The 538,335-nt window shown below is 45.1% G+C and overlaps 13 protein-coding genes and 1 long non-coding RNA gene across 40 annotated transcripts; 7 read left to right on the top strand and 7 right to left on the bottom strand.

Annotated features, from left to right (window-relative positions):
- Positions 1-2,086: 2,086 nt before the first annotated feature.
- NAAA (N-acylethanolamine acid amidase) lies at positions 2,087-15,180 on the bottom strand. Of its 2 annotated transcripts, XM_052812530.1 has the most exons (11): positions 14,825-15,180; positions 13,946-14,110; positions 11,932-12,058; positions 11,082-11,172; positions 8,004-8,080; positions 6,480-6,652; positions 5,539-5,601; positions 4,892-4,958; positions 4,310-4,338; positions 3,289-3,370; positions 2,087-2,452 (listed from the first exon to the last, which is right to left on the bottom strand). In XM_052812530.1, the coding sequence occupies exons 1-10, from the start codon at positions 15,163-15,165 to the stop codon at positions 3,295-3,297; spliced, it is 1,209 nt and encodes a 402-aa protein (XP_052668490.1). In that variant the 5' UTR covers positions 15,166-15,180; the 3' UTR covers positions 2,087-2,452; positions 3,289-3,294. The 2 variants fall into 2 exon arrangements, 1 of the variants encoding a protein (XP_052668490.1); XR_008238924.1 differs by lacking the exon at positions 4,310-4,338.
- A 1,015-nt stretch (positions 15,181-16,195) lies between these two features.
- SDAD1 (SDA1 domain containing 1) lies at positions 16,196-34,157 on the bottom strand. 2 transcript variants are annotated; one of them, XM_052812431.1, is made up of 22 exons: positions 33,945-34,157; positions 33,707-33,811; positions 33,348-33,446; positions 33,087-33,197; positions 32,250-32,321; positions 32,057-32,157; positions 30,587-30,644; positions 29,607-29,681; positions 28,696-28,797; positions 28,148-28,217; positions 27,287-27,390; positions 26,495-26,552; positions 25,839-25,897; positions 25,382-25,458; positions 24,195-24,292; positions 23,692-23,768; positions 23,164-23,296; positions 21,503-21,603; positions 20,831-21,024; positions 20,224-20,308; positions 19,653-19,814; positions 16,196-17,309 (listed from the first exon to the last, which is right to left on the bottom strand). In XM_052812431.1, exons 1-22 carry the CDS (start codon positions 34,032-34,034, stop codon positions 17,259-17,261), a joined length of 2,082 nt encoding a protein of 693 aa, XP_052668391.1. In that variant the 5' UTR covers positions 34,035-34,157; the 3' UTR covers positions 16,196-17,258. The 2 variants fall into 2 exon arrangements, with proteins under 2 accessions (XP_052668391.1, XP_052668401.1); XM_052812441.1 differs by having other exon boundaries at positions 21,503-21,600.
- Positions 34,158-49,328: 15,171 nt separating this feature from the next.
- On the top strand, positions 49,329-57,998 carry FAM47E (family with sequence similarity 47 member E). 2 transcript variants are annotated; one of them, XM_052812410.1, is made up of 8 exons: positions 49,329-49,488; positions 49,978-50,350; positions 51,518-51,675; positions 52,377-52,527; positions 53,122-53,331; positions 55,063-55,212; positions 56,427-56,504; positions 57,115-57,998. In XM_052812410.1, the coding sequence occupies exons 2-8, from the start codon at positions 49,988-49,990 to the stop codon at positions 57,262-57,264; spliced, it is 1,260 nt and encodes a 419-aa protein (XP_052668370.1). In that variant the 5' UTR covers positions 49,329-49,488; positions 49,978-49,987; the 3' UTR covers positions 57,265-57,998. The 2 variants fall into 2 exon arrangements, with proteins under 2 accessions (XP_052668370.1, XP_052668376.1); XM_052812416.1 differs by lacking the exon at positions 49,329-49,488 and having other exon boundaries at positions 49,890-50,350.
- A 1,861-nt stretch (positions 57,999-59,859) lies between these two features.
- Positions 59,860-67,121, bottom strand: JCHAIN (joining chain of multimeric IgA and IgM). The gene is made up of 4 exons (XM_052812398.1): positions 66,895-67,121; positions 62,764-62,899; positions 61,791-61,871; positions 59,860-61,300 (listed from the first exon to the last, which is right to left on the bottom strand). Exons 1-4 carry the CDS (start codon positions 66,956-66,958, stop codon positions 61,099-61,101), a joined length of 483 nt encoding a protein of 160 aa, XP_052668358.1. The 5' UTR covers positions 66,959-67,121; the 3' UTR covers positions 59,860-61,098.
- A 4,638-nt stretch (positions 67,122-71,759) lies between these two features.
- Positions 71,760-73,445, top strand: UTP3 (UTP3 small subunit processome component). The gene has a single exon (XM_052812372.1). The coding sequence runs from the start codon at positions 71,820-71,822 to the stop codon at positions 73,374-73,376; it is 1,557 nt and encodes a 518-aa protein (XP_052668332.1). The 5' UTR covers positions 71,760-71,819; the 3' UTR covers positions 73,377-73,445.
- A 4,659-nt stretch (positions 73,446-78,104) lies between these two features.
- RUFY3 (RUN and FYVE domain containing 3) lies at positions 78,105-136,628 on the top strand. Of its 11 annotated transcripts, none has more exons than XM_052812307.1 (20): positions 78,363-78,478; positions 86,888-87,075; positions 100,535-100,588; positions 110,033-110,206; positions 111,566-111,683; positions 113,448-113,549; positions 114,550-114,673; positions 115,348-115,409; positions 116,533-116,598; positions 116,700-116,769; positions 118,837-118,929; positions 119,692-119,772; positions 120,390-120,557; positions 121,297-121,394; positions 124,873-124,992; positions 128,016-128,118; positions 129,935-130,014; positions 131,355-131,382; positions 132,339-132,413; positions 134,066-136,628. In XM_052812307.1, exons 2-20 carry the CDS (start codon positions 86,898-86,900, stop codon positions 134,207-134,209), a joined length of 1,938 nt encoding a protein of 645 aa, XP_052668267.1. In that variant the 5' UTR covers positions 78,363-78,478; positions 86,888-86,897; the 3' UTR covers positions 134,210-136,628. The 11 variants fall into 11 exon arrangements, with proteins under 11 accessions (XP_052668219.1, XP_052668229.1, XP_052668300.1 ...); XM_052812298.1 differs by lacking the exon at positions 78,363-78,478 and adding an exon at positions 86,175-86,522; XM_052812279.1 differs by lacking the exon at positions 78,363-78,478 and adding an exon at positions 86,175-86,522 and having other exon boundaries at positions 86,625-87,075.
- A 319-nt stretch (positions 136,629-136,947) lies between these two features.
- GRSF1 (G-rich RNA sequence binding factor 1) lies at positions 136,948-146,723 on the bottom strand. Its single transcript, XM_052812384.1, has 10 exons — positions 146,502-146,723; positions 145,937-146,081; positions 144,875-145,030; positions 144,371-144,511; positions 142,769-142,898; positions 140,014-140,171; positions 139,733-139,857; positions 138,894-139,029; positions 138,598-138,681; positions 136,948-137,089 (listed from the first exon to the last, which is right to left on the bottom strand). Exons 1-9 carry the CDS (start codon positions 146,694-146,696, stop codon positions 138,623-138,625), a joined length of 1,245 nt encoding a protein of 414 aa, XP_052668344.1. The 5' UTR covers positions 146,697-146,723; the 3' UTR covers positions 136,948-137,089; positions 138,598-138,622.
- A 5,709-nt stretch (positions 146,724-152,432) lies between these two features.
- MOB1B (MOB kinase activator 1B) lies at positions 152,433-193,848 on the top strand. The gene is made up of 6 exons (XM_052812247.1): positions 152,433-152,574; positions 177,047-177,213; positions 181,916-182,009; positions 188,735-188,868; positions 191,196-191,359; positions 191,943-193,848. The coding sequence occupies exons 1-6, from the start codon at positions 152,561-152,563 to the stop codon at positions 192,018-192,020; spliced, it is 651 nt and encodes a 216-aa protein (XP_052668207.1). The 5' UTR covers positions 152,433-152,560; the 3' UTR covers positions 192,021-193,848.
- Positions 193,849-199,338: 5,490 nt separating this feature from the next.
- On the top strand, positions 199,339-212,145 carry DCK (deoxycytidine kinase). Its single transcript, XM_052812233.1, has 7 exons — positions 199,339-199,647; positions 200,926-201,044; positions 204,194-204,387; positions 205,183-205,330; positions 206,859-206,974; positions 207,473-207,572; positions 210,792-212,145. Exons 1-7 carry the CDS (start codon positions 199,575-199,577, stop codon positions 210,816-210,818), a joined length of 777 nt encoding a protein of 258 aa, XP_052668193.1. The 5' UTR covers positions 199,339-199,574; the 3' UTR covers positions 210,819-212,145.
- A 933-nt stretch (positions 212,146-213,078) lies between these two features.
- SLC4A4 (solute carrier family 4 member 4) lies at positions 213,079-447,501 on the top strand. Of its 14 annotated transcripts, none has more exons than XM_052812182.1 (26): positions 213,079-213,097; positions 286,572-286,645; positions 304,867-305,046; positions 356,013-356,148; positions 361,923-362,083; positions 364,783-364,962; positions 371,159-371,254; positions 376,625-376,701; positions 394,080-394,237; positions 402,908-402,995; positions 404,341-404,495; positions 404,964-405,077; positions 406,468-406,642; positions 411,931-412,064; positions 416,606-416,877; positions 420,199-420,269; positions 421,777-421,965; positions 424,097-424,210; positions 424,563-424,724; positions 429,567-429,745; positions 431,124-431,196; positions 435,218-435,286; positions 436,963-437,136; positions 439,665-439,826; positions 446,016-446,095; positions 447,323-447,501. In XM_052812182.1, exons 2-26 carry the CDS (start codon positions 286,573-286,575, stop codon positions 447,426-447,428), a joined length of 3,378 nt encoding a protein of 1,125 aa, XP_052668142.1. In that variant the 5' UTR covers positions 213,079-213,097; position 286,572; the 3' UTR covers positions 447,429-447,501. The 14 variants fall into 14 exon arrangements, with proteins under 14 accessions (XP_052668142.1, XP_052668102.1, XP_052668122.1 ...); XM_052812142.1 differs by lacking the exon at positions 213,079-213,097 and adding an exon at positions 226,968-226,986; XM_052812162.1 differs by lacking the exon at positions 213,079-213,097 and adding an exon at positions 260,618-260,751.
- Positions 447,502-457,659: 10,158 nt separating this feature from the next.
- GC (GC vitamin D binding protein) lies at positions 457,660-463,210 on the bottom strand. The gene is made up of 13 exons (XM_052812104.1): positions 463,087-463,210; positions 461,369-461,438; positions 460,778-460,910; positions 460,451-460,662; positions 460,125-460,257; positions 459,905-459,999; positions 459,463-459,592; positions 459,120-459,322; positions 458,767-458,899; positions 458,558-458,655; positions 458,163-458,295; positions 458,011-458,074; positions 457,660-457,847 (listed from the first exon to the last, which is right to left on the bottom strand). The coding sequence occupies exons 1-12, from the start codon at positions 463,193-463,195 to the stop codon at positions 458,021-458,023; spliced, it is 1,503 nt and encodes a 500-aa protein (XP_052668064.1). The 5' UTR covers positions 463,196-463,210; the 3' UTR covers positions 457,660-457,847; positions 458,011-458,020.
- An 11,522-nt stretch (positions 463,211-474,732) lies between these two features.
- Positions 474,733-477,193, bottom strand: LOC128152862 (uncharacterized). The gene is made up of 4 exons (XM_052811539.1): positions 476,909-477,193; positions 475,564-476,280; positions 475,266-475,455; positions 474,733-475,022 (listed from the first exon to the last, which is right to left on the bottom strand). Exons 1-4 carry the CDS (start codon positions 477,191-477,193, stop codon positions 474,733-474,735), a joined length of 1,482 nt encoding a protein of 493 aa, XP_052667499.1.
- Positions 477,194-478,774: 1,581 nt separating this feature from the next.
- Positions 478,775-493,429, bottom strand: LOC128139097 (uncharacterized). Its single transcript, XR_008234218.1, has 4 exons — positions 493,333-493,429; positions 491,625-491,824; positions 485,533-485,588; positions 478,775-479,600 (listed from the first exon to the last, which is right to left on the bottom strand). It is a non-coding gene; the product is annotated as an uncharacterized LOC128139097 (long non-coding RNA).
- A 4,635-nt stretch (positions 493,430-498,064) lies between these two features.
- NPFFR2 (neuropeptide FF receptor 2) lies at positions 498,065-501,878 on the top strand. Its single transcript, XM_052781031.1, has 3 exons — positions 498,065-498,634; positions 499,206-499,305; positions 499,871-501,878. The coding sequence occupies exons 1-3, from the start codon at positions 498,268-498,270 to the stop codon at positions 500,709-500,711; spliced, it is 1,308 nt and encodes a 435-aa protein (XP_052636991.1). The 5' UTR covers positions 498,065-498,267; the 3' UTR covers positions 500,712-501,878.
- Positions 501,879-538,335: the final 36,457 nt, after the last annotated feature.

Here is a 538,335-nt window from a genome sequence, read left to right as displayed (position 1 = left end):
GAAAGGCTACAGATCTGAAACGGATTAGGATTACTGAAGAGGATTATGAATGAGAAATACAGTACCTTGGCCTCTCTCATGCCAAGAGTCGGCGCTTACACACTTTCAAGTTGCCTTTTGCTAAATGCAAACTTCTGGAGGAAAAAGAATTGAAGGTTTCGCACATTCCCTATGTTGGGCAGAAAAATCTTTTGGGCTTTGTAGCTAGGGAATCTGTACTGCAGAAACAAAAGGATGGAAGAAGCAACGATAGTGTATTTAACTTAGTTCTATTTAATTACTTAACAATTCTAAATCATGAATCTGACTGGGCTTGAGAAAGCAGAAAAGCTATTTTATTTCCCAGTCTCTAAAAAGTGGACACACAAAGCAGATGAAATCTCAAACAGAAGGACGATCAGCAAGCAATACAAATAACTACAAATTACCCTCCTTTTTTAAAAAACAAACAAGATCCCACAAAACACCCAAACCCTCCTAAAACAATCACTGCAACATTTTAATGTTTCCAGCATTGTTAAGATGGTTTTATTTAAAGTATTAATAATCCTGTCTCTCTGCATTTTTATCAACTTTAAATTCCTACACAAAAGCAGCTCTACACGTTTCACAGGTTCAGTCATCTAGTTTGTAAGACATGTCATTTACCACTTTCTTAGTGTTTGTATTTTAGCTTGTCATTAAACTAAGACCATAAAGTTATGTATCCTTTAGGTTAGCAAAAAAAGTATTCAAGCTGGCATAAAGGCTTTATTTTGTTGGCAATCAGGCTGTCTGAACGTTTATAAACGGATGAAATGCAAGGTTTTCTTTAATAAAATAATTTAAAAGAAAAAAAGCAAAACAAAATAAAATCAGACTTCTTCAAATCTAGTTCCCTTTCTTGTTTAAATCTCAGAAAACCCCACATTTCCATAATCTGCTCTGTGGTTGGGCCTGAGCAAGTTCTGAACAGCTGATGAGACACAAAAACAACAGGAGCAGACAATTGTTTCCCAAATATTTACGGATACCAAGTATTTATACACTCCAGATCCATTTGTACACGTTGAAACAAATACATTTGATTGAATTTATATACCACTGAGAGCCTGGGCTCACCACTGCCAGAAGATAATCAGCCTAATGCTGCCAAGGTCAAGGTGACTATGCGAAGTTACACCTGTAAGGATCCTTTTGTCTTTACTTGTGGGTGGCTGTTACATAAAGAAAACCTGGTGGGATCAGGAGTCAGTGCCTGCTCTGTGAATTAAAGCAATGTCATTCTGAAATCTCAAGGATATCGTGATTGCTGTTATTTACATCCTCCTCCCGGAACGCTCCGTTTTTCAATTTTATCATTCTGACATACGACTGCTAACATCATTGTACAAACTGGGTCAAGGCAAAGCTTGCAGCACATTTATCCAGGCAGTAGTAGAGGATGCAGGTAAGTAGGTTATTAACACTTAGCCAGACTCAGCGCAAGGAGATAAAGGGCCCACATCTCCAGAAAGCTCTCTCAGGAACAGTTTGCATAACTGGTGCGCAAATACTGGAGGTGACATTGCACGTATGTGGAAGTGGTGCTGTGACCTAACACTCTGATCACACCTTCTTCTCTCAGGTAAAATTCTCACTGGCATTAGCAGGAATTTTGTCCAGTGGAGGATGGGACCTCTAAGCTTTACGTGAAGGTATCCACTGGTCTCTACTCATTAAACCCTTCAGTATTTCTGGGGTGCTCCCGAGAAGTGCCTGAATTCAACATGCGGTCACAGCACAACCCGACAAACAAAAAACCCCACTCCTCAGCGCTATAGAAATTAGTTGTAAACTTTCTATTGAAGGCAACTTTCAAACCTAGAAAAAGAAAACCATCCCCTTTCTAATCTCACTGCTATCCATCACAAGCTTCTCTCATCTGTTGGGAAAAAAGTCTGTATAATCACACCTCCTTATTTATGATGAATAAAATCACCGTAGTGTACGGCTATGCATGCAGATAACTGCTGCATCTGACCCTGCTAGGCTCATGATCACAAGACCCTCACAGATCAGGGAAAAGTATGATGACATTAGGAATAACACCACAGGTCTTCAAAAATCAAGCGATCAGCTGCATATTTTTATTTACTTATAGTCAGATCTACAGGCCATGCAAAATATATGAAATTTTTATTTATTAGTCAGCACATAAGTACCTTCGAATTGCACAACTCTTTCCAAAAACAGTAAAAGCAATTTTTAGCCATCAACATCTGCTAGAACATCAACATAATTACAATAAAAATCAAACTTCCATTACGGTTCATTAACAGTAGCATCTGCAACACTTCAAAGAATTAACAAGTTATTATTATTTCCTGAGTGGTTCACATAATTAATAAGCCAAAACAACTCTACTGCTTGTGAGACTGATTTTAAAAGCATGTGCCGGTCTTGGAAAGCTTCAGCTTTTCACTCATTTTGCCTGTTGAAATAAAAAGACAGATAAATAGATAAATAAGAAAGCACAGGTTCGTGTGGAGCTAAGAAACAAACAACTCTTCAGAATCTCTAAAAGAAAGGAATTACTCGTGCTAAAATCAAATGTCCACTGTAACTGCTACAAATACAACACTAGTAAGAGTTTAAAAACCTATTCAAACTGGAATGCAGCTTCTTGTGCTCCTGCCGAGACCATGCAACCAGAGTTTCTTGGAATAGAAATAAACATAACTTAGTATCTTTCTCTGAACACACTAAAGCTACCACCTGAGGCATCTTGTAAGTTCAAGCACTTTGACTTTTTCTGCAAGTTCACAGGACAAAACCCTCAACAGATGCTAATGTTCAGTTGCCTGTGAGCGGCCGTCACAAATTCAGCTTGATCTTTCTTGGTGCCGAGTGCACCAACCCCCAGTCCTGCTGGGATGCAGTTCGCTCTGGTGGAGCTTCCTGTCATAGTCAACCACCTGGAGACATGTGAAACATATCGCAGAAGTGGGACTGGTAAAAATAATAGCTAAAATGTTCACAGAGGGAACCTCTACCTTTAGGTCTCAACACCACCCACCCCTTCCTCTCTGATAAAGCACTTTTCCTAAGATAATCTCCAAGAGTTTTGCAAAGAAAGTCAATACTTAACTCTATCTCTGAAACAACAAGGGAAGGTATTTACCCAAAGTCAATAAGCAAACCAAGGGGAGAATCAGGAATTCAGACTAGGTCACCTGAGTGCCACTGCAGTGCTTTGTCCCTCAATGACTCTTCAGCTGAAATTTTTATTTGAGTACAAGTAGCTAGGAGTACCAGCATGCTACTTACACCTCTTCACTCCACAGTTCTGATCCATGTCTGGTACTTATCTGGAAGTGCAGCGCTCATTACTGTGGTATACACTGTGTTACTGGTAGGGAAAGAGGAAAAGTGAGTGAGTGATATTCCAAAGGCAAGACGATTAATTTATAAAACTAGCAAAGCAGCAAAACAAGTTTTAGTGGAAACAAATGTTCTGCTTAGGTACAGAAGGGTGAGAAAAAGCGGGAGAGACTGATAAAAATGAAGGCTGATGGCAGCATTTTTTTCTCCCTCCACTTAGTACAGCAAGGGAACTGTACTTCAACATCCATTTGATCACTGTATTAAAAAATTAGTATCGCTAATCTTAGCAGTCACACAGATATAATCATCTCTTTCCAAATTTCCTCACATTGGTAAGACACAGGAGAGGAAGTCCTGGTACTAATTTTGAAGAAGCCACTGCCAAGCTCTAATGTGAATGACTGATCTAGAGAATAGACTGAGCTCCACATAAAAGTTAAACAAAACAGGATAGCCTGCAAAAGTGCAATCTGTGGAACAATAATGGTATACTGAAATTAATCTCTCTCAAAAATCCAGTAAATGGCACCTAAAAGCTATGTCCCCATTTACTATTTTTCTCCTTTTTACATGTCAAGCAGAGCTACATCAGAAACTCCAGAGAAAGCCAGTTTCAGTGTTAACACAAATCCAAAGGTTCCAAAAGTGAAAGGCACAAATGACTTGGCAGAAAGTCCAGCTGCTCCTCTAAGCAGTCATTTGTTTCACTACTACAAAGGAACTTCCCATTACCAGACTGAGCCTGATGAAGTATAGTTTCTTGGCTAGAGTGCCAGACCAAAGAGGAAGAGTGCTGTGGAAGTGAAAACAGAGTGCCACGTGCACAAGCAGAAATCTAAGCTGGGAAACCGCAAGATATTCAGACAGACACATAGGAAGATCCTAGGGAAGTTTGCAATTGACTTTTAAGTGGTCTGAGGCGTGGCGGGAGGCACTGATTAACATCTCTAAATCTAATACTTACTTGTTTAAGACTGGCTTCACTGACAACACCTGTACAGAAAGTTTGAAGAGTTGTCATTTTGGTAAATGAAGAGGGAATTAAAAGGCTATTTAGAAACAGCAGTAGGATGAAGTTATGAAAAGGAATAATGCAAAGTCAAGGATTTCTCTTGCCTTTTTTTTTTTTTTTAAGCATCAGACCTTTTTACAAAAATATTTTTAAAAAGGCCTCTGAAATACGCAACATGTAATTTCTCAAAACTAACTGGTAAATATCACTCGTGTCTAACACTTTTATCTGCCTGCTGTAATATTTATAATTGTGCTTGAAATAAGGAACTGCACAAAGACGATGATGATGGGATTCACCTCTAGCACTTTCCACTTGGATTGGCAGACTATTACGAAATACCTATGCAAGGGAGTTCAGAAACATTTTAACAAACTTGTAAGTCTTAAGCTCTCCAGAGATGGTTGTGCAGCACACCTTTTTCAGCATGCCCTCCTTGCACAGCTTTTAAATCACTGGCAAAAATGCAACTGCACTTCTGCTTTGAAAAAGAACTTTAAATCAAAGTCACAATGCAGAATTTAAAAGAAATACCTTAAAGAGCGTATCAAAATTGATGTTCTGCTGTCCAGTAGCATTGAGAGCTTTGATGGCTGCAGTTCTGCAGGAAAACAATGCAGTATCATTAAACGCACTTTACTGTTCCAAAGGCTACAAAGCACCAATGTGAAAAATTTCTCACTAAATTGCCTTTACATTGAAATGCTTGCTTTGGCCTAAAATAATCCAGAGTTCCGCGTGACTGAATCTAGTCTCACATTCCTGAAGCTGCTCTATTAATACACCATTGAGTACAGACCAACGGGGAATCTGCTTTTTGCAAACTACACAGCCTAAAGATTGTATGATGTCTGCGAGCACCTTCCGAGTGCCATCAAATACTTTTTCACTGTGAATCTAAATCCTTTAACTTTTACTAAACTTTTCTTTATAAAGAAATTGTTTGTTCCTGCCTTATCCTTGCAATTTCTCATCTTTTATGCCACTCAATGCCACACAGACTTTCCTCTGGCATATGTGAGTATTGCTCCTTACCTGATCTGTTCCCTTTTGAGTGGCATTACAGAAACTGAACAAGCTGCCTGCTCAACGAGCTAACGCTTGCTCAGAGAACACCCAAGTCTCTCAGCTTTTTCAAAATGAAAGTGTTAGCTCACCACAGAGCTCCAAACTAAATTTACCTTCGATCATCAAAAGGAGGAGGGGTAGTCCAATGGTCATAGTTTGTCTCCACACGAAACCACCTATAACACAACACACAAACATAAAAGCAAACAAAAGGTGAATCATTAGGTAATTAATAAAGGCCAAGAATCAGCATCTTTGTATTGCCAAAAGGAAAAAAAACTCCCTCAGAAGCCTCTTTCCTATGACTCTTGCAAGCCCAAGGGACCCTATGTTGATAAACAGCAGCCTTGACCATGAACCACTGAACACAAATGAAAAAGGAGCGACCTCTGAACTCCTGCTGGCATCAGTGACAGAACTACTACTGACAACAATAAAAGCAAGATCAGACCTTTAAAGAGATGATCAGAGAAAAGATTATGGGTATGGTACGATGCAGCCTGCAGCATTCAGTTTGGAGTACACAGAGCCAAGAGGCCATCTGGCCGTTGCCAAGCCAGTACTTACTGCCTGACTGTATGCATTAAGTGACGTTTTTCAGTGCAGGGCAATGATTTAGGATCTCCTTCATATATTAAGCTGCTGATTTCACAGAATTGATAGGAACAGTTATTTTTGAGCCTTCAACCCTTCTATCACATTGGGTCAAAACTAATTTGGAATTGCTGAATTTACCGGTGCAATACTTGGCAGCCAGACAGGAAAAGTCCTGAAGTCTGGTCTCCTTTGGAATCTGGCTAAAAAAATAAACACATACAGATGCTTTTTCCACCCTTGACTCTCTGGACTGCCCCAACCTGAACAAGGTGGTGTGATTTCTTCTCAAAGAGAAGGAACTGGGGTTCCTTTCAGAGGCTTTCAAGCTTTCCCTGGTCCGGTTGTAAGCATTAGTAAGAGATGCCCTGGATCTCTCAAGAAAGTTGTGTCGCTAACCCTGCCCATCGCTCAGGAGGGAATATGAAAAAACAAAACAACACATTTTTCTTCTACTTACGCTCCACTTAAAGGATCGAGAGGCCAGAGATCTGCTGGCCCTCTTCTATTCCTCGTTATGACCATGCCTTCTTTGGGTGATACGCCTCCTACAATATAGTAAACTTCAGCAATGATGGGGATGCCAGCTAGTCTGAGAACAGCTGACTGAAAGTCCTCTGCTCTGCTCAGGGTCTAACGCAAAAAGGAGATTGCAGTGAAACAAAGATCACAGAGCACAGTCAAGCACAAAAACATCTTAAAAAGAAGAAAAGGTCTGGCTTTTTCGAAAATGGCAACTGACTGTAAAGTGCTGCTTGAAAATACTTCTCTGAAAATAGTCTTCCAAACTGACTAGCATATGAACATGAAATGCATATGACTAGTAAATGAACTCATTAATCCCAGCTTTGCAAATATTCAGAGAAAACAGTAAATATACATACACATATAGACACACATGTATGTACACATATGTATATGGTATAAAGTGAAAAAAGCTGAAAAAATCTGCCATTCAAAAGAGAGAGGCATGTCCATACCCTGCAAATTCAATCCTCAGCAAAGTCCTTCAATGTGAACAGTGGGAGAGATGAAAGTGAATGAAAGGGGAAAAAAAAAACCACTCCATGTCTTTGTCTTGCCAGTAGTTTAAGAGGAGTTAGGTAGCAATGGTGAATAAGGCAGAGGCATTTCTTACAGCAAGCCTGACTTCTCCTGCCATAACCAGGTGACTAACTTAGCATAATCTGACAGTCACCACAGCCAATGAAGCTACTATTTTCAGGCATAGGGCCACAATCTACTGAAGTACATGTTCAAAAATGAATGCTGTGCAGGAACTAAAAACAAATGTGGAGAACAAGCATCAGACAAAATTGTTCAGAAAGACAGGAAAGCCCTGGAGAACAATTAATTATTTCTGACAGCAACACTGCAGCTAGTAGTTACATCTCAAACTCAAAAAATATGAACAACAAAGTCTCCAGTAGACATTCCAGTTCTGCATTGAGTTTACCTGCAAACCATACCATTCATGTTTACTGTAATTCGAGAATCTGAGAAGCAGCAGACCTGTTTTATCTTAGTAGTACCCTAACACAGTATTCATAAAATGTGCCATACAAAATACCATTCTAACTCCTTCCGCTCACCAGTGAGCTCTGCATTTTTAATATGGTAACCTACCAAACATAGTGTAAAATAACCACTGGGTCAGATACTAACCATCTAAGAGTGCAGCTACCTGAATTTGTTAAATTACAAATCATAGCTTGCTGAAATAGTGCCTAGGAAGGAAGTCTTTGCACAGCTTCCCAAAGACTTTTGGCATTGATTAGAGATTGCCCCCCCGAAAGACTGGAATTGCCTCTCATACACATCACACAATTTGGGGACAATACCTATCTCCTCTTATGAAATGCATTTACTTATCAATTTATTGAATTTTCTGTGAAACTACAAGTTGGAACATCAAATTTACTAAGAGTTTGTAAGTAAAAATGACATCATTGTGAAATACGAGAAAATAACTCGGTGCACTTACGTCTCTGACAAGCCAGCTGACAGGGTAATTCCGATTCAAAAAAGCAGCTATTGCATTTTCCCACCATCTACCACCCGCTGGAAGAAAAAAAAAAAAAAGAAACTACTATACATGCATGTTACGTACGCTCCGTGAAATCTATCCTCCTGCCTTCCTTTCTTCTCCACGTCCCATTTCTAGCTCTGCAATCTTTCCCTCTAGTGTATTACAAAAGAGCGGTGCAATAAATTCTTTAATTTTCTAACTATACCACTATCATCAAAACATCAAACTTAGGCAGCTTATATCAAACTGACAAAGCACACGCCACCTGAAAGCAGTCAGAGCCTCTGTACCGTGTTGAGCTTATCAACACTGTTTAGAACACTGAATGCTGACAGTGCTCCTTTTCTACTGTATTACTTTACTGATATCTATACATAAAATATGCAGGATGTGCTGCATAACCAGGCTAACGTACCCTGGCAAGCCCTCGTTTTACAACATTTGTTTTTCAAATGCTCAGCTTTCTGCATCATTAGATTTCAATATTGAAGTACCACAGAAAGCTAAATTCTCAGGGCAGGGCAGCTACCTATCAGCATAAAATGTCACCATTTCAGGAGAAGGGCTAACAAAGAGCACAACGACCAGGTGAAACTCCAGGCGAAGTACAAATACACAACATAATCCCAACCGAAGTTCGACCACGGCAGCTGGATTAACACCCCTGCTTTCCAGAAAGCATCTCAGACCTGTAATGACAGGAGCGATCATTATCTTAGCTTTTAGGGGTCTTCTGAAAGGTACAATGTTCCTGTGACCAGTGCCAGAAGACGGTGCCATAAAATGGTAGGGCGTCTGAGGTACAGTGGACAATAAAGACGACAGTGTTCAGCACTGTACAGGGAACACACAGTATCTCTCACAACTTGCCAGCGCTAGCAATTTCAATCAAAAACTATCACATTTCTCTCAGTAAGTGAGTATCTAGATAACTTGCTAGCTGCTCAGTTTTTAAACCGTTTCTATTCATAGCTGAATGATAAGCAATGAAGAGTCAAAGGTAACTGTAACAGGGACTAGCACTTTGTAACACATATTTCCAAAAGGAATGGAGAGCTATTCATATGATATAATATTCTACAGCTGTCAGCTCAAATATTTGCATTAATCACCTCATTATTCACCTTACTGAAATATTACAACAACAGGAAGAATTACACAGAGATCATGAAACAGCTAAAAAAGAGGTAGTGATGGTGTTTCTGTGTCACTGGAGAAAATTAGGAGAACCAAGAAAAACAGAAGGTCAAGTTTAAAATTATTCATATGCCAAAACCAAAAAAGCCAGCAGAAACCATATGCTTGTCACTTGATAGACCTTCACTCTCATTTAAAGTCATCCCCTTTTCCAGCCATAGTTCACATGCTGATTTCCCCAAATTTTTAGTTCAGTTGTATGGTGACAGATAAAGCAGCAAGCAGTCAGCAACAACCGATTTACAGGAGCGCAGCACGAGTTGAGTGAACCACTATTCTCTCTAGTTAAAAAGTGACTGAAGTCGAGGCACACAGGTGGATGACGGCACATCAGCTCCTGATGGACAAGAGGGGCCCGTCACACACAGAAGTCTGCAGTACTTGGATCCTCTATCAGAATCGGGAGAACAGAGTGGGTTTGTGCACGGACTAAACCACCGCACCGTTGTCTCAGATGATCCTTATACTGAGGTTGAAGCACACTGCTGAGAAACAGCAGGGAGAACAGGACGGCACTGGTTATGTCCCCAAATTGTGCCTGGTTCACAGACATAGGACTTTGGTCAGCAAGATTTTCTAAATCAAGCCTTTTGCAGACTCGATACACCTAAGACTTTATTTCCAAGCTGATGTTAGTATGAACTAAAAGCAGTTTGCATCTCTCGGTATCAGCCCAGGACACTCCAGTTTTGAAAGGATTAAATAACTACAATAGCATCAGAAGCAAGCTCTTAAAAATACATGAGTATAAACTATGGAAAGAATCTAGCAAATGCAACAAGGCAGTATTAACAAAGGAAAGAGGAATCAAAAGGTGCAGGTGCTCCACAGCAGAATCCCTACTCACAGAGATAATGAATATGTATATAATTTATACAGTGAATAGTATTTGCATAACATCTAAAAAAAATTTTGAAAGCAGAAGATTGTCTAATTAAAAGATTAAAAAGAAAACTTGCTTACCACAATCACAAGTGAAAAATAAACATTTATTTTAGATGTTGGTTCTAACTCGGACTACACTGTTTCCAGTTCTAACAAACAGCTAATAAACACAAGCAAAAAGTGTCTGCTGCTTAAAAAAATAAAAATAAAAGAAAAAAGAGTGGGGGAAGGGATGGAAGAGGCAAACCCAAGCTCTGAGTTGGACACACCTATCAATATTTATGAAACTCAAGCCCTGATGGAAAAGGCAGTGACCCTTCCTCTGCCTTCCTGACTGTCACAAGCCCTTCTATTGTCCAGTTTTAGTTCTCATAGTGACATCTCTCAACTTTCCTCTACTACCAGATCTTCGCTCAGCTGCCTTTCCAGTATCTCCATGCATTCTTTCAAGTCCTACTGCCTTTCCCCTAGATCTCTCATTTTTTGCTTCTCTTCCCATCCTCTCTGTAAAGCTGCCTTACGGGGACAGAGAAATACGGAACACAGAGGAAGGGACAGAGAACTAGGAAAGCAGCCGTTTTTTTGCTATACATGACTGCATCTTTTTCTCTCAACTCGTACTCTGCCGTCTCCAATTGTGTCTCTTGAACAGACCACATAAATTTGTCTCTTACAGCTTTCGCCAAGGTTCTCTGCCTCCTTTGACACTTCTCAAGCTCAGATGACACTGTGCTGACAAACAAATGCGTCTCTCCTATGCGGCAGCCAAAAACTGGCAGTATGTGTGCTTTCACTCCCTGAGGGCCAGAGAAGTCATTCAATTTCAGCTCCTTCCTGGCAACCTGGAGTGTATTTTTCCCTCTCGGAGCATGTGAGAGAAGGGCCAGAGCAGGCAACAATCAACTGAAATAGTGTACATAATGTCAAGTGTGGAAGACAGATTTATTTTACCTCGTTCATCACCGGAGATCGTGAACTTGTGTGGACTTTGTCCAGTCCATAAGCCTACATAACCAAGAAACGTGGTGCCTTGATATGCTATCTGAAACCAGGAAACATGCAGTATTTTAGCATTCTGGAACAGAACACTACTAAAAATATAGGCAACATTCTGAAGCAGCACCCTGTACTTTTTTCTGTGACTTTCATACATAAGTTGCTATAAAACACTTTGCCTTAAATTAAACTTGCAAAGTAAATTAAAAAGACTCTGAGGACCAAAATTCACTGCATTTAATTTGTTAACAATCACTAACTGCTACAAAAGTTTTGCTCAAGTTAGCGAGTAGCCAAACAAGAAACAAACAAAAAGTTCTCCATTTGCAAAACAGACTCGTGAATATTTAGAAAACCACACTAACAAGGGCTGCACTAGCAACTAGTTCATTTCTGGGAATTTTCATCTAAAATACACCATCAGCCATGAAAATTAACAAGGCCTTTGAAAAAAAGCCTTAGAATTGGCCCCTGCCAAAATGGATCTCTTCTCTCTAGTACTTCTTTTCTTTTTCAGTATCGCAACATTTCCTTCTTTCAACATCTCCTTCCAAATAACAATCTTGATATACTAGATTATGCAGTTCTATTTGTTCCAATTTATCACCACAAACTGGATGTCCAGAAAACAAAGAAAACCAGCATTCATCCCACATTACTAAAGTGACTGTGGTGCTCTAATAATCCAGTAAACTTGGGATGGGACCACATTCCTACATTAAATCCCACTGCCTACGCAGCTGTACGACCATACCCCCCGTTCCTTCACGGAATACCACCCAGCCATGTCAGCCACAGATCATACCTGCCCACTTTTTATAAACCGCACATCAATTGTAATCTTGCTTAATATATCGACAAAATCGTAATCCAAGTTCCGACCGTGGTAGATGTTTCCCTTGTCATCCTGAGCGACAATACTAGTACAGAACCTTCAAAAACAACAAGGAGAAAGAATGATTTAAGAAAAAGCTATGACAACACTTTCAGTATTATAGCTGAACTAGCTCAACGTTTCAGGAATAAGTGATTTTATCTTCTGCAAAGTATTTTGCTAATGTAAGCATACAAATGGGATTTTGCATTGTATCGTTAACAGTTATGCTTCCTAACCTGAGACAGTAAGTCTCATCCTGTGCTTTTTGATAAAATTTCTTACAGATTTAATTTCAAATTGGGTAAAAAAACAAAAAAGGGGGGGGGGAACACGACAGGATGGTTTGACTGAAGCTGTGCATAACTACACACCACTACAATGTTCTGTATGACTTATGCACAATATCCATAAGGGAAAAGTCCTTTCCCAGAGAGTCTAACATACAAAACTGTACAATACTTATCAGGTCCCACCTGGCTCAGAAAGGCAAAAGCTGCACTACTGTCCATATCAGGACAGATATTACAGACCAGGTAGGAAGCAGCGCTTCCACTTGGGCAAAATTTCATTATTTCATTTTACTTCTAAATCGAGATGAAAAGCTGACATCTAAAAATGTCCTCAAAGTATCAGTCTGAAACTTTCTGGATTTCATTTTGACTATTACAGATTATTTCATTTCAATTTGGACCCCGTTTATATTTTTAATCACAACTAGATAAAAAGTTCAAACAAAGTCCTTTCAAACTGAAAGCATCAGTTGTTGTTAAAGCGTCAGCCATTTCAATAATAGTCTAACCTCTTCTCTAGAACAGGAAGTGTGCTGAAATTACTTTTTTAATAACAATTTCAGTTTTGTTGAAACAGGCTTTTTTATGAAGTGTATTGAATTAGCAGGGAATTAAAACTTTATTCTCTCTGGAGCTATGAGTTTGTCACTCCAGTGATGCATAGCACTGTCTTTCAAAACTGTAAAGGTAAAAAATTTTTACAGACAAGTAGTTTGTTCCCAGTTGATGTTTTTTCTTTAGTATCTTTTAGAGCTGAAAAACTTAAAAATTCATGGGCCTTACCAGGGCTGAGAATGGTGTCTTCTGTGAACTACTAAGCAAGCTAGCGTTTAAATTACTATCTTATCCAATATTACTCCTTTAAAAAAAAAAAAAAATCACTTAAACCAAAAACCACACGTTAAGAAAAATAATAATCAAAATACGTACAAGCGGCTGTATACACCTGTTTTTTATTAAAACCTATACAAAGAAATATTTTTAGGATCCTCACAAGCAACACCAAGCGTTTATTATTCTCCTGCACATGCTTCTAGAGCAAAAAAAAAAAGACAATGAAATAGAGTATTGTTTCCCACTGAGGTTTTGTTTGCTGTCATGAAGATACTACATCCATTTTCCACTGCACAAATTAAAAAATTACATTATACAGTCACTGTGAACATTCACCCAGAAAATGGTTTGGAAGCAATTTTATCTCAGATGAACGGTTAAAATAATTAGATTGCACCTAATTCTTCTAGTCTCCTTTTTGGTGACGTACGACAATTTAAACGACAAAAGAATATGTTTCGTGATCTTCGAAAATAAATGAACCCAAATACTTTGAACGGATGGCCCTTCCTTTTTATCAGAAATTATTTTCATACTTTTATACATTTACACAGATATACATACACAAAAACATTACAGCTACACGTTATCTTTATTAACAAATAAAAATACTGTTCTGTATTTCTCGTTCAATTCAGGATACAAACTGCCTAATGAGAATGAAACCTTCCAGCTGAACGCATGAAACAGTACGAGAATGAACAGTGCAAATCACCTGCCACGTGTCTTCACCTGCCTTTTTGTGCGTTCTCCCACGCTGAACTAAAATGAATCTCTACATCCGTTTCTACCAAATTCTGTAAGTACCGGACACTTACGCAGTAGATTCATAGGCGAAGTTAAGTAGGACTCCATCCCCAAGACTTATTCCCAGTGCTTTGCACATTCCCAGAATTTCCCCCGCAAAGGGCTGCGGCATAAAGAACTCCAATTCTGCTGCTATCAGCCGAATAACTTCATGGACCCATTTTGGTACGCTTTCACTGCAAAATATACTCAAGGCATTAGCTGAGAAAGAGACATAGAGGTTTGCAACTTAAGCCTGGCAGTCAGATACTCAAGAGATCTGCTACTTCTCCGGTCTGCCTGTCCCAGTTGATGCTGATCCTCCATTAGCAGCCTCTGCCACACTGTTATCAGACATCCCTGCATCCCACTGCTCACCAAATCTCATCGGCTTCTGCACGTTCCCCAAGAAGCCTGCACGCAACCCGAGCTAAACATTTGGTGCAGGCTTCCTACTTGTGAGGTTTTTTTACTGCTACCAGGGATCCTCCCCAGTCCATCTGCCAGGTTCCTAAGTCTACGCACAATGCAGTAGTAGTGAGTTAAGACTCGAAAAAACCCTGAATTTTTAAGTTCAGAGAAGTTCAGCAGCCGTGCAGCATCACTTCGCCCCATCTGTCCAGGTCCCGCAGCAGCGGGTCTGGCGGGGAGGGATGGTGGGGGGGGACGACGACAAGGGCTCCACGGCGCTGGGGCGAAGGGAAAAGCGGGCCCCGGCCCGCTCCCGGCACAGCCACGGGAGAAGCGGCGGGGACCGGGGCTGACTCTCACGCCGTTCTACCGGGGAGGAAGGTCCGGCGGGCACGGCGCGGCTCCCTCCACCCCGACCGCGGCCATTTCACACACACGCACCCCCCGCCCCGGGCTTCCCCGTCCCCGAGGAGGGGGGCCCACCGGCGCCCCACACTCACTCGATGACCCGTGCGACGGCGGCTCGCAGGAAAGCGGGATCGAAGTGCCGCAGCACCGGCAGCCACCGCTCCTCGGCGGGGCTGTCCAGGCTCACGTTACACAACAGCGGGGCCGCCGCGGGACGAGCCGGGGCCGCCGCCACCACCGCCGCCTCCCACAGCGGCAACACCAGCAGCAGCCCCCACAGCCGGCGCCCCCACAGCCGGCGCCCCCGCGCCGCTGCCCGCCCCATGGCGCTGGACGCGGCCACCGCCGGGCAGCCCGGCCGCAGCCCTCCCCTCAGCGGCAGGGACCACCCCCGCCGGCCAGGGGCGGCCCAAGGGGAAGGGGGCCGGGACATGGCGGCGGCCCAGGGCGCTGAGGGCGGGGACCGCCCTCCTCGCGCGACGGCCCCCGCCAGGCGTAACGGTCGCCCTCGGCAAATGGCGGCGCGGCGCCTCACAGAAAGCGAACTGCGGGCGGCAGCGGCGCCGCCGCCGGACTCCCGGTCTGCCACCGCACCGCTTCTTCGCCCCGCCACGGCGAACGGCTGGCGTCCCACCGCAGCCCCCCCACTTCCGCAGCTCCCGCCCACAGCACCGCCCACAGCGGCCACCGCCTGCAGGCGGCAGCTCAGGGGGGAGCAGAGGTAGGACGTGAGGGCCGAGCGCGATGAAAACACAACCAAAAAAAGAGGTATAAACCCGCGGTTAACGCCTATGCTTCGTTTCCCCTGTGCTTCTGTTTGTCAAATCGTCTAGAAGAGGCAGTCCAACACTCTCATTTTTACAAGTAGGGGAGAGGAGACAGCCACCCACTTGGCAGCAACAGGGTATAGCTCACTACTTGCTGGACCCCACTGCAAGCCTGGAAACCAGAGGGAAAAGAGAAGAGAGGAGACAATACACTCGTTCTAAATTCAGAGGATAAAAAAAATAACCGCCTCTCCCTTTCAGCCTCAGACGTCCTTAGTTTTTGGATACATGCACATAAAAAGGAAACTGGGCACAGTTGTTCAGGGAAAAAAAGGAAATAGGGAAGGAGGGGTTTATATAAGCGTGTATTGTAATCCCCATCTCCTCCTTACTGTGGTCACTTCAACCCGTGCTCCACACTCCATCCCTGCACTCTGCATCCATTCACCTGTCCAGCTCTCAGCTACACATCTTCCACGAGGCCAGTTCATTGCTATCGTTCCCAAGTAGCAATCCCTGCCCTTCCCTCCACAGGAGCACTGAATTTGAATTTAACAAAGTTATACAAAGCTTCTACTTTGTTCTCATCTCCTATGTGCCTGAAGCCTCTATAAGCTTTTTTTGCTTTAGGAAGCAAGGTATGACAACAAAACAAACACAAACGAAAAACCCCACATACAAGACAAATAATCATAATTAAAGTGAATACAATTGTGTATTCAACATAACAAACATACCTAAGCTGAGTGAATTCCCATGTAGGATATAAACATTAAGCTGGTTTCCTAAGAAGAAAGGAAAAAACACCCCACCAACGGCTTTTCCATTGTACTGTGCATGTGGCACCTGTTTCGGCCCCACAAGAAAATCCCTTTCAAACAAAATTTGACAAAGGGTGGTATGAATAGCTCCCTCATGTTTCCATTAAAACAGACGGCTGGGTAAGGAACAAAGAACCCATTAACGGGCCCAGCAGAGGTCAAGGCTGAAGCACAAGTTCAACCTTTGAAGTAAGGAAGCCACAGATGCATGTTATTCTCATATATACTTCACAAACCAGACACCAGCAAGTCCCACCACAAGACGCATTGATATAGAAAATAAGATTCCTTATTTCTCCTGCATGCGATACTACCTATTTAAATTGCAACATGAAAACCATCTCCCATATATTAATTTTATTCTTGTTTTCTTCATAAACTATAATGAAACTGTTCTTCCCCCTAACTGTTCACTTGAACTTACCTGTATTACAAGGATTTGGTTTTATTATTATTATACAGGTGGAAAACAGCCACTTAGGAAATGGCTTACTCGGTCTGTAAAAACACATCCATAAGACAGGCACAGACGTTATATACACATACTTTATAGACTGAGCCGGAATATTCTTTTTCTTTCCAATTACCTATTCTGGAATTGCTTCAAGTAAAATATTTTTACAATAAGGTTTTATGTTTTAAAACTTACACATACAAAACCAGCTGTAAGTTATATTCAATAAAAGATAATTGCCTGCTACCCTAGAATGTTTAAAAAAAAAAAATCAAAATCCTACAAGGATTAAGGCCTCTTCTGTCTGTCCTACAGATACACTATCCAACAGCTTGGAAGTGTTCAATGTGTAATTCTGAACAGAATAGAGATAAATCCATAAGGCATTTCAGTCCCTGTTTTCCTTCAGGGTGGTGGTGGGTGGAAATAAGCATTTCTAGGGCTATTTCTTCAAGGGCAATCATTTCTCTCCATTACTGTTTCGTTATTTCAGCAGCCGTCTTCTCTTTTTCAGAAGTGCATCTCGAAGAGCCAGCTAAGTATGAAACAAGAGTGCAATATTCAGGTAAGAAGAATATTAATTAAAGAGACAACAACATTATCACATTAACAACCCCCTTCAATTTCTTCAACCTCAGAGAAAACCACTAACAGCAGCTCTTCAGCTAACACTGGGAACAGTAACTGGCCAATGCTAATGACTACAGTGGCAGAAATGCTGTAGTTATTTAGCTAAACTCGATAGTACAATTAAAGAAAGAGCTGGGCTTCAAAAAGATTGAAATGTTTCAGTATATCATTAGCAAATCCTATATAATGAAAAAGATGAGAGTAACATAAACTGTTCTTCCACTGACTCCTATTGAATTAGAAGAGATCAAGAAAAAACTTCAGTCCAGCTTTGAGGTACGTAGGATTAAATGGCATTTTTTGAAAGAGTATTACAAAGCTTCTTTTCAAGGGGGGAAGGAGGGATGATGGAATTTTTACAAGTGCCATATCACTCTAAAGATATCTTGTTGTGTATTTCAGACATGTTTTAGTTGGTAAGGGGATCTAGTTCTGGACTATAGACAACTCCATTTTATTCTACCACCAAAGAGGGCAGCAGAACAGAGTATCCTCCAACTACACTACTCGAACCCACTTTTAGCAGTTATTTCCAAATGACGGTCAACAGAACTGATGCTGTGGCCTAACTTTAGTGAAAAATGTATGAAAAAAATTCTTCTTTCACTTTTTAACTGGTACATTTAAACTTGAAACATTAATTGGGAGTGAAGACTGAAACCGTTCAAGACAGCTTTTTCTAAAAAGTGAGCCAAGTATAGGTATCATTGTAAACAGCAGTTTCCTAGAAGTGCCTGGATCGTTTGTTTGCAACATTTTTTGTGTGTTTTGAGAGCTGGGTTGATGTGGTCAGCCTTATTTGGTGTGAGGCAGAATGATAGCACGTAAGAAGACTACAGAGGATGTTAAGTCCAAGTCTTCCTATTTAACAGAAACACTTAAGACACGTTCTCTCTATTGAGTCTATGAACAGTTTCAGTCTTGCTGCTTTTAAGGCAACAAATCACAGACAAATATACATTATACTAATGATATGATCCTGGAAGCAACTCACAAAGGAGGGTTTGTAAAAGAAGCATGCGAGTGCACTCTAGCACGAGACAGAACCTAGCAAGAAAACACAAAAATTTACACCACACAAAAACAAGACCCCTGCATAATTGGATTATTCTTAAAGTTTTTCTTGGAACATGTTCAAAGGGGTTCAATTTTATAACAACCTGTAAAACCCTAGACTGGCCATCTGCCAGGTTAGATAAAAGGGTTTTAAGGCAGATTTTTGTTGTTAGCACAGACCTACCCTGCCAAGGTGAAATACAGCAGGGCAAGGCAATATGCCTACACCAATGCTCTGGCAACAGCTGCCACACACAGCTCAGTCATTATCCCCAGCTGAGGTGCATCACAGGAGCAGGGGGGCTCCCTGTCCACACTCCATTCTTGCCAGCTCATCTAACCCCAGTCACCTGGGGGAGCCACATTGGCTCCCTGCCCAATGCCTTCAGAACAAAGTCATGCCCTGAATCTTCTGCCTTGCCTTTTAGATATCCCTTCAGCTACCCTTGGCACAGCTGCCTGCAGGAACACACAGTAACTGAACTGCCAAAAATACATGTTTGTAGCTTGTAGACCCTTTCATGAGGGCTGTGGCCAAGCTTATAGCTGAGGAAGCGCAGAAGGCAGGGGCTTCACCGCTGAGAGCAGCATATTGTGAAACTACTGTCACAGGCTAAACTGAAGCAATTTTTTTTTTTCCTAAACAGTTTCAAATAGCTAATAAATAGCATTTATTCTGTGCTTTAAGTACATTTGTGACAAGCTATTAGATGACCTCAAGGCCAGGACAGACAAGTCCATAATATGACGGTAACAGGAGAAAGGTCAAAGAAAGAATACGGAGAGTGAAGAAACACACTAAGAGCTTGTCATGAAAAACAGCTCCTCCATATCAGGGAAACACTTCTTCTATCACAGGGTTATAGGCAGAATCCTAATATGACCTTTAATTTATATAAAGGAAAACAAACCACATAATCATTGCCTTCCTAACCTACACATGACTTTGCAACAGGGCTTGGTCCTTGATGCATATTAAAAAGACCAACAAAAGCATTCTTCACCACCACGATCTCTGATATACCTCCTCTGGGGTAGGATTCAAGGGAAGCCACGTAGCCCACAGTCCTTTCCAGCTACTAAATCATCAAAGTGAACAGCAATGAGTTAGGGCACAGGATAGACAGCACTTCACCTGCATTATATCTCTACTGCTCAGACTGCCCCATCTATTTTCAACATTAAATATTACCTGTTTTTCCCTGAAAGAACGCTTATTTTTTGTCCGGACGCTATGGCTATATCTCATCATCATGAAGTTCTTGTGCTTTTTCTTTTCTTTGTTGGAAGAGCTGGCAAATGGGTTAATTCTTGTTTTCTTTTTCACAAATTCTTTTCTGTCTGTTTTTCCAGCCTAGAAGAGACAATGTAATATAACAATAGGGCATCATTTTCCTTTCCCTACAGTTAACATCAGCTGCTGAAGGTGACAGGTTCTGTGGCAGTAACAATAAATCCAGGTTCAGGATGACTTTCTATGTATGCTACATGCGTTCTTCCATGCTGGCTGTATTTCTTAAGTCACAGTGAAAACTGGCTGTGTCTATTTTCATCGTCACCTGTGACCAGCAAGAGGCTGATTATTTGTTACAGCCAAGATGCAACAGCAAAAAACTATACAAAACATTTCTCAAAACACAGATGGTAGCTGGGCACCCATCTTACAGATGCAACCCCACCACCTCCTCCTTGTGCAGGAGACAAAAACAACCCCAAACCCAAATCTAGAAAAACAGAGGATATGAAATAGCCCCATTCCTCACCATTGCAGTTGCCAGCCTGGTCTCCTTGTCTGATTTAGGCTTCTTATGCAGATGTTCAATATCTCTGAGTGAAAGCAACTCTCCCCTACACACACAAAAATCCAACAAAAGGCCATCATACACAAAACTTCATCTGGCAAGAAAAACAATATGCCCTCTTGACCCGTTGTCTCTCACCCATCTCTTACGCCATTGTCTTCCTATAAACTTTCACACAAGCGCTTCTTGTTCTTCTCTCTCAGGCTAATCCTCATGCTTGGGACAACCCTTACAAAAGTCTCTCAATACTGTTTTTCAAGTCCTGCTTTATCCACAAAGTTTAAGGAACTCTGGAGATACAACCATGCAACTACTGCTACAAAAAAAACCCACATGCCTATTGGTCTGAACAAGCAAAACAGTCTCAGCTTCCATCATCCCCTCTTGTCTTTTCTCCCAGGTATAAAGAAATCCCCTGGGCCAGGATCCATTCTAGGCTGTGTGGCTGTTTGCCACCTGTCACCAGAGGACACTGAACAACAACAGAGCTCTGTGCCCTGCTGCCATTAAAAGCTGTATCAACAAATTATAGGGAAGAGAAAGCACGCATTAATAGTCCGTATCCTACCTGCCCTCCTCCTCCTCCTCATCTATTTCAATATTTTTCCTCTTTGCAGCTTTGCCAGGTGCAGAATTAAGTTCTTTGGAAAGCTGGGCAAGACGTATTTTGTGGAAGTCTTCTTGAGTTAGCAGCCTGCTTGTACTGACTGCTGCAGCTTTGGCTTTTCGTTCCTCTATGGGCATGCTTTTCACCTTCTCTGCCTTTTGAAGAAAGTACAAAAGAAGAATCATCTAGAGCTTTGCAAACCACGTCTATGCTGCAATCCATGACCCTTGCCTCCCAAATACCAATGTAGGGGCGATATTGTTGGGAAATGCTACAACCAGCTGTTAGGATTTTCATAGTCTTACATCTAACATGTAGTATGAGAATAAAGAAGCACATCTACTCCAGATTTCAGAGTGAATAAAAGCACTCCTGTAAACACCATTTATTTTGAAGGAATTCCTTTGAAGGAATTTAGCACTGGGACAGAAATCCCGCACCTCTGCTCCTCACCCTAACAACACACATATTTCAGCACAAGTAGTACTTCAGGCTCATTGATTCTGGTCAATTTACTGCTCAGCCGTGTTTAGTTAATTTATGAGCAGATGCACAAAGGTACAGAGCCAGAGAATCTGGTCTGCTATTAACAAAACTGATTTGTATTTGGGGTAGAAGACACTTGGAACTCACTACTTCTTGCTGCTCCTCATCTGAGGAGTGATGCACATCAATCCATTCTCCATCTTCATTATCTTCTTCCTCGCTCAGACTAGCGCTTTCCCATCCATCTGCTCAGGGGAAGAAATGCACAGAGCTGTTAATACAGATTCAGCTTAAGTGCTTCAGTTTTAGATAATTTAAGATTGGATTACAAGCTCTCACTGCCTCTCATTACCTATCTAACTGCATTTATGCCGGGGACACGCTTACCAAACAGGCAAGCTGTAGGGTCTCGGCATCCCAGCCTTAGAACTACATAGACATTACAAAGACATAAGATACTTCATACGTCTGATCACTATTTGTAATGATTTTTAGAAGACATCCACAGTTGAACAGACCAGCAGCTCCCATGCTTTCCCACTGGCAAGTTCAACTACCAAATTCCGTCTGGCTTGCAACTGATTCGGAGCTGTGCAAAAAAACTCAGCTTGGATTTTTTAGCAAGCCCACGTCACATGCGCATTCAGTTACAGACACCAATTTTTGTAGTGATAACTGCATATGGCAGTGCGAGGTCTTGGAAAACACACGCACACCCCCCTCCAACAGACCGCTGAAAACAGCTGGTGTATTTTGTCATTACGGTGAGCTGCAGCCACCTTAATACATTTATTTATTATGAGCTTTCAACAAACCTGGAACAACAGTGACGTGAGCCTTTACAGGAAATGCATTTATGTACACCTCATTCACTCCAAACCAACCCAAGCACAGAAAATACCCAAAGCAGTTTGCAACAAGTCAGTGTCTCAGCCAGCTGTACCATACTGCTACGCTTTGCAAAGCTTAACTCTCATCTGAAGTTAAAGATCCTCAAAACAAAGTGCATTTGGGACAGTCTCTGAATACAGGTGGTAATCCTTATTACACTGTTCAGTAATGGTGTTCCCTGCTCCCTGCCATCTAAGCCAAGGAGGGAAGCAATGCAATGCAATGCAATTTATAGCTAAGTTACTCTCTACTGTATATGCATTGCTGCTCTTCACCGTTGTTCAAACTGACTCATGTGCTAAAGTTATCAGCTTCAGAAGCCAAAGCAGATTGTTATACTAATCGCTGCATTCATGTGCATAAGAAACATGTTGCATCAGGCTGTACTGGAGGAATAAACACCTCCACTGCTATACCTCCAATGCCCTCAGGCTTGATTTGCCAAACTCTTCTGGCTTGATTTTCAAGTCCCTCCCCATCTTTTTTTTCCTGATTCAGGCAGGAGTTCCAGGTTGTGTGGAGCATTTACACAGGAAGTGAATTACAGAAGCCAAATACTATTTCAAAGTACTATTCCAGTGTTTTATAATACGCAACAAAATCTTATCTTTAGTAATAACTGAACACATCAAGTTTCATAGCCGTACAATGTCTGTCCTTCTGCTTTTTCATCCCTCAGTGTCTATCATACAAAGCAACACACAGTAACAAACTTCACTAGATAAATTGCACTTACTCAGAGATAGTATCAGTGCTTCTTAATGGACAAATACAGACATGTGCAAGCCATGCAGCATGTGACAGCAGCAAACGAAATGTGCAAACAGCAAGTTTAATGTCCAAATAAAATCTTAGTGACAATGATGCTCAAAATAGAAGTGGTAAAATAAAAAAAAAAAAAAAAAAAAAAGGCCAACCTTCCTCTTGGGTTCCTCCCTTTTCCTTTTGACTCTCGACATCCAATACTTCTGCTCCTGGAATATAATCTTTGGCATCCAGTTCTCCATATTCATGAATCCTGGCTTCCGACGAGGCCTCAGTAGGCTTACCCTGTAAGTTAACAAAATACACGTTAAGCAGGCTGCTATTTTAATGCCCACAAATCCATGAAAAAATTTTGTGGAGAGGAGAGTGCGGGTGGGAAAGATAAATTCTGCCTGATAAAATAAGAAGAAATATTGAATTACTAAAAAGTTGAACAAGCTCTAGGAATATAGTCAAGCTTCTGTAGCACGATCCTGCTGTCAATGAGTTTGATAAATTTGAACTAAGGAAATCTTGAAATCAGAGCGCACCACATCAAAAGGCAGCAAGGGAGCAGGCAGGGGAAGAAGGCAGGCGTGATTCCACCTCATTCTCAAGAGGCTACAAGACCAGTTCTCATCATTTTTGAGCACATGAGCCTATGTTTTTGGTGAATGCAATGCACATGAAATAACACTTGCCCTGAATTTCTTCTGCAGCATCTCTGGATTCAGAGAACGGAAAAGGTGTATCAAAGTTCTCGCAGCCATCATCACATCTACCCAGAAAAATAAAAAGGAGAGTCAGGAATAAGTACAGAAAAGCATAATTCTGAGCAAAATGAAAGCCCACTCAGATAGTCAGTATTTACAGCCTGCTCATGCCTTTTTCTGAAGTTATAGCTCCCTCAGGTTTCTCCAATGCAGGATTCAGCTCTTCCTTAGGGCTCAATCTCTATTAGCAAGCAGTTTCCCTTTTTCAGTTTTGTCAATTAGTTCCCCTGCCCTAACTACCCTTGACTGTTTTGTCTCCTATGTATATACACTCCAAATACAGAGATATGCAACACACATATTGAAAATGATACCTCTCAGCTCACATAAAAAACAATTAAGACATTGCTATTATGAAGGCTGTAACAATGGAGGACCAGATGATAGAGGAGAATACAGATTTAAAAGTCATATCCATGTAATACACTTACTTTTATTTTTATGAGTCTTGTACTGAACGAGGTCTTGGAGCAGATCTTCAGTCATGGCTAATGGACATCTCGCAGTGATTTCTTTTATTGCATTGATTCTAAAAAAATTGGAAGTGAATTATATTCTGAACACCACAGTTGAGAGGCACTCCCACTGGCCCAGTAATAGACTTAATTATCTGGAATTTGAAGAACCTTATACAACATTTAATTTAACAGAGGAGAACATCACAAGGAGCTCTCCGTGCCATGGTTCTCCAAAACCCTCCAAAATCTTTGGCCCATATTCTACTCTCCAGCCATTATTTTGTCTGATCCTAGGCCTCAGGAGCCTGCAACTGAAGTCTGGGTCCAGGCAGACAGGAAAAGAAGTCAATCACCAGGCCAAGAAAAAAAATTAAAAAAAAATATCAAGAAACAGTTCTGGAGGCAACAATGAGCAGGCTAGGGACAGGATAACAGAAGTCCACGGGCTCACACAAGTTCCCTTTTAAACCACCTTCATGCACACACTTAGTATGCTAAATACTTGGATTAAAACCATGCCAAGAGGAAAAGGAATAGCTCACAAAATATTCACAGCGTGTCTACTACACACAATAGTCTGCCCCTGTTGAGTGCTTCAAGGACAGTTCAGCTCTCTCCTACATTTACTGATCATTCTCTACTGCACTTACACCAGAGCTTTCACACGTACCTCTCCTGACTAGTCAAAGAAAGTACATTACAGTCAGAAAAAGCAACATTTAAATTTGTTGTCAGTAGTGAAACTTCATCCACAAAACATTTAAGTTAAGAGTCCTGAAGTATGCTGCTAGCCACTCACTGAGTATATACAAATATATTAATTCATAGCCAAGAGGTCTGCCCTCAAAGTAGAAATAACAATACCCAGGAAGGCTGAAAATACAAGGCCAAACTAGAAGGCAAAAAAGCCCACACCATCACGAAATCCAGAAAAGTTAAGTCACAGCACTGAGCACAGAAACCCATCATTCCAGGGAATTTAAAACACTGCCAAAAATAAGGAAAGTTTATGCTGAGATACTGTCCTAACTTGTTTTTATTCAAGCAGGTTCTTGAAAGCGTAGTATGAATGACAGGACTAAGCTGCAGGTGGTTTAAAAAAGAAAAATATTTGTCCACATTGAGAGAGTTTTGCAGTTTTTGTAAGATTCTTTACCCACCCCACGGTCATGACCTCCCCAGAATTCTTGTCAGTGACAAAGTTGTTGGCAATGGTCATTAACACTGACTGGATAATCTGAAAGTAAGAAAAAAGGTTATATAAACTTAATGCATACTTAATAAAATGGTAAAAATGATTACACATTATTAACAGACAACAGAGCCCTTTTCACAGAAAGATAGAGCTCAGGACTTGTCACTATAGCCTGCAAATATTTTCTAGACACAAATTCTCTTGCAGAAATGAAGGCATCAGACATAGTTGGGTTTTTTTCATACCCTTTATACAAAACAATCCCTTGGAAGTTGCAGAAGTAGCCAAAATTACCATAAGCTTATGAAGACAAAGGGTTTGACCAGATTCCCTTTTCCCCCTCCCCATGAAAGCACTCGGTTATATTTCCACGCTGGCCTGCTGTCCGTTTTTAACATCACCGGATATAGGTGGGTACTGACCTCAGGTGGTACCAGCTGATGTGAAGCCTGTGCAGCAAACAGAAGAATCTTTGTCACTTCTGGAAGAAAAGAAAAGTGGGAAGAATATGCCAAAGTGTATTGCTGCAGCTTACTCTAGCCAATAAACGCACCCACCAAAACAGCTAACTCAACAAGCTGCTCAGTCTAAGTCTCAAAACCATTTCAGTCTGAGGTTATTTGGGACAACTATTTCTCCTCTCCCACCAAGCATTAGGAACTCATCTGGTCTCCACCCCACCAGCAGTGCAGGCCCTTAATAGCCAGCTAAGACAAAAAGAAATGCTCTAGAACTAACGTGAAACACCAGTAAAACAAAGCAGCAAAAGGCAGTCATGCTTTGCTCAACTAGTCAGGATTTGCAAAGAACTAGGGGCTCAGGAGATTTGTTTATTCCATTGCTAGAGCTTCTCAAACGCTTAACTAAGGAGCGCTGAGCGCACACAGCTTCCATAAAAGTCCAAAGCGCTTTGCACTTCTGGAAGTCAGGGCCTTTTACTTCCTTCATCCACACTGTCTGGACTACTACTTCCTACTACCTGCTAAGCTACTGCTACTCACTCACAGCACCACTTCTAAGAACTGACTGTACATGTGACACGACGGACCAGCAGTGTTACCTACTAGTAGCTACCTACCTCTCTGATGGGGCTGTAGGAATCTCTGAACGAAGGGGTAGAAATTAAAAAGAAAAAGCTGCAAGAAGGAAGTTGTAACAGATTAGCTTCTTGTCTTTTAACTTGAGATCACCTTCATAGGCAGATACGCTGTAAAACAATCAACGATTCTATACAGCGTGCTCTCCAAATGCCTTGGATTTTACTGCATGACGCATTCTCCTGCCTTGAGTTTGATATACATGGAGATGAGGAAATGATTTGTACAAAGGATATACAGGCTCAATCCCAAACTCTGTGAAATCCAGAGTGGTTCTTCTCAGACTGCACAGAATTCAAATTCGGGCACTCTGCTGCATCATCCTACAACATGCTGCTTCGCTTTGCCTTGGGGACACAATCTTCTCTCCCAAAACAGAAATAGACTCCAGTAATTTTGATCACACTTTGGCTGCACCTCAGAAACTGCTGTTGATGAGCAATTGCTGGACTCCTTTGAAAAGCCTTTCTCCTTTGAAGAACCTCCCAGGAGCATGCAGGTCTTGAAAAAGACATGTTCTCCTCTATTTGTTAGAGACAGCTCAGCTATTCCAGACCAACAGTTTTCTCTAGCAGAACTCCCTTAGTACCGCACAAGTCTATGCCATTGTGCCATGCCATGAGGCCCACTGGCAACTATGTGACCATACATCTGCACTTTTCAACGTAGAGGAAAATTAAACCTCATCTTCCAGAGGCACAAGGCCCGAGCATGCCACCACCCAAACCAGGCTTGCTACCATCAGACCATTAGAAAATTATCAGAGTATGTACCTCATGTATTCCCACTAGCCTAGATATTAGGTCCATGAGCATCATCTTCACTTCAAATCGCTCCTTGCAGTTCTCCAGCTGCTTCAGCAGTTTCTCTGCAAAGTCTAGAAGACACAATAACAGATTTGTGGTAGACTTAAAGAGCACAATGCAGAACTCAGCTGGGATTAGTTTAAAAAAGGCAGTTTGATTTGGTTGGGTTTTTTTAAGCCCCAGTGCCCTTGCACAGAAGAAATTCAAGGTGGCCAGAGCACTTCTCTCAATGGGTTATTCTTCTTCCTACAAGCCTAGAAGGTCTAAAGCTGTGCACAGGTTCAGCAGAGAGGAAAATGCACAGAAGTTCCACAACATCATAAGCACAGGGTCAGTATTTAAAGCTAGATTTTAGATACATTTTGGGTTCATCTGAAGAACAAAATCCCCAGAGGTTCACTAGATCAGACTAAGACCAAGTCGCATGTTATTAGACGAACATCAGACTAGTAACAGAAATACATTTTTGAAGGGGGTAAGCAGAAGAAGCGATAGTAGAGAAACTAATCCCCATTCACCAAATTACGGCCTGCGCACATACAAGAAAGAGGTAGAGAGCCACATCCCATCTGTAGCAACCTGAACCAGATGATATAATATTGTTCCTTGTCTGACCATCTACATATGTTCCACTACAGCAAGCACAACAGGATTGATGTCACTTTTTTGAAGTGCTATCAAACTCTAGGATAAAGCACACTGCAAGTGTCACATTGTCACATTTGTATCTACTTGTCACTTTCATTCTCCTTGCAGAGTTGCATCTAAGCTTCAGTGGCCAGGATTAACACATAACTTGAAAAAAGACAAAATACAATGCATGCTTACCTTGGGGATCGTGAATCAAGTGAATAGCAGAAAAGTTGAACACCTCTGGTTTGCTCTTCTTCTTCTGTTTCTGCATGGCAAAGAGAGTAAGAAAGACTTTTTCTTTCCATTGAAAAGCTGCAAGTGCTTCAGTTTCAGGCTGCTGTTAAAAGCTGCTATTTGCCATTCTTTTCAAAAAGAGGCACTTCGAATTTAACAAGTAAACTATCACTCTTTTCAACTGCGTAGGGTTTTCTGCCACCTGACTTAAGAGGCAACAGGAGCTGCATTAAAAAGTTACTTATCAAGACACCACATACTTTAAAGCAGGGGACCACACAAAGGGTACCCAGAGCAGAACTAATCCACAACTTAGATTAAGTCTGTTTCAGAACAGCTCTCTTCCAAGCAAACATGGCATATGCCTGGCCAATAGACACTAGAACACTTGAGGACCTTTACGTAGAAGGGATGACAAAACGTAGCTAAGTCAACAGGGGCAACAACAGGATTTCTGCACTTGAAGGATTAAGCTAAAACAGTGGCAAGTCAGGCGCCACCCTCCTCACCTTGAGGACCTTCATTGCTTTTTCCAGTTTCTTCTTGCGCTTGGTGGTTTTCTTGTTAGTTGCATACCGCATCATCAGATCTCTGGCTGTGGGAACATCGTCCTTGAGAAAGAATGCAAGGAAAACAAGACTCAGGTGACATCAGGCTTCAAATGGGAATCAGAGAAACAAAAAGTATCAATGTTTTTCAGGATCACGCACTATATTTGAAAACTCTCTCTCTTCATAAATTTCATCATACAAAAATACTAGCATTTAAAATACCAATTCCATAAAAGTAGCCACACACCTACATGCAACAGAGATCACAAACACTTAACAGCATATCAACGCAGTAGTTTTTACAGCTGGTTAATTAGAGAGTATTGTTCAGTCACAGACAAATATTGATATCCTGTATTAGGAGGTTCTAGACTGAAATCCTGCTAGGTTATCAGCCTTCTCAAAGTAACTGAATTACGTTCATTTGTACACAAAGGGGAAGTGGAGCACAAAAGGGAAAACTGAAGACAAAACGGACAGCTAAAAAATTAAACCAGCTTCCAATACACCAGGTGAAAGCCTCTTCCCACAACTCTACAATACACATCTAGCAATTCACATCTTCATGAAACAGACTGACCAGCCCCTGCTTAGGTCTTCAAAGTTAATTGCTTCCTTCACAACAAGAGGAAAGCAAAGGAGCTCTTAGCATTAGTCTTCAGACAGACAGCAAAGGCATCCTGCTATCAGTTGGGGCCAGCTGTCAAAAACACTAAACTTTTTTGCAAAGCGCAGAAACATCTAGAGGAAAAAAGATGGAAAACTAAGTAACACAGAAGCAGACAGATGGCAGAGCCAGGGTCACTAGGATGACAGACCTATTAAGAGTTTGAAGAACGGAGAGAAAAAGATTTAATCACAACACCCACCTCAGATTCTGAGTCGCTGTCTTGTTTCTCATCTTCATCTCTCCCAAGAAAGAACTTCAAACCAGCAACTAATACCTGAAAAGCCAAGTTTATGTAGGAGAGGACAAACTGACAAGAGTATTTACAACAGCCATACATCCACATCTTAGGTCATGCGAAGACTCTCCCAATTTTTTAACAGGCATGGATATGAACAGAAAGCAAAACAAATCACAGACTAAAAGCCACAGGTGTTTTACAGACACAGTCAATATTTGCTGCCCATTCTCAACAGTCAGAGGCACACAAAGAATCAAAAAGCAGCTGGGCTTCCACAATGCCTGGAGCAAGTTTAAAGATGCAAATTCTCTTTCCGTCATTCTGCAAAGCAATTTCAATTTAATTGCTCCATGCCAACATTATCAGGAACTCCAGCACAACCGATACCCGAGACAGTGCTCAGAACTCCAAACTTCTATTAGTTTATACAGGTTTGTTGATGGGGGTTTTTTGTTAGTTTTGGTTAGTTGGGTTTTTATTGAATGGAACACCTTTTGGACCTTCATAATGTAAGAACTTACCTGAAACCATAATACAAGTCCTTAAAACCTCCAGCACTGCAGAACTGACACAGATGACAGAAGGCCTAAGATTTACGCAAGCCCCAGGCAGGATAGCAGCTCTCTCCACATTTAACAAATGAGCGCCTTAAGGTGCTGGTTACGAGGAGGTGATAACTGTGACAGTCTCTTCTGAGCAGCAGTGGGAAGTATACGTACCCTCCCCACACCAGCCTGCACTTGTTAAAAGACAAGCTTCCAATTCTGCTGCTCTGTACATAAGAACCAAATGCCGCCTCCTCCCACAACACAAGTGGCATTTTGAAAATACAACAAGCAGAAGACAAATCGTCAGTGAAGCCTGCTAGCAACTACAGTACCGAAATAAAAAGTTGCATCCAGAAGAAAAATCCAGTTTCATCAAGGGATTTCTGTTCTCACCTTTGTCACTTTGGAAAAGCAGGCAGTTGTGATGACATTTACTGTTTTGGCATCATTCCTGGAACAAAGCAAAACATTAAGTTTGGCAATTTCAAGTCATCCTCAGAAAATTAAGTCTCTTGAAATGTGACTCCTAACAGTTGGGAAGATTCATTAGAGTCAAGTCTCTCAACACTTCGAGTAGATTTGCAAACAAAGAAGTTAAGCTTCTGTCATTTTCTTTTATTCTTCTAACATAGCAGTAGCTTCATCTAAATAGACAGACACACTTGCATTCCATCTAGTTCATGCTGTGACTGAAGGGACAGAAAAAAAGAATCTCCAGTAAAATAACTGAAGACAGATTACCACTTTTTCCACTGATAAAAAGAAAATAAAACCCCTGCCAGGATTAAAAAAAAAAAAATTAAAAAAAAATCAGTGCAGAATTCTAACTTATTCAGAAATCAACTGGATAGTTGAGATAAACTATGCTCTAAAAATACAGACTTATAAGAAATAAAGCTGCAGGAAATAATTTTATTTTATACCAAGTCTCACGTACTTAAAAACCTACTTAGTAAAACTGCAGAAGTCTTTACCTTTCAGCAACACTATTTTTCAGCACTCTATGTTTTCTCTCCCTCGTAATAATCTAATCTATTCTGGAGATACATAAGCAGCAAACACTCTGCTCACCAGCAGTATCATGTTTTGCATTTGTATCTCTCTACACAGTTCATTTCTGTGCAAGAAGCAAGTAAAGCAAAGGAGTTACAAACTGAACCGCTTAAAAGTCTTTAACATGTTTTTACAGTCAAGCAGCAAGCGGTAGTGAAGAGACTACCATCTTCTCATGCAATCTAGTGCTGGGTAACATCTGCTCTGGCATTTTGTAACACAACAGAAGAATTCAGCAACATGTTAGGTACAAGACAGCAACTGAGAGTACTCGGTGCGCTTCTAGTCCTTTCAAGACTTATCTAGGCAACAATTTTTCAGGCTATCTACTAAAAATAGGAGCTATATTATAGCTTCACAAAAAGAGCCAAAACTCAAAGCACCCATTAGATCAGTCTTCTAGAATTAACTTACAGAGTTTAAAAAACAAGAAAAAAAACCAAAACCAAAATTCCTCTTTCCACTGTACAGGACAAGCTGTATGCCAATATTAGCAGCTTTTATATGCAAAAGCTCAAAAAAGCCAGCTGCACACCACTTCTGTTTTGAATGCAATACATATGATTTACATACCGGTTTCAACTAAAATGTCAAAGATTCAACCTAAATAACTCCTAAAATTCATGCAAGACAGTATTTCCTGCCAGCTAAATTACATGCCACAACATACAGCCCCACTGGAACACAAAGAAGATAAATATATTTAAGTCACAGCCCCGCAGCATTACATTTTGCACCACGTGCCATGAGTGATGTCAGGACGGCTGCCCCACGATAAAGGGGGAATAAGTACGAGCCTGCCAGACCTACCAAATATTCCTTCTGTAAAGTTCAATCATCACGTCCAGAGATATCTTGGCAGCAGTGGGGTTGCTGTCTCTCAACATAGTGTACATGAAGTTCTGCAGTGTCTAAGAATGAAGTTTGGAAACATTTTTTATTAGAAGTCTTTTGCAATATCAAGAGAGTAAATTGAAGTATATCTAAAAGCTAAAATACTTACTGTGTTTACTTTATTGTTTTTGTGTTTAGCATTGACATTCTTGATGTCGGACACGATGTGAGTATACAAAGTCTGTAAACAGAGAGATAATAGGGAGTAACCTAAGCAAGTCATGCGGAGAACAATGCAGATACATTACTATTACCCCAAAGTCTCTAAGTACTAAAATGAGACCAAACTGATCACCACTGAGAACACTATTTTCTCCTTTAAGTTACACTTGGAAAAACAACAAGAAGTTATCCTGTAAAGTCTCATGTATGCTTTATTCTTATGTGTTTTTATGAAAAGCATACTTAATTTACAGAACGGTAAGCCAGGAAAATGAACAGCACGAAGTATTGCTTAAAAAAAAACAAACTCCTGCTTCTTTCAGGCATGTTCTGATGGCCAGTTCAGTAATCCTGGTGGCAGAAAGCAAGTACTTTCACTTTTATGGCAGAAAACCCCAGACACGGCTTTAACTAGCAGCTGGTTTGGTTTTAGGTATTTTAGTGAGAAGTTCTCACAAAGAATTCAGTAAAGCCTGCTCTGACAGCAACGTGTTTGTGGTTTTTACCTGCAGACACATCCAAGCTGCTCAATTCCAAATGCGGGACAGGCCCACAGCCTGCAACAGCATGGTAAAGCTGATTACAGCAGCAAGCTTCATTACTAACCAAACACACAGATCCAGTCTTGCCTCTGGCACTGTCAATCGCTGAAAAAGCAGAGCTATTTTAAACTCTCTTAGTTACCCAAGAAAGGAGAACAGCTGCCTGCCAGCGCTGCATTACTTCTAGCAACTTGGTCAAAACCCACTGGAAATCAAGACCCGTTTTTGTAAGCACGGCTTACTTTTCGTAGAAGCTTATCATGACACCGCAGCAGTTGAAAGAAGAGCTCCAGCAAACTCGTTGGATTTATTAGATTCTTGTTTCTTAACAAGATCAAAGCCTTACAGAACGTCTGTAAGAGAAAAACAGGGAATTGGAACCAAAATTTCATCATACTCTCCAGTCTCCATCTTTGTTAGAAAACTGAAAAGCAAACCGTAAGCTCTGGTCTCGCACGTAGAAGACACCGTCTGCCCCAAACGTGCTTCGGTGCAGGCCTTACCATGCGCAGGTCGGCATCCAGGACGGTATGGTGGTAGGAGAGCAGCTCCTTCAGCTGCTGGGGAAAGCTGGCCATGTGTTCTGGGTAGCAGTGCGCGACCTAGGTAGAGACAGACCCAGCTGAACTCGCTAGCGGAAACCCGGGGTCACCTCACGACCCTGGGAAAAAAAATCCCTTTTTAAAAAGTTGTACCAAATGCCCAACAGAAACACCTCGCACGCCTGGAAATGGACAAAACCGCTGCATGAACCTTGGTCAATGCGCCAAACCCGCCACGGCCATCGCGCTCCGGGCAAAGCCTCTGCGGCTGCCGAAGCAAGCCAGCCCCGAAATTATTTTTCAAAAGGACAGCGACTTACCTGCGCCAGGAACATCACCAGTTCGGCCAGCTCCTTACTGGGCTTGTCCGGCTGGAAGGTGAAAATCTCCACATGGGACTGGTAGTGGTGGTACTGCTGGAGAAACTGAGCACAACACCACACACGGGGGTGAGCGGGGCGTGGGGGGCTGCCGAGCAACACCTGGCCCCCCCCCCCCCCCCCCCGGACCCGCACGGCCCATCACCGCTTCCCGGAGGGCCCACCCCCGGCTCCGTACCTCTTCGGTGTAGGAATTGGGGTCCCGCTTGATAAGGTTCTGGAGCTGGGGCAGGTTGCTGGGCAGCTTGTTTCCCTGGCGGCCCGACATGGCGACCCCGATTCGGAGCCGGACGCGGCGAACCACTGCCTCTCCTGCCCGGAACACGTGAGCAACCAGCTGGGCGCCGCCATGTTGACCCGACGGGCGCCGCCAAGGGACAAACTTCTGCGAGAGGCACGTCCTCCCCGCGGCGCTCCCTGGGGTCTGCCGGCAGCGGCTCGCCCGCCGGCTCTCCTCCCGCCATCCCAAGGGGAAAGCGGCCAGAGAAGCAGCTCCTTGCTGGCATCTCCTCCTCCTTCCCGGCAAAGGCTCCGGGCAACCCCGTCAAAGTTAAACACAACAGGAGTCAGATTTGGTGAACGTAGCCTCCTCCTCTGCAGTTTTCCAATCGATTTCTCCCCCTCGTTTGCATCATGTCACTCCAGCGCAGTGACCCTGCACTCGCCCTAGCTGGATCACGTATCCTAATTCAGCACGAAAAAGTCATCTTTTAAACACTAAGCGCTGCCAGCGGTGCAGCAACACTGCTGAGGAACTGGATCTGGTCCTTAACAGTTATGTTGCTCGTGACAGATGCCACAAATACACATTACAGACAAGCTGCCAAGACCTAAGCATGCAAAGCAAAGAACACCATCAGCACTGGTTCCCCACTCCAGCACTTTAAAACAACTCAGTGTTTTGACTCACACAGCCATGAGCAGCATGCATGAGGACCATGAAGCCTGGTCTATTCACTGCACCCCATGCTATGCCCAGGGCAATGGATATGTCTGCAGCCTGGGTAGGTTTCCCCTCATACTACAATTTCCAGCTGGAGTGCCCAGGGTTCCTGCAGCAGATCTTTGGGACATGAAGATGAAGTGAAATCTTCAAGTGAGCCCAAAACTAGTAAGAAAAGAACTTACAAAAAAAAAAAAAAAAAAAAGGCATTACCTGTTTATGAAGAAAGCCTTCAGCGGGGCTTTTACCTGCCTAGAATTGGTGTTCAAAAGCATCTTCTCTATGCTGTTCGCTTCACTGTTGCACTAAAATGATCAAACCAAAGAAAATAAGTCCTATGCTAGGTATTGGCAGGTCATATTCAGCATGTCAACGATTGGATATGGAGCCTTGGGGCTCCAACTCTGTAACAAGTTCCCTGACTAGAAAAACTATTTAATGACAAAACATGAAGTCCTGTTAATGCTTTATGAGTTCTAACCCAGCTAAATCGCAGTAGCTTTCAAAGCCCAGCCTTTAAGTTGTTTTTTGTTTGTTTTTTTCCTAAACCAAATACCATGTTCAACACTTCTTATGTAATATATGCAGTTGCAAAGGTAATGTCTATACTCGCATCATCTCAATATGTTCACAGGCAGCACTGTTGAGAAACAGACCAATTTTTTATAAAAACTTTTTATAAAAGCTAGACAAAAGTTGGAACCTTTCTAGATGCAGAGACACTCTGCTCCCTGGGAATACAACTTCCCTAGAAAAAAGAAACCCCAGAGACCTTATCTTGTTCCAAAAAACCACGGGTAGTTCCAACATAGACCTTGCTCCATATTCGTGACTGGTGAGGCACATGCCCTGCCTTTTCACCAGGCTCCTAGATGCATGCAGGAAATAACATGACAAATACAGTGCTTCTTTTAAACCTAAGTTAGACTTTAAACTTATAGGTCCTTTGTCAGACAAACTAGTTTTTAAAAAAATACCTCACCCTACCATCATCTCTGCATTCCTGGGTCTTCCTACAAAACCAATTACTTCTATTTACAGTCACAGGCTGGACAAGCAATCAAGTTATATATGGGGTAAGAGGTGGGGTGAAGAACTAATAGCCAACAAATGGGGGTGAAGAGGTAAGCATCTCGTTAACCTGATTTCTTGCCCTAGGAATAGTTACATGAAACCACAGCTTTAGACCTAACAGTGAAGTGTTAATTCTTCATTTATGTGTCTTCAACCAAACTTTACAGTTCTATGAAGCATCATAAGTAAATACAAATCAGCCTTGATCAGTGCTACAAATACATTAAATTCTCTTACCTTGAATTACAGTGAAAATCACAAGCATGGAGCAGAAAACAAGAACAAATATTTTATTTATGATGGTCAGAATAAAAACTTTTCGGTAGTATTCTTGAATACTTCCCAGAGTCAGGGAAAAAAACTATGCAGATCTTTCCCAGCATGTATTTATAGTCCAAGCTTTTTTCCCTACTCCATACTTACTCGTCTGGGGTAATATACTACCAAACAAAGTAGGGACTACACAGTCTGAGGAGAGATCCTAGTAGACACCTGACCTCATGGATTCCCTTTTCAATGAAGCCACTCACTTGTCAAAACAAACAATCAAAAAAACCCCTCCATACCAGTTTCACTTTCCATACTGCTTAGGAAGGGACCACTTTACATTGCCAGAGAAAGAGGAGCAAAAAGAAACAAAACTGTTCAGTCAGCTCTTCTCCTGTAGGTTTGAGTACTTGCTTTCATTTGGTGTTGAAATATACTGAAGATTAAGAATCAAAGTATGTTTGAGGACTAAGCATGTAAAAGCATTGTCCATGCTTGCTGCTAACAATTCACCTCTGGTTCAAAACCCCAAGACAGGGTCACACTCATCCGTAGGAAGAGTAGCGCCTTTGCAGATCAGAGTGCTTTGTGTATGGTGAGATGAGCCATACTTGGGCAGCAGGCTGCAGGGGGAAGAGATTCACCCAGCCATTCGGAAGAGTCACTATCTCTTCGCTTGAACAAATGGCCTAATAAAACTGATATGAGGTTGCTGTGAAAGCAGAAAGTGTTGCTAGTTCTCTAACAAAGCTGGATTTTAAAGGCTTTTCTAGGGATACACTTAATCCACTTAACTGACAGTGGGCTAAATAAAACTGAAAATGGGTCACATGCGTGCCAGGCATACGAATAAAACGACGCCTGACACTAGTATTACTATTCCTACTCCTCAGCAGTGCTAAGTTACTCTCGATCCTGGTAAAACTTAACAGACTTATAATGGAAATTATGTTATTGATATAAAATACTTTGCATTGAGCTCCAATAAACTACTTCGGCACACAGCTGTTCCAAGGCAATGAACAGTTGTACTGATCATATCTCTGCCACAGGGCAACAGAGGTGCTAACCTTTTGACAGGAGAAGGCAACACTTCTCTTACATGAACCCCCTTAACAGGAAAAACCTGGACAGCGGCTGCTAACAGATCAGTGCTGCAAAGACTCCACAACACAGGGATTTAGCTTGTTTCATAAAAGCACCATGAAACTTGCATGCTGATCTTCCTTCCCATCAGGAGGGGTTAGATCTCATTTACCTCCATGTGGTAAATGTTGAGGGCATTGACAAACCTGATTGTACAGACAGCCTAAAACAATAGGCAAGGTATATCAGATCTTTTCCTTGAGGATGTAACATCCTCGCTTTCCCAATCTTAAGGCTAGACATGCACAGCAGGAGCTGACAGTAGACATTTCTGGTAGTTACAGGGGAAGGGTTTGGCAGAAGTATGCAGCAATGCACAAGAGATCAGGATGCTTCTCTACATGCAGCATATACCCTGGGAAAAGAAGGGAGGATTTGGGCAAGGGGCTAACACCTGGGGCGAGCTCTGATGGACCAGATGCAAGTCAAGTCAGTCCCAGTTTGAATAGAGCAAGGAAAAGTATTCTTCTGTATGAACAGTGCTCAACCACCATTAGGGCTCAGGACAACTGATGAGAGGTACACACCCTGATTAATTTAATCAAGCACAAAGCAATAGGAGAAAGAGCTAAAAATTCATCTGTGGTACCACATACTGCTTATCCCCCCTGACCTTGCCTTTTCCTCTTCATCTGCCAGACCCATAACACATGGGCAATGACACTCACCACCCTTGCTCTAACGGAGAGAGCAGCTGAATACCAATAGCTCACACTTGCACTCTCACTCCCTCCCCAGTAGTTCACCATCTAATTGACAGGTTATTTTCCTCAGGCCCTTATAATGCAGGGTAAGGGAGGACAGATTCTGGCTTGAGTAGTGCAGAAGGACAGTGTGTACAACTCCTTCGCAGTGATACTCCCTCCCTCTCCTGTTTTCAGCAAGATGATTTCATAATACGTATCAAATGATGAGTGTATGGAAATGGTTAGCATTAAATGTGAAACCTCAACAAGGATAAAAAAATTTCACGTTCAGCATCTTTTCTTAGTTTACCTTTAAAACAAGTCAATAGAAAGCTTAGCTCTTCAATTGTATAGCTTATTATATTTCCTTTAGGTAACTGCTTATTTACATCAGAAAACAAAGATTTTAATAATTACTTTATATAGTATGCTTATAAAGCATTACTAAGTAACTTCTATCCAATAATTAGTCTTATATACAGCCAGATATTGAATATCAAAATAAAATTAAGGATTAAAAATGGCATTATTAAGGGTCCAAAATTACAAATATTACTTCTCATTTCAAGTGAGTCAAGACTTTCCTCACTAAAAAGCTTTTCATCATGATGGTAAGAGTATCACAGCCAGCTGTAACCACCTAAGTACATATTTTCTAACAGGTTGCCAGTGGCCACCTGAAGCTACTGCTGCAGGTTAGTTCTGGCTTTTCCAAAACCCTTAAAACAGCTGGGTTTCTGTGTAGGAAGCACATCCATGCACCACGTCTGCCAAGATATGCTCCAGCTGTTAGGCACCACTGATGTTGCAGGTACCAGGAAAGTCCTAGCACTGAAAATAAAGCACAGCCTCAGCATTTGGTCAGAAAGCTGTGCAGACCTGATGGGGAAATACATGCTCACTTGCTGCTGGCAGGGACTCTGCAGACCTGCAATGGTAGTTTAACATCTCTTCTGGTCACCCACTCACAAAGTCCTAGTGCAAAAAATATACATAACAGACATTTAATCCTCTCTTTTCAGCACCCGTTCACAGGGGAATTAACAAATTTTCACTTACATCAAGTACAGACGCTCCCTAGAGCATAGCCTAAGCCTAAAGGGCTGCATGCTACTACTGGTAGCAGTTAAGAGGTCTTCAACTATCAAGCTGCCAGAAAGCTCTCCATGAATATCTTCCTTTTCATGAATGCCTACTGCTACCACATGCAGAGGTCCCTGTCTGGCAAAAAATCAGGATCTGAGGATTAAGAAGCTTAATCCTCTAGAGGATAAGGGAAAAATAGTTTGTTTTCTACCACCTGCTCTTCTTCCCAAACACTTCGATGGAGCCAATTTTAAAAGGGACAGTCTAAACCAGGACAGTAGGCTATATTGTATCTCAATTATGCCAATTAGAGCATGAAGAGTACATGATCCCTTAAATGCTTACACAGCTATCAAGAAAGTGGTCTTTACCTCAGTTTGAGCCTGAGATGACTGCAAAGATAAAAGCAGAACCAGTATATAGGCTGTTAACTCACTAGGACAAAAGCAAGCTTTCTACTATTCAAAAGAATACTTGAATATTTCATATAATTATATTACCATTTATTCATTAGGTTTTTCATTAGCATCTTGCCACAACACTTAGCTTCTGCTTTTAAGCATCTCTGCTGTGCTAAAGACTTCAGCATAGTCCTGAAGTCAGACAAAATAAATTGCTTGTACCTGCACTTGCATTGGGAAACCCTCATCTCAGCACCCTTAACTCATATCTCATCATAGAACAAGGTTTTGTAAAAAAATAGAACTACACAGCTGTTCTTTAACAGTCAAAAAACAGGTAAATTTAAGACTAAACTGCTCTAACACTGGAATAGGTCACTGACTTGAAATATAACACTTAAGATAAAACTGAAGAGTAATTGTGTTGTTAAAAGCAACCATGCAAAAAACCATCTTTACTCCCATTATCTTAAAACATTAACAGGATAAACAATGAATTTTTTCCTGATATTTCTGTAGAAACAATGTTAAAGCTTTTGTTTCTACAAAGGTGATAGTTCTTGCATAGCACTAGAGAAACTAAAGTGAAAAACCTGTAATTTTTTGAGTTGAAAAGCAATAAGTAGACTTACCACATCTGAAGGCAACTTGCCTGAAAAGTTCTTATTTATACTTCAACTGTTTTTCATATTAAGAAACACTAAAACAATTAACATACATTAGAAAGTTTTAAAGTATTTTCCTTTATAGTATGTTCAATTAAAAAACCTCAATATTGCTTTTTAATAACTTTTATTAAGTACAAAAGTTAAATTGCTATAACATTTAATATTTCATTGCTTTTTAGTTTTTTCCTGATAACATAAAACATTAAAAACCCTTTCCATATACTTAACTTTCAGTCAGCATAAAATAAAACCTAAATTTAAAAAATCTATTTATATTCAAAGAAAACTAAGAAGTCTTCTATTATTTTCTTGATTTCTTCAAACAAAAAGAAAGCACTTACTCATCAAAGTGCCCCGTGTGAGCATTTATATCCTAAGCCTGTTCCCTCCTGCACACTCATTGGTCTAATTACCATGAGCTAATCAAGCCAGGAATGCTTAAATTCACATGGGAAAAACCTACCTGCTCTTGCTTGTGGGTGGGGTTATTTTCTTAGTGAGACTTATTTTTTCTAATAAGGAAAAAAGTGCAAGTTTTATTTTGGGGGTTTTTTTGGAAGGAAGTTACGGAGGGTATCACACATTTGCTATGACTAAGATTAATTAATGTATTAGGGAATTCTGCAGAAATAATCCTTTGGTAGTGTTATAGAATGAAAACAATTTTTTTATTTTGAGTTAGTTTTTGAACTGGATAAGCTTTAATTTTTTTTCCCCGAGGACTATGAGCTCAAGTGTTTTGTGGTTTATATTTAATACAAGGTAAAGAACTGTTTTTTAAAAAATATTTCTCCTTTTTTATATAAAGTTCCAAAACATGAGGGTAGCTGTTGTTGGGATCACAGAAAATAAACTTGGGCTTCCTTTCCTTTTTTTTTTCTAAACTGTTTTTAAGTATGGAAAAAATATTTTAAAAGCTTCTTGTAAAAATTTTTTCTATGGTAACTTTTTAAAGTTTTCCCTTTTGTGCCTAGTTGATGCATGGGTTAACTATGTCCTAGAAAAAAAAATCCTAAAATGCTTCAATTTCAAGCAGTGTTTTTTCTTCTTATGGTAAATTAGAAAATTAGATTCTATTAAAAACTAAAGAAAAGACGGAAAGATGTTATCTAGGTCACTATTAAGGCATTAAGATGTTTCTCTTCAAATTATTTTTTTCTAACTTCTTTATTGAATTAAGTAGTATTTGTGGTTGCAGTGTTCATGGATGGAGTAAAATTTCATGTGATTATAGGTTGGGAATTTGGAGATGAGCAGCTATGGGTTCCTGTCTTGCCCAGACCTAGATTTCTCTCTGTCTTACCAGGTTACCTAGGTCAGTGGTTATTTATGTAATGAATGCTTGTTCTCGTGCTTTTGTGTTAAATGAGCTTTTAAGCTGAATGGTTCCTCTTGCAAGCAGCAGAGCCTGCAAGCCCTTAGATGGATTTGGCAAAAGCACTTCTGTACTGGACTGCAATAATGGAAAAGAAGAAAAATACAGCTTACCTTGCTGTAGTCAGCCCTTGCCTGTTTCTATCCCATCAAGAGCTATAGAGTATTCAGAATGTCTGGGAGGTTTTACTTAAATTCCTATAGTGTATTTGATGGCTAACATCTCACTTAAATTCTATGTGATTTCTTGGCCTTCAGTTGTTGCACAGAATTTGTCTTCCTGGACTTAATTCTTGCATTTCTGTAATTGAGAAGAGGGTCAGTGCTCTTCTTTTAGAAAAAAAAGTAAGTCTCAAAGCCCAACACAAATATTTATTTCTGGATTATGTTACAGACTCACAAATAATTTGCAGACTGAGACATAGTAACTGTGTCTTCTTATTCAACAAAATAGGGTGATGTTAGAATAATAGTCTTGAAAAATGCTCAGTCATTTGCAGTTCTAGTGGGAGAATAACAATCCCAGTTGATTCTGCTGGTGTAAAGCAATCTGTGTGGCACTAGAGGATTTTCAGTCTTAGCTTTGCATGTGGTGGCATTCCTTTGCTCGCAGCACAAATATATCACTGCGTTGAACCATCTGAAGGCAGTAAGTTTTTTGCAAATCCATTTTTAAAGGTCAAAAACAGTATATCCTGAGTAGTAGTAGTACCCAACTAGCAAAGACTTGTTTGAAATGACAAACTTCTTTTCTAAAGATTGCTTAAATACCCCAAAAGTATTGTTTTTAAATGAATACCCTTTAATGTCTTATAAGGATTACAGAGTAGAAGCGGAAAACAACTCCAACTTCACCTTCTCAGACTATACTTCATAGCTGAGTTTTAAGTCTTTGATTTACAAAAACATTGACCAAAACTAGCTGATGGCAGTATAGTGCTGAAGGGAGAGTTTTCTAAGTTGTAGTGAAGCAATTGCAAATCCTTTCTGTTTTAAGTGGTTTTCCACACCTCTCAAGCCCTTCTTGTGTTGTATAAACATGATGGCTGTAAAAAAAAAAAGTACCTTCAGCATTGAAGCAAGGGTTGGAAAAGCTTGCTAATCCTCCATCCTGAGTGCTATGTCTGCTAATGTCTTGAGCAGTTTTGTTCAGTCTTTGATCCATGATGTTAATATAGTTTCATTAACTGCTGAAAGAGTAACAAAGATAGCCTCTTAGGTTTTTGTTCCATTGCAGCCCCAGGGTATCAAAGCTTGCCCCAAAATGTGGGAAAACATTTCTCCATACATCCTTTCTGAAGATGAGAAATGCTCACCAGCCATTTTACACAGGACCAGTGCTAAGTAACAGCCTTCTCGGCAACTAGGCCATTGACTATGGACTTGCTCTGTTGAGAAGGCTGAGAACTCAACTCAAGAAACGTTAGTGGGGTGGTGTAAGCACAGGGGAGCTGTGGTAAACATCCCCCTCACCCCTCCCAATTAAGTTAGAGCTGTCCTTTTTAAAGTGTTTGCTTGGTGTGAGAAGCATTGTATATGGTAAAAGCCACAGACTCTTAACTGTGAGTGGCAAGCTAGCCATGCAGACAAACACTTGAGATGTATCTGTGATTTAATTTTTTCCTTGTTTTAAAAAAAGCTGTTAGTGACCAGGAGTGACAGCTGTCTTAAACCTGTGCTGTACGTTATTCCTAAGCTCTGCCATCAGCTTGATGAATAAGAGAATCCCCAGGTGTCTTATGCCTAATGGAAACCTCTTCAGTGTGTCTTTTTGGATTGCACTCTCTATTTACTGAGTCTATATACTTAGTTACAAGTCTACCTTCTGGTCTGGCTGCTGCTAACAAGAGTGGTAATACTTCAGTAAGAAAAGAATCCAATGTCTGATTCTATCTAACCTAAAAATACAATGCAAGTTAGCATCACTTGTTAGAATGAGGGGCAGTAAGCACACATGTTGTAATTCAGATTCAGGATGAGAAACCTGCTCATATTTACTATTTGACTTAGTTTTCAAGTTTTGAGATGGGTTTGAGAGTCAACAGTTTAAAGATTTTAACCCAGTGTGTTCAGGCCCTACATGTGCTTAATTAAAACAAGATGTTATCATCTAGAACTGTCTTGTTTCTAGATTCCAGTTGTCGGTCAGGGTTTGGAGGTCTACGGTATTCCAAGGTTTTGATATATTTATGGGTGTCTTAACAATTACAAGGATCTGGAGGATTTGAGGAGCAAAACAATGCTTTTTTAACCCTGAGTTTGCAATCCTTTGAGGTTCTATTGCACACTTGCCTTTTCTGGCTGTAAAAGCATGAAAGGAATTCTTGTTACCTACCTCTGTAATACTCAACCCTTCTTTAGATTTGTTGGTCAGGCATCTTTTCCAGAATTATTCAGTCGTCATGCTGTCATAAGAAAAAGGAAATAAACATCTTGGTTCTGTTAGGAGCAAGACACTACCTATCAGTGCTGTGTTCTTTAAATTGCTTTGACTATTTACTTATATCAGTTCAATTTGACTGAATTCCATTCCTGGTCCACATATTTCAAGCTTCCCAGTAAGCGTGGGATTGATAATTAACATGCCAGATGCTATGCAAGGGCAGCATCCTTTGGAAAAGGGTGGCATCATTCTTGCAGTTGGGGCAAATCTGTACCAGTGTTGCCACCTGGTGTGCAAGGTGGGGTGTGTTCTTTCACCAAAGAAAGGGGAAAGGCTTATTAGTCTTGTTTGTTAAGACACAACAGGGTTTCCAGGGCATTTCCTTGTATTTCTGCACTGTGCAGAAATGAAGGACTTGACAGGAAGAGAAAGGGCAAAAAGGAAAATGACTTTGTGTTCCTTTGAGGGGAAGCACACATTACATGAATGTGTACTTTAAAGCATTGTTATGTCTGGGTGGTTTGCTTTGGTACAGACTTCCTTCTTACGAGTTTCAGCATGACAGAGATATTGCAGGAATGTGCTCTTCAGAGTTGTTAGTCATCTGCTTTGTTGCAACAGCCCCTGGAAATATATGGATCTGTCTTCAGTGCAAGCAGTGCAGATCTGAGCTGTAGATGAGAGAAGTAAGAGTCAAGACAACCACCTGGCTGTATTTAAAAAATAATTGAAAAAAAAATCCACCTTCAGACCCTTGTGTTTTCCATTAGGTACTTCGATAGACCTCACTGCACTTGACTAATAAAAGAAAGCTTTACACTACACCATGGGGTTTTCTAGGCAGATCCCCACTGTCTGTCTGTGAGGATGTCCTGCTCCCTTGCACATCTGGAACAGCTTCCCTGGGAGTGGCGGCATCAACTGGGAGGTTCCACCAGTCCTCGCAAGGCTGCTACATCTGCCTGGCAAGGCCACCCAGACTGGTAATCTTGTTTCCGCAAACCAGGCTGCACACTTGTGGTCCTTATTTTGGGTCATGATCCAGAATGACTATTCCTGACTGAAGTCAGGAAAAGCACAAGCAAGAAAGCAAGAGTATTTCCTGATCCTACAGTGAATCCTTCTTGATAAGTTTCCTTTGTGAACATAAGCCAAAATTGGTACAATCTTAACTTAAAGATTGATCCCTCCTTCTAAGGAAGACTAGTCTGAGAGTGTCCCTATGACAGGCTCGCTGAAATCTGCTGTTGGCTTGTGCCCATCACAGGAAACACATCACACAGTCAAAAAACTTAGTGAGTGGTTGTGCTGGATAGCCTGAGAGGGACAACAGAGCTGCAGTCAGCAATAAATGTCATTATTCTACCCCAGAAGTAACCTGGCTTAGAGTAACCGTTTTCTGGATGAATATGTCAAGACCTCTTGTAGGATTTATGCTCCTCAGTCAATTGTTGATATGCTCTCACCTGGTTTTTTTGGGACAGATTGTAAACCATCTCAGAGAGTAGGCTTTGGTGCTACAAGCCCCAATACTGGGGTTTTTATCAAAAAAAAAAAAAAAAAAAGTACTTGGAAGACTTATATTTGTCATTGTTCTCATATCTCTGTAAACTTTCCATAAAGCAAAAAATTTCCTGTCCTAAATCAAGAAAGGTGTGGTAGGACAGGAGCTGAAAGTTGAGGCTTAATTCAGTTAGACAAGCTTAGATATCTGTGGGTGTCCTACCTGGCTTACAGCAGCCAGGGCAGGGTGGTACAGATTTCTCCTGGTCCCTGTTACGTGTCTGCTGGCACTGTGAACCATCTTTGTGAGCGTTAGATTGCCACGTTCAGGCAAATGAAGTGAGACCCCAGTCTCTGAGCCATGGGGTTCTGGTATATTTTAAGGTAATTCTCCACCTGTCTCTTCCGGGACAACTGTCCTGCTCTGTGTAAAATAATACAGTATTAACTGAATAGGCAAGAGAAATATTTAAGTAAATCTAACTACGTATATATAGCTATATATAATTTCATTAAATACTTGTTTACCTAGGACCTGACATGCTGGGATTTCACTACTGAGAATTGAGACTCATTGTTTCTCTCACCTACTCGGTGAATACATCTATTAACTCTATCTATGTGTGCATATACACACAATGTGCCAAACAACCTCAGCTTTGTTTATCTAGTCTCTTTCTTCATGTGTGTTTTCTTGAGGCCAAACAAACTGACCACTTGATTATCTAAGCGTTAACCATTCACCCTTTCTCACAGACTTGCTTTTTAGACTTAGAAGTTTCTATTCCCTCCACCCTTGCAACTTTGAGGAAAAGTCATTCTGGTCACACTTGGGCTCTGCCTTCCCTGGGTTACAGCCCAAGACAAAGGTACCCTGCTGCCTGACGTGCTGCTGGAGACTAGCAAAATATTCTACCTCAGTGTGCTAGTGCTTTGGTATGAGGTGTAGATCAGAGCTCACCTTAAAGCACACTGCCTCAAAATCACTCCCTTTCCTCCAGTGGGTGGTCACTCTTTCTCAGTATGACTGAAGAAGTAACACGCAAAGGCTGCGCTGAGCTGCCTTGAAGTGCTGCTCAGTTTGATTTTAACTGTTTTCTTATTGTCCAGGACGGCATGGAAGAAAGCAATACTGTGGCGGGGATTGCATGTTGTGGTGCACAAACACATTTTGATGCCAGAAAGAATATCAACACAGTACAGGTACTGGGACACCACCTATGTAAATGCTTTCATTTGAGCTTCCAGTGTGCACAGAAAATACCCAGTATGCTTAGGCAGGGCAATGAGAATGGGATGAGGAATTAGCAGAATGTATTCCACAGGCTGCTAAGGAGAGCTACTTCAGTGTACTCTAGTCGTCCCAAGTCATTCCTTTTGAATTCATCTACCAGTCTGTGTCATCATTCAAACCCACAAGAAGTTAAGAGATACCACCAGAGCTGACCCATGTTTGCTTCTTCTTTTTCTTGGAGAGCAATGTTAAAGAACACTTAGTAAAGGCATGTTGAACAGTGTATTGCACCATCTTTCAGCAGCAGAAAGACTTTGGTAGTTTAGTCATAAATAAGTGCTGGTGTTGAAAAGATAAGCATATATGTTGTGACAAAATAAAATTCTGCCTTAATTCCAATATTTTTCTCCACAGTCCCCAGGAGTTCTCTGCATGTTTCTGTGTGTGAAGAAAGCCTTTGCTTTAGGCAGATAATGAGTTGTGAATCCGGTTTCCACAACAACCAACTGCAAACATGCCTAGTGTATTATGCCAGTAGGGACTTAAAACTAGTGCCTTGCTTGTCTGAGGCAACGCTGCTGAAGTGTTAGCTGCTACAGATTTTCTTGCAGATTTTTCACATTTTCTGATTATCTGGAAATTTTCTTGCAGAGTGCTGTGGAGGTAACTTTCTCTACATCAGTTAACGCAGAGTAAGATGTTATTTTTCCCTATGGTATCTTCACTGTCAGAGCGGTAAAACATCAGGTAGGTACTTACTTAGCTGTTTACAGTTCTTAATAATACCTTCTTAGAACATATTTTGCCTCTGGATTAAGCAATTCCTGAGTAACTCTGTATAAAATGTGTGATATTGCAAGTACTGATATTGCAATATTTGACATTGCAAGTACATTGATCTCCTCTTACACAAACTTTTTAGGCTATTCACTTTTGTTATGCTTTAGCAAGCAAGGACTATATTGCTAAGGCACTGAAAGTAGCTATTTAAGATACCTGTCAGTTGCCACTTGATCATTTAAGCCAATTGAGGTAAAAAAGAAACTACCTACACAAGCATGGTGAGCACTCTGACCTGGTAGTACCATGTACAACTTAAAGCATGAAATCTAGGGGGAAGAAGTGAATTCTGTGGATGTGACAGCAAGTCAAGAGTGAGTAACAGCACATCAGAATGTGGGCAGGCTGGCCTGAAGCAACAGAAGACTTCTTGAGCTTCGGTTTGGTCTCTGTCTCAAGTCAGGCAGCTGCTCCAAGCTCTGGAGGGGTTATTAACAAGTGGAAGTCTGCTAAGTAAACGGTATTTGTGACTGTCCTGGTTTCAGCTGGGATAGAGTTAACTGTCTTCCTAGTAGCTGGTACAGTGCTGTGTTTTGAGTTCAGTATGTGAAGAATGTTGATAACACTGATGTTTTCAGTTGTTGCTCAGTAGTGTTTAGACTAATGTCAAGGATTTTTCAGCTTCTCATGCCCAGCCAGTGAGAAAGCTGGAGGGGCACAAGAAGTTGGCACAGGACACAGCCAGGGCACCTGACCCAAACTGGCCAACGGTGTATTCCATACCATGTGACGTCCCATTTAGTATAGGAACGGGGAAGTGGGGGCAGGGATTCGCCGCTCGGGGACTGGCGGGGTGTCGGTCGGCGGGTGGTGAGCAATTGCACTGCGCATCATTTGTACATTCCAATCCTTTCATTATTTCTGTTGTCATTTTATTAGTGTTATCATTATCATTATTAGTTTCTTCTTTTTCTGTTCTATTAAACCGTTCTTATCTCAACCCACGGGTTTTGCTTCTTTTCCTGATTTTCTCCCCCATCCCACTGGGTGGGGGGGGAGTGAGTGAGCGGCTGCGTGGTGTTTAGTTGCTGGCTGGGGTTAAACCACGACAGTGACTGTGAAATCAGGTAAAAGACGGGGTCAGTTAAAAGTGGGGATTTAACAGTCTTGCAGACAAGGAGCCATAGAGTTCACCTGGGCACCCAAGAACTTGTGCTGTGTATCCAGAACCTTCTTATACTTCAGGAGACAGACCAAAGATGGAGGTATTGTCAGGGCTGTAGCAGTCATTAGGACTAAGTATTAGCTCATGTTTGTAGTTAAAAAGATAAAGCCTTGACCAGATGTCTCCACAGTGTCCAGGGCCGTGTTGCTTTGACATAAATGCACACAAAGACAAAGAGTGTGCAATAGGCATGTGTGCACTGACCTTCCTAGGCCTGGCTGCTCCTGCAGAGGTGGCTGTGGTGGTATTTTTTGCAGCAGGATTTGGACGCTCTGCTTAGCACCTGAAACCGGAGCATCTGGAAAGAAATATCCACCTGTGCTGTGTAGCTGAAAATCTCTGGATCTGCCTATATGTTACTAGAGAGGAATCTAAACTAGCTTGTGCATGGCTTTGTAGCAGCATCTCAGCACTTACCGTAAATAGACAGACTTCCCAGCTGCTGCCAATGATTTGGCAGAAAAAAGAAATGCCTTGCTAGCATCCAAAGAATAAGTGAAACAGAGGAAAATAGGGTGCAAAATGCAGAATGGCTGGGGGTTAGTGATGCCTGTCTTGTTTTTTGCCATTAGATTTGTAGCAGAGTCTCTACCTTCCCATAGCATAGACAATGTTGTTCTGGGGAAGATACAGTAAATATAAAGTCACTACTTTCTTGTCCTACATTTAATCCCTACAGATCAAAGAGGATTTAAATGAGTTTCATAACTGTAAATCACTCTGTTACCATGCTCGTGGGGTTCCTCAGGTAGTGTTTGGAGGTAAAAATTGCTGCCACCTTGGAGTTAATGCAGCCTCTGACCTTCTCAGCAAACAGTCAGAGGGTCTCTTATTCCGGTTTGCCTGCTCCAGGCTGCCATGGCCAGCCTCCTACCAGTGTCCCCTTCAACAACCTGAACCACCTTGGAAACAGCAGGTTGGACGCTGTATCTGCAAGCTCCGGAAAATGAAGGTTGGTTCAACTACCAACTCTTAAGTCCTTCTTGCAACTTTAAAGTAATTTGGTAGGCCACAAATGAAATGTGGACTGGCTGAAAGCTGGAAAAGTTGTGGTCAACTGAAATGAAGCATTTGTAAGGAACGGTGGTGATCTTGAACATACAGCTTTAAAATATTTTTATGTCATTGAAGCAATATACATATGTATAAAATAAATGTCTCGAAACAGAACCTCTATAACATTGTCAATTTTTGATTTAAAAACAAATTTTTGAAATGCCAGGATTTCTGAGAGCTGGAAATGCTGGGGTTTGGTGGGTGTCCTTCATACAGATTAAGTCAGTGTTTTATAAGCTTTTCTCAAAAGCTGAGTAGCAGCAAACTGCTGGCCAGTGTGGGTAAACATGCTTGGAGTTGAATATCTACTTGTACTCTAAATGTACTCGAGTCTTTTTGATTAGAATACAGCCTTTAAGCTCTGCTTAATGTAATTTGCTTACAGAAGGGAGAAAATGTCTTATAAGGACTTTCGAGAAAGCAGACTGAGGTTCTCGGACTCCCTTAATGGTCAGCGCTGGATATTCCTGAAAAAAGGTCTAGATGACTTCAGAGATGGCTTTCCTCCTTCATCTGATAACATGATTGTGTACGGTAGAAAGCGGCCTGTCTCAATTACCCTTCAAAACCGCACACTGAAATCTTTGTCCACAGTCCCATGGAAGAAAAGAAAGAAGTGTGCTAAAACGCAGGTCTGTCTTTCCAAGCTCAGCCCACTGCAGCAAGCCAGGAGGGATTATGTTGCACAGATAGAGCGCTGTCTGAACCAGCAACCCTTGATTCTCTACCCACGCTTGGAAAAAAGTATCTCCACAAAGGTAATGATTTTGTAATCCTGTTTAAACATTGTTTCTTGGGAGAGTTGGAACGGGAGACTAACCTAGCATGCAGCTACTGTGGTCAATTAAAAAAAAAACCCACAGCAACTTGTGTTTCTTTCCAAAGAAAAAAGAAGGCAACTAATATTAAAGGTAACTTAGATTTAGTCGGTAGGTCCAAATTGTCAGTGAGTTAATTGTGGAACAATATTACAAATGGGCTAACTGAGGAATCTAGTGCCTGCCATCAACAGATTACGGAAAATGCGTTACCTGCTAAGCTATCACCAGGCATTGATACAAAAAGACATTATAGAGCAGGAAGCAAATCTAATCAGAACTGATAAGTTAGGAATATGCCCAAGATAGCAGAGTATATCTCATTACCTTTATTTTTCAGCCTGTTTACAGAATCATCCTCTTTTCCCAGTTTCCAGTTCTTCAACTTTCTTTGCTTCATGCAAGCAAAAGCTAGCAGGTCCTTGTCTCTTGTGTGGATGGGAACTTCTGGAACATGCTTGTTTGGTTGTTGCAGATGGAGGACAGTGACCAGATACAGTGGCAAAATTAAGCTTTTTGCTTGTAGTATCTCTCAAAAGGAACGGGAGAGCTCAGAGACTTTTGGAAGGGACAGGCTTCATGCTACAGAAGATGGGGTGAAGCCCCTTAGTATTGTTTAGCCTTGTCTAACTAAGGCTCGGATGCAGTAAGATGATGGATGGGTTCATTGGGAGAAGCCTTAAAATTCAGAAAAGGGAGCTGGGTCTCTGTTCTGTGAGACCAGGCAACAGCAGAGCTCTCCCCGATCCCAGGTTGCTTTTGCTGGGGCAATGGAATGATGAAACAAGGGATTGTACCGAAAGAAAGGTAACTTAAAAGCAGCTGAAGGAAAACTTTGTGTATGGTACAGCAGATTGCCATAGAAGATTGCAGAGGCTAGAATTTCAGCATGATTCACAGATCTAGCAAGCAGCCTGAGTTGCAATTAATGCTTTAGAGATTTTTGAAGAAGGTCTATAAATTGAGGCCTGTGGACTATGAACTGCCTTAACTGCTAGTAGACCCAAGGAGACATGCATGTTGGGCAGTCCTTCCCACAGCCCCCAAGCAGACTTCTTCCAATGAGGTTATTTTTGAACACAGGCTGTCTTTTTGCTTGGCTTGCAGCTCTTGAGAGAGGTTGCTGGTGTCCCGGATCCTGAAATGCTTTTGAAGAGCAAGTCTGGCTACAATGACTATGAACAGGAGAACCAACCCCTTCAGGAGGTGCCGGATCATACGGAGGACACGCAAAGCAAAGTAACAGCTGCTGAGACACGAGTACAGTGAGTATTGGACAACATGAACACAGCAACAAAAATGTCTCCGAATGCCCCCTTCTCTGTCATGAGTGGAAAATGGAATTTAAGCGCTTAATTAAAACTTACATCAATCTGTCATGGGAGTAGTTTTCATTAAAAGATAAGTTCCCTTGCCTTCCTCAATGATACTCATCAATTGATTGATATCCCATCACCTGTTCAGAGACCAGTCAGAATTAGTTCTGACTGATACAGAAACATAAGGAGGCAGCCTCACTGGTGGTTAGTTTTACAGGCTGAAATAGCTAAGGCAAAATAAGCAGTGTCACTTTATTCTTCCCTAAGCACTTTTAATAATGGCAGAAAGGCAGAGTGATGGGCACGTACAGCTCTGAGCTTCAATTTTTTAGGATTTTCTATTTTGAAGGTGGCAGGTTATTTCAAGCCTTGCGTCCAAACCTTGGGACTGCGCTGTTTGATATAGCAGGTACAGCCCTTTCTTCTGTTTGTGAAGGTGGTCTTAGCAACTGGTTCAAATTGCTCAAGCTATTCCTTGCAAAAATCATGCTATGTCCTGTGGTGAACTGCACCACCGGTGATCCAAAGGCATATGTGCAAACACAGGATCCAGCTTTCAGCTGTTGTCTAATACTGACTGTGTGGTGACGGCTATTGCTGCAGCTAATCAAAGGGTGTCTCAGATTGTACTGCATTAATATCTGCAGCGGCACAGAGTCTCGAGGCAAAAACCGGTGTACACGGCTTTCCAAGAAGGTAGCAGCAAGAGAAAAGGAGGCCATGCCAACTGACTTCATTCCCCCTGATGAACACGTAAAGCGAGTAACCAAGCATTTTTGTGACTGGGTTATGTCTTTGGTAAGTAAACCAAAACTGCCACCGCCTGCTCTCTTTGATTCTAGAAACCTATTTACTTCATTTAGGCTAAATGTCTTTGGACTTAAGAAGTAGAAATGTGGCTCTGGATGTGTGAATCTGAGAGCCAAAGTCAAAACCAAGATTTCTTGTTTGACGCTCAGCTCTGATGTCCTGTTGTGACTAATAGGGCTCAGCCCACTAAAATGTAAAGCAAGGTATAAGTATCATTATACAAAAATATTGCTAAGTAAGTTTGCTTCAGAAAGTTTTGTTGTTTGTTTTTTTGTTTTTTTCCAGGGAAGTCATCCATGTCCAAATTACTGTTTAACTGCCTCACCTTGGAGCAGTCCCCTTTTATCTGAAATTAATACACCAATTTATGTGTTGGTTCCAAGCTGACTTTGTGCTTTTCTCATCACTGTAATGATGCTAATGCAAGCATACTTGTAGATCAGCTGAAACTGTGGTGCTGAGTTTAACAGTACTATAGACTGGAGTGAGGGGAGCGGGGAGAGAAATGCATGCAAGAAAATACTAGTAATGAGATGTTGCTTTCTTCCCCATTCTGACACTGTACTTGGGTTATTGTTCCAGGGAGGAGGGAACTGCAGTATTGATGAAGATACCCTGGTGAGCTTGCTCAACACCAGCTGTGAAAGGGAGGCCACTGTCCCTTCACCTTTCCATGCTGTGAAATTCAACACTGCGGAAGCAGAGCAGTCAAAGAGCCAGGAGATTTCACCTCCCCAGTTAGCTGTCAGGAGTTCTTCTCATCACCTAAGGAGCCTTTCCTGCCAGGTTAAGGTAAAAGAGCCCACATTTACATTTGCAAAATTTTAATTGTTTTGGATGGTTTGTGGGGGAGGGTGCCTGCTGGAGATGATCAAGGAGCCTGTTTTTTCCAGGGAGCACTTGATATTTCTCTATAATTGTATCTTAAGGATCCAGCGTGCAGTTGAAAAAGGAAATGTTCCATAATGGTTACTTTTTTACATGCAGCAGTGCAGTGAAATAGGAGAATGACCCACAAGAGTATTATTTAGGGCTCAACCATACAGTCTTTGCTGGTCAAACTAAAGGATTCTTGGTGGTTTTGCCTATATCCAAAGCCAATGAAATCAACAGAAAAACATGGTTGAATACTGTGTGAGCTTTGGATTAGGTGAAGGACATCATGTCTGACCCATCTCAAGACGTGATTTGTTAGATGTTGCAGTTGGAGCTTCAGGAAGTCTTCAGTGCCGAGTGTATCTGTGGCTCTTATGTAGGAGAGCAGAGGGACTGGTGTAGGTGTCAACAACTAGAAGCTGAAGCATAGGGCAATGACCATTCAGTCCCTACCTTTCCCATTACCTGCTTTTCCTGCTGTATTTTCTTTTAATCATCGAATGCATACTCAAAGGCCATATATGGTTGAGGTAAAAACTGGAGGAGGCTGTTAAAGAAGGGTCTTCGCATTTCGAACGCTACATTTCCCATAGCAGAGTCTCAGGCATCAAATCTTATGAAAAAATAATTTATTCAAAGGGTACAGCCAGGAAAAAAAACCAGCTAAAGCTGGGTGCCTCTGGAGAGGGACCCTGAACAAAGAAATCCCTGGGCAATTATAACTTTACAATGTACGCACCCACCCCACATGCGTTCTTCACGTTTCGTTTGGTCCAATGGTGATTCTGGGCTGCGATCTAACACCTTATTGGATTCCTTTACCATCTTCAAGCAGGCCATTATCCTCTTGAGTTGCAGCTTCTGCTGACAGTTGTTGCCTCCTTATCTTCTGGTTTGTGCTGGCTCTGGAGGAGGTCTTCTGCTTAAGTAGGTAAAAGTTCAGCAAATCTAGGTGAAAGTTAACAGCTTGTGGCCTAAGGCTTCAGCAAATGTAGCTACTCATGCTAAGTATTGCTAAACGAATAATATACCAAGTCACGCAATATTATGCTATGACCCCCGAGTCCTAATGCTAAGTAAGTGATTAACTGTGAGTGATTAATTCTATTTAAAATTTACTTAAGCTAAACAACTAGTATTTCTTAACAAGGGTTTTAGGGAAAATGTTTGCTACAGGATTTTAGGTAAGAGGTGGAAGTTGGGCCAGTTCTGGCTTAACTGAAAGTTTGCATTTCTTCAACCCTGTAGCTAGGTTTTTTTCCATGTTCAGAAATTTGATTTTGAAATAAAAAAACATTCGTTGAGCCTCTGACTCACGAAGTATGAACCTCACAGATTTCCTTCCCAGGTTCTCACAAAAAACAGTTTAAAAAAAAAAAAAACAATGGTCAGATGACTTGAGGGTAGTGATTTCCAGAAGTAGCTTTTAATACTGTTTGCCTTTGTGGGGGGCAAAGGGAAAAAATTTCTAGTCACGTGTTCTCATCACCCACCACCTTTGTACTGTATAGTTGCAGGGTACAAGATCATCCCTGGTAGACTCTTCAGAGGTGTTATTCAGGTTCTGTGACAGTGTCTGTACTGCCTGTGGTATGAGGGACAATTGTGAACATGATGAAAGAACACTGCAACAGTGGTTTTTTGCAGGTCCTTTCCCAAACAAAATGGGAGAAGATCAGATACGGAGTGTGGTATCTTGATCCCAAAACATGGAGAAAACAGAAAGCGAATGAACCATTAAAAGCTCCAGAGGCAACAATCAACAGCCTCGGGAATGCAAAGAACCGGTCTGAAAAGGTATGGTGAATGTAAAAAAAAAAAAAAAGTGATAATGTTCTTTTGTGACATAGCTATGAGAGACTATTTTCTAATGGGAATGTCTCTGGGTACTGCATTGTGCCTGACAGCCACAAACAGATGTGGAACAGACCATGTTATGCAAGCTGAGAAACCCTGGTTCAAACAAGCTCATTCACTTGGATTAGATTGCGGCTTCATGGCACCTATATGTGGACAATAGCTCTACAAGGCAAATAAGCAAGATTTAGTTGAAGTAGCTGTTGTAAATCTAGTTTCTTAAATGCTCATAGTATCATATGTGGCAGAAATACATTCATATGCAATTGATACCTCAGAATGTTTTAGGGTGTTTCTATCTTGGTTTTATTTGAGTGTAATACCTATCTTGACAAAGGTGCTGGATTGAGCTGTGGTACGAAGTGTTATTAGGAGGAGTTTGAAGACCAGGCATGTTCTTCAATTGCTGGGTTTACTTAGACGTAGGTTTAGTTTCCTCTTTATAAAAAAAGATCTACTCCATCTTCACACTTACTACACAGTAAAAAGGGAAGACATCGTTCATGCTCTAGAGGGCAGTCCTTCCAAAAGTAGAACTGAGGAGTTGCGTGTGACTAAAATCACGCCACATGCGAAGGGCTGGTGAGCTGGATGACAAGTGTCACTCCTGTTTTATGAAGAAACACTGTCTGTAAAACAAAGGAGGAAGTTTTGCAGAGAAGATGCCTGGGAACAGCTGAGCTCAGAAGAACACAAAGGCAAAGGTTATGGTTTTGTTAATGCTGCCTAAAAATAAAGGCAAAGCTTACCGTTGAATGATAATCCACCTAATTTTATCCAGCCCCTCCAGGGAATAGAGTGCAGACTATCGAGGGTAGGTGTGCTTACTTGGATAATGAAGAATAACCCTTCCTGCCTTCCTTACCAAAGACGCTGGTGGAAATGACTTTGTGTAGCACAGGACATCACATTACAGGTTCATAGGTTATAATTTGCTAAAATCAACTTCACATTCACGAAGCAACCTCATTTCTTTGAAACGAAAAAATGAAATCTGAACTAGTTAGAGCTGTTAGTTAAAATACTTATTGGTTGATAAGTTTTCGTGAGAGCTGGACAGATATATGCTGCGTGGTTTCTTTAGGCACGTGGAACCTGTACATAAAAATGAAATCTGAATGTTTTATTTTCATCTATGGTGGAAATAAATTCAGGAGATGGAAGTCACACAGCTCCACAGCACACAGGCCTTTAAGGATTTCCTGGAAAGAAAGGGCTACAGAAAGCCTTGGGTGAGTCATGGGAATCTGCTGAGGGTGTTGTCTGTGTCCCTGTGTTGATGTGCTCGTGGTTATTGCTGTGTTGTCCCAAGGTCCTGATTGTAAAACCGCCTAGATCAGGGACCTCCGGTTCTTCTCTCTTCTCTGTGTTGGAGCTTTTGGAGGGAAGGAACTGGTGTAATTGCAAATGGGACTTCAGAAGGCAGCTGGGGCTCGGTTGAGCAGGGTGTCTTGAAAGTGGTGCTGGGATCCCCCTGTTCAGGCTTCATGTGAAGGACTGGTACAAAGTGGCATCCTGGGAGCAAGTGAACAGGTACTTTGATGTACACTTGGGACTCGCATAGCTTTGCAGCTTGCGTGGCTGACATTCTTACGTGCTATCAGCATGTGCAGAAGCCAGTGCTAATGTTAACTGTGGGTGCAAAACAAATTTTAACCTCTGAATGCCTAAGAAGGGACTTCACTGAGTTTGATCTCATATCATAAGCAACAGCTGCAACTGAGCAATATGTGTGCTGGATTTTTGACCCTTTCCCTTTACATATTTTCATCTTTTTTTCAATTGCTCTCTAAGAGTCATTTGAGGCTGTTAATCATGCTTATGTTAAATCTTTTGTTTCAGTTCCTTCTGAAAATGCTGGCTGTGGGAAATGATAGTAGAGCTCCGGAGGAGACATCCAAAGCTTGCAAGGAAGTGACTGAAGAGATACGACAAAATAAGAGAAGTTATTTTCGTGACCGTGAATTAATACAGATTTCTAAATTATCTTAAGATTAATAGAAGCTAGTAGCTGAGCTGCTCCTAAAGGAATATTCTTCCATTAGAATAAACTTAAAGGTAGTTTTGAGTTACTTCTGAAATGGTCAGGTAGTTCGACAATGGAATGTAGACTACCACATTCCAGGCACAAACCACTTGGCTAGCCTAGCAGTGCTTGGGCTTGCCTAGAAGGCACTGATGATGTCTTGTGCTGTAACGTGCTGGCTTAGTCAAAGACCCTGGTCCACAAAATCTTATTGTTTTTTAAGCATCCACATTGTGCTTGCTGCTTTACAGAATATGAAAAAGTGATCTCTGAATTCCTTAAGGCGTAACTGGCTGCAATCTACATACCTACTGAAAAAATGAAACCTTCCACCTGAGAGTGTACAAAGTGACACTCTTCTGCAGAAAGATCCCACCATGGACAAACCTTGTGCTAACAAAAGTAGACTTAATATAGTGAGGCCACGAAAAATCATAGCCTGTTATCTATTGCTGCACCAAAAATACCTAATAAAGACAGCTGAAGCCTTTACAGCGCAGGAACTGGGCTGTCCCATAGCCCTTTGGCCTATTTGTGAGTTTAACTGCAGCTTTGCCTGGTTGATTACGGTCATAAGCTGCTTCCTTTGCTGAATTCCCTACTGTAAAACAATGTCTTTGAGCTCAAGGATTTGTTTAGCTCAGCTTTGAGATGTTCTGAGGTTTCTGCTGCTAAATAAAACTTTTGGTCAAACTGGAAACAGGATTATGAGGATAAATTTCCATGCTTTAAAAAGGACTTCTAAAAAAACTAGTGAGAAATCCCTCTTTAAGTCAACATTGCATAAGCAACAGAACAGTATTTAGGCAAGGAGGACAGACGTGGGAAGAATTAAGTCTAGAAGTAGTTTATGAGGAGATAAAATACAAATGTATTCCTACAAGTTTGAGACAAAATACATTTAGCTTAAATGCACTAAGAGGAACTATTCAAGAAACATTAAATGCAGCTAAAGAACCAACCTGACCTGTGAAGAAAAAGATGGAGCTTGTAGGAAAGTATTGCCAGCCCGAGTGGGAAGCGTTGTCCCACCACAGTAAATTAGAGAACAAAACAGAGGAGTTCACACCAAGGGAGGCATTCTTACCCCCAACATTAGGACTCATGAAAAAAATCCCACTTTGAAGTAGTGGCCACACAGTCTGAAAAACTTGATTGTTCAAAGCGGGACATGGTTTTGTTGGCGCATGTAAGACAACCTCCAGCAAAGGGAGTTTCCCTCGTCCATTAGCGTCTTCCTCCATCCTCTTCCCTGGGCTAGAAGGTCCCAGACCCTGCCCAGTATATGCTCTCAAGGATAAGCAGGCCTCACTTGCTCCTATTTTACTGTCCGGGTCTTCAGGTAAGGATTCAGAGCCTGATTTAACTTGCTGTGTTGCTTTGAGTTATCATTTAAAACCCAGCTAACACAATCCAGTACCAAGGGGTAGGCAAGGCTGTCAGCGTAGGCTTCTCTCTCTGACAAAAGACGGGGGGAACGAATCCTGCTTTATTATAAAGCTGAACAGCATGTGGCGAGTTTGCCGAACACTTTTTTTCTTGTTTCCCAGTGGCTGTTTGCTCTGCCCAAGATTATCTAAGCAAGTACTTGCTCACAGCTGCTTGGATAATAGTCTGTGCTTTGATTTCCTTTTTCCTGAATGCTTCTCAGGAATAGTCTGTTGTGCTGGCATTGCTGGACTCCCAAGATGTGCTGCAGGGTGATTTCCAGTCCCGTTGTGAGTAAATGTGAACCTTCCGTTGTCTCTAAAACAGGATGTACAAACAAATGTAGAAACTTCACGTTTAGGCACGCAGTTCAGGAGTAGAGGCAGAGCTCCAAGGACTGGCAAGTTCCTGTGGCTGTAAACTGAAGAGCTGTGTTGGGAGATGAAATGCAGCCTTACCGTGACTCACTATCTTCTAACATCACAGAGCTCCTAGGTTGGTGAGCACCAGGACTTTCAAGATGAAAATGTCTTTGAGACAAACTTCAGTGAGCTTAGTACCTAACCACTGAAATACTAATAGCTGTGTCAGTACATGGCAGAAGTCTCTTTGCCTCCCCTTGCATTTTGCATTTTTTTGAATTGGCTATCTTTTTGCATGAAGGAGGGAAAAAAATTGATTTTTTTCTGAGTTCATTTTCCATAACTCTGATGTAACATGAGAATAATTTATGTCTCAGTCCTCTTTACTCTTTTAGTCTTCAAAATTTGGCCTCTACAAGATTGTTTTTTCTTTAGGACAGAAACCTTGCATATGAATGACTAGCCCCTGACAAACCTATGTTGAAGGCACTTGTTGCAGTGGCGAGTGATCCTGCACTGACTCACAGGGCCTTGAAGCAGCTCAGTGATGCGGAGCTGATCCTAAAATCATAAACCAGTTCAGCCTCAATCTGTCATAGTTTGTGCAAGTGCATCATAATGTTTCTGTCCCAGTATTTCAGGAGGCTTTGCCTGTAAGTAGAAGCAGTTATTTAGGGAGAGCTCCTTACTTCACTGTGAAGGAGGAAAGAATATGCTTATAGACTTGGCTTTTTCTTATGAGTTCTTATTGAACTGGAATGTAACACAGACTGCTGCAGAGAAAAGTTTATTTGATGTTTCACTAACAAAGCTACAATTATGGAAGTAACGTTTTTGCTGTTTTATTATTCCAATTATGCGTGAAGCCAGATAAGGATTTTTCAGAACAGCCTAAGGCTTTACAATCAACTTGTGACAACAGTGAGAAACATACCAGCCATCCCAAATGTAATGCTGGACAGCTTATGCACTCATACATGATGTTTCCTATGAGCAATACCGAGTGTAATGCATTTATATGCAAGGTGGAATACAGAATCAGCTCCCGTATTTGGTGAGGTTTTCTTGTATGAAGAAAAAGACTACTGGTGTGAAAGAAGGAATGAATCCCTAACTAGGGTCCTGCTCTAGCAATTGAGTCACCTTCGTAGAATTTCTTGAAGCTTTAAATGCAAAATGAGGAATAAGAAAAGAAATTCGAGCCAACTTGATTTTTTTTCATCAATTGAACTGGGATAAGGGGTGGAAGAAGGCAGCAATATCAGTAAATAAGCATGGAAAGTGAAATAACTAACATGTCCTAGAAAAGTTTACTATTCCTGGCACAGCTGAGGGCCTGGCAACTTTGCAGAACCATTCAGTGTAGCGCTGTGTTTTGATCTTCTCTAAATGTAAGTGAGATCTAGAAGCTTGCAGTTGTCAAAGTGCTAGAAGGGTCTAGAATGCCCAATTGTAAAGTAACGTTGAAATCTGAATTCTTGGTCTCATCCCCCATCTTTTCTCTCAAATATGATTGTACAACAGCCTTCTAATAATGGCACAAATTCTGCTACTATAGTCAAAGGGTCTTGTATAAAGGTTGTGCAGGGGTTTGCTTTACATTGCTCATGGAGGGAAGTACACGGACATTCCTGCTGAGGCCTGTGGCAGCCTTGTTTAGATGAAGACTGGTGGAAAACTGTCAAAAAGACAGGTTCCTTGACTTCAAGGGAATTACTGATTTATACCTGCTGAGGATCTGGTCTGTATCGTGTGATAACATCTGAGATGTATAATAATGGCATTGCAGATATGTTCCAGGAATATGAGGACAGAGTCAGTCTATGACAACCAGTAGCTGCTCTTGGGAGATGGCACTAGTCTGATGTTGAAAATGATATGAAGAGGCGAGCTGGCATTACTCTGGGAGCTGATATTTTGGACACTGTCATCCAGGTACTATGGTGCTATACATGTATTTTTGACAGGAACACTGAGTGCAATGAGGCATTAGAATAGCAGTGGCTTTTGCTAATCGGCGTAGCAGGATGCTGGCGTCAGAACTGCTTTAACATCTCTCGTCTCCCCGTGGTAAACGAATGGGAAGGTTGTGGTGTAGCACTTGTCCCTGTTGTAAGTGTAGCAGGTTTCAGGTTCGTTGCAGGAGGTGCTCTGCTGGGCCTGGTATATCTCACCACCCAGCTCAATTTCTACAGGATTGCATTTTTTGCAGCTGGAAGACATGGAGAATAGAACAAGTGTTAAGAGTTGTGAGGAAAAGATGCCCCTCTGAAACCCAAATCTCCCTTGCTGATCTACAGATGTAGCTAGGAGAGTACTGTGGCCTTTCTAGGTTTTACACAGGAACTCCCAGCCAGATGCTTTTAGTGTTGTCAAACTGCTATTGGCAAGACTGGTCTCTAAAAGGGAGGGTTAAACAGGCAATGTGTAATTTGCTGATATTTAAGACATTCGAGATGAACAGGGGTCAGAATGAAACATTCTCTGTAACTGTGAGACCTTTTTATGTGAATTAATCACAGAGATAACAATTTCTTGGCTTGCAACAGAATATGAAAGCTAGGCTCTGTGGGGAAAACTCTCCTCTGTGACCCTGAGTCACCTTCTCTACTGGCCTTCAAGCACATTTCTGAGCTGCTGCGGGCAATGCTGCAGGGGAGGTTAAATCTTAGGAAGTGAACTTAATAAATAAAATTACTTACAGTTCAGTCATGCGGTAGACGAAAGTGGTTCTGAGTGGGGACATGGGGTCAGAGATGTTCTCTCGAGCCTTCAGGGGGACTCTGCAATGGAGGGAAGAGAATCACTCTCATGAAAACTGCGTATTAAACAGGGGACTAGGCTGCTGTGAACAATTCTCAACCCTCATCTTGTTCTTCGGGTTTTTTCTATTCTGACCCTTCTCTACAGCAAAGCCCATGAACGGCAGATATTGGCCCTTCTGTGTCCTCAAAGGCAACAACCTTCCCCAAGAGGACTGCAGCGATTTCTGAAAGTGCCACTTTCAGGGTGACAGTGCTGATAATCCTTTTTTTGGTTTGTGTTTTGGTTTTTAAACTCTGAGCTGGTAGATGCCCAAGAGGCTTGCAGGACATAGACAGAGATGTTTAATTAGTGTTTCTCCTGTTACAAGCTCTACCAGAACTGCAGCTCTGAGCCTGAACTTGGTCCATGTTTCCAAGAGACACGCATACTTCTGTAAGGTTTCTGTGAATAAAGAGGACAAAATCCTACTCTTGAACTGAGGTCTGCCTCATAGGATTAATCTTTTTCTGATAGTTTAGGCATTAACTAGTTTTCCCAGCCTATAAAATAGCAGGCTTGCTATCTGATCGGTAAGTAAGGCCTGTGTCATGGGCCCAGTTTGGTTTCAGATTAGATCAACAGTAGAAAGGTTATTCTACCTCCCCAGCCTATTTTGTAAAGTTACTACTGGACCGCTTAAAACATGGAGATGCTTTTGTATCTGAAGGGACCAACACCAGATAGGTTCATGTGAGCTAGAAAAACATGAAGAAAAAGAAAATATTCCAGGATACCATAGAAAGCAGCCCATGGGAAAAACAGTTCACTTCATCAATGCCAGGACATGGGAAACAATGCAGAGAAAATGGATCTCACATAACGCTTCATCTCCTGCTCACCATCTCCATGTAATATGTGTCTGCCACTTACAGGATGCGTATGTTTCTCTCCAGGATTTCTTCATCAGGATTTTCTTTGGAGGGGACGAACTTTGAGGTCACTGTTACACATTGACACTTGTTATTGACCAGCACATATTCCTTGTTCTCAGAGTCCTGTGAATAACCTGCAAGCACAGGATATGCAGTCCCTGGGTCAAGAAGAAAAACCTTGAAACCTGCTCTAGCAGAAAGCCAAGTGATGAGAATGCCAGAAATGCACCATTATGGTGTCTGCATGGATTGAAGTCCAGGTTGCAACAGGTAAAAATGACCCTCTTCGCAAAGATGAGTTCAGCTGTCTTCCCTGCTCAGTCTACTGTATGCTCTGTATGTAGAGGCGATGGGACTGGGAAGGAGAAAACCATGAGTACGCACACTGTGTGGCTGGTGAGAGGCAAACATGCAGGAGTTTCTCATGAAATGGGAAGAAAGTCCCCTTGCAAGCCTCGAGCTATACCTGGCAGTTCTTCAACTGCTGCTTTTACCCTGACAGGGGAGGTTACCCAATTCCTCTATCATGCACCACAACTATTCTAGGAGTCTAAACCCTAGTTTGGGTCTGGCCTTTAAATAAATGTCTCTGACCTTGCCAATGTGGCAGATGTGTCAGTTTTCCTTGAGTGGTATATTGTCCTTCAGGTGCCTGAGGGAACAGATGGTAAAAAGCACTACAGGACCCAGCAAGAAGGCAGCCTGCTAACCTGGCAGTGAAAGGCAAGGGGCCCTTATGATGCTTGTGGTTTGCAGGGAAAACTACCGTCCTGATTTTCTTACTCAAATAGAGAAGAACCAGCTTGGGTATGTCTCCCGCACTTTTAGCATACTATTCAATATGAAACTCAGTCAAAATAGGGTGAAACATCCCATCTGTCACCCAGGAGCTTTTTGAATGTTCCTGGTAGTGTGCAATGCCTTCTTAGTGTGCAAGTAGATGGATTTGAAACAGCTTGTTCTTTGCTAGTTGGTTTTCCCCAACCCAGAGCCTCTTGTTGCTTCACCCATAACAAGCCAGCCTTGCTTTTATATGCACACAAAGTCATACCCTTCTTAAGTGGTTGTTTTTACACTCTGTATTTCTAAATACTGCTAAAATCAAATTCACAGCCATTGCTTTGCAGCATCACTTTTCCTACAGCACCTACAGCCTGCTTAGAAGTACCAAAACTAGCGGGGGTTTTTTTGTGTTTTTTTTTTTTTTTTTAAGACTGGGACAGTTTATGTTGGGCTCAGATGGACCTTCAGTTCTGGAGACTTGCCTACTCTGCCTGTCCCTTGGTTTAACCATGCAGAGAAAGAAGAAACAGGCTGAAAACATCTGTGTTCATCATGTCTGTGGAGGATTTTAGAGTCACTTTGACTTAAAAGCTTTGGTCCTAATAGCTGGATTTCTTTAAGTTATCAAAGCATGGATCAGTAAGGAAGCAGACACACATATTGCATAAGCTCATGTCTGTGTTTTTTCTTAATCTCCATGTCCCAAGCTGCTGGGTTTTATGAGCAACAGACCCTGTTACTATAGGGTAAAAGGGGTAGTGCTCAAAGCCTGTGGGAGCAACACGAAAGCTGGGATCCAGGAGCAGCACGTGGATTCCCGAGTTGGACTGTAAGTTTTCTGATTGTTAGCCACTATTGGTGGCAGCTTACTGTCACATGAAGCTGTCTGCAAGACCAAACAAGGTCAGGTCCTCTGCAGTATTGACTGGCAGAGCCCCCAGGTATCTAGTCCATACAATGTAATGCAAATGGTATTCCAGGTTTTCTATCTGAGGCTTCCTGGAGCTTCCTTCCTGCCCCTACAAAATGCTGGTCTCGTCAGCTTCCATTCCACTGGGTTATTTTCTGAGAACCTTGCAGGCCCCATAACTGTGAAAAAGGCACCAAAACCGTGTAAAATGATGCCTCAGACCGACCCTACAATTCACCTGCTAGTTACAAATGCTGTTTCTGTGACAATTGGTGGCAGAACACCTTCTGAAGAAGATTGACTGTGGAGTTTCTCAGTTAGGAGGGAAATTACTTTGATCCCTTGCTTTGGGCAGTGGAGCAAGCCACTACAGGCATGTGGAAGATGTTGCCCTTTCTCTTGCTCTCAGGTTTTCTTTATCCTGCCATAGTGTGCCCACTGAGCCCTTTAGAGCAAGGGCTGGCTTTTAGCATTTCTTTGTATAGCATCTGGCACAATTGGCCAGCTGAACAAATGCCACTGCAAAATGTGCACGTAGAGTGCAAGTCCAGTCATACTTCCAACTGCACTGTGCCCCACCAAGGCAGAAATACATAATCCTGTCTGACACATGGAGATGGTCGTTATTTGGAGTTTAACGGTGCTTGTCTCTTTGTACCCCCGATTCCAATCTCTGTTGCTCTGCATGCTTCCTCTCTGCCAACTCATCATGCAACACGAACATTTCCCGCTGAAGCAGAAGCTTACTACACAAGCTTCTTTAGTGTCTGCCTCCATGAGTCTTGGCCTTTCTTTTGTCTTACAGAAAGTCTCTAGCTTCCTCTCCTTCACATAGACCTTGCTCTGGTGTCTGTCACTGTATTTTATCTAATGCTGTATGCAATTCTTTCGAAGCTCTTAATCCAAAGCCAATATTCAAGTCGGATCCTATTGGCTTTGGGAGTTGTCCCCAAACCTTTGGGGAGCAGGCTTTAATTCATCTCCTAAAATTATATTAACATACTCTTTTATGAATATGCAGGGGTTTTTTGACTGTACTATAAAAATATTGTCCTGATTTAAATCCTCGTGTAATACTCTTGGCTTCAGTAACTGTAAAAGATACAGGTACTCCATATATTTTTTTAAAGTAAAACTACAAAGCTCCAAAAAAGAGAGTTTTATCAGCAATTCTTCCATGTATCACCCAGTAAAGTCCCTTTGGGGAAAAGGTAGTTAAATACAAAATTTCCTAATGCCCTTCTAAATGTCTCTAGGTTGGATTTTCTGGTGCATGATTTACTGCAATATGGTGTTCCCTCCCTCCTCAACACTCACGTGGATATTTTTTTCACAAAATTTCTCATCTTCCAATATTGGGTTGTCCTGTAATACACTGTGAAGCCCAACAGAATCCAGCTGCAGCATAGCAAAGAAGCAAATGCATTCCAAAAGTATCTGTTCAAACTCTGCTGCAGGTCCAAGTGGCTACTTTATTAAAGAAGGAAGAGGCTCAATTAGCCCCAAAATACGTTCATTTCAACAGAAGTAGTACAAACAGAACTCCTGTGGCTGCATGTAACTAATCTGACTTCCTCTCTAAGCTGCTTACGTGTGTCTATATCTCTTAAGCCGTGTGTATGAACGGGGAAAACCAGACTGGGTTCTGCGTTGAACCGACACAGTATTTCTCACCATTTTCTGCCTTTTCAGCTAATCGATTATACAGCTAGTGACTTTTCATAGGAAGCAGTACTTGCCAAGGACCTGCCTGGGTAGGCGATAAGATGCCCTTTCCCCAAAGTTGGAGGCAATGCAGGCATACTGTTGTCCATGCTGTTGGGATGATTATTCCTAAGCACTGATTTAATGCTGCGGACCAGATCCACCGTGTGAATGAGGATGACTTTAGACTGTCGTATAGAGATCCGGCACTAGTATACTCAGTATCTGCTACCTGCAAACCACGCTTTGGAGTGTGCTGGAATGACAGTCTGATCTCAGTCTAAATCAAGAGTCTCCAAGAAATTCAGTGGAGTTATATGATAAACTACATTTTAATCAGAAATAAGTTGGCTGTAGCTATATGGCAGGATTACCGGGAAGATCTTAGAAGTTTCTAAATCTAGCAGGTAAGAGTCTTGCAAGCTTCCTAGCACTGCAGAAAAGCAAGCATGTATGTTTGCGGCTCGTTGCTTCAGAAACCCGATCAAAAATGCGTAATTATCAAGTCTTAAATTTGCAGCTAGTCATCGCTTCTTTACTCTCAAGGCAGCGATTACAACCACACAGCTCCGTGGTGCAGACACTGAGGTATCCAAGTACCACTGAAGCATGACTGCTTGAGCAGGCTTTGAGGTCTGATTTTTGGGTATTAGAATAATTAATGGCTGATCGCACAAACCCCGTCACTGATATCTTAAGCGCAGTTTTCCACGCTCTTCATTTATCACCTACCTGCCACAAGGATGAACCCCAAGGAGACGGCCAAGGCCACGCACAGCAACAAAGAGCTCTTCATCTTGCCTTCCCTTCTTTTGAAGAACGCGAGTGGAGAGCCGGTGTCTGCCTATAAGGGCGTGTGCAAATGATATGGCTATTTGTTTCCTAAAATAAACAGCCCAGCCAGCTAGCACTGACACTGTGGAAAATGTGGCTGGGGACTGAAACCAGGCATGTTCAACGTGCAAAGACCTCTGGCTTTCAAAGGTGAAGGGGGGCAGGGAGTTGCACCATTACTGTGCATTTTTATTCTGTTAATCACCAACAAGCCATGAGCTGCTAAGAGCAAGGGAGGGCAAAACCGCCCTGGTCCTTAGGGGACAGCTTGCCATCAGGGCCAGTGGCACTTTCCCACCTGGGGGTGAGGAGCATAAGGTAAGAACGTGTCCAGACAGCCAAGGGGCAACAGCTCTGGCTCCTAGTTTTGAGAAATCAGACTTAAAGATCACTTGACTCGTAGTATAAAAACACTTCAAGATCAGAATCCTGTTTGCACCAGATTCTGTGCAAGCCTCTATTAAGGGTTCGACCTGCCCCCAAAGAACTTGCAGTCAAAACAAGATGAGAGAGGGGAGGGGGAAAAGAGACAAAGCAACAGCAGGTCTGTGGCAAAGCTGAACTGTTCCTCCAGCTCTGCCCACGGCATCGAGAAGCTTTTTTCCTTATGAATGGAAAAGGGACTTTATGGGATTTGTGGTTTATGAAAGGCTCTGAGGCAGGTCCCAGGCAAACTCTCCGAAGTACTGGGCAAGCAGACTTTTCCTGAAGGTGGGAGTATGGGGGAGGACCTGGGATTTTTTTGTCACAGATTTGGGATCACTTGTGTAACTCTGAAAAACAAACATTGCAATGTAACCTGCGATGACCAGAGCTCTCTCTGTAGCATATGTATGTGACTTGCACAGAAAAGGCCACTTTTTAAGGGAAGCCCAGTCTTAGCAAGGGCCTCCAAACACCCGCATCAGGGGACAAAAGGGGAGGCAGAGCGAAGTACAATGCTGGCAGGCCCATTCTTACCCAGTGTTATCGCATCAGTGTTTCCTCAATTTCTGCTACCTCCAATATGTGTTTGTCTCAATTAACATTAGCAGCACGTGGTAAATCTCCCTGTGTTCTGCAGCTTTTCCTTATGCAGCAGAGCAGCAGCCCGCTGACCAGATACAGGCTTTTCACACAGCCTGTGCCACCCTTGGCTCACCTGGGGTTGGTTGCTAGTGCCAAGCTCTCAAGAAGCTAACGTCATTAAGCAATGTTGCCAAGCATCCCAGCTCCTGAAAGGGCAGCCTGTCACCTTACAGGCTGTCTTCCCTTTCTTCAGACCTTGCTGGCTGGGTCCCTAACCCTAGAGCTGCTCAAATAGCCTGGAATCTGTGTCCTGATCTTTTTCTCATAGCGCAAACATCTCATCTGGCAGTTGCATGATGCAATGAGCTTTTGTGTTGCATCAGCAGCGCTCACACACAAGGTTTCCCCCCGGCAGGTGCAGGGGGTTGATGGGTGCAAGCTTAGCTCATAGCAGGGCTTATGACCTAATTCTTCTTTACAAACCTTGTTTTCTTACTAGGGCTCCATCTTTAGGGGGGCAAAAATTTTGTTTCCTTTTCCCCTCCCCAGGACGTATTGCCAACAGAGTTTTTGGTGGAGCTCTCCTCTGAAGCAGCAGCAAGATGTTCCCTGTCCCCCATCTTTTGCACAAGGTTAAAAATAGACCTGGCTAACCATGGGGTGGTAGGGGTGTCTATCTAAAGCACTGTTTGTTTCAGTCACCTTTTTTGTAACACAATAGGAGATTTTTTAGAAATACACCAGAAGGGGGGATGCAGGCAGCAGAATAAAGCACATGCAAAAGAGGCCGGTTCTGGTCTGTTTTGCCAAACTGCACTGACAAAAATATGGCACTGGTAAAATTCAAGCAGAGGCATCCATGAGTATGTTTGAAACTTGAAGGGAGAGACTGAGCAGAATTATGTTCTGTGTGATTCTGTTAATTTCAGTGGTTTTTCCTGACTACCGGTGATCAGCATATCTGAATTTCGGTTGCTAAATCTACATGTCTGCATACAGTCCCTTTGGTCTGTATGTGGTGGCACGAGAGCTATTTTTAGGCCCGTTCAGCCACCTGCGTGTCTCTGAGGATTTCTCTCTCGATTGCAAGGTCTTTAGAGGGAGGTTTGTTTTATGGACTGTTACTTCTATGGACTATCCCCTTTTTACTGTGTGACATTTTGAATGAACAGAAAATTATCTGGGGAAGCAGGCGTTAAAGAACTGTGGCAGTTTGGCAAGGGGCTGGCAAACCATCACCCCAGGCTTAAATTCTGAGCTGAGTGGGGAGCTAGACTTCCAACCTCACTGTGAGACAGAGGCTAGCGGAGGGGTAATTGAGAATTTGAAAAAAAATGGGAACCAGCCTTGTAGTCTCAGTGTCCTTCCGCTCATCCTGTGCCTCCACTTGGCCCTGGACATGCTGAATTAGGATTTTCCAGGTGAGAAGCTGGGCAGGTGCCTGGTTGAAGTGAGGCAAAATAGTTGTGTCTTTGTCTGTCCTTGCTACGCTGGGTAAGGAGTGGAGAGGAGGACAGCTCTACCAGGGCACAGGGTATCTCCAGATAACACACCGTCCGCTAGCAGTCTGTTCTACGGCTTGCTTTCCTCCTCGTTTGTCATTCAGAGGCAAAGAAAATGGTGGATTAAAACAGACCTGCAGCAGTCACTGATTATTGTATTGGTAGCGGTGATTCTACTGATGCTTACAGCAAACTGGTGTGGTTTGGCTTGAGCAGTTTCTGCTAGCTGGATGAACTAACTCACGTTGGAGGTCATCTCCAGCTTCACCAAAAGTGGATCATGTTTTCAGCAAGTCCTGGAGGAATTTCAAATGTCTATAGACGCTATTTCTTTCCTGCTCTTAGAAATTAACCTCGGACTGAGAGACAACATGTTAATTCCATTTAAATCCGTGAAAGTCCAAGTGGAAGTTGGTCTCTCGTTAAGGCCCTGAATTTTGAAAGAGCAGACCTTAAAAAAATGAGGGCACTACATTGTGAGGGCAGTTAGATGGAAACTGTTGGGGTCAGGGACACATTCAAGGCCTGGGTTTTTGTAAGTCACACTTGCAAAAGTTACCTGGAATTTTAACTGCACAGAAATTGCCTGCAGACTTCTCTGGATAGACTTCACACAAAACCCAGTAGGATTAAGCAGCAGGATTACAAAGCCTGATGGGCAGAGATGTCTGTATTTTAGTGGCCAACTAGTATAAAGTGAGAATTTCCACCGAGGTGTGACTAACAAATTAAATGAATGCTATGTCTCACTTAACAAAACTAAGTTATTCTTGTTGCTCTTTCTTATATAGGTCTGTCTCCAGGGGAGGTGATATCTGAAAATTGGCATGGACAGATTTGGAAAAGGTGTCTTAGTCCGAGGCAAAACCTATCTTTGGTGCAAGAGCATATAGGGAAAATTTTGACGCAGCAGTGACTATGTAGAACAGCTAAGCATGTCAGAAAAAAGGCTCATAAGTGAGACTTGTCTGCCATCAGATCTACCAGAATCCAAATGAATCACCAAAAAGTGAGTAAAGATGTGCACCCCACCTCTGTTTCAGTTAACCTTACTATTTGTTTGACACGTCTTTTTCCACAAGAAGGTGGACGGCAGCATTTAAAAATAAAATTGCACCTGTTCTGTGGTGAGAAAAAAGCACCTGCACTACTTCTGTGTAGAACTCCTCTTGCTGGGACATGTGGATGCTTAATTTATCAGGCTCTGGGTTTCTGAGCTCAGACTAAACTAATTACTGTGCTGCCCTCTGCTCTTGTGGCACGGCTGTCTGCATTGCTTAAAAACAGACCGTTTCCATGTGCCTCAGTATTAATGCGATTTTCCCTTTGGAATGGTGGGAGCCTGGGCTGTGCGCTCTGTGACGGACGACAGACACAAACGAGCAAAAATACAGGATGAGAACGCAAACATGAATGAATACAGATTCCCTTAAAAACCCCGCTGATGAGGGGTCCCCAGCTGCTGAAAATCAGAATTGCTCCTTTACTAATGCCTTGGACACATCTGTTTATTGGCGTAAAGGGACTGATCCAAGGAGCAGAGAGGACGGCGAAGCAGCAGCAGCCCGGCTTTGCAGCCTGCCTTCGCCGTACAGCCTGAAGGCTGACCTGCAGCCTCTAGAACGGGCCCGGATCCTGCCAGGAGATGCCCGTATCCCTGTGGAGATGCCCGTATCCCTGTAAAGATGCCGTTCGGTGGAGGGAAGGAGGTGCAAGAGTTAATGTACGTGCCTCAGATGTGTCCAGGGAGGTTTTCAAATACTTGTTTTTCTCTCTGAAAGTTTGATTTCCTTGTAGGGAACTGAGTAACAAGAAGTTTCAGTTCATGAGGGGACAGATGCCAGGTGCGCTTTCTATCTTGCCCTTTTTTTTTTTTTAATTTCCTCATTGTTATAAGATTACAGACAGCAGTTGTATGCGTCCGTGCTTTTAGGCGAAGAGAATCCCCCGAGGAGAAAAAAAAGCACTCTTTTCTTTCCGCGGGGCACTCTGCAATGCTGATACCCACCACGACTGAGAAAAATCCTTGCTTAAGTGGCTGCACAGGTCACGCAGCTCCTTGCGGGTCCCTGTTACTCTCTCCAAAATCCGGGCCCAGCCCGCCCCGCCCTCTCCCCGGCGGGGCAGGCTCCGGCCCCGGGGCGGGCGGCAGCGGGGACGTACCCCCGGTACGGCTGCCCGCCCCCGGCACCGAGGGTTACGGCGGGCCCTTCCCCGGGGCCGGAACGGCTGGAGGGGGAACCGGGGGCGGGAGGAAGCGGAAGGGACTCGAATGCGGAAGCGGAAGGGCGGTGGAAGAGCCAGAGCGGAGCCATGAGGACCCGCCGCGGTACCGTCCTACGGCCGCCGCCCGAGCCCGCCGAGGAGGAGGAGGATGGCGGCCAGGCTGGCCCCGAGGGCCTGGCGGACGAGGTGGAGGATTTCCACGAGGCGCAGTTCCAGGCGGTGATGGCGGCCCTGGAGAGCGGGGAGGAGGCCGGGGACAGCGAGGAGGAGGAGGAGGAGGAGGTGCTGGGGCTGCAGTTGCCGGAGGACAGCGAGGAGGATGGAAGCGGTGAGGAAGAAGAGGAGGAGAAGGAGAAGGAGGTATTAGGGGTGGATCTTTACGTGGACCATAGCGCAGAAGAGGATGGAGAAGGTGAGGAGGAGGAGGATGGAGAAGGCGAGGAGGAGGGAAGTGAGGTTGAAGATGAAGATGGAGAGCTGTCCATGGGGAGTGACTTGGAGGAGCGCCATCGGGACACCAAGCTCCCTCACGAGCTCTCCTGGGGCCAACGCAAGCAGCTTTACTACGACACGGACTATGGGAGCGATGCACGGGCCAAGGGCAAGCGTAGCCAGCAAGAAGTCGACGCTGAGGAGGAGGAAGAGGAGCAGGAGGCTCAAGTCATCCAGAGGCGGTTGCTGCAGGACTTAGGGGAGGATGACTATGGGCTGGATGTGATCCAGGGCTATCTGGCTGAGCAGCAGAAAACCCATGACGACAAGGGGCAGAAGATTGACAAGGATTTGCAGGCCCTTTCCAAGAAGGAGCAGCTGAAGCTACTGAAGCAGGAGTCCCCTGAGCTCCTGCAGCTGATTGAGGACTTTGAAGTCAAGCTAATGGAGCTCAAGGACGAACTGCACCCACTGCTGCAAATGGTCAAAAACGGCACTATCCCGCAAGGGAAAGGCAGTCGCTATTTGCAGACCAAGTATCATCTCTACTTGAATTACTGTGCCAATATCAGTTTCTATTTGGTTTTGAAGTCAAAGAGGATGCCGGTTCACAGTCATCCCGTTATCGAACGGCTGGTTGCTTATAGGAATATAATCAATGACCTAGCTGTTATAGATCAAAAGTTATCCTCACAAGTTCATATGCTTTTGAAAAACTACTATGATAAGAAGGAAGACAAATTACAGAAGGAGAAGAAGTTTGCGCTGTTCCTCCCACTGGACGTTAAGAAAAACAAATCGAAACGTGCTCCTGCGCTTGCTAATGGCCGGGTTACTGCTGCTGAACCGTCAGATGAGTCAGACCTGGATGAAGAGTCTGCCCTAAAATACTATAAGATGATGGAGGAGAAGTTGAAACTGAAGAGGAAGAGAACTGAAGACCAAGACATGCTTGAAGAAGAAGCGGTGTTGGAAGGAGAGGATCCAAATAAAAAGAGAGGTGTGACCTATCAGATGATCAAGAACAAAGGCCTGACACCCAGAAGGAAGAAGATCGATCGCAACCCCAGGGTCAAGCATCGGGAGAAGTTTCGGCGAGCCAAGATTCGCCGCAAGGGCCAGGTCCGTGAAGTTCGGAGGGAATTGCACAGATATGCCGGGGAACTGTCCGGCATTCGCGCAGGAGTTAAGAAAAGCAGGAAGCTTAAATGATACTTACTTTTCTCTGTTTCAGAGAGCTGCGAGTAGCACTACTGAATCCAATAAAAATTTTATAAATGATATTGTGGTTTTTGATCCTTGAGAAGACTGGGGGTGGGGTGCTCTTTGTTTTTTTGCAGAGGATGCTTTTCAGAAGGTGCCACCTCTAAAAGTACCACAGGGCCCTTTCCTTACCCAGCCTGCACGTGAGGCGTTTTCCTCTGTTGCGATGCTGTCATCTTTCCATACTGTAAATACTGGCTTTGAGAAGCTGCAAGGGATTTGTCAAGTGAAGAGAATGAAATGGGCTGTGCGGGACTGATGGGGGGGATGGGATGGGATGGGATGGGATGGGATGGGATGGGATGGGATGGGATGGGATGGGATGGGATGGGATGGAGGGACCTCCTGAGGGCAGGTTGAGAATGGGGTTTGTGCAGCTGTCACTGCTGCCTTCTCCTTTTTACTGTCTTGACCTGGTCCATCCTTTTTCTGTGGTGAGCTGCAGAATGAGATCCATATGGTTGTGATATTTTCTCCAATTCTTGTTCTGATTAACTCCTCCTTGTGCTCATACCTTTTAAGAACTAACTACTTTTAGGCTCTTTTAAATAATTTTGTAACTAAGCAGAAAGCTATTACTTAAATCCCACGAGGCCTGAGATACTGTTTCCCCTCCTTCTGAATTCAGTGAGAAGCAAAGCAAGGACTTTCCTGGATTGCATTGCTATTTATCTGTGATAAATACATCAACTTCAGCTATGATAAATACGTTAACTGTTGTCTGCTCTTATAGGTCTAACGTAGCATTGATAGAGGACAAAGGGGTAAGACGTAACATTGTCTTCAGTTTGAGAGTAAACTTTCAGAATGTTTCGATTACTTCCATGCCTTCTGATGGGAAAACGCATTTAACCCCACACTGAAGTTCTTGCTGGGAGCTGATTGTGAGCGGCCAGTTCCAGTTCAGGCTGTAAAGGAAAAATGACTGATCAATTTTCCTTAAAAGTTTTCACAAACACTGTCTCAGGTAAGACCTGCACTTGTGTTTGGGACAGGTTTCAGGGAGGTCATGACTTGATTTGTGTACCAGTAGCATCTGAAAAGTACTACTGTCTCTTTCCCATGTGAAATCACTGAAGGGGAATAATTGTCAAGAGATGTTATTTCATGTTATGGAAGCACTAGTGTATCTAGGTGACTTGTTTTGGGTTTGTTTTGTTTTGTTCCGGATTTTTTTTGCGTTTGTGGTAGTCTTGGGGGAAGCCAAAATATGAGGATGCGTTCTTGAGCCTGTGACAGGCTGGGTGCTACAGTTCAAACATGCAGGTGCTCATTTTCTGCAAGTGAAAAGTGCTTCCATAGCTTTTGATGTAAACCTTTATACCCTAGGCCTGTTTCTGTCAGGAACATGCTGTTAATTGCTGACTGGAGGATGTTTTGTTAATTTTCAAAGCCGATTGTTAAAGGGAGAGGTAGAAAAACGATAAACTTAAGCTGGACAGCTGGGAACAGAAGTAAGGAGACTTTTTGTAGTCCTTGTATGTCCCCGATCCATGGGATGTGGAGCTATGCATGCTGATTTTGGAGGGGATTCTAGTATGGTAGATAAATGTATAGGACAAAATAGCGAAATGACGAGTTCTGCTGACTTTAATGGCCCTGCATTTGTTTGCCCCCTGCTGCTTACAGGCCAAACAGCAGTTAAACGCTGCATAATAAAAAAAAAAAACCAACAACTTTGCTCCACAGAAACAGGCTACAAAGCATTGGGAATTGAACCCCTCCATGAAACTGCCTGGGTCAGCGAGGCAAAACTGAGGCTTGCTTGAAGACATCACTGAACATGTCTTCTCATTTGAGCAATGCTGTCTGTAAGCTGATGGCCTCAGGTGAGATGTGTAACCTATTAGCTGTGGGGATAAAGATGTCCTTCACCTGTGCTTACTTATTCTCCCTTACTGTTAGCGGCGATCAGCAGTGTTAGCTGCTTGCTCTTTCCAGTGAGGAATGTGTGGCTTTTAGTGGCTCCTAGCCTTACCAAGGAGGGAACTAGAGCTTTTCCTAAAACTACACCTTTTATTAACTCCGCGCTGGGATCGCGATGGAGGATGCCACTGATAACACTGAGCTACACTCCTGAGGCTTTGCGGAGAAGTCGGTAGAAGGTAACGTACTGGGAAAAGAAGCAGCTTAGGTGCTTTTTCTGGGGAGGAATGGTGTTGCGTAACGGGCATCACGAGGGATGCGGAAAATATCCAGCAGAGATGCTAACTGATCTCATTACTACAGCACCTGCTCGTGCACATTTTGTGCTTTGTGCAAAAATGAAGGGCTGAGGATCTTTTGCAGATCTGCAGGCAAGCTGTAAGTATCCAAGGCGGCTTTGTGTTCCCTTGAAAAGCTTTAGGCAGCTTGTAAGCAAAACTCCAGCAACTTCCATCTGAGCAATAAATAAGGGTAATAATGAATTAGTTTGCTGTTATGGATGCACTCCCCAGGAACGCTGGGCTTAAGGCAGGAGGGAATGCAGTGTATCAGCACGCCCAGCGCAGGCAGCCAGCAGATGGCACAGCGTGTCTCCCCAGACTGCTGTGCCAGCCCGTTTTAATAAAGATTAAACACGGCATTATGTTCAGTTGGTTAGTTCAGAGATTGGACAAAGCCATAAGTAGCTCATTCCTGTATGGTTTTAAGTATGCACGGTCATGGGAAGGCTGTGATTATCAATGCCATGGGTGGGGGGATGCAATGTAAGGTTGCTCTAAGAAATACTTCTTAGAGGGATGTTTTGTGCTGAAGGGAAATCCATGGTGGTAAATAGGTTTTGAAGATCCCTGTGAAGATGGACACATGCGAAATAGGGGAAGGACCACAGATGATGGTCAGGAAAATAAGTGAGAAGTGGAGCAAGGTCATGGTTAACGCTGGGTTTTTTCCTTCTGCCAGTAGTGTTTCAGGAGAAGGTGCTGACACTGCCAAGTGATGTGCTTCAGCTGTGGGGTGGCACTCGTCCTCGCCAGGCTCCTGCTTAGCAAGTACCAGCTGCCCTGCTCAGAAAGGACTGGTGGTGAGGTCTGCCTCAGCAGCACCTAATGCAGGTTAGGACTCAAGTGCTCAGGCAACAGCTTTGCCTCACCTGAATCGCTCTGCACTGCCATGGAGATACCTTCCCCTGCGTCCTTTCCATCCGCTCGCTGGGAGCACGGTGATTCAAGAGATAGTCAGTCCCATGTGCACTTGCACGTAAATGATTCGTATTTAAAAAGCACACAGGCATGTCTTTGGAAGCTTGGGCAGAAAAATTACAGTGGCAGGGAGGTGGACAATGCTTTCTGCATCGTGACCTGACGTTTCTATTTATACAGGGTAAGGAAAATACATTGAATAACTCACATGGAAACACATCTGCTGCTGCCTTAAATTTTGTCAGGGCTTTCCCAGTTGTCTTCCATAATATTCTGCCAGCAACAGTCTGGACGTTGTTTTACTCTCACTAGCACTGGCAAATAGCAATTCAGACGTTCAGCTCTGAGGTTTGTGAAACGGATTAAAGCATCTGTTAAATTAGCTGCAACATGTTGCATGACTTGCGGCAGCACTGGAAAAAGCAGTCTCCAGGAAGCAGTTGCCTTTACAGCTTTGGTTTTGTAAGTTTTATGTGAGATTTTAAAAGAAAGAAGCAACATGTTTCAGCTTAACCCAAGTGCACCGAATGCAGGATATTCTTTAAAAACTGGCAGATTTACGTTCTTTCTCCCTGCCCATTGGCAACGCTACAGTCCATGAGAATTGCCCTGCTTTATGAGAAGTGTTTACTACTGTCTTCGGAAAGACAATCTCCCAAGTGAAATGCCCATTGGTATGGTCTGTTCCTTAGTTTTAACAGTAAGGAAAGTGTATGGACCTTGTATTGCCACCTCTTATCCAAGGATCCGAAACGCTGCTGTCCATGAGATCTCGCCCTCGGCAAGAGGAGGGGCAGGCAGGAGATGGTGTAGTGGCTTCGCTTCACGGTCAAGTTACAGCATGTGGGAGTCCGACTCCCTGGTTGCTGTATGAACGTGCTTTCCTAAGATTAAAATGTGTGTTTGCCTGTGCAGGCTCTGGTCCTGTGAAGGTAACGCCACACGCACAGGGCTGCTGCCTCTTTCCTTCTGGCTCGGTGTAGAGAAAGACCATGAAATCACACGTGGTGGGATGGTGTCTTGCTTAGAACTGCTTCTCCACAGCCAGTGGTCCAGCTGGTGTGTGTAGCAGGGCTGGGAAGCCCGTGCTAGAAGACTAGGTGGGCTTGTCTTTGTTTTCTCTTAAAGTGTGAAACAGACGAGTTGGCAGTGCTGAAAAAGAAAGCGTTAAGGGTATGAGGCAGGAAAAAAACAACCCCTCTCCGAGGAGGGGTGGAAACAAGGTCCTCTCCATGCTGCCCGGAGCCCGGCACCTATCACAGTCCGGTTACCCGTTTTTTTTTTTTCTGTCAGCCTGTCGTGGTCCATCCTTCAGGCAACCTGCGCGGAGAGCGCTGGCCTGCCGCCCCAGCCCGGGCCGGGGGCCGGAGGAGAGCGACCTGCTCCCCGGGGAGCAAGGGCCGGCCGAGGGCCGCTGCCCTCACAGCCCCGCTGCTGGAACGGCAGCGCCGGGCTCCGCGTCCCAGCGCCGCCGGGGGAGAAGGAGGCACCAGCCTGCCCGCCTCCCCTCCCGCAGCGGGGGCGGAGGAGCGGGAGGAGGCCGGCCGCGGCCCTGCTTCCCGGCCGGGGCGGGGCCCGGCCCGGCGATGGCGGAGGCGGAGCGGGCGTCGTTTCTGCCGCCGCTGGCGGAAACTTCCCGGGACGGGGCCGGCGCGGAGCCGCTCCCCGCCATGGAGCGGCGGGCCGAGCTCGGGGAGGAGGAGGAGGAGGAGGCGGCGGCGGCAGCAGCAGCAGCAGCAGCAGCAGAGGAGGGGGAGGAGGACGCGCCCCCTGCCTCGCCGCCGTTCTTCCTCCTCTACCCCGGCCATGGAGGCGCCGCCGCGCCGCCCGGCGTGTGGAGACCCCCGGCGCCCCGCGGCGGGTCCCCCCTGCCCGTGCTGGTGCTGAGCTACCCGGGCTCGGACGGAGCCGGCGGTCCCGGCACCCGTGAGTAGCCGCGGGGCTCCTCCCCGGGCGGCGGAGGCGGCGGAGGCGGCGGCGGCGGCGGGCGGGAGTCTCCCTCCGGGCGGGGTAGGGTGTGGGGAACCGGCCGGGAGGCGTCGTGGCAGGGCCGAGGGCCGCCGTTGCTTGGCGAGGCGAGGAAGGGGCGGCGGTGGGGAAGCTCTGCGCCTCCCTCCTGGGTTGCGGGCGCCCGCCTGAGGGTGCGTCGAGCCGTGCCTTGAAGGCAGGCTGGGGGGGAGCGGCTCTGGGCAGGGATGAGTCCGCCACGGTACGCCCCGGGCTCCTGCAAACGGGGGTGTCCTCGCCGAAACTCCCCCTCACCCGGCGGGGCGTCAGTGGAAGGGGGGCTCGTAGGGGCGTCGTGGTGGCCTGGCTGCTCGCCTGGCAGCATGTGTGTGAGCTGGCCAGAGAAGGGGCAGGGAGCGTTCTGGAAGGAGGTGGTTCGTTAATGCGTTGGTGCGCAGCGCTGACCCACCGGCTCAGCAAAACCCGCGCTACGGAGACTTCTTTCTGGACCCCTTCCTCTGGGAAGAGCTTGTGCCGCCCTTGGAAACCTCCCAAGCTGGCCTTGGGGTGTAGTTTGGGGGTGGGAAACACCCGCTCGGGCTTCCTGCTGGTGCTGGGCGTAGAGAACAAAGTTAAGGCGAGGGCATTGCGGGCTGGACGCTTGACAAGGTTGAAGTGCGTTGGTGATGTGTGCGCTCCCGTGTGGGGCGGCAAATAGTTTTCGGCTTCCTAAGATTCTTTGTAACGTTCTTGTGGTGTTTTTGTGTAAGCTGGAGTACTGTGAAGTAGTTGTTGTGTGTGTTTTAAAAACAAAAACTGTGTGTATGGGTGCATATACAAGAGATCTTGCCTGTTCCATCCATCCATCTTGAAAATAGTCAGTAGCTTTATCTTCTGGGCTTGGGCCAGGGTGTGGGTGACCGAGCTTTTTGCCTTTGCTTTGTCTCCTTCTGTTTACATCCCAGGTGAGCATTCACTCACATGTTAGCTGATTATTTTGGGATGGGTATCTTTTTTTTTTTTTTTCTTCTTCTTTTGAAGCTAATGCACTTTATTTAAGCCGTTACTCACCAGAGTTTTAAGCAGTGAGGTAAGAAGCCAATTTCTGTAATGCCAAGAGCAGGTGGAATGACCTAACTTTGTTTTGAGCTACATGAAGGGCTGTGTCTGATTGCAAACTTTTGTCCTCAGTCCAAAACTCCCTCCCCGAGGAGTTGTCGTTTAAACTGATAGCTTCCTGTCAAAACTTTCATTTTTACTTTTTTTTAGCCTAAATAGGAAATCTTTACCCACTGTAGTCCTGTGATGTGCGTGCAAGGGATTGAGCTATTTCTGATAGAAAAGAAACCTTTGAAGAAAAATACTGTATCTTAGCCGTCATACTTTCACTGTTCAAACTTGGTTGTAAGAAGGCTTCTGTGTAGATGTGGTGAAACTGAGGCATTGAGATGAGCGCGTTTGTTCACAAGGAGTTAGTGTAAAAACTCATTGGCTGAGCAATGCTTTATCCCCCATGTTAGCCTTACTCTGCAGTGGCTATTTGTGTGCGCTTTGTGAAAAAGCCTTATAAAATGTGTATAAAAATGTTTTTCTCAGTGTCAGAGGTAATAGCTGCCTGTGCAATATCGTCTGTCAAAGCCCGCTCAGTAACTGAGTGACTGATGCAGTGATAGCAGTGTCTGAAGGGAACAGGAATCATTATGTATTTGCATGGTGTCTTGGACTCTGTTTCTCCTGGGGCAAACTCTGTCTGTAAATCTATTTTTTTCATCATCCCTTGGGGTTTTTTTGTTGCATTTTCAAGTGGTTTTTTTTGTTTTTTTCCCCGCAGTTCTCATGCCTGCAAAAGCAGCTTTCATTTGTTCATCATTGAGCAGCAGGAGCAGTGGATTCTGCTGCACAGTCTTCCTTCTTCACTGGTTGCTTTGGGGTTGTCCTCAAAGCAGCGGGTAGAACTTCAGTCTGGAGCAGAAAGGATGTTGTGTGCTTAAATTCCAGACTTAATCCTGGCTACCTGTAGGGTATGTGGCCTTGCAGGTGTCATTGCCTCTGAACAACCGTTACTCTGTGCAGCATTGAGGTGCAGCGGCATTAATCGTGGTCTGGGTTATAAAGATTGTCATGTCTGTCTTGGTATCACTGGGGAGACCCATCGGTGGCCTGTGGAGCCCTGTTTCATGGGCTTTTCTCATGTGTCATGATTTCAGGTTGCCATAACCTATAACAGCTCAGCATCGACAATTCTTGATCTGCTTCTCCTTATTCTGCAATAGTATTTGAAGTGATTGTTCATGTCTGCTCCCCTTGATTCTTCAGTGCTGGAGTTGCTTTTAGAGTTAAGATAAACTGAGGAGTGTGAAAAAGGCTATTTTTGCATCTTGTGCATGTATTAAAAAAACCTGATATGCTCTGTGAATACTAATCCCTCTTTATGTAGCTGTAAACTGAAAGAAGCGATTTAAGTGAAGGGTGTTTCCTGCTGGATCACAAATTCCTCCCTTCAGTGCCTGAAGGCTGTCGTTTCTATGAGTAGGAATGAAAATAATTACTCTGTATTGGCATTTACATGTTATAGTGGAGGTAGGGACCAATATACTGAAAAGCCAGTATTTCAGAATGTTTTGGAGATTTATTTAAAGTTTTGGGTTTTTTTCCTGTTAGGACGCAATCATTAAACTGTTCTCGAGAGAGAGGTCTTGCCACAGGATTGAAGGGTACTGTACAGCTGTTTAATTTTATATTTGAAAATTTGGAAAAGTATGTTTGCTGTTTGTGAACCAATGACAGCCTTCATAGCTCTGTGTTAGGGTTTTCCTGGAGAGGGGTCACTTGATGGGGTTCTGCATGCAACTCTTGCTTCCAGCTGTAGAAGTCAACCCAAGGGTTAGTCGCACCCAGGCGGAGGCATGATGCTTGTGTTCCAGGGCAGTGGTGCAAGCCCTGTAGTGCTGGTGACCTGAAGCCCAGCAACAAATGTAAATGAAGAATATATGGTAAGAAAGAACAAAATCCTAAGAATGTGTTCCTATTACAACTTTATTTTCTATAGAAGATTTTTGTCTCAGACATATTTTTTTTTTCTCCCTTGCAACTAATCTTTCTCCACCTTATCTGTTTTTTCTGATTTACGAGGTAAGGGAGATGAGGTGATTCCAAACATCAGGTGAAGGTGAGAGCTGCTAAGGGAAGGAGACTGTAAAAGCTTTTCATGCCAGCAGCACCTGCTTTTTTGATACAGATGGTTCCAGACAGGCAGAAGGAACAAGAAGATTTACTTAAACATGCTAAGCTGCAGCAAAACCTTAGGATACTTTTGAAATACAGTAGAAGCAACTTGATTATGCTGTCTCAAAAAAAACCCCCAATCCAAACAAAAAAACCCAAACCAAAACAAAGAAACCCTCCAAAACCCCCCAAAAAACCAACCAAACAAAAAAAAAAAACCCCAAACCATTCTTTGCTCCCACTGAAAACCTACCAGGTATCATGACACTTCAAGTAGACTTTTGCTTCCCCTTTTTTAATTGTGCCCTCAATTATGCGAGTTACTTGAATCCTTAAATAATACCAGTGTATTTCACAATAGGTAGACAAAAACCAGTTTATCACTTAATCCAGGAATTAAGAAATTGTGTCACTGGTTTTTGGGTTGTTAAACTTTCTTTTGTCCACTCGTGTTTTTAGCAAAGTGCCACTGTTATTTGAGGTAGTGTACGTATCTGTGCTGGCAGAAAAATCAGAAACAGACTTTTCAACATAGATGCTTTGTTACTGATTTTATCTTTTTAGATTACATTCCACATAACAGATTGCCTGGAGAGAGGCTATTGGAAGAGTGTGAGCCTGTGCTTTGTGGAATAGCAGCTCCGTTGGCTCTTGTACCAGGCGTAGCCCTGATGCTGTTTTTCTAGTTGTCACAACTGGTACAGCTGTTGAGAGGACCAATAGGTAGTTGGACAGCATATGGATGCGGAGTTGAAGCTGAAGTGAAAGAAAGAGGGCGTGACAGCAAAAATCATGTTCACAGGTTTGCTAGTAAGAGGTTGTCACGTGTCGGGCAAGAGCATAGGCAGAAAACAGGAAGATCGGAATTGTTTCACTTAGAAACGTGGGAGCTGCCTTACTGGACCAGACTGTCAAGCTGCCTAATCTGATACAGCAGCCGCAAACAGGTTACAGGCTTTAGAAAAACTTGCAAGAACCTGCTCATGATTCATGCTTGTGTTAGACTGTGATATAAAGGCTTGTGTTTCTTCATAATTTTTATCCTGTTTGCATGGAGTTACCTCTAGCATTGTAGTCTCTTTGACATGCTGAGCAGCTGTTTTAGAGCTCGGCGGTGCATCTGAGCTGTTACCATCGGACGGTTTCCTTCAGCAGTGGTTCCCATTTGTATAGTATTGGTGGCTTTTTTTTATGGTTCTGTGGTCTCCTGCGATTTTAAATAACCAGAAGCAGCACAGTCATCTGAAGCAATAATCTCATCTGCCAACTTTGCCATTTTGCTGTACAGCTGCTTTGCAATCTCTACGCAGTGATCAGGAAAGTTTCCCCCCCTAATGATTGAAACTCAGCTTGCTCACAGGCCCGGCCTGCTGGCACTGGAAGTAAAAGTACACCCAAAGGTGCCCCCTGGAGTCCAAAAGGTTGTTTGGGAATTTGTTTGGGTTTTATTGCTTAGATTAATTCTAATTTATTCAGCTTTTGAAACTAAAAATACTTCCAGTACAGCTGAGCTTTCAAATACTAGTGGCTGATGAAGTGCTTTGCTTTCACGTGGTGAGTCTTAAAATTCCAACACAGTCAATTTCTGATTCTTTTTATATTGAAAACTTTTTTGCAAAAAACTGCCTTGTTCTGTAATCTAGCCAAAGCCTCTATCCGCTTTTGCCGAAGTGTGGCTAATATGAGGGTTTTGTAAGACCAGTCAAGGCTGCGTGATTTGTTTGAGTTTGAGAAAGCGGCTCTTGGTTAATAATGTCCTCTTCATTTATACCTACACTTGGTTTTCTTTTGTCCATTGACCATTCATTGAACCCTGATGGAGCTTTATCAGTTGGCCTTGAGTTGCATGGTAGTTTTATCAAAGGCTTTATGAAGATACAAGTATTTGATACTTTTCTTTTCTTTCTTTATAAGATGCTTCGTTGCTTTATAATTTTGAGGCATGGGATGGGGGTAGAGGAAGATTTGTCTTGTGTTTTCCAGGTGGTGATAAAAGTCTTGCAGGTCAGTAAGTCATAGGATAATTCCTGTTCGGGTTTTTTTTTGGGGGGGGGGGGGGTGGGGGGTGGGGGGTGGTTTTTTGTTTTCCTTTTCTGAGTAGAGTTTTTATTTTCCCATAATACTGTAACAGACATATGGACATTACCCGCTCTTGTTACGGTGTTTCTACTTGGCTTAGCTTACCCTGAAAGCTCTATTGGAAAGGCAAGTTTTCTATTTTTACACTGTAGGTATAAATTCAGCTGTGTGCTGGAACCTAGAGATTACAGCCTCTTCTGGACAGTTAAAGAGTTCTTAAGTCTTCAAATACCCGTATGAAACCTCTGCAAGAAAAAACAAATTGGGTTGAAAACTAAGTTCTGAACTTGTCATTATTGTTTTTAAAAAAAATCAAATAGAACTCGTCAGAGTTTCTAAGCATATGCATACTTGATATCATTTCCGTTTCTTAGAGGAGTAAAAGGTGCGCTTTTACAGAAGTGAGGTAGCTCACCTTCTTTTAAGATGTCGATTGTTCAGAATCTGTTGGTGGAATATTGTGCCCAAAGCATTGTTTTGGGCAAAACGTACTAATAAACTGAAATTAATCAAAGCTGAAAAAAAATTTTCAAGTACTTTAAATATCCCTATGGAGTATTTGCAGCAGGAATTGCATAAAGGAGCCTAAAAATATAACTGAGCCGGAAGGGGCAGACTGGCCTCTTTTGTTTCTTCATGTTAAGCAGCAGCAAATGGCATAAAAGAAAACCAATTGAAGTTGAACAGTTACTTAATTTTTGAACAGACCACCACTGTGATCCAGGTATGTGGCTCGCTTGCTGGTGCTGAATTCAGTTGAAGACGGGTGTTGTGAAATGGGAGCTGCAGGGTTACACCTAATGCTGCTTGTATTTCTAATTGTTTCAAAACAAAAAAATTAAACTGTCTGATAATTAGGTATGTTGGATAATAGCTTGCACAACAGCTTGTGGTACTTTGTTGATTCTGAAGGGTTTATTTTGATTATTTGCTGTTTGTTTAGTCTCTTTCAAAAAGTTAGCAAGAGTGAACAGCTGTTCTCCTGGAGCTGTTTGTATATGGTGACTTTCACTGGTTTTAAGAGTGTGGTGCAATCTGAATGTTAAAACTAGAGGCTGTCATTGGTGAAACGATATATAAATATCATATGAGCTAAAATGCTGTCAGCAGGCTTTATAAACCCCATTCTCTCTTAGGGAGAAGGAACAATAGTAACTGTTGTCGTTTGTGAAATAATTCTCCTTTGCATCACTGTAATAATACGCTGCATGGCTCTTTGTTTGTTTTAGTCTAATGGGGGGAAAGAGTTGCTGAGTCAAAATATTATGCACCAAGCAGGAAGTTTGCACTGAAAGCAACTGCTTCCTCTTGCCTGTTAGAAATAACAGCTCTTGCCCCTTTTTTTCCAGCTTTATGAGTTTTTTTTACATAATGGGTGCTTTTTTTCCAAAAGCTGTATGCGTTTGCATGCTGAATTCTGTATCAAGTGATCCGTTTTTGTATTTCACATCCTTAAGAAATAGACACACATCCTTTTGAGTATTTCTTTAGGGAAGAAGAAGGGTGGAGAATAATTAAGGTCCCGTGCATTAATCTTTCCTATGTTTCTGTCAATATACTGTTCTGGTGAACAGTCAGCCTTCTCCAAATTTACGTGGAGGGGGACTGGGCATCCATTTCAGATGGATGCTACGCATCTGCTCTCCACAAATATACTGGAGCCATGCAGGAATAAAGTAAGATAAGCTAATTTATTGTTGCCTGATAGCGTAGTTGAAGTGGGTGGTGATATCGCGTCCTGTCCCCTGGTTAAATAGTGACCTCGGGAATAAGAAGGGTGTCTGTTGACCTGGGACCTCTTGTCCCCTAGAGGTGGGGCTGTGTGGGTTGGGGACGCGGAGGAGATTCAGCCGGCCGGGAAGGGACAGGGCAACGCAGTGCTGTCATCTTATTCTTGAGAGATGGAAAGCCTGTTTCTCTGCCTGCGGAGCGGTAGTACTTCTTCACCAGCCTCACCTGAGCAGTACCAGTTCAGACGAGGTTTTAAAAATGTGAGATTCAGTCACGGAGCTGTACATGTTTGTGGTGTTCTCCCTCATTATTCTTCCATGCGCACGTGCCCTCCTAAAAGAGCTTAATCCTCGATCACTGGCGTGCTTAGAGCCAGATCTGTTTTTCCTCGTCGTTTCCCTGAGAGGATAAAGCCATCCTAACATTTTTTGGTACGTGGGAAATTTTAGCTCAAAAGTATCCTTTGAGAAGGTTGCACAGCAAATAAAACATAAACTGCGACTTGCGTGCCTACTGTGAAAACAAAGGTACTTATGTAATTCATGTAGTGACATCCAGGCATGTGAAAGGAATACAAATGTGTCTTTGTATTCCTCGCGCTGCTAGTCTGCGCTCCTTTGTAGTATTTCGGGGGAGACGGATGAGAAATCTGCGTGGTGCGTTATGCTTGCTCACAAATTGACTAGCATAGCCTGATGAGAAGGTGCTGTGGATGATGAGAGCCTAATTGCCGTCCCTGCATCAGCAGCATCTAGGAAGCATCCTGGGAATTGCTTGCCCTACGCTCAGAGCAGCTGATCACATGAGCCTGAATTTTCAGTTCAGTTCATTAGTCAGCCATTTTGGTCAACACCCTGCTTACTGCGCACAACCAATCCTATCAGCACTCGCTGTCCTGGCTTATCTGGGAAGAAAGGGACCAGACCAGCAGTTTGATTTCAGCAGACCTGGATACCTGGCTCTACGTTCTTCCTTTGTTTTTGCTTGGGTAATCATCAGAGGAAGCCATTCTTTTTCCTTCTTCTGCTTTTTATTTTTTAATTTTTTTTTTTACCTTTTTTTTTTTTTTCCCCTCCTGTCTTTGATGCAGAAGCCAGGTTTTCTGTGGTTGGTTAGGATCGATAGCCTCTAGCATAGCTGAAGACAACGACAGTTGGTGGAAAGGAGGAGGGAGGAAGAGACGAGCGTGAAGGAGCCGCGTTTTTACCTTGCTTTATATATGAAAAGGCCAGAGCAGTCTGTGCGATCCTGAGCGTATCTGTCCTTTAGTAGCAAGGTATTTCTTATTTTCTTCTTCAGAAAGCTTTTCTTTTTAGTTCTTATTTTTTTTTCCCCCCATTGTTGTTGTACCAGCTGAGTCATCATGTCTGCTCTGACGCCTCAAAGCGACATGCCAACCCCCACCACAGACAAGATCACTCAGGCTGCCATGGAGACCATCTATCTTTGCAAATTCCGAGTGTCGATGGATGGAGAATGGCTCTGCCTGCGTGAGCTGGACGACATCTCGCTGACACCCGACCCAGAGCCGACCCACGAAGGTACGGTCCGGTTCCCTGCCTCGGGATCCCTGCAGCCATCGCAGTGTTAGAAACGCTGCACGAGTTGGGAGGGGGTGTCTCCGGGACGAGATGGCTCTTGTCCTGCCTGGGGAGCCTGGACACCGTTTGGCATATTAAAAAGCCAAATTGGTGCTTCAGATTGCCCTTAGAATTTGTTGCGTCTTTGGTAATCCACCCCTTTAAGAGCGCCAGATTTGTGCTTAATTGTTAGTATTTTTTTAAGAGTTATCTGGAAAGATCAGGTTTGTATCTCTCAGGAAGGAAGATAACCACAACGTGTGCTCAGTGACACATTTAATCATGATTTTACTCCTAAAACAGGGTTTACGGCTCTATTAGTCAGCTGTCAGCTTTTACAAGTGGAGCATAGTGGCAAAACACAGATGTGTGTCTGCGTACGGTCAGTGGGTAGTTTTTGGAAAGCCCCAAGTGATTACGCAGTTATGCCTATTGTCAGGTGATAATACCATCACAAGTCTTGCAGCTCGCTTCTGTTAAGCGTGCCGTTGTTTATAATGGCTTGGAAGCCTGAAAAGTGGAGGTGTAACGCATCTTGCTTTTTTCTCGAAAAAGGATTTGTGATGTGGGTTGATGGTGAAAACAGTTTTAATACCAGGTCATGTAAAATGAGGATTGAAAGCTTTGTGAGTACTAAAAACACAAGAGGACATCCACACATTGGTCTACCAATAAAAAAGTGGGGAAGAAGGAGATACGATGAATGTCTGTAGGAATTTTGCACGCTAGCCAGTGCTCCCGTGGTCCCCAACATTGCCAGGTTCTGAGTGCCCCTTGCTGCATGCCGAGCATCTTTCGGTCTTACAGCGAGGGGGCTCCATCTTTTCGTGTCTGACCCTTTTCCAGTAACTACTGAAGTGCGACTCCACCAAGTAGTCTCGCTTGACCCGTTTGCTGCTGGCTTGTCAAGTCAGTAATGTCTTACTATATTGTTGTCCTGCTGGATGAGGGAACTTAAATTGTGGTGAGGATTTGAGCTTTAAAATTAATTCCCAGGTGATAATTTAATTTCCATTTGACAGCTGCATTCAGTGGTAGCAGCCCTTGGGTTTGGATTTGCTTGCCAAATACTTACTTACACAGTGGGAAATTAAACAGAGGTTTCAAAAGCAGAGACTGACACTCCCTCTGAAGCATGTCCCAGGGTTTCACAGAGGTGCTGTGGGCTCAGGAAAGCAGAACCAGAGTAGCGAGTACAGGGTGAGCCAAGGGTGCAGGAGTTCAGTTGACTTCCAATTCCCATGTTTCTTGTATGTGGCACAGGCTTATTCAGACCTTGCTTGGTCTTACTTGTATGTTTCGGGGCTTCAGTGTTTTGGGTTTTTTAATAGTACGTTCTAGTGTAGGTGGATTGATTTTTATATATTCTCTCTCTCTCTTTCTCTCATAAATACTAACTACTCTTTTGACTTGTCATGTTGTAGTTAGTAAATGACCTTGCAAGCAATCTAGGGCTCTTCTCATAGTATAGCCTGGAAAACCTTTCAGTCACACTGTGAGTCAGTTCTTTAGATCCTTATTTTTGTATGTGTCTCTCTTCCCTCTGCTCGCTGCCTTGCTCTGAGCAAACTCGTGGGGAAGGTAGGCTTGGATGAATCCAGTGTCTGTAACAGGGTTGCTTTTCTAGGTTGCCTTTCTCAAATATGCTGAATATGTGTCCTTACGTGTACAGATTGCATTCTTGCCTGCTTATGTAAACCATTCAAATACTAATACTAGACTAACCCTTCCCCAAAAGTAGAAAAAGAATTGTTTTTAAAGCTGTAATTACAGTCGCTCCCTTGCAAGTACCAGAAAGGGTTAGAAAATAGTATTTGCTCATTTTATTGGCATATTATTTGATTCATATGTCAAAAATGAATAAAAAAAAAAGAGAACTGTATCATAACGACCTTTATGGAGATATATATACATTCGTAAATTAAGGTTGCTTGTTGGGAGGCAGAAAGACTGATTGTTTTGTGGGGGGAGGGTTTGGACTGAAGTCATATTTTTAACAGAGATATCAGGTCAGGAAAAAGTGTTCATAATAGAAAAGCTGACACAGCTTTATCCCTAGTGTTCGGACTGGTGTTACTGCATCAGCACTGCTGCTGTCTCCTCGGTGTACGCACGGGTTGAGGGGAAAGGATGACGGGGCTTGCGGACACCAAGTACTTGTCTGAGAGGAAAAGCAGGAGACCTAGGAGCTGAAGCTGGTGTGTCTTGTAATGCCTCTATAAAACTGATGTAGAAACGTAGGGTGGGGATTATGAAGAAGGGGGGGAGTTGTGCCAAAGGCATAACAAAAGATTACATTTTTTTTTTTCCTTACAAATCAAGACATGTAAAAGATAATCTATTGCAGTAGCAAATCCGACAGCTTGTCGAAGTAAGGATTTGAAGCCTCCAGTTGCTGTCCCTCAGTTCTTGCTGCTTCCCGAGAGTTTTTTTGCGTCTGGTCTCTCCGCTCTGTAATCTGCTACGCCCCCAGCCCACAAGCAGCCATCGTGCGTTCCTCCTCCTGCTCACCGTGCACCCGTCATGCTGAGGATGAACAGAAACTGTGCTCGAGCCTTGCATAGTAGGTATCTGCACCCATCCTTGCATCCCAGAACTGCCAAGCCAGCCTACGGTGCCATAGCGAGAAGAGGAAGGGAACAGTTCTGGGCAGCGAGGAAGTAAAAAGAGAAGACAGAGGGTCAAGAACAGAACAGCACGTGGGCTGGGGAAGGTTTAAAATGCGATGGGAAAATAAGATTTTAGTCTTGAGAATTTTGACTGCTGTGCGCTTTTGCTGGGCTGCTCTCGTGTAACGCCCTGTGATGACTTAGCTGTTAAATTATGTGGGAGACTGGTGGTCCCTAGCTTCAACTCTTCTGGGTTCCCTGCTTTTTCAGCTGGGTTGTCTTACAGGCCCTACGCCTTCAAGCTTTTCTTCATAAGATTGGCTATGGTGTGAGTTTCCACTTTGCTGTTTTTAAAGGTGCTTTTTTTTTTTTACTTGTAGGTATACCAAAGCTAGGGCAAAAAAAGTAAAATACCTGAGAAAACTGAATTGCACTAAACAAGAAGCTGCAGCACATTTTTTTTCCTTCCAATATAAGTAGTTTGTTAATAGCAGTTAGTTTTATTATTTCTCTTTTTTGTTGATTTTTTTTTTAAAGCAGATTACTTAGGAATGACAGTTTAAACATACAGGAGGAGGCTAAAGTAAGTGATTCTTATCTGCTCTGGTTTGATATCCCTCACTGGAACACTGTGTTTTTATTCCAGTGAGACAGAGGCATCAGAAGAAGTGTTTTAATGGTGCCAGATCTTAGAATTGGGATGTTAGAGAGAGCTAGAGGCAGATTGTTGTGCTTTCTGATGGTGCTGCAAGGGCTCCCCAAGCAGAGAGGCAAAAGCTGCAGCTGGTGCTTATTATTTCTGAGGCCAGACCTGCTGTCAGCCTTTCCCTCAGGAGTCTGTTTGCCTTCACCGGAATAACCCACTTGAGGCCAATTTTGTGATGGGAGCTGGAGGGACAGGGAGGGAGCTAGGAACGGAAGGGCACAGTGGTGATCACAGTCTTAGTCACTGACATTTTAAAAACAGTAGGCATCCTCCTGTGGTGGTAATGTTTTCTAGTAAAACCAAGCCCAATTCTGCTACTTCTTAAGCCAAAGGCAATATACTTTGGGAAACAGATTCTGATCTGAGATGAAACAGTGTAAATTTGGAGTAATTCCATTCCTGCCACAGAGTTGGAGTATCTGAGCGTAACTCTGAGCAAAACTTAAATTTTATTCCATTTAAAAGTAGCATGTAGCAGAAGGGTAAACGCATTAGTATAGTTACTGAGTTTTTCACCTACATGTATTCAATATAGCATGTAACATGGATGCTGAATTTAACAATAAAAGCAATTAATTTTCTTTTTCAACTGTTTGGAACACCTCTGTGTCTATGAAAATAAGCTGATTTTGCTATATACTGTAAATCTGCTTGGCTTAGAAAAAATTATTTTAAACAGTGGTTCTTAATTAGGTAATCAGAACTTTACTGTGCTATGCAGGCATCACAAAATGTGACGCTAGTGGCTATTAAGCTCCTGTTTGTTTGCAATATGTATAATGATCATTGAGGCATCTTTAGGGACTGAGGTGTGAAAAACACCTTGATTGTATTTTGTTGCACGTTCAAGAGTGCATGTGTATGTGGGATTGTACGCTGATCTCAACTTTGGGGAGAAGTTCTGAAATGCAAAATGGCCTTGCACGGTTTTACTGGATGTTAAATTTCTGCTTGGAATAATCATGAGGAGCTTCATGTTAGAGCAATGGAAATTTTAATCCTTGTGGGACCAGCTCGTAATTGAGAACAGAAGGAATACACGTGATAACTGTATGATCTGGATTTACTTGCAACTGTCAAGAATACAGTATCCCCCCCCCCCTTTTTTTTTTTCTAAATCCTGTTCTATTTGTACTAAAATGGGGAATTGGAGTAGTATGTTTATAACATGCAAAGATGAAATTATCTTTTCCATAGTATCATTTTTGGTAGCTAAGGTCAGATTTTTTTTTTTCTGTTTTATTTAAAAGTTTTAGTTTCAGACACATGCTTGTGTAAAATGTCCTTAGTAGAAGTTGTATAGCTCTTCAGAAAAAGCAAATGCTCTTCTCAATGCTCAAATACCTCTTGCCCATTAATCTATTGCAGTCTTTATTGAGTCATCCTTCAGATTCTACCTGTTCTCTTCATTTTCTGTTCAAGTATTTTCCCATGTTTCTTTGCACACTTCAGTTTAAGGAAGCAGCATGACCTTATTAGTTATATTTTTTGATTTGCCAATTGGCAAACTTCTTGGCACTTAGGTTTGCGTGGAGGGGGAGAGAATCTCCTTGTTTTTGTTGGGTGAGCTACAGAGCTGTTCAGTTATGAGGGAACCGTGTGATACGAGGGCTCATCTGCCGTACTGGGCTGTGCTACTGGAGGAACTGTGGTCCTGGTATAGAGCTGCATTGGTCTGAGGAGAACAAAGCACACCTAGGAAGAAACCCTGGTAACTGTTACTTTGGTTTAGGTTTTCTCTAGCAATGTGGAACAGGAAAAGCAAACTGTTGGGGAGGTGGAATTGCTCCATGGTTCGTGCCTTTCCTGTTACAAAACAAATCTGCTGTAAACACTGTACTGAGAGTAGCAGGGACCTTTCAGGTGTTGTCAGAAACTGTTGAGATTAGTCTCTTGTCAGAAAAGTACCTCTGAAAATACGTATGGTGGCAGAAACCCCTAAACGGGTCAAAAGTTTGAAGGAGTTGGAGACCAGATTTAATAGAACAAATGTCAAGTCAATGATATGCAAGATAAATGAATTACAGTGTGTTAATGGTCATAAATCTTTTGAATAGCAGTTAGGTCATGTAATCCAGACAGCATGTACTGAAAAGTGACATGATAAAGATGGTCATCTCCCCAGGGACAGAGGAGACATCCTGTTTACTGTATTTATACTGAATCCTGTCATGAGCTGTGAATAAAGGGAAATGACCGAGAGAAGATGGACACTTGACCCTGAACCAAAGGGGAGGGAAGACTAAGTTTTAAAAAGCTCCTCAGGCTAATTAGTACAATGTCCCAGCCCTCCAGTTGATTTGAAGCAATTCAGAGAAAAAGAGAGTGTGCGAGTGCCCTGTAAGGCTAGGGTGAGACCTATGCCAGGGCTACTCTAATCTTGGTTTATGTTTTAAATTTTGAACTTTTATAAATATTTTCAATGCTGTAATTAAGAAATTAAAATTGAGAGTTGTTTTCTTTGCTCTTTTAAGCTTGTTCAGTCTAAATGAAGTCAGATCTGGGAAATGGGGGGCAGGCTTATCTCCCTCAGGGGTAATGATTCAAAAATGTTGCAGAGAAACCTCTTAGATGTCAACTAAGATGGCAAGTGAAAAATGAGGAGCGAAAAAAATGTAGGGTTGGGGTGTTTTTCGGTTGTTTGTTTTTTTTTTTCTCTGTGCAAACTATTAAGTGCCAAACTAAATGAGAAATTTCCCATAGCAGTTACTCATGTATTTCCCTCTGGAAACAGACTGGTTGTGGAGAAACATTCAATGTGACTGCACACAGTTGCAACATACAGAAATGCCTGATGGTAATCATGCGGAGACAGGAATAAAACTTAGGGTGGGATTACACCATTAATGTACATGATGTACGTTTGGTATTTACTTGTCCTATACGTGTAATGGAGCGTGCGCTTGGGATTCTTGAGTCCTCAGTACTTCTTTTTTTTTCCTTTTTATCTCCTCCCAGTTTGTTGCAGATCTGTGACTGCTATTTCTTTTGGCGCAGTGCAAGCCTTAACTTATGTCAAAATGTCTGTGGCGTAGGAAAAATGGTCATGTCAGTCTGTGACCCTGATGCTGCCGCATGAGGAGTAGGACGTGTTAAAACAAGAGTGATGACAGTGGCCTTTTAAAAAAAAAAAAAAAAAAAAAAAATCTCATAACAGTTTTACCCTAAAAATATTGCAGTCAATTGTCACAGTTTATAATGAAGGCACAAACTGTTGGTGCTGTGATTTGAGGCAAAGCAGTTCTGGGCAGTTGGATGCTGGATAAAGATGCATTAACTGAGAGAACAAAGGAGGTAGGTGTGGGATAGCAGCGTGGGGATTGAGTCGATGTGCGTGGTGTGGTCAGAGGAAATAGATAAAACTAACTGTTCGCTGCAGGAAGCAAGGTCAGTGGTGTCAGCGAAGTACAGCTGTAGGTGAGAGAGGAGAGCGGAGGCTCCCCAAGGCGGCAGCAGCAGCAGCACCGAAGCACTCGGTGTTCTCCTTTTTGTTCTCCTGCTCTGAAAGTATAGCTGGGACTGGCGGGTGGGCATGCGTTGGTTCAGCAGGACTTGAATGGGAGAATGGGTGTGCTGAGCGTTCTTAGTATCCATTACGCCAGCCTTCCTGTTTTGAAAACAGCTTTCCCAGACAGAAGTTGCAGGGTGAAATGAATGGACTGATTTTTAATTCTTTATGGAAGGCTCTCTCTCTGTACATATACATTTAGAGATGGGATTTTTATGTAGTGGGGTTTTAAAAATGTTTTTTCTTAAGCTACTTTGAAAGTTCTGCACAGATTGTTCCTGGTGTTGTAGGCTGCAGGCTGTCTGGTCGCTTCCTCGATTTTTGGATTGCAAGGTGTTTGAGCATGATGCTGAAACTCTCTTTGCTGGTCCCTTTTCTTTGTCAACGCTTCATGATCCACCTGATTTGCAAATGATATTAACAGCATCTACTTAATTTTCTTTCTTGACCACTTCAATTATTTCTTATTAAGTGTATTATTTATCATTCCTAAGACAACAACTGTGAGATAATGCAATTTAAATAAATATAATAATGTGACTATAGGTTTCCATTTAATGATAAAAGTAATATTTGTCCATACAATGAAGGAGAGTGTGCTAGCTTTAATGGAAGAAAAAAAATTATGTGAATGCAATTCATCATGCATATTCAGTATTTCTCAGTAAGCTCTTTTCACTTTCACTGCTGTTGTAGGATGCTTTGGCCCAAAAAAGACCAGCAAGTGGTTGGAGCAGCAGACTAAAAGTTCAAATCAGACAAATAATCCTATAATTAGCCTTCTAAAGAGCACGTGTCAGCATTTCTTCCATTAGCATCCCTCTCTAGAACACAGGCAATACTTTTTCTCTCTAGGGCATAATGACGCATAACTGACAGGGGAGCTGTCAGTTACGGTTATACTGATGGTCGCTGTAGAATTTCACTTATGGTTAAATTTCAAAGTGCCTTTGAGTGCACGTGAGAAGTGCTGCCATAACTCCTGGTACTCTGAGGCGTGGTAACGAGGCACGGTGGAGTGGTCTTTTCTTCCCGTTCTGGAGGAAAAAGGAAGTTCCTGGAGTGCTTTGAATATCAGGGCTTAGATAAAAGAAAGATGTTGGGTAAAAAAGGCAGGCTGGGAGAAAGCCACCCTTTTTGCTTGGCATTTTTGGTTGTGGTTTGGTTTGGTTTGCTTCGATTCACTTGATCATCATCCTGATTCCAGCATTTATTGTTCAGTCCGAACTAACTTGTCAGCACTTTTGTAGGTCTTATTTTAAATGTATGGGTAGTTGTTTTTTTCTTCTTTCCTCAGAACTTTTTTCCAATCTTGGCAAATTACCAGGCAGGAGCAGAGGGGATTTAACACAAGTGCGTTGACTGAATGCAGTTTAGTTGTCTTGCCTGGTATTGGGGTTCAGCTGCTGATGTGTTTAGTATTTATCTTGACTGCTGTTGTGGGCAAGCTTAAAAAGTAACCCTTTTCATTATCAGTAAACAGAACGTGGGGACCCTGGTCTTGTTGCGGTTTTGTTTGTTTATAACTCTTCAACAGAGTTAATGTTTTCTGTAAGCATCTGTACAAAACCGAACAGATTTGTGCCAAGCCTTTCACAGCAGCCGAAGCAAAATAACTGACATTTCACCGTGGCCGCGTACTTTCTGTGTCAGTCTCAGTTTTCACTTCCCAAAATTGGTTCTGGTTTTTTTTTTTTTTGTTTCGTTATTTTAATGACATCTCAGCTTCTCCTTATGCATTTGTTAAGAACTTCTGGACTTTAAAAAAAATAAAGTTCCTGACCTATTTAGTCTGTCTTTGGAGGAACTTGATTCTCATACCGTGCTTGTAAACTATAAAAAGGATGTGTGGACTCATTGCTTTGTTCTGAGCATCTGTCTTTACACATGACAAAATGCTATAGCTATATAAGAAGTTTGGAGCATTCCGTCCTCCTAGTTGCACTCACAAGGTATTTTACTAATAAAAGTAAAGAGGATGCGGACAGAAAACTGATGGCCTAGGAAGCTGTGTGTGTTGGGGAACTTGCAGTTCTGCTGCTAGGCTTTCTGCAAATCGTGGGAGTCTACTTGTAGGTGGTAGCCCAGAATAGGCTAAGATGCTGTGTTTGAAGTGATAATGTTCATTGCAGATTATTTCTCTATGAATGCATTCTGTATCGGCATTTGAAGGGGAATACGTAGGGTTTCGTGCAGCTCCGGACTATGGGAACTTCTCGTAAAGGGCACACATTTGGTGCTTGTTCAGGTTTATTTAAAATATCCCAGGGATACTTCTGCTGTATATTTGGGAACCTTTGGTGGTTTCTGTTCATGAGACACCTATTCAAAAACCCCGTAATGTGAATTGGATGCTGTTTTTATCCCCGTCCTGCCCACAGCGTGAGAAGCTACAATCTTCATATACTCAGCTTTTTCGTGTAGAATGTTTTCTCAGCACTGTATAGCAGTGTGGCAGCTCACTGCTTAGCAGTGTTGCCTTTGGACTTTAGCCTTTTCACAACTGTGTTGGGGGCTGCCAGGAGGTGTAGGAGCATTGTTATTGCAGCACACAGCTGCAGGGGAGTTGGAGAAGTGTGGTGGTAGTTTGGAATATTCATAAAGGTTTCTACTCCCAACCTTATTTTAGGCTAATAAATTCAATCTTAAAAAAAAAAAATAAGTAATGAAGCACTCTTTCTGTTTAATAGCAGCATGAAATAATTTTTATGCTGTTATGTTCTCCCAGGGTTTATTTTTAAAAGCTTTAATTTGCATGGGAAAGTGTATCCACTGGCAATATCCCTTACTCCTGCAGAAGTTGTTACAAATTTCAATGTAACTGTTAGGTATTGCCTCTGTCTGTGAGAAATACTAAGCCAAAAATTAAGATACGAGCAAATTCAGGAAGATAAAGTTAGGAGGGAAAGTTTTTGTTTGTTTTCTTACTGTATGTAATCATTCACTGTTCATTAATTGCCACGTCTTTTTAAGCATTTTTACTAGGAGCAAAATTGTAACAGAGAAGCTGCTTCTTCATATATATAGATTAGTATTCCTACTCATTAAGATGGTTTTGTATTTTAATTTTCTTTTTTAAATTGTTAGCAAAGGGTAAAATCCGTTGGTAAACCTTATTTGCCATTGGATTTGATAGACTTTGTGGCTGGTAGTAAGAGTGCCTAAACGTGCACTGCTCCCCAGCAGCTAAGTCCCTTTGCTGAAGCTGTCAGAGGTTTCTTGCCCCAGTGCTAAACTGGGTAAATCAGCCCAAACTGAATCCCATGCTGCTGCCGGACTGTTTCTTGTAGGCAAACCGGTTGAGAACACTGTTGCTGTGTCAGTGAAGCGGAGAAGAGAGTAACTTTCAAAAACTTTATTGTTAAAATAACGGATGGGATTTTCATGACTAATATGTTAGTGATAATAAGTATTCCAGTTCATTTGTAAAGAACCTGCTTTTGTATTTATTCCAGTGGGATAATCAATTCCATAATACTAATCTTCCTGGGAATCCAGTTGGAACGAGGTAATCGTTTTATGAAGACTTAAAAGTCTTGGTCATCGTGTTTCCTACACTTGGTATGCATGTGTTACAGGCTTTAATATTTTTCCATAATATTTTTCCATTTTTGAGTTTGTCTTAGGTGTACGATGATAAGGTGCATGGAAACTATCAAATTGCAGGTTTTTGTGATTTATTTTTTTTGTTTGATGTGTGTGTCTTAAGGTTTTTTCCCCCACTGTTGTTTGGTGGAAATTCCAGACATGTGGGGAAAACTCTAAAATGAAAAACAAGAAATGAAATGTATGCAAACCGCAGTTAGATGCATGAAAAAGCAAACGGAAATATGAAAGAAAGTGCTAATTAAATGTGTGCTTTTGCCTCTAAACTTGTACAAATCCCGTGGTACCTTTGTGCCAATATAAATTCATGCAATTCCTGCAGGCATTTCTTGCTAGGAAGAGGATAGGATTATTGCCTGTAGGGATATAATAGAGGAAAATACTTGTGACTCCACGGGGCATTTGTTTGTAAGCTTTACGTGAATCGTTTGCTAAGGGTTAAAAAAAAAAAAAACGGCTTAATGCTTTACGGTCAAGCGGGTAGCAATTGTCCAGATAGAGCCTGCACAGTTGTGTGAGGTTTCTCGCACCTTTCTGTGAAACATAGCCCAGATGCTATGTGAGGTGGGGTACCGGACTGCTTGCACTGTGCTGACCTAATACAGTGAAGTGTGAAGTGATTTCCTAAGTTGATTTAAAAAAAAAATAAAAAGTCAAAGTGGTAAGAAAGCAAAACCTGTTCTGTGTATAAGTCTCACTACCTGCTGTTAACAGCTGTCATAGTAGGCTGGAGGTCTTGGTTGTTTTTTGGATCTGGAGCTGAGCAAAGAAAGAGGCTTAGAGGGGTAGAGAGCTCCTAAATCATTGGAGTCTATGTGGTACGTGTAGGGAGGAGTTTGAAGTGACAACATCAGTGAGAGATGTCACGTGAAAGATCAAGGGAAGCCTGGCAATTTTCTCTGTCCCTGTTGCCAATCAAATTGTAAGTCTTTTTTTGGTTATGAGATGTTGTTCACTGTTTATATTAAGGAAAAAACCCAAACCCTTGGCATTAGATAACAGACTATTCAGTGATAATGTCTGGCTTCAATCTCAGTGTGCAGATAAGGATGCTGGGTTGATCAGAATCTGGTTCTGATCTTTGCAGGTGATGAAAACTGCTGTTAAATCATTGCGTGTGCAGCTAGGTTCTCATTCGTTCTCAGAAATGCTAGAAATACAGCTAGAAAATACTAGCTGTCTTAGCTTGTTTATGTAGCGTTGTTACATAAAGCATTTTCTACAAATACTGAATATCTTAATCATACTAACGTCTGCATTTTAAGTCCTAAAAAAAAAAAAAAAAAGGAAAGGGGTGAAGGTGACCCATGAGTCAGAGTCCAATTCGTAGCACTCCAGGGTAAGAGTGCAATAGGGTCCAGGAAAGCATCAGAGACATGTCGGTCCGTCACTGCACTGCGAGCTACAAAAAGTCTCCTGAACCTACAGAAAGCTGTGACACCTCTAGTAAAAGACCAGAAGCCTGAAGCGTTGCATGTGGGGGACGCTGGTGGCGGGGGGAGCATCACCAAGGCTTTGTTCTTGCAGTAGCAGGGAATTTCTCAAGCAAAACTCCCCGTTGCTCCTAGCAAGCAGAGGTAGGTGAACCTGATTGTGCTTGTTGTCCCTCCCTCCCTCTTCACCCCTGACAAGGAGAGGAGAAATCCGTGCTGAATGGGAAGCAGTTGATCACTTCAACCTGGGTACGCGGGCAGGACCCAAGGAATGGTGGTTTTTCTGCTGTTCTCAATATTGCAGTAATGCTTAGCCATAGGGGAAGAAGGGAGCTTCTGGTTTATGAAGAAAACTGATCACTAAAAATCAGCCATGTGAATAAAACGGTTTCAAAGGATGAGAAGACAGTTGGTCAGCGGTATTGCAGCATAGGAAGCTTTTGGGGATCAGTTGAATTGTTAGTTGTACTGGTACTTAATGCTTTTTTTTTTGTGTGCGTGTGTCTTCAAACGCAGTGACTGGATATGCTGTTTGCTAGCCAGCGCTGGCTCCTACAGCAGGAGGAGGCTGGCCATAGCTTTTCCGTGGGAGGGAGGAGGTCCCGGTAGCGTGTGTGTACTTTGCTCAGGACTTTGGTGCGGTTGGCCCGTGAAGCGTTGCAGAGCAGAGCCTTTCTTGTGTGTCGGACGTTCCACCGATTGCAAGTTAGTCCTGGGGAGAGCAGGCATGTAAGTAGGGAGCTGAAAATCCCACAGGGTTCAGACCCTCCAGGGCTTCGTCTGGCTTTCTTTTCTGGGTTTGGAACCAGGGAATTAGTGGGTGTGCTGAAACAAGTTTTCCTTGTCCTGCCTGCTCCTCTCCCAGAATGCAGACCTCCTCCCCGTGCCTGTCAGCCATCTGTGGGCTCCTGGCAAGGAGATAGAGGTGTTTTCCTCATCGAGGCCTTAGTGAATCATCATCAGAATGACAACATAAAACCTGTGACCTGTGTCCAAGCTCAGCTGGATCACCTCTGCAAGACTCTTTTCGTTTGGAGTATGGTCGTAACAGAGTTAAAGCTCTGTTTAACCTTATTTAAAATGTCTTCAGTATGTCCTTGTCCTGAAACGTGCTTGCTTTTCATGTGTGGCTGTATTTCCCTGTTGGGGGGGTTCTTTTTGGGGCTGGGTAGGAGGAAATTGAAGCAAATGCTGACGTTGCATAAATACCAGAAGTTTAGTGCTTTGATCTTACAAACAAAACAATGCTTTTCTTTTTAGGATGTGCTTTACAAACGTGTTGCTTGTCTTAATGCAGAAGGAAACAAAGCTTCTAAAGCTTTACTGAAGCCTACCTTAATTTGACTCTCCAGGAAAAAAAACGCTTTGCTGTATTGCTTTGTGCAGACTAATAAACCCTTTTGACTTGCAAATCTCTTGCCGCTATGAATTAAGTCTTGTATTATGCAAATCTCCCTTTCAGTTATCCTTTCCTTATACCTTGATTTTAAATCTTTCCTTTAGATCATGGCTTGCATGACATTTTCTTTCTTTTCCTTTCTTTTTGCTGTTTGCAAAGACTCTTGGGAGGATTTGACAGATGTGGTGGAGCAATTGCGTGATGATACTGAAGGTGCGTGCCACACCAACATCTTTCAGCTATTATTTCCACTAATGATTGGCTTTTGCCTTATTATTTTGAGCCTGAGTGCAAAATACAGTTTTCCTTTCCAGTGCCAAGAGCTGTGGCTTTCTGAACGTGCTTGTCTAGTTGAACCAGGTTCGCAGCCAGAACACGCTGTACTAGTTGCACTCTGTGCGCATGTTTGCTTTCTGCTGTTAGTGTGTTAAAGAAAATGCCTTTGATCACTCCAGTGTATGTATTGCTCTTGCAACTGTATCAATTTACATTTAAAATGGGTATTGTGAAGGCTTTTCTTCTAAATTTTATCAGCCCCTTCATAGGTTCCATGTGATCAGTTCGAGTTTCTAAATTGTTACTGATCTCTCTTTTGAAAATATGTGCATACAATGTTGTTCAAAAAAGTGTTTCAACAATTTTGGGGTAGTTTGACTTCAGGTGGAGATAGAAAAAGCGAATCGACAAGGGGCTAGTTTACTTAAGTTAAATGCTTTCTGTGGCAATTACTCTCCTGATATAAACACAACTTAAAAGGTTGCAGCTATATATGGAAGCTAAATGAAAAAAAAACCAAACCAAAAAAACCCAGAAATCACCCTGAAGCTTCAGATTTTCTGAAGTATTTCTATGTATCAGTTTGAGACTTTGCAAAAGTGACTTTAAAACTTGTATTGCAAGTTTTGATTAAAACTTGTGAAGTAATGGATAAGAAACTTTTTTTTGTAGTGCTTCTTACTTGATTCTTAAAAATGGTGCAAGCATGAAATAGTTGAATCCGCAATTCAGCAGGCACTCAAGTAAATTTTTAATTTGATGACTACAACTGTTCATGCTTGGGATGAAAGTGTTTGCAACACAAAAGGCTACTATACTTTTTGGAAGCAAGGGAAAAAGGGAATTTACCTTTTGTGGCTGAGAAGTTTTAAGTGCTCATCATTAGGAAGAATTTAGATGTCAGTGGGGAAGGATGGTTAGGGGTATTTATCCATACAGGGCAAATTCTTTTAAAATGGCAATGTCAAATTAGAAGCTAAAGCTGGGGTTCTTCATATCTAGAAGATTTAGGAACCCAAGTCCTGTTATTCTCGTACTGATAATCCCAAAGGAGTAAGGTCAGCAGGTGCATTAAATCTCTTTTTGCCAATTTGTGCATCGAATGTTTTTGAAGGTATTGCAGATTGCAGATCCCATGGTGGCTGTATTCTTACCAGTGTTTTATTCACTTTTGGTCTAATTCTCACCGATAGCATGTTAACCAAAAGCTGCATTTGTTTCTTTGTAGCACAGATAAGCAATTTAAACGTGAAACTTGGTGAAGTGAAGCGGGTTTATGTTATGGACTCAGGGTTATAAATAGAGGGTAAAGCATGAGCAACACCGTGAAGGATACATCTGTCTTAAAATATGTAGTTGCAATTATTAATAGAATAATAACTAATAGTTAAGGATGGCAAAGTAATGCAGCTAGGTTTGGGACTCACTTAGGAAAAACCTTCCAGTGCAAATAGTTTTAAGAAGGTTTCTGGGAGAAGAAAAAAGCAAAATCAACCATGACATAGCGAAATGTTTTTTTATTTATATTTGGAAACTCAGATGCTATATATCTTTTTAAAGAGGGTGTGTCGTGCACAAAAATCAGTTTTGATGCATTAACTACACTGATTTCTTACTGGTCATCCTCGGTGGATGGTGCCTTTCTTAACTGTTGTGCTTGGTTACGTGCCTGGGCTTCTGCCTGGTGGCCTCGTAAACACAGCAGCCTTCTCGTCAGCCGCGGGAGATGTGCTCTCTCCTGGCACAACAGCTAATTCTGCTTCCCTAGCAGCTCTGGCCGAGGGCATATCCAAGGTGGTCTTTAAGGAAAAAAAGGGTTTGGGACTTGCTTTTTTCCCCCCTAAAACATTGAACAGATTTTTTGCATTTATTTTGTTGGGGTGGGATACATTTGAAATGTGTGTCTTGTCTGTTTGCACTTGTATCATTGTTTCCCGTGACCACCACCCCGTTCTGTTTTTTTTTTTTTAAACTCTTACATGCCTGGTGTGTGCAGGAAACTGCTCTCAGCGATGGATCAGAGACGGATGGATGTTTGACATGGAGTGTGCTTTCCCCCTGAAAAGTCAACATTAAAGACATAATACCAAGAACAAATGAAGCAACCTTTTAAGCTCTCTGTGAAAATGTTTCTACTCTTAGGAAATCCAATTTCATTTTTGTAAGGTGGCTTTAGTCCAGCTGCTTTCCAGTTTATCCCCAGTCCCTCAGAGTAGACAGGTTGAATTTTGAATATAGAAGCAAAAAACTAGTGGAATAAGACAGATTTTTGTAGAAACAGACGTGCTTCTGCTTTTCACTTGTGAATAGCCATGTCACTTATTTTCATCACTTCTTACCTTTAAGAGAGCGTTTGCATGATATGCAAAATGTGCATCACCTCATCTTTGAGGTGGTAGTCAGGGGCTTGCCTTGCTGGAAGGCAGATGAGGCATTTCAATGTAAGGGAATGTCAGGAAATAGAAGCAGCTTAAAAAATACATGATGATGTTGAACTCCAGTTTAAATTATGAAAGTCCTTAATATAACTAGGGATTTGCTTTCCACATTTATTTGAAATTATATATGTGTTCATGATTTCATAGTCTGAGCAGCTGGAACTAATGTCCTTCCTAATGTGAATTTGCTTAACTGAAACTCAGTGCACTGTGGACAGCTGGCTGGTTTGTTTTGAAGGCAAGCGTTTCACAATTAACGTATCTCAGTTAATCTGAATACATTATGAACTGTTTGCAAGATGCCATTTCTGTTCCATACACAGAAGCAGCCTTTCTAAATTTCAGATTGCCTTAAGTTTGTATTCTTGATATAAGATGGATTCAGTACATGGGGAGCCTTGCTGAAGTACTAATTAATTGGCATTGCTTTGAGCAGATTTGTTGATGTCTACAGTGTTTCATGACTCCCTGCATTTGATCAAAGTTCTAGCTTTATTGTAGTTTCTTCTTAATTCTTTAAGCAAAATTCGGTATGAGGAATGATAAAATTTATTGTCACCACGTGATAAGTACTTAGGTCACAGTTGCAGCTTAACCCTTTGAGATCCAGTATTGCGTTGACTTTTTCCTTGACTTTTAGGTTCCTAGGTACATATTTTACCTTTTAAACAAATTACAGGATTCTTGAGATTCTTGGATGCTTTTGAAAATGCCTTCATGGAAGCTTTTCGGGAACCTTTTGCTTTTCATGCTGTTAGCGTGTCAATGATTATGGCACAGTTTTACCTCTTTAGAAACCTGGGAGTGTTTTAAGGAGACAGTCGGATGAGCTGATTATTTAACCCCGTCATTCTAGTGCGATGCAAGTCCAGTTCAGTCATGACCACTTAAATCCCATGTGCGATGTTGCTGGTTAGAAAACGCATCTATTTTGTAGAAGCTACAATATTAAATAGCAAAGTGTCTTGAGAATTTAAGATTACTTCCATTGAAATCCAAACCACATGGAAAGGCAAAGCTTAAGGGCCAAGATTTAACCTTTTAAGGTTTATGACATGGCATATATAGTAAAACACAGGTAGAGTTTTTGCAGTTAGAGGCAGAAAGAGAAAGTTGGAGAAGGTACTGACTCAAACTGAGAATCACAATTGCACATCAGGGTCAGACTTGTCAAAGCAGAAAGTGTCTGGGTTGTCTTAAAGCCAGCTGGATAGTCTTACTGTGTAAAAGTTGTCTTTGCTTGCTTACCCTGCTCTTTTAGACTCAGTTTTAAAGGTCTATATGTTGCAGAGCATATAACAATGGTATAAATTACTTAGGATTTAATTTTTGGAATACATCTTCGGGATTTTATCCAGTTTCATACTATATAATAGTTAATTGGTTTGCAAGATGAGAATCTTAGATGAGCTGCGTATGCAGAGCACCATCGTTCACAACAGACTAACGAAGCAGAAACCTTTAATTAGTTAATGTCATGAAAACATTTTTCAGTTCTTTAGACTGTGACTGCACATTTTAGTCTTAAATGAAAGCATAGGCCTGCTTTTTCTTTTTTCCTTAGTGCTTTCATGAGCTCAGATGTTCATTGGCTCTTAAGCGTTGAAAGAATCTACTTGTCTTGAACATGTTTCATGTGCCCCTCTGTTATTCTTGTTTGCTTGTGTTTGTTTTTTTTAATTAGGGTAGTATTAACCCTAGTTGACACACAGAAGTCACAGACCTCTCCGACTCGTGGAAAACCGTGCGCCTTGCCTCAGAAAGCGTACCCTTGACCTCAGTATAGGTCTGCGTGAGGCAGCAGCTCTCGATGCTCTTAAGAAATGTGTATGGTTTCCTGTGAGTGCGTAATGGAGTAGGACCCTAATTCGGAGCAGTGTCCCTGGACTCTACCACAATTCAAACTAGCTAATAACCGTAGCCAAAGTAACATTTTCCATGCAGTTGTCTCGTACAGTTTCTTTAATTTTGCATTAGCAATTGATCTGCCACCTAAGCAGAGTCACTTTGGATGCCTGCCTTGCTACCGATCGGATCACTGAGCCGCTCGGGGCGCGGGCGCAGGATGCTCTGTCCTGCGGCAGTGCTTTGTTGCTTGGGGCACGCCGCTGCGGGACCTTGGCTGGCGAGGAAACATCTTGATTAGAGAGGAGAGGAGGTCTCTCTATCTTCCTGTATATCGCTATTGCCCTGATAGGGAAGGAGAAAAAGAAGCTGTGCTTATTAACAAGGTTTCAGTCAGGTCTTATAACTTTTAGATGTATTCAGGAGGCAAACACTCAGCTTTTCTAAAGGGTGCGTATGCATAGGAGTTTCTCTTCCAAACCTGGCCAGGCAAACAATCGTGTTCAACCTAAACTTCAGAATGTATTTAAATTAAAAAAAAAAAAAAAAAGTCTATTTGTTTCTTTTACCACAGCACCATACTCTTTTGAGGGTACATATAAAAATTGCCTCAGATAATTCAAACCTACTAGTGATTTCTGCTGGTTTATTTGTCTCGGTCAGAAGCATAGATATACTGTAGATGGAGTTGTGCTACCGGGAGGATTGAGGGAGCAGGTTGATGGTTTTTAACCAGATAACCTTGTTCTGAGTGGATCTTGAATCATGGTGCCGAAGGAAAGCACAATTTTGTGACAGTAGTTGCCTGCGGTAGAAGCAAATGCTATAGCGATGTTTGTATACTCTTAAATGGCAACTGTGATGGATGCTGTGAGAGGTGTTGTTCATTAGTTTTATGCAGAAGTAGGCAGAAGAAAATATACAGAAGGTTTTGTAATTGCATGTACAAAAATTAGTTTTTGCAATCGTGTGTAGTATTTTGTCTGACTTATTTTTCCCTGAGTCTGCATTCCTAGTAATGGTGACTGACTGTTAGCTACATTGCAAATCATAAAATGGATTGCAGATCCCCAAACAGGTAATCTGCTCAATGTACACGCCAAATCTATCAGCTTAAAATAGTGGTAGTTCTGCAAAGGCAATAAAAATCACCCACTAAATTAAATCTTTCTCCAGTCCCATGCTGCTATGAGAATTGCATTCCTAAGTGAGTACTTTGAAGTTTTCTGAAGTATGAAAATAAATTGTGAATGCCTAATCTCAGCATTTTTGTAAGATGTGAGCCAAGACAATCGGTGCTTGAAGAGTGTACATTTAGTAAAACAAAACTCTCGGAGGGGGGTTTGCTCACTTTGTCCTTCAACAGCAGAAGATTGGGTGGAGGCACAGGAACAACTGGACTTGTTTGCCACTTCGCTGAACAAGAAGGCATTTGTCTGGCAGCTGAGGCGGCCTGGAGCGCAGCTAAACCCGTGGCCGTCCATTGATGGCAATTCCAGCTGGCAATGTTTAGTGCTGTCTGTATGCTCCCCTTCTCCATCAGGCACCTTCCCGGATCCGTTGAGGTTCAGGAGCAGGGTCCCATCTGGGCTGCCAAAACTGTTACTGTAAGTCAGTATTTCAGAAGCTCTCTAAGACTCAACTTTGGAGTTTTAGAAAGCAGGCGTTCTTTATTGCAGCGCTGGGTGCACAGGGGATCGCTCCACCTATTGTGCATACCAATTCTTTCAACAGTTGTGATTATATACAAAATGGATATACGTATTCATGATTTTTTCCTGAAAGTAATTAACATATTCATCCGAATTCCGGGAACTCATTGATATATGAAAATGTCCTTGGCGCAGATGCACTCAAGGTCTTTGGTGGTCTTCAAGGTTCTCTGGTGGTCTTCAATAGTCTTCCTCACTTGTCCGCTAGTTCAGCCTCTTCTAGTGATTCTGTGCAGTGGGACACTTCACATGTTTTGAAACAACTTATCATAAAGAATGTTCATTAGTAACTCTAATATCTATCTTTTCTTGATTTTCATTCGTTTAACACAAGCCATATTGACGCTTTTAAGCTAAATTATCTAAAAGCGCCTAAGGTTCTCATCTTCCCAGGGAATTGCAAGGTCGACCAAAAGCAATTTCCTCTGTTATCTTATACATTTTGCAACATACAGGTTTTCTTATCCACCACTAGTCAGCGTAACAAGGCCACTCTGTTCTTCTCACAACGCAAGATGTAAAGCATCTTGTATCACCCTCCTTGAGCCGCTCAGTGCGGTAGCTGCCAGGATGCTGCCAGTGAAATTTAGAGGAGGAGACTTCTGGTACTGCTTTGTCCTGGGGAAGAAAGGGGATAAGAGAGGCCTTGTCCTGAGCTGCTTTTGGAGAGACTAAACACATGCAGCCACGGTACCAGGTTGGAATGGTGGCACTTGCCCTGACCCATCACTCTCCCTGTACTGTGGATTTTTTCGCAGCCCTCAGCGTTAATGATGTGTGCTCGAGGGTCGTTAGCACCGTTGCCACAGTGCTAGATCTGAGTATTTCTTTGAGTCGTCAGCAGCATCCCCGATAAAAACAGCCTGTCCTCTGGCAGACAGGCCACCCAAAACTACGCAGCAATAACGAGACCTCAGCAGCCTGGGTGCTGGCTAGCCTTGGAGGCGTGGGAACCTGCTCGTGGTGTGCTTCAGAGGCAGATTCAGCAAATCCGCCTGTGTTCCCAGGTTCCACAAATGCTCTCTTTTGATTCCCTTTCATAATTTCTCAGGTTCTTTGATGGAAGATGTTTGTGTCTCCACCTCAGCAGTTGCTTTTCGTCTCCCAACCCTGAGGTGCCTTTCAGTGTCTCCTTCTGTCTGCTATAAGGAGTCTCAATCGCACAGTAGCAGTTGCTCTTCTTGCCCATTTTGGATTCAGCTATAGGTTACTGAAATCAAATATTACTCCTGTTAGTTACAGGCTGCTGGGCCTACAGTGCTTTTCAACCTGCAGGAGATATTGAAGATTGGAAGTGGGAACGATGTGATTTTTCGTGATTCTATGGTTCTATGAAGTTTTGCTCCTTGCTGTCTTTTTGGCTGGTGGGTGCTGACAAGATGCCTCATGGCAGCGGTAGTACATTTGCGATGACAAGGAGTTTGTATTCAAGCAACTGCATTTGTCAGTGTCGTCATCGTGATGAAGCGGGATGATGACTTGCATCTTTGGGACGAGTCCTATAGGAGACTGCAGTAGTCTCAAAAGAATATACCCCTTGGCTTCTTTTGGCTAAGCAGTTGCATTTCAAATTGCAAGAAATCGTTCTTCACAGTTGTATTGACAAGAGGACGAGAACCCTTAACAATCCAGAGTCCACCTGCCTAGTAGAAATTTGATGTTTACTCGGTGGCAAGCCTGCTGAATACAACCCCAAACTTCTGCAAGACTTCACTTAGGGACTGGATCCACTGGGGGTGAGGGTTGCCTCTTTCCCTCCTCCTTCACCACGAGAGATGTTTTAAGGAGAGATGTAGGAACCTATCTCAGCTGTCTGTATGTTGAAGAGACGGAGCCTCTGAACAGTCAAAAAGAGCTTGAGAAGACCCCGATGGCAGTGAGCATCGCTGGGTGGGTCTGGGTGGTGGTACTCCACAGAGCCAGCAGGAACAGCCATTCTTCCACCGCTTAGATTTCTAGATGTTTTTATGGCTTCTTTCATCAAACTTAGCTACATGCTCCCCTGCATTTTAAATAGAAATATATCTCCTTTAGTTCTAACTGAAGGTTTTCAGTCTCCGATATTTATTTGCTTTACTTCTTTGCTAAATGCAAGCATGCTTTGCCAGTACAGCAGATAAAATGTGTACCCTGCGCTTAGATATGTAGTCTTAGATGTCCTCTGTGCGTGTTTCTGGTGTAATAAATTCACTCGTGAGGGTGGCAAATCGGTTCAAGGGTCCGTGGCTGTTTACAGCAGCCCTAGAATAAATGTGCCTTAGAGGGATGATACTGCTTGCGCCGAAGAACTTGAGCTCAAAAATTGGGTGTGAGATTGCAGGTGGAACAGATACAAACAGAAAACTTGCAAGTGATGCAACCTCATTTTAGTAGCCAGAATTTCTATGACTTTGTATCTCCAGCCTTAAAGCTTAAGCGCGCTCTATTAGTTATGGACATAGGACAATTTCATGCTAGTTACGGGACAGTACTGTTGTAAATGAGGTTGTTTCTTGAGGTGTTGGAAATGCATTGATGGTGTTTGGGAAGGGAGGCACGCTGTGAAAGGATGGGTGTTGGCATGGGCACGTTGTACCGGTCAGGGAGCAGGAGGCCTGCAGGCAGGGTGTAGGTTGGAAAATGGATGTCTGTATCTGTTTCTTGCAACGAGAAGCAACTAGCAAGTAATAAAGGTCTGAATGTTTATAATATGGTAGAGGAAGAATATAGTCTTGGAAGATCTGTGCATGTTGGGACTTAGAGCGAGCTGTCGGAGGAGCCATGGAGATCACCTCCTTACCCTCAGTGGTAAAAAACAGTAGTGTTGGTAAAATGGAGAGAGATAGGTGGGAATTGGCTCCATGTTACATCCAAGTTTTTAAAAAAAAAAAAAAACCTGAGAAGGAGAGATGCAAGGCTGGATAGAGACACGTTGGTGGATCAAGTGTGAGCGCATTCATGGTTATCTTTAGCTGGAAGAACAAATCACAAACAGAGAATTTTTACCATTTTGTAGTTGCTGGATGTAACTGGGGATTTGAGTTGGAACAAGTGACAGCTGTAACATTCAGTAAGGAGTTGTCAAGATGTAAAGCACAACATTAATAGCTGTCTTCAAACTTCTCTTTCTTGAAAATTTAAAGCTTTTGTAGTTATTTGAAGCATCGAGACACCCTTTATGTGATATATCGCCTGTTCCCATGTCAGTGTGGCTTCGGCCATAAAATGCTAGTTAACTTCGATTTTTCTCAACAAAAGGCCTGAAGAGAGGGCTTCGTGTGAAACTGTCACTGCCCCTAAAAATGTCTTCAAAGCTGAGGAACAAAAAGACAGAGATAGGATATCTCATTGTATGAAAAATAGCTTTTGTTACTCAACAGTATTTTTCTTCCTTTTTTTTTTTATAGATCCTAATTATCTCATGGCTAATGAACGCATGAACCTGATGAACATGGCGAAACTGAGTATCAAGGGGTTGATTGAATCGGCGCTTAATCTGGGCAGGACACTGGACTCGGACTATGCACCTCTTCAGCAGTTCTTCGTTGTGATGGAACATTGCCTTAAACATGGCTTGAAAGGTAACCTTGCTTGAGAGGAGTCCTCCTGGGCTGTTTGTCATAGCGTAGCAGCCAGAAGGAGCAATCTTGTTTTAAAAATCTAGTTTTGTAATGTACACTAGACTGAAGAGAGGCAGAGCAGGGTCGCTGCTGTGATCGCACTGGACTTGACAGACCACAGGAAGGGCAAAAAAAAAATCTGCTGAGGGTATAACACTGCAAGTGAAAAGTTCACAGTTGTTGCAGGTGTTTGCCATTTTTAAAACATCTTTTCAGATGACTCAAGTATAGCTAAGTGATCACTGATAAAATTAGTTCCTTGGCAAACTCAAGACTTTTTTTTTTTTCTGCACTTCCTCATGCTTTAGGGATGCAATGGTCCTCTTGCTGGAAGAGGAACTGCAACACGGAGGTCCCTTCTCAATAGTTCTATCAGAACTCAGGATTTTTGCTTTGTGCAGCTAGTATCTTGTAAGCTGCTTTTTAAAATAGCAAGCAGAGCATATACTTAACTATATAACACGGAGTCACAACTAAAATTGCCAAGTACCAGACTATCCTTCTTGATGTGCTGCCCTTGCGTGATAGTAGCTTGAGATGAAAAGCAGAGGATATTAAATGCCTTGTCAGCACCCATACGTACATCCTGGCATGCTTCTTTAGTAGTTGTGCTTTCAGCATTTTGTGTGACAGAAGCAATTCCTGTGCTGGTTAGGGTAACATTGTGCAAGGGAGAAGTGTTCATATTCTTCAGCTTCTTTGTTTATCCATTTGCCAGTGTCCCTGCTGCTGGCCATAAGTTTGAAGTTAACAGACTTCTCGTTTTTCTCACTGCTGCTGTGAAGTAGCAGTAAGAACTACGGAAGAAGAAAATTAATTTCTAGTTTTAGTATGTAGGAGTCACTAGAAAGCTTTTCTGAAGGAGGAGAGGATGCACAGAGAAGCCCCTAGCAGCTCTGGAGAAGGAGCGGGTTCAAAGTGGTGTGGTCCTTTTCTTGTAATGTGATGGTCAGCAAGAGAAAATTACTGTGCACACTTCAAGTGTAACTTAGGGACAGTGGCAGCATCCTAGTAGAAATTTTGACCTCTAGCAGTGAATCTAAGTTGCTGGTTATCGCTGAATGTTGTTGTTTTGGCATATTGGGGATGTATGGAATATTTTCTGGCATCTGCCTCGAGCTCCTGTTGCCTTATTTGAACGATACCAGTAATTGCCACGCCCGGGCATAAAAAGTCATCTTTTGTACTTGCCCAGCAGCAGTCTCAGAAGAATCTTTCTGGCAGTTTTTGTCTACTGTTCATTTACTTCTGACCATGTTTGAGAATGCATTTAGTCAGCACAGGCCTCACAGGCTCATTTTATATCTTTTTCTTTTCTAGCCAAAAAGACTTTTCTTGGGCAAAATAAGTCATTTTGGGGACCTCTAGAACTAGTAGAAAAACTTGTTCCTGAGGCTGCAGAGATTACAGCAAGTGTTAAGGATCTCCCAGGGCTGAAGTAAGTACGGTCTTTTACTGCACAAGTACGTCATACGTTTATTATTTAAGAAGGATCCTGAAGAAGGGAAGGAAGGGCAAACACAACCTTCAGGAATACTTGTGCCACCTTCTGCTGTTAAAAATGGATCACTACTCTCTTACTGTTGATCAAGGATCTGCAGAAGGGGAGGATAGGATATATTCTTTCTGCGTTAAGTGCATGGGGTCTTATGGGCGATAGCACGTTTATTGCTAGCACTAAACGAGTGACGATGTGTCTCAGGAATGGGAAAAGCCTTTACTGACTCTTATTTCTGAAGTCAGACTGAAGAGGAAGGGAATTGGAAGGAAGGTGATTACAGATTAAATAGTTTTGGGGCTGACAGAGGTAATTTTTCTTTTAAATGATTTCAGGTAAACTGGTAGAGTTTGTGTAAAAGGGAAGCTCAGTCACCAAGTTGGAGAAGATACTAGTTGATGTTAAAGAGGAGAGGAAAAAAACCACTTTAAGCATATATCGCTTTTAAAAATTTCATGGTCGTTTCAGACATCACACCCAGGTTTGCTTATTCCATGCTAAAAAGGAACTGTAAGAGGCTTTCGGCCTGGGGAATAGAAAAATGTGTAAGGAAGCTTTTGTATTAGCAGCGAGACTAAGGCTTAAATCTTCTTTGCTGAAAGAAGAGATGAATAGATTCAGTAACAGTTTCTTTCAGGTTAGTATTTAGTGATGTGCGTATGGACAAGTGCTTTTACTGGAGATGTGTGCAGGACTCCTCCTGGAACAGCTTACGGGACCAGCGTGGAGTGCCAACAGTGTTGTGCTAGAGCTCCTGTTACCTTTTCCTGTTGTAAAAGAATATTGAAACATTAAATAAATTGCAGTTAAGAACAGTTTTGGAATAAGTTTCTAAATCTTGCATTCATACTAACCCTTGGGAAATGCCATGTCATGTATTAGTGAGGTCAAGTATGGGGAGTAATGAAGATGACTTTCATGGGCAGTTGCTGCTTATACCAGCTAAGGTTAGAAAATGAAGTGCCCCACGTGCTGTTTGGTACAAGACAGTTGACTGACTGCTGGAGATAGAAAAGAAATTTCCTTCTAATCAGAATACTGCTCAATGCGGGGGATTTACACCTTCCTTTGGAGCATCTGGTACTGGCTCCTGGCCAGCATGCCAGGGTAGATGAGCCAGAGCTGTGATGCAGCATATCAGTTATCGTATTTTTAAAGCTGCGTGCTTCAGATTGCCAGGAGAAACAGAGGGGGAAGGACTGTGACTATAACCCATTGCATCCTATGAGTGTGTTAATGAGCAAAATAGTTGACGAGAACGGTACTGAATTTGTGTTTTCAGTTGTCTTTGTGGATTCTCACCCAACTTAACACCTACCTGAAGGAGTGGTGCTTGGGCATCTGTGCTGAACTGAAGTGTACACATGCTATTCTGACTTGCTTTATGCAAAACTGATTTTGAATTAGAAGGTGATGTGTTGAAGCAGCTGATATCTGTCTGTGTAGTGGCATCCAGCAGGGGTAAAGTCAGGGAAATATTTTTAGTATAACAACAAATACATAATTAGTTACGAGGGAAGCAGTGATTGCTTAAATAAACTTGTCTGTAACTATTTGCACTTAAATACCTTGTATTTCCCTATTTTCATCAGCGCCAGCTCTATCTTTGAGATGCAGAAACTTTAGGTAGAATGGGATTATTAGAGCTGTGTGTGAAAGTCCATTGCAGTATGTCTGTAACTGTTTTGTTTCTGGCCCTTGTAGGACACCTGTGGGTAGAGGAAGAGCCTGGCTTCGCCTGGCCCTAATGCAGAAGAAACTTTCAGAATACATGAAAGCCCTGATTAATAGAAAGGATCTTCTCAGGTGAGTGTTGAGCTCGCTTTTGGATTAGGTTAGGTTCACTTCTGCTCTCTTGTAAGATCTTTACGATCTTTTACACCCAAATGGTAAAGTATGCGTGTACTTTTTTTGAGAAATAGTAATATCTATGAAATGCAGAGCTTCCTCTGAGGGCTTAAAAGTGCTTAGTATTCTTTCTTAATTCAAAAGCTGTTATTTCTCCGCTTTGTCTCAAATATCCATTAGAATAAACACAAATTTAGGTTCTGAAGAGATGATTTGGGTGAAATACTTGTACAGAGGGGATACAACATTCTCTGTTTGCAAGATCTTGGCCCTGAAATTATTTCTGACCTTGTCACTTCATTACAATATGATTTGGAACAAGTAATTTAATTTCTCTGTATCTCTGCTTCCCAGGCATAAAACAGCAATAATTTTGTAGCTTAACTGAAAGTCCATGGATCTGAACTACTATGTCTGTGTAAAGCAGTAGGATTTAATAAATATGTTGGAGTTTCCTTACTCAAACAAGTAGGTTTCTGTTGGCTGTCTGGGTAAATCCGTAGCTGACTTGGGGTTAGAAAGGAGAACTTTGTATCGTCCACTGGAAAATGTGACGGTGGCTTGTGTTAGTAACTGTATGTAACAGAGTAGTAGAAGTATGCTACTTAAACTCTGATATTAAGCCCCCGTCTTATATCTTCAGCATGCTGTACCGTTACTCAAGAACTGTGCTTACTTTCCATCACCTTTCAACAGTGAGGGACCAGGTCTCCTATTTATTGGGTCTTCGCCTCACCTAAAGACTTACCGTGCTAAGAGAGATGTGTTCAGTCAGAGCAGGAGTACATTGATAGTACGTAGGAGTACATTTCGGTGTGGACTACGTGCCGTTGCCTGGGTTTTTGTTAAGGCTGAGCTTGCGTTATATTGGCGTATGAAATAGCAGGGATGCCATGCTAGTTGATATCGTTTTAGTTGATCTTTAAAGGTGCGACACTTGTCGTCTTTTGCCGTGCAGTGAATTTTATGAGCCTAATGCACTGATGATGGAAGAAGAAGGTGCAATCATTGCTGGCCTCCTAGTAGGTTTGAATGTCATCGATGCAAACTTCTGCATGAAAGGAGAAGACCTGGACTCGCAGGTACTGGGTATTCAGTTAATGTTTTTTTTCTGCTCATTTAAATTGGAAGAATTTTCCATTGTAGAGGACTTTCATCAACTGAGATACAAGTTTGTTACTATATGTAATAGAAGACTAATATAAGCTTGTTAATAATGATCGTGGTCTTCGGTTAGCTGGCGACACTGAGATCAGACTCAGGATTTTGGGTTTCTCTTTGCTGTTATGCTTTGCTATGGTCTGCACACAGGTCACTGCGGAGTGAAACGTGGTATATGAAAAAGGAGGTGAAAAGGGGGAAGGACTTAGCCAAAACAAGGGGAGAAATGGACAGAACTGTTAATTCACTCATGCTGTGTGATGAGATCATTGTGGCTGTTAAACAACAGAAAATGAGCCCGTATGCACTTGTGTTCCAGCTTGCATAAGCAGTGTATATGCAGATATGGTGATGGTAATGTTTTGTCCTTATGTCCTAAGACTAGCTTGCCAACTTGCTGCTTCTCCTAGTATATTTTTGCTTGAAATACACCATATTTTCATTAATTTTGGGTAGATTACTGGTATCATGAATCCTTGCTATAATATAACATTTACTGATGTTCTAACTGAATGACTCTAAACTTTCACAGCTACGGACAGTGTTTAGTCTTAGAAAAAGTATGTAATGTAAAATGCAAATTTTTCTTTTCTAGGTTGGAGTTATTGATTTCTCAATGTATTTGAAAGATGGGAACAGCACGAAAGGCAGTGAAGGGTAGGTACACGCACAATTGTCCTGCTTCTTACCTCTTGGTAACTTGTATTCAAGTATTCCGGGTTGCCCTGCAAGCTGTTACGTTTTTAATTAAAAGCTACTTAGACTGAATTGCTCTTCTATGATAAACCATAATCTATAAATAAGGTACTGGAAATATTCAGAGGGGGCAGGGGAAGGGGAAAGTCTCCCAGAAATTCTGTGTGTTCTTCCTTAACTGGCAATTGAAGATAAAAATATTTTAAAAGGGACCCTCTGCTGAGTTAGGTCTGCCATTCTTTAAAGCCTTTTCGGTAAGCAGCTTAGTAGCCTTCACCAGTTGTATGGCTAGCAGGATAGTCATTGATTTTTGGCACCATAACATCCTTAGGAAAAAAAAAAATCTCCAGTTGGAAGAGATCATAACTGTAATAATAGCCTAAAGTACTTGTGCCAGCATACACAAACGGAGCTGTGCAACGGTCAGAGCAAGCGGTTGAAAAATACAGCGTGGACGCACTGACACACGGATCGGGTGTTGCGGTTTTCTGATGTTCTTCAAGAGTACGTCTTCCTTCTAAGGAATTCCTGCTAGTTTGAATTCAGATAAATAGTTAATAATTATCCTTCACGATCAGGTGTTTTGATCGCATGTATTTTATCTATAGTTTCATTTTTGGAACAGGAACATTCTTTTCTTCAGTTAACACTTCCTGCTGCCAGTGCATGCAAAACATGCATTTATTGACGGTTTTCCTTGAACGGATTTTGGCGAGATGACTCTTGTCCAATATAAACGTAGTGCAAAACCATTTTTTTTTCTTTGAAATACTGCTGTACTCTTTGAAATGTTGTCTGCCTTAATCATTCTGTTTTGTGTGTCGCAAAATGCCTGAAAGCCATCCAGGTAACTGTAGCGGTTGCAGGTTCTGAGAAGTCAGGGGACAGTGACTGGTTATGAAGGCATAGGCTGTAACTCGGCTTTACTATTTCATGTATATCACATAGACTCATGGAGACCTAGGGTATTGGTCCGATGCTGGATATGCAGGCTCTATCGCCGCATTTCCTCTTAGACCTTCAATTGTGTCTTTTAGTTCTCTGAATCCAAATGGTTGAGCTGAATGATACTTCTTTTTTCCAGAGATGGACAGATAACTGCTATTTTGGACCAGAAGAACTATGTAGAAGAACTCAATAGACATTTAAGGTAAGACATGATTGATTTATTCTTTATTATATAGTGTAACAAAATAGAAAACAGGATTTTAAAAAAGAAGGAATTACTGTAGGGTTTTTTCTCTCCAACAGTGCTACAGTAAACAACCTACAGGCCAAGGTGGATGCCTTAGAAAAATCCAACACTAAACTGACTGAGGAGGTAAGTGTAACAGAAAATCATCTGATGTTTTGGCCTTTTGGATTAAAAAGGAAAGAGAGAAGTTATTTTCAGATTTCGGCTGTACGTAATGATGAGTGTTTAATGGTGGAACTGGAAGAACTGACCTGCCAAGGAATTACACTGGCTGTTGCTACTAACTAAGCATGAGGTGGAGAAACAACCAAATATTTATGTTAAAAACCAAAAGCTGCTGAATACGCTTTATCCCTCTGAAGTCTTCGAGTGCTTTCTGATTTTTGGAAAATGTCTCACAATAAATTGTACAGTGAGTGTGGTTTCGAATGCCATACACCTGAGGTAGGTTACAAGATGTCCAGACGTGACAAAGACATTTTTAAATGTCTGTTTATTTTGGCAGGTGCAGTGTAAAGATAGCAATTGAAGTGTTTCAATAACTTTTTCTCTAGCCTGTCACAATTTGCAAGAAATGAAGGAAAAATTATCATTATAGATAAAACGTTCAGACTGAGCATGAAAAATGGTTGGTACGTGAGTCATAGGTGTGATCTGTCTTTTAAAATTGGTCTTGCAGTTCATTAGTAATGGCATAAATGTAATAAAATCTTCTGGGGTCAGTTCCCTGACAAATGGGCGATAGTAGGTCTCATCCTACCAGTTTTACAGTATCTCTGTCCGCATGTCACTTAGCTCAGCAGAATGATTTGGATTGGGATGTGTCAGCGCTCTTGCAGTACAAATATGAAATAGAAATTCTCTTTTGCTTGTTCATCCTCATTAAAGGAGGTCTGTGTGTCTGGTTATTGAACATTTACTCTAATGGATGTATTCCAAATGATGAGAAGCTTTAGCGATGGAAATTAGTGTATCCACTCTTGCAGTTAAGGAGTAAGAAATGTTTTTTACAACAAAAATATTTTTTTAATTTTAAAAAGGTGGTCTGCAGTAGAGGCTGCCTTTCTCAGTGCTACTATAATAAGTGGCTGTTGATTTATTACCTGCAGAGTATCAGTGCTGTGCCCATTAGGCGTGGTACCCATGAGATTAATTGCAATGCTGACTGAAGTATTTTTTTATTTTTAATAATTTACTTGCTTGTATCTTAGTGAAGTCTGCATGCTGTTCAAAGTAAGAATTTAAGTGACGCTGGAACACGTTGTGCCAACTAGTGCTATTTGCAGGACGTAGTTAATGAACTGTGTCACGTCACAACAATTTGTGTGTTTGGCTTGAGCTGTACCAGAGTGTCACCCTTCTGTCAGGGCCGTTTCTATTTGGGTTTCTCACTTAATAACATTGCTGATCTCTTGGAATGTTACTGAACTTTTCTTGTGTGCAAGGCTTACGTAAGTTATGATTTACAAAGCCGGAAGGAGTTTTGGCCTTTGACCGTACACTCAAAGTGATCTGTTAGCCTGCGGTGATCTCTCGTTGGGAGTTCCTCTGAGGCAGATGTCCTGTCTCGTAAGGGTGGTGTGTGCTACTGATTCTCTGTTTCCAGCCAAATCTTCCTCCCCTGATGAGTTCTCATCGTACTTGTCCTGCCCAAATGCTTGAGCATCTTACAGCTTGGATGCTCTACCTAGCAGTGTACCCAAACTACTGAAGCTTTAGCAAACAGACGCAAGTGTTCCTTCTCTGGTAATATATTTCAGTTGCTAGAAGTCAACAAAACTTAGCTGCCATGCATGTGCTCGCATTTTTCCTTTTTGTTGTCTTTGGCAAGAGAAGGGGAATGGAGTGAGGATTTCTGTTGAGTTGCGCTAACCGCATGTTACACTGAGTCTAGCAGGTAGAGACCTGAAGAGGTCAATAACTTTACTGAAAGACAGGAACCAAAATAGGTTGGGAAGCCTGTTTTAGCTGATATTGGAAATCCATCACACTGGCAATAATTGATGCTTTTTCAGATAGTCTTTCTCTATAGTAGAGGCCGAGTTGTTTTTTGCCACTCTGAATATTTTTCTTTCTCACTTTGAGTGTAAAAAAAAAAAAAAAAAAAAAAAAATTTCAGAAAATGTGTCTAGAGAGGAAAAAAAAGGTCAAGTATGTTTCTGATGCATTACTGCTGTTCTGTTTTGTTCATAGCTTGCAGTTGCAAACAACAGGATTATTACACTGCAAGAAGAGATGGAACGGGTTAAAGAAGAAAGCTCTTACATCTTAGAGTCCAATCGTAAGGTTGGTGTGTGTGTGTCTGTGTGTGAATGATGACTGAACCTTTTGGGCCATCCCAGCCCACATTCAACCAAGAAGTCCGTGTTTGGAAGAGGCTTTACTTCCTTATGTATCTCACACAAAAACTACCATAGAGAAGAGTGACTCCAGGTGGGTCCTCTGCATTGGGTAACAGATGGACCCTGGCCGCAGTAAATCCTGCCTGGCCGTAGCCGATTAAACTGCAAGTGTGCGCAGAGCCAAGAGCTAACGCAGCGTGGTGTTGGCTTGCTGGGTGGAGGCGTCAGAAGGGACCAGAGGAAGGGAAGGATGATTTACTGAGGGGGTGGCAGAAAAATATGGATGTAGGAGCTCTGCTTTTTTGGCCCAAAATGCTATCCTTTTTGGAAATCAAAGGGCAGGATCTATAATATTTTTTTGTTGATTTACTGAAAGTGCTAGGAACTATGGCAGAATCTGGTTTTAGTTTTAAAACCCATAAGATCTTTTTCTGAGGCTTTGTAACCATACTTAGTATATTGTGAAAGTTCTGAAAACAGGCAGTCTGTCCATTTAATTCATATCCATTAAAGTGCACTAAGCACTTCGGTAAACAGGGAAATGCAGCATGCAGCTTCCATGTGAAATGACTATTAACTGAATGGAGCTCTGCGCTTTGATAGTTGCAGAGTTTGTTTTTGAAGTTGTGAGAAAAGCAAATAATCAGCAAATGTGAGGGTTAGTAGTATATAATGACAAGTTCATTGGGTGTCTTCATTACCTTAGGTCACTAAAGACAGAACTGCTGATGGACAGGCACTGACTGAGGCACGAAAACAGTTAAAGGAGGAGACTCAGCTGCGGCTGGTAAGGACTGCATGAGCTCGGAGCTCACTGCAAATGGCTTTTTCACATAGTAACTCCATGTCAGTCAATCATTTCTGAAAATATTTGGCTGGGGGATTTTGTTTTGTTCTTGCCTGCCTGCTACAGCCTGATCTGAGACAGTCTTGTCAGAAGCGATGTTACTTTTGTGGCTCTATTGATCAGTTTGAGGTCTGTTTCTCAAAATGAGCGGCGCACTTGCATTTCTAGGTCTGACGTGGTCCCCATGCAGATAATGATATTGCCAGTTTCTGAGCATTACTCAATATAGCGTGTTCAGCTGGTGCCTGACCAGAATGTGTTTAGGAAATAAAGTCTGCCAGCTTTTCGCTAGTCTCCTCCATCGCAAAGATGGGCCTATATAGTACTTTCTGACTCTTTGCTGGTAATGCTGTTTACGTTGCTTTAATATTGGACTGAAGACGTGGATTTGTTGTCCTTCATTGTCTTTGATGGGTCAGATCTGTAACTGTGACGCTGTGGCAATGCAGCACACTTCTAGGTAGTGACTGCATTGGCAGGAGCACCAGTTAAGGGTGGTTATCTTGTGGATGGTGAGGAGAGCTGGCTGGTAATGCTGACTGATCCGTACGTTCCAGGATGTGGAGAAAGAGCTGGAGGTGCAGATCGGGATGCGACAGGAGATGGAGCTAGCCATGAAGATGCTGGAGAAAGATGTTTGCGAGAAGCAGGATGCACTGGTGGCGCTCAGACAGCAACTGGACGATCTCAGGGCCCTAAAGCATGAACTGTCTTTCAAGCTGCAGGTAGGGAAATAATTAAACCAAATGCAGTGAATTCCAGATAAAAGTGATAGCTCTTGTTTTCCCCTATCTATTTAAAAGGTGCTAGGTGTGGAAGGGTTACAGGCTGTGTAGCATACTTCTGTCTTGCTGCAAGAAAGCTGTAGTACTTCAAGAATTGAATGTGGTGGAAGTTAAAGGAAAATGCAGTTTCTTCTGAAGAAAGACTCGTGATACAGAACTGTATGTGCTTGACTGGGGAAAGCATCTTCTGTGTTCTTGTGGTATAAAAACTGAGCTACGGTAGCTTCTGTTCCAGTACGATCTAGTATTTGAAGGCGTATGGTGTAAATACATCCATTACTGTGTGATGACAAAAGCGGACTCTTAAGACAAAGAGCAACACAAAAAGATCAGAGAGAAATCATAAAACAAATTTTAGAACTGCAGAGAGTTGCTTCTGCTCTCCTTGAGCCAATCATTCTGTGCACAACAGTCAAAGGATATTAGCAGGTACTGCATTAATGTGTGTTATACAGGAAGCTTCATTGATTATGGTATTACTCTTTTGTGGGGTCCAGATGTAGCCTACACCTGTATGGCAAGATGTTCGTCCTTGCAGTATTCACCTGGCATTTGTTTTTGAGCATCTTCTCCTACCTCTTTGGCTTCTGCCCCTTTTATTTCACGTGCCACATGGTTTAGTGTGGGTTATTTAGGTTTTACTGCTACTTACAAAAAAACACGGTGCTACTCTTTCCAGAGTTCAGACATGGGAGTTAAACAGAAGAGTGAATTAAACAGCCGTTTGGAAGAAAAAACAAATCAGATGGCTGCCACCATCAAACAGCTTGAACAAAGGTAAAAAATGAAACTTTTGCAATTATAAAATCATGTGTGTATTTTAGCGGTAGTGTCCCGCTGACCCTGAATGGACCAGGCGAGAGTCCGAGTGCTCTGCTTAGCCATGCTAAACGGAGCTGCATGAGGAGAGCTGCAGTTTTTGAGATGCTGTTAGGAGAAGTGTTTTGCATGCTCAGGAGGGCTTCCATGAGAAAAGAATATACTACTAAACCAGTAACTAATATAGGAGCTTTGTTTATCTGTATCAGCTGCACTTTTGTATGTTATCTGCTCGTTACAAGTTAGTCACTGTTTCTGATAGCACTGATAAAAAATAGAAATACGAACTAAGAGAAGTGCTTGACTGCTAATGACAGTATTACAGTGGGAGCAGGAAGGACAAGCGTGCAGCAGAGGCCAGGCTCAGAGCTTCTTGGTTATTCCAGATCTCTCTGGTACTCTTGTGAAAAAAATACCCCAAATCAAACCATTCTCTTTATGAACAGCCTTGTACTTTCTGAGGGACATGAGCTTGAAAAAAAACCCTCACGTGTAAGTAAACGGAGGAAGCCCAGAGGGCAGCTAGAAGTTGATAAAGATAGCCCATAGGTATAATACCCATTTGGACTGGGACAAGTTCCATCCTAATGACCATGTTGCTCTCATGTTACTAACCCTCATGAAATTAGGAGGGCCTCAGCATCAAAGTCAGATTGATTTGAGAAGGAGCAGTGCTCCTTTTTCCCTTTAGTCTTGTTCTCGAAGCCAGGCCTTACAGTGGTTTGGCCAAAGGTTCGGAACTTCAGTCTCTGTGAATTGCCTCAACTGTCACGCTAGCTCCGAGAAAATCAGGGGGAAGCATAGCTCTCACCAACGTGTCTGGGACTTATTTAATGAGTAGGTTGATGCACTAAATTAACACTTTCGTTTTAGGGTTTATATTCTGAATGTTTCTCTATAAAAAAGGTCATTTTGTTCATAGAAAATTTGTATTTTAAAATGTTTTATGATATATAGTCAGCTGATTGATTTGCTCTTTTTCTCTTGCTGTTCTTATTTTTCCATTTTCTCATTATCCTCATTCTGCCTTACTTATACAGTGAAAAGGATTTGGTGAAACAGGCAAAAACCTTAAATAGTGCAGCAAACAAACTGATCCAGAAGCATCATTAGACATTTTTATGTCTGGTCACCTCACAGCTCTGACATCAGAACTCATTTATGAGGGGAGAACTTGCAAATTGCTAAAAGCAACTGTTAAAATGTTAATTGTCACCTAAAGTTGATTTGGAATTTGCTGAATTTTTAAAATCAGTGAGTTTTTCTTCAGAGATTTAGAGTCGGGTATAAAAATCCCTAACTTTGCCATTTAAACTGTGTTAAAGTACCAATGAGTTGGCCAATAAACACACCAGAAAAGCATAAGGAATGGGAGATATGTGGCTCTGTACATCCCGGTGATGCATACCGTATACAGCAGCACAAGTCTTCAACATGCATGGATACTAGGTGCGTTGGTCAAGCCAATTATCAGATTGGCCAGCTCTGGAAAGTCAACTAGTTTTCTGTGTTACCCTTTTTGTGAAGTAGGCGAAAAAATGCATCCCTGGAAGTTGTTGAAAGTAGTTGTGTGTGTACCCCAAGCCGTTACCCGTTCACTTCTGTTCTGTGGGTTCAGCCCCAAGTCCAAGACAAACGGGCGCGACTCGATAGCTCATCACCGTGAAGACCAGCCCTCTTGTAACCGAGACTGCTTGCAACGATTTTGCCTTAGTGACTTGGTGGGAGGGTGGGGACTTATCCTTATTCCTTTAAACTTCATGTGTCCAGAATTAGTAGCTAGGTGTCTTAGAGTAACATGATAGAGTGGTAAGTTCAGTGGAAACCTCCTTATCTTTGCATTGCCTTCTACCTCTGCCATGAATCCCTCTAGACGTACGTTGCGGTTCTTCCCAGCTGAAGGAAGCTGAGGAGAGGTGTTTTGGTAGGTCTCTCCTCTTCCTAGAAAGGGAAGTTACACGTTTTACAAAAAATAATCTGATCTTTATACTCTAGTGTTTAAAAGAAACAAAAATGGAAAAAAAAAAAAAAAGAACAAAATCTGCAGTGGTGGGGAGTGGAAATGGTAATTTGGTATTTGACCATTCCTTGTTTGAGTAGTTAGTGGTTTAACAGGAAGAGTTGCCTTTTACCATTACACTTCTTTTATTTGCTTCTGAGTTTCTGTTGCTCAATACAAATGGAATTTGCTAATGAAAGAACAGCTAAAGCTTGGAAACAGCTCTCAATAGGAAAAATAATTGCCAGTTTAACACCCCAGTGCAAAACTTCAAGTAACTGTAGCCCGGACTATTACAAACTAATATCCTCTTCCTTGTGGCCGCAGAAATTCACCGTGCTGGCCTGTCACAGGCTTTAGGTTATAAATGCTCTTAAAGATTATTTTTTCCCAAGAAGATCACATTTGGGGGTTTCCTGTGCTGAATAAGGGTTTTTTTGCTCTGGTGAGATGCCTGTAAAAATTCTTTGGTGCCAGCTCTCCCTTTGTCCTGTGGGACAGTGCTCCTTGGGGCAGCGGGCGGCAAATGTGACTGAATCACAACTGGGGAAAGAACACCTATTGATTCTCACTAGGTACATATAAAAATGTGTGAGGCTCAGCCTAGTCCTTTTGTACGCAGGCGTGTACCACTGCTTAGCTTGTTTAATGGACTCCCGCACACAAGCGGACTTGGAGACCTGTTTTAAATCTCTACGTGATGCCCAAGTCGCACGCTTGAAAGTGTAAACTTAACCTTCAGTAACCTTTTACTAGAAACTCATTTTAACTACCTGGAGAAAAATAAAATAATAATAAAAAGGTGGAAGCTTTCATCAAGGCATCTAAACAGCTAATTAGAGCAGTGAACTCTCCTGCCCTCCCCAGATTTCTTCTGTAGAAATAGGGGGTTGGGCTGTTTTTGTTTGCTGTCACAGCAATGCTAAAATATGACAGAATTAAGGATCTGGCCATTTCTGATGTCAGGCCCAAAGTGGAAATGCTTTGGTGTACTAATGCCTGGGCGCTTGAGCCGATGTGTCAGTCCGTGGAAGAGACCAGGAAAATGCACTAATTCTCAATATAGTAGCTAACCTATGTTGCAAGTTCCAGTTACATGTGTAAAGCTGAAATGTAACGTAAATTAAAATCAAATTTGACTTAAAATTCTGTGTACTTGAGGTTTGCTTTGAATCTGGATAAAAGTGATGTTTTATGTTTTTCATCTAATGGCTGTAAACTGTAGTAATAGAATAAAAACTATTGAAAATCAGAGCTTCTGCCTGGTTCACCTACATTTTGCTTTTCTTTAAAATATTTTCCTCCTTTCCATTGTTTTTACCATTCCTTTTTTTGGCTTTACCTTTTCACTGGGCTTTTTATTTGTTGGTTAAACTCGGTCTTCCTCCCCACCATGGCTTTTGTTTTTTATCACAAGTTCATGTGGCTCAAATCCAGATTGCGACAGGCAGAGAAGGACCGTCAGTTGGCCCAGCAGGACAACCGTCTCTTCAAGCAGGAGTTCGGGGACAAAATCAACAGCCTCCAGCTAGAAGTGGAAGAGCTCTCCAAGCAGCGGTGAAGAGATCCTTTTCTAGTCTATTTTCTGGGCTGTTCTTACCGTGTTGTAGAAAGCAGGCAGGGCGATGGCAAAAGGAGGTTAGGGGGTTGGAGGCGGAGAGAGACAAGTGGCGTGTTAGGTGCCAGGCAGGCATTAGCTCTGGGGAGGTGAAATGCTTTGTCAGATGGCAAATCTTTTAACACGCATGTCTTTTTAAAGTTACAACTTGAAAAACTGGATTGGAAGAAAATGCAGAAGAGCTACGTGGTCAGCGGAAACCACCAGCAAAAGTACCAATCTTATGTGGCGGTGGAATACCAGAAGCAGGCAGCAGAATAACTCTTGGGTGGAAATGAAATGTCAGGATATTTTTCTGAACATGGAAATGCCCGTGGGGGCTTTCTGCGCTGCGGTTAGATTTGTTGGGTATCTGCCGATAAGCGTCTCGTTTGAAAACCGGCAGTGCTGGAGATGCAGGAGGACAGGGATCACCACAAGCTGCAAAACTTGTTTGGGATGCTGGATAGATCCTCAGTCTACACTGAGGTCGTGTTGCAGGTTAGCCTGCTCTAGGGAATGAGAGTTAGCTGGATGTGTGCTTCAGAGCGCAGTCAGGTCTCTGACAGCAACGCTGACCTCTCCAAAGTCCAGCGTTGCATCAGACTTTCCGCTGTAATAGCATCATTTGGAATCTAAAGCTAACGCTAAAAGCGAACAATTTGCTGCTCACCGGCAGGGATATAGCAGATAAGTCTTTGCCTAGAGCTAATGCTGAAGAGTCTGGAGCAAGGGAAGCAATCCTGGTTGTGAGTCTGGCAACTAGTGCTGTGATTCCCCCCCCCCCCCCCCCCCCCACTTGAAACTGGTCTGAGTTTTGCTGGGAGGTGACCAAAAAGTTGGAAGCCAAATGTAGAGAACTTGGCGAGAGCTATCATATTTTCCTCTGCAGTGTCATCAGTTTACCAGTATCAGGAAAACAGAGAAATCCTCTTATCTTAAAATAGAAGAGCATCTCTCCTGCAGCTGTGATGCATCCTTGGTTTGTTGCAAGGTCACTGGGATGAATTGTGTGGAAGCATTGCTGGATGCTTTTTTTTTATTATTTTTTTTATCTTGTTCCCTCCTCCCCTCCTGGCACAGCTTTTTGTTTACTTTCTCAAAAAGTTGCAGAGGCTACCCAGAAAACTGGCAAATGGCTTTTATCAGAAATCTGTGCGAGGTCCTGGGTGTGCCTGGGTGAGCTTAGCAGTGTTCTTGGGTATAAAGGGGGAATGCAGCTTCTCTGCATATGCAGCTTACACTGAGTCAGTTTAACTTACTTAGTGTAGCTACCTGGGGAGGACGTTTGCAAATTGGTTTATTTTTGCATCAGTCGGACTTTATCTGATTCCTTTCTCACTCGAGGTAAATCGAGATGACAGTGTGAAAATGATTGAATCTCCTTTACTGGGAGGCTGTACTGCTTGCTTTAACTGAGTTTCTCAAGCACTGGGTTATTGGTGGGTGCTGCAGTGAGTGGTGGGTAGTCTTGCTTGAATTATATTCCCTTAAGAGGAGACACGGCTTTTTGTGTTCATGGGGGTGTCGGTTTTGAATCAAGTTACAAACAAGAATTCCCTCGCTTGGTTTGTTTTTAAATGTCAACATGGGCAAGTATTAATTTCTAGATCTAAGACTCCACCAGCTTTACTCACTTCAGTTAGGCTATGTAGTTAACGAGGCTGTAGCCATAACGAGTTATTTAAAAAACTGTTGGAGCGGTATGGAGACTAACAAGGTAATAATGGATAATGGCGGGTTTAACAGCAGTGAGGATTCTGAACGTTTTATAGTACAAGTCTTGCCGCTACTTTTACCGGGAGGTATGCGGTTTCTAGGCTTTGATTTTGGGGCAGGGGTCGTTCCCTACGGCAGCTACCGTATTTTACCCTTAGTGCTTTCAGAAGAGGGCGTTTCTAGCGCTTCAGTCCCTGACGGTCCGCGTGCCCCAAGAGCTTTGTTGCTGTCGTGTGCAGGCAGGCTGCGGTCGTGGAGGCGTTGAGCTTTCTGGCGGCCCAGAGCAAAGGCTCTGCGACCCGCAGCTAGATTTAGAGCCATGCTTCTCTTCAGCCTGCTTCGGGCAGCGTCAGGGACCTCAGATGTGCTTGTTCGTCTGTCCTTGACCTGCTGATTAGCAGTCCTCCCGAATATGAATGTGCTGCGCTCAGCCGCGTCTTTGCTCCCTCCGGCTCGATGTACCGCAGCACATGCTGCGCGGGACGGACAGAAAAGCCTAAGCCGCGGTACCAGCGCGTATCAGCGGCCCGACTGCTTAGCAGTCTTGGAAGGAGCATGTGCCACCCCTTCGTTACAGGTTAGGCTAGACCAGGGAGTTGATTGCAGTCCGTAAAACAGCATATGCGTCCTGTTTTCAGCCCACTGGGCTCGCCTCGCCTGTTCAAGCCCATGTCCTGACCTGCGCGCGTGCTGTTGCTCAGCCAGCGTCAGCAGCAGGGCAGGCTGCAGAGTACTCCCGGCGAGGAGCCCTCGGCCTGAGCCCTCGGTTGCTTCGCAAGGGCCAAGCCCCACTTTCAGGTGAGGTGTCAGAAGAATTGTCGCAGCTCTCGGGGAGGAACGGTCCCATCCATCCTGTGTGGATGGCTTTGGGAGGTGGTCAAGGACGTCAGCTTTGGTTTCAGAGCCTGTCCTGTAGCAGTTGACGTGCTGAAGAATAATGTCTTTTTGAACAGGGCACTAATCAACAGTTCTGTATTAGATGAATAATGAAGTATTTTTTAAGGACTTGCAGGCGTAGTCAACAGGTTTATTTCCTCCAAAATCATGCTATAATTAGATGAAGAACTTCTAGATTTTTCCATCCTGACATATTATGGCTTAACGCACTGCGAGACAACTTTTTATTCAAAGAAGTGGTTTTCAGCTCTTGAGTTGAGGTTCAATTGCTTTAGTGTAAAGAGAGGGTTAAATAGTTCATTAGCGCTCCACGTCAAGTGTTAAGGAAACCATAGCCTTTTTTCACAATTCCACCTCGATGTTCTAGGAGCCACCTTGAACTAGAACTGAAGCGGGAAAGAGACAGATGGTCACACAGTCACCAACGCAGCCCAGAAAACAAGAAAGGTGCAAAGAATTGGCTAAGACAGGTAATATGACTTTTATTCTTGGCTTGCGTTTGAAGTATAGTTTCATTTTGCTCATTTGCTTTTCCTGAGCTTTATTAGGCAATAAATGTATATTGTTAACGTGCCCCAACAAAATGAGCTTTGGAACATTTTTTACACATGCGAAATAGGCAGTTTATTGAGTTGAGCCTCACAAAAATATTGCAAGCATTACACTTCATTGCAGAACACTGGTTTCCTCTTCCAAGCTGGGTGCCTGACAAAATCTTGACTGTGATTGTGGTTTTCCTTTACTAGTTTAATAAAACCAAATGTACTACAGCAGGAGAGATGCTGTACATGTTACATCTTATGAAAAGCAAACTTGCTCGTTGTTATTTTTTGCATCATAATAAGGGAAGTTTTCCCAAAAGAGGTAAATAGTAAAACTTGGAAGACAAAATAATCTCTCGAGGGCACCACAAATCACTTTCAGTGTTCTTCTAGTGCTGCGCATCAGTGAATTCAGTGTTTTTTCAAGTAAAGAGCAGCATTCATCCCGAGAGTCAAACTTGTAGCCCCCGAGTGAAACTCCCTTTTTAGCAGTAAATTTGCCTTTGAAAGTGAAAATCTGCTCTGCAGCTCTTTCTGTATAACGAAACAGGCTCTTTTGCTGGGAACTGGCAGTAAAACAGTTGCTTTGGAGAACAAAACTTGTAACTGAGAGCTGTGAAGTAAGAGAAGTTGTTTCCACAGTTCTCATGTGTGCTGCTGCACTTGAGAGTGGCCTTTGCTGGGCTGCCCTGGGCTGCTTGATCGGTTCAATTTTTTCTTTTTTTTAACCAATATTACACCTCATTTCAGTGAAGTTATTTACGCATCATGAGTCATTTGTCAAGAAGTCACATTTGCTGTAGCGGAATAGCTATAATTCAGTAGAAGGAATTGGGAACTAAGTGCGATGCAGTTGGCCAGTAAAAATTAAAACAAGAAACCCCCAAACCCAAAACTGGTTAGTCTGATCTTTTAAGCAAAAGTTGGTTAGCTCTCTGGAAGGCAGAATAGCTGCTTAGTTGACAGCCTGTCCCTGCGTTTGAGACCAGGTTACTGTGTGGGGTTATCCTCCTTTACTTCATAGGCGAGCGCTGTAGCACGAGGGGGGTGCTCCCACTAGGAACAAATGGGCCAACGTGCAAAAAAGCGATTTCAGAATGGACTTCTCTTTTGCCACAAAACTTGTAGGTGGTGCTTGATCCACTGGAAGTTTGCATTTGCAGAAATTTTAAGACCTCCGCTGAGATGGTAGTCGCAACTCGAGAGCAATGCACACATGGGTGATTCTGCCAGCGCTTACCACGCAGGCGGGAGGCTGGTTTTTGACAGTCGTGTTTCAGTGTGGCGTTACACACATTTGTCTCGCGCTATGACCCGGGTCTTAGCTGGGGAGGAGGGGAAGATTTGTTTCCTTTCCTAGCTGAGCGGATTTGTCTCGCTGATCAGTCTTTAAAAAGCTTATTCAGGCCGTCTGCCTTTTTAACCTCTGCTGTTAAAATAAAGAAGGGTGACTGTGAAGTTTCTTGTACCTACCAGTAAAAGGAGGTTGTTGGACATGTTTAAGAGTCCATCTCTAAAATGTGACATCAACTTGTTGTTCACAGCAAAAGGAAAGCACGTAGAGCTGCTCCTGGGGTGGACTGGTGTTTGTATGCTTTCACGTGTCCAAATACACCTCTGTGCCAAGGAGGTGCAGATCAGTATTCCTGAAATAGCCATGTAAAGCCTTCCTTGGCAGTGTGGCAGGGGTGAAACTGGAGTCTTCATATAGTTTGACTGATGGGTAAATGTTTCCTTTTGGCAGGATGGGAAGCTCAAAATCCAGGAAGAAAAAGCTAAACTGAAACAGCCACTGAGAGAGGAGAACAGTGTCCTGCCACACAAGTACGGAAGAAAAGAAATCTCATTTTTTGCCTTCTTTTCTAAGTTCTGCTTCCCCTTCTCTAATTTCTTGGCTGACGGGAAGTTTGGAATGGTGCGACTTTCCTTTCTAGACAGATTTTCAACCTTGTGCCCTTTGTTGAGGTCTCTTTGCTGCTTTTTCACAGCTCTCAAAGGGAAGAATGAGGTTCTACTGCTTGCCACCAGTGTTTCTGGATCTGAAAAGCTCTCTCTGTCCCCCCCCATTTACCCTTGAACGTGTTTCTATATAAATCTGCTGTTTACTAATTTTTCTTACTCAGTGAGCCTTCATAAGCCAAATGTTGCAGAGACCTGGACCTTTGGTACTCGTGTCCAAAGAAGTTATCTTTGGTGGTGAGGGAAAGGAGAAGGGTTGGTGGATCAACGGCATTTGGAGCTAATAAACAGCGGCTTCTGGAAAAGAATAGAAGCTGTTGGAGAAAGGGAACTTGAAATAATATTTCAAGAAGATGGTTGTATAAAAATGTAGTTCAGGTAGCATGTTTCTAAGCTGAATATTGCAGAGGAGGATTCTTGTTGTAGGATTTGCTTAGTATTTGAAAGCTAAGTTTCAGATTTGGTTTTAAATGTGAAAGGATGTTTTAAAAGCCCCAGGGAACAGCTCTGTAATGAGGGCTTTGCTCAGAGATGGTAACAGCCTATTTGGAGTACTCTGAATGTCAGTGAAAAAGCGCAGTGCTCTGACACAGTGCGCTGAATGCCAATATAAAGTTAATCAGAAAAGTATTGCCTTAAAAATAGCATCAGCTCAGTTCAACTCTGCTCTACCAGATATTAAAAACCTTCCAGGCCTTAGATGCTCTTTATCCCTGTTTCACCTTGAGTGTTTAAGCAGCGCGAGCGTCAGGCTGCTGATTTCTCTGGAAGGCCTCAAAACACGTCTGTTGTAGGGGATCAAATGTTTTGCAGTAACGTGTTTAAAGCTAGTTTTAAGCTGTGCTTGTACCATCTGAACAGTCTTTTCTATGTTCATGCTTCCTTTCCTCTGCTCTTCTGAAGGCGTTTTACAAGTTTTTCTTCTGCTCTTCCCATTTAGCCAGGAGTGCTGGATGTCTAAACAGCACCGGTCACATACGGCCTCTTTGCTTCACTATTTGACAAAGCTTATGAACGTCTCATCTCTCATGCGAGCAGACTTGGCAGCATGGTTTTGAAGAAACAAAACCAAAAATCTGTATGGGTGGGATTTGAAAAACAGGATGAGGGAATTTTCTGATAATTTTCTGAAGAACCAGATGTTTTTCTTAAATGATGCAGTGACTGAAGCGCCAACTCCAAGTGACAGTGTTTTTCTCTTGTAGGTTACTGAGCGGCACACAGGAAGAGCAGGTTGGTGATGGTTTTTCTTGCACTGAAATACTGAAGGGCAAGGGAACTGAGGGAGCTCCTGGGTCGCTGCAGCATCTTCCTTGCACAAATACCCTTAAGTTTGTCCTTCGGGTTTTGCCTTGGTGGCAGGATTTGTCTGTAGACTCCATAGCAGCGATTGTTCCCTAGTGGAAAAAGCACTGCTTATCTCATTAGAAAGGTTTTTAGCTGGCACTGCTGCACCTACGTGAGTTCTTTTTGCCTCCTCAGCACAAGCAGATTGTTTTTCAAACTGATATTAACTCCTTTTATTGTTCCTTTGCCCCATGCCTTGCCTGGGTTAGGTTGTCTAAAAAGAGCAATGGAAGCGTAATATAATTTAGTGCTGGTGAAAATGGCGGTGTTTAACCTCCTTGGTCTGGGCTAGGGTTTTGCCGGTTGCTCTGTAGGCTCGAGGGAGGGGGTGTTTTGCTCAGTTGGTTTGTTTTGGGGTTTTTTTCATGTATGTCAAATTGACCAGAATCCATTCTTTCTCCCCCGGGTGCCCGGCAAAGCACGGCTAGATCCCTAACTGTCAATGCGATGCTGCAACCCTCGCCTTGTGTCCTGTCTACTGGGAATTTCTGCATGTCAGCTTTTTCACAGTGAGAAAGATGTTTAGTTCCTGCCTTGTTGCTGGGCCAGCAGCCTTGATCTCAGCCTGAAAATCAAGCTGCGTGGTTCTCGGTTCACACAGCCGTGCCGAGCTCCCCCGTCCGCCCCGTGGTGTAGCCAGCACAACTGTGGATCATCCTGCAAATGCACGGTGGTCCTGTGCGGCCGCACCGCGTGCTGTGAATAGAGAGGGGTTAAAAACACAAGCGTGTGAAATCTTCCTCCCTGTCGTGTAAGATGCAGACCAGCCGCAGAGCTCTAATACAGGTGCCATGTAAAGAAGCATGTAAAGCAGAATGTCTTGGTTTTTACTTGGGGTTTAGGAACAGCTGTCAGGACTTGGAAACACTGAGATCTGCCAGCTCTGCCAGGAAGAAAGCAGCCGAGGCAAAAAAAAGGTAACTCCGAGGACTTGTGGTGAATGTGCGTTTCCTCTGATTTTCATTTTCGAATAGCACAGATTTCCTACTGGTGACTTCGGACAAAGGAATGAGCCCTTTTATGAAGTCCACTTTACCCTTAAAGTAAACTTGTTAAACAGTGGTCGCTTGAGGGTTCCCCACCCTGCTCTGTGTTCCATGGTTCGGTTTCCCTTCCCCTTAGCAGCTTCTTCCCTTTTTAGCTAAGTGGGGTTTTTTTTCTGGGATCAATCAGAAGTGAGAATAGGAGGTGTTAACACTTGTTTGTTATTTCTCCACTTAAGCCACCTTGCCTTTTTCTCTTTATTTTTATTCTTTTTTTGTGGCTGAGCCCCTCTTGCTTTTCTCACTGCTTTACAGTCTGAATCTAGAGGGAGTACAAGAGAGTTACCGAAAAGGGTGTTCAGTGGGAGTGCTGCCTTCATCCAGATGCTTTCCTCCACTGATGCTCAGGAGCAGGTTGCAAGGAAACGAGTCAAGGCGCTGATAAAACTGCTGTCAGTGCAGCAGGCGTCCTGGTCACAGTGGTGCAAGTACTTTAGGGAGAGCTGGAAGGCGATGTCGGGTTGTGTTTTCCCCTAGCTGATGTGCCAAGACCTGAACCAAAAGGGAGCAGGGAGCAGTCCTTTCGGGCAGTGCCAGGATGGCCGTCTGCCCGGTACAAGGCGCGCAGGGCTCTGACCTCCGCACCTGGGTAAAGGTGAACCAGTATCGTGGTTCCAAATAGGTCTTGGGAAATTTTTGGGGGGGGGGGCTGTGGAGCACAGCGAGGCTTTACCTGACCAGGAAGCTTTCAGGCTCACGTGGAGAGGCCGTGTCTGGCCGAGTGACCGGTGATGAGTTGCTGCTCCTCCGGGCAGGGGCTCCCAGCTGCAGCTGGGTTTGCAGTTCTGCCTGGCACAGAGACAGGTCTGGCAACTGGCGATTTTTGCCAGAGTAAATTGCTGCTCCCAAGCCAGCCTGTGCCGCAGCGCCTGCGAAGATGGCGTTCCTCGACACGGTCAGAAGCCAGCCCTCTCCTCCCCAGCGCTGCCGTACCATGATGCTTAGAACAGGCAGTGAGGGGGGGCCCCGATTGCCCCCCCAATCAACCCATGAACCTCTCCTGTTACGCATGTGGGAAATCTGTGTAGGATTTCTAGGCTTTCCCGCTCCCCTGTGTTTATCTTGAGAAAACACGTGAGTTCAAAGCAAAGCAAATGCTGCAGCTTTGTATCCGACTGCAACAAGTTTCCAAATGCATGTGCACATTTAAATACTCATCTCGGGCAAGACTACTTGTTCCAGTGTATTTATATAGCTACAAAATACACACGTGCACCTCTTGTGACAAAACGCTCTAGCAGAATGAGCCAATTAAAACTCGAATGGTTCGTTATTGGTAACTCTGACCTGCTTTACTATAAGTCTTCACCCACTCTCATTTGACCTAAGGAGCTTTGCTATAAAGTGGTCCTGAGCCCAGGAGCAAACTTAGGGTCTTCAGAGGGGACAAGAGTGGAGTTTTGGAGCATCTTTCTCTAGCCCAGCAGAGGATTTGGGTTGATTGAATGTTAATGAGAGTAAATTTCTCTGTGTTGCTTGTGCCTTGAGCATCTTCTTAATTTCTCTGTCCTCTTCCTGCATTCCAGAACATCTGCAAGAACTGCGGTGGCATCTTCTGCGAAGCCTGTTCAGCGAATGAGCTGCCTCTCCCGTCTAGCATTAACCCTGAGCACGTCTGCAATCCCTGTCACAAGCAGCTCATCCAGCAGTATTCGATAAGTCCCTTGTAGGGGACGGGTTGCAGAGAGAGGTGACAAAAAATGGTTGTAGCTGATGACGGTTTCTGGAGTTGTTGGGGGGGAATGTGAAGAGAAGACACTTGCCTGTGGTGTTTGGAGGTCAGAGGGGAAGCAGCTTCGTGGTGTTTACGGTCTCTTGTGACTAAAACAACAGCCTGAGCCTTCCCCGTACAAAAATCTGCCTGCTCTCAGACCTGAGCTTGTGCTGGGGACAACTGCTTTGGGAATGTCGCGCGAAGTAGCCCCAAGGTGTGCCCGAGCAGCCTCGGGGCGCGGTGAGAACAGAGAGCCCCCACCCAAATAAGAGCTGTGTACGTGCGCGTGCAAGTCGGGAACGTTCTCGTCCTCAAGCGTGTGGGGTGAAAGCATGCTGCTGCTAAGCACAGGCTCACTGAAAGCAGAACGGGAGCATTTTTAATCCTGATGTCTGGCTGCACTTGAAATACCATTTCCCCTTTCCCGGTTGCCTTTGACAATCTCGCTCAGCCGTGCTGCATCAGTGCCGGGCGTAAGGCGGCCAGGTAAGACACCAATAAACACCTTCTAGCTTCGTTTCTTTGGCTCAGCCCTCCGGCCGTGGGCTTGCTGTGCATATCAGTATCTAAAAACCAAACAAAGCTGTGAAAGTTCTCCTTAGGTATTTTAGGGGCTGGGGGGGGGGGGGGTGTAGGTGGTTTTGAGGCACGCACAATGCGAGAACTGACGACCTGCGCTGATCTGGCACGGAAGTGCCGTAAGGCATCTCTGACCTTCTTCTCAGAGACCCTCACTGTGACTTCGTGACTACATGACGGTGGCCAAAGCTAAGGGTGTAACTGTACTTCCCATCTTGGTGTGGCAACGGAACGAACTGGATTCCCAAGTATTTAGATACCAAATCCTCACCGTGACGCAGAAGGTTTAGGGCCACTTTGATCCACCTCTCCCCCTTGTGCACATGGAAAAGTCATTGTAATAAACCTGACATTTCACTTTTTTTTTTTTGTTAGATCAAAATGAAAGTGAGATGAAATTGGAATGCTTTTCACCTACTAGAAATTCTAATTTGAAACATAGTTTAAAGAGGTTTCACTGTTCATGCTACATCATTATTTGTTGCTGTTACCTCAAGGAGTTTTACGTTACTCCAAAAAGCGGTGGTGGCTTCCTCATGAAGCACATAGCATGTCATAGTAGTGTTTGGTCTGTTTTATACTGGAAGCCTACTTCAGTCTTTAAGACCACAGAATGTTTTGTAGTCCACAGAAAACCAATGTATTTATACGTGACAAATGCATTTGGTTGTGTACAGATTTTATTAGGGGTTAGCGGTTTAATTCCTCGGAGAGGATTTTCTATTCATTAGACTGGCTGGAACCGCATTAAAAAGCGTGTCAGAGCTGAGGCTATTTACGTGGCTGGTGCTAGTTTGTACCAGGACTTACTCTCCTCTAGTTCCCTCTAGGCCTCGGCGTGTTCAGCCACCCAAGTTCTCCAGCTCCTCTCGGTGCCCTTAAGAGCCAGAGCCCTTCGCAGGAGGGGCAACTTTAAATAGTTTTTCTGGTTTTTTTTTCTCCTTGTGGTAGTTACCAGAGAGGTTTCCTTGCTGCTATCCCTTAAAGTAGATTTCTAGCTGTAAACAGCGTTGAAATACGAAAAGCCTAGAACTTGGGTGTGGGCACACTGCTCTGATGGGTGAGACACCAGAGGTGAATGGAGAAGACACCGAATTTAGTGGGGGTTTTTTGGGTACATCCTGTACACATCTATGAGCTTTCAGATTCTGGCATCCAAACCCAGTGTGACTTATCCCACAAGGAGAAAGTGAGACCCAAGCAATTCCCACCTTAGAGGATTAAACTGGAAGCAGGGCCCTCACTGTAAATTATTTTAATGCCGGTATGTCCAGCATTTTGCAGTTCCAAAGCGACAGCTTATTTGTGACCTGTACCCAGCTCTTGGCTGTCCCGGCAGGAGCGGCTGCCACTCTGCTTGTTGGAAGTGAAGGCTGTGACTGTCGTTCATGTGAAAAGCAGGACAGCTCTTGAGCAGGTCCTCGGAAGTCACGCGAGATGCCTACGAACGAGCAGGGATGAGGGTGAAAAAACCCACCCCTTCAGAACACAGCTCTGGCGGCTGAAATGGAAACCGGCATTTAGAAAGGTCAGAGCGAGACTGTGCTCGCTGCCAGCTCTCTGCGTCAGCACTTGCCTCTTTCCTGCTGCCTCAGACTCCAGTGAATGTCTCTGCCTGCAAGTAGTGCGTGTTACGCTTCGTGATGCTGCAAATGTTCAAGGCGTGTTTGCTCAGGTACTGCTTGTAACGCTAGAGTGTGGGTTGACACCTGGACTTTTGGATTGTGGGGAGCAGAGGGCAGTTCTGTGGATGTTAATTTTGTTCCACACGATAATAAAAACTTGGATCGTCTGTATCCCGTGTCCCGAGTGGTCTTTCCGTCCCACTCTGCTTTGGCTATGTGTATGAAAGTGTTTCAAAACCAGTAACGGATGACAGATGACGCAGATTGAGAGAAGCGTGGTAGGAGGGATGAGGTATTGGCTATACTACATGGTATCCCTGCTGACTTCTGTGTGTGAGGGTCTTAAATTGCTCTGGTTTTATTAATTGCAAATACTGGTGGTTTACTAACGCTTTGTACACCATTACGCAGCTGGAGACTAGAACTGCTCCATCCTGCAGCACCTGCCATTCCTGCAGTATAGCTGCTTCTGGTTTTGCAACAGACAATCTTTCCACAGTATGTCAACACAATTTATTACATGCTTTTACACAACACTAAACTAGGTTTTACACAGTTTATCCTTGTTACTGAGCAGTGACACTTGTACTTGGATCTTTATGCTCATACCCACGGAATGTGTTCGCTTTAGCCTAAAAAGAAAAGAGGAGGAAAAAGAAAAATCACTACCTTGCTGCAGCTTACTACTTTCCCGTTTTCCACTGCCCCACTGCATTTTATTCTGAATTATTGTCTCCAGTAACAGAATAGTTGGATTTGGCAATACTGAAAGATCTCACCAAAAAAGGTAAGATGACAAAAACAGCTACAGCGGGTGAGGCATTTTCACGTGGGGCTGTGCAACACACACACACCCCCACATGGGGTGGGGAGGTGTTTAATTCCGCTGGGGCCGAGTCCCAGCGCAGAGGCCGGAAACTTCTGGATGTTCCGGTGGCAGGGAGGCCGTGTGGGATGCAGGTCGCAGCTAGGTGTGCTGCTTTAATCTGCCGCAAGAGCTTATCCCTGGCCTGATTAAAAATCCAGAGCTGCAGGGCACTGGGGTGGGGGTTGCCCTCCCTGCTGCAGCTGGGGGGGCCAGGACCTTGGGGAGCAGTGACCACCACCCCCCCCACTTTCAGAAGGGAGTTCATGGAAGCATTACAAGTTGGCCAGGGCCTTCCAGAAAGGTCACAGGAAACTTCTTTCCTGGTACAAACATTCCACCGCAGGGTTGTAGACCTGGAAAACCCTTCTTCTGCAGCAGGGGGGGCTGTCCTGTGTTTTCAGAAAGGAGTGTGATCTGATGATGTTTCAGCAGCAAAAGCTGCCAGGCCAGGCTGTGCCTGCCTCTGCAGGAGGGCCACCTCCATCCTGCTGGCACCCAACACAGCCTGCAGGTTTTTTTTGTAAATGTCAAGGAGATACCCACACTTTCTGTGCAAGGAAAAAAAACCAAAAACTGCCCCACTACAGGACACGCCTCCCCCCCCCCAAGTTAACATTGTGAAAAACATTACAACCTGTTGGCATTGAAACCATGCTGACTACCACGCTGAGCCAGGCTCCTGGCCTGCTTTTCAAAGAGTGGATGGATTAAAAAAGAAAAAAAAATAACCTGAAGAATGTTACTTTGTCACACTCCATTCCCTGTAATTGTAAGTAACATTCCCTCCGCCAAAAGACCAATTACTGTTAATCCACAGCTGTGGAAAATGTTTAGCTATGTTTCCTCTTCTGTGCTAGGGAATACAGTCCCCTCAGAACCTTTAATCAATCACAAGCACAGAGTTTTAAAGGGAGGAAAAGAAAAAAAAAAAAGCCTCTTGCACACACCAGCAGGTCTCAGCTGTGAAAGGGTAAGTTGCTGCGTAGCTGCGCAGCATCTGGGCAGCGCTGCGATCTCTGCCGGCTCCGGCTGTAACCTCAGAAAGGAGCTGCTGCCCCTTTGCTACAGGACTTTGATCCCGTGGACTCTGGATTCACAAGGCGGAGGGTCCAGGCTTGATGCCTGACCTCAGATGAGCTGCGATGATCCCCTTTAGCCGCTCTAAATTTTACCCTTTAAGCTAGATGAAATCCCAAGTATCAGAAATTGTAAGCCTGAGGTGCGTGTTGCTAAAAATGGAACAGGAACAACAGAGAAGAAGGATGCACTTACCATATCGGAGACCGTGCCACTGTCACTAGCAGCTGTCTTTTGCCTTTGGATGTTCATTCAGGAATAGTTCAATGGCACTGCACTCTGGGGAACAATGTGAGAGGTGGTCTGTGTTCAGTGACTTGCATGCGTTACTTTTTTTCTTTGCGCAAAGCCAACGTCATGATAGGGTAATTTGGAAATTGACATTTAAGATGATCCTTTTGCACAGGATGTTAACGGTAGCATAACAAGCTGTGCCAAAATAGCCAAGGAGCCGAGTCTTGGGGTTGTAAGACCCCCTCCTCGTTACTTACGTAGCTGTGACCCCTCCTTAGCCATTGCAGCGACTGCATCCTCATGGCTCTCGAAATGCACATCCACTTCTCCTGTGGCATCTCCATGGGAGTCGTATTCTACCATAATCCTTGTGGGCTTCAGTGGAGCAAAAAACTGAAATGGAGGAAAACAAAAGAGAGTTTGGTGAGAAAGAAACAACAGAACAGCAACGCACCCCGTTAGTGAGAAAATTGATGGTTTTACTCATAAAGCCTGTCCAGCTATGGGGGAGTCTGAGCTACTGAGTAGCAAAAGGCTCCCCTTCTCTGTCTGGGTGAAGCTGAGGCACACCCAAGTCACCTGTCCCACGGTGCGCAGCCTCCCACCCTCTGTGAGCTCCTGGCAGAGTAATTCTTGACAGGAACAAAAATCCTCACATAGCACACGTGTTCTGTACGCGTCAAGTCATTATGTACAGGTACATTTGCTCTGCAATGCTGTATACTAGTAAAATTGATACTAAGAAGGTTCTGAAATTCATTTTTGTACAATCAGCTACTCTGAAATCTAGCTAAGATTATAAATGACTACTTGAGTCAAAAAGACAGATGCTAAGACAGCCCAGCAAGCTTTAATCCGTTCTTATTTATGGAGGTGAGCATATCCCAGTTGTGCCCACGAGGCCACGGCTGCCCTGGGGAGCCTGTAACCCTGAGCAAGCTCAAGTGTCCAAATGCATTCAGCCCGAAACCAGGCAGCACTGAGGATTAACACAGATACAGATAAAAATCTGAAGTCACATCAGCTGTAACAATTAATCAAGGGTTTGCATTGGTAATGACAACTGAATTTCATTCATAGTGCTACTGTTACTCACATTTATTATGTCTTGGGCACTAGCTTGGGCAGGAAAACCCCTCATGTGGACAAAGTGCAGTGGTGATGAGTTGTTACTAGATTCTACAACCTGCCTGGAGCAACCTGCTCCTTCCCTGCATAATTCTGTGGAATGGAAGAAAAAAAAAAAAAAAACATTAATGCTTGCAATTATCACCTCCCTCATGTGACAGCTGTAGACAGCTGGGGTCACGCTCACAGCAGACAATCAGGGTAAAATGAAGGGGCCTCAAAGAACACGAACGACAGGGAGGGACTCACTATTTTCTCTTTCAGCATCAGAGCCTCCCATGTCGCTGAATCCCCTTTCTTCAAAGATGGATTCTTGTTCTCTTACTTTGGGGTAGGTCACCATCTGCCTGTCGTAAGGCACATGCCTTTGCATGTGATGCTTTCTGCTTACATACACTTCTATATATCTAGAATTCAAAGGAAAAGATTACATGGCACATCTTGCACCTCCGCAGAGAACTCAAGGTTTTGAGAAAGTACCTTCAGGACGTTCTCTCTCAGCTCTGCTCACGTACTGGGTATGAGAGCCACGGTATGGCATGCAACGGTTTTGAAGAATTAATTCACTTAAATTGCACACTTATGTTTATGAAAGTCCTTTTCAACTTGCAGTGACAGCCACTCTCCTGTATAAACCCACGTATTGTGAGACAGATGACCAGTCTGGTCTGGACAAAGCCTTTGGTTTACAGCCTTACACAAAGTTCTTGCAGAAGTAATACCAATCACTTACAAGCCAAAATTCTGTTTTGTTGCAAAAATACAGGTTTACCTCCTCTGAAACATGTTTTCCATTTCTTTCAGTAGTATGCATCCTTTTGAGCAGTCCTGTATCTGAGGCTGTTTTCCCCTCACTGCACCTCTGCAAATTACACTTTCCAATTTTTACAAACCCCAAATTAAAAAAAAAAATCCACCCAACCCCAGAACAGATTACTGGAATAGCCAGACCCACAAGATGCACAGGGTCATATTAAAGATTTCACTGGAGATGCACGATTTTACATATGGCTATGAAATTGATGGGATAAAATGTAATAAGGTATGTGTGAAAGTTGTGGATATAACACACCAATATGGATGTCGTGCAACATTAAGGGACTCTAGCAAGATTCCACTTACACCACAGAAAGAAAAAAAAAAAACCCTTATTCACAGATTTAGTCAAAGTATAAAATTATAATGCCTTACGTTTCTAGCTGCCCGCCCCAGAACCTCTTAACTCGGAGCTGCCTGTGCTGATCTTTCAGAGAGCTGGCAACTGTACCAGCTGGGCCTCTCACAAATTTAACTAGCAGTGTTGTATTAGGCGATTTCCACAGCACTGAAGGAATAAAGTGATGAAGAAGAGAATACGGACATCCAAGTGAGGAGGCTTCCCTCCGTGCCTGAAGAGAGCAGCCAGAGTAAGGGAAGTAACCCCACATACAGGCTGACAGAGCTTACAGCTCAGCCCCCACGAACCCACGCTCAGTACTGTGCACAGCTGAAAGCCATTTCTGGATAAAATTGACAGCCAAGGAAGAATAAACCACAGCAAGTTGACAGCAGTTTTGGAAACCACTCAATTTCTTGGCTAATCACACAGAAACAGAGGTATATGAGCTCAGGTGGGTGAGTCAGATTGGCTCTTGTTCAATTGTGACAAAGAAAAAATTAATGGCAGATTGAGAATTAATTAATCTCTACTGGAGGATAGGGAAGTGTGTTAGTTATTTCAATTACTGGGCACACCTACAGAGCAGCTGTTTTCTTTTAATATGGGGGGACAAACACAAGGACATGTAGATTAGGAACAGGAAGCAAGGCAACAAAAGAAGGGAAGTAGGTGTTGTGTGGGAGAAGTGGTAAGGTTTGGCGAAGTCTTTTGTTACCTGGTGTTCAGAAAAAGAACTTAGTGGGTTATTAAAGGAAAAACAGAAATCTCAGCAGGGTAAAATCAACCTTGGTTGTTTGGGGTTTTTTTTCCCTCCTGAGTGCAGCTCTGGAGGTATTTAAAAGCCACGTGCTCAGGGGTATGGTTTAGTGAGGTACTTGGCACTGTTTAGGTTAACAGAGGCACTTGATGATCTTAAAGGTCTTTTCCAACCTAAATGATTCTATGATTCTGGGAAAAAGTGGCAAATGTTTCTGCTTGAGAAAAGAGAGGCTGTTGCGAGGTAAGTGTGTGGCATAGGGCTCAGTGCTCTGGAAGAAAATGGTTAAACGTGGATTCCTGAGGAAGGAGGACAGCCCAGGTGGATGTGGTTACCAAAGTGGTGGACAATTGTATGGGGCTGGCCAGCAGTCAACATGGGGAATGGATTCAAGCCAGAGCCGAGTGGTAAGCTGTGCTTTGTACAATAAGCTCTCCAAGTGGAGACGCTGACCGTGCCTGATATGGGGCTGAAGGGAAGGGCGAGGGTTGCCAAAATTGCGGAAAGCACCAGGGAACCTGGTCTGTGGGAGGCGCAGGATCCCAGAGCACTTGTGACTGGGCGGGTGGTGTCTATCTGGTGTTCCTGCTCTGAATGTCATCGCCCCGTTTTTGTTGGGATGAGACTGCCTTCAGGAATACTTAAAAAGATCTGAGGCTTTTTCTGAGAGGCCCAAATTCCCCCAAGCTGCAAGTGCTGAAGGTGCCTCTTGCAGTGCACAGAAGCCTGCAAAAGGCTTCATCTTTTTTTCTCCAGTTTTGCCAAGGTTCTAAAGAAAACATCACCAGAGGAGGTAAAACTTGGATTACGGAGTATTTCAGAGGCTGCTGTTAAAAAAAGAAATGTTTTAAGCCATGAAGTTACAGTCTGACACCACAATGAGAAAGGTTTAGCTATGATTTCTACTGAAATTTCAATCTAAAGTCCGAGTTCTATGTGTTACGGGTAATAAAGGCAGAAGCTTCCTTAAAAATAATGTGAGTAAGCCTAAAATTAGCTGTTTCACCTGGTAAGAAGCAAGCCGTAAATCACACAGCATGCTTCATACCATGTTCTTCTACCCTTGTGAACCCCAGTGAAGTACCTACCTACTTCCCATATATTCCCTGTGTCGTAACAGGGCTTTAGCTGCCATTTCAGGAGCTGCGAACTGCACAAAAGCTTCTCCTGTTCTTCTTTCTCCCCGGTAAATGAAAGCTATGTCAATTATTTTCAAACCTATAGAAGGATGGGGAGAAAAAGGCATTTACATTGTCAGGAACTTCCGCCACAGCTCAGAGAGACATCTTTTTCCTTACTCCTCTGTTTTTTGACAAGCTAACTGGACAGTTAAATAGTTCAGAAAAAACTGCTCATGCTGGCCTACGTACCTTTTTTTTAAACTTTTTTTTTTAAACTCCAATTTATTTGCTTTAAGTTAGTTTACACAGAAGGCTTAACTGCCAATAATGAATGGACTTGAGGCTTCAAGTAACTATTAAAATAATAATTGGATCCAAGTTCTAGACAATAAGGAGATCCAGAGCACAAACGTTCTTGAAATTTTCTATTATTGTTATGGTAATTTTTTCGCATCCCTTTAAAACCCAGGTCAAATTCACTGAACTTCTATTTTTGTGCTCTATAGTATCTTATTGGGGAGCCTGTAATCCAGTAAACAGTTATATCTGACACGATACAGAGCGCACACAAGGTTGGGCTGCTACGCTTTTCTTTTTTTTCATGAACGCTCTTGTGTACCTCTTTGCACGTTGTTACTTTCTCAAAGGGTCTCCCCAAGCTGCTGAAGAAATGGAAATACTTGCTCCACAATGCTGCCCTAGTCATCTCATTATGATAACTCTGCTACTAGATGCTTTTAAACATATTGAGCTATTGGTTATCAACTGAGAAATTTACTAGCTGTGGCCTTTGCTTTTGGCACGATGGTGGTTATTATGAGCCTTAGTGTTACAGGACGCTGTGCACGCCTACCTGGAGTGGAAGAAGTTCGGGGGGAAAAACTGGTTTTAGTTTAGTCTACAACTTAAGCTTTACCTAAAGAAGTGTCAATTTATTTTGCAAAACCTAGAAAGGCTTCCTTTCTAATGAATGCAGGCAGCAACCACCTGGATTGCTCTAGCACTGAAGGTGGGACATGAGCGTGCGCACACACACTGTGCAGTACTTGCTCAGCTGAGAACGGGTGCAGTTAACCTTCTCAACCACAAACAAACCAGCAACAACAAAAAAAACCCTAACCACTGCTGTTAACAGTTTTAACTGGCATATGTGGTCTGTCATGACGATACAGATGTGAATACCCATACTGTGTTCACTTGTACTGTAACTATCATACAGGCATTTTTGCCCTTCTCAACTCTGCCAAATTATGCACTGGTAGCACTCCAATTACAGATAACAGGATTTAGGTTCCTCCCTTTCCTTCCACTGACCCCCAAAAAGAGTGCTGCAAGCGCTGATCCTAGGTTAGACGTGCAGAAAGTCAAAGGCGCAAGAAAACCTTGCGGCCAAAAGCTTGTTCATGAAGCTTTAGTTGCTTCTAGCTGTAGGGCGACAGCAACTCCTTATACTGTTCACGGCTGTATGTGCTTTTGCTTTTCTTGCTTAGAGGAACAACAGCCTATCTAAGCACCACCTTCAAGAAGTAAACCCCTTGTAACTGAAGAGCACAGATTAGGCTGAGTTACCTGAGAAAAAATCTGCAATATCCTCCTCAGTGGAGCTGAATGGAAGGCCTCTGAGTAGTACAACTCCATCATTTATGGCTTGTGACTCATCCCGCAGAGTTTGTAGTAAGCCCGCTACATCACTATCGTGTACTTCAAAAACTGCAAGGAAAACAGGCACAAAACGTATTTTCCCTCATGGTACAGAGAAGGTGACACTCTGCAGGCATTCTTCTAAGGCAGACTCCTTCTCCCCTGCAAAACTTCATAATGTTTCTTCCCCCACCCCCGTACTCTTTGGTCCTGCAACGGTGCCCCTCGCTACACAAGCCGCTTGGCTTTTCCTGTCCAGCCTCAAAAGTTTTGGCTTAATGGTGCCTTGCTGGCTAATTTGTTGCTCTGTTCTACATCTTGCAGGTCTCCATGCTGCCCCCCTGGCACCAGCCCGCTTCATTATTCAAGCAGTTCTTATTCACTTCATCATGAGTTTTCTTCCAAAGTTAACTTCTGCAGTTTCAAACCCACCTTTCACGTAGCGTGGGCCCATATACCTCAGGTGCTTTTCCAAGGCTCTCTGGACATCGGCTCTTGACTCCAGCTCGATCAAGGCATCCCCCCTGCGTCTCCCATCCCTGTTTAAGAGGAAGTGTATGCCGTTCTCACCGTTTCGAATTCTACAGCCTAGAAATCAAGGAACACACGATACAGAAACATAGGCAACTGCATCAAACATGGGGTTCTTTTGATCGCAGATGAAAACGGAATATTCTGCATACAGCTATCCCCCTCAGCAGTGCAAAACACTGTCTTCAAGCAAAGGATAAGAAACCCCTATTTCTAACCTTAACTCTTAACACACAGTGCTTATCACAGATAAGAAACTCCTTTGACATCCATTAGCTTCCACAGATGTGTAACTGGGTAATGTACATACTCAAATTGTTGGTAGACTTGTTTCTGAGTTATCTGAAATCAAGAACAAATGCTACAGCCTTTCAGTCTCTATAGCTATACTCTGCCTGCTCTATGTTCCTTTCGCCTAGGACTTCAAACTGACTTTATTTATTTCGGCAGGTTATTAAACCATTTAAAAACTTGGATCAGACAGTCTAGTCTACTCCAGAAGGATGCATCATGATATTACAGTATGGAGGGATCAGCCCTGCAAAGGTGTGCACAAGCCTATTAAGTAGGCTCAGAAAGTGACACTGACGTTTAAACTAGTAAGTAAAAACCACTCCAGTTTGTTTAAAAGAGGGGAGTTAGGGAAAAAGCCAACCATAATGATCTCTAAAGGAACCACTTTGAACTGGAGTGCCTGCACTGTGGATACACCGACTAAGAAGGGAAAGACTTGCTCAGTTTAATGTCAAATGCCATAAGGTTGAGTTTCTCATCGTTGTCTAGCCGTTTGGAAGTTGATTATTTGTTTGGTATGTGTAAATCGTGAATAACTTTGCAGCAATATTAAAAACTCATCTTTCTCTTGCGAGGGGTCTTTAAATTTTCTTTCTGTTAACTAATCATTAACTATAGGGTTCAGTAATGCCACACCGAACAGTTAAGCAGGAAAATTAAGTCCCGTACTATCAAAAAAGGTAAGCACGTCTTCCTCGGTGCAGGAGAAGGGGAATCCTTGCGCCCTGATGAGGAAGATGTTGTCGTTTTCTGCCTTGGGTGACTCGGGTTCCTGCTCTGAGAGGTGACCTTCCTGGGACGGCGCATCCGTGACCTGTCACCGAAAAGAAACGAAAAAGCCCCCCCCCCCCCCCCGAATTAAAAAGTGGAAGCACGCAGCTTGCCGCAGTGGTACCTTCGGCTTTTTAGGCCGCTGCAATGCTAACGGGGCCTTGCGGGGCGGGGGGAGGCAGAGGACGGCGCGGAGCCAGGGCAGAGCCAGCCGCCTCCCCGCCGGCGGGGGATGAGGGCGCGGGGCCCCCGCCGCCCCTCTGGCCGCTCTCCTCCGGCCCCGCCGACGGCTCGCCGTCGCCCCGACGTACCGGGCAAGGCGGCAGGCCGCGGCCGCCATCCCCCTCCTTCCTTCCCGCCCAGCTGCGGCCCGGCGGGGTCCCCTCCGTCTCCCCCCCCACACACACACACCCCGGGCCGCCTGCCGCCGCCATTTTAGGCTTGCGTCCCCGCCGGCTCCTACCTGACTGTAGCTGCGGACGGCAGCGCAGAGCGGCGGGAGAGCCCGCGGCGCGCCCGGCCCCGGCCCGAGGGGGACGGCGGCGGCGGCTGTGAGGAGGCTGCGGGCGGGCGGCGGGCGCAACCAGGGCGGCAGCGGCGGGCGGCGGCCGAGCAGCAGGGCGGACAGGCCGCGACGCGCTGCGGCGGCGGCGGCCATGGGCGACGGGGGCTCCGCCTCCCCTTCCCAGGAGGCGCCGGCGGTGCCGGGTGCTCGGCGGCCCGGGGAAGGGCTCGGCTGCGGGGCCCTTGGGGCGGGGAGGGTCGGGGGGGAGCCGGGGGTGCCCGCCGCGTCGCGGTCTCCGGGCAGGCGGCCGCTACTCACCCCTTTGTCCGGGCGGCGGCGGGGGCTGCTGCTGCTTCTTCTCCAGTCGGAGAGGGCTAGGCGGGAAAGGAGGAGGCGAAGCGGTGTCCCCAGCGAGGGGGGAGGCGGCGGGGCTGTCTCGTCGGCGAGGAGAGGGCGTTCGGGCTCTGCGGGGAACGGGGCGTTAGGTGGAAGGCGGGGGAGCTGCCGCAGCTGGGGAGGGAAGCGTGGTTCAGGGATCCACGGCAAGTTATTGATGGCTTACGCTCGGTTAGACTTTCTGTCACCACTAACGTTTTTATATATACATATGTAATTTTTGTTCTATCAAACGAAACAGGAAGGAAAAAAAAACCCACGGTAGGGTTGCGACGTAAAGTTTTAAGTCAGGCTTAAGCACGACAACCCTTTTACACCCCTTCCCTGTAGACTTTTAGCATAGAGCTGATTTTCTCCCCCTCGCTGCCATCCTGGCTTGGCAGTCTTACATAGCAGAGGCAGGCAGTGCTGGCTGAACCTGTTTGCGAGGACGATCTGATGGTGAAACAGTCCTGCTGTTGCTGCCGCATCCAAAAGGGATACGGGGGAAAGAGCCGGCATCGGCTTCTTGTGAGCGCACACGTGGGGAAAGTAGGTCATGCTGAAGCCAGAAAAAAATTTTTAGGATCAAGCAAAGTGAGCAGGAAGAGAAAAGCCAAAAAAACCACCCCGACAGTGGAGGAAGCCAAGGGAGACTGTGGAGGCTCAGACCCAGGGTATTTAGGCAGGTATCTGAGCCGTTGTTCAGAACGAGGGTGTGCCAGGCTGTCCTGGCATGGGGACCCCAGCGTCAGGAAGATGGTGACAGCCACGACAGGGAGGATTTTTCTCTTCTGTCCGGCATGCTGTAGTTCTAGTCTTGGGATCACCGAGTAAGAGTTGCAATCTCAAGCCACTGCAAACTACCAGTCAAAATACGGCCTTGGGTTTTGCAACAGAAGTCTTTCAACTTGTAGTACTGCCAACCCATTAATTTCTCAGAAGCCTTCGATGTTTCTTATCACTGTTTTGAAAATGTTAACAGCCTACTTCAAGTCATCTCGTTGCTGGCTTTTGCTTTTATAAACTATTTATTGTAACAAACTTTCATGTGACAGACTATTACCTTGATAATAGCACAGTCTCTTGGCAATAGCACTCTCAACTCTTTTGAATTTTCAAGGTAAATCATGTATTACACGCATTTTCAAAAGAATGTTGACCTCAGTGCTCAAGTGGTTCACATCCCAGTTTGTCATAGTCTACATGTCAGGTTTCTCTTCAAAACCTTCTTTAAACAAGCAAGCAAATTTTATAGGAGCAAAAAATTAAGATAACTATAGGAATTCATCTTGAACACTTATCTTTATCTAGATTGGCTTGCATGCTTTAAATTTAATTGAATAAACAGATCCCTGAATCATACGGACCAAGGGAATGTGATGTGCATTCCTCTCTTGTGAACCAAGCAGGGTGCATGGAAGAGTCTCTTTAAGAGATGCACGTCTTCCACCCCTTGTTCCTTCAATATATTTGCTTCCCAAACACAGGAAAAAATGTCCCACCGCTGTTTGTCTTGTAGCTTGTCAGTGTGTGCGAATTACCTTTAGAGGGCACCATTTTGTCGGGCACCTGTTGGCACTGAAGTTTTCCAGGAATCTCCAACCTTCCTTAGCAAACGTGAGAGATCAAAGCCTCTGCACCTATGATCAAAACCAGCAAAAAAAAAAATCATCCTAGGACAATAGAATTTGCATTTATTCACTCGACAGAACTGGTGTTGAACGAAGTCAACTTATGAGAGGAAATCTGTTACCTAAAGTAAAAACAAAAAAAAAGAGGAGATGACCCTCTGTACTGCTGTTGACCAAGAAGTTAGATTTACCTACCTTGGAAGATGTCTTTTTCAATATCGAATGTTAAACAGGTTGTTGTTACGAATAATTAATACCAGCTATTCTTTACCTTGATCAGAGGAAAAAGGAAAATCTTCTGAGGTGGTACTAAAACAAATGCTTATCTTACATTGGGAAACATTACTTATCACTCTGCGTAATCTGTCATCAAGAAAAATTGACCTTACATTCTGTTGTGGTATTTTCCAAAATTATTCATTTAGCTTTAAGTTACTCGAGCACTGGGGCTTCCGCCATTTTCTATGAAAGAGGAGCCTATTAACACACTTGCTCATCTGCAACTATCTCAGCGTTCAGCGGCAGATAGTGCACTTAGCCTGAGCGAGCCCACCAACTCTGGAAAACAGGAGAGCATAGTTTGCATGGAGAAATTTAAGTAGCATGAACACCCCTGCAGATGGTGTACACACCATAAACACCGTTGAGATTTGTGGAGCAGGTCCTACATGAATAATTTATTTCTGAGACATTATTACTAAAGTGTAGCAGGAATGACGCATACCTGAGCACCGAAAAGGCCCTGAAGGCAACAGAGGGCTAAATTTATTCCTCTGTCTACAGTCCAGCAATAACAAGGCTGCTGAGTTGTACCATCCCAGCTCCAGAATTACGGTGACTCTCAGGACCACCGTATAACCACCTCGTAGTTCCTGTAATTTCTTCATGCCTCGCATTTCTTGTAGAGAATAATTACAAGTACATACCACACGTTTGATGTGATATTTATACTTACGTGTTTCACTTGTTCAGAAATCAAATCCCTTACCGTAACGCACAAACAAGTATTAAGAAATATGATTAAGAAATTGATGGATGCTATCGGTTTAATCTAGAATGTTGGGAGAATGTTTACAGAGCTTAGTGTTTACGTACTGTATTCTTTACAATTCAGAACAAAGTTGTTCTTCCTTTTTTTTGTGTGTTCCTGATGATACACATGCTAACTTTTGTGATCTTAATTTTTGAACTTTTTTTTCCGCTGGAATGTTCTGCGTTTACTGAGCTGTGCTGCAAACGCTGGAAACTTCAGTTCAGGACCGAAGCACTTTTGTCTGCTTGAGGGCCCTTTCAGAGTAATTCTTTAAGCTCTACAGTATAATGGATAAACCAAAATGACAGACGTGAGGCCACGGGTGCGTTTGCTGTGCCTTTCCCGGAGCGACTGAGCGCTTCGACTCTTACGTAAGTCTGCAGCATGCTGCCAGTCCCTTGTATCGGCAGCGTCTGAAGCGAGCACTTCATGTGACCCTTAGCCATGCCGAATAGACCAATACTAATGTGAGACATAAAATGTACACATTACATAACCATTTCTCCTGACAGCCGCCCGGGCCAAGTATTCCGTACTGACTGCTGCAGTAACAGACATTTAATTTTAACTTGCCACTAAAATAAAACATTCTGTGGGTAGAAGGAAGCGTATGGGTGGGAACAGAGAACGGAGGTTATTCATGTCCCAACATGAATGTGCCAGAAAGATCAGCAATATTTCTTTGAGTTTGATTTACGTGGCCAACTTATTCTGACGGCATCTGTTAAAAAGTGCCCTGAGACCCATTTCATGCCTGCTTTAACTAATACAGCCAAAATGAAAATTGCGAACGTCACGAAATGCTTTTTAATGACGCCTTCGCTGCCCAGTAAAACACTTGATTTTAAAAGTGTCCTAAAAACAGTAGTGTAATTTTAATTTACGTAGAAATGCACTGACCTGGCATTCTGACTTGGTCTGAAGGACAGAGCCAGAAAAGCAGAAAATGCAGCTTCAGCATTTAAAAACATGAGAGAAGCAGATGACTGTCAATGTTGCCACATAAGGCTTTAAAGCTGAAACCCCTTATGTGCCGTACAGAAACTTAACGCTGTGCGGGATTGTAGCATGCTTCGATGTACTGAATTTGCCTGATAACGAATCTGAAAGTCCATCAGGTTTTCCTCTGGCCTACCTGCAGCAGCGTGCGCTTTGTGGGGGTGCCAGGGCTCGCAGAATCCCCTTGGGGCAGGAGGGAATCTCTGGGGGTTGTGCTGCCTGTCCTTGCCCCTCTCCGAAATCCAGCTGGCTTCTTAGTGACCTAAACGGAGGCAGATTTTCACGTGAAATTACACCCTGGGATTGTAATTTCTGCCATAAAGAGGTGGCACTTGGATGTGGCTAATCTACAGTGGAACGTGTGGTCCTTGTGTGATAGGAGTATTTTATTTTGAAGCATTCTGGATGCTGCTGTCTATCTTTGTTTCCCCTGGAACATATAAACTGACCGAGACAAACCCAAAAATTAAGAGCATTGTTCCTGGTTTGAGAACGGCAGGTAGGGGTTCCCAGAGCACAGTCCCCAGACCCCAAAAACACAGCCTGCAGCTGTCACCTGGTGTCGAATGAGCTGCCGGACATCTTTTGCGATAAACTGCGCGCCCTCGGTTTGCACTTCATGGAACAGCCCGCTTGCCTGGGAAGAGCACACCGCGTGACAATCGCTGCCAGCAAAGATGCGATTGTGCTTATTTGAAAACTTATGCTGAAATGATGCTCTGACTGTGCTGTACATTGTATTTCCACAAACGGGAGGACGTGCAGTTTTTAACCGTGCTCACACAAGGTGAGGTGGTTCAGGGCAGGGGTCAGGGGAAGGACCTGCCAAGGGTTTGTAAGAAAATCTGGATTTTTCTTTACCTCAGTAGTTTGCAGCTGGCCTTATCTTCACTTCTGAGGGGTGTCCTTTCTTAGCTGACTGCTCGCCCTAGCCAGCCGAGTTAAAAATTGCTCACAAATCAAACATTTGTGTTGAAACATTAAAGCCATTTTGACACATTTCTTTTAAAAAGGGTCCGACTGTGCAGTGAGGAGGGCAGAGATGCCAGTTACGATCTCCCTGTTCCTTTTATGACCGTGGTGGTTATCTGTGGGTTGGCTGCCTGAACCCCTTTGTCGTGCACCTGAAGAATGAGGACAGACCGCCTAAGGATGCCCGGATGGCAAAAATAATGAAATTGTAATGCGTTTTGAGTAGTCCCTGGCGTGACACGCTGAAGTGAACCGCTCAGCAAGCCTGTACCCCGCAGGCGTGCTCCACAGAAGGCAGTTTGGGGTAGAAGAGGGATGAATACTGGCGGGCCGCACCGTTGCTCAGTCACTTTTCACGGCTCCGCTGTGACATTTGCTAGAAGACCACGGGGATTTCTCTGCCGGGACTACCTAAAGGCTGTCAGCAGCGTTTACGTTATGCCGGTGCCCAAGAAGTATCGCCCGGTGACAGCCGGGACGCTGCGGCCTGGAGCGGTGCGGAGGTTTACCCGAGGACAATGGCCGGCGGGAGGCCGTGTCCCGCTCTCCGCTCCCTTCGGGTCACCCAAAGCTGGGGGAAAACGCTTCCAGGCAGGCCTGCGGCGCCGCGGGGTGCGGGTGGGGGATGCCTGGTGTGGGGAAGGGGGTATTCGGAGGGACAAGGGGGGTGCCCGTTTCGCGGGAAGACGAGGCTGTCTGAGGGGACAGGGGGAATCTCCGAGAGGGGACAAGCCGTGCCAGGGGACGGGCGACAGCCGGCCGCCGTGAGGGGAAGGAGGTCCGCCGAGGCGGGCCGCGGGGACTGCTGGGGGCGATGGCGGCCGGGCGGGCCGCGGGTGGCGGCGGCGGGAGGCGGCGGGCCCTGTCCCCGCCCCGCGGCGCTCTCCCCGCACACGCCCGCCCTTGCGCCGCCGCTGCCATTGGGAGCCGAGCAGCGCCGAGGCGAGCCGAGCCGCGCCGAGCCGAGCCCAGGCAGCCGCCGGTCCCGCTCCGCCGCCATCGCCATGAGCTTCTTGTTGTGAGTAACCGCGGAGGGGGTTCGCGGCGGTCGTGCGGGGAGGAGGTTACCCCTGCTCCCGCCGGCTCTCCTGCCTGAGGAGGGAGAAGGGTCCCTTCTCCCTTCCTCCTCCTCCTCCTCTTCTACCCCGTCCCGCCCCGCCGGGCAGGGCAGCCCGCCGAGGGGGGACGCGGCCGCCGCCCGCCACCCCTCCCCAACCGCCCTGAGGGAGCGGGGCGGCCGCTCCCCGCCGGCATGGCGCCTTTTTTTTTTTTTTTCCTTTTTTCTTTTTTTCCGCACCTCTCCTCTCCGTCCCGCTCCGACGGCGGAGCAGCGCCCTGCCCGCTTTCTCTCCCTTTTGTGCACCGGTCCCCCCGGGGTAGGCGGCGAGGGGGGGGAGAGAAGGACAACCGGCCGCCCTAAGGGCTGTAACGGCCGCCTTCCCCCCGCCTCAGCCTCCGCCACCTCAGCGGCGGGAGCTGGGGGTTAACGGCAGCTCGGGGCCGGCCGCCAGGGCGTTTGGAGGGCGGCAGTTCCCCCGGGGGTGTCTGGTGTGGGGGGGTGTCTGGAAGGGGACGACGACGACGACACGAATTTAAAAATCAGCCACGCGGGGCGAATCAATTAAGTGGGGGTCGTTGGAGAGCTTCGCGGTGGGCGCTGTGTTGGCAAGCCCAAAGGGTTTTATCGCTGGCAAGGCGAGAGCACGCTTTTTGGGGGGGCGGGAAGGCACCCATCTTTGGAGTCTCCCTTTTCCTCACGATGCTTTTTTTCTTACTCGCAGCAAGGAGGCTATGGGCAGAAGTTGCTGCCCGTAGCGATATCTGCCGTAGATAAGTTAAAACTGGATGGCGTTGACGCAGCTTTGGTGAGCAGCAGCGTTTAAAAGTTAATTCCAGGTTGAGGTAATGGTTGCGCAGATGACTGAGGGTGATCTGGTGCGAACGCAGCGAGCCGGCGAGCGAGGGATCGCTGGCGGGGTGCACGTTGCTAATGAGAAGGCAGTTGTTTACTGCGGCATAAAAAAGCTCCCTTAGGAATCGGTGGCGATTTGGGTGTGCGCAAAACCTTACGTTTTGCAGTTTTGCATCGTCGACAACAACTGAATGAACTTTGGTCCCTCCCCTTGGGAACAAAGACGAGGTACTTCTGACAATTAACGTAAACCGGTTCAGTGACCTATTAATTAAAGTGAAGATGTGCTCTAGGGAAAGAAGGGAAATCCAAGCAGCTGAAAAAGGCGCCCTTGCCGAGCCAAGCTCCACTAAGGCCTTCGCCCCGCTGAGTGTTCTTGCATGTTCAGAGTTACGTGCGAGCAGTTAGTGGGACCGTTGCCATAATATCTGACAGTTGTTAAAGGCTTATATTGATAACCAACAGATGTATACGTAGTCTGCTTTTAGAGAAGATACTTTATCTTGGGAGCTGGAGCGTTCTAGTAAGTTGTGTTCTCATGGAGACACCACCGGTGCTGTCTTCCTTCTAAATCCCTCCATTGCATTTATCTTTTAACTCTGCCATACTAAACCAGCTCGCCTGTCATTGCGCTTGTGCTGCCTTACCCCAAGAGAGGTTTTGAAAGACACCTATCAGCTGCAGGGTGCAAGCTGCAAATGGGAGGTGGGTACAAATGACCGTCGGTGGATTCAGGCGCGGTGCTTCTAATGAGAAGCCCAGCTGTCCCCCTCCTTCATAATTCTCAGCTGCTGCAATGGAGAAGGGGGGACAGGATTTCAAGTACAGTGGTGTCCTGGGAGTCTGGTTTGTAAATTAGAGAGTCTCCCTCTCCGTAGCATTTGGCTAACTGGTAACGGAAAAGCATGAAACCCTCTACCTTCTGTCACAAGCAATAATGAGATGCTTGTTTCTGTTTCCAGACTCTTCTGAAACCTAGGAAAGCAAACCTTTACCCCTACCTGCATTGTTTCAAGTGGTCCTGCTGGGTGAAATACGGAGATTGAAACTGAAGTTATTGCATGGCAAAGCTAGAAATGTTTGGCAAAGCTGTCTCAGCTGTTGTTGGCAGAGTGTTGTAGATGGCACCTAATTTGCTCATCTGCAGTCTAGAAATGGATTTAAAAAAAGAAATTTTAAAATATGCCTGGCAGGCCTCAGGGAGACCAGGGAAACTTTCTATGTAACTGGCAAATAGTTAGGGTTTGGTGGGGGTTTTTTTTGGTGTGTTTTTTTTTTTTTAAGTATCCAGAAAGTTAGCATCATCTTTTGTCAAACTTGAATTTCATGTTAACTTGATAAAGTTATTCTAAGGTAGCGGTTGGCTATCTTTACGCTTTTACAGATTTAGTAGTACAAACTTGTATTTTGAGCTGATAACCCCCCACATTTTCACAGTCCTTTTTACATAGTTTTTCGTAGTATGTTTTCACCCCTTTTTTCACCGAAAGTTTCCTTGGTGTGGAGGTAGCCAAGTTGTTTTTGTGTCCATGCTGTTTTCTCTGCCTCAGTGATACGGTTGTCTTTTTGTGAACTGACTCACAATTTTGAACTCGTGATAAAGATGCAGCAGGTGAAGATTGTCCTTGTGCACTTAGACTAGAAGTGTTTTCTAAATTGGCTATCGTGCAGGTTTATCGTCAGTAACTTGGCTGTAGTTTGTCAGTTTGACACTCGAGTACGATACCAAAAGCTGTCTTCTGCATGCAGACTTGCTTGTTGTCAAATAACAGGGCGATTGTGCTCGGATAACACAGGGTGCTTGGGGCCCCCCTCGCGGGCCCGTTGCACGGTCCTTGTCCGCTGACAAATCCATTGCTATTCTTCACTGTTGCCAGGGCCAGTGACATATAAAGCTACATGGGGGGGGGGGTGGGGGTGGAAATCAAGGGAGACCATTGTCTTCTCTGGTTATGGGTAACATTATAAAAAGACTGTCTTGTGAGACGAGCTACTGAATTAATACAGCTCGGTTTTGACAGCAATTGTTATTTTCAGCACCACTGTTTTCTCTTTCTGATTTGTTTCTTCCTTTCTGAAAAGACTTCGTAAACCTCTTCAATGGTTGAATAGGTTATCCTGAATCTTTACAAAAAATTAAAAAGTGAGAATTGGACTAGAAAATATCTTCAGTTCCAAAAAATATCAGCTAGATAAGTTCTCTCTAAAAGGAAATTACAGCATAGTTGCAGGTACTTTAGCTTACATCTCCAAGCAAAAAAATTAAAGATAGTTCTGGTAGGCGTGCCATATGGTAACATGCTTGTGTTATCCTATGCTGGCAAAACTTAACATAAAAAAAAAGCTAGATGAAAACCATTTATTTTTAAAAGGAAAAGATTAAGTTTTATTATTGAAGTTGTGAAATTGTCTTTTCCTAAAAAAAAAAACCAACCTAACCTCTATGTATTGGTAAATCCCTCTCAGAGAATTCCAGCGTATGGTTTTTTAAAATGACATTTGTGTAGGTAGTCGTAACTCATGAGACTTGGAAAGACCAGGAGCTGATTGAAACAGCAAGTAAGGGTGAGGACCCGTAGCTGTTTTCTGGGGCATATATGTTTATGGATCGATGTAAACTTAACTTGTAAACCAGATTGGGAGAAAGATGTGCTCTTCCTTCTCCGTCTTGTTATACAGCACAGCAGAGCATAGCAGCTTCTTCTGATGGTGCGTGTGAGTTAATTTTTTTTTTTTTTTTTAATTTAAGTAAAATCATAGTTTGTGTGTATATGTATATGCAGAAAGTGCAGTGGGACGTGACGTTTTTTCCTTACATCTCTTGCAGAGTAACACCAAAACCAGAGCTGGTTTCAGTTTGTTTCCAGACAGACAAGCATTGTGGCCTTCCTGATTTCCCGGTCTGCTCCTGCTCTTGAAGAACATCACGGCTATTTGTTGTTTCCCCTTCTTCACCTTTCCTAGATGCTGAGTTGCTGCTACTTATAAGTGAAAGCAGTTTCTACAGTGGGCAGTGTTTTTCAGCTTACTCTAGCTGGAGAGCAACCGAGCATTTCGTGAGTGCTCCTTATGTAGTTGAAAGTTGGAGATGTGGTATTTATCTCCTCTTTATCAAGGACTCCTACAGAAGACTGTTAGGCACTTCTAAACTGGAATTTCGGTCACTGAAAATCAACGTGTAGGCATTCACAGGCTGTTAGAAACGGGAAGTATATGCTTGTCGAACATTCAGATGTTTTTTCTTCTGTATCTTAAGGTACTGGTTTTCTTCAGTTTTAGCTTGATTAGTGTAATACTACTGCGCAGGCTGTGTTCCTAGAGTAGAGATCAGGGTAGAGGTTCTCGACACGTGAATGTGTTACCTTACTGCAAAACGTGTTTTTTAAGCAGTACCATTAGGGATGCGTTTGGTTTCTTTTTTCTTTTTTTTTAATTTTTTTTTGGCAGAGTACCAGGAATGAAATGTCTCTTGAGTTTGTCTGTGAGTAAATTGGAGAGAGAACTGCAAAGTTATTGCCAACTGTTTAAAGAATTTTTTGGTTTTTAAGTCTTGGTAACAGTAATTTTGAGTTTTGAGGAAAGCAAAAGGATTCCTTAGAGGTAGAGTTAATATGGAATCAGCTCTGACAATGAACTTCACAGAAAGTAAAATGGGGGGTTTTTTGGTCTTTTTTTTTTTTTTTTTTTTTTTTTAGCTGCTTATAGCTTTCATTGGTAGTGTTAGGTTAATGGTTGGACTCCATGATCTTAAGGGTCTTTGCCAACCTAAATGATTCTATGAGTCATTGAATTACTGGCTGTAGAAATATGTGCTTTTACCTGAAATTTGTGTTTAATGTTGTTGAAGCACATCAGTTCACTTGCAGTATTAACTCTGTGTTTAATTCCTGTTTTGAAATGCCCGCTATCAAAAGATTTGTTACTTGGCTGGCAGCTGGTCTCGCTTTGAAAGCAGTGAGCACTAAGGAACAGAAAGCTTCCAGAAACCACGGGAATGAAAAAGTTAGGTAGAGGTGTTCGTGTTGCCTCTTGTGCTGCCTGTGGTACAATTCCTTTTACAATTCTTGAACTCTCTTGAAAAAGGCCTTTTAAAGTGCTTGTCACTCTGCTTCCCTCTTCATTTACCTTCCCTGAAGACCCCAAAACAGTTAGGGTGCAGTTTGCTGATAGGGTTAAGCTCACTGAGGCACTTGTCATCCTTCTAATGAGCTGGTTCAAGAAGCTAAACCAGCAGAAAACTATGAATTCCTTTTTTGTGGGATTAGGTTTTTTGCTAATTTAGTTACTTGGTGTCATTGTGTAGTGACATGAGGGATGCTGTCAGAATAATGGAAGCAGCAGGAGTGTCTGGACATGGCAAAAGGCAGGGAGGAGGCTTCTCCCTTTTTCTCTGCAAACTGGCAATTGAATAAGCTTAGCTGTTTCGCCAACCCTGTCCTTCAAACTTCATTTGGCTTTCTGTGTGTGTTACTACCTTTTTAGGTAGTTGAGTTCTTGCCATTCCTCTGACAGTGGCTTTGTTCATTCTTGATGAGTTTGACGAAACGTCTGCTTGTCGTGGTAAACGAGCATACGCTTTCAAAAAGTAGCTGATCAAATTTGCGTACGATGACATAGAGATAAATTTTATCCAGTAATGCGTGAGTGTTGCTGCCCTATCGGTAAGCTTGGAGGTAGAGGGCTGTGAAGCTGAGTGCTGGCTTTTATTTCAGAAAGAACGAGTCTGCCTTGGAATAACAGAGCTGTGCAGACCAGTTCAGGCTGTAAGATGTCTGAGCTTGCAATTGCATTTGAAAAAAAACTTTTGCCACTAATACTCTGTTTTGGGGAACATGTAATTGATGAAGTAAGCGATAGACACTTCGAAATGTTCTTAGATGCTTCCTTCTCAGTATAGAAGCATTTTGGAATGAAAAAAAAAAGAAAAAAAAAATCATATGAAGAAAGGCATTGTTTGGTGTGAAAGTTGTGTTTACTACATCGCGGTGATGTCCGGTCTTAATTGCTTCCTAATTGTTTGCTTTTATGCTACAATTGTTTTCCCTTGTTTCTCCTCTTCGTGTTTGCAATGTAAGCGAACCTATGCAATTAGCTATTTACATTTGTCAGATGAGAATAGCGGTGGAACAAGGATTGCTTTCAGGGGAGGATTTAGGCACGTGTGAAGGCGCTTGGTTTTTATTCTTGAAAAGGCACCAAAAGGATTTGATGTTTTTCTGTGAAGGCTTTGGATTTAGGACCTCTTCATGGCAACAGACATCCATGGTAAGGACAGCCCAGGGGTCACAGTTACATCTTAGGCTGTACGTGTCCTGAAAGATATCTAGTCTTTTTTTATCTTGTTTGAAAAAGGATAAAATATTAGAAGCATTTGTCCACTGAGGGGTGGCTTAAGAGTTGCAAGTGCGGTAATATGTTATTGTGCCCAAGGCTGACAGAATGAAACTGCTTGTTCTTCTTAGAGAAGTAAGTAGCTGCATTTAATTACACCACTTTTAAGTCTTCCGTAGTAAGCAACAAGAAAGATATTGCTGCCAAAGCTATCAATAAGCCTTTGACCCACAAATCAACCTAAACCGCAGGACATGCTGTACGGTGCTTTTACCATTTGTAAACTAAGCCACTTCCCATTAGAGTTGAGCTACAATGAACTTGTTGTTTGGGTTTTGTCCTTTTTTTTGTTGTTGTTGTTAAAGTACACAGAGAGGGAGATTGTGGGTTATATATTCAAATGCTGTAGAATCTATCTTCAGCTGTAACTGAATGTAACTTAATTGCTTTTCACAGAGTTTTTAAAATTTTTCTAGCCTGTAAATTTCATGAGGTGGGATTATCAGGATGTAGTGATTTGCTTTGTCGTCTCTGTGTGTGTTGCTTTTTTAAACACAGCATTTCCTTCCCTTTCACTTCCATCGCGCTTCTGTGGCACTAGTGTAACGTTGGCTGTCAGTATTGTCACTTCACCTGCTGTGTGATATGTGAATGTTACTGAAGAGAGGTTGTGATGGACATATTTGTGCTGGTGTGAAGGACCACGCTGTACCATGGGAAAGTAACTTAGGTGAATGGCGCTGAAAGCGTTCGGGAGGAAAATCTGCAAAAGTCCTTTTTGGAGTCTCTATGAGGCAAATAAGGGCAAGAAAATGATTTATCTTTTTAAGTTTTCTGGGTGCTCTCTTCCAGAGGAAGACATCTGTTGCATTTACCCCTTCTGGAAGGAAATACACTGAATTTTAAAATTGAGCAGGGTACTATAAATTTCCCTCCAGAGTTACAGTACATTCTGACCAGGTGGGTGTCCTGGTTTCAGCTGGGATAGAGTTAATTTTGTTTCTAGTAGCTGGTGTAGTGCGATGTTTTGGGTTCAGTATGAGACGACTGTTGATAACACATTGATGTTTTCAGTTGTTGCTGAATAGTGTTTAGACTAAGTCAAGGATTTTTCAGCTTCTCATGCCCAGCCAGCAGGAAGGCTGGAGGGGCACAGGGATTTGGGAGGGGATGCATCCAGGACAGATGACCCAAACTGGCCAGAGGGATACGCCATACCATGTGACGTCATGCCCAGTATATAAACTGGGCAAAGAAGAAGGAAGGGGGGATGTTTGGAGTGATGGCGTTTGTCTTCCCAAGTCACCGTTAGGCATGATGGAGCCCTCCTTTCCTGGAGATGGCTGAACAACTGCCTGCCGATGAAAAGTGGTGAATGAATTCCTTGCTTTGCTTTGCTTGCATGTGTGGCTTTTGTTTTACCTATTAAACTGTCTTTATCTCAGCCCACGAGTTTTCTCACTTGTACCCTTCTGATTCTCTCCCCCATCCCACTGTGAGGGACATGAGTGAGCGGCTGCATGGTGCTTAGTTGCCGGCTGGGGTTAAACCACGATGCTAGGTTATCTAAAACCATGTATGTGCAGCTTTTCTGGATCAGTTAAAAGCAGATCATAAAGAAGTAACCACAAAGTTCATTTTATAATTTTTCACATAATTTCCCAGAGCCAGCATGGTGGTTACTCTGCATGTGGATCTGTCAGATGCTTTCCCAGGGCACTGCTGCCTGGGTCAATATTTTGGTGAAAGGATTTCAAAGAAGGGAATGAGAGCTGGGGATTGGCTGTCTGGAGAGGCATGTATCCGTGCAGCTTAAATTGGACCCTGGATACTAAGTTCAAAATGACTTTTTATTTCTTAGCTAGCTTAGTAAGTGTATGCCTTCCACAACCTGATACCCAGTTTTGTACAGTGTAGTTACAAGTGGTGTGCATCTTGGACATGTTCCGTTTAATTCAAGTCTTTGCTTCCCATTTTGAATATGTAGCCTGAGTCAGCAGACAGTAAATTCATGCGTATGAGATGGTAATTTTGTGTTAATAAAAAGACAGTCCCCCACTGTGAATTCATGAAGGTAACGGGCGTTTTTTCCTTGAAAATATATCTTGAAACTTTTAAAAGCAGTACTTGGAAGTGAATTCATTCACTCTTCCCTTGCATCGTTTCTCTTTTTCTTCGGGAGTCGGTGCAGCTTTTTGGTCCATTTAGGCCTTGCCCTTCAAAACATTGACTTTGGTTGCTCTGATATAACTTGCAAATGTAAATGGTCTTTCTTCCTTTGTTCTGTCTTTTCCCATTCATCTTGAAATCCGACTGTGACCATAGCTTCTTGTCCCAACTTCCCTTCTGGTTTTTTTTTTGGTGAAGACACTTCTATCTTGTTCACCCTTTCCTCTCTTCCTTCTCCAGTTCACAGCTGTTCCTTGGCAGGAATCCATTCCTTTTGTTATTCTTACATACCTCCTGTGATCCCACCCATATTTCAGTTGAGTTTTATTTGAAGTTTGCTTCTTTTCCACATACTTGGGTTTTTTGGGGGGTTGTCTGTCATTGCACTTTGAATTTGGTAGCTTACCTCCAGAGTTAATTGCTTGTGTCCTAGAGATATGAGCGCTCCTGACATACAAAATCTTAATCCCTTCCTCAGCGAAGACGACCGTCTTGCGGATAAGAACTCATAATGCCTGGATTTGTTGTCTTTCTCACAAGACTAATTCCTTTCTTTATGACAAAGAGAATAAACGAGCTTAAGTAAGCTTTGGTAAATTCCTCTTTTGCTAAAAATTGAGACATCTGATTTTTGATACAGAAATAATTTCAACCCAAATAACGATTGGGTGGGTTTCCTATATTGACCTTAATAAAATAACCCATATTTTGTTTTGCTAGCTGGTATTTTAATTGTGTTTTTACCAACTTCAGTAGCACATTCGCGGTTTTGCTTGAATGGAGCAATTCTTTTAGGGACTTGCTGAGAGTTCTAGATCCAGGAATCAAAATGGCATTACTATGTCTTTTACTTGTCATATTTTGTGGTAACAAAATACTGTTTTTTCTAATGCTGAAGCGTGACTTACAAAAAATCAAGTGTTTCTAATGTCCAACCAACTTCTGTGGTTGACAGCTCTTTTTAAAATTTCTTGCTGCAGTGTGAGTGGAAAAGAGGAAAAACCTGTATATTTAAATTCACCATAGAACAGTTAAACTGACTGTGGACTCAACTCTCAAATGCACAGGGTTAAATAATCTCAGAAGAAATGTTCTCCTGTGTGTGTAGGAGCTGTTGTTCCCCCTCAGATGCTTCAGATAGGTGGATTCTCCCAATACGATACTTTGCAAGATATAAGCAAATTTTACTGAAGATAGTTACACACAGCACATAAAAGATTGTATTAAATATGGGGGATGTGTAAGAAATACTTGGTGATGAGGTAATGCAGTGTATTTTTGGAAAGCTGGTAGATTATTCATTACTGCCTCCTGTCCATTTCATCTTCCTGTTATTCTCTGTGTTATTTCTTGCTTCTAATGATTGTTCTGTTGTTTGCTGAATTCAGACCTCGTTTTACCTATTAATCAAAGTTTAAGTGTAATCTTACATGTATGCTTTGAGGTTTTCTGTTGGGAAGTTGCCAAGTATTTCTCATTTGCCATGTTCATCTCATCAGCCTGTTTTATGTGGGGGTTGCAATAAAAGACAGCCTTTTATAAAGTGCTAAAGTGACTCCTCCCCCATTAAAATGTAGTTAAGTTTCTTCTTTTTTAACTTGCTTTTTTCCTAAACTCATTAACAGATTGTTCTTTTTATTGTGTTTAAAAGGATTGAAGACGGTCTTAAACTGTTTAGTCTCTCTCTTTTTTTTTTTTTTTTTTTTTTTTTTTTCCAAATGCCCTGCTGTGATTTCTTAGGTTGTATGACTAGATTTGCTTTAGTCATTCATAAAGCATTGGTTTTCAAAAGCACTGATCAGCGTTTTGGGAAACGATCCATGTTCTGAGGCATGTTCTCCAAGCACTATATTTGGTGTATAAGTAAGGATCTAATTTGATACTGGAGCCAAACTTTTATTGCTGCAATTTACCATCCTCAATGGCTTGTAGACCGCTTTCTGAAAAGCGCTGCTTCCTGCTTTCTTGAATGTATTTAAAGGGTGTGACTGTTAGCAGCAGATATGGTTTAGGATGCAGCAGGCATTAGTAATGTAAAGACATGAAGAGAATTTAGCTGAATATAAGGAAATCTCTGTAGCAGGGGAAACAGTTTGCTGTGGGAAGTAGCGTATACTTTTGGTATGGGATACTTTTGTCCTTGTTTTATCAAATCAAAAAAGTACTACAGCAATGAAATCATAGGTAGGCAAATACTGTTAATCACCTGCTTTATTTATTTGACATGCCCCCGCCCCTTTCCTCCTGCCCCACAAGCTGGATGATGCTTTATGGGACGGGCAGTGTGCAAGGCTGCGCAAGGCAAGCTGGAGCTCTCCAGGCCACTTAATGATATTTTCAGTTACTTGTTGAAAGATCTTGAACTCCTTCATGCCTGCTTAAATGGTTTAGTAAACCTTCTTTCTTTATTAACATTTCCAGTATCTTTTCTTTAGATGCGATCGGGTGTGTTATTGAAAGAAGTAACCCAGACGTGTAGCTTTATATATTTCCTGATATTTCTTTTATAATTTGCTTAGTTGCATCCATAATGGTACTTGCTAGTTTTGTTTTCTGATCATCTGTGGATGCTCGTATTCTGTGGTTGATTTATTTCCCTCTCTTGTTGGTGTTCACTTTGACTGCCAGGCCAGGACTTGAATGCTACTGCTTCCCTCTTAAAAAGAGAAAAAAAAACCTGCTCCGTTCCCTTATGTTCTGCATGACGTCTGAGTTATCTAATACTGCTTTTCATGTTTCCATGCATCTGCATAACATGTGCTGTGTCATCCTCACTCCCGCATGTGTTACTGAGCATTTTCCCTCTGTGTAATTGTTTTCCTTTAGAACGTAACATTTTCTTGGAAACATCTGAGTGACAGGTTTTAAGAATTTCCCCCAAATACGCAGATGTTCTTCTTTCTGCATTTGCTCTTGGGTCTGCGTCTTCATTATGCATATAACAAATTAGAGGGAGACCATCTGAGATGGTTCGGACTGCAAAATTCACAGGTTTGAGTCTTTCTGCAGGTTTCGATGGGTATGGAGTGCATAGGTATACTTCTGTTAACAAATGTTACATAATCGTCTGTCACAAGCACTTGACTTTGTTGTTTCTGAATTTGCTTGCCACGGGGCAGAACTGCATTCTCTGTGGCTTGAGTTTTCCCACAGCAGTCCTTGCTGCAGGGTACGTACGGCATCCTTTTCAGCAACCTTTCAGTTTCTTTCAGTAGTCTACCAGTTACAGCTTGATTGAATCCTCTTTCTCCAAAGGAAAATGCGCCATACACTCATGTACAGCAGAAATAAGTGTTCAAATGGCTTTTTAGTGCCAAGTTTTATGTATGGGAAAGGGCAGGTTTTACAAAAGAAGTGTAGTTATGTCTACTGAATGATTTATTAGGTACATTCATGAAGTAAACCGAGGTTTGAACCTTTGTGGAAACTAAACTTTGAAGCATAACTGGATGAAGTTCTAACTTCTGTTTGAATTCATGCTGTGCCCTCCCTTTTAAGCGAGCTAATGTTAATTGACAGAAATAAGGGTGTCCTGAGAAAAGAGGGGAACATTAGTGAGAAAATAGTGCAATTCAGTTTGCAGAGAGCTTAATTAGTGACTGAAATGATAAAGATACTAAACTCCATCTCAGTGATCCATAGGAAAAAACAAAGCAGTTGGAGAGGAAAGAATACTTCATGTTTTCCTTCTTCAAAGCTGCTGGTAGCCTGCTTTTTTGAAGAAATAGTACATGAATATTAGGATATTAGAATCTGCAGAAGTAAATCTGGTTTTGATTATGCCCTGCAGTTCCATGATATGTGTGTGTGTATGTACACAGTAAATGTTAGTATTAAAATAGTCAAAGAACCTGGATCTGAGAGAAAGAACCTAACAAAACAGCCAAGACCAGTCCTCAGCTTTCTTAAAAATCTAATTTCTGTTTGTAATCAGACAGACATTTTGTGAGTGAAGACAGCGTTGCGTTTGCCTCAAGGTAGTCGATGGATACCCGGGAGCGTGCAGCAAAACATTCTGGGTAATCTTGATTCCTCTCACGTAACAGGATTTCAAATGGATGTCAGAGGAGAACATGCAGAGGAGATGCTTGGGTCTCTGCTAAAAGCCTCGTCCTTGCGAATTGGAGTGAAAACTTGTTTCAAGTGATGTTTGGTAGTCTTAAACCTTTTGAAAAAGTCTGTGGAGAAACGTGGGAGCAGCAGCCCAGTGACATTGATAAAACATGCAGAGTGAGCCTTTCGGGAGGCTGCAGATTTTATACCACGGGCATGTTCCAGTTCCTCTGTGGTCTGCATGTCTGCCTGCTTGTCTCTGCAAGTCAGTAGGGCATGCTTGGCTGAATGTGTACTTCTTCCTTTTTTCATCTAAGTTTTTCTCTGATGGACACCCTTGTATACCTCTTTTTGTGTCTCTGGCCTGTCCCTCTCCTTGCATTGCCCAGCACTGCTGTTAGTCCTACAGAGGACAATGCTGGAGGAGCTGAGTCACTTCCGCAACTGTTGGCTGCTCTGGGAATTGGCTTAATTGTGTTGTTGAGTGCACAGAGGGAGCTCTGCTAGTATCCAGTGAGGGCAACTGTGACTTGCTTTGTTTATTTTGAGGATTTTCCAGAGGATGAAAGTGTATTAAATGAATATGTTGTAAATGAAACAAGGGAATTTATTTTGTGTGTGAACATAGCAAACTGATGATGATTTCCTGGTTACAGAATAGTGTTCTGGACACTTACTTGCTCCTTGGATTAGGAATTGTGATTACTTGAGAGAAGGGTTGCATCCAACTGGTGAAACAGCAGGAACACCATAGCCACCCACATGGGTTGGGCTGTAGTAGACATGAGCATTGTAGCATAATACCTTCCCCTTGTCTACAGGCACGTTCTGGGCTTGCAGATGGAAAAAGGGAGGCGGAGAGACGCAGAGGAGCATAGGTGCCTGGCTCGGCTAGAAAACGGTCTGCGGCCACCTAACATCTTTGTGGATTTGGCACCAAGTGTGCTGCTGCAGGGTGAGCAATGGCATGTCTCAGAGGGAAGAGTTAAATGGCCGGTTTCCAAGGGCCAGTCACCTGTCCCCTAGGCATAGCTTAGCCAGCAAAAGCTTGCCTTCAGCTCTCTTCTGGTGCACGTAAGAGCATCTGACTTCTGCTGGACAAATCCTGCATTTGCTTGATTTCACTGACTCTAAAATGTGTATGTATAGAAGAAGAAAAAAAGTATTTTAAGAATGTGTACGTGTTATGACAGCTTTCAAAACTGGGTGGTGATGGTTGGGACAAGCCAAAGCAAAACCATTCCTTAAGGCTACCTTAAATAACTTTCTCCTTACTGGATGTGAATCATCTGATAAACTTCTGCTCTTTTAACATGTAGTATCTTGTGTAGAATGATACCTGTATTTTTTAAGAGCTATTGGTGAGATGATGACTTTTTCTTCTGCCTCCTCTCATACCATCCTGTGTGGAACTTCAGTCTGTGCAGACAGCTATTTTTCCGAGAAGGGGAAGCCAGATCTTAGTCCCTGCCTTGATGGGTAGACAATTAAAAGTCTCAAAAAAATACCTATTTCACTGTCAGTACTCTGGTAGAAGGAGGCACTGCTTCAAATCTGTTATAATGATAATGGTCACTATAACCCTTGAGAAGCATGTTCAGGTTGAAAAACCTACAGCAAACTGAACTTTCTCCATGGTGTAGCAAAGAAAAAGGGCGGGATGAGGAACGATGAATGACAGTGTTTCACTGACAAGAAAAAGGGCGGGATGAGGAAGGATGAATGACAGTGTTTCACTGACAAGAAAAAAGTGGGATTTGGGGTTTTATCTGGATTTGTATGTATTCCATTTCCAGACATCTGAAGAAGCTGTTCTTTTAGGAATAACCTGTGTTGTATTGCCATCGTTGTCAATTCCATGTGCTGAAATATAAGGACATTGTTTTAAATTCCCCCAGTCTGTGATACCTTTATTTTTTTTTCAGATGAGGAAACTTTTTGGTTCATGTTTGCTGGTGGCTTTTTTTTTTTTTTTTTTTTTAAAGAGTGGTATTCAGTACTTAAAAAAAATGGTGTTTGAAACTAAGCTTTTTTCCTTCCTTTCTCTTCTGAAAGGACCCCCTGCCTTTTGTGGAAAGTTGTGTTTTGTGTCTGTTACCTTGGGATTTATTTATTTATTTTCAAATCTGAATTTCTTGTTAAGCTGCTAAGCTCAAGGACCTGGAGTTTTTTTGGGGGGGGGGGGGGGGGAACCAACCAGACAAACCGCCACAGAGCTCTGCGGGGAAGCGGCTGCCACGGGCAGCTTTGCCATGCTCAGCAGAAGCCCCTGCAAGGAGAGGACCTGAGCGGAGCAGGGCCTGCCTGCTTCCCCCCGGAGAGGCCGTGGGCTCGGGCAGGAGCTGCAGCCGCTCTCCCCGACCCAACGCCGGGCGCCTGGCCAAGGGGAAGGTCCGGCCGGGCCTCCTCGCCAGCCTGCGAGTGAGGAGAGCCTGTCACTGGGAGGCAGAAAGCAAGCACCCTTCCTTGCAACAGGGGGTCAGGCGTCTGAAAGGACAGCTTAACGTAGGAAGCAATTCGGTTCTGGAGCGAGCAGGAGCCCCTGTGGGAATATGACGGGGATGGGTTTGCACAGAGATGTCTGGAAGCCTAAGTTGTTTCTTTGGCAGAGTCGAGTACTTATTCCTGAAGATGCTCCACACCGCTTGCCTGATGGCAGTGCTGCAGAAGGAGCATGCTGAAATCTGGGAAGAAGTAACTTGGCTCCGAGGCACCGGGCTTTTGTAGCCTTGGCAACTGGCTGTGGCTTGGGCAGGCAATAGGTGAGTTAACCACACAAAGACATTCTTTATAAAAGTGGAGGCCTCGTTACCAAGTGCAGTGTTAGCTTTGGGAAGAATAATTTCTTAGGCACCTGTACTTTCACCATTTTTACCTTTGATATTTCCAACTTCAGTGACTTACTCTAGGTGTAGTAGGCAATTTAGGTTATTCTTGTATCTCATACTAGCTACAGGGGGAAATTTCAGCTGTGTGCCATTGATTTAAGTACTTTGAGTTACTGTTTCCTACAGTAGAGTGTATAAACACTAAACAACATGTATTTCGTTTCTATAGGAATGACCATGTGCCTGTGACAATTTTTCAAGTCAGTGCAACTGATTCTTCCTTAAAAAAAAACCTAAACAAAGAAACAAAGCAAAACAAAAACCCTGGGCCTTGGAATTGCTTTCTAACTACTGCCTTACCTTTTTTTGGGAGAGCAGCTATGTTGTATAAGGAGTTGGCAGCTCTTAACTCTTTCCCAGACGGTCTGCTTTGATTTGCTTAGTGATCTTGGCAGAGTCTGTATTTCCTTCCATGTGAAGAAAATTGTACTTTTTATAGCTTAATGTTTGTGAAAGTTATTTTTGTTAGATGGGAGTGCTCTTTAAAAGCGTGTTGCTTTTATTATTGTTCAGAATAATACAGTGACTGTATCTGAAGAATTTACACAGAGGGACGTTTTTCAGGGTGAGAGCTATCAGCTTGTGCACTTAGAGTATCTACTTAGCCATATGCTTGCTGGCTTTAAACTCTCGGATTGTGTTGAACAGCCTTCAAATACCTATTAATGTCGAGTTGTAACCCAGTACTGTACTGTCCTGGAGCACTTCAGTCTTCTGAATTCGCGTTGGCTGGACTGATAGCACCATATCTCATGTAAAACCATTAGCCCGTTCTTTTAAAGGGGTCTCATAGTCATCTTCACGGGAAGTAATCGCGGGGAGCAGAACAGCATTTGCAAAATTGTCTATAGCTCTTGAATAGCTGGGCTCTGGGGTCTCTCATCCTGCCCCAGAGCCTGGCAGAAGCACTCGTTTCTCTGGCCCATTGGACCTGTAACCTCTGATCATGGGACTGAAGCTTCCTTGGCCGTCTTTCTCTGTCCTGAGTTGGTGGTTACTTTTATTTGTCTTGAGACCTGCTGCGTGGTAGGACATCGAAGGAACACAAGATTGTGGAATGCTTGCTTCTTGAATTCTTACATTGGATTTGTTACCTCCAAATTTAAGTGAACTGAGTGAGACAGGCTTATTTTAATGAGTGGAAATTGGACTGGAAATAATTGACTTCTTGGTATTGTAAGAGCTGAACAAAGTAATGCCTGGCTCGCACACTCTCTTCAGAACAGAAATGTTGTGACTACTCATTTTTATAAATAGAAATGCTCAAGTTAAATCTTCGTCAGTGCAGATTTCGAACATGTACAACTTAACTTAAGTTTACCTGCTGTCCTGATGCTGTGATTGTCATGGGGAAAATGCTGGAACTATTGATTTGATTTCCCCAAAGTTGCTTGACCTTTAAATTTCTATGTCAACGTGTTGGCTGTTGGACACTAACACGATCATACTCTGATGTGTCTGTTCTTAGCAGGATGTTATCATTTGAAGACCCATATTATTGTTTGAAGGCTTGAATTGTTTGCTGCTTTGGAATTTGGTTCTCACCTTACAGTGTTTCTGTGTATGGGAGTTTAGAAAGAGGCGCAGCAGGAGAAGGGAGATGGGGAGATAGAGAACTGAAACTTGGGGACTGATAAATGTACTTGTTGGCCTTTGGCAGTGAGTTGCTGCCTCAGTTTCCCTGTGTCTAACAAGATGCTAATGATGCCTACTTCAAAGATACTTTGTGAGCATTAATTAATGCTTGCAAAGGCCTTTGAAGATGAAAAAGCAGGAGTTGAAATATGAAAAGTTACCATGCCCCAGGTAAACGTTCTGCGTACTGTCTCGAGTTTGGCTTTTTCAGAATCTCTTGAGCACTTCCAAATATTTTGAAGGGCTTATTTCAGTTGGACCATGGTGATGAACGCTTTTGGCAGGCACTGAGTGTTATAGTTATACTTGCAGAAGTTAGTGACTCGCACGTTCCCCCAAGGAAAGAAAGAAAGATGATATCCCATGGCCTCAGCATTATATACCAGTTAGAAGAATATAGGTGGCAAGTGTATCCTGAGAACGGCGTCACTGCAGCATTTTCTATTTGTTTTTCCCCAGGGCAGGTTTCTGTCCTTTCCAGTGTTTGATAAAACAGTCCACTGATGAGCCCTGTATGAAATGATTTATGGTAATTGCAGCACTGTGTTCTTGAGCCTACAGGTAGCCTGAAACAGATAGGAGGAGCAGTGGTCTCTATACTTTCTGTGGAAGTTGACTGCGTGTGATATTTTAAAATAAAATCTTAATTTCTTGTAAAACATGTCAGTTTGGTACGTGATGTGCAAGTAGGTGTGCAGGGGAAAAAAAAAGGTTTTCAGATTCTTACATGTTCTCCAGGGTGGCATCTCTACTTCTCCTTCTTCCATTTTGCCAATGGCATAGTAATCGCCTACTTTGTAAGTACTGCATTAGTTAAAGATGCCGTAATGAATTGTCAGTGAATTACGGGATAACTTGGTCTGGTTGTGTTTGCTCAAGAGGAATTTGAGGAAGACTTTGGAGCACTGTTAATATTTCAGTGGTTTAGGTTGTGCTGCTGCTGCAAAATGGATAGGTTGGCAGCCTGGGTAGAGGCAGGATTTGAGCTTTGATCTGCATCTCTGTGTTTGATTGTGAAGCACGCTAGGTTCCGGGCAAGGTTTTTTTGCTTGTAGCTTTGAGACGTGCTAGACGCAATAGTAGGTAAGAGCTTGGTTCTGTGGTGAGAGGTTGGTTTTGTCATAAGAACAAGCTGTGAAGCCTTAAGTTTAATGCATAAGCAGCCTAAGCTTTTATCTTCTAATTCAAGTTTCCCCGGATAGCGGCAGACTTCATGGAAATAGGTGAAAAGCTCCACTGAAAGACTACAGTACGCAAATAGTTGGGTGTGAGGAGGTCTAAGCCAGGACAGCCAAAGTGCTTCTCTTAGGAGCGCGAAGGTTTAAGTGGCTCCTTTCCTGCAGTTAACAAGAAGTGTAGCACGAGTTTAGCCTGGATATTTAGCTGCTTTGATTGTAAAAGATCGGCCGATGCTGCGTTTGAAGCTGAAGTGGGCTGTTGAGGCAGCTTGGTAAGTGTGGTGTAAGCAGGATGCCTGAAAATTTTTCTTTCTTCTGGAAACATTATCTTGCTAACCTAAGACAGAACAGCCTGCATAATCTGCATCGTTAAAAACCCTCCCTGTCAGCAGATGACTAGATAAAATTACAGCTTTGGAGGAAATGTTGTGTTCTTGCTTACAAGCAAGTTGTGACGTCTTTGTGAGGCCAAGTGGCGTGTGGGCTTCTGACAGTGGGAAGCGCTGCTTGTGGCTCAGAAGTGTGGCTTCCTCGCCAGGCTTCCAGACTCATCCCGGCTCAGTGAGTCAATTGCTTTAAACACATTTCCTGATTTAGTACTGGGTCGAACTGCATCTGGCACTGCTGTAGCTGTACTTACCTATAAAAATAGAAGGCCATAATTTGCTAGAAATGTTGGATGTGGGAGTGAAGAGAGCAAAACGTCCTTGGAATTGCAAGAATTTTGTGAGAAGTCAGTTCTTTTTGAAAGTCTAGAAATTGGTTGTGGCAAATAGTGGGGATGATGCAACGTGTTCCCCATTTCATGGCCTTTTTATGTCCAGGAATATGGGATCTTCAGTGTGGCATTTCTGAGGCTTTCTCTGTCCCCTTTCACTTCTGCATTAATGTGATGTTTTGAAACTGAAGGACTGTTCAGAGACTCTTAACAGGGAAAGGCAGGTGCTGCCTGCTTGCTCGGAGCATTTTAAAATCTCGGGAGAAATGGCTCACAGATAGAGCTAATTGTGTTATGGTGTGGTGGGTTGACCCTGGCCGGATACCAGGTGCCCACCAAAGCAGCTCGATCATTCCCCGCCTCAGCTGGACAGGGCAGAAGAAATATAACGAAAGGCTTGTGGGTTGAGGTAAGGACAGGGAGAGATCACTCACCAATTACCGTCACAGGCAAAACAGGCTCGACTTGGGGAAAACTAACTTAATTTATTACCAATGCAATCAGAATATGGTAGTGAGAAATAAAGCCAAATCTTAAAACCCCTTCCCCCACCCCCCCCTTCTTCCCGGGCACAACTTCACTCCCGAATTCTCTTCCTCCTTCCCGCTAGCGGTGCAGGGGGACAGGGAATGGGGGTTGGGGTCAGTTCGTCACACCTTGCCTCTGCCGCTCCTTCCTCCTCACACTCTTCCCCTGCTCCAGCGTGGGGTCCCTCCCACGGGAGACCGTTCTCCATGAACTTCTCCAACGTGGGTCCTTCCCACGGGCTGCAGTTCTTCACAAACTGCTCCGGCATGGGTCCCTTCCACGGGCTGCAGTCCTTCAGGAACAGACAGCTCCAGTGCGGGCTTCCCACGGGGTCACAGCCTCCTTCGGGCATCCCCCTGCTCCGGCGTGGGGTCCTCTCTCCCTGGGCTGCAGGTGGAGATCTGCTCCCCCGTGGACCTCCCTGGGCTGCAGGGGGACAGCCTGCCTCACCGTGGTCTTCCCCACGGGCTGCAGGGGAATCTCTGCTCCGGCGCCTGGAGCATCTCCTCCCCTCCTTCTGCACTGACCTGGGGGTCTGCAGGGCTGGTGCTCTCGCATGTTCTCACTCCTCTCTCTGGCTGCCATTTCTGTGCCCCAGCAATTTTTTTTCCCCTTCTGAAATACCTTATCACAAAGGCGCTACCACCATCGCTGATGGGCTCGGCCTCGGCCAGCGGCGGGTCCGTCTCGGAGGCGGCTGGCATGGGCTCTGTCTGACACAGGGGAAGCTTCTAGCAGCTTCTCACAGAAGCCACCCCTGTAGCCTCCCCCCAGCTACCAAAACCTTGCCATGCAAACCCAATACGTACGGAATGTAGGTGAAAATAAAATGTCATACTTGATCAAGACATCTATTATTGTGTGTATTGTTGGCCACCAGACAGAACTCTCGAAGTTACTTTTTTCACCAAATGCTCAAGGAGTTAAGGAAATAGGCCTGGAACAAGAAGGCTTTCTAAATCTGTCACATGTAACAGATTGACATAATTGGAAAAAAAAAAATCATTCTTTATCTGTTTTGGTTTTTTAAGATGCCTTCAGCTCAGTGTTGGGAATCGTAATGCAGGATAGCAGGAATAAGATGCTGCTGTGGTCAGGGTTTAGAGAGGAAGTGGGATTACTTAGTAAGGTAACCATTTAAAGGGGTAGTTAACTGATGGTGCTAAGGCATAAATAAATGAGCATGGGTTTTTTTGGTTAAATAATAGGAGAGCTTCTGAACTAATAAGGTAGTTGAAATAATGTTTGCAGCAACATTTATAACTAGACTTCTCAAGAGCAAACATGTCCTACGAGGGTTTTGGCTTAGAGAAGCCATACCAGGTTGTTGAGTCCTTGAACTTTCATTTGTATCAAGGAGTGCTTGCAGTTAACTGGCTTCACATACAATGAACTGCATAAATGAATGGAATTCTGATAATCTATTGCCAAAATTGCAGATAGTTCCGTAGCATGCGACAACTAGCAGCCTGCATTTATCCTAATTACTTTTCCTTTTGGATGCCTGCCTGACTTTCGTGTGAGACCACTTCCTGCTGTCCTAGGATGGCTGTGCTGAATTTGAGAAGTAGTGATCAGAAAGGTAGTGGCGGCCAATATGGAATGGCGTATTTGGAACAGATGATGAGACCAAATCATTGTGTATTCTGTTGTTACAGTTTTTGCCAGCTTATGGGAAGAACCCCCCTGTTTCTGGGAAGGGGGGTAGCAGGGATTAAGTGATACCTAACAATTTTCCAGTATGTTGTGCGTTCTCTTGCTTCCTTGACCATGGAAGATGGGTGTTCAGCAGATCTGCAATGACTTGGTTTGCTGTAAGGCAACAAGCTCAGGATCTGGGGTGGATACGGTGTGAACTCCTACCCAGAGTTTTCTCAAAATAAACTGTTTTATTTAGGGAGTTCTTTCACCATGCTTTCCTTGTGCCTTGTTCTCGAACTCTCATGCCTTCCGTTGGCTTACCCTTTTTGCTAAAATCCAAACAGTTTCTTGGTTTAGTTATTTCATAATCTTTTTCCAGTTACTGCTTCCTATGTTTCTGTACCACTTTCTTTTCCTGAACAAAGATTTTCTGCTGAAGCTGTAAGTGGGTGCTGCTCTTCATGATCTGAATCCTCTTGGTAAGTGCTTCCTCTGTCTGGATAGAGCTTTTGTCATCACGCTCGGGGAGCTCCACGCACCCAGTAGTAGTCTCTATAATGAACTTGTAGATCTTGCCTTGGGCAACTGCGCCAGACCAGTTACAGCAGTTAAGTTTTTTCAGTCTTCATCATTGTATGAAAATGACAGTATTACAAAAGAGAAGCTGGTGTACGTTAGGTTGTGAAACATGGTGAAAGGAGGACTTAAGTTCTAGGAATTAGGGATTTTGTGTAAGCAGCGGGGGCAGGGGGAGGAATCTCTTTACTTTCCGTTCTTATTTATGAAGAATGAATGACCTGAGCTTTGGAGTGGTGGTAAGCCTGTGGAAACCTTTGGTTTCCTTTTCACGGAAGTCTTAGGAGTTAGGATGGCTAGTTAGCATGGAGTGACAGCAAAATCTTGCAAGTGACTTAGGAAGTGCTGTGCTTGTGTTTAGCATGTGCTGGTTTTCCTCTGCCTACACTGACACACGTGGAAAGATAACAATACCAGTCTCTCTTGCTCTTCAGTTGTTCTGAATATTACCTTGCGTCAGCCCTGTCTGTGCAGCCATACACCAAAGCAATTGCCAGATGTTTTAAGTTGTATTTTTACCCCCTGTGTTGGCACAGTGGCTATAAAGTAGATTAGTTCCTGAAGAGAAAAACTTGGGTCTCTTAAGCAGTCAGTTAAAAGATTTGGGTTTTTGTTTGCTAGGATTTTTTCACTTGCTTTTTCTTTAGAGTTGGTTTGAACCTGCCCTGGTAACAAATGCAGGTGGCCGGAGGGGTGGGAGGTGAAGGGAACTCCCTGAGCCACAAAGGCTTCTCACTCCCACTGGGAGGCAATTATTTTATTTAAGATTTGAATCTGGTATCCTTGCTTAGGGTGAAATGCAAATGACTGGGTGCATGTTAGAAGTGTCCTGTAACAGGATAGATGGGAGCCATATGTTTCCTCTTCCTCCTGCTGGCTCTGTTGCATTTAGTAGCTGACTGCATTAGTATTGTTCTGGTGTCTGTGTGAATGTACGTGGCCCATTCAACTGTATCATCCCACGATCTCTGGTAGCCCAGCCAAGTGCTTCTTTATGAGGGTTAGAAAACGGGATTACTCCAGAGGCCTACGGGAGGGGGAGGATGCTGCTGCCCCTTTGTAGCAAGGGAGAGTCAGAGTAGGACCGGGACCATGTAAATCTCGAACCAGCTGGACTTGTGGGATCTGTTCAATACCCAAAGATGCACCTGCAAAGATGTTGCTACCTGCCTGAAAGAATTTGGGGAACTCGTTATTTATGTCCAGTTTCAGTACGTTTTCTTCTTCGTTGCTCTTGTTCGGGTCTAAACTGAGACCTAATGAACTGTTAGGCAGTTTTGTCATATGCTTGGCAAATGACATGTTCTCAATCACCTGCCGTTATGTGTTTCGGCAAGAACAATTTTTGTTGTGTTTTTTTGGTGCACATTGTGTCTCTGCTACAGCTGTTGGCATTCGGGATTGTAGAAGCGAGTGTTGTTTGTTAATCTTCTGTTGATGGTGTGGTGGGGAAAATGAGATGCAGAGTTAAGTTTTTTAGAGTGCTTCTGCGTGACAGTGTAGCTACACTAGCATTGCTTCAAAGATAAGCTACAACACTTGCATATGCAGGTTACGTATTTAGTGAGCTGGGGACAACCCTTATGCCCCACTTACAAGAATTTCTGTTTGGTCCTGTAGAGAGATGGTGAAAAATTGGCAAAGTCTTTTATATAAAGAAATGAGAACTGGATAATACGTGTAATGAAAATTCTGCTGTCTGGGTTTCACATCTTTCCACTTTCTTCCATTGGAATTCAGAGCTCAGTTTTCCTTTTCCAACCGAAATCTTTTCTCAGCTCATACATTAAAACATTCACAAGTATTGGCTCATTTGACACTTTTCTGCAAATATTTAATTTTACACATCATGTTTCTGACATGTGAGGGGTTAATGTACCATCCAGGCTCACCGCCATCATTTAAAATTCAAATGTCTACACTTTTTTCTAAGTCAGTCCCTGGTTTTCAAACAAAATTATAGGTAAGAAAATGATTTATATGAAAGTTGTAAAAGTTGCGGTCATTATTTCTTGCCAGACTGGTGGACTGAAAGGTATGTATGCTGTGAAACCAGGGGAAAATGACATAGAAAGTTTGTGGAAAATGTGGTATTGTATCAGTCTTGAGCTAAAGCGTTTGTGTATTTCTGAGCAACTGTATTTTAAAAACTAAGTTCCTAAACAATACCAGATACTGGAAAAGCTACTTTATATTGGTAGCTAAGGTAATATTCTGAATCGGCTAGGCCTGCAGAAAGTACGCTTTCCTAAATAACAGCAGCTTGTTTTTGAGGAATTAATAGTAACTACTTAACAGATCATACTCGATTGGGAAAGACGGGTCTGAACAGGCTATACCTACCTTTTTATTACACTTGTGCATGTGTGGTGACATTTCCTGTCTCATGAAGGTGGGTGTTAGAAAAAGAACATGGGTTTTTCTGTTAAATAAATAGTATGTTTAATTAACATGACAAGCGTCAGGGCTGTTCAGACTAAATAAGGTTTCTGTGTGGCTGGGCTGCTGTCCTCGATATGTAGCTGTCCAGATTCTGGGGAAGGAAATATTTTTGGTCTTGACCATGATCCAGTTTGCTGAGAGAGGAGAGCGAGTCTGAGGGTTCCCAATTATCCAGCTGGCTTAACAGTAGGTTGAGCAGATGAGAAGGCAGGATAGTGGAGAATCATTTAATTGTTTAAACAAGTCAAAGCACCTGTTACTTCTGCGTCCCAGTTTTTGTTGAATACGCTTTTTCGACATGAAAATACAGGAGCGGGGAAAGTATTTGTTAATCCTGTGCTTATGCGTGACTTGTCTGCTCCTTTCCTTTTCCCATCCCTTTCCACAAGTTCTGTAAATATTTCCTCTCCCTTTTGCAGTGGTAGTCGCTCTTCCAAAACCTTCAAACCAAAGAAGAATATTCCGGAGGGGTCTCACCAGTATGAGCTGCTAAAACATGCCGAAGCCACGCTTGGAAGCGGTAATCTCCGGATGGCCGTTATGCTTCCAGAGGGTGAAGACTTAAATGAATGGGTTGCAGTTAACAGTAAGTTAGCTAACGTTTTTTTCATAAAGGGGGTGTTGAATGTGGGCTGACGCTTGTGGGAGAGCAACTGTGTACTCCTTTCTAGTGGGGTAGGCTCTTCTTCCTGGCTGCACCACTGCTGCGGTTGGGAAAGGTGAATGTTGTATCATTTAGAGCTGACAGATGCAGAGTGTCTCACCGAGACAAAAACTCCTTAATCTTGTGCCAAAAATATGTTCCTGTTAACAAAATAATTCTTATTCTTAGTGGTTAAAGTCTGAGCCCTTGATCACAAACAAGTGCTGAAGTAGAAATGTCACTGCTGTTTTTAGAAAGTAGCCTGTCAGTGCCATCTTAATATGTTTAATCTAGCGCTTTTTCAGCTAGGGTTGTTACCCAATGGTATAGTCAAGCCTCTACATACTAGGCATAAAACCTTAATTTAGCTAAGTGTGAGGGCTGGGTCTAAAAGATGCTAAAGACTACAGTCACGTGTATGGCCTGGCTTTCCTTTTGCCTTTAACAAACCCAGAGATCAATCTTTGCAATTTTGCTAAAGTTAGTTCCTCCCTTTTGTTTCAACCAAGTTGTGAGCCTTTGCTCTGGCAAGTCTCTGATGTCATTATTTTAACTTCCTCTAAAGCTGTTTGTCCTAACTCTCTCCTTTCATGCTAGGTCAGGCTAAACAATGGTGCCCAAGTTAGTGTTTTCTGATTGCTTGACCATGTTTCCTCCTCCTTCCTCTCCCTGCTGCATGAATTTGCTGCCTGCCTTCTGCTTTTAAAGAATGGATTAACCCAAGTCCTACCATGCTCCGTAGCCCGTGCAGAGTTCCGGCTGCCACAAACTCTGTGCCCTGTCTGGGTATTTTCTCATCTTTTGTGTCTTTGGCTTGGCATGCTTCCGTGATTGTATGGTATTGATTGTGCATTGCAGTATAAATTATACTCAAGATAAATGTCTTCTAATTGTTTATGTGGTTCTGTCTATTTCTTCTTGCTCTTTGACTTGTTTGGGAAGTGAAACTGTCATACTGGCTTCAACCTTCCGGTTCTTAATTAGCCACACAGCGCTCTGGTATATGACTTGCCACTGCTCCCAGGGAATGTTGAAATTGCTGACACTGTTCTTTATAAAAGTTTATTCACACTGTATTGCAAAGCTGCCTAGAAAAAAAGCCCGCCCTTTTTTATGAGTAAGCATTACTAAAGATGCTTCAGATATTGTTGGCATCCTTCCCTTTTGGTGGTTCCTCCACTCTATGTTTCTCTTTTCCTGTGTAGCAGTGGTGTTTTTCCCTTCCCAAATGATTTAACTGTTAAATTAGCTGGGTGGCAAAAGGCAGCGAAGCACTGGACAAAAAAGTGGGAGCTGCCTTTTGGTAACAGCTGCATTCTGTAATGAAATGGTCCTCTTTCATGCCTCCTGCAGCATAGTGGGTTTTAAATGTTTAATTTTTTGTCTAGAAGTGGTTAACTGATTACATGGTCCTTTCATTTACAGCATCCCTCTACCACACCTAGTACCAGTTAATGGTAGCTGTGAGCCCCTTCTTTTGATTGAGAGATCTAACAAGGAAATAAAACGTGTGACAATGTCATTGGTTTTGTCCTTCACCATAGTGAGAGCGCAGGAGCAAATGTGCTCTGCTCTTCTACTTCTTGCTCAACTCTTAGCCTTACTGATGTCTTATGTTAATGAGTTGATATACATGTAGATTTTTCAAATATGTTTTCAAAATAAAGGTGAGAAGTGTGTAATCAGTTTTTGTTTCATTTGAAATCTCCTCGGTTTGAAAATACTAAAAAATAATTTCAGAAGTATACCTTGCCCATATTTTTGTAGTAGAACACCAGACAGTGTGCACTTCTTCGAGTAGAAAAGCACTTGGGAAAAATAATCTAAGCCCTTGAAACTTAAGAACAATGAGTGAAAAGAGGAAATGAAAATATGCAGAGACGCTGTACAGCTTTACGCGTGTTGGAAAGGAGGTTCTTGGATTTTTCTTGTTTGTCACACGCTGCTGGCTTTGGTGGATGGGTGGTGTGTCTCATGGCCTTTTGAGACTTGCAAGTGTGGAATTCACAATAATCAGTCATCTTGTCGAAGTCTGTGTGGGTTTTTTGAACATACTTGCCTTGAAACAAACATTGGGCTGTGGTTTCTACTGGGAGCAAGGAATGGAAACTTAATAAACAGTTCTTGTGTACACTTAAGAAACAAGGGCTGTGTATAACCACTTCTTGCTGCCTCTGGTGAGAACTGCCCTCTCCCCCCACCCAAACAAGCTTTAGGAGTCCTCCTGGTCCTCTATAATTTTTTTATCAACCTTTCTCAATGTTGTTTTGTTGTTTTCTGCTTTTGCTGTGCAGGGGAAAAAAACCATGATCTTGTTGCTGGAGATGAGCTGTGCTGAGTGCATGCCATACCAGTTTCTATTAGCTTCCCTTTTTTGATACCTGGGAAGTTGCGTGATGCAGTTGTAGCTCGTATCCTGCATCTGCTGAACAGTAGCTGTAACTTGCTGCCATGATGTTCGTGTAATAATCTTTGATGTTTATTCTCTGGAAAAATCAGTGAGGGGAGCTGCAGTACTTAACCCTCCCTTTCCTCAGCCATCAGTTACTTTCACAGTACGTGGTATCTGCTAGTGCTTAGATTTAGGATGTCAATCTCCATTTCATTACAGCAGAACTGTATATCTCTGTAATAGAGTTAAGCAAGGAACACAAATTTGGGTAGGCTACCAAGTAAAATGCCTGCTTCTCTTTGGCATGGCACTGGATTGAGAGGAGTCCATTGTTAGTGTTAATTCCACAGTGTCCTGCAGATTGGTTGTATGAGACTATTCAGTGTTGCAAGTGTTAACTCTCTTTCAAACTCATTTCTTTAAACTCATTTTTAAAGTTAAGACAAATGTGTCTGACTACTGCAGAGACAGGTCACAGGAAAACCTTTCACTCTTGGTTCAGAATGAAGAGCTTTGTTTGTCACCTGAACACTAAATTGAATGACACATGGCTATTTGGTGACACGATTAGACTGTCAGTGCTGCTGATAAGGGGTTTCATTTCAGAATTCCAGAAATCTGTCTCAATAAAGAAACAGTTTGTCACTGGCACATTGAATTGCAGGCATAACACAGGTAGCACTGAAGTAAAGTAAGTTTTAAGTGATGCTGAGCCCAGACAGACTGCACGCTGGTTTCTCATCCTGAGGACTAGCTCTGCACACATGATTCATAAATGAAGTTTCTAGCTGTAAAGGCTCCTGTTGTCAGAGGTGGCAGGCCCAGTGCTCTTAGCAGTAGAAGCAATGTAGCCTCGACTGGGCACTGGGGCATTAAATCTATTTGTATGTTATATATGGTTCCTTTCAGGGTAAGGGTGTGTCAGTGAAATAGTTAAATTTGCAAAGCACCGTGGTTAAATAGGAGGAGTTGAATTCTGCCACACTTGTAAGAATTTAACCCACCCTACTTAAACTTTTATTTCCTAGTGCTTAATATTGGTTACCTTTCAATTTTTACTCATGACATCCGTTGTCTGAAAGACATTTTGAAAAGATGAACTTATCTATTGATACCTTGGTAATGTGCTGTGCTCCCCAACAGATGCAAGGGGGGCCATTCACTGAGGAGAGGTAAAGTGGATTTTATAAACTGATTACAGTGACCACAGTTCCTAAGAACAGAACCTGCTGTTAGGTTACTGAAAAAGAGCCTTGCTTCCAAAGAGTTCTAAGTAATCAAGCATCTATTTAAAGTAGTAAGAACTGTGGGAGTATTTAGATACGCTAACTTCTGGCCTTTTATTTCAGTAATTCAACTGTAGACCATTAAAAAAAAAAAGTTCTGGCTTTCTCAAAGATGTAACAAAACTTAAGCAATAACCCCCCTGAACAAAACCCTAAGGGTAGTTTATAATGAGGAAACATTGTGGGCTAAATACTGATTTGTGGTAGTTAATTGATAATCTAAGGAACAGAAGTTGCTTGGCACTGTAACTATTCCTATGTCATGACTTCTGTACCCACCTCCCATACAGGTAGTGATTGATGGTAACATAACTAGAAGAGGGTAGATTTAAATTGGATTTAAGGAAGAAATTCTTCACTGCGAGGGTGGTGAGGCACTGGAACAGGTTGCCCGGAGAAGTTGTGGATGCCCCCTCCCTGGAAGTGTTCAAGGCCAGGTTGGATGGGGCTTTGAGCAACCTGGTCTAGCGGAAGGTGTCCCTGCCTGTGGCAGGGCGGTTATCTTTAAGGTCCTTTCCAACGCAAACTGTTCTATGATTCTATGACATGTTCTTTGAGAAGATAATCTTGTGGAATACAAAGCCTGAGGGAAGTCAGTGTGACCTAATGAGTAACAGCTCTCTGTAGTTGTTTCATTCCAGACTTGCCAGTAGAATTTGGGATTCTAATAAAATGCACCAGACTTTCAGAAAAAGAAATAACTCGGCTTTCTCTTTCCCTTTTCTTCTTTCAAATGAAGATTTTGCTGCAGTGAGCAATTAAGTAGTTATTGCCAGAGGCTGTTCCAGAAAGTTGGTGGTTGTATTCTGCATCTCCTTTATAATACATTTTAAAAAGCAATAACAACAAATCAGAAAATATATTCCAGGACCCTCTTCAGCAGTGTGCACTTTACAGTTAAGGCTATAGGAAGCTTGTGTTGCTGTTACACTGTGGAGTGTTAATTGATGGTTTAAATGCTTTACAGCTGTCGACTTCTTCAACCAGATTAATATGCTTTATGGAACCATTACGGACTTCTGCACAGAGGAGAGCTGCCCTGTGATGTCCGCTGGCCCAAAGTAAGATTATTTTTTACACATTGTTAAGTGTGCAATTTTTGAGATGATTTTGCATTTGAAAACTTGAGACTAGCTCAGTTGAGTGCCAAAGATAAGGTAACCTCTGTGGGCGGAAAGGATGTCTTCTCTTGTTACCTGTGGAGGGAGAAAAAAATTTGAACCTTTGTTAAGGGAGTGGGGAGCGGAAGGGTGTTTCGGGGGGATTTTTTTTTTTTGCTGGGTTGGTTGTATTTTGGTTTTTTTTTTTTTCTTTAGCCTGGGAAGTAAAACGATTATCAAAACTATTTTTCCTTTTTTTCTGAAATGTTAATGAGGACTTCTTAAATTACGATTTGAAGTTTTTATATGGAAGCGTTCAGTTAGGGCTTACCAAAATATTTCTTTTAGGAGTTTGAGTAGATATTGCAGAAATAAACTTGTCTACAGTTTTCAGTAGTCTGGATAAGGATCCCCTACCCTGTCCCTCAGTTAAGTTTCACTTCTTTGATTCTTGCTTCTGCTTTTGTACAGACATCCAACGTTTGTGTTTTTTCTTGCTCTCCAGCTGCTTAGTGTCATCCAAAGAGGAAAATACCTGTATTTCTAAGCGAGTGGCAAGGGAGGGCACTGCTTCCTTCTAATTTACTGTGTAATCTTAAATAAGCAATAAAGAAAAGCAATCCTCTCCTCCACTTCCTCCCCTTTTATAATGACATTTGTTGTTACTGTCTGAAGCCAGTGATTGCCAGCCATTGTGGTGGGGAGCTGAGGACGTGCAAAAGGGTGCTGCTGGGAAGGCAAGATAGAGAGGGCAGGAGCTCTGCAAGGCGAAAGCAGCCAGATGGACCAAGAAAAGCTTTGGTGCTACATTCTTAAACTAAACATGGATGCTGCTGAATGCCAAAGCCAGTGTGGGCAGGCAGACCTGCTGCTGCAAACCGGGGAGGGGTGAAAATACAAAAGGAGTAGTTTACCATTATGCAAAAGAACTTTGGGATAGGCTTGTGCAATAACACAGCCCATTGTCTGCTTTGTGCTTTGGCATGCAGAACAGACTCTTATTTATTAAATAAGAGCATGAAAATATTTCTTTGCTTTATTGTTTGTCTGCTGAGAAGCAGTTATTTGGGGGTGGAGGTTAATTATTAAAGCCTTAGCTGTCTGCTTGCCACACTAAACAATTTATTTCTCTCCAAAGAGACTGATAGCCGTTGACAGAAATATATGTCTTACTCAAATAGTTATGAAGCAGGGTAGAAAAGAGATGCTAGAGGCTGGAAGATGTGTTCTGCTGAAGTTTCAGTTAGGTGATCTTGTCCCTAGAATTTGTAAAGCATTTCCGAAACTCTGCAGCCCTCACCCATGCTCAGGGATGGGTCTTGTGAAAGGATCGGAAACCGATGTGCACGTGAGGGGCCGAGGCCTGGCAGGCACAGGAATGGGTCGTTTGTGAGGCTGGTGCTGACCGGCAGTGGAGCGTCTACAGTGTTTTTTTAGTTTGAGTGAGTGTGGCTTTCTTTCACTTAAAAGGTGGCTGGCAAAATTTTTTCCAGGGAAGTACTGCTGGAAAACCTGTCAGCATGAAAACACAGATATTTACAGATTTTTCTTTTTTTTGTTTCTTATCTCTCTTTCTTGTTCTCTTCTGGCTCAAGCTATATTGGTTGAAGAGGCACTGAGTCTTAGGTGCTCATAAGTGCTTTTAGGCTGAAGGTTGCTGTCTGCTCACATCCATGGCTGAGCTACCACCAGTATTGCATCCTCATCTATTTCAGACAAAAGCGTATGAGTTAGACTCTGAAACGACTTACATAAGGTCATTTGAAACAGGTTGGACAGCCGTAGCGTGAGTAGCTGGAGAGAACCAAAAGCAGCAAGCACTCGATGGCTCTGAAGTCTGGTTTTTGCATTCCCACTGGAAAAGTGTTTATGGCTGATGTATTAAAAAAGGGTTGTAAGGTGCTGGTGCATACACAGGTAGCTGTTGAGAACTGGTCGTGGCTCAGTCACAATTTTCATAGCACAACTGACAAGCTTGTACCAGTCTATGGAAAAATTAAACCAAATGTCTTAGGTGAGAGGGCAACCAGAGCAGAAGTGTGATATTTCCTGTATCCACTGCCTGGTACTAGTGTTTTGCCTTTAAAACCCCTTTAAAAGAAAAAAAAAAAAAAAAAAAAGAAAAAAAGACCCTTGGCAACAGACAGGTCACCTAGGTTCATGTCTGGTTTTTTGTGTTTTATTTTTGATACAGGGAGGGTTGTCTTCTCTAAAGGGCTACCTTTAAGCAAACGCTTGGGGCTGTATGGCTAGTTCTGTGACCAACTGGCTCTTTTTGGTAGCAATCTTAACAGAAGGACTTAGCTGAGGCAGGTTAATCTTTGTGTGCTGTGGGATCACTTTCATTTCTTCTGGACTTGTCTTTGTTGGAAGGATTGCTGACTTAGCTCCTATCAGATTATTAGTACACTGAGTTAGTTAAGGATTGACGTAAAGGTCAAGAACAGATCTCCTTCTCCTGCTGTGCAGCTCGTTGTCTAACAATTTGAAAAAAGTACTGGTTTATTCCAAAACATATGATTACTTATGGTAATGTTCCATTGTTTTCACTTCAGCAAAGACCAACCATTTCTTACCAAACAAACCCTGGTTGGTTATCACTTCTTGCTATTCTTGTATCAGTTGCAGTATCACCATGAGTGCAACAGGCATGATAGTAAGTTAAGAACCTGCATAGAAGTAATATGTTTATTAACCAGCACTGGGTGAGAGGAATTTTCTTCATTTTCCTCCCTGGTTCTAAGTCCTCAAAAAGAGCACAAAGGAGGGACATGGCTGCTGCATTTTTCAAAGCTGGATGTGTGAACTGGTGCTCTAAAATCCATATTTAGGCATTTGTGCGAGTGCAGTAAGCTCACTCTTAATTCTCAACATCCTTCTGATTTTCCTGAGGTTTCTTGGTCCACAGCGCTTCTGTCTTCGTTTGTTCAAATCAGAATAGCTGGGCTCTCCACAGTGGTCAGCTCCCATAAATCCTACAGGGGTGTAACACGGTGTAATTGCATGTTTGCATGCTGCCTTCTACCCAGTGTGTCTGCAGCAAAAAAACCAAATAAATAATGTAATCAGGCCTTTGAAATAGCCTGTGTTTCTTAGTAATATCAATCCTTTTGCCTTTTTGTGATACTCCACTCTGCACCTGTGTCACTTGATGACCGAGGGACAAAACAGAGTAAATATTTTTCAGCTCTCTGATTTAATACAGTTTTGCTGAGATTTAGAGTTGATAGGTCCAAATAAATGTCTGAGAATCTTTTAAAAGGCATTGCTGAGCCACTGCATTTTATTGGTGTTGGACAAGGTAACAGCTTTAAGTTTAGTCAAGCTGGTTTTTGTTGGGGGGGGGGGGGGTTGGCCATGTACATGTAATTGCAAGGTAGAGAATCTGGTCCTGTGGTGGTTTATACTTAGGGGTATTTTCTAGTGTGAGAAGCATAGTTGGGTTTTCTGTTTATACATGGCAAATAACTTGTGTTTATTAGTATGAGAGAATTGTACCAGACTTGTTAGGGTTTCTTAGCTTTTTCCCCTGCGCTTGCTTAAATGAACTGTGTATTTCTTGCTCTGTCCTGTTTTGCTCTTAAAAACCTCCACTAAACTGTAGAGGTTTCTAAAAAATGTATTTTCTGTAGAGGAACTGCATACCACGATAAGGTTAATTTGTTTCTATCACCAGAGCTGTAGGTGTTGTGCTCATGCCCTGGTTTAAGCCCAGCCTGGAACAAACTCAATACAGCTCACAAGCTTGAGCTAGAAATGTGATTTTACCCTTCGTTTCCTGTAGCAGTTCAAATGACTAATATGTGGGAGTTTTTATGTGTGTTCAGTTATCTTTTTTTGTTTAAGAAGTTGGGCTAGGATTCTTGATTTGTTTTCGGTGATGTACCTAATCTTGTAGGAAGAGTTTGTTTTCCCCTCCCTGGCGAACCCCAAGCCTTTTGACAGCCTAGGAACAACCGTGAACATTATGCCCACGGCATAGAGCACGGGGTGTTTGCCGGAATACTTTCAGATACTCTGTATGACTTGTATTTTTGTTGGGATAGATCTGCTTTTTCTTAAGAGCTGTGTTACTTAAAGAGACGTTCTATGGCATTCGTTCCTCTAAAAAATGCAGAATTAACCCATAGTGTTGGGGGGTGGGGAAAGAGGGAGGCTTCTTATGTTTATATGTTGTTTGGACGAGATTTTTAGCATGTAATTTAGTTTGTTGTCTTACTCTGTGTCTCCAGACTGAACCTGGCACTTCAGCTAAGTGTTGATATTCGTCCTACGTTAATACCTCTTAAATTGAGGAATACTGATTTTTCAGAAATCCAGACACTTTGTGGTCCGTTCAGCAAGTATGGAATTTTTGCATGTGTTTTGAGAAGCAATTTTTAAATGCTTTCAGACCCTCTGATTTGTTGCCATTATAAAAATGGGGTCTTTTTATACCATTGTGAGCAGCACGCTCATAATTACTCTTAAAATTTGTTTATTGTGAAAATGTTCTCCCAGTTACTGTTCTGACAAAACTGAATTTGCTAAACAAAATTAGAAGGCAGATTTATTAGATACAGTTAAGCTTTTCAAAAAATGATGTGTGTGATCTTTAAAATTGATGACGTTCTCCAGTGTCTGCACAGTCCTAATTGGAGATAGCAAGGGAAAGTTTAAACCGTGGTGGTTGCAGCCCAAAAGTTGTGGTAAGCTACTATTGTACTAAGAAATAACAGCCAAATTGAGCATAGTATCCTCCATGAAAAGAAGAAATATGTCTCTTCTAATTCTTTTAAAAAAAGAACTGAGATAAAACTTTGTAGATGAAGTGGCTATGTTTCCCGTAAAAGCATGACTGAGCTGACATCGCTTTCCTTGTATATTTTGTTTTGTTTGTTTATTAATTTTTTTAAATTTTATGTTTTTAAAAGAGGAGTGTTGCAGCTAGTCTGAATCATTGTTCATTTGTTTCTCTGGGATGATTTCAGAGGTGCAGAGCTCAGCAGTCCTTTTTGCTTCTGGCTTGGCAGCACGCTCGCCCCACAGATAGCTGTTCTGCTATAGCGATAGCGATGCTGGTTGGCTGAGCAAGGCTGGCTGATTTAAAACCGACATAGGAGATTATGCTGTGTTCAGATCTGAAAGAGAGGGCTATGCACGGCTCTGTGCTGATGAGAAGAAACTGCTCAGATGTTACGGATTGGCAAGGAATATTAAGATACATGCATTTGTACTCAGCAAGACAAAGAAAGAAATGCTGTGGTTCACTTGAAAGCTTATATCCTCAGACTCCCAATGTTAAACATGTTTGTTTTTTTTAAGCTGTATGTTTGAAAGATTAGCCATCTTCTCCTGTGTCTGGACTTGTGTCAGTTGCATTCCGCAAGCCGGTCAAAATATCTAATTTTCCGTTCTAATTTAATGAGGACTTGTTTCTGTCTGATTGTGCCTGTAAATGGATGCTGCTTAATACATTTTTCCATGGCTTTTTAAATTCCTGAAGTTAAAATGATAACTGTAAAATGAATGTCGCTGGAATCTGCTCATTAAATGTGCTACGTAAAAGATGTCAACATTACTAGCTCTGTGAATGGAAACGGATAAAAAGAGCACACGTTTTACTGTTGTGTAGTCATGTCAGTGGTTTGTAAAGGTGTGATTACCTTACCTACAGATTGAAGAATTACGCTAAAAGACAGTTACTGGCTTGCAACTGTCAAGTGGGTCAGTGGTATAACTGGAAACAGATTCTTCTGAATCTTGGTGCGCTGCATGGTAGCGCTAGACCTTCAGATACCAACCTTTTCTAAGGAGGACTATTTCGTGTAGAAGTTTTCTTCTGACTCTTAGCTGAAAGGCACTTTATACCAGCTTTCAGTTTTGTAATAGTATTCCTTGGCATTAACCCACCTCTGAATCTCTTCCGTGTCTCTAATACAATCATAGTTTGGGATCTCTGGCAAGAGCTGATGTAGTTTGGTCTTCAGTTACGCAATATCTATAAAGAATATTTTTACATGTAAAGAAATTCCATAAATTTTATTGGTCTAATGTGTCTGGCTGGCAGCTGCTGCAGATGTTGAGCATTGCCACTCGCTGTGCAGTTGTTCTCTGCCAGTGGAGGTGAAGGGAAGCCCATTGCTAGGGCTCATTGGGTGAAATTTCACATTAGAGGTCGGTCAGGTGCCTTCACCGATGTGAGCCCTGGAGCTTAGCTTTTATTTGTGTGAGAATCTCATGTAACTTTTTGATGTTTCACTTCAACAGGTGGTAATGTTTTTCTTTTGGAGGGGGAGAAAGGTTTAAAAAAGAATAAGTATCTGTTGGCCTTTCAGGGTGTGCAAACCTACTCATACAGCATCTTTTGATGTACAGGGATTATTTAGGTTTGACCGCAGGCTGCCATGTGCATTTTGGCAGGAGCGTTGCAACTGAGGATGAATTGAGTTGTGCTATAAAGGATGAAGTTTTTAAAGGCTTTCACAGACTTCAGAAGAGAGTCCAGCTAAAGCAGGATTGCACTGGGGAGGTGGGGTACAGAGCAGCTGCAGATGAGTCGGGAACGTTTGGACCTTGGTTTCAAGGAAGGGTTGTGGGAGGGTGTAGGAGTACGGGGAGTGGAGCAGGAAGAGCAACCTTCCAGGCCTTGATATGAATGATTCACTTGTGTTAAGAAATGTCTTGTTGTTGTCGTCCCAACCCAGATATGAGTACCACTGGGCAGATGGGACAAACATAAAGAAACCAATTAAGTGCTCTGCACCAAAGTACATTGATTACCTGATGACTTGGGTCCAGGATCAGCTGGATGATGAAACGCTATTTCCTTCTAAAATAGGTAAAGTAAATAAGTAAAATTGAACAATGTATTTGGGTTACAGTTGTACAGGAATATTCAAGTCTTGTACCATTAAAGGGTCTCCTAAGCGACTGATGAGTAGGGCAACTTTAAAAGGTTACGTTATACATATAAAGGCACTTTTAAGGTAAAATTTGTGGTAGCACATGAACTCTAATCCATGTGTTAATTCTCCTAATAAACATCTATCACAATTCTGCATGCAGGAAGTACTGTTTCTCTTTAATAACTGACTGTGTTGATCAAATCTGATGTTTTTTCATTTTGAACAGTGGGTTGTTTCCTTAGAAATAAGGCAGAGGGTCTCAAAACCTTACAGCCAGTAATTGGTACAAACCGGCAGCTTTTTGATGCAGGAAAGATGTTTGGTCCTCACGGGGAACTTCTCCTAGGCCTTACCTCCAAAGAAGCTGAATTGCATCTTTGATCTTAAGTTAATGATTTTTTTTCTTTTCAAGTGAAGATGAAAGATGTATGTTTTGAAGAGGTTTGTTTCAGAAAAGCAAGAGGAAAATAATGAACAACCACCAGTTCGGAAACGATAACGAGAAGAAAACCCTGCTTCTAGAGGCACGAAGGACTATTTGTTCTAAAGCTAATTGGCAGTTTTCCAGTACACCACTACTCATAGGCTTATGATCCATTGTGGAAAAAGGGAGATCTCTTAATTGCTTTTATTTTGTGAATAGTTTCTGAAGCATTTGACACACTTTCAATAAGCCTCTTCAGAGAAACAGGGCCACCTGTCAGAATCAAGTGGCATTTGTTTTTACTTAGAGTTAAGCAGATACGCAGAGAAGGTTGCTTAGTTTGGGAAGAAGTGACAAGAGCCGAATCTTCCCTGCTCAGTAGATGCGAGCATGGTTTCTTCGGAAACTATGGCATTCGTTTTGGTGTTTCAGGGTAGAGTTGAGAGCTGGGGTAGAAGTCTCAACTACTAATAGGAATGATATTAAATAGTTACAGTTAATATTAAAGTTGTGTTCAAAAGACAACATGAGGACTCGATTCCTGTAACTGCAGCATATACTTTGCTGAAGACTTTTTTCTTTTAACAGGATGTATTTTTGAAAGGTAGCGATTTAGAAAGAGACTTAAAGACCACAATGAATAACCAACTAAATATGAACTACCCATGCAATGCAGCAGCCAGTGAAAGAAATTATGTACGTGTAAGCAGGGCAAGCTTAAGTAGGAGTATGAAAATTTAATTTGCTAGGGTTTTAAACCATTGATGAGATCATGATTGGCCTACAGCATCCAGCTTGTGCCTCTGGCCTTCAGACAGGACTTCAGCAATTGGAAAGACTGCAAAAGAATTAAGCTGACTGGGAAAAACTGCCATGTGATGAGAAGCTAGACAGGTTTAATCTTCTTTTTAGATGGTTGATACATATCTTTTTTTAGCCCGTGGATGTGTCAACTAAAGAGATTATTGCTCCCAGTAGCTGGTTGCTGTTTCCTAACCAGTTTTAATAAAACTTGTGCACTGACAGAGATCTGCTTTTGAAACTGATTTTACCTGTCCTGGGTCATTTTCACTGAGATGACTGAAAGGAGCATGTTTCGGAGTACCTCAGCAGGCGGTTAAGAAAGCAGTAGCCTCTGGCTGAGGAATGGTGATGAGCAGGATGGAAACAGGAGTCTTATTTGCTGGGCACAAGGCAGGTGGAAGAGAGCCTATTTCTGATTTCACTTTAGCCGAGAGAAGTGTAAAACTCGATGGCTGATACCAAAGGTGGTTTTGGTTACCTACACAAAAGTATCTGGTGTCCCTTGGAGTACCCTGTGGTATCTTGGACACGTGCACAGAGCCATTTGTGAGACTCAGAGCCTGCAGGAGACTTCTCCTTTTCTGCGTTGGCCGTCAGAGACCAGGCAGGTACTGAGGGGGCATCCATAAGCACATAAAGATAACCTGTGTTTGGGTATCTGAATCCTACCAGAAGGGAGGAAGACTCTTGATCAGAGAAGGCTCTTCAGGAAACTGAGCTGAGACATAACAAGATTTAGTAGCTGGAAGCTGAAGCTAGGAGGGTTCAGCGTAGAAATGTGGTCAGATTTGTCTTGGAAAAAGTTCAGGAGCCACAGGTCTACTGAAGGGAGGGAAGCCTCCCCTCCGGTCTTTGAATGAGCTTGTCATTGTCCTTCAGCCGAACTACATGGTGTGATTTACAGACGGAATTGCTGAGTGAAATGGAACAGCCCTTCTTGTGCAAGAGATAGGGTTGGGTTATAATGACTTTCCAAATACATGAACATGGCATGGGCGTTTAAAAATAAGCCATCTGTTTTCTTATTTCTAGGTGTACCATTCCCAAAGAATTTCATGTCAGTGGCAAAGACAATTTTAAAGCGTCTCTTCAGAGTTTATGCTCACATTTATCACCAGCACTTTGATCCAGTGATCCAGCTACAGGAAGAGGCACACCTTAACACTTCTTTCAAGCACTTTATATTTTTTGTTCAGGTAAGTGTGGCAGGAGCGCTATGGTTTCAATTATATTCTGGAAAAAGTAGTGTATCAAAGTAATGCCCCTTCAGTTTCGTAACAGCTGGTGTATTTGTAGGAGAGTCAACACCTCCAGGACCCTACGGTAGTGTCTTACTCCATTTTTATGTATATTTACTGCTGGAAGCATTCAGGGAACGGAAAAGTTTTCAGCAAAGTATTTGTTTGCTGCAAAGTTGAATACTGAAAAGTATTCCCTACCAAATAAATCAGTAGAACAGTAATTCCTAACAAAAGAAAGAGGGAGGACGGCATCTGAAGCTAGATTGAAAAGAGTGTGCTTGCTTCAGAGCTACATTCCTCCCCTCCCCTTGTAATAAAAGAGCATCTTCTTACGTTTCCTTCCTTTATGTGGGGGAAAAAGCTTTCGGCAGTCGAACACTGCTATTCAGCTAACGTCAGACAGGCAGAAAATGCTGTAGTGGCTAAGCCTGGACTCGAAGAGCCTACTACCGAATAACTTCTATCTGAATAAGACTTCTCACCTGAGCTGCACATATAAATCTCTGTATCTATGTCTTTCTCCTCATCCTTGTTACAGGAATTCAACCTTATTGATAGAAGAGAACTTGCACCACTTCAAGAACTGATTGAAAAACTCACCTCTAAGGACAGATAAAAGGAAGAGCGTTTCTTGAAGTCACTTGTTACTTTAAGCAAGCGTGTGGTATTTGTTTTTTGTTCATTTGTTTTTTTAAAAAACAAAACAAAAACCTGTGCTGTTACTAATGGCAGCCAAGATCTACTTTCTGTGCTTTTATTAGGGGAAATCTTTTACCTGTTAGTGACACGTGGTAAATAGCTTTTTTTTTTTTTTTGATTGTTGTTATTCATTGTGGAATTTTAGCAGGTGCTGAGTGTTATAAAGGAAACATGCTTTGTTGGGGGATTGACTCTGCTGGTGGATGGGTTCTTGTATTGTGTCAGTGGTAGCCCATTCTCATGAAGTCCCTAAAAGACTTGCTTACATTCTCTAAGTGCCTTGGCAGACTCACTTCTGAGGTGCAAAGCACATACAGTACTGAACATTGCTGGAAACAGAAAATATGAACTAACACCCAGGACACTTACTGATACTTGTTTTAGAAAAATATATATATGCTTACACTAAAAAAAGCCATAACTTACTGAAATCAATGATCTCCAGCTTTTAATACAAATATTTGTCTTATTTTTTTAGAGATTAATATAGATTTTTTCAAAACTAAATATTTCTTATAAAGAAAAGCAATGGTGAAGTTCTATTTGCTAAAGCGAAATGATGAAGGCGTTGTCAAAATTACAAAGAACCTGTGCTTAGCAAGTAGTTACGTTTCTGTTGCCATTGGTTTTGGCTTTTCATAGTTGGTTTTATTTTTTTAACAGGGAAGCATCAACTTGGGTCAGTCACTTCTGTTAAGTTTCCTAGCATTTGCCAAATGAACGGTTAGTTTGCACAGATACAGTTAGGGAAAATATTCGATCTAAAAAAATGCACTGGGGTAATACTTAGAAAAATCTGGCTTGAAGAATAACTAGTGAAGTGACGTTTGTAAGTTGTGAACAAAAAACCTGGCTCTGTGGAGGAGCTCTGGTGGCTAGTGTTTTCTGTGGTAGGAAATGCATCTTGGAGGGAATATAATTTCATGGACCATGAGATAACCTAATCAAAATGTGGCTTTCCCCCACCTGGGTTAGTGTCTTTCCCTCTCTAGCCTTGTGTTTTCTCAAACCAGAAGTGAGAATCACCTGTGAGAAGGTAATCTCTGGGATGATCCACAGATGATGACTTGGAAATTTATGCTGCAACTGTATCAGTCAGGTTTCCCATTGCAGAAGCCCATATGACTAGCTGTCTTGTTCATTTACGGATCTTGTCAAAGCCGTTGTATTTTGGATTCAAAGAAATCTGTATGGGGTTCTGCAATGTGCTATCTCATGATATCAGCAGTTGCCAAATACAGTACACCAGGTGGTCAATGTTGCCAGGCTTTGATAGATTGTGACCTTGCAAAACCACCATTTTTAGACCTGAGTAGCATGAAGATGTTTGAGTGGCTGGTGTACGCTAGACTGACTCTTGAGCCTCTAAAATTTGCAGGCGAAGCCAAGGTTAGCATGCAACAGAAAAGTTGAGGTTATGTTTTGTGCACCTTTGCTTGACTGAAAATGCTGAGTAAAGTGGAAAATACTGTGCAGCAGCCTGCAAAATATGTAAGTGGCCATTAGTATAGCCAGCTAATAAACATCTAAGCACACTCATTTTTGGGAGACTAGAATTGCTACTTCTGAGTTAAAATGGTCTATTTCAGAAGCTTCTGAAGGTTGTTTTAAGACCTATGTTATCTTCAATGGAGTTAAATTTCCTAGTCTGTTTCAGCTGCTTCCTGGAGAAGCAATTTAATGTTTTGTTACCTCTTCTGTCTCTCTCTGTCTCTGTCTGTCTCTCTCTCTCTCTCCAACACCCCCCCCCCCCCCCCCCGAACACACTTGAGAACAACTGAGAAAACCTAGTATTGAGGTATTGAGCTATAAACTGGTATTTTGTACTTGTTTCACTGCTTTTTATTTAGAAATGGAAATGTGGAGTGTTGCATAGTGAAGAATGGTCATGCAGTGGTGTTCATATTGAATTTAGGTTTGGCTACACTGATGTTAGATACAGAGGCTGCTTGCAGAACAACCTGCAGCTTAGCATTTGTAATTAAAACAGTCCTTGGTTTCATTCGAAGCTTCATTACAGTTCAAGAAAATGTAGAATGTGTTTGGCTCCTTTGCAGATCAATGTCATAGCCCATTACAATCTGCTTAAAGGACAAGTGAAATTTTCAGTTTTCCTTATGTTTCGGCTTTTTTTTATATCATACAGAATTACCAAGTTTTCTTAATGTGTGGATGTCCAAGGAAAGGACTTTTATATTGTGTTTTTCTTAACATTGAGTGTTGGGATTGGATTGGAGTTACCACAGTCCACACTGAATCAAGCTGATGATGCGAAGAGAGCTTTCCCTCAAATGTTTTAACCAACTCTTAGTTTAAAAAGGGTGGAGTAAGGTCTTACCCCTTCTCAGCCAGTAAGGATTTTGACTCTTGCGTGTACATACCCACATGTGGGAGGAAAAGAGGGGAGATACTCAATGTCTCTTACCTCTTCAGGGAGTTGGGGGTTGGAAAAATATGCACAAGGCATAAGAAAATTAGAGCCAAAAGCAAACAAGAAGCACGAGCACAATTTCCTTTCCTTTGCCAAGTTGCCTATGACCGCAGTATTCATCCCAATGCTTTTGTCAGTCCTACTGTTCGTAGGACAAACTTGGTCTGGCAAACGTTGGATTTCCTCATGTAACTCTGTTGGCCAGTGGAAGAGTCACTCGGTGCTGTAGGACCTAAATGCTGCTGTCTGGAGTTGAGTAATGGGTTGATAAGAAAGAAGGAGCTCCTGTGGGCAAAATATCCCATGTGTTGGACTGGGCAAGTACCATCCTGTTGAATGGTTGGAGAAAAAGCGTTCCTTTGGTAGGTGCTCTCCTTTTTATGGGCTGTATGGTATGTTTGACAAGGTAGCTGGGAATGCAGTACTTCTACGGACCATGTGCATCATTTGTGATGTCTTTGCAGCTGCAGGATTGTTTTTAACTGAGTAGCATACCTGACATCTGATGTGGACATGACTATGTAAGCCTGGTTTGGCAGCAGTAGGGTGGCAGAGCTAGCTTTGGGTGCAGGGTTGGAGGGCTCTCTTAGCTCAGGACTGAAAAACGCAAAAGACTATCGTCTTTTCAGTGTTACGGGAGCGGTCAGCGTCCACCTGACTATGCAAAAGCAGCTTAACTCCCAAATTTGAACTGCACGATTTTAAACAGAGTCCAGTCATGCAGGGAGCTGAATTTAGGAACGTGACCTTAGACACACAGCCTTTTATGCATACTTCTATCCAAGGAGTGTTTAATGACTGAAAATTTCCAGCTACAGAGGCGTGAAGAGTGCTGCGGATGCAGTTTGATATTAAAAATCCTGTAAACTTTCCAATGAAAACCTCTTTGCTGAGTTGAGTCAGTGCTGCTCAAGAGGCTGCTGTGTGTGCATGTTCACTGTGTTGATAGCGCTTACTGGAGAGGAGCCTTTTAACCAGTACTAGAGCTCCTGTTATCGCATCGCAGCAAGACACGAGAGTGAGAATGGCAGAAGCCTGCTCCAAGGTGCTAAATAGGAGATATCCTCTGTTAGATTTAAAGCTGTCTCGCTGCCTTGGTGTCATGTACCAGCACAAAACTCAAAAGAAAAATATTTAGAAGCGAGGATTTGTGTGGAGTGATATCAGTGTGGGAGTTCTCGTTGTTGGCATACTTCTGCTCTGAAAGGTGGTTTTTTCTGTTGTTGTTGGTTTTTTGGTTTGGTTTTTAACTAGCCAATTCTAGAAATTCAGAGGCATCTGCTGCAGTTCAGCCAATTAGAATGTATTATGTAAAAAAAAAAGTCTTGCGTGAATAGCATATTTTTTGTATTTAGTATCTGGCAGTAGAAAACACTTTTACAGAATAGTTTCTAGGCATGTAATAAAAGCTTGGAGATCATGATTTGCCTGACAGCTGTATGAACACATTGTTTAATTATACAACACTTGAAAATAACAACATTGAAGATATGTATGCAGTGTTTGGGATTTAGTATCCCTGTGCTGTTTATATTTGCAGCTTTTTAATTGTTTTTTTCTTCAAAAAGATGTGGGACCAGATGTTGATGTGTGTTTACACTCTTGAAGTAAGGGCACATTGAAACGCTAAACAAAAGTTGCCATGTTGTACAAATGGAATCTCCATCCAGTGAATGTGTTTATAAAATAGTGCATTTGTTGGGGGGAAGGGGGAGGACGCCCCCTCGCCCCCCCAGAGAAAACACAGAGAAATGAACCCTGAACAAACCCCGCGCTGCTCTAGACCCACATTACAGACGGACTCTGTTCTGTGTCACGAGCGCTTTGAGACAAAAACTTTGAGCTTTGCTGTCACTGGGAGCGGAAGGTGCTGGTGGGGTTAAACCAGGCTGGGCTGCCAGCGCTGGCTGAGGCCTTCCACTGTAATAGGGTCCTGAAATTCTGTGGTTTGTGGTGTTTTTCAGCTACCAGTGTATTAGACCTTGTCAGTGATTTGGGTGGTAACTTCAGGAGGTCATCTACCTCGAGACAGGATGGGGCAAACTCTGCTAAGTTCATCAAGTTCGGCCACCATTGCCAATCTTGACAGTGTTTAGATGGTGTGGATACATGATGTTTGCAGAAATAGTTTTTCAAGCCTTTCAAATTCAAGTCAGGGATACAAGTTAATCATGCAAATAGAAAATAAAAATGCCACATTCTGCTGTTGCAGGTAGCTGAATGGTAGCTGAAGGGAGAAGACAGGTTTCAAGGGGCAGGTGGCCCATCTGCAAGTATCAAGTTTCTTTTACTGCTTACTATGCAATGTAGAGCTTTGAACTTTTGCTTTTACTTTAAGATATAGAGGAGCACTGTCCTTATTCAGTATTTAGGAATGGAACACTCTCCCAGTGTCCCTGACACTCATTTAACAGGTAAGGATACCTATTTGCTGCTATGGACTTTACTTACCTTTTGGATTGTTCCTTTCTGTTTCTCGCGCCCCCCCCCCCCCCCTTCTCTTGAATCACCAAACACAATTTTACTATAAACCCATCCTTTTTGGATAGTTGTTCTTTTCCTTGCTACCCTCTCCCGCCTTCCTACCTGCCAGAGTGCTGTATTACTGTATATAAACCGCCCCCTTTTAGTTGGACTATTTAAAAAGCTGCAGCACGAACACAGACTCCTTGCTTTTCTTTCACTGAAAGATTCCCTGTTACACTGAATCTTGTTTCCTTCACTGCTGATGTATCAGTTGTCTTTTTTCCAAACTGCACTACTAAAACCACTAGCAGTTTAATGAATGCCTGTCATCTTTTCCTGGATATCTTCTCTTTTAAGATGAGACTAACATTGGTTATTTTAAGGGTTAAACCTTTTTATTTTCCTGCTTTTCTTACAATTTCCTCTTGCCAGGTTAAGATTGCGGTCTAGGTAAATATCAAATTATGTTTTTGTTTGAAGAACCAATTCCCTAAATTGTTCATAGAGTATTGTATTTTTAGGGGAAATTAATTTTTATAGCCACTAAACTATACTCATTATTTTTGTACATTTGCAACTTCTGACATTTTTCAGAGACATGTCGCGGAGGGAACACTTATTTTCATGGCCGTTTTACTACTTCAGTATGCTGTGGTTGTGTTGCTTAGTACCTAGAAGCACATACCTTGATGTGCAATGGAAGAGAGAGAAGAATGCAATAAAAGTGAATGAGGTTTCAATAAAAGGCCATTTTTGAAGGAAAAAAAAAAAAGGATATTATGAAAGCAACACTAACCTTTCCTCCTCCTTTAGAATCCTAAAATGTATGGGAGAAAATGCGGTGTAAAATAGAAAATGCAAGATGAGAACCCTTACTGTAAGCTAACTGTGCCAATATCGCTTCAGTTTGTAGTCACTTGATTGGTATTTTAGTTTTAAATGAAGAACAGCTTTTGATGAAAAAAAAAAAAAAAGTTGAATGTCTGAAAATCTGCAACATGTTTATTTGAGAGTTGTAAATAATGTATACAGATTGTTGTATGTGATGGGACAAAATATTTAAATTCTAGGTTTTTTTTCAATAAGAAACTGAAGGCTGTTTATAAGAGAAAATAAATAGCTATGTTTGACCATGATTGTCTTTATTTCCTTCTTGAACTTGTTTCTAAATTATCTTCTACTTGTAGATAGATTTTTTTCCTGTATATTGTACACATACGCAAATTACACATACAAATTAGATTTTTGTAATTGTCTTGTCTGAATTTGTGAATATTTGTATTGCAGGCAGACACAATAGCAATAAAACAACCTGATACCCTTTTCATTTCCTTGTTTCATGACCTGAATTTACCCAGTACGGACGGAGCTCGGTGTGGGACGTCCGATAACAAGTTTAGTATCGCATTAACTGCGTCTCGGTGCCGATCCCCGGGGCGGTTTTGAAAGCTTTGCTACGAGGAGGGCGTCCTGTCGCAGCCGTAAGCGCTCTGCCGTCTCAGGTCTCCAGCTTCACACAAAATACAGACTTCGTTTTTGGCTGTGCTCGGCAGCACAGGTGCCTTTTTCTATTTTTTTAAATTTATTTCTCCTAAAAGCCTCTTGTGACCCTGACAGCTGCAGCACTCCAGGTTTCCTACCCTCCCATCCGCATCCGATTGCGTCCTCCGCCTTCTCCTCTCACGCCCGTAACTCCAAAGCACCCCGTCCCTCGGTGAGTCACCCCTCGCGTGCAGCTGGAAAGCGGTTTGTGCCCTCAGGTCGGAAAGGGGGTTAAAAATCTTGCTTTTCCTTCAATCCCCACAAATCTGGGCTTGGGGGGGGTGGTGGGTGAGGGACCGTGCAAAGAGAATCTCGTCTGGGACGGCATTGCCAGCTTGCGGCCGTCGTACGCGGTTTTACACAAGAGGAGGGTGCGTTGGTTCACGACGGCCTCGCTGCCTGCGCCCCTTTCGTAGATTTAAGGATTTTTCCCGTTTAACTCGGTCCTTCGGGAACCGAAACGGTCTTACGCCGCAACGGTATTTTGGGAAACGCATGGTCGAGCGTGGGTTCGGAGGCTGTTGCGAGCTTTTCAGCAAGAACCCTCCCACTAAGTGGCCATGCGCTAATTCAAACCCGACCTCCCTGTCACTTCTGAGAGTCTTCTGGAAGAATTTTAAGGTAAACGGGTTGCAGGTTGAGGGCTTTTGCGTCACTCGTGTCCCGCTCTGACGGCGGGCGGGTGCCCCTGCGTTTCGTGGGGGGGGGGGAAGCCTCGCCTTTGGGCCGAGAACCGAGCAACTCGTGGCAGGGGTGGCCGCCCGCCCATCGATGCCATCTCCTGCCGCAGCTCTGCCTGGCTCCGCAGCGCCGGGCTCAACCGCCCGCCCTGCCGGCGGCGGGAGGCGGAGGGCCTCGCCTTTCCTTTCCTCTCTTTCTTGGCCCTGGCGGCCACCCGTAGGCGGTGCCGCGGGCGCCAAATTCGAAGGGGGGGGACGGACGGACGGCGGTTAATTCCGTTGCGGCCGTTAAGCGGGCGGGCGGCCTCGTCGTCCCCGCTCTCCTCCGGCAGAGCCGTCCCTCGTCTCCGCCATGGCCACCCCTCCCAAGCGCGGGCGGTTGGAGGGCGGCAGGATCAAGAAGATCGCCGTCGAGGGCAACATCGGTGAGCGGCGGGCCCGTCGCCTCACCGGGGCCGGTGTGTGTGTGGGGGGTGTGTGTGTGTGAGGAGGAGGAGGAGGCTGGAGAGGTGGTCTCGGTTCTGCGGCCTCCCCGCCCGAGGCCGGGAGCATCCTTCCCCTTCAGGCCCGGGGGGCTCTTCCCGCCATAGCAGCGTGTGGCGGCGTGGGCGCTTCCACAAGGTTTTTCTCGCCTTTTTCCCCTGCGAAAAAAAAAAAAAAAAAAGGGCTTTTTAGGCAGGTTGGGGGACGTTAAGTTAGCGGGGCGGGTTGTATTGTGGGAGCAAGCCAGTGAATAACTTTAGATACTTACCGTAGGAATTAATGCGATACAAATGACGAGATCTGGGAGGGGCGCGTGTGCTTGTGAAGCTTTCTATTACAGTTTTTATCTTATTCACCTTTTTAAAGATGCAGGGAAGTCCTGGATAGGACTTCTCCCCCACCTTTCCCGGTTGTAGTGTAAAACACTTGTGTAAACGCAGACGGTCAGGTCAAACTCGTAATGTTCAATACTCGTACTAATTAATAAGAGAAGCCTGTTTAACTGTTGCAAAGAGCAGAAAAGTTATCGGCTGTTTATAATAAGATGCTTTTCCCTTTTTTTTTTTTTTTTTTCTGGTAAGGGGCTGTGCTTAAAATTAGAAGGATAGGAGTTGCCAGGGTGTCAGTTTGTTTACTGATACATACTTCGGTCTCTGTCAGGTCTAAATATCTCTTCTTAAAATTTCTTTGAGTTTTTTTTTAATTGGTGGCAGATTAATGACTTCCGTGATGTAGGAAGTAATTAGTAATGCATCTTCGTATCTTCATTTGAGAAACCATCACTTGCTTTATGTTTCTTTTGTCGTTGCTTGCTTTTTTTTTTTTTTTTTTCTTTTTGCCTAAAATACCTTAGGAAGACTGTAACTTCATGCCTGAGACTGGACCACTAAGCATCTTTAAAAATTTAAGACTTGGTGTTCTAGTTGCAAATGTAACTTTCTAGAACTGAGGTAATTGATCTGGGCTGAGACTTGTCATTATTGATTTTTGTTCAGATGGCTATTGGTGTCATGCCGTACAAAATAAAAAAGAAAAACCCAGTTGCACAATTCATTGATGATCTGTGGTGCACAATGGTCTCTGTGTTTCATGCTTGTCAGGAAGTCAAAAGTACTTGGGAGACTCGTTTATGGGATTTGAAACCAGAGTTGTATAGTAGTTAAATAATGATGCTGTTGATGTTTTTTGACTGCCATTCTTCCTGAATGCTTTTTCTACAGCTGCAGGGAAATCGACGTTTGTGAATATTCTCAAACAAGCTGATGAGGAATGGGAAGTTGTTCCTGAGCCTGTAGCTAGATGGTGCAATGTTCAGCAAAACTCTGAAGAGGATTGTGAGGTATGGTAAAGGAAACGAAGGTGAAACTTTAAAAAAAAAAAAAGAAACCAAACAAAAACCCAGTCAAATGTTCTTCAAATTTCAGAAAACCAATATATCTGATAGACCAGGTATTTTAGAAAATGTACATCATAGCAACATTTTTGCTGATTCTTAGCACAATGTTTGAGTTCCTGTTTTCCAGTTTGCTTGGTGTATTATAGAGTAAATGTTATTCAACATCAGGATATAAATTATAAAAGCGGTAAAAGCCTGTTCTATTTTACATATAAAAGCAAGGCGTGGAAAAAAGTTAGGCAGAAGTTACTTTTTAGCAACTGTGAACTAACCAGGTGAGAGCAGAGGGTTGTCCAGGTGTCCTGGAAGGTGTCCTCTAAAATGTCTAGGAAATAATGAACTACTGCTAAATCATTTATAGCGGTGTTTTTTCTGTCAGCTACCTGTGATTCTGTTGGCAATCCAGATGCTACCTAGTGGCCAAAGTCATCACTGTGTAGACAGTTTTTGATGAACTGTAGAAGACTTTTTTTTTTTCTTTTTAGATCTGTCAAAAAGTACAACGTATTTTCCTTAAATAAATGTAAACTTTTAATGGAGGTGTGTTGTTTCTAATTTTTCCTCAGCTACATTTTTTCAGTGTTAGCTCTCTTTTATTTTTTTCTTTCTTCACGATAATCAAGTAAATCCAAATACAAAACCAGACTAAAGTCCTTAGTTTTAAGAACTAAGCTAACAGGCTAGTTTAATATACTTGAACTTCAAGTTAAAGATTTTTTTTTTTTAATTTACTGGCATGAGTTGACCCCAGCCAGCAGCTAAAGACCCACAGAAACACCAGCTCACCTCCCCAGCAGAGCAGAGAAGAGAATAGGAAGAAAGAAGGCAAGACAATTTATGGGTTGATATAAAGACAGTTTAATAAGCAAAGGGAAGAGGATAAGAAAGGAGCGATGCAAAGGAAATGGCTTATCTCCTAGAAGCAGCCCAGTGCCCAGCCAGTCTCTGAGCAACAGCTACCCTGGAAGACAACCCCCTCCCCTCCTCCTTCTTCCAGTACCTGAGGGGAATTGCTGAGCGTGACATTCTATGGTGTGGAATATCCCTTTGGGTGGTTGGGGTCAGCTGTCCCAGCTGCGTCCCCTCCCAACTTCTTGTCTACTCCAGCGCATTTGCTCGGGGGGCAGAGTGGGAAAGGGAGAAAGCCTTGATGCTGTGCAAGCACTGTTCAGCAATAGCCAAAACATCGGTGTGTTATTAATGCTGTTTTAGCCACAAACACAAAACATGTCACTGTATGGACTGTTACGAAGCAAGTTAACTGCTTCCCAGTCAGGTCCAGTAAGCGTAATACAAAATTTCAAATCCGTCATAATTGTCCCCGAAGTTGGACTTGCTAATTTGCTCTTTTCTCCTTTTGCTTTGGCTGGTTTGCAGAAATATGACATTATATATGACTCCTAAAATTAGTCAGGAAACACTTCAAAAAAGGTTCCTAAAGACAAGACCGTACTTGGTGTGTTAAGCTGTTTGTGTGTGTGTCTGTAGGCATCTCTTACGGTCTTCTGTGCATTGTCAATAGCTTGTAATGTTCTCCTTGCTATTGGCTAATTCATACAGCAACAGCAACAGCTGCTGTAAAACAGCACAGTACTGCACACCAGTTTTGTTTCTGGTAAGAATATTGTGCAAACCAAACAACAGGCCTATTTTTACCCCTTTTCCGAGAAAAGTTATCAGCATTCAAGATCTTAATGATTGCTTTTTTTAAAAATATAGTTTAATACCAAAAAGCAGACTTTCACTTTTCCGCCTTTAATAAAGTTGGTACTTTCATTGTCCCACAATACCAAAAAAAAAAAAAAAAAAAAAAAGATAGATAGATTTGGGAAGTTCCTAGAAAGAGGTAAGACTTAGTGCTTTTGTAATTGTTAGTTCTTACGAAAGTTGCACCTGTAATAATTCAGATGGCTTAGCACTGTGCTATTTATTTAATACAGTGTTTCTCAAGGATATTGGAATCTTTTCTGGAGGACAGTTTTGTATCTTTTATTTTTTACTGTTGAAACTGATAAATAAGGGTCTTGTGACTTGTGAAAGGTCACTGTAGCTGCATCTCCTCTACTTGACGAGAGAGTAGGGGGGCACGTTCTAGATAGCAGAACCAGGCTGCGTCCCCTGTCCCTAGCGGACTTCTGTCCTGTGCCAGCTAGGACTCTTCCAAGCAGTTCCCAGGCACGGTTTGGGCAGTAGGGTAGCCCGGGGACTCTGCTAGAAGTCCGCTGCGTGTACCTACATCCTTTTGGAGGCTTAGAAAGTTCAGTGCTGTGGATATTGCTCTTGCGTGCCGCTTGGCCACAGTGTCAGAGCGTGGTGCTGGGCACGTTTGGTTTACTAGTGTAGGTATGGTTAGCTCACTTCTACTGAGGATGAAACCTGGAATTCCGTAATCTTAACTGTATCGCCTAGGTTTTGACATCTACCTCTAGGTTTTGAAAATATGTCAATATTTGGATTTGGTGTTAGTGTAGCAAAAAGATTCAGACAGAAGCAGTCATCTTTGGTAGGCTGTTTTTTCTAATAAAACTGAGGCACACAGCTTTCAATTTCCATGAGCTTTAGTGGCGGGCTCGAGGTGTTTGAGCAGTGCTCGCGTGCTGAGGGAGATCATTGGCCTGGTGGAGTCTGTTCTGAACTTCCCAGGTAAGACGAGAGCATAATCATACCTTAAGATGCTGCATCAGCAGCTGTTACCGTAGGAACTGTAATTAATAGATGGAAAAACAAAACGAGCCCAACTTTAAACCCACACTTGTCAGAGTAAAAGGAGCATTGATTTTTCTACCATGTTGTTGACTTTTTGTACTGATAGGATGTTGTTCTTTTATTAAAGCTTGTAAATAGTGTTCAAAATGTTTTGGTACTTGAGCATTTTGACGTTGTAGGTTGCAGAGATTTGCTTGCTCAGCTCAGTGCCATAGGAGGAATAACACTACTGGCATTTATGCCTTGTATTACAAATAGGGTTGAGAGGTAGATGATGCAATTGTAAACCTGACATAAAGGCTGAACAGCTTTAATGTAGTAGAGCTGTTTTACCCTAGTCGCCCACCTTCTCATCTTAAAGGGTCACTGTATTTGTTTAAAACCAGGAGCTGACTGAATCACAGAAGAGTGGTGGAAATGTGCTTCGGATGATGTATGAGAAACCAGAGAGGTGGTCTTTCACTTTCCAGACATATGCATGTCTCAGCAGGATCCGGGCTCAGCTCAGATCCCTTGATGGCAAACTCAAAGAAGCAGGGAATCCCGTCGTCTTCTTTGAGCGATCCGTCTACAGTGACAGGTATGTTGGACTGAAGTTCGTAAAGCAAAGATCAAAATTCTCCTAAGTAAAATGCGTAAATAAATAAAAAGCAGAGCGTGACTGAGTTTTGTACCTCCTTTCGTCATAATTTTTCATACTGTTCAATCACAATAACCTCAATCAGTGGTTTGTTATCTTTATATTGTTGTTGACAGCGAAGTAAAATTACTGGATTGAGGGTTTATAGTTTTGTTGTATAACCTTGATAAGATATGTGTAGTTTCTCATTCTTTGTGGGTAGGTTTTTTTATGATTTGTGCATGCACGTTTCCCTTGAAAGACAAGAGGGAAGTGCGTAGGCATCAAGAAGAGTCAAGAGCAATTTCTTTCTTTGTCACTTAGTCTTGTTTTCTTTTATGCTTCTTGAAACAGGTCTAGCTATTTCTTATTGCTGTACCCTCTGTTTCTGGATTCGAAGGTTAGCTTTGATAACTAAATCCCATCACATAATCCTTAGGTATTCACTGTGTTCTAATATATTGTAAATAAATGACCACAGTGTACAAACCAGTGGTGGTTTTTAGATTATTTCTGAACAGGTACCTGAGCTGCAAATGTGACTGCTTTTTGTGGACACTGCTATGGGCAACTGCAATGGACATAGTTACAGGACGGGGATACCAGCTGTTTGTTTCCAGTCCAAGCATACATCAAAGAAGTTACAGAATTACTATGCTTATCTTCTTTTCTAGTTACTGTGCAATACTTCAGGCAAACAAAGTAATAATTGTGTTGAAGCTAATTTTTGTTTACGTAACTATTTTGTGTTCTCAGATATATATTTGCAGCTAATTTATATGAGTCTGATTGCATGAATGAAACTGAATGGACTATTTACCAAGACTGGCATGACTGGATGAATAAGCAGTTTGGTCAAAGCCTGGCGCTGGATGGGATCATTTATCTCAGAGCCACTCCTGAGGTGAGGAATAAAAATTTATGACCGCACAGAGAATGAGAGTACATGTTCTGTGCCTTGCCTGTGATATTTGGTGTTTGTCTGTGCTTTCATAGTTGTTGGGTTTTTTTTTTCTTCCTAAAAAAATGTAGGGTTTAACTAGGATTCTAGACCTTTTTTATGATAAAAGAATAATATGCTTGCAGTCAACTCCAGTAAGGTCACAATTGTGTGTCATTGCATATCAGTGCATCTTTGTTTCAGGGATTGCTTTGAACGTCTCAAGCAAGAAAACAGTTGAGAAATTCTCCCTTATCTTTCACTGTAAGAGTCCTAATGATTATAGTTCAGTTCAGATTGTAGTATTTCCCTGAAGACTATAATACTTGAGTTATGACTAATACAGTCTGGAAATACTTAAAAAAAAGAATGTTCTTTCAAATGTAGCCTGTGTATTTTTAAATAAAATGTGATGATAATGATTTTCTAATTATAAAAACAGAACATATGACAAGAGCAAACTAGAAAATACCACTGGAAATAAAAAAAAAAAAAAGGAAATAAAAAATAGCTATAGGAACATTGCTGTGATAGATATAACAATTTAGTTACATTGTTGTGATAGATATAACAATTTATAGTTAATGTCACTGCTGATTTGGGGGGGGCTGAGTGTGAAGCCCTTTCAGCTGGAGCAATGGAGGCTAAGCCAGATGAATGCACCTACTGTATGTAAGGCTTTATGGCAATGCTTTGATCTTTGGGCATCTAATATTTTTTTAAAAGGAGAGAACAACATAATGAATATATCTTTTGAGTATGAAACTTACACGAACAAGAGAAAAACTTAAGAGTTTAGAAGAGCTCTAATTGCAGTAATTGACTTAGAGGTCACTTCCAGCATACTTGTTTACTTCCAAGTGTCATGCTTTCAACTTTGTTATTGTAAACAACTGTGTAATGTAACATGCTAGAGTTTCTCTGAGGGCTTTTTTATTAGGCTCACTACTGAGGGCTTTTTTTTTGTCTTTAAGTCAAGAATGTGTATTTAAATTAAAAGAGTACAACAGTTTTAAACAGTTTTGATTGGCTTGTTATTGAGGCTTTGGATATGTTCAGGACAGGAACAAATGAGTTAGTACGTTTGAAAATTGGGTTCCTAAGAGCCAGAAATAGATAATGAGATTTTGAAATGCCTATCTATCATGTCAAATGGCTATTTCTGTGCTGTTTTGATGCAATACGCTGGTACCCCTTCTTTTAATAAAGAGCTTATTTGAGACCTTTCCTTGTAGCGGAGAAATAATGTGATGCATTTCGTTGGGTCCTTGTTTGATTTTGCGTGTAGTCTGTGGGCTCCGTCAGCTGAACATGACATAATGTTTCTGTGCTCATAAGATAGTTAGCAAGTTGAATATTCCTCTTTGGCAAAGAGTGGCATATTGAGCACAGTAGGAAGGGTTGGCAAAAAAACCTTCAGCAAACTAGACTTCCTCTGTAGGTCTGTAAAAACAACCAATTTTTATTTTTTTTTAATATCTTTTACCTTTAGAAATGCTTAAATAGGATTTACTTGCGTGGAAGAGATGAAGAGCAAGAAATTCCCATTGAATATCTGGAGAAGCTTCACTACAAACATGAAAGTTGGCTTCAGCATAGGACACTGAGGTAGGGTTTGTTTAATGGTTACTTAAAGATGGGTAAATCTTTGTAAGGATGTTCCATAATGCTTTTTCTACCAGTGAAACTTCAGCTTTTCCTATGATCAGTTCCTATAACTGATAAAGTTAAACTCCAGGAATATTTCTGTCTATACTTCCTTAGTAGCACTGGCTTTACAGCACGTTAATTATTGCTAGGACATGCAATATGCCTGGAGTTCTCTTCACATAGAGCTCTGAATAGCAGAGGATTCAGCTGAACTAATTTTAGTACACAGTTGAATTTAACGTTAGGTGCTGGGGAAACAGAATGTTCAAGAATCAGTAATACATCCTAGGAGCCACACTGTAAATTCAAGCGGCTTTATATTCAGAGTTCATGGCTGTAATTTATATGGGGAGTTCTTTTCATGGGATTCTTAACAATGAAAATGCTAACAGAGACTTGAATGATGTATACTTTTTTCTAGCTAGTAATATTTCCTTTGTTCCTATCCCAATACAGAACAGATTTTGAATATCTACAGGAAACACCTATTTTAACATTGGATGTTAATGAAGACTTCAAAGGCAAAAAGGACAGATATGATCACATGACTGAAAAGGTAAAATTTCACAAGCAGAACAAACTGATGATTTAGGTTTATTGCCAGCATGTCAAAATGACTTCAGGATACTTCTTGCATCTCAAAGTGTAGCATTCTTTGAAGTCAGACTAGACTTAGAACCTGTGTTTCTTCATGCTATTTCCTACATTAATTTTCGATTTAAAAAAAAAAAAAAAAAGATAAAGGGGAAGGAAATATCCCAGGCTTGTTGGAGAAGACTTTCACTAGTAGCTTTGTTTGCAAATAAAATTTCTAATTTAAATAACCCTCAACTGTTTAAAAGACCTGTTACTTGCTATGTCCTGCTTCTAACGTTGTGCAGGTGTGCCAAGAAATGTGATGGGGGTGGGAGAGGATGAGGGTAGCTGTTGAGGGAGAGAGAAAGAAGGCTGCACAGGTCCGAGTTGGATGTCTGGGGTAACGTCTTCCTTCTATTAGCTGTGAAAGTGTCTAACCTACAGTGCTGGTCAATAAAAGAACCTTGGTGCTGGCTACTGTGAAAGTACAGTACAAAACCATTACAACGGAAAATTGAAGGATGAGTTTACTGAACCTGCAGCTGAATTTTGATCCAAAGCAGTGAGCCAATGGCAAACTGGTTTAGGTTTTGCAGGTATTTCTAGCTAAACAAAAGAGAATATGGGCTGTCCTCTCTTGTGGTTAGCATGTCACAGCAAAGGGCGGTATAGCTAATGCAAATAGGGATCCTTTACTCTAAAAATATACTTCACTGTATGATCATCCTTCTAAAATATTTGAGTCATGGAGCTACGTTCAGATAATGAACAGTCTTACAGTCTGCTGCAATACTCCTTAGTTTTAGTCTTGTTTATTAAATTGGCACTATCATTAAAATTTTTCCCTTCAGTTGTGTTTATTAAAGTGTTATTCAAGATCCTGCTCAAAAGCTGTGGTCTGAAACTTCAGGGAGTGCTTTTCAAATGTAGCCTCCTACTTTGTTTAGGAAGTAATGCGGAATATAAATCAGAAGTATTTTTTAGTTTTATTTGAAGGCATGGAAAAAATGTCTATCTGATATAAAAAGAATTCAAGCGGAGGTTTCTATTTGCATTGAGAAGATCTAATCCTTAGCACAAAAAGGTCTAATATATATTTTAAAGCTAGGTCAAACCATCAACATTTTCACTGCTCAGGTGTTTGGTATTTGAGTCTTGATGGGATTCAGCTGAGGACAACTTGACTTTTATTTGAGTAGTTGCAACGAGTTACAGACCTTAGCAATGGTATGCGCACTCTTTTCTGCTCTTTGGAAATAAGTTGTTTACCTCATGAGAAAAGCAGCTTTGTCCTTTGATCTCAGTTTATCTGCTGTGAAGTAGAACTGTTCACCTGATTAAAAACAGCCTTCATGGTCTTTGCTCTTTTAAAGCTTGTTAATTGATGGAATGACTGGACATTGCAGCTGTGGAGCGAATATGCTTCCCATCTGCACCATGAGATAAGGCCAAGCTCAGGCACCTGAACAGGGATTTCAGAGGAGTTTACTGCTGTGTAGCTGTCACGTTATCTGGGAACAGCCTAAAGCCCTGTGTTGGCCTTATTTTTTGGCATTTCCTAAGTGGAGTCCCGGAACTGCTACACTCTTCATGAGGCTGGGTGCTTTGACCTTTAATGTATGCTTATGTCCAGTGGGGACCCAAAACCTGTGTGCTTCCTTCTTCTCTGTTATGAGATGCTCGCTTTCAGAGACCTGTCCTGAAACTATGCCTAGTGTGTAAATAGTGGTAGGGTTCATCCTGCAGTATTACTGTTGCTACTTTTTAAAGTGGAGGGTGGCTTTCTCATGATACCTTTCAAGTTAGAGTATTGGCACGGTGACGCGTTCCCTTCTCTACGTGAAGGGATTTGAGCTCTCTTGGGTTTTTTCCACCTCCTTGAGCACTGAACTAGGAAGGGAAGGGTCACAGCTGGAGGGTGTGATCCAAGCTCTGTTCCCATTTCACATCAAGAACTTGGACAAAACGTTTACAGATGCTCTCTGTGTATGAGAGCCTCTGCCAAAAGAATAATACCATGTTCTCTAGTGAATTGTCGATTCCTTTCTATGCAGTAGTCTAGCTGGAGTGGGCAGAGGAAAATGCTCCCAGTTCAGACTGCATCACAGCGTAGTTGCTAGGATGCTCTTGAAACTGAGGTAGGAGTTGTGTGCCTAGGCCCTGTCTGTATTCCTTGGGTCTTGTATCCGCTGGGTTGTTACGGTTTAAAAAAGGTGTTTAAAAAAGGTGGCCTGGCCCTCGCTGCCACCTATTCCTACTGCTTCCCTTTAAAGGGAGGGAGTAATTACTCTTTTACTTTTGGGGAGGGGGAGTGGAGCAGGCACAACAAAAAGGCACGCATGCCGGTGGCAAAAAGCACGTTTGCGGCGCATTGTCTTCCTGCAACCTTTGGTACTGACCTGAATTTAAGCTTTTGTCTTAAATGATCACACTTGAAAGTGTACTGCTAGCCCACTGCTTGGCTCGCTGCCTGTTTTGGATCCAATTCTCATGCAATTGCATGGATTATTTGAGGTGCTGTCCTGGCTCTTGGTACTCTGTGTACCGAGGATCATGGATTTCCAATGCGGGGTCCTAGATAACATTCTATGGGCCAGAACTTCACTAATAATTTTTAGGTAGCTATAGCCATTTGAGCCACTCTTTAAATACTGGAAATGGAGTTCAACAGTAGCTGAACTATTTATGACATTGTTGTACAGTATTGCATTTTTTCAAGTACTATGGTTTTGCTAGATATTGTTTTATTATTTATTTGCCAACCTCAAATCCCAAGGAACGTACTAATTAGACGCATTGGGTCGTTGACTGACATCAAATGTGAATGGTGTTCTGGTAGTGGGTGTGACATGATGTTTTCCAAATGACAGTCTTTTGAGGCGGTCATTATCTTCCTCATGTTTAGGTTAGACCTGCTTTTAAGATAATTCATTTGCGATGTAGGGCTGTAGTTTAGGACCATGGGAGAAATGAGCATTGTTCCAGTGCATCTCTCTTGGCACGGCACGTGCTAAATTACAGGTACCATGACTGAAAAAATTCTTGATGGACAAGAAATGGCATAGCCAAGCCTAAGATTATTTTTCCAGTTTCTGTACGCTGTAGTAAAGCATAAAGCAATGGAGAGGTAAATGTAGTTGCTGTATATTTCTGTTGATAAATACTTAGTTTGATTGACAATATTTGTTTCTTTTTGCAGGTCAAAGAATTTTTGAGCACGTTATAATCCTCTTTGAAGCGCGGGCAGAGTCAAACTGTTCCAAACATCTGTGCGATCAAAGTCTGAAGTACAGCTTCTGCTTTTATAGAAGGCCTCTGGAGAGGCAGGACTCAATCCTGTTGATTTAATTGTGAGGAACAAACAAACTTTGTGAATAGGGAAGTTATAAAAGAAATCAGTAGGTCTGTTCAGTATTATATTAAGTAACACTCGTAAATTCTGAAGATACTAGAATTGTGAGAGTTCCCAAATATTGCGCCTGTTTCTAATCAGACCAGTAAGTTCTTCTAGAATATTTTATTGTATTTTTTAATTTATGTTGTGCCCGGTAGCTATTTAATTTTAAAGAAGGTAGTAGTTTTTTAGATCTCTCGTGTGGTTTTTTTAGTGGAATTGATTTGTAAGGGATGTCTCATTGTTCTGAGGAAGAAAAAAGTAAAAACCGTTTTTGCCGGTGAGGGAATTTTAATATAACCTGGAGTTTTGTATTGTAAGGTATAAAAACGACGTCGTCTGACAATTTTGATAGTTGAAGTTCTTCACAGAATACACTGAATTGAAACAAATCCAAATATGGCTGAAATTCTGTAGATATCAAATGAGTTTTTACATCTGTTTTCATCGTGCACTGTAAGCTAGGATATTAAGAGGCTTTCCATTTTCTAGCATGCTTGGGTTTTTTTTTTCTTTCCAATTTTTTTCTTAAGCTCCTAATAAAACAGAGCTGTTTGTTGTTGTTGGTAAGTTCTCTTTTCCTGTAGAGGAGTACGTTTGCTTGATGGATACCGTAAAAGGAAGAAGAAAATTTTGGAAATGGCCTCCATCTGTAAATGACGTGTCCCTAAACCTTTCCTTAATCACTTTTCGGATGTCAGAGGTGGCTTCCTGCTTTTGTTCCAGCTTCTCCATTTGTTTACTGGGCCTTCTGGGTGCTTATACAAGATACTGCAATATTTGAAGTAGGCTGTCCTTTCTCATCTTCTTGTAGTAAGAAGGGGAGACCTTTGTGGAGTAGCTGCTGTTCTAGTGCATCTTGTTTTATTAACTGAGCCACTTCTGTTTCAGGTGCAGAAAATATAAACTATACAGGGTACACACCTCAAGTACTGTGTTTTATGAGCTGCTTTGTTCTGCTTTAAACATTTCTGAATGATTGCACAGCTGGCTTCTGAATGCAAAATTTTATTGTAAAGCATTTTATTGTGTACAGTGGTGCCTCTGTTACCTGCTAATTTGAGATGAAATTTCTTCTTTTGTGGTTGGAATTGTGCTGGCGTTCTCTAACCGTTGACTGAAAAATAAAAGTGGTTGCAAAGACTTTTTCAGTGCTTAATAGTGTTGGCTCCTTTGTCTCATGAAAGAAATAATGTGGTAGATTGCTGGTACATAATACTAGTACAATGGATGAATTTAAGATTATGTATTCTCAGTGTATTTTGTGTACAAGCTGTCTAAGATTTCTGAAACACTATGACCGGCTTCAGATTTTTTTTCATGTGTGGGAAACGAGATTATGGGATAGAGACACAGGATTATATAAAATGTATTGTACGTATGTATAACTGACTGATTAGTGGAAGTGTTTTGTATAATATTTATGTTATAGCGGAATGTAGCAATAGTATGGTAGAAAGTCATGGTTTGGACTTCAAGGTTGCCTAGTAAAAGGAAAGATTTTAAGATCTTTGCTCCAGAAATGAAGTGAGGTGGAATGGATGAAGATTCATTTCAGATTTACTTGAAACACATAGTAGAAGCCTTTAAAACATTCTTGGCAACAGTCTGAACAGTAACAACTTATTTTGACCAACAGTGCAATTATTCCTGCAGTTTCAGCTGTCAAAATTGTGGATTTAATTACAGGAATTGGAATGACAGTGCTCATTGCAAGGAGTAAACACGTCTGAGTTCTAATAAAGACTTCTTTTTAAACCCATCACACAGCACACAGAAATTCTGTGGCAGGTTATCTGCATTCCGTTCCAGAAAGCTTTACAAAGTCTCTGACTGCCAAGTTTGGGTTTGAAGGAGCAAAGTCATGACCAATTACTAGAATGTTTTTAATTGCTGTGGAGAAAAAACAACAGCAAACCCAAACCACACACCCCACCGGCCCCCAAGCTTCTCAGGGCTTTGAAAATAGCTGGGCTGAAGTGCATGAAGCTGCAGTGATTTGTATGTAGGACAGACGCAGCACAAACAGAAGCGGAGATGTCCTTAGACTGTTCTGCCTGTGCGTCAGCTTAAACCTCACAGCTCTAACAGTACCTCAGACTTTCAAATTTGTCAGTATTCTTTTCTTTGCTTAAATCTATTCCCGGGCTACCACAAAACAGGATTGTTGTGTTGGTTTTTTGCTTGTTAGAGATACGGAAGGTTTCTGAATTGGTATCGCCTGTTTGGTGATGATGTTTTTTCAGCCTTTGAGCGCTGTGTCCCTTTCTCTTCCCTTGGGTAAGAGATACTTTGATGGAACTGGCTAGAAATGCTTGCTTGTTTTAATCAAGTGTCATCACGATCGGGAAACAAAATCGGTATGCGGGTTTTGTTGCGTTTTTTCCAGTTAGGATACAGATTAAGATACCGATTGGTAGTGGTTAAAGTGCTATGCAAGTACACATGTGAGCAATGGACATAGTATTGCCTCATTTTATTTTCAGTCCTTGTAGTTTTTTACTGCGTAGTGGATTTTAAGTTCTCTTAGTATAAATGCTTCTTAGAACAGCAACCAATTTTGTAGCTAGAACTTAATTTTCTATAGTTTTCTGCCAGTTACTTCTTTCTACTGTTTTCTATTCATTTAAGGAGACTTCATAATAATGGAATTGTATATGAAATGTGATTAGTATTGAGATTATTATGTTCTTTTCCCAGTAATTAAAGACTCCACGAATCTATTTGTGAAGTAAAAACAACACAGGAGAAACGACAAACTGTTAAGCACAGATCAGGGAAGCATGTATGTAGTAATAATTAAGTTATATTTTAGGAAAAAAAAGTGTGCAGTTGCTATTGCCAAGAGGTTTCAGCATATAGCTAGGTGTAGGGACTCCAAGGTTGTTTTCCCAGCTCCTGTTTAGACTCTCTGTGTGACTGAGTTAAATCACTCTTTGCCTCAGTCTTTTCACCTTTAAAATGTTGATATCTCCCTGTGTCTTCAATATTAACTGACTAATCCTCCCAGCCTGCTGATGTGCTGTTGTGTAGGTCTGAAGTGCTCTATTAAATAATTGAGAATGAAGGCAGCCTTGGTTTTAGATTTTTCACTGCGATGTTTCGATGCCCTCATGAAAGGGGTCACTGGCCCAGATTCATGGCCAATAGAAATTACTTACTTGTTTTAAAAGATATTGAAAGCCATCAGCGCAACATCAATCGCATTGAAGTTAGTTCACTGAAAAACATGGCCACTGAAAACTGTCACCCTTTGTGAGGAAAGGAAACTTATTACAAATTTAATCTTGTAATAAAAATTGATGGCGAAAACTGTGCTGCAGTCCCCGTAGCTGGTGGCACTGGCGAAGCTATGTGCAGAATCTGCCACGCGAGGTCATTGTGTCCTCAGTTCTCGCTTGCTGAGCTGGCTGCGAGAAGGGCATTAGTGCTTTAACAGTGAATGGCTTTGGAAAAGGTAAAGGAGGAAGAGGTCACTTCCTCGCTTTGCCAGAGCAAAAACATTAAACTGATTAATAAATACTCTACTGAATGAGATAAATCTTGATCTCTGGAGGGAGGGGAATAAAGCAAGCCCCCCTTGGATTAAGACTAGAAAAGGCTGAGCTAATGGGAGGGGGTTTGCCACCAGAGGGTCTTCCGTGCAGCCACTAGCTGTTTCTGTTCTGTGACTGAATATTAGCGCATGAATAACACTAATCCTGATGTGTCTGAGCGATACAATCTTCTAGCGCTGAGCTATCGGGCCCGAACGCGGACAGTGAGCAGTACTAATGCTGGTAGTGTGCTGGGAAAACAAACCAACTGTGAATTCTACTAACTGAAGCCACGGACAGTACTTGATGTGCCAAATATAAGCCTGAACTGGGCTGAATTCCTCTGAAATTCTGATTGAAATCCAGTAGTGCCAAGGAGCGTGGCTTCCATGCTGGGAATAAGTGGTGAAGTGATTGATTTTACCTTACGTTGATATTCAGCGTGGGTGTAAAATCGATAGAATGTGCAGAGCCTAAGAGCCTAGGCTGTTGCGTGTAGGTGACTTACATTGTTCTTAGGTCTAGGTTTCAATCTACAGGTATAAATAATATGATAGCAGTGTAAATAAGAATATAGTGCATGCTAAATTAGAATGTAGGCTATTGCCCATTTCTTGCATTTCTGCTGACTGCTCTTCCCAATGTCTTAGGCAGGGCGGACATCGCATATGTATCTCCAGAATGTTAAGGTAGTCCAGCTTGCACCATGTATGTTTGCTGACTAATAGTACTGACAGATTCGGAAAAAGGCAGTTGGTTCCTGAGAGTTATTTACAAACATGTTGCCGCTGCAGTTCAAGAGTTGGTTCCTGTGCTTTCTCCAGACTTTTCTATCCTGCATTTTGTGCTTTTCTCTCCAATTTCCTTCTAAGTTGTTGTGACTTGTCTTTTAATAACTACTAAAAACATGATCTCATACAAGTTGTAACAGACTTGTTAAAGCCAAAATTTTACTAGTATGCAGCCTACTTGAGGATGTGGCTTCTGCTTCTGTTCCAGTTTGGTATCTTAGGTTTTCTAGTCCTCTCTTCTGAGCAATTCTCCTGTGTTAGCCCACCTGATTGCTGGGGCTCTTCCTAACTGCTCCTGGCTTCAGCACTGTCTATGGATGTATGCTGACAGTGTGCTCTTTTTTTCATAATTATGTTCAGATTTGCCTCTGCTGATTTCTTAAAACGATAGCTATTGCTCTCTGCTGTTTCCACTGCACCTTTGGCTTTGTCCTGTCTGTGGGGCTAGCTCACGGCCTTTACCCTGATCCTCCCAGCTGGGTACAGCGGCTTCGGGTCATTGACTGTTTTGTCGCAGCAGACTGCTGGTCTGGATCGGCTGCCTGTGTCCTGGCTGTGCTGTGCCTCGGAAGGAGAAGACCCGCTGTCATAGAAAGCAGGACTTGACTTTTTAGGTATCCCTTCCTGATATGCAACGCTGCTTGTTTCATGAGGGTGTATTGCAATGGTCCAGCATAGTTGGGTAGGTGTTTCATGTGTGCTTGTCCCTGTCAACAGTTTCTTTGCTGTCTCTGTTTTATTATTGTCTAGGGGATAGGCATCATGTCAATTGACTAAAAACCTTGTTCAAGTGGGGTTTCTGTTGCGGTGTGCTGTGGCCACAGCCCGACGATAGCTTGTTAGGCTGCTGTAGCTTTCAAGGCCTGCTTTAACTGCAGTTCTTGCTGGAGCGTGCTTTAACCATTCTGGTTTCTGAATGGTAGACTTGCTGTGTGTTGTGACAAAGGAATATAGCTCCATTTTGTGGAATTGAGCAGTTTTAGGTCTTGGAGAGTTAACTGAGGTTCCTTGAGGCTGGGAGCCCTCCTTTTCTCGGGCAGTCTCTATTTTCAGCGTGCCTCATGCTATTGTGTGTACACTTACAATCGGATTTTTGTAGCCAATGAGTGCCCCTACTATTCGTAGACGTTCAGCTGTGAAGTACATCATGATCTCACAGTTTCACTTCTTACCTGCTGAGATTTATTCTCTGTCCCCTTTGAATGTAATCACGGCTTATGCACAAGACTAGCCTTTTCCTCAGAGGACAGCGTGATACTTGTGGTCTAGTGGGTGATTGTACTGCTGCTTGTGGCTTCCCATCCTGTTCAGAATTTTAGTATGGGCAGGACTGATCGTTGGTGATGCTAAGATGCTATGGCCTAGGACGCTCTAGAAATTACTTCTAATTGTATCTGCCAAGTCTTATGGCTGTATTGCATGCTTAGACTTGTGTGATAGAGCTAGAATCTTGATCACGTTTGTAGTTACTTAGCTCATGTAAGTAACGGCTTTTCATGATATCTGTTAATGACTTAGTCTATGCATGCAGTGGGGCTGATAGAATTTGTCCGTGCCAGAGATGAGTCACTAACTCTTTCTGTCTGAAAATTTCCTTTTCTCCCAAGATTGTTCACCCATGATACACTCAAAGTGATAATGCATCTTAGTTTTATGTTTTATTGATGGTCTGCGCTTGCCCGTTGCTCTCAGATGAGGAGACCTCCAGCATCTGGGTGCACTTTTGGCTTTAAGTACTACTGTTAGCATTGCTTCTGGGATTGCCTTTACAATCCAGCTGGAATCGTATTGGCACTAGCTCAGAAAGCATTGCTGAAAGTGTAGCAATTCTCTGTCTTCTTGCTGTGGAGCATGGACTGAAGGTCTCTGGATCTGTTGAAGTCCCTCTGCAGAACCCTCCTTTTAGTCACTTTTTGTCTGGAATCTTCTTTGTCTCTGCGTTTGTTGCGCTGTCTTTGAGGGTTTTTTCTGTTTGCTTGTTCTTCTACTCTGCTTGTCTCTAGCACCAGAATATAACCTGATTCTCCTTCCGCATGTGTCACGCTGCTACCCATGGACTGAACCCTTTGCATTTCTTTTACTTAGAACACCGTATACATTGGATGATGATACCTGCAGTGCTCTGTCTGTCATTTCGCCTCCTGAGCTCCTGCAGCCTGAGCCTGTATACTTAGGCTGAACTACTGGCTGTTAGCGTACTGATCCTTATCTTGGATAGCTGTAGTTGCTTTAGATCTTGGAAGACATTTCTGTAGGGTATTAGATCTGTCCTACAACGTTTCCTGCTGGCTGGAATAGTATGTCCATTGAATGATCTTGTTTTTCACTAGGAAGTATTTAAGGTCTTGAAATTGGATGTACATACTACAATTCTCGGCCTCTTAATGTAAGTACTGATTTCCACTTCCGCTTCTTGATTTCAGGGTGTTACGTTTTGGGGCTTTCTGTTCGTTGGTACGTTTTACTAAAAGTCTTTATAGTCTGTCTTTATGTTCATTGGAAAAGGCAAGTAATTTGATTTTTTTCAAGCATTACTCTGTGCAAAGTGTCTTTTTCTTTTTTTTTTTTTTTTTATCCCTCCTTTTATTTGAGGTAGAAGGCAGCTTTATTTCTTTGATTTTATCTGCCATGACCAACTCGGTGTATGGATTTCTAGGCAAGAAAGCCTAGCAGCTAATGTTACTACCAAGATTTTTCCTAACATCCTGCCTTTCTGCTGTGTTTGCTGAAGTCAGTTGTTGTGAATCCCGTTAACTTGATGAGCTGCCAGTGTATTTTGTCTATTATACACTGAATAACGTGCTAGGACTCTGTATAAAATGCAGTCGGCTTTCCTTATTTACCAGAAGACCTCAGCTGCAGCGTGGTTTCCTAGGTTTGTGCACACAAAAGAAAATACTGTGCTTTAGATTTTGGGCATCTGCCCTGCAGGCTTCTTCATGAACACCATCAGTTTGGGAGCTGGGGTAACCCCCAATGTAACTTTCACCTTTGTTTTTCAGTGCTTTCTCTGACCTATGTTAATAGTTGCAAGATCACAGTACTGGTTAAACAATAGCTATTATGACTGTATGTAGCTTGGTTTTAGGGTTTTTTTTTTTGTTGGTTTTTTTTAAGGGGACTGTGTGCTGTTTGTAAAACCACCTTTAATTGGAAATAATAACAAAAGTGTTAGTATTTGAAAGTCCTTGGTTCTAGTTGTGACTGTTGCTGACAGTATGTGGTCTTGGACAGGTTGCTTTTCTGAGCATGACTCATTGGTAGCACCTGTACTGCTAATAGCAAGGAGTGCCTTAAGATTTGTTCCGTATTTTTAACCTTTTATCTGCTATATGAATGGTTGGGGAAGATGGAAATAGCGAGAGGGAAGATCTTAGTGACTGTTTTTTAAAGAGAGGCAGTTGAGACAGAGATTAAGGGAAAGAAATTTTGTTACAAATCCGGACATAATTAATGCATAGATATACCTGAAATGAAAAGGAAGGTGTAAACAGGCAACGAATGAGTAGAGTGCATCTTTTTACCTGAATAAGATGTAACACTAGCAGGAGCCGGGATGTGGTCTCTGTAAGTGTTGCTTGATGCTGCAAAAACTGTGCATCTGTGAGATGTAAAAGGTAGAAATACTTTCATGGGAGTTGTCAAATGATATGGAAAAAGGGGATTGCACTTAAAAGTTCTACTAATGTGATTTCTGCAGTCTTTTGTCTGTGGCAATGGAGGCAGACTACAAATTCAAGACCCCTGGAAGATGAGAAACTGCTTCAAAAGGCAGTGTAGTCAGCCCTGGTAGCAGGGGTTTCAGATGACAATGGTGAGGTGCTGTCAGTCTTTACTCAGGTAAACTAGTGACCAGGAGATGATTGCTGCTGATATGTGGTTGATGATAATACCTGCACACTCACAAAAAAGGAGAAAGATGAAGAATGTATGCATTGAAGAATAACTTCTAGTTAAAGAGTTTTGGTGCAGCAGAAGCAGGGTGGGTAATATAAAGGCTGGTAACCATTTAACAGGAAGAATGGAGTGAGAGAAAGCTGAGTGCAAGTGAGAGGCAAATAAAGCCTTTAGTCTGCAGTATTGATCCGATTTTGTCCTGACACACTGTAAATCGAGACTATCTCCATGGTATTCAGCAAATCCCATGTACTGTCTAAGGTACAGCCTTAATTGTGCTAGGCTGTAGCCTACAATTGTGCAGGTATTTCATGTATTGATTTCTGTTTAAAAATCTGCAGACCTAGAGAGACAAGTTGTTTACTGGTATCACAGAGACTGACAAATGGTCCAGGGACAATCCTGCTAAAAGTGCTCCAGTTCGATCTACAAGCTGGAGAGGCAGACAGATGTTGGAAAGGGAGATACTCAGATGGTAGAGCTGATTCTCTTCTTACTGATATGACTTCAACAGTTTTATTCGTCTGGCAGGATATGAGAGAGAATGAGGTGCTCTGGACTAAATCTTTGGCTCATGTTCATTATTGGAAGCTTCATTTCAAAATAGTTTCACAGAAATCAAACCAAGAAACAGAGATCCTAAATAGAGATGGAGAGGCTTTCTGTCCTTACAGGAAATAGCTATGCTGTAATCCAGGGTGAGATTGAGGTATTTGTAGGCTAGCTTTGAAGTAGGCTATTGCCGCATGGAATCCATTAAGATCTCTGTAGCATGCAAAATCCACCGAGAGTCTTAGGAAATAAGACTCAAGTGACTTGCACACACCGGTTGGGGCTAGCGGAGCTATGCTGTCAGCAGTAAAACAAACACTCTTTCTGCTTCAGCAGCAGTGTACGATGTGGACATTGTTTTCGCCAAACAGCAGCATTTCATCAACTCGCTTCTGCTTCGCACAAGTGATGTGAGAGGAGAATTGTGTCCACAGGATGGTAGTATTTTTGTCCTTCGGTGGCCAAAATGAAGGTTCTTAGCTTTTTTGAGAGGCCGATGATGGCTGGCAGATTTGGAACTTGTGGACTAGCAGTTCTTAGCGCTGGCTTAGACCACCTTTACAGGTGTGATATGCTTTTATGAACCAATGTAAGCTTCCTGAGAGAAGGCTTGCTTTCTCTGTTACCTTTTGCAAATCCTTTGGCCCTTGGCCTGAGGAGTCTGCAGCCTTACAGCTTGGAGTTAGTGTTGTAGACAGTTACAACTAGTTTGGTGTTTTCTGGGGGAGGAGCTATTTGTGTCGGAAGTGATGGAATTAGTAGATATTTTTACTATGTGTGTGTGGAAAATTATATGACCCTTAAACCAGAAATACGGAAAGTAATTACTTTAGGAATGTCTTATTTTAATGCCCCAAAGGTGTTCTAAGGAACACTGAAATGGTACAGTCCGAGTAAGCCAACTTTATCATCTACATGCTACCTACATAGATGACCAATGAAACGTGCATTATACTAGTTAGGAGATGTTTCATATATTTGTAAAGGAAGTATGATATTTTATTACAGTAACAAAGCTGAGCTCAAAAAATGGTGTTGAAACCTACATCAGGTTTTTTTGAAACCTAAATTAAGGAGTTACTGAGACTGCCATCTGCTAATGTGACAGTACATGACAAATAGAAGGAGTATTACACCCCTATTTAGAAAGGACTAAGTTGAGACAGAGTGTGGAGTGGTTTGTCCATTTCCTGAGTGACCTTGGACTTCGGAGATGGGAACAAAATCTGTTTTGGACTTGAACTATTGGTTTGGACTATACTGCGTTCCTTATTGAAACTACTGAGCGAGGGGTGGGAATGGGCAGTGACCCGAATAAAGCACAACATGTCACGTAACGTGCAGAGTGAATGAGTCGAGCAGAGACTAGACCACGTAGGTTTATAGATGTTAGAAGGAAATTGTTTGATGGAATTTTACTTCCAGGTTTGGAAGTACAATGCTGAAAGGTCTGTTCAGCGGTGAAGGTTTTTTGTTGTTCCTAAAGAATTGAAGGATAAAAATTAACCTCTTCTGTGGAAGACAACTGTACAAATAAGTGGAAAGTGCCACTTAAAGACGTGCTTGAAGAGCTTTTACAATATATCAAGTTTACAACCTGTACTTCATAGAAAGAAACAGGGACAGAGTGCAATTTAAGGTAATCCTGGTACTGCTACAGCTAGAATGATCTATGCCGCTAACCTTTCTTACCTTGAGCAATTGCCAAAGCTTCGGCATTCAGAGAGCAGGTGGGCGCTGAGTTCCTGCCTTGCCAGTGACACAGCAAAACCTCTGTTCTGGCTCCTGCGTGCTAGACAATTGTGGGAGCAACGATGGGAGAAAGAAAATTAAATGGGAGGGTGAGTCCCTTGAGGAGTTTTAATATCCTTGCTTTTCTCTCTGTCTCTCTCTCTCTCTCTCTACCTGTGTAGGTTTGTGTGCCCTGGGCCACTTACCAAGGTGAGTGTTTGGTGTTTTGCTCCTTGTAGATAATGGCCGATGGGGCTAAGGACACTTGCTATAGGCCTACAGTGACGATGAAGTTTGTCATGCTGTGCCATATCAGTTCCATAGCTAGACACTGGAGATGATAGGACAGTGCTGCCACTAGAGGGTAATGCGAGTAGGAAGAAGCAGTTTTAAAGGGGCTCGATGCTCCAGCGGTGGTAGCAGGGTCAGGCGTTATACACCTTGATAGAGTTAGTGAATCAGAGCTGCTTTAAAGCAGATCCACTGATATTTTTTCTCTGCCAAATAAACATAGGTTCAAGAATGAAGACGGTCATTACAAATCTGGCAGGCTATTTTGCCTTGTGTCTTCTGCTGCCAGAGTTATTTTGGTTAAAAAGATCTTTCTGTCGGTGCAGGTTTTGCCTGGGAAGACTGGAGTAAGTTCTTGTAGCAAGAGTGCATTGTCACCAGGAAAGGCTCTATTCACCCTACAAGCCCTTTGCTGGCATAAAGCAAGGTGTAGCTGTATTGACAGTTAGCTCACAGCATAGACCTGGCCTCAGTGTAAAGGTCTGGGCAAAGCTATTTATTTGAACTAGGTCTTAGTTAAGCACATGTTGTAAGAGAATGAGGGTTTTTTTTTTCCTAGCATGTGGCGTATTGTCAAAGAGGAGCCCATCAAGTTAGTGTGCGATGGTGGTTTGTTTTTTTTTTTTTAATAGCATCTCCCAGTTAGGAGAACATGCTCAGAAAGGACTTGGAAAAGAGTAATTTTTGGTTCCAAACCTGACAGTGTTTTTGAGCCTCTCTTAACTCTATTTCATGTCTTTAATTTGCTGGGGTGAGAGGGAAAGTGATCTCTAAACCAGCTAAAAACATCTGACTCCAAACTTCGGTTTGTTTGCTTGAGATTGAGATATGCAGATGAGCTCTCTGTAAATGTTTAATGAAAGGGATTAGAGTGGTGGCTTGCTCTGACACTTGTACAAATTGAAGTACTTGTATTGTGCTTTGGATAGGAGTTGCGCGTTTTTTCTCTTCTCCCCCCTGCCCCTTCTCGGTATTTTAATTCTGATGGGTTTGACAATAAGTGTATTCAGTTTTTAAAAGTCACTCATGGGAGATGGAGAAATGAGATGTTTAACATACAGCACAGCTTCTTGAAGAAAGCATGTGTCTAAACTTCTGTTTTGTGAGAAAGTTGATTTCCCCCACCCTCAGGCAGATTCTGCTCCAGCAGAAGTGACATCACGAGGGGCACAACTGGGCTGACTCTTACTGCTTTTTAAAAAAATTACTTTAGGAATGTAAAAACAGTATTGTTCAGATACTCAGATGAAAAATATACTGCAAATATAAATAATGGGGAGAAAAATTGCCTTTGTTTCTGAAATATGCATTGCTATACTATTTAGAGATCTATTTCACCCTAGAGCTCTTTGGTTTTCTTCTGTCGCTAAGGAATTCGGTATGTTTAGATGTCACCTAAGAAAAGGAAAAGGGCATTATGACTTCCTCGTAATTAATGGATTTGATTATAATTCATGTAGAGCAGGGAGTCTTTCTAGAGCCTAGTGAAAATCTCCACCCCAGCCCCATTTCTGATTTCTTCTCTTGTCCTAACTACTGTTACAAATTGCTTACCACAGCAGTGTGGTCATTGCCCCTGGCGTAACATTCCACAACTCCCATCTCCAGTGATTTGCAGCAATATTCTAATTAAATTGTTTATCAGTGTTCATCTATTTGTTTGTTTAAAGCTGAACACTGTGTGAGTTAGATGAATGTCTTTTGAGTGGCTGAAAGAACAAGTTCAGAGGCAGTAGAGAGTCATTAAAAGGCTGTTTAAGAATTTAAAAGTAGCTTTGCTGAACTGCGCATTTCCTTTGATAGAACAGGCTCCATCGAAACAGTCACTAGTAGGATTTCGGCCTGATCATAGGTCGGCTCGAGTGAACTAGTTTCTCATACGCTCGCAGCCCAGAATTTACTTTTTGCGCAGAGTTGTATCTGTTAAGAGGTTCAAATTTTCCTTGTCGTCTTCGTTATGAAGGCACCCAGCAGCCTTCGTAATCTTCTGCAACTCCACCCTCCTGCATCCTTCAGCATTTTCTTCGTTTTACGTGACTTGTTGGCTTTGCTTGACATCTTAATGGAATTTGGCCTTCTGGGATCGAAGGGGTTATATTTGGTGGTCTCAAGTGGGGACTCTGCCAAGAGACTTACTGAGCCCTTCCTCACAAAAGGTTTTTCTTCCTTTTACTTGCCACAGATAAAATGGTGTAATCATGACTCGGGTAACTCCCATCAACTCTACTAGATGTTTGGGTACCAGCTAGACAGTAGCAAAAAGGGCTTCCTTCTTCCACTAGATTCTCATCAAGTTTACCGTGTCATTTGAGGTTTGTTGGGCAGCTCATGTTTTTATATGACTTATTGTTGGGTTTATTTTCCATAATGATTTGGGAAAGCTGATTATTTTTTCCTTCCAGTCCAGGAACAATTACTCATCCTTTCCCATCACTGAGGCAGCTGGTTGGAAATAGGCAAAGATTTCACAACTTTTCAAAGCCAACCGTATTCTTTCCCTGCTGAGAGCCCTCTAGCACTCTTCTTATCTGTCTTAGAAGAAAAATGCAGCCTGCGTTAACATGCTTCATTTCATTTCTGTCTCTGACTCCACCTAACCTAGCATAGTCCGGGATCATTCTTTACTCGTACTTCAGGTTTGTGTGTGATTGCACTTAATCCTGTGCCACTTGGTCATCAGGGGATGTCACCTAACTCGCTTGACACCTCTCTGTGTAAACTGTCGGTCTGTTTTCTCAGCGTTGCTTGGATTTGCAAAGGAGCATAGCTTCTGTGTGAGCACGTAAGGTGAAGTCGTCAGGGCTTTCAGAAATGCTTCCTGCCCAGCGGTGCCTGTTAAGCCCCTGACAGATATTGCCACCTTCTGCATGGGCTTTAGAAGGAGATTCTAGGTATTGTCGCGTTTATGAAAAAATGTGCCTGCAGCATCTAGGCAGAGTTTGTAGTCAGTCAGGGATTCCAAACGTGGGTTATTGCTCTGTAACCACACAACATAGTTACTACTCAGTAATCCTAACAGCTAATTATGGTTTCAGTTTTTGCTGTCTCATGGTAGCCTTTCCTGTAATCTCTTAGTACATGGGGTCTGGGTTTTGGTTTTCTTATGTAGGAAGATTTTCTGAATATTTTCTGTATAAAAATCTGGCCAGCTCGTGTCCGTCCCAGATGACTGAGAACCAGTGGGTGTCATTGTCCACGTCTGCTCTCTGTGCCACCTCTTTCCTGCTGAGGCAGCGAGCTACCCTGACTTTTCTACAATGCTATCGACACATGCACAGTTAGCCTGAGAGTCAGGTATACCCCTGCGCTCTACCAGCACTCTGGTGAGAAAAAAAAGCTGTTGCATTGAGACAGTTTCACCTTATCGATTCCGAACGCAGGTACTTAGGGTACCCAGCATAGTAGCAAAAGCATGGCTGTATACCCAGGCCATTGCAACAAGAGATGACTGAAGTAAAGAGTCTTTCTGGGGTTGTTTAGAGCTTTGGGGTTTGCCAAACTGAGTTTGAGGTATCCCGAGGCGAAAAGGAAAAATGGAAAGCAAGCTAAGCTGTTTACCCCAGGCCCCCTGAGTTGAAAGCCTCAAAAGTGCTCAGTGTATTGCATGAACATCAACTGCACCAACTGTGGAGGGTGTCAGTTCTGCCCTGGGCCCTTTGCAACTGCCCTGCACTCCTGTTTGGGCTACGAATGTCTTCATTCACTTGTTACGTGAATAGATTATCGAGCTCTGGATCTGCGTTGCTCCAAGCTAAGGAGGTCGGATCTGCGTGTTCCTGTTCGGTCAGTCCTAACCTAAGACATAAATCTTGTGTTTTTTTGAATGCCAGACTGTTTGCTGCTAGTTTCCACGGTAGTGCTGCCATGCACTTTCCATTCTTATTCTCTGGTGACCTACAGTGATGTGTGCTATCTTTTTGGTTCAAAGAGGGCACTCTGCAGTAATGGTTGAATGCTCACGTCCCCCTTTTTTCCCCTGCTCTGTATGCTGTAAGGCTTCACGCCTAGAACAGGAAACAGGAGAGAAGGCAAGGTACCTGGAGCTTGCCAGGCAGCCTGCCCAGGTGTTGTGCATAGCAGGCAGGAGTAGGGAAGCTCAGCTTTAGGAGAGGGAGCTTGACTAAGGCAGTGAGATTGGGAAGCCCAGCACTAACTCCTATGCTAGCAGATAGCTCTTAGTTTTGATGGGTGGTCAGTCCTTAAGCAAGCGTTTGAGAGATTCAGCAAACTGGGCTTTACAGGCAAATCTTGTTTGGTGAGGATGCTCTTGCTCTCTGTAGCCTTGGAGAGCTGGACTGTGTGAGGAAGGGCTGTCAGAGTGTGCTCTAGGTGGAAGGAGGTTTACTCCTGAAAATCATTCCCCTACTGACGTGCTGATCCTTCTGGGAATTGTCCTTGGGGCTCAGCTTCTGGATTTCCTAGATTTGGCCACAGGTTAAACAGTTTTGGGCGTGTGCACATGTTGCAGTGGGTTTGTGTTGTTCCAATAGGCTACTGCGGCGTTAGGACTTGTCTTTTGCTTTTACTTCCTTCTTTCTCCGGTGAGAGAGGTTTAGGAATAGACTGGCTAATCTGGTGCTTTGATGATGGCCAGAATAGCCTTGGTCTCCCTGGTCATTCTTGAAGTTATAGCAGCACAAACCACCTGATTTCATCCATCTCCTTGAGAGTCCTTCCCTTTCCTACTTGTTAAGAAAGGGTGTGTGTGTGTGTGTGTGGCATTTGCTGTATAAGCAAGGATAGGTAGGAGCAGAAGCCCAGTGCTTGTGATACAATGATGATCTAACCGCCTTCATCAAGTCCCACAGGTGCTTGTCTTGGCCACAGAGAGGAAAGAAATCTTCTTGTTGCTCTGTGATAATAAGATGGTCTGGTGTCCTGATGGGCATGTGCCTTCAGCAGAGCCCCAGGGCCTGTGCAGCTAATTGAGAAGAGTTTTAAGCTGAAGCCTGGCTCAGCCAGGCTGCTGACTGTTTCACCTGGCAACTAACAGTCCTTTTTTTGCTGCAGTTTGGCCATGGGCCCTTTCAGAGGCCTCTGGGCACAAGATAAATAATCTCTTTTATTTGTCATAGGCACCTGTACAGCTCCTGGTACGGCTGGCAGTATCTGAGACTCTTGCAATCCTCCAGCGTATGCTGTTGTAAAGCTGAAAGGTGACTTATTCCAGAAGTACAAAGAAAGAGCAGGAATGCATCAAAGGTAACAGAGGGAGACCACAGCGACAGCTGTGGTCATTTCTTTCTGACCAAACCACAACAAATGGATGCTTCAGCTGTACACATGGCAATATTTTGGTTGGGTACTTCCAGCTTGTGGTTGTATGACAGGAAGAGAGGAACAACATAAACTGGTTCTCTAGTGTCAAGGTAAACAGACATCCTCCAATGCACGTGGGATTTGGCTGCGGGCTGAGCAAGCGTGCCCTGGGTTGTAGGCTGGTGGGAAAATATCTTGTGAGAAGAACCTCTGCGGTCCCGTGAACCCCAAGGAAAGTGGGGTTAGACTTTCGGATTGTTCTATGCCTGAGTAATGCCACAGAAGAAAAGGAAAACTGGTCCCTGCAGAGTGTAACATGTAGTGTTAACAACGGGACACTGTGTCCATGCTACTGGTACAAAAGGTTTTAGCTCAGACACCTGTCAGCATTTAATTACAGTTGACTTTTAAAACAGTCTTTCTTGTAGGTAAAAGAACATTTTATTATTAAATGTGCACTTACCTTCACAGACTCAGGAATTTTGAGTGTTTGAATTGGTTGCAGAGGCAATTAAGCACCTAAATCCCTTTTGAGATGAGATCATGCCAGTTTTTTCCATAACAAGGGTGTACAGTGTTTATTCCTGCTTTTTATACACCTGCCATTTGGGGTTTTTTCTTTTTTTTTTTTATTTTTGAGTTGGGTTTTTTTGGCTCAACTAACTAAAGCTAACCTCTCTTTTATTGCTATAGCCCTGTGACTGTTGCCTTATAATTATAAGGCACCTGGGAGGAATTTAGTGTAACAGTGATCCTCCTTCAACATGCTGTTACATCACCCATGAAAAGATCAGAGAGATAACCCATTGTCCGAGGTAAATTATAGAAAGTAGAGCAGCATAAGCAAGCTGGAATTACTATTTTGCAAAAACATTGTGTGGGTTCACCACGGAGAGGACTGGATGACCTCAAATGAAACTTGCCTCTCAGAGAAAGGAGATGTCCCACTGATGGAGTCCAAGCTTTGGAACAAAAAAGTCCCAGAAGCAGACTGGTTCTACTTAAGTGTAGGTGGTCTCCTGAGACCATGTAGTGAGGCAGAAACAGTGATAGCTCCAAAAGCCATGTTGCTGTTTAAAACTTCCCTTCCTACTACGGTTTCAGGTAACAGCTAAGATGTGCTGTAATGCTAGGTGTGATGCAAACAGCTGATGAATGACTGGAGCTTGGATACAGACTCCTTAGATTTTTCATCCCAGCTGCCAAGCAGTTGAATGGATGCCCACAAAAGACTGATCTCAAAGGATAATACTGTCCCACACTAAAAAAGGAACAGTTTATACCACAGACATTAGGAGTGTCATCTGAAAATTAGTGTGTTTCTCTCTGTCTTGAGATGAGAGCGGTTAAGATCTTCTGTGGTCTGAAGCACTCTGGGACCAGCAGATTGGAAAATTCTGTATTTGAGATGCCGTTTAGCTCTTGACCAATGTGGAAGTTCCCTTGGTCACCAACAGGTTTCAGACCAGTGGTCTTCAGTGATGAAGGGAGCGGCTGATACCTCAGAACTGTTGGAAGCTGTCTGGTTTGTTGTTTTCTTAACTTAGTTTCTAGTTGTTATGAATGTACCTTTTAACATGGGCTTAGGTTCTTTGTCAGTCAGCGCTGGATTCTGTAAAACTTGCAGCTGTGGAATCATGCAATATGAGGAGATGCCTGATGTTGCATGACTTGTTTTTTAATATAAACAACTATTAACACGTAGCTTCACTTAAATGATAGTCTTTTTCCCCACAACTTTTTGTTTACGTTATTTAATAATGGGTCATATTTATACACAGCCCCACTACCAATTGCAGGTGGCTCACAAGCATTTGACTACATTGCCTGATTATTCTTGGTAATTTTCTCAAAGAACACGAAGCACCACTGTCACAGACCCATATGCGGTTCTCTCTGCAAAACTCGCGCTGGGAGACTGCTGAGGAAGCGTGCCAGCTCTTAGATATAGGAACTTTTTGTTGGACTGACCTGTATTAAGTAATGGTTTGAAGGCCTCGGCCACGGGAGAATATGCAAGGGGTATCTGTGGAAAGCAAAGTCAATGCTGTCTGAAAACAGGAGACTCCTAAAATTTCAGAAATGACCATCATTTGTGGTTATCTGTGTTGTTGGCATTTATGCCCTTTGGAAATGAAGTCCCACTTTCTCGGGGAAATAACCTGTGCGATTGAAACTGAGGGAGTTGAAGTACCTTGCTATTTTTGGGAAAGCCTCACAAAGTGTGCACCCCTTTGGAGAGGTACTCAGAATTAATTCATAGCTCTTGAAAGCATTGGCTGACGAAGGGGCCGCTGGATGGTGCTGTTGTCTTGTGGTTTGCCAGCAAGAACACTGGTTACTTACAAGGCATGACTTGTACTGTTAAAGAATTCCACTAGAAAACTAGTCTTTTAAAAAGGTAAGGGTCTGGGATTCAAGACTGACGAGCATGGTGGTGATATGTAATAATGTTATATCATTTTGAGAGAAACGTGTGCCTCCTGGTCAAGAAGGGGAAGTTGAAGTAGTGTGGCTAGTTGTGAGCATTTGGGAGACCGTATTCATAATGGCTATAGAACCACCGTTCTAACAAGCAAACGTTCTAACAGCAAACAAGTAAGCACCACCACCAGTCTGGATAAAAAACCCAAAAAACCCAAAAGGTAGTAGGTAAGGATTTGGTCTAAACCAATGTCTTTGAGCTTTCACTATGTTGTAAATTTTTATTTCAAATAAGCTTGTCACCTGAAAATCAAAACAGCAGTGAAGAGTTAAAAAGGAAGGTGAAATCAGAAGTTGTTTTAGGAAGACAGTTTATCCCAGAGAACATGAGTGAGCATGTGTATCCGTGCTCCGTAGGAGGGAGTCTACACACAGACTTTTCTAGAGGTAAGCAGTAATAAGTCCAGAAGAAAAGCTACATGTATGTACAGCTTAAGTCATTACTGAGGTCAAAACAAGCATTCCAGAGAAACGCGGTACCATGCTCTGTGAAGACTTGCATGGTCCGACTTCATTCCCATTGTTGGCCTGGAGGAACAGAATTGCAAAGTTGGAGCCTCAGATTTGCTGAGGCAAACACTGTTAGGATCAGGGATTGCACGGAGTGAGGGTTCAAAGTAAGAAGACCCTGCGATTATATTTGGCTCTAGGTGATGGTTTGAAGCTGTGTCCTGAAGGAAAGTGCTTTTTAGCAGAAAGTTTTCAAAATTTAGTTTGCTCTAGTGTTGTGACAAAGATGTTGGCGAAGAGGGGTTTTTTAATATGATTAGCGCTTTTGAGTACCATTGCTTTCAGGCGCACAATCTGAGATGGCCTAAAGGGTCTCTCTTTTTTTCTTTCTCGAAGTGAAGAAGGGGAATACACTTCTTCAAAACCTATTGATGTTTAAAAAAAACCAAACCAGCAAATTAAGTGTATTGTTTGACTTGACCTTTGGGCTTCATTGAACAGGCCATTTTATGTCATTTTATCTGCCCTTTACCGTGTGTTTAAATAGGGCCATTGCTAGTTGCCTGCCTGGTTACGAGTTAAAAGGAAAACTGAAATAGTGTTTATGACATACTGTATATGTTTAAGGCATGGAGTTCTTTCAGAGGAAAAGATTAGAATTGGGATGCTTCCAAAATCCAGTTTTAATAAACTGTGTGTGACTTCAGAAGGGAATGATTTCTTCCTTCATTTTGTTGCTGTTCTCATAAAAAGAGTATGTATCTGTGTATATATGCCTACGTACGTGCATGTGCCTGTTTCATCACCACTTTGTGCCAAGTTTTAGGGTACTGACTGTTGTGACCTCTGGATTGTAAAATTAAGTTGCAGAATGCGTTGGTTTAAGGACTGGCTTGCTGCCTCTTTTGTTGTTGTTGTTGTTGTTGTCCACCAGTTTGGGCTAACTATTTGCAAATTACTTGAATACAAAGAGTGTTTGTGAAAGCTGAGAAGACAGAGGGTTAAGCGTTTACTGCAGGAATTTGGGGCTAGCTCATTGCCCGAGATGGAGTGCTTAAGATGCAGTTATGCTTCCGCAGAAGCTGTCGAGGATGTCACATGTGGCTGTTTTGCCCCCTGGCATTCAGGGAAGAGCTAACTCTGCCTTTTCAGCTCACAGTCCTGGCATTCCTCATTAAAAATTCCTGACTGACTACTTGAAGCTTTCCTTGTTCATGTCTGTGCAAAGATTTAGGAAAGTTATTAGGAGCTAGCGGTAGCCAGGGGGCTGATGATAGAGCTGAAAGTAAATGATTAGGTAGTAGAAGGTGTCGCTCTCTTCATGCTTTTTAGAGTGTGCTGCCAGCTATTTTGCCTGCTTGGTGGTGTTCGGACAAAACTTGGCTTATTTCTCTGCAAGAGAGCAGTGCTTAGTGGTATAAGCAGTATTGTTCTGTTAGTTGTCGACTAGTTTTGTTTTCTCCGTTCTCAGATGAGAAACTTTGGCTACGTGCGTTCTTGTCACTATGCCTTCTGTGACCTTGCAAATAAAGCCAGCATGTCTCACTACAAGAGAGAGTGCCTTAAAGTTGCTGTGGGAACAAGTTTGAAATATGGTGTGTTCAGAGTGGCAGTGGGATAATAAAAATACCGCTCAGCCAAGCAGAAATGCTGATTTCACGTTAGGGCGAGATCAACTATATAGCAATGAGCTCACTGTAGTTTCTAGTGACGGAATTTCAAGTTGTCTCACGTTTAGTTCACGAAAGATAACACTGAGAAAGTAAACCTGCTTTCCTTGCCCTGCTCCTTTCCTTTCCCAGCCAGAGTGTGTCATGATATGCCGGTCATGGGCCACGCATTTCTGTCTCCCTCTCCCTGCAGGGAGGGCATCTGTGCCGTACAATACGGCTTCCCAAAGCCACTTGAATTGCTGGCTAGAGGGAGCTGTGTGGGTGATGAGATGCTGCTGGTAGAGGGGTAAGGAATTGAAAGAGGATGTGGGTCACATTTTTTTTAAATTCTTGATCACATATGGGTTATGGCACGATGCCACTGGAAAAGTAGACAGCACTTCAGGTTTAGTCATGCCCTGTGCTTATTATAGTTCTGTTGTGGGATTCCAACGGCTTGCCAACTGCGAGTGCCTATCATTAGATAGTCATCCCAGCAGCAGAGCAATCTGCCTCGTGGCTGGGAAGATCCACTGACAGCTGCCCGGAGACACTGGGTGGGAAGAGCTGATGCACAGACAAGTAACATGCTAAACCCCAGTACAGAAAGGGGTGTGATGCCAGCCATGCAGGACAGGGATTGTTGCCAGGCAGGTGTCTGCAGACCTGGTGGCTACCCAGAACAGGCATTCCTCTACTTCTGCCAGTGCTGGCCTTGCTCTCCCAAGTTAGTAAACGCTTAGGAAAGTGTGAATAGAAATAACATAGCTGGGAATCTAACTCTGCTATGCCTAGGCGCATATGAGGGTCATTGGGAAGGTTACCGCAGGCATTTCTGCAGTGTAAGCTGCATGCAGGAAAAATCTTCTGCCCAAGTTCCTGCTTGCTTGCTGAGCTTTACTGCAAGAATAGCGAAGAGAAAGCATGAGAGAGCTCTCCAGGGAATGAGCAGCAGGATGGGCTTAGGAAGGACAAAGTACTGTGCTGAAGCTTGCTTTTCAGCAGGCGGTATCTTCTAATATGAAATTACAGCCCAAAATGTAGACAAAGAGTATAAAAATGTAGTGGTGAAAGTGACTTTCAGTTCTAAAGGCTAATTTTGATTTCTCTTTTTAACTTGGCCCAGAGTTAACTTCGAATTTACTTACGGGATGAAGACATCATAACTGCCTGTTTTTGAGAATCAGACTGGCATATAAATACAAGCTTAAATCTATTTATGTAAGCACGATGCAGACTATTCTCACCAAACTCTTAGAATTTCCCAGGAATTGTGTTGTTTAATATACGGCCAACTGCATTTAAAAATGACTTCTTTCTAACGTGGTGTTTAGTGACTCTATTTTAGTAGATAAACTCCCCAACTTAGCAATATGAAATTTGTCTTCCTTGCATGATATTCGAAAACCCCATTAAACCATAAAGAAACCTATAACTTAATGTGATAATTTTGGTTTATTAACTTGAGGTAGGTATGAACTCTCCTGTCTGAATGTTGATAATGTTTATCATTAAAGGGAGAAGCTGGAGGCCTAGGATCTGTAATAAATACGAAGCCCGTAAATATTTCAGGCCTATGACATCCAGCTCAACCTTTACCACATCCTTTAGTACTGTTAAGTTGCAAATGACTTAAAGCAGATCTAGGCAAACAGCTGAAAGCAAATCTGGGAAACTCCGTGACATACGGAAAATGGAAATGAAGTTTCAAGACGACGCAAACCGTCTCGGCGTTCCCTATAACGTTCGATTTGTTAGCCCGCGCTTCACACGGAAGCGCTTGGACTGACCGAGACCAGGACAACCTTAGCTCTGCCCAGCCCTCGGCTCCTAGCCCAGCCGAGCATCCCCCGTGCCCCCGATGGCCTCCCCCTTGCTTGGGCAGGGGGTGGCTCGTCAAAGCGGGCCTGGGGGCTCCGGCGCTGGCCGTGGTGCTGCAGGGCAGAGGCGGGGGGCTTGGGGCAGTGCCGGGCAGCCCCCCCGGACAGTTGATTTGGACAGCCTTCTCCCACCGGGAGTAACCGGGAGGCCAGACACCCATCATCAGATAGCCCATCCGGAGCACAGCTATTCCTCCGTCTCTCTGGGGATGTGTTTTAAAGTCCCAGAGCCGTGTTGGGAATGCCCTTTCCTCCCGCTTGAGGCGACTTTGGCAAGCAGATGGTAGATCCTTGAGCAGAGGTTTCAAGTGGAGCGTGGTTTATCAAGAAGTGACGCATTCCCGGTGGGTCTCATTTAAACATGCTGAAGGTTTGGAACGTAGTTGGTGTTCATTCTCGCAGTGTAGAAAAATGGGTATCTAAAAGACCTTTTGAGCAGATGTGCAATTGCTTGCTTGCTTGGAAAATGTGTCTCTTAAGAGTTGTTTTGGGTGTTTAGAGTGAAGTCTTTTAATGGGAGAGACGATGCAGCCAACATATCCTTAGCACTGGAGCTGCGTTTCTGTCCTCGAGATTTTACCTGTTTGCAGTGGAGAAGAAAATTCATCTTGTGTCTATGTGTTCATTGGTTTGAAGGACTGAATGTGTTCAGGATGACGGTTAAGTGGAAAGCGAAGGGTTACTAACATATTAACAAGTATTTCCAAGGCTTACAATTCCACGTCTGTAGACTGTGGTGGTGCAGGCTTAGCTAGTAGTACTAACAGCGGTGTTTTCGGATTCTTCATCTTTTGTCTTCTTCCAGTGAGTCAGTGTCTATTTCTATGTAAAAAGTCATAACATGAAACACCTTAAAAGAGCTGATCCCCGCATCTATAAACAATTAAAGGAAAAACCGAATCCTTGCTCCAGTAGAAAATCAAAGCCAAACTGAGCTTCCAAGAAACACGATTTGTTGATATCCTTGATAACAGTAATAACAATAAAGGTCACGAGAGCTCTGTTATCTTGAGACATGATGTTGCTTGCTTAGAAAAGTGGACCCTGCTGAGACTCAGATCAGGTACATCTGATAACGGAGATGGAACAGCCATGTTTATTTCTAGAATGTGTCAGAGAATCTGTTTCTCGTCCTTGCTCTGCTATAACAGTCAGGTATTTATTTACACAGTCTGAAACTCAGTGGCTTCTCCCGTAAAATGAAGTTAATGCATCTGAACACTTAGTACCTTTCCTTCCCCTTTTGTGTGCCGATAGCATGAGATCTTAGTAAGAAAGATGGAAGGGGAATGGGATATTCCTGATCTAAGATTATACTGTCGCCAAAAAAGAAGGTCTCACCCTGACCTTAGTGGCACATTCCTGCCCCCTTCCCCACTGCGCTGCTGTGCGGGGGGAGCAGGGTAAGTTGGGACTAAGCCTCCGAGTTCTCGTTACTTTCCTTCCTGCCTCAGTATAGTTCAGAGAGGTGGTTTTTCTTGATAGGTGACCAAATCTGAGGTCCAGTACATCTTTGGATGTATTGCTTTAGAGGGTACCTTGTTACCTTACAAGGAATTAAATGGTAAATATTGGTCTTATAAAATATAATTTTGGGAGGATATAGTGTATTATAAAATATCACAGTGATGCAATGGACACAGAAATCTATCAAACTATTTGTAAAATGGTCAGAAGTTCATTTTTCGCTTTGCATGCTAATCCATACTGAAGAAAACAACAGAAATCAGGAATCTCATTGATAGCTTTACGCTGTGAAGAAAGTGTGCGTTGAAGAAACTAAATGGGCAAGCATGTATCCGTGCCTGGGTATTTTATATATTTGGGCCCTTCTGTTTTTAAATATTAGCAGCTAATTTGAAAATTAATTGAGACCACTACATTCTGATTTGAAATATAGATAATATATATAGAAGTCAGTGACCTATTCAAGCAAGTAAAATTAAGTAACAGCAGGAAATCTGAATATACTAGCGCAACCTGTTATTACAAAACCTTCACTTCTCCTGTTGGAAATAAGAAAATTACTAATGATTATGTAGATTGGAAAAGGTCTTAAGTTTAGAAATCTAATTTCAGATTACTTGGGTTGGTCTTGTTTTGCCTTTTTTGATTTTTTTTGTCAACTGGCTGTGCAGCCAAAAATATATAATACGGTAGGTTTTGTTACTTCTGTCCTCAGTGGGCTCAGGCAATGTGGGACATAATGTTCGAGTGCAATAAAACTCTTTTCTGCTAATAAAGTTAATTCCTCCTTAGCGGAAGGATAGCTGAAAATTAGCTGAGGATATTGATGAATGTTTGTCAGTTGTTTGTTATAATATTATAAAATATGTTATAATCACATGATTATAACACATTTTTGGTCCCTATGTATGCAGCTACACCCTCTGTTGTATCATGCTGTAAACCAAGGTGATAAATGCTATAGGTCAGTGACTGGTACTCTGCAGGTTATCCGTATGGTGCCCTGTATGAGTCAGGTGCCGGTCTGTAACTGCGGCCAGTTCTTTCTGTGCAGATACCACTCCCACTGTCACTTTTTGTAGTAGGTCTACAGTGTAATTGCTGTTTTACCTGCAGCTGTTAAGAGGTAGGTAACGTAACTCTGGATGCGGGCAAATGTTTCATCTTACTCGCTGTATCTGGGGGGTGTGTGTGTGTTACCTCTTCGCTGAGAAAGGCCATATGGACTTTTGAAAAGCCACTACAGGAATGAACAACTTGTATTTTTCTTTTCTGTCTCCTGTACTACAGATATATCTTATTTGCGTTACTGACAGGATGCCAGGGCAGAAAAAGAAAAGCCTGCTTTTTCACAGCCCGGGCTGAGTGAGTTTTCGATCTGATTTCAAGCCCTGCAAGCAGTACTCAAAGTTGGTGTGCACAATGATGGTAGAAGCTTTAAAGCACTCAGAGTTGAAGGAGAAGTTACAGGGTTTTTTTAGGGCTGACAAACTGTTTTCCTCTTTGCCTGCTCCATTAAGTCACCATCAATTTATTAATTGGGAAAGGAATGGAGCAGGGAGGAATTTGGTGTTTGGTGACAAGAGACTGCATCAGATGCTGCATATGAGAATGTGTTTCTGTAGTACTAGATGGAGTATAGAGATCTGGCCAGATTGAAGCACATAGGAAAAGGTTAAACCCTGAAAAAAGGAATCAGGTTTTCTTTCCAGATTGTGCCTGCTCAGGGTAGGCAGAGGAGAAGTCAGTAAAGAGGGGCCAGACGTAAGCGGGCCCTTACAGAATGAGGGAGAAGAACACTGGATTATGAAGCCAAAGTTCAGGATCTCTCCTAGAACCTGCGGGAGAGATACTGGGACTGCTTCTGTAAGCAGGGACTCTTGCAAAGATTTTGAAGAACATGGTTCAGTTGTCAAGGGAGACGGAATATGCTGCTTAGCAGTTGATGGGACTTTACCAGCAAAGGTTAGAAAACTGCAAAGTCTGGATACTCTTGTAGTTTTAGGCACTTCTCCATAAAAAGCCAAAGACAGGCTGTTGTTTTAACACTTCCAGGAATGCTTGGTCACAAAATAAATGTGGATGCTAAACGTTACTTAAGCATCATACCTGCCTAACTGATTTGGTAAGAAATGTCTGAATTGTTCTGCTTGCTACAAAAACTGCAGCAGTTTGGGACTTCACTGGAGGAATTTGTATAGCTGCAGCGCGGTCCTCCGTATAGGATCGTGACTCCGGTGTTACGCCATTGTACATAGGAAGAGAGATATGAAATCTCTTTTCCTTAAGTCCATGGGAGCTGTGTTCAGTGCTATTTCCTAATATGGCACCTTCAGCAGCAATAAAAGAGACTGTTTCATTGGTGATCAAAACTGCCTTTGGAGAAATTTAGCTACCTGAGAGGTAGACTGACTCACGTTTTAGGACGTTGGCTAATGACACTAAGTGTGTTCAGAGCAATTCAAAGGAGAACAGGGCTGCCACCTTATAAATATTGCTTCCTGGTTTTGCTTGAAGTTTTGGGAGAGATCCTCCCTCAGACTTAACTAAAACCTACTTCTCTTATAAGTTGGTTGATGGCACAAGGTGGGAAATGGATATGCAGAAGGATGATGAGCTTGATCTCCCTAAAAAGCAAGAATCACCCCCCGCACTTAAGTTCCCTTTGATTTTTTTTTTTTTTTAACTGCCACTTTTCATGCTTGTACAGCTCTGCTAGTATTATAGATTACTTGTGCTGCGTTCATGATAACAATTTCAGGAAGGTTTTGAGAGGGCTTGACACTTGAATCGTCCTTATACCTGTGGCAGGGATGCTGACACACGGACAGCGAGTAATGTGCCTGTCGCTACTGATCTTAGTGCGATGGCTGAATATAGGTGGTGGTGTAGTTTTTATCAAATTATCTAGGGACAGGAAAGATTGTGCTTTCCTGTAGCACTTTGGGGGTCTTTGTTTGAATGTGGTTTTCTTTATGACTCAGAGAAGCTCTTCTGAATCCCAGTCTAAAGGTTTTAGGTCTCCCTTTTACAAAAGTATTTAGACAAAGGAATGTGGTGAGCACATTTAGGTTTTACTTTGTGTGGTTGCCATGTAGAGTTTTCTGTTCTGACTGCTCAGATTTGCAAATGGTATTGCATGAATGTTGTAGATGAAATTCTATGTGTTGCAACGCTTGTGACACATTCTCGCTGCTTCCTGGTATTCAATAAAACCAGTGGACTCGAAATAAATAATGTTCAACTGCTCTAATTTTAGCATAAAATTAGGATAACTTGTTGACTAGCATTATTGTTCCAAAGAGTGTAACATTACCCAAGAAACCAGCAGGACTCATAGACGTGCTCTGTTGGAGAGTGTTCGCACAATATCCTCCATAAACTATTGTCTGTTGCTATGATACAATCAGAGAAGATCAAGTGGTGGATAAACATGGCATAACTATCAAAGAGATCAAGTAATGTTTATAGGTAAGGGATGGAAGTAATTGTGGCATTGGTAGAGATCCGGGGAGGGGTAGAGATCTGAGGCTGGAGAACAGTCTCAGAAATGCCATGTGCTAGGGAGCAAAACACCGGTAAATGAAGAACCTTGACAGTGGAGGAAAAGAGAGGATGCCATAGCACTAAAGCCACGTAGGCAGGAAGGAATAGGCATCCTAGTTAAAACACTGGCAAAAGTTCTCGTAGGAATCTCCACGCATGGCACACTTTTTTGATCCCATGGTATCTTAGAAGGATTTCTTCTTCTTCCCACACAAAGGAGTCTGGAGAGCTTCCTCAGGAAATATTCCCACACAAATATTTATGGGAGATTTTTCTTTTTTTTTTTTAATTTTGAATAATTTTTCTTACTTTATTCCGTCTTGTTGTTTAGTTAGATGCTGCTGCTTCATCTTAAAAAGATGATCACTCTCTGTGATGACTGCTTTTTCTAATGTGAATTTTTCACTCTGTCAGAGCAGCCAGGTAAAAATAGAGTTGTCTTTACTTCCCAAATCACCCTAGACTCGTGACAGTTGTTTGTTTCTTTTGTGTATTTATGCAGATTTATTACGTCCATTCTTGTCTTCCCTTAGCAGAAGAGATCAAACAGAAGATAAACCACTCATGCCTGCAGCAGTGCTCCCTCGTTGCCTAACTGCCTATTCTTATTCTTCTTCCAGACCCACCTTACTCCATCCCACACTGGGGAAAGTGCTTTGGTAAATAGATTAGCTTTGTACTGTGTTCTCAGGGTCAACAACTGGAGAGTCTGGCAGGTTGACAGAAGAGGGAGGATTTTCCAGCAAGCCACTAAATCACCACTGAAAATGTCTTGCCACTCAAGCTGAAGTAAGAGGGAGTAATCTCAACGCTTGGGTTGATTAGTAAGAAAAGGCTTTGGCAGGTTTTTCAACCTGGTGCTTGTCTGAGTTAGCAAAGCATTTCAAGTGATTTCAGGAGAAATTAATTCCCCCCCTTATTTCACTGGGTGCCAACTCAGACTCGGAGATAATGCTTACTAAATTGAGTTAAACTTCACTGCTTTTCAATACGAGAAGGAGGAGAAAGATCCCGTTAAAAAGAACTGCAGACACCATTTTAGAGCTCTTGTTTCTGGTGACCTTTTAATAATGCACAGCAGGACTGAAAGGAGCCGTGGTCAAGTTCCTTGGCTTCAGAAAAATGAAACCTATTTTCTGAAGCGGGGCTACTTCAGCCAGTGACATTTGTGGCACGTAACATTCTACAGTGTTCCGGTGACAATTCTACAAATGTGACAACTGGGTGTCAGCTCAGAGAGGAAGCAGTCTTTTTTATGTCTTCGCATCACAAATAAATTCCCTTGTGTTTTGAGTTTTGGCGTCTTTAGTTGATTACTCATGCTCAAGTGTGAGAAGAAATACTACAGAGCTAATTATAATAGCTTTTAATTAGATCCTGCAGCAACTCCTGCAATAAATTTTAAGGTTATGAAAAAATATGATACCAGCAAGGATAGAGTATAACTTTGTACATGTAGCTGGAAGGAAAGAGAAAACAAAGACGGAAAAAAAAAAAAAAATACTTGGGTGTAGAGGACCACAGGAATGAGATGTGGATGGGATACACGGAAGACAGGAGACTGGCTAATAATTTACAGCCCGGGAGGTACCGTTTCTGTCCAGCTCTTCTTGCATAATCACATACATGCCATGCTTAATAAAGGGGAGAAAAACAACGCAAGAGACCTCTGCAGTCTGTCCAGCTTGAAAGTTTCCATCCATTCGCTGGTGAGGAGGACTGAATGGGCAAAATCACTGACATAGGAGAAAGCAGGGAGGCCTGCAGCTTTGATGATGCAATTGTTTTACATCGGATTGAAAAAGGAAGTAATTCCTTGCAGATTATTTTCACGGCTGCGTTGTCCTTCTCCCCTGCCCCTCCATCTGCAATGCTCAGGCCCTCTTAACAAGTGCTTTTTTACCAGATCCCTTGGGCAGTCCAATATGCTCTTTCTGCTCCTAGCTTTGCAGTAAGGCTGTAAGAACTGGAAAGAGGGAATTTCTTGCAGGAAACTAGTAGAATCTGGGCTTCCTTTTTATCCCACTTCATTGCCAGCAGCTGGGAAAAGAGAACAAAGCATGGTGATCAGGTCATTTGTTGTTGTTGGAGGGAAGATGGAAGAAGATGGATGGCACTGGTGGAAGGGTACTACTAGCTTAGTAATACAGGTCTTGGTTTGGGGCTTTTTTTTTCCCCCCATATTTAGTAGCAAAGGTCTGCTGAACTAGGGATATCAATTGATAGGCATTTAAATAGGGCTTGGCTGTGTTGTGATTACTTAGTCTGAATGTAGATGATTTCTCTTTGGTTCAAGTGAACGATGCACATGGTCCGTGAGTTTGGTGCTGCTTTACAACAGAATCACAAAATGCCACCTGTCTCTGAGAGTCCGTAGGTATGGTACTCAAAGCATAATGCCCTCCTACAGAGCTGTGCACAAAGAAGTGTTGAAATACATAGACGTGCAAGTATTCTGCTGATATTTGGGCACTTGGCAAAGTAGCTAATAAAGCAGGAACTTCTGACAAAATTTCTGGTTGTACAGGAGGGTGAGCCATTTCAAGCTTCCGTGCTATGTCCTGAATGTGAAATAGGTCTTAGAAAACTGTTACGTAAAAAGGTCTCACAAAACTACCTGCTTAAACAATGTGTCATTTTGGACATCATGTATTGTGGTATGGTTAGCTGTAAGTCTCCTGTGTCTCTTCTGTCTGTGATTCTATCACAAAGAAAGTGCTTAAAAAAAATCATCTTGTAAGTACATAACTGGATGATTTGTTGTTGTTAAATCGCATTGTAGTCAGTGGTCTGCAATGTGTCAGAATAGCGAACAATAAAAGATAAATAGAAATCCCAGAGGAGTAATAGAAAAAATAGTAAGTGCTTTCAGGTGGTAAAAGAATTTTCTTGGATACTTGGTGGTGTGGACAGAGTACTGATTGAATTAAAATGAGGGGATCTGATCTTTTTGGAACAGTGGAACTCCTTATACATGATGCTTTATCCCTCCTTGTCTTTGTTTCCTTTCCTGTCATTTCCCTGTTGAGGCTTAATTTGTCTATAAGCTCTTGAAGGCAGGGGTTCTCCCACCAAAGGCACAACAGGTCTATGAGTTCAACTGGGACAGTCCTTTAGACCAATAAATGACGGTAATGCATTTGCTCTCTCCCTGGCCGGAGCCCTGTGTCAGCATAGCTGGTTTCTTTGAAACAGTGCTTTCCTCTTCCTCTTGAAAAAGCAAGCTCAAAGGTTTTCAAAACCTGAGGTTTGATATTTTTAACTTGATGCGTGAGGTTTGTCAAGCTGTTTTTATCTGCTGCCTACTGTAGCTTGTTTAAAATCTGCAGTGACAATAATATGCTGACAAATATAATGCTTTTTGCTTTCAGCTTTTCAAAAAAATAAACCTAAGTCTTTAATTTTGTTTACTACTTGATGCCTTAGACTCTTCAAGCATTCTAAAAACAAAGCAAGGAGGAAGAAAAATCTTAACAGGAAAATTCTTAAAGGGTTCATTTTGAAAGCCTTGAACTTGTAAATCGATCAATTATGTCAAGTTTTCCAGGAAATAAACCTGCACCTTTAAGGCTGTGCACAGCTTTCCTTCCAGAATGGCTGAAATGCATGGCTGGGAATACTTTCCCTCCACTTCAGGACAATTAAGGAACTTTGTGTTCCTTAATTTTCAGACTCTCTGAGAAGGAAGTTCTCCTTGCTTCTTGCACATGGAAATTAAAGCATAGGGAAGTTTAAGAAACTTGACCCGGGTTTCTGGGCAACTCAGCGGTGTTTTCTGAAATTCATGTCAGGGCCTCTGAGTGAAATCCTGGTCCCGCTGGCAAAACAACTGAAGGGCAGGTTTCTGCACTTCCTTAGTATTAATAACACAAATCAATGAATTATTTTCTTCTGTGGTTCTCAAAATGCCTTATAAAAGGAGTTTAGGACCTTTATCCTCATTCTTCAGACAGGGAAACTGAGGCCATAGGCGACAAAATGCCATTGCTCAGGCCATTCAGCAGGATAGTGGCATCCTCAGGAATAAATTGCCCATCCTTTCGGTTCCAGAGGAGTGCCCTAGCCACTAGGCGCCTCTGCCATCCCCTGCTACACAGGGCTTGTGTAAGCAGCTTGTCATCGCTACGCAGGATTTGAGAGGACTAATTGGCAGCTCTGGTAGCATGTTAGCTGGGCAAAGTGTCATTTTCCTCAGTGCATCACGTTGCACTGCCTGCATGTAATCTGAGATAATGGAAGCAGAGGGAAGCAATGCGTGCAATATTAGACAAGAGCCAGTGGGGTGAGGACACCGCATTTCTATAAATACCAGCTGCAGATGCCTGACCCTAATGGGAACTAGAGCAAACCCTACAGCCCATAGGGGATTTTGTTGTTTCTGAAGGGCTGCGATGAGTACCCTCCTTTGGCAAGCAGAAGCTATGACTTACAGTGTAGATGTTCTGTCCACTTCTTTGTATACCATTTTCACCTCCTTTCCTCACCAGTATTAATTTTGAGGCCTTATATCCCTGCTTTCTCTCCTCCCGATTGCTTCCTTCATGTCTTCTTCACTGCTGTGGTGGGACTCAGTGGGGGCCTCTGAGTCATCTCTAATAGCCTACCTCTGCATCCTTCAAAGTCATTTTAAATTACCTGTCTCTGATCCTGCAGGAATGGTGACAGGTCCCCTTCAGAGCTCTTGACAATCCCTCCCTTAATACTGACCAAAAATCAGGTGAATAAAATATGTTCAGCAAGTGCATGGTACAAGTCTTCAGACTTGTAGACAGGATATATATAAACTAGTAATATTATAACATTTGGAGGTAATAGTGCATTTTAAAGAGATTCTCAATGCTACCTCAACAATTACAACAGACGAAATAGATTTTTTATTATTATTATTATTATTATTATTTTCTTTTTGAAACACCTCTGAACAAATATGTTTAGGACTGAACTGGGTCTTTTCCAAGAGAATGTTCTGCTTCCTCATGTTTTTAGTAGGGATTTAGAGGACGATAGTGACCTGCGGCGAAAGCTAGTAGCTGGATGGCACTGGCCTGAGCAGTGGTCTGACTCCAGCCTGTCATCCCTATGAGACAGGTCAGAAGCCCTCTGGGAGCGTGCCCAGAGGCTTGGCAAGGTGGGGTGGTGCAAACAGCTTCTTCCCTTATTCCCAAAGAGGGCACTGGAGAAAAGACCCCAGAACTGGGCACAGAGCGTGGACTAGAGGCTAGCGTCGCTTGGTCTTAGGGACTCTGGGTGGGAACGGTCTGCTCCCATCTCCAGTTTTTTGGCATCTCTGCAGGGTGGGAGTGATGGGCTGCTGATGTTGAAAGGAGCAGAAGGAAGCAATTCTCAAAGGGAGTAACCAAGAGAGAGGCTGAGGGCTGCTTTTGCTGGCATCTGCTGTTGCTGAACGCAGGCAGCTGAGTTGGGGGAGCCTGCTTGTGTATCTCTGAAAAGGAGTGCCTGGTACCGCCTCTCTTCTTGTCACTTGTAGGGAAGAAAGAGGAACTGGCAGCAGCGTCTTGAATTTACCTAAGGCAGAGCAGGTGAACTGCTACGTAAGCAGTTCTACCTTGGCTTTCAAACACATCTTTTTGTGATCAACTGCCTCCTCCAGAGTGTATTCCTGCTGCAGCTTCACACCTATTTCCTGGCACTTGGTGTATGCCCTGCCTCAGCAGGGACAGGTTTTGTATGTCCTGTGCTGTGAAGCAGGCTCTCAAGAGAAGGAATTAGCTTTCACTTAACCTTTGTATCTCCTTCTGCAATTTGTCTTTAAAGGCACATCTCTCAAGCGTCCAATGCCACAGTGTGCTTTAGTATGCCCTGTTCCTTGTCTGAAAACCTTGCAAGCTGTAGAAGCCAGAAATGTACATTTTAATACGCAGTTGAAAATAGCTTGGTTTGTTTTAAAGCACGCTCCCCTACCTGGTATTAATTTCCATGGAGCTGAAGAATTTTAAATTCTCTTGGTTTCTCTGATGGCTGCACACTGAATTTGGAATATTACCCCTTCCAAACAGAGTTTTAATGACATCAACAGTAAGTTCCTTCCAATGTACCGAAATCCTTACAAACTGTTACGTTTTCAAGGAGAGAGAACTGCTGAATGTTCTGCTGTGTTGTTGTTCTATGTTTTTTCATTCTTTTTCCTTTTTCTTGTACGTTTGAATTGAACACAACTCGATTCTTCATTAGGTGTTCTTGGACTGGTAGCAGTATTGCTTTGGCTTTGTTCCTAAGTACAAGTTAATGTAAGGGTGCCATTCCAGCTTTCCAAAGGAAAAAAAAACCAAAACAGAATAACCTGACAAGCTAGTTATCAGGCTGTGGTTACGTGTTCAGGTGTAACAGATTTGTATGTTATCAGATAATTTGGCAGTACCAACTTCATTTGGACCAGGTATGAAAACACAGTCATGTTTCTGTTTCGTAAACCAGAATACATTAGAGCACATGGTAACTGAGCTGGCTATGGCAGAAGAGATGATACCTAGTCAGTCATAAACATCGTTCCATAAAATGCTGAAAATCTTGCATCGGTAGGGTGAGCTTGTGCGGTCTGGTGCTTTGTACTGCGTGGCTGTGGAGTTCTTGTTCTGCTGCAATGCTTCCCAAAACCAGGCTTGCTGTTTTTTGGCACTGCAGCTTCTATTCCTCAGTTACTCTTACGTTGATATGTTTGGCGGTTTACTTGGAGAGCTTCAAATGGGAAGATGTAGCAATGGGGTTGGGAGAAACCTCCTTGAAGGAAGGGGATGCATGTTAAGAGCTGCATTAGACTTGAGATACATGGAAGGAGCCTGTTAAACTTTGTAATGTAAGTAGGCTGTGGGAGACGAGAAATCCTTCTGGGGGGCTACAGCTACGCATCCAGGCTTGAGGGGGAGCCAGAATGGCTCAGAGAACACGTACGGCGACTGGCCTAACGAACTGCAGAAATGAGGCAATAGAAGGATTGGGACTGTCTGCAAGCAAAAGAACCAGCAAAAAAAGAGAGAAAAGCGGTCAGAAGACAATAGGCTTGGAGATAGATAGGGTCGCCCTGTGAGGTTGAGAAGGAAAGCTTTTCTGTGTCAGGTACTGAAAGACACTTGAAGCTGTAAGCACAAAAGCTATCTCCTTGTTTGATTCTGCCACTGCTTAGGGGAGCTACATATTAGGTAGCTTTGTAAATAAAAGGCCTTGTATCACAGCGTTCGGACCTGTTGAATTTTTCTGTTCCTGTAGAAACTATCCATTGGTTCAATTCTGGGGGCAAAAAACAGGCAAAGTTTTCTGCGCTGCACAGTTAACATGCTGATCTGAATGTTATTTCTATCAGTTATTACCATTCTTTAAATAAAAAAATTTTTTAAAAGTTTTAAAACCTGTTTCCCCTGTTTCCTAAAAGTCCTAGCGAAAGGTAGCAAGAAAAAGTAAGTGTTGTGAAGAGTTAATTATGGAAGGAAAATCTCTTCCGAGGCTTAACTGGAGGCTAATAATGAGTTTCGATTGTCTGGAGGTACGTTGGGATGAGAAGAAAATGGGTAAGGTGCTGGAGTGGGGCTAAAGCTGGTTTCATTCCCTCTGTGCGGCAGATGGCAGATGAGTAAATCCATTCCTCTTTGTACCTCCATCCATAAATCACAGATGATAGCACCTCCCCTGTGTGCCTCGTCCGCTTAGATACTAAACATTTTGGAGCAGAGGCTGTCTCTGAGTCTGTCTTTGTACAGCACAGCAGGGTCTCAGTCAAAGCAGGGTGCTGGCAAGTTCTGCACAATAATATCCAAATGCTATAGTCAAAGCTGTCGTTACCACAGCTACACTTGCTTCAACAGCTTTAAAAAAAAAAAAAAAAAAAAAAAAAAAAAGAGTACTTCAGCCATACGTGATCTGAGCTGATTCATGCTGGAAATGAAATACTTTCCGGAAGACTTGCAGTGTCCCAAGATGGAGGGGAGAAGGGATTTCCTTGGGAATAGCTTTCGAGTTTTGTATTTTATCTCACACACTTGTCTTGAAAAGGAAGGCAAATGTGCTCTGTTTGCTTGTCTACCAGGAGAAGTAACTGCTAAGGAAGGTATGTGATGGATTTAGGTAGAACTGGAAGTATGGTGTACTCTGTGTTCTGAGAGAGTTGGCTGTGGGGAGTTAATATACCTGGAAGATCTTATCCATCTTAGCGCCTGTGATACAATTTTCGTGGAGGCACATCTCGCATTTTGAGCCAGTAGCCAAGTCCTTGCTTTTGGGTACAGAACCAGGATGCAGGCAAGTACAGATGCCACGAAGAGTGATGTAAGGCAGGAGCGCTGTGGCGTTCGTCGCCGAACCCGGAGGTTCCCAATGTCTTCAATGCTTATGTACATCAGGAAAATAAGGAGGCTCTGTCCTCTTGCTTGCCCCTTGGTTGTGAAGACTCTTTCTGGTTTTCTCCTAGCATGGAAACATGCGTGCAAAGGTTTTAGACGTGAAGTTACCTAGCGCAGCAGACAGCTGGGGGTGGCAAATCCGGCGTGGCCCTGCTGTTCAATTTGCCTGTGCTAACTCCCTGAGGAGGCAGCCCGGCCGCTGCACCCTACCACAGAGGGATGGGTGGGATGGCCACTACTGATCTCCAAGGCACTTCTTCCTCCTTCAGCAAGGGGACGAGCAAGCTCCACTCTCCTGGCTCCCCATCCCAGCTCTGCTTCGTTCCCTCCTTGCTTTTTTGGTGGCAGGCGCGATGCGGTCTTCACCTGCAGCTGGACGCAGCCCTCCTTTCTCAGCACGGCAAAATTTGTTATCGCTGATGCTTCTTGGCAGCCTGAAGCTGACTACGATCGTGTTCTGTGTCCTCGTGCGTACGCGTGCATGCTGCTGTAAGGTGGTGGGGTCCCGCGGCAGGAGTATGGGGAAGGGCGTAGATAGAAGTAAGCGTAGCTGGCTTGCTGAGGGACCGTGTTTCCAGGAGAAATAGATGAAGGAAGGGATTAAATGAGGTGAGCGGGGTGAAGGATCAGGTGCTTGGAGAAAGCCTCCCAGAGGCAGGAGAGAAGGCCAGACTAGCTCCTGTCAGCCCCAAGATGGGCAGTTTGGACCACAGACAGATAGCTGACACGTATTAATTACAATGTCACTAGGTGAAGGGCTCCGCTTACACTCTCAGGCGTATGCAAAGCAAATTGTAGTAGTGGGATATTCCTATTTGTTCTGGACCCCATGCCCTCTTTGCCAGCAGCAGAAAGGTTAGGTTTTCATGGTGTTGCCCCTACTTTTGCGCTCACCCCAACAGTGGCTGGCGTTGCTGCTCTTGCTTGGCTTTCAGTGGCTTTAAGGGAGACGCTCCCACAGTCGATTGGTCAAATGAAGGAAAATGTCACCGGGGGGAACTATTTTGATCCCTTTCACTGGGGGGGCAGAGGGGAGGGAAGAAGGGGGGCCATAGTAAATGTCATAACAGACCTGAAGTTAAAAAGTGTTCCTCCAAGCTTGGACAATGTTTGCTGGGCTCTGCCTCTCTTTTTGAGCTGGAGCGAATGTGGAAGGGGAGCTGCTGTGAACTACTGTTTGTCCTCCTGCTGAAGGAACCCGATGGAACAGCTGGTTCTGTGGAGGGACTGGAGGTAGGTCTGGGCAGCCTTCTTCGGGACTGGACACCGAGAGGCAGAATCATTCAGGAGGGATGCAGTGACTTCCAGTCTGAAATCCTAACGCTTCCTTTTCCCTCCATGGCAGACTTGGTATTTTGCAGAGTTTTTCCTGTTGATACAGGACATGACCAGTATAAGACTCTTTTCAGGTGCAAGGTGTTTTGCACCAGATCCTCTTATTGTAGTGCAGGAGCGCTTTCTAGACAGTCTTAGGAGCTGGAGAGTCCACTGAAAGCAAGCTCTCGAGTTTTCTCACGTGGGTGTGAAATCCTGTGCCTTGCAACACGTTTGAAAGCATACAAATGTCCAGTGGAAACCTGTCCATTTTGCCTTGTATTTATTGCTTGCTTAATTGGTGCTATGTGGATGATTACAGAGTGATTTAATGAAAATTCATTTTTTTTATCCTGTGTATGATCTGTCTAGCCTGTGCTAGCATATTACAGTTACTTCTTGGATAACATCAGGCTTGTGGTTTGTTGTCAGTGGCAAATGCTCTTGCTGAGCCAACTTTTTGATCTGTTTAAATCATTAAGATAAGTGGCATAACATCTCCCTGGAACGTTATGATAGCAAGATAAACTATGTTCGGTGCTAGGAAAAGAAAGGTTGTATGTCTGTCTATCTCTCGGAAACTGCTGAATGTTTTTAGGCCTTAATCTGCAGCCATAACTACCCAACTCTAACCTGCAATTATTAATTGGGATCAGAGCCAGCAAATGCTGCAGAGTTGGAACTGATATTCTGAGAATTGTGGAAAACAATGCCGGGGAGCGGAGCAGCAAAGGGAATTGGTTTGTGATAACTGCGTGTACAAGAAACAATGGGAGACAGAGGAAGACAGGGGTCGTGTATAATGGGCTCTGTGTTTCCCAGAGAGACCTAGTTAGGAAGATGTGGAATAAGTAAGTCTTTGAGTCATTCCCTTTTCCATATTTGAAAGCCTCCTAAACATGTTGTCACAAACCATCTGCATGCTGAAGATGTGCAATTTGATAAGGTATGATAGATTGTGTTGTAAGTGTGACAATAATAAGGGCATGTCTAAACACACAGCAAATATTTTCCTTCTCCTGTGGAAAATGTTTACACATGAAAGCAGAGTTTAGGTTTTGTCAGCCGAAGTACTAGACGATGACACCAAAAGCAGATGCCTCTAGTAAAGCTGATTTCTTGTAATAAGTAAATGAATAGTTGGTGTGTGCAAACTTACAGGCGAGAGGGAAAATGCAGGGAGTCCGCTGATATCTCTGCAAAAGTAATGTCATTTGCTAGTCCAAGAAGGTGAGTGACTTTGCAAAATGCAAGTCGGCGAGAAGCGAGGTCACGTAGGAGGCAGCTGATGGTTAGCTCTCGATTCAAGAAGGCCCGCTAGCTGTTTGGGACCTGCAAATGCTTTTCAGCGGAGTGGGGGAACCAAAATACTGGGATATATTGCTTATGCCACAGGAAAAGGAAAAGATGGGGACGGCAAGCTGGGGGAGAGCTCTGGAGATCTGAGCCGGCTGCCACAGCTTCCCCTGCGAGACCCAGAGTCACAGGGCAGGGACTGCCGCTTGCCGAGAAAACCTCACTTGTCCTCTGCGGGAACTGCCGCCCCGCTTTCTGGGTCTTTCCCCTGTCACCAGCTGCATCTTGTGCCTGCTCCCATCCTCCAGCACAGATGCGAGGGCAGGGGTGGCCACGGTTTGGCCAGGAAACCCTGCGTTAGGACAAAGCATGCTCTTCCCTGCCGCCCTTGCTGGGAAACAACTCGGTGTGGATCAACAACTTGCTGTGGGAGCGCTCAGGGCTGCTCTAGGCTGTAGCACAGGTGAGAATGCGAGAAGCGTAACGCTGGCTTACAGCCAATGTATTTCTTCTTACCATTCTTCCTCCTTTTATTTTCTTTCCCCACCCCAAAGCATGGGAATGGAGTAATTGCATTTTGACCCAGTTTCCAAAATCAGTGTAGCATAGACTTTGAAGGGGGGCAGGGGGGAACCACTTAAGAATGAAAACCAGCCATTAGCTAGTACCAGTGGGGCAGGAACATCAGCAGACTCTTAGAAGTATGCATTAACAGGCTTGTAGAACAACTGTTTTCCTGCATCTTTTTATGCAAAAAAAGTAATTGTGTTTACATTTTTTGATATTTGATCTGTGATATGCAAACCTTATAAGACCGAGTTCAGGTTGACTTCAGATGAAGTACTCTAAGCATAGATGCTTGTGTAAAGTGCTTGGATTTTCAAAACTTGGCTGGAGATTTCATGGCAGCCTTTCTTGTGGTTATTTCTGGCACCTCTGGCTGCCAGTTGGAACGCAGGGCTATAGATATGTGTGGAAGTGGAAGGGAACTGAGTGTGAGCGCTTGTGTGGAGTTAAGAGCCTTTTAATAGAAACAGGCTTGGTTTGAGATGGGTTTTTGAAATGCGCAAAGACTTGGGGAGCAGATGTAAATATGAAATCCAAACCAATTTCCTCATTCCGGCTATTAATACAAGAGGGGGAAGAAAGGTCCTTTGAAGTGATTTCAAACAACAATTAATATCCCTTGGAATCTCCCCATCAACTCAGTAAGAAGTCTTGATGTGAGAAGGAAGTTGGAATTTAACCTCACAAAGTAAGATAGGCACCGAAGTAGAAAGAAAGGACCAGAAGACGTTGTCCTGAGCGATGGGAGTACGGTTTCCCCCGACTTTGGCTGCATCAGTGTCCTCACTGCCTCTGATGCCATCCTGGATCAGGAGGCCGCCCTGGCCCGGCCCAAGTGACAGTCCCTGTTCCTTTTAGGCAGGGAATTGTAAAATACTGATTGAGGGGCAATGGGAAGCAGCTCTGCGCTGACGGGAGGGGTTAGTCAGACATTTCTTGACGGTGTGTGTTTGGGGCCCCCTTGGCACACAAGCGCCATTGCCCTGCCTTCCTAGTCGAACCCAGCAATCAACTCACAACCTGGTGTTGTCTTTGCTCCCGTTTCTGGATGGGTGTTTTACCCTGGCTTTGGCTGCCAGCGGCTCTCTGTGAGCTGGTTTGTCCATTGGATTGTGTCAGGGAGGGCATCCCAGAAGCGGATGCTCCGGGCGGAGAGTTTGTTTCTGCATTTGCACGCCTGGAACCACGTTGGCACCCTCACCCTTCTGGGGTGTCACCGTAATATATGTTAAGTGTTAATACATTTCAGGGGGAAAAAAGGTTGAGCTAATGCCACTTCTAGGGCATAGGTGGCACCTGGAATAGTTGCACAATAGGCCTAGGAATACTAGCGGTGCTTGGACATGTGTTACGCTGTCTCCGCTGCAGTAGAGAAACAAAGCATGTTAATGCCCCGGGCTGCATCTCCCCACCAAAAGCAAGGCTGAAAATGAAGACAAAATCACGCCCTGGAAGGCAACTCTTTGCTGCTCCGCTGCAGAGAATAGCTTTGTAAGAAAACGCTCTGGTCTCGGAGGAAGACCTGGTAGGTGCCTTGAGGATGTCCTCTCCCTTGGTGGGGAAGGATGGGAGCTTTCAGATGGGACTGTGAGCGTGGGGGGGAAACGCAGGCAAAAAGTTCAGGGCTCTGAGAGATGGAGATATTCCTCGTGTGTTTGTGTTAATAAAATGATACGCGAGATTCTCCAAAGGAAATATTCTGGTGTTGTGTAAGCATAAAATGAAAGCCTGCCCTTTGACAGCACTACTATTTTCTTACAATGCTCCACCAGAACATGCTGTCCCTTCACATCTGTCAATACCGTGTCGTGCCCCGAGTCCCGTAAAGCGCACAGAAAAGAATGTTGTCTCAAGACAGTCGTCTCCTGTTGCTACATAAATGTTGAGGTGAAGCCTGAGTTTATTAGTTTTTAAGGCAGAAGATATTGTTCCTGCACATTTTTACTTCATACAGTGCCTTAATTTCTATTAGTCTTAAGCTGATATGCCTTGAATTTATTTGGCTTACTGGAAGCCTGTAGAAGTTGAGGCCAATCGCATACTTCATCTCTCTTGTACGTGGCAGCCTGGTCCCGTAAGCCGTTCTTGCAGATTAGTGCTTCTGAGGTGCTTCACAACACGGCTCCGCTGCCTGCCCTTACCGTTTCTTGCAGAGCACCAGGCAGTCCTTGCCCTTGAACTTCGGCTCAACAAATTGCCTCCTTCCCATGGAGAGGAGATAGGGGTTTGCTCTGATGTGGGCTGTTTGCTGCAGCCTTCTTTAGGGACTGCTGCTGCAGGTAACCGCAAGAGGTATTTAAATAGGTGGTTTCGGCAACAGGTCTTGTGGGTAGATTTCTCCTCGGTGCAGTTCCTCTGAACTCGCTGGTGTTGCCTTATGTAAAGTGCACAGCTCAGCTATTGCTGAACGTTGGGAACGACGGTCAGAATATCCGACAGGGTTGGCCGGGGAAGGTTTTCATACCTAAAGGTATCTATCCAAAGGTCTTCAGATGGAGCGCGTTGTCCTTGGGTGATTTCAGCGCAGGTTGCTTCTCCCGTCCTTTGTGATGAATCACTAAGATCTGGGGCTACGCACTGGGGGCTGCTCCTCTTCTGCCCGACCTTGCAGAAGCTGCTGTAGCAAGAGGCTGCTGGCCTGGGAAGGGTGTTGAAAGAGCAGCCAGCTCTTGGTGATGCTTTTCCCCTTCTAGCCTCATGGCTTTAGAGCAGTCATCTCACAGGCAGCGTTGTGTTCTGCTTCCCCTTTCCTCGTCCCCGCGTTTCTTAAAACTGCACGATGATGGGAGAAGGGCTCCAACAGCAGTGCCCCTCCCTCACGAACTGTTGTGATGAGAGAGGGCAGCTGTTGGTAGTGGTTTTTTATCAGGATTTTCCCATTGCAAAAATAGTCCCCTAGCACCTAAAACTTCTTGTAGGAATGCTGCCTGTGACAGTAACAAAGGTGTCACGGCTGCTGGGGCGCAGCCTTTGCTTGCCCAAGAGGGACAAGGGCAAACCCTTTGCTAATAAGAGTTGTGATTGTTTCTGTTGTGATTGTGCTCATCCCTGAGTGAAAAAGAGCAAATGCATTTCATGCAGGGTTTCTTTTTTTTTGGGGGGGGGGGGGGGTGTCGACTTGTTTTGGCTTTGACAACACATTTATCCGGTTTCACTTTCACTCTGCTTTTTTTTTTGCCTAGGACGCTTTGTTCTTCAGACTGTCCTAAAGTGGCAAAGACCTTTTGGAGTTACATGTGCCCCTGGGGAATTGTTGTTTGCTATAAAATAGTCTGTTTCTGTTGGAATTACCAAAAAAATGATTTAAAAATCATTATGTCCTCAAAGCTTTATTTATAGAGCACAAATTTCTGGCTAAGTGTGACCCGCCAATGTTTGTTTTAAAATGTTTTGTTTAGGATATGTCTATATAAAAGAGTAGAGAAAGAGCAAGAGATGTGAAAATGCAAAGTAATGAATGATAATGCCGCTGTTTAATCATTTGAGAAGAAACGCAAACTTTTCTGGTCACCCAGAATAGATAATGGGATAATAAACTGAAGCCCTTCCCAAAGGGAAAAAAAAAAAAAAAATTGAAACAACAAACCAAACCAACCTTTGGTATATAGCATTATTAATTGTGTCCTGCATGAAAATGACCTGGAGTTTATAAATGAAATGACAGAAGGGAAAATATGATCGAGTTACTTTAACCTTATTGCAAGTACCAGTTGCTCCTGTGTCCCGTGTAGCCTTTTTCTCCATATCAAAAGAGGGCCCCCCTGGGGAGAGACCTAGGCAACACTTTAAAAGCTAATCAATGGAAACACTGTTGTTCACTGCGAATAAAGAGTCTGTATTATTACAATAGAAAAATGGTTAAAGGCAAAGAGCTGAGAAGAAGAAGAAGAAGAAGAAACATTTAGATGAATATCTGTTGTTTAAATTGGCTAAGTAAGGGAAAAACAATGTTCCAAGGACAATAACCTAAACAGTACTGGAAATGAATTAACGATTAATTGTCTGGAGCTAAGCAATATAGATCTCCATGGACTTGACTATGTAGTTTCCTGTTGTGATAGATTGGTAGCTTTTTTTCAAACCTCCATCACAAGGCGTCACCTGAGAAGGACGCTCAGGTGTATATATGGTTGGATTAGGTAGGGAAGTTGGTAATTTATCAATACAGTACCTGTGTTACTGATGCTGCACTGCGAAGAAAAGGGAGCCGCCCATACCTTGACTTCATGGTGGTTGAGATGACAAGTGTGTTTATCAAAGGCATTCGCTATAAATACTCAGTTTGTGGCTTACAGCACCAAAAAAAGTTTTGTTCTGTTTCATCGGATTCAGCCATAAGCAAAGCCTTTCAGATCCTGTGGCGTAGTTCTGGATGTGTTCCCCTTGTGAAGAGAGCATTCCCCGGCAGGAGGGATTTCACAAGGAAGTGGCTTTTTACCGTGGCATGCTGTATTTTGGATTTCCTGCTGCTGCCATTGGGCATCTCCAAAACCCTGCGGAACATTTCATCTTGATGGAGGCTGTCAGATATAGGGCACCTTTTGAAGAAGACTGTAATATCTGGTCTTGGATGTTACCAGCTGGAAAGCTGTTGGATTTGAATCCCTTAGCTAAGCCTAAAGCTATCCTCTCTCTCTCTTGTAAACAATGGTATTGGAAGGAAAGTTCTGTTTCAGAATCACCTTAGCGTGTTCCACCTTTCGGGGGCTTGGCAACCGGGCACAGTTCTGTATCCTCTATCCAGCTGGGATTTTTCTGCATCAGGAAAAGATGTAGTCTTGAATTAAGAGGATCACAGTGACCTGCTATTCAGGCTGTGCTTTCCTGCAGGATATTCAGTGCTCAAGACCAGATGCTATCAGTGTAGGGGAGGCAAGGATTCAATTTTAGAGAAGCAGGCAGAGTTTGTTTTCCGGGTGTACGTTGCCTCCTAACCCTAATGCCTATCACCGTCTGCTTGTTGGAAGGCATCTTCAACCAGAGGGTAAGAAGGCTCGTTGCGGGGGCTGCTGATTTTTGACAGTAAGTTGCAAGTTTTGTCTACGCTAGTCATGTTGGTGGACTTGGCCTTACACTGAGAGTGGGTTGGATTTTTCCATGTCCTTCCAGTCAGCCATAAAATATTAGAAGCTTTCCTAAGCTGATACACAGTGAGGAGGATTTTGATAAAGATGGTGGTTAATATTTTATAAGGATTTGGTGCTCAGAAGAATCAGTCTGGACTACAGTACAGGTGCTATACAAAAGGACCGGAGGGCATGTCGGCCTGTCTCTCAGAGCTTTGATTTTTTTTTAGCCCAGGATGCCAATAGCTGTGGAATGAGGAAGAGAAAGAAACTCATCTAAATGACAGCTGGGGGAGAAACTGGGAAAAGAAAAAATCCTCCTGATGTAAATACGGCTCCTCTCATTAGCAGCCCCCCCGTATCTGTCATACAGCAGAGAAGTGCTTCCAGTTCTTTACCCCATTTTCACGTAGATACAATTAGCCTTGTGCTAGAGGGGGTTGACTTCAGCCCTACGATTTCTCTCCTGTCCCGAGACGTGAAAAAAAATGGGTGTCCCTTCTGACCTGCTTTCCGCATGAACTCGCCCTGAAGCAGAGAAGAGGCAGTGTGTTCGAAAGCACAGAAGTGCTTCAGTCGGCTGTGCTGCTCCGTTCTTCTTTAGCCCTCTCCTTTACTCATTCTAGAGGGGGTGAGTATTTGCTGTTTCAGTATCCCAACAGTTGTAGGTGGCGGAAGCGTGTGTTTCAGCATCCTATGCTCTGGTGGTTTTTGTGGGTGTATAAACAAACACGCTTTCTGTATTTTAACAAAGCCCTGTGTTTTTGGCTCTTTGACCAAAGACTGGTTTGGCTTCGCGCCCTCTAGCACGGAGCGGGACACAGCTTCAGGCGTACGAAATCAGTTAGCTTGGCCCGCTCTCCCGGGGGGAAGCGGGGTTGCTGATCTGGGGGTGCTTGTGGCCTGGGGGGGGGGGGGGGGGGCAGGTTTCCAGCAGAGGGCCCCCAAGCAGCACCGCAGCCTCGGGCAGGCTCCCTGCCCGCTCCTGCTGCTCTCTTGGCCCCGAGCAGCTCGGGGTGTCCCGGCAGTCCTGCTGTTACTCCGCGCGATAGGCACGGCAGTTGGGTGCGTGGAGGAGTTGCTCTTGCTGGAAAGATAAGGGATGGTTTTGCAAGAAAATAGGAAAGTCTGAGAAAATGCAATCCTGGAAGTAGTAGCTGGTAAGAGACTGGCAGGTCGTGCTTACCGGTTTGTGCAAAGCACAAACTTGTGTTGTTTCCCGGTCAAGTAGAACGCAACACTTAATTTTCATATATTCCGATCTCCGAGTGTTTAACCTTCCAACCTTAACTTGAGATCTACTGAAAAAGCTTTTGAGGTGAATACGCTGTGCTATTAGAAGTTATCAGGTGAATACGCTGTGCTATTAGAAGTTATCAGGAGTATTGGAAGGTACCAGAAGCAATCGACCCAGACTATGGAAATCCCCATAGCTCTCTTCTCCTTTTGACGTGAACGCAGGGACTGTTGTGGCCTAGATGGCTATCAAAGCGATCCAGGATTGCTCACTGCTCTCAAACAGCCGTGATGTGCGCTTGATGTGCTTATCATTAATAATACATCGCAAAAAAACCCCTTAAGCCTCCAGCATTCGATTCTGCCTTACCTCAGCTGAATGTTTTTCAGCACCTCCTGTTCCTGCCTCCTTCAAAAGATAAAAGTGTGAGCCCCAGTGCAGGGGAAGTCAGCGGGAATTGGCAGTTTGCTGCTTTGGACCCTGCATGTGGTTTCACAGTGAGCGGGCAGGCGGGCAGGGGGGCTGAATTAGGACTCTTACAAGAGTCTGAAATGCCAGCTCCCCATTGAATGTTGTTTCCAAAGCTAACTGAGGCAGGACTATTAGAAAATGCAGAACCTGCTAATCTAGTTTCAAAAGCCAATAGGTTTACTTACATTAGACCTTTAATAACCAGCTACCAGGTAATGCTTGCTGAGACGTTGAGTTCTGCCTGGGTTTCCTGGGAAGCGGATGGAGAGGACGGGCAAGTCTTGATTCTTGGTGACTTGAGCACAAGTAGGGAACCCAAATATGAGAGCTACAGAATTGTTTTTCGTGGTTGACCTTAGAAGTCAGCGCTATTGGACTAATTCAGCTGTAATACTAAGTAATGTAACGCAGGAATTTGTTCCATTGAGTTCAACAGCTAGAATGAGCTGCATACCTGTGTCTTTTTAAAACAAAACATAACCCCCCTGAAAACTCAAGGTCCTTAAGAATAGCCATGATCAAGGATTGAGTCCTGAAAATATGCGTGATTGATTTTGTTGCTGTAAAGAGGATTACTTGCATGCACAAGCGTGACCAGGGTAGAGCCTGCTTTTGTGAATTATCATTTGGCACTGACGATTTGCCAACAAAGGAAAAGATACAAAAAGACTCTAAGACAAGTATAACTGTGCTCTCTCTGCACCTAGTTCTTTCTATTGAAACAGTTTTATCCTCTGAAACTGCCTGGCTTAGACAGAATTACTCCTGACTTAGTCCAATGCAAATATTTTATCACTCTGTAGTCTGCACAAAACCCGGGAAATGCAGGAGCTGCCAGTTTCCATCTAGTTCAGCGTCGCCTCTGACTGACAACGCTGTGGTCAGCATGAGTGGCTTCTGAGGAATCTACCAGAAATGCTGCAAGATATATTTATGGAATAACCTGCCCACAGGGAAAGTTTTACCCTACCAGTTCCACTGAGCATGTGCGTTTATGTATCCTCTAATCTTTACCGTCATAACTTTGGCCGTTCTCATTATCTGTATACATGTCAAATGCTGTCATTGACAAAGATACCTTGTGCGACCGCACAGGAAAATTGTGCGCTGGACGAGAAGGCAGAAAAATAATTTCTGGATATCAGCAGACGTTTAGTTGAGCGCGACATCCTGCCCTGTGCCATTGTTGAGGCAGGCTTTTATTGCCTGGGTCGTGAGTGGGAGGTTGGCTTTTAGCGAAGGCCGTCGGCACACCTTTTCTTTGCAAAGTCTTTGTGCGCGGGGCTGAAGCCAGCAGACTTGAAAGGCAGGTTTAAACAGCCAGCCGAAGACTTCCCAAACAAGACTGTTTCTTCATTGCCTGTGCGGTGAATGGAAAGTTAGCGGGCTTTAGTCCTGACTGACGAGCTTATCTCTGTTCATGGAATCCAAAAAAATGTTGGAAATGACTGGGTAACTTTTAAGAGGGAGTATGCGGGCCAGAGTGCATAAGTAATGCCAAAAGTTACGTATATACAGTGCGTCGGACAAGTCGGCTCTAGCTGATGCTTTTTTTTATTTTGTCGATCACAATGACAGGATTATTAGGTCATTTTACTTGGGTGTCTCTCTGTACGTAGAGTGTACTCATTTTCAAACTTGCTCGAGATCATTGCCTTGGCTCTTGTTTTAAGGACTCCTGGAAATGGTTTTGATTGGGTTTTAGATCATTAAATGTAGTGATGGTATATTTAAAGACTGACTTACAATCGTGCATCGTAATGTCAAAACATTTTTTAGCCAGAAAATTAAGCGCATAGGCTTAAGATGACAGTATTTTAAGTTACAATGAATTGTGAGGAAATGGAATTGGTATGGGAGTTATTTAGATTTGTTACTAAAATAGGGAGCTAAGAGCCAGCTGCTGAGGTCCATGACAATCATCGCTGTGCTGTCAGTGACCCACTGGAAAGCCATTGATTGTTTAAGAACAGGTACCAAAGGGAATTTGATCCATTAAAGGGAGCAGAGGAGCCCAAGTCCCGACCAATTCACATGCAGATGATAGGTCTGAGATCTTTCAGGAAAAGGATTAAAAAGGGGGGGTGAGGGCCCAGCGGCTGAAGGACAGTTACCTGTTCTCAGGGGCTGGGGAAAGCACAGGGGTGACAGCAGTGGGAGGGAGAGGGGGAATTCAGCAGGGAGATCGCTTCTGCAGTGGGCTCACTCCAGTCCGTAAGTGCTGTGGTTTCTGTTGCTGCTGCTGCTTTTTTTCCCGTCCAATGGATTGCGTATTATTCCCTAATACAAAATCGCGACGGGTGACAAAAGCGGAGCGTGGTTATTGAGGAGTGGCTGGAGAGGCAGTTGCCGTGTGGTAATCCTAAACCTTGCTGAAGAGGTGGAGTTTTTCCTCTGCAGAGCTACAATAGTCTCCTTTGTTCCCCTGAGCATCCATGTCCTTTCCGTGGATGGATGGCTGTTCTGCCATGTTTCTTGTGAGCCGTTTGCAGAGCCCCGTTGTTGAAAAACATTGTATGGATCCGGTCACTTTGGCCTGGACAGTAAAGCTGAGCACAAGAGCTGCAGCTTACTGAACAAGATTTGGGATACTGGTGTTAGTGCTCTCTTCCAGCACCGGTCTGGAAAGAACTTTTTGAAGGGCCATTAGTGTAAACAGAAGTGTGTAAGGGGGGGTGGGGGGGTGGGCCACGGCGATTACACACGCGGGCAGCAAAGACCGGTTGGTTGTAGATGAGCCTTGTCATGCTGGAAGCTAAGGAGGAGCACCACGTAAGATATTATTTGCTTGCAAAATTATAATGAGCTGACCCAATGGTGTTTTCTACATTTTTCCCGGTTGGTTGCTTGGTTGTTTTTTTTTTTTTTTTTTCCTCCTCTGTAGTATGTGCTTTTGGCCAAGATGCTAGCCCGGTTGTGTGTTTTCAGTGGGTGGGGTTCCTGCTGTGGGAGTGCGATACGCTCTCGGGAAGCCCGCAGCCGGCCACGAACAAGCTCTGGTGGGGGCCCGGCCGCTCTTTCCCCGCCGTACCATCCCTTCCCCGTATCCCAGCCGCGAGCATCCGCCGCTTGGCAGCTTGGCATCCCCTGGGCCGAGGAAGAGGGTGGCGGTGGAAAGGAGCCTTCGCGTGCGGGGGGGGGGGGGGGGGTAGCTGTAAAAACCCAACCCGGCGAGAGAAGGGCTGACGGCAGAAGCGACGAGACGCGGCTTTCGGGGAGCCAGCCCCCCCCCCCCCCCCCCCGCGGTGTTGGCAAGAGGGGCTGAGGTTCCCCCCGGGGACAGCTCGCACACTTTGCGGGGCGGGTCGGCGGGGCACGACCGCTTCTCCTTTACCCCCCCCCGCCGCCGCCCGGCCGCCGAGCCACCTGCCCCGGCGCGGCTCGGGGCGGGGAAAACCGCCCGAACCCTTTAGCCCCCAGCGGCAGCCCCGGCCCCCGCAAAGACTCCTCCTCCGGCCTCCCCGCCCCGGGGGCCCCGTGACTTGCGAGAGGCGGCCGGGGAGGGGGAGCGGGGGATGGGAATGGGATGGGACGGGATGGGATGGGAGCGGGCGAGGGGACGTCCGAGCCTGCGGGCGGCTTTAAATGCGGGTCGGGGAAGGCGCCGCCAGCACAGCCGCTCCGCTCCGCCTCGCCGTTCGGCCCCTTACGGGCGGGCGCTGCGCTCCCCCGGGGCCGGCCGGCGCCCTCACCCCGCGGGCGGCCGAAAGCCTCCAGCCGGTAGCGAGGCGGGCAGGCGGCCGCCTCTGCATCTGCCGACGGACAGACGGACAGGCAGACGGAGCTCGACGGGCGGGCGCGGAGCCATGCCCCGCACCGCGCGTTGAAGCCGCCCCGCCGCCCGCTGCTCCCCGCCCGGCCCGCCGCCGCCCCGCGGCCCCCGCCCGCCGCCAAGCTGGAGGAACGCCGCAAGCCCGAGCCCCGGAGGTGAGCACCTTGGGGGGGGGTGGAACACACACACACACACACACGCCCGGCCCTTTCGGCTCCTTCCCCGGCCTTTTCGGCGGGCTTTCCCGTAGCAGCCGAACCGGGGATGGGCTTGGGTCGAGCGGCGACCCCCGGACACTTGTCGCTGGCCGGTGGGGTGGGCCCGCGGGGAGTGGAGATAGCCACAGCTTTCACAGCCAGGCGGATTTCTCCCCCCCCCCCCCCCCCGCCCCGGTTTCTTTTCCTACGGAGTTTGTCTCTATAGGTGCCCCTCTCTGGCGCTCGGCAGTTGGGGGTAACTTGAAAAAACGCTTCACGGCGTTGGAAAACTTTTCTAATGGTTTCAATTTATCTTCAGTAAGTTGTCAGCAGCAGCCGCTCCAAGGAAACCCTTCCTATTTCCTCTCGAGCTTTTAGCGTTCCACCTGGTATGTGGCCGTGTGAGGATATTTTGTTAGCCGAGACGAGCTCCTCGCCGCTCGTTTTCCCCGTTGGTAAGCTTCCTGCTAAGCACTGCAGTCCAGAGCTGCTCTACTCGTGAGCAAACATGGAAATGAGAATTTAATCATCCTTTTGTTCACATACCTTTGGGTTTTTTTTTTTTTTTCTCTTACGACAACATTAATTACTAACGGACTTCCCCTTCATTAGGAGCGCATCCTTTTAGTACTTGCATTCAGGAGGAGCCGGTGTACTCAAATGTGCCGAGAGCTTCCTGGTGGTGAGGGTGTGGGAAAAGGTGCCAGGCTCCGCGCTCCGAGGAGAGCGTGGCTTTGTGCGTGCGGCGGGAGCTCTATTTCATCGTTCCCTAGAGCTGCGCCTGTAAGTCAGGTTAGGGGCATGAACAGCAGCAAGGCTGGGCCCTAGGGCAAATCCTAACAGTATCAGCTCCGTCGCAGAACGGCTCCACGACCTGTTGGAGCGGGTCCAGAGGAGGTCACGAAGCTGATGAGAGGGCTGGAGCACCTCTCCTGTGAGGACAGGCTGAGAGAGTTGGGGTTGTTCAGCCTGGAGAAGAGAAGGCTCCGGGGACACCTTACAGCAGCCTGCCAGTACCCAAAGGGAACCTGCAAGAAAGCCGGAGAGGGACTTTTTCCAAGGGCGTGTAGTGATAGGACAAGGGGTAATGGCTTTAAACTGAAAGAGGGTAGATTTAGATTGGATGTAAGGAAGAAATTCTTCCCTGTGAGGGTGGTGAGGCACTGGCACAGGTTGCCCAGAGAGGTTGCGGATGCCCCATCCCTGGAAGTGTTCAAGGCCAGGTCGGATGGGGCTTTGAGCAACCTGGTCTAGTGGAAGGTGTCCCTGCCGATGGCAGGAGGGGATGGAGCTAGGTGATCTTTAAGGTCTTTTCCAACCCAAACCATGCTATGATAGATACTTGCTCTCTTTTGTTTCAGGAAGGTACAGTTTACTGCGCATCTAAATGTGACTTTGTGCTTAGGCTGCTAGCTACTTAGTGGCTTTATTGTTCTGGTTATTCCTGAAATGTACATATTTTCTATTTAAAAAAAAAAAAACGAAGAAACTTGGCTAGCTGGATTTAACAAAATGTGCAGAGTTGCATATTGTGTGTGGGAATAGAATTTGCTACTTACTAATTGCTGATGTGAGAGTCTGCAGGAATATGCCTGGTTCTTATTTTGGTCAATAATCAAAACAAAATTGTTTGTGCATTAAGAGCAAGCTATAGCGACCTCACCCCCACCCCCAACCAAAAACCCCCCCAACACTTAAGGCTCCCAAACCCCAGCAACTACTTCATGACAGACTTAATTTTGTCGTAATAGTTTCCAATCATATGCAGAATGATTAAATGGGATTGTTTGCATCCGTGCGCGTGTGCTTGTTCACATGCTTGCACGTATGTCAACTGATTTGTCACAGTCTGTGCCCTTTCTTCTCTTGCGTGCCTTTCAGTGCTGAAGCGAGTGCTGAAAGACCTTTCCTAGTGACTTCTGTCATGCCAGAAGATTGCAGAGTTCAGTTCTGCAAGGCTTTATTTCAGCTGGTGATTTTAGTTCTCAGTAACTTGACATGCGTGTGAGTGTCAGTATGGTCTGAAGGGCGAACGTTGGTACAATCTGCAGTGATGCTTTTTCTGTGATTTCCCCCCCTGTCCCCATTAGATGCAAACATGAAGCAAACCCAGACTTTTAAGTTACCAAAAAAATATTGTGGGAGGGATTTGCTTGTAACTTATCCTTTGTTCCTGCCGAGTGTGAATTTCGTGTTTGTAAGAGCAGTGGCTGGACTTGAAGGAAGAGGCTACTCTAAGCTGCGTTTCCAGGATTTCAAGGGGCTGGCAACTGTAGAGGAATGACCGATAGCCTAGGAGGAACTGGCAGCGTGGTGTCTTGCTGCTGGTCAGAGTTGAAAGCGGGGTGAGAAGGAATTACGGATTGGCTTTTTTCTTTTTTTCAGTTGGGGGAGGAGGGATGAAGTTTTCATTTGTGTGCACAGGGCATTCCTAGCAAGTTAACACCCTGTACGCATCCATTCAGCTCCCAGCAAGGTCCGGCAGGGTTTTCTGCAGCTCGTAACTGTGAAGATTTTTCCTTTAAACTGGCAGGTTACGATTTGAAATCTTGAAACTCCTCTGCGGTCAGACAACACCCTCATATACTGGTGTTGTATTGTGGTACTCCTCACAGTAGGTTTTTAAAAGGAGTTCTGTAGAGGAGCTTTCAAAATGCGCTTTCGCAGTCCTACTGTGGGTGTCGGGCAAATCCGTGGGTTACCGATGTCTTACACTGATAAGAAAAGGTTGAATTTGTGCATAAAGTGCAGTTGAAAGAAAACCATCCCTGTGGGAAGGGAAAATCTGTAACTCCTTTGTTTTCTGATCTACCTACTTATTAGAGAGGGCGCCTTGCTCACGTACATAAGTGTTCTTCCAGCAACGGTGGAGAAGCCGTTTGTGTTTCTTTCTGAAGGATTTTTAACTGCGCTGCCACCTTGAAGACCCGTCCTAAATAACAAGCTGGAAGGTGTTTTGGGCAAGGTTGTGAGTGAAAACTGCTGTGCGAGAGAGTAAAGAGCAAACCTGTATTTATTCTTCTGGCAAGAAGTCTGCAAACAGCTGTTTTCAGGTAGCAGTTCTTAGACAGAGTCGGGGATGCTGTCCTGCCAGAGAGAAGCAGTTGCAGAGGCAAGGTGTTGTGTTGATTGAGCAAAGCTATACTGGATGAAATAGCTGCTTCAGGAAGGTGGATGCGTGAAAACGCTTATTCCTGTGGGCACAGAAAGTGATGCTCCTGCGTGCCTGTATGCCGATCTCTTAGTGTGGATTTGCTAGTCTTCCGATTTTTTTTTTTTTTTTAAATTTAATTTTTTTATTTTTATGTTATTATCTCGTTATACGTGTCCCTATCAAAAATAGCATAGCTTTTATTGGTTTGTGCTCGAATTCCTTCTTATGGGTTGGGAGCACGAGAGGACTTTAGACGGGGTTTAAAGATGCCTTGTTGAAAACAGCGTTCACAGCATTCTAACGCTGGTGCTGTGGCATCGGGTCGTTTCTTCTGTGGCGCTGGTAAAAATGACTTCATTGCCTTAGTGAGATAGCATCCTTGTCACGCTCCAGCAACCTGCCTTTCACGTATTTTCTTTGTGCGTTAGGTTTAGAATTTGAACTCTTGCTCTGAGCAAATTAAAAGGGTTCTGATAACTACTATCAGGTTTTCTTGTTCAAAGTCAATTAGCTGCTTCCGGCTTCAAATCCTTTTAGAAGGCTCAAAAGGGAGTGCTCTTTGAAAATCCAGTAATAGCAGTTTACAGTTAATATTGGTAAAGGAGCGTCTCTCTGTGTCATTGTGCTACTTGTGGTGGAAGGAAAGCTTCTCTTTTGTGCTCTCTCTAAATAACAGAACTTGAATGGGGAGGCAGAGGTCTTTTTCTCTTGACTATGTTTCACTGTGTGGCTTGAAATGAAAATTCAGCAATAAAATTATCAAGGTTGCAGTGAAGTCCTGCAACCTTTCAAAGCAATGCTTCTGCCCCCCTGCACTTGAGCTCTGAGTTGCCGTAGCATCTCGTTTCTACTGAGTTTGCTCGGGATTGTACGCAGTTTGTGGCAGGAATGCTCTTTACTGCTGTCGGACAGTGTTGAAGGCAATTACAGCACCCGTAATTGGGTGATAAAACGGTGCGTGGCATAAGTAAAAAGCTACAGAACTTTAAAAACGCTTGGTTAAAACTGTACCACAGCCTGTTGGAGTGCTTGCTCTCGGGTAAATCTCTACCATCGTCTCTCTAGACCTTGATGACTCAATGTCGAATAGTGGCTTCAAGGAGTGGCCCCAGACTTTCAGGTAAAAGCTTGCATGGAGATTGAGCTCAAAGATACTGTGACGTGGAGTTAACTGTTAAGCCTGGAAAATTAGCGCGTCGCTTTAGTTACGATGAAAATACCTCCTATGAAATAAAAGCATTTAGTACAAGACCGTGCACTAGCCTTTTGGGGTGTAGGAGAATGCAAGCTGTCCGTTGCGTCAGGTGTTTCTAAACTGAGCGGCTGCACGGTGACCTGCTGAGCCGGGAAGCCCCATGGTATCGTTTGTCCTCTTGTTTTTCAATTGTCTAATTCCATTAACTGCAGAGATAGAAATGTCTTTGAATTACTCTCCTGCGATTATTAGTTTTTCACATAAGGAACTTTTGAAGTTGCCTGAAGGACTGAGTATCAGTGGGGAGAATTTGCATGGGTTTTATGGGAGAAATAGCAGAAAGTCAGAGAAGCCTACATCTCGGTTCTTGGCGTTCAGTTCTGTTTGTTTTGGAATTGTGGATTTCTGTCCAAATTTACAGCCATGTAAATAAAAGGAGAGCGGGACTCGGAGCATACAATAGTCAGCTGTGATCCATGCTGTTTGAGTATGACTGATCCTTCTGAGCACATTGGAGGAAGTTGCAAATGGCCCTATTTTTAACAGATTTTCTCACCAGAAAAATCAGAAGAGATAACTTGACATCACCAAAATTGGAATCCTTTTAAATTGCGGCTGAAATGAACTTTCAACATCTGAATTCCAGAAATGTGTGCTGTTAGCAGAGCTAATTCTGCTGCAAAAGTAAAACAAAGACTGAAGGGGGGATTTATTATTTTTTTTTTTTTAAAGCGCGTGTGTATTATTTAGATATATATGTATGTGTGTAGAGAGAGAGAGAATATGGCTAATCTATGTATTTACTACTCCTAAGGAAATCCTTTGGGGGGGGTGTGTGTGTGTAGGGGGGGAATCTTCCAAGCCACAGCATTTCAAATCCTAGCTTTATTATATAACTACATTTATAGGGGAACAGTCATATTACTATTTTGGTACTATATAATATATGATTGCTAAATACTCTGTATTAAATCTGACTTGAAATAAGCCGTCATTGTCCTTCCATAAGTACTGATCCATACATCTCGCATCTCAAAGTGAGTCTTGAAAAATTGAACTTGATGGTGGTGGGAACTGTTCGAATGACTTCAAGACTGAGGATTACTAAAATAACTTTATTCTGTTATTAACAATAATTATAAAAATGGTTTCAATTCTAATTCAGTTCTAATGTTACCGTAATAAATGAAAGTATTTTAAAATATACTGAAATATAAAATGTTGGCTGGATGAATTACATAATTTTCCTTGCCTTGTAAACAAATTATTCCTGCAAGGTATGGTCCAGAGTGAATATTTTGTCTAGGTTTCAGAGGAGAAAAGCTTGGATCCAGCCAGAGACTGTGAAACAAATTGCATTTCTTTATAAATTGGAGCAGGTTTCTCTGTGTTGCTCCTTCTTAGACATATTTCAAGGACTGCTTTTCCAGCTTACTCAGTTTTTCACTTCCATTAGCTACAGATTTCTTTGCTAAAGGTTTTTTTGAGGGTAGTTTGGAACTTTTGTTTTTTGATCTGTTTTGAGTGTTCCTACCGCTAAATCTGGAACTTGGATATTTCCATTATCTGTCCAGCTATGGACACAAATAATTGTGGGTGGAAAACGGTGCTCAGAACTATGGGGGCCATGGTGGGAATGGTACCTCTTTTTTTTAACCTGCGAAAGGTGACTGCTGCTAATCTGTGTAACTAGTGAAACAGGCTAAAATTTTATGTGATTGTTCCCTACTGGAGATTTAATTTTACTTTCTTTCACAAGTTATCACGATGATCTGGTGTGGTGGGTTGACCCTGGCTGGATGTCAGGTGCCCACCAAAGCCGCTCGATCACTCCCCCCCTCAACTGGACAGGGGAGAGAAAATACAATGAAAGGCTCATGGGTTGAGGTAAGGACAGGGAGAGATCACTCACCAATTACCGTCACGGGCAAAACAGGCTCGACTTAGGGCAAATTAACTTAATTTATTACCAATGCAATCAGAATATGGTAGTGAGAAATAAAGCCAAATCTTAAAACCTCTTCCCCCCACCCCTCCCTTCTTCCCGGGCACAACTTCACTCCCGAATTCTCTCCCTCCTCCCCGCCAGCGGCGCAGGGGAACGGGGAGTGGGAGTTGGGGTCAGTTCGTCACACCTTGTCTCTGCCGCTCCTTCCTCCTCACACTCTTCCCCTGCTCCAGCGTGGAGTCCCTCCCACGGGAGACCGTTCTCCATGAACTTCTCCAACGTGGGTCCTTCCCACGGGCTGCAGTTCTTCACAAACTGCTCCGGCATGGGTCCCTTCCACGGGCTGCAGTCCTTCAGGAACAGACAGCTCCAGCGCGGGCTTCCCACGGGGTCACAGCCTCCTTCGGGAACCCACTTGCTCCGGCGTGGGGTCCTCTCTCCCTGGGCTGCAGGTGGATATCTGCTCCCCCGTGGACCTCCCTGGGCTGCAGGGGGACAGCCTGCCTCACCGTGGTCTTCCCCACGGGCTGCAGGGGAATCTCTGCTCCGGCGCCTGGAGCATCTCCTCCCCTCCTTCTGCACTGACCTGGGGGTCTGCAGGGCTGGTGCTCTCGCATGTTCTCACTCCTCTCTCTGGCTGCCATTTCTGTGCCCCAGCAATTTTTTTTCCCCTTCTGAAATACCTTATCACAAAGGCGCTACCACCATCGCTGATGGGCTCGGCCTCGGCCAGCGGCGGGTCCGTCTCGGAGGCGGCTGGCATGGGCTCTGTCTGACACAGGGGAAGCTTCTAGCAGCTTCTCACAGAAGCCACCCCTGTAGCCTCCCCCCAGCTACCAAAACCTTGCCCTGCAAACCCAATACAGCTGGTATGATGCAAGAAATCCTGATGGGTTTGCAGGTGCCGACAAATTTTTGGCTTTTTTCACTTCAAGTTGATTCCTGTGGTATATTCTGTCTTGTTCTGCTACTGTTATCTGAGCAAAATATGCCAGCTTTTTTATTTTGATGACTAGGTGGATGTGTAATCTTAAATCAAAGACAACAACTAGAGTCTTGCATGTCAGGTAATGATCTTTATTAAAATTTTCATGTTTTGTCAATTTTGTATCATAAGTGCAGAAATAGAACTTGCCTGTCTTTTTCAGTGGTGTGTGCAATGTGAAGATTAGAATATTTTCACCTGAAGTTTTTTTTAAGTTTTTACTTAATTTTAATCACCTCTTGTAGACTTGCTGATCTGTGTGTCTCATTTCAACTCATAACCTTGAACAGAAGGTTGCAAAAGTTAACTGTTTTTATTGTACCTGTGACTTTATGACACTTCAGACGCATTGTCAACCCTTATATGTAAGCGTAAAAATCTTTCATCAAGGTTGCTAAATATGAGATGACTGTGTGTTTGGAATGAGGTTGGGTAATAGTTGCTCAGTAGCTCAAGGAAAAGTAGCATTTGAGCATATTAAACCTGCTTTGTTGCACTAGAATTGAATGAAAGTATTTCTCATGTACAGGAACTGTACATGCAAATTTTGCTTAGGTCTCATAGTTGGCAAATTTGGTGATCATGAAGTGGATTTTACCCAAATTCTTATTAAATTTGAATAGTCTGATTATCACTTCCATGTCTGACAGTTCCTGCGTTCAGCAGACAAACAGCACAGCTGAAGAACAGTAGCCCTGTTCAGCAGACCAGCCTGTGTGTCTTTCTAGGCAGAAACAATAATCGCAGTGAAAAAATGGATGGGTACTTTGTTCTCTTCTGTCCCCAGTGAAGCTTTGTTCCAAAGCCTTAATGGCACAACAATACAGCGTGTAGTGCCCCGGGAGTAGTTCCACATAAATTGTTTAACATCTCATGATCTATTAGGCTTGGGTTTGTGAGTAATAACCAAGTTTGAGGAGCATTGTCCCAGGCGAAGTGTGAACGTGGCATTCTGCGGAAGCAGTGCCAGGTGCCTTTGTGATGCTGCTGATAGGTAAGCTTAAAAAGACGCTGAGGTGAATGGAGTTTCAGTGCAGTAAGCATCTGTATCGGTGCATGGAGAAAGCTAGGAAATCTGGAGCCGTGCCGTCGGAGTGCAACAGCGTGGTTTCCATCGCTCCTGACGGTACGGCGGGCTCCGATTCTGGTACCTTTCTTACAGTTCATGGGATGTTCATTTCTGTGGGGCTGTTGCCTTAATCCCGCAAAGCACTTTAGCACAGGTGACTTCTGGCCTTGAAGCAATTCAACCGATTGACCTTTAAGGCCATGCTGAGGTGCTGTGCTGGGCTGAGTCCTGTGTCAGTAGCTCCAGTGGTACGAACAGGAGAAACGCATGTTGAGATAGCACAGCGAGTGGAGAGAACTGATCGGACGGGGCCAGAGGGGTGTAAGAGCAAAGTCTAGATTGCAACCGTAAGGTGCTTGCGGGGTGGGGTTGGAAATCAATTGAAGATCAGTGCAAAGTCTTCAGTGCATCTTTGATAGGGACTTGAAGGGTGGCGTCAGAGAGAGGTTGTAGAATAGAATATGTATTTAGAATAGAATATTTCTCTTGGAGGGGAACTTCACTTGGAGGACATCACTAAAAACATCTTGAATAGACAGATGTTGTTAGCAGAGTGCTAACGTTAAATGCTTTCCATTTCACGGTGAGTTTGTCTCCAGTGTATTACTGACACATACATCACCAAAACGTGCTTGGAAGGAAAAGATTATTCTCGCTTAAGAGCAAGAAGTACTTCTGCAGGAATGTGATATATGGAGAGATATTCCCGTAACTGTGTAAATGCTTCTCACTCAGGATAAAATAGTATTTGATGTTTTCTACCTTTTTATGAATGGCAAGTGATCAGTTTATATATTGAAAAGCTGCAGCTGGGTTTTAGAAGGAAAGGCGGTCCGTCTCCCACAACATATACCTTCCATGTCATACAAGCTTTGAGAATGCCTTCTGTGGCCTTCAGCGAATGGTATACATTATACTTAACCGTGCCTAGGGAAGTGGATTTTGAGACCTTATTAGGGTAAAACAAGAGTCCTGAATATGCGTTCTCCTGTCAGACAAAATAAGTGTTTCGGTTAGCTTAGAGGAAAAGGTGAGTATGTGCCTTTTCTACATTTTGAATTTGGGAAAGGCTTCCTTTAATAATGCATTAATCTGCCTGATGCTTTGCTCTGCTTAATACGAATAGCTTGTGTAACTGAAAAAAGAACTAAAATAAAGTTTTGTGCAACATTTAAACTGAAAATAGAACCATTCAAAAAGATAGAGCGCTCTTTTAAACGGTGTGTTACATGGATGAAAACATAAAGACCCATTTGAAGAAAATTTAGCTAAGCCTAGAATGCAAAACGCAGGCTGAGTACCCGACGCAGTTCAGCAGATGACTCGCGTCCCTCGGATGCGTGACTGAGAAGGCGTGAGAGCGACGGTCCGAGTGGGCTGCAAGGAGAGGAGGGATCCGTCTTGCGCCAAGCTCTCTTTGTCCCTGGCAACGTCGCTATCGCTCTTGAAGGTCTGCGAGCAGGCTTCGGTGTGTGAAGCCCGACGGCTCAGAGCTTCCCTGGCTCAAAGCCTCGTGGTTTGCACGGGGAGCACCCGTGCTCTGTGCCTGCCGAGACCGGCTTGCGGTTCCTGCTGCTGCGCTAGAGAATGCTAGCTTCTGCATGGGACCTCGCTCGTGTCCAGTGGCAAGAAGGAAAAGTTGGGTCTGCTGGGCTTTGAGGTAGACCTTGAATTTTGCAGACCTTTGAACCTTAGCTCAGAAGGTAAGCCTGAGAGCCTACTAGCATGGAAAGAATGTGAGCAAGTCTGGGCTTGAGCGTAGGCTCGGGCCCGTGCTTCGCTGACAATGTAGGCAAGCCCAGGCACCCTTCCTTGACTATTGTGGGCACTGAACTACAACCGTGATGCTCCGACTGCTCAGTTTCATGGCTTATTCCTATTTGTATTAAAGGAGTGGGCACGTAACTGTGATCATCATACTATAGTGTGACCTGGGACGGCCACTCTGGACCTGTGAATAAAACGGTGAAACAGCAGGAATTGCTGCAGAAGAAGAACCTCCGTATTTTGCAAGTTTTGTTTGGATCACCCATCTCTTCTCTTTGCCAAAAATGTAATGTATAATTTTTGTTGAAAGGGAATACGCTGCAAAACAATGCCGTGGAAACCCCGACTGTATCTTACGGTGTCAGAATCCTGTCCAGACACTGAATAAAGGGAGTTCATGTCTCCAGCTTTTAAAATAATTACTCGAATTAAAGATCAAGCTGGGAGAGCCCAGAGCCAATGCAGTTCACTGAACATTAGGTATACAACTTAATTTATTAAAAAGCATTGCAAAACCAACTTAAGCTCATCGTGCTCAAAATATATCTCCCGGCAAGTAACCTGAATGTCCTCTGAGCCTTCAGCGGTGGAGAAATGTGGGAGTGCATAGAGATTTCTGCAAACTCTGAAAGTTTCTGTAATTACTTTTGTACAAATGAAGCCATCTTTCTTGAACCTGTTTCTGCCTTTTTAATTCTAAATGATGAATTAGACACCTTTGCGTTAAGTATTCATGGTACAATAACCTTGCGTTACAAACAGCTTAGTATTTTCTGGGGGGGTGGGAATATTTTGGGGGGGGCTTGACTTGTAACTCAGTCAAGGCACCTCGTGTTTTTAATGAAGAGGTCAGCACGCTTCTGGATATGACCCTTACTTTTAAAATTCTCAGTAATGTCTATGAAAGGAGTCTTGAACTGTGGTATCGGCCCAACTTTTCTGGCTCTCTTCCCGGACCAGTTATTCCACTTAGCAATAAAAAAATGCAAGATAATGGGTGCAGATAACTGGGATTTAATATTACTGTAGACTGTTTTCCTTATACCTTTAAAGAGCTATGTTGCAATTAGATGCTGGGCATAAAGCTGGTCTTTGTTAACAGGTGTCTCCAAGAAATTTGTGATTACATGAAGGGGCACAAGCTGGGTTCAGTGATAGGTGGTTATACCCTGTATTTAAGAAAGTGCCTGCAGCTGATGGTTAAGACGGGTGTGACTCGGTCAGAGTCACCGAGGAGCACCTTTTATCTCTTTTGCTTACTGAGATTGCCCTTATCACCAAAAGGACAAAAGGCAGCTTGGTATCCAAACTCTGTTGAAAATTAGCTGGAGTTGGCCACCGTTGTACCCTCTTCTGGAACGGAGATTTCTAGTTAAAGGTGACTGGTGAAATCTGCAAATACCAACTGGTGTAAATATAGTACCCAGGAATACTGGTCGGAAGGATTTGTGTTGAGTTGGGGGCGAATCGGAACAGCTATGGAGTGGCCAGGGGATGGCCAAGTTGGGCAGGTTATGCTCGATGGGTGCTGACCACGCATGTTGCCTTGAGTTGCCCTCTCCATCACCAGACACGCTGGCTTGCTTTGTGGCCACACCTGATAGGCCGAACCGCAGAACTGATTTTCATCTTTTATTTACTTATTTATTTCTTAAAAATCAGTAGGTCAGTAAAACATTCCCTTGGCCCTGTCAGTCAGAAAAGGAGTGTAAAAGTTGCTTTGTGCTGTTATGCTTTTATGTATATATATTACCCAAGCAAAGAACTGTTTGGGGCCTGTTACAGAAAGTTGTTTTTCTGAGGTTTCTTCCCAAAGAATGGCTGCCTCCGTTTTTTTAGGCAAATGCATGTGAAAAAGAGGATGAAAGCAGACAGTGGGCGATCAGCATGCGCAAATTAGCCTGGTCCGGTATGCTCATGTATCAGATCTTCGCATGCAATTCCTGGCCTGTTACCTTCGTACCTTGACTCTCATGGGCACCACACACTAATTCTCGTGCTCTACTTAACATCAACCTGTACGTTGTTTCGTTGTAGGCTGTATATTAGGTGGAGTGTGTTAACATTAACTGTGGCTCTTGAAGGTGCTTCATAAAGCAGAAGTAGGAACTCTTACTTTAGAGAGTTCGGGAAGAAGAGGAAAGAGAACGAGGGAGCTATAAAACATTTTTTTATATAGCTTGCTCGTGTTAAAATGCCGTGGCTTGAAACCCTCCCTGATAAAGGGCTGAGTTGCACAGGAACCTGGGAAATCTCTCCTTTCTGAAGAGCACATTTTAGGGATGTCTGGGAAGTTCATGTTTATGGACTAGTGCCCTGCTGTGTTACTGGAGTCAGAAGGAGCCAGCTATTGATACAGGGAGAGGAACTCATTCTAGTGACAGACTTGCCTGAGTGGCTGTAAAAGTGCTGCAAGAGTCTGAGTAACGTGAGGAGCCTTCCTTTGGTAACGGAAGATGCGAGTGGTCTTAATTTTTTAGGCTGTCTCTGTCCAGAAGAATGATTTTTTTTTCAAAGTCCATTCCTAGAGCAGGTGAGGTTTTTCAGACATTGTCTGAAAGAAATACCTATGCTAAAGTCCTGTTTTCTCTTTTCTTCCAGAAATCTGCTTCATCTTCTGGACAAGCTCGTTAGTCGTTACACTAGTTTTTAGGTTGCTTTGGAGGACCCAGGGCCTCCTGCAACGGTGCTGCTTATCAGCATCACTGTGTTCCTACCATTTTTTTCCCCACAAGTTGTTCTTCCATTGCAATGGGTCACTAAAAAGGAGTTCATAAGAAGTGGCTATGAACACTTTCTGGCAAGAAACTGCTTTTCAGCTCTTGGATTATTGTGTTGTTCTCAGCCTTGTTTTAGGCTGATACGAGTAAGTCTGGTTTGGGCTTCCCTTAAATGGATGTCATCTAGAGGACAGTCTTGTTAAAACTTGGGAGTTGCCTGCTCAGCAGTTCAGTTATGCGCTCTTGGCGGTGGTTGGAGGATGCAGTAAATCCACCTTTAGGGCACTTAGAACCAAGTTAAGAACATGACTCTCCCATGAAGCAAAATGCCAATCCCGTAGCAAACTCATTTTGCTGGTAAAGTGAGTTTAACATTTCTAAATGGATTGACTTTATGCAGGATCACGCGTTGTCTGCTTATACCTCTCTGCTTTTATGCTGTGTCGTGTTCCTCCTGTTTAAGTTGGTGTCCTGGTGGTGAAAGAACCTGTATCGCTTTGTTCGCTGACTAATGCAGCAAAAAGGCAATCATGTGCCCCTGCCTGGTCTGGGCCAAACTCTTATTAATGGCTAATTGATAGTCTGCAGGTACGAGTGTAAAGGTCACGGGCTTGGTCTGCTCTTCACTGGCACCACGCTTCGAAGTCAAGGTGGTAGGTAGGTCGCTGCAATGCGTTACTCTCATCTCTCTATCAGCTGAGCACGTGGAAGGGCAAGGGGCGTCCGAAGGTAGTGCTTTGCTCCGTACACCGGTGACCTGCTCCCTCTTGCCCACTGCAGGGAATTTTACTGAGAAGCGTACAAAATCTCCATTTGCTTTCTTTGCAGGTGCTGTCGAGGGAGCGAGTGTGTGCGTGAGCTGTTTTGCGAGGCTAGTGGACGTGGCAGTGAGGTTCCCCCAGACCGTCTTTTATTCCAGCGGCCGTTGGTGCTCCACGACAGCCGTTGTCTTTGTCCGATAATACCGGCAAAACCACATATGAACCTGCCCCTCTGATACCACGATACGAAATTTTGAGTAGCAGAAAAGTTTCCCTGCATGTGGGTGTGAGTCTGGTTAGCGATAGCCAGGGATCAGACATACGTGATTTTTTCCCAGCAGCCTGATCGTAGCCCCCAGAAGGCACAATAGACTGCTCTCCTTGAACAGGATCGCGTGTCTGCTGTGACGATGCAGAAGGTAGTCGTCGCTTGCAGTCACATTTCTGCTGAATGATCCTCGTGGGTGTCATTTGTAAGGGACCTGCATCCTTTGGGTTCTGGGGCTTGTGCTGGCATAATCGGTGTTTTGCTGAGCACTTGGTGCTCTTGAGAGACAGAATGGCCCCCTGGGTTCATGGTGCTGTGGGCTGTGACTTACTTCTGTTGTTCTGGCTGGAGCTTAATTTGGTGGAAGTGATGAAATGCTTCGTTATTTCAGTTTGTTCTCACATGGCTTTAAAATAATCTGGTTTTGCATTTTTCTCCTCTCTCCCCTTTTCTTTCTGGAAATGTTGTTTCTTCATCTTCAGTAAACTTGCACTGGTTTGTGTTTTGGTTTGGGTTTTGGGGGGGTGGGGGGGGTAGTGTTTTTTTTTCCCTCCCAGTGCAGCTGGGGGAGGCAAAAAGGGCGTTTAGTTGAAAATTGGCTGTTTGCATTTCTGGCTATCAGGTCTGCATTAGTTTTGATTGACTATTATTAAATTAGCATTTTATGCATGCACCGGGACCAATGCCAGTGACCTTCTTCAGAAGAGATTTCATCCAATCTGCCCTGGGGAACAGTCGCTATGAAGTCTTCTGGACAAGCGGTTGTCACTCCAGCGAGGATGAGGTTAGCTTGGAGCCCTCTAGTCTCTGAAAGCCCACTCATTTTCTTCCTTGCCTAATATTTTTTGAGAAGTTGTCTTTCCTCTGCCTGGATTATGTGTGTATGCTGACATTTGGATTGGGTGACTTTGCCTCTTCTGTTTTAGTTTGACCAGAGAGGTTGTGGCTGCCCCATCCCTGGCAGTGTTCAAGGCCAGGTCGGATGGGGCTTTGAGCAACCTGGTCGAGTGGAAGGTGTCCCTGCCCGTGGCAGGGGGGTTGGAACTAGATCATCTTTCAGGTCCCTTCCTACCCAAACCATTCTAGGATTCTATGAGTTTCACAGCTGTGTGCTCTGATCACACTCCTTTTGATGTGATCTCAAATGGTATCACATCCCTTCTTACTTTTGAGTGACTTGTCTAATTTGTAGAAATTACATAATCTTACAGGGACTTTCATCTAGTAACCAGTTTGCAGAGATTGATTTTTTGTTTTTTAGTTCCTTCTCCCCGCCCCCAAGGTCTCTACTATTTAGAAATCAAATAAAACTCTTGACATACTCATTGTTCTTGGTTATGTACTTTCTCCAGGTCTCAATCTATAGCTGGACGGCACACACTGTAGTTGCATGAGGATTTTGGTGATAAGCATGCTTCAGGAAGATCCTGCTCGTGTCACGCCATTCTGTGCCGCTCATTTGTGCCACATGGACTGTGTATGAGGTTGAGTGTTGAAGCAGATTACTGAAATCATCCATGTTAAAAATATCCTTTATGCTGGATTATGTTTTTGAAACCAGCATATCGTGAAACCGCTTATCACTTCAGAACGCTGAGAATTGGATCAGATGTGCTGTGACTGCACTCTGTGAAGTGCTGAAAGTGCATTAGCTCCCTTGGCTGCTTCAGATGTGTCCAAAACGTTTTATACAACCAGGCTTTCTGCCTTTGCCAGTCGAGCTTTGTGCTGGATCAGGTATTGTCTGTCCTCCTCCCAGCAGAAAGCGTAAAGCCAGCATACGTTCTGTACTGCGTGCTTGGCTGGGGCCTGGCCTGGCTCAGGCTCGATATTAATGTTGGTGGTCCAGAGTTTTGTGATGCTTTTAGAATGACTTCAGCATCTCAGAGATGCTTGGGGAGGTGATGGGGAGGAAAATGTGCAGCTCTAGGAGTTGTGCATTCGGAAGCATGAAGCCTGAAGGAAGGGAAAAGCTCCAAACTCTAATTACAGAAGTGAAATGAAGATCTAAGCTGGTCTCACACATGTGTTAATTGGGGGTATTTTGTGTGCTGGGGGTTATTGTTACGGAGAAGAGACTTTCCCCCAAAACAGTCCCATGGGAGGACGAGTGCAGGAGCGGCTTGCTGGGAAACGGGGATTGAGAGTGCTGGATTGTTCTCCCAGGAGAAAACCAGATCTGGGTTAATGGTGCCACTGGGTGTGCTGCCCCACCCCACATTGTACACACTGCCTGTTCTTTCGCTGAGTGGGAAATGCACTTAAACCGAGGAACTCCCATTTCAGATAACCTTTTTCTTTGGAAAGGCAGTCTGGCAGGACTGAGACGCCCACTTTAACATCCTTGTCTATAGGTAGGAAACGCTGTGTCGGATCCAAGCTACCCATACCTTGCCTTTTGAGGCTCTCTGTAGGCAATATTCAGCGGTTGCTGGAAGGATTTCCCACAATTGCTGTTTCTTTGTCTGGGTTTATATATCTGGGTATTTTTATATATAGGTGTATACAGATCCTCTGTCTATTACGTACTTCTCAAGTCTTCCCCCCATTTTAAAGTTGCGCGCTGAGCCGATGTGAAATGCATGCTTGCAATATTGCAGGCAGTTCTTAGTCCGTGATACCTAGTCTTATGACACAATACACTTCGGCACAGATTTCTCGAAAAGAGCTCTTACACGAGGCTTGAACAAAGAGCAACTACTTAATAAAACAGGATTGTTTTTAAGTAGACACGGATTTAGTTGAAGAGCACATGAAAATGCTCTCATAAATCAGCCCTCTGGAGCAGTTTCATCTAAGGTTTATTGAGCCTCAAGTCATGCGCTAAATTATAAATCTGTTGTACACTGCCTAATTTTCTTTAAGTGGGGCAAACATACGCTGTATGGCTTGAAGTCATCTTTTCACGTTAGCTTTCTTGTTTAGTCCACTCCTGAAATGCACTCTCTCCTCCTGCCACTTTCCCATTTTTTTAAACTACTAATAAGGATTTGCTAAGCCTTTTTTCCCAAGCGAATGTTTTGAAGCAGGTGGGGGATTTTAGGAACTTTTTCATGCCAAAATTGAACTCTGTTCTTTTTTCTACTAGTATGCAAAACAAAAACATTGTCGGGATAGCCAACTGGATGTGTAAAACGTGGTCGAGTAAGAAGTTGCCTGTAAGGCGTAGAACTGTAACAAAAATACTGCAGGACACGACATTGTCATGGTAATAAATGGCAAAAAAAAGAATCAGATCCCGCAGGCTGTCTTGAAATAATAATTTTTAGGAAAAATCCACCACTGCTTGTGGGTTTAAAACCTGACAGCATTCTGCCTCTAGAGGAAACTTTTTTGCGATTTGTATTTCATGCTTTGCAGCAAATTAAACTACAAAAATGCCTGGTTTATGTTAGCCTCAAACAGATATAATATTTGCAGGCCGAAATCACTTCTTCCCGTTGATTGGCTGATCTCATAAAGCTCCTGCGTAAGTGCAATCTTGAATTCCTTTCAGAGTGTCTCTATACCCTTTCCTGGCTCTAGCTACATCAAATATAGCAGACGTATGTGGAAGATGTCAGGAACCAGGTGCTCGGCTGCAGAGGTTCACCATGTCCTGTTGGAGAGAGGGCTTTAACTGAGAAGCTCTAGTTTTCAAATTAAGCTTGAATGAAATGTAGACCTCTCCTTGCTGGTATGTCTCCAGTTACAGGTCCGTGGTTTCCCTTAAGCGAAGGAAATGAAAACAAACAGGCAGCTGACTTTGTCAAGTTTTTATAGAGTTGTGTCATTTTATGGTAAGCAATCTAAACATAATAAAACGATGGCGTCAATTGCTACACCTACCCTAGGGTCCAGTGCCAATATCCCCCTTGTATTTCCCTGTGTTTTGATAGTGTTGCTCGATTGTTTGTGCAGAAGAAAGCTTCAATTTCATTCACTCCCGATTATTTTTCCTAGTAGTTATTTCATTTTTGGAACGTATGCAGGTTGAAGAGTTCTTCTGAAGTTGTCAGAGATTTAAATTGAAATCCAAATGGTAGAACTCACTTTGTCAAAATAAATTCAAACAATTCTTAAGTTGGTTTCAGGAAGGTGCTATCACAGGCTTCACCTGTGAATTGAGATAAACTTTTAGGTTCTTGACGTTCCAGTCAGTAAGAGATTTTGAAAACAAGATTTAGTCAAGAACTGAGACTCGTATTTAAATCTTATAATGGGACTTAATTTCAATCCCTGAGAACACTTCTGTAGAGTGAGGCATTTCACATTAACAATGACATGACTTAATCGGGAATTTATGAAAAACCAAACCCAATAGAAGTCCCTGCCCCCAACCACATTTTCAAAAATGTCTCATTAATACTAAGCCCACTTAGAGTAATCTAAATAGCATGGCACAGTGCTAGTGAACAAATGGGCTACTTTTTCCAGAGTGAGATCCATGTGACTGAGACATTTCAAGCAAATAACCTGTATCGAGGTTTGTATTCTACTTGCTGCTGCCCGATTGATCAGAGGCACCCAGTAGCTTTGGTTTGTGGTTTCCCCTAGGTCTTCGGAACCTGCTGACAAGACCACCCTGTCGGTGGACAGGGAAGATACTTGAGTCGGATGAATGGGCAGCAGCGTAAAGGCAAATGGCTGCCTACAGAAAACACCGTCCGAAATGCTGATGGGGAGGCAACCTCTCAGAAAGGAGGTTTCTGAGGGACAAAGCAGCACTGAGAGAATGTGTCTATTTAAATGTCTTATTCTCAAGAACATACTGAGCTTGAGAGTGGTTTAAAAAAAAACCAAAAAACCAAGGTGAAATAGCATGCAATCTGAAAAGCGGTCTTGTAGCTGTATGCAAAGAGTATGTTAGCATACTGATGGGTGCAGGATGCGTACAGCTTTACAAAGCTATGCCAGCGACACGGGAGCTGTGCTTGCCTGGCCTGGCTCTTGCAGTCTGTGCGAAAGCGCGCCGGGCTGGGCCAGCGGCTTCTTTCCTGCATGTGCCATCTTGTCATAACTCTGACCTGGGTGGGCTTCCACGAAAGGACCTCGAGGGAGGGGATGGTGGGAAGCGTAACCTCAAGGATTTATGTGGGCTGTTGAGGGGCATGCTTACCCTGTGTTTTGCACGTTCTTTCTGCAAAGCCCCTTTAACAAACGAGCTTCAGTGTCAGGTAATGAAAGGCCTATGTCACTGTCATGCTTGAGAGACACGAGCAAGTGACAGCGAACCTTTGAGTTTTCACGTGCCCTTTGGAAAGACGGGTAATCCAGAACGTGCTGTTGCTTGTAAGTTGGTAATAAGATGATTAACTTGCAAAGTTTTCTTACTTTTTGCTTCCTCCTCGTTTCACTACAGCATGTGCAATTAATCAGCAACCGTGTCGCATGTATCGTGGTCCGACGCGTGCTGGCCGTTCATTGGAACTAGAAAATTCAGAGTTGGTACTGCAAAAAGGGAAAGTACAGCCCAAACCAAATGAACAGGCAACGCTCCTTCGAGGTTGTGTATGTTCCAGCCTTCTCCTATGTGTCCTACATTGTCAGAAAAAATGGTGCTTTAGCACCCTGCTTGCATTTGCAGATTTTAGCCTTGTAGCTTTTGCAGTTGTCTCGCGGTTCTGTACAGGAGATGGCTGGCGTTGCTCTGGAGAGGGAAATGGCGTTCTCCATTCAGACAACAAGTCTGCAGGAGGGTGAAGAGCTGAGATGAGTCCTTCTGCATCTGCTCTACTGGATTGCATTGTGCAAAGCAGTATCTTGGGTATTAGTTCCCTGTTGATTATAGAGAGTTATTTTAAAAGAAGCTGGGTTTATGTTTGCATTTAAAAATATTATAAATTTAAAAAATATTATAGTGCAAGTTCTTTCTGCAGAAAGCAGAGCCTGCTGTCCTCATCTGCTCCTGGTGAGTACAACCTTTTGCTGAGAAAGCATGTAAATAAATGCTGTTTTAGAGCTGACGGGGGAAAATGCATCCAAGATAAATTTTGGCAATGTGTTCTAAAAGTGCATCAACCAGACCGTGCTGAGTACAGTCAGAGGCTCGTTTTTCGGTGTGATGGAGCCCATATGCAAGTATGCGAGAAAAACAAAACGCATCTAGCCCCTAAAAAGGAATCGGTCATATGAGGTCTGTTTATTCAAGCATTTGCGTATGGGCTGTGAGAGCATCAGTTGGGACCAAGTCTCCTTCCTAATTTCCTCTTTACTTGGCCGCTATCGTCGCAGCATCTGAATGCTTCACAGGTTGCAGAGAGAAGAAATAACGTTATCTCTGTCTCTCCACAGCCTGTTGACAGAAGAAGCCCGTTTAGCTTATAGACTCGTTACCTGTTGGATACACGCACGCATGCACACACGCTTGGCATCTAGCTTGGGTGGCTTGGTGAAGGCACCGGTTGTCACTGATGGGGAAGCCTTTGGTGGCTCTTCTCTCTACTGAGGTCCAGGCTCCGCGTGTCCCATCTCTGTGAGCCTCCAAGCCTCGCTGATGGCTGCGTCGCTCCGTCTGTCGTCGAAGGTCGAATGATGTTGCTTGTCACAAGTAGCGTTGGCGGTGGAGGACGCATCTCAGTCCGGTGAAGGACTCTGAACGCCGGCTCGGTTGTCACGAGCAGGCTCTTGCACCTCGTGGCGAGCCATGTCGCGTTTCTTGTCGCCAGCTCCAGTCGTGATTACCAGCAGCAAAACCGCAGCCGATGGGTACGTGCGCATGGGTCGCTCCGAGATTTTTCCTGGCAGCGGGGCGGGGGAATTGCAGAGGTGCAGGAGTCCTTTGTGTGTGGGTTCAGGTGTAGTCCCTGTGGGATTGCGAGACCTGCCAAACAGCTCAGCCAGCGATGCCCGGTGCGCTCTTCGCTTGTGTTCGTTGCTTTTCTCCTCCAGCATCCCCATCCGTTGCGCTCCCGCTCCACTTCATGTATAGCAGTTTTCTGAGGGAAAAAGTCTTGACGGGTAAACGATGGCCATCTCTGAGAAGCAGACAAGGGTGACTGATTCCGCACGCTTGGGGAGATCTTATTTCGCTCCCCTTTCCCACGAACTTCCGCACACCTGCCTGGAAGAGCTGTGAAGCAGGAGCTGTTGCGCTGCGTGGCTGGGCAGGCACGTTTCGGTTAGCAGGTTGGACGTGACCCCTTTTGGAGCCGGGCTGTTGGGGCTGCTGTTTCGGCCGGCAGGCGTTGCTGCTCTGTGACCCAATGTTCGCAATCCTCTCTCCTCCCTGAAGCCGTTGACACACTCCGCGCCCTGGCTTATTGCAAAAAGATTGCTCTATAAATGTGACTTTCGCACGGGCTCTGCATTATGCTGTTTCAGTTACAGAGCTGGCTCCGTGGTTTGTTTTTTGTTTGTTTTTTTTTTTCTTTTTCTTTGTTCATTCCAGAGTTTGCTGGAGTTTCTTCCTGATTGCAAAAGACGTTTGAAATGGGCAGAATCGTAAAAGCTTATCAGCAAGTAATAACTCTCCTTTCTTGCTCTCCAGCGACGTTAACGCGTTTCTTCGCTCCAGCGAGTTGCATCCCCACGCAACAGCTCGCGCTGCCGCATCAGCCCTTCTGCTTTATTAATGCCGAACGCTCGTTTCCCTCTTCTCCCGTCATCAATTACAAAGTTATAAAAAGCGCTTGGCGTTGATGACTGTCAACGTTGATGACTGGCGGGGCCGGGCGGTGGCAGCACTCCATCTCCTAGGGCTCCAGCTGGGAGGAGGGAGAGGAGGGCTGGCCGCGGGTCTCTGCCTCGCTTAGGACCGGGCACAGCAAAGTTGAGGTTACTTGCTGCTTTAGACTGCTCGGAAGATGTGTTGCAAGTGTTCGGTGCTGTAAGGAGGAGACCTGCAGGACAAATTTACACTGTGATGGGCAAAACAGAGACTGTCAGATAAGGGTAGGCAAAGGGAAGGAGACAAGGAGTTTTAAGTAATTTTTTTTTTTTTTTTTTTTTTTTTTTAGCCTATCACCAACAATTGGGTTTTGAGCCACAGCAGTTTTCCTTTAGAACCCCAATCAGGTTTGTCGTGCTAATGCTGAAAGCTCAGAAACCTCGAAAGTTACCCGGAGCAGAGAGGCAAACGTACTTGCTCATTTCTCAGGGTGTGCTCTGCTTGCTGGAGAATAGACTTTTCATCTTCTTTTCTGCTTTGTGCTATTTGATTTCCTTCACTTTCACCCATTTTATACTGACTTTCCTTTCCATTATGAAGCCTGGGATCCCTGTTAGTATTAAATTGGTCTTGTTCTTTCTGAGTAGTCTGGCAGAATATTTCTGTGAGCTGTATCTGCGAGTGGTCTGCAAATTTAGGTTTGAGTTGTATGCTGTGTTGGGTAGGCTATGTGTGACTCTTGTTAATATCCTGTTGACACATAATGTCATTTCTAAAAATGTTTGGTACCGATCTAATTATCTACCCAGAGAGGCCAATTACTCAAGCAGCTCATATTTTTTCACTTGAGTATATTTTGTCAGAGTACATGACTTGCTCAGATCTAGACCCTGAAAATAGAAACCCAATTTTTTAAATTAATTTTTTAGGTTTGTTCCCAAAACCTTGCTGTAGCAGTAATGAGGATGTGGATCTAGATAAAAAGTGTCTGAATGTCCCATGCTTTTTACCTTACTACGAGGAGCTAGTAAACCAGGCTTAAACTAAGGCACATTTCTGTTCAGAGGCCCTAAGAAAAACGTTCACCCTTTCTTCTCTCCAGTGTGTGTGTCTCCTCCATGGGATGGTGAAAATACCTTTTCTTGCTGCAGTGCTTCACTGGTAGGACCCTGCCAGTTTTCCCCTGAAGACCCAAGGGGAGATTTTCTTGCTGTTTCACGTGTGCGGTGTTTGTTGGTTGTTTTTTGGTTTTGTTTTTGTTCTTTTTTCATTTCTGCAACTCCCATTTCATGTTATTTGAAAAATCCCAGGGGGGCTGAAATATTTCCCCCGTGCCAATTCATAAAGGATGTGGGTTTTTTGCTAGATTTTGGCCTGAAGAAATCCTGCAGTAATCCGAGAAGGGCAGAAAAGACCAAGTCAAGGGAGGTGGCGCTTGGGAGTCTAATCACTAAACTCCCGCGGATTAGAGTCGGGGCGCCGTGCCAAGGCGACCCGAGCTCTATTCCTGGCCCTTTAAACCCCCCAGCTCCTTCGGATCCGCTCTGCACGCGTTCTGGGGAAAGCATCAGCCTCGCCATGTGTCGTAAGCAGTTCTCCAACCCTCTGCAGCTAGAAAGCGCAGCTGTTTAAATGTGATAAAGTGATCCAAGGGAGGAAAGGTGCCGTTACTGGGAGGGCGGGGGGGGAAGCGGGGGGGTCCGTTCCTGCCGCCCGCGGCAAGGTGCTGCCTTGGATGCTCAGCAGCAAGCGGGGCACAGCAGTGGGCAGGATGATGCTGAGAGGATGCACTGCTGTGGTGGGGAATTTGAGCAGAGATTTTACTCAGTGGACGGCACCCGGTGAATTTTCAGAGCTGTATTCCTTGCAGGCAGTGGAAATTATTCCCTTCCTTTCCCCAATTTTCTCCCTCTTCCCCCCCACCCTGCCTGTACTGTTGCTTCTCAGCTGCCTTTGCCGAAGACGGTATGGGGAAACTGGCCTTCGAAACTGGGGTTGGAGCAGGGGCTGCGCGCTGCGCAGCTGTGGTTGCGCACATACGCACGTGCCGAGGGGCCCGAATGTGTCGGTGCTCGGGGAATGGAGGTGAACGCCGGGGCACGTTGTGCGTGAAACTGTAAGAATAGACTTTACAGAGTAATAAAGTGCGTGCGGTTTGTGTTCGGGCTGGAAATCCGGTCCCATCTGTTCCAGATGTTTTCAGTTGTGTTTATAGCAAGTAGCTACTGTGCTGCTTTGGGGGGAAAAAAAAATAAAATAAAAGCATCGGCGTGTGCCTTCATAACCATTGCAAACGGGCAAAAGCATCCATGAAATACATTCCCTTTTGTTGCCTTAGAAAAGATGCGTAAATAGTCTTGAATAATTTAATGAAGAACCAGAGCTTTCAGAGAAGGCTTCTGTGTGCGTGCCTGAGTGCTGGCTTTGTGTGGTTTATTGGCAAGAAGCACGTCCTACCCCTTCGCGCAGGGCAGCAGCTACTTGTGGAATGGTACCTTTCTCAAGTCAGAGAAATTTGTTTTTCAAATCCTTCAGCTTCTGGATCTCTGGTAGACCTTGCGGGCAGAAAGAGCCTGTGTGAAGGGGAGGTGGGCCTCGTTTCAAACGTCCGAATTGGACCTAAACTTAGGAGCTGATGCTCATGTTCGTTTCTGGGGACGGTGCAGTATTATTTGCTGCCATCCCATAATCCAAATGCAAAATGTGTATTTCCATATGCTTAGTTAGTGGGTTTGAATCTGTCCTGTTTTGCTTTGTTCTTTTTTATCCGTGATGTATTTGAGACTCGGTCATGGGAGCTGAGCTGCGGACTAAGAGCCAAGGATGGGGCCAACGGCGTGCTAGTAAAGGCGCTTGAGGTGGAGGAAAACTTGGCAAAGATGGGAGAATGAAAGTAGTAGCACAGCAGCCAGAAAATGAGGGCTCTGGTACTTTCTTTTGTGGCTGAATTTGTTTGTTTGTTTGTTTTGTTCAGGTAGGCGTCGACATGCAAGGTAGATACCCTCACTCGTTCTGATTTCTTGGTATTCATCCGTTTAGTTTTTATACTCTCCCGAGTTTGAATGTGCCCTTAAAAAACTCTGTTTGCTGCTACTGCACTTGGAGGATCTTGTGGGATCACAAGTGGAAGCGATATGGATGTGAAGAAGTGGTGAAGGCTTTGTCTCTTTCTGTACCGAGTTTGTCCCTATTCCGTCTAGGGAATATAAGGAAAAGGTGTTGGTTTTCGATCATTACTCACATATGCCTCTTTCTTGCCATTGGTAGGAAAACAGGTTACCGGCTCAGTCTCCAGTTGTGTTAAGATAGAAAACTTCCACAGGGCAGCAAATGTGTGCTTAGCCTCCAAGCAATATGAAAGGAGATTCTTTAATATAGCTAGATTTTTTTTCTTTGTTATCTTACTGTTTTTGTATTTACCTGTCAAAGGCCAATTTGCAGGTAAACCCTTGGAAAGCGTGCAGGGTCTTATTTTGTAGGTGAAATACAGCAGCCTGAGTTCTGGGCAGCGCCACGGGGGGAATTTTGTGGCAGGGGCGTAGAATTAGGAGTCTCTTCTAAACAGAGAAGCAGATAAGAGGTGGAGAGAAAACGGGAGGGGAGAGAAGGCAACTGCTAAAACCCGTCCCCAAATGGATGAATGAATGGGTGACACACATAAATGACTGCCGTGATGGTCTGACTTACTGTAGCTCGGTCTCGGGATAATCCTCGTATGTCAGATTTCTGTAAGGCCAACATGTGACACAAAGCTTGCCTCCCAACAGACAAGTGTGCTTTGCTGGTATTAAGAGGCTGCCTGAAGGCTGGTCTCCCACTGTGCATTCGAACGCGTGTTGATGTCTGCGTGTAGTGTGCGTGCTTGCCAGTGTACGTGGTTCTGCAGCCGAGGTCTTTTAGAAGAACTTTAAAGGGAAACTGGAATTCCACAAACTCTTGGCTATTGTGTAGACAGTCCCAAACTTGCCTGTGTGTCTAGACGTCCTTTTTAGAAAAAAAGGAAAAAAAGGAGGAGGAAAAAAAAAAAAAGAAACAAGAAACAGGAAAAACCCCCACAGACTTCTAGCTGGGATTACCTTTCTCACACCTGTCACCACTGATGTCCTCTCAAGGTTACAATTCGAGCTACGTGAGGCCAGCTTAAAGCGATCGCCATTTGAAAGGAGCTCTATGAAGGAACAGCAGGCACTGGAAGGAGAGCAGAAGTGCCCACAGGAACATGAACAACAGCTTGCAAGTTAACCTGCCCAGGACCTGGGCTGGTTCAAATAGCTCACTCCAGGAGAAGTCTGAGCATTCCTTTTTTCTTTTCTATTACTATAGGATGGAGGACGAGGCAGTACTGGATAGAGGGGCTTCCTTCCTTAAACATGTATGTGATGAAGAAGAAGTGGAAGGTAAGAAATCTTGGGCTGCTGGGGAGAAAGGGTGCCTTCGCAATTTGCATTCGTATGTAAAATAGGCACAGTCGGATAGCAGAGAAAAAAGGTGCCTTTGTTTTGTTGAGTAATTAATCCTAAAATTGACTGAAACACCGGTAAGCTTGATCGGGGTGGAACTGACTTTTTAAAGAAACCCTTTTTTTCAGTTCAGGAGGGAATGTTTCGTTATATGCTGCTTGCACGCATTTCCACTTCCCACAAGATCGTCTTTGCTGTGTCTTGTATAGTGGCTGTGAAATATCGGAGCTATTTGTTTTTCTTTCCTCTGTGAATATAGTTTTGGCAACGTTTGCATATCACTACTGCACCTGGAAGGGCTGGAATACGGTGGCAGGTGTCGCAGATGGAGAAGCAAACTGGAAAAACCAGCAGAATTTGTACTGAGGGGGTGGACATAAGGCGGCAAGTGGATGTTATGCCTTAGGAGGCGTAAAGAGAAGGTTTTTCCCTTGAAGAGGAACTTTTTAACAGAGCAAACAGTTTCCTCACTTTTTAGGAAAAGAGTAGACTCCTTTGAAAGTGCTTTAGTTTTCTCTCTAACTAAAAATGTTGTGAAATCCCAAAGGCAAAAGGAATTTAAAGGAGTTTAGTTCAAGGTTGTTTGTGGACAATTATTAGTCTGATAGGAATGAATTATTTGCAGCAAATTCTCTTTTTCTTGTTTTATGAGGATCAGTTGACTGTGTGCTTGATAAACTAGTGGGGGAGAAGGAGGCAAGGGCGATAGGGTACGGACTCTACCTAGAAGGGAAAGGAGGCCAGCATTTCACCTCACGGTGCTATCCTTCCCCTCTTGACTTAGGTATGTAATTTTATTCTAATTTCTCTATTTGCAAACAAATGGCTGTGGCTTTTCGGTTTAAAATGTTTTGAAAGGTGCGGCGTTACAGCCATGTCATTGTCACCGGTAACAGACGGTAAAGGATCAAGCAGTATGAAAGAAAATAATCTCCAAAAAGATAAATTAGAACACTTCCAGCAAATCAAACCAGACATTTCCATGAGAAAGCCTGTGGTTTTTTCCTCTCTTGTATGAAGTAATCTGTGCTCAGTAGCTATAAATCATCACGTTGGGTTTAAATAGGCCATTTGCCGTCTGCGGGGTCAGTATGACAGGTGTTTTGTATTAGCTTTTTACTTGCAGAATAATTGACACTTTGGCACAGTAGAAACATTTCAGAGGAGAGAGAGGGAGAACATCCCTTACATTTTAGTATCTTAAATGTTGCCACATGCTGTTGTGGTGTGTCTTGCCCATGCGTGACACTCCAGGAATATAAAACAAATTGTTGTTTGTGAAGAGCAGTGCGGGAGTGTCCTTTTCACTGTCTGCAGGTGCTGTGAAAAAGGTTGTGGTGAATGCTATTAAGTAATATTTGTACATGCGGTGTGTTTATCTCCCTGTTTCAATGTAGATAGCCTCATTTGATTTCATTGGGCTAACAGACCGGCTGCAGTTCATCTTGCCGGGGTAAGGAGAAGAGGAGGTGAAACGAGTATTTCTGATAGCGGACGACAGGCCTCTGAGAACTGTAGCTGCTTGTCTGAGCCTCCGGAGAGACTTGGAGCTGTGTAACCAGCTAATTCCCTTGTTCATGCTAAAGGCAGCGCCTTGATTCTTGCCAGGCTTCTGCGAATGACCTAGCTAAATCACAAAAGGAGCTGCCGTCTGTGGTGGGGCCAGCGCTGACGCGGGAGCATCTGTCAGCGTCACCGTGCGCGTATGGTGCGTGTATGATGCGGTCGGTGAGTTGCTGCTCAGCCACTCGCTCCACTCTTCTGGAGTGGGACAGCCTTGAATTCATAGCGTACCTGGCAAATTCGGGGTTGTTGCCACAGTGCAAGTAATCATTAAAGGCTTTGGCACTTGGAAGAGATCTTATTTGCCTTAGAGGGGAAGATTTCCAAGCTAAACGATTCTATGATTCTGTGCATGTCCTCAGCTACATCTAACTCTCTACACATATGGGCGCCCTGTATATAAGTACATTTAATGTGTGTGTGTATCTGTTACGCATGCATGCACCCTGTGTGCAGTCACAGTCTGCGTGTATAGAATGAACTGTAGACTCACAGAACGGTTTGGGTTGGAAGGGACCTTTTAAAGGCCATCTAGTCCATCTCCCCTGCCATGGGCAGGGATGTCTTCCACTAGACCAGGTTGCTCAAAGCCCCATCCAAGCTGACCTTGAACACTGCCAGGCATGGGGCATCCACAACATCTCTGGGCAACCTCCGTGCCTCCCCACCCTCACAGTAAAGAATTTCTTCCTTATATCCAATCTAAATCTACGCTCTTTCAGTTTAAGATCCAATGGAAGGGCTAAAATGTCAGGTTGAAGACCTTTGGCTGACCCTTGGTGCAGATGCTTTTAAGTCTTGCTGCTAGATTTCTGCACTGCAAGTGGAGTGGTTTCAAGGAGGAGAGCGTTCGTCTGGAGACCTGAAGGTGTTAGCTCTGAAGTGCTCTCCGTTACTCCAGCCGCTTTCATGGTATGGTTATAACTTGCTTTTCTAAAAGGCTTACAGTACTTGCATCCCCTGTAGAAGAAGGTTAACAGCGAGCAGAATTGTCACCTCCAGGTGTATTTTTCTGATAATTTTTATTTTTAGCCTACTTTAGCGAGGAAACAACATACATATGAAGTTGTTTGCCTCTCTTGCCTCTTCTCTCCATTCCTCTCGCAATAATTTTTTGCACCTAGCAGTCAATATTGATCAAATTTCTCGGGAAGGCTCTTTAAAGCTACTCTTAATTTCACTAAATTTGTAGGAAAAAAAAAAAAAAGCCCTGGGCAGAGGGGAGAGACCATTTTCTTTCCCCTCTGCTAGGGAAAGGGGAATTGTAACCTTTATCACAAGAGAGCTGATAGCGTAGTGTTAGGGCAGTGGGACTTGGGGATTCCCCAGCTGCAGGAGTTTGCAGGAGAGGACGGGAAAACCCTCCTGCAAAACTTTGTGAGGTGCTTAGAAAGCAGGCTGCTTTTATTGCTTGTGAGTGGGTTTGATTTCAAAGAGATGAAGACAGAATTTTAAAATTGTCATTTTGAGCATCCCTCTTTTGCATGTTCTTTGCAAGAAGAGAGAAACAGCCTGGTGTCATTTTATCAGTAGCTGATGACCTCGTATTATGTCTATGAGATGGAGATAGCAGCTCTGAATTACCATCTCACTCACTAATTTGATTATGTAGTGGTGTGGGGGAGAGGGAAGGACTTTACTTTTTAAGGAGGGGGAAAAACAGGCATTTCTGGTCAGTCAGATGCTGAGACATTTTCAGCTTGGGGCAATTGTCGGTCATGCCCTTGCTGAGTAAATGTAATGTTAATAGAAACCATACATACCTGACAAAAGTATGTCCCTTTGGCCCGGTTCCAGAGATTGTTAATGCTTCTCTAAGATGGCACCTCGGTCCGGTGGTCCTACACTGGAACGCGTTGCTATTTTATGAGTGATATCAGCTGTTGACATTCAAAAATTGTTCCATTCCAGCTCACCCCCTACTGTCTTTTATCAGTGAGAGGGCTCAATTGATTAATTCCGTACGTGTTAGTTATGAGGAGCTGCTTTGCTGGCTGTCGCTCATGTTGCGCATAAGTGCCCAGAAATGTGACTTGGGCGAGACAAGAGATCCTGGGTCCGGTTCAGAGTGTGGAAGGAAAGCAAGTGCAAAAATGTAGGCTTTCTTGGGGGGAAATCAGGAAGAGGCACTGCCCTAAGCTGAACCTCCTGTGCGAGAAAACCATTCCCATTGATTTAGAGCACTGCACGTTCCTTTCCTTGAAGGTAATGACATATTGCTGTAATGCCACTGTTAGGAGTGCTGGTATGTGTGACATAAACAGATTACTTAATAACCAATTTTGCAAGAGGGGAAAAGTAAAGCTCCACCTTATCCTTTGAGATAAGGTATTCTTGGCTCTTTAAGCGTAACTTCCCGTGGGCTTGCTGCCGCCCTGACTTCATGGTGGGGCGGAGGATGCTTGATTTCAAGTCTGACAACTCTGTTGCTGGAAGACCGGAGGAGCGCTCTGGCTGCGTGTGTTAGGAGACGGGGACCAGCACTCGTGTCGGGTGTTTCGTCCCACGTTTCAAATGCTTTGCAAAGTAAAGGTCTCGGGAGTATTGCTTAGATACCACTGTTGTAGGAGTGAATTCACGAAAAGATGCTGCTACAGTGGGAACTTTTTCATGGATCCTGTTATCGTTATGGGATTTACTATATAGAGAGCCTAAACCAGGGATCTTATAACAACTTTCCGTAACTACTTTTTCCATTTCAGCTGATTGCTCCCCACGCTTTCCTCCTCCTTGCTTTCTATTCTCGACCCTGTTGTGTCCTTGCACTTTGCTGGTAGAAAGCCTTGTGATGCCATAAGCCTAAGATTATTACTTGATGGTTGGATCAACGAGGAGAGAGGTTGAAAGGGCAAAGATAACTGTGAAAATCTTTACCTTTATTAACAGCAGGCAGAAGGTAGGAGAAATGAGCTGTATTTACCCATTTACTTTGTTTTCTTTTTCTTCTCTCATCCCCACCTTCAGTTTTTTGATCACTGACTGTAGGCAGACCTCCATTTTCAGAAATAACCGGAAGACCTGTTTCGTATCAGTTAGAGTTTTTAATGGCTTCTGAAATAAATATGATTAAAAAATTAATCAGATAAATTCTCAGCACAGAATGTACTTCATTAATATTCTGTGGTACCTTTAATTTATACGCAGAGATAGAGCAGGCTGTATTTTGCTTTGGTAAAACTGAGTCAGGCTTTGCTCGTGCAAAAAAAGCAAAACAATGAGGACTCCGGCACTGCCTTTTTGCTCTCTTTGTGTACAGCAGCTGGCACAGCTTGGGAATGGCAGGCACAGATCGGGACCTAAACGCTGCCCCGCGCAGCTAGTAAAAACAAGACGGGTGGTTTGGATCTTCTCAACTTTGAAGTATCTGGATGAAAGATTGCAGATGAGCTTCCCTCCAGCTTTAATTCTCCACGACGCTTTGCAGGATACTGAAATGTGCTGTTAACTGGCTTGTCATAAATGAAAAGATCTAGTGCTATGACTTCCCTGCAGACTTTTTGGTGATACGGTAAATCCCCAGGGAAGAGTTGGGAGCGGTTTTTCTGTGTGTGTGTTAATTAAGTCAGGAGTACAAATGCTGTGAGGTCTGTGAAATATGAATCCCTCACGAAGTGGTTTGTTCAGAAATTTTTGTCTTTAAGGTAATACCACTTTTCAGTCATTTGTTAGCTTGGTGCTAGTAAATCTATGAGTGTGCTTACTATTGGCAAGTTCCGGCAGGTGTCTGTGTTCCCCATCATTGCATGGGATATGGTTCGGGTCGTTGCCGACATCTGTCGTCTGTTGTCAGGAATCAGCGTGAGCTTTAAAGTTGCTGGGGTTGTGTGAGAAGGTGTTGATGCCCGCCTACTCCAGGCTCTGTGAGAAAAACTGCAATCCGAGTTCAGATGGTGATAAACTGACTTTACGTAAGGTAGCGATAAGTTGGCTGTGCACGCAGGAGAAATCAAGAAGATGTTATAAGAACAGCTGAGTCAATATATGATGAGGTTTGCCCGTTGCGAAGGAAAGGTTGTGTTTTCTTTTAAGCGATGATAAGTTTTGCACCGACACATGCTATGAGCGTAAGGTACGTGGCAGTGAAGGAAGGTGTTTCCATACCATTTTGACAGTGACTGGCTTTTTTCCACCTCTGATGGGTTTAGAAACCATCATCAGCTCTCTGACCTGGCGGTGAAACTAATTTTGCTGAGGGCCATGCTAATTAGAAAGATGGCCCTCACTTGGCACCTTACAGCCTTTAATGGGAGCAACTTCTCTGAGTGAATGTTTTCAGTTACCGGAGCCATCCTGAAGCTGCTGGTCCTTACCGAAAGAGAGCAGGCGCTTGGACGGTGCGCAGTAGTCCAGTCCAGGGGCATGGGCTTCTCTTGTCTCCGTGTGCTCATGATAACGACTCTACAAAGGTCACTTTTTAAGCCCTCTCTTCTTTCGTCCTTCAGTTTGTGTAGGCGCTGCTCAGCATCAGCATGCGTGCAGGCTGGTGTATAGCTGTGCACCTGCTGGTTGCGTGATGGTTTGGTCCTCTCCTGGGTCATTTCAGTTAGGATTCAAGTCCAGGCTTGTTTGACTGTCTTCTCCCACCCGCTGAATATACCTTCCTCTGCCCAACAGCTCTTTTCTAAGGTACAATAATACTGGATATGACAGTTCAGGGTGGATATTGAAGAACCGATACAGTCTTTGCTCAAGTCTTCAGATGTGTGGCCCAGGTGTGCTGATTACTCTTCCTGAATTTTTCTGGGATATTTAAATTTAAAAGGTAACGCAGAATCTATTGGGGAGGCCCAGTCGCAGCTGTAAAACGTATAATGCCAGTGTTTGCTCTGTTTGGCTGTATTTAGCAAACTCTGTCGTGGGTTTTGCCTGTTCACTGAATTGACGGGTCTTAAAGAGGCGTACTCCATGCCATAAATCAAGGCATAGAGAAGTAGCGAAGGTAAACGACAGAACCCACTTGGCAAGCAGGGAAAGATATTGAGGCAGAAAGTGGAAGATACCTGACCCCCTGTCAGCGTTGGGTTCCTTCAAGCTCGGCCACGTCAAACAGTCACAGCCTTTGTGTAGCTAGGGAGATCAGGAGTGTCCTTCCCTCTCTGCGCGCCCAGAACTAGCGGAGCTGGGCTTAATCTGGAAACTGATGCTGGGGTTGTTTCTATAGCTTGCTAGGATAAGTGCAGTCCGTACACTAGTTCGGTCATCGTCTCAGCCTTCGCGAAGTTCTGTCCCTTCCTTTTTTTTTTTTTTTTTTTTTGCGTGATGTTCCTGTCTGGTTGCGCGATGCCGGGAGAACTTCTTTAGCAGGAAAAAGAGGCTGAGAAGGGGCATGGGAAGCTCAGGCGCTTCCTCGAAGGAAGCACTGTGCTGCTGGAGAGGTGTCGGGAGGCCTTTGTGTGAACGGGGCTCCCGCCGGCAAGCACCGTGTTATTTGCATTCCTTTGCACTACCTTGCTGGCAGCAGCTCGGCCTTCGAGTAACCCCGGCTCCAGCCGCAGTCTGCCTTTCATAAAACACACTGCAGCCTCTATATGTTTAATTATAACTGCAGCCTCGGAAAACAGCGGGGCTGTTTTTCCATCTCGTGATGCAGTACTGCAGAGCGGGGCAGTTTTGAGGACTTGGTGTGAGCTGCCTGGCACTTTGCAAACCCAAGGAAACAGGGTGGTGGTTTGGGTAGATCTCTGCCTGGCAGGTTGCAGCTGTATATCTTGTTTTTGTTGCTAACCTGTGCCCAGCCTTTGCTATATCTTGTTTTTGTTGCTAACCTGTGCCCAGCCTTTGCTGTTTGTTCTTCAGGCTTTCGACAATGTGCTACTCCATGCAGTCATTGATGGTGATTAGGAGTTCAGGCTCTAAAAAGACCACGGTGTTTGCTTCAGAGTTCAGAGTGCAGATTTCAGCGATGTGCCTTGCTGTTGCTTGTGCGCAAGTGGTAAAGCAGCAGCCAGCCTCTGGTACCCAGAAAGCGGTTTGAGGTTCTTTCTCTGAAACGGGGGCAGCGCTTGGATGCCTTAGTCATTATACCACAGCTCTTACTTATATTGGAGGGTGGTCTAAAACCTACCTGCATCTGTGAACTTAATAGTGCCAAGTACAGCTTGGTATCCATTTAGTCAGCCTTGGTAATTAATGAGATGGAAATACAGAAAACGAGGCCAAGATTTTCAGCCAAGGTGGACTATTTTGGGTGGTCATTTGGGGCATTTTGGAAGCGGACATAATTTTAAAGGAACCGTGGCCAGTGCTTGAGGCACATGCCAGAAAATCCAGAGGTAGCATGCTTCAGAGCAGCTTGGCCTAAAACTTAAATCAAACAGTCCAGCATGGCTCCCCTCCTCTGCCCTGTTCCCCAGAGCCGTGGGTTTTTAAGTCTTCCTTTTCTCTCCCTGGAATCCAAGCAGTACTGGCCAGATTAGATCAGATCACAGCAGGACAGGTTTGGTGGCTTCTGTAACCTCTCGCAGCTCCAAAGAAGAGAGAAAGAAAAGCAGCTTATGGGGTTGTGGGTAAGAGTTTCGCAATGGCTTATATAAAGCTCAGTGAGAATACCCCAAACACGTTTGTTATTCTGTCTAAACAATGTCCACCCGTTAATTCATTGCCAACTTCCGTATGTTTTCCTGTCGCAGAGCAGTACCTGATAGCTGTCATCAACGTGTGTCTTCTGGGCTTCATATTCTGATCCTTTCCCAGCAATTCCTAGCGTGGTTTTTGGTGACTGATTTGGTCTGCTCCTTCTAAACAAACAGGGCTTGTAGGATCTTCAAGAAATCAAATGAAGACCTCATTTCATTTTTTTATTTTTTCATTTTCTTTTCCTGTTTAGATATTCTTGACTTGACTTTATGTGAGCTCCGTCTTTTAGAGCCGTCCCGTTCTTCAGGGCACAGTGCTAACTCACCTTTTAAACATGCTTCACGGGAGCAGCCTCTGAATCTTGTTAGGAATCTGGCAGTTCAAGTCTGGGTCATCGAGGGGTAGCAAGTGAGCGTACATTTGAAATTGAGAAGTGCAAGCTTTAGACAGATGGCTAGGAAGACTTTCCTTCTGCCTAACTATAGCGTTGTTACGTGGGAACTTTTTAAAGACTGCAGAGGTCACTTCATGTAAAGATAAAACTGACCTTTTGTAGATATTGAAGTTCTAGAAGCCTGATGTTACAAAAGAAGGAAAAAAAAATTCTCTGATTTACATGCTGTCTTCCCCTACGCAGCTCAGTTCCCTGCCCCTTGTAGTGATTTTAGTGAAGGACTGCCCATTAAGATGTGAAGAGCAGTAATACAAATACGTAAAACGATCTTTGGACAAGTTCCCTGCTCAGTTAAGTAACTGCATCTTCATTGCTGATGCTGGGTCCTCTCTTGAATACTTTCGTCTTAGCCATGAATTTGGGGCTCTTTTCTCAGAGCTGGCAGAATAGAGGAGAGCCCTGTTGTTTCTAATCTGTTGTCCCTTCCTATTTCGTCTGTCAGCTGCATAGTAGCTTGGGTTTTGTCTCTCTCGGAGCCCCTGTCTTCTTTTTTGCCCTTTACTGCATCTCTGTCGTTGCAGGCTGTTCTTCTGATGGCTTTTATTAGGTTGCGAACCTCCTACTCACCCTTATGGTTGTCCTTTTACAAGTGTTTGGTCCCATCACCTGATGGATTCACAGTGACCCTTTTCTTTGGCCAACTGCCACATACCATGGAAGAATTAGTTTATTGCATACTACTATTGTTTTAAAGGCCCTTATGCCTGCGGGCCTTCCCGATCGCAGTTTTTTTCAGCCGCCTGGTTACAGACTTGTGCTGCTTTACTCCGGTCTTTTCCATACAGCCATGATTTCTGCTGCTTCTCCCAGCCAGTCTCTTACCCGGCATCCTTTGTCCGACTCCAGGCATCCGCCTGCTGCTACTGCTGGTCCTGCGGCAGTCTGCGCTCAGTCCCTCAAAAGACCTCGGGTTCCCTTCAGGGGAACGTCTCGCAGAGACGTAATTTTGTGCTCAGGCGTCACCGCTGTAAGACACACACGCATGTTTCCGCGCTAATAAAATCGTTCCCGTGACACAAAGAGCCGAGCCTGGTCCAGTTGTGCAGGCTGACCTCTCTTTGGAGGGAAATGCATCTTTCCTGTGGTTCTGCTGCTCGACAGGGCTGTTTTGCTGTGGGGAACAGGAGGGATTTGGATCTGATTTATCTCCAACTGGTATGTTAGCTTGTTCAGATTCCACCCAGATTTCAACAAAGTGCTCAGTGACTTCTGCTGCTGTTTACCTGATCGGTAAGTTTTTACTCGCCTGGAAAATCAGTCACTTGAATATCAGGATGTTCTGAAAACCCTGTGGGGATGGAGGGGTGAGCCCGTCTAGAGGATTGGTTGTGGTTTTGTTTTGTTTTCTTTTGAGTTTCAGTGTCTGTGTTCATATGCATTAATGGGAATAGTACTTAGCTCTCACACAGTGCTAGGGGAAATCATGGTGTTCCTTGTTTGTAACGCATGAACCAGCCGTGTTCGCTGCCAGGACTTGTGAAGTTCCATGTCTGTTCTCCTACCCAGAATTTACACCTTCCTTGTGTATCGTTGGAAGTGTTCCCGTCTGCCTGTTGTTTTTGTGGCCTGCGTTTTCATCTGGGTGGAAATTAATGCTCTTTCACATCACTCCTGGGAAATTTTCAGGTGAAATATGATGACCGCGTAGGAGCGAACGGGAGATTCGTTCCTGTTCCACGGGTGCAAACAGTTCTCCGAAGCGGGGTGTCGCGCAGGCTGTGTCCCCCATCCCGCGCCTGCCTGGCTGTGCAGGGACGCAGCCGTACGCTGGAAGGTGGAATTGGTCGGGACGGAGGGTCTCTGCCTGCTCCTCTGCTAGCACCGGTCCCGGGAGGTGTTTGCCACCTGTAACCCCTTTAAAATCAGGTAGAGTTAAGGGCGCTGGGCACGTGACGGTGTGGCCTTTTGTTCTTATTTCTTGAGCTGATTTGAAACTAAGCAGGGCTTAGTTTGGGACTTGCTTAGTGCTACTTTTAGTATCTCGCCTTTAAAATGGATCATCCCTGTGATTTATTTGTCCTTCTGGGCCGTCGGCTTTTTATGTCATGTATTTCCTTCGATTCTCCCACAGAACGAGAAGTTTGCTTGAAAAGCAGCCGCTAAAAGCTGCGCTAGCCCGGCTGTACTCCCGGCGGCGAGTTGGCTGGTGCCACGTCTCGCTGTGCGCTTGGCGGTACGCCGGCACCTTCTTCTCGGCCGCAAAAGGTGTGCCGTGCCGTCTTCTGCTGACGAAGCACGTGGCGGGCTGCATCCCCTGCCCGTCTCGTGTGACTTCGGAGCTGCGGTCGGTGCAGATTCCTACATGTTAGACATCGCGATGGAGCAAGTTTTCATAACGTTAGCAGCTCATTAGTGGTAAAGAGTGAAAGCCATACGCTCCCGGGATGTGTCAGAAGCCACATCAATACGTAAAGCTTCCCCGCCCTGGGGGTATGCTGTGCTTCGAGTCCGTCCAGGTATGAGACTGATAGCTAGGCTATGGAAACGGGCAGAGAAGGGCACAACTTTACCTGCCTGGGTCTTCTTATAGGTCAGCCATGCCCCAAAGTTAAATGGCAGGGGCATCCTGAGCGAAGCCCTTCGTTCGGGTGGCCCAAAATATCTGTCCCTGTTTTCTCTGAGAGCCCGGGTACACAGGGCTGCCCAGCGCAGGAGGTGCGAGTGGCCAAAGCTTGTGGAGAAGAGGTTGGCTGTGTAGACATGTCAGTTGTAACCACATGAGCCTGTCCAAGCCTGATGGGTTTTAATGCGACTCTCCCGGTTCTTCGGAAAGGAGCCCTGAAAGTTAAAACAAGGGCCAGGTGAAAACTGCTAATACTCCGCTCATTTTCATTGCTTTATAAATTTTTAATGTTAGGTTTTGATCTTGTTTCCTTCTAAGGTGCCAGTCTGAGATTCTTCATGGGCTAGTCTGACCGGCTCTAAGTCTCAACAACCCTGGTCATGTGGAAGGGATTCCTTCTTAGATATTATGCACCAGGCAGACTTTATCCCTTGATCCTGTAACTTTCGGCTCCTTTCTCCAAATGACCAAGTTTTGTTTTTGCTAAGGAAAAGCTGTTGCACTGTCACCGTTTCCTTAAAAGAGTTAGTGCTTAAAAATGGAGAGCATCATAAATAATCTCTTTCAGCTTGTCTGTTTGGCTATAGATATCTGGAGTGATAAAAGAATTTCAGTCTTACACAGTGTCAGGCTTGAAGTCTGCACGTGGTCATGCACTAAGATTGCAGAAAGCTGTAGACTCAGCTCAGTGTCCATGTTAATGCAGAGACCTCAGGCACAAAAGGTATCATCACACTTAGATAATCTAATTGTATCTGCTGATTTACCTTTTTTTTTTCTTCTTTCTTTTTTTTTTTTTTTCTTTTCCTCATGCTAAGGCTATGATTCCAGTTTGCATTCCCTGTAACACAGGTTTTCTGGTAGTACCCTCCGTTTGGATTACTACTATGGTCACTGATAATCTATTACATGTATGTGTTGAAATATACAATACAAAAGGCTTTGTGGAAAGACTGTTGTTGCAGGATGAAGCTCCCCAGAATCACCTCAATTCAAACTTCATGAGAAACCTGAGCTTTACAACCTTCCATAGGTGCATCACACATCAGGTCTATTCTGTATGATTCTTCTGGGAGGAACTGGTTTCTTACCAAGGATGTGGTAGGAAGTGATAACGCTCTTTAAGGCAAATGTGGTTTCAGAACTAGTTTGGGAAACAACACTTGAACTATGAATTTCTCTCTATAGAGAGGTTTTTTGTCGCTTGCCGCCTGTGTTGTAGCACAGATAGATCCTCATGTTCCGAACAATATGGATGGCTGGTGCTTCACAGGCCTGGGGACGTGCAATTTGGGGGCTGAAATGATTGCACAGAGAGTGGGTAATTGCCCTGCTGCCAGCACACTTCTCCTGGAGGCAGATCCCAAGGTCTCTTCGTCACGTACATTTAACCAGACCCTCGGCTGACGATGCCAAGCTTGTCCTGGTTCCTTCCCAGCCGCGCTCCCCCTCGCTTGGCAGTGGGCAGGGCAGCCGCTTAGTGCGTGCGTTGCACGTACACCCTGCCCCTCGGTCTCTAAACAACTGCTGTCCTTTCTTCCTTGGACAGAAAAGGATCCCTGCTGACAGGCAGTTCAGGTTTGATTCCAGCCCTGTGCCACAGCGACTGCAAAAAACACCTAGGCAGAATTATGGGGATAGAGGTATAGGAACCTGGTGTCTTTGATGCAGGTGCTGGCTTTTCCTACCGAGAAAGCCTTGTGAAGCTTTCTGCAAACCTCAGCGGGCGATGGGGAGCGAGCGCCTGAAAGGAAGGAGACCAGGATTGTATAGGTAGGAGGTGAGATCAGGCCATGCTAACGCACACATCTGGCTACCTAAACACATACGTGGAACTAACAGGTAGCTGAAGCTTTACCAGGTCAGACAACTTCAAGCCTGCAGATTTCTTGCTGGTTTTATTTTTCCAGGACGCTTTTTTTCCTCCTACGTTTACGTTTCTTTAACCCCCACGTTTCCTTAAATGGAATAATTCGGAAAAGAAATAGCGTGGCGTTGCGCGGAGGCGGTAGTGCTTGGGGGCCTGACTCGTTGAGGCAGGGTGCCTGGAGCTGCTTTCTTCTGCACGTGCTGTCAGAGTCAGCGTGTGAGCTGCTGTGGTGTGCACGGCGTGAGATTCGCATAGTTTCGTTCCCAGGATGTCAAGATGACCGTGCTTTGGCCAGGATGGCGAGAAGAGATGAACAGATATTCTTGCAGGCAGGGAGGGAATGCTGCATTTTACAGAACTTAAATCTGCTAATACATGAGTGGGTTTTCACCGGTAAAACTGACTCAGGGAGTCTCCTGTGCCCAAACTCTAAATCTGGATTCTGAATCATGAGCTGCTATTCTTTAATAGCTCTTAATAAAGCAAAAGATGTGGTTTCAACCAAAATTTTTCCGGGGGAAAAAATACCTCTCTGATGATGACTACTTCTTGCTCTATTAATAATCAGATGAAACGATTTTGCTCTGAATTTGGTGCACAGTAAAGTTTCTCCTCAGGCACAAGAAGCTAACTTCAAAAGTTTTACCTACAGCAGGTGTAAGTTCAAGGAAGCCACGACCCACCGCTGTCCTTCAGAATAGAAAAGGTGCCACTTCGACCTGCAGGTCTTGCTGCGCATCTTACCTACGGGATTTCGGTGTTGTGAAATACGTGCCTCTGGTCGACCAAAACAGCTCTAAAGTTTAACGAGGTGCCCACGGAGGCTGATCATTTTCCTGGGGGAGAGCGGTGAGGGCGATGGGAGCAGCCCCCAGAAAAGGCTGTGAATGCAGTAGGGGCCACAGGAGGAAACCAGCAATTGGCCCGTGTCGGGTGTACAAGAGAAAATTAGGGCTGAGCGGGACCTGGATTCCCAGGAGGAGTTTAGCACTCGGCTCTGTGCTTCCCACCCTCCGCCAAGCCGTAGGGTAATAGCGCAGTGCATGTGTGTCACGTTAAATTTATCAGGCATTACCATTTGTAGTCAATGGTTCTCATGGGAAAGGCTCTGTTACCCCGGTGAGTAGGAAATGTCTCAGAAACCCAGTGCATTGAGAGTATGTGTCAATTGTTTCCTTCCAGGCGCTTTGGGAAGGGAGCCTAGAAGTTTATCTCAGCATTCGCAACAATATAAAGAGATGCCAAGCACTTCAAGTACGTAGAAAAGGAAAATGTCTTGCTTGGCCTCCCTGAACAGGCTGGGAGGCGGGATGGGGAGGGGAGGGGGGAGACAAAAAGCAACATGAAGTAATTCTCTTCCTTGCAGAATAGGGAAAAGCAGCTAAGTAATGCAGTTGTTAGCCTGCGTATATACAACTTAGCTTCGTGTTACCAAAATCTGTACTGTGCACACGTGGTCAAAAGATTAAAGAGATTGTCCAGTTCTGTTGGCAGCATATTAAAGTATTAAGACTACAGGCTTACTATGATGTGTTTCTATTATCAAGCTGACCACAGAATTAGTGATTCAAAGGAGGACGTTGTTTTAAGACAGATACTGGAATCGCCCCATCCTTACGCAATCTTGGCTCGAAAAATCCCTCGGGAAGAGCTCCCGCCGCCCTGTCTGTCCTGGGGCCACCCCTACCCTACCGCTCCTGCTCGTGCTCAGATAAGGTTTCCCCTTCTCTGTCCCTATGCAGCGTTTATGCCATCTGCCATGGTAAAGCTGATGTTTCCAGTTGCTGGAACAGCTTTCCTGGTTTCCTTTGTGGCGGCAGAGCTCGATCATACCTGCAGGTGTTGATCTGCAAGGTCTCGCTGCAGATGCCTCCAGCTCTCGCCGTTCCCTCGGTGGCGTGAGCCCGTCGCTCGGAGATCGCGGTGCTGGCACCCAGCAGGTACGGGTCCCTTTTCTTCTGTCCCTGTTGTCCTGCCTGACTTTGGACCTTGCTTGACGGCGGATTTCTGTTTCTTTTTGTGTCCTGCTCCCTGAGATGGCGAGTTATCAGTGTCTGGTGCTGTACCGGACAGTTGTACAGCTGTTGGCGCGCGGCAGCAGCAGGAGATGAGCAAGTAGTGGTGAACTTTTAATATCTCAGCCTAGGTAATACCGCCTAAAAAGTAACTGTACCTTCACTCGGAGAGATTTTCACTAGCCCTTTGTCGCTGTTAGTTTATATCTTGATATCACAGACACTATATATCTTTATGTCTGTCTAACTGTTTTGTTTATTTAGTATGGCCTTCCGCATAGTTACCACCAGTACATAAACTTGAACTTGCTGTAGCACTCTAGCCGCCAGAACGATGATGGGATCCGTTTCAGGGCCATCACGGGCGCTGTCGCACCGTCATGTCTGCGAGTGAGAAGGGAATTTCTTTATACGCCTCCGCTTTCTATTACAATTTCCATATAACAAATAACTCTGGAGCCAAAATGTATCACACTTACTGCCAGTCTGGGGATGAACATATTTTTTCAAGTGATCGTATTGGAGAAGAATTCTTTTTTTCTTTTCATATTGTTGGTCTTTGAGAATTAAGAATGCGGTATTTAAAAAGCCTTTTTCAGATGCTTTTTTATACTTAAGTAACTCAACAGGAGCATGCATTTAAAATTTCCAGTTTATCCTCTGTGTTTGCTTTTCAAAGGAGCTGCTGCTGGAGATCTGTATACCTCAGTGGTCTTGCTGGGCTATAGAGCACCTGTGTAGACGGCTATGAGAGACAGTGTAGTATGCATAGGGCATGAGCTATTTTCTTAAGCTTCTGGCCCCGTCCTTGCATACAGCTCATCATTCTGTTATTGGCAAAGCCCTTGGGGAACTCAGTTAGCTATTTTAAAGTTGCTGTCAAGGAGGGCTACTCTGGTCAAGCAGCTTTTTACAAGACCTCAGATGCTTTCAGTATGAAAACTCATGCGAAAAAGGTGAAGGGCTCTCCAGACTTCACAGCTGGCCTGAAGAGTGTGTGGAGTTCGAAATGGCAAATGCGGGGTTGTTTTTCATTGAAAAGTCAGTTTGTTATGGAAATCGGGTATTTTGTGCCTCAATTTTCAGTTGTTCAGTCTCAGAGATTAGATTTATCATAAGGAGGAATTAGAGATGCATGTTTAGCGGTGAAGTGGACTGGTGGCTGCAGACTCTGGCTCTCCTGTGGCACTAGCATTTCCAGAGCAGCTTCCCGTGTCGTGCAAATAGGTGGTTCATCTGGAGCCTAGTAATGCTGCCAAAAAATAAACAGTAATAATAGGCGCAGCTTGCAGGTGAAAGGAAAGAGCAATGCATGCTCCGTAATGAGGGAAAATCGGTGGAGATGGGTCGGTGGCCAGGGCCAGTTGTCTCTCTAACTTTCTCAAGCGTGTGACTCTTATCAAGTGAAGCCTGACTTTTGTTACTCGCTTGACTTAATTCTTACTCCTGAGCAAAAGGGAGTGTATGGCTGCTGCAAAAGAGAGGTGGACGCAGCCCTGAGCTGAACGGAGAGGCATCGCAGAGCCCCGTGTCCGGTGACACAGAAGCACATCTCGTCTGGCTTCAGACGCCGTCGTCTCGTTGGGTGCCCACCCATTTGACAGAAGTTCCCGTGGTTTCAGGAGTGATGCCGTTCCACATTGTGGAGCGCCTTTCAAGAGAGTCTGTCGGTTAAATAACTTCTCTGGCAGATACCTGTAGGGGCTGGAGTTGGGACTGAGGGGTTATTTTGGCTGTGAAATTTTGGACCTGAAAGCCACAGCAGTCATGGAAGCGGGGATCTGAGGGCTGCCCTTCGGGGGGGTCTGCCCTCTCGCTGGGGAGGCATTGGCCAAATGAGTTGGGGTGGCAGCGTGCTGCGGGATGGAGTGCAACTCTCCGAAAGCTGCAGCCTCTGCCTTCTCTTGAATGTGTCATCTGGTATGCTTGCGTGGGCTTTTAATAGCCATGCGTTCACGCAAGGTGTAAGCATGGGCTAAGAATAGATGGATGCGAGGCGACCGAGGCAGTGACTCCGCAGAGGGACAGCTCTGCAGAATTGCTCCGCTGTGAGCAGAAGTAAATGACTGTACCTACAGATAAATACATTTGTTCTTACGTGCGTTCGCGGCTCGTTCATTCAGATAAATGTACTTCAGTCGGTAATACGGCATGCGTGTTTATCTGAAACTCTCTGCTTGGCTACGCTGAGACATGAGTGGGGAAACCAAATTTGGTCAAAAACATAAAATACAGCTGTCATTTATCAAGCATTAAATCAGGAGGAGCTGTTTTTCAAAGCTTGCAGTTAGATGTCTGAATTATCCGGGCACAGATATTTACATATTTATATATAAAGATACTTATCCCAAGTTGGTAGAAGTGCAGAAAGCCCTGAAAATAAAACATTTTTATCGAACTCATCAAAAAGACAACAATTGGCAAGTGTAGTTTAAGTGCTTTAGTTTGAAATGAAAGTCTACATGAAGGGGAAAAGGCATACTTTGTGTTTACAGTCAACATATGAAATTTGGCACTTACTCTTTTATTACTTAATTTTTATTTTGTAAAGTGTCAGGTACTTAGGAGTTTACAGTAACTTATCTTAGTCAGTCCTTCCTCATCTGCTGTGTTATAACAATACCCTAATGGTACTTTGACACTTGTTCTGCAATGAACTACATAGTCAAGTGATGGAAATTCTGTTGCTTTAAGCTCTTCAATTAAGCTGGATCTGTTTGCACAAGGTAGGTGTTAAGCCCAGCCAATGTATTTGGTAAAACAAATGGAAAAATTATTGTAGACTGTTTTTCAAGAGCACTGTATTCAGTATTGCAAAATGAATATGATGGCCTTCTGTGGTTTTTATTTTTATTTTTAAATGAGTCACAAGGATAGAATAATTATCAGAGAGTCCGCACTGGCATGCACTCTCAGAAATGATTGTACAAAAAATACTTTTCCAAATGGTAGCTGAAGAGCTCCTAGCTCACGTTTGGAGACAAGAAACGCAGTACTAATTAATGTTAGGTCAGCAAAGAAAGATACTTCGCTTGCCTATTTGAATGAAACGCAGCATGAACTGTACTGGCCAGTGATGCAGTCGAAATTAATATTTGCTGTGCTTGTGTTCCCTAGGTCATCACACTATTTACATTGGGGTCCACGTGCCGAAGAGCTATAGGAGAAGGAGGCGTCACAGAAGACGACCTGGGCACAAAGAAAAGAAGGAAAAGGAGAAAATCTCTGAGAACTACTCCGACAAATCAGACGTAGAAAATGCTGATGAGACGAGCAGCAGCATCCTTAAACCGCTCAGTAAGTACTGGTTTCAGTTGTCGCTCACTACAATGGTCTGTTGTCTAGCGATCTGCTCCTGATCTGATCATGGAGGAGGAAACCGGATCCACGAAAACAGTTGTCTCACGTTGCAGGGTCAGAGTAGTCTTAATCAATAGCTGCTGAATGGTTGCTGTGGCTTGGAAAAGGTACAGGCTGGAGCAGACATTTCATCCCTCCGTATCACCTGAGTTTGCTTCTGAGCTAATGCCAGCCAGGACCAGGCCAAATTTTAAAAAGCAATTTGACACTGGGTGTAAAGAGATAGCAAGGAGATGCAAAGACTGAGTAGATGCCTAGACAGATCTATTGCAGCTTCTGCCCCGGCTCTCGGGATGTGCACCCTCTCTAGAATTCAAGCACCCCGTGGTTTCAGCTAGAAACGGCCTCACAGGAGCAGGTTGATGAGAAGCACCAAGACCACTGCTATAGACTGTGAGAAACATACCTACTTGGGATTTGGCTTCGTTGTATCTATAACTTGTGGTGCTAGTAAGTCTTTTCCCTTCAGTAATTAACCAGTTTTAAGTTTTGCAAACAAAAATAATAATAAAATGTAGCGTTACTGTATGTTTGAGTATCTGTAGGGATTGAATATCTGAATTTTGGTTGGCAGATGAGGTCCATTTTGGATGCCCTATACCTCCATTCATACTGAAATTGTTAACCAGAGGAGAGAGACCTTTATCTAACGTCACCACTATGCAGCTCTTTGGTAATATCATAGGAGACTGTCATAAAGTCCCATTCCTCTTGCTGTCTTCTCTGTTGGCCACAAGGTTGTTCTGAACTCTGCGCGATGGCTGCTTAAATAGAACTGGGAGAGAGATGGTGACAGCCTGCTAGATTGGGAACATGCTAACAAGGTTTGAATATAAGAGAACAGCCCAGGATGTGATATAGATCAGATGATTGAGGCTAATTCCAGATGGTTGGAGTTTCATTAAAGAACTTGTTTGTAAGTGGGGAAAATGCTTCCAGAGAGAGAGAGAGGAGCAAGCATGGGTCATACGACCTGATCTTTGATTGAAAAAATATGTGAATTTTTCATTCTGAAATTATGTTGCTGGATAGTTGCTGCATATAAAGACAGTAACATAGCGTCGCATCAGTCATGGCTTTAGCCCAGGGCCTGTTACTTTTGGTGATGCAGATACTTCAGAGAGCAGCAACTGGAAAGGAAGGCAAGTCACAAAGTCCACTTGCTCTTCGTAGCTCTAGTTCCCTAGTTGTTCCAAGGAAGTTTACTTAATGCTCAGAAACCAGGAGTTGGTTTTACACCGAAAGACGTAATCACCTGTCTTCAAGAACTCTAGATATTTTAAGTGTAATTTTTATATTTACGTCTCTGTTGTTTGGTGTGCAGGTGACCAGATCTGTAGAAATTCCTTTTTGGCCTCCGGATGTATCGATATCCTAGGGGAGTTGTTTCCACAAGCTAATTGTGCCCGTGGTTGACAACCTATTTCTTCCATCAGGTTTTGATTTACTGCCTTTCATTTTGTTCATCCTTGTTCCTCTTTTGTGTCATTTGAGAAAGGGTTAATGGTATTTTTTTCCTCTTTTGTTTCTACGGGTTAGTATGTTCTTGTCTACTCTTTATCTGCACGTAAAAATGTGCACTCTTTTCATCTCTCTCTATCTGAGAATTTTCCCATAGTCTTTTCCACCCTGACCTCTTTGCACTACATATTTTCAGAGTGGGATCACTTAAATACCACACAATATTCCAGGTGTCCCATGCGATAGCATTAATACTACATCATTTGTAACTTTTTCTGTATTGTTCACTGTCTCATGTATCCAGATACTTTACCAGGTTCTTGCAGGGACTTGCTGTTTTACGCTGGTGGCCGGATCTTTTTACGAGCTGGCACAGTTAATTTAGAACACTGTAAAGGATAGGAGTAGTTCAGATTACTGTCTTGAATTTCCAAACATTGAATTACCTGTTGCCTCATATCCCCAGGTTTTTGTCCCTTCTGAAACTCTTGTCTTCATAGCTGACCAGAGTTTTTTGTTGCCTACACTTCTTTTGCTTGCTAACAAGCCTTTCTTCTCTAGTTCTGCATATGTAGTAATGCCAGTCTTCCTTCAGAAATTTCTGCTGTTCCGCCTTTTACGTTCTCCATCATTTATAAATGGCTCTTTATTTCCATTTCGTTTTCTGTCTCTTAGGTGGTTGCTGATCTGAGACAGTTGTTGGATATTCAGACTGTTCCAGGTTTAGATGTCTCTTAGTGGAACTTCGATGAAGGCTTTTTGAGGGTCTGAATGGCTTATGTGCGCCATGTATCCAGCTGCTGTGTTCACTCTCAGGCATGGCAAGTGTGTCCAAGAGAAGACTAGTTCTCTTCAGACAAAGCTTACCAGTTTGGTCTGCTATTCATTACTGGCAATCATGGCAAGCAATCTCAGTTATAACCCTGTTTTTTTCAATCTTCTTCTGTTAATAGTAAATGAATGAAGGGTATGTGGCTCAAATTCGGTTTCAAAAGAGTAAGAATATAAGAAACAAAGAACTGGGGAATTTGGAACAGCAGTTTTAATGGAATTGGGAGAAAGCTGAAATGAAATACATTACATATATTTGAGACAGCTGTCAGTAGAGAGTATGTGGCATCAGAAGCTGAAATATCTGTTAGGGCTGTGTGGTTTAGTAGAGTGGGGCAGAATGAAGGTATTTGCTACGGAGTAGCGGTGCCAGTTGGCCAGTGGCTGAAGAGTGGCCAGGAAGGAGGGAGTTTGGGATTTCGCTTTTCTTCTTTGAAAGGGGGGAAAAAATAACAGAAACTGAGCAAGAAGTGAAATGCAGAGGTTGGAGACAACCAGAGAGTGAGCATTGGTCTAACATGCTTCAGGTCATTTTAGAGGGATCGATGATTATGAAGGGACTGCATCTGTCAGAGCTAGGCCAGCTCTGCAGGGGCTTGCTGGATCATAGAATCATAGCATGGTTTGGGTGGGAAGGGACCTTAAATATCACCTAGTTCCAACCTCCCTGCCGTGGGCAGGGACACCTTCCGCTAGACCAGGTTGCTCAAAGCCCCATACAACCTGGCCTTGAACACTTCCAGAAATGGGGCATCCACAACCTCTCTGGGCAACCTGTGCCAGGATCTCCCCACCCTCACAGGGAAGAATTTCTTCCTTACATCCAATCTAAATCTCCCCTCTTTCAGTTTAAAGCCATTACCCCTTGTCCTATCACTACACGCCCTTGGAAAAAGTCCCTCTCTGGCTTTCTTGCAGGTTCCCTTTGGGTACTGGCAGGCTGCTGTAAGGTGTCCCCGGAGCCTTCTCTTCTCCAGGCTGAACAACCCCAACTCTCTCAGCCTGTCTTCACAGGAGAGGTGCTCCAGCCCTCTGATCATCTGGACTTGCTCCAACAGGTCCATGTCCTTCTTATGTTGGGGGCCCCAGAGCTGAATGCAGTATTCCAGACTTGTGGAGTCTCACAAGGGCAGAGTAGAGGGGGAGAATCCCCTCCCTTGACCTGCTGGTCACGCTTCTTTTGATGCACCCCAGGATACGGTTGGCTTTCTGGGCTGCAAACGCACATTGCTGGGTCGTGTTGAGCTTCTTGTCAACCAACACCCCCAAGTCCTTCTCCTCAGGGCTGCTTTCATTCCACTCATCGCCCAGCCTGTACATGTGCTTGGGATTGCCCCGACCCATGCGCAGGACCTCGCACTTGACCTTGTTCAACTTCACGAGGTTCGAACAGGCCCACCTCTCAAGGCTGTCAGGGCCCCTCTGGATGGCATCCCTTCCCTCCAGCACGTCAACCACACCACACATCTTGGTGTCATCAGCAAACTTGCTGAGGGTGCACTCAGTCCCACTGTCAATGTCACTGACAAAGATGTTAAACAGTGCCGGTCCCAATACCAACCCCTGAGGAACACCACTCGTCACTGGTCTCTACTTGGACATCAAGCCGTTGACCGCAACTCTTTGAGTGCGACCATCCAGCCAATTCCTTATTCACCGAGTGGTCCATCCATCAAATCCATGTCTCTCCAACTTAGAGACAAGGATGTCGTGCGGGACAGTGTTGAATGCTTTGCATGAGTCCAGGTAGATGATGTCTGTTGCTCTTCCCTTATCTACCAAAGCTGTAACCCTGTCGTAGAAGGCCACCAAATTTGTCAGGCACGATTTGCCCTTAGTGAAGCCATGTTAGCTGTCACCAGTCACCTCCTTATTTTCCATGTGCCTTAGCGTAGTTTCCAGGAGGATCCACTCCATGATCTTGCCAGGCACAGAGGTGAGACTGACGGGCCTGTAGTTCCCCAGGTCTTCCTTTTTTCCCCTTTTTAAAAATGGGGGTTATGTGTGTGGGGTACACAGTGTTTCCATGTCATCAGAAGAGGAGAAAAAAAAAAAGAAGTGGTGGACACCAAGGAAAGAGGAAATCCTGAGTCCGCTGTGCCGTCTTACGCGGCTCAGCGCCTTTCTTGTGAAGGGACCCAAGAATAGAAGAGGGAGGGTGTTGCAGTTCCCAGGATTAAGGACTGCTGGGACAGCTGTGTTAATGACCTTTGCATAACACCACTTTGCGTGATGGCTGGCTGTAACCAGGGACTCTGCTCAGCGTTAAAAAACAGGATTGGATTCACGCATGCTTCAAGTATCCGTCAGAGACCAAGGCTTGGTGAATACTGGGTTGTGAATATAACGTGTAGGACACTGCCTTCAGAAAGGCTGTAGAGGAGGTGATAGATGTATGCAAGTTTAATGAGATAATAAAATGAAAGTGCTGTTTATGTAGTCATTGGTGAGATGAAGGGACTGAACTGGAGGACGTTTTAATCTTTTCCTTAGGATTGGAAGACTTTTGATTCATATATTCTGTTTTGTTAACTATGTTTTAAAGCAAGCAAAATCCAATTTTACATGAAGAAAACCCAAACATCTTGAGGAAAGGTACAGTGCATCTCAGTTTATAAAATCCAGAATTTATATAGCTCCTTCTCTTTGTTGATTTTTGCAATTATTAAATTGGACAAGTATTAGACACTGTGAGTTCAGCTTGTATGTAATTGGTAGTTTATTTCATCTTCAAATACAAGGACAAGCATATAAAGTTTGATTTGCAAAATCTTTAATAACGTAGTTGTTAAAATAGTTCCTAGGAGTTTAGGAAACTGCTTGCTTGTCTCCGTATACTGAGAGCTTTGTTTGTACTGAGTTGAAAGCTTGAGCCAGCTTTGATTTGATACATCACTTGTATTTCTTGATCTGTCCCTAAAGACTGTGAAGCCTAAACCTAGATACCTTACCTGAAGATGATTCTCAGCTGCTTCGGTGAAAACGGTGCAATCAGATTTTGACCAAATCTGGATTTGACTCACCGGGTCAAGCCGCTTGTCCCACAACAAACGAACCTGATGAAACATGTCTGTGGATATAGGCAAGAGAGTAAACAGGTCCAGAAATGCAAACCTTCCCTAGAAATGTTTTGTTCCAGTTCAAAACCGGTCTAGCTGCACTTCTGTGTTGGGGAATTGGTGCAGTCTGGAAATGTCAATCCTTTTTTTTTAATCTGTGTCCAGTTCAGTCAAACAAGCCAAACTCTGGTAGTTTATAAACAACCTTCAGCTCTGGCATCTGGAGAGAGTTAGGGAAATTCAACATGTACAGATATGTTTTATCCTAAGTAAATTACTGCTTGGGAAAGATGCCTCCTTCAAAAATCCAGACAGGGATATTCTCTGATACGCTGAGGAGGAGGCTTGAAGGCAATGTTCCCTCTGCAGAGCCCTTTCAGTATATTCCAGGCCTGCAGGGGCTGTCTCTGGGCTCGGAGAGAAAATTAGAGTTCACACCCTTGTTCTCAGGCAGGACTGCTGACACTGGTGCTAGCAGAAATGTGGCTTCCTTTAACCGCAGACTATTACAAATCCGTGTTCCAGCTGAAGGGTATCAGCACTTTATTTCTAAAAGCACCTCCTTTAACCAGCCTGGCCCTGGTTTCCACTTAGGACCAGTAAGAAGGAAACACTTTTTAGCCCTAGTTATTCTGCACCTTCCATCCATCCGCGCTGGCGTACAAGTATTTTTGAGGTTAAAAAAAAAGTATCTATTATTGTATTACTAGTAAGTGGGCTTTAAAGACCCTCTTCTTATCTGCCTAAAACACACCTTAAGAGTTGGAAAACAGTTGAACGTGCTGCCAGAACACTGCAGAAGGGGAAGGATAGGATATTGAGAGGCGATGGGTAAAATGGGGTTTTCAGAGGGAAGGTTTATTGAGTTTTGTAGTGCTAATGGCTGGAGTATCGACCCGCTAGTATTTTGGTCTATCGTTAACTGTGGTTATTGCACTTTGTGGGGTGAAGGAAAGCCTCGGCTGGACCCAGAAGAGAGTTGATAGTGGAACGCCGGAGGAGGCTTGTCCCCTGGCACGGGTAGAGGCGTCCAGCCTGCTTCTGCCTCCTCCGGTCGGCTGATTGCTTATCTCTATATGAAGCGGATGGTATAGTTTGCTGTTACTTGCAAGGAACAAGGCAAGGGAGGAACAAGGAAGGCACATACAAGTTTCTGCTTCGGGACGGGCCGCGATCGGAATCCATTTCCCTCTTCCTCATTCTTCACTACAGACGTGCGGAGATTTTCCCACGAGGAAATGCATCTGTGCTTGATCTGGGAAGGGGTTTCTTCTCATTGTCTGGTTGCCCTCCAAGTTCACGTGGCTCACCTCCCTGGCTCAAACCCAAAGAAATCGTGTCTCTGGGTGAGCTCTGTCGCAGCAGGCAGCGTGCAGACACCGTGTTCAGGTACGCAGCGGTAAGGGGTGCTCTGCAGAGGTGCCTGTGCTTGTGCAGAACTTGCTTGGGTTGTTCTTGGCCTGGCCCAGCTCTGCGCCCCTTAGACAGACTGCACGTGCAGAAGGTACAGGTTAACGAAGAGGTGAATCTCTCTATTTCGAAACTCCGATAGCCCGTTTAGAACAGAAGTGGTTGGAATATGGGGTACAGACTTGGGCTGATGTGAGCGATTACCATGTCAGAAGAAACAGAAGTAGAAAAATACAGGATTCGTTGGCAGAATGGAAATTCTCATCTTTGTGCACTTGATCTGTGCGTGGCCTGTGGTTTCTGGGAAGTAAGAAGCTGCCTGTGTGTATTCGTGACTCTGAATTCGGTGGCTGGGGTAAAAGTCCTTTTATAGGCAAAGGTGGTTCCAAGCAAATGGAGGGCAAGAAGCCCAAAATATAAAATACCTGTCTCCTTCCAAAATATCTTGGGGAGTTTCACGTGTAGTCAAGGACTAGTATTATAAGCTATGAAGTAAAGACTTGCAGTACTACACCTCAGTTCAAGCCCTAAGGTGTTCTACACAAAATAATCACAGAAATGATGCTAGTAATGTAAGTAACAGAAGATGGAAAATTCTCTGTTCTTTGGAGTGATTTTAAAGCTAGCTAGCAATGAACATCCTCAAACCTTGCTTTCGGGAAGTTAACTGGAGGTAGCACTTCTTAATTTTTCTTTTTCTCGGTTTAAAAAGTCAGGGTGAGAAGGTGTGGGCATGGCTCTTCTGTGCCCCGCGTTATTGCGAAGCGGTGCTCACTCTTCTGCTCTGTAACGTTTTGCAGAGCTGTTAACGCAGCCTGCAAGTTTGAGGAGGATGCGAGCTTTCGCTCACAATTTATGGAAAGAAGGCCATAGGCAAGCGGATTGCAGCATCTTACATTCTTGAGGTCTTTCTCCTCTGAATCACAAAGTCTCGCTGGCTGCCTGACTTCGGCCTCTTTCCATTTTCATTTTTAACCATGTTACGTGGAAACAGGATAAAGAAGGAATTTGCTTTGATGGGACGGTGAGCTGCCTGCTGACATTGCTCTTTAGTTGTAAACATGGGATGTCTTTATCCTCATCCTAAGTGTAGTACTTTACATGCATATGAGCACATATTTGTACATGTAAATGCCCTGCCTTTAAAGACCAAGAGGGAGTCTTCGGGAGTTCCCTTTGCTGAAGGGCTGTAAGAGTAGATTTTTCCTTTAATGATATGTTATTGCTATTGGCCAAGTAAAAAGGCTTTATCCCACAAGTTGTGGGGTGTAGAGCCTTGCTGCAATACTGTATGGTTTACTGACTGTTTTTGTTAAAACCACTTGCGGGTCTGAAAAATTCTTGTTGCCAGAGCAAAAGATTTGTCTAAACTCAGCGTAACGCTTAAGAAAATGGAGGGGGAGGAAAGGAAATTCAGTGTTCATAGTTTACTGGAAATGGGCATTCAGGGCACTCTGCCCCATGCAGTGTTGGGCTTCAGAAATGACTCTGATACTTAGCTTTGGCAGTGGCTTCAGCAAGGTACTGGGACCCAAAAGCAACAAGCAGTAATGAGGGGCCCATGAAACTAGTAAACTGCATGTTGTAATAGAATTTTCTTAGCGCTTGCATCCATGAAGAGAGTAAAACCTGATTTTTGTCAGGAGTCAAAATGTTGATAGGTGGATAAATATAACTGCAGAATCTGAATTTTGGAAAACCTTGAAGGAGGGATAAGTGGTTGTGAGCCGAGGCCGTCTTCCATTTGACACAGTTAGTTGCAGCTCTTCTGCATGTGGTCACATGTGGGCTAAGCTTACGGAAGGTTTTCTTTACCAGTTGAAGGGCGTAACTACGATCCTGTTTACAGGACACAAAACCAGAAATGGGGAAAAGAGGTTGAAAATCTGGATCTGTCTGTTGGAGTAGTATCTAGGGGACCCGTATAGCAAGAGAGAGGGAAGGGTTGATATGTCATCCCATCAAAGGTTTGTAAAGGTTTGCAGTTTGCTCAGAGAAATTCCTCTTCCACCCACCAGCAGTAGTTCTTGAAGGTTTTAGTAAAAAAAAAAACCTCTCTTGAGCCCTCAGATGTGGGTTAAGAGGAGCGTTTTGCTGAAGGAGAAAACGTTTGCAGCAGAGTCATTTAATTAAGGTACTGTTTGAGGCTTGTGCTGTCATTCTGGATGGAGTGCATCTCTCCCACTGCAGGTGAGGTTTGATCTGGATGGATCAGATTTGCTATGTAGGCAACCGCTGTGTCCCTCTAATGATCGCCAAGCATCATCCCTCACTATGGGTTAATATGCACCTTTTAACAATTCTAATTTAAAATGCAGCCCTCTGTCAAAAGTAAGTTCTGTGTATTCTGGGGCTAGGAAAGCTGGAACTCTAGAGAATCCTGCTTGCTTGAAGGTTGCTGTCAATTTTGGGTATGCGTGCTAGGAGTTTGCTGCTGGATACCTGCATTGATGTAGTGCTGAGGAGGATGTTTGACGTGGAGAGATAACTGTAATCATCTCTAATAGATTGTCTGAACCTGACAGATCCTGCAACATCAGTTGGCACTTTTTGGTTTTTTTAAAACTGATTAATCAGTGCTTTGCTTATCGAGATGGCTGGCAATGTAAAAGATGTTGTGGTGAGCAGTCTTGTAGCGTGAATTCACCACGCTTAAGTGGAGGCTTTTTCATTTTTAATCCAAGTACAACAGTTTGTGTGTTGCTTCTGGTTGCTGCGGGACACCCTGAAGTTGACGGCATTAGTATCCTCAGTTTCCTTTACGTTATGGTTTGCTTCTTGCCTAACGAGTACGTTTTTTGGTCCTTTCAGGTTCTTCAGGTCTTCTAGTGGGTCTAAGTGGTGCTGTGCGGGGGTCTAAAATAGTTTTCTAACACCTGTCTGAGTGCAGTATCTCTGAACGGTGCTAGCCAGGTATCGCCGGAGGCCAAGCTACTCTTGCTTTTTCCTGTGTTCTGTCACTCACCGCCACGATCTTTATCAGAAACGAAGGCCCACCTATGGGGCTGAGACGCCCATTGATTCCTTTGTGCTCTTGGTTCTCCAAGTGCTTTGTCAGGTCGGTAATTCCTGCTGAAATCTGTGAGACCTGAGCATGGATGCGGGTGTTTCTGGATCACTAACCATCCCACCAGCGGCTAAGTTACAATCTGTTCACCTCATCCTTCGCATTTCTGGAGAACGATCATATTTTGATGCATGTCTGCCCCTTTGCTCGACATCGGTGCTTGTGAAGGGTTTACTCGCACGAGGCCTGAAATAACGTTGCGCATCTACTGTCTTAAATGGGGTGCTGAAGCAGGCAAGTCTGCTTGTAAACACAGTAGGTAAAATATCCACAGATGTGTGCTGAGGGCTGTGCTGGGAAACACCCGTGGGGACGGAGCGAGCCTTCGTGCCTGGCATGAGCTGAGGAATAGAGACGGCCTCCGAAACAGAGACAAGGCTCTATTTGAAACCACTCGTGGAAAAAGCAATTTGAGCCCACTGGTGTGGAAACCATCTCTTTCTAGTTTTAAATGCAATCCGTCTGATGTCCGCGATGCATTCGGCAGGGGTTTTCCAGGCTCTCTGTGGCATGCCTCTCCTTACAAAGCGCAAGCTTTGCAGCTCTCCGGCACAAAATTGCCTCTTCTCAGGAGCACTTCTACACAAATTGGGAAACAAGTTGCATGCAGGGTTGCGGAAATGATACGGCATTTTGAGGAGAATGCAGCGTGCCTGATCTGTAGGTACACCTGCCTGCAGCCCGAGCCAGAGACTGCTTGTCAAAATGTCTGTGCCGGGGACGCTTACAGAATTCCTCCTGTTTGTCTTGAAGTTGAGTGTGAGGTGGCTATTTAATCATATGTCTCTCAAAAACGCGTTTGTGATCTCTTTGGCTGTTCTCAAATGGTCTTCCTACCTTCTTGATGTGCCATCTGGTTTACTATGAAGTAAATTTCTGGTATTGCTTCCCAACTGAGAGTGCCTGCCTTGCAGGAAAAGACCCCGTATTACGGTGAACATCCCAGTTGTATTCCAGTGAGGAGTGGAAGTTGCCAGTCCAACTGTGGAACAGTCTATCCATAATGAGATTGAATTAATTCAACAAGGATATTTAAACATCAGTTTAGGAGGGCTCAGGCTTGGTGTCTACCCTGAAAGTTCATTAAGCTAGCAGCTATAAATAGCAAGAGACAGCTACAGGATTGAAATAAATGTACCTACTTAGTGGAGCAGATGCAGCACAGTCGGGGCGTGCCAAGAGTCCTCTTTCTATTAGTGGTGGTGGATTTTTCAGCAATCCAATTTCTTTCCTGGCTCTTCAAGACATGGGGTGGGATTTTCCAAAAGCTTTTAGCTTCAGCTCACAACGGTAAGAGCGACGGCAGACCGGTGTGGAAAGCCTTTGAAAAATACCGGGCAGGCTGGCCAAATAGCTTAATGTTTTTATATTAATATTTTAGATAGGGAGGATGGTCAGGGAGACTTTTCCTGTAAATGTAAGGGGGAATCTTTGGTATTTTGGTCTTCAAGAACTGCACGGCCGGCTAGCGGATCGGTCCAAGGTGGCGGATTCAGCTGAAGCACGCCTTTTTCTGCCCCTCCGACCTCTAATGCCGCAAGTCGTGTATTTAGGTCACGCGTAGCGCAGCGGCAGAGGTAAACGCAGGGATAATTACTGCTTCGATTGCAAACGTGCCCTCTGCATAGCCGGGGGCCCGTCGGAGAGGCTGTCGGGGTGCAGCTGGCTGAGTAAATGGGAAAGGGCATGGGAAGGTGCTCAGGGGCAGGCGAGGAGGTCAGCTCTGCCTGCTGACACAGCTCGCAGCCTGCGAAGGAGAGATTGCACAACGCGGGGAGAGACCGCTAATTACCTGGCTGACTACCTAGGGTAAAGCTGACTGCGTCCCGGCCCTGAATATTTGGTTGGGGACCTTCTTCTAGTGGGTCAGGCTCCTCCAAGGCAGGACCCCTTCCATCCCCGGCAGGTTGCCTCGTGGCGTGGGGTCGGGAAGCTCCCTCGCCTTTCACTGCAGGGGATGCAAACCTGGAGTTGCGTTAGGTTTCAAGATGGCTATTTTGGGGTTTAGGGGTGGGTTCAGGGAAGAGGCCGGGACCTCAGAAAATCCGGAGGAAAGATGGGGAGAGGAGGTGTAAGGAGAGGTGCCTTGAAGACGCAGCCGAGTGGCATCTTGTAGGTGTGGGAGTGATAGAGAAGAGACACGTGTAGGAGGGAGGTATGTCAAGCGGCAGCTAAACCCAGCTTCCTTTCACCCCTTAATTACTCCAGCTCTCGTCGGTGGGAGATGGTCCGGGTGGTATTCCGCTTGTTCCCGTGGCTCTGTTCTAACTGCAAAGACTCACAGCTCCCACTGAAACACTCGGGTAGGATGAAGGGACACGGTGAGGTTGGGTCTAGATGTGAGCTGTCACCCTAGGCAAAGGCTTTCTTTTTCTTCTTGGCAAGAGTACAGGGTTTTTCTCAGACAGCTAATTAAAAAAAATTGCTTTCTTTGCAACATCTCTTGACTGAAGTCTTGGGTTTTTTTCTTTTTTAACTTGACTTGTGCATATGCCGATCACATAAGGACTTCTTATGAACACTTAGGTTTGTTTTAAAACACTTTGCGCTTCCCTTACGCATAACATCCACCTTATTTAGGTACATGCACAGCTGAAATTGGGCTTACAGCACAGAACGGTGCTAACCTGCCTGGTGCTCTTGGTTTGCCTTTGCTGTGCAGCTGAAGGCTGGCAGTCCCGAGAGCCGAGCTGCGCGAGTGGGCCAGCGGGTGCCCGTCAGCAGGCAAGTTGCTTTCGGGAGGCTGAGAGGAGCAGGCAGCTGCTTTTTGTTCCCTGTTTCCAGGTAAGCAAACGGTACAGCTTTTTATCGCTGCCAAGTATGCTACCCTGCTCTTGCCTGCACCCGCCCCCCTCCCCCCCCCCCCCCCCCCCGTTATATTTTCCCCTTTCCCCCTTTCGGCGTGTTTTCTAAAATAATTATTGAAGTGTGCTTTTAATATCTCATTCTGACATGGAGCAAAACTCTTGTATCTTTGCCAAACTTTCATTCCTTGCTTGTGACAGCTGGGAAAGGAGCTAAGTTGTTTTTTTGGTTTTTTTTTTTATTCCCTTGCAAAGTCCGGATTTTGGGTAGGTGTGATAAAACTGTTCCTCCCTCGGTAGGTGTATGCTGAGACTCCCACGCACAATAACAAAGTGATCTTTCCTGGCAGTGCTGGTTGTTAAGGCAAATACCGAGTGCCTCTGGTGCAGAGGATTAGTTCTTTTCCTGTCCAGAAAGGTATGGTAGTTGTGATTTTTCTCGTCAGGGTCATTTCTGAAGTTGTTTTTGAGAGTAAGGGTGGGGAAAAAGAAGCAGTTGTCCCTGAAAAAGTTATATGCACGTTAGGTCTGATTAAATTTAGGCATCAGCTGAGTACCCGTAGGAAGTACACGTGTGCATACCTGTTGGGACGCGGCACGTGGTGTCTGAGCTTTGCCCTGCCACCAGCTGCCCTGTGTGCCTTTGGCAAGTGCTGGAAGCCTGGTGTTGAAAGTCTTCAAAGGGACAGTTATGTCAGGGATCTCGTGTGAGTGAAAATAAATCTCATCCTAATGTAACAGCATTTCCCACGTTATCCTCTCTGGTTGGCACTCTTCACAGACACAGTTTTGCATCTCGCTCTGGCAAGTCCTTTGCTTTGAGAAAGCCCCCCCGCCTAAAGGGATGCTCCAGACTCTGCTCCCTGAATTCCACCTTCTCTCTTCCTCGGCTGTGACATCTGGAGCTCTCCCCACCAGTACCAGGGTCCGAGGACGAGGGGCTGAAAACCAAGGGGGTAAAAACTCCATCTCTTGGACGACTTCTCGCCCTGAACACTGCAAGCAGTCGAGGTGCTGCAAGGCCCGTGCAAGCTGCTGTGAGCACAAGTGTCTGTGCACCAAGTTCCTTCCCTGGCGGAACATCTCAGCTTGCTTCCAACATCTTTCTCCTTTCCCCAGTATCAGTCACTTTTTTTTCTTTCTGGCAGCATTTCTTTAAGTTTTTTTCCGTGCATTCCCCAGCCTCTGAAGTGCCACAGAAGTGTCCTTAGGAAACGAATGGCTCTTTAGCCACGCAAACAAAACCGGCCCTATCTTTGCGATCGTGCGTGGTTCCTCAAAAGAAATCAGCGGTGTAGACTGAAATGCTGTAGTCAAGCTTCACTTATTTCTTGCTTGTGTATTGTGTTTCAAATAGTGTTAATGTCATTCGGTGTTTGTGTTAGTTGCCTTTAACTGCGTTGAGGCTGGTAGGTACTTCAGTAGAGTTTGCTGGCTTATGAAGGTTTATTGAAGTGACTTTAGGGGTGTGTCGTGTAGGCTTGAGAAAGCATCTTGTATTTCTAGGATTTGAGTATTCCTTTGGTTGTGATGCAGTCAGACTGGTGCTGAGAAGCGATTCCAGTTTGAAAAAAAGTTTTAAAAAAATCAGCATTGCAATGTGCCCCTGTGAAACCATCGCAAACGCCTGGGCCCAGAATAATGTGAATATACAGCAGAGAATTTTCCACCCATGCAGAGGCCAGGATAAAATTGTTTGGGTCTGAATTCTGCTTTTGGAGATTTCTGGATGTGTCTGAAAGGAGCAGCCACTGCAGTGGAAGAAGGGAATGAATGCGATCATTTTCTTCTCAAGAGAAATGACAATGTGTTTTTGATGAGGATTATTTCTAGGGGTGGTGCATTTAAAGGCACAGTGTCATCTCTTCAGGTATTTTTTAAAACCCGCCTCCACTGTTTTCATCATTAAAAAACAAAACACAGAAATTGCCATGGTAATAACACCAGTATAGATGGTAGAGGTGTTGAGCAGTTCCACTTACATTATTGTCAGCTTCAAGTGATCAAAATCCGTGACCCTGAAATAACAAAATTAATTTGAATATGAAGTACAAATAAAAAAGTAGTGTTGTTTCAGCTGGCCTTCTGGTTTAGATACCCTAATGCTGTCGCACTCCAGTCATACATCTGTTTTCTCTACGATTTGAAGAACTGATACAAATACTTCTTGGTTAAGTGAAAGTTAAGATTCTTCTATAGCTTTAACTTCCCCTTGAGAGGGGAGTTAAAATGATAAACCCCATCTGGTTAATATTGAATTAATTGTTGTGAAGTTTGAGATAAAATAGTAAGAATTGCGTATTGTGCATTTGATAAATGTGGTCTGGGCAGAACGGAGAAAATTACCTGCAAAACGAAGTGGTGAATTGGTCTCAAAATACCTTCCTTTTGTGGTAGGTATGAGTGATCCAAAGCATTTTCATTTAGTGGTCACTTCTGCCTTGATTAACTGCGTGTTTGCTTGCAGCTTTACAAGTAAGCCATTTTTGATTAAGAATGGTCTTTGCTGCTTTTTTCTTTACCAGGCAGTTTTTATTAGAAATCTCCCTTGGCCAAAGGTGACACAATTAGTCATGCTAGATGTAGAGGAAAATAATTCAATATAAACTTTACATTGGGTTTAAAGCCACAGGGTGCATAGCTGTCTACTTTGTGGATTTAAAGTGGTTCTTCAACTTCGTCTTGAAATGTCTTCAGTTTTTAAGTACCAGAAAAAGTGCCTCTGGGAAGTTTTTATGGTGTATATATTGCCACTTTGACACTGTACACTGTTCATGTTTTAGATAGACAAAGCAAAAAAGAGGCCAGTTCCTTTCACAGTACAGGGGAAGACCTCCTTTAACTGGAAGCTCGCTGTGCTAATCTTCTGTCTTGAACTGATAGCATGTGCCGCTATAATTACCTAAGCCACCTTAATTCTTTGCCTAATTCTGTTCTCTGTGTTCACGTGAAACTGCTAAGGGACAGAAAAGTCTAAGGAATTTACCATGTGGGGAAAAAAAAAACCCCCTCATTTAGAAGCATTTTGATTTTAAGCCAAAGACATTTCTATGGCTGAGAAGGGGTGAATTGTGTAGGTGATGGTTGGTACTGTAAAGCTACCCTTTTTGGATTAAACTCTCTGCAAATCTGTTGGACAGTGTGGGAAAAAGCCATCCCAAAGCTCTGGGTTTCTCTCTGTGTATATGTAAACAAGAGTTTGGAGCGCTTCAAAGCATGTACTCCGGACCTGTCCACTGAGCCTGGTAGCTATTTCAACATTCCCCTTATGTTTCACACACGACGTTTCATACAGTGGGCTTTCTGACTCATGTTTTGCCAGAGACCATGGCTTTGTTCAAACGAGGCTCTGTCTTGCTGATTAACCGGCAAACTGGTCAGCAGTGGTGTCATATCGCTTCTGTATATGTATTTTGTAGGTGTAGGTAGCATGGATGCTGTTTGGAGGAGAATGCTTTGGGATGGCAAGTACTGTACTAACAAAGAGAGGAAAAGTAGCTATCATTGAGATCCTTAGTCACTTGGTGGAAATGTTGTATAGGAGATGTTCTTTGCTGTCACTGTTCACTCATTATCGCCCCAGACAGAGAAGTGACTGGCTGGAGTACAAGTTGATCAGGCAAGTTACAAGTTCTCCACTTAGCTTGGTTTCCAGAGAGACTTACAGAAAGAAGAGGGTTCCGATGGCTGCAGGTACTGACGTTGAGATGGAGGGAGGCGTGAGGCAGGCTCGAGGTTTGTCACTACAGGGAACGTTGGAAATAGAGCTGTGAGCTGGTAAGATCTTGTTCCCCGTGACAACTGAAAATCGTCGCTTCATTCTTCGGAAGTCTTGATGCACGCTCTGTGCAAAATCCTCTAATGTAAATATAAGCAACGTGTGGATTTTTTTCTCTAAGCCCCACTGCGTATTTTCTGTTGGCTCTCGTGTATCTCATTGAACTGTTCCTATTGGGACCATTTAAAATGTTGATCCTTAGACTAGTTATTCTTGAAGCTGGTGTCCTTTTTTTTTGTTGTTTTTCTTTCCACGCTCTGAAATCTGCTTATCCATCAGCAGAGCTCTTGTAGATTTGCCGATCACTTCTTGCTTGTGCATTAGGAAGAAGGCAGGTTAGCCGCTTTTGGAGGGACTGAAACGTAGGTTGCAGCTGAGGTCAGCTGGCAGGGGAAGTGTTGGAGGGTAGGGATGGGTAAAAGAGGGGCTTCCCGCGACACGGAGCCGAGTCTCCTCTCATCCCAGGAGGTGCAGAGAATCCTGCCCCTGACCTACTAACCTCCTCCGGTTGGGATTGTGGGTTTGGGAAATGAGTGCGCAGATGGCTACTCTCTGGATGGCAGCAGATGCTGCTGATCTAATGAGTAGGATCAATGGACGTTTTAGCAAAATTGTGGCGGGTGGTGTAGGGATGTCTGTAGAACCGCAATGCTGCTCCCTTCTCCCTGATGCCAGTCATTTCTGGGCCCTTTCCCGTCTTCTCTTGGCACTGCCCCCCCATTTATCTCCTCCTCCAGATCGGGCTGGCACAAAGATAATGCGGATAATTTGGATTGCACAAGGAAGCTGTTAGGGAATTAGATGATTAAGAAGTGAGTGGAGGGTGAACCAGAGATCTCGAGGCCAAAAACCTGTTTTACTCAGATGCCAGTAGGTTGGTATGACAGAACGGGAGTGTTAATAAAAAGTAAATCAGTCGTATACAGAATACCCTGCTGATAGCAGAGGTCTTTCTACCTCCCTACGGAATATCGCTCCAGTGCGTGCCTTGCTGGAGCTCTAGCTTGCATAAGAGCAAACCCTAAAACAAATACATGTCTGTCATCATTCACAAAATACAAGCTTCATTATGCTCTTACAAATGCTTTTGAGGAAAGACTTCTGTTCAGGCTGAGTCTTCTGCAGCTGTGGGTCTTGTCCAAGGACCCACTCCTGGGTTCCTCTTTCTGCCAGGGTTATTTTAGGGATGGTGAACTTGCTTTGAAGTTTCTGTTGCATTGGAGCAGATGCTGTGTTGTGAACGTGTTCATGCCTTGAAGAATGCCTTGAAGAAACAACCACTTACCGAGAGGCAAGAACTGCCTTTCTTTTATCTCTTCTGACTCTTTTATCTCTTTGACTTTCTGATAAGCCAAAATGAACTATTTCACCTGTGACCTGAAGGACTGGAGGAAGCCAAAGAACCACCACCAAAGGAAATGGAAATTGAACAACACTGAAATTTCAATGTCATAAACCTGAAGAGTAAACAAGATAGAGTGGAAAAGGCCTCAGCCCTGGTCCATTAATCATTGCAAATTATTTCCTTTCTTCTTTGTTAGTGTCAACCGTTTCCCAGAAAAATGGTATATTCATTAAAATAAATCTGTATGATACCTGAAACGAAAGCTCTGAGAGCTCTGGGCTATTCTGCTCAGCTTTGAATCCTGATCCAACATCTGTTCAAGCAGGAGAGAGTCTTTGGATGTATTTGCTGATTTCTTACCCACTGAGTGAACTTTAAAATAATGATATTAAGTACACGAAAATTGTGTGTCGGGGAAGAGCTTGGTCATCTGAAAGCTGAAGAGGAAAGCAGCTGTTAACTAAAATGTAAGCGATTCTTTATGGATGTGTTTGTACTTGTGTCGCCAGATTTATGTCTATAAAAAGGCAGATGCCTTTTGGTGCGTTTTGCCTTATGGTTTGTATACTCACTGGAAAAGTAGCGTAGACCTCAGCAGTTAAATGGAAATAAAAGTATGCATAAATCAGCAGAGCCTTTCCTTCTGTTTGTAAAGAAACAGATGAATGGACTAGTCTCAACCTGAATGTGGTATTGGGCTTGCGTTCAAGTCTTGCTTCCAACTGGAGACCTTGATATTTAAATATAGTAATGGGAACTGAGTTCATCCAACTGAGGAGGGGTGTTTGATTTAGCTCTGAGCTGTGGGTATATAATACCCTGTGAATTGCACGGCTGTGCATGAAAGGAGAGGTATTTTGGGCGTCCTGATCTGTGGAGACCTCCAGCAGTTACTCTCTGTTGTGTTCATGCTCCAAGAGCAGTTTCATAACGATGTGACTTATTAGGCTTGGGTTTCAGACTCTGATTAATAACTTGGCTCCATTGCGTTGAAGCTACGTGGGAGTTTTTTTTTTTTTCCTAGGTGAAGTGTGTGTCCTTATTTTGTACTTGCACTTCTGCTAGGGGAACCTGGGATCGGCAGCAGAAGGCTGCGGCTGTTAAATCTGCGCTTTCGCTTCCTTGGAAGCAAGCGATTGTCCCGATTTAAAAGCAGTGGTGAGTGGAAGGATGCTGGAAGGTCAAAACAAAGCAGAAACCATAGGTGTCAAAAGCTATTCGCACACAAAAGGGAAGAGCCAGGCTCCACCGTGAGTCAGCTGTACGTTCAGCCTCAGAGAGCCACCCGTCGTGATAGAAGTATGTCTCGGAGTGCCTGGCCCTGGGGGAGCTGGGCAAATGTGGTCTCACAGGGGGGATAGATGATACAGATAATAAATCAACTTCAGGTACACGATATAGGAAATAGTTACAAAAGTTTACGGTGCCACGGTAACAATTTGGTCCTTGGCTGTAGAGTGCTGATAGCATTGTGGGGTTTGGGGGATAGTTTTATTTTTGTTTTTAAAATGGATAAGTAGCTCTTAGGATGCGAGTCATCAGTCAGGAAGAAAGAAGGACACGCACTAAACAACGCCACTCACAGGAAAGAGCGATCGGGAAAGTTTGCTGTGGGCAGCGAAACTTGGTATGCTTGGCTTTTTGTGCCGAAAGGTCAGAAAAGCTATACTGAAAATGGAAGATTTAGATATCCAGACACTTACTAAGTGTCCTGCACCAAATCTGGGCAGAGATAGGTGTCACACAGACTGGCAGAAGCTAAATTAAGGTTTTGCTGTGGCCTGCAGTCCAGATGAGTGACTCTTTCTCCACGAACTGTACGGGAGCAGAGAGTGATGAGCCTCTGTGAATCCCCTGTCTGAAATAAAGACGGGCTTGAAGAGCTCGGGGCAGGCAGCACTGTCGCACGTGTCCTTGCGGTGACATTGCACCTTCATTCACGCTCCAAGGGCTGAATGCGGCGCGCGAGGCGACGGGTAGCGTCTCAGTAAGAGGGTGGTAGCCGTGTCCTGTGGGAATTTCAAATTCTTTGTGGTTACTGTGGGCGATGGTGAGACTGGCTCGTCACCGCTGCGTGGAAAGAATAAACCCGGGAGGTGGCAAGTGGTAGATCCACAGGGTTTCAGGAGCCGTTTGGGGGGCAGTTGAGTGGGTGGGGTAGATCTGCCCCCGACGAGGAGGTGCGCTTATAGAGGTTGCACAAAACTGCGTGGTTTCCAGTCCGTGAAGGCAATGGAAACTTTGAGGCTAGGGAGGGGTTTCATGGACGCGGGAGGACTTCAACGTGTGACTTTGACCGTTTGGTCCTCGGGCCTCTAAAAGCTTTCCGGGGCGTCTTGCAAATCTGTTGGGCTCCAGACGCTGAAGAGAAGAAGAAGTCTGCTTCTTGCTCCTCGCTCGCAGGCAGAATGCTGACTTGAATGTTCAGCTGGGCGCTGACTCTTCCTTGCGCTTTGGGTATTCCTAGAGAACATGTCTGACCCCGTTTTGTTGGACTTGCTCTTATTTGGGTTTCCCTTTATCTGTCTGGGACTTGTTCTGCCTACTTTGTATATCATGGTTTTCTTGTTCCAGCCTGTTTCTATGCAAATTGCCTAGGATGGGAAACTTCAGAAGGATGAGTCCATAGAAAAAAGAAACGTAGTCAAGTGACTTCATTCCGGCATGCATTTCATCGTGGGAATAAGAGCTCGCTCTGCAGAAAGAAAATGCTCACCACCAAACAGTATAAACTTATTTAACGGCAACAATTGTTCCTTTGGCAAAGTCTAGCTAAAGCTTTCTAGGGGGATTAGTCTAGGCTTTGCATTAAAGCTGGGCTGAAACATACTCCGCATTCCTAGTGGCAGAAAAGTAGTGCCATCCAGAACAGTTGTTTCATGTCTGCTTCAAGAAATGGGGATTATTTGGGGATGGACTGTTTCAGATAAACGACTGTTACGTCTTGTAGAATCACGTTTGCTAATTGGAGGCAAAAGAAACAGCTGTGTAACCACAGAATATGCTGATTTAAATTTTTCATGTGGTTTTTTGAGTTAAATTTTTTCAGCTGTATAGTTCAGATACCAAGCTCACACTCTAAACTCCTAATTTAGAGTAGTCGTCGAACGGGACATTTCAGGGGACATTTCAGTGATTTTTCCTTTGGCCTGGCCGAGAGGGTTTTGCAGCTTCTTGCAGCTCCCACAAATGATGCGTGTCATGTGTGGATAACCTTATAGCAGGGGTATGAGAAGGAGGTAACAGGGTAACTGCTAAAGATCTAGGGCCTTGGGATCTATACAAATAAACGGTGCTGTAGTCCTTTTACTAATCTGAATCTGGTTTTCATTCCAGCTGTGTCAGTGTGACTTTTATTCAGTGGTGAGGAGGGAAGACTTCCAATTCTTTTACCTGGTCTACTTAAAATATATATGCATGTATATGTAAAACAGGCAGTATTTTTTAATTAATTGTTTGCCTTCGAAATGAGATTGCTCTCTGTCTTGTGGGTTCCTTTAATGCCTTGGCAATAAATAAGAAGCTTCCAACTGCAGACAAAACCACATTCGGGGTTAAATGTGAGCATTTTTCGATTGTTGGACCTTTCATTGTGGAAAGAGGGCTAACATTCCAGCATCGTCATCTCCTCGGGTTTGGTCGTGCCATGCCGTAACGATCGGAGGGACTTGAGCGGTGCAGGGACGGGCTGCCAGTACATATTCTGTCAGCACCTATAGGGACAGCGCGGGCAGCAAGAGAGCTGTGATTCAGGACAGCACCCAGGAACAAATTTAACCTAAAGCATATATTTAGCCTGGCTGTTTTCAAGAAGATTTAAATCCATATTTAAAGCTAAGCATCTGTTGAAGCGCTGTGCGGATTGCTGATATAAATAGTTTGCCGGGGGAAACCTAGGAGCGGGCTAGATTTCAGGGAGCGCTTTCGGCTGCTCTGCCGCAGTGGGATGATGCAAGCAGCGCGGCTTTGCCAGATGACTATTTCTGGTATAGATTCTCACTATCCTTTCGCCTCTTCTTTAGCGCCCTTCCTAATGACCGCAGGGTTTTAGAACCGAAGAAGAATTTCCTTTCTCACAAGTGGGACAAGCGGAGCACAAATGGGACCGGAGTTTGACTGTCAATTCCCTGCCTGTCACCCACCGCCCCGGATGACCCTGGAGCTGTGCAGGTTTCCAGAAGCGTGGCTCTGCTGAGAGCTTTCCCCCCCCACCGGAGTTTACTGTAAACTGATCCTGGGAGGATAAGCAGGGCTATCTCTTCACTGAAAAGCTGCCAGCGTGCTCTATATAGCTCACCCTGGTCTCCCTTTGTAAGTAGAGTAATGTAAAAGGGCTTGCTTCTCCCAGCATTACTTATGAGGAGCGTTCTCATTTTCCCTATTATTTTTACTTGTCTTAATGCCAGGTAAGCTGTCACTGAATTGAATGCTAGGTGTTTTCCTAGCTTCTCCCTGTTGTTTTAAAAAAAGGGGTTGTAAAAGAGTGGCCAGATCCCTGTGGGCTGGGATCTTCCTCGAGTTGGACGAAGTCAGGGCGATGAGCAGCTCCGAGTATCCCTTGGGAGCGGTGATGCAGTTGCTGACCTTCTCCCTGAGTCACAAGTGAGCCAGGCTTCTTCCCACCTGTTTTTGGGAGGTCCTGCGCTGACTCCGTCTTACGTGGAAAATGTCCAGCAAGAGCTGGTGGTGGTCACTGCCACCCTGCTAACGCTTTTGGCTAGAGCTGCCTCAGACAGCTGTGTTCGTGCTGCTCCAGCAAACATTTCCTTTGTATTTCGTTTCCATTTCCAGTCTCAAAATATGCTCTTTTTTCCGTGTGAAAGTGGTAACACATGTGGATTTTTGTCTGAAACGTGTGCCTGCAGAATATAAAGCATTTTCGACGCTTAAGGAGTGAAAGGTGCGTCTTCATTATTGGAGGGTTAAATACTAAGAAGCTGATAAAGACAGCGACCGGGTAAGGTTTGCTAATGAAGAAGGTCGTGTTACCCAGCTTTTGCGTAATGTCGTTCTTCAGTCTCTAGAGCAAAACAGATTTTAGCAAACCGTATCCTCGTTAATTCCTTACCGAGAAGCCAAGTCCCGCGGAGGACTTGAACGCTGTTAACAGCTTGCAGCTGGTACCGTCCGTGGAAAGTGTTGACTTTCAGGACATCCCATATTTCACAACAGTTGGAGCTGTAGGCTCCTAATTGAAACTTGGCAGTGTTTGGGAAGCTGTGGACGTGTTTTCTTTCCCCTTGTTTTCTGAAAGTGGATAGAATACCTATTAACAAACTAAGGGGTTTTTCTTTGCCCTTCTGGAGAAGAGGATTTATAGATTGTTTGCAGTAAAAAATAGTCTGGTGGATCCATTTCTTACATTTTCCCAAACTGCTATTCTGTGCCAGAAACAGACCTTCCTTTAGGCGACTTAATTCTCTCTCCATGGCTAATTCTGAATGCTTTCGAAGACCGTAGATATCTCTCAAGTGCAGTTGAATGTTATTTTAGGGTTGGGAGAGTAATTAGTTTGACTTCTTTATATCTACAGCTAATCTAAGGTTTGTGACTTGACTCTTTTCAACACTGTCCTGTGACTAATCTCATAGTTTTGTCATTTGTTAACATAATTGTGTACTTTTTTACAAATGGAAAAATACTAGGGTATTTGCTTCATCATTCCGCAGCGGTTATTGCATACTTTTAATGGCTAAAAACCTATTGATCAAAGTTCCTATGTTTATAGCCATTTTTGCCAAGGAATTTGGCACAGAAGTGAACAGGGCAGAGAAATGGAAGGTGCAGTGCTTTGGGGAAGAACCTGTCATTCCTGTTGTCAAAACAGAATGTGGCTGCTTTAATCAAATTGAAGAGCTTTGAAGATAGAAAGAACTATCAAAAGATGGAGTAATATTAATATGTACATATAATGAGTTACAGACAAGATTGCTTTCTGGGAGAGAAGAGGGATCGTGTGTTTATAGATTGCAGGAATGCTGTGTAGTACTTCATCTAACAAATGTGTAAATGCTCCATTGATACATGCTTATATTGGCTCGTGATTTTTGAACCCTTGGTAATGATTATTTTACAACAACTTTTGGATTGTGAGGCTGAGACTGACCAGAAAAGGCGTTTTTATTTCTTTTCACCCATTTTCTTAATATGGAGAAGTACAGTATTTACTCTTGGATTACTTTGAAATTTGAAGACTTAGGAAGTTGATTTCCTTTTTGGCTGAAGCCTGCTGGTCTTCGGCACGTTTTGAAAATAGGTGTTTTGATTTGCTCTGAGGTTTCATCTGGAAATGAGGTCTCAAGGGGAAAGCTTTGGAAGCCCTGAGGGTTGGGGTTACCTCTGTTCTCCGCGAACTCAGTGGTGAGAGTCTGAGTGACTGCAGAAATCAAGTCACCTGCTCAATGACTTCACTCAAGACTTTATGCTTATCGTCATCACTTTGTCTTTTGGTTGAACCACTGGTACAAAAATCAGTAGATTTTGGCTTTTCACTAGCCTTAACAGACGTTGTGTTTTAATGACCCACGTTTTCCTACTTGTGAAATATTTATTAGCAAATGCAGCTCTTCAGAAGCGTTTAAAGCTCCTTCTGGTTTTCATGGCAAGCAATTTTTTTTTTAAAGTCCTTTTTGGTGAGGGTTACATTTATGAACTGTTTTGTGCGTTTAAAAATGGCGTCTGTTTAAGTCTAACATCACAGCATGTGCAGCCACAGGCCTCGCCTTTGATTATCTTCTGCAATTTTACATCTTTTTTGACCGTGGGTCTGTGCGGATCAGGCTTACGGTGTTTATTGCAAGCGGTTTCACTTGCTGCCTGTACTTGTCTGGAGTGTTTGGAAGTGGTGGTGACGCTGTGCTTTTTTGCGAGCACTTCAACTCGGTGCTTGTAAGAAACGGAAAGGCAGAAGGTTTTTGCCTGGTCAGCTTTCATTTGGGCACGGCATGCGTAGGAGCCGCTGCTGTCAACGACTCGTTTCTGGCAGGGGTTGATCATTTGGACACTGCTACCACCGTAGCTTCAGGTTGTAAGAGGAGAGGCCCTAGGTACAAGTTTTAAGGGAGCTCGAGACCTTTGCACGGGTGTAGGACAGCGTTAGGTGGTATTTGATGCACTGTCAAATGCCCTTGATGTAGAAGCGGTGGAAGAACATCCTCCCAAGAGATTTGTGCAAGAAGGGGTGTCGGTAGCTCCTGCCTTTCTTTCCAGCATAAATGTGGATTCTGCAGGTGATCCTTCTGCTGTGGACGTCGGCATGTGTCTTTGGGGAAAAAGCGGAGAAGTAGTACCCCTACTGAGGGTCTCGGGAGGGACTTCTGGTCTCTCGTGGGTTAGTCTGTGGGAGGAACAAAGAGGAGACAGCAGTTCAGCGGCATATCCAAAGCCCTGCCTGTTGGCAAGAGAGATACGGTGTTTTAGCAGAGAGCAAGCAACACTTTGTTTGACAAATGGTATCTTGGAGACAGAAGCCGAACGCTAGTATTTCTGAACTTGGGAAGTGTCCCAGAAGTAAGCCAGCACGCATACTTGTTTATGTGCTTATCCAAGAGGGTTATCTGCCTGCTTCAGGTTTTGCACGGAGAAGCGTGTTATTTCGTAAGAAAAACATTTAAACCCAGGATGTATCTATGCCATGAAAAGCAAGGAAATTGGAGTGGCAAGTCCTCTTCCGTAACTTCTCTGAAGACCAGACCACATTTACGATGACCTGGGGAGGGGAGCGGTGCTCTGTTTCCCCTGGCACACAGAGTCAGAGTGGTCCCAGGTTTTCCAGGACCTGCATGTGGATTTAGCTGTAGGCACGCAGAAATTAATCAGCTTTACGTATACACTTTCCGGGCAGTATGCTTGCAATTCATTTTCATGCTGCTCCCATGTATGTATGCGTTTTTTGATTAATCTGCTTTCTGCTGTTAGGCAGTCATTTGCAGAGTGCAATTCTGGGCTTTATTTTTTTCTTCTTTTTTACCTTTGTTGTGGTGGTGGTGTTTTTTTTTAATATCTCTGCAATCCCTTCTGGTGGGGGAAAGTAGTCACTGCAGGAAAAAAAGGGAAGGATATTTCCTAGAATGTACCAACCGTGTTCTTAGGCACGGGCTGGAGGCGAGATTGGTTTTCTGGCTCATACCAGAGCAGCTTCACGTGGGTCTCCTGCGTTGGGCCGTTGAAGCCTTTAGTTCTAGCTAAGTTCATTTTGAGCCGAACTTGGTGTTGCTGTAGGTATGTTGCTCTTGCGATCAAGGACAGCTTCATTCTTAAGCTGGCTGGGATGAGCTAGGACGGTACCAGGGGCATCTGGTGTCCTCCCCGAGGGCCACGGCTGACGTGGAGATGAACCAGAGGGTCCCTCGCACTTCTGGCTGGTGATTCTGAACTGTCCTCTTCCCACACGTGGATTGCTTGGTGGAGCTTGTCCTCGTCAAACCGCAGCAGTGCCTTTCTCTGTCCTGACGCTGGAAAGGGAGCGCCTGTTACAAGCCCACATAGCCAAGACAGCACTTGGTGCAGAAGAGAAGATGCTCTGTTCTTGGAAGCCCACGGCTTCAGAAACATGAGGTCGGTGCTTGTAAAAACATCCTCCTCCGATGAAATTGGGTGTGACATTTTTTCGAGTGACGTGGGTTTGGTGTCCTTCATTTGGGAAGAGCAGACAGATTTTCCATAGCAAGAGGAAGAGTAAAAGTTTTGCAAGAAATATTTTGCTTCCTATCAAGGTCACGTATTTTCTTTCAGTTATGCAAAGCATGTGCTTAAAATGGGAATCTCTAGTTGAGGACAGCTTTCAAATGCAGCGATCTCAGAAGAGAAATCCTTGAGGTTTATTGCCCACAATTTCCTGTCTCTTTGGGGGATAAACAAACGTGTTTTGAAGAAAAGCTTTTTTTTATCTAGACCGGGTCCTCCTTTGTCTGTCAACCTGCAGTGAATTGAACCATTCCCATCTTTGACGCGATGCTGTTGGCGGACATTTGACTTCCTCTCAAAATCAAGCAGAAGAACCTGGGTTGTGGTTGAAGGAACAGGTATCTGAAAGAGCTGTCTGCTTCTCCGTGGCTTCTCGACTGCCACAAAGTTGAGAAACACCTGGAAAACGGCTTCTGGGGTTTTTTTCTACGTGTTCTTTTCTTTAATGCGTTTGATGGAAACATGTAGCAAACAGCCCCTGCCTGTTTCTTCTGAAGTTACTTTTCCATCTGATGGAGTTGTCCTTAGGATTCTCCACAAGGTCGGGGTATTGAGAAGTGCACAGTGTTCATATTGCAGCCCATGGGTGGAAGAGGTGCTGGCGGAGTCCGAGTGCAGCAGTTAATGCGCAGCAGATTGCTGGCAGGTTTATTCTGTTATCTTTTTTTTTACTATTATTATTCCGAGTTTGCTGCGGCATGAAATCCATTTACTAAAAACTCAGGGGAAGAAAACAGATTGATGCTGATATATGAGCACATGAGCTGTCCTCAGTTTGACTTCACATACGCTACTGCATCAGTCAAGGTTTCAAAATTCTTTGAACTCTTCTTTTAAAAGCAGAAGGCAGCGAAGACTTGGTAACATTTCCTCTGTACAGATGAGTGCGGCCTTTCGCAGGAGGTGATTTTCAAGTTAATAGCCTAGGCTCCTTTCTCAGTAACTGCCGTAACAAGGGTCTAACAGTTTGTTTCTGGCAGCAAACTGCTGGTCTTTGGTCACTCTGAAATAAGTGAACCCCCTAAAAAGTTCATTTTCCTTCTTCAAAACTTCAGCCTGAGTGACGTAGCAAGGCACGATGGCTCCTGGAAAGGGGATTTCAGCCACACGTATCCATGTTGCTCTTAGCCGTATCCCTGGCAAGGTTCGCCCAACACTTTGTTGTAGAGGACTGGGGAAATGAGGAGATTCCTCTCTCTGGTTTTACATATAGCTTTAAGCAAATACTTTGAACTGGGGGGCAGGGGGAGGTGGGGAATTTAATTTCCCTGAAAATCAACCGCATATTTCTTAACGTAATTTTCCTGTCTCTTTTTAAAAGTTCAATGGGCTTTAAGCCAAGCTTTTTTTTTTTTTTTTTTAAATCCCTTCTCTGTGTGTGTATTTGCATACACAAATAAAACTGTTAAAATTCTGCAATATGAAATGGCTGAGATGGATCCATGTGTGTCTTGTGTCTTGGCTTGTGTATTACACATTTTCAATGAATTCCTTTCCACTCTGCAGCTTCAGTGCTGCCTCTCGCTTGCAGACTGCTCCTGCCTTTGTTGGTTGGGGTAATGTTTCTTTTCTCCTGGAGCCATGAAAATGTGCATCGCACTCTGGAGAATTTAAGTCAGCAGCCGAAGTAGTGTATGAGACAGTTCATCAAGGAGACTGGTTTGCCTTAAAAAATAAAAATTAAAAAAAAAAAAAAAAATCTTGGTGTCATCAGTGGTTTGAATCAGCAAGTAGGAAACTTTAATTTAAATAATGGATTTTAATCTGGCTATATAATTTTCATGATTTCCTAAAGAGAAGTTGATTCTCAATGATTGATTTGCTGTTAATATTTCTTTCACACTGAATCTCTTATTCTATTTTGCTAGCCAAGTCACACTTATAAATACTTGTTCTATTTCAGTAATGCAATCTACAGGCATTCAGCATCTTAGTTTTTGTGCATCTGAAGGTAGGAACCAATGCATATTTTATTTACTGGAGGCAGAAGAACACAAACACCTAAATTTAGGCTTCTCTGTGTGGGTGTCAGCATCCACTACAGGCATTTATAAATTGCCATTATGGTCACTGGAGATGTAGCGAACTTGCACAGTCAAGTCTGGGGAGTGATTCAGCAGACCCTGAAGCAGGTACCTTCTGGCTGCGCTGACGGATCGCTCCCTCAACTCTGTTGTTTAACCTGGCTTTGACTCTCCTAGGAACTTGCACACTCTGCTTGCCTGCAAACGCTCCCTGTAGATGTCCAAGTTCAGGTGTTCGTGCTGGTATCTGGCCGGAGATTGAGAGGCTACCTTTTTATATCATCTTTGTCAAATTCTGTGTGGATGGAAACTGAAATTCAGTTGAAAACATTCAAGGGGAAGGCCACCTTTATTTGTATTGATGCAACTACTTGAGGGTTTTGGTGTTTGGGGTTTTTTTCTCCCAGTTGAAATCACTTTAGGAATCCAGGGAGGTATTATCTGAGCTAATGAGCTAGTGGAGTTCCCCGTTCTCCTTAGATCTCATCTTCCTACCCCTTCTTTTTAGCTCAGAATTCAGAAGAAATAAACAACCTCTCCTGTTTTGTCACCTCCCCTTTAATTTCTTTAATGAGTTGAATAATTTAATAATCTTACAGTAATATTCTTTCTGCACTAGAGAAGGTACTGCTGTCAAAAACTAGTTTAGCACATTTGCATAGTCTTGGCTGAGATCATTAGTTAGTGGTTCTCACTTGGATTAAGCAATTTGACTTGCCCTAGTCTTTGGAATCAAACATGTACTTTCTGCTCTTTATTCAGTGCTCTCTTACGAGTTGTTGTGTTCTTGGTAGATTACGGTACAGTTCGGGTCTTCATTTCATTAGTTAGTTTTTAAATCAGTATTAAGAAAGTATTGAAAAGCAAATGATTGGACCAAAATATGGACGGATTTTGTATTGCTGTCTTGAAGAAGTAAGGATTTGGTGCTCTAGTCCTGTGGCATCACAAGTGACCTTCCAAGATAACTAAAGGGTACGTAGCGGTTGGGGAGTCAGCGGAGAAACGCCTGGCCTCTGTAGCAAAAGCAGGAGTGCTTTGTGGCTGCAGAGGTCCCCCAATTTCTTTGGGTTTGACAGGAGTCCCCAGAGTTGGGATTTGGCGGTCTGATCATGCAGCCCTTGTCATGGATCTTGAAGAGAAGCTTCACTTTGTGATGCCTCTTCCGCATCCGCGCGAGAAGAAAATAATTCTCCAACTTGCTGGAGCTGAGTTCTTGTCGTGTGAGGGTCCACTGCTTTTATCACTTCCAAGGTGCGATTCCTCTTGCCTGCCAAATGGAATATGAAAAGGAATAACTTGCCTTGCATGTCTTCAGAAGAGGAGAACCTCTCTGAAGACTCCTGTCATTCCCCAGGAGTTTCCTACAGTTCTTTGAAACGAAAGGGAAAGGTCAGAAGCTTTCCAGTGCCACAAAAACCACTTCTGTTTTTCATACCTGTCCCTAAAATCGCATGCTCCACTTAAAAATATAATTACTTCCAAGAAAAGGACACAAGTAGATAAATAACGAGTTTCTTTCTTACCAACAATCTCTAGGACATTGACAAACAAACAAAAAAGAGCTGCAACTTCTTGTCCCTCCCCCTGTATATTCCACTTTTACTCATCCTTAACCCAGTAGGAGATGAATTCATTTTGGGTCCTGTGCTAAACCATATTCCAGGCAAGAGAAGAGGATCAGCATACCATGGCTCTCTAATAGGCAACATAATCGAACGGGGAGGACACTGCAGTGGAGTCAGGCGAGCCAAGTTGCATTTTTGGCTCCCTATCACTTAACGCTCTGGGTGATCTTGGCCAGTTTACCTCTCCTGTTACCTGCTTCCTTCCAAAATCGTGTGTTAATCACAAGTCTACGAAAGAACAGACTGGCCTGCTCCAGAGCTTCACCAGCATCTCCCTTTTTTTCAGCCCTCCAGTTGATTTTACCATATGCGTTGAGTGGCCATGATGTAAAGGTACTTGAAAAAGTTACTTGGTTTTTGCGGTTTTATTTGTTTTAATGCAGGGCTTCTAAAGCTGAGACTTGCACTGTAGAATGCGCACCGCTGCAGTTAGCAAATGCTACGTCAGCTCCGAGGAAATGAGAAAGAAACGGTGAACATTGTGAGTAGGGGCCTGAAGAAAACAGGAACTGTCTGGTCGTCGTGCAGGTAGCTGATGCATTAGCAGCTACGGGCGAGACCTAAGGGAAGATAACTATGCTGAAGTATAAGATGAATTGGTAAGATTGAGATCATTTGAAGCTTAAAAAATAGCCTGTATGCAAATTAGATAGGTTTTAAAAGCGAGTTCTGTTTAGGCAAGTTAAAACAAACGTGTGGAGTTGTCATCTGTACAAAACCGCAACTGTGTTGAAGGCTGTGACTGGGGTTTGAAGGAACCGACAGCGTAATTGTGTTTTGTATGAGGGATGGTCACCTGCATTTGAAAACAGGAGCTGGTTTTGCTCCCTTTCATCTGCGCGTATATATCAGCAGCGTAATTACTGCAGAAAAGGGCCGAGTCTCTGTACTTTTCCTGCAGGAGACAGCTGACGACTTCGGTATTCTCGCTTGAAAAGCAGCGGGTGCTGACATCTCGCGCGGGCTCCCGCGATGCCGCGGTTGCCGGCTCATGCTGGCCGGGCACAAGCAGGCACCCGCACGTCACGCTCCGTCCGCAGAGAGGGAACGCACACAGCGTTACGTGACCCGGGGTGCTGTCTGCAGGCAGAGTCTCTATTAATAGAGCCGAGAACCAGATGATTCCCGGTGTTACGTGAGCGCTGACTCCGGAGATTACGGCGGGGAGGTGTTTTGAGGGATCAGGAAATCAACTTCAGGGGCTGCGCGTGTTTGCGAGAGAGCTGGGATTTCAAACGCTACAGTCTTGAAACTGAAAGACGCGTTAACGTGAAAACATACGATGGAGAGAGTTTGGTTTTGATGTACAAGCTAATTAAAGTCATTTCTGGCTAGCGCGGAGCTTATGTGTGCGCTCGGTGCGTGGTTGCTACTTCTCAGTATTTTGTTACGCTCCTGGCTTGGGGACTTGCTGATATTAGTTAGGCACATAAAACCCAGCACATCAGAACTTGTTTCCCAGGGAGGCTGGTAGCGCATGCTGTCAGTACCGATATGTTTATAACTGTGGTATGAGTCATTGGCTAAGCATCTCACCTGGTCTACACTCGTAGGGATGCTGTAATGCTAAAAAGCCCAATGGAAGGGTCGCCAGAAGTCTGTTTTTAAGCATTTTCTTCTGATAAGCCTTTATTGCTGCTGTACGGTAGAAAAGGTGGATGCTGGTGGTCTCACCTATGTTGACTTTTAAAGCCATTACTTATGACTTTTCCAAAAAGTTCTGTCGTAAGTTCACAGAGTGCTTCAATTTGCATAGTGTAAATTCCACGGCAATATGAAAAAAAAATTTTGAAGGGCACGGTTTGCTGTTTCCCTCCCCACAAGTTACATGATGTATGGTTTTAGAATTGTAAAGCAAACTGAATGAAAGCAGCCAGTTTTAAGCTATTCAGGACTCAGGCAATTGAAGAAATTACTGCACAGAGGGCAGAACGTAAATGCTATATGTAATTACAAGTAGGTACATTCATACTTGCTACTGCATTTTTTTTCCTTGCTGCCCGAATCATATTCTGATAGATCCAGGAAGTTCTCCGAATTCGTGGCATCCAGTGAACTACGAATTGCTAGTGCAATACTCTTCTGTGAACAGGGAAACCTTGGACACCGATACTTGTAGGGCCATGGAAGATAAACTCAACAGGGCCATAAAGTCATAGCAAAGGCAATCAGTATTGAAGCATTTGGGTGGTAGATTACTTGCATCTTAGCCACCTATACATTAAACATAACACTGAAACAGTTTCTCGACTCTTTTCTTATAGTTGCGCGATAGCACGTAAACAGTTAAAATGGAGAATCTAAGGTCCTTGCTTGTGTCTTTGCCAAAATGTAATCATTAGGACTTGAATTTTCTGTTTAAGTATCTACCTTGAGTTCACATTTCTTCTGGGGAAGAGGAGGGGGAAGGACAGTAGGGATAGATTTCTATTTAAAATTCTAGAAGAAGTTTCAGAGAACTTAACAGAAAAAAACAAATTTCTAGTGATGCTCATCTCTGGAAGCTAGATCCCACCTGCATTTTACATCAGACACTTGAAATGAGAACAGTTGGCTGCGTCTGCCAGTCCTTGCCCAGCTGAAAATTTGTCCAAACTACCCAAAACTCTGAGCTTTGTGAAAGCCTGCTTGCACACGTGCAGTAGAAAGGCCTTTGAATTTTGTAGCTGAAGCCTCCCAAGTCTTCTCGTCTTCCCCAGGAGCAGTTCAGCCTGCATCCGAAGTCCTGATCCACGTTAGGGACTCGTCTCCGCGTTTCCCGCCCCCAGCCTGGGCGTAAGGAGCAGGGCTTGAATAGAACTCGCACTGGATGTCGGACAAGCACATCATTGTGATCTTCACGCACGCCGCTGGGTTATGAAGAAGAAAGCAATGAACCAAGCAATAAAGTGGAATTAGGTTTTGGCTGGACAGAAAAGGGCAGTCCTGAAACTTGGCCTGAATTGGCTGCGTCCGTGCGGTTGTAGCGTTCTTAGGAGAGCGGCAAGTGAAGCCCGTTGTCTCTCCGATAGACAGAGATCCTCAAAAGGTTGCACAGTGATGGGACCGGAGGGAACGAGCATGAGCTGCTCCAGGGGAAATTCCATCTGGGTATGAGAAAAATACTCTTCACCGTGAGAACAAACATTGGAGCGATAAGCGATGCAGTTTCCTTCGCTGGAAATGTTCGAGATTCGGCTTGATGGGGCCCTGGGTACCTAATGGAAGGCCCTGCTTTCACCACCAGGTCGGAGGAGATGATTTCCAGAGGTTTCTTCCATAGGCTCATCTATATTTCTGTGGTCTGCAGGTGAAAATCTGGAAGAGAGGGATTTGACTAGTGATTTATGGCAGAGATGCTATTGTTGTGAGCAGTGAAAGCTGTTTCCTTGTTACGGTATCTGTGCTGTGTTAGATTTTTTTTTTTTTTTTCCCCCCCTACCAAGATCTTAGCCTCTTAATTTTGAGTTATAGGGAGGTTTCTGTGAAATGTCAATTTTCTCTTCAGTCTCGCATTATATTCCTGTTCTGAGATGCAAATGTCTAGTTTCTGGGTGTCTGCTTTGTCACAAAGTGTAAGTATTTCCAATTTAGAAACCCTTTTGTTTTGTGCAAGGAAAGGTGTGGATAAATAGGCTAGTTGTACTATTCCTTGATTGATGTAAAAGGTTGAGTTTTAGTAGCTCTGACGGCATCTTTTCAAGGGGAATGATACCATTTCTAGCAAAAGGAGGGGTTTTCAAACACGTGGCTTTGACTCTTTGAAATTTGGAAAAAAGGACAAGCTTTTGGGCGTGCAGGCAGTCCTGCGGGTCTCTCGGATCATCACGCAACATGACAATTTGCTACCCGAGGAGCTGGCGTTCTGGACAGGGGCAGCGTATGGTCTGATGGACTCCTCTCCTGACGATGGCTGCTGCCAGGGGGTTTAGCTTTGTCCAGCCCCGGCAGTTTTGTTGCTTGAACCGAACCAGTTCTTACTGCCAAAGAATTGCCCTTATTTGTGGGAGCAAGCTGTTGACACGAATGTAATGTATCCTGTGTGCTAGGGGCACTGACGGAAACTCGTATAAAGCAATTTCTGGAGAGCTTCTAGCTTACCAGCACCACCATTTTTGTAAAAATCAATCGCATCGCTAGCTGAAATGGCTCGTCAGCGGCTCTGTACTTGAGAAGCAGGCCTTGGGAACTGTACTGAATGCAGCTGTATGGTACTTTGCTATCGATGGTGAGGACCTTCCCGAGCTGAGACAGCAGAGCGGGAAGCGTCGGCAGCAGCGTTTGGTCCAGCGTTTTCATAAACCAAGGTAGAAGACAGTTGCCCGGGTGCTTGCATTTCCATGTCCTCAGGAGGGTATAGGTAGCTGGACGTTGTCTTTTAAAGACATCCCATGCGTTCAAATCTGTCGCAGTCGTAGGTATTGCCTGCTTGAGCGGTGTGCTGTTTATCGTCGTTATTGCAACACCTTCAGTTTTTCCCTCTGCCACCATCTGTTCCTGAATGTAAAGCTTCTACACCTGCTAATCCTGTAGATTCCTTTTGGAAAGGCCTCTGTAGCCTATTATGGAAAACTACAAGTTATTTTAGGGTCACATTTCACTGGGAATAACTTGGCAAGCACGCATTCGACTCCCCTTATTGCCATCTAGCTGAAAAGTTTGTCCAGTGCCTCGTTAGCTTATTTTACAGCAGTCTTGCGCTTTGTTTGACTCCCGTGGGAAGTTAGCATGCAGGGAGATGGCAGGTCCGGGCGTAGGTAAATGACTGGTTGGATAGTTCAGCACATCGTTGGCCATAATGTTGTTTTCTTCGCTGTCGTCGCAGATATAATCTGTTGTTAATCCCCCAAGTCTAAACCTGTGACTCCCCAGAGGACCCGAAGCCTTTTGTTGATTTTGATTTGCAGCCTTATTATAGACAAATTAATGTACATGAGTGACAGCACACCAACGAGAGACGAGAAGAAAATGAGTAATTAACATATACTGGGTATTACTGATTGCTTTTATGATTATCTGGATTTTAAGGTATTAGCTGGAAAAATAACTCCTAATCCCTTATTAAAGATAAAAGGCAAGTCATTAAAAGTAGAAGGTTGTTTTCAGTCCTGAGAAGCACTGGAAATATGTCTTGGCTCCAGCAGCAAACCAACCTTGAAAGCCTGTAATTCCCAGTTGCTCAGCTTAGTTGTTCTCCTCGGCAAGGGAATTTCTGAAGTTTCCCATGTGCTGGGAGGTGGAGGGAGACAAAGCGACCCTTGTCATACGAACTGTGTGCTTGGCACCCGGACAGGGTCCTTTGAATATCGGTATTAACTGAGCCTTGCCCAGCTGCCGGGCTGTGAACTTTCGGCAGCGCAGCCCGAGGTCGCTTAGGGCGTGCTTCTGCGGGGCGGTTTGTAACTTCGACTTCAGGTTTCTGTTGGGGGCACGTCTCCCGTCCGAAGCTCCCGTTGCGCCTCGACTCCTTTCTACCTTCCCGACGGCAGCGCCTGCCCTCGCCGTCGCGGCCATCTAACTGGTTTTGTGGTCGTCTAACTGGTTTCATGGCCGTTTAACTGGTCTCGCAGCCGTGCGCTAAGCTGAATCTGCAAAACGGACTGGTCCGAGCAGAGACTGCTGATCCCAGCGGGGACGAGGGAACGAGTGGCCGAAGCGCCGGGAGCAAAAAAGCGTTCAAGCTCAGGAAGGGTGACGTTTCCGCATTGCTATTCATAAACCCACCCGGAGTGTGTGCGTGTTCCTGGGGTCAGAAGGAAAGCAGCAGCACCCCTTGCTGAGTTATAATAATTAATCATTTGCAGAACCTTGCCACACACTAAGACTTTCTTAATAATCGAGTATTTTTTTTTTTTTAAAAAGTACATTCCTTATTTCTGGGTAATGAAATTTGAGCAACAGTAAAACCACAGAGTTTTTAATTCCTGTATTTTAACAGTTCAGTGTTTCAACAGATCATGTTTATATACTTCTACTATACTTTCAAAAAGCAATATGAAATGCAGTGGGACCAATTAAAAAGAAATAAAGATAGCATTTAACGACTCTAAGGAGATCAGTACTTGTAAAGCGATTTATATTTGAGGAAATGCTGTTTTGATGGGATACGTTTTGGAAAACACTGCTCATTTGTGGTTTGTCCTTTCCATCCCAAGTTGTTTATAAGATTATTACTAGTACCTGGCTGATTTGTTCTCTTTTTCTCCCCCCGTCTTTCTTGGGTTTTTTTAAGTCCTGAACACTGCTTAAGGCCAGCTGTGCTGCTGGGTGCTCAGTGCTTTTGCAGATGAGGCCACTTTTTTGTGCTTGAGGAGGGATTGGAAAAGTACAGGTAGAGTTTGACTCCATGTTGAGTTGGTCAAGGTCGATTCCCTGAATGCAGAGGAAGCATGTTGTTTTGGAGTTGTTTTGATGTTTTCTTCTGGCCGGTCTTGAAGGACAGCACGCGGGGTCAGACCCGTTGTGCTGGGGCAGCCCTTGGTGTTTCCAAAGAGTTAGTTACCATAGAGGGTCCTGAAAAAAAGAATCTTTTGTGGAGCTCAGTATGTAATAACTCCAGTCAAGATGTATCTGATAAAGGTCACTTCGATTCTGAATGAGAATATCCATGCAAGAAACTTATGGGATTTCTCTAATGCATTTTAAACCCAAGCTTCCAGTCAGTTTGGTTTAATGGCTTTTGGTGTCTCCGTTCAGCTTACTTCAGTATGTCTGTGCAGCATCCAGAGTAATTTGGGCACGGACTCCTGAATGAGGCATTTTGGGCTGTCACAGGACACATGGTTAGTAATAGCTCCATCTAACTAAAAGCCAAAGAAGCTGGATTTGGAGCACTTGGTGAGGAGCAGCCATGGGAACGCTTTGCATGGAAAAGACAGCACATAAATTTTTCAAGTTGGATGCGTTTTTTTGCAAATGCTTCTAATACACAGGGTTGGCTTTTTGTTGCTTTAGTTTCTCTTCTCAACTTCCAGACCATGATGCCAAGCAGGTCATGGGGTTTCCACTCTCTCTTTATTACTGAAAGTTGTTCTGAAAACCTGGCAAGGCAAAGCGCTCACGTTTGGGCAGCAAATGTGATAACTGGAGTGGAGATAAGCTATATGTGGAGTTCACCAATGGAACAGAATAAATTAGGTTGGAAGGCACCTATGGAGGTCATCTGGTCCAAACCTCTGCTCAAAGCAGGGCCAACTTGGTAATTAAGATATTAATACTGGTTTCTAACTTATGATACCATGTCCAAAGCACTCTCGCATTAGATAGAAATACAAGTGGAATAGAGCCCCAAGGAGGCACGCTGATTTTTTTTTTTTTTTTTCCCCCTCTTGAATCATTCTGGTCTCTTTGGATGCATCTGGGCTGACGGTGCTTAGCTGTCCTGCAGCTTCCCTTTTAGCACAGGTGGTACAAAATTATTCTTGCTACAATACGGTATTGAGATGTGCCCTGGGAGTGCTCTAATCGAGAAACTGGGAAACGTGGGTGCTTGATTTTGGTCGTCTAGGGATGGCCCAGGGAAACATCCCTCTGGATCCTCCTCGCATTCCGTGTTCCAACCATTTTGTCTGAAGTGTGTTTAAAAATGTCCGTCTTCCCTGTTACGTTCTTCATGCCAAGCACAAGGAATTGCATCTTCTCTCTCTCTTCTCCTATGGTTTCATCTTTACCTCACATGCACATGCTGTAAGCAACGAAGTCAGTAAATGAGTCCTGTTGTATCCTTCTTCTCATAGGTAGAACAAAGGGGACGACGTGATCCTGTAAAATATACTATTCACTCGTGGCTTGCCTGCTTTGGGGCTAAATGTGGGGTTGCCCATTAGGAAGGTCAATGCTTATGCAAAAATCACCCCCGTGCATTTTGCTAATTACAAGCAGCCATTCTGTTCAGTCCAAGCCATCCTCAAACTGACCTCCTACTTGTTTTTTCCTCCCAACTGTCTAATAATTAACAAGCTACTTAATGCACGACAAAAGACCAATTAACCCTAAAGCATTTAGTGAACTACATGTAAATTAGTTGTAAAACGTTGCTGTAAACATTAAATGTTAGGCAATTACATAAACCAATAATTGCTAAAGTTGCATTTAGGAGCTTACAAGAAAGAAGTAAAAAAATCTGCTTAAGTAGCGCTTTGGTTCCGAGAACTCTGCTAATGGTTTTGTTTTTAACTACAGCAGCCCCGGTCTGTGTAAGTCCAAACAGGCTGTGGCAGCTCAGATTCGCTGTGTTTTTAGTGGTGGAAGAAAAATAAAGGCATGCTAACCTTGTGCACTTTTTGAAACTGTACAGTGTTAGAAAACCTCCAAAGGGCGGTAGCGGGAGTCTAGAAAGAAATGGAAATCAGATAAAATGATTTGCTTCTTTCTGCTGCAGTAGGTGGTATCCCGTGGTAAAGTGTGTTTAACTAGTTGGGTGCCAATTCATGGTGATTTCATGGATTGATTATTGTTTTCTTTGGTTTCAGGCTGTACGAAATGTTTCAGACCTCGCTAGAACCTCGAGGCTGGACAGGGTCTTGTGAGGTGTGAGCGCAGCGGGTCTTGGCCACTCAACTGCTGTTGAGTTCATCTCTATCTTTTATTCCTCTTTCTGCAGACACCTTCGTGTCTGAGCTGCCTCACACGTTAGCCTTTGAAAAAGGTTAAGTGTCTTTCCACCCACCTATGTGGTGAAGTTTCACACGAAGAAGCTGGTTTGCTTTTCTGCAAAATCTTTAATCCTCTTAATTGGCTGTCTCGCTCCAAGGTGGTCCAGTTCACCCACTGGTTCTCAAGCTCCTGCTGCTAATGTTCTTAAATAATTCCTTTTCCTCGTACGCCTTGTATACTTATTCTCCAGTGTTTGGTTCAGTCTTCCTTATGTTTCGTGTTTGCTAGTTTTGCTTTGACCTAGGCTTGTGTTGGTCCAAGATGTTCCTAAGTGGTACAGTGAAGTGGGGCTTTGCCTCCTTATTCTGTGTATTTGTGCTTCCTTACTGCTTTAGAGCCTCTTTGTTGTTTCGTTAAAAGTTTATCTCTGTGTGGCTCGCTTTGCATTCCAAAAGTACTCTCCAAATGCGTCTCTAGATAGAAAATTTCTTGTTTTTCAGTGAAAAAAAGTTAGGTTTGTTTGAACTAGCTTTCTTCCTTCCTCAGTTTTGGCAGTGTCCTTTTCCTGAGTATATTGATCTTAATTACAGTACAGTCACTTACTGAAAGCTGGCGTATGCTTAGTTTTGCTGTATAAATACATTGGATAACGGTCTATTATTTTTCTTGCACACAGTTTTGCTAGTATAGATCCTGGTTGTATTCCTTTCCCCAAAGAGGAGTTATTTTGTACTTACATTTGGTTGATTGAATTACAGAAATTTGCTTAAAGCAGTAAAACTACCTTCCAGTATAGGTGAGTCCTTAGCAAATCCGCCGGAGCTATTGCCTTGCCTGAGTCAATTTTCCTTCTTGTACTTTGGAGTCTGATGAGAATAGCTCTTTCCTCTTCTTGCGCAGTAGACGCCAAGGTCAACCGCAATATCTGGCCAGCTGACTTGCAGCCAAGTAAGGGTATACATTGCTAGCCTGACATTGCTTTTCATGAACGTTTCGTTGGCCTCCTGATTTTTTTAAAGTTTTTTAAAATTTCTTTAACGAACTTTTTTGTCTCAACTTGTTTTCCTTTCTCCAACATTTGTTTTTGCTGTTGACGTTTGCTAAAATGCCTGCTGCGTGATAGCCTGACAGTCTACCTCCCTCCCTCTCGCTAATGAGAGATCATCTGCCATTTGGCAGCTTATAGAAAATGGCTCAAAATACGGACCTACGTGTGCCTCTTGTCAGCAGCTGATCTAACTATGCAACCTTTCGAGTTCACTGTGCGAGGGATACCGAGCAACTGAGTTTTTCTTATATGGAGGGATGGGTTTGCGGGTCTTGGTCCGTCTGGGTTCTGCTTCAGAGCAGTGGGGCACATCTGAAGGCGCAGACCTTGTCTGTGAACCAACGAGCCTGTTTTTTTCCAGCATAATTATGTTCTGTGGAGGTTTCATGCTCATGTAGGAGGTGGGGGGTGAGTCTGTGAAGCTAAGGGTAAAAAGGAGCCAGAAGCTTGAACTCCACTTGCTGTTGCAAGGGGAAACCGGTGAAGAGCAAGAGCTGCAGAAATGTCACCGGGCTTTTGAGAACAAGTTGAATGAGGAGTTTCTTTCTGGGAAGGCAGTTGGAAGGAGTGTGCTGCTGGCAGCCTGGAGCCACTCCGAGCCTGAAGTTAATGATGGTTAATTTTTAAAGGCAGGAACGAAACCGGTTATTGTGTCTGTATCTCGATAGGCTCTTTCTGCTACTGAAATACCATTGTAAGAGCCCTTTTTGGAATTGGTTTGACTCGGAGAGAAAAAGAAAATGCCCTCAGAGAAGTGATTTATCCACCAAAAGCTTCGCTTTGCCACGCTACTAACAGACAGTGACAGTTTCATCAGGATGATCGTAACATGTCCAGGGATGCCGAGATAGGGAAGCGCTGAGGGCGGGCTTTTATCAGGATTTAAAATACGGAATAAATGCGGTCACCCAAAGCGCAGGTCTGAAGAGATGGATCCACTCCATCAAAATTGCTTTGCCGCAGCAGGGAAGCGTGAGGAAAACCAACATCCAAACATGAAACTAACTGGTTTTGTAACCGCCCTGTGAGGCTAAATCCTGCTGCTCTCCAAGTCAATGAAAGCATTGTCTGAATTCTGACGCTGGCTTTGCAGCTTTTTAGATAAGTGGCTGTTAACCTTTAAGAGCCAAAAGGGCGGTTTGTCACTGAAAGAAGCTTTTCAGGAGGTGATAGAAAAAAAAAAAGAAAAGCTGAGCTTTTTCAAAGCATCTTAAAGGAGGTTGGCGCCTTACTCCTGCTGATATTCAAGGCGAAGTGGCCTCCTAAGCTCCGAATGGATTTAGGCTACCGAATTCACACATTAATGCTTATAGTGTGGAGGCACGCATTGCTCAGAACAGGCAACCCATATCGCTCATCTCCGTCACGTGGAGAAAGGGAGTGCCTTCCACATCCCCCGCCAGCTCTAGTGAGGACCAGTTCTAGTTATAGCAGTAACAGACGCCTCTTCATGCTTCTTTTTATCTTCATTTTCCCTCTGCCCACCGCCGCAGTGCCCCTTTGCTGTATTTTGTTCAACCCAAGCAGGAGAGCAGTATTCACGGCTGCTCAAAATGACGCCTGGTAACGGAACGCTGCCTTTGATGGTTTTACGCTCGGCAGTGAAAAGAAGGTCGCGTTATGGATGCTGAAGAAGTATTTGTCAGCCTTGAAAATGAGATTCACCTGGACAGGGGCTTCTCTTGGTAGGTGTTCTGCCAGGTTTGCGGTGCCCAGCTTCGGTCGCTGACCCCCGGCACTTCATCCCGCCACTTAAAAGCCCGTGCCAAGTGAAACCCAGCACACGGATGCAACCCAGCCATCGATACCCATTTCGTAAATAATGGTCCTGCGTGCAAGGCAATGGAAAAATCAGACCTCATTTATTTAGCTCTCCCTCCTTCCTCTCCCCCAGCGGTAATTTGTGCTTTTGAGCCTCGTGGCTGATGGGAGCCTGTGGCATCTCTCCCCTACGTGGTGTTTGAAGCGGGGCAGGTGATCGCGAAGAAATAACAACCTGCAGAACCCTCTCGGTGCGTGTATTTTGCTCTCGTACACCCGTTGGTCCCCTGCAACGACTGTAAGGACTGGTAATGGGCTTTTCTCTCAGTGCCTGAAGTGGACGAAGTATTTGGCAACATTTAAAACAGAGGGGGCAGAATGAAAAGAGTTGAAAGCAAAAAGCGTTGGATGCCGGAGACATTCGGTACTCCTTGAAATACTGCCTGGCAACAGAGACGGGCTCCATTTCAGCCGGAGACACTGGCTGAAAAGCGCGTGGGACAAAGGGCTCGGCACGCACTGAAGCTGCCGGAATAAACCATGAAAATCCTCGCACGCTTGCGCTTGGCTTCCTTCCTCTGCGGTTCGGTTCTCTTCTGTCGAGCCCTCGCCGGAGAAGAGTTCTAGAAGTGCTGAAGTGGACAGGGCTGGTGTGGAGATTGATTGAACGGGACAAATAGGCAATGATGAAACCCTGCTTGTGAGAAGAGCTTAATAGGCATAAAATTGTTTATTCCACCCGGAGGGCTGGTTTTAAAGCACACAGAGGGAAGGGAAGTTTCTTCTTGTCGCTGCATGGAAGCTTAAATTTAGAAAAAGAGCCCACAGTTGTTATAGCTGTGTCCTTAAAACTGTCACCGTACTCTCATCATTGCCTAAAAAAGGGGACACAGGTAAATGATCAGCGGTAAACTGAATTAATGGTTTGGCAGGAGGGCTTGTAGCTGATGGAAGGAAACGACAACACTTATTCAGGGACTGCAATACATCAAAACAGCTTTACAGTTGTCTTTGAAGGAGCCACGTTACAGTCTTGGAAAAGAAAATGGTATCTTTTTTTGCTCACCAGAGGAACAGGAATCTTCTCTTGTGCTAGTTTATGTTGAGCAGTTGCTTTGTGCCCACGTTGGGCTGTTGATGCCGGTGGAAGTACAGGGAGAGTTGTGCATGATCACTAATGTGATCAAGATGTTTAAGATGCTGGAATAGGACCTCAGCAGGATTCCAGAGAGGTAAACAACACGCATCTCTGCAAGAGACTGTGAAAGCCATACTGCTTTAAAAAGGAAAACAGAGAAAAGCTAAAGAAAAAGAAAACCACTGAGAATTAGGGAGCAATTTTTGAACTTTGTTATATGGCAGCCACTGTGGTGCTAAATGGTTTAACTGGAGACTCGTCTGTTATTCAGGTCCAAAGGAGGTGTGATGCCAGACAGCATCCCATATCTGTGTGACAGTGGGAAATGTTACAAAGCCCAGAAGAAAGCCAGGCTTTCTCTAGATGCTGTTTTTTCTTTATTAAAGTCTTTTTGGCAACTGCTTAGTAATAGCTCCTTAAAAATGTGCTGCTGTAGCAGTTTCACACAACTTGCAGTAAGATGGCTGACCTCCAGGACTAGTCAAAAAATACTGTTGATAACCAGATTTTGTAATGAATTGCTTGTTACGTAGTTCATATCGTGCCAGGGCATATAAAAGGCTATGGTACAGAAGCACGGGCTAGTTGTTTGGTAAAAATAGGTGTCAGAGGCATCACTGCCTTTGATGTAATTAAAAATGGTACTCAGTGAATCTAGAAAATTTTTAAAAAGTGATGAAGAGAAATGTCCTGTTTTTCTAGCAGTTTGGAAGCTAGCCGCTGCTGATTAGCATCTAGCTACAGCATACCCACGGAGAATTGCGTGGTCCACGTACACCCGATTCTGCACCCTCGAAATCAGCGGAGCCTTGCACTGATTTGAGCAGGCAGAGACTCGCGTTGTTAATATATTAAATATTCTGGCTCAACTTGCTAATCGTGTATCTGTGGGAGGCTATCAATAATGCATTTCATTTGGAATATGCAGCTGCCTCTGCTCCTGTCGTGTTATGTAGATAGTATTGTTACTGTCTGCAGCTGAAAAAAAGAGGCAATTTTTGAAGATGGTTATTGACAGCCTCTCTCGAGTGCAGCAATGTTGGGAAGAGTTCATAATTAGACTTGAGGTGTAGCGTGCAACGGTCTCTCTATTATAACCGTGTGGCTGGAATTAGCAGTCTTTCTTCTTTTTTAGGCAGTGCCTTTTATGTTAAGGCTGACTGACTGTTTCATTAGACGATGCTGGTTTTGTTTAAAAGGTTGCCAGACCGATTGTCCACATAGCACACCTTGTCCACATGAGCTGTCTGCTATAGACGAGTTGGTCTGAGACATTGTTGGAAGAAGGGTCTTTTTTCTGTTCCTGTATCTCCAAGGAATGTTTCAGTAAAATATCTGTAGACAAAACTTTTGTAGGTGATCTCAACAGCACTGAAGACAAAGCGAGCTGAGAATGCTCAGCAAATCGTTACGTAAAAGCTGCCATTCTTCTGGTGCTTGAGAGAATATGTTATTAGTAAGCATTTGTCTAATACTGAAGATTTTTTGCAGATCAAAGGCTTAATATATGCCACATGCTGCAGAGGAGCTTACAGTAGAACGTGTACAATCATGCAGTACAATAGTCCAGCAAAAAAATGGATTATTCAAGAGGCAGTCAGTGCTATTCATTATGTGCTGGAAAGGGTCACGATCAAGGGGTGGGGGATATTTGCTTCAAGATGGATCAAGCAGCTTGAATAGCATTCTCTGCTTTTGCACCCCATAGTCGTGAAAGAAATGGCCCAGGATGAGATCTGGGTAGCGCGGTGCGTGTTCCCTGCAGGCTGCCAAGCCCTGCCTGCGGACAAGTCTAATCTGCCTTACGGCCAGCCAGCACCGAGCGCAGGGTCAAAAAGTAACCGTTTTTCTCTCTAAGAAGAGAAACAAAATAGGAAAAAAAGAAACCCTCAGGTGTGCTTAAGAGTGGTTAGCCGGAGAGTTGATTGTCCAGAGGTGGGTTCTGCGAGACCCTGGGAAAGGCCCCATGTGAGGTCACTGAGCAACCTTTTCGGGTGCAAGCATCTCTGTGAAGCAGATGTCACGCGTAAATCTTCGTGCAGTTGACTTCTTCAGTGACGGTGAAGGATGCTTTCACTTGATAGAGCACTTGGGGAAATCAGGAAATCAGTTCTCACCTGGGTTGTTCTGCAGAAATCGGTATTACCTAATTTGATCGTTATCTCTTCTGTAATGGGAATAACAGTTCTTACCTATAAAGGTGCAAGAATAGCGTGGAGAGGCTGTGCACCGTGCCCTAACGGGAGCAGTGCTCCAGAAATGCTGAACAGTATTGCTTGTAAACTGAGAGCGCATCCTTTGCCTTACCCTGTGGCCTTGGCTTGGTGTGTCAGATGCCGTACATGAACCGGTGAAGATGTCCAAGACGATGATTTTTAGTGACTCCTGGTTTTAGGTGTCACTCAGTTTGGGTTAGTCTTTCAAGGAAGCTGGTAAAACTGTGAGCCATAAAAGTCTTCCCTGCTTGCTTTTAGATGGTGCTTTTAAGTCTCGTCTCGCATTCTCGCTCAGCTCTTACCCTGGTCTTGATCAAGAAGCTTTCCTCCGCAGTTTTTGCGAAACTGAGTAACTGAACTAGCTCTTGCCTATATTAATCAAGCCGGGTAGATGCAGAGCAAGAATCTCGCTGCCAAATCAAGATAGCGTGAATTTTCTGGTCTTATCAGCGATGTGTAATCAGCGCTGGCCCAGGTTACTGCTGCTTCTGATGACATCCCTGTTGTGAAAGGGGATCAACGGGAGATAGTAAGTGTCCACAGTCTGCCCTGCAGCTGGAAGTTGTACGAAGGGAGAATCAAAATTCAAGTGAGCTGCAATTTTTTTTTCTAGTCTTCTGTCCTTCGGAGCAGTTTTGCACTGTCTGTAGTCTGCAGAGTTCTGTGCTTGTGTTTCACCGTTTGTGATCTGCGAGCCCTGAAGCCTAGATGGAGAAGGGGTTGTTGCTATCACGGGAATTAGAAGAGTGAAACTGCCTGGTTTGCTGCTCTCATTGGTAATGCTGGCTGGAGCATGGGGTTTTGTCATCAGTTATCCTTAGCAGAAACTTACCCTACATAGGGCCTTGAATTACATCTAAAAACGCTCGAAATCTGCGGCTTGTCTATGCAAGAAGGGTCAGGAAAATGGATGGTGATTGATCAAAGGTATAAATCTTAAGGGAGATGATTAAACTGCATAAGGTCTTGTATTGACATTAACACACAATTAAAATTGCTTTGGGTAATGGATTAATTTTGGAAGTGAAGTCAGCTAAACTGGAAAGAGAATGACTTCAAATCTGATAAAAGTGCCTGCACAGGTGTTTCACTTAACGAGCTCGCTCTGACTTCAGATGGATTTGAACCGAGTTTTGGCTAAGTGAGGGCAACCCCGGAAATTAATGGGAGTATAATCATGTCCTATTTTAATAAGCGTATTTGGAAAGCACGTTTGACAAATAGCCTTCCTTGATAATGTTACCGCTGGCTTTGAGGAAGGATTTACACCACGTCTCTTGGGGATTTTTGTAGCTGCCGATGTACTTCCAAGTAACGGAGAACTTCACGTTCGATGGTCTCTTTGGCCTTGAATGGAGGAAACGGTTGACTGAGGTGCAGGTCCCAAGGGTATTTAGAAGTGTCATTGGTAAGAGCAAGCTGAAAAAACAGGAGGAAAACGGTGTCGGTCGATTGGAGAAGAGGCTGTTTTACCTGTACGCCAACACAAATGAGTCGTCGTCGTCGTCCCATCCCGAGGCAGCATCGTACACCGGGAGAGCCGGGCTGTAACCATCTTCCACCCACGACAAGCGAGGCACTCGTGACTTGGCACTGAAGCAGGAGGTGACTTTAGGATACTCGCCGATACCACGAAGCCCCCCGGCGTTTCCGTGCGTGGCAGGGAGCACCGCAGGCACCGCGCCTGCTCTTCCATCGCGCCGGGCAGCGAGGGAGGGCTCCCCACCGGAGCCGGCGATGGCAGGAGTGGGACCGATGTCGGGCCAGGAAGTTCAGCCGCGGCTGATTTGAGGTTGTCGTGCTAGAATGTGTCTCTCTCTATTTCTGAGCTCCCTGAGATTTCTCTCTGTTGATGGAGATTGATTTTGCCTTTGGGAACCCGAGGGTATAAATTGTACTCGTAATTGGCCTGAACTGAACTCGGAGAAACTGCTGATGTGTTCATTCGGTTCTGCAAGTGATGTATTTTATAAGCCGCCTCATGGACCGCTTGTGACTGAACACAAGAACAGGAGAGGGAAGAGGGGGAGGTAAGAGGTGTCGCTTACGGATGGCAATTCCTCTGATTAAATGTTCCATTGGAGCATTTTACCATCTGCAATTAATACCTTAATTCCTCTCCCATTCAGGAGAAAATATAATCCTAGCCATCTAAATCCATGGATTAGCATTTTATCTGCTACATATGTCTGTCGATCATCAGGTTGTTTCTTGAATGAGACAGCAAGGAAAATAACATTAAAAAGGCTTGGCAGCAGTGGCAGCCGACCCTGTCGTGAATGGTGCTGGTTCCAGCAGCTCCTAAACTGGACGGGTTAGGTAGAGGCGAAGGTGATGGTCAAGGCTGGGGCAGGCTGGCGGGGTTGGTGCTCAAAGGTCGGGCAGGGGGAGGTCTGCAGAGTTCAGCCCCCAGGTTAATTGCTCTCCGGTTCTTAAGCCTGATACTCGGCTGTCCGCCCCGCGCTGAGCACACACTGTTCGCTCCGGAGATTAAGATGAAAATATGTTCTCCTTGCTAAAGAGAGCACATAAACAACCCATAAACGGCCCATTAACCTAGAAAATCGCAATAAAGAACATGTGGTAAAGCAAGCCATAGGAGACCTGTGACCCAGCAAATTCCTTAATTGGATTTTGAACCTTATCATCTGTGCTAAATGCAGCTAATAGGAAATTAGCAAAAAACAAAAGAAAGAAGAAAAGAAAGAAGGGGTGACGTGTGATGCACATCCAGGTTTGGTGGGAGCATTTCTGTAATTCCTCTCGTGATGCAGTTCAGCGAGCAAAATGTTGTGGGTGGTTGTGGAGTTACCGTGTTATGGGATCGAGTATCAGGGTAACACTTCCCTGTAATAAAACCACGTCAAAATGACTGAAAAGAGATAATTTTCCCATCGGCTGCAACCGATGCCTTCAGCAGCTCTAGAAGCTCTACAGTCACTTCTCTCACAGGCTCCCCCATGCAGCAACCGCTTGCTGTGCTCCACGTTGCGTTTTGAAGCGATAGGATGTAAATTGATTTTATTGCTTTTCTAGCTGTGCTATTTAAATTCTGTTCAGAATATAAAGGGGTATTGACAGCCATTAGCGCAGATTGAGAGGGAAGGTGATGGAACGCGCACGTTGCGGGTACTCTGCCAGCAGGTCTTGCTCTTCATCTGGAGGATGACAGCAGAGTTCAGACACCATCAGCCACGACCTGTAGTCGTCCAGCTTAAGTTCCCCAGGCCCTTTCCACCGCTGTGAAACCACCAAACGGCTGGAGAGCGGCAATGGCTTGACGGTGGTGGTCTTCAGCAAAATTCAAACCAGTTAAGGGAAGATGAGGAAGCGGCTCATGGACGTCTGCGGGCTCACGCAATAAGCTGGTTTGTGTTCTTTTGGCCAGGCATCATCTTTTAATTCGCTGTATTTAAAGGCCTTAGCTGAATCTTTGGCCTCTATTTGAATAGGTATTTTTTCCTATGTACACCTAGTGAGAGATCTCTGCCCTGAAGCATGGGTGAGAAATTGAACCCTGTGTCCTGATGCTCGGGTGGATTGGTTTCAGCACAAGCTTCTGGCACCAGTGGTTGATTGGGGCTGACTGTGTAAAGATGAGCTCAAGTGTTACGCCTAATTGCATTTTTAGAATAGGATAATGTTAATTATTTATACTAATGGTTGTTTCAAATGTCTTTTAGATGCAGATTTTTAGTCCAAATTGCTTTTATAATTGCAAGGACAATTTTCATGCGCAAAGTTACGTGTTTGCAGATACATTTTGGAACTGTTCTGTGAAGTGCATCTGTTTCATCCGAGTCAAATAATCAAATACTCATTATGCACCTCACAGATTCTGAGAAGTATATCTGAGAAGAAAGATAAATTCTGTCGAAACTAGTGGTTATATAAAAGTGCTTATTACCAAGAGGGTTAATGTGTATTTTTCTATAACTAAATGTCTGTAAATTCAGCTCAGCAATATTTTTCCCTCCTGTTAGGAGAGTATCAAAGGAAAGCTTTTGTTTTGGTGGGAGGCGATGGATTTTCTCAAAGGAAGGACCGATGGGAAACGCAAAAGCCTTTGCGTAGCCAGTCTGGGAATTTTACTGAAGGATGCGGGACGTGTGGCTTACGTGATGTAGCGGCCGAGGCACAGACCAGTTGGCCTGTGTCGGAAGGCTGCTGAAGCACAGGTTCTGAGACAGCCGTGGTTAAGGTAACTGTGATTTCGGAACGGCACCCTTGAAATGATGAGCTTGGGAAAGGAGCGGTGAGACGCTACCTAGCTGGCAGGTAGGGAGGGTGGACTGTTACGAAGGGACGGTCAGGGCTTCTATAGATTTTCTTAATGGGATTGCGTTTCTGTGATGAAAGGCAACGCTGCTGAGGACTTCGTGAAAGGAGAAAGGAGGAGCGTGTAAACGTCCCTGCTCCCGCTGAAGCGAGAGAAAGAAATCACTTTCCAGCCCGTTTAGCAGGACGTGCAGGGCTCCGAAGACCCCTTCAGAGGTTGCCTTGCCTGGTGCTGGGTGGGGATGTTAAAGAAGGGACACGTGGCTCCTCTGTAAACATTCAAAGCCAAAAGAGTGGTAGGTGCTAGGGTGCCCAACAGGCTGTATTCTCGATACCGTCCTGGCCTGAGCGCTGCAGGGTTTTCCAGACGCGTGGCTCGCTGCGCTCTTATCCCTCCTGCCTGAGTTGCAGAGCCGGCGCGGGGCAATGTGCTTGGATGCCCAGGGAATTGCAAGGGCGTTTATGACTGCGAATGTATACTTTCGATAGAAAAGAAATCCAGTTTATATTATGAAAGCGTCATCACCCTAACTGATGAAGAAATTAATTTGCCTCAACTTTTTCTGAGTAATTTAAGAAGGAAGCTATGAACGGTTCATTAAAAAAAAGAGGTGGGGGAGGGGAGGAAAGGGCATGTCTCCTACTGGTTCCTTTTTTCACGTGACAAATTGAGACTTTGTTTACCCTGGAAAAATCAATGGTGATTGGACACCTGGTGTAATTAATTATTTTGCAACAGACAGACAGCTGATCTTTTGAAAAGAAAGGAGTTTTTAGCAGAACCGTTCAAAGTTCATAGTCTGCTGTTTAACTCTAATGCTAATAAACATTCAGCAGAAGGGATGTCTGTCTTAAAATTTCACACGGTCACACCTTCGTTTTAGGGTGATATGATCGGGGAAAAACTGTAGATCCCAAGAAGTCCTCCAGCAAGGTGACTCTTGTGGCATGAGCTCCAGTTGCCTTTGGGAGATGCCCTTAGGTCTTGGGATGTGGACAGCGATGTTCTCGGGTTTTAATTTTGAATTGCGTCTGTTTCTCGATCGGGAAGGGGTTGCTGCCAGTTTTTCTTGAGCTAATAATGCAAATGAACTTTGCTTGCACTATCAAGAGAGCATGTGTTGAACGTAGTTTCTTTTACCTAAGTGGGCAGTCTTTCCCCAATGTTTTTTTTCAGTGCATTGGTGCCTGACTAAATGCATGGGGTCGCATTCTTCATGTATAGATGAGAGAATCTTTCTGTTAAATATTCCTGTGTTTCCCAGCAGTAGGTCTGGGGAGGTTACAGCCTGCCTTGCAGGCCAATGGGAGCCCCAGCCTTGGTGGCAGGGAGGGGAAAGCCAGCCATGGGATGCTGTCACAGCAAGCCCCAAAATAGTTTGGCTGAAACCGGTTTTACGTCATATAAAAAAGGGGGCGAAGGATCTCAGCTGATCAGAGTACGAAAGGTCCTTGGGCACGCACCATAGAGCATATTGGTTTTGAGCTTGATAGCGCTTTTTTTACAAGGGCTGCAAATTGCTGTAACATAGTTAAGGACTGTAGGAAGAGGCAAGTTTTCCTGAACTTTACTCCCAGCTTGAACTTTCAAGAAGTTAAGTGAGAGGCAAGGAAGGGGAGAGAGGGAGATAGACGTACCCTCGCTCACGCCCCTCCGTCCGCAGCGACTAGGATGTCAAATGGAAAAGACAGCCTGGAGAAACAGCTGAATGGCTTTGGGGAGAAGGGGAAGGAGAGGAGCCGCACGTCCCTGGTCATCTCTCAGGCCGTTAACCGCAGTATTTTCACCTCTGCAGTCTCCCCCGCTGCTGAACGCATCCGCTTCATCCTCGGAGAGGAAGATGACAGCCCGGCACCCCCGCAGCTCTTCACAGAGCTGGATGAGCTTCTGGCCGTCGATGGACAAGAGATGGAGTGGAAGGAGACTGCGAGGTGAGTTGGTTCTCCTTTACCCCCAAAGGGAAGGGCGGCTGCACTGGACCCCCGTGGGAAATCCCTTTTTAACGTTCAATTGGGGTAGTATCTGTGCTACAGGATCGCTCAGGGAATCCACAGAAAGGAGCCTGTATAGTTCAAATTACCTTTCTTTGATAAATGAGAGAATTTGAGGATTTGTTTAAGTATTCCTTTAAAACAAAAACTAGAAAGAAACAGAGTGCCAGATTTATTTGAATGGTTTGCCTATGGAGAGCCAACAGACGTGTGGGCATATCAGTGCTTTGCAAAGAATGACAGTGTCTTGGCCAGAGTTGTCAGAAATCGGTGCCTGAATAAAGCTTCTGCAGGTTTGTCAAAACTACTTCGATTCTGATGCCCAAAAGTAGCTTTGAGCCTGACCCCACTGCACACCACAAGTTGGGAAGTTTTGGCTGTGTCCCTCTCCTAGCGAGTTACTGATGAAATTCGATTTAAATAGGCAAAAAAACCTAAAGGTTTTTTGTTTTGAGGAAATTATTCAAGGTGTGTGTTAAATGCTGGATTGGGTTGCCCTCTTTGAGTTTCTTGGTTAGGTTCTCTGCCTGTTTCTTTGATGCTGCTGTTGGTTTGGTCAAAAAACCGTGCCAAAACCGTGGTCAAAAAACCATGCCAAGAAACTGGCACGTTTTTTTGATCTGGTTGACAAAAGTTACATATAGTTTATTTCTGAACACCACCAAAAGAGCCATTGGATTGGACTCGTGATCTAAAGGCTGCTGTTTAGCCTCTGGCCTTATAAAGTTTTAATTTTTTTTTTATACAGTAAAAATATTTTTCTTGGGTTTGCCTTGAAAGGTAAACCCCTAATTGCAGTCTGGTTGCTGTGAGGGCCTGAAACGTCCCACTAGAAAGAGGTGCTCACCCAGCCGGAGAGCAGTCCGGGGCTCTACCTTCCCTATTCCCAATCCCCCTTGCTTAACTTGGGGCTTTTCGTTTTCCTTTATTGTGGCTGGGCTAAGCTCTTTCCCCACCTTCTAGTCTTAAAGGGCACCTACTGTGCTCATAGTTAGCCCGTGTTGTTTGGTTACCTTAATCTTCTTTACCTGCGATTTAATGAACTGCTCCACCACCTACCCCTTTACCCCCTTATCTTTCTTTATTTTTACTTCTTGGTCACTTGGAGAGCCTGTTTAAAGACTTTTCACCTTTTACCCTTTAACTTCTTACTTTGTTGGTCATCCTTTTCTCCCTTTATTGCTTTTCTTCCCTCTTATCGTTGGTTCAGTACTTGCATTTTGTCATCTCTACCGCCCACCTCTGCTTTTTACAGCAAATTATGCTTTCCTCTGTCCAGGCATAGGTCTTTGGGCAGGGGTTTTAATGACAATTTGTTAAAGCTTTTTCACGATTCAGACCTTAGTGTGGTTATTTCTAATCGAGCAGTCTCTTCAGCCTCTCCTTCATAGTATGAATATCGTGAAGCTCTGTTTTCCTTAAGTCCACAAAAGTCAGCCATCAGAAGAAAGACGCCCTGTGTCCTGCGTGACAGATCACAAAGCACTGCTATTTCTTGAGGGATGTTTGTCAGGAGCCTTCCGCTCTTACGCTCAAGGGACCTTACTGTGGGATATGCCTGCAGAAAAAAAGGGAGGCTGTCTTCTTCTCTGGCAAATGATTTCTGGTTTTATGTGTTTTCACACATCTTTGGTAGAAGTGCTAGGTGGAGCTGTATATATGATTCTCTCTCTTTAAGGATACATGTATATGTTACATGCCTTAAGCACCCTGTTGAGGCACCGTGTAATTCCTACATGTGGCCCGACCTCCTGACTCGCGTGCTATTTTGTTGATAGCGATCTCGCAATTGTTCAGGATTTTTCGGTATCTTCCTGAAATGACTTAATCTTGCACGACAAAACCTGCTGTAAGCTATGGAGCGGCTCCTACCGCGGGACAGACCAGCTGGGGCTGGCCAGCTCTGTGCTTCGGCGGGCAGAGGAGCTGCCAGCTCTGCAGCCCGCTGCAGCTCTTTGGTCTAAGACTTGAAAGAGCACGGAAGCTGTCAGGCAAGTGTTTGTGTTAAAAGGGTTTAGCAAATAATACCGTCCCTTCCAGAGCCGTTCTGGTCAATAGAAAAATAACGGGTACATGTCACGGAAAATTTCTGGCAGGAACCTTAAAGCTACCGATTAAAAGATGTTTCCAGAAGAGGACCTTTCGTTGCCCATCCTGGTTCTTGATTCATGTGAGTTCAGCCGTCTGCGTTGCAACCCCGGTGTAAATGGGCTATAGTTGTCCCCCTGTCCATGGTGACGTTTCTGACGGTAGGTAAGGTCAGCCCGTGACCAGGGCTTGAGGATGTCATACTCCTTTGCGCGGTCCTGTTGCCTGCTAGCACGTCACGGTGTTGGGCCGTTTTGGAAAACGTCCTTAGCGTACGCCGGGTTTCACAGCAAAGCCCTGTAAATGCATTAGAAATAGAGCAGTAAAAGGGAAGGTTTATTGCTGTTAAAAGGTAACCTCAAGATTTGGGTCACTGGGTGCTCCTTGTTCATTTTGTTGGCGCTCGTAATGGATTTACGTGGTGGTGCGGATGGACAAGTTCTTGCACTAAGCTGTGAATGTTTGCATTTCAGCGGTAGTTACAGGATACGGAGCAAACTAGGAGGAGGAAAAGACCTGAAGCGGCTGGAGGCCACCAGTCTGTTTTGAGGCTCAGTACAGTACATTTGGGGACCGAGATGTGTCCGGCACAGTGTGGGGATTGTCATTCTACAAGGCAGGGAGATGGTGGAAAGGTCATGGGATTACAGAGGAAAGGAATGAAAGGACTGTGGGATGGTGGATAGGTTTTTTATTTAATCTTCTATTAGGGTCTTTTTTTATTATATAAGCTCTGTCAGGCAGTACCTTTATATCCTTCACCCTTTTACACATTGTAATATTAACACGCCTTTTACGCAGTCCTTTCTGAAGCTCTAAAACCCCCAAAAAGATGGCTCCTGCATCTTGGTTAGCAGAGATACTAGCCGTCTTCACAGTATGCGTACACTGACTATACCGTCGGCTCCCAGACGCGCGTTTGAAGCGCAGGGTGTAATTCTGGAGGCAACCAAGTGTGCTGGTGGCAGATATTTCTCATAAGTGTCAGCCCTTGGGAGCCACGATGCTGACAGTTACCTGAATTCAGAAGTCCCCGGTGCCAGGAGAGCCTCGCCGGAGCCGTCAGCGTAGTTTCCAGGGCCCAAGAGGCATAACAGAACGTGGGTGTTATATGTCATACCTTGCTGCTTCTCTAATGTGGTCACAGGAATGTTTACTAGCTATTGCAAGTGAAGTACAGCTGGCAGACAGGAGGAATATGCAGATGTCACGAACAGAGCGGAATGGAGATGAGGAAGGTAATTTGATTGTTTGTTTTCTCAACTAACAGCGGAGATAATCTTTTGCCCTGAAACAGTACGTTGCAGCTAGGCTGCAGACAGCATTGCTTTCAACACTCGGGAAGCTCTGTTGAGAGCTGTACAATTCTATATTCACGCGATAGGAAGCATTAACCCTGCGGCTGTCTCTTTTGCACTCTCCACTCGCCTCCACCCTGAAAGTCCGGCAATTTTTTCCTGTGTTCGGCAGCTGCCCATGCAACTTTCTAGTTGTGAGCAAGCCGTCCTGCAGAAGCAGGTTTTGTAAAAAAAAAATACCAACATAAAGAACAAGGCATTTGTTAAATGTATGGAAAGCCACGTGGCTAGCTTTGCTTAACTGACTACTAACGTTGGTTTGCGTAGGAGCTGGTGTGCACCAGGGCTTCGGAGGGGACTTAAGAACCAAGTGTCTAAAGCTGCTTCGGGGTGTTTGGAAGGCAGCTCGCTGACAACGAATTCCCATTGAAACGGAGGGGTATGACCCCTCCCTAGGAAAAGAGTTATTTCAGGGACCGCGCTGAATAGAGCAGGTGATAGTTCAGACAGGTTTGCAAGTTAATATTTGTTTTATTGTATTTGTATTGTGGATTGTAGTGAGAAAAGTAAACAGATAGCAAATATTGATAGCTGTGAATAATACGCTTTCACTGAAAAGACAAACGCTTTGTAATTTGCAGCCTTTATGCTGTTGCAGGGTAAACTGCATCTCAGTCACACGTAACATATAGCCTTTGAAATTCACAGCTTTGCAGCTGCCCGTGTCCCGTAGGTGTCCTAAGAAGTACCTAGATTTTGTGAACTAAACCTTGTTAATTTGAGATCAAATTCAGTCTTTTAGCTTGAGTTAAAAAGCAGCTTTAAAAGAAAAAAGTCTCAAGAGGAGATTATTGCAATTGAAAAGCATAATTGATTAATCCTCAAGTAATACATTTTTCAGGATTAAATATAATTTCACTTGGTGTTAGTAATATTCTTTTGAACCAATTTATGAGCTTCCTTACCTTTACGTGTGTGTTTTTTGTCTTAATAATCCCCTTATATTAGTCACTGGAATTTTCATTTTCCACCTACATCAAAATAGCGTCTCAAGACAGGACTAAAAAGCACTTCTGCTTTGCCATTAGACGTTCTTAAAACACCTTCCTTTTCCTGCACTCCGAGCTTCTACCAAAGCCCTCGCCGGGTGCTGCAATAAAGGAAAAACAGCCTGTGGCGTTTTTTTTTCCTTTTCCTGGCGCAGCGAAGGTACGAGCCGGGTGAAATCTCCTCCGGCCCCGCAGAAGGAGCCGTTCGCTCCGTCCCGGGCTGCCCACCCGTGCAGAGCCCTGGCTGGGGGCTGCGGAGCCAAGGGCAGGGTCCAGCCTGGAGGTGGAGGTGGGCTGCAGCCCACCGCTTGGGGGGGGGAGACCTGCTCGCCTGCTGTTGGGACGTGGGTTTAGGCTGTAAAGAGTATTTTGGACAGAACGGGTTTTAACCTTTGCTCTAATCTTCAACTAGAGATGAGCTTTTGGGGTTTTTTTCCAGACCTACTTTGTTGAATCATTAAACAACGGCTAGAGAGCGGAGGGAGAGAGCGAGCTGCTGAATTTGTGTCTTTTCTTTTGGTGCCTCACTTGTTCTGCTAAGAACGTCTTCCGATTTGGTTGGGATGCGCTCCTCTCCTCTGCTCTTTGCCTCATGCCAGCCTGTGGGCACGGGGCAGGGTTATTCGGTGCTGCTGAGTTTTGGCAGTGGCTGAAGTTTTCGGGTTTTATTGGCTGGATTTGAATACTCGAATACAAGTCAACTTATTTCCAGAAATGCTGATTTTATCCGCCCCCCCCCCCCCCCGCCCCCTCCTTTTTGTGGAGCTGTGGTGCTCAGCCCTTCTCACTTGAGATTATTTCAGGGTGAATGTAGTTACCTGACTTTCTCTCCGTTGGGTCTGGCGAAGCGGCGGTCGAGCTGTTGTAGTTGGTTTGATGCGGCGTCGGGTTAGGGACTTGGTGGGCAAACTGGGGAGGGGATGGCCAGGTCTCGGCTGAGTCGCTGAAGCTGCCTCCGTACTCTTGGCCCGGAGCAAACACCAGCTAAGGGCCTTAGTTTCAGTCTTGGTGAAAGCTATCAAAGATAACATGTTTTACCTCACGTTTGCAATAGCTTACAAGCAGGCAGAGCATTATCGCCGCTCAGCTGACACGTCCCAATTCATTAAGCCTTTGCAACTTGCTCACGGATTCACGGCCTCGGAGACGTGTGGGAAAACGCGTGCGCTTGAACTTGTCGGTGTGCCGCGACGCTTCAGCTGCCTCGCTTCTTTCAGAGGCGGGTGTCCGCAAGGAGCCGACGGCTTTAACACAGTCTCGTTGCTCTGCCCTCTCGTAGGTGGATCAAGTTTGAGGAGAAGGTAGAACAAGGTGGGGAGCGATGGAGCAAACCTCACGTGGCCACCTTGTCCCTGCACAGCTTGTTTGAGTTAAGGACGTGTATAGAGAAAGGCTCGATAATGCTGGATATGGAGGCTTCTTCTCTCCCGCAGGTGGTGGGTAAGTAAAGCTGCCTCAGCTCTTCCCTACAAATTTTTATTAACCCTGATCGTGGTTTCGCCGGTGGTTTTAATGAAGAAGCACTGCTTTTTCAGTAAACGAGGAAAATAAAGAAATAATCCTCCAAGGAATAACAGGGAAGACTAGAAAGTACATGCAGAAGGGTAACAGATAAAGGAAAGGAGTTCTTCTCAATTCAGGAAGAAGAGCGAAAGAACTGACTTCAGGGATAATCAGTGCTTACCCTGAACTGTTTTTTGGTGATCATATAGAACCATTTGGATCCTGAAGTACATCTCCTCAGTTATATCCTAAGATATCGCTACGTGTGTGTGAAAGGAATAGCATACACTCACTTCATTTATGTTCACTCCCAGAAACGTAGCATGTAAAAGGCCAGCTCTCTCGGGACAGCGATACCCGGCAAGTACCTCTTTGGGCAGAACGACTGCAGTTTTTGGCCCGCGCGGTCGGACCGCAGGCTGCTTTCGGATGAGGTCCCGGGGTGGGCTACCGAAAGCAGGTGAGGCTCTGCTCAGGACGGGCTGCTCCCCTCCGGCAAAGGAGAGGGAAGAGCAGCCACAGTACCGGCTGATGCTTCGCTCTGCTGAACAGGACGGCGATGGTTTTTGCAGTCAAAATAGCTGTGGCCGGGGATGACACTCCGTGACATTGCTGAGAGCTGTACCGTGTTCCCGATGACGTGTGAGAAGGCTTACAAAAATAAATTTTTGAAGTGAGCCATTCAGCGGAGGTACATTGAGCCAAAACACTGAGTTTAGAAGCCATTATGTGAAGAGGTGTAGAAGAGCAAAATGAAATAAAAGCCCCACAGAACTCAGTGCTTTGAATTATAATCTCAGGAAGCAGGCTCAAAATTGTCCTGGCATGAAATGATCAAATATCAGGTGTTGCACTAGTTGGTAAGACTTGGAATTACAAAAGTTGCCTCTGATGTTATCTGCAGAGTTTTGAGCTGTTTTGTAGGTGCTTATGGTGGCATTTATCCTCCTTTATTTTAGTGTCTGTGCATCCAAATGCACAGCTTTGCAAAGTTTAAAAAAACACCACCGAAAGCATCTGAGGTTTTATGCTGAAGCTGAACGTGCTTCGGAAGATAGCCACTGATGTCAGTGGTCCGCAACTTTAACCCTCAGACATTAAATTTCTTTTTGAAGTTGCTTCAAGATGTCACCTTCAATATCCTTCTTCAACACCCAAATTAAATCAGATTCCTGGGAGATTAAATTATGAATCAGTGGCTGCTCTTGCTGTACCACTGTCCTGAGTGGGGTATTTTTGCTGGTCTGTGTCCTTAATCAGATAGATAGGGATGTCCAAGAAGCCTGCAGACGTGGTTTCCAGAATTATTTAATCGTGATCACTTGGTTGGTGTCTAGCAGTGACACACAGGAAAGGAAAACTCGGGGAGCTCTCTTTGTTGATTTGTGTTATATCAGAAACATGGAAAGGAAGAAATACTTGCCAGATGGAGAAGGATAAACTTGATGAGGACAGCCATGTTGTTCTGAAGGAAGTATTCCAAAAATCATTAACAAAAAATAGGAACAACAAAAGCTTACTTTACAAAAAAAAAAACCTTTTGCCAAACATTTTGTGTAACCATACCTACATGCATATATATATATATAATCAGCCCTTTCTGAGTTTGGGTGGAGGAACTAGGCTTTTTGTCCTAGTAATCTGAAGAGGCATTAATTTTTTGGGCAGCATACAGAGGATGACTTTCCGACTCACTGAGTTAGCAAATGTGATGCATGTTCTGCCTCCCCTTTCCCATAACTCTTATTATTAGCACAAATAAAAGTTACCGGTAGACAAATAAGAGCTGCCACTTTCCCTTGGGGGACAGCACGTTAACTGAAGTAATCAAGGGAACAACTTAATGTGAGATTTAACGCACAATAGGGATTCTTAATAAATCTGGCTACCGTTTTTTTTTCTCTCTCCTCTGGGATAGGGGAGCAGAAAGGAGAGATTTGATGGAAAGTGAGAAGTCTTTGCAGTGGGCTGGGAGCCTTTTTTCCTGCTGATTCAGTTAAAAGCAAACTGCGTAACACATCCTGTGACAATTGGAGCAAGTTCTGCCTTTTGTAGATGCCATCATTTTACTTCAGTTCTGAGAGTGAGTGATTTAATTAGTTACTCATCTCCAGGACTTTTTCCTGTTGTTAGATTAGGTTTTACTGGGGGCCTGCGAGGTGAACTCAGGCCTTGTTGAATCTGATGGAAGTTTTACCGTGGTATGTTTGGGAGCGTACTGGAACTTGCAGTGTAGTTGCAGCTTCTTCACAAAAATACAGGGTCAGAGCAGATTCCCTTTCTGAACTGAGAACCATCTTATCCTGGGGACAGTGGATTTGAAATAGGCTCCAGTGGCGTGTACGAAAATAACAGAAGGGAGTCTCGGTGCAATAGGTAACGTGTCGGTGGCTGATGGGGTTTGCTGGATGGAAGTGCTTATGTTCCGTTTCAAAAGAAATGTCTAACAGAGATTCCCATTGAAAATAAAATGGTGAAATCCGGCGGTGGTTTTGAGATGGGAAGGAAATCCTTCAAAAAGGTAGGGTGAAAATGATCCCTCTCTCTCCCCCTGCTCTCCCTTGACGCAGCTGAGTTTTGTGCTTTGTGATTAATTGTCCTCTCATCTCCCTCACCCCTTTCTCTGCGTGCGACAGAAATGATCGTTGACAATCAGATCGAGACGGGGCTTTTGAAATCGGAACTGAAGGACAAAGTCACCTACACGCTGCTCAGGAAGCACCGGCACCAGACCAAGAAATCCAACCTGCGCTCTCTGGCTGACATTGGAAAGACCGTCTCCAGTGCAAGTAGGATGTTTACCAACCCCGATAATGGTAATGCAGAGGCTAACTGGCTATAGCCTTCCCTTTTAAAGCAACCCACCAAACTTGCCCGCCGAAAACTAACTGCGTTGCCTTGACGATGCTTTTCTAACCCGTGATTAGTGTAGCGAGACCCATGCTGATGGCACGTCAGTGGTGGGCTCTGAAGGCTGCTTTGGCCGTGGCACATCGCTCTAACCGTATCTTCACTGGACTGAGTGGGAGAGGAGGGGAGGTGGCAGGCGGGCAGCAGGGTGCAGGAGGCGCAGGGAAAGGCAGAGAGATGCTCTTGCAGCTGGCCTGTAGGAGATGATGTAGGAACGACGGCAGGAAAGAGAGATTTACAAAAAGCTCCAACCGTGCCTGAACCTAAAAGGCCAATGATCTGAAACGTTTGGGCAGAGATGAAGCTTTGATGCGCGTTCGATTTCTGTAACAGATGGTGTCAATGGCACTCGTAATCAAAAATTACGTATATAGTAACGCCTAGCTTGCATTTTATTGCCATACAGTCATTGTCCAGTGTGGGTAAAGCTGATTTCCATCTTGCTTTATTCTTCCTAAAATTGTTCTGTGGCGTATGTTGTGAATATGTCGCTTTCTCCCTAAAAATGGCATAGTAGATAGTGCCATGTGTATAGCGGTGTCTGTAAATGCATGTGTGCGCGTGGATGCAGACAGCTATAGAGGCCTTGGCAGTGACTCTGTACTTACCCATACATTAAGATCTGCAGTCTTCTTACTAGCGGTAGTCAAAAAAGAGAAAGCCTATTGTCATGTCCTGGAGCTCTCTCAACTGCCTCCTGTTACAGTCTGGGAATTTGTCTAAAAGTTGCCATTTTAAAATACCCAGAAACGAAAGCCAGCAAAGAAATTATTTTCTTCTTGCTACATTTAAGGCCTCTTAGCTTTCTGTGTTCTGCTTCTAAAACTCACCCTAACATTTCTCCCTAACCTATTGTCATACTTCATTAATATTTCCTACTTTTTATCATCCTTTGCTTTTGCAGCAGGTGTGTATGTGCATGTGAAGAATACTTATTGCTCTTGATGATGCATCTTGTCGTGTACCAGTGCCTTAATAATGCAGCGATTAAGCGAATAACAGAAAGGTGCAATAACATGAAGCTGGGTGTGCAGCTTTTTGGTGAATATCCCTGCAGGAGTCCAATGGAGCAAAGAGAGGGACTGTGCTTTGGAGAGCACCGTAAAGAAATTCCAGTTCTGGGGAAGGAGCTCAGCGTGGCCAGATGAAGTGGTTGGTACATGCTAAAGAAAGCCTCTTCCAGAGCGCTCCCCAGGGAGGGGAAAGGTGCTTCTGGGCATCGCCAAGCTTTGCTTTTGGCCTGCAAATTCCCACAAGCCTTGAGCAGAGACCTTGCTAATTGGGTAACCGTTGCTCCTCAAGCCCCCCCGCTCATTTCCCATTAGCCTCAGGCATGAAATTTGTAGGTGCCTCAGTTTTTTGCCCTTGAATCAGCCAGGCACTTCAGATGCCGGGAGGATGCCTCAGTCGGGTCCGGACTGGGCACCCAGCGAGCCGCTCGTGTTTGTTTTCGGTTGGGGTTATGAAATGACGTTCTTTCCAGCACACGCTCTGGGGCTTTCCATTGTGTCCTCCCCACTGTTTGTACTGGAGGCATCTGCTTTCTGTTAAAGGGAGGAAACGGCTGCTGCAGGTAAAATGCTTAAGCATTATTTGCGGTGGTATCTGTAGATACCAGTTACCACCTCCGTGACTACTACACTTTCTGGACCTTCGAAAAGATGAAGAGGTTTGCTTTGAGGAGGAGAAGGGTCCTGGACGGTAGCTGTGCTGTATGGGAGGCAAAACACAAGACGGACGTGTCTTTAGCACGTGTCACCTTGTGCAGCCCCAAACCCCTTTCCCGCAGGTAGGCACTGCGACACCGAGGGTTGTGGTAACACAGAGAGATGTTTCCAGGCATGCTCGTGATTCCACGCTCAGACCTAACCACTCTCATATTGCGCGGGAGACGAGCCGGTAGACTCCTGACTGTTGGGAGTGCCTCTGTGTTTGGGCAACGATAGGCTTTTTTCTGATGTTACAGTTGAACAAGTAATCAGGTTTAGTGTTTTATTCTGAGTACCTGTCTCAGTGAGTTCCTAAAGTGTAGAAATGTAAAGAAACCTTTAGGATTGACTGTATGGCATGGCTATGCTTAGTGCCTCCTTCGGACACAACAAAAGTCTCGACTGAAGGGGTTAAAATGGGCTGTTTACAGCGTGCATCCACCTTCCACCTCTGTGTCGCATCTGTTTTTACTGCACCGTATGCTTGTAACGGCTTCCTCTCTTTTTCAGCAGCTGGTAAATGTCAAATTCTTCCTTTCCGCAGTTAAAGTCATTTCTTGAGGAGCCATCAAAACCTCAGGGTGTTAAAGGCAAATTAAAACTTACTTAGAGGGTTTGAAGGTAAATCACGCTCAGTATATTATTTAACCATACCTTGGACGGTAAGCCCTGTCTCTTCGCTGTATGGAGCTAGACTTTCAGGGCTGGTTAAAGAGAAAATAATAGCATGCTTATCCTGGGAAGGGTGATGCTGACAAAGGGCGTTGCTCTAAGTTCTCGCTCCAGCCCCTTCTTGTTTTTCATGGCTAAGGGCATCCTTTGCTCAGATCCTAGGTGACTTCGTTTTTCTTTCTTTTTTTTTCTTGTTCGAAGGGTCCGTGTAGGTCCTGTCTCAGTTGGACTGATTCTCAAGAAATTCCTTCCTGGCTCTGCTTAGCCCGCTGGCTGACCTTCAGCCACTCCTTTCATGTTGTTTTGCCTCTGTTTCCCCACCTGGGATGTGCATGTGTTATGAGAATATATGATGCATTATGTTCCCTGACAGCTGAAGTGCTTTGAGACTTCAGGAGGGGGAGAGACTTACATACAAAGGGAAATACTTCATGAATAGTTGTTACAGTTATTTATTATTTAGACTTTAATGAAAAAGTAACTCCAGAACGTTTTTGATCGAGTTATACCACGCTCCCTGGAATTCAATGAGTGCCTCTCATGTGCTTCTAAAGGTAGAATTTGTCCTTTAGACAAATTCAACTTTAATGAAGCCAACAGGAGTGCAGCTGTCTCTCGACATTGCTAATCACAATAATGAAAGTGCCATCAGCCCCAAGCGCTCATAAATTTCCTTAGCGTTTCTTTCCAGGTAGGTATTTCCTTTCAGTGTCTACCTTTCATTTCAGCGTCAGTGAAACTTTCATCCAATATTGATGCTGCTGCCGGGTTCCTGAGAGTGGCAGCCCCTCTGTGCATCGCTTGCTTCTCACCTCTGCAAAATAGGTTTAGGGGCTGGTATGTTTGGGAAGCAGCTTGGCTCTCTGCTCGACTGACGCTCACGGCCACTGTTAAAAGGGGGAACTTCTCACCTCTAGTTTCCCCATAAAACGCGTGGATGTAAATTACAAAGCACCCTGCGCATTTAATGGGCACAGTTACTGCGTGTTCGTTAAGGGTCGTTAATGAAACGATCTCTGCTGAAGCTGAACCAGACCCTGCTGTAGGTTATGTGTAAAAATACTGTGCAACTTACTGGCTCTTACTGGGCAGTCACAATTGATTTGGAACCTATGATTTTGATAGGTACCTAATCGTATTAAATCACTTTCAAAACCATTTATTTAGGAAACACTTTAGCATAATGTCATTAGCATGGATTCTGCCCATGATTTTTTTTTCAGGGCAGTTAGGCTTAAAACCCAAGTTAAATTATGACAGATTTCTTCAAGGGCATTTGTTATGTCTGAAATCTGGAAGTATCCCCTGGGCCACAGTTCTCAAAGGTACTGAGGTGCCGGTATCTCAGTTATTTCAGGGCGCTTAAATAACTAAATCTTAGGGGCTCTAAAATTTTCTGTGCCTTCCTTAGCTTCATGATAAGCTTGTATAAACTCCTGTTCTGGGATTATGTCTAATCGTAATTAAAACTTCTTGATGTGTCCTAAGATACTCTTTTTGCATAAAGCAGGAAAAAAGGTAAATGAGCAGAAGTAGCTAAGGCTTCGCCTGTGAAAAGGAGTGCATTTTCGCTCCGTTGTGCGTTGCTGGGAATTTCTCTGTAAAGCACCCCAGTCTGTGGCTATCGCCGCATTCTTATTTCCACCTTCTGAGATGACTGAGCCCTGTGCAGTTACGCAAAATGCATGCAGAAATTCAGCAACCCAAGAAACGGTGACTGACCTCCCGCCCCTGCAACCACCGTGACCGATCCCTGAGCGTCTCCGGCAGCTCCCTCTGCCTTGGCAAACCTCACCAGGGATGACTGCGGCTCTGTGGTCCCTGGTAGCACAGTCATCCTCCGCCCCCTTCTTTCATTTCACTGCTCTTTTTGAAGATAAGACTCGGTAGCAATCAGATCGGCAGAAGCACGGAACGTTTGAGCGGCAAAGGTGTGCGCTGCGTGCCTTTTATTCTTTGCTGCGTCATAAAGATTGATATTTGGATCATCCTTGTGGGAGGATGTTTTCTCAGGAATCCTTTTGCTCTTGGGAAAGAAATTGGGCAAAAGACGGTAGTTGCTTGTGTGACATCGGATGGAGGAGGATCAATCAAAACACTCCTTTGCTGTCCATTCAGCAGGAAAAAGATGATTATCAAAAAGCCGAGCAGACAAAGCTGCTGTACCGAGTGATTACTCAGAGTTACCTTACAAAGACACCTCCCTTTTTGTTTCCTTTATTGGTAGAATGTTGAGCTGTATGAAGTGTTCAACAAGGACATTTCGATTTTACATTTCAATTGAACTCCTGCAGGGTTTTTTGACAGGTTTTTTGTGTGTCTTGTTTTGTTGTCTGGCTTTTCTAAGAGTTCTTTGTGTCCTTTCCTGGCACAGGGTGCAGCACTTGACGTGAAGCCCTGCAATAAATAACGTGTATACGCTAGCAGCTCTCCAGCAGTCCTTGCCCAGCTGGCACACCTCTGGGTTGTAACGCAGGTCTGCCGTGGGTTTGCCACTGTATAAAATGAGAATCGTGGTCACCGTTCCTTATGCAGGTGCCTGAGGACTGTCTAATCGATGTTTATCAGTGCTTCGGTGGTGACATTTGCTATGCATTTTGACGTTTTTGTTCAAAAGTTTCCTGCCTGCCAGCATTTTGTATAATTTAACACCTGCGAGAGCCCTTGGCAAAAGCGTGGAAGAGAAGTGGTCGAACTGTACTAAAACCAAGCTGGCAGAGGCTGTAGAAAACTGTGGCGTTTTTAAGCGTGAGTGTTTAACCGCCGTAAATAATGGCATGCTACCCATCACCACGCGAGTGGTGTCTGCGCGGCCCAAACACCTCACAAACGTTATTTATTTTCGCTGTGCTGACAGCGTAGTTTGGAAACAGTTGAGTTAAAATAAATAACACTTAGGCTGTCTGCAATGCGTTGGCTGATGCACTGAGAGAAGGATAGCTAGCAACAGATGAAAACTTTTCTCCTCTAAAGGTTTTATGCTATGTTAGAGTCCAGCTTTATTCAGTTAAATGTTTTTCATACAAACTGCATCCTCAGTCCCTTTAGAGAGTTGAATGATGGCGTCAGCCGAATAATACCAGCACAGGAGGAGAGAAGTTTGAGTCAGAAATGAGATATTTTTCAAGGAATGCTTGGAAAAACCCCACCGATGTATTCAGCTGTTTGCATTATTTGCAGTGTTGTGGACTACGGTACGCATTTCCAAGCCCGAACTGGCGTGCCTGGGTGCGGTACGTGGTCAGGATGCTCAAAGTTGGCTCCTACAGGGACGTAACCTGATTTTTTTTCAAAAGCGCTGTGTGTCTGCCGTCCTTACTGACCGCACCGCAGCTCAGGACTGCTGAGCACAACAGGCACTGCAGCTGCCTTACTCAGGTGCTTGAAATCCGCTTCTAAGATGCCTGAATTTTAGACACCAGGGATGGAAAACTGGCTCCAGACCTGCCAACTGAACACTGAAAGGTGGAGCTACGGAGGAGATGTCGCGCTCCAAGTGAGCGGGCTTACCACTTTGGTCGCCGAACTATACCGAAAGGTGCACTCGCGTGTAACTGCGACTGTTCAAACACTCTGTCTCCTACCCGGCTTGCTTGTGCAATTGCTCGAGCGTTTCTTTCTTGCGTTTTTTTTTTTATTTATTTTTTTTTCTTTGACTTCTCAACTTTGCTCTCTTCCTCCTCTTTGCCGCTGCTACTGTCTCCTGCTTGCACCGTACAAGCACGCAGCCCCCTCGAGAGCTCCGTGCCCTGCCTCGCAACCCGTACGTTGGACGATGAAATGCAAGTGCAGCGCAGCCCCAGCGTGGGATGGCTCAGTAAGTCACGGGCAGGGGTAAGGGCGGGTGGGCTGGGGGACACGAGAGCAAGAGGAACGGGGTCACTCGCACCAGCCGGTCTCCTAACGCTCGCTGCTGCGTTAACAGTGGGGTGGCTGCGAACGTGTGCCTTGCGGAATGGCTGCTGCTCTGGCTGTCCACGTTACCCTCCACTGATGCTCTCCCGCTGCTCTGTTTCGCTCTGGTTTGCTTTTTTTCCTTCATCTGGGATGAAACAGGTAGGTCAGGCGGTGGTCTCCCTCCTCAGCCTTCTAGTGGCATTTCTTTCATCTATTGCAGTATCCTTCGGCTGTTAAAAGGGCTTCATGAATTTCGCCACCAGTGCGGTATTGTAAACGCAACAAGCTTAAATACTTTTAATTTCCGTATATGTAACATGCAAAAATAGGCTCCCCTTATCACGCAGCTAGCAGGCCCCGCCAGCTGTCTCTCTCAGTGATGAGCTGGGCTCTCCTCAGGCCCCGCTTCTCGCCGATTATCCTTTGTAAAACATTACTCATCGGGAGCCGTCCTGGTCACAGAGGAGCGTGCTGTTCCCCCGGGAAGGCACGGCTTATTGCACCGATGGCACAGAGACGTGCTTTATTGGCCATAGCACTCTACAGAAATCTCAATTTCAGGATATTCCTCGTGAAAGACGACTATCGAGCCTATTAGTAGCACGAGATAATAACACGGAGGGGTTTGGACTGCCTGCCTTGTTTCTTGCACCGGTACTTGACCGAGCACTGCTAAGGAGAGGCTCGCATCGCCTTTGCCAGAGAGACGGTACCACAAATTAGGCCCGAATCGGGAAATTATCCTTAGTTAGCAGACTGCGTAAGGGTGAACGTCGTGTGCCAAAGTCTTCGGCTGAGGTCTCGGCAGCAGAAACTTTTCACTCCCCTGGTTCGTCCCGGGCTCTGAGAGCTTGTAGGCTGAGAGGTTTGTTGCTTCCTTCTGCTCCCGTATTTCCTCTCGGTTCAGAGAAGCTGCTCACCTGCGGACTCCCAGGTTTTTAAGGCTGGGGTTTTTTTTCCCCCCTCTTTCAGGTCTTACTCAGAAGCGGTATTGCTAGCCTTACCCCAGAGACTGAGATGCCCTCGTGTCACCGTAACCTCCACATGGTTCGGTCTGCTGCAGAGAGTCGCTCTTACAAGCGGGCTTGTTATACAAACATAAAAAAATGAGTATTGGACACGTCCTTCCTGGCTGTGGGTCTTCAAAGGTGCACAGCCGTTAGGAACCTGAGGCAGAAGGGATTTAGGCTGTGCAGATTTGGGCCACGGCGTCCACAAAGCCAAAGGGCTTTTGAGCCAACTTTGCACGTGTCGCGGCTTGCATTTCTGGCGGCATCTTTCCGTTAGTGACACTGCTTGGTAGTCAAGATAAATTCAGGGATTTGGGGAAAACTTCTAAATGCAGCCTGGGATACTGTCAAGTTCCTTAGGTCAGCAAAGCTGGTAAAAGGTGAAGCTTGTGGTTTCCAGCCTGTGTTGCAGAGATCGTCCAAGCCAGTACTGAGTGGAACTAGTCTGAACTTGAAGGCCTTGTAAGGCAACTTCAAAAGATGATATGCACAGGCACCAAACTTTAGGGGAGAACAGTCACATTTTACACGCTCAAGAGGTTTTGGCTGTCAGCATTAAGCGTAGAATTTCGTGCAAGGAGATGGAGATACGAATCATCTTAGCCTGGGAGAGCCCTATTTGAATTGGGATCGTGAGACGCTTTCCACCTCCAAAGAACAAAGAGTACGTTGTAAAGTCCTGGTGCTCAGATCTCTTAATGCAAGGCCAGCCTGATGACGGAAAAAGGGTGTGAGTAAGGTCGGTGTGTTGTGCCAAGAAGCTGGAGCTATGGCTAACGTGCTCACAGGACTTTGTGGGGATAACTCTCAGGGACGACTGCAGGTGCAGGCTTGCTTTCTTCTCGGGCTCTGGTCCTCCTTCCTGGTAGGAGCTCTGTCCCTCACTGAAATAGGAGTGCTATCGCACAAGCAGTTTCTTTAGAGAAAATACCGGAGCAGTGCTGGATTGCCAGCAAGGGATTTATGGGCATGGAGGGGGACGTTCCTCATCCGACACGCTTTACTGTGACAAGAGGAGTTTCCCGAGAGCCCTCTGCCCGGAGGTTCGTGCTGCTGCTCGTACGGGTTTTTGTCTGCTGTCCCTCACTTCTGGGCTCCACGCGCTTGTCCTTGTTCAGCCTCGTAGTGGTAGTGCTGCTGGAGCCGTGATGGTTTTCGAGTAGAGTCAAGGTCGTCTTTGTAGGGAAGCGTGGTATTTATTAAATCGAGGGGTAGAACTGGAAAAGGCAGACAAGTGTTTTGGCACGTGGGTCTGTCCAGGTCTGGAATAAATATGGGATGCCTCGAGAAGAGCTGCTGTGAGTTTGATGTGGTTATGTTGATCATGCAGGGAGGAAGAGGCTGCTAGCAAGAGGCGATAAAGTCATTACCTGCTTTCTCTAGAAAGAAGGGTAGTTATCTCCTAAGAAACATTCGGCCTTGGACATCTAACAAACAAAGCAAACAAATGTTGTAATCTGGAAAAATATCAGCTGTGAAAGCTGTGGGCCCTGATTTTAGTCCGTTTACTCCAGAACTGGACCTAGAAATTGGGAAAACCACCAAAGCAGCCTGCAGAAAATGAAGGGATACCTTCAGCAGGTGCCTTTCTCTACAGCTACGTCATGCAGCTCTTCTGAACAGAATGCACTGAAACAGCAGTCAACAACTGTATAAAATAAAATCGTTAGCATTTTCCACCCTTGCTCAAGGCTTTTTGGAAGCCATACTTAGTTCTTTCTCAGCTGGAGTCGTTAGCCGTGCCAGGACTCAAGAGGTCTCACGGTAAGGCTTGACCAAGAGGAAATCCATCTCTGCAATGCTGTCTCACCATCCACAGCAGAAGAGCAGCTCTCCCAAAGCCGTGAGCTGGCCTTGGGCAGTGTGGGATGCCCAGCTCAGAGAGCAGCCCACCAGTATTCCCATCTCTGCAGGTCCCTGCACTTCTCCAGATCTGTTTAACTCTGCCAAAGACTTTCTTGTTTAATTTCTCTCACTCGGTAGCGCTCAGGTAATAGAAACCGATAGGAACTTTGCTTTGACTCACTGAGCTGCGTGACACCAATTATCAGCGTGAACAAGCTTCGCATTTTAAAGAAAGTGCTTCTCTGATGCTTTATTTGATATTATTGGCTCAGATTTGCAAAGCAGCCATGTGTGTCTCTGCATCGAGCTTCAATCTTTCATTTTAATTTACGGGTACATTATGTGCTTGTCAAAGATTTCCCAGAATTGGCACTGTCTGTGCAACCTTTAAAAGATAACTAATTGCACCATACAAGAAAAAGGAGCCCTGGGTTTCAATAAGGGGCTTCAGGATTACAATAACCTGGGTTTATTTGGGGTTTTTTTTGTCCAGCTTTGTTTTTTTACCAAATAGAAACATTTATTAAATATTCATAGCACAGAAGGTGTTACGAACAAAGTAATGCCTAAACCGTGTAACAGACGCAACATACCTGAGCAAGTTTGATCGCTTTTTTCCTGTTTTGTTTATGTGTTTATCTCCTACTTACAGATTTCATATCAACCATTCAATCAAAACTTGTAGACATTTCTAACTCTGGCTTGCTCATAATTAATTAGGAGAATGGTTACTAATATATGTAGCTTAAACCAGTCTTCCAAGTGGCATTTCTCACTGTATGAGTAAACACACTTGTAGAAACTTTGTAGAGATAGGTGAGGTCTTAAATCTGGCTCGCAATAACAGCAGGAAGAGGAAAAGCTGGGGACCCCCCTTTTATAATATCTGATTTATCTAATTGTGCTTGGCTTTTGCTGTGTTGCCGTTCCTGGATGGGACAGTAACACACAGCAGGTATATTGTGATTCCAAGCGGCTCGTAAGAAAGAATGCTTTAAGGCTAACTCCACGTATGATGAATATATTGTAAAGAAAACCCAACTGCGGGAGTCCAGATCTTTTTCTTCCTAGTTTGTTTTTTTGGTTTTTTTTTTTTTTTTTTTTGCTCGGTATGCTGATTTATTATAGCGCTTGTTTGCACTGGGAGCTGATGAACACTGAAAACTTGGACTTTTATTTTGGTATGAATATCAAAGCATAAGTTTAATCAATATTGTCTCGAAATATGGCCTAAGTTGGGAAATGCCTCAGTGCCATTTCTTTTTGAGTATTTTCTGTCTTTCCAGTTATGTTCATGGTCAGAAACTCTGTGGTAACAGCTCCTGTTGCTATGCTTCTGGTTCCTGCGAGCGTGGGTGAGAAGGGATGGGAAAATTTCAGAATAATTAAAAAAAATGCATACTGACTGCTGTGGTTTATGATACTGTATCCATCCCAGAAGTCTTGTCTTTTCTATTTTTTTTTTAATTAATTTTTTTTCTTCTTTTACAATTATGGCTATTTCTGAGTTTCTTCAGTTTTAACTACAAATGCTTTTAGTGGGATTGTAGAACTGAATTCTGAAATCATGGGGCTTTTTCCAAGTTCTTTAGAACTATTTCCATATGTTCTGCTAGTCTCTGAGAACGCAAGAAGAAGTAGGCTAAGTAGTCCATAAGGGAGCAAGCAGCTCCTTACTAGCTGTTTTGCAGTGCTGGAATGCCAGCGTGTCAGGTTTACAGTCGAGCAGTTGGTCTTGGAAAAAGAACTGGAGGTGAACTGCTTCAGCTCTTCGTCTCTGGGGGTTTTCTTCATCTCTCTGGGGTCTCTGGTGTCAGGAATTGGTGGCTTTTGGCCCATCAGCGCGGTGCACGTGTTGTTTCAATCAGTAAAACGCTTAAGGTTCATGAGCTTAGTTAATGAGCTTGCTTGACGAAAGGTAGATTTTAATTATTGGCCGTTCCGAAGGACCAAGAGCTGCCAGCCTCCCTCCCTGCGTGAGCTGCGTACCAAAATCTGGGATGCTGAGGAGCGTAGGGCAGATGCCTTCAACGTAGGAGAGCTAAGGTGAAGGTTTGCAGGTCGGGGTGACCGCGAGGGTCCCAGCCCTGTCGAGGGGTGGGTTTGAGACTGGGTCCTGGGTGACCCGGCAGCATCAGTGTCTGCAGCCTGTTGCTGCTTCGCTTTTTCTCCCACGGGCAGGAATTCTGGAAAGTCCTTAGACTCTTTTGTTGTCCTGAGAGTCATGGGAACGCTGCGGGTCACAGACGACGAAGCGTTAGCATCTTAATAGCCCACGTGCCACGTAAAGTCATAGAAAGCAGCCTGTCAGGGTCTTAAATTCCCCACGTTAACCTCCCTCGTGCAAGGAAGGGTGTTGCTGTAGCCTGAGCCTCTGTGTTCTTCTGACTGGATCGAAATTGTTGCTTTAACTGGTGTCGACATTGTTCTTACAGGCAGCCCAGCCATGACTCACAGAAACCTGACTTCCACCAGTCTGAATGACATCTCGGACAAGCCCGAGAAAGATCAGGTAAGCTTCGGATTCCGACTTCGCTCGGTGATGCGTATGGTCAGGAGCTGGATGCTGGGGAAAGGGGCTCTCTGCCATAAAACTGAAGCAGAAGAAAAGGGCGAGCAAGGTGAGTAGAGTATTTCCAAGTCCTGTGACTGGATCCTCCGCTTTTTAAGCACCAGCCCTTGAAAACAGCAGGCTAAACTCTTGCAAGGCCTGAAGCAAGTGACGCCACGTACGTGGCATCTTGCTGATACTTGAGAAAGGAGGGGAAATACCCAGATATTGATGTATGTCGGATCCTTTTCCTGCTGAGAAGAGGGTCTTCAGGGGTTACGGCAAGGGTCTGCACAGAAACTTAAGGTCCTGCAGCTCTCCAGGCGTGTGTTCGCAAGGGCCGTGGGGTAGATGAGGAGCATTCATGGGAATGCGTCCCTACGACGGGAGCTGGTGGAATAGAAGATGCTGCCTCACCCTGTGCAACTGAGCATCGCTTCAGATAGGCAACTGTGCTGAGAGAGGTAACCGTGGAAGAACAGCTCCAAAATGGAGATGAGTAATAAAGTTAAAATTGGCCTTTAGTGCCAAGTATCCATGAATCTGACCAGTCCCTTAGACGAGGGTGATGTTTGCGGTATATCGTATGGGCTGTCTTTGTGTGTGTTCTCGTCCGTTCCGAGAGCTGAAGAGTCTTGAGGGGTAAGAGTGAGTTTATTTCAGCTCTTAGAAAACTGGTGTCTGAATAAGGTCTCTGTGCACATTTCAAAAAAACCTTTGTCTCGGTTCAAAAAGTGGGTTATTCTCAAAGCGTGACTGTTTCTTTCGGAGAATCTTTTTTTTTTTCATGTCTTTCAGTGTTCTGTAGTCCCATGGTTATTCTGAATGCAAATGAGAGTTACTTTGGAAAATTATTTGGGTAACGCAGTAATGCTGGCCAGCTGAGAATGACTCTAGTCCTTCAAATGATGGCTGGTTGCAATCTTTTGTAAGTGCAACTCTGCCTTAAAGGGACACAGCAACACAATCAATGTAGACAAGTGAGTTCAGAGTAATTAAATATTTAAAAAATAAATCTATATATTTATATAAATAAATATACTTTCACGGAAAGAGAAGGAGGGCAATGTGTTTTGCATTGACCTCAGTGTCATGCAAAGTTGTAGCATACATCTGTATTGGTTGGTTGGTTTTGCAAAATACCTGTTCCCTTTAATATATGCAGCCATAGCTGGGGAAAGAGTAGGATTGTAAAATAGCTTTTTTTCTTTGGAAAGACCGCTATGTTTTTTATATTTTTAATCACATTATAATTGAGGTCTTATAGATAGACTGGCAGAAAACTGGGTCTGAACGTTGCAGCAGGCTTCGTAGATCTCGGTAGTGCAGTCTCAGTTGCCCCTCCTGCTGAAATGTCTCTGGATGCATACAGATAATAGGCTTTTTGTGTAGAATTTGGTATAAAAATAGATGTTTCGGTAGTGCTAATAGTGAAATCTGTTAATAAATCCAGTTTGGAAGTGCGCTCCAAAGTTTTTAACTTTCAGTGCGGATAATGCCTGACTGTTTGTAGCGAAAACCGTTACTTGAAAACTAACTAGTTCCAAAAAGCCGCTTAGTTAATTAGCCCGTGTCCCGCTGATGAACTTTGCACAATGGAACCCTTGTACCGTACGCCTTTCGAAGCCGGCCTGAGAAATCACCTTAGATCTCAATTTTTGTTACTGATTGACTGAAACTCCTGTCCTGATAAAGTTTGTGAAATTGCAGTGATGCCTGGCAGCTTTCTGGAGCAGAACTTAGCATGCCACACAGGAGGCAAGGGAATAATCCATCGTGTTACGACAACAGGAGCTGGAAGGAGAACGGATTTTCTTGCCTTGACAGCAGAGTGACTGGCTTTCCTTATGTTGGGATCCAGTCTGGAAGCTTGACAGTTCATGAGGCTGTATAGTGAGGTATAAGTCTGCTGGAGAAAGAGGCTATGCCCTTTTTTATTTATTTGTGTGTGTATAAGAACTGCGACAGGCTGAAGTCAGTTTATAACAGTTGCTGGGAGCAGGACCGGGACCTAAGCTCTTTCATCGATCACTGTTTTTGCAAAGATAAAGGAGAGTATTGTGTGCCTGTGTTTTAAAGGAAGAAAGGCTTTGAACAAACTTCTGTATACCTTCAATAATTTTCCTGCCTACCTACATCCTTAATTTTCAGTGCTGCAACCCTTAATGCTAATTGGAAGGGGGCAATTAACAGTGTAACGATATTATAGCCAGGATACTCCTTTAATCTGTCTTTCAGTAGGTTCTTACGGAGCAGAAAGACACCTAAGTAAAATTGACGTAGAGGTTCTGGATGCTCTCTCTTCAGACTGTGAAACGTGCTCCTCAGAAGATTTTACCCTTTTATTTCTTTTTGTTTCTGTCTGTCTCTCTTCCTGGAGCAGTGCTGGTGGCCAGCGCCTTGTAGTTGCAGCGTGACCTCAAGCCCTCCCTTTTTTAGGCTGGCAGGGCAGGTTTTGCGATCGTCACCCACAAGACAACGTGGAGAGGGACACGGGACCGTGCCTTAGGACAGCTCTTGCCCTGTACTCTTGCCCTTTACTCCTCTAGCTGGAAGCAGCTGTAACGTTTTGAAGCAGCCATACCTTCCAGTACTTTCAGCCTACCTGGGAAAGTCTTCTTACCCAACTACCAGCCTCCAGCCCCAGTGAGACTTAACTTTCTCCATCCTGAGATGCTCTGTCTCTGCTTAGCAACAATTCCCTCGCATACTTGTGGAAAAGCAGGCAGGTCCTGGGCATCCACCTGTGGCTTCCCTGCTCCTTTCCCCTTGATGTTGTAAGGTCCAAGTGGAAAACTGGTGTCTCCCGTTGTATGACCCCGATCGTTCTTTGTTTGGGATCATCGTTCTCTGTGGAGCCAAACCAGGAGCAGATCTCTTGGCATACTGCAGTTGCCTCACCAGTAGCGAGTACTGGATCTTTCTATTCAGTTCCATGTTTGCAACAACTGGTGGTTTCCAAGGATAGCCTTTGAGGTTAGAGGCAACAAAACAAGCCCGGAGAAGGTCAGAAGAGGACACTCGGGGAGGGGGAAGGCTCCACGCAGAAGAGTGGCATGTGTTGGCGTGTTGTCTAACGCGCTTGGCCACTTCTCTCGCCTCTTAGAGCTGGCCTGTTGCTGGCAGGAGTGCTTGAGCGTGGTCACCTGGGCCAGGCTGCTTTCAGGTGGCTTGGGTTGTGGTGGGTTTTTTTAGATAATCCAGTTAAGGGGCAGTAAGCAGCTGGGACCTCAGCCACAAAGGCAAAAGCCCAGATTGATCCCTCCAAACATAGGCACTTCTTCGAGGTGCCCGTTGTCGAGCCTGGTCTCCTGAGCTGCTTTTTCAGTCCCTGCGGAGAGCTGGAATTGCAGAGTCGGTTCAGGTTTCGGGTGGGCCGGTTGCCTTTTGGGCAATTGCCTTGCTAGCTGCCGAAGAAGCCCTGCTAATATAGACAACTCTGTGAAGAGGCTTAAGCTGGGGCAGATGCATTTGTGCTCTCGTACATCTGTGCCGTGGCAGCTCCTGCGTGAGGTGGGCGCTTCTGTCGTAGGAGGGTGGAGAAGTGTTAAAATTGCTTGGGATCTAGCCGAAGGAGTGGCAGTGGAGTCTACTAGAGGGCACTGGACGTGCTTAGGTTTTCCCTGAAGATCTGTCAGAGGATCCTCCGTGAGCTTTGCAAGGGCGTGTTTTGTCCTGCCCTGCAGAGGAATCGGGAAAGATGCCGGTCTTCAAAGGCAAATGCACGACGGAGGTGGTGGCAATTGGATTGGCCTCCTCCAGGGACAGAGGAGCGACAGACGATCAAGAGGAGTGAGAGAAGACAAGAACCCTCAGCTTTCCCGTGACTGCAACCTCTGTATAACGAGGAGCTGGGCTTTGCTTCGCTACGCAGGCGCTGAACCTGGTTAGATGTCCCGTTCGGCTCAGTGGCTTTCTCGCAGATTGCAAAGAGGAGTTGGAAGACAGACAGCACTGAGAGTAAGGGACAATGTTTGCAGCGGTCCCAAGACATGCTGACACGAGTACAGCCAGTGGTAGTAAGGAGAGATACGGGTTTATTAAAATCATAGGTAGCACTCAGATTTACCTGTATTGAGCGGTGTGAGTTTGGTTCCTCTACCCTTAGGGAAAGGATGGTTTTGTGCTTACTTTGGATATACTTTGTTCTTGCTTTTGTTTTGTTTTTCTCATACTCTTTGCCTTCTTAATACTGTTTTTATAGAGTTAATCTTCTTACTAGGTTACCATAAAGCTCCTTCACAAAGAAAATGAACTTAGGATCCCTCTTGGAAAAGGCTGGAGTCAGGAAAGGACAGAGGATGCTCGGGCTCTTTCCAAAGGACCGGCCGAAAAAGTGCTGCCCATTCCCTCGCTGCCAGGGCAAAGAGCCATCAGCTAGAGGGGAAGGGGAAGACGCTCGCTGGCTGAAAGGCAGGGAGAGAGCAGAGACACACAGGCTATGCTCAGAGATGGGGGTTTTCCAAAAGGTTCTCCACTGGCCTTGCTCTCTACATATGACTGGCCCTGGCACTGGTAATTTTATGACGGCTTTTTTTTTTTTTTTTTTTTAAATTTTTTTTTTTTTACATTAACTTTTGTCTGGATCTGCTCCTTGCGCTGCCTGACGGGATGGCCGCACAAGGGCTGGGGCGAGCGCTGCTTGGAGCTGGGGCTGGAGGTACAAAGCCAGCGCTCTGCAGCCAACCTGCTGCAGTATTTAAGACCTATGTGGTTGGCTTGTTCTTTGATAATTCTGAGATCATTGCACTAGCCTTTACTGGTGTCTTGCCCTCTGAAAACAATTCCAGTGTACTGCTGTTCACTAAAAAAAACCCCAAACAACTCTCACCATAACTTAAATGTCTCTCTTTATTCTGGCTTTCCCCTCTGACATAAAAGTGTTTACAGACGTGTGATAAGCAGTTAGATTAGCAGGTTTGGCAAAGGAGAAATTGCTTCGTGCAAGATGGTGGAGTTAGAAGACACTTATTGGCTTTGTGTAGTTCTCGCCCTTATATTTGAGACCGGATGAAATAATTTTGCCATCAGAGTAAGACCGCGTGACATCACAAAATGATGCGGAAATCTGAAAGTAATAAAGTCCTGGGGTACTTGTAAGGTTGGGATGTCTGCTGAATTCAAAATGTCACGTTACTCTTTTTTCCCCTTTAATTCATGGAAAGCAAGTGATTGTAAAGCTGAAACAACAAGAGGAAGGGCCAATTACCAAAACGCGGAGTTTGCAGAAAATCTTTAACTGCGGATCACTCATCACAAAGTTGCATCAATAATAGTGATTTGGATCTCGTGTGCCTGTGACAGACAAAACACAGTGCCCCCCTACCTCGACTGCATATAGCAGCTGCTTTCTTAGGCTGGTTGTCACGACCGGTGGTCTGTGGAAAGGGAAATTAATGGGACAGTGTTTTACTGTTTATTTTGATAGCGCAGAGTCGGTTACAGTCCGTGGCGGCACAGTGTGTGGACGCGAAAGCTCTGCCGATGCGGCTGTGCTGTCTGGACAGCGTTTGCCTGCGTAGAACAGATTGTAGAGAGCATCCGCAGGCAGCAGCGAGCCAGAACTTCTGGTGGAGCAGAAGTACGTGTATTTTCTCCGAGAGATGTTTCAGCCTTGATTTACTCTTATGCTGTTATTTCGGGGCATTGGGATCTGGTGACGATCACCAAAGTGTTACAAAGCTTTTTGCCCATCAGGTTCCCAGCTGAGCTCTTGGGATAAAAAGCCGTAACAGGATATTTAATGATGTCTACCAGAGGCGAAGGTTTGTGGCGGAAGAAGTGAAGAGGGGAAGAAGGCTTTTATTCCCACTTTCACCGCCACGCTTAATAAACACGCTGTCTTGCAGGAGGTATAACAACTGGAAAACAAAAAGGGGAGCTCCGAAGGAAGTCTTCCCTTTCCGCCTCCAGCCTGTGTGGGAAGTTTGCCCTCCCTGTAGCTAAACAAAAGGCTTTTGATTCGTTCCTCCTGCCACTCTCGTATCTGTCAGCACTGCCGAGCACCCAAACAGCTATGCGTGGTTACGAGCGTATTATTTATGAATATTGAAGTCAGGTAATTTGCATGAACCGACTCCTCTCTGCTGTGAGAATGATGGCTTGATTCATTGGACTGTATTACATGGAGATTGCAAAAGAGACCGGTTCAGCATCCCCAGTGTCTTGTGGAAGACGCCAGGGCCCTGACTCAAACTGCTCTGATGATAAATAGCTTCAATAAAGGCCACCAAATTTTGATTTGGCTGTTTTATCATTGTTTTGCTTTGGGTTTGTTTGACGTTTTGGCAGTTTATAAGGATAATTAGGGAAGAGGAGGTGTGTTCCCATGCACTGCATTTGTGTTGGCAGAACGCTGCTTCTGAGGTAGCAATGCAGAAAAGCGATTTGCCTTCATTTGTCTTATTTTATGAGGTGTTGGCTGCAGTTAATGTACTGGTCATTTGCAGCTAGATAGATGAGCAGAGGCAGCGGCGGCAGCACTTTTGGACAATTTATTTTTCTTTTCTGTTTACCAATTAATAAATCAGCGTCTAGGCTTCCTGCTCTCTCCTGGGCTCTGAGCTCTCTGTTGCCAGATACGTCAGGGGTACCAAAGCGGTGTCTGAAAGACCAGGACTTCTCAGGGCAGGAGGATTCCTCCAGCTCTTGAAGGCTGAGCCGTTTTCTCGAGTTTTTTGCTTAACACCGTATTAGATAACGGCAAACTGAAAGACCTAATGAAGGTTTCTTGAGCTGTCAGAAGAGACAGCCTTGTGGTTTACCCTAACCTGGTCCTCAGCAGAGATGGGTCTAGAAAAAGCGGGTGCTTCTGGCGGGTTATCCAGTAAACCCGGGGCAGGTGAGGGGGACGTACACGTGTATGTACATGTAGATGGTTCAACCAGCTAGAGTTAGAAAAGATCTAACGCTTCTGCTGGTTTAGGTGCATCTTAGCCAAGTTACACATCTTCTGTATATTTAATGCAAATAAGCTTTTCTGATGTATTTATGTCTCTCGACCGCTTCCTAGTTTGGATTGCTCTTGCCTGAATTCCTGCCAGCTTGCAAGCAGCCGTTTGTCAAAGAGGGTGCCCAGAACAGGGGTATGGAAGAAGAGCGCTGGGCAGCCTGCACCGGCACATCCCAAACTTCACGCTTTGCTGCTGGTGGCATCCCACGCTCCTCTCTGATTTTCTTTTTATTAAAAGCTCGTCTGCAGGTCAAAGGGCTTACCGGTGCAATTATGCCGTGCTGGCAAGTCCGCACGGCAGACTCACAGCCCGTACCTGCTGGAAGCACCTAACTGGGAGACCTGTACTGACGAGAAGCCGTCCTTTTGCTGGTGTGAGCTGTGTACGCCAAGAGAACAGGGGTTTCTCCACCGATGCGGCTACACCGGCGAAACTTCTACGTGTGGGTTATGCCTGCATCGGGAAGGCTGGCTTTGTGCTCCTGGTTGCCCGGCTTTTCACTATCCGTGCCTTTGCCGGCACAGATAACAACGGCTGCTTGCCCGCTGCTGCCTGGGCGTTTTGCTAGTGTTACTTTTCCATTCTTTCTTTATTTTCGGTGCGCATCAAGGTAGGATTTTCTGTGCAGTTTTCAGCTTTCTAGCCAGTTTCGAACTACGCTGCCACACGCTGGCCTGTAGTTGCAGTATCAGAGTCACAAGCGCTTCGGGAGGATGTTTGTAAAAGCGTCCCCACATGATTAATCTGTGGAAATATTAGTGGCCTTGCTTATACTTAGTATTGCTGAAGCCGTGTTTGGGCTGAGCTCTCCTTTGGCAACGTACCTTGGAGTTTCACTCTGCCTGTCCCGTGCAAGACATCTCAAGCCGCACCGTGCCCGCAGCTGCATCCCTTCTCCGTTTGAGCAACCTTTTGGGGAGGACAAGGTTTTAATCGTCTTTGCAATGCCCAGGGGACAGTTTGTCATTTATGGTGTTAGAGCCAGGATTGTTAGTTAGCTCTTGATTCCTGTAGTCTTAATAACTTGAAAATATTTAAAATTATTTTTACAGCTTTATCTGTGAACCAAAGTGATTGAGAAGAGTCAAGTACAGGCTCGACCAGCCCCTTTGTTGCCGTAGTGCAAGTGGACCGTAGGAAGGCGGGGAAGTTCCCACTGCTGTTCCCACTTCTGTCCCTCCTCCCGTGAGAAATCCTTTGGCCGTGCTCTCTTAAAATGTCCTTGGCAGCTCCGAATGGCTGAATCGCAAGGATTTCTTTAACGCTCAAGAGGTAGAATAAAGGGGACATTTAAGGAAAACTTGTTTTATCAGGGACCTGTTATTACTGAGCTGATGCAGTAGCATATAGGAAAGGAATATATGTTGATATAAGGGGAGTTTACTGACCTGGCGTTATCTCCGCTTTTGAAGGGCTCGTATATGGGACAAAAACCGGCTCTGAATGAATATGGTCAGTCAGAGAGAGGCACAAAACCCTTCTTATTTGTTGTGGTGTGTGCACTGTTTATTCAAACCGGTGTTTCCATATCAACAGGGAATCTGTGCCAAAGCCAGCTCTAAAGTTAAAAGAGAAGTTGGCCTTGTTGAGAGAAACCCTCTTGCCTTTCCTGGGGGACCGATGGACGGGGAGGGCGCTGATGGGATCCCACTGTTTGGAATGAAGTCCAGTGATTAATGGTGGGAGCGATTTGCTGCTTTTCCTGTTTGTTCCTCATCTGTGCCGTCACAAGCAGACATTCCTAATTTTTAGGTCTGTCAGGCTGGATGACCTACTTTCACTCCACGGAGCTCTAATGAAAATGACTGTCTTCCAGCACAGACCACTGCCACCTTTCTGAAGGGAAGGAAAAGTTTCTAGGAAGTTTAGTTAACTGGAGTTTCATTTACTCAGACCTTTTTTCGTGGTGCAGAGAGCAGTTTTGCTTGCATCATTTCTCCCCACAGTGTATCAGCAGCGCACCTCTAAAGCACTCGTGGGTAGTCGTGGAGTTCTGTGCATAGACAAAACACAGAGTGTTGACGGTATCCCTTGAGGTAAGCATTCATGGACGGTAATCTTAAACATATATGTGAACAGATACAGAAAAAAAGAGAGACAGGGGCAGATTCGAATTCCTGGGGGAATTAACCTTTCTGAAGTTCAAAAGCTCTGCGTGTCTGTGCTCACGTGTGGGTCCCCCACGATGAAATAGGACGCTGTGAGGAGGTGAGCACGCATACCCCTACGCAGAGTAAACAGAAGGGACGGTGAATTTTTAAGTGGCCTCTGTTAAATAATGCAGCCCTCACCTCTTCTTCCCCCTCCGCACCTGCAGAGGAGTTCTCCTCCCGAGCCTTCGTTCGTGCTCCCGGGCAGCCTGGTGCCGCCTGCCACGCTGGGAGATCCCCTGTGTTGCGCTTGGCTTTGATGTAAGAGGAGTTTGGGGAGCTGGATCCCTTTTCCCTGTGATCAGGGACCGTTAAGCCTTCCTTTAGTTACACAAAGCACCGCGTATGCAGTTAGGCTTGTGACGGTAATCTGTACAGTCAGCGGTTATTTTGAATGCTCGGGTTTTGCCGTGCTTTGAGGGGGAAGAGCTGCATTTAGTGGCTTTGAGTTTTGCTGCACCCGGGGCTAAGCAGGAGCTGGAGCCTGCAGCCAAATTATACCCTAACCTTCACATGGATTCCTCCCTTCCCTGTCGTCCCCACATCAAGCGCTGGCTATTTTTAATAGTGCAGTGCTGGAGGTTGTTGAATATAGTGAACTTGGAAACGGTACATGGTAGAGTGAAAAAGAGCAGGTTGGAATGGACTCTCTGTTGGAGATGCTAAGTGTAGTCTAGGGGTCTTCAGCCTGCAAAAGTGTGGCTTGGGGAAGAGGAGGGAGATCTGTAAAATGATGAAGGACATGAAGAAGAAGAGGAGGGGTGGAATATTTTCCCCACTGGATGGCATAGCCCTGGTAGCTTTGCTTTCCCAGAGCGGGACTGCCAAAAGCTGCCTTCCTGGGCTTTTAAGCAAAAGCCTGGAAACTCTATTCTTGATATTTGCCAGATAGATAGCATTCTCAATTTCCCAGGCCAGTGGCGTTTGCTTTGGTCGCTCAATTCCACTGACAGTAGCAGCTAAATGCTGCTAATGGGAAGGGGAATTCAAGCTTGCACTTCAGATCCTGCACGGCTGGAAGAAGGCAGGTTATGAACTTAGTATGTGTTTATAGTTTCCTTAGGTGAAGTCAGTGGATGGCCCTTTCATTCTGGTTTTGTTTTATTAATATTGTTATTGTAAGGATGAGACGGGGATTATTGGTTATCTGCTGTAGCTATGTAATGGCATTAGACCTGAATAACATTTTTCTTTTATTTTTCCTTTTGCTGTAAGCATGTGGGGGCTTCCCTGCTGCACACTTGGCAGGCGCTGTCAGGTGAGGACAGTGGCGATATCCCATAAAGGCAGCTGCTCTACCCGTAGCAGAAAAGCTCAAACGAGTCGTGGTCTCACACTTCACTACCAGGTTTTCTTTTGTCCCAGCCCTCCTTCCACTTAGGGCTGATTTTTCAAACAGGGCGTAGCGGCAAAAGCTTTACCTTGTGTAAAATGAGAGTAAGATGGCATGTGAATGGACTAGCCGTGTCCCATCTCAGTTCGTCGGGGCTACTCCCCCCGTGCAGCTGGCATTTAAATCCAAGCAATGCTAATGGAGTGAGTAGCCAAAGTCAACAGGCGTTGATTGCGGCGCTCGGTGCGCCGAGGCGTCCTGTGCAAAGGCAGAGGTAGTTGTTGATGCCATACGGCACGCTGCAGAGCTCGGACCCCAAAGAGCAACTGATTTCAAGCTTCCATGGGCTTGTAACCTCAATTTCAAAGGAGGCTGTTCCTGAACAGGTGGTGTGTTTTAACTGAACTCCAGCTCACACAGCTGGAGGTTTTTGTTTGGTAACTCTTCCTTAGGCTATGGGTGATCAAATATGACTATGACACATAAGGGCAAACAGATTCTTCCCAAGATCAGTGCCTACGTGTTCCTTGCAGGCTGTTCTGCAGCGACTGGAGCATCATTACAGTAATGTGACTAGCTAAAGGGCTTCTCCAGTTATAATTTTAGTGCTGTATCATGGGTTTTGGGTTGGCTTTGTGTTTCTCATGCTTCAGCTAATGACTCATTTAATGGAGTTTCCACTTGCCTTGGGTATTCTCCTGCCTTGGACAAGCCTGCAAACTACTTCGCAGAGTGTGCCAGGGGTGGCGGGCAGAAGCCGTGCGTTTGTTCAGCCGAGTGCTCCTTTTCATCTTCTCTTGCCCTGGGTAGTTGAGCAGCTACGCTCTCGGTTGTGCTAGGTGCTCCCAAAAGAAAGGAAGAAGCTTTCCGTCTTCTACAGAATACTTGATGCTGAGTGATTTAGGAAAATCAGTCTGACTTGGTCCCTTAAATTGGTTTCGAGTATCTTGCCAGGAGGTCCGGGGGCACGTACCTAACCTTGGCCCCGGTGACTGCATTTGCTCCTTCCCACTGAGCTGGTCTCTTGCCTTGGCTTTACACCTGCGTTTCAGGCTGGAAACTGCAGCGGCTGGGAGCTGCCTCGCAGGCTGTGCAGCAGTCTCCTCTGCGAGAGGGCAAGGCGGACAGCCCTACAGCACAGTAACGTGCCCGAGAGCAACCGCAGAGATCCAATAAAAGCCGTGTGCGCTTAGGAATTGCTTTCATTTCCGATAAAGCTTAAGAGATGCTGATGATAACAGAGCGTTAAAAGACATTTAGGAAAGCGGTGACTTTCAGGTTGCCGTGCCTTTTTGCAAGTACAGCGTTGGAGATCTGTGGCCTTTGACATAACATTAGTGGTCGGGTTGGAACGATGCTCGATTTAGCAGAGTGCAGGGAAAGTGAATATAGTGCTTCCAGCTGCGCGGCCTCCCTCCCTCCTTCCCTGCTCTCGGGTGCTGCTGAGGACTCGAATCTTTCAGAAGCTTCTTTGGGGAACGGTTCAAAATGGATTTGAAGTGCTGACTGCACCCTTCCCATCACCTAGCTGATAAATGATTTAAGAAAGTGGCGAGTGGTGCTGCAAAACTCATTTGGAGCAAAACCCACTAAAATTAGTCATGCTGTTTTGACTTGGGGATCCTGCTTGTCGGCTCTGGTTCAGAAAGGCACCTGGGTTTGGGCCAACACGGTGCTTGTTCAGCAACGCGCGCAAGCGTGCGACCAACCTGTTCGGCGAAGTTGAACGTTTATTGTGGATTTGCCACCTTCCCGTTATTTTTTTAATCTCCAGTTTCCTGCAAGACACGATTCGTGGAAGAACCGGTAGCGCTTTTCCAGGCTTCCTCCACAGAGCTCCTTGATGCTTATTTAATATTTTCTCTGCTGGTAATCCTGACTCATGCGTGCAGGAGTGGGATTGTTCCAGCAGTTTTCTTCCCTCTGAATCAATAATTGATGCCTTTTCATGAGACTTTTCCCATTTTTCTACTTCCTTGAGTCGCCTGGCAAAGCTCGTTACGGATTCGTAGCCGAGTTGAGTGTTACCCCCCGTCGGTGTTTCTGGCAGTACATCCTCCCTCGCCATTCACCCGTAGCCAGACAAACACAGAGCACCTCCAAAGATCACCCAGGGTGGGAACCGACTAAGGGCAGGATTTTTCAAAAGCCTTCAACTTCAAATTACTTCTGCTGCCGCCGAAGTTAAGAAGAAAGCCGTCTCGGATCTGAGGACAGTCGGAAATCCCTCCCGGGCTGCGAGGACGCAGCCCGAGTGCTAAGCTGGACGGAGGGGTGGGTGTAAAGGTGGGGGCAGCGGTGGCCCCCCAGCAGCATGGCCAGGGCTGCGGGAGCTTTGCTGGTTCTACGGGGAAAGCTGGGGTTAAGAGCAGCGCCGCAGCCGCGCAGCAGCCCTGCTTGAGCAAATCTGATAACCTCGCAGAAAGGCGATCCTGTGCCAGGCTAAAGAGATTTCAAGTGCCAGGAAGATACCCGAAAAGAGCCAGGAGAGGCTGATTTTTTTAAACTCAGCTGCTGCTGCTGCTGCAGCGTTTTAAAATCAGAAGCAATTTCCCCACAGTTGGACTTAGTTGATATTTTGTCAGCTAGAGGATGCGTGTTGCAGAGCCCTGTGAGCCTGCTCATGTCCGCTGTGGTACAATTACAGTACGTAGGTGCAGAGATGAGAAGAATAACCTTCAGGCTGTAAGGAACTATTTTTAGCACGAAGCCGTAGCTGTACGTTGGGAGAAGACGTATAAATGAGAGCAACCCTGGCAGGTGGCTGATGAGAACAATGCCGGTCAGGAGATTTCTTCTGGCACTCTGGTTTAACAGTGATAAGCGCAGAATTGGACCTGGGATACCATTTGGCTACCTCGGGAAGGATTGCTGGAAATGAATAAATACAGCTTTATAGGTCGTCTTCTAAGCTCGCTTTCCTGCAGTTTTGAGCTCCGCTGTTCAGTAACGCAGCAGATGCTTTGCCGCATTTCTAGAAGCGCTGCTTATACCGTGACCGAAGTCCCAGCGCTCCTTTCCTTGCCGGGATTCACCTTACGTCGGCTCCTCTGGTGCTGCTTTCCCATCGCTTTTGCAGCGAGCAGACAGCCCTCAGAAAGACGCGAGGTGTCGGGAGCAGAATGTCTTGCTCTGCTCTCCCTTTTCAAGTCAGAAAATGACTGCACGCCTATCCCCACGCAGGAACTGGGGTAGCTATCTCTAGATCAATCACCCGGAGGTTATTTCCACTCTGGAGTGACAGGCTGCCTTAGGTGATGCTATGGGGACTGCAACACTTTGCAGTCCGGGTGTAATGGTGCTGGAGGAGGCAGGAGAGGCCATGCATACACCACCATGTTTAGAGCCACAGTTAACGGTGGGCTTGCCATGAACGAACAGTTAAACTCCACATACGATGAAAAATACATACGTTCCCATGTGCTTTTCTTATTCATCAGGCAGCAAAAATCAATAGGAAATTCTACTAAATACTTGATTTTTTAGTATGATACAATATACTAAATAACTACATTGTTTTGCGTTGAGGTACAACCTTCTTTTAAAATAAAAAATGAAGTTGCCTTGGTTTTCAGGTAGACTAAAATCTAGATCTTAAGTATGAGAAAGCTTGACGATGAGCAGTGCAATCGGACTGGTGTATGCTCACGGTGGCTTCGCCAGCTCCCTTTGTCATGTTTCTGGCACAGCTGTTGTTGCTGTTAATGAAGAAAAAGGCAAAGGTGTAGAAACAGTGTGAAAGAACACTAGAAAAAGCACCACCACCCCCCAAAAAAAAGCTCAGATAACAACTCAGGCTCATGTTACCGAGGAGAAAGGAGCAGTCAAAGATCATGAGAGTATGGAGAAAGAATAAGGCGAGAAAGGCATCATGGCAAGGACATGTTGAGATAGCCTGGGCGAGTAAGAAAATGAGATTACTGGAGTGATCAGACAGAAGTGTTGGTGTCTTTGCTGAATTTCTTTTGCTACAAAATATTTGCTGAAATGCGCAAGTTCTTCATATACTATCGTCTCGATTTACCCGAGTGCACTTCAGAAGGACCTGTCCTTTTCTGACAATGATTTTGATCTTATATTCTTCTTTACCATCCTTTAAAAAGGGTAACCCGAGCCTTTGGGGATAAACAGCTATCAGAGCAAGCCTGCCAGCTGGTTTGGTTCCTTTTCCCAGGAGGTCGCTCTGCTTCTCCAACAGAAGAGTTAGACATCTTTATGCTTTTATCCTTGCGCCACACGCAGCTCGGCAGCACACAGTGCCTTACTGCTGCCATGGCACCACGTTGTATCTTAGCCCAAAAGTTAAGGGGGAAGAACCCCAAACGCCCGTTTCAAAGCATTAGCAAGTTTCTAAGTGTTTGCTCTTTCTTTACTTTTGAACACGACTCTTTCAGGAAAATCAGAGGAGAGACTGGCCATGAGAGAAGAGCTTCCCGTGAGTGTGGTGAAGGTTGTTTTGATGACTCTTGCTTTGGCAGGCTGGCAGAGGGGGGGATTTTGTGTCTCTTAGAGGTGCTTGGGGAAAAAACCCCCACATGCTGCCTAGAAAAGGGGGGGGCTGAGGAGCAGCATCCTCCTCTGCTGCTGGGCATCTCACCTTTCTTCTTCTCCTGACAGCAGCTTTGTCCCCACTCGGGTGCACGTCTGCAGCAGCGGATGCTGTACTCGTTTAGGGAGGACGCTTAAGTGCTTTGTCACCCCACAGACAATCCCCTCGTTACAGAGGAGCTCTCCATTAACAAGCACCAGATTTCCTTGACAGGTTTTGCCGAGCGGGGCCCTAAAACTCATGCGTCCGAGTGTTTTGTCATCTGCTCGTTCTTCCAAGGCATGCGTTATCAAGTGGTGAACAATTGGCAGCATCAATTTAAAGACAGGAAGATTCTGTCGGGGAATTACCATACGCCTTACTTTTTGTTGTGTGCTTAAGGTATTCTAGTTCATAAATATTAAAACCATCAGTCAGGGTCTGTGCTTTGGGGCTTCTGAGAGCGTGTGGAGCCGGACTCTGGGGTGAGCTGCTGTGGATTTTAGGTGGCTCTGCTGAAGTGCCTATTTTTGCCACTGGGAACGGATCAGGCAGAGTGGTATATATGTATGTATTCCAGATGTCAACAGTTCATTTACTTAAACTTCTGTGTGAGGTTCTTAAAATTTCTCTCTGACAGCAGGGTATTACAGGATACAGGACAGAGTTGGGATCAAGGTAGGAGTTGCTGTGGCAGGGTAAAACATTGGCTGCCATAACTTGATTATAAAGCAATGGATGCTTAATTGATGGTGGAAACATGAGAGGTCTTTTAGCTACGCTGTGACTAGCAACGTCATTAGCGGCCTTTTGGCGGTGGGGTTTTACGTGTATTTCGGTTATGTGGCTGGGATGGAGGAGGGAGTTTCTGTGTGCTATCAGAGTAAAGGATGAAGACAGAAGACAGGCAATTACTGCTACCTGCCTGCTTACTGATGCTTTTTTAAAAAGTGCCCTTACCCTCAACTTCTGCACGCGTAGTTGTGTTGCTGTTGTACAAATTATGGAAATTGATTAAGGGTAGATATGATTGTTCTTCAGAGACATAGTTGGGTTTGAGATATAAATATGTATACACACACATACACACACAACCCCCCCCCTTGCTTTAGTATTCATACCTGGGCTAGCAGAGTGCTAGGAGCCTCGTCAGGAGGGGAACAATTAACACAGAGCCCACACGGTGAGCGTCTGGAGGGGGTTCCCTCTGCCACCCAACCCTTCCTGGCTCCGGACCCATGCGGAGGCCGGCCGTGCCGCTCGTAACCTCCCTCTTCCTCATCGCCCCCCACGCCAACCTTGGCTTCTCCGTCCAGGGCCGGTGCTTTTATTTTCCTCGGAAACCCTCCCTGGTTTCTGTCTTCTTCATGGATGTCCCGTCTCACTTCACTTCTTCCCAAGGCTTTCTTTTCCTTCGGATCTTGGGGAGGTGAGGGATGTAGTAGCCATCCAGGATTCATTCTGTAGAAGGATCGAGAAGGGGGTTTCTCCTGGACAGAAGGTCTCTGATGATGGCACACGTTCCTCTGTCCCCCTTCGGCCGTGCCCTCCTCTGTGCTCCGAGGGCCGCAGCCTGCGGGAGGGCTGAGGGCTCGGGCAGTGATGGTGGGAAGCGGTAACGAGCCAGCCTCTCACCTAGACGCTTATTGAGACCATTAGCGTAGTTTCAAAGCCAGCACGCCTGCTGCTTTTGCCCAGTGACTCCTCCTGTGCTGGCCTGCGCAGGCAATGGGAACAACGGCTTTGGGCAACCTCAAGCAAATTTTACACTAAGGGGGCAGCCACAGGCTAGGAAACGCGCTCCTAAAAGCCCGCGCTAAGCTTCGCCATTCCCTCGGAACTTGAAAAGACGCGTACGCGGCGAAATGCAGGTGCCCAGCTCCCGGCGCCCGTCCTTCAGGGTTAGTTTTCCTCGGGCCAGTTGTTTCTGTAGCAGCGACCGCAGAACGTGGAGTTGCGCTTTCACTCGTAGAAAATGCCTGACCTTCCCCGTCGCGCGGATGGCCAGGCGGCGAAATGGTGCAGCGCTTTTTCCTGAAACCCTGCCCAGATCGACTCGTCCTCCTCAGCGCTGCGCGCCTTTTTCTCCCCAAAATAATACCACCTCAGGTCTGTAAACAGAAACAGCAGCTCCGAGAGGCATAATCTTCTCGGCGTCGCCTTGGCTCCCAGCACCGATGTCAGCTTTCTTCTTCTGGGGCTGATCTTAGCATTTCTATCTCGGTAGACTCTGTGGGGATGGTACATATTGGCCAAAGATATATTCTGACCAAGGAGGAAATGTTGGTGAAAAACTGGGTAAATTTTCTTGCACGTTCCTGTTTGCTTGCCTAACGAGACTTAATTTTCTTTTCCTTCCTCTTTGACTGATGCAGCTGAAGAATAAATTCATGAAGAAATTGCCCCGTGATGCTGAGGCTTCCAACGTGCTGGTGGGAGAGGTAGACTTCTTGGAGAGTCCTTTCATTGCCTTCGTCCGGCTGCAGCAGGCGGTCATGCTGGGTGCTCTGACCGAAGTCCCCGTCCCTACCCGGTAAGAGAATTCAGCCCCCAGGGAGGCGATGAGAATTGGAAACTGCTTTTCCACCTTTTAAAATAAAAACACCAGGCCAGAAGACGGCATTCTCCGTTGCTTTCCAGCATGTGACGTGCATAACGGTCAGGATTATTGGTTTAAAGTAACAAAACTCACCGTAGCTGCTTAATAATTTTCAGGTCCTGAATTTGGTTATAAGATACAAGCTGTAAAATACACAAGTGTTGCACAAACAGGATAACTTAACAACTTAGCAGTAAAGGGCACTATCGATGTGAAATTTAACTACTGGGGCTTTTTTCCTGCCCCTTATGATTACCCCCCCGCCAAGACACACTGTACATAGCTCAGATTCCTCTATTTTTTTTCCTCTAAAAACCTCATATTACATGAAGGATGCATTTCTGGCCTTGCCGGGGCGAAAAAAAAAAAAAAAGTCGGGTAAACTGGGGCATACAGTTCTATCGGGGTGGTGACACTGTTTGTTGCTTTGTAATGCATAATGGTTCAGAGACAAATGTCATATAAATATTTTATTTATTGTGAGTCATGTTGCAAATTAATCTGAGTCTCGCAGATATGAATGTATCTTACGTTCTTAAATATTTGAATTCACTGCTTGAATATGCATAACTGTCTGTACAGCGAGTGTATAAATCTACCAGAATAGCACAGCTAAAGTCCTGTTTGAATTCCTAACAGTATTACCCTTAATTATACAATTGCATATTGCTTATCATGTAACAGAGTAGAGAAAAATTACCGGTATAGACGTCCAGAACATCTGCTGTATGTGAGCATTATGTAGTAGTATATCTTTGCTTCGTATATACACACAAGCACCCTACCGCGGTAAGAACTGTAAAAATGATGAGTATTAAAAGGTAATGAAGTGCAGTAAGAACGGAGCGCAGCAGAATTTCGGTGAGAAGGACGAGCGAGGCTGCAGGTGGACAGCCTGCAGCTGGTTTGCAATATCCCCTTTCAGCTCAGCGCCACGCTCTGCGGTGCCTTGCTCCTCGGCACTGCTGCGCTCCTGGGCTCTGGCTGCTTTTGCTATCACCTTGCAAAGGGTTTACTTTGCGTTTTGCTTGTAATTACGGAGTTCAAATTGCAGCTTTCGCACTGCTAATGTGCAAATACGTATCTTATGTGATGGGTTTCAAGGGCTTTCAATACAGAGTGAAGGTTGTGATTTGAATAATGCCTGCAGGGTTTGAGGCGATAGCAAGTAGTATTTTGTGAGAAGAGACGTAGCACTGTGACAAAAGCTCGTGGCTAGTGCGTTACTGATGCTGGAATGAATCACAGCTATTGTATGGAATTAAAGTTATATGGTTGTTGTAATCTGTACCTTATTTCTATGTACAAAACAAAGGAGAAAGATGATCTAGTTTTACTGTTTAATTGCCTTCTAGTAATGCAGCAGTGTTTGTATTTCCTGGGAGTTTCATTAAGTGGCTCCTTAAAATGACGACGTCAACAACTGTTTGCACACGCTGGGTATTCTGGTAGGAGTATGGGGAGATAAAAGGGGCTTAATCTTAGAAAAGGCTATTCTGCATTCTTCAGCATTAGTGAGCTCCATGTACTTCAGTATTTCAGCTTCGAAGTCTAATCCCGCTTGCTCTTTTTTTTAAACACATCTCCGAATGCTTTTCAGCAGATGTGAAATTAGGTATTGTTTGTTTTGGTAGTGGGAGGCAGGAAGTTACATCTAGGATTGCTGAACGACCTCATTACTCAGTAGCATTAATCAAGACAATACGTCCTTCCGTGCCAGCATTTTTTCCAGGAAATAGTATTATCCATTTGCTGTCCTCTGAACCAAATGCTAGCCCTAATCAAAGCAGGGAGGCTCATTAGATGGCCCTCCTGAGTAATGAAGAGCCATTTGCCATGGCTGCATCCTGTGAAATTCAATCAAGGAAATCCCATCAGGGCTCAGCCGAGCTGTGGTGGGGCGTCTCCTTGGGTGAGCCCCCAGTCTCGGCCATCTCGCGCGGAGGATGTTCGTCTTGTGGACGTGCACTGAACAGCCCGCGGACTCTGCAAGGTGCTGGAGCTGGAGCCTTTGGCATGCCCCCACCCCTCTTCTCTCCCTCGGGGCTTCTCCTTTTATTTTGTTAAATTATCAAGTTCCTGGTAAAATTGTCAAACCCACGCCAGCAAAGCCAGGCAGTGCAAAACCACCTGGGTTTTCTAAATAAACAGCTAACGTTTCGGCGCTGTGGGTTGCTGCAGGAGTATGGTGACCCAGGTCTATCGAGTAACTGCAGCGTGACCCGCATCCGTGTCTCTCTTTAGAAAGCAGCAGGTTGTTTTTATCTGGGGCAGGTGGGGGTTAAACACCCAGGTTTCGGCACAGGGCTGTGGGCGTGCTGACCTGTAACGCGGAGGGGAGGTGGTCTTCGCGTGGCCATCTATTCCTGCGGTGACAGGCACTTTCCTTTACTTAAAAGTAAATTTTTACTTAAAAGAAATCAGTGGGAACTGATGAACTCTCCAGGGAAAGTCTCTCAGTGGAGTGTTTTCATACGGCCCTAGTAATAAAAATCAGGGATCTGAAATCGGTATAGAGAGATCCCAGCCTTTCACTGTGTTGAGTTTTCTTTTTACCGATCAGATTGAAAAACACTGTAAGGACTTTGGTCTTCTCATGTTGAATTTAATTCCACAGTGCTATGAACTCCTCATTTTGGCAAGCACTTAGCGACTGTCCTGGCACCGTGGCTTGGGTATGGCTGTTTCTGTCCTGGACAATGCAATAGATGTAGCTTTTTATTTTCATAAAAGAAATGTGCAGTCGTGTTCAGGTCTGCTGCGTTAATGTAACATCAACGGGGAAGAAAGACGAAGAATGAGCAAGGGAAAGATTTGGGGGGGAGATAAGCTGTACAGACTTGCACAGTCTAATATGTAGTGCTGGGGAATTGCCTGTGTCTACAAGTCTCAAATGAAATGAAGTAACTTGCCCAAAGGTCACTTAGGAAGCCTGTGGCAGAACCGGGAGTCAGATTCTCCTCCTTTGCCTCCTAGCTTAAGCTTTTAACTGCAGAGGCATCTTTTCTTCTTTGTAGGTGAGGGTGAGATGTGTGTCCTGTTCACTAATTACAGCACTGGCATAGTTTTCAGGGCTGTGTCCTTTATAGCAGCCTTTCCAGCAGAAGGACCTGCTCTGGGAAATCGCAGCTCTGGCAGCAGAGGACTGCCTTTGTCTGTCTGCGTTCATGTGTTGGACATCAGGTGAGAAGCCTGCAGTGTTGGTACGTTGCCCAAAACTTGAAGGATCACCCGTGCGAAATAGAAGACGGACCAAACGCTCCACCGTCTCCTTTCGTTACTGCAGTCTCAAGTTGTGCTCCTTCCGTCAGCGGTCCAAGCCGTGGATTCCGCCGGAAAAGTGCATCAAGAGGTTGTTCTTTCAGCCCTCGAGCCCATCAGCATGTATCTCTGCTGGGAATGCTGGATGCCTTGCAGGCATCTCACATGGTGTCCAACAGCAGAAGGACTGCTTCCCCTCAGCCCTCTCAAAAATAGAAACATTTTCTCCAGGACCTGACTGAGTTTCCTCTGTGTAGGTGCCTTTAACCCTTACGGAGCTGCTGCTCTTGCTTGCTCCAGATTTGAGAGATAGGCACGGATGAGCAGGCTGAACTTGAATCTTGTTTTAGTTGCTCTTCCTCTTTTTTCTTTTTTTTTATTTCGGGGGCGGGCAGGCAGGACACGGGACACGGGATGACCTTGTCTCCTACACTGACGGTCAGCTGGCAAAGAGACGACGGTGAGGCTTGGTCCTGGGACAGTTTTCACGATGACCCTTACCCCGTATGGCAAATCGATAGTCATGGACATTAGGGATTTCTTGCCCCAAATGGATGGGAAAATATTAGTGCTGCACTCACTTTGGAGCCTGTCTGTGTTGTATTCACTCCGTACCTCCGTACCTCCTAAGGTACTCCTAAAGCACTACCTGTGCTTTTCGTTTGATTTCATGGAGATTTCTAGCCAAATTTCTCAGAAGCATAGCACGTAAAGCCTTGTTGCCTCCCTGGGCAAACTAGGTTGAAATTTTGCCCCGCGGTCTTTGCTGTCACCTCCCTCCAAGGTCCATGCCAACCATGAGTTGTGTTCACTCATAGCAAGTTCTTAGGTCCATAACGCCAGGTTACTGCGCTTGTACAGAGCGTTGCTGTGCTGCTACGTTTAGGTCTTCGAGGTGCATTGGCTGGGTTTACGATGCATTGGCCAGGGCACGTTTGTCCATTTCGAATTGGAATTACTCAGCTGTGAGAATGAATTTATTCTTGTTGGGTTTGGTGGCGTAGTCCATATGATTAAAAGGGGAATCATACATAGCCGGTGGTCATCATCTGCTTAAGAAGGGTAAAGCGTGCAAAAACGACAGGAGGAATAGTGCTTTAGGTAAAACAGGAAAACAAATAAATGAGTTTCTGGCTCATTATCAGCTTGGAAGCAAAGGATTTTGAGCGCTTTGACTGTGCTGCCATACAAAGTTCAAAACCAGGTACCCTGGGTGCGAGGACTGTCAGCCCTGTCTGTAAGCTGTTGCCCAGAGCATTTGGGAGAAACGTTGAATTTTGTTAGCTACTTCAGAGAGACTTTTTTTTGCTAAGGGATACGAGGTGAAACCTCACATTCTGTGCCTTGAAGCGTCCTTAGCAATGTTAAGTATCAGAAGCGTGTGTTGTGTGCAGCAAAGAGGAATTCTGTGCTGGCTTTCATCTTGGCAGATGAAGAGAAGGGAGTATGTCACAACTAGAAATGCGGGCTTTCTTAGGTGGAAGTATTCATAACTAAATGATTCTAAATGCATACAAACATAATCTAGTCCAAAAACCTAAAATGCATTAATGGTTTTGTGTTTATAATATTTGGCCCTTTAAAAGGTCTCGTTCTACATGCTGAAGGCAATTCTGAGCTGAATCAGTCAGGACAAAGAATTCAGCAAGTGTCACAAACTGCTTGTTTTCAAGAACATTTTAGTAAATGCAAGAGCATTCGGGTACTTCTGTTATGCATTGGAAGAGAGCCAGCTGATGTTATTATTCCAGGAGATGATTATGAAAATGTCTCATTCCCCTGGAAAATCAGGAGAATGCTGAGCAGCAACTTCTGAAGTTACAAACCTTTTCTAAAAAATTAATATATTTGGATAATTTGCATCCTAGAGTTTTAAAAGAGTTGGCTGAGGAACAGTTTGTCTTTAATGTTGTTTTATAAAAACTCGTGAAACACAGGGAAAGTTCCAGGAGGTAGGAGGAGAGCAGAGGACATGACCTAGGCGTGTATGGCTTAGTCACCTCCGTGTGAACCTTAAGTAAAACAGTCGAAAGCCTCATGAAGAACTCGATTAGGAAGTGTTACTGTTAGTAATGCCAATTAATACGTATTTATGGATCCTGTCCTGCTAACCTGATGCCTTTTTTTTTATAGGACTCTAGATTTTTTAAATAGAAAGTACTTGTTTGGATGTAATACACTTTATAAGACATTTGACTTGGGACCTCATGATATTTTGATTTAGGAATCTAAAATGATACTTAATGCTTGTAAGGGAAGAAGTACTTCTGGCGAGGTGTCACACCTCTCAATCCTTTTGTGTTTCACATTTTATCAGCAGCTTTGGAGACAACGTAGCGTTAACATAGTAAAGGTTGACAAATAACAAAAAGGGTGTCTCCATGGCCCAGAGCAATCCGGTCATCTGCGCTTTAACTTGGCCCCATGTCGGCTTCTCGCTCTAGGGACGGAGAGCGCAGGTGAGCGCGGGTGGAAGAGCTGCGGTCCGAGTACCAGTTTTCGCTGGGTGATGCTGTAGGTAAAGGGCTGGGGCCATCCCTGGGTATAGCAGATTATTCTGTCAGTGCTGGAACCGCTGAAACCGGGTGTCCTAGAAGTATGTGCCATGTCCTTTCCCTCCGCCACAGCAATAATCCCAGCTCTCCCTGACGTCCTGCCTTGTTTCCTAAGACTTCCCGTGCTTGTCCATACCTGATGTCCTGTCCCCTGACTTAATGCTCCTTCCTTGATTTTCTCAGGAAAGCAGGCTCACATAAAGTGCCTGAGTAGCCATAGGTTATTTCAGCTACATATTTGCACTGACAAAACTGCCAGCTTTTGGATGATTTCCCTGAGGAAGATACTGATAGATCACAGAAGGTTCACAGAAGAGCCGTCAAAATGACTACAGTGAGGAGAAAAGCCTCAAATGGCTTAGCCTAACTGACAGATGGCTACGGGTGACTGGATCAATAGGGGAGGATATTTAAAGGAATTTAATTATTGAGGGTTCTTCCATCTAGCTATGAGAGACGATCAAAATTTATGACTAGAAGTTGAAGCTAACCCAAACTCACACTGGAAGTAATGCAAAAGTTTTGAGATGAGACAACTTACCAAAGGTTATAGTGTGTTTATTTTCCATTCCTGATTGAAAGGTACAGCTGTAATTGGAAAAAGGCTTAATTCAGGAAGCTTTCAAGTTGTTTTGAGCAGCTATTAGTGTTTCTGTTTGAAACACATGCTGATACGGAGTTTGCTGAAAATTACCCCAATAATTCCCAGTCTTTGCTAAATTAGGTGAAATGGAGAAGTTGGCCTCCTGCCATGTGACTTCTCGTGTTGCTAATTGCAAGGATGAGTCGATGTGCGCGAGAGAGAGACTTTTATCTCAAGGTTGCTAGTTAGAGTCCAGCTCGGGCTGAACGCTTGAAACGACGCCGTCTCACCGGCGTGATGGTCTCCATTGAAATCCCGCAGGCCACCAGACGTTGGCCATTGTGCAAGATGGCCAACAGAAGTAACAGGGCTTCTTAAGAAGCCAGTTGGCAAGGCGAAGAGGTGAGCATGAAGACAGATGTATTTTCTTGCTGTAGCCACGAACCAGATCTTTTTTCTGGGACAAATCTGAACAGGGGATTTATGGGAAGCTTGTGTTTCTACAGCCTCGGCTGTAGATGCTGTGTGAGTAGGTAGCTGGCAGCTTGGCACCTGTCTACAGCATGAAATCAACTTTAAAGTAAGAGTATTTCTGCAGGAGGTAATGGCTTTTACCATTTCAGCATTGATACCTTGGCCTTGCATATGAAATTTAGTTTAGGAACTGGGAGTGTCTAAGATAAGGCTTAGGTCTTCCCTGCATTAAGTATTATTTGAAAGGTGGTATCTTTTTTTTTTTTTTTTTTTTTAAATGTTTTATTCCAGGCCAGGAGGAACTAGGTACCTTTGAAGATCCAACCTTGAGGCCGTACTTAAAACTTTTTCTAATGAGCGTCAGTTAAGAGGTTGGAAAACCCAGCCACCTTTCACCAGCATTCCCATTGTTCTGGCACAACCGTTGGACAGTTTTATTGGCAGAGGCATCCGTTTTCCTTGTATAGCCTTTTCAAGGAATCTCCTTAGAACATGTTGTCACGTAAGCAAGTCCTGATTCATAGCACATTAGCACTGACAAAGGGCAGGAAAGATAAAGAGCAGTAATTTCCGATCTCCGAAGGTTTCACATCATGGTGTTTTTCAAACTCATTAGCAGTGACTTGGATATAGTTGCTGCCCAAAAAGATGATGTAAGAAATTAACTCCTAATACCTTGTAGATGTAGTCACCCTCGCTGCCGGTGCCTACCATGGGAAAAGGTTTACACCTTAAGTTGCCTGCTTAAGAATTAAGCTGTGACTGTGAAGCCATCAGACGGGCTTACAGGTCTCTGGTATGTATTGTACACTCGGAGCGGAAATTCAGGGCATGCAAGTTGGGCTTGATTATTTATAGCTAAAGCCCTATTTTACATTAATGGTTTCCCTTCACATGTGGGTAGCTATGCTGGGTGCTGAACCGTAACAGAGATCTCGGCCCCAGCAGAGCATTAATAAGCACGCGGAGCGCTATCTGATAGCTCGGGGGAGTGATATAGCTTATTGTGAGCAGTGTGGATAGTTAATAGCATCTTCCCTCTGTGCCCACTGCTGTGCTGGCCCCGCTTGGTCCATCCTGTGCGCAGAGGGTGCTCAGGTGTGTCCCTGCCCTTGTTGCTGTTCAAGTAGAGCAATCCTTAAATCTTCTTCTGTCCCCTCCCGGCTCTTTAGCATCACTGCTGCTGTCACGTAAATGGCACTGGAGTAGCCCTGGGGAAACGTTTAACACAGATTATTTTAGACAAGGATTGAACAGCTACAAGCAGCCGGTAACATAGGATCAAATAAAGAGCCGCGGAGGCGGGTGGGCTGTCTGTGGTGCGCAGGGCACGGATTCTCAGCCGTTCCGCGCTGGAGCTGCACCCGTCGTGCGTAGTTCCCTTCCAGGTACTGGGCATTGGAAGAACGTCCTTCCTTCACCTCGTCCTGAAGTCTAGGTTGCTGGATGGTAGCGACCTCTGCGTAGGGCTGTGATAGCACTTGGCCATAGTGGTCTCCAGGCTACTTTTAAGGCTTTTGGGGAGAAAAACTCTGAGTGGTGTCTCGCTTGTCCGAGGAAGCATGATGGGCTGCAGAGTATGACCTCTACTCCCAAGTTAGCTGGAGGCCACCGGCAGCCTCTGGATCTCTAACAAGGGCCACAAGTTTTTAAAGTTTAATTTCTGTCTAGATATTGGATAAGTGATCCATTTTGCTATCCTGAACGGGAACAATCTGGTTGTTTTGTCAGATTTCTCTTCATTCTACTGGGACCGAAGGGCAAAGCAAAGTCCTATCATGAGATCGGCCGAGCCATCGCCACTCTGATGTCAGATGAGGTAGGTGTCTTGACATCTCCTGTGTGAAATGGGTTCTCCCGGGTTTCACTTCGTTCGCTAATAACGATGCCCTTTCCTCCAGCGTGGTCGGCAGGAACGGGCATACACATAAAGCTGTAATGTCCAGATGTCACCTCCTAATTCCTTCTGTTTACGTAATTATTTCATCTGGCTTCGTGGTTTTGTTAAAAGCATGCCTGTAGGAAGTTTTTGTCCATCGTGTGTATTTTCCTGCTAGCAATCACTCTTCCAAATAGACCACGAATTGATCTTTGAATTAATCTTGTTGCGGTGTGCACCTTGTGTCCCATTCCACGATCGCAGCTATGCTCCAGGTAATTACCGCAGAAATGGTTACACCCAGGACATACTGTTGTGTGTTGCGCTGTATGCCAGAGCATTTCCTCGCTCAGGCAGTGCTTATGTATTATCCATGAGTAGCTAGCAATTACTCACTAATCATATACCTCAATGAGATGACTGGGCTTTCAATATTCATTTACGGCTTCTTTCTTCCAGTGTCGCTTGGGCTCTGCGCGTCTGGGGCTGATTTACATTATGTTTGTTTCTCGTTTTCTCCTTATGTTATTTTACTCTCGTACGGTTCCCTTAATTACCGCTCGCCCAGTCTCAGCTCTTCTGTTTTCTGTCATTCCACTGCTTGGAGCAATGGTCTAGTTTCCATAGCCCCAAAGTCCTCCTTCCTACCACCGACTGTTCTTATTAAGTCTATCACGTGTGGTGATCCACCTTCACTCCAAGTAGTCCAAAAGATTTCTGTAAAATTCAGCATTAATGCTCTTTTTCCTCTCTTCTCTCATTCGCTCTTCATCAGTAATTCTAGGCCTTTCAGTGAAACTGGTTTGTGCTTCTTGTTATTATTTTTTAATAAATATTGTCATTGTTTCTGTGTCACAGGGTTGAAAACTATCCTATATTTTGATAGACTGAAGTAGGTAGGAAAAGAGGATCCACGCTTTTTTGTGGCTTTGTGGAAGCGTCTTCTCAAAGTATAATTGAAACTCCTTATTTATAGGAGAACTTCTTTCGATAAAAGAAATGAATAATTGCTTTAGTAACTTTTTTTAACAAAGGTTAGAAATGTATATTTTGCTAAAAATCAGAAATGCCTGCAAGAAAAGAAGCTCTATCATTAAACGACCAACCGAAGGAAAGGGTTTTCCTCAGCGTCGCACATCCTTGTGCCAAGTGTCCTGATAGTTTTTGAGAGGTTTTTGAGAATGAATAAATTGTTTTTGTAGAATAAAACTCAGTAGCTGCCTCTGAAGTCTGGGCTACAGAAAATGCAAACCTCTACTACATGGCGTCTCTCTTTTCCTTGCAGGTATTCCACGACATTGCCTATAAAGCCAAGGACCGGCAGGACCTGATCGCTGGCATTGATGAGTTTCTGGACGAAGTCATTGTGCTCCCCCCTGGGGAATGGGATCCAGCCATTAGGATAGAGCCCCCCAAGTCTCTTCCTTCTTCAGATAAAAGGTAAGAGCAGGAGACGGGCAGGTGTAGCTCGCTGTTGAAGGACAGCATGCATCAATGCTGAAACGGTGATGGGAAGAGCCGGTGCTTTGGGTACACCAGGTTTACTGAGCAACTGCAGCGTGACCCGCATCTGTCTGCCTGTATTTAAAAAGTACGAGAAATATTTTCAGGTCTGTCTTAATAGCTGGAGGGAGGATGTTCTTGCAATTCTGTCCCCTTTAAGGTGATGTTGTAGGCATATACTAACACACATAGCGGTTATCCAGACTCTTTGGGGTCCTGCTTGGTCTTTCTGACACACTACATTCCACTGTGGCTGCCAGCCGGTCAGCCTTCTAGTCTTCTTTGTACAACGCGGCTTCAGGAGAGGCTGTGTAACGCTGGTCTGGAGGAACGGCGTGTGGGTTATGTTTCGTGGAGCCGTCAGGCAACGCAGCGAGCCTCACTTTGGCCTGCCTTCTTGCCTAGGAAAAACATGTACTCGGGTGGAGAAAACGTACAGATGAATGGAGATACGCCTCATGATGGAGGACACGGCGGCGGGGGCCACGGGGACTGTGAAGAACTGCAACGAACCGGCAGGTCAGTAACGCACGGCTCAGCGTGATGCGCCCGGTGTGACCCGAGCGAGGCGGCAACGTTTCCCTTGCAGAACCGTTTCGCCCCTTCTGTTTTCCATCCCGACGTGCTGTTTGTATAGGTTGAGCTGTGACTCCAAAAGGTGTCCTGGGGTTTTTAGTGCCCAGCTTGAGACCGAAGGGTTCGGAACATCCAGCCTCAGCAAATTATAAAGCGTCTTAAATGAGGCACTCAAAAATGAAAGGAGGCACTCAAAAATGAAAGGAGGCCCAGGTAGGTGTTGGCTATTGAAAGTCCGTGAAGTCAGACGAACTGTAAGGGATGTAAACGTGGGGAGGTCCAGCTACCGTTTTCATTCGGATTGCTGGAAATGCTGTAGCCAAAAGCAGAGACATTCCTTTTTCCAGACATTCCCGTTGTAGTTGAATTGCACAGATGAAGGCATTTATGGGATAGAAATACAGAAGGTGACAGAACCCGAGGCCTTACTCTCTGCTTTATTACTCTGCTTGTATGCCATGTAAAAAAGTCCACCAGAGTGGGAATGCAGTTCAGGTGACCGTAAAACAGTGTGCGCAGCATTTCAGGGTCAATACACAGGTTTTCATGGTGGCATTGCGCCCTCCCTTTCAGTCTGTATTTTTTTTAAGTCCTAGTAGAACATCTGAATTCTAGGAGAAAAATCTGAAAGTCTGAAATTGCCCATTGCTGCGTACAAGGCAGCCGATACATCCTGATTCTGGGTCAGACGGTAACGTGTGCCTATCTGCCATGTACCTCTCTGCGTACAGCGTGTCTGAACAGTCCTGGCGTTGGTGGTGAACTGTGTACAAGGGAACAAGAGGCAAAACAGAAACATTTTTCATGCTGGGGGTGTCAGAGCCACATGGAGTTTGTAAGAGTTAAATACTGTCTTGTCTGTGATTGTACAAAAAGAATATGTCTGCAAGCGGAGCTCTCTTGTTCTCCAGGATGATTTCACTTACTTGCGTTTTTACTTCTAGTTCTTTTTCTGGTTAACAGTTTGAAGCATTTTTCCACTTAGCAGATTGTTTGGCTCACCCAACCGTTGTGTCTGCCATGTGGAGAAACTTAGGCAGGGGTTTAGACTAGGGTTAATATATTTTATTACATCAGCCAGCAGAAGCAGGGCTTGTGTTCTTGAAATTGCTCTCTTTCCAGCTGCATCACATGTTCAAGATAGTATCTTTCTTTACAACATTATCTCAGTGATACCCCTGGACCGTCACAGCTGCGATAAGACTATTATGTAATGTGATGATCTCACTCCTTTCAGATAATACTTCATTTCTGACAACGTTTCTGATTACTTATCTTGGTGACTTTCGCTGTAAAACATTTTGCACGAGTCTTCTCTTGCTTGTCCTTTCAGATTCTGCGGTGGCTTAATCAAAGACATAAAGAGGAAAGCACCATTCTTCGCCAGCGACTTCTACGACGCTTTAAATATTCAAGCCCTTTCAGCCGTTCTTTTCATCTACCTGGCCACAGTGACCAACGCTATCACTTTTGGAGGATTGCTTGGTGACGCTACGGAAAACATGCAGGTTAGCAAGAACTTTCAGAAGCAACAAATACGTCATTTGCTTTTTGCTGTCCACAGTCAGAGGGGTGTTTGGCCACCAGCAAAGCTTGAATTCTGGGTGCAATTAATAGAGGTATCCTGTGTTTCCACTGAAAGTTGGCTTGCTTTCTCTGCTGTTGGACGGCTGTCCTTCGAAAAATTGTACAAGCTACAAGCAGTTACCTTAAATGGTGTTTGAAAGATGGCCAGGAGACAGAGAAGGTCCTTGTTCCTTCCATATAGAGAAGTTCCTCTGATCTGCTGTCTGTGTTTGCGTCTCGGTTGTACCGTTTCAGTCCAATTAAGTTTACTAAGTCTGATTCAGACTTTCCATGTCATCAGAGCATAGCACTGTATCCTCTGCGCGACTCTTGGAATCCCTGGCCTTCTGCCTCTCTGGTGAAAAGAAAATCCTAAGATTCACAGGAAAGCGAGTAAATTAGGAGATGTGACACAGGAGAAAAATGTGAGTTCTTCAGAAAGACGAATTTCGTAGTAATGGACGAGCAGATCCTGAGAACGTATTGCATATCCAGAGACAGGCTGGATCAGCGGTGAAGGCAAAAGTGGGGGCTTCAAAGGATGGCTCCGTTTTAGATGAAGTCTAAAGGAAAGGGATTCTGTATTAATACTGCTGTAGGTCCTTCGTGTTTGACTGGAGCAGAATTATGCTCTAGCAGTGCGCTTTAGTATTCCTTTGGCTTTCTGAAGAGGAAGAAAACATAGGAGGCTATATTTAGATAGATTCAGCGCAGCCACGTTGAATCTCCTAACAATAATTAAGCTCATAGTGACAATGACTGAATTATTAATTTACGCGGGTTTAATTAAACCAAACATAGAAAAAGGGGGCACCTATCCAGAGTTCTGCACTTCCCTATGATAAATTACAGGCTAGAGTAAGATTCAGTAGCTGGTGGAGTGCCAAACTTCTCTCTCCCCTGTGCAAATACAGCTTACCTCTTCCGAAACTCAGGTCCGCAGCAGTCGTGCGAACAAATGCATGATGTGCAACGTTAATGAGAAATAATAGCAAATGGAAGTAAGAGTATGGCAAGGCCTTCAGGATCCCCCAGTGAGCATCACTCTTCTGTCACTGAGTAGCAGAGCAAAGTCTGTCTGCTCTGTGTCTGTGTGAGGTACAGTTGTTTAAGTAGGGGAAGGAAGGGGAAGTGTTACCTGATTCCAAATTTAATGCACATAATCACGTTGTTGTGTCCAAAAGTCTTTTCTGTTACCTTTGTATCCCATGAACGTTTATTATCAAGTAGCAAAATATTTTTTTGCCACTGAAACTGACGGTGTACTTTCTTAATGCTCACAGAAAAAAAAAAAAAATCATAGTTTTTTTAAAAAGAAGCACCTTGCATTTCAGGAAGTTGGAAAATACGCCATTCATCCGACAAACGGCAAAACTGCTGCCCCGTTAAGCAGTGACGGTCCCGTTGCTTGCGCTTGGTCGTATTGTTGGAGTAAGACACGCATTTGCCGTCTTTTGCTTTGGCTGCTGGATCGTCAGCACGGGCTCTGCGAGGGGAGGAGATCCCCACCTTTGGTCCCCGTCTCCAGCAGCGAAGGGACCAGCAGGCACAGTCTCCCTGGGAGACCTTTTGCTGGCATTGCCCCGTTGGCTCGGCGGCGTGGCCGCGCACGGCCTCATTCATAGTTTGCAGCCGTTCTTTGCCGCTGCCCCTCTTTCCTCGGGAGGCTTTCTGCTGCCAGGCTCCACAGCGTACACCAGGGAAGGAGAGGGGTGATAAAAGAAGGTAGGCATCCAGGAGAAGAGCCGATAATCCCGGTGCTCCTGGGGGACCCCTCTGCTGCCTTCCGCCTGCCAGGGATTGATGTATAAATGTGTCTTGTTTAATACCTCTCACGCTGGGGTGAGGTTATTCTTCCAAGAACCTCACGAACCTTCTCGGTGGGATTATATTTGAGTGTGCAGCCTTTCTCTGATTTCAAATGGTATTCATTTGTTGAACGTGACGGTCTCATTTCGCCAAAGTATGTCTGAGACTGTGAGCTGCATAGAAGGATGGACACACTGGGAGGGGGAAGGGTAGAAGGAAGACAAAACACAGGTTGCCTTTAGTCCGTCATTTTGTCTGCAGTAGATAGAACCCAGTCCGAGTTTTCCTATTGCTCGGAGTAAAAAAAAGTCCCTAGAAAGACAAAAGCTGCAGGAACAGTCTGTTTTGAGCTCAGTGATTTATCCTCCGTGTTGAAAAGGGAGACCATTGATGCTCTGCAGTTAAGAGTACTGCTTTGGTAACGGGGAAGCTCCGCAGCAAATATAAACACAGCGTGGCCCTTAATGACAAAAACTCCAGGAGCAGCAGAAGGAACCAACACACGAGTCCTGTCGAATGCTTTGTCCCTTGCTTCTCAGGGGTTTGTGCTCAGTGAGGAGGGAGTTGGGGCTGTAGCCAGAGAGGAGCACTGGCAGCAAGGAGGGGGTGTCTGTGGATGTGCCCCCCCGGCCGCCCGCTCCCCCCAGCCATTTTGCCGTTAAACTTCAATTCGCAGAAGTGGAGCAAAGTGCAGGAAAATCATCGCTGAGTTGCTAGAAAAACCAAACGCCCACAGTCGGTCCATAACGTAGCCAAGGCTCAGTGCAGGAGAACATTGTCTATTATTTTCTAATTTGTGCACTTTGACGTTTACTTGCTTCTCACATACGACGACCAGTTGAATTTACCGGGTTTTATTTATGTACTGGTTTAAAATTGAAGTACCAACAGTTTTTCTGAACAGTTCACTGGTGGATCAGAGGTTTAGAGAGTTTGGGCGTAACTGGCTTTTCTTTTGCCATCTCCCTTCAACAAACCTTTATTGACCGTCCTTGTTTGAAAAGGCATTAGGTCTCTTGGCTGCTGTGGGAGCCTGGAAAGGGTTTTGACTGCAGGTTTTCAACAGAACAACAGCAAAACGGTGCGTTCTTCGTGCTCAAATGCCCCTGTATCATCGGAGCCGGAGTGAAGCGTCCCAGGGCGCCCAGTTCAAGTTGTTCCTCCAGGGAGCTGCTCGGTGGGATCGGAGCGCAGGTTCACGTCGAGGGTTGCTCAAACCATTGCGCATTCCTGCAGCGGGAAAGAGTTTGGAAGTGTAGTTTTCTGTAAGACATCTCAGAACATGAGCTGCACTGGATCTTTATACTCAGAAACGCGAGGGAACGTTATGCCAGCTTCGACAGCTGAGGAGCAGCACCTAGAAGTTTTCCCCCAGACATTTTTCCTCATAGAAAACAGCGGTTTTGGGGCTACCACATCAGAGTTCGTGCTTCTTGTTCCTTGTAAACAATTATGTGACTGCTGCTGGGTCGGGCACTAAAAATCGCCTGTCCCGTGCTGCCTGCCCCGGTTCAGAGAGCCTGACACGGCCAACGCTTCTTTACAAGCTCCCTTCAGAGTTTTATGTTTCTGAGAAAAGGCACTATTCTTAGCTACAGACACGTGGAAGAATGCAGGGAAAAGAGATTCCAGATGCGCTGGCCGCGAGGGCCCTCTCCGTGAGTAATGCGGGAGGAGCGAAGGGGATCAGCTGTGCGAATGCCGTTCCTTGCCCCGAGAGCAATTGTCTCATCCTCGCAAGTCCCCCGAAGGCAGAAAGCAAAGGCTCGTAGGCTGCCGTCCATGCCCCCCGTCAAAACCCGCAAAATCCTCGCGTCCCAGCAAGCAGATCTCCCTTGCCCCATCCCTGCAAGGGCCGGGGCTGTTAGCGATGGGCATCGCCAATGGCACTTAGAAATGGGAAGGACCACGGCCGTCACCTCCTGCCAAGGCGAGGTTGCTTCTGTCCGCTCCACAGCAGCTTGTCTAGATTGACGAGTGACTGAACGTGTGTCAGGAACGGGCGGCTTTTACACCTTCCTTACCTTTTGCTTCTCTGCGCAGCTCTCACGCTGCTGCTTTAATCGCCCAGCAACAACAGTGCTTGACCGCTGGTGTTTCGAGATCGTGTTTGTGGCCAGAAAAATAGTTTATGATTGCTGTAGAGAAAGTTCTGCTAGTAATTTAGTGGATGAAAAAAGATCTGGTCTACGTAGTAACATACTAGTTTGACATATGATAGTGTGAATATACTTTCCTCAGTGTAAACAGTAACTCGGGTCTTTCCAAGAAAGAGCGCCACGAAACTTAATTTAAATTCTTTGCGTTACCACTGATAAGTCAGAAAAACTGCAGCCCCAACCCCGTAGTTTGTCATGGATGGAAAGAAGGATCTGCATGTGCCGTTAATTGCTGGTTGCTCAGCATGTGCAGTATTCATGAGGCTGCTGATTCAGATCCAGCTACAACGAAGCACATAAGCCTAGGTCTAAATCTGCCCCTGGCTGCTGGGTAAGTATTCCTGGAGAGGGTGATGCTGATGGCTGCACGTCTTATTCAGCAGAAGATGATGCTCTTGTTGTTCCTTTAAAACTCAGCTGAGTGTAAACAGATCGGTTTGCATAAGAGCAAGGTCCAGCGCATTCTGCCGTTTTTGTAGAAGGGTGCACGCTCAGGCAATAATCACATTTTATTGCCGTTTATATTTCACCCACAGTTTGCATTTTAAAAGTAGGTATTGTCCAGCTATAGTTGGACCTGAAAATCTAAGAATGCATCAAGCATGCTCTTTTATCCTTCTCCAGTGAAGCTGCTTTGCCGCATATGCCAAAGGTAATTGTAGAGCCCATTAAATACGGAATTTTTAACTTGTTGGTGACGTGTGATGAACTTGGGTCTCAACGCATGACGGCTGGATGAAGTACCCTTGTTTGGTTTGTGTCTCACTCAGTAAAACAGTTACTTGAAAGAGAGGCATCTTGTTTGTCTAGAAAGTGTCTGCTCAATTGGAGAAAGAAAAAAGAGCACCCTCCGTTGTCCCGGAGGATGTTGTCAGCGCCGTCCTCTAGCCATGCTCTGCCTGAAATGCCCTGTGAACGTCTGTCTTTACTGTCAAAGATGTGGGAGATGTTCAAGGAGTTCTCAAAACTTTGGAAACACACTCCTCCTCTTGTCCAATATAAAATACACTATAGTGTTCTTAAACTCCGGGCCTCAGAAATAACAAGGGGGGGGGTTGCTGGTTATCCTGAGTAAGTGTGTGGGACAAACGCATCTTTGGCTGGAGCTGCAGGAGAGGGCAGAAGTTGGTCTGCCCTTAGTCTTGGACATATCGGCATACGGCACGCGACCGGTCGCTGATGTAACGACTCATTTTCTTGCAACGGTGTTAACAGAAAGGGTTATTCAGTAGAACTCACTTCTCTCCTATGTCTTACCGCAGGGCGTGTTGGAGAGCTTTCTGGGCACAGCAGTCGCCGGCGCGATATTTTGCCTTTTTGCTGGTCAGCCACTCACAATTTTGAGCAGCACAGGACCTGTCCTTGTCTTTGAACGGCTTCTCTTTAATTTCAGCAAGTAAGTACCAGGGTGGAGGAGGGAGGAGGGGAGGAATGTCTCACGCTAATGAAATACTAGCTAGGGAATGAGATGGCTAGCGGTGGGGAAGGAGGGGATTTAGCGCATGAAAAGAAACATCTCTTTGTTCCTTGCTGAGATTGCAGTGCAATCACATCGGGGATTTTCACAGGCACGCATGTCCCAGAGCGCTGCCCGGTGTGTGGGTGCGCATCTCCTTGGGGCCTCTTGGAAATTCTTGGCCAAATCTGTCCTCGGTGAGAAGTTTGCACTAGTTACAGTCGGTGTGCTGTTCCTCCCCAGCTGCTGCATGCGTTTCCCCGACTGGCGTGTGTTTCCTGTAGGAGCAAAGAAAGGAATCCAGCTCTCGGTGATTTCACTAACAAAATCCCGCAGGTCTCAGGGTTACCAAAAATTTGTCCTTAAATAGGTACTCATTTGAAATAATCGCTATTACTTACAAAAGCAAAAGTACCTGTGACAGAAGCAGCTATCGATCTCTGTTTGTCCCCAGAATTCCTCGGTGGAGCTTTGCTGCATTAAATGCTCTTGGTTTTTTTTCCTTTTAGCTGGTATAAAGAGGTTCTGCTCTCTCCCCACCACGTTAACGTTAATGCAGTGATGATAGCTGACACCCGGAGCTAAAGGGAGCCCGTTTTGTTAGGCGTTCTCAATTACTATTCCCACATCTGCAATGCTGGCAAAATATATAATGAGAATCCCTAAAGGAATCAACATATTCATTGGTAATTTTACTTGTATATTCATTGATGGTTTTACATGTAGGACTACCGGTACTTTGGACGGTGTTTTGCAAGCTGATCGTTTTAGGTTGTACAGAACATGCCGCAAATCACTTGTAGCCCTCCCTTCCCCCATCAGGGAGTGTTCACAACCTTGCAAGTTGTGGGAGACTTGTGTTTCAGTACGCAAAACCAAGAGCTTTTGGAGTTAGGGCATTACCAGGCTTTCTTTCAAAAGCAGTCACCTGTGATGTGGAACAGCTCTTTGGCCGTTGGTGGTTATTTTTAGAAAAGGTCTCTTGAATTATTAAGCTGAACGTGGCTGCAGGTTGCAGTAAGGCAGGAGAGATGGTGTATGTGTGGTTCTTTAATTGTGTCTCCTTCCTCATTATATCTCATCTCCTTGAGTAGTTCCTCAGAAATAATTGAGAGCATATAATCATGTCTTCCCTGTGAATACCCTACATGTTGGAGAAGTCTTTTGAGGTACAGAGCTTCTGCTAAGTACCGGCAATCCGGTACTGTTGGGTTTGAAGCCCGAATGGCCTCACGGCGCGCTCTGACTGCTGTTAGACAGAGCCGTATTCATGCCAAGCTGGGGAGAAGTTCGTCCTGGAGTCGAGGATGCCATGGAGAGACGACCCGCACCTTCAAATGCAATGCAGTCCCCTCCTGCCTGGCCCTGGGAGATGGACTCTGAGCCTGTCTCTTCCCCCCACTGGAGCATAGGCAGGGAGGGCTGGAGGCTAGAAAAAATGGGCAGAAAGTTAGACTAGCCCAGGGAGGGAAACTGGAAGCTGCTGACCGGCGAGAGCTCTGCAGCAGAGCAAGAAGGGGGTACCTTTCTTTTCTTTCTTCGACTGGAATAAATGAACAAAACCAGGAATAGACACGCTATAGCTGTTTGCATCTGGCGGGCAGGTCAAAGCCCAGGCGCAGCACGCGGAAGGAAAAAAGCAAGGTGGAAAAACACTTTGCACGGTTTTGGGAGGGAGAAGGTGGTTATTTTTAACCCGAGGAGGAGGTGGTGGTTACAGAAGCTGTTGTCCTAACAACCTGCTGGAGCAGAATGGCAGGATTTTTTGAGGGAGTCTTTCTCACAAGGAAATTGGAATCAAGTACTGTGATTTTTCAATAATGCGTTTGTGGTTGTTCATATTCACAACACCCTGTTCCCTGCTGGGAGCAAAATTAGAAAGACTTGCCATCTACCGCTTCATTTAAAGTTTTGACTCTGTGCGTGTGCGTGCGGAGAGACACCTAAAAAAGCCTTGCGTACCCAGCCGTGCATCTAGCTTTGGGTGCCTGCAGGAGCGGCGTTCGCCGCCTTGCCGGCAGAGAGGGTCGATGCTGCAGGACGCCCCGGGTCAACTCGCATCCCGGCTGGTGAGCTCTGCTGCCGTGCAGAGTCTCTCCGATGCCTGTTGTGAAATGAGTCTGGGTTTCCAAGCTGGAAGCGGCGGGAAGCGAGGCATCGGGCTCCCCGGGAAATCAGGACCCCAGCCCTTCTGCCTTCAGCCACCGAAGCAGGCTGTTGGGAAAAAGTTTCCCCTCCAGAGACCTCGGAAAGAAAATTAATCACGGCAAAAGTACTTAGCCTGTTGTATTGTGTATGTGAAACGTCCTGTGCTTTTTCACTTGTTCTGTGAGCTTCAGAAGTGCTGCAAGACTTTGAGGGGTAAAAAAAAAAAAAATAGTTGAAAACCTTTTGAAGTTCTTCAATGGTGTGCAGTCAGGATGCCATCTGGGCTTCTGCCAGACATCTTCTCCACACTCGGTCAGACGGATGGCAGCTCCTGCTCTCTCAGGCACTGACTCCGGATATTTCAGAGAGCTGTCACTGGGGTCTTTTATTATTTACTTTTTTTCCCTTCTCTTTTTCTAAATCATGACTTTGTTTCGTCCTTGCTCCTTACCCTTCTTCCAGGTCAGACTCTCAGTGTGAGAAGGCTGCAGCCCTCCCTGAGATGTTTACCTACAATAAGGAGAAAGCCTCGCAGAGGCTTGGTTTGAATACAGATGCCCAATGCTGTCTGAGCCTACCCGACATCCAACCCAGGATCCTTACAGAAATGCATGACACCGCCCAGCAGCAAGCCTTTAACTGGCACCCTGCCTGGCCTGCAGCCTTTTCTCCCATTTTACAATCACAAGGTCGTAGTTCCCCCTGTTGAGGTGCTCTTTTGTTCTCTACTCTGCAGTTTTACCCCATGTGCTAGAAAATTGCCCTCGAGCCCCGCTGTCGGCCAGGATTTCTGCTGGCGGTGGGGTGGGTGCCTGGGGCACGCCGCGCAAAATTGCCGCAAAGTTTGCCCACCGTGGGTGGACGCCGACAAAGGGTAGAGGTGTGTAACGGCACACGGTGTCTACCGGGAAATAGCGTGTAAAAACAGGTACGTGGGAGACGCAAGGACGTTTTTCACTATTACTGCACAGGGTTTGAGGGAGTCCATCTGCAGCGGGGACTTGGGTAAACGGAGGCACCAGCCTGTAGCCAGCTCTGAAGGTGCTGAGCTAAAACCGCCCCTGGTTTTAGGAGCTAAGCCCTCTCCGAGGCACCCGCGGTTTTCTGGAGGAGCCGATGCCGACGCACGCCTGTCCTCTCGCCACAAACAGGCCTGGAGGGACTGCGCTGCGGGGCAGTCCGGCAATCTCCGTCTGCCTCGTGCCTTGGCGAGGGACTTGAAGATGCTTTTCTGCTGTTATGTTGTAGAGCTGTGGGTGGTTATCGGGTGTAGCCTGCATTTCTAAGGTGTCTCGAAGATGGCTTTTGCTGCTTTTTATTTAAAGACAGGCTCACAGGGAGAGACGTTCAGGTTTTCTTAAAACATTTGATGTAGTTGGGGGAAGGAGAGGATAAAGTCCTGGGCCCCGTCCCCCCCTCCCCAGAGCTTTCTGACGCTGTTAACAAGACTTTGCTCTGAGACTTTCCGCAGAAACTGCCGTTCCTCCTCTGTCCTTCCAGCACCGCAGGGCTCCTGGCTTCCAGGGAAGACCGGCTGGCTGGGGCTGCCAGCCCCACCACCTCCTGCTCCCTTCCCCAGAGCAGGCAGTAACCTCCTTGGCAGGGCCTTCTCTGCTCTGGTGTTTGCTTTTCGCATTTGTTCGGTCCTAAAAGCCTTTGGACTCTGCCTCGAGCGGCAAACAAGGCGCAAACAAACTTCCTGGGAAGGAACGATGCAGTTCGCTCCGTTGTTCTCCACAGCCTGCCGCGTCCTGGCACCAGGGTTTGTCATCCTCTGCTTTGTACTTCGTGGTCTTCTCCTGCTGATATTTTGATTTCTGCAGATAGTGCAAGGGGCCTGAGAGATGGAAATGCAGGCTCCCGAGTTTGAGGCTGGGCAGGAGATGGCTTTTCTGAAGGAGGTTTGTAGGCTGTGGTTACGTCTTCAGCTGGTGGAAAGCTGTCGGCGTTGAGCTGCTCTTGGTCTGCACAGCTGGAGGTTTGGGCCTTTACAGCTGTGTGCCTGTTTGCCAAGGGAGGATGTTTACTGGGAAGCCTAGCAAAAGCTTGAATTCATGGGTAACATTTATTAGTGGAGGCGTAAGCAAAGACTGATCACTTCTGCATGCTTTTCTGCCACCTTGGCTATTAAACGGCACCACATACATTTGTGGAGTTGGCTGGCTGAAAACTTCGCTTAGCTCTTGGGACCACTCTCGTTGAGTCTAAATGAGCACAGGTCCCAGAGGCTGTGCGTTAACCACTTCTCACCGAGAAGTCACGATCCTGCATGGATTTATCTAACCCCAATATTTTCCCTTCCTGCCCCCCCCCCCCCCCCCGTCTTGTTGCAGAGACAACGATTTTGACTACCTGGAGTTTCGTCTCTGGATCGGCCTTTGGTCAGCCTTCCAGTGTCTCATTCTCGTCGCTACTGATGCCAGCTTCCTGGTCAAGTACTTCACCCGATTCACCGAAGAAGGTTTTTCCTCCCTTATTAGCTTCATCTTCATTTACGATGCTTTCAAGAAGATGATCAAGCTGGCAGATCATTACCCGATCAACTCTGAGTTCAAGGTGGACTATATCACACATTACTCTTGTGCCTGTGAACCATTAGATCCAGGTAAGAGAATGTTTAATTAGCTCTCCGTTTTGCAGGTAGGAGATTGCATTTGCTTTCTTTTTCTGTTGGGCCGCAGTCCAGATAATAAACAGGTAGATTAATCCTTCTTTATCAGTCGTCTTCAGATATCATGTCTTAGCCTTATTTTGAAGCTGAGGGGTGAATTTCACCCTACGTGCCAACCGGAATATCTTTATAGCCAGCCTTCCTGGGACTCCTCACGTGAGCATCGTTACCAGTGGAGAAGCTGTCTCTGTACCCTTGTCTCCTTGCATCCCTGAGGCTTTTAATTCTGAACGGCATTCCTCTGAGAAGTCTGGGAAGGGGCAGAAGTGGAGGTCGGGTCACTGCCGCGGTGCTCAGGTCACTCCTGGTATCCGCTGTGCCATTTTGTCAAGTGCAGGAGCTGGATTTATTCAGGGCGTTACCCAAACATGGGTGGTTTTCCACCTCCTGGCTGCATATATGGGTGGGAAAGCACAAACAGGTCCTCGCTGGAGCGGAAGGCAAGTATATCCAACAGTTCAGCCTATCGCTAGAGCGTGGGCTGCAAGGCAGGTATAGCCAGCATACGTATAGATCTGGCAACACAGCCGGGAACAAAAGGTTACAAAACCCAAATCCAAACAGAAGTATGCTGGCTCGTACCATTAGGGAAGCTGTGACCACTCCTAGGATCCTTCAAACAATGAGGAGTGAGCAAGAAACTTGGTTTGCGCTCAAAGTAAACTTCAGGTTATCTCAACGAACCTGTCAAACAGGAAAAGCTTCTGGTTGCTGCTAGCTGCCTCTGTGCAAAAGGCGTTGGGAACTGGGTCCCTAGGAACCGTGTACTTACGTTAGCCATTAAATGTAGGCTCTCTGCAAGCCCTTGGATGTTGGTCTAGTTCTGCTTCCATTCGAATGGCACGTAAGTGGCCCTATTCTCCATGTCTTGCATTTTTTTTAAAGCCCTATATAAGATGGCAGAGGAGAGGCAGAATATCCTTCTTGTGTTTCTGGGATATTTGCTAGCTGCTCAGCGTGGTGTCAGTGACCAGGAGGGCTCAGGGAAAGGGGGAATTGTGCCCCAGCAGCTGGGTGGGCTCTTTGTCCTTTGGCTCTGGGTGAACACACTGAGGAGGACGGCACAGCGTAAGATAAGCGAGGAGACCTGAACTTAACCCAAAGCAAGGTGCAATCCCAGCGGTGGAGTGAACGTCTTTGAAACACAGCTCAAGACTGTAAGGTCTTTCAGCAGCGGCTTTTGTAAGCAGATACCGACAGAGCATTAGGACGTCAATTATCCTTTATGCTAACATTTCCTCCCTGAAAGTTCGCAAGCTTTCTCTCGTGCATCAGGAAATGGAATAAAAATGCACGTGGCAGATTAGCAAAAGGGGGTGCCTGCTTCTAGGAAACAGTGTAATGCAGTAGCAGGTGCTTTCTTGCCAGTGATTTTCCTCTAGTGCAGATAATGTCCGCTGCTGTTGGGATATTGCAGGCAGCGGTTGATAAGCTGCCAGGGGTTGTGCTGGAGAGGGGAGCAGATTTATTTGCTTTTGTCCAAAGTAAGCGCAGGTGAAGCTTTATTGATTTTTGTCAAGCCACGGGTGAAGCCGGCTCTTCTTCCCTCATGCTCTGATTCAGGCTTTTTACTGTTGGTTTTAATCTCTGTCTCATGACGATTTGGCTCCAGAGTTTTTGCGTCAGCCCTTAGCTTGCACTGCTGGGTTTCCACAGTGGGCTCTGCCCGCGCTCCCACTCACAGAGGCCTCAGAAAGCCAGGGAGCAGCGTCTCGCCAGCCCCACCGCGCTTTCTGCAGGACCTTAAAACAATGCCTTTGAAATCACCAACAGGATCTGTGTGCGCTCTGGCAGTAATTACTTAGTATGTCCTGCGGGGACTTCGCTTTGATCCTTGCACCTCTAATCTGCGTCTCCGAGCAAACACGCCCCGTTTTATAATGTGGGTCAAGAAGTTAAAAGGCAAAACCAACAGCCGAAGCCACACTCCGTCCACTTTCGGGAGCAAGAGCTTCCACGTAGCAACTGTTTAGCCAGAAGCGAAGCATCAGGAGAGTGTGCCGGAATGCCGAGGGGGCTCCGCAGCCGCAGCGGAGGGGGCTGGGGGTCTAGGAGGTTGCAACTTGCCGCTCTCTGCTCCGTGCAGTTTTTGGGTACTGACGTGAGAGTGCGAAGACCCTCGTCAAACTGGCCGCCTTGCACGTTTCTGCTGAGAGGGGACAAGGTGCTCCATCCAAAAGGCCTTTTACCGCATCTGTCAAGCCTACCAAGAGGGTTCGGATGTGATTGAGGATCCTAAAAAACCCATAAAGCGCTCTAAGAGAGACGTTTATTACCTCTTCTCAAACTTTGACCTCTCAAGAAAAGGACTGCATGGTTTCACAGGCTCAGCTCCGTCCTCGCAGCCCGGCTCGCAGCTTGGCAGAGAAGATGCCGGTGGCAACATCTGCAATAATGGCACGATCTGTGAGATCTTCCTTGTCAAGGGCCCTGGAAAGATTGCCTACATATAAAGATGTCCTACTACTTATTTAGACCCTAGTGTGGTTTCAGTAGTATAAAAGACAAATGCACATACTCGTTCTCCAGCTAAACAAATGCGAGCTATGCAGTATTTTAACACCGCTTAAATATTCTTACCAGACATGAAAGTGCATGCAAAACCTAAATAAAACATGAGGACATAGTTGACAAGCCTATATTCAGGCAGGATTGCCTTTCTAAATGAAATTTCAAATAAATGATTTCTAATCCCATGAAAACAAAAGGAAAACATGTATCATCGTCACAGTGAATGCTGCCCCTTTTTTCAAAGAAATCACCTCCATCCTGTTGATTTTAGTTACTCTTTATCTTTTGGTTTTTTAACTCAAAAAATGTGTTTGTGCTGGATTCTGAAATGCATTTTGATTTTCTGGATATCTTTGGGGTTGTGCATTAATTTTAAATTAATAATTAGGAGTGGTCTGTGGATATTTATTTTAATCCAGAAATTATTAGAAAAATACTGCAAAATCATGAAATATTATGTTGTCTGTCTGGTTTTCCGTAATTTTTTTTTTTTTTTTTTTACAGTGAGCTCTAAAAAAACCCCAGTTAGGTTTGAATTATGTTTCTCGTAGCCTTTGCTTTCCATTTTTTAAGTGATTGATGATTGATGCTTTTGAGTCACTCTGAAACAATACTTTTGACTCGCTTTACTTGAGCAAACAGTTTGATGGAGTTAACAAGTGATTTAATAGTTGAAATTTGCTTTCCTTCCTAGCTGTTTCGGCACCACGCTCACGGTATTCCTTTTTCTGTCCTCTCTTGCAGTTAATAGCTCGTTATTTAACAGGACAACGGTGCCGCCAGCTGATGAGTTGTTCTATTCCTCTACTGAGATGGTAAGTGCCCTTTGCGAGAGCGGCGATTATATGGTCCTTGAAATCTGTAAGTGCCGTGTGTTTCCGCTGGGCCATGCCAATAGATCGGGAATTGGTCGCGTGAAGAAAACCCTCACGCTGACGCTCCCCCGTTGCCCGTGACAGTGCTCCTTTTGGCATGCTCCCTTGATCCTCCAAGGATTTCTCGTAGTACCGCGTACACAATACCGAGTGCGCAATTTGATAATATTAATTACTTCCTAATAGCGGCCACTTCCTTGCAGTGTGATCTCTGTGCGTTGGCAGGATGCAAATGGTTCTCCCGGGGGATTAGTCAGATCCTTGTGTCCAGGACCGTAATGGTAGGAGTGTTGCGGCCAGCCCTTCCTTTGGAAGGTCCTGTTTCCATCCCATTCTTTGGTTTTTTCTGCGGCTAACCCTGGCTTTTCCACATTTCACTCCGGTGGTGAGCTTTGGACAATGAGGAGAAAGAATCGGAGCTTGATGGGGTCACATACCTTTGTGTTTGATGAAGGGGAAGTAAGTTGAGACGCAGAGGAACAGCTTTCTCCTGAAGAACACAGATCCCACCCATCCGTGTTTCTTTTCACGTGGTGGCCGCTCCTGTGTGCCGTCAAGTGGCCCAGCAGAAAGGGAATGGTTTCTGAGCTGGGCACGCTGTCCGCGGGCACCAGGAGCACGAGGCACGAACCCGAAGGCAAAAGCATTGCCCACGGTCCCCGAGGGGGTCAGTCGCGGGCTGGAGAAATAGAAGCGAGGTTTTCTGACGGCCAGGCTGCACCTCGTGTGCCCTTCGCTGCTCTTTGCCTTCTTCGCTGCCCCATCTCCGTCAGCTGGCCTCGGTCCCCGAGCATCCAAGTTCGCTACCTCTGGAATGGCTGGGAATGAGGACCCCCTCGTTTGGCTGCCCGCCACAGAAAATAACGCTCGGGGAAGGGATGAGCAGCCCCCAGCTCCGATACGATGCCGGCTGTCGGGATGCCTGCATCCACCCGTCAGGAGAAGAGCGCGCGTTGCCGCTTCTGTTCCGTTAAGAACAACTCTTCTCGGGTTTTGTGGGTTTACGCATTTGATTGTCAGTCTCGGGAGAGGGGAGGCACGCGTAAAAGGAAGGCAAAGAACTGAACTGAGGCCTGGAGACATGAAAACAACCCAACGAGTCGCGTTTCCAGGCTCTCCTTTCTTGGAACAGTCATCTCGGCGTCTCGGCCCTCCTCCCCCAAAACCCTGCTTTCCAACAATGCGGAGCGTGTCTGGCAGGCAACAGCAGAGGTCAAAAGATCTCTGTCTTCTTTCCAAGGCCCAGACCGTCCTCAGTTCCCAAGTAATATCATCCTATGTCCAAGTTAAAATCCATTCTGTCTGCACACAAGCACAGGGATTTTTAGCTTCTGCACCGTGCCTCCCTTTTCCTCCCAGTATTTTTCCTGATGCTCTGTCCCCATTCCTATCCTAGCCTGAGCAGCTTATGCACAGCTTTATGGAAACGTTCTCTCTTTTTCTGCAGTACAACACCACCGTTGACTGGTCATCTCTGACAACGAAGGAGTGCTTGAAATATGGAGGACAACTTGTGGGCAACAACTGCGAATATGTCCCTGACATCACCCTCATGTCCTTCATCCTCTTTTTTGGCACTTACACCTGCTCTATGGCCCTGAAGAAATTCAAGACCAGTCGCTATTTTCCAACCACTGTAAGTATCTCCTTTCACCCTAGCAGTCTGTTTCTTTACTCTTTCAGAGTGCAAAGATCAGCCTTCCTTTTGGTATAGCTGTCACACACGCACAGGGAGAAATGCTTTGCAGGGAAGGCAGGTTGCATTGGTTGAGATAAAACCATGCGACTGGTTAACCAAGTATGTCTGGGATGGCTTAGCTGTCGTTCTCTCAGTGTTTCTGGAGGGCACGGGTAAGGCAGCAGAAGAGCCAAAATGAGCCATAATCTGTTGTGGGGATGTGGCAGTGATTTTAAAGGTACCAAAGACAACGCTTCCAAGCTGAGATACACCATGATGTAGCTTATCAGCCTTAAGAAATCAGAAGAATCCCTCGGGTGTATATAGTTTCAGCTGGCCATTTTCGGTGCCAGGCACACAGCTTAATGTGATGTACTGACTCTGTGGTAGGATGCGTGGCCGTTCCACAGAGAGCAAATGACCAAAAGGGGCTATTAATCGTTATGTCAGAAGTCTCCCTGCTTATAGCCACAGGGACTATTTGGAGAGGACAAAAGAAGCCCTTTGCTTTGTCACCGAGTAAAAGCGGGTTGGCAAGCTGTCTGCGTAGAGCAGGAGAGCAGAGACACATCTTTGATGTTACCACGTAGCATTTGAAACACTCGGAAATCAATGCCAAAATGTTGAACTTGACTGCAGTTCACACCTGGTCTACCTGTTACGGTAGGGACCTAAAGCAGAAATTCCCTGTCTTCTCTGAGGCTCAGGTGCAAAATAAGGATGACCTGAAAAACCTCTGCATTGATTTAAACAAGATTTTGCCAACTTACATGCACCTCTCAGGTGCATCTGCTTGTTTTGTGTCCCCGACTAAAGTTACCACGACACGCGTGCGAGCTGGCGGTTTCCATGTGTACCAAAGCCACGTTTCTCTCCGAGACCTGCCCCCTGTTTTTGGCATTCTGACACATGGGGATTTATCCTGCATGGATGTTTACTGTTCTGCTGTGTTACAATTGAACCTCTATTATTTTTAATAAAAAGGAAACAAATTCCATCCAGGCTGGAATGCAGCTCAATTTCTCTGTAACCATGTGAACCCAGCAAACCTGGAAGGAACAACAGCTCTGAAAAGATCACGGAGTTACAGACAAGCACAGTGGGTCCTGCCCAGTTAAATTTTGGGGTCTGACCAGTGGCAGCTTTAGGTTGTCGTATTCCAGTGACTCCAGGAGAGTTGCATTCTTAGGACATGTTCAGGTTTTAGCTGAGAAGCCTAGTTAGTTTTCCTGTCTGTTTAGGCTGATTTATTACTGGAACAGAAAACCATGTAATCTCTGCCAGTCACACAGAACATCTCCTCTGTCGTAGAAGTTTGGGTCTTCCCATCTTCTAAAGGGAAGTTTGTGACTGTTTCCATTGTCTGGTGTAAAATACCATTTCTTCCCTTTCCCTGCACTTCCCTTTTCAATCTGCATTGCAAAATCAGCTCTAGGAAAAGAATGGAGTCTGGGGATAACGCAGTATTTTTTGTTAAAGCCACATACCTTAGGAGTCCTGTGATAACATGAGAAGCTCGACTCGTGTCAAAAAAGCAGTCTGTGGCTCTGCATAGAAAAACATGAATATGTGGACCCTAAAGAATCAGAAATCAGAAGGCAAACAGAAGGAGGCAATGTTTTATATGTCTAAAAAAAGTCACTATTTTTTTTAGGTTTATTTTTAAATGTTCACTGTCTGTTAATATTGGAAGCTGGTCCTGAAAAGTCTCTTCAGACGCTGCCGCAGAGGAACTAGGTCTCCGTACCAGCGGTTGTTGGCTGCTGTCAAACGTAACATCGGTGAGACTGCCTTGAAGAATTCATGTGGGAGTTTCTTACAAAAGCAGTTTTCTTTTTCCTTAGGCTTGTTTTTATACTTCCATTTAGGCTTAATTGTTTGGCTTTCAGACAACACAAGAAAGTACCAAGGCACGTTTAGGCAAATGGCACTGGACGTGACAATGCGCACCTTTGTTTCTATGAAAGAAGAAACGATGAGCTTGTATTGCCACCAGACGCAAGCCTGGAGAATCACATAGAAACTAAAGCATAGGTGAAATGGTGTTTCATAGCGCTAACTACTGATATGATATCAACTTCTGTTTCAGGCCCGGAAACTCATCAGTGACTTTGCCATTATCTTGTCCATTTTGATTTTCTGTGGAATAGATGCCCTGGTAGGCGTGGACACACCAAAACTACTTGTGCCAAGTGAATTCAAGGTATGTCATCGTCAGCTTGTTTGGTGGCCTTTGGAAGAGGTTCCCTTTTCCACCCATCTGTCCTGTATAAAGTGACTTGTCCTCAAAACAGGAAAGTAGTCAGCGATCCGGAAAGGACCATTTTACTCAGATTACATCCTTTTTATTAGCATCATTTTGGTCGGCTGATTGATCTCCTAAATCCTGCCTCCATACTTTGAACCTCTTGTTGCTGTTAGTGGGAAGGATGAAATTGTTGCAAACGTCAAGTGTCTCCCTGTAGCCCCGTTGCTGGAAGTACAAGTGTATTTAGGATGTCATCGCTCCTATGTTGCGGCTCTAACGCAAGCTTTCTTTTCCTTGCCCTTCGAAGCCAACCAGTCCCGAGAGGGGTTGGTTTATCCCACCATTCGGAGGGAACCCGTGGTGGGTGTACCTGGCAGCAGCCATCCCTGCACTGCTGGTGACCATCCTCATCTTCATGGACCAGCAAATCACAGCCGTCATTGTCAACAGGAAGGAGCACAAGCTCAAGGTGGGTGTGCTTTGCGTCTTGCACACGTGCAGAGAGCTGCCCGGTGTTTTTTCTGTGCTAGAGGTGGAGGACGGCCTGTGGCAGTGTTGCCACCTCAGAAACGTCGCTGCTGGTGTTTAACAGCAATATTTATTTTGTTAACTAGTGTAGAGGTTTTGCCAGGAAGACCGCTGATTCAGCTGAAAATCTTGAGCGTTGCGCAAACAGCATTCGCCCTCCTGCAAAAGCAAGAATCCTGCGCAGGGCTAACTCGCAATGTCTCGTTCAGTAAGCACTTAATAATTTTGATTGGCTTCGCCGTCGTGCAGCCTGAAGCATTCCCACATGAGAAGCTTTGGGATTGCTCCTCCCTTTTCCTTCGCAAACAGGTCCTATGCCAGGAATAGTCAGATTTCACAAAACCAGCCAGCTACCCCTTCCCTTCTAGGGGAAGGAAAGGACTTAGACCCATCGCATCCTACCCACTGTTCATCTGGCAAAGACGTGGCTAAGCTGGAAGAAATTAGAGCAGCCCTCCTTCGAGAGGCAGAACTTTTGTTTAAAGACCCTTTTCATATCAACATAAACCCGAAAGTTTCTTAAAAGCTTGACAATATTTTGATCTTTCCTTGCAAAAGCTTCACCCTCCAACTGTAGAAGTTGGAGAATGGCAGAGAAAACTTGTAAGTATAGCTAGTCAAAGCTTGTCTTGTAAAGAATACCGATGTAAACAGTGTCTAGCTGCCGCCTGAACCTTGCTGCGCCTGCAACTCTACTCGTGGTAGTAGCACTGGTCAACCTTGGTAAAGGGCTGGATGAAGTTCATTTGAGAATCTACTAGCCCTGACCCCAGCGGTGTCATTTGCCTTGGTAATTCTGCAAGACTCTGCCATTTGAAGAATTGGAAGAGGAAAGAGGGTGCGCTTCTGTCCATGAACATGAAGTTATTTGCTTGTCCTCTTTACTTGTCCATCTGACATGCTCTGCTTTTCCAGTAGGAGATGAGAAATCATTCAGTTAAATGCAGTCAGGAACTGGGGAGAACAGTTGATGTCTGTCATGCTGGACGTTTGCTTGCATAGGGTAAACACAGGCTGTCCACTGTGTCCAGCAAATGTGGTTATACATACTAACAAAACTGTTCATTTCTTTAAAACGAGTCCCCAGGTCTGATGTTAAGGAACACCTAGGAAGGATAGGATGCTTTCCAGTGAGGATGCTTGGCAGTCGTTCTTTCTGGCATGTTCTTCAACAAGGCATTGGGAAAGATGATTGGGGCGAGCAGAAGGCTCTGATCGCTCGCTGCCTTACAGCTGCTGGGCAAAACTGCTGGGTTTTGGTAGTGCTGGTGCTTCCAAATGGCCGTTCACTTCACGCCATAGTTCTCTAGAGAAACTAGTCCCAGACTCAAGTCCAGCTAACTCACACCTCTCCTCTAGCGTCAAATGACTTTTAACATCTAATTTTCCTCCTACAACCTTCCTCCCTCGAAAACGTGGGCCTATTCCCGGCCATCTGCTGCTGGTTTTAAGGAGAGAAAGTTGCTCTGTGATTGTGGTCAGCGTTCTCCCTGCTCTTCTGTCATAGACTCTAAGGGGATACTTCATGAATCTGATGCATCAGCATGGAAGGGAAAACGAGGGTGGCCAGAGCGGGTCCACCAGGTCATGCATGGATCTGCAGAGAGTGCGTGGTTTTGGGAGCTGAGGCTTGCGGTGGGGAGAGGCTGTGAGCTTGGAAGGGCCTCCTCTCTCGGGAGCTCTACTTTAACCTGAGCCGGGACCTAATTTTAACTTGCACAGCACTCTGCGTTAACTGCATTCAAGCCAAAGTCTCTCTCACCTTATCACAACGGGCAAAGTTTCTCTGGATCTGACAAGCCACTATTACTGTGTTGATCATGTCAGACGATTGTTGGCGGATGTTCCCAGCCATCGGCACAACAAGGTCTCTGTGTCGTGACCATCCCTGAGCGGGCACGGCGCATCGGTGTGGCTGTCAGCCGCTCCGAAAAAGGTTTCGGGGTGCCGGGGCGATGGCAGGACCCCACCTGTGGTGGGTATGGCCAGAGATGGCCCAAGTGTGACAGCTGCGTTGGCTGTACGGTGCTGTAAAATAGAAGCAATTAGCTGAAGAGATTGGGACATACCAAGGGCATAGCCACAGTTGGATGTTATTTAAAGAAGAGCTCCATATCCGCTGACATATAACAGCCTAGGCTGTAGTAATGTTTTTAAAATAAACTTTCCAGACCAGCGCTATGCAGTTTTTCATGCCTGTAGGGTTTTCCCTTTCTCTGCACGGTCAGTTCTATTGAAAAATATTAAATTCCTGTAAAAGAAGACTCTCCCTTCCTGCTAACAGGACACGTTTCAAGTGATCTAACCCGTGAGAGTAAAGACTCCCTCAAAACATGGGTAATGCTGGGTCACTAGATACCCACTTCATTAGTTATATTGAGAGGTGTTGGAAATGCGAATGGAGCTTTTACTTGAAAAAGAGGAGGATGTTTCACTTCGTGTGGTCACTGTGGACATTAGATGACTGACGTGTGATTTAAGACCATCCTGATCCTGATCTGGAGGAGAAAGTCAGGGGAACAGGGAATGGGAAAGGTTTGTTGTGCGCAGTGGTGCGTGCTGGCTGATGGTCTTAGGGGGCTGGTTTAGAAAAAGCCGTCAGAACATCGCTTTTTGCCATCCAGATCTGGGCAGATCTATTCAATACTGTGCCCACATCTTCCTCGGGGTGAGGCTAATCACGGACGTGGTCTCAGTTTTAGGTCTGTCTCCTGCACCTAACTAAGCAGACGTATCATGTTCTTAATCACTGGAAGAATATATTCACTGTTCTTCCCGCATGAAAAAAAGGCCCCTCATCTCTTCAGCTTATGGGCACTGAACGTGGTTATGCTATGAGCACTGGGAGTGCTTTTTTAGTAACAAAGTGTAAACGCTCCAGCAAAGTACTGTTTAATATAAAAAATTTACATCCTGCTTCCTTTGTTATGGTTGTGAGCACATGCTTTTGTTTAATTGGGGGTTCTCGAGTCCGATCCTGCTACTCCGCACCAAAAAACACCTCCGTTCACAAAATCTACTGGAGGCCAAAAGAAGGACGGGTTTTTTTCTGCTAGTGCCTTGCTAAAGTATTGGCAGAGTGTTACTGAGTGCCCGTCCCAGTGCTGCCGGCCAGCCAAGGTAAGCAGCGCACGTATGAGGAAAACAATGAGGACTATTCAAGATGAGCTGGGTTGCTTTCCCTCCTGGGTCACCAAGTAAGTCCGGATCATTTCTTCTTTCCAATAAAATCAAATTGAACAGGATTAAAAAAAGGTTAACCTTCTTTAAAATAGCAAGCCTTAAAAGGTTTGCCTAGTGTTTTTCTGAAGATCCCTTTCTTTAGTGGCTCTTTTGTTTCTTTGGTTCTTCTCCTGGCCCTTGTGACTGGTGGATTTCCTGTGTTAGTTCATCAAAGGATTTCAAAAATAGAAGATCAGAGGTCTTTAAAAAGGAGTAAAGAATGAGGGCAGCTTTCTCCTTTCTGTAGGGTATGAGCTGTTCTTGTTGCTTTCCCCAAGGGACCCTAGGGTTGGGTGTTGAGGAAGATGCCTCCAGCACCAGGCGCGATTAGCAGGGCTCAGACCAGTTGTCAAGTCCCGACTGTGGGATCCTGCAGTTGCTTCCCCTCCTAAATACGGGAGTTCAGATCTTGCTCTGAGACAGCAAATAGCAAATGTTACCTTTAGGCAGGCACCATGTTTTGGTGCTTTCAGGTAGACTTCACTAAGTCATTACACCGAGCGTTATTTTCCAACAGTTGCTTGAAACTAAAATTAGGCTTCAGGCTGGTTTTAAAGGGTCGTTTGGGTGTTGAAAGCTCTGTGCACATCCAAGCTGTCACTGAACACAGACGCGAGATGACTCGGCACACAAAGGTACCGATCTTGGCCTCCCACCGCATCAAAAGAAGTCCTGTGCACTCGTAGCAGAGCAGTAGGACAAACGGCTCGCACCGTCGCAAGCCGCTCTCCTGCTTTGCAGATGATCATCTGTCTGCTCTCCCTCTCCAAACTCTATTGCTGCCGTAACTGCCTCGTGCTGTGAAAACGGACCGTCGTGTTTTTATCCGCGCTGCGGGGAGTCGGCAGGGTGTTGGGATGGTGCTGGGCATTGGACTTGTTGTCACTGTGTTACCTCATTAAAGAAATGGGAAGATATCGTTATAAAAATAGCACTTTATAATAGGGTTTCATTTCTGGTTTTCAAGAGGCAATGCGGGGCTCCTTCAGAACACTATAAACCCATTATAACCAAGATACATATGTGCATATATATATATTTAAAAAATAGAGAGTTTTACATATTGAGAGCTTGCTTATACTGTTTACAAGCTATTATGTGTATCTCACCAAATATTCTTTGCTGAAGGTGGTGCTCTCTGATTGTCTTTAACTCATGGTCTGCTGTGTCAGGTACCTCTGTAAAGAGCTATTTGACTGGTGGCAGGGCTGGGCTTGTACCAACTCAACCTCCAAGCACTATGTAGTGTACGCGAGGTGCTTGGTCTTTTGCCAGACTGCTTGCAAGTCTGCTGCTCTCCTTTGCTTACTGTATGCTGTTGTTTTCAGAGCTTGCCAGAACCGTACCGCTTACCTGTTTTCCCTGCAGAGGCAGGTAGTTCATCCTTTTAAGGAGCAATGTGTCCTACTCTGGTATTTCTTAGGACGATTTCTGCTGGCCAAAAGATGCTGTAGAAAGAAACACTGCTTGTTTGGTATGCTTCTGCCCCTAGGCCAGAGCCCTGGCCGTTCCGTAGGTGTTGAGAATAATGAAGCTGAAGGTTGTCTGTCTCCCTTCACAGAAAGGTGCTGGATATCATCTGGATTTGTTCTGGGTGGCCATTCTGATGATCGTGTGCTCCTTTATGGGTCTGCCCTGGTATGTTGCTGCTACCGTGATCTCCATTGCTCATATTGACAGCTTGAAGATGGAGACGGAAACTTCAGCCCCTGGAGAACAGCCCAAGTTTTTGGGAGTGAGGTATGTCAAACCAGAAAGGCCTTAATTGCCTTGTTTGCCTGCAAAGATCAGTTTGTACTATAAATGGTCTTGCTTCGAGCAGGACACATGCAGAGGTTCAGGGGGAATAGCTCTTAGATTTGCTGTAAATCTTCAGATCAGCTGTGCTTCCTTACAGCTTTTTTTTGTCCGCAGAGGATATGTCTAGTTAGGAGTTTATCCGGCGTAGCCCTTTTGTAAATAGCCTCTCTTGAAAAGGAAGAAAACCGTTGTACTACGCGCGTGCCTGTAGACGGGGGAGAGCCTGTGCAAACGTGTGGCAGCGAAGGGGAGGAAAGGAAGGAAACTTCGCACCGGAGCTTAGACCACTTCTCGGTCTGCTTTGGGCATGCACGTTGAAGTCCCCCCCAAATACACAAAGCTTAACAGAGCGAGCTCTGGTGCCCGTTGGACACTGCAAAGTTGTCGTGAAGAATTTTGTGCTGCTTCCTTCGTATTTCCAAACCCGGCTGTGAGATTGAGCAGCGCAGGTCTCTGGCAATTCCTTGGACAAATCCCCGTGTAACTGCTCAAAAGTTTATTCGGCCAGATCAGACATAGTTTTCCAGTGTTTGAGAAAGGACATAAATTTACTGCAGATTTCTTTATCCATGGAAATTAGACAGGCATTCATTAGCAAACATAACGGTAAAAAATGTAAATCTGTCATGCCTAGAGCAATCAGCTCTACTTAATCAAGTAATTTTTTCTGGGTTTGGTTGCCTCAATTAAGTGGTCTGAAGTGCTTTCAATAGGAGCACTTCTGGAAATCAGGCCACTTGTTTAGGTGACTAAATAGAAATTTAATGGCCTAACTCTCAGTACTCTGAAATACTACTGGCAAAAGTATTTTTGGATGTAGGGAGCGGCTCTGGGTGCCGATGAAGGCACGTGTTCAGCACCCCACCGAGGCCTGGACCATTTATTCAACTGCTGGAGTACTATGACCAGGACTCGAAATATGCTGCTAATGTAGGAGTGGAGAGCTAATGATTTGTTACCTATTTGCATGCTTTAAATACTGCCGTGCAGAGAATTTGGATTGCTAGTTAACAGTTTCTAATGTTTCACGTGTAAACACGCTCCTCCTTACTCAGTAGCAGTACTCTGTTGGTCCACAAACAGCGGAGCTAAGGCAGCCTACAAAAACCGATCCGGTGTTTGGAAAAAGAGGTGTCTGAGGCTCGGTCAGGATCAAGATACCTGCCTGATGCCGCTGGTTTGTAATTGCCAGCCTGCTTTGAAAATGTGGCAGCAAGAACGAGTTGTCAGGCTTTATGTTGGTTTGGGGTACTCTGAGAGGGAGTAAAACCAGAGTGAAAGCCGAAGCCATCCTGCTCACCTAGGGATTTTGTTTCAGGGAGCAGAGAGTCACTGGAGTCATCGTTTTCATTCTGACCGGCGTGTCTGTCTTTATGGCTCCCATCCTAAAGGTAAGGACATCACCTTTTCTGCTTCCTTCTGCTCACACAGCCGAAGTAGGGCCACAGCAACCGTCAGGCTGTTTTTATGCTACTAAAAAAGCTCATCGTTGAAGTGTGGGAAAGGAGATCAGTGAGAATTACTGATGCAGTTTTACAGTTTTCTGGAAGCTTAAACCTTTTGGAAGGAAAAAACCAGCATCGTCGTAGTGTGCTAGGTAGTAATAGTGTAGTGACAAAGTTCAGGGCTGGTGGTCTTGGAAGCGGTGATTTTTTTCATTTTAAGATTTTTCTTCCACGTTTGCATAAAGTTAAGTTTCCTTTTATTCTGCAGTCTTAACGCTTCTGCTGTGCCTCTGTTTTATGGAAAATATATTGCAGATAAAGCTTAAGAGCCTACTGTGGTGGCTTGACGGAAGGATGATTGGCAATGCAGTAGAGTTGCTATGTGGAAGACACAGGTTAACAGATGGATATGTAGTTTTAAAAGTACATTTGCGTTTATTTGAGTGCGCACACATCTTAACACATGCATGTGAAGAAAATCTTCATGTGGTGCTTGCTCATAGACTGCGTGCATGGCCCACTGAGAGGAGGGGCTTTTGTTGAGAGAGAATACACAGAACTGGTGGCAATGAGCAGAGCCTACAGCTGATGGTATTAGTCCATGGGTACAGTTTCAGCCAAAAACCTTTGGCACCGTTGCCACTGCCGTAGCAGAGCTGTACCCTGCCTGGTGCAGCTGCCAAGGCACACGCCTCAGCAGTGCGAGGCTCCTGCAGCTTGCCTCGCTGTTTTTAAAAAAGCCAGCACAACAATCAAATTTTGACTCTTTTAGGCTGGATCATCCCAAAATAGCACATCCTCTATCGCTCAGAAGCGATGCCCAGCACAGCGGTATGGAAAACGTATTTCTGGAGGAAGCAGTGCAATTAAATGTGATTTCTTAATCTCCTGCATTTTTTTTCGTATGAGTTTAGCCAAGGATCTGGACAGATGGGCTGCTGATGTACCGTTTAATCTAGGTAGGTAGCTGTTTTGCAAGACTTGAAATTTGTTGGCACGTAACCACAGAGAAAAGCATCCTTAGTGGATCATCAGATCGTAAAATGAAACTGGAAAACCTGCTTATCTGTGTCTTGTGGAGGATACTGCCTTCTCCGGGGTTGATGATTTAAGTGGAGCCAAGTGCAGGCATACTGTACAACGGGAGATGTCAGCGGCAGAAGTCCATCTCCATGGGTCTGTAGACCGATGGTACGAGCAGAAGATGTCAAAACAGTAACATGCGTGCTGAAACAGTGGCACCGTGCATCGTAACTCCGTAACGGAGCAGAGGGGCGTCGGGAGAAGCGTTTCTGGAGGAGGCAAACGAGGTTTGGTTGGAAGCTGCGGGGGCTGTGAGGCACAGTTAGATGCGAGCCTGAAAGGGAGGAGGCAGGCAGCGAGCAGTGACGCTGCCTTTGTATAAAGTGGAGAAAGTGGCTTTACAAAGTCAGTGTGCTCCTACTCTTGATTTCTGAGGTTGTTTTTACAACTAGCAAATGTTTGTGTCATGGTAACAGTTTCCTCCTCTGCACAAACAGGCATTTCCGTGCCCTTCATTTAATGCCGGATCGTAATAATTCTGTTCGTTAGTTCATGTGACCTTTCCCTGCAAGATCTCTCTTTCTCTATTCCACTGGGGTCTATTATTTCCCCTATTATTGCTTCATTCATTAATTATTTGTCTGTGCTTCCCCTAAGAACGCATATGGGGAAGATACTCGCGGGAGGACGCCTGAGGATAAATCGGCACGCTCCTCGCCCACGTGCCAGTGAGAAGTACCTGGCAGTGTTTCAGGACCTTTAACAAACTCCAATGGCAGGGTCTCCTGCTCAAGAGAACCGCTTTGCTAAATGCGTTGCAGAACATTTAAGGCTTCTCATGCCAGCGGCAAATTGAACACTGACGATCCCAAATTCAATAAAACAGGCAATCCACAGAATAATCTCATCTTTGTTTTTTGTGGGTTTTGCGGTGTTTGTGCTGGTTTTGAACGTCACTGATGTTTCTGCTCAGTTGTGGCATATCTCCACAGAAACATCCTCAGCCCTGCTAGGATAATGACAGGCACTTTCCTATAAATACATTTTTAATTCTGTTGGCTAGCAGCAGGTTTGCTCGGAGCGCCTGAGCCAGCAACCCCATAGTTAGTGAATACTTCGCCAAAAGAAAGTCTTCCAAAATGAATGCGCTGCTTGCTACTCTGCAGGATAATGTACTGAAGTTTCACCTAAGGATGATTTACAGGATTAATTATTGTGGAATGATGAAATAATATTTGAACATTTGCCTTTTTTTTTTTTTTTTTTTTTTTTGAAACACAGAAAGAAATAGAAGGGGCGGGAGAGAGAGCAGTGTAAAGGAACTAGAAAGCTAAACTCTGAAAGCCTCCTACCCAACTTGCCGAGGGAGATGTTATCTTGTCTCGTCTAATCCCTCAGATCCAGTGAGGGCTTTGAATCCCTTGGACGCCCACAGCTACGTGAACCACGCGCTGGCTCCCCGTCCCCCCCTGCGATGGCACACGGTGAAGGCAGACCGTTGAACCCCGGCTGCGGAAAAAACATTTGGCTTCTGATGTGAAATATCACCGCAGGTCACTCAAGGAAGCAAATAAATCCAACAGAAGGATGAATCAGCAATCAAGAAGCTCGCAGGAGGTGATAGGGAATGAGACTCAGGGGAGAGAAGGGAAAAACGTAGGCAGGGAAGCTTTGGCCTCGGATGCCCCAAACGAAACGTATGTATTTGGGATCAAGGCCTCCAGGGATGTGTGCATGACGCTATGTTTCTGACCCAGGAATAATGCGGCGGGGAATACGATAAAACACTGAATAACTGCTGTGTTATTTGCCTCTTCAGTGAGTTACACGCACAGGTTGGAAGACAACCGGTTCCTACAGCAGCAGTGCTGGCCGCAGGTTGCATGGGAGCCTGGGCTGTGCTACGGCTGCCGTTCAGTGGCGGCCGCCCGTCACTGCACAAGGGCTTTCCTTCAGCGACGGCGGCCGAGCTCTTGCCATCCTTCTCGGGTTCAAATAAATCGCACAAAGGCCGTTACTCGGCTCCTGCGCGCGGTTTCTGCCCAAGAGTTCCCGTTCACATCACGCCACACTGGCTGCGGGCAGTTTTGCCGTGGGGCCGAGGAGCGCTTCCCCCTCTTGGCAAGCGGCGTGGGGGGTTTTGCCGTTGAGGAAAGCTTTGTGCTTCAGGTCGGAGGGACAGATAGTCGTTGTGGGGAGCGTGTGTGTTGTTACCGTGCGCCTTCCTCGCTTCCGAAGGAAGATGACCCCGGTGGCAGGACCGGTGATGGAGGAATGAGCAGCACTTAGCACTTGAGGGAGCAGAAACTGATGTTTGAAAGGACGGTTCCTGGCAGCGAAGAAAGTAACTCACGGTCCCGTATTTGTGATCAGTTAGGGATTAATGTGAGTGAAAGACCGAGCGGTCGGAGATTTGATTGGCGTGACTGTCATCGCTGAGGTGGGACTCAAGAGAAGAGCCTTTCTGGATGGATTTCCATGGCTCACTGAGCCGGCTGCACCGCAGGATCATGCTGCCTTTTCTTCTTCTCTACCTTCTGCTTCTAGTCTCACCAGAAACCAAGAGATGAAAAGCAGTTTGAAGCTTACTGAAACACGTTTACCCTGCCTCTTCTTTAATTTGCTGACTGCCTGGCACCGGCTGGCTTCGTTCCCTTTGGTTCTTGGAGAGACGTCCAAGTCCCAGTGAAGCGGGAGAGCCTAGGGAGTGTTTGGCCCCTGCCCTGCTCCTCAGCCCTCCAGCGATTGCACAAATGTTCTGGCAGCTCTCAAAACACAGCAGAAGGATTGCTAGCTTTATTACCGCGCCTTGTGCGCTCGCAGGGGCAATTCGAGTTGATGACAGGCTAGGAATTACGTGCGTCCCCTCCCGCGTGTTAGCGGCGGATGGTGCGTGGGGAGGTTGTTCACTCAGTTTTTCTTCTCTTCTCTTCCCCCCCCGCAGTTCATTCCCATGCCCGTGCTCTACGGCGTCTTCCTCTACATGGGCGTCGCGTCCCTCAATGGCGTGCAGGTGAGTCCCTCCGACGGCCGGCACCGGGCTCCCCGCCGGGTCTTCTCCGGCAAATGGCGATCATTAACCACTGCGGGGTCTCTTTCGCAACCCTCCGGCCTTTCCCTTCTCCTTCCCCGCCTCCGTTTCATTCCCAAGAAACCCCGGGGAGGGTAGCAACTGTTGACAAACATTGCCACAGGCTGGCTGTCCTGAGATTGAGACCAAAGGGGGAACGCTCCGCTCGGCGGGAGAGCAGCCGAGCCTGGGCTCCGTAAGCCACGAGGGGTGCTTGGTGAAGACCCGGGGTCCTTCTTCCCCAGCTCGGCGATGCGGAGGGCAGCGTACTCTTCCAGAGACCCCGGGCTCGCTCCCGGGATGGTTCGGGTCCTCTGCCGGGGCGTCCGTCGCAGACGGAAGGGAAACAAGGGAAGATGATTTACGGCAGCAGGGTTGTTCTGCGATGTTAACGAGCGGGAACATTGCTGTTCGCCGGGGAGGGGAAGCCAAGCCCCTTTCTTTGTTGTTGAGGAAATATTACGTAAAGAGCCTTTCTCACAGCACAGTGTCTGTAATTGGCCCTAGGAAGCTGGAAGTGGTTTTGTTGCTTTCTGGCACCCTATTAATTGTGGCCTTTCTTGTTAGCGCTTGGTTGGGCTCTAACGGGAAAAGACTGCCTGTTCTGTGAGCACCATGAGAATTTCCTTGGGTATTCTTTAAAATGGCCCCAGCTTTCATTCACTGGTGTGAGATCAATAGGGTCTCAGCAGCAGGCAGCAACCCCGCGTTGGGGCAGGGGACAAGGAGGGGATTGTAATGTTCGCCCTGGGGTCAGTTCTCCTGGAGGGAATTTCCCCTGCTTCCCGGCCCAGGTGGTCAGGGGACTGGGCAGCTTGTTTTCCTCCGATCAAGGATGTTTTTTCACTTGATGAGAAATCCCGATTTTGGTTTAACTCCAAGTCCGTCCGGGCCAGCACAGGGGCAAGGGACACGGCTGGAAAAGCGGCCCATCTTCCTCACTCTTCGGTTAGGTGCCTTTCTGTTCTCCAGTAATGTGATGTCTGCCCTCACCTCTGTTGACCTCTGCTCCCAATTTATTTGGGGAAAAAAAAACCCATTGATTTTAAATGCTGAATGTCTTTCCTTGGCAGGAGCGGGGCAGAGGAGGGTGGCAGAAGTGACCCAGAGTTTGATGCTGACTGTAGTTTGGGCATTCATCTTGTTTTCTCTGTTTTGTGGGTAACAAAGTGCTCCCTTCAAGAGAAAATTCCCTGTGTCCGCAGCCGCAGCAGATCAGGCCCGTTCTCTTGAAGGCAGCAGAGCAGTTTCCACCGACGCCTTGGTTCCTTGGTTTACACGCTGATCACCAGAGCACACGGGGTCCTGCTCCTTAAAACGAAGGCACCACAATGCTTTGCTCTGAGAGATGCTTTGCTCCTGTGTCTCTGTTTAGTTGCCGAATATAGTGTAGACCTAGGACCTTCACTTGAGACGGCTGAGTTAACACGTTTAGCCCATCCTGCGTTAAGCACAGGTCAGTCAGGATAGAGGAGCTGTGCTGGGCTTTCTGCTGGGTTTCTTCTGTGGAAGGGAAGCAAGTTGATGCAAGGCCACACTTCATGGCGGAATAATGCTTTTGTATCTCTCTTTTGTGTACCCTGGGTGTCATTTAAATGTCCGTTTCTTTTCCTTTCCAGTTCATGGATCGTCTGAAGCTGCTCTTGATGCCTCTAAAACACCAGCCTGACTTTATCTACCTGCGCCACGTCCCGCTGCGCAGGGTCCATCTGTTCACCTTCCTGCAGGTGGTGTGCCTGGCCCTCCTCTGGATCCTCAAGTCGACCGTGGCTGCTATCATATTCCCTGTCATGGTAGGTGACGTTCTCCTTCACGTCCCTCCCTTTCGCAGCCTGCGCCTTCCGCTCACGGTCATGCCCTCCCATGAACAGGCAAATCCAGCCTCTCCCTGTCAAATCCCTAGCTTGGGGCTCTGCCTCCATTCGTGGCACTGATGTAGGACTACACGGGGTCAGCGTTGCTGTGGCTGCCTTTACATAAATCCTCTGGAGGAAAACGAGCCTGGAAAGTTAATTTTTTGCCAGAAAGGTGTAGTTAGCTTTGACCGTTCCTGGCTGCCAAGGTTAGATTTGCAGTGTTTTCTCCTTGAGCTGCACGAACGAATGAGAGGTGCGTAGTTTCCCTTTTCTAGTCCACGCTAATTACCGTACAGAAGATGTCTCCCTTGCTTTTTAAATAGCACAAATTGGCAAAAGCAAGAATGAGGCTCACTCCTAAGAGGTGTGCCAAATGGAGGGAAAGGATTAGCTAAATCAAGAACAGAAAAAGGAATGTCTTTTTCCTTGAACTTGAGTAAAAAGATAATAATGTCGATACACGTGTTTCACATTGGAGGATGATATGTAAGTTTTTAGGCTGCATGTCCTCTTTCTAATAATGCATATCAGAGTCGTGTGAAAACTTATTTTGGATGTTGAGAGATAAAAAGTTCATCACATAGAAGAACTGTTTCTTAAATATACACTCTGCAGTCAGTCTGATAGAGTGTTTCTACATCAAGGAAGGGGAAGAGTGAAGCAGCTTCCTGTGCATTTAGATTATTACTAGAGGTAGGGACACAATTAGACACTTATACCAAATAAAAACCAGACAAGTGTTAAGGGGAGTTCATATGTACACTTTGCCTCAGGCTTCAAAACCTGTGAACGTGGACCCTAAATGAGGGAGCATGGAGTAGATCCTTCTCCACCTCTGCACCTGACCCGTAGCTCAGCTGGAACAGTTGGGAGGAGGGTGGCCATAGGGCCAAATGGATCGAGTGTGGATCCCGTGGGACCATAACTGCACGCACAGCGGTTCTGCCGAGTCTGGTCTCTGGCTTGGAGATGGGTCAGACTGCTGCAAAGTCAAAGCTTTATGAAACTCCCTTAAGAAATCTGGGCCTAATGTCACCTGCTTTCAGGTTTACGGACAAGTAAAATTTCAGTTGCGGGTGCACTTACGAACTGCAGTGCTTATTTAAGAGAGAGAAGGAGGGGAAGCAGAAAACAGAACAAGGACAGGCATTTGTTCTCTGATGCTGGTGAAACGAGGAGAGAAAAGATGATGCGAGTAAAAAAATCCTCCAAATGTTCTTGCTGGGACACACGCTCGTATATAAAGGCGTTAAAAATCAGCAGTTCCCACTGACACGCCATTCCATTGCATTTTCACGGCTGTGTTGTACTGCTGTTGAAAGCTGAATCTAAGATCTGGACGCTCTTTCTCTTTGCCCATAATAGAATCTGAGCGAGCCCCAGGTCTGCTGAAGTTTGTTATAATGGTGCAAATTCAGTGTAGGTACAGTCACAGCTTAGATACAGCTGGGTCTGATGACAAAACCTCAATTATTTGCACTCGTGAACAAAAAGACTATAAACGTCCAATTTGTGAAGATCCAGCCAATAGCCAAACCTCTGTTTCTTTGAATGAAAAGCACTTTTAATACAAATGTAATTCGTAACATGGGCGTCTACATGGCATCTTTCCACCCCCTGAGTAATTTCTCGCTTCCATAATGACATCTTAAGTTACACAAGTCAAAGCTTGAGATCCTTTCCTAGGAATCGTTTGTGCCATTGATCATCATTGCTCGGAACAAGCTCTTCACCTTAAAGGCAGTCTTCAGTTGTCGGGAGTGGGTTACATCTTTTAGTAGCCAAGTCAAGCTTTCAGTCTGTCGGTGTAGCCTTTGGTGAAGTGTACGTGTGATCTTGGTAGGCATCTGGTGGTGGTGTTCAACCCAGCGTCGATGTAAACACCTCTTTCAGACATGTCCCTTCTTTTTTTTCCCAGTGCCTTTGATGGCAGTCTTGCACAGAAAAAGCTTTTCCTCCAGTTTCATGCAGCCACAATCCTAGTAAACTTTATTCTGCAGAGTTCGAGGACACGGTTTGGCCTTTGTCTAATTTCTAAAGAGTTCTTATATCTGGGGAAGTGGTGAGAAAAACGTAAAGACAATTACTCAGGCTGCCCCTGTGAACTTGCGTACGTAGGCTGAATCCAAAAATAAATGAAAATAGTCTTTTTTTTTTTCTCTGTTTGTTGTTTTGCCTGATGCCTGTCAGTTGGATGTTAAAAGATGACCTTTGTCTCTACAGGAATATTAAGTGATTACATATTTTCTTTCTGTATGTTGCTCCTGTTTATTGTGCCGTGAAGCAGTCACAGTTCAGACTTTCAAGTTGATGGAGATATCCCAGGTGTTCACCTTGTTCTCTTTGTGTTCATTTACAACCAGAGTTAAAACATGTGGGGTGAAGAAGCAACATCAAGAGGAATGCACAGAGTGTTCCCAATTCAAGGTAAAATGTAACTGAGAAGTCCCTCTCTGCCTTTTCAGATCCTGGCACTTGTAGCAGTCAGAAAAGCCATGGACTACCTCTTCTCCCAGCATGACTTAAGCTTCCTTGACGACGTCATTCCAGAAAAGGACAAGAAAAAGAAAGAGGATGAGAAGAAGAAGAAAAAGAAGAAGGGCAGTATGGACAGTGACAATGATGATGTAAGGAGCTTTCTGCTCTTGTCAAATTACTCATTTCTAGCTAGCTAATCCCAGGGGACGGTCCATGCCCCTCGCCAGCTCTGGGGCTGGGGATCTCCCAGCCTCTTTGGAAGCCGACCAGCTCAGTCTTTTGCTGCTGCAGCAAGTCGGCCCCAGACAAAACTTCTTTTCTAGATTGCCTTCCCTTTTCCAGACGTCACCAGCCTGTGGTAGGTGGTACTTGCATTGCCAAGAATGAAATCACACTTTCCACAAGAGCCCTAGATACCTGCTGAGATGTCATGCCCTTTGCTAGAATGCCTTTCATCACCCTGTCTTGTTCATCTTCCCCTCCTCCGCCTTTCTCCCCCGTCATTGTCTTTTACGTTTTAGGAGGAGAATGGTTTTCGCCAGCAGCTCTGTTATTTCTGAACATACTCTGGTTTTCTTTTTTTATATTCTTTTAATTACTCTTTTTAAAAGCACAAAAAGATGTGACTTGTCATATTGCAGGAAAGACTGCTTTCTGTTGATAATACTCATGACCTAAATATCTTCAAAGCATACGTGCGCTTCTGCAGTATACTCTGGTCCTACCTCGGGTTGCAGCATGCCCTAAAATAGTGACACGTAGCTGCTTATGTCTTTGCTAAGTGCGGTGACCTGACTAGACCAGATCCACGTGCCTTAGACTGCTCTATTTTTTACGGTATATATAAGAAGAAGAAATGTAGTCCTCGTGCCTTTCAACATTCTCCTACCCAGGTCTAGCAGGAACCCAAATCCTGTAAATTTATGTCGAAGCGCTAAACACGCTGGTTATATAGCACTTTGTATAGCAAGTGTGAACTGCCTTTGGAGAGCTGGCTGCCTCAGTCAGCATTACCTTTTGCAACGTGAAAAGGGAGCTAGGCTTTAATAATTTTAGGCTACGCGGAGAGCAGTAAGCACAGTGTCGCTTGTTCTGCTCGTGTAACCATCCAGGGTTCGTGAAGAAGGGCTTTTCCTGTGATGTAGGCAGAGGTAGGATCGCCCGAAGCTGGGAAAAAAAAAAAAAAAAAATCCGTTTTAACACGGCAGGAGAAAGAAATGAGAAGGGATCGCGCTCTGGGAGGAGGCAGGCGGCAGGAAAAGTCGAGCGGCCCTTTCTGGAGCACTCCCGCTCAGGTCACTGACCCTACAGCCCCCAGATTTTGAACCGCAGCCTGGTGCAGAGCGGCGGCGGCACCGGTTGTCGGGTCGGCTTGGTCCCTCGCCTCCTGAGTCGACGTGAAGTGGGTAACGGTGACCTCCCCGAGAAGTTTGCTTGCCCGGAGAGCTTCTCGCAACAAAGCGTGGAAGCGGCAGCGCTGCCGCCGAACCGGAGGGTCACGGGTGCTGTGGGGTGGTTGTGCCTCGCTGCGCCTTCGGAGGGTTTCTGCTGGGTATCGGCTGCATCCTTTTCTGCGCCGAGCAGACGTACCAAACGAGCCCTCCTTGTGGGTTAGCTGATACCTCTGGTGTCTTCAGGAGGAAAACGGCGGCTCCGGGAGTTGCCCCAGAGCATCCCGGTGCCTGATCTCGCTCAAGGTTGGGAGGACAGAAGAGGCAACCTCAGTCCTGGCGGAGGACAAGCTGGAACCCGAGTCCTCAATGTGAGAGCTACGCAGCACCTCTGCAGATCTGCGTTAGAGGCAACAAAGTCAGGTTGTTCCGACGAGAAAATAGGCAAAGGCCTTTCTATAAGGAATATATGCTGTCTGAAGTAGAGCGTGTACACTGCAAGAGGCAAAACTAGGCATTTCTTAGGTGAGGGCGCAGCGTTGTAGGAGGTAGCCTGGATCCACGCCTTGTTAAATCAAGCTGAATCCCAGCCGGGAAGATTGGCTCTTATTTCAGACAGCAAACTCCCCTTTCCAGTCATTCCTCCAGTTCCTGGGAGGCTGAGGGCAAGGGTTTCCTGCAGCAGGTAACTTTGTGCAAACTGAAATGAGAGAAAACGCCCTACTGTACATAGCGAATAGTCAGCAAAGGTTTGACTCCATCCCCTCCTCTTGACCAATTTGAATCCAGCAGCGTCCTATTCCGAGCCATGGCTCCCGTATCGCTGGTATGTTTTAAGCTATCTCCTCTCTTCTCAGGCTTTTCATTAATTTCACGTACAGTAATTGATCTAATGGGTAAGAGATTTTCTGCAAAATGTTGGTTCTTAACTCTTCTTGGGTTTTTTTTTTTCAGCACTTGCTTTTACCAGCTTCCTGAACGTAAAGCACTTGACATTACTGGTTTGCTTGTTTTCACCCTTTCCCTTCCAGAAATCTGCCCCCACAAAGTTAGTCGTGTGGGATGTGGCAGGCAATACACCGAACAGAGTTCAGCAAAGAGAATTGCTGGGTGTTGCTAATGCAAGTGGTGTTAGATGAATGAGTACGGCAAAACCTGGCATTAGTGGAAACCGCTCTCAGCACTAGTTAGGACTCGCCTAAAGTTCGCACCGGGGCTTTGCTAGCAATCAGGGGCAGCGAAAAAGGAGCTGCGAAGAAAGATTTTCAGTAATCTCGCCATTTTTCCCTCCAGCTTGTCTTTACGAAGTGTGAATTAGTGCAACTAATTGCTGCATTTGCCTAATGAAAACTCAAGGGCCTTGATTTTCTCTCCGATTTTATGTCAAAAAATGCAGTATCCAAGCAAGGCCAGACAGTTTTTTCAAAAAAATCTCGGGCTAGTATATTTAGTTGCAGAGTCAGAAGTGCTGTGTAATGGTCTCTGCTCCCCTTCAGGGCATTTTCGCTGACTGCAGATGCTTTTTCCCTCTCTCTGTTCATTTTAGATGGTGAAGTTTAAAGTAGACCCTGAGCATCAGCATTGCCATTCCACAGACCTCTTACATTTATTTACTAGCGCTGAAACGCTGTCGTTTCGAAGATGTCCAAGAGGTTACCCAGCTCTTACGCTCTGCTTACAGCATGGCCCCAAACGGATGGGGGACCTTGAGATGGCTTTATTGCCTCAGTGCTTTTCTGCGGAATCACCTTTGTTTGAGCTACGTTTATCCCTCAGCCTCGTAAAAATCCTCCTGAGGAAGCTTTTTGCTATTGGAGTGTGAAATACCGCACTGGGTGTCAGTTACGTTAAAAAATAATTAAAAAAAAAAAAATCCAGGGAGAGCGATTCTCTGGCCTCTGTAATGTTTTCCTGTCCTGACTTGAAGGTCTCCCTCCCTCCACCCCAGCATTATGCTCGGTGCTGTGTCTAGTTGTCTCCAGGAACAAAGATGCGTTAACGTTTCTGGCAATTATCACCTTACTTCCTTTGCCAAGTTATGCAATATCAGCCTTTCCTTGGTTATGAGAAGTTAGTTTTATTTTAAAAAAGCAAAATAATTCCAAGTACCTTGTCGTGAGCATAAGCAGGTGGATTATCGAAGCCAGCGGGGTATAAATCGTGCTGGTACCCAAACGCCGGCGTACGGCTTTTCTCTGCACTTGTGCCTCTTCTTGACCGCTTTGCTCTTCCTCCTGCCTGGCTGGGAGTACCAAATTCTTACAAGGGCCCTGGATCTGATGAACTATTTTACTGTAAATAGAGGTGTAACCGAGACTGGGTTTGACTCGATTCAAATAAACGGAGGAGTTGAGACAGTCCAGCTTAAGGAACCTCTGCCATATCGTGTCTGGCCCTCGTCCTTGTAGAGCAATTGGGAAGAAAAAAGGGGTCTGAGAGAAATCGCAGCAGGATAAAACATTCTGATGAGCTTTCACAGAAGCCAGTGCCCTGCTATTTCTGCCTACGAAAGCGTTTTTGCATCTGTATTTCCTGCAGCCAACTCCAAGCTGAATTGGATGGTGTCTTATAAGCTGGTGGCAAAGGAGCTGGTGAGGTGGGGAAAGGGGAAGATAACGATTACACAAGATTGTTCCTTAAATCTGTTTTACTCTCGTAGTGTGAAGGAAGAGGGAGAGTGGGGTGCAGTGGGGAACCAGTGGAAACCAGCGGGCAACTAAGCTGGAGGATGCTTTTTTTATTTTTTCTTCTTTTCTTTTCCTCATTCCTACAGAAACTATATGAAGCATGATTTTAATTTGTGGGAGACAATAAGAGAGCAAGCAGTGAAAATATTCTAAGACCTTTTACACGTTTCTTTCACAGTCTGACTGCCCCTACTCAGAAAAAGTCCCAAGTATTAAAATACCAATGGACATCATGGAGCAGGAACCTTTCCTAAGTGATAGCAAACCTGCTGACAGTGAGTAGAACTAACCTCTTGCATGCCTGACTTGCAGTACAAAAATATATATATATATATTTAGAGTGATTTTTTTTTTTAAATTAAAAAAAAAAAACGCTTTCTATTACTTGAGAAGTACTTTTTCTTGTTCTTTTTTTTCTCTTTTTTAATTTCCAGGCCTCTGATTTATGACAGATTTTGGTTTTGTGAGCTTTTTTCTTTGCTCTTTACAAAATTGATGTTGTTCCTTCTGGTGCCTCCAGCTTAAGCGCTTTTATCCAGCTACTAACAGGTCTCTTGGCCACTCACTCTCTCCTCCTCTCTTTTCTGACCTTTCCCATTTTGTGTTAACTCTGCTGATGGTTTGATTTTTTTTTTTTTCCCCCCCTCTGAGCCTAGTGTTCTGGATTTGCAGCATGTCTAAACTGCATCGCTGTCCTGTTACTGTTTGTTTCCTTAGGTGCCAAGCAGTTGCAAAAATCAGCGCTTAAAAGAGTAATTAAGCGTGTCATTGATCCGCATTGCGCATTAAACTGACAAGGCAGTGATCAGTTGACCATTAACGTATTTCCCTTCTTAGGTGATTTGCTTTTGTGCTATTCCGTTTCTTTTCAATTTCTTACGTTAATATCTGTAATTGATTATGATGATCTTCATTTTCAGTCATTTTCACTTTTCATGTTATAGTCTTTTAAGCGAGGAATCGGGAATAACAACTGACCTTAGCTTTTCTGCCTTTACGCTGACTTTTTAAAATACTATGAGCAGTGAGTGCTACCTGGAGATAAATACGCTGTTTTGTTGTGAGACGGGAGGGGAGAAATATGAATTATAGTAATATATGAGTACTGCTGCAAGGCTGGTGATTTCTAGTAGGACCTAAACCCACAGATCTCGAGACCCTTAAACTCTCCTTTGCGTTTAAGAGCTGGTACCCAAGTCCCTTGCCTTTCGGTGGCGTTTAGGTACCTGAGGAAATCCTAAGCATTGCTCTGTGGTTTTTAGGTACAGGAACACTTAAAGATTGGCATTATAAAACAAAGCCAAAGAGAAAGAGACGCTTCCCTGACTATTTAGATATTCTCAGTGTTTTGCTAATAAGGAAAAGAAAAGGAGCAAAATCAGGCTCAGACAACCGAACAGGTCCTCCTCATTTTTCCGTAAAAATGCCCTGACGTGCTAAAAATGAATTGCATCCCAAATGTTGTTACACGGGATTTTATGATCAGGTGCGTTGTTTTCAGCATCTTTAAGGCTGAAATAGTTAAGGAAAAGTTAATTCTGCCGCAAACCTGTTTGTTGGAATGCCCTTGGACACGGCACAGGCTAAATCACCCATGAGCCAAGGATTAGTTGGTTTGTGTACTTGTACGTTTCTGTAATCCAGTAATTGATTTGCTAGTTTTTAATCAGAAACAACGCCAAAAAAAAAAAAGGAAAAAAAGAAGAAAACCAGGCCCTTGGATTCGAAAAAGTAGCTGGAATCCAGCAACACTGTGGTATTGTCCTTAAATATTTACTGTGCTCTGTGATTCAAAGTATATTACTAATAATACTACTAACATTAGCTTTCCTTCAGCAATAGCGAGAATAGGTTTATTATTAACAGAGAGTATGCTTTCCCACGCTGGGTCAGGAAAGGAGAGCCGTTACAGGCAACAAACCACCTATTTTCTCGCAAGGCGTTTGGGTGCGACAGTGAGGAGCGCAGGGTAGCTAAAGAGGTGTAGATAAAAGGTAAGTGTCGAGACCTACAGGTGGTGAAAGTCTTTGGAAGTTAGTCTTTTGGTCGTGTTGGCAGTTCCAGGGTTTTTATCTCGGAGGAGAGAGAGAGAGAAATTAAGTATTTTTATTTACAAGCTGTGAAATTCACCTGGCAGGCAGGCAGCAGTAAAAAAGCGTTGCCAAAGAGATGAGAGTGTACCTGAGAAACTGAGGCTGGGCTTGAGAAGCCGTCGATGCTGCAGGCAATGACAAACAAGACTTTCTTCCCTCCCCGACAGGAGAAAAATCACCAACATTCCTTGAACGCCATACGTCGTGCTGATACAATTCCTTTCCTTCAGTCACACGCCATGCCAAGGTAAGCACCCAAAAATGCACTTTATAATGATTCCTCAAAAGCATCTCAGTACGCCGAAAGTCAACGAGGCAAAGTTTCTGCCCCCCCCATAGGAAACTCTTAAAAAGCACTTTGACAATATTCCCTGCGTAGGGTTGTAGCATCCCACGTTGATAACCAACACGGCCTTAACGGTGCGTGGGATGGGGAGCCTGAGGACTCTGCTGTTCTTGGTTAGACCCCGGCTGCAGTACCGATGGCTGGTTCGGGGTCTCAGCCAGAAAGCAACGCAGAGTAACTGGGAGGAGTATAGGAAACGCATCTACAGGGGGAAAATTAAATTAATTGGGATTGTTTAGCCTTTAAAAAAAAAAAGAGAGAGACAGTGAGAGAAAATTGCGGTTATGCTTTCCTTCAGTCATGTAACGGGATGTTGCAAAGAGGAAGTAATCCGTTTTCCCATGTGTGTGGTGGAAAATCGAGTAAATAATAACCTTAAATTGCTGCAAGGAAGAGTTAAGGAGCAATTTCTCAGAGCTGCTCAGCCCCTTGAGGCCACCTCAGACCTCCCAGCGCCAGGAGTCGGATCTCAACCAAGGCAGCAGTAGTCCTCTGAAATGTCAAAGAACGATCTACACTTCCAGGTCTTAAGAGAGTGTGTGAAATTAATCTCCATGGCTATAACCGGATTATTTCAAAGGCAGTATATGAGTGTTGCCACAGCTTGGTGCGAAGCACAGGTGCTGGACACTTGGAGCTCCTCAGTCAATGAAATCGGTGGGTTTACCTCCTGACGTGAGCAGTGTTCAGACCAACTCATTAAAATAATCTTACGTGATGTATGGGCCTTATCTAAAGAGCAGCTGTATGCTACCACCACCTGTCAAGGTTATTTACCTGGTATCTATATGCTGCCAGTTTCAGAAAACTGTATCGTGTGAGCTAATGCGAGGGAACCGATCCTGGGAATCGAGCGTTTGTTCCGTTTCTAGATGTGACGCTGTCTGTTGGGCGTCCCGCCAAGCCCTAGGATCTGCAGTTTTCCCAGTTTACGCCAGTCGCCCCTCTGTTTTGTTTGCAAAATGCTGGTTTTTCTCTTGCAAGTTGTGGATTATTCTGTTTTTTCAGGATTCGGTCACTGGGAAGCTGTGCTAGCAGAAGTCCTGAGCACGGCAGACCACGTTAAGAACCGGCCGAGAGGCCTGGAGGGAGTCCCCACGCTTACCTTGTCTTTCTTTTTCTTCGCAGCCCTCCACGAACTCCAGTAAAAGTTGTGCCTCAAATTAGAATAGAACTTGAGCCTGAAGACAATGGTTATTTCTGGAGGAGCAAGGGAACAGAAACTACTTTGTAATTTGTCTGTCTGTTAAATCTTTTATGGAATTTATTTTGTCACTAGCCAAATATTAAAATGCTCTCTGCTCCCCGCCTGCATAGGTAAATGAGACATCCCGCGCTGCCCCTCCACCCTTGCCCCTGCAGATCCCCTCTGACCCCTCCTCACCCCGTTTTCCCACGCCGACCAAGACTCGTTTTGCCTTCTCTGTCGCTTTGTCGTGCACGCGTCTCTCGTTCGCAAGCAGAGGGCAGAAGTATTAAGGATATCAAACCATACCTGCGGGAGATGTCAGGGGAACTGGCGTTACTTTAGTCGTGAATCCATGTGTGTTTGTTTGTCTGTTTGTCGTCTGGCAGAACAAAACTGACCTCCGGGCTAATTGGATGTCTCGCTTGCACTGCTCGAAGATGCTGGAAAGTGCTGCTAATTCTAACTTGCTCTTAAAGCCTGTACTCGTAGTTAACACAGGAAGGAAAAGGAAAAGGTACTTCACTCCCAGCACAGACAAACCATTGCCATCCTTGTAGCATGCGTTTTGAAATGTCCCTTTCCTATGCAATTTTTTTTAAAGAAACACTTTAATGGACTTAATCCGTCAGGTACATTGAAGAGTGTTATTTTCCTAGATTATTTTGTTTAAATTATGGGGGCCTAACCTATGACTTTTTTTTGTCAATTTTTTTAACCTTTTTTTAATTACTGTAAAGAAAAATGAATTTTTCCTGCAGCAGGAAACATATAGTTATGAGTAGTTCTACCTCTTATTTCTAGATGCCAGGCTTTCTGTAAAAAATGTATTGTACCATATATAATGTGATTTTTACAAAAAAAAAAAACCAACAAAAAAAAAACCCACCACAAAACACAAAACCACAACACCACACCACAATCTCCAGGACATGGCATAGGGCTGGATCGGTTTGATTAACACCTTCTACTCTGAAGCATCTGTTTTACTTAGGGTTATGTAATTTAATTATTTTTTTTTAATAAGTAATCTTAACTTCACTATGAAGGAGACGGGATGTAACTTAAATCTCTTGTGATCTAGGAAGAGTCTTAAATGTAACGTTGGTAAGCGAAATGCTGACCAGCTACCGACATCAGTGGACAGATGCTGATTGTATTCATGTTGTTGATTTCCTACGTGGTATTGTTCGAATTACTTCTTTTGAAACGCCGGTGTGTGCGCGTGTGCGTATGTGTATACATGAGAAGACTCCGGGCGCGCTTCAGGCGCAATGACGGCGCGATGGAGGAGAAAGACAGCTGAAGACGGCCTACTGGGATGCTCGTCCCGACGCTCGTATTCGCCAGGCTCACAAACATCTGCATCCTCTAGCATCCCACATCTGTTTACCATCGTCTACAGAATTTACCCTAAATCTTGACTGCTCGGTCCTAGACCCCTCCATCCGTACGCGGTGATGCGTCAGTACCAAGCAGGGCAGGCACGGGCACGCCCGTGCTTTTGGTTTTAAACCAAGCGAGCAAATACCACCTTGGGAGAGATGATTTTTCTCTCTGTAGCATGTACACGTATGTACTTGTGTGTGCGTAGAAACGTGCGTTTGGGAAATGGGGCTTCACCGAGACGTTTCTTTGATGACACGTGAGGACTACATGTAACACACTAAAAGCTTCATAAAAAAAAAAAAAAAAAAAAAGGCAAGAAAGAAAAAAAGCCCGGCTGTAAGGGCTAATTCCCCAATGGAGAAAATCCCACTGCAGAGGACAGGCGTGTTGCTGCCGCTTCTGTCCTTGCGAAACCAAAGTCCGTGTTGGTTAAGTAAACAGAATTTCACGATGGTGCTGAGACCTTACATGCCAAATTTTAGCATCTACTCACTCGTAGTAGCCAGATTGGCAACGGGAGGTGCAGAACAGGGCTATTCTTTTGTTTCCCAGATGTGCTGTAGAAGCAGCTGGCCACCTCACTTTCCTGACAGCGTTTTGGTTAAAGGGTGAGTTGACAGGGACCGTGACAGTTTGAGCTCGACCTGCCGCAAGCCGTCATCGCTGCAGAAAGACGACGGAGCTGCCGAGGCGCCCGCACGTGCGCACACCTCCGTACATTCCCCCGCTCGTTCCCGAGGGCTCTCGCTTTTGGCTTCCACGAAACGTGCGTCCGCTCTCGGATCGGCGTCCCCGGCACCCAGCCCAAACCCGCTTCCCAAAGCCTCGGGAGACGTCGGGAACGGCCAGAAAAGGAGCGGTTCCGTGATGCTAGCTGGAGGACAGATAACCTGGGAAGCGCAATGCCGGCTTCGGCCGACGTTTTCCATCCCTTAGCGAACACAAGTCCCCGGTTCCCAGAGGGCAAACAGACTCGAGCGTCACCTACAGAGCGCGCGGGAGCTGCTTGTGTTTTGGCCAGACCTTTGGTTTGTAGGAATCCCAGTTAACGGAGGGAGGAAAGATCAAACCAGATGAATAGAGAGAAGCGGCTTTCTTGCTCCCGGTAGGCTCGGCGGGCAGGGTGCTGCACCCACGCGCACACACCAATGCAGCTTCCCATCTGCTGGCACCCGGCGATGCCTCTCCGCAAAAATGAGGTCTTCCACTTTGGAACCGTGTTAAATGTACTTGAAACGTATTGACTGCTGATCTAGACCTTGCTCTTTTCTTTTTCTTTTTTTTTTGTTTTAACCCGAGGGAGCTGTCGTGCAGAGGGCGGCGTTGCGGGAGGGACAGGACAAAGGTTTCTGTAGCTTTCCGTGAAAAACGCGCAACTCCGGCGACAGGAGCTGGAAATATTCCCTTTCCCGGTGCCTGGCACTAGCACTTCATGGGCGGTTGTGTCTCTTTCGTTGGTTTTTCCTTTAAAAAACAAAAGAAAACCCAACGCAGAGAGAGCGACCGAGAGCTCTGCTGGCACCAGGCGTCGGCGGGCATCGTAAGGGAAGTGTCGCTGCGCTTCGTAGACCTCTGAAAATAACTAAAACTTCTTTTCAGTCAGAACTGGGTATTCTGTGGGAAAAGCCTGGGTGAGCACTTCTGGGCGTAGGCGTGGAGACTGACCCAAAGCCCTCTGCGATCCGAGGCGGCCGTCGAGGAATGAACTTCCCAGAGCAAAACAAAACCGGGTCCCAACTCGTGGTGGGACCCCGTGGCAGCCACCCAGCTGCAGCCAGCGTCGTCCCAGCCCTGGGAATGTGGTGGCCGTCTGCCTCCGTAGCCCACGCTTATTTGTCATCGTGGCCGATATGTCTTTGTATTTTTATTTTATTTTTTTTTGAATCAACACGCACTTTCAGATACTTTTATTATTGTTTTTAATTCTCGTAAGTCTGTATTTGCTTTGGAGGAAAGAATAAAAACTTAGTATAAAATGAAGTGGATCAAGATGGTGGAACAAAAAGGAAAAAAAGCAGAAAACATTTCAATATATTAAAATGATTTTTTTTTTTCCAGTAATATAAAACACAAAATTCCTTATAACATTATAGTATTTTACAGTTTTATGAAGCTTTCTATTGTGACTTTTATGGAATCAAAAGATGAAGATGATGAGATATTTTAGCATTTATATTTTTCAAAATTAAATGTATACTGAAAATAAAGTAACTTTATGCATTTATGGGAGAGTGTGTGTGTGTTCGTTTTTCCTCGTTATATACTCAGTCTTGTTTGATTGAATCGAGATCCCTTTATCGCTGTTGTAATCGCCATTTCCAAGGGAAGATGCTCGACGGCTCTCCAGAGGGAGAGGTGGCTTAGGAAAGGTCCCACAAATACATGTGAAAAATGCAGGGAAAGGCTCTTAGCAAACCATAGAGGAGTTCAGGATGTGTGGCTGTAACACTGAGGTTTAATGATAGAAATACTCTCTCTTGAGATAATATATTGAAGCTTTCGGGGGAGCAAAATAGAACTTGTTCACAAATAAAGGTAGAGAGACCCCAGTCCCACCTCCGTAAGTCAATGGGCACGAGGCAGTAACAGAAGGCGGCAGCCAGGTACGAATCCCAGCCCCACGGCAGCTTTTTTTTTATGGGTCTTTTTTCAGCCCATTCCTTGCTGGGCACCACGTCGGCAGCAGAGCATGAGCAGAAACGTGCTTGGGGGGGGGGTTTCCCCAAGATCCCAACGTTGGAGCGAGGGCACCCTCGCCGACCCCCCCGAAGATCGTTTTGGGATGCGGAGAAGGCTCTCGAGGGGCTCGATGCCGCAGGACCCTGAGTCGAACCTGGAATTAGACAAGATTGTGGAAAACGGGTCCGGTAACGGGGGTGTGCCCCCTCGCACCCCAAACCCAGGGATGGTGATTGCCATGGTGGTGCCCCGCCGTGGTCCCGCGGGGCTCCCCAGCACCCCCAGTTCCACGTCCTCCAGGGGCAACGGGGAGGGATGCTCGCCGGCTGCCATAGGTGTACAAGGATAACTTGTGGTGACAGCTTGAGACGGCTAGCAAAACAAAGAGCAGGGTTGGAAATCGATGAAAACCTTCAGAGAAACCCTCGGCTAATTTTTCGGCAGACTGTGGTGGGAAAGGGGCGAGCCCCCGTCAGCTCCCACATTTGGGGGGCTGTGCATGGGAGCAGGGCTACCCCCGGGGCCTTCTGAACCCCTTCATCCTTTCACGTGGGTTTTTCTCGTTATCCACCGGGCAATTCCTTTGCGTGACGCTGCGACGCTGAAGCTTGTGAGCTAACGTGCGCTCGGCCCGGCAACATCCCTGTGGCGTGGGGGTGGTCCTCCCATGGGTCTCCCCTTCGATAAGCACCAGCCTCTGCATTTTTGCGTCAGAAGAAGCGTTTAGAAAATGGTCGATACTGCTCGCACGACGTGACTGGAGCCGTCACGGTGGCGTGCAACCGCCACGGACGGCCCGGGGAGACGGATTCGCGCAGCACCTCCCACCTCCCGGGAGATGCGCGGGCGCTTTGCCATCGGGCGTTAGGCAGGGTGAGAGCAAGCCGGAGGAGATGTTTGCCAAGGACCGGCGTGGCGAAGCCGTCCTGCGAGGCTCGGGTACGCGAGCCTCTGGCTTCGAGCGCTCCATCGTGGTGCTGCTTCACCCCGTCGTTTGGTGGGCAGCGGGACCCTGGGCTTTGGGTGATGCCCCTTGTCTGGGGGACCGGGCATAGGACCGGGGCCGGACGGTGGCCAGGAGGTCCTGGAGCCACGCAGCATCTCCCTGCCCAGCTCTACCACCTGCGGACAGGTAAGGGTGAGCCCAGCGTGGCCTGGGCTTCTCCAAGAAACCTCTGCTTTCTGGGCTGAAACTTGTCGTAACCAAACTTTGCTTCTTGCGCTCGCTGTTCCTTAGCCAGGAATAACTGTCGGTGAGGACGTGGGGCTGGGGGAACAGCAAGCATCAACACCTCTCCGGCTCCACCAGCATCGCCAGCAGCCATCCCAGTGATGGAGAAACGTAATGGGGCACCAGCTCCTCCAGAAACCCCGTCCCTCCCTGCCACAGGAGGAGATGGGGGTCATTAAAACACTGGGTATTTTGAGCTAACTTTTTAGTAAGGAATATGGGTTGTGTTGTCTTGATGCAGGGGCAGTGCTGGACCAAGCTGCAGGTCCCCACAGCCTTCTCCCCTTGGCTGCTGCTCTCCCGTACCTGACCCGGCAGGCTTGGTTTAGGCAGCACCAAGCCCTACGCTCTTAAACTGAGACCAAAAGCCATGTATCGTCCAGCATCTCTCCCATTCTGTCAGTGTGGAAAGTGTTTTGTAGGATTTTGGGACTCTGCTATGTTTTGGGCAGCTACTTCTGCCCTGGGGTGCCAGGATTATCCCCCGGGGAAATAAATGACTTAGTCCTTGCAGCTGCAGAAAGCCCTGGGTGTGAGCTGGGTGGCACAAGCATCACCTGCGAGCTGGTCCCCTCCCTCATAAATTGCTGTTTTTCCATCCACGAGTTGGCTAGAAACCTTTACTGAGCTTGTTTCTTGGGGGGGAGGTTTGGGGTGTCTAAGCTGGGAGGAAAATACTTGCTGCTTCTTTGATGAAAGCACTGTATGCAGTACAAAAGAAGACTAAAATTAAAAGGAGGTATGAGCCCATTTATTTGCTGGTTTTCTGTGTAGCTGAAGTTGAAACTCGGGTCTGAATGCCTGGGGAAAGGAGTCACTGGGAAAGCAAACAGCCCTGCAGGTCTCGGAGGCAGAGAAAACTGATACTTTTAATGGGTTTTTTTTTAATGTTTTCATGGGTCTAGTAACTGATTTTAAAAAAAAAGACATAAGTTGGTCAGCTTATTTACTTCTGTACTGGGTTAACCTGCTCTTCAGGAACAAATCACTTACCCCACATGTTCAGTGCCTGGCAGGGAGGCAGAAACCCCCCCGGGTTCCCCCGAAAGGCTGGGTGATGCCAAGGGCTCGCTGTGGCAAGATTGGAGGGGGTTTTTTACCAATTTTTACGAAAACCCACCCTGCTGCATGTCAATTAATGAACACTTCCGTGCTTTCCTCTCTGCAGGAGCTTGGCCATCGCTGGATGGGTTGCGAGCACCAGCAAGGTAAATACTGGGAGCTGTTTTATTCAGAGCCACCGTTTTTTAGTGCCCCAAGCAATTCACAGCGTGCTTTTCCCATTGCAGCCCTGCTTTCCCTGGTTGGAAGCTTTTAGTGATGTTACTCCCACCCTGCTGCTGCGCCTGCAATGCATTGCTGCTTAATTACTGCGGTACCAGCTGTGCAATTAGTGTGACTAACAGTTCGAGACAGCTGTGCTTGGGAATGGTATTTGCCTGGCAGAGGTATATGGGGTTGGTTTTTGTTTTTTTTTTTTAATTAGTCCTTGTTGCGTTGCCTGCTCCAACCTCACGGCACGCTCTGCCTCGGGCTTTGCAAGCCACTTGGCAGAAAGGCACTGGAGGCGGCCTGAGGTTTGCCAGGTACCCCGATATTTGGGTGGATGAGCAGGCAGACTGGCCAGGAAGGGTTGCTCTGAGCAACAAGAATGGTTTGGGGTTTTTTTTGGTTTTTGGTTTTTTTTTTTTAAATAGAGACCTTACTACTTTTGAATGTTTGGAAGTGGGTTAGAGAGCTGCCGAGATAAAAATGCAGGAGGCAAATCTGCCTTGTGCCCGTTGCGGTGCTGAGGGCCGGAGAAAGGAGACCCAGGAAAAGAAATTAAAAGAAGAACCAAACGAAAAAGCCCCACAGCAATGAAGAGTAGAAAAGGAAAGTGCTTTCTGCCCGGGTTGGCGGAGGGCTGGATGGGAATCCCTCGGGAGTGCGTTGCTGGCCGAGTCGATGCTCCCGGGTGGCATCAGCTGAGAGCAGATGTGCTGCTGTACCAGCCAGCCCAGGCTTTCTCAGAAGTCGACTGGTTTTTAATAAAAAAAATTGTTGTGTTTTTGTTGGTGGTTATTTTTAAAACAGTAATTGATTATTTTTTTGGGTTGGGGTTTTTCTTCCCCCGCGAGGTGCCCACGTAAGCAGTGACAGCGGCAGAGGCTTTGCCATCGTGCGGTGCGTTCGCCTTGTGCAAGGCCGGTGCTTCCCGGGTGCCGCGCAGGCTGCTGCGGGCAAAGTTTTTGTTTTCCCCAGGCAGGGAAGGAGCTCGGAGGGGGGGATTTCCTGAGTTTATTTTTTCTCTGCTGGTGTGGTGCCAACACGTAGCTCCTTCATCTAAAAAGGTGGAATCTCCCTGGGCGACCGTGGGCACCTTCTGGTGGAAAGCGAACGGGATGTGTCCTTCGTGCCGGGCTGGGATGGAGAGGGCTGTCGGCTCGGGGATGAATCCGTGGGGAAGGTCCCAAGAGCTGTTTTAGAGCAGCAGCCCGTTGCTAAAATGAAATCCTTAATAATGGATGCCATCTCTTTAATGGTGTGGTGCGATCGCTTGCCTGATTAGTCAGCAGGGAGGACGATGTGGCAGAATGAGGCTTTCCCATACAGAATTAAAGCTCAGGGGAGCCCAAACACCAATGCTAATAAACACACTCGGTAAATAAATACGTCGGGCAGAGCGTGCATGTCGATGCCCAAAGCCTCCTGCCAAGGTAGGCAGCGTTTTCCCACGTGCTTTATGAGTCAAAATACATCAAGTGCGGGTGGGTTTGGGCAGACCAGCCCTGTGCCAAGGGCTGGGGAGCCGGGGGCCAAAAGCCCTGCCCGGCGTCCCCCCGATACCCACCAGCGCGGTGGGGGTCAGCAGCCCCCATACCCGCCGTCGGGCAGATGGAAACCCCCTGGTCGGGGCTGCGGGTGGCTTGGCCGGGTGCATTTGCAGGCAAGGGAATAGCAAGCAGCGAAACATCCTTATGCCCTTTGGCTTCACGGGCTGATTGCCGGCAGGGCTTCAGGTTTTTTAAGCCCCTGATCGCCAAGAGGATGGGACATCACAGCAGCGAGCGATGCCTAGTCCCGAAAACGTGTAGAGCAAACCCCTTGCCGAAAGTTGTGTGCTCCGGGTGGGAAGGGGTGAGCGATGCAGGCTGCTCCGGAGAGAGCCTGGGCTTGGCCTTCTGCTCTCTCCAGCGTGCCCAGGCTTTCGGCATTGGGAAACACCCTTGGGGCATCGCGGTGCGCACTTCTCGCCTGGAAAGCTGCAACGACAATAAGCGCTGTTCTTTTATTTTCCTTTTTTTTTTTTTTTTTATATCCATCAGCACATTTCCTAGAAACAGGCACAGGGCAGCTGAGATGTTCTTGGCTTACTTAATTGTATTTCTCCAATTTTTCTTGGAAACCCAGAAGGTCGCTGGGATGGTTAGCCCTTACCACGTGCGTCCTGAATTTGACGGATACAAACGTGACATTGGAAGGGAGCGAAAGCTCGGGCTGGTCCCTAACACCTTGTGCCTGACAGACTAAACTGCTTTTTTTTGGGAGCGGTGGGATAGAGCCCTCTGTCCGGCCAGGACCCGGAGGCACGGTGGTGACCATGGTTGGCGCCCAGAGCTGCTGCCTTGGGTACCACGCCGAGCGAGAAGCTGAAATGGAAACACATCTCCATACGTATCGATGTACCGGGGGAGCTGAGCTTGGCAATGCCAAGTATGCGAATGAGATGCAGGTCTCTCACCCCAACAGAAGAGGATAAAAAAACCAACCGTTAATTATTTTGGGAAATAAACGCCAAAAGCACCATGTAAGACGGTGGCGGGTGGTCAACGGTGGGGACTCAGATGATGTGTTTGCTAGGAAATGCTTTGAGCAACGACGGCGGCTCTGGAGCAGCGTCAGCCACCAGCTCCCGGGCAGGGAGGGACGAGGACGGTCTTTGCCGATCCCCCCCCATTTTTCTGGAGACGAGGTTGTCAGCGTTGCGGCTGCCGGAGGGACTCTGGCAGGGGACTGGCAGGGACCGACCTGCCTGCAGCCCGGGACGCAATCCCGCACCCTCCCAGCCAAGTCCATCTCATCTCGTGGGGAAACCGAGCGCAGACCTGGGGGGTACTGGTGCTCTCCAGTACAGAGGGGAACCAACGTGAACGGGGGTTTTGTCTTGGTTTTCCTTGAGGTCGGGTCTGGTGAGTGCGGCAAGTCCTGACTGCTAATGCTGTCTGCAGAGTAATTACTCTGGGGCCTTAATTAGCTTTAAATTGATTTCCCCTGATTCTGCCCACTAATCCTCTGCCTCTCGCAGAGTTTTCCCTTTCTGGATGGAGTCCCTCTGCCCCGTTGGTAAGGGCATGGCTGCTTTTGTATCCCTTTATTTCATTTATTGCTTTCCTTTGCCCATCGCTTCAGCTCATCCGTGTTTTATTGCTACAGCACGGGCTGTTTTAATTTGCTGGTTTATCTTTGCACGGTACAGCTCTGCGCGCTGAGGTTATCTGCTTTCCTTGGCATATTTAGATCTTGTTCTCCTGCAAAAAAACCTGCCAAATTTAGGCTCGGGATTCTCCCCATCGTTTTCCCTGCTGGGCTTGCCATCTTCCTGCCTCCCAACCCGGGGCTGCTTCGCCCGCAGCACCCCCAAAACTCAGCCGGTGCTTGGCAGGGCTCAGCTCGGCAGGCGGGGGGGGAGCCTGCGGGGGTCTCACACGGGCGCGGGGAGCCAAGTTTGGGGTACGGAGCGGGGAAGTCGGGGCTGCCCAGACGCCCCATCTCCGGTGATGGGCTAGTGCCTCCAGCTAGCTGAATATCCAAATACCCACAGAGAGCCGTCTTTGGGGGCACTCGATGAGTGTTTTTTAGTGTTCTTGCTTAATTTTTTAGACCATTAGGTCCCAGGACTAGAGCTGGGACCTCCTCCTCTTCCTCCTGCCTGCAGAGCCGGGGCCGTGCCCCTTCCCAGCCCTCCCCACCGCCCCGGGGGTGCAGAAAGCCTCGCCAGCAGCAGCGAGGGTGCTTTTTTTAAGTCTTTATTGCGGCTGCAGGAATACATCGGCGGTGTTGCCGGCGGGCGGCAGGGAGCCGCGGGTTCGGTGGCACCTTCCCCTCCCGGTGCAAGGAGAAGCAGCCGTCTTGCCGGGCGTCCTCCAGCCTGGTTCCTTCGTACTCCCTTTCGGCATCCCGCTTCCCTGCGTGCCCCGTAGAGCTCAGCCCCGGGTGCGTGGCCGTGACCCTTTTCCCCAGCCCCAAAACTGCCCCCTCCATCTGTGCGTGACCGGAGAAGCCATCCCCGATGCCGGTATGCCAGACCCCCCCCCCCCAGCCCGGCGTGTCGGACCCCCAGCATCTCACCTCTGGGCACCTAGCTCAGCAGGCACGAGTCCCCATCGCACGCCTCTCCCAGCTCCATGCTCACCTGCAAAACGAGGGGGGGTGGAAAGAGCCGCAGGGGCCGGCCGCCGGCACGGCACGGGGTGGTGTGTCGGGGGGGGCCGTGGCTTTACCTTGGAGGCGCAGTAGAGGGGGGGTGAGTTGGGCGGGCAGCAGGTCGAGGCGAAGTCGGCTCGCTGCTCCACCAGCTGCCCCAGCAGCTCGGGGCTGGCGTCCGGCATCTTCTGCGTCAAGCTCTCCCGCAGCCTGCGGTGTGGGGGCCGGTGGGTTTTAGCGGGGACCCGGGGGCGTTAAATGCCCATACGGTGTTTTCGGGGGGGGAACACACGCGGACGGCAGCGGGAGCAAGGCGGGATGCTCTGCAAGGGGTGCGTTATGTGCTTCCCCGTGTTGTTTTGCTGCTGTTCAGGCTCAAACCCACCGTCTCCGTTTGTGCACCCTCAAAATTTTTGGCCAAATTTTGATTGCGCCTGCTCATCCAGTTGGGGTGGGGGGGAGGAAGGCTTACCTCTTCTTGAAGTCGAGGAAATTTAATTCAGTGTACTGCCCGCAGAGCTGGTTGGCCTTTTCCAGGAAGGGGGGCAGCTCTTCTGCCATCCGCTGGTGCTGGGTGGCAGAGGATGGCTGTAACCAGGCTGGGAAAAGCCTCTGCGGGGATTTTGGGGGACGCAGGGCCGGGGGGGGGGGAGAGCAGGGTGAGCCAACCCCGCCGCTCACCTTGCTGTCCAGGCAGGCGGAGGGGTCCTTGGCAGAGCAGCACTCCCCCCTGACTTTTTTGCAGGTGTCGTACAGCTTGCCGAGGAAGGCGTCGGGGACGCTGGTGTGCCTCCGCGTCAGCTCAAACAGGTACCTGGAGCGGGGGAAAACGAGTCGCCGTATCATCTTTTGTTACCGGCGCGGCTCAGCGTGGGATGGGGGCTGCTTTTCGCGTCTTTGTGCAGCCCCTGGGGGCGATAGCCCTGAGGGAAGAGAGGATGCTCCCCCGGTTATCCTAATAATAATCAAACCACGTAACGAAGACAAGGGGAGAAGGAAGGGTCCGCAGCTCGGCCGCCGTGGGTACCGCTCACCTCTTGGCGTGGCGAGCCCCCTCCTCGCTGCAGAGCTGCTCGTTCGTCGGCTTCTGCGCCTCCGGCAGTTTGGGGGTGGGCGCCGGTGGCAAGGCCGAGATGCAGAAATAGTTTTGCATGAGGTTTTTCCCCTGGCAGCAGTCGGCAATCCTTTCGTCTCCGGCCGACAGCGCGCCGCAGACTTTGGCCGTGTGCTCCGATAACTGCAAAGAGGGGAGCAGAGGGTGCGGGGGGCTGCCGGGGCCAGCGAAGCTGCAGACCCCCTCGCCACGATGGGGTTCGCTCGCTAAGCCCCTGCTGTGACCCGGGAGGTGGTTTTGGGGTCGGCTCCGGGCTCCCCTACCTTCTTCTGCATGCAGTCCTCGGCCACCGCCTCGCAGCACTGGGAAAACACCTCGGCAGCGTCTTCTGCCAGGGGGAAAAGGTCCTCGAAGGAAGCGCTGGGCATCTTCTGAGCGAGCGAGGTGAGGTAGCTGGGCAGGCACAAGGCGTACGGGGGGCTTAGGGAGCTCGGCTCCCCCTTCCCCTATTAACAGCTCCGAGCAGGGGTTTCGCCGTCTAGAGGTGCGGGAGGGTGATGATGGGGAGCCACGGGGCTCGCTCGGCACCTCTGCTATATGCCGAGCGTTTCCACGGGATGCTACAGCACGCTTGGTTTTGCATCTTAATTAAAATTTGCCTTTGCGAACGCTGCCTCCGAACAGGATCCGCAGCTCGAAATAGGAACGCGCTCCCAACCGGACCCGTGTTCGAGGAGAGAAAAAGCCATTTTCCCCTCCTTGTACCTGAAGGTGACTTTGTCCTTCCCGTACGCTGTGAAGCGGGAGCAAACCCGGTTTGACATCAGGGTGAGGAGGGAGAGGGTTTTCCTTTCCAGCTTCTGCCACAAAAAGAAGGTGGAGGTGTTCTTCCCGTTTCTCCAAGGGAAGCGCCAGCCTTTCCCGGCCACTTCTCCTCGGGCCATCGGCACGGTGCCGACGAGCCCGGCGGTCCGAATGGGCTCACCTCCTTCAGGAAGCAGGCGGTGGGCGCGGGGGAGATGCAGCAGGTAGAGACCATGGAGAGGAAGGTCCTGGTGGAGCCCAGGAGCACGGGCAGGGGTGCCTGGCTGTAGCTGCTGGCGTACTCGTGCAGAAACCTGCGGCAGAGGCGGGCTGAGGACAGCCGGCACCCCGGGATGAGGTGCCCGGCTGCGGATAGATGCGGGGTTTTCGGGGCGTTAGGGCTGCCCGGGGGTGGGAGCCCTCTCCGGGTACCACCCCGTGCCGCCCGCCGGTCGCACCGAGCCGTCGGCGAGAACCGAGGGCCAACGTTCCCCCAGCCCGGCTTACCGGTCCGCGAAGTCCTTGGGGTCCTTCTTGAAGTCCTGGCAGAGCTCTTCGTTGGAGGGCTGGACGTAGCGGGGCAGCTGCTGGGGTGGGTGCCGCAGGGCGGCCAGGCACAGCTTCTGCTCCAGCCCCTCCTGGGCGCAGCAGCCGGCCGTGCCGGGGTGGGCCGGGAAGGGCGAGCCCTCGCTGCAGGATTTGGCCGACAAAGCTGAGGACTGCAGGTGTAGAGAGGAGGTTACGTGCCGGCAGCCATCCCATCCCACCCCATCCCACCCCATCCCACCCCATCCCGTCCCCCCAAGCCCTGGTTTTGGGGTCCGTCAGCCTCACCCCGGCATCGTAGCAGGAGGGGTCGGCACCTTCGGCGCAGCAGGTTTCAGCCAGGGAGACGATTTCGCGGACGAGGTGGCTGATCTCCTCGAAGGTGGCGTTGGAGAATTTCCTGCTGCTGGTGATGATGGTCCTGGGAGCAAGGAGCAAGGAGAGGATGAGCTGGCGGCATGTTTCTCTCTCTTCCAAAAAAAAAAAAAAAAAAAAAAAAAAAAAAATCACATTGCAGCATCATTCTGCCAAAACGGAGTTTAACACCGTCAACTGGAGAGGAGCAGCTGCGGCGCTGCAAGAAATAGCAGCGTATTTCTTGGAAAAGAGCCGGGAAAGACCCAGAGCGGGTCTCAGGCTGGGGGCTGCCCAGGGGATCATGCGCCAGCTCTGTTAGAATTCCTAATTATTTAGGCACCTAATGGGTTTTGAGGAGTTCAGCAATGAAGCAAACTTTTCTGCTCTTAAGAGCCATCAGAGTCCTCATTTGCAGGGAGGGAATAAAACTTCCTCTTTCTAAGATCATTTTAACGCAATTTTTGTGGTCTTGGCTTAGGTGCTGAGTGTCCTGGGAGGGCAAATACGGCAGAAAATACCTACAGGGTTCGGAAGTCCTCCTTCCCCAGGGCCTTGAACTCCTGGCAGACTTTGTCCCGGACATAAGCTTTACCTGTAAGCGCAGAAAAAGGAGGATTTGTGAGCAGGATTTGTGCCTTGGCTCGCTCGGGTGCAGCCTGGGTGGTGGCTGGGGAGCCGGGACCCGGTGACCCTGCATCTGCTGGGGCTGGGGTTTGGGGAAATGCTTTCCCCTGCAGCACCACCTCCGATGCCCGTCTCTTCGGGTGGCAATACAGCTCGTTTCCAGCAACCTTCCTCCTTGCGGGATAAAAAAAAAAAAACAACCAAAGCAGCACGGTTCTGCTTAATTGAGTCTCCTATGGAAAATAACTCGGGTTTTTTGCTTTTTGCCAGGGAAAATGATCTTTTGGGGAACAGCCTGTTCCCACTTGACCCCCTATTTTGCTCTCGCTTTCCACTTCCCACCCCAGCAGCAGCAGCAGCAGCGGCGCGGGAGCGAGGGATGCTACGCCGCCGCAAAACACGGTCCGAAGGCTGCGGGGCTCTTGCTTTCTTCACTTGAGGATTGCTCTTTTTTCACAGACTTGCTTCTTTTCTCAGGCCAGACTCGGTGGTAGTCCCTGGGGAGATGCTGGCACGGTGCTGCGGACCGGCAAAGGCTGCTGCTGCGCTGCCGGTCTCGGAGAAGCACCGCCGGTACCCAGGCTGCTGCTCCAGCTCCGCAGTCAAAGAGAGGGGCAGGGGGGGAAAAACCTTCCCTGTAGCTGGGACAGCTATAGGGAAAACATTAGGTGCGTCCGCCCCTCGTCCAAATGGACGTTTCTGTGCGTTTGAAACGCACGGTGTCGGTTTTTCTGGCAGGGTTTGGGGACCGTAAGGGCTGGGAGCTCTGGAGACAGGACCATGGAGGTCAGGAGCACCCAGCGGTGGACACATCCCCGGCGACTCTCTCATCCCTGGAAAAATGCTATCGATTTTTGCTACCGACCGCATTGGTTAGACTTTGGTACTGGCAGGGTAAATACTGATACCAGTATTTACCGGTATTACAGTGCAGAGCAGGGTCATCTCCCCAAAACCGAGGGGTTATGTGCCGTTACACTGAAGGTCATGTTGCTTTGGTGGGAAAGCAAGGGTGAGGGGCCTTTCGCAAGGCTGGCAGCACCGGGAAAAAAGGGGAAGCCGTGGCAAAAGGCAATTGTCTTTCCTCGCAGGAACAGCGGCTCTTGGTCCTGCTGTAAGTGCCAACTTGTTGCATTTCTTTCCATTTTTGTGAAGAGGTGTGGGAGAAGTAAGATTCAAGGGGGTTTTTTGGCAGGTGGGTGATTCCCTGCGGAGCTGTGAAGGCAGCAAGGGGTGGCACAGAGCACCGTTTCCATCCGAGGGGTGGGTTTTACAGTGAAATGGTGCTTGTGAAGGGGGGCAGAAAATCTCATTTTCCCTTGCAGCGGGAAGAAGCCGGGCCCCGCAACACTGTCCTCTCCTCCTCCCTCCGCCCCCGACCCCAGCCCAGCCTTTTCCCCTCCCAGCTCCTCCAGCATCACCCCGAAGGGGCACCCCGGGTACCGAAACACCATCCCACACCTTCCCTTTCCTCTCTCTGATTCCTGCCCAGCAGTTTGGCAGTGGGCCGGGGAGAGGGCAGGCCAACAAAAACCGCCGGAGCTGACAGACCCCAGCCTCGTACCCCTCGTCCCCGGGGGAGACCAAAGCCCCAGGTGCGTGATAAATGCCCTTACCTCGGTGCTCAGCACGCACGGCGGCTAAAAGCAGCAGCAGGGTGAGAGCTGCCCTCATGTTGAGGCTGGTCTCCTTCCTCCTGCCGAAAAGCGGCGCCGGGAAACCCATCCCGGCGTTTATACGGAGGTAGTGCCGATTGCCGTGTGAATGATTAATCCCGTCGGCGGGCCAGAGGGCGAGCATCCTTGGCCTGCCTGCCATAGCCTGGGTGCCAGCACCTCCAAAACCAGACGGATTTTAATCATTAACTCGGCAAAACGGGGATGGGCTGCTGCGGCACCTCCGGCAGGGTCTTCCTGCCCGTGATGGGTGATGGGCGCAACGTGAACAACAAGAGGAGACATGCTGGGGCAAGCGTCCCACGCATCTCGCGAGCGCGAAGCCGTGTGGGGTCGGGCCAATAAACGGTCCTCCCGCCCCCGTGCGAAGAAGGAGCCCGTGCTTTCGGGGTGCTGGCACCCCAAACTCTCCCGGGGTGGTGACTCGGTGGAGCGCCCTGCTCCGCCGTGACCCTGTTGCGCCGGTCAGGGTGACTCCCACTCAAAAACGACCGATGGGCCGTGTTGAAAATATTTTGATAAAGAAATTAAAATCTAATTAAATAAAAGAGTTTGGTTCGATTAAGAAGTAGAAAATTGTGAAGCATAGGTATGGGAGTGTTAAGTTTGAAATGCAGTCATAGGAACTTTAGAAAATGTACTATGTGTGATTATAAGAATTCAAGTATTGTCTAAAATCAGTTAACCACAGAAACTTTGACAAAGATTTGTTGGTTTGTAGTGTTTTGTTTTAGGAAACTAGGGAAACCGTTATGGACACCAGTTTGCTGCTTGGAAACCCCTTACCCTTGCCACCTCGATCTAATTATCGAGGATTCCAATCAGTAGAGTTAAGTGAGATTAACCAATGATTGTTTTAACATGAGAATATTAATAAGACGGTGTGATTGAAGGACCAGTTATTAGAAAGGTTAAATTTAAGAATAGACATAGTATGCATTTTTATGTAAACTAATATAGATGATGGTGAGAATCGTACGGCGCAGAATCACCTAAGAGAGGTCAAGAAGCGGACAAGTGAGGAAGACTATGGAAGACCACCAGAGGGCTTCTGAAGACCACCAGAGACCTTCAATGCACCTGCGTAAAGGACATTTACATATGTTAATAGTTTCCCGGAAAACTAATGATTATGTATAACATTTTTTGGAAACCTCGTGAATATGTATAACAGATGTGCATTTAACCTGCATAGTTAAACCAGACAGATGCACACGATAGGTGCAGCGATCCCCCGTGTGCCCAGCGCTGCAATAAAGGAGTGCCCGCTTCTTAACTTCTCATTGTTGTTAAGGAGTTTTATTCCGGATTTCGGCAACAGCCGGCTGTCGCGCACGCACGTGCCCCAAGGTTTGCTGCTTTCTGAGAGCGTGCGTTGCTTTTTCCCCTCTTTGGGCTGACGGCAGAGCCTTGGAGCCCCCCGGCTCCCCGGGATCTGCAGCAGAAGAGGCAGCGGGTGCTGTAACGTGGCACTGGCAAGGTGCCGGGCTGGTGCTTGGGCTCGGGGAAAGAGGGACTGCGGAGCCAGCGGGGTCAGGAACAGCTTATTTATTTAGCCTTAGGAAGGCAGACGGCAAGCATCACGGCCCGAGGCTGCCGCAAAATAAATATCTAGCAAATATTGCCCTGGGTTAGCGGTGTTTGCTGAAGCCACCCTCTCCTCTGGGGTGGCTTCCCACAGGCGGACATACCAGTGCCACCCTGGGGCTTTTTAAGATCTCGGTCGTGACTAAAGCAACCAAATCTTCAATATCCCTTTTTCCAGGCAAGCAAACCGAGAGTTTGCAGCTGTTTGGAGCAAGTGGCGTTTGAGCGGGTTGCTGCTAGTCTTGGGCCACCCTCCAAATCTTGCAGTGGCGGGCTCGTTTCTTGGGACAGTCCTGCGATACTTGTGGTCTAGAGGTGGCTCTGGGTTAAAACAGGGGTGACTGACACTGTGTGCTCATCCAGATGTGTGGGGAAATGGGTTTTCTTGCTTTTACTGGGATTAAAGGTGCTTTTCACCTGTGAGCAGCCCTACCTGGGCGAAGGTGCCAGCTGAGATGCTTTTCAGCTCAGGGACGATGTTTTTGGAGCTGGGGAGTAATAAAACCAGAAACATGGGCCTAGTGTGGATGCTAGGGAGGATTCAGGGCCATTAGAGATCAGAGGAGGTTTGATTACAGCGTGCTTGTGGAAGAAACCTGGGTAATGGGCTATTTGGGTATAAACACAGAAATTCGATCTCTTTTGTGACTACCCCGTATGAGTCAAGCTGTAATTTCCCAGCAGCTTGCTGTTGAATCGCCACCTATTCAGCCTGTTTTGGACAAAACCCCGGGTATGGGTTAAACCAGATGGCAGATAATTGCTTGTAAAATCACAGCAAACCAGGGGGATGCTTAACAGCTCATCAGCCAGTGGGACGGGATGTGAAAAATTATGAAAACTGGTGGTGTGCTAGGCTGAAACCAGCCAGCCCTCCTCCCCCGGGCACGGTGGCAGCCTCCTGCCTGTGCCCCCCCCACATGCAGCCCCCCTGGGATGGGCACCTGCCTTCACCATCCCGCTGCGCCTGAACCCCCTGGGATTTGGGTTCTGCAAGGTGCCTCGCTGTAACAAAATAAGGGGAGAGTGCGCTCACCTGTGCTCAGATGCTCTATAAGGCGTGCGTATATTATGCTGTCGTGGTTTAACCCCAGACGCCAACTAAACACCACGCAGCCGCTCACTCACTGCCCCCCCCCCCAGTGGGATGGGGGAGAAAATTGGGAAAAGAAGTAAAACTCGTGGGTTGAGATAAGAACAGTTTAATAGAACAGAAAAGAAGAAACTAATAAAGATAACACTAATAAAATGACAACAGTAATAATAAAAGGACTGGAATGTACAAATGATGCACAGTGCAATTACTCACCACCCGCCGATCGACGCCCAGTTAGTCCCCGAGCGGCGATTCCCCCCGCCCCCACTCCCCCCAGTTTATATACTGGACATGACACCACATGGTATGGAATATTCCTTTGGCCAATTGGGGTCAGGTGCCCTGGCCGTGTCCCCTCCCAACTTCTTGTGCCCCTCCAGCTTTCTCGCTGGCTGGGCTTGAGAAGCTGAAAAATCCTTGACTTGAGACTAGACAGTACTGAGCAACAACTGAAACCATCAGTGTTCTCAACATTCTTCTCCTACTGAACTCAAAACCCAGCACCGCACCAGCTACTAGGAAGACCCTCACTCTATCCCAGCCGAAACCAGGGGAGGCCCCGAGAACCTGCCCCGCTCTCTGGCCCTAAAAGCAGCCGGGGGTGGGGGGGGCACCCTGAGCGACCCCGGGGCGATGCGGGGGGACCCCGGCCAGGGCTGCCCTGCCTTGGGTTGGGGGCCTTGGGGGCCAATTTTTGCCGGGCTTTGTCCTTTTCCCTTTTTCAGCAGGTCAGTCTATTTTCCTGCTGGTTGTCTGTTTGGCATGGGCGGGTTGAGGGGGCTTTGGTTTGGTTTGGGGTTTTTTTATTTGGTTTTTTAGGCAGGGGCTTTGCAGGGTCAGTTTTGCTGCCTCAGGGCTTTTCCCCATTGGGTGGGGCTGGGGGGGGGATGCTGTTCATTTCACATCTTTTGCACCTCTGCTTTTTGGTTTTGTGCTTTTTGCTTTCCTCTTTTTCCTCTTTTCCTTATTGCAGGGGTTTCTTTCCTTTTTTATCATCCTCTTTTTTATATCTTTTTTTCTGTTTTTTTCCTTTTTTCTTTTTCCTGCTTTTCCCCCTTTTTTCTCTTTCTAAGTATGTTTTTTTCTGGTTTTTTTCCCTTTTTTTCCCTTTCTTTTCCTCTCTTTTTCCCCCTCTTTTTTTTCTCCTGCTTTGCCCCCAGCCTCTCGCCGGGGCAGCCCCACAGGTGTGGGCACTCGGGCCGATGAGAAAGGACCCACACCTGGGGTGGGCTTGGCTGGGGGTGGAGGGAAAGGGGGGTGGGGGCGGGCACAGGGAGGGGGTCGGGGGCTGCGGGGAAGTCGTGGTTGGGGCCTGGGCTTTTCTGCCACCCTCCCCGGCCCTGGGGTGCCCGGAGCCCCGGCAGCTCTCAGCCGCGGGGGTGGCCAGTCCCCAGCGAGGGCTGTGGGGGTCCCCGTGCTCGTGCCGGGTATGGTCGTTAGCTGTACAGACGCAGGCCATCTGTGAAGACCACCGGCAAAGCGAACGGCCCCTCTCGGCTCGCTGCGGCGTCTGACCGAGCTGCCGCCGCGAGAGAACCGGGCCCGGGGCCGCGCATCGGCCTCTGCCTCCAACCTCGGCCATCTCCCCGGGAGATCTGTCCACTTCTCTGTCCCGCGGGAAATGAAAAAGCCAACTCGATGGCGCGGGGAGGGCAGCGCTGCGGGGAGCTGCCCCGCACACTGGAGGACGGCGTCGCAGCTCTTCTGCCGCAGCTCTGCGGCGCTGCACTGGGGCCGGGGGCCGAGCGGGCGGGCGGCGGGACCCGGGGCGGCCCCGGCGGGCGGGGCCGGGTCTGTGAATGGCGGGGGCGGGCCCAGGTCGCTGAATGGCGGGGGCGGGCCCAGGTCGCTGAATGGCGGGGGCGGGCCCAGGTCGCTGAATGGCGGGGGCGGGCCCCGTTCTATAAAAGGAGGGGGCGGGGCGGAGGGCGGAGCCCGCGGCTGCCGGGGAATAGAGCCCCGAGGGCCGCAGCCCGCTCCCGCCGTCCTCGCTCCCGGTCCGGCCCGCTCCGCTCCGCTCCCGGCGCCGGGTTCGGGGCTCCAGGCCGGGCCCGCGGCGGGGGCCGAGGCTCAGCGGAGCCGGAGCCGGGCCCGAGAGCGATCCCCGCGTTCCCGGGCCGCGCCAGCGGCGGCTGGGGGGTGCCGGCCCGGCGCCGAGATGGAGCCCGGCTCCTGCATTTGGGGGGCTCGACGCCAGGGTCGGTGGGCCGGTTTGGGGGCTCCGAAAGAGAGCTCAGGTCCTGCGCTGGGGGGGCTCAGGGGGTCAGGGCCAGAGCTGAGAAGTGGAGCCCAGTCCTGCACGTGGGGGCTCGACACCAGGGTCACTGAGCCGGTTTTTGGGCTCCAAAACAGGGACCGAGGGCTGTGTTTGAGGGGCTGGAAACCGAGAGCAAGTGCTGCGTGTTTGGGGCTTGAAACCGGGGTCACTCGGCCAGGTTCAGGGCTCAGACTCCGAGTCCTGCGTGGTTTGGCCAGTTTGGGGGCTCAGAAACAGAGTCGAGCCCTGTGGTTTGGGGTCCCGACACCAGGGTCACTAGGCCGGCTTTGGGACTCACAAAGGGGGAACAGTGCTGTGTTTTGGGGGAGCTGGAAACCAGGCTCATCTGGTCAGTGTTAGAGCTGAGAAACTGAGACGAAGAAGTCATCCATTTTTGGGCTCAGAAGCAAAGACCAAGTCCTGCATTTTGGAATCGTGACACCGGGCTCGTTTGGCCATTTTGGGGGCTCAGAAACAGAAACTAAAAGTCCTGCATTTTTGGGGTCTTGACAACCAGGGTCACTAAGCCAGTTTTGGGACTCACAAACAGAGACTAAGAAGTGCTGCATTCAGGGGGCTGGAAATTGAGACCAAGTCTTGTGTGTTTGGGCTCAGAAACAGACTATGATGTCCTGCATTTTGGGATCCTGACACCAAGGTCACTAAGCCAGTTCTGGGGCTCGCAAAGGGGGACCAAGTGCTGTGTTTGGGGGGGCTGGAAACCAGGCTCACCTGGTCAGTGTTAGAGCTGAGAAACTGAGACCAAGTCCTACATGTTTGGGCTCAGAAACAGACCGTGTCCTGCATGTTTGGGGCTCAACACCAGGCTCAGCTCAGAGACTAAAAGTCCTCCGTTTTGGAATCATGACACCAGGCTCATTTGGCCAATTTTGGAGCTCAGAAACAGAAACAAACAAAAAGTCCTGCATTTTGGGGTCTTGACACAAGGGTCACTAGGCCAGGTCTTGGGCTCACAAAGAGGGATAAAAAGAAGTCCCGCATTTTGGGGTCTTGGAACCAGGCTCATCTGGCCAGTTTGGAGGCTCAGAAACAGAGATTAAGTAAGTCCTGCACTTTGGGGTCCTAACACCAGGCTCAGAAACAGAGACTAAGTCGTCCTGCATTTTGGAGGCTTGGAACCAGGGTCACTAAGCCAGTTTTGGGGCTCACAGAGAGACACTAAGTGCGTGCTGCATTTTGGGGGGCTGGAAACCAAGTGCTGTGTCTTTCTTTGGGCTCAGAAACATCCTGCACATATGGGATGTGACACCAGGCTCAGCTCAGAAACAGAGACTGAATGTCTTGCATTTTGGCGTCTTGGAACCAGGCTCATTTGGCCAGGTTGGGGGCTCAGAAACGGAGACTAAAAGTCCTGCGTTTTGGGGTCTTGGAACCAGGCTCATTTGGCCAGGTTGGGGGCTCAGAAATGGAGACTAAAAGTCCTGCATTTTGGCGTCTTGGAACCAGGCTCATTTGGCCAGGTTGGGGGCTCAGAAATGGAGACTAAGTCCTGCGTTTTGGGGTCTTGGAACCAGGCTCATTTGGCCAGGTTGGGCACTCAGAAACTAAAAGAAGTCCTGCATTGTGGGGTCCCAACACCAGGCTCAGAGCTCAGAAACAGAGACTAAAAGTCCTGCATTGTGGGGGCTTGGAACCAGGGTCACTAAGCCAGTGGGGGGGCTCACAAAGAGAGACTAAAAGTGCTGTGTTTCAGGGGCTGGAAACTGAGACCAAGTGCTGTGTGTTCAGGGCTTGAAACTGGGCTCATATGGCCAGTGTTAGAGCTGAGAAAGAGAGCCCAGGTCCTGCAATTTAGTACTCAGAAACAGTGACCAGGTGCTGTGTTTTGGGGGCCTGGAAACCAGGCTCATGTGGCCAGTGTTAGAGCTGAGGAAGAGAATTTAAGAAGTCCTGTGGGTCAGGGTCTTGGAGCACAGGTCAGGAAGCTGATTTCTGGGCTCCCAGAGAGAGACCAAGTGCTGTGTTTTGGAGCCCACACAGCCAGGGTTGGGGCTCAGAAACCGAGACCAAGTCATGCTTTCTGCGGGCTTGAAACCAGGCTCACCGGGCCCCACTTACAGCTGAGAAGCAGAGCCCAGGCCCCCTGTTGTGGTGGCTCGCAGCCGGGCTCCCTCGGCCGGTTTTAAGGCTCAGCCACCCGGCGCCCGTCCCGCCTTCGGGGGCTCAAAACAGAGCCGCAGCCCCGCCTGTTTGGGCTCCCCCCCGGGTGCCCGCGGCTGCTCCCGGGATCCCCCCGGGGCCCAGCTGGGCCGCGGCTGTGGGGGGACAACGCCTGCCGCCCCTCTCATGGCCCCGGGCTGCCCCGGCCAGGCGGGAGCGGGACCGGGGCCGGGCTCGGGGCACACACGCTGCCCGCCGAGCCCCCGCCGCCTTCCGCCTTCATTCCGCGGCCCCAGCCCGGCACCCCCCCCCAGCGCAGGCAGCGACCGCCGGACTTCGGCCCCGGGGCCCGGCCGCCAGTACCGCCGCTCCCGGGTCGCGGGCCCGCGTCCCGCCCGGGGAGAGGCGGACACAGGCCGCGCACGCCCGCGAGGCGAAAGCCAGGCCCAGGCCCAGGCCCCGGCCCCGGCCCCAGCCCCAGCCCCAGCCCGACCTCACCGCCCCCGCGCTCCGCACCGCCCCCGGAGAAGCCGCCGGGCCCGGGCAGGGCTCCGTCCCCGCGTCCCGAGCGACGGGTCCCGCCCGGCGCCCCCGACCCGCTACCAACGTCCGCCGCGGTCGCTACCGGCGCCGGTCTGGCGGCGGAAGAGGAGGTGAGGAGGGGCGGGGCCTCGGCGCGCATGCGCGGGGCGGGGCAGGCACAGGTGCGAGCGGGCGGGGCCGCAGGGCGCCTGCGCGGGGCGCGGCAGGCACAGGTGCGGTGGGGCGGGGCCGCAGGGCGCCTGCGCGGGGCGGGGCGGCACAGGTGCGACCGGGCGGGGCCGCGGGGCGGGGCCTGGGTGCGCCTGCGCGGGGCGGGGCCGAGCAGATTTGAGCCCCGGCGGCCGCCGGCGGCCCCCTCCTCTCGTTCCCCCGCGGCGGCGGCGGCGGCCGGGCCGGGCTCCCCCGGCGGGGCCCGGGGCCGCGGAGCCGGGAAGGGGCCGCGGGGTGCTGCCGGCGGAGGGGCGGCGGGGCTCGGGGAATAAAGCCCGGAGGGCCGCAGCCCGGCGCCCCCCGCCCCGTCCTCGCCCGCGGCCGGGCCCGCCCCGCCGGTCTCCCCGGCCCGTTCGTTCTGCAGCAGCGCCCGGTCCCCCCGGCCCGACCCCGGCCCGGCAGCGGCGGGGTTTGGGGCTCCGCCGGGCGCTCTGGGGTCTCGAGAGCCGCGGGGTCCCGGCCCGAGCCGGGCGTTTCCCCGGGCAGAGCAAGGAGCCCCGGGGCTGTGGTCGTGGGGCCGGGCCGGCGGCTGGAGCCGAGCCCGAGTCCTGCCGGTTTGGACTCAGAAACGGAGCCCCGGGCGGCTGCTGCTGCGGCCAGAGCCCGGGGGGTGTTGGTGGGAGTTGGGGGATGTTGGGGAACTGGTTGGGGAACTGGTTTGGGTGTTGGGGGGGCACTGGGTGGTGGGGGCCTGGGTTGGGTGTTGGAGAATTGGGTGGTGGGGGCCTGGGTTGGGTGTTGGGGGGGCACTGGGTGGTGGGTGGGAGGTGTAGGGGCTTGGGTTGGGTGGTGGGAGGTGGTGGGTGAGGGCTGGGGTGGAGGGGGTGGGCAGGGTGCGTGGACCCCCACCGGAGGTGGGGGTCCGGTCGCGTTGGTCCCCGAAGCTTGGGAGCCTGGCATGCACCAGGCCGAATTAAACGTCTGAGATAGTCTCTGGGGGAAAAGGTGCTTTTCGCTGCGGGTTTCCAACTCTGTATTCAAGGGGTGTCCCACCCCCGGACCAGTGATTGAACAGTAAACACACGAGTCACTTCCTGTACAGTTATGACATTTAATATTCATATTCAAGTCATGACAGTGATTGATTTACGACCTTGCCAAAAGCCAAGATTGTTTTAACAAGCACAGGCTGGAGCTCAAACCAACTGGAGTCTATAACATGCTGGAGCCGCAGATGAACTGGAGCTGGAACAAGGCAGAGCCATCCATGAGCTGAGGGTGCAAACGAGCTGGAGCTGAAAACAGGGGGGAGCCGGCAGAAACAAGCCACCTGGAGCTGCAAATGAGCTGGATCTGAAACCAGGGCAGAAGCAAACTGGTGCCACAAAGGAACTGGAGCTGTCCATGAGCTGGACCTGCAAACAAACGGGAGCCTGAACCAACAAACAAAACAAACCAAATGGGGGCCCAGACAACCAACCCGAAACCACACTGACCTGGAGCCGCAGCAGGCGCAGGCAGCCCAGCTTCTTCCTGGGGCTCCGCTCCCGGCGTGGCTAGGGCTCCTCCGTCCGTCCGTCCCTGCGCAGGGAAAGATAGATGTGGGACAATCGGCTCCTGGCAGCGTGGCCGGGACCAAAGAGCCCCGGAGCTGCAGCTCTGCCCGGCCCCTCGGCAGCAGCAGTCCAGCACCGCACACCCACGAGGGAAGGGGGGGGAAACGGGGACAGGACACAAGAAACGTCCCATTTCTCCCCAGATCTGGCTGAAACCCCCCGCCCTGTGCAGCAGCAGCGGCACAGACGGACAACCAGCAGACCCAGACTGGGGACGGGGCCAGCACCACACCACTGCCAGTGGGGTTTGGGCTGCTGGGCTGGACCCCGACAGCACCGGTTCCCAATGCCCCTCGCAGCCACGGCCCCCCGAAACGTGCAGCCCAGACCTGCCCGGCCCTGGCTCGGCGTGGGCTGCGGGCATGGGGACGCCCGGGTCCCCACCTGCGCCCACAAACAGCCTCTGGCCATGGGGGGACCCTGCCCGGGCGGGTGCAGGGCCTGGCCCTGCGGCGCTGAGCACCAAGGGACACGCTCCGGGACCCCTCCTTCCCCGGGCGCCGGGATGAGCTTTCCCACACGGCATCGCCTGGGCCACCAGCACCAGGACGGCCGTCGCCCGGCCAGACCGGTTTCACCGACGGAGCCGCAGGAGCCGGTACGGGTCCCTGGAGCAGCCTCTGCTCCCACCGCAGCGCGTTTTGAGCTGAAAAGTTAGCTTTCAAGTAAAACGATGGCTTCACACAGAGCCCAAACCTCCCTGCTGTGGGATGCCCGGGAGCTCCCCATGCCCAGGGACCCCCGGTGCAAAGGCGTCTCCCCGCACGGCCGTGCCGTCGGAGGAGCCCGGCCGTCCCCACCTTGGCTGTGCGGCCCCGGTGCCTCCTCCCGTGCCGGCTCCCCGCAGGCAGCAAAACCCGTCATCGCAGGCAAACCCCGCTTTTACGGGGAGCGCTCGTACTCACCCCGGGCTGCAGGCAGGCGTGCGAGGTCTGCCGGCGGCTGTGCGAAGGCCCCTCCGCGGCTTCTCCACGGCTGCGGCTCCTCCCGCGTCCCCTCTGCGGCGGGTTCGGAGGCGGACAGGAGCCCCTCTTGTGGGGGACCGGGCCGGGCGGGAGTCCGGCCTGTGGAGCCCGTACGGACGCTGCCAGTTCATGCTTTGATCAGGGCTTGATCCCGCGGCTGAAATGGGGAGCTGCCGGGGACCCCCGGCCCCACAGGCCGAGCTGCAGCTGCTGCCCCGGACCCCAGCGGGTCGGTGCCCAAACCCACTGGGAAGGTCGCCGGGCACCCACGGCGGGTCCCGCACCGGGGGGGAGAGGGAAAGGGACCGCTCGCCCCCGGCTGCCCCGCGCGCCTGCCCCAGAGCGGAGGAGCGGAGCGGGAACCGAGCGCCCAGATTGGGGTACCCAGCTGGGAAGGGGGGCTCGGCTCCTGTCAGTGAATCCGCAACCGGCCCATGCCGACCCAGGAGAGAGCCTGGGACGCAAAGTTCAGAATCACAAGAGGAAATACTTATCCGTGCGCTTGAGGCGTCCCAGCCACATCGGGGCACCCCAAACGTGGCTTCACCCGGAGCTCTTGCACCCTTCAAACGTTCAGCTCATCACTGGCACCCACGCTAACGATTCGCGATCACAGAAAAACTCGGCACAGCAACTCGGTTTCTGCAGCGTTCTTGCTGCTTGTCTGTGGATCCGGACGGCCCCGGCGTCCGTCTTGCCAGAATCGCTTCTCCGTGCCGCCAGCCGATGCCGGGAGGGTTTCAAAGCCGCGTCAGAGGGGCTGGGATGCCGGCGTTACCTCGGATGTCCCGGGGTGTCCTTTATCCTTCAGGGACAGCTCTCAGCTTCTACAAAGCAAAGTCCTCGAGTCCGGGGCCGGGCCGTCCTTCAGTTTGTTTTACTTCAGCATGAGCACTACCCACGTCTCCAGTAAAACCCCACGGCCTCATCGCTCTGTGGTGTAGAGTAGGAACCCGTACAGATCAGCAAAGTTAATACACTTTCATACGATAAAGACCAACCGATGTCATCGTTAAGGAAGGGCATTTTCTTAACGCACCCTGGGCAAGGGGCACGCGCAGCACACGCCGCAGGTCCCCCCGAGGCCCCTCAGAGCGAGCCCTGCAGGGAGGCGTCAGCCCCCGGGACTTCGGCCGAGGGATCTGCGGTAGCCCCAGACCCCCAGGAGCTCCACTCCTCCCCCTCCCCGAGCAAAGTCACCGCAGCCGCCGCCAAAGTCCCCGCTCACCAGTGCCGGGAGCAGCCACGGCGTCAGCCAATTCCGCCGAGCCACGGCTGCCCCGACGCCAGCGGCCCCGCGAGCGAGCAGCCCTCGTGCCCGGCACGCAGCAGAGCCCCGCGGAGGTGCCAGAGCGCAGGCAGCGCGGCGACGGCAGCTACCGCAGCAGGGAAACATCGCGGCCGACAGCCAGCGCCGCGTCTGCCCGCGGTCACTTGCGGGCTCCCGGCAAAAACCCAGCGGCTGAGAGGCTGCCGGGTCAGGCACACGGACAGGGAGGGCTCGAAGAGGGACACGGGACAATAAAACACTCTTTTTGGGGCTGCGGGGGGGAGAGAAAAGCATGGTAAAAATTAATGCACAAATGCAACGACTGCTGTGTGAAGTCAAGACTTTAACCTTTAATCTTAAGTTTCAACTTTACATCTCAACCGTAACCCGTGGCTAGCAAGCACACACAGGGGACTGGTAAACAGCTGCTTAACACATCAGCTAGTGAACGGTGTTAAGCGAAAGGAAACAGAAATGCATTTAATTATACCCTTGATCTCACCAGAACGCCTACAGAAAGGCTGTTCTTGTTTGGGTGACCTGAAGAACCGCTGCAGCAGTTCTGGTCCCAGCCCCGCTGCCCCCAGCAGCGCGGGGGACGCGATCCGCCCCAGCTCCGGCCCCGCTGGGAACCAGCTGCAGCTCTTGGGTTTTTGAAGGAAGCAGCAGAGAGCATTCTTCAGAGTAACTGCCGATACCTGAAGCTGGGAACCAGAAGAAACTGTGGAGAAAGCCAGGCAAGGGAAGACAGGTGGAGCCGAACGAGGTGCCTCCGGCTCCTGGTGGGTCTCCTCGTGCCTCCCGTTACTCACCACGATTAGGGCGGTAACCAGCCTCTCCTCCCTGCGCCCCCTCTTTGGAGAGCCCCAGGAACGGCTGGCAGTCCGCCGGTCATCCAGTCTGTGGGTTTGGGTGCCAAGACCACGTCCCGGTGTCCAGGGAACGCCCCGCCCGTGCAGCCCAAACCGTCCTGGCCTGTCCGGCGCTGGAAACGGGGGTAGCCCGGAGCGACGGAGACAAAACGTCTCGCAGTCTGGGGTCTCGGCAAATCCAGCAGCACTTGCGTTACACGGGGACCACACAAAGCGCCCCAAAACGGCGTCAGCTCCCCCGAAGGGGACCTCAGACACGGCTCCCGGCATCGCTGCAGAGCCCGCGCCCACCGCCCCGGCCAGCCCCCGAGAGCCCTCCGGGCACGGCAGCACCCGCCGCGGCGGCCCCCGCCCCGAAGCCCCCCGTCCCGAGCCCGCGCGGGGGGACGGACGCCCGTGCCCGGGCCGCTTCGGCCCCCGGCGGGGACGGGCGACGGCGGCGGCTTTGGGAAGAGGGAAAGCGGCGGCGGTGCCGACGGCAGCCGGGCGCGACGGGGAAGCGGCAGCCGCCCGGCCCGGCGTGAGCGGTGCCCGAAACGCTGCCCCGAGAGCCGGGTGCGCGGGTGCCGGTGCTCTAAGGAACCCGGGACGCCGGCTGAGGAGCAGCGGTGCAGCCGCGTCCAGCCATGGACCCCCGCTCCGGTCGGGGACCCCCCCCTTCCAGTCAGGGAACCCCCCTTTCCAGTCAGGGACTCCCCCTTTCCAGTGAGGGGACCCTCCCTCCAATGAGGGGACCCACCCTTTCAGTCGGGGACCCCCCCTTCCAGTCAGGGACCCCCCGCTCCCCCTCGCCCCACCCGTACCCGCTCCCGCCGCGGCGTCCCGCTGCCCTGGGTCCCCTCACGACGGCGCCCCCTGCCGGCGGCGTCCGGTACTGCAACTCCGGGGCTTGTTAAAGCCTCGGCGGGGGGGGGGGGGGGGGATCGGCACACCCATGCCGAGCGGGGGCGGCTGCGACCCGCGCCGACCAATCAGCGGTGCCGGCGCCTGCGGCGAACAGCCAATAGCGAGGAAGGGCGGGAACACACCCCCCTCCCGGTGATGCCGCCTAGCGTTCGCCCCGCCGCGGCGGCGGCAGCCGCAGCCCGGCCGGTGTCCGCGGCTGGCTTGGCTCCGTCAGCCTTCCTTTGATAAGTAATTCCCTGTCCTCAACGTGAGGAGTGGCCGCCTCTGCTTGCCCCTACGTACCCTCTCAAAAGCCCTCGGCTGAGAGCGGGGGGGGGGGGGGGCGGCCGGTGCTGCGCCTTCCCCTGGGCGATCGATTCCCCCCTGCCCCACGGCGTACACGCACGAAGCGGCCACAGTTCCCGAATTCCCCCCGTTCGCCGTAGGAAGGCAGGTGGGAAATCAGAGGAGGAACTCGCCGGACCGCCGTCCAGCCCCGGCACCCCCAAATCTTTTTTGCGACGGAGCCCGATTTCTCGTTAAGGAACACAAAAGCAGGGCGCGGGTGGGTGTTCCGAAGCTGAAGGCCTTTGGTTAAGCAGTACCTGCTGGAGGGGCCTTCCCAGGCTGTTGCAGAGAGACCCAACGGATAGATCGCTTCTGGGTACCCGTTTTCAACACACATTACTCGCAGAAGGAGTGACACCCGGCAGCAAGCTGGAGGGAGACGACAAAACGTGACGCTTGGGAACACTCGGGAGCGGAGAGCAGAGGAGACCCGAGCTTCCACTTCTCTCCAAAGAGAGGAAGCTCTCAGGACAAAGCAGGCTTTACCAGGTAGCAGGACTGAGGATGCATGAGTCCAACCCCGCAGAGCGTTAATAACAACATCCCAGGGCAGCCGGCTACACCGCCGTGCCTGCATCTATTACAGGGGCAGTGGGGGAGCCAGCAAGAACCTGCGGAGAAAACATGTGCTGTACCAGGAGTGAGGTACTGTGAGAAAAATCATTTCAGGACTGCCCAGAGGACCTGGAAGCCCAATTGCTGTTAGTTTTGATGAAAACTGAGTAACCCTCACCTTCAAGCAACGGTGTAGCAGCAGAAAGAAGCACAGAGAAGTCAGTTTTGTACTGACGAAGGGAGAACAAGATATGTATTTCTCGGAAATGGATGCGTCCATCCTGCAAATGAGAGAAAGCCGATAAAAGAAACAATCTACAGATTGGTGTCAGTCTGCAACAAGTGAGGTTAAGCATAGAAATGAACCCCAAAGACAGGTTTGCAATTGCAGCAAGCTTCAGCTTTGTATGTGGTCATTCCCTCCTAAGCCACAGTCAGTCAGTAAAACATCTTTCATAGTGAGAAATTAAGGCAGGAATCAATGCATGCCTAAAACCCATTCCAGCCAGATTTCCAGCAACAGCAGTCCTCCCTTGTCTGTTCAGACAGCTGAAGCCCAGCTGTTTTTCTAAGATGCTATGTTTAGAAATGTGCTTGGAAGCATCCAGGGCTTACCTGCACCTCCGATGTAGTCTCCCTGTAGCTGAAATGCAAGTTTCAAGGCTGTCACATTTCAGTAACGTCACATTTCAGTAATGAAGGCAAATGCTGAAGGTCTCGAGTGTCTCAGATCAAACTCCTCTGCTGTCCAGCAGTCGCACTACATCTTACATCCTAAATGCACGCATATCTGCTTCTAAACTCAGTTTCTAGAAGTAATGCTTCCCTCATTTCTTCCCCCCCCTAAAAAAGTCCGTACTCCCCAGACACCAACAAAATCAGCCCAGGCCTGTTTTTCTCCCGGCTCTGAGGAACCTGTCTGACTTGAAATAAATCTCCAGTTACAGCTGTTGTCACTGGCTATAGAAAATTAGTGTAGCCAAAACCAGTTTCCTTTTAAATTCTCATCTAATAAAAGATGGAGAGAAAGGGCAGTTATGCTATACCAGGAGGAAAGAAAGCATGTAGTGTAAAAGCTGGCTGTTTTAGTTTTTGAAATGCCATTCAGGAAACCTTTTCCAGTGTTCACTCTTTTCTTGCCTGCACAGGTCAGAGCGTATTTGCTCACACCCAGCGAATACCACCATGTCAGGATGGCTGCACAGGAATCTCACCGGCTTTACTGAGAGTTGAGAATTCTCAAGGGAGCATTTCTTTCAGGCTGAAAAAATCCCATATTAAAAATATCTGGGTGCACTGTTTGGTTATGTTTTTCCTAAGAAAAAGCTTTCTAATTTCCTACCTAATTTGCTCATTACCCAATAGGTACCTTTTCAAGACTTTCTTGTAGCTAAACATGTTGGTTTTGTTTCCTGGTAGTTACTTCTGAGATTCAAGAACAACAAAAAATGAGATCCTGCCTCAGCATGTGCTATACTGGCTACACAACGGGGAGCTCTTGGCAGTTTCTCTCCTACAAAGGGCATCCTCTTCCAGTCCTTCAGCAGCATCTCCGTGAATTTGTTTTAAATTAACCTTTCCTGAATGTGGGGGCTTTGACTAATGCAGACAATTCCAGGTGAAGGCTTTCTAATACTCCGGGGAACTTTCAAAACCACCACCTCCATCAGAAATACTTCGTGTCATGTTGTCCTAATATCCCACTGAGTTACTAACTCGCTCTTACTTTCCTTGAGTTAATAAAACCAGAGCTTCCTTCTTCCCTGGTATTTCTTACTGATGAGCTCCCAGACTTAACAGACAGAAGTCATTGCTGCGACATAAATCGTGGCCTTACACTCAGTATGAAGGTTGATACCATTTTTATTATTTTACCTGCCAAGGCCACCCTACCCTCTCAGCCAGTCCTCACGCAGTACGTAACGGTGGCACGCATGCCTGTGACACTGTGCTTGAGAGAACAGGTAACCCCCTCTAACAGGCGCAGTGGCAGACAGAAAGCAGGCAAGCTGCAACTCACACACACACACTATTTGAAGGTGAAACCAAAAGCACTCACCCTGAGCTGGATATATTTCAGGAACGATTGCTCCGGTATACAGAGGAGAGGGGATCGTTATCCTCTGAGCTATCACAAGCGTCTACAGTGACATTCCTCGCAACAGCAATGTCACAGTCTGTTTCAGGCCCTACAAGAACAAAACCCAGTCTATAACCTCAAGTCCAAGCATAGTTCATCTCCTGCACAGCAACTTCCCCTTTAACAGCTGAAAGACTTACAAATTAGAAGAAATTAGACCACAAGATAGCCCCAGGATGCATCGACACTTTGTGAGCCATTCTGAGGCAAAGAAAGCAAACATTCACACCACCACATCCGTGAGCAGCTCACCCGGGACACAAATCCGAATCCTGCTCTGCTGGTTGCAGATTCCCATACCCGAGGCAGCAGCACATCTTAGTGTACACAGACACACAAAAACAGCACTTCCAGCTGAAGAGGGACATTTCAGTTTTTTCCTGGCAGAAAAGGTTTCTTTTGAATGAGGTGTTTCCAATTTCAGATTATTTTTTTTCTTCGTCAGGCCAGATGGGATTGTTACAAGCCTCATGATGTATTCTCAGGCGTATAACAAAATACACATACCTAATCCAAGTGTGAGATTGATGCTCTCATCCCTGTACAGAATCCACAGAGACCTCCTCGCTTCTGCTACAGCCATCCGTGCTGCTGGCTGCAAATTGTGACAGCCTGCTACTTGCACTTAATGTACTTGGGATGAGTCTGGGATCTGGAAAAGCTGAAAGCATTTCTCCCTTGCCTGTCTCTCCCCACATTTATTATTTTAAACGGGTCTTTCTAATTTCAACTGTTGTTGATTGATTTGAAGGACAGTAGGCAAATCAAGTAGTAAACATTCAGTTCATAGTCTGTGCCCATCAATTGTTTTCCTGTCAGCCTGGGAATTACCATGAGAAAAACAAGGAGTGAACTCACCACATAGATCTAATGATATGGATCACAGAGGGTAACTCTCTTAACAGCACATATACCGCACACATACTTCTCACTGCTCGCCCTCACTGCGCCTCACTGCAGAGAAGACACTCGGACACATCCTAAATTAGAGATTATGTTTCTGCCTCACCCTTCACTCCACAGGATGCTGTCAGCCTTGCTGGGAAGCCAACACGGGAGATGTCAGTGGAGATGTCAGAGCTGCTTGGTTTCAGCTGCTGGTAGAGGCATTCGGAGTGTCCCACCAGGTCCCCATCACCTTGACAGCCTCACCTGGAGCCTCCACCACCCACACACCCTTCCCCATTGGACACAGATCTGCATTTAAGCTCAGGCCGGAGGGTTCATTTTTTACTTCAGTGGTAGCTATGTTGTAAATTCTGACTTTGTTTGTTTGTTGGTTTTGCTATTTTATTGCTCTCTTTATTTTTGCTTTTATTTGGATAGTGTTATTGGAATGTCTTTGACTCCTATTTAAGTACTGTGGGGCTGTGCATGTGGAGGGGAGGCTTTTGTTGCCTGCTATCATTAGGTTTAAGTTTGTTTGTCTTCCAGTTTTATTGTAATCTGCTTTACCAGAATTAGTGACAGTATGTGAATTAACGAATGTTTCTTTTATTTCTACTGGCTTATACGATAAGGTTGTAGCATGTTCATTTTAAAGCATGCCTGTTAACTTTTGCTTTACTGCTTATGTTTAGAAATACCCAGTCTGATTACAGCAGAACTTCTTGGTCTCCTGATTTATAGCAAGGTTTCTATTACCTGTTTAAGCCTAGTTCAGATCAAGGGGCTGTTTTGGTAACCTATCCCCATGGAGTGGTACTATAAGGAACCCCCTGAGAGCAGGGGTGCTTTTTCCAGTGTAAGTCAAAGCCCAGGAGCTTCTTTTCTTGCTCTGGATGTGGAAATGTAAATTGGGCCTGGGGCAGTCATTGGCCTTCCTGAGATTCCCTTCTTCCAGCTTTTAGCTGTATGAGGAGGGAGAAAGCTCCTAGTGATCATGGTGGGATGACTATTACCAACTTTGGCTGTGGGATCTGGGTGGGACTTGAATTTTGGGGAGGCAGAAGGAGATAAGGCAAAAACTGTCATCTCAGATACAAGGGCCAACGAGTTTAACCTGGGCCATATAGACTGTTATTTTTTTCCCTGGTTCCTGCTGTGGATTTAAAAGCTACCCTTGCCCTCTCTAGAGAGGCTTGATCTAAATGCTGTAGCTCAGCATGCAGGATGAGCCTGAGAGGTGCATGCTGTGCTGGGGAGCACTCGGTGCATTGGGGATGGCCCTGGACGGCTGTTTCCCCCCCTCCCCAGCTATAATGGCTGGGGGTGAGTGCCAGAGGGCTGGCATCTGCAGAGGTTACCGTTAGTCCCTGGCCCTGATAACAAGCTTCCGAAGGCAAAGGGATGCCTCAAAAAGAGCAGAAGGGGGAGGCTCTACAATGAAACACGTGCAAGAAACCCAGCCCTGATGCGCAAACTGGGCATCCCCCTCCACCCCAGGGCAGCAGTGGCTGCAGGTGACAGCCCTCTAGCCCCACGGCTTGGCAGCTTGGCTTTGGGCTGTCCTCTCCAGTCCCTCCTTCCTCCTCCTCCTCTCCCTCCTCCCTGCATCAGGCAGGAGCCGCAGGGTCTCTTCCCTCTCTGCTGCGCCTGGGGCTGCAGCTTTCCTCCTCCCCGCACTGAACAAGCAGCTGCTGTGGAGCTCTGGCACCTGTAAGTGGGGGTATCCTGTGTGAATGGGGTGGGGGGGCTACTTTGAACTGGGGTTGGGCTGTTCCTCCCTCTCGGCTGTAGGTGGGAGCCGAGGTAGAACTGCAGGTGCTTTGTTAGCAACAGGTTTTTGTGTCTGCGAGGTGGGATGCTGACCCTGCTGCTCTGAGGTGTGTGTGTGGGGGGTGCCCCAATTTACTTGGGGAGGTAACAGTGCCTGCATGGGGCTCCTGGTGATGCCAGGCATCTGCCTTCTGGTAAGCAAGCCCCCCCTGCCCGCCCTTGGCAAGCTGCTTAAGTTGGTCCCAGGGAGTGCAAGGCTGCAGTACTGACCAGTTCATGTCCTGGGGGGGGATAGGGGGGTAGATGCCTCTGGCCCAAATGGCTTTGGGGTTCTAAACCTGGGACACACACAGGACAAGACTTCCCCCCCCCCCCCCCCCCCCCCCAGCAAGGACAAGGCAGCTGTGTGGCCAGCAAGAACCACTGTGTCCTATCGGGGAAAGCATCTGTGTTGCTGCTGCTGAAAGCACCAATCTGAATGGGCTGGCTGCTTAATGCCTGCGCAGAGCTCCAGGTTTTTTTGAAGATAAGCCTCTTGCCACCACGAGCACTGCTCTGGAAGAGGGGTGAGTAGAGCCATTTGGATGACTTGCTTTGCTTTTTCCAGATTGGCTCTACAAATGGCTGTCAATTTAAAAGGGCTGAAATCGTGTTGTAAGGGTTAGTTGTCAAATGCTGCTGGTTAACACAGTTGCCCTGCTGAGTCTGGGGAACTTATATGCCAGGAATCGGTGTTATGTTAATTTTGCTGTGAATGCAGGTGCGGGAAGCCTAGTATGGTATTTTAGAACAAGTTTTGTGTTGGCTCTACCTCTAACAGTCCACACTGTATTTCTGTTATTGCTAGCAGTCTAACTGTGTTCTGATCAAACAGCAAATGTGCACAGATGTACAGTGGAGAACTCAACCTGAATTTAAATGTTATTTTGAAGGGAATCAACATGAAAACTCTAAAGTTACATTTGGGATGTTTTAGGTCAAGAACAACCCCTTTTAGTCCAGTGAACTACTCATTTCAATCAGAATAGCTCACCAAGGGCTGACTTTGTCATTTTTTTTTTTTTTTCCTCAGTGACTAAGTTTTACAGGCTCTTATTTTTTTTTTTATATCAATAGCAGACTACCTCCACTAGGAGAAAAGTATCTGGAGCTTGAGGTACTTTTTGTTATGTAACTCTATCTACAGAAGACTAGTGCCTTGTTCTTGAAATCTGAACCATACTCGGGGGCTGCCAAGTATGACATGCCATGGGATCAGTTTTGAATATTTTGCTGTAGAGAGGCTAACTAATTGGAGGCAACTCCCTGCAAGGAGTTCTTGAGGCTTGCAATTAGGTACCTGTAAGATGGCATCTCAAACCAAAGGAACAGACCTGTGCTGCTGCTTTTCTCAAAAGGATAATCTCAGCCAGGTAAACTTACTTGCAGTCCTTGCTGCTTGAGGCAGAGCAGCAATCTGATTCTTTTCCCTTATGGCTATGACACCTCCCAAATCTTGGCTTAGTTCACCTTATGCCTATTGCACATCCTAAATTCTGTGGTGTGTTGATGTTAATCTCTCTTTTTTTTTTTTTTCATGATCATCTCAGTAAAACTTACTTGCTTCCACAGAAATCCAAGACTCCTGAAGGTTAAAAGTTGAATTTATGTGCCATGTGATTTGGTAAGCAACCTAACTATGTAGACCTCAGACTGAAGTGTACATCCTGCAGATCCTCATGTGATGGGCTTCTGTCACCCTCATTCATTTTGTTTGCATCTGGACTTGCACTTTTGCTGAATACTCTGAGGCTGATGATATAGTGACATACAGCAGTGCTAAAGGCAAAGGTACTCACAGGCTTTTTAAGAGGGCTGTGGAGAGAAGTGGGTAGCAAACTGCCTGGAGTGGTGTGGCTGTTGCTGCTGTATGAGCTTGCAGAGTTCCATAAAGGAGGAACGAGAAGGTGGGGAGAAGGCTGGTACAAAGCTCTAAGTGAATTGACCTGGGTCAACTGCTTCTGTGGTGTTGCTCTACTGATGTTGTGACCTGTGATCTGACCTCATCAAGCTATATCAATGGGTAGTTTTTATGTGAATCACAGTGCTTGTGAAAACTGACCCTGAACTTGCAGTTCTTCATTAGATGAGGATGTCTGTATGGTACAGCCATTGCCACTGAAGAAATAGAATGGGATTGTCTACACCGCCTGTCGCTGCTCATGGGACTGAGGTACCTCAAGGGTAAACTGGATGTAGGCTGAGTCTAACCTGGTCATGGCCAACAGGACCTCTGTGCCTTGACCCACTGACCTGCTGAACACCCTGAACTCCTGCAAACTGAAGGCAGGACTTTGTGTGTACTGGGTGAGAATTCCATTGTTTATATGGAAATTTAACAGTTGGTAGTCTGGTAGTAGCTGATGCCAGTATTAGATGCATTAATGCCCTTAAACCAGGAGAGGTGATTATTTAATTGTATAATGACAGATGACTTTATAGGCTAAAATAGCTTCCTACATGGCCTTAAAATTTAAGGATAAGGTGTTTGAAAATTTTGGCTTGACCTCTCCTTGTGGCAGGATTACTTATCTTGAACCTGCTGACTATTTCCAGCTTTCTGGCATGGTAAATGGAAGGTATCAGGAGTCCTGCATTGACAGAGAAGCAACTGTCTCTCCTGAAGGAGATCATTAACTCTCTCTTTAGAAGGGAAAAGTTACTGTCCTGTTTGTCTTCAACTGTCCCTAGAATTGAAGCCTACAATCCTGAGACTGTTTCGTTAAAATGCTACTAGTCAATATGGTTAGAGGGTGCTTGTTTTGCTGCTGCTGCCTTCCAGTGGATAAACCTAGGTTGTTATAGCAACTTCCTGGTAGCAGTGTTATGATACGGCTGGTACAGCTTATGTTATTTAAGGTACGTAACCAAACTTGGAGATGAAGACAGCTTAATGGCCCATCAAATAAACTACACTTAAGCATAAGCTGCTTTGAGTACTGAAGCAAATGCTATCGGGAACAATTATGACAGACTTGAGTTTCAGCTATCACTTGTTGAACAGAATTGGCTTTAGGGGAGTGGAGAGAGAGCTTGGTTCAAGATGTGAACTTGGGTTCATTGTGATGGAGACCTTAGAGTGCAGGGGCAAAACAGAATAAACCCTTTTTAGAGCTGAAATACATATGCACGGTTAACTTGCAATAGGTGCATGCAATGGTAGTTTCCAGTAGCTATTTTCATGAGGTCTTAGGGTGGTGGTAACCTGGTGCAATAATGTTAATGCTAATCAGTGATAAAATGGATCCTCAGAAAAGAGGAGATGACAAAGCAGGACAGCTTACCATGTCACTAGTGCTGCATGTTGCACTCCCCTTGATCCCGACAGGATGCCATGTACCTGGAAAAACACAGGAAAGGGGACATGGATGACTCTGGGGGGAATAGCCTATGTTTGGACAGAGAACCACCTCAAACTCGACAGCTTGAACCCCACAGGTTACTGAGAGGTAACCTCTTGGCATGATAGGAGTATGTAAAATTTCTGACCTCTGTTAGAGGTATTTATCTATGTTGTACAGGTGAGGCTCAAAATTTGAGTGGTGTTAATTGCTCAGAGCATAATGATATTAAGTCACTGAGGCTGTAAATGGGAATTCAAGGGTACTAAATGGATTCAGATGAATAGAGCAACTCACCGAAAGAATCGGTGGATTAATCTGTAAGTGAGTATTTAAAGTAATTGTGTAGATGTAGATGCTGGTGTGCCAAGTCCATAGAAGTGAACAGTTAGCAAGTAGGAAGGTATAGGAAGAGTTCAGTCTACTTCTTTGATCTACTGTCCTTCTACAGACTATTAGCTCTTTGTAGAGAGATGCTACTATGCAGGTTAAACCCTTGCTATAAGCTGAGTAGAGAGTTTTTTCTTCTGTTTAGTCTATACAGTTATTTAAGATTAAAGGTAGTGCCTCTGGACAAATCTGACCTTTGGTTGCAGCTAAGCGTTAAGGATTTAGCACTGACTTGCTGCATAGGTAGTCCACCTATTCTGCCCTTTGTCGAGGCAGACTGTTCTGTTTAATTTTTAGTGAAGCCTAAACAGGTATTCCACTACCTGGTAACTTCAGTGAGGAGGTAAAATGCTATTTAATTGTAATAAGCTCTTAGTGATCCCTGATATAAAATGCAAACTATGTAAACTCTACAATTAGTTTCATGTTAAGCGTGCAGCTGGCTGGGTTTGAACTGGTATATACCAAGCAGTAGGGGGCGGGGGGGTTAAAGGATGTATTTTTGAGCTACAGTCTCCAAAACTATGTCAGTATTATTAGACTTCAGGTATTAATTGCATGTGACACAAAGTCACCCTAAAAGCAGCATTAGCTCAAGCCCTGGCTGAGAACAAGCAGGGCTTGTAGCTGTTGTTCCAAGACTTACTTCTACTTGGAGTAGGCTGAGTTTGGTTTTTTTTTTTTTTAATGGTATTTCACACACACCTTGACTTCTGTGTAATCACAGCAAATATCTGGAAGGAGGGTATTGGTCTCATAACTCTGGACCTGTTACTATTGCTTTTGTCAAAAATGGATGCTTATTGGGTAGCTTCACCTGGTTTTGATATATACTCCCCTTCCCCCTTGATTTGTAAATAAAATACTTGTATTCTCTTGTATGTAGACCAAATAGAGATTCTCAGCATGACTATTGTATTGAGGTGGGTCTTCCAGCTAAGGAGAAGAAACAAATATACTCCAGATCATGGGCTCTGTTTGCTTTCATGCTTATCTCATATTGGGCAATAACACTTCCATGCTAAAATAGATATAAATCAAATAATTATATGGCTCTTGCTCATTTTTCACAATAAGCATACGTATAATCTAGTGCAAAGAACCTTTGTGATGTGCTGTTTGCATTGGTATTGTTTTGGTTCTGTCTGTTGGCAGCTCACATGTTCTTAGGTAGGAGAAAGGAGGCTGGGAAGGGCAAGAAAAATTCTTCACTTCAGTACCTCCAGATAGAAACCAATTTTCTGGGTAAAATAAAACAATAAATAAAAAAACCCGTTTATCTTTCCAAGTTCTGTTTTTATGGAGTTTAAAAAGCCACGCAGGAGGTTGTCATAAATACTGCGAAAATCTATTGTCCCAGCCCTTGGTTTCATGAAAAAAATGCTGTCCTGTTAGGATTGAAACATCAGTGTTCTGATGTCTGGGCTGAGGACAGCACTTCAGGAAGCTGTCACAAGCACACTGATTCTTTAGTTCTCTCAATTTATCCTTGTATAGAGGTGTTTGGTTTTTGTTTGGGTTTTTTTTTTTTAATGCTGGTTTTGTACTGAGTTTGCCATAGTGAGAGTAATGATTTGATGGCCAATCAGATCAGAATTTTTAATGCTGGACTCCACCTGGAGGCTTGGCTGCAGTAATCTCTACCTGCATTTGCATTTCCAGTTCCTATTCTGCTGGCATGAATTTTGCTGTCCTTTGTTGCCCACACAGCACTACCTGTCTCCCGGTAGGCTTCTGTAGTTACCATAAAATACAACTTTTAACTTGGACACAAAACAACATGAATTAAGGCTTATAAATGGACAGAATTTTTGAAGTGTTATTGTTAAAATAGAAGTCCTGTTTCAGCTGTGTCTGTGTTTGATCCAAGGAGCACTCTGACAGTCTGAGCAAATTGTTCTGTTTTGGGAGCTGAACCACTTGCACTGTTCCCAGTTCTGTCTGGGGTTTGCTTGAGGCAATGCTGGCTCTTCAGCTGCCTGGAACAGTTGAGAGCAGGGAAAGGATGGGTGGGAAAGTGGGCTAACCTGCTTAATTATTTACTTGGGACCCTGCCTTCCCAACAGCATCATTCCACGTCACAGAACGGGGCTTCCTGCAGGGACAAGTACATGGTGGGTGGGGAAGCACGTAACTGCTTCCTCAGAGGCTCACTGCAGAGGACACAATACAGAGCAGATTGCTTTGCCATATGTCTTGGCAGCCTGTGGCTCTGCAGCGGACTAAGATGGAACACGTCCGTGCCATGTTTCTGTACGGACTAATAACTCGGTGTCAGTGAACCTTGGGCTGAGTTCTGGTCATTCACTCTGCAGTGATTACAGCATCCTCTGTGGCCGCCCCCCCCATTTGTGGGGAAGGCATAAACTACACCATGACAGTTCCTGCTTCTCTCTACCTAGTGAATTAACTTGCAACCTGAACAATGGGGTCCTAAATTGCTTATTTTGTTTGCCAATTTTATTCTCCACTGAGACTATCTCAGGGCTGTCCCACCTTTCAGCTTCTACCTAAACTATGATTACTCTTGCTTCCTCCTTCTACCTACTTCCCCAATTACTCTGCTTACTTTCAATACTCCAAATGACATGGCTGTCATCTCTACCTGAGTGCTCTGAAAAGGAGTGACTCATGTGCAGAGTCTTAACTTGCACATAAGATCAGATGATTCAGCTTTCTGCCTACCATCCAGCCAATATTAAAGGACTAGTGATGGTAAAAATCAGCTGCTGTGCTGGAAGGTGGCAATTTAGGAGGCTGGTCTCCCATTAGTGGGGAATTTAGTGCTGCAAAAAGCCCGGCAGTGACCATTTAACTGTTCCTATAGCTTAATCCACAACACTTACTGCTAAGTGCTCATTGGAGTATCTCTCCAGTGAAAAAAGCTCAGACCAGTTCAGATGATTTTTAGTGGGGTCCCTGGCCACTTACCCATGACAGATGGGAAGCTGCTACTTACAGATTGGATCCCAGGAGAACTTAATTGAAATAGTTTAACTCTACTGAAATCTTCTCAAGTAGGGACTTATTTTCCCTTCTGAATTCAAGTAATAAATTAAAATGGATTAATACAAGCAAGGTCTGAGGAGGTAGCAGAGGGTGCCAAGCATGTCATGTTCGGTGTCTGGCTCACAGGACTAGTGGACATGTTTGATCAGCCAACATTAGTGAAGGAGAAGAGAGATCTGACAGGTTTGCTAGCCTACTTTCAAAACACTAGTAATGCTTGCTGCACTCGGTAGCTATGCGTGTACTGGTGAACAGGGAGAATGCTGCTCTTGCTGTATTAGCTTTCCTCTACAGTGCTTTCTTTGAAGGTTTACTGCTCTGCCACAAAGACCCACTTAATTTAATGAGAAACTCATCACCTCTCTGCTCAATGCATGTCTGAATAGCAAAGGCGAGGTGGAATGAGTGCGCTTGGCTTTCTGCACAATTCTGGCTTGTTTAGCGTAGCAAGTCCAGTACTCTTCTGGATAGTGCTAGATTATGCAGTGAGGTGGGGATGAACCCTCTAAAGGGAAGGTACCCGAAGTATTAATATCTTTGAACGTGTCCTAAGCACCAGGTAAATTGCACTAACTTACAAAAGGAGATTTCTCAGAGTCCTTGTGTTTTCAGTATAATACTACATCAAGAGAACAAGAGCACTATCAGGGGGCGTAACAGGAACACAGCAAGCGTGTTCTAATGCCTTCACTTAGCCTCAGTAAGAATTGCAATAGCTCTCAATTAGGTTCTGTCCAATTTCTAAACAGGTGTTCTCTCTCATATGTCCTAGGCTTCTGACTTGGCAGCTATTAATTTAAAGCTTGGGTGTAAGTCTCTGTTATCGTGACCAGGCCAAGCCCTCTACTGAATGCATTGTGTAATTTCCTTGCACTCTACTCAACTGAGAGCCTTATGATTATTTTCACCTGTGCTGCTGGCATTAGGGGTAGTACCATCCTTGTTTCTCAGCCTGCTGCTGGCTGAGAGCGCTAAGGCTAAAAAGACTCCTTAGATTCCAGTTGCAAAAAGGCCACTAATAGATGCAAAACTTTAAGACTTGGGTTGTGAGTGGTCTTGGGGGAATTCTTCTGAAGATGAGAAAAAGCCATTTCCAAGTATAAGTGAGCTAAAATCTTATGACTTGCTAGGCTTCTTAATAAAATGGCTGGATAAGCGTGCCTGTGTGTGGAAGTCTTACTTTAACCTCATTTCAGGGAACAGTTGGCTGAGATTTTAGTTAAAATTTAAAACAGCCTGTGACACATCGAATAGAAAAACGTTAAATTCGGAAGCTTAAAGCTTGACTAAGCATTAAGCAAAACCATAGGGGTAAAATGACAAGCAATAGGTAAGCAGCCTAAGCTCCAATTCTCCAAGAATTCATGTATGTTATGTTACAGCTATCATAATATAACATGCACGCAGAAAACACGTTCTCTGTGTTGCTTTGCTACCGAAGTGTTAGGTAACTTTCATTTTACTGTATAACCAAGGACTCGGCTCATGTTAAAAACACTGTCACTGTATCTGTTTACGCTATCAACCCCTGTTCTCCTTGTGCAGTATGTCATACAGCTTCATAATGGATAAAAAGGCAAAACAAGTAACTGACAAACTTCCACACCATATTCAGCTATTAGCCAAATGAGATACTTCAGATTTTGAATGTTTCTGGGCAAACTGGTAGAAGTCATCTATGTGCTTGAAAGGATAAAATGCATACATTACCGTCTTAAGGTCAGCTAATAGCAAATGGCAGAAAATGCTTAGCTATAGCAAGGTTTTGCTATGGTAAATTTTCAGCTTTACTCTTCCTCATTTAGTGTGGTAATAAACCCCATGTTTGACAGGAAAACTGTGTCATATTATTTGAATGTCAGAAGAATGAAGCAGGGTGGGAAAAATTATATATTCTAGAGAAATGTAACAGACTTGCTGTGAATGCCTCACCTTCCATTAGCATCTTCTGATTTACATTTGAGATTTCGCTTTTTGGTGAAAGGTTTTATATTCCCAGCTCAAGCGGATGAATAATCTGCAACTAAGTCTTGTTTTGTTTATTATAGCAATCCTACTGCTAGCATTGCTCTTCATAATTAGACAGGATAGGAAAAGTTTAAGATCTTTTAAAAAAACCAAAAACCTTTGACAAAATATTTTCCTTGGTCTCAGCTCAGGCTACCCAGATAAATGACAGTTAGGAGAGGATAAACAATTTAAGTCCATTCATAAGAGCTCGGTGTGCAACTTAAAGATTGGTATGTCTCCCTGGGATTGCTCATTTAAAAATGAGAGATTTGCTTCTCATTGTATACTTGTTTTTCTTCATGGAAGTAAAGGTCAATAAGAAAAAAAATTTATATTGCAACTTGCTATTTTTAGCATAGCTTTTCTTTCACAGCTCCCTTTTCCTAGCTGAAAGCCTACAGCTTCCATGTGATATTCAGGGCTTATTTTGAGAGAAGACACTCTGAGGTATTTCATATAAAATATCATAAAAATGCTGATGCATGAAAAAGTAAATAAAATACTTAAAGTTCTGCTACCTTAATTCATAAATATCCTCGGAGTTTGTACTTTGAAGTTAAAGTCTTGTATTACACAGACTGAACACTTCTGCTTATATGGGAAGCTGACATGAAGTGAAAACATACCTTAAAACAATTTCCATGAAGTTAATGATACTCTGATGGAATCTTGACTTAGGAAAAAGGCTGTCTTGCCTGTGGCGTTTATCTTGGCAAACCCAGGTGCTCCAGTTTGTTAGCGACAGCTTCTGCACTTCTGCCTGTCACGTACTTGAGCTTGAGTCTGGAACTTGGTGTTTGGCTGCTGCTGAAGCCTTGCTCTTTCTCTGGAAGAGAAAGCAAAGATAAGCCCTGCTTGCAATGAACTGCAGACATACATCCTTCATGTCTAACCTACTGACACGTATGATGCTATGCTGAAGTATTTCTGAAATTTACAGCAACATGGGGGAATATATTGCCACATTTTACCTTTTTAGATTAAATGATCCCTTACCTTACAATATTTCCCTGTAGGTCATACTTGGGAGCCCTCTGGTCTTTCCTGTGACTTCCTATAGTCTTATAGAATCGTTTAGGTTGGAAAATACCTTTAAGATCATCGACTCCAACCATCAACCCAACACCACCATGCCCATTCGACCATGTCCTCAAGTGCCTCGTCTACGTGTTTTTTGAACACCTCCAGGGATGGCGACTCCACCGCTTCCCTGGGCGGCCTGTTCCAATGCCCGACAAACCTTCCAGTACAGAAATTTTTTCTAATATGCAATCTAAACCTCCCCTGGTGCAACTTGAGGCCGTTTCCTCTTGTCCTATCACTAGTTACTTGATAGAAGAGACCAGCACCCACCTCGCTACAACCCCCTTTCAGGTAGCTGTAGAGAGCAATAAGGTCTCCCCTCAGCCTCCTTTTCTCCAGACTAAGGAACCCCAGTTCCCTCAGCTGCTCCTCACAGGACTTGTGCTCCAGACCCTTCACCAGCTTCGTTGCCCTTCTTCCTGCGCTTGATCCAAATCTGCGTTGAATTAAATCGACCAGAACTAAATACGACAAACGAAATGAGCCCTGAGTACTGAACAGCGTGGAAGTATTTCATGTATTCTGTAAGCTGCTGTCCTGCTTACGTGCTGTTAGGGTGCCTGCCACTTTTGTACGTCATGCTGCTGTTGCCTCCTGTTGAGCTGGTAGCTCGGTACAAACCCCAGATCCTTGTCTGTAGTACTACCACACAGTCAGTGGTTCCCCTGTTTTTTTCCTGCCTCGCAGCATATTGTGGTGCAGCGTGTCCCTGGCGAATAGCATTTTGGTTTTAATCTGGTTTCCATAGGAAATGGTCTTTTGCAACCAAAATGCCTGGCTGGCAATCGGACCGCTTTCCCTGCTATTGCTTCCTCCAAAACCATCACTTTTCATTAAGGCAGATGTCACCTGTGACCACTTCCTGTTCTCATACTACTTTACATGCCCCTCTTAATTCTTAAAAATAGCTGCTAATAGCACTTCTCTGAGTTGGGAATGTTCACAGTTGATCTTTTTACATTTTTTTTAGGCAAGAACAATTTGTTTGTCTTGGTCAATAGCTTTTTCTGAGCCACTGCGTCACAGGATAATCCATGCATTTGTCTCTCCCTTATTTCTAAGACACTTACAGAATGAGGCACTGCTATTTTTGCCATCCCTCAGTGGCTGCATTTTGCAACCAGGATTTTCGAACTTTTCAGCAGACCAGAGGTGCTATCATTGTCCAAGGTCTCCAGGAAATTTCTATAGTTGACCCATTACTGAGTATAAAGCTCAGGACATGGGAAGAACAATTTTTTTACCACTTACCACATCAAATTTTCTTTTTCCATGACAACAAGCTTCTGTTCTTCATGTCTCTGAAGGGTCCTTGTCTTTGTTTCAGCTTCTAAAGCCTCAGAGGATTCTGTGATGAGATTTCACACACACAAAAATCAAGACAAAAAAACCAGATGGCTGTGCGCAAAGGTGAAGCAGTGTTGGTTGGCTCCAGTGGTTATTAGACTTCCTCCATGTGGCCAACAAAAATAACTGCATTCACTTCATAATTACCTTGAACTGTTACTGTAAAAACAGGAAATAGATTTTCCATATCCAGTGGCATGAGATTGTCCTGGTTATGCTATAAGACTTTATACTGCATATTTGTATATGGGTGCTGTTAACTGGGATTTCAACAGTATATGAGCCTCATGTGTTTAAAAACCCAGTGTGTGGGACTGGGCAGTTTTTCACTAGTGGAGCCTCCTGCTTTACTTCTTTGCAGATTTTCCCCTGATATATTAAATAAAGTAGTGAGGCCATGCCCTTATTAGATTAGCGTGTGGAAGCAAATTACTTTTATTTATCATTTTGTAATATTTACGCATTGCATTATTTTTCCCTTTTCTTAGATGACTTATGTTTGTCTTCTGTGCCTCTCTCGATTATTTATCACTGTCTGTTTTAACTGGCAAGTACCTTGTGAAAACACAAGGCACTGCCTTCATTTCTCCTTCCAGCCAATCCTTTTCCACCTCAGCTTCAATATGATAAAAATCCATGTACCTTTTCCATGTCCTGTAAGCTACGGTATTTGTATGGCAAATTCACTGTGTTTGCCACAGCCACAATGCTACAAAATTTCATTAGTGCAACTGTGATCAGACTACATAAGACAAACAGTTTTGCCTTGAGGCTGTTTGCAACTTCTTGTTCACCAGTTACGAACAAAAACTATGCCAGAGTTCATTACTAAAGAGATCGAAAGCTGTTGCTTTACAACACATTGTCAGAAAAAGAGAGAAAATCCAAGATATGTGTCCAAAGAAAAATTATAAATTATTCCTCCTGCTTTTAGTGTGATAAGGTACCATTTCAGTTGTCTTAACGGACAGAATTATAAGTAATTGATTCACTAGAATACTGCCATTGCACAGGAATGACCCACAAGGGTTTGTACTCCTGGGTCCAAAGCCTTATATTAGTACTACCCGCGTAACAATTTGTGCTCGTAAAAGCCTCGCAAAAGCCAGTGTAGCCCATGAACAGTTGTGTATATATGGTGCAAAGCAGCAATAAAACCTGAACCACAGATATTCCTTCTCTGTTCTTGCACAGAGGAACAGGGCATGGAATGACAAAGAACTTCTCCCTCATACCATCAGAGACCCCTCAACCTCTCAAAAAGCCGAACGACAGAAGGCAAGGAAGGAAAGCCACCTCTATCTCATCTGCAGGGCTGCTTCACGACAGCGCAGGTCCTCTTGGTCATGGGGACTGGGAACAAACACAGCGTGAGGCAAAGGCTGTCTTCCCCAAGCTGGAGTGTCTTTTTTGCAACACCACCTCTGGGAAGCAAAGGATTACAGAAGAAAATTAACATTAATTTACAATAGTAGTAGTAAAAAAGAATACATTTGTGGCCATCCTATTTGCAGAGAAATGCTGGAGAACAAGAACTTAGGCGGAACCTCAGAGAAGCCAAAACAGAGGAGCCAAATACGTGTTTATTTCTATTAGAGGATGAGAAGGGGCAGGTGGCCTGGCTTTTTCCAAACTCTTGGGATTGGGTGTATCGCTACTCTTTGCCAAAATTTTCAAAACCGGACGGGAGACCTACCAAGAGCACAAATCTTGTGCTTACTCTGCACAGAGCAGAACTCCCATTTTCTTGCAGAGCGGCATTTACTCTCTGAAATCCAGCAATTAGCCTAGTGTAGCTCCATCCCTTGCTTCGTTCGCTCCAAACGTCTAACAAGCGTCAGATTACTGGCACCATCTGCTCTGCTTCTTGCTATTTCACTTCCCCTGTGTTAAACCAAGCTCCTTGCTTACTCTCATCACTAGCCGTCAGGAAAAGAAGGCTTGACCGCAAGAGCCCTCGCATTTCTAACTTGGTTAATACCATTGGTTGGCAGCTTCAGAAGTGACTTAGAGCTACAGAGCAAACACTGGCATGTTAGATTCCTCGTTACAGATTTGGGCCTCATCCCGCAGAGCATGCCAAGCCTTCCCCAGTGAAGGACGCTCCCGTGGTAAGCTCTGCTTCTCATCTAGATGGCCATCTCCCCGGGCAGGGAGAGCTTGGGCTCCTGCTCCTTACTCCCTGGAGAAACTGGCTGGGGGAAGACGAGGAAAGCGAGCCATAAAAAGTCTATTTCTTCTCACGGGCCAAGAGGGAGCGCGAGAGATGCTGAGCTTTAAATGGGGTTTTAGTGACGCAGCATCTCCTGGGATTTATAAAGCACAGCTCCAGATCTGTGATTAAAGGAACAGTGTAAACTCCTATTGTCAAATACCTATGTTTGAATTCTGCCAACACTCTTCATCTTGGGCATGTTTGTGTACAAATGCATCAGTGCCTGCTATCTTGTAAAACTGGCATTAAAACACTTTCCACAGCAGTTGACTCTGATCTCCGGCTAGTTAAAACATTTGGCATGTAATACATTTGAATAAAAATATTTTCAATCGTTTTGAAAATATGTTGGATAAAACCAGTAAAGGTAAAGAAACAGTCTTTCTCCATAAGGACAGCCAAAGAGAATATACAACTATTACAGCTAGCTTGTATATACTGCTTTCTTAAAAGATACAAGCACCCATTTTTTTCCGAGAGATTTCATATTCTTGTCTACCTACCTTAATATGCAGGCATTTTAATGAATATGTAAAAATACAGACCCGTGACAAACATTGTACTGCTGTTGACTTCTAAAAAGGCAGAAGACACCAGAACACGATGTTGTTTTCACTACTGCACTTGTTCCATACCTGAGGCGTATCAGAATAAATATTTTTTTACTGCGCTTGCTACCTGCAAGTAAAACACTTGCAGAGGCTTTCATATTGTTGAATTTCATTGACAAGCAAAATATAGAAAAGCTCCAATGCTTTCCTGAGATTTAGGTGTGATTATATCAGGGAACAACAGGCAGAGACAGAAGGTAAATTAGAAACCTTGTTAAGTAAAACCCAGCAAGAAGAAAGAAGGAACACCACCTGCCCTTTTAGCATTGGTACCTAACACTCATATTCTTTTCCTGGGGAAAGGCCTGCCCTACGTGGAGTGACAACAGAACATCACCTTTCATCGTTACTCCACAGACGCGGGGAAAACCATCACACGCCTCATCATCGGGTATCTGGGGAGGCAGCTGAAACCTTAGCTGCACAAAAAAGGGCCCGCTCCACGTTTCCTTTAGTAAGGAAACAGGTGTAGCCAGTGCTTTCCTTCCTTCACATACAAGCTCATCAGGATTTGGATACTTGTGCCTTAATTTAGATTTCATTTATACTAAGGAATTTGTAAAGGTCCTAAAGGCGCCTACACCCATACATTAATTTTATGCCTTCTACCACCAACTAATTTTGCTGTTCTCTTAAGTTAGGAACACCTCATCCCCCTGCCTCTTCAGGCATCTGGTAGATAAAAATAAATGTGGAAAAAAAATTTGAATGCTGCTTCCAAGTCAAGTTATCTGGTGTCAGCTATAAATGTCAAGATGCCAGTGTTGGCCTGTTATGTAAACCGATACCATTTCTGTGTGAGTTGTATAATATACATGTTAGAAGCTTGTCATGGTTAAGATTTGATTTAGAATTTCAGTGCAGTGTCTTATATAACTATAGGTTCTACAGGGCAAGAAAACAGATTGTGGCCTACAAAGTTCATCTCAATCCGTTAAATTTGGAAGTAAGTACGTTTGGGGCATAAAAATTCTGTACCTGCTTTAAATTGGTTCTTTCAGCTTCATCAAGCGGTCGAATCAAGTCTTGCGTCCCATATGTTCAAGCTATCACACCAGCAAAAGCATTGCTACTACAACACAGCAGGTGTAGATACTTGTAGCTTGAAACTGAGAAGACACAATATCAAGAAAGTTTAGACTTGAAAAAAGTCTCTTTTAGAAAAAGCTTGTAGTTTTTGCCAACTGTAATCTAATAAAATATAAAATGGAAGAATTTACTTTACAGTGTGAATAAACCACGTGGGAAAAGTATTACTCACGTTTTATTGCAGGAAAACCGCAACATGGAGAGATTATGAGTTCCCCAAGATGGCATGGGAATGCAGTAGCAGAGCTAGGAAATGAATCCAACTGTCCTGTACTTCAGCACGTTTTAAACACAGCGTAGTCCTTCGTGTTTGCCGACTCATCTCCTGATCTATGTAGCTTGTAAGCAGGGAAGTAAAATCAACTGTGGTTTAATACCAGCTGTACATGAAAATATTTCATTTTCAATTAAATGGGATTGCATTTGGATACATTCAGGCAAAAGGTTTGTGCCGCTTCAGAAAGCTTTAACTTAATCACTGTTTTTCATGGCTCAGCAACCTCACTGTTGCCTAAGTGCCAGATTACTCAAGCTGTTGAGTAAATGGATTTCTCAAGGTTTCTGATTATTTTTTTTTCTCAAAATAAACTGTTCAGGTTGTTGGTTTGTTTACTTGACACAACAAGGTTGGCAAGTTTACATCCTGTCTGGCTTTCTTCTCCTTTGGGAGAAGGAGGACTTACTTAATTTATAGAGCCTGCAGAAGGAACAAAACCTTCAGCAGTCTTACTGGTCACTTTTGTACGCCTGTGTTGTAAAATCAAACTAATAGTATTTGTTGCTTTTCCTGTCTGGGGAGGCTCAGGACGTGGACTGTTAAAATAAGTCATGGAGGGATGAGTATACCTAAGCTTTGCATGTATTTCAGCACACAGTATACCCAAACTAGTCACATTTCTTCAGCTCGATTTCAAGCATAGTAAAATGACCTTTGTAAAAATATCTTTTAAGGCACGTTGCAACACAAGTAAGAAAATGGACTCAAACTCTTCATTCGATTGGCCTCACGCGCTGAGTTATAATGGGACATACAAGTACCTCTACTTAGAAGGCAACGTCTCCTATGTGGACTTCTACCTTCACCAGCCTTCAGTGGCAGCTGTCTTCATCGTCTCTTACCTCCTGATCTTTCTGCTCTGTATGGTTGGCAACGGAGTGGTTTGCTTTACTGTCCTGAGGAGCAAACACATGCGTACAGTCACAAACCTTTTCATCTTAAACCTGGCTGTCAGCGATTTACTGGTGGGAATCTTCTGCATGCCCACCACCCTCCTGGACAACATCATTGCAGGTAGGCTGGTTCGCACCACGTGGCAGAAAGGGCTCGAGGGGGACTCGCCTGCATTTCTGAGCGCTGGCCTCCGTAGGGGCCCCGAGAGCCGGGAGCGTATTTCGGAGCGGGCTCTGTAGGCATTTCGAGTCGCTGGAAGTCAGAGGTGAGGAAGACAAGCCTCTAATCCACCTTCTGACTGGGGCTGTACTTGCTGACTTCCGCATCCCTCGCCTTTAGGAAAGGATTCTCCCACTACCAGGTTGTACATTTAGGAAGACGTGGCAGATGCTACGAGCCAGACGCAGAGAACAATCAACTGTAGCTGTCAGTTCCCTCTCTCATCTTGAGGTCTCGTTTTAAAGGGATGTTAAAGCACAAACGTTTGCTTTGCTGTTTTTTGGAACATCAGAAACTCACCCAAGGCGTTTGGCAAAGCATTTGTTTACATGACCTCTGTCTCCCCAACCCCTGCTATGGCCCGATAGAGCAAAAGAAATGTATAAGTTCTGGGGTGGAAATTTCCTCTTATGCATATAAGCCTAGCGCTGCAGTGGGATGGCGGCAATTTCAATTCTCTGTGTCCTTCCAGGATGGCCGTTTGGGAGCCTGGTTTGCAAGATGAGCGGGATGGTCCAAGGAATCTCCGTTTCTGCCTCTGTCTTCACTCTAGTTGCTATTGCTGTAGACAGGTAAGATGATGCAGAGACTGTAAACTGTCGCTTCCATCTCCCTCTGGCCACCTGACCATGCTGAGGCCGATTCATTAATCCATACAACACTGCAATACATGAGATGTATTTTGCTCCTAAGGCTATTGAGCAAAACAAAATGTGGCCGGGTCTAAAGAGCAGCTATAGCAATTTGCTCCTCCACAGGTATCTGTTAAAGATGGTACAGCTGCGCTACACCTGGCTGCCTAGAATTGGTTTGTTCCTTAGCTATTAAGCTAGATAGCAGCGGCACTAGTACCGGCTTTGGTTAAATGAAGTGGTGGAAGCAGCAGGCTGATACGGAGACAGATCAAAATGAGGAAATTTTAACAGCAAATGTGACTTTTTAAGATTGTTTTTACCAACACAGCTCTTAAATGGAGCAACTAAATGCAACTCCACGGGTTTATGCAGGATGAGGAGATGATTCCACCTATACTTTCTAAAAAACATACAATTTAAAATGTGTGTGTGTGCTCGCCTCTTTGTTTAAGCTTTCCTTACATGGCTTCTCCACATATGTCCCCGGGTGTCTTGGCCACAGGTTTCGATGCATTGTTTATCCGTTTAAGCAGAAGCTGACCATTTCAACTGCAGTCGCCATTATAGCGGTCATCTGGATTCTGGCCATCGCAATCATGTGTCCTTCTGCAGTCATGCTGCAGGTACAAGAAGAGAAGCATTTCAGGGTCATCCTTGGCGATGGCAATGAAACCCGCCCTGTATACTGGTGCCGGGAGGACTGGCCTGACCCAGGAATGCGAAAGATCTATACAACGGTTCTGTTTGCCAACATCTATCTGGCTCCCCTGTCGCTCATTATTATCATGTATGCTAGGATAAGCATTGCTCTCTTCAACACAGCAATGCCCGTGGTGGGAAAACACAGCCAGAGGCAGCGGCACAGCGTGTCTAAGAAGAAACAAAAAGTCATCAAAATGCTCATTATTGTGGCTTTGCTTTTCACCCTGTCCTGGCTCCCCTTGTGGACTCTGATGATGCTCTCCGACTACGCCGACCTTTCGGATATCCAGTTGCAGATCATCAACATTTATATCTATCCCTTTGCTCACTGGCTGGCCTTTTTCAACAGCAGCATCAACCCCATCATCTACGGTTTCTTTAACGAAAACTTTCGCCGAGGATTTCAGGCAGCCTTCAAGCTTCAGCTCTGCTCCGGGGAGATCGTTCACAGGGAAGTCTATTCTCAGCGAGGCCAAAGCAATGCCATTTTGCCAGCTGCCAACTGCCAGACACCCCAGGATCAAGCTTGTCAAAAGGCTGAGGAGGAGGGGAAGGCAGTTAAGAAAGGAAATTGGGTGAATAACCAGCAGGATTTGATAATGGAGGATCTAGAAGAGCCCTGCAACGACGAAATTAAGTGAAACATGCTATGAACTACCTAAACAGTTTATGCCTAGCAGAGTTTGTTTATTGTGTTGTGAAACTCACGCTCTGTAAGGCCTTTCTGACAAAAAAGTCAATATGTTTCTGTTTTGAAGGAGATAAGCAACGTGCATAATATCTGAACGTTTGATGTAAGCAGGAAAGCAAATTCAGCCCTTCGCGTTACCAGCTTAAACCAGCGGCACCTCCCCTGCAGTCCGTGGTGACTCATTGCTCTTGAACTGGGCTGGAGCAGAGACGTGATTAAAATGGGATTACCTTCCATTTATTGTGACATAAGAGAAAACCAGAACTATAGTTATTGACTCGGATACAATTACTCCGGATACTCACTAATGAAGAGGACAACATTCATTCATTTTCTTCTGTGAATCTCTCAGAGCAGCCGAAACAGGGTTGCTTGAACAATATTTACGGTAACGTTTCAGCATGTAAGGCTAGTTGTTGTTAATACCTACAATTTTCTTCTGATATCAGAGAGTGGAAACATTGCTGCTGTTTGTAGCATCCAGCTAGACTGTGGAGCTGGAAAAAGGAGGAAATCACAAGACTGGCCAGGGCCCTGAGCGTATGGCCCCTCCGGGGGGTTTGACTTTTGGGGCTCAGGGCAGCTCCGAGCCAGTGCATCTGAGGGTGTCCCTCTTGTTGCATTAAGAAATAATTTTATCTGTAGACCAAACTACCCGCTAATGAGATTTATAAAAAAGTCCTCCACCAAAAGCAAGACTAATCCAATAAACCCACTTCTTGATTTAACATGAATTTCTCTTTGTTCGGCAACGGATCCTTGGTACTACTCTTTTAGCTTCTTCTGTGAAGCGTAAGCCTGTTCCTCGAACTTGTCAATCCGTTATTCTGTAACTCTCATTAACTGAAATATTGGTGATACAGTCTGAATATTTGAACTGAACTCACTGGTTCCTGGGTCTTCTTGTGGTTGATACTCATGTTGCTTCTGCCTGGACATTTTGAATGCCAGCTGGTTCCTACCCAAATGACAAGAAGTCATCACTGACGTCTTCAGTCACATTCCACTCATCCCCCTTTCTGGTTGCCCCTCTTGTTAATTCTGTGACAGTAATTATTGTTGCAGCTAGAGAAGTAAATAGGAGTGAAAATTTGAGAAATAAAGGATAAAAAATGGCTTTTGTGGTACATTTTGGGGGGGAACTCAATTCTATTTGGGGGGATAGAAGTCACCTAAAAAGACTGCAATTTCAATACTAGCAGGAGATAAAACACCTTTAGGGCCCATTCGATCTGACAGAACTCAGCAGGTACAGAGAGCAACCTTGGAAGCATCTCACCGAGGCTCCTGAAATGAGTCAGGAATGGGGGTCAGCGCAAGGACGAGCCTACACAGATCTGCTACCGGATTAGAGCCTCACCATGCCTTTTCCTGGGAGGGTTTATAGAGGCCAAATACCAGGTAAGGTCATTCCTCCACGCAGTCCTTCTTCAGGTAAATTGGAGTACCTTTCAGATCGTGACAAATTTGCACAATTAAGGAAAACTGACAACTTTTCAAGCTGTGTCGTCCCCAGCTATGTTCCTTACCAGAAAATAAGGAGAACATTTTGGGAGTAATGGGAAGAAAAGCTGCTGGAACAGCTCTGATTTTGCAGATGGTTTTTATAATGCATTTTATCTAGGCCGGGATTTTCAAAGGATCTAATCAAATATGGATGCCTGATCCTGTTGTGCTCTGTTGAAAACCCCACCACAAAGGTTTTCGGAGCTCCAGGAATTCCACGCTTCCTGCACCCATTTCCATCCAGTCCTTTGTCCTTCACTTGTTGTTTGAGAAAATGAGACCTGTTTTGCCTGTCAAACTTTGCCTTGCCTGGATTCCCAAAGCTTATTGCTATGTCCATACTGGGACCGATACTATCTAATATCTTCATCAGCGACACGGACGGTGGGATTGAGCGCATCCTCAGCAAGTTTGCCAGCGACACCAAGATGTGCGATGCGGTCGATGTGCCGGAGAGAAGGGATGCCATCCAGAGCGACCTTGACGGGCTTGAGAGGTTCGCCTGAGCAAACCTCATGAAGTTCAACAAACCCAAGTGCAAGGTCCTGCACGTGGGTCGGGACAATCCCAAGCACAAATAAAGGCTGGGCGATGGGTGGATGGAGAGCAGCCCTGAGGAGAAGGACTTGGGGGTGTTGCTGGATGTTAAATTGGACCTGAGCTGGCAATGTGTGCTTGCAGCCCAGAAAGCCAAGCATATCTTGGGCTGCATAAAGACAAGTGTGGCTGCCATACCTTTTGCAGGGCATGCCATGTATTGATTTTAGAGTAATACTTAATATGCTCATACTTGAGGCAGCCTTCTTGTTGTAGTAGGTGGGGTTTTTTTCTTAAAAAGCTTTTGCCAAAGACGTGTTTTCCTGATTAAAACTAAGGACCAGATGAGCTCCAGAGATCCTGTCCGACCTGTATCATTTTGTGCTTCCAAATGATTCAGCAATGTTTCGAGAATATTTTAAAGTGTAAGTATATGCTCATGTTCATCCCTGTTCAGCAAAACACTCGGAAAAAATGTACTCAAAATGAGTGCAAGGAAGACAAAAATGCCCCGAAGCGTTTGGCTCAAGCTGGTGATTCTCAAGACAGCCTTAACATTTCACTACATGAAAAGGATGCTGAAGTAAAAGGCATCAAATGGTTTGCCTTCACTACACACTAGCCTGTGCTAAACGCAGAAGTTACGCTTGTAAGACAATTTCAAAATTTAAAACTTCTGCTTTTTAAAAATTGAAGTTCAGAACATTCTCTGAATGCCACCTTGAAACAACAAACCCCGCTATGACAGATCTGTAACTACCTATAACACGAAATGTAAAAAATGTTTTTAAAAACTTAGTTTAAAAAGCAACGTTTCATCCTGGAACCACTGTCTGATGAAGTAATTAGCCTTTGCGGAAGGAACTGGAGGGACACTGACGAAAGGAAAAGAAACTTCTATAGGCTGACAGAATGTCATGAAGTATTGCAATTTTTTCAGGAGCACAGTACACTTTCTAGTTGGACACACAGCTACCAACATTTTCCCATTTGCCCTACATAAAAGGCACATTTGTAAGACAACATCAGTGAGCACAGCTTGTCCTCTGGATTCCTGACAATCCTTGCCACAATTAGGTAATTATTTCATGTACTGCTTTTTCTTCTATTGTGATTCCAGTAGCACTAATGAAAAGTCAGCATGTTTGGTTATGGGCTTCACAACCGCACAGCTGTTTAGACGTCACTGCACTTTCAATAGGTAGCTGGAGTTTAATCATAAACCCCCAAGGTTTACCAAACTGAACTGTTTTCAAGAGACGCCCTTATTTCCTCTCATTTCACGAGCACAGAACAACTCCCACTAGCAGCAATTCCGGATTATTCTAACACCTGACCTGCCTTAACCCTCTCCAAGTGTCTGGTTTACATCTACTCAAGTCACAAGCTTCTCCAACAACTGCTTTGTTTCAGAAAGCAGGAGGTGGCCTAGGTCTCTACTTAGGTTTCTACTGTTCATGCCCAGGATGCTCACAAGCAGGCTTTTAAGACATACCTAAATGACTTTTTCAGCAGCACTGACTGATTCAAAAACCAAAGTATCTGGTGGTACTTCATTTGTTTTTCATATAGGATCTGTACAGGCAACTTAACGCCACTTGCTTGTCCTCGGAACCAGTAGCGTTCGTGAGTTACAACCCACGGCTCAGAGGACCACAGACCTCAAAGCACAACAGATACGGCTACCATTTATCAACAAAACCCCAAATAATAAACATATGCCTTCCACTCTCAAACTCAAATAGAATCAAACGTCCTTTGTTTGCCACAGGCAAGGTACTAATTTTCCAGAGTCTCATGTTTTATAACCTGCCTGGTCACATTACTCCTAAATGCTTATAATTCCCACACATTAAGCATCCTCGTTAGCCTAAATGCCATTGATTCATCTTCTTGTACTGCTCTGCTTTTAGACAAACATCTTAAATTACTGTTAAATAACTTGGAAATCGAAGTCAACACATCCCTAACTGAAACCTGTAAGCATATTTCTTTATCTACATTTGGGCCTGATAGCATTTTTAAAATAGGCTCTGAATGCAAATAGACTGCATTGTTCAAACGAATAGCAGTTTTAAATTATTATAAATACATTTCTATTTTTCGTGGTTTACTGGACATTCCTATGCTGCCTATGGATGTAATACAGCAGGGCAAGCGGGCTATACAACACTGTTGTTGCCAAATTTAATACTGCCATACAGGCTCTAGTAGCTGTGGTTAAGTTTCTTTCCGCTCCTCCCTCCCTCCCTCTGCACGCGTCCCCATTTAGGTAGAATAATAAATTGCTGGTATGTCTGCTCTAACTCCCTGTAGCAGCAGTGCTCCCACAGAACAGTCATTTGGACTGTATTCAGGATCAAGAAAACTCCAACAAACGCGTGGAACTGGATGAACATCTCTTTGGAAAAATACAAGAATAAAGAAGTGTAGGGGAGTTGGTAGTTAATGGATGAGACAATAGCCTCAAAAGAAAACTTTCCCTATGATGAAGAATAATATGAAACCAATACTGGTTGCGTCAAAAGCTCTTTACTGACATGGAAAGGAAATTGCCTGGAACAGGAAAAAGATCATGTTAAAATAGAGATTGGTTTGGAAGCTGAGGCACATTACTAAATAGGGAGATAAAGTACGTAGATGACAGGGATATGGTTAAAATCCTCAATATATCGTGTTGCCTCAGTTTCTCTTTTAAAGAAAAAGTTTAAGCGTGTCCTCAGGCAGGACACAGGGGACATGAAGAGATAAAGATCGTTACGCAGCCATTACAACCCGCAACTGAAATACTCGGGTATTGATTGTCTGGCAGCCTCTTCAGAATTTAGTAACTTATGGACGTTGTAAAGACCAAACTCCCAAACGGAGAGGTATAAATACATCGGCTTATCCAAAAGGTTTCTGAAGCGGGTCCAACAGCAGCCGAACTGCTAAGGCCTTCACGCTTCCCCTTGCGATACAGGGAACGCCGTCAGCGAGAGTACGGTGAGACCGCCTCCATCATTCTTTTTCCTCTGCGGATTGACTCGTGTACTTTTAAAAATCCGTGTCTAAATTACGATTTTTTTATTGCACGCTGATTATTAAGAATTTGACCTGATCCACAGAGGGTCCAGGTGACTGAAAAGTCTAGGTAAATGAAATTTTATGTAGTCGGAAAGCTATACTAACTGCTTGAAATGCTGTGTAACGAAAAGCTACACTGCTTGCTAAAATCTTTATGTAATGATAAAACTCTAATTATAACTACAGTCCTGTGGTCAGCTGTTCTCAATCTACCAAGCATCCTCAAAAGAACCTGCCTGTCCCCATAGCATCAGGTGACAAAACCCCAGAAAACCACCCTCCCAAAAAGCTAGCGGGGATTTGCGAAGTACGAATCACCTCAAACTCATCGCGCCGCAATCACCTTTAAACGCAGGACCAGGCCCTCGCTGTGTGGGCGTGCTATGTCATACCTGGCTTTACCGACCTTGCTTGACGTCAGACCTTCCTCATTGCTCCCGGCTGCTCGGGCAATTCCCGGGCTGTGGGTGACCCTGGGCAGGACCAGCTCTGCTCTTCTCATTTGGATGCCATGGGGCCGTGCCCTCGTTTGGGAGGTCCCTGTCCCGCTGTCACCCTTGGGTCCCAGCTTGCCTCCCTTGTAGGACAGCCTGCCTGCCCCTGCTCCTCCCTGCATCATAAAAGAAAACGGTCACGTATAAACTGTGTTGAGAAGAGTATGCATTTTACAGTGCTTTCTGTTTACTTGAGTGAACTACGGAAGGGTGCTGTGAAGGAAATCACTTTAAGTCGCTGACACCGGACACTGACTCAAAAAACTGTGTTCAAAACTTACTTATCACTTTTTCATTCTCAGTGGAAGATGCTTCAATTTGTGACCACACCAAGGTCTGTCCAAGGTCAAATAGACTAAAATATTTCTACCAATTACATCAATCATGCAAAATATCCTCTTCACTACAGAAATGATTTAGTCCTGAAAACATTTAACAGCTTATAAGAGCAAGTAATGAAACTTATTTTACACAACACTAGCTTTAGGAGAGGGTACAACATCCCTGCTCAAAGACACAAATTGTCCAAAATCAGCAAGGATTAAGTGTTGCATGGAAGACGGCCAAGCGAAATGTAAAAATACAACATGGGATTACTTTAGATAACAATATCGCAAAATAGATCGGGGGGGGTTGGAGAGCAGTGAAACTGTATTAACAGCGGTGGTGTTGCAAAAAGAAAGGCTAATATTAACTGCTGGGAATATTATCAGGACCATCATTCTACTCCTTTCAGCACTAGTATGATTTGTGCTGGGCACTGCAATTTCAGAAAGCTGAGAACAGACTCAAAAGAAGTCTAAAACACAGCAAGAGAGAGGAGAAGAGGCTTAGAGAGTATCACTGCAAAAGAAGTCCTTAATCATGCAAAGTCTTTGACTTCATCGAAGACTTGTGCTTTCTAAGAAAGAGAAGATGGGAGAGGGGTGAAGGACAAAATACAATATTCTTCCAATATTTAAGGATTCTTGTAGAGGAGATAGCAAACAATTACCTTTTCTTTGCATGGAGGGTACATAGAGATGGAAGATACTTAAATATGGAACAGTTTAAACTTTAAACATGGTTCAGATCTGGACCTGATTGGTTAAGAAAAAAAAAAAAAAATCTATAAATCCCTTATTGAATCTCGCTCCCCACCCCCGCCCGAAAAAAACCAACCCAAATCCAACCCCCCCCCAAACAGTTAAAAAGTTACATCTATTTCACGGAGGAGCAATAGTTCAAGCCAAAATGACAATATCAGCTTTCAAGGTCAGTGTAAACTCTGTTGGATTTTTTGTTTGTTTTTTTAAGAAAAGAGGGTATAGAAAGGGAGCAGCTGAGCTAACCCTAAATTTCTGCCCGTGTGCACAGAGATCTAGCGCAAGAGGCAGAAAGCTGAGACCAGTCTAAAGGAACGTGTACACACTCTTAAGGGTCTAGTGTTTGAGCCAGGCGGGTGACGGGAGGTACGGTGTGGCGAACCTTCCTTTGCTCAAGTGGGAGAAGCCCGTGGTTTTGGAACCGATGGATTTTAGCTCTCTTGTTCATAGTGACTCACCTCTGTTGGGACATAAACTGCAAAAGGAAAGCAGAATGAAGAATAAAGAGCAGGAAACAATGCAGACGATAACACAAGTAACTGAGCACAAAGAGGCTGACATTAAGGATATAGAAGGGAAATAGTTTCCGAGGGAGGTTTTTGTGGAGGGAAGGCATTTGGCAGCTGTTCATGTTTACAAAAAGCAAAATAAAGAGCTTAGCGATGTGAGAGAGGTGCAAGAGATGGGGCTGGAAGCATTGAGGTATTTTTATTATTCCATTTATTATTCCATATATATCCATTAACTGGAGTAATGACACAGACCTGTGATGAGGGAGGCTGCAGTTAGTTAGAGGTCCTGGAGCTGCAAATAAAAACTCTATTTGATTATGGAAAAAGTAAAAAGGACTTTGAAGAGGAGGAGAGACAGGTGAACTGGGAGACGAAAACAGCTGGACAGCAAGTGGATTTTTCAATAGTCCAAGCAAGTGAAAATGTTTTTAAAAGTAATAAAAAAGATCTTGCCAAAACCTCTTTCCATTCCCATCCAAAAGTAAAATTATAGGCAATCTCCATGAGCCTCAGGAACTCAAGATGCAGAAGCAGTCCATGTGTAATACATCTCTCTTGCTTTTATGACAGCTCAGCATTCAAATGAAGAACTGGTGTCGGTAGATTTACTACTAGTTTTTATCCCACATAAGAGAAAACTGAACAAGACTGAACTGTACTTACTGGATCAAACCTAACTGATTCTTCACAGTCCATTAGCTCATGGAAAATAAAGTTACTTTCTGCCTAAAGCTTTGATTCTGCAGATCAGATGACACCGCATATTACTGTAGAATACTGAAGTCCTAAAGTCCATCAAAACTGTGAAGGATTTCCTGCCACAGAGCAGACTTGACCTAGAAAACTGCCCAAGTCAAACAGAATGGAAAAGAAATCTCTTTGCAGCTACTAAAGACACCGCTCTGGAACTGCCAAGTTCTGCGTCCTGCAAACGTGAATTCTTCGTAACCTCACTGATGCGAATCATGCCGGAGAAGCCCATGTCCATGACTGCACCCACTTTTCAGGTGATAAAAATGGTTAGGTGCTTTGTTCCTTGGGCATTGCTTTGAGACTCTCAGCAGGCTCCAAAAGCGTGGAGGCAGCTTAGCCACAAGTTGGTTTTGAAAATCTTGTCACAAATTGCTCTTCAGTGAGAGTAAACTGATTCTGTGTCATTGTAGTTTTCACCTGCCTGTGGTGATAAGAGAGACAGCATGGGAACTTTTATCAAAATCCCAGGCAGACACATCTTCAGAAGGCTCCTCTGATGCAGAGAATTTCTTTATTTCAGCATTCCTTTAGCAGACAACTCATTTAACGAGTTCCCTGTTTATCAGTGCCCCACACCACAGTACGGTATTAAGCGATTGACTGCAAGGCTGTGGCAGAATCCTCCTGGCCCATCTTTCGGTTCAGATCTTTTCTTTTTACTGCGGCTCTGCTGCTGTGCTTACAGAGAGCCGCCAGTTTGACCGAGATGTTAAACTATTTGTGAACTGTTCCTCAGAAAAGGAACCAATACCGACAAGGTACTAAGTACCCCCCCCCCCACTGCTGTAGGGTCACAGCAAGGCTTGCAGGTGCTCAGTCCCGCTGAGCGTGGCGGTGCTGGTGCCTCACACAAGTAGTCGTACGGTATTTGCCAAAGATGAGGAGATCCGAGCTGACAGCTTCCGTGAGAATAAAAATGCTGGTCCACCACCTTCCATGCTTTGATTGCTAATTATAGAAATCGCTCTGTCTCCAGAGTAAGAAAAAAAATCCTAAATGACTGGGAAAAGATATGCACCTGTCAACACATAAGTTCTCCGAAGAACAGGGCATGGAAATAACAGCTGTATTTGCATTTCTCTAACCTCCTGCTTTCTCACCACGGTATATTTTAGACTTGGCATCAGGCAAGCTTCAGTTTCCAGGGATTAATTTCTTCTATCAGCTTGGGCTAAACAGAACTGAACACTATATACATTCTGGCATTATACACTGTATAGCATTCTGATCTGAATTTGCAGCAGCAGCTGACAACCAGAAAGAACTGCCTGAAAACTATAAAAACTATTTGCTCCACCATGGGCAAGAAGCTTTCTTAGAGTCTTCAGTCTCAAAGACGACCATAGACATGTTTTCTGTGAAAGGAGAGAATTAAAAAAAGCAAGAAAGAGGAAGGCAAATTTCCTCCAGCTATGCTATACCTTCACAATTTTAATAAAGAAATTTTTGAAAACCAGGGAGTGTATGTGGTTTACCCACACTGTAAAGCTGCCTGTGCTGTGGTTTGATAAACGCTCTCAGTTTGCAAATACTGAGCTTTCCAACAGCTGTCAGGATACAAAGATAGAATCATCGGCTGTTCTGGGGATTGTAGTGACAGCAACCACCTCCCAAAAAGGTGAATTAATTTGGGTGTCACCAAACATCTGGTGGCATGATTACACATCCCTCTCTTACTCAGTACTGCCTTGAAATAATTCACATGGCTAACGGTTCCCCTGAGCTTTGAATTAATCACCGGGTCCCACGCAACCCCAGTTCCCCCCTCCTCACCATATACACACAAACATGCTCCTCCTGCCCTCCGGGTAGGTTGTAGCTGTGGCCGGCGGAGGTGGAGCAGGGAGTTCAGCAGAGGAGCAGCACCTTGTGTTTCCTTACCATGTCCCACTCCCAAAGTGTTGCTCTACTACAGGGGTCTTCCAGACATTCAGACGGGGACCGTCATGGTCAAGACAGACCTTTAGAAGAGCTGGAAGCGACTTGCCCTTGCTGAAGACAGAGAAAAAGCCTCCAGATAAATATTTGTGCTCTAATCTGGTAGACAATGCTTACAGGTGTTAAAAACCTCGTAACTGATATCCATCATTCCTGCCTATTCGATTAACAAGAAATCAAGTCTTCAGCCACATGTGCCAGACTAGCAGATGCCACACAGAAATAACTCTCTAATCTCCCCTTCGCAGTGCTCAGCAGCATGCTTTTTTTCACCAAGGAAATAATGACTGTTTCATCTCCCTGGACACGTGCCTCTGAAGCTGTCAGCACCCTGGGTCCATAAACGGAAGGAAAACATCTGTTCCCACAGCTCGGCCAAGGGCTCAGACTGCATTTCTGGCCCTTGACTTCAATCTTCATCTCTAACAAGCTGTTTCATGCAGTAATAGAAATATTCTTCTCTCTCACACTCTGGACCTTCCACAAACAGTCAAGACGGGCAGTAATGGACAAAGATCCCACGAAGCCTGCTTTCTTTAGTTTACGGGGTATGGTGGTAAGCAGGCTGACGGCAGAGTCCTGCTGGTAGAATGGCTTTCATTTCATTTGCCCAAGGGACTGCAGGAGCACCAGACATCAGGGGACACCACGGATGGTAAATCATAGCCTTTGCCACTTGTTTGGCGTGTGCCTGCACACGTGTTTGTTCTGTGGCACTATCACTGCTCTACCCTAACAGCCAAGTTACCTGGAGAGATGCGAGAGGAAGGCTTAAGGAACAAATACGGCATTTGCAGAAGAGAAATTCTTTCCAATCCATTGTAAGGCTCGCTCTCTCGAAGTGGTGGAAAACACTACTCCCTATGTCCAGTCGCTGCACCACAACTTTCTGTGCTGGGCTAGACCTCCAGGCTCAGGACACCTGCTTAGAAAGCGTCACTTGCTTAGAAACAGATTCCTGCACAAATTGCAGGAAACACACAGCTGGTGACAAAGCTAAAATTTCTCTACAAAGGGACAGCAAAGCAAAACTACGCTGACAAAGGCCCTGCACCTTGCTGCAGCGTTTCAACACTGTCAGAAAACTGCTTTCCCCTCTCTGTTTTCTGTTGCTTATTAGCAAAAATCTCTCCTGCACCATGCCTGAAGCTGGAATTTTATAGTTGGACACCCTGTTCCTGATACCCCACTCAGGGCCCTGAGGATACTGCTATCAGCAGTGACTTCCAGGACTCTCTCCCTCCAGCTGCTATCTGTGACTTAGCCTGCTGTCCCATCACCGCAGACCTCTGGGACTGAGCTCGCTCTCTTTACTACAGAAATGAGCTGCCTGGAATTCTTCTCCTTCCTACAGTTTCCTTCTTCTCAGTCTCACAAGCAGCTCTCTTCTGGGGACTTGCACTCACTTGGCATCATCTTCTGTCTAAACCCATGTCATAAAAATAACCCTTCAGCATTTGCATGTACTCTAAACAAGATTCCATCCTGCCTTTTCAAGTTTATCACAACCTCTGCAGCCTTCATCTCGCTGTCACTGTTCAGGAATTTCTTCATGACTTGAGGCTAAACAGGATGAGGTAATTCCTTTTCACCGTGCTCTTTAATTGCTGATAAAAGGTAATCTCTTCAGGAAACGTTTTTCCTCACAGGGTTTTTAAAACTGCCGATTAGGCCTGTTAGTGCCAATGGTTTCTTTTATAGTTATCCTAGAAGGCATCTCTGAATTCTGCCTCCCTAAAGAAGAGAACTGCTCCGCTTGGGTCACCTGGTGGCATCCAGCCAAGAACCGTACACCTTCAGGCAAGGCACTCCAGATTTAGGCTCCAGCTGCCTGTTTTCTGGCAGAAAAGTGCAACAGCCTGGAGAAAGTCTCATGCCATTCACAGGTGTTTTAAGGACAGTACATGGTCGGCAAGCTCTAGAACCCACACTGTGCCTTACTACTGCTGGGTGGAGGGAGACAACATTTAAACCTGAGATAATAAAGGATGAAAGCCGTCCTCTTTCAGTGAAAAACCATATCGGGACTCTGGCCTTGGATTCTCCTTACCAAAGCTCTTGAAGCACAGAAAGGGCTTCCCAGTGCAAACACGGTGTCTCCGGAGTTTCTGTTCTGTAGCACTGAAACTGAATGTGAAGTTGGAGCAACTCCAACGGGGCAGGTGCTCTTCTTCTTCTGACCTGATCGGGACCTGTAACAAGAGCAGCAGTGGTTACCACAGCACCGTACGGATGGGCGCAGCCACACTACGACACCGCGGACCCTCACCCCACCAAGCAGGGACATTGCGGGGCATTCAGACTAAAAGGTGCATGCGGACAAAGCCGTGAGTGAAGGGGTTAATATGACCAGCACACGCTTGCTGACCACCAAAAATTACTCGAGTCCATGTATCGTATCACCTCTGAGTTCCTCAATATGTCACATCTCCGGGACTCCCGTTAAAGTGTCCTGCTTTACACTTGTCCCCCTGGTAGAAGTAGTTCCAAAGCAAGTGTACTTTTAAGAGCTCAGAATCCAAAAGACAAATAAAAAGAACCCAATGCTGCTTTGTTTTTTAGAGAGAAACAAACCGAGGATTTCCCAACATTTCTCCTTCCCTCTGCACACTCTGAACCAACGGTGACGTCTCTTCTGGGCTTGTTCTCTCTGGCACTCTCTTTGTTAATTTACCTGCGGCCTCTCCGTCGGAAGATTTTGGGTGCAAGGGCTCTTTCTCATTAGGCGTCTGTATGTTGCCTAGTGAAAGAGGTCCTCTTTCACACATGGCATTTGTAGGCGTACTGTTAATATTAACAACTGACTCATCGCTATACTGCAAAGTATTAAGGTACAATTTTGCCATCTTCCAAAAATTGAATATTTCATTGCCTGGCTCATTTGAAAAATAAACAGAACCTGTCATAGGCATTGATACTAAAATGATTCAAAAACCACTTAGCACACACCCTCCATTTAGACACTTATTGCTCTCCCATTCTGCCGAGAATAAGAAGCAAAGAGCTAAAATTTCTGCCATAAGGTAAAGACAATGTTATAAAAGATTAAGCTGACGTAAGGAAAAAAAAAAAAAAAAGAATGCTAATTGGCAGAATTACACTGACAAGGAAAGTAAACATTGTTGCTGGATAGTGAAAAAACAGGTCATTAAAATGAAATGATCCAAAGCCAGCAGAATATCCAGGGAGTAAAGTGAATTATGCAGTAATAAATGTGTCAAAATCCTTAGCAATGATGCCGCTGTGTTCTGTTTGCTTTTCCATTGCTTGTTTTTGTTTACTGAATGAAAATAAAATAGTTTTCCTCTAAATTACTATTAGACAACATCAATTTCTTTACAAACTCTTAACTTCAAAAGAAAAACATATTCCACTGAAGCCTGGCTTTGTAAGCTGCTCTTATTGATTTTTAAACTCCTTTCTAAATTAAAAAAAAAAAAAAAGAAGTGTTAAAAAGTCTTCAAAACCAACCACGTATGCAATTGTCAAGCAGTTCCTGCAGAGAAGATGAAGAGAAAAATCAGATACAAGCCATGCCACTTAAGGTACCCAGTTAATACTTAAGTGAGAGCAGCAATGAGAAAATTGTAAAGAGGAGATAATGGAACTGCTAATTGCAGTACAGACTGTTTGAATTTACACTAGTGTAATGGAAATCCTGTGCTTTAAGAGAAATTTAAGTTTCTCCCTTACAATTAACACATGTTATCTATAAATTTTAAAAACCTAATGCATTCTCTTTTTGGGGGGGTGGGGGGGGTGGTATAGTTGGACGGACAATGCAATTTTCATTGAAAAAAATTACTTTTAGGAAGATTCAGCCTCTTTTGTCAAATGAGAATTACTGTTATGATAGCTCTCCTAACACCTCTGTCAAGATTCAGCTATATGCTGCGCCAACATCTTCTCCGAAGGACAGATTACAATCTACCATCCTACCTCCAGAAACATTCGGGAGAGAGGACATCTGTGTATTTATGCAGTTCTTTAATGCTGGAGGAATCTGTAACAGTTAAGTTTACACACTGACCATTGCATCTGGGGACAGGAGGAGGAGAAGTAATTTCTTAGAAACTAAACGCCAAGCACTTACTCACTATAGTCAGTTACGAACATAATAACATGCGTGCACATCTGTGTCCAAAAGTCCTGCTAGAAAAAGATCTCATGTGTGCGTGTGGATGCAAAAACATTGCATGGATGTGAAATGAATCCTCCTAGCTGCAAATAAAGCTCATTAACTGACACTAGTCATCTCTGTAGACATTGCATTTCAGGGGCCAGAGAGACCTCAGCAAAGTCTCAACTGAAGAGGGAAAAAAGGGTTGTCAGCTTCCAGCTCACCCTGGTAGAGGCTCACAGGATCGGTGCTAGCTGGGAATGCCAACAGCATGGGGAGAGAGTAGACTGAAAGTACTCATCAAGGTTAATTTTCATAGCAAAGGAGATTTTTGTTAAATAAAATATTTGCTTTGTGAAAGTTGACCTCATTTTGCAGAATTGCTAACTACACCCCATCTGTAGTCACAAGCCATCATTGCCATGGGTTCAACGAGGGCAGAGACAACTTCTGCGCTGTGGGAGATGCACTGGCGCAGGAACCTGGCCTCAAGAAGAAACCGAGGGCGATGAGAGTCCTGCGTTGCAGTTCTTATGGCATGCCACGGGGATGTTTCCCAATGGAAAATTTCCATCTTGGAAGTTTTCGGCTAAGAATTTGAAACCCTTTGAATTTTGCTCAGCTGCTTTCTGCTCCAAACACACAGAAAACCATTTGCTACCCTGACTACCCCACACCGGTCCTGGGCGTGAGAGTGAGCTTTACCTGTTTGTGAATCTCTGCTCTTTCACAGCTCAACAGGCTGGAAATTTGTGAATCAACAACGTGACACGGTAAGTGCCAGACGGGGGCACTAACTGATATCTGATACAGACTGATACACTGCACCGAGGAGCAGAATTACAGCCTCCATAAACATCTCTCTATAACATCTGGGAGGAAAAAAACCCAGTACTTATAGAGAGAAATGTTTCACAGCCTGGATGACCTTCATGCAGATGACAAAACATTCATAAGCTTCATGTACTGAAGTCCAGATACATACTGGAGATGTTACTGGTTTTATTATACCTGTTTCAAAAAGCAAACAGGAAAGAAATAGATAATTGAGACTCACTCACAAACACTGGACTAGATATCCAACAGCACAAGTCCATTTTCAGGAAAGAATGTCAGACTGGCTTAAAATAACTGGCTTGCTATAATGTACATTAAACAAACAGAAGAAGAGGAACGTCCATCTTAATACCAACCATAAGCTAGGAGCTGTAAGGAATTCATGCAGCAGGTGAAATGACATAAGGGAATACCCATAAATTCAAAAACAGAAACAGAAGATCTATCAGCAGAAAGGCAGAAAAAGGGAAAGTTTTCAAGAAACATTTCTGCAATCTAATTATTTCCAATCTTCCAAGTGAGAAGAGTACTAACTGGCAGCTATTAAGGCTTTACGTTTTTAAGATCCAAATAATTTATGCTAATGAGTTTCAGGAGAGATGAAGCGTGCTCTGAATTGCAAAGAATGCTGCTCAGCTACATATTAGAAAGGTAGAGCAGGAGCCGAGCACCAGCCTGAGAAGGAGAGCATACGCGAGAAGGCTCTTTGAAGGAGTAGTGATGTTGTGGACTGCTGGACTTGGGAAGGCACCAGCTACAAAAGGACGGGGAAAGCGTCAGGCTCCAGCACAGACTCTGACCTTATTACAGGAGATTATCCCCTGATTTAGCACAACTGTCTCTATGGCCACACTCCCACCCAGCAGCTCCCCTCTTTTTGTGAAGTGTACTCCTGTCAGCTGTATTCAGGTCTTAGCCTAGTCCTGAATCTAGTCTAAATGTCTTTTATTTTCTCTTGTTTTTCTGGTCACCTTTACTTTACTTAATACTTTATGGCTTTGGTGCTTCTTGGAAATCTGAGAATAATTTGCACTGGCAAGGAAAGAAAACAGCTTTCCTCACAGAAGCGACACAGAAGGAGCTGGTGGTCTATGCAACAACAGGCATCTCTGCACACGTTTAGCTAGCAGCGCCCAGAAATTTAAGGCACCTAGGTGGGCTAGAGGACAAAAGAAGTAACAGAATTGTGTCTTTGAGGTGCTTTATGCCTTTTTCAGCGGCGAGGAGGTGGTTGAGCTGGCTCTGCACCCAAAACCGGCCAGCTCGGTTTCTGTGTCACCTGCCCATTGTGCCTCTCTCTGTCACAAAGTAAGGAGAAATAACTGTACGTGCAAGGAAGATGCTGGAACTATCAGCCCCAAATCACAGTAGCCCTCTAAGTGCTAGTTAAACTAGTTTTACACCTGAGGGTTAAACTGCCACGCGCATCGACGATCACAGATGCTTGTGCTGAAAGAATAAACACGTACATCTGGCTGCATAGGGATACCTTCACTTGAAAATGTGATCTAGTACTAACTATCAGAGCAAGCAGAAAGAATTCCTTTCCTAGGACTCCCTGGCCTGCCTTCTACTGCCTAATAGCTGTCAGATGGAAAGAAACAATCAGAAATAGGAACAGCCCAGTCATTACACTCTGCCATGGCTTAATTTTTTTCACTGCAACACATCTGAGACCCAACATGACTCTTACCATCCTATGACAGTTTTAAGAACTGCAGTTGAGCAGATTGACAGTCCATTGCAGTAAGAACGCAGCACGCGTCCAGAGGGACAATTTCATTATCTAACAAAAAAAAAAAAAAAAAAAAGAAAAACTGAAGAAAAGCGTGATTTCTAAAATTTATTTGGAATTTATTTCAAGTTGTTCAATCCAAAACAACATTTGCTTTTGATTTTTATTATGGGAATAATGAGTGGTGGGCACAGGTCACATCATATTTTGGTTGCCAAATTTAGTGCCGATAAACAAGTATGTCCAGCCAGAGCGATGGGTAAAATCCTTATGTTTACAGGCAATTTAAAAAAGACCCATCTGCCCAGCTAACGCCTCAAACTGGGAGCCGAGTCATGGGAGGATTTTACCCAGTGCCTGATTGCCTCCAGCTCCCCAGCATCACACGCTATCTTACATGTTTGTCCTTCTTGACTTCAGCCTCCCCAGAGAGGCAGCTCCCCCAGAGCTCATCAGGCCACGCTCCAGTCTAGCTCAATCAGACAGCATTAGGGTAGCTAAATGAATGATTAAGTTATGCAGGCTATGTAATTCCACAGAAAAACAGACTGGATGGTCAAAAGGGCTTCTCCGGCTGTGAAAATTTATTCTAGTCTTTGCAATGACTGCCTAGAATAAGAACTGAAGGCCAGGAAGTTTCAGACAAATTTGTTTTTCTGTGACCTAAATCACAATTTTAACATGCTCATCATGTATAAGTAGAAAGTTAATGCACCAGCTCCACTTACAGTAGTTGATTTTGCAACTCAATATGAAAAGGAAATGTCTCAGGTTAAAAAGCGTAGCCATACTTGGAAAAGACTTTCCTTCTGCACAGCAAAACATTGCCGGAATAACGGGGGCAAATGAACAAGACTATCTGCTTGCGCTGAGATGAATTCACTAAATAAACTTAGAAATTCCACAGCTTTATTCTTTGATAGACTCTGTTCCTAGAGCTAGGCAGTGGTTTTGCCTAAATTCACTGTACGTGTTCTGTTAAGGTTGAAGTATTTCATTAAAAAAATGCTGATTTGAATGATGCTTTCTAGGGGAAGACTAGCTGATTTTCTAAGTGGTCTGCCTGGCCAACTTCTGAAAGGTAAACATTTTGACATTTTTTCATTTCATTAAGTATTGAAAATAACATTTTCATTCTGATTCAATTCAAAAGGAGATTACAAAAATTGAGAAGTTGTTACCAAGTGGAAAATACAGCCTCGAACCGGCCTGGTCCATGGGTGTGTGACTGATCTGCTGATCTTAAAAGTATTTGCAAATAACAATCATGGGGGTTTTTTTCCCCCATTTTCCCACTTGTCACTCTATAAAAATTTAAAACACCAGTTAGAAAAAGCCAGCTATTTACACTTCCAAAATAATGCAAACAATCTTCAGAAAACCATGAAAAGATTTGAAGCAAAACTCTGATATTTGGTGACTGATTTGCAAATCAGAAAACCTCTTCAGTGAATTAATTTCATTTCATCTAATAATATCTGGCTAGTCTTCTCATAGGCTATGTGGATATTGCAATACTTAGGTTGCACAGGCAGACTAATCTGTCAGCACTATCTTTTCAAAACAGAATTATGGTCGTCTTTTCAAACTGCCCGTATAATTTGGTTTTCTCAAAGAGAAATTAAGAAATTGCTCATGGCAGTTTGGAGATTAAGCTATCACAAAGGAAAATAAAGAATAAATATTCATGTAATAGTCTTTGTGATCTGCTGGGCTGAATTTAGAAGGTTAAATTATCTGCACTACAAACAGATGAGAACCGCAAATAGAAAACAAAGACTGCCAAGTGGCATATGAAAGCACCAGTTTGACAAATTAATTTTTTTGTGTGCGTGTGTGTGACTTTTCAAATCAAAATTTTAAGCTGACAAGCCTAAACTTTCAACAAGGCTCCATCCTGCCAGTGTGGAACAATAAGAATATTCACACAGATGATGGATTTAAAGCATGTTCCCCGAAAACACTCAGAAACAGTATAGAAGGCTTGTGTTTCAGGCTGTAAATAGCTGCAAGAAGTACACAACTCCCCAGGTGAGGTGGCATTTGCAGGGACAGCAGCTCAGCTTGTGTCCAAGCAAGAAAGCGTTAAGCAGCATGAGCAGAGCACACAGAGCATTTACCTTTTCCGTGGCCCTAAACGTCACGCTAACAAAGAAAGAATTCCGGGCCAGAAGGGCAATATTGGGGACAGTTTTGCTGCTCTTCAAAACAACCACTGCTGCCTTGTGAACAGAAAAAACACACCTCTTCAGCTAAACGGGTACCGGATGCAACTAATCAAATTAGACCGACGTGCTTACCTTCCTTGGGAAATAAAAGGTTATATTTGTCTAAAAAAGCTTTGCCAGCAGAATAATAGACAAGACCCTAATAAAAAGTGAGAGAGTGGATTAAAACTGCAGCATGATCAGCTTCATTTTAGTATGGGCAATGAGAGAGGCTTTAATTTAGGATAATACACAGTATGGCCTTCCCTTTTTAAACCTCTGTGTGAGCAATAAGCTAAGTGACTGTGTGCACAGCACACTCAGCTAATCCGTGAGATTTGAGTCTGATGATTAACTCATCGACAACTTGAACTCCAGCTCTGGGAGAGGGAAAAGGGAATATTTATACTAAGTTGATGTAGCTCATCTGAAGGTGCAGAGCAGCTCTGGAAATAGCCTGTCTGTTCTAGATTCACAAGGCAGTGAAAAAACAAGCAGGAGAAAAAGCTCTATGTGTTAAGATAATGTTTCAGGGACTAAATAGGCTCCCCACATTCCCTAAGACAGACTTTCAGACGTTTGTTACAGGATAGTACTGTTTCATAAGTTACTTGCACTTTTAAACGGCGCAAGCTGGGGAGTTTCAAGGGCGATGGTTGCTGCGTTTGCATATATGCAGCAAAAAAAGCCTTTTTTTCGGACAACCATCATGACAGGCTTCAAGCATCGATTCCGTTTCAAAACACTGTGTCCCTCATCACCAGAAAAGACGACAGTCGTGACCCGCATCGACCCGCACGCGGGATACGCGCGGAGAAACAGCCAATTCCGCGCCACTGGTGCGCGTGTGGGAGAGCATCCCTCCCCTGGTCCCCGAGCCAGCCCCCACCTGCACGCGCAGGATGGGCACCCCCTCCCTTCCTCCTGCTCCCCTATTCCACCTATTTCAACTCTTCCACTTGATTTTCCAAAGCGCCAGGCACAGACACAGGGTGGGCCAGGCTACTCCGGCTTCATGGTGTCAGGAAGGGTCACGGGCAAGGCATGCTAAGTGCTCAAAGACACCTAGGGCATAGTGGGGTCCTCTTTCCTGCAATTACAAAAAATTGTACTTGGAGTAATTATTTTCTGCTGGTTCAAGAGCCAGGAGGGAATGCAGGACGCTGAACTCACGACTGGGTAAGCATTGTTTATTACTAGGTTATAAAATATATACCAAGTTCTTCCATGGAAATCACACGCATGGGATCTTTCTGCCTATATTGCACGGCACTGTTCACATCCACAGCAACAATGATCCCATGAAATAAAGTGGCATAGACAGAAATGTTTTTCAGGGAAGAAAACCAAAGGCACTGGAACTGTGTATATATTTTCATGTGCTTTACCATATAATCCAATTTATCATTGGACTGCTGACCTCCTAACCTGGTTTAAAACAATGGGAGGCCAACTAACTCCTGCTTTAAATCTACAGAAACCAGTGAAGTCCTGCCAGAGATGAACATTGTTCCACACAGGCTTCTGAAGAGCAGAACACCTTGTTGCTAAGTTTATCCTGAAGCCTAAAATCAAGTCGGTCTCATTTCTGACAAAGCCACAATTGCTCTGGAAAAAGACAATAATTGCACAGCAGGACAATTCTCTTTTGGATGCAGTAAGCTTATTATTTTTACACACTTAAACTGTTTAGGAACGCACAGTTAAAAACAATCGCATATTTGATTGTATCTATAGTTGTGAAGTAGATGCATAGCAATACGGCGCATTCTATTCTACCCTTTGTTGCACAAGGACAAAAATAGAGATAGCAAAAGGAGCTTTGCCTTGTAGGAGGCTTTTGGAAGTCTCATGTGATTTGTGAAGGCTGTTTTAAAAAAAAAAAAGTCTGTGGTTGTGAGCTTTTGCATCCAAAGTCTTAACTGTTCCTTCTCAACTGAAAAACCTTGCTAATTTTGGGGGGGGGGGGGTGGGGGGTGGAGCTAAATACTCAGAGTCATAAAGTTGTCTGAAGACAAAGTACTTCATAACATTCCTACCAGGCCAGATCTTGAAGTGGTACTGGCTCTCTCTCAAATGCCTTGAGTCAGAGCAGAGAGAGAAGGTTCTGCTCCAGAAAAATCCCAACACGGGCTGGAAAAGCAGCCGCTGCCCAGATGCCCTCCAAACGGAGAACACGGCTCTTGCCTACCAATACCCTAACGCACATAGTAAGAGCAGTACTTCACCTAAGGTCGCAAGTAGCCTACCCACTGAAGAAAGAACAGGTACGTTTACTGTTCCCCACAACTGATTGTACAGTACCACGAGGACTACAACAAAAATTACATTTATTATGACACTGTTTATATTTCTCATGTTTATTACACATTCACCCAAACAATACAGCTATTTTGCAGGAGGAAGGGGAATTGCTTTCCCTGATTTTTTTTTAATATATATATATACTTCAGCAGCTGCAACGGAATTTGGCAACAGAAATCTGCCCCAGCATCTCCAGCCTTATTTTGCAGGGAGTTGTTAGCCCTCCATAAACTCAATGAAGCAAAGATTTAAGCAACTCTTGGACCTGAGCTGGTCACGTGCCATAGAACAGCCAGGGTATTTTTGGCACTTTCCAAATACACAGATAACCATGTATTCAAGTCAAGGTGTCTTGTTACAGTAATTACAAATAAACCACAAAATGCAATACATTTCACTGCTCTGCAGGCTTAGCAGCAGATGCTAAGCCTCTGAGAAAGAGTTGTGCCTTCCCACTGCCTTGCTTGGGGCTTTGGAACAGGTCTTTATTTATCTGCCTCGTAGATACCCCTTCCTTGTATTATTTAACAACCCCAAAGAGATTTCTCTGATAAAAGCTGCAGCACTCATTTCCTCTGCATTTAGAGTTGCTACTGTTACAAGGCAAAGTTAGGCAGGTAGGATTATATGACACAGCACACAATTTTTCAGTGAACAACACAGAAAAAAAAAAAGACACTACCCTTTCAGGCTTAAGACATGGAGAAAATCATGCTTCTTCCCTTCTCCCTGCTCTCACACACCAGTATATTGGATAAACTGTATATTGTTTCCAATGGCAGCTCATGCGTCATCCTGCGTTGCCAGCCGAACAATCTGGAAAAAAGGAGAGAGATAGACAGAGCACAAGATTCTTCCTCTCATGTGAGAGAAGATGCCATCAAGCTCTAAAACTAGCTCTCAACTCAGCTTTCACCAGTGCATTCTTCAACCTGACCCTCGGGAAATGAGCTACGCAGGCAAGAATCAGTGCTGTATCCATTGGAGTGCTGCGAAGAAGCACAGCACTAGCAACATGCTGCCAGGACAGCAGAGAGCATGAACGATGTAATTTCTGGAGCGCTGCGACAGCCCGATGTGACAGGCAAACAGCTGGGTACCACGACACACGAGGAGCGCAGAGGGAGTGCGAGAAGACGACGCAAGGCACCTTGCCCCTCGCCAGTGAAAGGAAGCGTGCCTCCATGCTTCGTTACACCACGCAAACTCCTGCTAGGGATGAGGCCGGTGTTGTCTTGGATGCAAGAAGTCTTTTGTCTCTGCCAGAGCCGCTTCGCTGACACCCACACGAACACGGCCTTGAGGCTCACCCGTCCTGTCCTGCCGCTGCTGGAGCTATGCAACATCACGGGACGTTCAACCCTCCACACCGCCCTCAACTTTTCCTCTGTGCTTTTTTCCCCACTGTTCAGTATGCCCTGCAGCAGTCTACAGACCCATGGCACATCTTCCTCTTTACACGAATTTAATCAGCTGACACAGCTCACTGCACATGGCAAAAGGTGCCAATGACCATTTCCTCGCAAAGAGAAAAACTCAACCTAACAAGCCCCACAAGCCCACAGAGCCCTGTCAAGAAACAGTAATAAAGGAGCCAATTCCTATCACCACCCTGTGGGTGGTTAACAAACTCGTCATGCATATGGTGGACAAATAAGAACGTAAATACAGCTAGGAAAAAAAAAATCCATTAGCGAGAAACATGCTGAGCACGTTAACAGTGCAAAGTAGAAAACCAAGCAGATACCATTATTCAGAACTGCACAGTACAATACCAGTGTGAATTTAACAGCTCCTGAAAAGTTAATGCTCCTTCTAAAACATTGAATAAATGGTATATCATTTTTCACAAAGATTTTTTTGCAGCTAAGGGTCATATTCCTCACCTCAAAAGCTATGCTCAGTTCTTGATGGGAGTCAACAAGAATTGATCCTGAATGTTGAAACTGTGAGCCAAGCCAGGGGCATAACTAACGCATGAGAGCAAGTCTCCTAGCCAGCTAACAGCTCACGCACTAATTCCCTTCTGGACTCTTCATTTCTAAAAAGACATACTGAAAACATTATTAAACTCTGTACTGCTTTTTACTCACTGCTTATGGTCAGCAATCCAGCCCCACTGGAACACCTGGTACTTGATATTCAAACTATTGAAATACTGATGGCAATCATACCGAGCAATACCGTTGCACAGACACCATTCGTAAACGAGCAGTCTAAACAACAGCATTAGCAAGGAGCAGAGCCAGCTAAGCGTTTCATCGCACAAGTCATCGACTGCGCAGATTTGACCTTCCCTGCGTTCTGTGGAGAGAGAAGATCATGCTGTTGGGGGAAGGTTGCCTATGGCGTACCGCAGTAAGGTTTACAGCCTCTCCTCTCTGGCAAGTGGAACTAGCCGCTGCCAGACACAGAGTACGGGGCTGAAACGGTCATTATGTGCTCAGGTATGGGCCTTGGCTGTAGACAGCTCCTTTATTGTCTTCCCAAAGGCAAACAGACTCACATACACTTTGCGAAGCACTTTGGCCTGTGCAATGAAATGGGAGCCCAAACACCCTGTTCCATGTGCACCAACCTTGGGGGTTCAGAACCCACCTGACTCCATCTGTTCCTGGCTTTGTGCAGAGTTCCCATCCTCCCCGACTCATCTATTCTTTCTTTGTCTGTAAAACGCTGTGCTTCTCATTGCCCAAAATTTCCACTATAACCTGTAAGCAATCACCAAAACCTTATTAACAGAACAATTATTCTGCAGCAGACATTACTAAAGACAGAACTATGAGAGTAATCCTCACACATACAAATGCACACGAGACACATAATGATCAAATTCAAAGATGGTGCATCCACAAGTAAGTCTGGACACTTTAAAATTTCTTGGTTTGCGGACCCTACAGTGGAGGTGCCTCTCTCCTCATGCCAAACTAAACCTACTGACAAGGCACTGCCTTTCCTGGGTTACCTTTCATGAAGCACACACAAGGATCTCACAAACCTCCACCTATCCAGAGACCACAGGCTGTAAGTCAATGCTGTGCGCTTTAAGTACTTATATTTACTGCGAGGTGCATTTGAAATCTCAAAAGCTGTTTAGAATCGCATTGTGAAAAGGCAGAAATAATCACCGTCTCGGTTTTACCGACGGAGAACTCAAGTGCTGAATACTAACCTGGAGACTCCGACACCCACGCCAGAGCAAGGACAAAAGCCACACAACACCTGACTTCCATGGCAAATCTTTCTCAAAAGGACAGGAAAAAGGAGAAACGACAGGAGAGGAGAAAGACTCTTTCGGGGGGAAAAAGGTTCAAACTAGTATTAATCGCCTCTGCGGTCCTTGCCAAACTCTATGGGTGCTCATTTAAAAATGTTTTTGCCTGCTCCAGGCTGTTGACTTGTAGCCCAGCAGTATCACAGAGGAGCCTCGTACCACACAGGCACGCAGAACGTGAGACAGGACTCAACGTACGGCATTTCTGCGCACAAACTCAGCTCAGTCTGGCTCTAACACCGCCGGCTTCACACACAAAACCCAGGACCTTCTCCCAGTGCGTGAGAGAGATTTAGCCAGAGCCGATGTGCCTTGACACCAGCAATGCAATTTTGAGCTGAGGGCCTTTCTCATCTAGGCAACAGGTTTCAAGCCCGTGTGGTCTGAAGGAAACTGAACATTTCTCTCTGGCAGCTGTGAAAAGATTGACTTCTCTCAGTCCTTCTCCCACTGCAATTCATAGCACGTGAGACACACTCGCAGGTGACAATCCCCTGATCATTGCAAGGTGGACAATGATGGACAGGCAAGAACTCCCAGCCTTCCAGGCTTGCCTGTGCCAGCCGGGGACAGCGATTCGCACTCTCGTCCCGTTTTGTTTCTTTGAACTGCAGGATCCTCGGAACAGGGGCTGTTTTCAAGTCGACGAACATGCAGTGCCTACGCAATGTCTCTCAAATGTAAGAATATGCAGAGAGACCACTGATCTCGGTTGGAGTTTTTGCCTCGGCTGGAAATATAATTACCCTCCCACAGCCTGGGAAGTGGTTTCTGCAAGTCAGCAAGGGCATTGCAGAGTAGCTGAGCTGCAGGTGTTCCTGTAATGACGGCCGGGGCCGAGCAGAAAGACTAATCACTTTGGTAGCATCTTCCCAAACATTGCAAACAAATTCATTTGCAAAGAATAAGCAAGCACATAAATCAGCCCCGTTTTAATATGCCTACTACTTTAGTCTGCAAATCAAATATATATTCTGAACGCTTTTTTCCTACTTTCCTTACAAATGATGTAAATATTTATCCCCTCAGTAAGAGACCCTAAAGAAAGCCTATACTTTGAATAACGAAATTCTCATTGGCTTCAAACACGTACTAATGCTTTTGTGCTCCTTTGTGCTCAATAGCCCAAAGGTTCAAATGTCTGCAAGATGCCAATTATTTTCTATTTTGACATCAAGCTTTTAGAGAAAAGGCAATCTGCATGCGATGTATTTTTCAAACTGACTGATATGATACTGTATTCTCTTAACGACATTGTACATTAGACCTTAAGGTAACAGCTTAAGAAAAAAACCACATTAGCGGGCATGAATTTCAGACAACTTAATGAGAGCTAGCTTTATTCAAAAGAATCGTGATGACACTGCTTCCAACAGCAAATTACCGAGGACATAAATCTCACTCTGGGCAGTAGCGGAAGGGAGGCAGCAGAAGGAAGAACACTAAGAAGGGAGGCAGCAGAAGGAATTTCCCCCGAGTTTCACAGCAGCAATGACCTCCAGAACTAGAGTTACCGCAGCATCTGTTCAACTTCCGACAAAGTTTCTATGAAGAGTTCAGTTGGAACTCATCTAAAGACCGCCTTCAAGATGTCAACACTTAAGTCATCAATTTTCCTTCAAAAGAAAAGGGAAACTTTCTACCACCCTCCAAACAGACCACGGGTTGCAGGGTTCAGCGTGCGGTATCACGGTGCTTTGAAGAGTGCTGACCTACACTTAGGCCTGCTATTCCACCCCATTTGAGGTTACAGAAGCCGGGCTCCCCTCTGCTCCAGAATAACGGTGGTAAGGGTGGTAAATAAGCCTCAGGCTTATTTATATATCACAGATGGGCTTCGGCTTATTCTGTCAATGAACAGAGGGACCCGTTCCCGTAGAGCGATTCTCCCACAGCGAAAGGAATGCTCCCTGGATGCGTTCAGAAAGAAGGAAGAAGAAAATAGGCCCACATGCCTGACTGTGGCAAAGCCTTCTCCCTCCTGACACATGGACTCATGCACACAAAGTCTCTGCAGCTCACCGGCCAAAAACACCTGGAAGGGCAAAGGGAAAGGAAATACACCTAGAATTTATGAGCGGGTCTGGGAGTAAAAAGAAGAGGCATCACAACTTGTGGCGAAGACTGTTATAAGGTGCACCTAACCACATTTATTATCCTGCATTTCAGACAAAAGCTTTCATTTGCTCCTACCTAAGCGGCACGCACCGCACAAACTGCTCTTCCCCTTTTTCTTGGAAGCGTGCGAAGTCAGAAAAATCAGGGGAGCTGACAAGGGCACGGTAATAACTCCACATGGTCTCCTGTTAGCTATATGTGCCGTAACTCTGCCTGCTGACACAAATCAAGCTTATTTTCTCTATCACTTTTGGTGCACTGAATAATTCCCCGTTAATATCTAATTATTCTTTTTTTTCCGATTGCCATTTTGCAGCGCGTGCGGTCGGATCAACTTCTCTGCCCACCATTAAAATCCTGCTTTGAATATGGAAGCGTCCATTTTTCTGCCAGCTTTCTGACAGTGCGAGCACTGCACCATCCAACCGCTCCATAAGCATTAATCATTTCATGCTCACAGAGTTATGCTGTAGCTTAGGAGCCAAAGCACAGCGGTAGCAGTATTACATCTGCACACTAGTCGAAGCATCCAGACAGAAGCGCCTGTGGTCTTTTTCTTTAGAGGTCTCTTTATTATTCTTTTAGCAGCTTGGAGTGTATCCACTGACTTTTAGCTGTGACTGCTCTTCACTGCTGTCAATCAGACCATGGAATATTCGCTCAGACACCTAGCAAATGACGAGCGTGTTGCCACCGAATACCTGCAAAATTAGCAAGACTTGCCCGACATCAGATAAAGGCCACAGGAAGAACAGGTCTATTTTTTCATCCTGATCAGCTTCTGCTTCCCGTAAGAACAAGGCACACTGTACACATCCATTGCTGTTTTGGGGACAGCTTCAGAACACCCTTTTACCCAAAGGCAGCAAAAGCCAAGTTTTGCATGGCTGCCTTCATATCATTTGGGCTTTTTTTCTCCATAGCTTGCTTTCTCACTCAGATTTATAGCATCTTTTTTCTGTTAAGACATTCTCTGCTGGCACTGAGCTTTAACATAGGTAGCATTAGGTTCTTGTGCTTACAGGCATCCACACACACATTAAGAAACTTATAAATGGTTTCATGAAAGTAATTGCACTAAGTCTTCCAAGTGATATCTTGAAAGATGCCCTGAGAAAAAGGGTTAGTTCTCGAAAAGCAGATCATCAGCTGGTTTTTGGTACCCTCAGCTGACACAGTGATTGCCACACAGTCTACTGCACTCATTCCCATAGAGCAGAAATTTGACTTCCAACATGATAGCCCAAAGAAACCCAGCAGCTTTCAGACTACAAGTATTTTCCTCTTTTCTACTTGCCAATTACGGCTGAAAAGTCTTAAGGGAAAAATATAGTGATTCAAAGCATCTTCACTCATCATCACTAGCACCATCAACTGCAAAACGGTGTTTTTCTTGTGAGGTAAAAAACACACATTGCTGCCTAGCACTGACCAAACCTATCGGATACGTACATGTCTTTATCACAGTTACCAATACTAGCTTGCACCTTTTGCCCTGCCACGGCAGTAGCTACCTCTCAGCACTCACCACCTCCTTACTAGTCTCATCTGCAGCCGTTTCTCTCATGGAACGAGCACCGAAGTCAATGTCTGGATTTCCCAGTGTGTTTCACTTAATTTGACCGTGTCAGCCGATGCACTGAAGAGCATCCCTTAAGTCTGCGCCTAAGATACCTGGACCTTCAGACGCAGAGAGGGAAGCCACGGCTGTGTCACTGCTCACACCAGGGCTGGCTCGGTGGCAGAGGCACAGTACATCAGATGGCTCTGCTCTGACCCCTTCATCCTGGTCAAAGCTCTCCGTTTCTGAAACCGCAAGCACAAAGGGCAAGCCTAGGATTACATATTTCAACAGGAGAGAGCTCGTTTGTCAGTGTGAGCTGGGGATGAGAAGCACGCACCTACGGCAGGGCTGGAGCGCGTCTTGCCACGCTGCCCGGGTTACATCCCGGACTGCCCAGACGCCTGATGTAACCTGTAACTGGGAAAGTAAAGGGCTGGTTGCAGGCCAGTGCAGTTAATGACTGACCCAGTTAAATCACACTAAAGCCTCAAACGATGTCTCTTCTGGGACAGTGAAAAACTACATTCTAAGCATGAGACGACATATATTTCCCTTTCCCAGTTTATCAAGCATAAGGCAACTGGGATTTGCTGTCTTCACGTGCGTAACTGGACCTAACAAGGTTTCCTCTGCCATCTTTAGAATCAGAGAACGGTTTGGGTTGGAAAGGACCTCAAAGATCATCTAGTTCCAAGTCCCAAATCTAGTTCCTTCCCCCATATTGTTTAAACCCCATTAAACTGGTGAGAGTTAAAAGCAAATCTCACGATACTCAGGGAATATGCTAACTTCCACTCTTCTTTTACGTAATAAAGCACTGCTATTTCCACATGTTTTTTAGAGTTTCAAAGGCTTGTTTAAAGCAAACTACCTCACATGGATGCTAAGCGTGACAATAGGAAATTCCAAAGTATCCAATTTATTGGCAGAGGAAACATTACAATTCCTCCTCTTTTCCTGTACTAGGAAGATTGAAAGAAGAAATTTGTTTTCTTTATCCCCTGTTGAATTTTACTAGAAGCTTTTCCTATGGAGGAATTACAGATAGGAAAAGATACAGACTCTTTCTAGGGCACATTGTTCTGCTTCGGAGCCCATCTGTGACCCAGCTCACAATTAAGAAGCACAACTTGCCAGCTAAGCTGTCGTTTGGTAGAAGCTAAAGTTTGATTGCATTGCCAGACTCTTGCATCTTCCATAAAGCCCCAAAAAACTTGTGAGTTTGGGTGCTGGGGCTGGAAACTGCAATTTGGAGCTGCATTTGGAAGAGGATTTGAAAGCTGAGAAAGTTGCCCAAATCCCTTGTTCTGTAGCAGAGATGTTTTTACCTGGCAGCTGACGCTTCTTCCCAATCCTCTTCAACACAGACCGACCTGAAATTGGCCTCTCACATAGATGCATCATGTTAAAGATTACCATACAGGGGAAAAAATTTACTTAGTTTCAGACGGGTTTGGTTTCTCTAAAAAAATAGCATTATTTCTTCTGATAGCTGTTTTTAACTTTATTTTTCAGCAGTGCTTTTTGCAATTTTTTCCAAAGCAAATTGCCCACAGATGGCAAAACAAGAGAGAAAAACATGAGCAATGCCCAGGTCTACATTCTATTCACTTAGAAGCAAACATCATCCTCCACAACAGCTATATACTGGGAGGAAATCTCAAGGTGAGATATAAAATCTCAGGATGCAACGAAATGCAGCCATCTGTCTTTGACTCAGCTTCTCCATTAAAAAGCAACCCCCAAACTCATCCAGCAGATGAAACAAATTCCCGTTCTTAACCTCAACAGCATAAGGTGGGGGGGGGGGAGAGGGGGGAGGAAACATATCTTTATGAAACCTACCCTTTGGAAAGAGTGTAAACAGCAGTCTGACTGCTAAGGCATACCACGCAGCACCCTTGCACCACTGCAACCCAAACCAAGGGAACCTTGCTGATAGTTTGCAGTGCAAGGAGCTGACCCCTCTGTGCCAATGTGCGATCACACATTAGTTGGAGTCTCGTCTATGAACTATGCATTTATTACGTGCTAACTCAAATGAGAAGCAGCGTCTGTCCTTGGCTGCAGATGTTGAAAACCTTTGTTATTTCCTGATTTTGTTGTTCGTGATTTTCTAATTTACAAAGCAATTATTTGGTTAATATTGCTTATGCTAATACTGTTTTAAATCAGTGTGTGGACCCAAACCTTAAACCTGAAGTTAAACATTGACCCTTACCTGAATCAATCTTAAATACAGCACAGTCACTTCTATCAACACGAACCTTTACTCATATATAAGCATAAAACCCCCAAGAGCCACATATTTCTTCTAGTACCAGCATTAGGAAGTCCTCATATGCCTAAACACAGTACTTCAGTTCTTGCTTGAATAAAACCTAAGCCTATCCCTTAAACTAATCCTGGGCTTAAAACCTGGCCAGTCTGCACACAGCCCACCAGAAACCACTCGGTTTCATCCCAATACAGAAAGAGGAAAAACCCAACCCACCAATCCCTCACCATAACGGCAGCCCTAATTCTGATCTTGAAGATGGTCCAAGGGGGTTACACCAAATTAATTAGAAGGCAGTAAAGGCCACTTTGATAAGTGCTATCCCTTCCTCTGTAGGCTTTACAAACTGCAGCAGCCAAGGCGCTTCAGCACGTTTAGCCTGAAACCAGAACAAATCTCTAAAGTGAAACCCTGGATTAGCAATATGCTGGTTGTAACTGGAAAAAAAAATTATCAGAAACCATCAGCCTCTGTGGCTACTACTTCATTTTAATCACATAGATCATGCAAAATTTAGGAATATAGCTTCTCAGTCCCTCTTACCATGAAACCTAGTTCCGACCCCAAGTGTGATCCTAGAATTTAATCCAAGTGAGAACAGTGCTGAAATACAGCAAAACTAGAAAAAAGGGAGCCCTTAGCTTGGAAAGCTCTCTTACTGCAGAACAAATGTTCTCCTTTAGGAACAGCAGACCCCACCAACAGCCTTGCTGCACATCCGTTATGATGACTAAAACATACTCAACAAAACCCACAAGAATAATAACTTTGTGTTATCTTTACAAGCCTTCATGTCAGCTTTGCAGAAAGTTGTAACTGCACGGTCCCCGCTTTCCAGAACACCAGCCATTAGTTACCTCCGGCTTCCTGGAAAACCTACCCCAAACAGTATGTGACAGTTACAGCCGCAGCTAGGCTGACCAGAAGGCATTAGGCTTTACTAGTAAGAAGCCTCACCTGATTGCTGCAACTTTAGTGAGATCCAGCTACAAATGGAGCTCTTGAAATATCCTCAAATTTTTTCTATAATCATACCTTTAAAATAACAAGATGGCTTGAAATTGCAACAACTTCCATTACAGCTCGGTAACAGCAAGAGTCCTTGTCCCAGTCCTGGAAGACTTATATACACACTCATAAATAAATAAATGGTCATACAGCCCTTCCGTTCAGAATTCCTAACCCAAAGCCTTGCATTTCCTGCCCGTGGCTGCAGGAAAATCTGACATAATATTAACAAATAACCTTTGCTGAAAGCAGTAATCACTCCAGTCCTTTAGGCTTTGCAAGATGTTGTAGCGAACATCCCCAAATTTCCAAGCCCCAAATTCTAAACCTAAATCTAAATTTCTACCAAGGTTAGCAATATACATATACCCCATAATTCGTCATGAATTACACGACACCACAAAAATAGGCACTGATTTTAGTGACGCAGACTTTGCAAGAGGTACCAGAAGAGAGGGCTCCCGAGTTCTAGGACTCACAGCCACTTGCTCCAATTCTAAAACAAATCCAATGATAGCAGAGCAGATGGGAATTTGGCATGGCGCAGAGTCCCTCCTAGCACTACGGGCATTACAAGATGCACCGGTAAGTAGAGATCTTCACTTGTTGGTTTTACAAAATCTACTGCTAGGTCAAGATTTCTGTAGAGTCTGGAGACACAGGGAGAGGTCAAATTTTGCTTCGAACAAGAGATCTTTGCGGCAACTGGCCTTTACTGAAAGGTTACAGGCCTTGCAAACAAACCTCACAATCCCACTTTCCCTTCGTCTCCTCAGCAGTCTAGGTGCGCACAAATACGCCAAACCCCGATAGGAGTATTTTTTCCCATCATTAATGAGTGTCATTGCTGAGAACAAATTCTCCATCAGAGTCCTGAAGCTTCCCAAGATGTAGCAAAGAAGAGAGACCGTCATTCCCAAACCCTTATCCACAGCAATAATCATTCACTCATTCTAATACTTACTCCATCAGCATCTACCAGCTCTTTAAAATGCTGTATAGTTAGAGCTCATCTGTTCTTTCCCTACCATATTCTAACTCTAATCCTTGCCTTCTGCAAAGCTTGCAGTACATCTAACATCACCAAAGGTACCTCTTCCTTTTGCTGCCATAACTGACATATTAAGAAATAACTGTGCTCTTTAGGCCTCCTTATCTGTCCTCTGACCATATCCATTAGCTGTGCCCAGCACCACATCTTGCCCTACCCACCCAAGGCGTGGTATTTTCAGTGATAAGCAGTAATCACCCAATGCCCCACAAACCAACTCTGAACTCTAGTTTTTAGCTTGCCACAGAGCCTCTCATTTACAATTCTACAATATGTTAGCAGCTAATGCAAAATTAGTCCTTCCTCTAGATGTCTATGCCCGCATCAGCTCTAGCTCACTTTTCCCCAACCTCTGAGTCTAGCTTTAACAGGGACCACAGAGCAGCGATGAATCAATACCCCAAAACATGTCAGTCATCTGCATCACAGCATGCCCTCATCTTGGTCCTGCGAGTCTTACATCCTTGCAAGAAACACTGCTCCCTTTCTAGTCCTAAAACTTTTGTATGTTGGTGGGTATTTTTTGTGTGGTTAAACAAAGCGTGTTTACAATCACGTTTCAACTGTTCTCTTGCAAGACTTCAAAATAAGTTGAAACAGAGAGAAAGGTTTTCACCTCAACATTCAGGTCAATTTATTCCCCCCCCCCATTATTTTAATGTCACTTCAACCAATTAAGTGCAACAAACGAGGAAGCAGCAGCTATTGTGAGAGTTTTTGGCCAGAAACAGACTTCTTAACATGCCACCGGAGAGATATGCCAAAGGCAGCTTGAAAAGAAAACAAGGACATATTAACAAAAGAATCTTGACAGTAAATCATACAACATAATTAAAAGACTGCAAAATGAATAACAGCAGTCCTTCCGTGGCAATTAGTTGGCTTACCTGAAAACAGAAAAGATACAAATTTTGAATACGAGAATAACAGCAGTTCTCTAGTAGGTGGTGATACCGTGTTGCATATAAGAGAGCCAGGACAGTTGGAGAAATGAGGATTTTCTTCTTGCCCCAGAAAATATACAGATTTAACTCATTAAATTTTTGACAATAAATTCCTAAATTTTACAGCCCTCCAAGCTTTGGAATTGTTATTGTGTTTGTGAATGCATCAGTGAAAGGCACTAAAGGAGCTATATTTCCCACACAGTCAGTGTCCTGTTGCTATTTTCCTAAGTGCAAGGGGAGCAGAAATTGCACTGGGGCTTGTGAGCAAATACTCATCTCAGGCTCAAGTGGGAGAAAAAGAAGAAAGAAGCTCTGTTCAAATAATCCACAAGACATTTCACCACGTTTCTGCTTCAGACTTAACAATTTCAGAAGAATTAACAAACCCTCAGGTGCTCCAGAGCACTACTGACTGTATTGAATTAACAGGACTACTGGACTACTGCTGTGAAACTAGAGATGGCTAAAGCTCCCCGAGTCGTTTGCAAATGTTTTGGTGTGGGAGCGAGGCTCACAGAATCAGGGAAAGCGGAGAACTGGCCAACTAGTGAAAAATCCTTCCTTCCTTTCACAGCTTCCAAAAGATACGAAAGTGACAACTGTTTTTCCTGCTGAAAGGAAGCAGGTGTCAAAATTACAAACAGAACAGCAGTTCCAAGAGACTGGTGGGAGGTAATTAATTGTTTTAATGAGATGGCTAGATTTGCTATTTTGTGCCTTATTAGAGCCCTAACTGCACACCTCCTCTCACAATTTCAGTTCATTCATTTTCTTTCTTCCTCAGTCAGCTTCTGTTCCTTTCTTTCCTCCTAAGTCTCAAACTGTAGGGCCGAATGTCTGCAATCAAGTAGCAATAGAGTTATTATTAATACTGAAGTCTCTCAAACTTTATTATGATTCGGAGAACTCTGCTAGCACTGAGCTACTCGCATATGCCTTGCGCGATTATCAGGGGAGCGAGACAATGGCCCACTTCTGCTTGGAAAGATTCAAGATAATAAAAAGTAATTTCACTTATCTCTACCTGACCCATAATCAAAGCAGTCATGTAGAACAACACGGACTATTCATGGAAGGGCACATTACGGGTGGGCAGTGATGTTTAGAAAGCAAATGGCAGAATATCAATCTGGATAAACCAGCATAAACCCACTGAACACAACACAACTAAATTACCTTTTCAGAGTGAGGGCTGTTGTGAAAATCTGGAAAAATGTTATCACTTGCCATTTAGAACAAAAGAGAAATGACACGAAAGCGCACACAGAAGCCACTGATCCAAGCTGATGTTCCAGCTGCCAAGCTCAGTTCAAGCTAGTCTGACAGATGGGAAGCAATCACCTGGCAGGAGCTGACAATGCTAATCAAATGCTAATGAACCAGGTGCAAAGTCTGCTACCTATAGGACTACCCTATGTCTCACTGTCCTCACTGTCACCTGCAGCAGAGCAGCTGAAACTTCCCATGTGCAGGACACTGAACCTTCTCGTAAAAAATCATGTTCAGCGGGGTATCTTGAATGACAAATCCAGACATTCATAAGAATAAGGGATTTCTGACCACGTATAAATACCTCAGACTTCCACAACCCCCAAAGTCCTGATTCAGTTGGGAACACCTTCCCCCCAATTTACGCTAAAAATATGCTTCTTACTTAACATCAGCATACAAAACTAATTTAAGCTAGAGAGGAAATTACAAACCAGAACAAAAGCAAAAAGAAATGGGAGGGAAAAAAAGTTAAACAGAACACCCCAAGAAAACAACAGACCTGAGTTATTTTGCCACAGACTCTTTTCTTAACAGCTCCTTTTATAAGCTGACTCAAATGCTCTGTGTTGAAACACTTCCTTGTTGATAATTACAAAGGAAATTAACCATGTATCATAAGCAACTTCTAATCATTTCCTCTTTTTTAAAAAATTAATTACTTGTTTTTCTGTTGAAGTGTTTGACTCATCCATTTAGGTTTGGGGGGTTTGGTGGGGGCTTTTTTGGCTAATACTGACAGGCCTAGTCCAAACCCGACCACCAACATCACTTTAGGCAAAATATTTATCTAGTTTTATAAATACTCCCCTTTCATGCTACCAACTCCGTATTGCACAACTTCAATTTCTCTTCTCCTCTTGGTTTTTTTCACGTTAAGTTTACTTTCAGACTTTTACAAGCTTGATTTTTGGCTTTTGCAGCTCTTGCTTATACCTACAATTGAGCACGTGAGATAGCCCACAGCCGGCTGTTGAGGCCTTTGTTACTATTCCCAGCCCCCTTTTCTCTGCGCTCCCATCCTCCAGTGCAGGAGACCCCCGCTTGAGTCCTCTGCAGAAGTGGTTTAGCTCGGGTGGCTGCCGCTAAAGAAAATGGTTTGGCTCCTGCATACCTTCTCACACAAGAGCTCTGGGCAGGAGCTTCACACAGTTCCATCGCTCCAAAGCCAGCAGACGGGAAAAGCAGAGAAGCAGGTTTATCTGCAGGACCAGCCTCTCCTGACAAGAGCACATTCTCAGTAGAACCTCTACCAAGTCATTCATCAGGGAAGCACCTACACCAGACAGCCGGATAACAACTGTGACTGTTGCTTCTCTGGAGGCAGCTTGTTTCCCTAGGGCTGGATGTGTTGAGTGGCAATGGCTCTTCTCATTTCCCTGGGATTCTGACCCCGTCAGGAAAGAAGCTTCACCAGGAAAATTAAAAATGAAGAGAAAACTGAGCTGTAAAGCTTCCGAAACACACTTGCAGTGTCAGTCCCTCCTGTGCGTCACTGTAATGCTGCTGCAAATCCAACATCTTCACATACCTACAGCCTCACTCACTGTTAAAGTAATTGAACAAAGTAGGTCTCATAAAACACAAGTCCATCGCTAACACTGAAAAAATAATCCTAAAGTAACCCTAGCTCTCACGCCCTCAGATCCATGCATGCAACAAAGCTAACTGCAGCCAGACTCTCCAAATACCTCCCAGCTTCACAGTACATACTTCACAAACTGAGGCAGTCCAGACATCCTGAGTACCCGTTTAAGCAAGAACAAAACCACAATGCCAGTTTTAAATTTAACACCAACTATAATCCAGTGAAGTACATGTGACTGAGTTACAAGACAGTTGCTTGACATGACCAGCACTGATTCTTCTCCCAGAGGGATTACAAAGTCATGGAGCAGATTTACTCCATCCTTTGTTTTCGAAACAACCTTCCGCCAGCCCAAATCCAGTTTCTTACAGGCACAAACTAAACTAACCTAAGGCAATTGTCCCAATTAGCACCTGAAATTTAGAGTTCCCTGTTATCTTGATTGCTGCTCATCAAAAAACTCATAGCAATCTTGACAACAGTCCAGAGACCTCTATCTTCAAAGCAAAACGCAACCTGATGTGACACAGTCCTGGCACCAGATTTTCTCTTGTTTCTGGTGTTGTGGAAACACAGAGATAAGTATCTCAGACCTTGCATTCCAGAACACAGCTGCTAAACACAAGGCTAACTGGAGTTTTAACAAGATCCCAGTAACATGTAAAGCTGTGTTAAAACAAGCACAAGCCAATCACTTCATCCAGCACCATTACTCATTTTCCTCCAATAAGTCTTCAGTAGTCTAACGAATAATGGTATTCTTCTGTCCTGCTTCTTTCCAGTGGCTAACCCCAAATCCTCACCAAACCTTAACTGTATCTGTTTTCCCATGACTGGTGCTTGCATCAAGCCCTTTTTAGAGGCTGTTAACCATTCCTGTATTAGCTGTCATCCTTGTAAGGTCTGAAAATAAACGGAGAACTTGGGTTCCTGCTGTCCTAAAACCTCAAACCAATTCTCAGACTCTCTTTCACAACAATTAGCAACCTATACCTCTTAGCACAGCTAATGAGAAGGCAGTTATCCCTGTCTGACCAGGCCTGTAGTCTACTCCCGGAGGCTTCGCAACTCATCTCCATCTGACCATAACCCTGATCTCAGCCCTCACCCTTCCTTGCTGTTCAGTGATTGGCACTTGCCTCAAAACCAATGCCCCCCCTTGCCAGCAGCCGGGGATACCTGAGGGTGCAGCCAGCAAGGCCTGTCCCACAGAAAAGTGGGGCTGGAGGACAGGCAGGATGGGTTCAGTGAGCGACCTGGGGGTATACCTGTCAGCGATGGACATGTCAGGGAGATGCTGGAAGTCCCGAGTCTAACAAAGCAGGAGAAGAGAGGATCTTCTGAGCCAGCAAGGCTGTACACAAGCTGTAGGCTCTTGACCTG

The sequence above is a fragment of the Harpia harpyja genome, chromosome 2 (assembly GCF_026419915.1).
Source record: "Harpia harpyja isolate bHarHar1 chromosome 2, bHarHar1 primary haplotype, whole genome shotgun sequence".
NCBI lineage: Eukaryota > Metazoa > Chordata > Aves > Accipitriformes > Accipitridae > Harpia > Harpia harpyja.
Note: the sequence above shows the minus strand (reverse complement) of the source record. Positions and strands in the feature narration are given on the sequence as shown.

What these genes read in the sequence shown, in the direction of transcription:
- GC (XM_052812104.1), bottom strand. Translation starts at nt 463,195, where the DNA reads ATGGGTTTCCCGGCGCCGCTTTTCGGCAGGAGGAAGGAGACCAGCCTC. An exon ending in CCTCCTGCTACGATGCCGGG is followed by an intron (nt 460,663 to 460,777) that starts GTGAGGCTGACG and finishes CTACACCTGCAG; the next exon opens with TCCTCAGCTTTGTCGGCCAA. An exon ending in GGGGCTCGCCACGCCAAGAG is followed by an intron (nt 458,900 to 459,119) that starts GTGAGCGGTACC and finishes CCCCCGCTCCAG; the next exon opens with GTACCTGTTTGAGCTGACGC.
- RUFY3 (XM_052812259.1), top strand. Translation starts at nt 78,139, where the DNA reads ATGGCGGAGGCGGAGCGGGCGTCGTTTCTGCCGCCGCTGGCGGAAACT. An exon ending in AAGGATCTCCCAGGGCTGAA is followed by an intron (nt 111,684 to 113,447) that starts GTAAGTACGGTC and finishes TGGCCCTTGTAG; the next exon opens with GACACCTGTGGGTAGAGGAA. An exon ending in GCAGCCGAGGCAAAAAAAAG is followed by an intron (nt 132,414 to 134,065) that starts GTAACTCCGAGG and finishes CCTGCATTCCAG; the next exon opens with AACATCTGCAAGAACTGCGG.
- MOB1B (XM_052812247.1), top strand. An exon ending in TGAATGGGTTGCAGTTAACA is followed by an intron (nt 177,214 to 181,915) that starts GTAAGTTAGCTA and finishes AATGCTTTACAG; the next exon opens with CTGTCGACTTCTTCAACCAG. An exon ending in GTGATGTCCGCTGGCCCAAA is followed by an intron (nt 182,010 to 188,734) that starts GTAAGATTATTT and finishes GTCCCAACCCAG; the next exon opens with ATATGAGTACCACTGGGCAG.
- DCK (XM_052812233.1), top strand. Translation starts at nt 199,575, where the DNA reads ATGGCCACCCCTCCCAAGCGCGGGCGGTTGGAGGGCGGCAGGATCAAG. An exon ending in ACTCTGAAGAGGATTGTGAG is followed by an intron (nt 201,045 to 204,193) that starts GTATGGTAAAGG and finishes GTTTAAAACCAG; the next exon opens with GAGCTGACTGAATCACAGAA. An exon ending in CGATCCGTCTACAGTGACAG is followed by an intron (nt 204,388 to 205,182) that starts GTATGTTGGACT and finishes TTGTGTTCTCAG; the next exon opens with ATATATATTTGCAGCTAATT.
- NPFFR2 (XM_052781031.1), top strand. Translation starts at nt 498,268, where the DNA reads ATGACCTTTGTAAAAATATCTTTTAAGGCACGTTGCAACACAAGTAAG. An exon ending in CCTGGACAACATCATTGCAG is followed by an intron (nt 498,635 to 499,205) that starts GTAGGCTGGTTC and finishes GTGTCCTTCCAG; the next exon opens with GATGGCCGTTTGGGAGCCTG. An exon ending in GTTGCTATTGCTGTAGACAG is followed by an intron (nt 499,306 to 499,870) that starts GTAAGATGATGC and finishes TCTTGGCCACAG; the next exon opens with GTTTCGATGCATTGTTTATC.
- NAAA (XM_052812530.1), bottom strand. Translation starts at nt 15,165, where the DNA reads ATGTCCCGGCCCCCTTCCCCTTGGGCCGCCCCTGGCCGGCGGGGGTGG. An exon ending in GCCGTCGCACGGGTCATCGA is followed by an intron (nt 14,111 to 14,824) that starts GTGAGTGTGGGG and finishes TATATTTTGCAG; the next exon opens with TGAAAGCGTACCAAAATGGG. An exon ending in CTCGATCCTTTAAGTGGAGC is followed by an intron (nt 5,602 to 6,479) that starts GTAAGTAGAAGA and finishes GTTGTGTTATAG; the next exon opens with GTGGTTTCGTGTGGAGACAA.
- SLC4A4 (XM_052812105.1), top strand. Translation starts at nt 286,468, where the DNA reads ATGAACAACAGCTTGCAAGTTAACCTGCCCAGGACCTGGGCTGGTTCA. An exon ending in TGATGAAGAAGAAGTGGAAG is followed by an intron (nt 286,646 to 304,866) that starts GTAAGAAATCTT and finishes TGTGTTCCCTAG; the next exon opens with GTCATCACACTATTTACATT. An exon ending in GAAGTCCCCGTCCCTACCCG is followed by an intron (nt 394,238 to 402,907) that starts GTAAGAGAATTC and finishes TTGTTTTGTCAG; the next exon opens with ATTTCTCTTCATTCTACTGG.
- SDAD1 (XM_052812431.1), bottom strand. Translation starts at nt 34,034, where the DNA reads ATGTCGGGCCGCCAGGGAAACAAGCTGCCCAGCAACCTGCCCCAGCTC. An exon ending in CTTTACAGAAGGAATATTTG is followed by an intron (nt 30,645 to 32,056) that starts GTAGGTCTGGCA and finishes GCTTTGTTCCAG; the next exon opens with GAATGATGCCAAAACAGTAA. An exon ending in CTTGATTCACGATCCCCAAG is followed by an intron (nt 27,391 to 28,147) that starts GTAAGCATGCAT and finishes TGTGTCTTCTAG; the next exon opens with ACTTTGCAGAGAAACTGCTG.
- UTP3 (XM_052812372.1), top strand. Translation starts at nt 71,820, where the DNA reads ATGAGGACCCGCCGCGGTACCGTCCTACGGCCGCCGCCCGAGCCCGCC.
- JCHAIN (XM_052812398.1), bottom strand. Translation starts at nt 66,958, where the DNA reads ATGAAGAGCTCTTTGTTGCTGTGCGTGGCCTTGGCCGTCTCCTTGGGG. An exon ending in GGGGTTCATCCTTGTGGCAG is followed by an intron (nt 62,900 to 66,894) that starts GTAGGTGATAAA and finishes CTGTGCTTGCAG; the next exon opens with GTTATTCACAGGACTCTGAG. An exon ending in GAGAGAAACATACGCATCCT is followed by an intron (nt 61,872 to 62,763) that starts GTAAGTGGCAGA and finishes CCTCCATTGCAG; the next exon opens with AGTCCCCCTGAAGGCTCGAG.
- LOC128152862 (XM_052811539.1), bottom strand. Translation starts at nt 477,193, where the DNA reads ATGTGTGTTGAAAACGGGTACCCAGAAGCGATCTATCCGTTGGGTCTC. An exon ending in ACTGTGGCCGCTTCGTGCGT is followed by an intron (nt 476,281 to 476,908) that starts GTACGCCGTGGG and finishes CCTGACTGGAAG; the next exon opens with GGGGGGGTCCCCGACCGGAG. An exon ending in CAAACAAGAACAGCCTTTCT is followed by an intron (nt 475,023 to 475,265) that starts GTAGGCGTTCTG and finishes TCCCCCCCGCAG; the next exon opens with CCCCAAAAAGAGTGTTTTAT.
- FAM47E (XM_052812410.1), top strand. Translation starts at nt 49,988, where the DNA reads ATGTCTTATAAGGACTTTCGAGAAAGCAGACTGAGGTTCTCGGACTCC. An exon ending in AAAAAAGTATCTCCACAAAG is followed by an intron (nt 50,351 to 51,517) that starts GTAATGATTTTG and finishes CTTGGCTTGCAG; the next exon opens with CTCTTGAGAGAGGTTGCTGG. An exon ending in CAAAGAACCGGTCTGAAAAG is followed by an intron (nt 55,213 to 56,426) that starts GTATGGTGAATG and finishes AAATAAATTCAG; the next exon opens with GAGATGGAAGTCACACAGCT.
- GRSF1 (XM_052812384.1), bottom strand. Translation starts at nt 146,696, where the DNA reads ATGGCCGCCGCCGCCGCAGCGCGTCGCGGCCTGTCCGCCCTGCTGCTC. An exon ending in TGATGCTGAAAGAGAAAATA is followed by an intron (nt 139,858 to 140,013) that starts GTGAGTCCCTCC and finishes TCCATTCCACAG; the next exon opens with AATTATGCAGGGAAGGAGCA. An exon ending in TAAGGAGGGGTCACAGCTAC is followed by an intron (nt 138,682 to 138,893) that starts GTAAGTAACGAG and finishes ATTGTTCCCCAG; the next exon opens with AGTGCAGTGCCATTGAACTA.